This window comes from Chiloscyllium punctatum, chromosome 9 (assembly GCF_047496795.1).
Source record: "Chiloscyllium punctatum isolate Juve2018m chromosome 9, sChiPun1.3, whole genome shotgun sequence".
Taxonomy (NCBI): domain Eukaryota; kingdom Metazoa; phylum Chordata; class Chondrichthyes; order Orectolobiformes; family Hemiscylliidae; genus Chiloscyllium; species Chiloscyllium punctatum.
The window spans coordinates 91,320,925-91,897,640 of NC_092747.1; the positions used below are offsets into that span (position 1 = coordinate 91,320,925).

The 576,716-nt window shown below is 40.6% G+C and overlaps 1 long non-coding RNA gene and 1 other non-coding gene across 2 annotated transcripts; both read right to left on the bottom strand.

Moving 5' to 3' along the window:
• Nucleotides 1-180,311: 180,311 nt before the first annotated feature.
• LOC140481544 (uncharacterized) lies at nucleotides 180,312-482,386 on the bottom strand. Its single transcript, XR_011961550.1, has 3 exons — nucleotides 482,265-482,386; nucleotides 481,834-481,924; nucleotides 180,312-180,394 (listed from the first exon to the last, which is right to left on the bottom strand). It is a non-coding gene; the product is annotated as an uncharacterized lncRNA (long non-coding RNA).
• Nucleotides 244,677-244,747, bottom strand: trnag-gcc (transfer RNA glycine (anticodon GCC)). The gene has a single exon. It is a non-coding gene; the product is annotated as a tRNA-Gly (tRNA).
• Nucleotides 482,387-576,716: the final 94,330 nt, after the last annotated feature.

The window sequence follows — 576,716 nt, forward strand, 5'->3', positions numbered from 1 at the left end:
TGGGAGGAAAAAGGTTAAGAGCAAAGATCTCTTGGGGATCTTCTGAGGAGGAGGAGAAGCAGGAAGAGGATGACAAGTGGGAGAGGAAATTTGTTGCTGCCCGGCATGTCGGGAATTTCCTTATTAATGCAAGTTTAACCTAGTTTGCATTTATACACCAAACTTTGAATGATGGTAAATTTCCACTTTTTACCCCCATCTCCCAATTATCACTGATCTACAAAGTAATCTTAAAAACAATGATCCATTTATGCACATTGATTCTGTTCAATTCATGACTTTCCATTCACCACCTAGCAGTGAAATTGCACCCAGTTGGCAAGAATGGACAACGTGGGAAAATGATAAATGTAAATACACTTTCACAGAAAGTTCACATGACATTTTGTCAAATGTGTACCTTGGTGAGCTACAACACTTTATGCTTATTTACTCAACTGCTTCAATATTGTACAACCTCTATGACTTTAGTAGAGGTAGATGGTGAACATTCAAGGTCTGAGTGCTGAGATAGTCCCTGGGGCTTAGGGCCTGGTCAGAAGTTCATCAGCTTGCATTAGCACGTGGCCAGACTGCCATTTGGACAATATGCTTAGCGGAAGTGCTTTGAGTGGAGTTTCCACTTTCATAATCTGACTTTATAGAGGTTTATAAAATCATGACAGACATGGATGGGGTAAATAGACAAGGTCTTTTCCCTGGGTTGTGGGCGTTCCGAACTAGAGGGCATATGTTTATGGTAAGTGAGGAAAGATTTAAAAGGGACCTAAGGGGTAATTTTTTTCACGCAGAGGGTGGAGCTTTTATGGAATGAGCTGCCACAGGAAATGGTGGAGGCTTGGTATAAAAACAACATTTAAAAGGCATCTGGATGAGTACATGAATAAGAAGGACATATAGGTACAGAGGAATCTTGATTATCCAATACTTGATTATCTGAATATCGGATTATCCGGAAAGATCGCAAGGTCCCGATGCTTGGGTAAACTATGTTATCCGGCATTCGATTACCCGGCATTTGATTAATAGAACAAAATACTCCCTCGCCGTGCCCTTAAGATTCCTCTGTATATGGGCCAAATGCTGGCAAATAGGACTAGATTAATTTAGGATATCTGGTCAGCATGGACGAGTTGGACCAAAGGGTCTGTTTCTGTGCTGTCCATCTCTATGACTCTATGACTCTTTCACTATCAATCTTTGCTGAGGCCAGTTCCATGTCACTCTGTTGAAGACCAGTTTGGTGATGAAGAATAACAATATTACACTTCACTTTATTACAGTTCGTACTTAAATGACATGTCAGCATTCAAAGCTTTGGTCAAGCAGACCTGAAAAAAAAATAGAGCACTGGCTATACTCAGCAAACCTCACAATCCGAGAAGAAAATCTTTTAGAATACATTAGGGAGGTTAAAACTCCATTTATTGCTCCATAATTATAAAGTGACTATGTAGTAAAGGGATTTTTAACCTGAACATGCGCCAGATATTGTCTGAGCCAGGTGAACCTTTCATTATGCTTTCTGTGTGGATTATTGAATCTCCCTTAATTACATTTAATTTTCTTGTATTGATCTGTTAGTGTTTAATGTCATGAGACACCCAATTAACATCTGATTAGTAATGCAAGAAAGATCATCTGCAGGCACTGGCACACAAACATTATCCGTATTTTACAGATCAATGGCGTTGAGCAAGAACCATAGGAATATCACAATCAATTATATGGAAAGTCAATCAGAACACAGTTCACGTTTCTCCTGACACATGTCAAAAATTTGCATTGGTACAGTTCAGAGTAATTTGTCAATCTTTTGGCCTGATGTGGAATCAAGTTCCCAGAAAAGTTTTTGCAAGCAGCCACCACAAATCCTGGCCTCAGCCATAGCACTTGACGTGGTACACTGTGTCTGATAGAATAACAGACAATTTTGGCAGTTGTCCATAGGTATTTAGGGATGCCTGCCTGACAAGGTGCATTTACAAATTACTAATTCCCTATTGATAACAGTGACACTTGCAGATATCCATGAGAACTATTTTTAAGTACCTAATAAAGTGTCACTGACCGGTTAAGGATAATATAGTAATTGGAAAATAAGCTCAGCATGAATTCCTGGGTGTGAATGAAGAACTTGTCAATCATTAAATTCTATTTGATTTATAGTTTCTTTTCCATACTGATATAAACAAATGTATGAAAACACTTACAGAGGAAGTCACATTGGAAATGTGCCTGATTGAAAAAATTAAGTTTGGGTGATGCTCTTTATGCTCGAAAATCATGTTAGTTCATGACTGAAAAATTGAGATAGTAATTATGTTTGTCATTGATCAGACATATAAAAGGTTCATGAGGGGACTGAAATTACGAAAGGAATGGGCTGAATTTTATCAGAAGTCAGTGAAGTGTCAATGATGGCAGGTTTCATGGAGTGTTTCTTTTTGTAACCCAAGCAAATTATTTACTTATATTCCAAAGATCATCACTGTACTGATCAGGATGGAAATGAAAATGTAACGCTCCCTGAGGCATGAACAAAGAGACTTTGGAGTGTAAGTTCATAGAGGAGAAAGTGAGGACTGCAGATGCTGGAGATCAGAGCTGAAAATGTGTTGCTGGAAAAGCGCAGCAGGTCAGGCAGCATCCAAGGAGCAGGGGAATCGACGTTTCGGGCATCAGCCCTTCTTCAATTCATAGTTCCTTGAAAGTGGAATTCCCAGTAGATAGGATAATGATGGAGGCATTTGGTCCACTTGTCTTTATTGGTTAGTGCATTGAGTATAGGAGTTGGGAGGTCATGTAGCGATTGTACAGGACATTGATTAGGCCACTTATGGAATATTGTGTTCAGTTCTGCTCTCCCTGCTATAGGAAAGATGTTGTGAAACTTGAAAGGGTTCACAAAAGACTTACAAAGATGTGCCAATGTTGGATAAGGTATTTTCCCTGGGTCGGAGAGTTCAAAATTAGAGGGCATTGGTTTAAGATGAGAGAGGGAAGATTTAAATGAATTAAAAGGGCAACTTTTTCATACAGTGGGTGACGCATGTATGGAATGTGCTGCCAGAGGAAATGGCGAAAGATGGTACAATAACAACAGTTAAAAGGCATCTGGATGGGTATTTGAATAAGAAAGGTTTAGAGGGATATGGGCCAGTGCTGGCAATGGGACTAGATTAATTTCGGATATCTGGTCAGCATGGCAGTGTAGGACTGAAGTGTCTGTTTCCATGCTGTACGTCTCAATGACTCTATGTAGGTGACAGTATATATTTCACTACAAATACCAATTCATGTTCATAATTATACTGTTATCATCCCATTTTATGACTCAAAAGGAAGGCTGCTCTTTTCCCAAAGCTTAACATAACCTACAGCTTAGTCTTGCAAACTATTATGCTGCACTGATCTCCCCCGTTGAAGTCAAGGGAGTTGTGATCATCGATGACCCCTTTAAAATTATTGCAGCATTTTATTACATTTTACTTTATTCTACATTTGATTCTTACAGATAATGGATTTACCGCCAATACTGCACAAAACTTAGCAGGTCTTGTGATAGCATCCCTACTTCTGCATTCAATTTCCATCTCAAGAGTTGGTGATCCCGGAAAGCACATCACAGCATAGCCAAGCAGGTTAAGTATCAATCTACGAATCCTTCTGATGCGACAATGCCATGTGGCAAAAGTGAAAGGATTGTCTGGTCATCCAGAACTATGTGATGGCTGTAACACATGTGCATCTCCAAGTGCAGATTCTTGCCATGAGCAAACATCGTGCTTGATCCAAAGAATTACTACAAAGATAAATCTTACCTGCAATGATTATCAATGATGTTATCAATGCAAATGAAACCTTTCTGAAAAAAAATGCTTCTTGCATGGTTCAACTCAAAATATTTCAAAACAAGCAGACATCTTAGGAGGAATAACGTAGTTATTCTTAATTAACCAACTCCATTTAAAATATCATTTGCAAAATTCTACAATTGTGCAGTTCTCACTTTTCGTTACCATTATTTTGCCTTTTTCATATTGTAATTGTATTTGGTTCATTTTTGTCATGTCATGTGACATCTCATATGCATCAAATTTCAAATACTGTTGTTTAAATTTAACTTCATCCAAATTCAATATTAAGTGCATTAGTCAAGTTTGTAAGTACTGTAATAAGTCAGTTACAGAACTGCAATTTTTTTGCAACTCGTTTTGGGTGCTTATTGTTGATTTTCAATCTTGTCACCTTCCCTCATTGAATTTCTGCCTGATTATCTTTCTCCTTATTCAGTCTTCTCTTCCCCTTCCACATACTAATGTGACCTGAAATGACTTACTTTCCCTCTGGTGTCGCACCATCCCTCCCCTGGCACTGGAAGTTCTTTCTGTTACTGTACCCAATGGACCCATAATCTCCATCTGTTAATATGGTTGATGATTTCTCCATCTCGATCAACTTTTCCTTGTTCTTAGTAGGGGTTATATAGCTTTCCTTCCCACCCTGTTTCTGATACTTAGTGATTCTTCAGCTGCTTGGTCTCCTGGTTTGTTTCCCTCTCACAATTCTCCCTCCTTACTGCCTGCTTTCCCCAACTGTTCTCTTCAGCTGCTCTTTTCAGATGCCAACTTTGTCAAATAACCATCTGTCATTATGCAGCTTTGTTTTACACCAATTAAGGAGATTTTACATAAGCTGCCATTTTCCTACAGTTAAGTTTCTGTGTAGAAAATGATTTGTGCTCCAACACACAGCCCCTAATGCTCTATGGATTGTCATGGTAGACCTTACTTTGAAACACCATCATATAAATCACATTAGTACAGAATACAGCTGTAATATATAATGCAGCACATGCACAAATGGAATCAAAATGTAAGATAGAATGTGTATCTCCACGGAACTTGCAAAATTGAATCTACAATTCAATCCAATTTAATGTAAGTTGTGCTATATTATTAAATCAATTTATAGTGTGAGACCTAGATATCAATAGTCATAACATTTCATCAGTCTGCTCAACAATCACTTAGAAATGTCAATCTTTGAGGTTCTGGGCATAAAAATAAAAACTGACTTACCTCATTATAAAATAAAACAGATGGGTTGTTATGGTTCTTTGCTTTCTTCTTCTGGCTTGACATGATGCAGCTAATATCTCAAATTGCCTCCAGTGTTGTCCTGGAATGTTGTCTGAAATGATTGAGGAACTCATTCTTTGACTGTCTGCAACTCAAGGGAATTCCAATCTCTTTGGGGTTGCTATATTTTTGTTGAAAGTTCACCTCACATTCAATGGTATTAAAATGACAACATTATAATACCATGTCAGGAGTATTTCTGTTGTTGATGTTACTACAAAATATACAAGGAAAATGATTTACATTAGTAAAAAATGTTTAATTTACTTTTCATCTTCCCTCCCAAGGTTCAATTCTCTCCTTATTGTTTGTTTTTTTTTTGTTTATTGATCAAATTTGTTTTTATATTATTTTCAAACATTTACTGTTACTATTTTGTAAAGCGGTTTTAAGTATTGTGCCAATCTTTTTACACTGTTTATCAACTAGTCCATTAATAACTGATTTACTACAGTACTTACAAACTTGACTAATGCACTTAATATTGAATTTGGATGAAGTTAAATTTAAACAACAGTATTTGAAATTTGATGCATATGAGATGTCACATGACATGACAAAAATGGACCAAATACAATTACATTACGAAAAAGGCAAAATAATGGTAACGAAAAGTGAGAACTGCACAATTGTAGAATTTTGCAAATGATATTTTAAATGGAGTTGGTTAATTAAGAATAACTACATTATTCCTCCTAAGATGTCTGCTTGTTTTGAAATATTTTGAGTTGAACCATGCAACAAGCATTTTTTTCAGAAAGGTTTCATTTGCATTGATAACATCATTGATAATCATTGCAGGTAAGATTTATCTTTGTAGTAATTCTTTGGATCAAGTACCATGTTTGCTCATGGCAAGAATCTGCACATGGAGGTGCCCATGTGTTACAGCCATCACATGGTTCTGGATGACCAAATATTGGCCTCTTACTTCTTGATGAACAAATATTGGCCTCTTACTTCTTGATGTACCAGTTGTAATCCTTTTGCTCAGTTGTTTGAAGCTTATGCAATTAAAAAATAATGACACAAATAATGTGCCTCTTCTGAGAGGGACATAGGTTTGGAATGGCAACGGGCACTCTCACAAGTCAAGTCAGTATATCAGATTCTCTGATTTCAGCTTGAAGCAATACATTCTGATATCTACCACATGCATTTCATGCCTGGATATCGTACAACTGCATCATATCCTTTCCTTTTGTCTTCCAGAGCAAAAAATCAAAAGCATGTGCTGCGGGTGATATTTCTACCTTTACAACTTGATGGCCTCCATGGAACTTTAAGCAAGATTCTTAAATGAGTCTTTGCAGTTCAATTGCATTTCTGTGCAGCCCTTTGGATGAAAAGGTATCCATTATTTTAAACAGGATTACAGATACATTTATTAGTGGCCGTACATGCCTTCATATGAAAGTGAACTAAAATCATGTTCGAATGCCATCTTATTTTTACTCTTTAAAAAATCTCCCAAGAGATGAGGGATTTGTTGCATTGATGAATGTTTACTACTCATTCCTGGTTGCTGTTGAGAACGTGATGATGAGCTGTCTTCTTGAACTGCTGCAGTCCATGTGCTGTCAGTAGACCCACAATGCTTTTAGGGCAGGAGTTCCAGGATTTTGACCCAGCCACACTGAAGGAATGGCGATTATATTGCCAAGTTAGAATGGTGAATGGCTTGGAGATAGACTTGTGGGTGGTATGTCCCCATGTATTTACTGCCTAGTGCTTCTCGATGGAAGTTATTTTGTGTTTGCAAGGTGTTATTGAAGGAGCCTTAGTGAACTTTTGCAGTGCATCTCTTAGATGGAACACTTGGCTGCTGTTGAGCATCAATGGTGGAGAGAGTGGATATTGACATATGTAATCCAAATTTAGTGGTTGTGTTGACCTGGATGATACCAACCTTATTGAGTATTGTTGAAGAAACACTCATCCATTGCTATATTATGTGCCTTCAGTTATTTCTTGATATTACATGGAGTGAATCAAATTGGCTGCCTTCTATGATGCTGGGACTGCTGGAGGAGGCCAAGATGACTTATCCACTCAGTATTTCGTGTTGAAGTCTGGTAAAAGTTTCAATCTTTTCTTTTGCATTAATATACTGGGCGCTATCATTATCGAAGATGGTGATGTTTGTGCAGCCCCTCCTCCAATGAGTTAATTGTTCACCATCATTCACATACAGTATTAAGTAAATGTCTTTTTCCTTATTACGACATCTTCACACTACAAATAGAACCTGCTTTCGGATCGAACATGGTGTGAATTCTACTTGCGTAATGTACTCAAAGGAGAAATTCTGAAAATTAAAATCCGGTCTTTGAAATTAACAAAACAGATTGAAGCCTGTAGTGTATACTGTTCCCTAGATGGATTAGAATTACTGCAGTGATTTCCGTATCCTGCACCATACATATATGGTGTTCATTCTATTGCTTCGGGGTTTTTGCTGAGTCTCATGAATGTTACATCAGGAGATTAGCAGAATTCTAGTTATTGAGTACTTCATGAGTCATGATCCTTGCTTTTATGAACAGATTATTAGACAACTATGAAAGATAAATGAAGTTGACAATATCAATGATACAGTGAGTCAATTGGAGCACATTTTCTGACACTGATCGAAGAGTTGCATTGGTGCAAATCTGAGCCAGTATTAAACTTTTGGCCTGAGGTGGAATCAAGGTGGTAGAAATGTTGTTGATCCTGAACAGGCCTCGGGGCAATTAGGGATAGGCAATAAAGGCTGACCCAGCTAGAAACACTCATATTTGCTGAATATGTAAAAAATTATAATCAGTTCTCACAAAACCTTTTGCAAACAACCAGTTAAAATCTGGGTTATGCTGTGAGACTTTTACCTGTTAAACTGTATCTGACAGCATAATAGACGGTTTTGGTGTTGATCCACTGGCATTAGGGAGAGCTACCTGGCAAGGTTTATTTTCTCTGACTTTAAAATTGGACTAACAGGCCATATTTGGCTTTTTCATTTCTTTTTATTGTAATCTTTTAAAAAAATTATGGGACATAGGCATTGTTGATTAGAGCAGCATTTATTGTTTAATGCAAATGCCCTTGAATCGGGGGTGGTGAGCTGCCTTCAATAACCACTGCAGTTGGGGAACACGGTTCAAGGTTTTGACTCAGCATCATTGGAAGAACGATGATATATTTCCGAGTTAGGAAGGTATGGGTTTGGGAAAGGGAGATCTTGTAGGCGGTGCTGTTCCATTCATTGTTGATTTTGTCCATCTAGATGGCAGTGCTCTTGGGTTTGGAAGGTGTGGATTCCTGAAGAAATGCTTATGCCCGAAACGTCGATTCTCCTGCTCCTCAGATGCTGCCTGGCCTGCTGTGTTTTTTCCAGCACCACATTTTTCAACTTTGGAAGGTGTGGTCAAAGGAGGCTGGATGAGCTTCTGAGCGTATCTTGTAGGTAGTACACATTTTATGTCTGTGATGTGGGAACAAATGCCAAAGTAATTAATCAGGGTGCCAAGCAAATGGGTGCCTTTGTCCTGGATAATGTTAAGCTTCTTAAGCATTGTTGGAGGTTATTCAGCCAGGCAAATAAGGAGTATTCCATTGCATTCCTGACTTGAGTATTATACATGTAGACAGACTTTGGGAAGGCCGGAGGTGAGATACTCATGACAGGTTTTCTAGCATCTGACCTATTATAGCCACTGCATTTATACAGTTGGTCCACAGGATGTTGATAATGAGGGATTCAGTGATGATGCTGACATTGAATGCAAAGGGCAACGGTTGATTGCCTGGCACGCTCATTACCTGGCAATTGTGTGGTGTAGATGTTACTTGCCACTTATCAGATCAAACCTAGATGTTGTCCAGGTCTTGCTGTATTTGGACATGGGCTGCTTCAGTGCTGAGCAGCCATTAACAGTGCTGAACATTGTGTAATAATCAGTGAACATCTCTAAGACTGTCCTTACAATAGAGGAAAGTTCAATGACGAAACTTCTGAGGATGATTGTGCCTAGGACACCATCCTAAGGAACACAGATGGAAATATCATGGATCCAAGCTGACTAACTCCAACATCACAACCATCTTTCTTTATGCCATGTATGATTCAAAGCAGAAGGGAATCCCTCAATTCCCATTAACTCCAGATTTGCTAGGAGTCCTTAATTATCACATTTGGTCAAATGATGCCTTGATGTCAAAGATGATTACCTCACTTGCGCTCTTGAGTTCTGCCCCTTTGTCCATGTTTGGATGAAGGCTGACTTGAGTGGAGGAGCTCAGAAGGATCTGGTGGAACTAAAACTGAGAGTCAATGAATAGGTTATTCTTGAGTGAATGCTGCTTGATAATGCTGTTTATGGCTTTACCATAGATTGATAGTAGACATATGGGACAGCAATTAGCCAGTTTATATTTGACCTCCTTTTTGTGTACAAGAAGTACCTGGGTACTTTCTCTCATTGTCAGGTAGATGACAGTGCTGTAACTACTGGGACTGTTGATGAAGAGTGCAGATAATTCTAAAGCATAAGTCTTCAGTAGTATTGCTGGAATGTTTTTGGAGTCTTTGCAGTATCTAGCACCTTCAGCCATTTCTTGATATCATGTGTAGTAAATCAAACTGGCTGTGACACTGGGGACTTCATGAAAAGTCTAAGTTGTCATCCTCTCGGCACTTCTGTACGAAGATTATTGTGAATGCTTCAGCCTTGTCTTTTGCACTAATGCATTGTTAGTGGGATATTTGTGGAAGCTACTCCTGCTGTCAGTTATTTACTTGACCACCATCATACATGACTGGATGAAAAGTACCTCAGAGCTTAGATCTGAATTATTGATTTATAGTGATCACCCAATCAATCCCTTGCTGTTTATGCTGTTTGGCATAGCAAGTTGTCTTGGATCATAGCTTCACCAGTTTGTTTTATCATTTTCAAGTATGCCTGGTGCTGCCTCTTCCATGCAGTCCTGAACTCTTCATTGAACCGTAGTTGATCTCCTTACATATTAGTAATTATAGAATCAGGGAAATGCCCAGCCATGAGTTCAGTTTGTAATTGAACATTGTTCAGCTGCTGTGGATGACTTATCCTGATTTGCTAGATATGTTTGAAATCTGTCCCATTCAGCAGTGTGGTCATGCCACACTATATGACAGAAGAATCCTTAATGTTAAACCTCAACTTGGTCTCCACCCAGACTGCTGTCCTACCAAGACCCCCTTGGACAGATGTACCTGCGACTGGTAGATTGGTGGGGATAAGGTCAAGAACTGATCCAAACTCTAAAAAATGTGTGAGGTGATAAGTGGTCATCAACAGGAGGTTTCCTTACCCACGTTTAACCTGATGCCATGACACATCATCTGTTCCAGAACCAAAGTTGAGGATTCCCAGGGTAGCACCGTACCCAATGTTATACTATTGTAATACTCATGCATTCTTAAAGTCAATGGCAGAAATATTCATCATGAGAGATGACAACTTCCCTTTACACACCCCTCCCCTTTGTTTTCCCTTTCCGGTCTATGAACCACTTTACTGCACGTTAATCCTTTTTTCTGTTGAAATCTTTAACTTTACATCCTTGAGCCTTTCCTTGACCACTTTCAATCTCATTCACTGAGGTCTCTGACTTTTCCAAGTATGGATGGCTTTTCTCTCTCCTAGCTCACATTCTTGCTTCCTCACTTTCTTATCAACTTCTGAGTAAAGTTTTGTCTTTGAATTACCGAGCTTGTTTTTACTGTTTCCACAGTTACTGTTGTTTCTTTCAATAATTGTGTTTCAGCTAATGACTTAATGTCTTTGTCATCTCAACGTAGTAATGCTCTGAAAGTGGTAAACTCATGTGTTTAGTTCTTTCTTTTCTCCTGGGTCTTCTGGATTTCTCCTATTCCTGATGGGCTCAGATCTGAACCATTATAACCACATAGCATTTTCCCAGATGTCACTTCTGATGCATTGAAGTGCACGCTACCTTGACCAGTTTGTGATTATGGCTAAGCATTATTTGAAGTAATTTGCTGTTATCAGGCCTCTGTATTTTTTTGGTTTGGGTATATTTATTAATTAAAGGAAGAGGATGCATGACCATCAAGTATCTCTAGAAGAGAACTATTTTTAGACTGCAATAAGTGCAACTATACTTGGTCTGGTATCACAAAAAGCTGGTACAGCTACATTTGCCAAGTCTGAAAGCTAAAGTAGAACTCCCTGCCTCCACTCACAGATTTTGTGTGAGATCAATAGAATGGCCAGAGCCAATGCAACAAGAGCATTCACCTCTTCACAACCATTACTTTCAATACAGTCTAATAACCCCCCTCCTTAAAATTCAATCAATCTGAACATTATGATTTACAACTGGCTCAGTGGTTAGCACTGCTGCCTCACAGTGCCAGGGACCCAGGTTCAATTCCAGCCTCGGGCAACTGTTTGTGTGGGGTATGAACAGTTCTGCGTGGGTTTCCTCTGGGTGCTCTGGTTTCCTCCCACAATCCAAAGATGTGCAGGTTAGGTGAACTATTTATGTTAAATTGCCCGTAGTACTCAGGGATGTGTCGGTTAGGAGCATTAGGCAAATATAGGGTAGGGAAATGGGTCTGGGTGGGTTACTCTTCAGAGGGTCAGTGTGGACATGTTGGGCTGAATGGCCTGTTTCCATGCTGTAGGGATTCTATAATGAACATGAAAAAGGAAGCTGCAATTTTGTGTCCCAGTCTATGTCCAATATTACTGCAGAGTTTTTAGTTTCACTCTCAACTCCTTCTGAAAACTGACCAAATGCTATATTTCTCACATTTTGTTGATGAATGTCAATAACAGACTGTATTTAAGTGGTGATTTTGCCACAGTAAAATGTCCCAAGGCATTTGCAGGAATGATTATTAAACACAATTTGACATTGAAAAACATAAAGTAACGAAACACTTGGTCAGAGAGGTAAAGGGTGATTTCCCCTCTGTAGCTGTGGAGCAAAATAGTAGCTATGATGGTCTATTAAGCTGCAAAGGCCAATTTAAAGCAAAGTGATATCTCTATAAATGATTTGAAGAACACATGTTAGAAATAGCTGCCCAGAGTAACATTAAGGGTTTGGCTGACAGTAAAATTGCCTCATAACGTTCAATAAAGAGTCTGCACTGCATTTTGAAAGCCAGACCTTCAATTAATGACCTCTTAACTGTGGCCTTGAGAGAAGAAATTGTTGTTGAAGATTGAACACTGCTCAAAACTTTCTTTAGCTTTCAATGTTCACTACCTGCTGGTGACCAAACTGACTACATTTTGTTTTATTAGGCTTTTGATACAAATCAAGAGATTTTTGTAACACTTAGTCAAAGATTTGCCATATGAACATTTTTTCTCTTCCCAGAAATTCTCTCAAGACCTCGCTGATGAAGTAATGACTGCTGCTGTCATTGTGTATCTTGGCAGAGTCTGCAAGAGCATTAGCATCTTGCTCAGGTCTCTTATTGGTCAACAGTGGAAATGGGAACAAGTGATTAGATTAGATTAAATTCCCTCCAGTGTGGAAACAGGCCCTTCGGCCCAACAAGTCCACAACGACCCTCCAAAGAGTAATCCACCTAGTCCCATTTCCCTCTGGCTAATGCACCTAACACTATGGGCAATTTAGCATGGCCAATTCATCTGACTCGTACATCTTTGGACTTGTGGGAGGAAACCAGAGCACCCAGAGGAAACCCACGCAGACACAGAGAGAATGTGCAAATTCCAAACAGACAGTCACCTAAGGCTGGAATCAAACCTGGGACCCTGGTGCTGTGAGGCAGCAGTGCTAACCACTGAGCCACCGTGCTGCCACCAGGCCAGGCAGAGAAGCACCAGCTATCCAAAGAGACAGGAACAAGAGTGTGTTGAAGGGTCTTAGAAGAAGGCTTAATCCACCAAGAATCTTCAGAAAGTAGTACTTGCACCTTCACATCAGCCAAATAAAATATACTTTTCATAGGAGACAGATGTTGTTGGCAAGGCCAATGTTTATCGTTTACCTTTAATTATCTTTGAACTGAATGGCTTGCCATTTCAGAGAACACTTGAGAGACATGGCTGATGATCTGGAGTCCAATGTAAGTGAGAACTGCTAATTAATAATAATATTAAGTAATTTCTGAGGAAGGTGGAACTGGTCTACAAAGAGAGATCAAGTTTGAAGACTGAGAGGTTTCCTGGACAGGGTAGATATAAATAAGATGTTTTCCCTGGCTGGGCCATTTAAAACTAGGGATGGCAATTTAAAAATATAGGACCAAGACCAAGACAAGGTGATTTTTCTTTTACTTGGAATATTGAATCTTTGGAGTTCTCAATTCCAGAGGGCAGTGGAAGCTTAATCTTTGAGAGGAAGGCCCATATGACCCAAAACATTGACTCTTTTTCCTCTCCACAGGTGCCAAACCTGCTGAGTGTTTTTTTTTCACTCCCACACAATTTCATCACAAATGCTTATAGATCCCAATCCTCCTACTAAGTCATTTCAGATTTCCAAACATAAAATTACGAATACCATATGCAAAAGCATGAATCCCAGACTGAAATGAAGGCAAAATACTGCAGATGTTGGAGGTCTGAAACAAACCCAGAGAATACTGGAGAAACTCAGCAGGTCTGTTTGCATATTGGAGAGAGAATCAGAGTAAACATTTTGAGTGCAGACATAACTCTTCTTCAGATTTGAAATGTGTTAGAATAAAGATTCATTTTATAATTTTGACAGAGACTGAGGAGGAGCGAGAGGATGGATTTTCCAGGGAAAAAAAGACAAAAGTTAGGGAAGAAAAATAAGTGATGTAAAGAAAGATACATCTTAAGGTGTGAAATGGAGAAAATTGCTTCTTGTTGCTAAGTGCAAAGTACACAATATGCAAACATGGTGAACGAAGTGCAGGTTCATAGATCCTTCGAAGTAGAGTCACAGATAGATAGGATAGTGAAGAAGGCATTTCGTATGCTTTCCTTTATTGGTCAGAGCATTGAATATAGGAGTTGGGAGGTCGTGTTGTGGCTGTACAGGACATTGGTTAGGCCGCTTTTGAAATATTACATACAATTCTGGTATCCTTCGTATTGGAAGGATGTTGTGAAACTTGAAAGGGTTCAGAAAAGATTTGCAAAGATGTTGCCACGGTTGAAGGGTTTGAGCTATAGGGAAAGGCTGAATGGGCTGGGGCTGTTTTCCTGGAGCAGCGGAGGCTGAGGGATGACCATATAGAGGTTTATAAAATCATGAGGGGCATGGATAGGATAAATACATAGGATCTTTTCCCTGGGATGTGGGAGTCCAGAACTAGAGGGCATAGGTTTAGGGTGAGAGCAGAAAGATATAAAAAGGACCTAAGGGGCAGCGTTTTCATAAAAAGGGTAATGCATGTATGGAATGAGCTGCCAGATGAAGTGGTACAATTACAGCATTTAAAATACATCTGGATGGGTATATGAATAGGAAGAGTTTCAAAGGATATTTGCCAAATGCTGGCAAATGAGACTAGATTAGGTTAAGATATCTGGTCAGCATGGATGAGTTGGACCAAAGGGTCTGTTTCCGTGCTGTATATCTCTATGATTGTATGACTCGGCGGGGAGGGGATAGAAGAAAAATGGAAAGCAGTCATAACATGGTCTGTTTCTGAAGTTATTGAATTCAATGCTGAGTTCATTGTTGATCAGTCCCGACATAGGGAAATTGGTCAGCACTGGGATAGGATTGGAGGGAAAAGAGGTGTAACTCATTTTGAACTTTGCCCCAGAGAGAATCTTGGCCATTGTTCTCTAATAATTGCTGCTGTTTGTCATCTTCAAATTCTGCTAGCTCATTTTGAAAGAAATAGTTTGTCGTGAGAAACTGAAGCTTTGCATATCAGAAATATTATCGCATCAATTTTTAAAAAAATCTCAATGGGTTGCACAGGAAATGCAAATAGGTTTGGATGGAATGTGAAGTGGAACAGCCATGTGAATCATTTGGGCCAAATAGATTTGTTTTGAATTTACAACACTAAAAAAAAGACATAAAGTCCACAATGATAAAACTGCAACAAAACTCTTCCGTAAAGTTTCTGAATTTGCAGATATCAGGTTCAAGTCCCAATCCAGTCTTGAGCACATACTCCAATGCCATATTAAGGGAACATTCCACTGACTTGTATATGATGCAAAGAAAGGCAAGGGGCAGGTAGTGTTGAGGAAGCCAGTCTGCCAAAAGATTTGGAAAGGTTAGTAGCTCGAGCAAATAAGTGGCAGATGGAATACAATGTGAGAAATTGTGAGGTTATGCCTTTTGGTAGGAAGAATTGAGGAGTAGATTATATACTCTGAATAGGGAAAGGCTTCAGAAACCTGAAGCACAAAGGGACTTTGCAGTCTGAGGTCAAGATTTTCTTAAGGTTAACAAACATATTCAGGTGGCATATAGGAAGGCAAATGCAATGTCAGGATTCGTTTTGACTGCTAGAAGACAAGAGCAGGGATGTACTGCTGAAGCTATATAAAGCTCTAGTCAGACCACATTTGGAATATTGTGAACAGCTTTGCACTCTATATGTTGGGAAGGACATGCTGGCATTGGAGGGAATTCAGAGGAGGTTTAGAATAATGATCACTGGAATGTAGGGCCCCTTATATGAGGAGCAGTTGAGGACTCTGAGTCTGTACTTGATGATTAGCAGGATGAGAGAAGATCTCATTGAAATTTACCAAATACTGACAGGCTTGGATAGAATGGATATGGGAGGGCTGTCATATCATATTGGCAGTGTTCCTACCGCGGACCAGGAGGCCTAGGTTCACATCCCACCTGCTTCAGAGGTATGTAAAAAAACAACTCCGAATAAGTAGGCTAATTAGAAGAGTGGATCTGGAGAGTCCCATTAGTATGAGAGACTAGGACCTGAGCGCACAGACTCTGTGAAAGATGATCTTGTGATGAGGAGGAACTTCTTCAGCCAGAGAGTAATGAATCTAGGGAACTCATTACTGCAGAAGGCTATGGACACCAAGTCATTGAGTGTCTCCAAGACAGAGAATGATGCATTCTTGATTAGTAAGAGGAACAAGGGTTACAGAAAAGGCAGGAGAATGGAGTTGAGAAACATATCAGCCATGATTTAATGGTGGAGCAGCCTCAATGGACGGAATGGCCAAATTCTGCTCCTATTTCTAAGGGTCTTTATAGACTGTGGTGCCATTTTTTCAGTGAAATTTTAGACTAAGGCATCATCCACCTGCCTAAATTAATTAAAAGATTCCATGACATTATTTTGAAGAAAAACAGGGAAGTCGTCTCTGGCCAATATTTATCCCATTATTCAAATCAGAAAAAAACAAGATTATCTGGCAATTTTAATGTTGCTGTTTGTGGGTGCTTGAAAAGTGTAAACTGGCTGCTGTGATTTTGATATTGCAACATTGACTACAGTATTTCATTGGCTGGAGAGTGCTTTGAAGAATCCAGTGGCATTGAATACATGGAAGCCTTTTCTTTTTTTATATAGTATAAAGGTTGAATATTGCTTGATAGTGTCTTGGCATCAAACCTTTTCACCTCCATTCATCAGGACAAGCACAAGTGCTAAATCTTAGAGGATCAACGCAAGCTTCAGTAACATCGTTTCTTTTCACAGCAATGAAATATTTTGCTTTCTCAGTCAACATATGAATAAAAAAATCTATCGACTATTGACTAAAAACATAACAGGTATTTTGAAGTGAAATCAGTAATATTTGCATTTAACTCCCAAGTGACTTAAAGATGTGACAATTAACTCATTGATTTTAATTGCATAGTGATTATGTTAGATTAAGTAGATTGGGAAAGAGATATGGGGGAGGCTTGATTGGAGCCTGAAATTATTGAAATTATTGACCAAAGTGCTGCAGTTATTTCCAGGTTACTGTACGTTCTCCTATCATCATTCGAATCAAGTCATTACTCTGGATCTTGTCATTTTTCCTGGTAATATGCCTACAAAATATGTAAATGTGGATGCTGATTCATTGGACCTTTGGTTGGCATGGCAATACAACAGGAGTTATTAAATCCAATCTAGTTCACTGATGAAACTCATGTCAGGTAGGTAAACACTGACTGGTAAGTATTTTGCCATGGAGAATGCAGCACGAATTTGCAGTCTCTATAATGTCTGTTTCTAAATGAAAAAGGTAGAATGTATGATAAGGTCTAAGGTCCCAGATGCACCTTTCCATCTAGTCTGCTGGGTTCACTGGTCACAATATGGTCTCCTCTACACTGGGGAGGAGGAATGCAGACTGGGTGACGATAATGCAGAATGCTTCCGCTCTGCCTATAAAAATAATGCAAAGCTGCCTCTGCCACTGGAACACACACCACAATGTTCTAATTTCATTAAATCCCTATGGTGTGGAAACAGGCCCTTCAGCCCAATAAATCCACACCGACCCTCCGAAGAGTAACCCACCCAGATCCCTACGCTATATTTACCCCTGACTAATGCACCTAATTTACATATCCCTGCACACTATGGGCAATTTAACACAGCCTATTCACCTGACCTGGACTGTGGGAGGTACCTGGAGCACCCCATGGAAACCCATGCAGACACGGGGAGAATGTGCAAGCTCCACAGAGACAGTCGCCTGAGGCTGGAATCGAATCTGGGTTCCTGGTGCTGTGAGGCAGCAGTGCTAACCACTGCGCCACCGTACCACCCCAAAAAAGAATTCCTACAGTGTGGGATCAGCCCATAAGTCCAAAGAGCTTCCCACCTTCCTATCTTATCCCTGCATTTCCCGTAGCTAACCCACCTAGCCTGCACATCACTGGACACTATGGGACAATTTCCCATGGCCAGTGCACCCTAACCTGCACATCTTTGTGACTGTGGGAGGAAACCCGCGCAGGTACAGGGAGAATGTGCAAACTCCACACAGACTGTCGACCGAGGCTGGAATCGAACTCCATTTTCTGGCGCTGTGAGGCCAACACGCCAATATTTCTATCTTTGGCCTACTGCAATGACTCACTGTGATGTAACACAAGCTTGAAGAGCAATACCCACCTTCTGCTTGAGGTCATGACACCCTTCAGGACTCAAAATGGAGTTCATTAATTTTAGAGCATGAACACCTCCTTCTATGTCTATCTTTTACCCTCAAATCCGAGGTCCTATGGACCATGTCATGACTTTCAGCACAGCCAAACCATTTTCTCTCACTCTCAGCTCCCATTATCAATCTCCAGTTTACTATCTCATTCCCTTCATCTGTCTAACCTTTCTTTCTCACTCTGTGAGCTCCCCCTCCACAAACTACTCACTCCTTCGTTCCCGCTCTCTTGTTGTCATCATAAATACCACATTTTCCTGTCTGCCATTAGTTCTGAAGAAGGGTGACTGGACTCAGAATTAACTCTGTCTTTTTTCTCTACAGATGTCATGGATCCTACTCCAGAAATTTCTGTTTTAGTGTGTTATATATGAATTACATTACATGCATAGAATAGGATCCTGCACCTTAATAGACGCAGCTTCCTGCACACTCAAATGGATCACATGTTAAATTGATTTCCAGTATATTTGTTATCACAGTCAAAGATATTTAGTAAATAATGTACAAGAATAGGCTTAGAGGGTTTAAGCTAAGGAGAGACTGAATAGACTGGGGCTTTTTTTACCCTGGAACATTGGAGGCTAAAGAGTGACTTTTTAATAGAGGTTTATAAAATCATGAGCTGCACGGACGGAGTGAATAGTCATGGTCTTTTTCCCAGGATAGGTTAGCCCCAAACTATAGGGCATAGGTTTAAGATGAGAGGGGAAAGATTTAAAGGGGACTTGCACAACTGTTTCATGCAGAGTGTGGTGCGTGCATGGAATGAGCTGCCAAAGGAGGTGGTGGAGGCACGCAGATGGGTACATGAATAGGAATTAGGTGATTTGGGTCAAATGCTGGCAAATGGGATCAGATCAGTTTAGGATATCTGGTCAGCAGAGACGAGTTGGACCAAATGGTCTGTTGCTGTGCTTTTTGAATCTATAACTCTGTAAACCTGAAAACTGAACCATCTTTACTGTTGGACATGTATTTTGAGGTTTACAGATATTTGTTAGTTGAGCGTGATCAGCAGACTGTCCACTGCAAATAGTCAAAAGAATATGTTGTTAGATATGGTCTGTCAGTCTTTGGGATCTACAACTTACAAACACTGACACTGAAACACATGCACCACATTAGTCATTTGTCCGGTAGCATTTTGGGAATATCCTGATAGTGGAGAAAAGCGCTTATGTGTATACTGAACAAATGCAGTTTTAAAAGGGCTAGTTTCACCAGTTGTACAAATTTTTGTAAACCAGGGTAATCTGAGGTAAATCTGACACCACTAAATACAGTGGATCCAGCACCAATCCTTTTGGCACATCATTGGTCACAGGCCTCCAGTCTGAAAAGCAACCCTCCACCATCCCCTTTGTCTTCTATTTTGAAGGCAGTTTCTATATCCATGACTAATTCTCCCTGTAATTCATGTTATCTCTCCTTGCTAATCAATCTACCATGAGGAATCTTGTCGAACATATTTCTGAAGTCCATATAGCTCTTCAAAATACTCATTTAAATTAGTGAGGCATGATTTCCCATTATGTCTCACTAATTTATTTGAATATTTTGAAGAAGTAATGAAGAACAGTGGACATGATCTCTATGAACTTCAGTAAGGTATTCGACAAGGTTTCTCACGGTAGACTGATTAGCGCAAAGCCATATTGACTATCCTTAATCAGTCCATGTCTTTCCAAATACATGTAAATCCTATCCCTCAGGATCCCTTCCAATGACTTGCCCACCACTGATGTCAAGTTCACCAGTTTATAGTTCCCTGGCTTTTCTTACCATCTTTCTTAGGTAGTAGCACCACGTCAGCCAACATCCAGTTTTCCGGCACGTTACCTCTGACTATCATTGATAGAAATATCTCAGCAAAGAGCTCAGCAATCACTTTCCTAGTTTATCTGCCTGGTGGAAAATTAGTTGCTAATTAAAATTGCCAGTGAACAATTCCTGCTACATCATCTTGACCACTGAACAGCATCTTCACATGCTGTATGAATTACTGTTCAGATCTGGTCTGTTACATTTCAGTCCTTATGAGAGCAAAGTCAAACATTTCAACTTGGCATCTTTCTTTTACAATTATAACATTTCTTTCTGAAAAAAATAGTATTTTAAAAGTTAAACCCTCAAACAATTAGGAATATAAGGAATGTAAACTCATGGAAATAAATGTTTGGCTTTCTTAACTTAATGAAATCAAGTTCTTTGTTGTATTTCAAATAAACATTGACTTCTGTCATGGGGTACATTTTAAAACATTGAAAATTGTTTGCGAAACCTGACTATTATAGTGACTATAATAAATAAAATTACTTAGTGGGAAGTGTATGTACAGCACTGCATGATTTATACAAATTAAAACCAGCAATGAGTTTTTAGTTCTGCTGTATGAATGTAATAAATAATTCACACTGGTGGATGTGCAATGATAAGGCTATGTACCTTAAGTCTTACTTAAATGGTTAAGACCAGAATCTTAACGGTAATGAAATCTCATGTGTTTTGTTATATGCATAATTCTTTGAGGGCTTGTACAGGTGGGAGCAGAAAACAAATGCACAAAAGCAGCATTTTAAATGATAGGAACAATTTTGTACCAAATTAAGTGTTTGAATACAAACGCATACATTTTGAAAGTCTTCAGGAAGGCAGTGACTTGCTTCATCCTATTTCCTCTCATTTCTGAGGCATGAGGAATTACCAGCAGACTGGAAGAATGGGCAAGAAAAAGCCAAAAATACACGTTTGAATTGAGGACTTACACTTGTTTGCTTTATCTTGGAGCTCCAATTCTGATAGGGAAGTAATTTCTTCATGGTATTAACTCCTACTCTTGTTAGTTTTCTGGAAGAATGGATACATGATAAAACGTATTACAAGCTTAGTACATCCTACAATATAAGTGTCTCAAATTATACACAAATGGTTAATGAACTAATTGATAATTAAGGTTGAACTTTGTACAGAGTTGCGAGGACAAATTTCTGGTGTACCCATTGAGTTGCAGGATGGTGCTGTAGTTTATGAGATGAAATAGTGACTGCTAGGCTCATTAATCAGAAATAATATAATTTCTGAACAGTTTGGGTCTTGGAATACTGATTAGACAGAGGGTGATCAATTCTTGACGAACAAGTGAGTCAAGAGAATAGGCAGGTAAGTGAACTTGAGACCTAAATCAGATCAGCCATGATCTTATCGAATAGTAGATTAGGCCTGAGGGATTGAATGGCTAACTCCTGCTTCTAATTCACATGTTGTTTTGCTGTTTGTGTACAGCTTCAAAATTAGTTTATCACAAGTATATTATTTGACTTTACGGAAGACCATGAATTAAAATAAGTTATGATTCAGTTTCTCATTTGTAATTCTGCAAGAGTGCTTTGACATCGCCATTTGAGAATGTTCGTTGCTTTTGCACCTAAACAGCTAATAGAAAATTGATGTGCCGTTTTGCTGCTTGCATTCATCAATGGAATTAGATGTCCAGACAGTGGCCCAACCTTGGGGCTGAAAAGCTAGGAATTTGCCAGGGTGGATGAGGGGGTTCATTCCAGCCAAGTCAGGAGTACCCTTCTTATTGTCTGAGGAGCTTTTGTGAACAGCAACCATTGCTGCTCCCTCATCATCGCTCGATCATGATCACCTGATTTGTTAGAGAACGGACAGAGAAATGCTACAGTTAAGTGACACTCCTCTGTAAATTCTCCTTCAGGCTGAACAGGAAAGACCAGAGGTCTCATTCCCAGGAATGGCAGCAACAGGGTCCCCCATCAGACCAACACTGCCTGGATAGAAGTAGCAAAGCAGGTCAACACCCATGATGCCCACACAACCTTCGTCCAGTGTTGAAAAGGGATGAATGTCTTGTGATACTCAACAATAAATTGCCTTGTCTAGCCACTGCAAAGAGGCACACATGAGGATCAAACTTGTTAATTTGCATTGCAGAGGACTGCCAGTTTGGATTGCTGACCTCCCCATCATAATGAATGTGCAGGAGCCACTTCACTCTGTGAATGTTGTATTGTTACAGAACAGTATGGGTGACAAAAACTTACTGGGGAGGGATCAAGAGCCATCATTGCATTACTACAATTCTTTATTTGCTTGTCAGGATGGCAATTAATCATTCGCACTGACTGCAGGAGAAAACATGTCAAAATTAGAGGGAGCACAACATGACTGGAGGATGACGTCTGGTATATTAATCTTCATTCCCCTTGAGGAGGAGGTGCTTGAGCTTACCAGGAAGGACTGGGACCAAGCCAGTGTTGATGAAGAGAATGGACTCTGGCAGCACTTCAGTGAGGAGGCCATCAGACTGTTCTTGACAAATGGATGAATGATGGGACTAATGCCAGAAACATTATTGAGAAAAGAGATTATGAATAACTATCAACTAATTCTTTTTTGTTTCTGCTGCAGCATCTTATAGAAACTCCAAGAAGAGAAGACAGCTTTCTGGCAGCTCCATCTGTGTCTTGAATACCATCTCTGAGGATGATGTCTCAGATGCTCTGAAGATGTACCATTCTGATATTCTCCTGTATCCACCATTAGTGCAGAGACATTAACCACAATTGCTCAATTAGATTCAAATCACAATCTGGTGAGCACATCATACATGAGCCCACCACCAACACAACTTAGCTACTGAGGTTTGTGACATTCAGAGGAGTGGTGGAGATCAGGGCTCTGGGACTGCTCAGTATAATGTAATTTATGAGCCTCTGGAATTGACCAAAGTAGAGATAATGGAGATATACAGTCAGAAAGGGAATATCAAGCAGAAAAGCCACAAAAAGACTAGAGTGAAAGATGGATGAGTCTGTCTGAGCTCTGACTGCTGTTTTGACTCCAAATGCAAGCACGTGGTTGTCTCCATGGAAGAGTGATGAGTGCCAGGTCCAGCAGAACACAGAGTGGCTGTCAGTGAAGTGCATGACCTTGCATTCCACCTGTTGCCTTAACCATAGGCGCAGGAGAGCAATTTCTACATGAGTGAGAGGATGATGCATCTTGACCTCCTTCTAGCTACCCAAAGGGTTAGAGATGTCAATGTGCACCTGCAGAAGGAGCCGTACCTGCTAGAAACCCTGACATCTTCATCTCAGAACACTCCCATTGTTTCCTCATTTCCCTCTGTCCGTGACCCCATCACCTCTAGCATGTCAAACTGTGCAGGAGACCTTAAGCATGAGGGGAACTCTAGATCTTCGTCACTGGAGACCTGCCATGAGCATCACAGTCTGCAGAGAGCAGACTGCTTCCTTGACACTGGATATGGATGTCATTGCTAATTACAGTTCTTCAGACAGCTGTAGGTATCCACACTGACTGTGGGAGGTTTGAGTGCCAATGTTTCTCTTCACAGTGGCCCCTTAATGGCAGTACCCTGCACTGCTTGACCCACTGCTGCCAATCCTAGTTGATGTTCCAGCAGCTGGGTCTCCATCCACCAGTTTCTCCACAGTTTCACCAGAGCTAGCAGAAATCCAGGGTTATCTTCAAAAATTGCAGGGAGTTATTTGTTCAGCATATTCTTTGAAGCTTATTCATCTGAGCAATTTTACCCAATAGAAAAGCTTACAGCCACCACTAAGCTTACCCTGGTCACTATCTACACCACCATGATCAATCCCATGCTGGAGGATTACTGCTGAGTTCACTTGTAGGTGATATGTCCGTGTGCACAGACACTAGAGATCCAGGAGCTGGATGCCATGGCTTCTTTGTCTATTATCGTCTGATCTCAAACATTGCTTGTGACAAATCAGCACTGCTTAAAGATGAGAAAGTAGTGAGTACTCACGATAAATATAGCAAGTACCTTTCCTCACCTGGTGTCATGAATTTGACAGCACTTATTTCTTGTTCATTTAGAACTTCATTTTGAAGGTCTACTTAATTCTGAAGATATCACCTTTGAGCATGCCTGACATTCAGATACAAGTACAAGAATTCCTAATGTTTGTTATTGGGATCTTTGACCAACCATCAAATATCAGAGAATTTAGTTTTGTCACACCTTGGCAAGCTTATTTTTGGCTTTCCACATACTTAAGGTTTCCACCAACCCAGCTTTGTGGCCACTGGCAGGACCAGCACATGATTCCAGCCAATGTTCTGCTTTGTTCTGTTCTGCCGATGTCGGAACAAACTCATTAGTTACATAATTAGTACTTACAATATTCCATTACACCACATCCCTCCTCTCTTAGAGAGTAAATGCATCACATTAATTTTACGATATGTTAAATGGTCTGAGATCCAAATGACCTCCTACCACAATCAATTCCCAGCCTACCTAGATCCCTACCAAATCAAGTCTAAGATAGTGACCAGCAATTTAGAATGATACAGTCATAGAGATATACAGCACAGAAACAGACCCTTTGGCCAACTTGTCCATGCCGACCAAATATCCTAACCCAACCTAGTCCCATTTGCCAGCATTTGGCCCATATCCCCCAAAATCCTTCCTATTCATATACCCATCCAGATGCCTTTTAAATCTTATAACTGTACCAGCCTACATCGAAAATTAACAAACAGTGAATTTCACAATTAATCTTGGAGGAACCTGTTTGGGTGAAATTCACAACACAGAATCAGACAAGTTAATCATTGTTTAAGTGTGTCCAATAGAAAGGCTGCAGTAGTGAGTACAGTGGGTTCTTTCTTGATTATATGTTTGTGAAGATAAGGCTCTTGATTAAACTTAAAATATAAGCCATAACTATTAATTTAACCTGGGGCAGTGTGTTGTAGAGGAATAAGAAGGTGTTATTTTCTGGGTCTGTAGGTTGTGAAGGAGCAAAAATGGCCTTTGCAGTGATATGTACTTCTTGTCAGATGTGGGAGCTTAAAGAGATTTTAAGGGTTACTGCGGATTATATCTGCCATAAATGCTGTTGGATGTGAATCTTATTAGATCGAATGGATCGGTTGGAGAAACAGTTAGAAGTGATGAGGAATTTGCAACAGCAACAGTATGTGATGGATGGAAGTTATAGGAAGGAGGGAAAGTTTCAGATACAGTCACATAGATGGGTTAACTCCAGGAAAGGTAAGAGAGGTAGGCACCTAGGGCAGGAGTTTTTTGTGGATATACCCATTTCAAACAGGAATGCTGTTTTGGAAAATGTAGGGGGTGATGGATTCTCAGGGGAATGTAGCATGAACAGCCAAGTTTCTGGTATTGAAACTAGCTCTATCCAATGAGGGGTACGTCAGCTTCCAAGAGATCAATTGTGTAAGGGGATTCTGTAGTCAGAGGTACAGACAGAAGTTTCTGTGGCCAGCAGAGATAAAGCAGAATGGTGTGTTGTTTCCCTGGTGCCAGGATCAAGGATGTCTCAGAGAGGGTGCAGAATGTTCTCACTGGGAAGAGGGGCCAGCAAGAGGTCATTGTCCACATTAGAACCAATGATATAGGAAGGGAAAAGGTTGAGATTCTGAAGGGAGATTACAGAGAGTTAGGCAGAAATTTAAAAAGGAGGTCCTCAAGGGTAGTAATATCTGGATTACTCCCAGTGCTATGAGCTAGTGAGGGCAGGAATAGGAGGATAGTGCAGATGAATGCATGGCTGAGGAGCAAGTGTATGGCAGAATGATTCACATTTTTGGATCATTGGAATCTCTTTTGGGGTAGAAGGGACTTGGGCAAGAAGGATGGATTGCACCTAAATTGGAAGGGGATTAATATACTGGCAGAAAGATTTGCTAGAACTGCTCGGGAGGATTTAAACTAGCAAGGTGGTGCGGGGAGAGGGGGGGGAGGAGCTGGTGGGACCAAGGGAGATAGTGAGGAAAAAGATCAATCTGAGACTGGTACAGTTGAAAACAGAAGTGAATTCAACAGCCAGGTCAGGCAGGGATAAAGTAGGACAAAAAAATTAAACTGCATTTATTTCAATGCAAGGGGCGTAACAGGGAAGGCAGGTGAACTCAGGGCATGGTTAGGAACATGGGACTGGGATATCATAGCAATTACAGAAACATAGCTCAGGGATGGGCAGGACTGGCAGCTTAATGTTCCAGGATACAAATGCTACAGGAAGGATAGAAAGGGAGGCAAGAGAGGTGGGGGAGTGGCATTTTTGATAAGGGATAGCATTACGGCTGTGTTGAGGGAGGATATTCCTGGAAATACGTCCAGGGAAGTTATTTGGGTGGAACTGAGAAATAAGAAAGGGATGATCACCTTATTGGGGTTGTATTATAGACTCCCTAATAGTCAGAGGGAAATTGAGAAACAAACTTACAAGGAGATCTCAGCTATCCGTAAGAATAATAGGGTAGTTATGGTAGGGGATATTAACTTTACAAACATCGACTGGGACTGCCATAGTGTTAAAGGTTTAGATGGAGATGAATTTCTTAAGTGTGTACAAGACAATTTTCTGATTCAGTATGTGGATGTATCTACTAGAGAAGGTGCAAAACTTGACCTACTCTTGGGAAATAAGGCAGGGCAGGTGACTGAGATGTCAGTGGGGGAGCACTTTGGGGCTAGCGACCATAATTCTATTCGTTTTAAAATAGTGATGGAAAAGGATAGACCAAACCTAAAAGTTGAAGTTCTAAATTAGAGAAAGGCCAATTTTGAGGGAATTAGGCAAGAACTTTCAAAAGCAGATTGGAGGCAGATGTTCGCAGGTAAAGGGACGGATGGAAATTTGGAAGCCGTCAGAAATGAGATAACAAGAATCCAGAGAAAGTATATTCCTGTCAGCGTGAAAGGAAAGGCTAGTAGGTGTAGGAAATGCTGGATGACTAAAGAAATTGAGGGTTTGGTTAAGAAAAAGAAGGAAGCATATATCTGGTATAGACAGGATAGATCGAGTGAATCCTTAGAAGAGTATAAAGGAAATAGGAATATAATTAAGAGGGAAATCAAGAGGGCAAAAAGGGGACTTGAGATAGCTTTTGCAAATAGAATTAAGGAGAATCCAAAGAGTTTTTTCAAATATATTAAGGACAAAATGGTAACTAGGGAGAGAATAGGGCCCCTCAAAGATCAGCAAGGCGGCCTTTGTGTGGAGCGGCAGAAAATGGGAGTGATACTAAATGAATATTTTGCATCAATATTTAATATGGAAAAGGATATGGAAGATATAGAATGTAGGGAAATAGATGGTGACATCTTGCAAAATGTCCAGATTACAGAGGAGGAAGTGCTGGATGTCTTGAAATGTGTCAAGGTGGATAAATCCCCAGGACCTGATCAGGTGTACCCGAGAACTCTGTGGGAAGCGATAAAAGTGATTGCTGGACCTCTTGCTGAGATATTAGTATCATCGATAGTCACAGGTGAGGTGCCAGAAGACTGGAGGTTGGCTAACGTGGTGCCATTGTTTAAGAAGGGTGGTAAGGACAAGCCAGGGAACTGTAGACCGGTGAGCCTGACCTCAGTGGTAGGCAAGTTATTGGAGGGAATCCTGAGGGACAGGATGTACATGTATTTGGAAAGGCAAGGACTGATTCGGGATAGTCAACATGGCTTTGTTGCGTGGGAAATCATGTCTCATAAACTTGATTGAGTTTTTTGAAAAGTAACAAAGATGATTGATGAGGGCAGAGCAGTAGATGTGATCTATATGGACTTCAGTAAGGCGTTCAACAAGGTTCCCCATGGGAGACTGATTAGCAAAGTTAGATCTCACAGAATACAGGGAGAACTAGCCATTTGGATACAGAACTGGCTCAAAGGTGGAAGACAGAGGGTGGTGGTGGAGGGTTGTTTTTCAGACTGGAGGCCTGTGACCAGTGGAGTGCCACAAGGATTAGTGCTGATTCCTCTACTTTTTGTCATTTACATAAATGATTTGGATGCAATCGTAGGAGGTACAGTTAATAAATTTGCAGATGACACTAAAATTGGAGGTGTAGTGCACAGCAAAGAGGTTTACCTCAGATTACAACAGGATCTTGACCAGATGGGCCAATGGGCTGAGAAGTGGCAGATGGAGTTTAATTTAGATAAATGCGAGGTGCTGCATTTTGGGGAAACAAATCTTAGAAGGACTTATACACTAAATGGGAAGGTCCTAGGGAGTGTTGCTGAACAAAGAGACCTTGGAGTGCAGGTTCATAGCTCCTTGAAAATAGAGTCTCAGGTAGATAGGATAGTGAAGAAGGCATTTGGAATGTGCTCCTTTATTGGTCAGAGCATTGAGTACAGGAGTTGGGAGGTCATGTTGCGGATGTACAGGACATTGGTTAGGCCACTGTTGGAATAATGCATGCAATTCTGGTCTCCTTCCTATCGGAAAGATGTTGTGAAATTTGAAAGGGTTCAGAAAAGATTTACACGGATGTTACCAGTGTTGGACGATTTGAGCTATGGGAAGAGGCTGAACAGGTTGGGGCTGTTTTTTCCTGGATCGCCGGAGGCTGAGGGGTGACCTTATAGAGGTTTACAAAATTATGAGGGGCATGGATAGGATAAATAGACAAAGTCTTTTTCCTGGGGTTGGGGAGTCCAGAACTAGAGGGCATAGGTTTAGGGTGAGACGGGAAAGATACAAAAGAGACCTAAGGTGCAACTTTTTCACACAGAGGTTGGTACATGTATGGAATGAGCTGCCAGATGATGTGGTGGGAGGCTGGTACAATTGCAACATTTAAGAGGCATTTGGATGGGTATATGAATAGGTAGGATTTGGAGGGATATGGGCCAGGTGCTGGCAGGTGGGACTAAATTGGGTTGGGATATCTTGTCAGCATGAAAGGGTTGGACTGAAGGATCTGTTTCCATGCTTTCCATCTCTATGACTTTATGACTTCTCTAGCACCTCATTCCATACATGCCTGAACCTCAGACCTCTAGTTCTGGACTCCCCACCTCAGAGAAAAGACCTTGTCTATTTATCCTATCCATGCACCTCATGATTTTATAAACCTCCATAAGGTCACCCCTCAGCCTCTGATGCGCCAGAGAATACAGCCCCAGCCTATTCAGCCTTTCCTTAGAGCTCATTCCACCAACCTTGGCAACATCCTTGTAAATCTTTCTTGAACCCTTTGAAGTTTCACAATGTCTTTCCGATAGGATGGATATTGACCTCTCAACTCCTACTCTCAATGCTCTGACCAATAAAGGAAAGCATGCCCAACGCCTTCTTCACTATCCTATCTACCTGTGACTCTACTTTCAAGGACTATGAACCTGCACTCCAAGATCTCTTTGAACAGCAAAACTCCTCAGGATCTTATGATTAAGTCTATAGGTCCTGCTCTGATTTGCTTTTCCAAATTTAGCTAAATTACATTCCACCTGCCACTCCACAGCCCATTTACCCATCTGATCAAGATCCTATTTTAATCTGAGGTAACCTTCTCCACTGTCCGCTACACCTCCAATTTTGGTGTCATCTGTAAACTTACTAACTATACATCCTATGTTCACATCCAAATAATTTATATAAATAACGAAAAGTAGTGGACCCAGCACCGATCTTTGTGGCATTCCACTGGTCACAGGCCTCCAGCCTGAAAAACAACCCTCCACCACCACCCTCTGTCTCCTACCTCAAACCAATTCTGTATCCAAATAGCTAGCTCTCCCTGTATTCCATTGAACCTTTACCTTGCCTTGAAACTACTTTATCGCTCTTTAAATCCTCTCTCATCATCAGGCCATCATAGTCCTGGTTTCTTCAAGGAATGACTTTTTGACATGCTGTCAATTTAGGTTCAAAACTTTCAAATATTTGCCTTTGATAAAATGCTGAACAATTTCCCTTTCTTAGCACAATACCAAGCTTCAAGACCAGATTGGAGTCCTACAGGTTTATTTGGAAGCACTAGCTTTCAGAGTGTTGCTCCTTCATCAACTACTTGTTGGACTATAATCTGGTGTTGTGTGAGTTTTAACTTTGTCCACTCTAATCCAACATGGCTCTTACACATCCTGTTTATCCTAAAACTTTTAAAAAATCAATCATTGATTCATCTTTCCTGTAAAACTGCTTTTAAAAGTTCTGAAATGTGTCTGAAACTCTGCTCCATTGCCACTTCTTCTGCATTTGCCTGTAATTTGATTCCCATTCTAACTGTAATATTGAGAACACTCTGGCTAAAGATACCCACAAGATTCTATGTTGCTGTGATTATGCGGCATGAGTCTCACTCAATCTTTTTGGCTTCTTTGGCGTTCCAAAATCAGACCAAAATATTCCACACCAATGCCTGTTCTCTCGCTCCATTCCTATCTGACCCAATCTAGCCATTGCATTTATGATAAAGACTTTTCCAGCTATTCTCACCCAGCTTACATTCATCTATCCAAGAAAAAATCTTGACATGCTCTTAGTTATTTTGTGCATTAATGTTGTTATTTATGTACATGAGGTAAACTTCATTGTATTTTCCAATGGTACTTGGTATTACAATCAGGCCCCAGGTGAAATTTCTTAATTTCTATAGCTCCAATCCAAATGCCTCAAATTGGTAATTTCCGGTATGGAGGGTAGGGGGAGGGGGGAATGAACTGGTTTCCCACCTTTATTCACCTGTCCCCTCAGTTCATTGCAAAAAGGTTAATTTGAAAACAGATCCCTTCCCTTGTTGAAACATCTCTCCCAGACCCAAATGAGTCTATGTTTATATAAGAAAAGCCAATTTAACCAGGTTTTCTTGCATGAACAAAGGGTGAATTCTTTAATTATTAAACAGAAGAGGAATAAGTATTGCAACACACCTAGACACACAAAATTGGAATGAAGAGGTGTATCCAAAAGGATAAAAAGTTAATGAAGACAGATTTTTGGATCAGTTTCTGAAAATTTCAAGGACAGCAGATAGTTTAATGTTGCAGCCACTGCTGTAAAGGAAACAGGTAATGTTGACATTAGTACTTCAATAATAGGCTTCATGGTTCTTAGAATTGCAAATTGGTTCAGATACTTAGTTTTGATTCCTTTCAACTGTGGTTGAGTTCCAGTATCCAGGGTGAGAGGGAGTGTTTTTTGTTTGTCCTATATTGCTTTGTCTGGTTGCTTTCTGGAATGCACAGTAATAAACCATAAGACCATAAAATATAAGAGCACGGTTCGGCCATTTTACCTGTCAAGTCTGCTCTGGCACTGCATCATGCCTGTTTTGTTTTTAAACCCCATTCTCCTGCCTTCTCCCTGTAATCCTGATCCCCTTATTAATTAAAAGCCTATCTATCTCTGTCTTATTTACACTCAATGATTAGCCCTCCACAGACCTCAATGGCAATGAACTCAACAGATTGCCTACCCTTTGGCTGAAGAAATTCTGCCTCATCTCAGTTTTACAGGGTTGTTCCTTTACTCTGAGGCTGTGCCCTTGGGTCCTAGTCTTTCCTATTTGTGGAAACATCTTCTCCACATCTATTCTATCCAGGCCTCTCCATATTGTACAAGTTTCAGTAAGATTGCCCCATTTCCTTCTAAAGTTCACTGAGTGCAGACACAGAGTCCTCAACTGCTCTTCAAATAACCAGCCCTTCATCCCCAGGATCATTTTTGTCAAACACATCTCGGCTCATTTCAATGCCAGCTAATCCTTCCTTAAATATTGGGCTCAAAACTGTTCATTTTATTTCAGATGCATTCTGACCAGAGCCTTAAGCATTTCTGCTCTTTTATTCTAGCCCTCTTGAAAGATTGCATTGATTTTGTAACTGACAATTGAACCTGGATGTTAACCATAAGAGAATCCTGAACTAGGATTCCAATGTCCCTTTATGCTTCAGATTTCTGAAGAGTTTCCCTATTTGGAAAAAAGTCCACACCTCTATTCTTCTTGTCCAAGTGCAAAATCTTACACTTTCTCACATTGTATTCTACCCGCCACTTATTTTTCCACTCTCCTAGCCTGTCCAACTCCTTCTGCTGTTATCCTACTTCCGAACAGTACCTCTCCCTTCACCTATCTTTGCATCATCCACAAAATTAACAACACTGCTCTCAGTTACTTTGTCAGATTGTTAATTTCTCATGCAAAATGTTATGGTTTCAGAATGGACCCCTGTGGAATTCCACTTGTCACCGGCTGCTGTCCTGATAAAAAAACTCCTTATCCCCACTCTCTGTATGATAAAAAGTCTTCACCTCAGTACAAGGGAGACTAGGAAAATGTCCTTTGACTTGATCTTCATAATACACAAAGACAGGCTGGTACATATGAGAACATTCAGTTCACAAGCTCGTTCCAATATAATTGAAACTAGTTTTTTAACCCATGCCTTATATATTCCTCAAAAGAATAAACAAAAAATGGTTCTGCAGTTTGGGACACAATCAGCCCCTAATTATCTTTGGAGTTAGAATAGATCAGAGTCCAAACTCTTTTGACTTGCCTCTTCCCTTTTGATGGGCCGTTGTTTGAAGTTCTTTTTCATCAAAGGGTATAAAATTGTATGGTCTTTCTCTCCAAACAGCCACTTAATTCTCATCTACAACCACATCTGGCTGTTTTAGTCCTCTTTTAGTTAACACATAACAGAATTATAAGTTAACAAAGTCCGCAGTGTATCAGTGTATTTGTCACATTGTCATTACGCTGACTTTAGATTTCTACTTTCATCCTTGACTATTGAACACTGCCTGACAGTCTTTCCAACATAATTTGAGGATTAACAGGTGAAACTAGCAAGATGAATGCTAGCCCAGGTGACCCTCCTTGAAACTCTAAGCCTTGGACTTGATCCCATTTTTTTCCTAATGGCCACCTGAGTTCGATCCAAGCTTAAAAATGAATATTAAGGATGTTCTCTAATGGACAGTGTTCTTGTAACTTTGAAAACTAGCTCCTCAGTATTCTGCTCAATATAAGCTTGAGTTTCTACTCCACAAAAAGCTCCTGCTTGCATTTCCAAAACATTATCTATTTTCAGGATTTTAGTGAGTCTTAAAAACTGTCTTAATGATCATCGAGTTTAAGCAATCTATATATTTTCTGGAATAACTTTGAATGTTAAAAGACTCCTTTCATTTTCATGGATATTCATGACTGTTACAGTGTAATGAGAAGATTCAAATAGATGTAAATCTTGGAAAGTTCATTTACATATCAATGAAAATTCATGAACCAGTGTGACTAAAATTCTTCACAAAATTAATGTGCAAAAAAATGAACAAGCAACAAAGCTCACTGAACAGCTTCTGCAGACTTTCAGGTTTTTTTTATAAAGTCTTTGTGACTAATTTGAAATACCTGGAGTAGTGCAATCATTCTTCATTGCGTAGGCATTGTTCTTAACTCAAAAACTGATTGGAGAATAAAAAAATGTAAATAACACATAAAGGATATTTACTGAAATGACTGTAACTTTAAGCAAACATTGAATTAATTTACCTGTTGTTTACTCAGTTAGAATAATGGTCGTGCTTGTGATTTATGCACAGATTGGAGTAGATTATGCCACAAAATTAATACAATCACATTCAATATACTTTGATATTTACTGTATGATATAAAGTGATTTACTAAATAAATGGCAACCAAATTTTAGCACAAGGTGTTTCTATGCTTTGATTAAAAGCACAGAAAATAAAAAAAATTATATTTGTTTTTGACAATTTATTCGTATACCTAAAAGGTATTGACCTTCTTAGGCTGGAGCATCATTGGGCATTGTCATCCTTTAGCACCATGTCGGATTTTGTGTGTTAGCTTTGACACTGAGGACAGAAACTTCCTGCCTCTGAATTGACTTTTCTCATTGAGGGGAAAGCGGGGGTCGTGCCTCCACTGGTATGTGAGCAGCGCTCAGCTTTTTGAGGTTGTTAGCCCTAAGAAGAATGATGATCGACTACCCCACTGAAAGGAGTAGGTTCAGTTCATGCACAATGTAAAGAACAACAACTTCAAAATGAAGGCACCCTCTAATAGTGTAACAAATTTAAACTTGAAAGGAGTTGAAATTGGTTGGCCTTTGGAATGAAGGGGAATCCCCTCTGGTGAATTCTCCCAGGCTGTGAGTCCAGCTTTTTCTCCACACAGCCCTGGCTTTGTGGCTTCCAGCCTCTCCCTCCAGTGGCCACTCCTGCCAGCAGGACAATGCCTCCACTGAGTTGCAGGGCCCAGTACTCAGTAAATTGCAGTTTCGCTGCCAAATGCATAGTAGCTCTGTTGCTCAGCAGGAAGCAGGTACATATCAGATTGCTAACCTGAGGAATTTCTAGGCCACACCTCCACAGTCCTTAAAGGTTCTGCTCTGATTGTCAGCCAGCGATATGTATAGCAGAATGCATCATAACAGAGTCAAACCTTGTAGCAATATCTTCGTCTTATCTAAATGTAACACAAATGATGTATATCCATTTACTTGAAGACCTGTTTATTTTAGGCTATATTAATTTACACAAAGTCTGTGAGAAGATTTGTAACTTGGGTGCTCGTTGTTGTGGTTCTGTTCGCCGAGCTGAGAATTTGTGTTGCAGATGTTTCGTCCCTGTCTAGGTGACATCCTCAGTGCTTGGGAGCCTCCTGTGAAGCGCTTCTGTGATCTTTCCTCCAGCATTTATAGTGGTTTGAATCTGCCACTTCCGGTAGTCAGTTCCAGCTGTCCGTTGCAGTGGTTGGTATATTGGGTCCAGGTCGATGTGCTTATTGATACAATCTGTGAGTCAGTGCCATGCCTCTAGGAATTCCCTGGCTGTTCTCTGTTTGGCTTGTCCTATAATACTAATGTTGTCCCAGTCGAATTCATGTTGCTTGTCATCTGTGTGTGTGGCTATTAAGGATAGCTGGTTGTGTCGTTTCGTGGCTAGTTAGTGTTCATGGATGCAGATCATTAGCTGTCTTCCTGTTTGTCCTATGTAGTGTTTTGTGCAGTCCTTGCATGGGATTTTGTACATTACATTGGTTTTGCTCATGCTGGGTATTGGGTCCTTCGTCCTGGTGAGTTGTTGTCTGAGAGTGGCTGTTGGTTTGTGTGCTGTTATGAGTCCTAGTGGTTGTAGTAGACTGGCTGTCAGTTCGGAAATGCTCTTAATGTATGGTAGTGTGGCTAGTCCTTTGGGTTGTGGCATGTCCTCGGTCCACTGTCTTTCCCTTAGGCATCTGTTGATGAAATTACGCGGGTATCCGTTTTTGGCGAATACATTGTATAGGTGTTCTTCCTCTTTTTGCAGTTCTGGTGTGCTGCAGTGTGTTGTGGCCCTTTTGAATAGTGTCTTGATGCAACTTCATTTGTGTGTGTTGGGGTGGTTGCTTTTGTAGTTCAGGACTTGGTCTGTGTGTGTGGCTTTCCTGTATACCTTTGTGGTGAATTCTCCGTTCGGTGTTCTCTGTACCATCACGTCTAGGAATGGGAGTTGGTTGTCCTTTTCTTCCTCTCTAGTGAATCGGATTCCTGTGAGTGTGGCATTGATGATCCGGTGTGTGTTCTCTATTTCTGTGTTTTTAATGATTACAAAGATGTCATCTACATATCTGACCCAGAGTTTAGGTTGAATTTCGCGGTAAGATTGTTTGTTCTAATCTTTGCATTAGTGCTTCTGCTATGAGTCCAGAGATGGGTGAGCCCATGGGTGTGCCGTTGATTTGTTCATATATTTGGTTGTTGAATGTGAAATGTGTTGAGAGGCACAGGTCCAGTAGTTTGAGTATGCCATCTTTGTTGATAGGTTCAACGTCCTGTTGTCTGTTCTGTATGTCCAGCAGATTGGCTATTGTTTCTCTGGCTAGGGTTTTGTCGATAGAGGTGAACAGTGCCGTTACATCGAATGAGGCCATGGTTTCTTCCTTGTCTATGTGTATATTTCTGATGATGTCCAAGAATTCCTGTGTTGACTGTACAGAGTGCCTGGATCCGCTGTTCAGGTGTTTCAGTTTCTGCTGTAGTTCTTTAGCCAGTTTGTGTGATGGTGTCCCTGGTAGTGATACTATGGGTCTGAGTGGGATGTCTGGTGAGGATGTCACCGAGACAGGGGACAAAATGGCTGCGACACAAATTCCCAGCTCGGTGAACAGAACTACATTAATTTACACAGTACAAAGTAATGTCCAGACACAGTCTATGCCTCGAGTGCTGGAGTGCAGAAAGTCTGTGGTCATGTGATTACATCCAGGTACTTGAATTATTTACACATTGAGCTTTTGAAGGGAAATTATTTCAACAGTGATAATCCAACAGGTCTTATCAATTCTTAACATTGACACACATATACCTTTTATTTTCAGCAGTTCATGGGATGTGGGCATCTCTTGCTGTGCCTGAAGTTGTTGGCCATTCCCAATTGCTATGGAGAAAGTGGCGGTGAGCTGTCGTCTTGAACTGCTGCTGTCTTGAGGTGTAGATAGATTCAGAGTGACGTTAGAGAGAAAATTCAAGATTTTTGACCCAGTTACAATGAAGAAATGATAATATAGTTCCAAGTCAAGATGATGTCAGTTTTGAAGATGAACTTGAAGCATCTGCTGTCTTTGACTTTCTTGTTGGTAGAGGTCACAGATTTGGAAGGTACTGTCAAATCAGCCTCCGGGAGTGCTTCAGAGCATTTTCTGCCACTTTGTGTGTGTGATGAATGAAGTGAAATTTGATGGATGAGAGCCAATCATGTGTGTTGCTTTGACCTGGATGATGCAGATCTACTACAGTGCTGCTGAAGTTGGGTAAGGGAGGAGTATTCTATCTAAATCCTGACATGTGTCTTGTGGATGATAGGCAGGCATCAGGGAGACAGGAGGTGAATTAATCACCATATAATTCCAAGTCTCTGACCTGTTCTTATTTATGGTTGTTTTTGTTCCATCTCTGATCAATGGTAAACTCTGAGCATACTGACACGTGGGATTCAGCAATGCTAATACCATTGAACATTGGGGGAAACATTTATATCCTCTCCCATTTGGGTTGATCATTGCCTAGCACTAGTATGCCATGAATGTTCCTCACTAACGAGCTGCCCAAGCCTGGATGTTGTCCAGTTCTTGATGCGTATGGGAAAGGGTTGATTCTGTACTTGAGGACACTTGAAATGCTTCAGACATAGTCTAATCACCAGTGAATATCCCAACTTTTTATCTTATGATGGAGGGACAATTTGAAGATGGTTAATCCAATGACACTTAGCCGAGGAACAGCTGCAGTGATTGCCTTATGATGAGATGATTGCCTTCCAACAACCACAATATTCTGTCTATGCACCAGTTATGATTTCAATGGGTGATTTTCCCCTAATTCCTTTTGACTCCATCTTTGTGAAGGTTCCTAGATATTAGACTGAGTAAAATGACAGCTTGATAGAACATAGAACATAGAAAAATACAGCACAGTACAGGCCCTTTGGCCCTCGATGTTGCGCCAATCCAAGCTCACCGAACCTACACTAGCCCACTATCCTCCATATGCCTATCCAATGCCCGTTTAAGTGCCCATAAAGAGGGAGAGTCCACGACTGCTACTGGCAGGGCATTCCATGAACTCACGACTTGCTGAGTAAAGAATCGACCCCTAACATCTGTCCTATACCTACCACCCCTTAATTTAAAGCTATGCCCCCTAAAGGCTTGTCCTTACCACCCTTCTTAAACAGTGGCACCACGTTTGCCAACCTCCAGTCTTTCGGCACCTCACCTGTGACTATCGATGATGCAAATATGTTGATGGTTGTCTCCTTTAATGTTCTTTTTTTTCCCATATTTGGATAACATCAGGAGCTGGGCCCCTAATAGATCCCAAATTGTTAGTGGGCAGGTTATTGTTGAGCAAATATTGCTTAATAATGTTATCAACAACTTCATCCAACAATTTGCTAATAATTGAGTGCCAACCATTAGTGTGGAAATTGGAATATTAGATTTATCCTTTTTTTTCTAGACAGGGTATACCTGGATAACATTCCACACAATGAGAAAGTGAGGACTGTAGATAATGGAGAGTCAAAGTCGAAATGTGTGGCACTGGAAAAACACAGCAGGTCAGGCAGCATCCGAGAAGCAGGAGAAAGTGATGGCGGGCTTATGCCCAAAATGTCAACTCTCCTGCACCTCAGATGCTGCCTGACCTGCTGTGTTTTTCCAGCAATACACTCTCAACTCTTCAATCTTCGGTTAACTGTGGCATTCCGTCACTTGATTGAAGTTTATCTTCTGACCTCTTTTCTTCTCAAAGATCTGTGTTGAATGTTTCATAATTCCTTACTTTATGCCCCTTTAACATCTTGGTTCTGATGCTATTTCAGGTAAAACCAAATTTTTGCTCATCTGATGAGTCAGTAATTATCTAACTGTTATTTTTGGTTACTGCCATTGTCAGTTGTAGAGCGCAATAATCAGTACTAATCTGGGAAAGTTTTAGGATAGCAAGTACCATATCTAAAGTGCAGTTCGCTAACTGGGAATTTGAGAACAATTATGCAAGTGTTGCATTGGCAAATTTAGAGGACTTGACTTGGGAGTTGCCTTCACACAAAATGCAAAAGACCGAAACCTATTCATTTATATATGATGTCCAGATTATGGAGGAGGAAGTGCTGGATGTCTTGAAACGGTTAAAGGTGGATAAATCCCAAGGACCTGATCAGGTGTACTCGAGAACTCTGTGGGAAGCTAGAGAAGTGATTGCTGGGCCGCTTGCTGAGATATTTGTATCATCAATAGTCACAGGTGAGGTGCCGGAAGACTGGAGGCTGGCAAACGTGGTGCCACTGTTTAAGAAGGGTGGTAAGGACAAGCCAGGGAACTATAGATCAGTGAGACTGACGTCGGTGGTGGGTAAGTTATTGGAGGGAATCCTGAGGGACAGGATGTACATGTATTTGACAATAGACAATAGACAATAGATGCAGGAGTAGGCCATTCTGCCCTTCGAGCCTGCACCGCCATTCAATATGATCATGGCTGATCATTCCTAATCAGTATCCTGTTCCAGCCTTATCTCCATACCCCTTGACTCCACTATCTTTAAGATAGGCAAGGACTGATTCGGGATAGTCAACATAGCTTTGTGCATGGGAAATCATGTCTCACAAACTTGATTGAATTTTTTGAAGAAGTAACAAAGAGCAGATGTGGGCAGAGCAGTAAATGTAATCTATATGGACTTCAGTTAGGCGTTTGACAAGGTTCCCCATGGGAGACTGATTAGCAAGGTTAGATCTCACAGAATACAGGGAGAACTAGCCATTTGGATACAGAACTGGCTCAAAGGTAGAAGACAGAGGGTGGTGGTGGAGGGTTGTTTTTCAGACTGGAGGCCTGTGACCAGTGGAGTGCCACAAGGATCGGTGCTGGGTCCTCTACTTTTTGTCATTTACATAAATGATTTAGATGTGAGCATAAGAGATACAGTTAATAAGTTTGCAGATGACACCAAAATTGGAGGTGTAGTGGACAGCAAAGAGGGTTACCTCAGATTACAACAAGATCTTGACCAGATGGGCCAATGGGCTGAGAAGTGGCAGATGGAGTTTAATTCAGATAAATGCGAGGTGCTGCATTTTGGGAAAGCAAATCTTAGAAGGACTTATACACTTAATGGTAAGGTCCTAGGGAGTGTTGCTGAACAAAGAGACCTTGGAGTGCAGGTTCATAGCTCCTTGAAAGTGGAGTCGCAGATAGATAGGATAGTGGAGAAGGCGTTCGGTAAGCTTTCCTTTATTAGTCAGAGTGTTGAGTAGAGGAGTTGGGAGGTCATGTTGCGGCTGTACAGGACATTGGTCAGGCCACTGTTGGAATATTGAGTGCAATTCTGGTCTCCTTCCTATCAGAAAGATGTTGTGAAAAGTGAAAGGGTTCAGAAAAGATTGACAAGGATGTTGCCAGTATTGGAGGATTTGAGCTATAGGAAGAGGCTGAACAGGCTGGGGCTGTTTTCTCTGCAGCTGAGGGGTGACCTTATAGTGGTTTACAAAATTATGAGGGGCATGCTTAGGGTAAATAGGCAAAGTCTTTTCCCTGGGATTGGGAGTCCAGAACTAGAGGGCATAGGTTTAGGGTGAGAGGGTAAAGATATAAAAGAGACCTAAGGGGCAACCTTTTCACACAGAGGGTGGTACAGGTATGGAATGAGCTGCCAGATGAAGTGGTGGAGGCTGGTACAATTGCAACATTTAAAATATAATTGGATGGGTATATGAATAGGAATGGTTTGGAGCGATATGGGCTGGGTGCTGGCAGGTGGGACTAGATTGGGTTGGGATATCTTGTCGGCATGGATGGATTGGACCAAAGCGTCTGTTTCCTTACTGTACATCTCTATGACATGACCTGTATGCACCAGTAAACATGTAATTTCCTGAAAGAGACATGCGAGGAAAAAATTAAAGAAATAACGAGGCCATTTTGAAGGAAGAGCTTCTTCACTGTCACTGTGATATCAAAAGTGCTTTCTGAAGTTAATGATAGTCGCAAGTAATGGCTGCAGCGTCCTATTCACCTTTAGAGTATAATTACATCCATTACTTCCATGTACTCATTGAGCTTCCATTTTCTAATTAGTGTGACAATGTACCTCGCACGTGTGAGTTAACAATCTGGTCCAAAGTTCAACAATGCTATGGGAAAAGAAAGCATCCTCACAGCTATCCAGGTCCTTTGCTTGTATCACAAACAGGTTTACATCCCATTGCCCTTCTTAATTTATCTAATTCAAATAACCTGGCCACATGTTCAATTCCTTCATCATTTTGAATACATCAATCAAATCTCTCTGAAGCCTATGCTTTTTATCCAACTCCCCCACAGCCTGGCTCCCACTGCCTGTCAACAGATTCTAATCTAATGGCCTTTTTTTAAGTCTTTTATAGTGCCTCATTATTTCTCAAAGTCAGTTCTGCTATAATGTGTGTTTATTCAACGTGAATTAGTTTTATTGTGATTAAACAATTTAGACTGTTATTTGTAGAACACAAACCTTCTTCACCTGTATTGGCCATAACACAATTCTATCTCCATTACATTAAATGGCATGGCTATTGTACAATTTCCTTAAAACACACGATCGCATGAGAAAAAAACTATTGCATTACATCAGACCCGATTGTATTGTCGAGGACTAGAAATAGACACAATGGGATGTTTTCTGTGCTTGAAGACAGATGCAAAAAGCAATTGATCCTCAGGCATTTTATGACTGTTAGCGTTTCCTTATGTTCCAGGTGTTCCTGATGGAGAAATAGAATTTCAGACCTGCTGCTGACGAATAGGGAGGAATGTGTTAAACCTTCCCACATTATGGTAAACTACAGCACTTGAAGAACAACTTCTATGTTGGATTTTGTGCTGTGAAGAATTAAATTGATATTCACATTTCCTCTGTTGAGAATGGACCAAAGCATCTGAGTATGAAAAGTATCAGGCCAGTTCATCTGAGCATCCATTCATAATCACATGCTGGCATTATTCCACTGTGTTTTCGGGTACAGTTATGCAATTATTTTGATATTGCTCCAAAACTATTTATCCATCTTGGCAACGATCTGACATATGAGACAGTATAACTTCAGTGTCACATGTCGATGTGCAAGAGCATAAATAAATCACAGGTAATAAAATGAACATCAATCTGGTCTCATGGTTGTGAAACTTAAAGCATCCAGATGAGACAGATTCTATAACCATTCATTTCAACCCCTCTTCTTCCCTTCTACAACCACATGATCTCATTGGAGGAGCAGGAAAGGGCAAAAGAAAAGCACCAAGAACAGAAATGAAGATATCTGGAAAATACCTCACTGTTCTCTCCAGGGGACTAAAATGAGACAGAGTTCCTACAGAACTTTTCATTGATGTATAAGCATTATACTTTTAGGATGACTCTTGTAAACGTCTGCAGCTATTTGGATTATTTGGGAATCAGGAACCCAAATGTTGAAAAAGGTCAGGTTCTTTCCTGAAGCCATGTCTAGAGTTTGACCTCCTAACATTCAAGGATAGAGTGCAAAATAACTCTCTCAAAGGAAGCATTTCTTCTTAAAAGTCATGAGTTCTAAGGGCTCATCAAGTCATGGATTTTGAAACTTCAACAACCACAGGAATGGAAGGGAGACCTGTAAAGACTGCTCTACAGGTCTCTCTGTCATTGCTAGGCTCTTGCTGTGGGATCAGAGAGGCTTCATTGAGATGAATTTGTTCTCCCAAGTACCAGAAGGAAAAGATCATCCTTCTAACCAAATTGGCATTGATGGAAGTGTCTGAGGGAATAAGCAGCAGGCTGTGGTCTCTCCAACCTGGAGGCAATGCACTAAGAAGATCCTGGAGCTCCCCAGGGTATGACAAATTGTGCTTTACCACATTCAAGGTCAAAGCCCCAACCCCCGGCTTGCCAAGCATTCTCCTGACTAGTGCATTCCCCTCATTCCTCCTTGAATAACTATCTCATTTCCCAACAAAACACACACACAAACACATTCTAGTGTCCTCTATTCTTCACATCTCACAGACACATTCCACAAAATATATACTACCCTGCTCTCCAAAAAAAAACACTACTCTGAGCAATCATATAGAATCATCACAGAATCCCAACAGTGTGGAAGGAGGCCATTTGGCCAATTAAAAAATCAACGATCCTCCAAAGAGCATCTCACCCAGACCCACCGCCCTTCCGTATCCCTGCATTTCCCATGAATCCACCTCATCCATGAGCCCAACTGCCTCATGGGAAGGAAGTGTCCTAGGAAGCTCATGGTGTGAGCAATAATACATTGAATGAAGTTGAACATCCTAAACGTTACTGTTGCAATATCCTGAGGGAATTCCTGCTGATAGACCCTTAATTGGATGTTTATTTTGGCTCTGTCTCAAATCCAACCCCTTCTGCACTTTGGAGGGTCATAGTGTTGTGGCGAAGATAACTAGTGCTACTACCAGCAAGGATGATGCCAGTTTTACTGTTCTAATGAAAGGTTGCACACGTAGCTGCATGGTTATAACTCACAGGAAGAAGCTGTGCTTGACTGTGAGAAATGCTAACCATGTAACATGATGATATGCTTTGAGAGAAATAATGCTTTTAGCATCAGTTTTTCATCTGATCATAACTGGACCAATGCCTTCCTATACTATAAGCTACACAGAAGAGGTTTTTCCTTCAGTCTTCTCACTTCAATATCCCTATCAGGTTGTTGATAGGTCAGGCAACAGGTTTCTTGGTGAAACAAATCAGAACTTCAAAGATAAAGAAACTTTAAATTGCATTTTCAACCTTCCGACCAAATGCAAGACATTTCCCTCTGAGTAATGAACCCTGCGTGAGGACCCAAGAAGAAACCAAGATTATCTTGGGATCCTTACCCCATATCAAATTCAGGGGATTTAACAAGCACATGTATATGACTCATCTCCCCTTTCATTTGATAATCGCACCCATTTTTTCACATCGCATGAGTGATTCAGGGGAATTCATAATTGAATAGGTGGAAATGGCAGAGACTGTGAACATAGAAAGTAGACATAAAACCACTGCAACCAATCAGAGTCCAATATGGCAAGATTCTAGAGGCTAGTCTAGAGGGAAAGAGGAAATAGGCCAATAATGTTGGATTATGAGAATGGCATCACTTACATGGAACAGAGGAATGGCCAAGGGCTACATGCATTAAGACAAACATGGGAGGTTCAGGAGCTAATAAACATAGGTACATTTTGGAAAAACAAATTTAAATAAAACATATCACTATATAATACATGCTAATTAAATAATGGCAGACCAATAAACAGAATTAAAATAGCAAATGGTTATTCATTTATTGTGGATATATTCTGCGGCATTTAGAAGACACTCAGGGATGGAAATATTGTGGGATTTCCTGTTAAATATAATACGGACATAATAGTAACATTCCCAGGACCAAGAGAAAATGATCAGGCTCTGACTGTTTACTTTAATTTGACTTTCACGTGTGGACCAGATATTGTCACCTTGACTTTGGAATTTGTGGATAGGAAAGGGTTATTCGGAATTAGGACACATGCAAATAACAGAGGAGATTAAGCCATTAGGTAGATTAAGCCAATACCTAGTTTTATAAAAACTTTAGGGCACAATATATCTAAAATTACTTCAGTAGGTTTGATTTGACTTCAAACTATTGTTTTTTAACCTATCTATTTTAATATTTTTATTCTCATTTTTATAGAAGTTGTAAACTCATGATACAGAATGTTACAACCAGGAGAGAAGGAGTAATGCTTTTTACTCTTTTTTTTCCACTGCTTATCTGACAATATCAATTTTCTGAATTTAAAGTTAGAATGGTATATTGCCAAATCAGTACGTACTTCACTGTATGCAACGTGCAACAATTAAACCAGACAGATATTGTTGAGCTAAATAAATAATGATCTGGGGTTTGCATTTATTTAATTTTAAGACTTAGGTTAATTACCAATTGTGGACAAAGTTGGGAGATCTGAAGTAAAAAAGGATTTCCAGTTCAGACTAGCTATAAAATGGGACTGTTTTCACAAGCTTTACAGACTTCATTAATTTTTCTACAATAAAAATAATATTGTGTCTTCATGGGTTTCCTCCCAGTGCTCCAGTTTCCTCCCACAATCAAAAGCTGTAGTTAAGTGAATTGAGCATGCTAAATTGCCCATAGTATTCGAGGATGTGTAGGTTAGGTGCGTTAGTTAGGGTAACTGTAGAGTAATAGGGTAGGGGGATAGATCTGGATGGGTTACTCTTCGGAGGATCGATGTGGATTTGTTGGGCCAAATGGCCTGCTTCCAAACTGTAGGGATTCTACGAATTATCCTTAGCAAAGAGCAGTGGTCAGCAGTTGCCTTCATGTTTGAACTAGGAGAAAGTGATGACAGCAGACACTGGAGAGTCAGAGGCGAAAGGTAAAGCATAGCAGGTCAGGCAGCATCCGAGAAGCAGGAGAAAGTGATGAAGGGCTTATGCCTGAAATGTCAACTCTCCTGCTCCTTGGATGCTGCCTGACCTGCTGTGCTTTTCCAGCACCACACTCTTCAATCTTCGATTAACTGTGACATTCTGTCACTTGATTGAAGTTTATCTTCTGTCCTCTTTTCTTCTCAAAGATCTGTGTTGAGTGTTTCTTTATGCACCTTTACCATCTTGGTTCTGTTGCTATTTAAAGTTAAACCAAGTTTCCGCTCATCTGATGAGTCAGTATTTATCTAACTGCTGTTTTTGGTTCCTGCCATTGTCATTCAGGGGTCTCGAAGCAGCTTCACAAAACTGAGACAAAAGATTACACTTGGATCCAGTGTCACACTGAAGTTCAATCATCAACAGTAGCCACTTGATGGAGAATACTTATAGTCCTGACTGGTTAGAAGGCTAACAACCTCCCTGGGCTATCTATAGACTGATGACTTATGCAGAAGATCTTTACTAAATTAGTCCTTTCTGTAATTTCTGAACATGTCATTAATTGCACAAATGAGCTCATCTGTTTTGCTTTGCAGTAATGATACATGTGGAATACAATTTTAACCAATATGTTTAAGAACATGACAACTAAGTTCTAATAGTACAAGAAAACAAAACCCAAATCTACAAGGACTTATTATTCATTGCCAAAACCCACACAAAGACGTCAAAAATAAGTGCAAAGAATGTGTAATTACTTCCATTAATTCATACAAATGCACATACTCCCCAAGCATGAAGAATAAAAAACACAGATTTAATGAGTGTCAGAGGGTATACTTGGTCAAGTAAAGAATGCAACTTAAAAATAAATAAAGATTCACAGATGTTATTCATGTGCTTTGTTTCCCATTAAATCAGTTGCTTTGTAAAGGTGACTTGTAAATCCTCTTCTCCTGGAATCGCTTTAGTTTTTTTTAAAATCTTCATGTAAAATTGTCTGTTTGCAACATGGATGCTTTTCTTGCTGGTTTTTAATTGCCAACAGGGTTTACAGCTTTCCCGAAAAGGATCAGAGAGACAGAGAGAGAGAAGGGGAGCTAAGATAGTCATTCCCACCCTCTTGTATCAAATTCTGTCTGCAAATTCAAATCCAGTAGTTATATATGTGAACATGCATGTAAATCTTGTCAGAAAGAAGAGCAAAACTTTTTCAATTTAGGCATTTATTGAAGAGAAGTGTCATTGTCGTAAACACTAAAGTAAAAGCGAAATATTATGGGATGCTGGAAATCAGAAATAAAACTGGTAAGTGCTGAATAGACTCATCAGGTCTGGCAGATGAGTCAGACATCTGTTGATTGTATATCCAAAGAAATATACAATGTGTCACTCTGCTCCTTTTTAGACAAATTGTGGTGGGACTAAAATGTACTACCTATTCAAACTCAATGTTTATAAATCTGTAGGTGGCTCAATGTTTTTTGGTGAACCTTTTGACATATTTAAGCAATCTATGCTAGTAATTTCAAATATATGTATGCATTGTTTAATTTTGATTGTAGAACATGAATTGCACCTCATATGCAGTAGTAACCCAACTCCTCTGCAGTGGAGGAAGCGAAAGATCCTTTGGATATAAGCATGAAAACCCATTGATACAATGAAGTTCCCTTGTTTGGGAACAAGTGTGAGACAATTAATGTAACTGAATGTTCTGAGAAGGAAATAAGAAAGACATATAAAGAAAAACAGGAGAAACGTATAACTGGACAATAATATGAAAGAAAGATAAACAAAAGCAAAGACATTTTGGGTAAGTATAGTATTGAGGTTATTAGCTCTCACCATTGTTAATGTGTAAAACTGATAGTAATTTTTGCTGGTCACAAATGAAGTTAATTAAGGAAGAAAAAATTGCCACCCAAGTCATTTGTTAGTCCTTATTTTAATATTGTTGAAGATTTTATGAAGTACTTTTTAAAATAAAATCTTATTTTCTGCCTATTTTCACTCTCCCTCTCTCTCTCTTAAACTTGACTTCATTGTTTATTTGTATTTCTGTGTAGAATTTAAAATTGAATTGACAATTCTAGCTGATGGCTCCTAATTCGGGCTCTACCACCTTGTGAAGGATTCTTCAAGCCAATTAGTTAATGAATTGCACAGTTGGTTTCTCTACTTATTTGGGTTTCTGATTCTCTGTACTCGGTACTATTCTGAAATGCATTTCTAATTACTGCAAATTTCAATGTAAAAAAATGTCTATCCACAATCTACAGGCAAATAAATGTTTAACGAATGACTGTTGATGCTGTTTAACTCTTTCACTGTAACGCTGGAACCTTGATGCAGGATACGAAATAGCAGTAAGAAGAAAGGGTAAACTCTACCTTTTGCTATTTACTGAATCTATGGTTCTCTATCTGAAAGTTCTGCATATAACAGATTATCCAAACTGTGTTTACACTCTCATTCATTGTGATATATAATCTGTTTGTGTGATTATGGGAAAGAGATGGTAGCAAATCAGCTTGTTTTACACTTTTCCAGATTTTTATTTCCATTAAGCCAGATGGATGACTCAGAAGAGTTTCAGGTCACTATTGAGTCTGTGGGATGTTTACAGTAGTCCCCGTTACTCAAGATAGTCTTTGATTGACACTTTAGTAGCATGAGTGTTCTTTGCTGCACACACAGCCAAGCCTGGCAGTTTACCAAGTTATCCTGCACATGGATATTCATTACCTGAGGAACTGTGAGTAGACATTAGTGTGTTGTTTCACTTTAGACTTTGTGATAAAGGGAAGGTCATTGATGAAGCAGTTGAAGATAATTGGGTATGTAAGGTACTTTATAGTGATGTCCTGGCACTGAGATGGTTCACCATTCAATATTTATGAATCGATTAGGCAGCTGATGAAAGGATAAAGGGAATTGAGAGACCTTGAGTATAATTTCAAATTTAAGTGATGGTGTAAATTGCCGGGATCCATTATATCCCTCTCCCACATTTTGTTTTTTCTTGACTTTGTCTTGTTTAAAACAGCAGAAGCTGAAATTAACCCCATTGAAGCTGTTCGGCATGTGGGATTATTCTTACTGCTTTTATCAAGGATACTCACCAACACTGACTGCATAAACTAACTTTATTCTGTGAGGTTATTTAGATGCAATTTTAATCTACACTGAATTTATTGCTTTATGAGAGGAATATATTGGGATGCCCAAATATAAATATCACACAACACTAGGTTATAGTTTAACAATTTTTTTGGAAGTATTAGCTTTCAGAACGCTGTTCCTTTGTCAGATAGCTAGTGAAGCATGATCATAAGACACAGAATTTATAGCATAAGATCATAGTGTCATGCAACTGATACGACATATTGAACAAACCTAGATTGCTGTTAAGTCATTCATCTTTTAGAATGGGTTAAATAGCAATGCTCTGAAAGTTAGTACTTCCAAATAAACCTGTCGGACTATAACTTGGTGATGTGTGATTTTTAACTTTGTCCACCCCAGTCCTACACCAGCACCTCCTCAACAAATATAAATAAAATTTGCATGTGAGAATCAAAGCGGGAGCTGGTGTATTAATAAGTGAAGGAATAACAATAACCTGCTTTCATACAGTGCCTTTAAAGGAATAATACTGCCGCAAGCACTTCATATTGAGTCCAATGCACTTAATCTTAAACCATACTACATAAAGCATAATTAGAATTGATAGCAACATATTTGGTTAAAAAAAAGGTCTTAAAGGAAGAGAAAATAGCCAAAAGACAGAGAGGTTAAGGAAGAGAATTCCAGAGCATAGGACCTTGATAACTGAAGGCATTGCAACCAATGGGTATTGATTAAAGATGTGAAATCTCAAGGCAAAGAGTAAGAAAAGCAGAGATACCTCAGTCAGAAGAAGGGTCACTGGACCTGAAATGTTAACTCTGACTTTTCTCCATAGATGCTGCCAGACCTGCTGAATTTTTCCAGCAATTTCTGTTTTTCTTTTCTGATTTCCAGCATCTGCAGATCTTTCAATTTCTTGCTTGATGTTTCTGCTCATTTGGATCAGTCATAGTCATAGAGTCATAGTCATAGAGATGTACAGCACGGAAACAGACCCTTCGGTCCAACCCGTCCATGCCGACCAGATATCCCAACCCAATCTAGTCCCACCTGCCAGCACGTGGCCCATATCCCTTCCTATTCATATACCTATCCAAATGCCTCTTAAATGTTGCAATTGTACCAGCCTCCACCACATCCTCTAGAAGCTCACTCCATATTTGTACCACCCTCTGCATGAAAACGTTGCCACTTAGGTCTCTTTTATAACTTTCTCCTCTCACCCTAAACCTATGCCCTCTAGTTCTGGACTCCCCGAGCTGGATTTCAGACAAAGTGCCTGATAATTTAGCAACGGTGGAGGAATAGAAAGGGGTTGAAGGTAGAGTTAGGTGTTATCAGTGCATGAGTGAATCCTGACACTGTGCTTCTGATCATGTTGTGGAATGGCAGTATATTGGCGAGAACAGTAGTTCTCCGGTGAAATGTTAGTTGTGTTCCAATGCAACACCATGTCAGAGAAAATCACACAATATAAATAATGGGGTTAGGGGCAAACCACCAAAAACATCAGTAAAAATCAAAACAAATATAGTAGTTAGCCTAACACAGATGATAGCCCAGTCTATGTTCATTTTAATGAAATAATACTTTAGGTTAAAGATTTTACCACTAAAATCACTGATGACAGCACTGTATCTTTCACAAAGCTCTTCCCTAGAAAGCGCATGAGTCAACTGAGCACATGATGCTGATGCGGAATTCCAGTCCTCCTCAAGACTTTCCCTGTTTGAAATAAAGTTTCTTCTAAATGTAGACCACAATTCCCAGATTCGAGTGAAGTTTCAAGGCTTGCAGAGCTGATTGCATTCCTGTTTTAACTGAACACACTGAATTTGCATTTTTCAGACAGAGGAATCTGAGGCTGGGCTTTGCTGTTCAGGTAATGCCGGACATGGAATTGTGTAACATCAAATAGGAGTTTGCTTTATTAAAAAAAGGGCCATAAATCACAACCTGCGTTACAACCAAATTGCGTTTAATAAAAGCGTGTTATAGGAGAACTACCTGAAGTAGGTCCTTGAAGGATGTCAGAGGTAACATTATGGGATTGGGATGAGAAGTTATTATAGCTGTTTTGATGACTAAAATAGATAGATAAAGATGGAACTGGGTAATTGTAATTCCACCCAGCTAGACAGCCATGGGCAGGTATTGGAAGAGGATGGGGTGATCAAACAAATCAAAGATTGCAGACAGATGTAAAACAATGAGCAGGGACAGTCTACTTTTAAACAGGATATAATTTGTGAAATTGATAACAATATTTCAATGTTCTGGGAGATGTGGCAACTTGATTGGAAAGATTGAACCATAGACTTTCAGGAACAATGGGCATGGATTTGGGAAGTCATTGTCATAGAGTCATACAGATGTTCAGCAAGGAGACAGACTTCGGTCCAATTCATCCATGCCGATCAGATATCTTAACCTAATGTAGTCCCATTTGTCAGCACTTAGCCCATATCCCTCTAAATGTTTCCTATTCATATATCTCCTGGTGTCTTTTAACTGTTGTAATTGTACCAGTTATCACCTCTTACTCTGGCAAGTATTCCATATATGAATAAACCTCTGCATGAAAAAGGTTTCCCTTAGGTGCCTTTTAAATCTTTCCCCTCTCACCCTAAACCTATGCCCTCTAGTTCTGGACTTTCCCATCTCAGGGAAAAGACTTTGTCTATTTACCCTATCCATGCCCCTCATGATTTTATAAACCTCTTTAAGGCCACCCCTCAGCCTACAATGCTCCAGGGAAAACAGCCCCAGCCTATTCAGCCTCTCACTATCGCTCAAACCCTCCAACACTGGCAACATCCTTGTAAATCTTTACAAGTTTCACAACATCCTTCTGATAGGAAGGAGACCAGATGTGCACACAATATTCCAACAGTAGCCTAACCAATGTCCTGTACAGCCGCAACATGACATCCCAACTCCTGTACTCAATACTCTGACCAATAAAGGAAAACATATCAAACGCCTTCTTCACTATCCTATCTACCTGTGACTCTACTTTCCAAAATGCAACCCTTCACGTTTATCTAAATTAAACTCCATCTGCCATTCCTCAGCTCATTGGCCCATCTGATTAAGAGACAACACATTGGACTTTGGAGAGAAAGGGGGAGGCTGGAGATTGGGCAGGTAGTTGCAGTTTGCAAGGGTAATGGGATCCAAGGTTTTTTTAAATTTTAATGGAAGAGTTGAAGAAGCAAGGGAATATACCTGAAGAGGAAAAAATGTTAACAGTATCAGCTAAAATGGGGGATAATGAAGAAAAGCTAGATGGTGAAAATTTCAGTAGGGATAAGTTTGAAGGAGTAGGAGGTATATTTCATTGAGAACAACACTGTAATAGCAAGAAGGAAGATGGGTAAGAAATTCAAGAATATGCAAGGTCATGGCATTTTTGGATTTTAGAGAGCTATGAGAAAGGGATGGACGTGGTAAAGGCAACTGATCAGCTGATGTTGAACTCTGTGATGAGAGAACACAGGAACAGCTACTCTTTATTATTAAAGATAACAGTGAAGGAGACAAGGATTAAAGAAGACAAATGTAGAAGAAAACAGAAGCTGAGGGTTATCTTTACATTATAGAATATTCCTGAACTAGCAAGTATTTCTCGCAGATGGGTGCAGGACCAGGTTTTTATTCACATAGTCCAGCCAGATCTGCTATTGAATTATTCAAACAATTGTACACCATATCCTTTCAAATTTATATCCCTTGAATGAAGAGAAACACAATCACATGGGCTGTTTGTAGTGAATTTAGTTTATGGACTTGCCTATCAAAATTTAAGTTAGAAGACTGAAGTTTTCAGTTGTACCTGTAAAGTATTTGTAACTACGGTATATGTATGGAAGTCAAACTTGAAAAACTGCCTCAAAATTAGTTATCACATCAAATCAGTCATATTGGAACAAAGCTGCAATTTGCAGTAATCAAATGTTGACTGCCCTTCTTTAGTATTAATTTACTTGATAAAGTGCGGTGCTTGCTTAGCCCTGCTTTGGCCCAAGCCTGGAAAGAATTTTCTCACTTGCCTTTAGGCATCTGAATGTTACAGACTATTTATTCTGACAGCTTCTTCAGCCAGGTAACCTTTATATTTCTGTGAGATAAAAGTGCTATGGGATACAAAACAAGGCAATCTTTCTTAGGCAACTTCTTATGAGAAAAAATGATCAGTGCACATCTGAGAATGAAATGTGTTTGACTCAATTTTTATTTATTCGTTCATGGATTGAAGGCATCGCTGACTGGGCCAGAATTTATTGCTCATTCCTCATTGCTCTACAGAAGATAGTGGTGAACTGCCTTCTTAAATTATTGCGGTCCTGGGGTTGATACATCCATAGTGCAGTTTGAAAGGGAGTTTCAGGATTTTGAACAAGTGACAGTGAAGGGCAGGCATAATAGTTCCAAGTCATGATGATGTATGCCATAGAGGGGACCTTGCAAATTTTAGTGTTTCCACATATCAACTGTTCTTGTCCCCTTTAGCTGTTAGAAGTCACAGGTTTAGAAAGCGTAACTGAAGCAACCATAACAACTTGCTGCTGTGCATCTTGCAGATGGTGCACACTGCAGTCACTGTACACAGTTTGCAGAGGGAGTTAACGTTGAAGTTGATGAATGTGTTGCCATTCAAGCAGGCTGCATTGTCCTGGATTGTGTCTAGCCTTTTGACTGTTGTTGGAATTGCATTCATCCAGGAAGTACAGAGTATTCAATCACACTCCTGACTTATACTCTTACAGATGGTGGACATGTTTCATTTATTTTTTTCATGATGATAATAATTGATAATAAAATAATCCATCCTTTTAAATAACAATGTTTTGCTATATTTCATATGGTACATTTGAGTGTTTAACATTTAAGATTTTAAGTTTTAGACTTTTATTGTCACTTGTACTCAAGTACAGAGGTACAGGAATAAAGTGAAAAATGTATAATTTAGCCATGCTTGGCACCACTTAAGGTACCAAAGTATATAGGTACACAAAAACTTAGGCACAAAGTAGTAAGAGAAACAAGATTTAAAAACTTAAGCATTATTTCATAGAATAGTAGATAAAGAAAGAAATGGGTGTTGTTTACATCCAGACAAAGGTGAGGTGATGCATTTTGAAGGATCAAATTTATGTGTGAATTATATAGTAAATGGCAGAACCTTTCAGAACATTAACATACAGATGGATCTGGGCAGGCAGGTCTATAATTCCCAGAAGTGGCAACACAGGTGGCCAAGGTGATTAAGAAGACAAATTGCATGCTTGTCTTCATCAGCTGGGGCATGGAGTACAAGAGTTGGCAAATTATGTTGCAGCTATATAAAATTCTGCATTTGGAGTTTTGTGTGCAATTTTGGTTGCCACACTATTAGAAGGATGCGGAAGCTTTGGAGACAGGGCAGAGAAGGTTCACCAGAATGTCGCCTGGTCTCGAGGGCATTGGCTATGAGCAAAAATTAAAAAGACAAGGGTTGTTTTCACTGGAAAGATGGCGGCTGAGAGGAGACCTGGTTGAGGTCTACAAAATTATGAGAGGCATAGATAGGGTAGATAGTCAGATGCTTTTTCCCAGGGTCGAAGTTTCAGTTACAAGGGGGCACCCGTTCAAGGTGAATGGGGGCAAGTTTGAGGAAGATGTGTGAGGAGAGAGTGGTAGGAGCCTGGAATGCACTGCCAGATGAGATGGTGGAAGCAGAGAGATTGGTGACCTTTAAGAGGTATTTGGATGGTTATATGAATAGTGAGGGAATAGAGGAATACAGACCGAATAAGGACAGAAGGTTTGTTGTTTAGTTTAATTAGGGCATGACAATCGGCATAGGCTTGGAGGGCCAAAGGGGCTGTTCCTGGGCCGTACCTTTCTTTACTCTAAAGTCTTCCACAGTTTAAAATAGGAAAATAAAGAATTAAGCTAAAAGTTCAACAGACTTTAATGAGTCCTCCACTTATCTCGTCCTGCTGTCTGTACTTGAAGCTGCCGCCTCACATACCATCACCGCTGCTGAAACTGTCCCCTGTCTGATCTCCCCCGATGCCTCGGGAACATGCCCGGGCAGGATCCACTTGCACACCAAGCCAAGACACCAGGATGAGCCACCAACAGTCTGACTGACACACCACTGAGACACCAGGCCTGGACCTGCCAGGAGCCACTGAAACACCAGGCCGTGACTCGCCAGGAGCTGATGAAAGACCAGGTCATGACCCACCAAGAGCCACCGAGGCACCAGGCCGTGACCCACCAGGAGCTGATGAGAGACCAAAGGGGGAAAAAAAAGAAAGAAACAGAAGGAGCAGAGGAGCTCCAGTTGGAACATCCTATTGACTATGTGATGCTTTATTTATTCATTTTTGTTACCTTTAAAATATGCCTTATTTGTCAGTTATTTACATAATCATAATGGATATATTGCCTATTGAATTCAATTGTCAATTTTTATTTATTGCTGAAATTTTCCTGACAAAGAACTTCTCACTGTAAAGTCATCAAATGATCAACACTTCAAAAGGTGATCATTCATCGATGATTTTTAATATATATAAATAGACATTTTTGGATGTTGGAATTTGCAATAAATGCATAGGATTTTATTCAGTCCTGCAAACCTTTACAAAAGGCCAGATTGTTATTTGAACAATGACCTAAATACATCATTATTATGAAAGTATGTGACTGCGGTCAAGTGTCTTGGAGAAGCCATCAAGTATTAATGGATAATATTTGTATAATGTTGCTTTTATGACATGCTGAGTAAACACAACAAAGACATTAACTTTATTTTTGTTTACTTCAGAACAGTGGATCAACCTCTGCAGCTCAGTTCAGAATAAGGAAAAGTTTAGTTCAAAAAGAGAACAGTTTCCTCTCAGCTGAAGAACTAATTCTGTTGAGGGGAACCAGTCACCTCACCAGAAGTGGTATCTAGTCTGTGGACTTTCCAGGCTGGAAGGGTTTGTATAGAAGTTTTCAAGTTATTAGCACTGAGAAAGTTTAGGTCCTCAGAATTCTGTAAGGTTCCTTTCAGCAGACTGGGAAGGAAGTCATTAAAATGTCTCCACTGTATATGGAGTAGAAATTGACAAGATGCATTTAGGTAGAAAGGAGATTAAGTTCTCTGGCCTTGAATCTCTGTGATAGGTACTACTGGGAAACAGATGAAACAGATCTTTTTGGTCTACAATAAGATCTATCCAACTGTTTTAGGGATATAGCTTTGCTTATTTTTTTGTGTGTGATAAATGTGCATTATTTTGTTAAAGAATGTGTGCAGCATTATAGGAACATATTTCTGCAAGATAACACCCCAATAACAAATGAAAAGAAATGGACATCTGATCTGTCAATTTGAGTTTCATTCTGGGATCTGACTTGTCCAGTAATAAATACATCAGTGGCATCACAACAATAATCCAGCAAAGACCTATCCGCTTTGATCCAGTGGCCAGTGGTATTTTCTTGTTTGTAGTGCAGTAACAGCATTGAAGTGCAAATTTATTTGGCCCAGTATCAGAACTGAACAGGTAGCATGCACCTCAACTTAAGTCCCAAGGCCAAACAGTGCTCCAAAAGCTAGTGCTTCCAAATAAACCTGTTGATCTATAACCTGGTGCTATGTGACTTTTAACTTTGTCCACCCCAGTCCAACACCAACATCTCCACATCATGGCAACCTGAAAATGAATCTTGTGATTTCATTACATTTGGCAAGGAGTTGGTATTTGCCGTGTTTCCAAATACAGGTACCCCATTTTAGAGTACAAGGTTTGTACAGCATACCCCATTAAGGGAGGCCTTCATTTTAGTGCAGAAGAGGAAGTGAGGGTGGGGGAAGGCAGATCAAAATGTAACCAATCACAACTATGCTGTAGATCTATGAAGATCACCTCCTGGCTTGGAAACATCATTAAAAGAAAATAACATCTTCGTTGGTGGTAGTGGCTGGCTGTAGCTAACATCCATGTCTCAGAAACTGGAGTATAGGAAAGGAAACTGGCTAGAGATTTTGGACCCTCATTAGCTTCTGCAAGTAGACTGATTCATGGTTTTTGTGGCCACTTCAGATTGATTGAGATCAATATAGCGTCAATCATTTCCCATTAATCCTTGTGTAGCAGAGCATTGACTGTCAAAATGGATGATTGTTTTCCTCATTATCAATTCAAAAATGGACACAACAATGTGTTCTATTATTTTTGGATAATTCTAGTATGTACTTACATCTATAAACTTCAGATCCATAGATAAATGTAGATTAAAAAATTGAATTTACAACTCCATACTTCAATGAATAAATTTTTGAACTGTGCCAATTCTCAAAGTCAATTTTTGATTCAAATGCCTACCTCTAGATTGCCTAAGGATAGCAATTGAAACAAAAGCTGGACCTTTGTGGTTTGGCACTTGCTAACCCCTTAAGATCATTTGTTTTGATTGCATAGAGTCCCTATCCATGACTCGATCTAGGTTAAACAATATCTTCTTTTACCAACACACCTTGATGGTTACTTCTCTGTGAAAGTCAGAAGGGAAACTCAAAAAAAAGACAGAGTGAAAAACAAATAAGACAGAGAGGGGTTGAAGTAAAGCCTAAATCTCAGCTGACAATCATGCTTAATTCCATTGGGATTCTCTTCTGCAATCATTGAAATTGACAAGATTTATTAATTGAAGTACGGAGATGTAAATTCAATAAAATATTACTAGATAATTCTTCCAATATTTTCTATATACAGTGTAGGACATCTATAAACTATTATTAGACTTTAGATCTTTGGACCAGAGGCAGAATTTCTGGCTCAACTAGGGAGAGTTCCTGATGTAGTCACTAGAAAGGGCACTTTATTTTTTAATCTACATTTATTTATGGATCTGAAGTTTATAGTTTATGGAATAGAATACAGTCCAAATTGAGTGCAGATTTGTCCACACTCAATGTTTACTGATTGGTAAAACTTAATACCACCACCATAGAATCTTACAGCAAAACAAAGTTCCATTGTTCCCATCATGCCTGTGTCAGATCTCCAAAAGAATGATCAACTCTTGTTTTGTGTGTTGTTTCTTCATATTCTTCTTTGATAATGGGTTTGCATATAAAGATGGAGGTAAAATAAGAGACAGCCTGCACTCAATAGCACAATTTTCCTTTTAAAAACTATTCTGGATTCTGCTACTACTGCTGTCTCCTAGACACTAAGTATGAAGATTTTTTTTTCACATTCACTGCTGTTCTATCATTGGGGATCTTATTGCCTTCTAGTTATTGAATTAACAATCAGTTAAAAGGTTTACCCTGCTCATGTTCAGAACTATTCAAAATGATAACATCTCCATGAAGTGAAGTAAAATGAAGGAAGTTGCCAAGAATGGAGGGTTATAAGGAGAGGCTGGATAGGCTGGGACTTTTTCAGGAGAGAGTAGGAGATTAAGAGGTGACCTTACAGAGGTTTATAAAATCATGAGGGATGTAGATTAGGTGAATAGCAGTTTTTTTTTGCCCCTAGGGTAGGGGATTTCAAGATGAGGGGCCATACTTTTAAGGTGAGAGGATAAAGATCTAAAAACAGACATGATGGGCAATTGTTTTACACAGAGAGTGGTTTATGTGTAGAATGAACATCCAGAACAAGTGTTGGGTGTGGGTACAGTAACAATGTCTAAAAGACATTTGGATAAGTCCATGAATCAGAAATGTTTGGAGGGAATTGGATCAGGCACGTGGGACTGGTTTAGTTTGAGATTATGGTCGACATGAATTGGCTGGACTGAAGAATCTGTTTCTGTGCTGTTTGACTCTATGACTCTGGGCAATGTCACCAACATGAGGTGGGAAATGAAGTGCAGGTAGATGAATCCAACAATCACTATGCAGCTAACAAGCCATCAGAACAGACAGGCTACATGCTTCTTTGTAATATTATTGTTTCTCAGTAGTTTTATTATCAATATGATAATGCATCAGAATCAGGAGCTAGAGAGTCCAGAATTCCCAACGTGGCAATACTTTTGTTTTCTTCTTTGCTAGCATTACAGCCACTAAATAATTTGATCACCTTATAAAATAAAGCGCTGAATGCTTGTGTTTGTAAAATTTATTCTCACTTTTCATGTCAAGTAAGGAGGATTTATTTCACACCCCTCAATTTGTACTCAATGAAAACTATTTTGCTTTAATATTATTCTCACCTTTAATATTGATCATGAAGACCAAGCAGTAGTTGAAGATACTCAAAAAAAGCTAGAACTTATTAACTGTAAGTTTGAAGTAAAAGTCAGTTAAGTAAGAAATTTGCAGTATTTATGTAAAGATAAAATCATGAGGATGTTAAAGAGAAGAATTATGTGACAATTGGGTGAGTACATATTAGAACCAATGTGCGAATCAGTTAGCTTCCACAAATCTACATACACTGCTTTTGTTTGTCCCCCTAAATATGTCTTGCACATCACTGGACTTTGTTACAAATGGGGATTTGAAATATTGGTTGTGCTGAAAATGTAGACTGCTAAGAGTTGTCTCCATTATGATATTACAATAGATGATTTAGTCTTTCAACTCATTACTTTATTAAGATTGTTGCTGATAAATAAGTATTAGGCAGGTCATGAGACATAATAGCAGATTTAGGCCATTCAGCCTATCGAGTCTGCTCCATCATTCATAGAAATCATGGTTAATCAGATAATCCTAGACTCCACTTCCTTGGCCCATAACCCTTGATTTTTTTAATTGATTAAAAATCTGTCTATCTCAGCCTTGAATATTGTTAATGAACCAAATGTGACAGCACTCTATGTCCATAAATTCATTACTCTTCAAGAGAAAATATAATTCCTCCGCATTTCTGTATTAAATGAGCGGTGCTTTATTCTGAGGTCATGCCCTTTGGTTCTAGACTCTCCCACAGGAGGAAACACCTCTCTGCATCTATCCTATCAAGCCCCCTAAGAATCTCAGATGTTTCCAGAAGTTTTCCTCTCATTCTTCTCAAGGCTTGAGAACTTCCAGGAGTCCAGCATCACCTCTCTGTTGTCAGGTTCTAAATTTGAATTTCTGTGCAGCACATTTCTAGTAAGTCACTGACGCTACTATAAAGCTCACAATACTGTATTAAAGTAAATTTTCAAACTTTATGGATATTTCTATATAAATAGTGTAAAGTGTCAACAACAATCAATGGTCTTTGTAAATAGTCTAATAAAGAGTGTGTATTACTGATGCTGGTGCATATGATAGTATTGTGATTGAGATCTGGATCATTAGACTTCTAGGCTGCTAATAAAATGGTCCACCATTTTTCTAACAAATACTTCAGCTTCATTCTACAAGTTTCCTGTTGTTGATCTTCAAGTTGATCATCATTCAGCGTCTGTTCTTCCGAAAGAACTATTTGTCTAGTTGTATTATTCTACATGGTCAAATATCATCAGCTTTCACTGTAAACAGAGATTCATTTATATTACTTGCTGTATTTAGAAGACTTCAGGTTCACATACAGTTCTAATAATATGCCAAATATTGCAATGTCTTCAAAACTGCAGGCAGAAAGCAAGGGTCTGTAAACAGCAAAGACACAAATGACTAATCTATTCTTGAGAGAGATCCCTGAAACTTGCAGGATTTGGGCTTTATTGAGGTTGTGACCGTACTGATAAATTTCTGCCATATTAATGTTGAATCCGTAAGAATGGCTACACAATTTAGATTTTCGCATTCCCTGTTATAATATGACATATTATTTGTTAAATTCTTTATTGCAAAAAGTGTTGTATTTTGCCAAATAATTAAAGTATTTCTCACTTTAAAAATAGCTACTATTATTTGCATTTGACTTGCTAGGTGAGGAACTTAAAAGTATTAATTTTATATTCACGGAGGGAAGCATTAATGGAAAGGTTATTGATTATGGTAAAAACACAATGATTGATGTCTTGCAGTGATTCGTACTTGTTGTGCACAAAATTCATCTTTCCCAATTGGCCACATGAGCACTTTTCCATCATTTGTCTTCTCAGTTTTGTCTCTCATATTAAGAATAAAAAAACACTTAGACTTTGAGAGTTATTTTTTATCCCTGATTAAGTTGCTATTTTCCTAACTGTGGAACTACCTTTTGCTGAAGATATTACAGATCATGACTTTAATGTTTTTACATTGCAAGAGTCAAATATCAGAGTAAATTAGAATTTAAATGTGAATTCAGTAGTCATTAAGATCAGTTGGTTATGGCTGTTCCATCATTCCCAGCTTTAATTGTAACTATTCATGGCACAGACTTAAGTCTAACCAGCTCTCACCTCTGATATGGGGATCAATAAAATTGTAAGATTATTTGGTTCTCCACAATAAGGTTAGCGTGGATTAGTGGATGGAGATGTTCTTCCTTGGTTCAAGATCCAGTTCAGGACAATAAAAGAACAGTCTTTAGTACAGGCAAAGCCATAGGCATCATTGTTTCATTGTTGTTCTGAGCCGAGATACATGGGAAGGCTTAGTGGTAGAAAGGGGATCTGATTGTAAAACCAACTGTCAATCTAAAAAAAAGGGTCTGGGTTGACATCAAGTTAAGAGAATTGTGGTAACCTCATGTAACATGGGAATAGCCAAATGGGAACAAATTGCTTGCTTTTCTGTTCCTGTCATTCTTTGAGCCTTGAAAGTATAGTTTGTAATACTGGGAAGTGAGCATACTATAGTTCTTGTGCCAATCTTGACAGCAATATAATGCAAAACACTCAAGCTTTAGACTATGAAATGCATATTTAAAATAAGTGCAGAAACTTCCTTTATGTTTACTTTTAGAACAATATTACTAATTGCTTATCCTCATTTGAGAATTTAAAAGTATTGTAACATCTGCTCTCAGGAATGAAAAAAAAGCTTTGAAATCTGAGTATTCACCAAAAAAAGGTTGACACAGAATAAGGACAACTTGACTGAGACAGATATACTGGAGAAATTCAGCAGGTCTAACCATTTCTGTGGAGAGAGAAACACAATTAATGTTAATAATCTGACATGACTCTTCCGAAGAAATTGATATTTTCACGGAGTCAACATTGTTTGCTACCAATGTATGACCATCTCCCTGGATCTACATGTCAAGTTGTTGAGAAGGTATGCAAAAGGATAAAAAAAGTCATACCAATTAACCTACGATATTTGTATGCATTAACTTGAATATTTGTTATAAGTATTGTTATTGCTTCAGTGTTTAGGAACAAAAAACATGTTCCTGATTCACATGGACAGCATTCAAAATTACAGATCAATTCCTGACCATTGTACTGTCTTGCAGAATAGTTCAAAAGAGAAGAAAATAGAGTAATGAATAGGGAAGAACAAGGTTTTCAGCCACAGATTTGTCTAAAATGATAAATTAAATAATTGACTCATTAATTAGGGAAAGTAAGGCAGTCAAGTGGGATTGTAAAAAAGAGATACTGAACGCTTGTCCAAAGGGCACATGCTCAAATTGGTTATATTGAGCTTTGTTCATCTGTGAGTGTAAACTGAATAAGACTTCTTCAAGCCTCATTTATTTTTGATAGTGCATTATTGTATTAGTGCTTGGCAGAAACTTGACAGGCTGTGAAAAATAAACTCCAAAAGCCAATAAATCTAGGTTGGAAACAATTCCTGGACTAACATGCAAAGCTGGAAATTCCTGGGATCCATTCTGATAGTGCACATACTGTGAAGCAGCACCCCTAACCATTCTGATAGCGCAAGACAAAAGGCCCACCTTAAGTCCAATAAGGTTATTCACATGCCTTTGGTTACACTTCCCTTCAAAGTTGTCTGGGAAGGACTTATTCCAGTTTAAAGCAATCCACTCATAAGATGAACAGGATACAATCATACCACTTGAAATCCCCTGAGGATCATGTAATTCTATTACTCATACCCTGTGTGACAGCCTGGTAGTGTACTGCACTTCCACAAATCTCTAATCGCTTACCAGTGTCATTATGTGTTACATTTCACCCAGCTCTCCATTTTCAAATGCATGTAAAAATGGCACAGCAATTATTTTCAGGATTAGAACCCCTACAGTGTAGAAACAGGCCCTTTGGTTCAACAACTCCATACCAAACCCCTCCAAAGAGTAACCCACACAGACCCATTCCCCTATCATATGTTTAATACTGAGTAATGAAGCTAACTTACACACTATGGGCAATTTAGTACAGCCAATTCACCAAACCTGCATATCCCTGGACTGTGGGAGGAAACCAGAGGAAATCCACGCAGACACAGGGGAAATGTGCAAACTCCACACAGACAGTTGCCCAAGGCAGGAATCGAACTGAGGTCCCTGGCACTGTGAGACAGCAGTGCTGACCACTGAGCCATCATGCCACCCCAGAAACAAAAGGCTTTATGGTGGGACTGTTGACAAGCAGTAGAGGACTTTCAAAGCCATTTTTCAAAGCACTCAGCAAAAGTATATTCCAGTGAAGAGGAAGGACTGTAAAAAAAAGGGTAATCTGCCATGGGTGTCTAAGGACACAAGGGAGGCTATGAAATTGAAAGAGAAGGCATATAAAGTAGCTAAGAACAGCAGGAAACTAGATGATTAGGAAAATTTTAAAGGTCAACAGAAAGCCACAAATAGAGCTACAAAGAAAAGTAAGATAGAACATGAGAAAAAAACGAGCACAGAATATAAAGACAGATAGCAAAATTTTCTATAAATATATAAATCAAAAAACAGTGAGTAAAGTAAATGGTGGTCCTTTGGAGGATGAGAAGGGGCATTTAGTTATGGATATGATGAAATGGCTGAGGCATTGAACAGGTATGTTGTATCGGTCTACACAGTTGAGGACACTAATAACACGCCAGTAATTGACAAAGAGATGAACATAAGGGAGGACCTGGAAATAATCGTTATGACAGAAGATGTAGTGTTGGGTAAGCTAATGGACCTCAGGATAGATAAACTTCCTGGTCCTGATGGAATGCATCCCAGGGTACTAAAAGAGATGGTGGAAGAAATGGCACATGCACTGGACTCTGGGGAACTCATGGCAGATTGGAAAACAGCTAATGTGATGCAACTGTTTAAAAAGGCAAGCTAGACAAAAGCTGGGGAATTGTAGACTGGTTAGCTTAACCTTTGTAGTGGGAAAGATGCTTGCATCTATTATCATGGAAGAAATAGCATGGCATCTAGATAGAAATTGTCTCGTTGGGCAGGTGCAGAATGGGCTCATGGAGGACAGTTCATGCTCAACAAATCTTTTAGAATTCTATGAAAGCATTATGAGCAAAGTGGACAATGAGGACCCAATGAATGTGGTGGACCTAGATTTGCAAAAGGCCTCCAACAAGGTGTTGTACAGGAGGCTGCTGCATAAGATAAAGATGCATGGTGAGGGGGGTAAAGTATGGGGGGTAATGGATAGAGGATTGATTGACTAACAAGAGGCAAAGAGTGGGATAAATGCATGCTATTCTGGTTCACAATCAGTAACTAGTGATGTGCCTCAGGGATCAGTGTTGGGATCACAGTTATTCGTAATTTATAAGAATGATTTGGAGTTGGAGACCACGTGTAGTGTGTCAAAGTTTGCAGATGACGCTAAGATGAGTGGCAGAGCAAAGTGTGCAGAGGACTGTGAAACTTTGCAGAGGAACAGAAGTAATTTAAGTGAGTGATCAAAGGTCTGATGGATGGAATACAATGTTAATAAATGTGAAGTCATCCATTTTGGTAGGAGTAACAGTAAAAACGATTATTACTTGAATGGTAAAAGGTTGCAGCATACTGATATGCAGAAGGACGTGGGTGTCCTTGTGCATGAATCACAGAGGGCTGGTCTGCAGGTACAACAAGTACTGAGAAAGGCAAATGGAATTTTGTCCTTCATTGCTAAAGGGATTGAATTTAAAAGCACAGAGGTTATGTTGCAACTGTACAGGGTGCTGGTGCTTGCAGTCTCCTTAGTTGAGGAAGGAAGTACTGGCACTGGGGAGAGGGGGAGTGCAGAGGAGGTTCACTAGGTTGATTCTGGAGTTCAGGGGGTTGGCTTCGAGGAGAGACTGAGTAGACTGGGATTATATTCACTTGAAATCAGAAGAATGAGGGGGAATCTTATAGAAACATATAAAATTATGAAGGGAATCAATAAGATAGACATAGAGAGAATGTTTCCACTGGCAGGTGAAACTAGGACAAGAAGGCACAACCACAAGTTTAGAGGGCATAGCCTCAAGATTTAGGACTGAATTGAGAAGGAACTCCTTCACCCAGAGGGTTGCAAATCTATGGAATTCCTTGCCCAGGGAAGGAGTTGACGCTACTTCAGTCAATGTTTTTAAAGCTAAAATAGATTTTTTTTAAACAATAAAATAATTAAGGATGGTGGTGAGAGGGCAGGTAAATTGAGCTGAGTCCACAAAAAGGTCAGCCATGATCTTATTGAATGGTGGAGCGGGCTGGAAGGGCCAGATGACCTACTCCTACTCCTAGTTCTTATGATCTAAATTGACATCTCCAGCCTCTCAGGAGGAACTTAAGGGCCATTTCAGGTCATGGATCTTAGTGACAGAGCTGCCAACCACTTACTCTGTTTTTAAATTAGGCAATCACATAGAAAATTCATCAGACTACTTAACTGTACACAAATACAGCTACTCAAGGAAAGAACAGCATTAGTGAAGAGATTTATGCTGACAGTCACAATTACATGTCAGTGTAGTAAGTATGATGGTTGCTTTTGATGTTACCACATGTTAAGGATTTGTTATAGCTTGAAAGATGATATGGGGGACTGTGAGTTAATTCAGAGTACTTTTTTCATGATATGCAAAGGAAGGCAGAGAGGAAGGATGAAATGTAGGGTTCAGACACTGGAGCATATGAAAATGAGGAGGCCATTCAGTGCTTTCATTCAACTGGATCACAAGTGATTAAAATCTTCATTCTATTTGTCCACTTGGGTTCAGAACTGCTTAAACGAATTACCAATAAAAGGTTTAATTGACAGCGAGTTCCAAATTTTCACCACCTTTCTTTTGATGATATGCTTCCTAATGTTGCTCCTTAATGGTCTGGATGTTATCTTGGTCTGAATTTTCCCACCAAATAAAGTAGTTTCTCATAATCTACCTTATAAAATATTTTATTCTTCTTCAGTACATGAACTAGATGATTTGTTGATCTTCTATTTGTCTTATAAGGTATCCTAATTATGTGTTGATTTGTTGTAAAGAATGCAACAAGCATGTTAGAGCATTGTATGAAGTATTGTCATTAAAGGTCATACTCACATAGTTCACCTTTGCAAATAATTTCAGACACAAAATGCAACAGTCATAATTTTACTCCATTAGCCCAGTCTTATTCTTTTGAATCTGCACGATGGCATAGTATGTCATCCTTGAGATGCGCAGTGCACAAGTAAATGTTGTATTTTCCATAAGGTTTAACCAGTGGGTGCTTGATCCGGAATAGTGTCGAGCAGCTTAGGGGGCTGTTGGAGCAGCACTCATCCAACCAAGTTGAGAGTATGCCACTGCATTTCTGACTTGTGCCTTGTAGTGTTATACAAATATCATCAAATTTTTCCAGTGATTAGGATTAAAGTTTCAAACAGAATCTAAGCAATGTGAGAATCTGAAACTGAGCAAGGTCTCAGACAATATTGCAGACAGAAGGAGGCATGAAATAGTTCTACTAGCTCTTGCTAAACTTACAACTGGGAGTTTGTTTGGTCCAAGCTAAAGGTCTTGAACACAAAGCTTATCATGATCCTCAAGAATCTTTTTTGCCCTAAAAATTGCCAATTAACAAGAGTAGCCTGTTTTAATGAGCTGATAGAAACATTTCTAAAGCCTGCAATGTAATAAAAATAATGCATACAGATCAGAGCAGCATTTCAATTGATGATTGCTAAGAACTGAGTTCCTTGCATCTGGACTTCAGACAAAGGCATTCCATTTTTAAAACATGCTAATCTATGAGCAAAGTCATATTCACATATATCTCTAATGTTTAATTGTTACCTAACATGAATTTCAATACAGTGTGAAATTAAAGTGAAATTGTCAAGTTATGGCTATCTTCAGTTATCATATACCTCATGATACAGTGCATTGCTATAAACTGATTCAGAATTGATTCTGATAATAAAAATTTATAATTAAAAAGCTTTAGTCTTATACTTAACTCCTCACTAACAGATGACACGTAACAACATCTGAGAATTCTTTAGTTATTGATGCCATCTGTTGACATTGGTTAACTTAGACCAGTGATTTCTGCTAATAATTTACCTGGGGATGTATTCTATCCTTGGATAATTTCACCAGTTGGAAAACACTGAGGGGAAGAGAATATTTTATGGTTGGACCCATACCATAGCGAGGAATGCTAAATTGAAATCTCTTAGTTGAGATTTTAGGCTGGCAATAAATTTGAATGTGTGGGTCTACGGAGTAATGATAGCAGAAGAATAAACAGCTGCCATCCAGTTATAGAATCATAGAGTCAAACCTGTCCATGCCGACCAGATATCCCAACCCACCTGCCAGCACCCGGCCCGTATCCCTCCAAACCCTTCCTACTCATATGCCCATCCAATTGCCTCTTAAATGTTGCAATTGTACCAGCCTCCACCACATCGTCTGGCAGCCCATTCCATACACGTACCACCCTCTGCATGAAAACGTTGCCCCTTAGGTCTCTTTTATATCTTTACCCTCTCACCCTAAACCTATGCCCTCTAGTTCTGGACTCCCCGACACCAGGGAAAAGACTTTGTCTATTTATCCTATCCATGCCCCTCATAATTTTGTAAACCTCTATAAGGTCACCGCTCAGCCTCCGACGCTCCAGGGAAAACAGCCCCAGCCTGTTCAGCCTCTCCCCGTGGCTCAGATCCTCCAACCCTGGCAACATCCTTGTAAATCTTTTCTGAACCCTTTCAAGTTTCGCAACATCTTTCCGATGGTAAGGAGATCAGAATTGCACGCAATATTCCAACAGTGGCCTAACCAATGTCCTGTATAGCCGCAACATGACCTCCCAACTCCTGGACTCAATACTCTGACTAATAAAGGAAAGCATACAAAATGCCTTCTTCACTATCCTATCTACCTGTGACTCCACTTTCAAGGAGCTATGAACCTGCACTCCAAGGTCTCTTTGTTCAGCAACTCTCCCAAGAACAGTACCATTAAGTGTGTAAGTCCTGCTAAGATTTGCTTTCCCAAAATGCAGCACCTCGCATTTATCTGAATTAAAATCCATCTGCCACTTGACAGCCCATTGGCCCATCTGGTCAAGATCCTGTTGTAATCTAAGGTAACACTCTTTGCTGTCCACTACACCTCCAATTTTGGTGTCATCTGCAAACTTACTAACTGTACCTCTTATGCTCGCATCCAAATCATTTATGTAAATGACAAAAAGTAGAGGGCGCAGCACTGATCCTTGTGGCATTCCACTGGTCGCAACCCTCCACCACCACCCTCTGTCTTCTTCCTTTAAGCTAGTTCTGTATCCAAATGCCGAGTTCCCTCTGTATTCCATGAGATCGAACCTTGCTAATCAGTCTCCCATGGGGAACCTTGTCGAACGCCTTACTGAAGTCCATATAGATCACATCTACTGCTCTGCCCTCATCAATCTTCTTTGTTACCTCTTCAAAAAACTCAATCAAGTTTGTGAGACATGATTTCCCACGCACAAAGCCATGTTGACTATCCCTAATCAGTCCTTGCCTTTCCAAATACATGTACATCCTGTCCCTCAGGATTCCCTCCAACAACTTGCCCACCACTGAGGTCAGGCTCACTGGTCTATAGTTCCCTGGCTTGTCTTTACAGCCCTTCTTAAACAGTGGCATCACGATTGCCAACCTCCAGTCTTCCGGCACCTCACTTGTGACTATCGATGATACTAATATCTCAGCAAGAGGCCCAGCAATCACTGCTCTAGCTTCCAACAGAGTTCTCGGGTACACCTGATCAGGTCCTTGGGATTTATCCACCTTTAACCGTTTCAAAACATCCAGCACTTCCTCCTCTGTAATCTGGACATTTTGCAAGACGTCACCATCTATTTCCCTATAGTCTATATCTTGCATATCCTTTTCCACAGTAAATACTGATGCAAAATATTCATTTAGTATCTCCCCCATTTTCTGTAGCTCCACACAAAGGCCGCCTTGCTGATCTTTAAGGGGCCCTATTCTCTCCCTAGTTACCCTTTTATCCTTCATATATTTGTAAAAACCCTTTGGATTCTCCTTAATTCTATTTGCCAAAGCTATCTCATGTCCCTGTTTTGCCCTCCTGATTTCCCTCTTAAGTATACTCCTACTTCCTTTCTACTCTTCAAAGGATTCACTCGATCTATCCTGTCTATACCTGACATATGCTTCCTTCTTTTTCTTAACCAAACCCTCAATTTCTTTAGTCATCCAGTCTTCCCTATACTTACCAGCCTTCCCTTTCACCCTGACAGAAATATACTTTCTCTGGATTTTTGTTATCTCATTTCTGACGGCTTCCCATTTTCTAGGCATCCCTTTACCTGCGAACATCTGCCTCCAATCAGCTTTCAAAAGTTCTTGCCTAATACCGTCAAAATTGGCATTTCTCCAATTTAGAATTTCAACTTTTAGATCTGGTCTATCCTTTTCCATCACGATTTTAAAACGAATAGAATTATGGTCGCTGGCCCCAAAGTGCTCCCCCACTGACACCTCAGTCACCTGCCCTACCTTATTTCCCAAGAGTAGGTCAGGTTTTGCACCTTCTTTAGTAGGTACATCCACATACTGAATCAGAAAATTGTCTTGTACACACTTAAGAAATTCCTCTCCATCTAAACCCTTAACACTATGGCAGTCCCAGCCTATGTTTGGAAAGTTAAAATCCCCAACCATAACCACCCTATTATTCTTACAGATAGCTGAGATGTCCTTACAAGTTTGTTTCTCAATTTCCCTCTGACTACTGGGGGGTCTATAATACAATCCCAATAAGGTGATCATCCCTTTCTTATTTCTCAGTTCCACCCAAATATCTTCCCTGGATGTATTTCCGGGAATATCCTCCCTCAGCACAGCTGTAATGCTATCCCTTATCAAAAATGCCACTCCCCCTCGTCTCTTGCCTCCCTTTCTATCCTTCCTGTAGCATTTGTATCCTGGAACATTAAGCTGCCAATCCTGGCTATCCCTACGCCATGTTTCTTCAATTGCTATGATATCCCAGTCCCATCGTCCTAATCATGCCCTGAGTTCATCTGCCTTCCCTGTTAGGCCCCTTGCATTGAAATAAATGCTGTTTAATTTATTAGTCCTACCTTATCACTGCCTGCCCTGACTGTTTGACTCACTTCTGTTTTCAGCTGTACCCGTCTCAGATCAATCACTTTCCTCATTATCTCCCTGGGTCCCACCCCCACCTTACTAGTTTAAATCCTCCTGAGCAGTTCTAGCAAATTTCCCTGCCAGTATATTAATCCCCTTCCAATTTAAGTGCAATCCGTCCTTCTTGTACAGGTCACTTCTACCCCAAAAGAGATTCCAATGATCCAAAAATGTGAATCCTTCTCCCATACACCAGCTCCTCAGCCATGCATTCATCTGCTCTATCCTCCAATTCCTGCCCTCACTAGCTCGTAGCACTGGGAGTAATGCAGATATTACTACCCTTGTGGACCTCCTTTTTAAATTTCTGCCTGTCTCTGTGTAATCTCCATTCAGAATCTCAACCATTTCCCTTCCTATGTCATTGGTTCCAATGTGGACAATGATCTCCTATTGGCCCCTCTCCCCCGTGAGAACAGTCTGCACACTCTTTGAGACATCCTTGATCCTGGTACCAGGGAAACAATACACCATACTGCTTTTTCTCTGCTGGCCACAGAAAAGTCTTTCTGTACCTCGGACTACAGAATCCCTTAACACAATTGATCTCTTGGAAGCCGACGTAGCCCTCATTGCATTAGAGCCAGTCTCAATACCAGAAGCTTAGCTGTTCATGTTGCCTTCCCCTGAGAATCCATCACCCCCTACATTTTCCAAAACAGCATACCTGTTTGAAATGGGTATATCCACAAAAGACTCATGCACTAGCTGCCTACCTCTCTTACTCTTCCTGGGGTTAACCCATCTATGTGACTGTATCTGAGACTTTCCCCCCTTCCTATAACTGCCATCCATCACATACTGTTGCTATTGCAAATTCCTCATCACTTTTATCTGTCTCTCCAACCGATCCACTCGATCTGATAAGATTCACATCCAACAGCATTTATGGCAGATATAATCCACAGTAACCCTTAAACTCTCTTTAAACTCCCACATCTGACAAGAAGTACATATCACTGCAAAGGCCATTTTTGCTCCTTCACAATCTATAGACCCTGAAAATAACACCATCTTATTTCTCTACAAACACTGCGCCAGGTTAAATTAATAGTTATGACTTACATTTTAAGTTTAATCAAGAGACTTATCTCCAAAAACATATAATCAAAAAAGAACCCACTGTACTCACTAATACGGCCTTTCTCTTAGACAGACTTAAAACAACAATTAACTTATCTGATTCTGTGCTGTGACCTTCGCCCAACAGCTCCTCCAAGATTAGTTGTGAATTTCACTGTTCGTTAATTTTCCCAGATGCATTCCGATGTCCAGTGATACACGAGTTCATACAGCAAAGGCAGTAACTGTGCAGGTTCATTCGTTTTCGTTCTCGTTCTCTCTCTCTCTCTCCTGCACTGTCCTCACCATGTGCTTCCTTTGTCTGCTCTTTTCCCTTTCAAAACAAAGGTACATTGTTTTGACTTTTTTTTCCAAAGTTCCAAAACAATGCAACAGCATATAAAACAGTAATTGCTACTCCTGGAATTCGAGGAAATCACCTCCAACAGCTAAAATACCTCAAAAAAAGGAGCAGCTCTTACAAACAGAAATTTTTCCTGTCCTCCATCTTGGATTACCCAAAATCTACCTAGTCATGAAACTCAAAGTCAATTTTAATTAAAAGCCATCCAGGTTAGAGTTATCATCTTATGGATGAGAAATTATAAAGAAATTCCTTTAAAATTCACATTAAACGCAAAGGCCTTGCGACTATGAGGCCCTGATACAATAAACCATGACAGGACAGCAAGCCATGTGTTAGTCTATTTCTTAGGTACAAACAATTTTGCAAAATGCACCTCCATGTCCTCAACGTGATGAGGTTATGACATTTGTTTTTAATGGAGGCAGAATTAATGGCAACACTGTCCGGCTCCAAGGATAGCTATTTCTAATGAAAATCAGACAGGGATAGTACAGATAAACTGGTATCAGTGTATTGTCTTACAGCCTTTAAATCAAAATGTTGTTTACATGAGAAAAATATGGGCACCGGATAACTTTGTGCATAATGTTCAAACAGAACAAGGACATTGTGCCTTTACAGAAACACAAAGAGGGTGCCTTTGCTCCAGCAAGGTAAGATTTAGGAGTAGAAGATCTATCAGTAGATAATTATAAGTTGGACACTGTTCAACATGCTTTAATGGGGCCCTGAGAGATCATTTATACGCCTGCAAGAATGTTATCAATTTTGAAAGAGGCCCAAATTGGACTCAGGAATGGCAAGTCTGATTCAACCACTAGGGCAAATTAGTTTATAAAACATTTGTTAAATTTGTTAAAAAAAAGAATATAGGATAAGTGCCAAAAAAAACTGGAATGGATGTTTTATACTCTGGCAAGATTTAACCATTGTACTAATTATTGGAGACTGATGGTTTCACATACAGTAGCTGGCTTGATAGCATGTCATTCAGCTGCCCCACCTGCAAGAGATTATACTTTTAAGGAATTATATGCCCATGAGAAAATACTTGGCAAATGATTTTGTTCTAGACTCTTACTGTGTTAGTAAATCTTTCATGAGACTATAGTCTATTTGCTATACATGAAATTGCTGAAAATGTGTTGCTGGAAAAGCACAGCAGGTCAGGCAGCATCCAAGGAGCAGGACAATCGACATTTTGGGCATGAGCCCTTCTTTAGGAATGAGGAAAGTGTGTCCAGCAGGCTAAGATAAAAGGTAGGGAGGATGGACGTGGGGGAGGGGTGTTGGAAATCCAATAGGTGGAAGGTGGTTAAGGTGAGGGTGACAGGCCGGAGGGGGGGGTGGGTGGGGCGGAGAGGTCAGGAAGAAGATTGCAGATTAGGAAGGTGGTGCTGAGTTCGAGGGTTGGGACTGAGACAAGGTGGGGGGAGGGGAAATGAGGAAACTGAAGAAATCTGAGTTCATCCCTTGTGGTTGGAGGGTTCCTAGGCAGAAGATGAGATGCTCTTCCTCCAGCCATTGTGTTGCTATGGTCTGGCGATGGAGGAGTCCAAGGACCTGCATGTCCTTGGTGGAGTGGGAGGGGGAGTTGAAGTGTTGAGCCACGGGGTGGTTGGGTTGGTTGGTCCAGGTGTCCCAGAGGTGTTCTCTGAAACGTTCCGCAAGTAGACGGCCTGTCTCCCCAATGTAGAGGAGGCCACATCAGGTGCAGCGGATGCAGTAAATGATGTGTGTGGAGGTGCAGGTGAATTTGAGGCAGATATGGAAGGATCCCTTGGTGCCTTGGAGGGAAGTAAGGGGGGAGGTGTGGGCACATGTTTTGCATTTCTTGCGGTTGCAGGGGAAGGTGCCGGGAGTGGAGGTCGGGTTGGTGGAGGGTGTGGACCTGACGAAGGAGTCACGGAGGGAGTGGTCTTTTTGGAACGCTGGTAGGGGAGGGGAAGGAAATATATCCCTGATGGTGGGGTCCGTTTGGAGGTGACAGAAATGACGACGGATGATACGATGTAAATGGAGGTTGGTGGGGTGATAGGTAAGGACCAGTAGGGTACTGTCCTGGTGGCGTTTGGAGGGGCGGGGCTCAAGGGCGGAGGAGCAGGAAGTGGAGAAGACGTGGTGGAGAGCATCGTCGATCACGTCTTGGGGAAATTGCGGTCTTTGAAGAAGGAGGCCATCTGGGTTGTTCGGTATTGGAACTGGTCCTCCTGGGAGCAAATGCGGTGGAGACGAAGGAATTGGGAATATGGGATGGCGTTTTTACAGGGGACAGGGTGGGAGGAGGTGTAGTCTAGGTAGCTGTGGGAGTCGGTCCGTTTATAGTAAATGTCCTTGTTGATTCGGTCGCCCGAGCTAGAAATGGAGAGGTCTAGGAAGGGGAGGGAGGAGTCTGAGATGGTCCAGGTAAATTTGAGGTCGGGGTGGAAGGTGTTGGTAAAGTGGATGAACTGTTCAACCTCCTCGTGGGAGCATGAGGCAGCGCTGATACAGTCATCAATGTAGCGGAGGAAAAGGTGGGAGGTGGTGTCAGTGTAGCTGCGGAAGATGGACTGTTCCACATATCTTACGAAGAGGCAGGCATAGCTGGGGCCCATGTGGGTGCCCATGGCTACTCCTTTGGTTTGGAGGAAGTGGGAGAATTGGAAAGAGAAGTTGTTCAGGGTGAGGACCAGTTCACTCAGTCGAAGGAGGGTGTCAGTGGAAGGGTACTGGTTGGTACGGCGGGAAAGGAAGAAGTGGAGGGTTTTGAGTCTTTCGTGATGGGGGATGGAGGTGTACAGGACTGGATGTCCATGGTGAAGATAAGGCGCTGGAGACCGTTGAAGCGAAAATCATGGAGGAGGTGGAGGGCGTGGGTGGTGCCCCGAACGTAGGTGGGGAGTTCTTGGACTAAGGGGGACAGGACCATGTCGAGGTATGCAGAGATGAGTTCGGTGGGGCAGGAGCAGGCTGAGACAGTGGGTCGGCCGGGGCAGTTAGGTTTGTGGGTTTTGGGCAGGAGGTAGAAACGGGTGGTGCGGGGTTGTGGGACTATGAGGTTGGAGGCGGTGGATGGGAGATCCCCTGAGGTGATGAGGTTATGGATGGTCTGGGAGATGATGGTTTGGTGCTGGGAGGTGGGGTCATGGTCAAAGGGGCAGGAGGAGGATGTGTCCGCGAGCTGGCGTTTAGCCTCAGTGGTGTAAAGGTCGGTGCGCCAAACTACTACGTGCCTCCCTTGTCTGCCGGTTTGAAATTAGTCAGAATCTGACCAGGAATAACCGGACATGGAGCATGTATGCTCACTGTGCTGTTGTCAAAGCACAGCCACATGACTAAACCATGAAACAGCTTCAGCTGTCCTCCAAAATAATCAGGATTAATTCATTCAAGAATGAAGGGTGCATAAAGAGGCATTGTGGGAGACGTGTTATAACCAAAGCAGCCATCTTGTCACATATTAAAAGCCTGGAATCCATTTTAAATCTCATGTTAGAGTCTGCTTGTTAAGTTTGTATGTTCCCAGGCTGAGTGAGGTGGTTGACTTTGGAGGTGTACTAACACCTGATAGTGAGCTCTTTCCCAGCATGGAAATGTTCTTCTTTTACAGGAATCTATTGTAATATAATAGTTTCTTCTCAGCTACAAACCAGCACTGTCCAGACACTACATGACTGAGGCTAGTGACTAGGCAAAGTGCCTATTTACTCATTATACTGCAGTTAACAGTTTGCTAATTGTTAAATGATTGTAACCTATATAATCAAGTAACTCTCTGTATCCCATCAGAGTGACTTGTGACCATTAGATCAACTTGTCTCTCCCTGTGAGCTCACGAATAAAACAGTCAATAATTCAAGGTTTGTGTGACACAATTCACTTTTCCTCTGAATTGACCACCATGAGAGAGTTACCCACTTCAAAATTTATTTAATCCCCAACAGATATTAAGAGTGCATAAAAAAGCAAAACACTAATTCTGAACCAGTATCAAACCACCAGTTTGGAAGGTGTTGCACCAGACTCAAAATTTTAACTCTGTTTTCTTTCTATGGATGCCCACTGAGTTTCTCCAGTCTTCTCTGTTTTTGTTTCAGGGTGCATATATTAGGAACATCCCAGTAGGAGGAGAAAAACATCATGGTGATGACCCTTCAGACACTAATTGAAGCAAAAGAGAAAATCCAAATTGAGATCAAGATTGTAAAATCAAACATAAGAAGTGTCATGAACATGACAGTCTGTGAAAGAAAGGCCACTTTAGTGAAATTTGCCAGGGTGGGATAGTTTCATAAATGATGAAATTATAAAATGAGAATTTGTGTAATAACAAATTGACTGAGAATGATTCTCACAGGTAGTGGTTCTGATCTACCAGATTGAAATTTAATTTCTACAGGATAAACCTTTAAACCAATACCTAGATGTTCAGTTTTATGAAGATTCATTACAAAATTAAAAGTACAAAAACAAATGATAAAATTATGTTTAGGGCTGTTCAAGTTAAAGGATAATTTATAAATGATGCAGATGTTTAGGTTGAAAAGACAATTTCAATAAATCTAAATTTACATAATGTACAATATTGTGAAATGGCAACTTTACAATTGGCATTTTCAGAAGGTTTAGATCAACTAATTTTTTTTTCTGTGTTGGCAGTTATTATTATGCTACAGGCGACAATCAAGTTATTCCAGTTTGGAAATGAAGGACTTCCCAGAATCCAAAGCGATAGATCTATGTACCATATAAAAAAGTCAGCCTTAGGAAGACTCCACCAGATTGTTCGTTAATAGATGACAAAGTGTATAAAAAAAGTGACATGCATCCCTTAGGGAACAGTAAGGCAGACGTGGTGATGGTTGCTGGGGTAAACCCGTTAAAAAAACAACAGACCCTGAAATTCTGCAGTAGGATTCTGTAATAAATAGTGTCTGTCTCAACCTACACAACCCGGATAATCAAACAAACAACAGTCTTGTCTGGATATCTCAATAATTTCTGTAAATTAATAAAATATTCATGGTGGTCCAAACATACTGAAACATTGCAACACTTATAATATAAACTGAACAATATGTAACTAAGTCAGAAGACTCTTCACCTGATGAAGGGCCAGCTTTCTGAAAGCTTGTGATTTCAAATAAACCTGTTGGACTATAACTAGATGTCATGTGACTTCTCAATTTGTCCGCCCCATTCCAACACCGGCACCTCCACGTCAGTGTGTGACTAATTAAACCAGCATTTAAAAAGTACTAACATTTAACATAAGATCTAAACCATATGAGAATTTGAAATTTTGCCAGAAGCAAGCTCTCAGATCGTATTGTAGGTAGAAAGAAGTCTGAAGTAGTTTTATGAACCTTCGCTCATCTTGAATCTGTGATGTTGTTTACACCAAAAGCCTCTTTTGAAAGACAGAGTAATTATGAATCTCAAGAACATTTATTTTGCAATAAGGTTTAACAATGAACAATAGCAATCTGCTTCCATGAGCTACAAAGACAAGTTTTAAAGCTCGAATGTAAACCAGTGCAGCATTGTTAAGTACTTGGATTACCTTTTGCAGGTTGATGTAAAGACATTATGTTCAATTTTTAATTCATTCCTGAGATGTCGACAATGTCTGGATCAACCTTTATTTTCCCTAGTTGCCCTTGAGAGGGTCATGGTGAGCTGCCTTCTTGAACTGTTGCAGTAGGAAGACCCACAATACCATTTAAGAGAGGAAAAGAACATTACAGCTCAGGAAAGACCCTTTGGCCCCAACACTGCATTGGCATGTGATGCCTTTCTAGTCCAAAGTTCTTTTGCCTATATGCAGTCCGTATCCCTCTATCTCCTGCCTATACATTTATCTGTCAAGATGTCTCTTAAACATTGCTATTGTATCCACCTCCACCACCTCCTCTGGCAGTGCAGTCCAGGAACTTACCACCGCGATGTAAAAAAAAATCTTTCCTCTCACAACTCATTTAAACTTACCCCCTTTAACCTGAAACCTATGTCCCATGAGAATTGACATTTGTATCCTGGGAAAAAGACTCTGACTATCCATTCTAACTATGTCTCTCAGGTTGTCCTTCATCCTTCATTCCTCATGAAGGGTTTATGCCCAAAATGTTGATTCTCCTGCTCTTCAGATGCTGCCTGACCAGTTATGCTTTTCTAGTGCCACAGTTTTCAACGCTAATCCTCAGCATCTGCAGTCCTCACTTTCTCCTTCATCGTTCAATGTTCAATTGATAACAAATCAAATTTTTTTTAATCTTTCCAAAAGAAGCAACATCCTGATAAACTGTTTCTATACCCTTTCCTAAGCCTCCACATCTTTCTGGTAATGCACGGACGAGAACTGTACACAACATTCCAAACATGACCTAGCTAAAATTCTATACAACTGCAACACGACTTATCAATTTCAACCCTCTGAACCCCGACAGATGAAGGCAAGCATGCCATATGCTTTCTCAACTGTCTTATCCACTTATGTTGCCATTTTCTGGAATTCCAGGATTTTGACTCAGCAATAGTGAAGGTTCAGCAGGTTTTAGGGAGAGGGTGAATAGGATGGGGCTAGTTTTCTGGGCAGCGGATGCTGAGTAGTGACCTTCTAGAGGTTTATAAAATCATGAGAGGAATGGTTAGGGTGAATTGCCAAGGTCTTTTCCCCAGAGTGGGGGAGTCCAAAATTAGAGGGCATATTTAAAGAGGAGAGGGGAAAGATTTAAAAGGGACCAAAGGGACAACTTTTTCATGCAGAGCTTGGTGCTGTATGGAATGAGCTGCTAGAGGAAGTGGTAGAGATTGGTACAATCACATTTAAAAGACGTCTGGATGATATATGAATAGGAAGGATGTAGAAGGATATTAGCCAAATGCTGGCAAATGGGACTAGATTAATTTAGGATATCTGGTTGGCATGGATGAGTTGACTGAAGGGTCTGTTTCCATGCTGTACAATTCTATCACTCAATGGTTCTACTTCCAAGTCAGCATTGTGGGTGGCTTGGAGGGAAACTTTCAGGTGATTCCATGTGTCTGTTGGCCATTGCCTTCGAGTTGGTAGTTGCTGTCGATTTGGAAGGGGTTTTTCTGAGGAATTTGTGAATTTCTGCAGTGCATCTCATAGATGGTAAACCCTGCTGTTACTGAGCATCAGTACTGGAGTGACTGAATGCTTGTGGATGTGGTGCCAATCAACAGGGTCCTTTGCGCTGGGTTGTGTATTAGACCACATTCCTGACATGTGCCTTGTGGGTAGTAGATAGCCCTTGAGAAGTCAGGACTTGTTTCAGAATTCCTAGCCTCTGACAAGATCTTGCAGGCAAATTAGCTATATAACCATTAACTTATGCTTTTGGTTAATGGTTATCTCAATGATGTTGATAGTGGAGGATTCTGTGATGGCAATATCATTTAGTTTCATAGGGAAATGGTTAAGTTGTCTCTTACTGGATTTGGCTATTGCTTTGCATTTGTGTGCACAAATGTTCCTTGGTACTTTTCAGCCCAAGCCCTGTAAATTGTCCATGTCCTGGTGCATTTGGAGATAATGGCTTCAATATTTGAGGAGTCACAAAGTGGGATGAATGATCACTGATGAACGTCTTCACTTCTGATCTTATGATGGACTGAAGGTCATTGATGAAGTAGCTAAAGATAGTTGGACCTAGGATCCTTTCATTTGAATGCTGTTGGAAGGACACTTTGCATGTAGGGACTGATCTCTGTCCCATGGATTTATCTAGGGTGCATCACAGAGTTTCTTCCTCACTCTCTCAGTCCTCACTCACTTTGTGCCTACTTTAATGCTCACTGCATCCCTGACTTGCCTTTTTGTGCTTCATCCTCACAGCTGCTCATTAAAGTCTCATAATACTTCAATTTTGACTTGTTTAATGAAGACACAAAGCCAGATAGTTTATCTTGATTGTGAGCAGTCTTCAATGAAAGAGGTGGACATGTTCTGTACAACACAATCTCACACCTCCAGTAAATGTCTTTAACCACCTGCTGAAGATGAAGTTTCGATGCTTGGATTAGTCTGGGAGCCCTTACAGTATTCCCTAGACAGAGACTGCTGCATAATTCTGACATGCAGTGCTCAGCAGGCAAAGATAGAATGTAATGAAGGCTGTTGACCTGAGTGAGCTTCCAATGCCGAGGAAAATGACATTGAGCAGAATACATATCAGCTTCTGCACAATAGAGTGCAGCAGTTTTGGGCACTACAAGATAGATACGATTTAATAGATGCACAGTTCGAGGAGAATGTAGGTAAATGTGAGGTATTGCATTTTGACAAGGCACATCAAGGCAGAAATTGTATACTTAATGGTCGGGTCCTGGCGAGTGTTGCCGAACAAAGAGATCTTGAGGTGCACGTTCACAGTTCCTTGAAGGTGAAATCACAGATTGACAGGGTAGTGAAAAAAACGTTTGATACACTTGCCTTCAATGGTCAGTGCATTGAATATAGGAATTGGGATATAGTGTTGTGGCTGTACAGAGCATTCCACTTTTTGAAAATTGCATTTCTCATCTCACTTCTACAAGGAAGATATTATTAAACTCTAAAGGGTGCAGAAAGGATTTACAAGGATGTTGCTGGGACTGAAGGGTTTGACCTGAAGGGAGAGGCTGAATAGGCTGGGTCTATTATCTGTAGAGCATCACAGGCTGAGGGGTGACATTTACAGGTTTATAAAATCATAAGGGGCACGGATAAGGTGCACAGCCAATGTCTTTTTCCCAAGGCAGGGGAGTCCAAACCTAGAGGGCTTAGGTTTAATGTGAGAGAGGAAATTAATTAAGAGGGGGGATGTTTTCATGCATGAAATGACCTGCAAGAGGAAGTGGTGGAGACTGGTACAATTACAACATTTAAATGGTGTTTGCATGGGTTTAGAGGGATATGGGCCAATGCTGGCAAATAGGACTGGATTAATTTCTGGCAAAGCCAGACTGTATTTGTCGTGCCTAATTTCCCTGAAAAAAAAGTAGTGGTGAGCTGCCTCTTGAACCACTGTATCTTTGGGATGTGGGCATACACAGTGCTGTTGGGAAAAATGTTCCAGGATTCTGAATACTGGCTAGGAACAGTGAAATTATTCCAAATTAGGATGGTGCATGAATTAGAGAGGAACTAGTACATGGTGGTTGTCCCATCTATCTGGTGTCTTCATTCTTCTTAGTGGCAGAGGTGGCAGATTCAGAAAGTGGTGAAGAAGTCACCATAGTGCAGCTTTTCGGGGAGTATACCCTGCTGCCACTAAGACTGATGGCAGAGGGAATGACTTTTGAGTCATCCTTAAACTGAGAGGATTGATTTCCAACTGCCCCAAAGTTCTTCCTTTGTCGAAGGCATGATTTCAACTAACGAAGAGGTTTCCCCAATTCTTTTGTCCATTTTGAACTTTGGCTGAGTAGCGCTGCTGGAACCCAAGCAGAGCTTCAATGAGTAGGTTATTCCTTTGTAATAGTTGTTTGCTAGAATACTTTCCTATTGCTGCCATTTGAGAAAAGGCCATCAGTAATCTGCTAAGTTAGATTTGTCCTGCCTTTTGCACACAGATCATACCTGGACAATTTTTTGAGTGCCATGTAGTTACCAATGCTGTATTAGCTACAGGTAAAACTATTTTTGGAGCACAAGTCTTTAATACCACTGTCAAAATGCTGTTGCAAGTCCATAGCCTTTGCAGAATCCAGGATCTTCAGCCATTTCTAGATATCACTGAGTGAATTGAATCAGTTGAATATGTGATTCTGGGGATGTCAGGAAGAGATCAAGATGGATCAGCCACTTGGCATTCCTGGTTGAAGATGGAATTCAGACTTAACATTTGCACAGATGAGCAAGACTTTTTCATCATTCAAGATGGGGAGCTTTGCGGAATATGCACTTCTTTTTAGTTGTTTAATTGTTCACCACCATTCAAGCCTGGACCTCAGGTTTGAATTCTTGATTGTGAATACACTAATCAGTGTATATTGCATGTTGCTTCTGATGTTTAAAAATTAGGTAGCCCTATAGTTTAGCTTTATGACATTAATGTTTAATTTTTAGATATTCCTGTTACAACTTCCGGATATGCTATCCTGCACTATTTATTGAACCCCCCCCCCCACCCAGGATTGATTTCATGCCATGGTGTCAATGGTAGAATGGGATAAATCAGGTCATGTCGTTATAGATTGTGATTGAATACACCTCTACTATTGCTGATTATCCACAGCACTTCATGGATGGTAAGTACTGAGTTGCCCGATCTGTTCAAAGTTTGTCCCATTTAGCATGTTGGCAATGTCACTAAACACAAATGAAGTATATGTTCAATGTAAAGGTACATTTTTGTTTCATGTGTGGTAATCAGTACTACTAATATTACCAGTGGATTAGAGAGAATGAGGTCACATCAAGTAATGGAATCATTGGCTCCCTACAGTGCAGAAGCAGGTATTCAGCCCACTGAGTCCACATTGAGTCTGGTTGGGATGCTCTTCAGACAGTCATTCTCTTGCCTTATCCCTGTAACACTGCATTTCCCATGGCTAATCCACCTAATTTACACACTTATGGGCAATTGAGCATGGCCAATCCATCTTATCTGCACATCTTTGGATTGTAGGAGGAAACTAGAGCACCACACAGATGTAGGGAAAATGTGCAAACTTCACATGGGCTATAGGCTGAGGCTGGAATTGAACCCAGGTTTGTGGTAGTGTGAGGCAGCAATGAGAACAACTGAACCACCATGCCATACCAAACAGATTTGTCCGACTTGGTGGTTCCCTCTCCTCCACTACAGAATTCCTCATCCGATTTCCAAATGGTCGACACCTCATTCTGAGACTATCCCTTTGTTCTCGGATCCAATAGACAGCGAACACATCCTACTGCATCTCTCCTGTCGAACCTGTAAGAATATTTCAATTCGATCACTTCTCATTGTTATAAACACGAGAGAATAAATGGCCTCACTCCTCAAACTCTCCTCATTGGACAATACTGTCTCTCCAGAAATAGTGAGGTAAACCTCCATTGCACTCCTTTCTGAAAAGTATATCAGTTCATAGGAAAAATGGATACAATGCCCAGGGTGCATCTTACCATATCTTTAAGTCATTGCAAAGTAATTTAACTTCACTTTTTAAAATCAGCTTTTTTTATCCAGTTTTGGATCAAGGCTGTAGTGAGGGCAGGAGATAAGAAGTCCTTGTGGAGTCCGAGCAGAGCTTTTGTGAACTGTTATTGCCTTATAAGGAATATTCTTTTCGTCCATCCTGTCATGGGGTGTGTACTTTATGGGCTAGGTCAGCATTTATTGCCCATCCCTGAAATTATGAGTCAACAACATTATTGGCAAGTCTGGAGTCACATATAAGCCAGACCAATAAGGATGGTAGATTTCCGTCATTAAAAAGAACAGTAATGAATCAGATGAGTTTTTATGACAATCAACAGTGTTTACATGGTTACCATTGAACTTGCTTAGCATTATTGGTTGTAACTTTGAACATTTGCTGAAGAATGTGCAGATTTTTCCTTTTTGTTTGATAAAGACAAGATACACCTGGGCAATTTTCCGCATTGTCTGGAATGTTGACTCTCCTGCTCCTCGGATGCTGCCTGACCTGCTGTGCTTTTCCAGTGCCGTACTTTTCAACTCAATTTTCCACATTATCAATTGTTGTCAGTGTAGTAACCATACTGGGAAAGCTTCTGCTAGAAATACAGTTAGTTTTGAAAAAGTAATCTTCAGTAAAATATTTTGGAATGTTCTCAGAGCACAAAGCCTTTGTAACAACCAAATAGAAATAGTTGAAGGTACAGTCACTGAGTGAATCAAATGGGAAAAAGAAACATTCATCCCTACCTTTTTCCAATATATAGTGGCTAAATTAATGGAAATAAAAATAATAAAGTACTAGTAATGAACGTAAACCAGAAATAAGTCTATGTATGGAAGAAAATACAACTAAAATTCACTGAAACACAAAATAGGTGAAATGAAAGGAAAGTACCTGTTCTTTTAAGGATTCAGAGAGGCAATGTCATAAATTCATCTCCATTTCACCCATCTTCAATGAACAAGGCTCAATTATGTGTAGAGTCTTCATCCAAGTTGACAAAATGGAAAATGTGTAGTCTGAAATATACGGTTTAATAAATTTAGAAATCACACAACACCAGGTTATAGTCAAACAGGTTTATTGGAAGCACACTAGCTTTCGGAGCGACGCTCCTTCATCAGGTGATAGTGAAGGACACAATTCTAAGGCACAGAATTTATAGCAAAAATTTACAGTGTGATGTAACTGAAATTATACATTGAAAAAGTACCTTGATTGTGTGTTGATTCTTTCACCTGTTCGAACACCATTATAGTTTAACTTCTTTCATGTGTAAAATCACAAAACCTTTTTTAAAAGTTGCATTCTCAGGTTAGCTGTAACAATGGGAGACCTTCCCCACTCCTCCACTGCCTGCCTTTAAACAACCGCCAAACCTCAAACAAATCATTGTTCGTAGCAAGCTGCCGGGGTCTCAGGACAACTCCATACAACCCTGTCACGGTAGGCGCTGCAAGACGTGTCAGAGTGTGGACATAGATACCACCATTACACGTGGGGACACCTCCCACCTTGTACATGGCAGGTACTCATGTGACTCAGCCAACATTGTCTATCTTATATGTTGCAGGCAAGGATGCCCGGAGTCATGGTACATTGGGGAAACTGAGCAAAGGCTACGACAATGGATGAATGGGCACCGCACAACAATCAACAGACAGGACTGTTCCCTCCCAGTTGGGGAACACTTCAGTGGTCCAGGACCTTCAACCTTGGACCTTCGTGTGACCATCCTCCAAGGCAGACTTCGGGACAGGCAGCAGCAAAAAAAATGACCGAGCAGAGGCTGATAGCTAAGTTCGGTACCCATAGGGAGGGCCTCAACTGGGACCTTGGGTTCATGTCACATTACAGGTGACCACCATTGCACTATACACACCACACAGGCACTCCTACACACACACATATACATGGACACCATATACACAGACACTTACACACAGCCTTACAGAGACACACACTCTCACACCCACACAGGCATCCTCTCAAAGACTTCGACCACTCTACACTCATGCACACACATATACACTCTCTTATAGACACTCACAACCCCCCACCCCAGACACGCACACACAGACAGACAAAGACCCAGACAAAGACAAAGTGGGGTGAATTTGTATGTGCAGAGTTACATTGTACTTTGCTCAAAAACTGCATGAATTCATGTAAAACTCTGTTTTCTCACTTTTTAGATTAGAATCAATCTAAACGTCATGGCATAGACAAAGAACACAGGGCGCTAACACCTTCAACATATTGTCTGGCTAATGTCATTGTTACAGCTAACCTGAGAATGCACCTTTTAAAAAAAGATTTTGTGATTTACACATGAAAGAAGTTCAACTATCATGGTATTCGGACAGATGAAAGACTCAACAGACAATCAAGGTATTTTTCAATGTATAATTTCAGTTACATCACACTGTAAAGTTTTGCTATAAATTCTGTGCCTTAGAACAGTGTCCTCTACTATCACCTGTTAAAGGTGCGGTGCTCTGAAAGCTAGTGTGCTTCCAATTAAACCTGTTGGACTATAACCTGGTGTTGTGTGATTTTTAACTTTGTACACCCAGTCCAAAACTGACATCTCCAAATCAGGTTCATAAATGTTGGCATGCATGTTGAAGAGTGACTCTACCAGTCAGTATATCTGCAATAATGTCTATTATTCTGAATCCATTTTCTAACAGTTTTAATGTAAAAAGAAATAGATAACAATGGATGAATGATCAAGAAAGGAACATATTTACATGTTATATCTATTGGATACAGTGGCAACTTCAAGCATTCATAGTTATCAGCGGCTGAGGGTTGTGTATATATTGGTAGCCCCCCCTGTAGTTTTACCTTCTGTAGACATTCTGCTGCTGTAATTATTTATGACTTGCACTCTTTCCTGGCTCGAGTTCAGTTCAGTAGATAATCTTTTCATCTTTCGACTTCAGCTGTTTCTGTCAGGCACCACTTCTGGCAATACTAAAAGCGCGCAAGACTTATGGCATTAATTCTGTCAACTGCATGCTGCACCATTAAAGATTTTAAAATTTGATCATTGGTTTTGACATCTGTTATGTTACAAATGAATTTCCTCTACTCCAAAACAGTATAACGGAATACTTTTATTGGAAACATGTCCATGAGGTCTCACAATTCCATCTCTATTGTTGTTAATTCATTGTATAATAATCATCACAGAGAGAGAAAGACAGTATTAGCTAATGAGTTGCATCCAAGAGTGTCCATTTTTGCTCCACAATGAATGTTTCAAAATTTCTGATAGATGCTGATTGCAAAAATGTCATGGGAAAAATATTTACCAGAAATAATAATTGAAATGTGATTTTGATCCATTGTTCATGAAATTAATGTTTCTCAAATCACTTTGATGCATTATAAAATGTTCAAGATGAAATCACTCAGTGGGAACAAATCACTGCAATGATCAGCATTCAGCATCACCACTATTATATCTTGGCCATTTAAATTGAAGTTGCTTAGTCTCCAGGAGAAGGCTGCCTCGAGTACCACAGTAATGTATGAATTAAATCAGGCTTATTGGATCGAGCATCCATTACAATGCTTCCGATATGAATAACAAAATGGTTATTCGCCTTTTTCTCAGCTTTCAAATGTGGCAATGATTTAACAATATTCTGATTACTTTAAAAATCCATAATGAAAAGCAAATCTTTAAATCTTGGGAGTGCAAACAGGGATGCTTTAACCTACACCAGGCACAGAGTATTCAGCAGTTAGATCAGAAAACAAAGTTCAAGGAGCTTTAACTTATACTTAACTATTAAAAGGACGAGGTTCTTTTGAACAATTGACACTTATCTGTTGGATAGAATGATGGCTGCTTGATGCAGTGATTCTGGTACCTGTAAGTCTCCTGAAAAAAAAAGTATAATTCCTCCCTTGATTTAGACTCGAGAAATATAACAGTAAACTGAATTACATCGCATGTAATACTGGTATTGTATCTTATTAGAAATGGTATTGATGCTAAGCAAAACATTCATCTATTCCACTCATTAGCTTCTTGCCCCATGTAACATCCTAGAGTCATAAACTAGTGTGCATTTATCTCAAATAAGGTTCTTATCTGTTGCAGTTTAATATAATTAACTAGGTGTAGCTATCGTAGCATTGATATCCCACTCAAAATGATTTAGAATATTTTATGAAAGTATTTTGGACTTCTAGAATGCTAAATTACTTTATTCTATAGTGTATTGTAACTGGATTTTCAAGTTTTAAATATCCTTATTAATTCCCAGACTAAAACTAATCAATTTGTTTGAACTTTTCGGGTTTGGTTTGATGGCCTCTATCTACGAGACCAAATTACCTTGAAGCAACTCAATTCAAATTTATGGATAGAACACACTCAGTCTGATTCATCTTGTTCCTTATGTGAAAAAAACTGCACTCCCTTTCGTATGTTACACTTTGTTTCAGAACATACTGAACTTTCAAGATGAGGCAATTCTTCAACTTCCGTAACAATTATTGGGCCAGCTATTTTATGACACTCTTTAAAAGATATATACATCAGACACTTTTAGAACTATTGACAAAACCTATCCATGTCTTCCATTTTTGTATCAAACAAAACTTAAGGTTATTCCCTTATCCATAACATCTTCGTTTTTACTAAGATAACTTTAGATGCTCTTCTGCAAAATGTCATGATGTCTATCTTTACCTGTCTCATCATATATTTAAAATTTATAATCACATTTAACAAAAATGAAACATTTGACCATTAATTTCTTATTTATGACTGCTACTTTTTAAGACATACATAATAGACTTTTAAACTAATGCTTATGTGGTTAAGTCTCTACTTAACACTGCATTTCACTTTTACTACTGAGCTTCTGCTTTCAAAATATTTGTAACTGTTGGTGGACTGAAATCTTTGCATGCTTATCCATTACCTCGGAGTATTTTCCAATCTTTGGATCACTATTTGCCTTAATTGATTATAATACCATTACATGAAATGAGGCCAACTTCATTTATGTGATTTGGAGGTGCTGGCGTTGGACTGGGGTGTACAAAGTTAAGCATCACACAGCACCAGGTTATAGTCCAACACGTTTATTTGGAAGCACTAGCTTTCAGAGCACTGCTCCTTCATCAAGTGGTTGTGGAGTATAAGCTTATCCACAACTATCTATTGAAGGAGCAGTGCTCAGAAAGCTAGTGCTTCCAAATAAACCTGTTGGACTGTAAATTGGTGTTGTGTGATTTTTAAACTTCATTTATGTGGTTTGACTTAGAGCGACATTCCTTTCAGCCCAATTCCCAAATATTGTCAATGCTCCAATCCTGTTTGATCCCCTTCTTCTATAGTCTGGAAGGAAAAGGAAAGGAAAATACTGGTTAAACCTTGATCTGAAATGATTTATTCTCACAGTATAGAATGAAAATTAAAAGAATATTTCTAATTATTTAGATATCCTAATTTTCATTGAGTTTTCAACAGATAATTTTTGATATCTTGATATGATGCCTCAGACATTTTAATTGTAAACTTAGATTTATATTTGAAATGACAATGTAACAGATACCTTTTTCCCTTTTCTTAAATCATTAACTTTGACTATTAAAAGGGAACTGTGAGAGCATGAGGTAGAAATCACTAGGGATGAATTGGGGAACCCTACTAAAGGGGTTAGTAATGAATTGGTAATGGTTCATATTTAAATAATATGCATGTGAAATACATTGATTGTTCATTGCTGTCTGGTATAAAAAGTGAAAAAAAAAATGGCTGCACAACTATGGCTTGCAAAATAAATTCTTGGTTATGGGGTACTCAGATGAGATAGAGAGGGGGATAGAATACGAGGAAGAGGGAAGATGCAATATTGATCAAGAATTCAATCATAGCTGTAAGAAGGGATGATACCTTGAAAGAATAATTAAATGTGGTCTTATGGGCAGAAGTAAAAACACAAAAGGGGCAAACACACCAATGGGTGTGAACTGTAGGATGACAAAAGTCATGGAGAGATAAAGGATCAAATATGTAAACAAATTTCAGAGGTGTCAGAATAATAAATCAATGATAGTAGGGATTTTGTAGTTATCCCAATATTAACTGGGATATCTTCAGTGCGCAAGGTGGGAAGAAGTAAAATTCCTCAACTGCATCCAGGAGATGCAGTATAACCAATATGTAGAAAGTTCAACAAGGAAGGGGCTATTACTCAGGAATAAGCATGGACAGGTGGAAAGTAGGGGAGCATTTTGGACATAGTGACCATAACTCAGTTAGATTTAGATTAACTCTGGAAAAAGTTAAGGATCAACCATGGATAAAAAAGTTATAAACTGGGAAAAGGCCAATTTTTCAAAGGCATAAAGTGCCTAAGTGTCCTAAGTGGACTGGGAACATCTACTGGTAGAAAAAAAAGTGTTAGAGTACTGGGAGACATTCAAGAAGGAAATAGTGAAATTGTGATGCAAATATATTGCCTTTTAAGACAAAGGATGCATTCAAGACCAGATAACCCTGGATATCAAAGGAAATAAATGTTACTACAAAAATAAAAGGGAAGATATGGCAGATATCAAGATGCAACACAATGAAGTACCTGGAGGAGTATACAAAGTGCGAGATGGGAAGCTTAAGAAGGCAATTAGGAAAACAAACAGTGCATGCATAAGTAGGAGAAGTTACAATAAAGAAAACGTTGAGCTTTTTTTAAATTTATAAAGAGAAAGAAAATAATGAGGGGAAGAACATGGCCCATTAGGGACTATAGAGGTATTCTGTTTGTGGACTCAAAAGACATGAGTGCAGTTATTAATGAATACTTTGTGTTGGTCTCAGAATGGAAAAGGACAACATATGTAGAGACATTATAGTAGAGGTCAATCAGACTAACCTTGGTGATAAGGAAGTTATGAGAGACAAATTTGGGGGACAGACTAGTTCTGCACTTGCCAGACCATAGACTATCTGAAATTTCAACTTTCCAGACAGTTTCTGCTGAGTCCAGTCTAGCAGGTCTTCTGTGCTCCTGAAATGAACTCCCATCTATGTTGCTGCAAAGACCATTTTTCTGTCAGAAGGCCTGGGCCTGTGCTTACCCATAGGCTGTATCATGTAAGTTACAAAGAAGTGTTTGCCATTGTGTTTTCTGGAAAAAATTGTAATTGTAAAAGTATTTATGGTTTATTTTAGTGTTGATATTATGGAAGAACAAATATTAGGAGTTATTTACTTCCTATATATACAGGAAAAGGAACAGATAGCACAGTGCTAGATGTGTGCCCAGTTAAATCTCAGGGGAACTTGTCAGAGGAAACAAGTGTATGCTAACAGGCTAATTACGACAAAGCAAAATAGTGATATAATCATTGATGTTAGCTCAAAGGTAAGGCACCACATTCCAATGAACATTAGGTTAATCCTGCTAAAATCCTTTGATCTGAACAGGGCCTCCTTACAAATTTGTGGCTCACCAGAAAATATTTTGTTTTCTTTCCATCAGGACAGATTTGGGAGGTGAAGGCTATTAGTACCAAGGTTGGAAGAATGAATTGTACCACTCTACTCCATATCTCACAACAAGAAATTGAATGCTCTACCCATTTATAAATATGATGAATAATGTACTTTGTTAGGATTAGCATAAAAACATCAGGTTTATTTCATAAAAAAGATTGGTTTGTCAAAGAGTTATTAGCTCTGTTTTCTGAATAAACAATTTAAAGTAGAGTTTAGTCAATAATTGTTTTGTCTGGAAGGCCAAAAAGATAAGGTGTGGAATATTTAGATTGCTATCAGTCTGGCATGTGTGGACAGATTACACGCTTGACTAAGATCTTTAGAGCTGCAATTACTCAAGAAATATTGAGATAAACTCCCTCAAAATATTTTTCATCCAGAATGGTGCAATCCATGTTCCAGGACCCACACTGGATGCACAGCATTTTCTTTTCCACAAACTGGAGGGAGAAGCTGGGAAGCTTCTTTTACTTTACAGGCTGTAAACCAACTCCAAAACACTATTCAAAAATAAACTATCTACTTAATAGTCCTAAAACCCAAGCAAGTAGGCTGCCTCCCAGAGCCAGGGACCCAGGTTCGATTCCAGCCTCAGGCGACTGTGTGGAGTTTGCAACATTCTCCCTGAGTCTACGTAGCTTTCCTTCGGGTGCTCCAGTTTCCTCCAACAGTCCAGAGATGTGCGGGCTTGGTGAATTAGCTATGCTAAATGGTTCATGCTGTTCAGGGATGTGTAGACTAGCATTAGTCAGGAGTAGGTTAAAATAATAGGGTAGGGGCATAGGTCTGAGTGGGTTACTCTTCAGAGGGTCAGTGTGAGCTTGTTGGGCCAAATGGTTTGTTTCTACACTGTAGAGATTCTATGATTCTATGAATAAAATGACTTTTCAGTTACTCTTTAATAAGAAGATACCAAACATCCATAGAACTTGAAATAAACACATTCTTTCCTTGGTCCATTAAAACTCAAATTTTAAAAGTTACAAACACCTTCATAATAGACCTTTGTAAATACTTTCTGTCTGTCTTCACAATGGAAAAGGACAATACAGATGTACACATATTTTTACATCAAGGTGTTCTAGCTGCTACTTAAATCAGACTGATAGCTCTTAAATCAGTTATCATTTTGTCTATTGACTGACAACAGCAATTAGCACTCATCCTACACTTCAAGGCTTAAAAGCCTTTAATTGAATTAAGCCTGTGCTACAACAGTGTTATGACCAAACTGAATTCCAGGTCATTTGTGGTGTATTGTTAGTCTCTCCTTATCTCTGGGTGAGAATGTTAGAGTGCAACAGATGCATCGTAACATCTCGAAATCAGTTGTTTTAAACAATATTAATTCAGAAATAGTTCAGGTAAAATCAGATGTGTGGTATCTGATTTAGAGGACAGGTGGGAAAATTGGTTCCACTTGACAAAGGTAGGATAGACGAACTGATCCTCCAAATTTCTAAACGGGCAATTAGCACGAGGTTGTCTGACTTCAATTACAGTTCACTTGCCTATCATGATAATTGGCTTGCTGTGTTGAACAGCTTGTAATTATCTACAATAGGCCACTAGTGCCAGAATATTTGTGTTGCTGTTATATATTCAGGCAAATCTGTTGTCTTTGTTTTGTTCGCCTTAACAAACAAATCTCCCTGAGGGTGGCTTTGTTTAAGTTTTCTACCTCAGACCTTTTGATACATAGGTAACTACAATATTTTCTTTTAATGACCAGTGTCAGAGACATTACTACAGACCTGTAGAATATTGTTTTTAAATCCAGGCCTTCTGGCCCCTAGGCAGGGACACGACCACTACACCACAAAAGCCAGTTCCTTATGTGCTCCATGCTGGTGATGTTAGCTCTCAGAACATGATCCATGCTCCTTTTATGATTATTGACCAGTTGCAAGTATTATTTTGCTTGATCTTAAGCACTGAAAGGGATGGTTCTTGTGATGCAGTGGTAGCGAGCTTACCTCTGAACCAGGAGGTTTGTGTTAAAATCCAACTAGCTCCAGAGGTGTGCAATAACATCTCTGAACCAGTTGATTAGAAAAGATATAAACATTGAAATAGAGGGTACTACTGAATGCCAGACAAACTAGACTATCTTCCCTGGATTAACCTGAATAGATTTTTTTTTCACAATAATTTAGCAAATTTTATTTTCCCTGCTGTTGGTCCACAGATTTCTGGATTTATTAAATTTCTGATAGGTTTATAAAGACTTGCCAACTTTGGCGAGATGGTTTGCCAGAGATTTCCTCGCATATTTCTCATTCACCTTTTCCATTCATTGAAATGCCCTTTTATTCTCAATTCCAATACTTCCTTAATAACTGGTAAAATGTTCAAAGGATCTTTGTTGAAAGTACCTTTTACTTTCTATTCTCCTGCCTTTTTCTGCAGATTGCTTGTGTCTGGGAAATTAACTTTAAACAACCTGGAGATGCCAAGAGAAGGGTTGACTACTCTAAAGTGGGCTGAAATTGATTGTGTTTATAACACAACAGTCATAATCAGTGGAACAGGTTGTATTCTCTAAGCTGTTTCTTCTGCACTAAACCTGTCTGCTATGCAATGTTATGTAGCAGGTAACATGATATGGCTGCTCTGGAGAATTTGGCTGATGCATACTGAAATTGCCCACCAAACCTGTCCATATACCTGAAGCAGATTCATCACAGACTGATGGCTTGCTTAAGGATGCTCCCATTTGTCACATGGATTTCACTGTATTGATCCTGACCACTTTGTTTAGCTTCCTCGTGAGTGTCATCACATACATCTCAGGTGAATGCGTGTTGTCTCAGAGCACCCAGCTGTTATTCTGCTTTGAAATACAAAGCCACCTGGCAAGGTACAGAACAAACACATCATGCCAGCTGCCTGACAGCTTTAGGCACACCTACGCTTGTCTATACCATCTGCACACTGATTAAGCTGGTATTCTTGTCGTTGATGAGCATTTCTGAGGGGAAAGTCGAAGGGGGGGATCCTGATCTGTTTACTACATGTGGTTACAGCTGTCCTAGTTGGAGCCAGAAAACTGAAAGCTCCTTCACTCTGAATGGTATCAACACAGGAAAAGTGCACATAATTGGTGCCCTGGCAAAGAACAAATAAGACATGCTCATTATGAATATTTGTGCTGCTGTCCTCATGATCTTCCAGATGCCCCTGGTGTGGATCTGGGTGAACGAGTGGCAAAGACATTATAGCCAGCTATGGTTTTCACAGCCACTGGTAATGCAACACCACCAGATTATTTGATAATAGGTCTGTTCCACAGGCTGCAAATGTTTGCTGCCATCTTATATCAGGCCTAGCATCTCCTGAACCACTGTTGTTCTGACTTGTTGTTTGTCTATCCCTGTGCCTAGTGCAAATTACACCTGTTTGCTCATTCCTTCTCCCTTGTGGAGCCACATATCTCTGAGCTCTCACTCTCCAACTGGTATTCCTGTCACTACTGGTGTTGCTCATCGTGATTCTCAGTGGATCAGGCAGCCAGAGAGCAGAATTACAGGAAACGCATGATCACGCTGAAATAATTCAATGAAGTCCAAACCCTGTCACCAAATCACCCTATATTTACCTGTGCATAGTATATGACACTGACCCAGCTAGCTCAGAGTCAACTCCCAGAATGAGCAGAACCCCTGACACTCCTGTATATATCTGTCAGCCTGGACACCCTAATTAGATCAGGTTAAGAGCACCAATCAGCAAACACATATTCTATGATGTCCACCGAACTGACCACATTTTAATCACTATACACACGAAACTGGACACAGGAGATTTATGCTAACACCATCGGGAGGGGAAAATATGAACTATAAGAAAATTTGGAATTAGCTGGAATGGGTTTTTCTCACAAAGAGAAGACTGTGTGGAGATTTAATTGTGGTATACCAAATTATGAAAGGTATAGATAAAAGTGGAGAGGAAGGTCCTGATTTGGTAAAGTTGTTACTGATCAAGGAGCATCAATTTTAAAGTAATTGATGGAAAACAATAGTGGGGAGATGTGGAGATATTTTGTATATCATCCAGAAGGTGATAGATCTACAACCATTTGTATATTTGGAGTACTGCACTAGAGCCAGAAGGCCTGATTACTTTCGGCCCACAGTGTGATTCAAAGCTGAGTGAGAAGTTATTGGTGTCCTGCTTGATGTTTCTCCGACAATAATGCAATTAAAAGTAGATGAAATTATCATTTATTTTTGCATTCTGGTGTCATCAAAGGGGCTGCAGTGTTTGCACACAGACCAATAACTGCACTTTTGCCAAAAGTTCCTTCTGAGAGATGTGATGCAGGATAGAAATGCAACACTTTCTTTTTTTCAGGTCAATAGTCAAACTGTTAATTCCATTCACAAAATGTTCTTTTATTTGCAATGATTAACAAGTTTTACTATTTTTAAGTAATGTTTTTATTTGTTAAGAGAATTGTTGTAAAACAATTAATCTATTCAGGCTCATCCAGGGAAGATAGTCTAGTTTGTCTGCCCCATCACAGCTGAAATATTTCTTAACTCCTTCTCCTGCCTTACCCTCAAAATCTTTAATTTCCTGACTGATGAAGAATCTATCTATCACTATCTTTAATACATTCAATGACTTGACCTCCACTACCTTCTTTGATAATGAGTTTCTTAGATTCACCAGCCTGTGTCTGAAGAAATTCCTCCTCATCTCAGTTCTAAAGGATCATCCCTTCGCTCTGAGGCGACCTCCTCAGGTCCTAATCTCTCCTACTGGTGGAAATGCCTTCTCCGTGTCCACTATTTCTAAACCTCTCAGTATTCTGTAAATTTCTTTGAGATCCTCTCCTCAATCCTTCTAAACTCCATCGAGTACAGACCCAGCTCCTCAATCACTCCTCAGATGGCAAGCCGTTCATCCCCAGTATCATTATTGTAAACTGCCTCTGGAACACCTCCAAGGGCAGGGCATTCTTCCTTACATACAAGGTGCAAGAATGCTCACAATATTCCAAATGCAGTCTGACCAGAGCCTTATACAGTCTCCACAGTATGTCTCCACAGTACATCTCTGCTCTTGTATTCTAGCCCTCTTGAAATAATTACTAAAATTGCATTTGCCTTCCTGCCAACTGAACCTAAATAAAGAGAATTCTGAAGTAGGATTCTTAAATCCCTTTGTGCTTCAGATTTCCAAAGCCTTTCTCCATTTAGAAAATAGTCAATGCCTCTATTCTTCCTGCCAAGGTGCATAACTTCACAGTTTCCTATGTTGTAACCCACTTGTCACTACCTTGTACATATTCTTAGCCTTTCCAAGTCCTTCTGTAGCCTCCCCCCTACTCAACACTTCCTGTCTCTCCATCCATTTTTGAGTCATCTGCAAGCTCAGCAACAATGCCTTCAGTTCTCTTGTCCAGACTGTTAATGTAGAACAAGAAAAGTAGTGGTCCCAAAACAGACTACTGCAGAACTCGACTATTCACTAGCTGCTATCCTGATAAAGACCCCTGCATCCCCACTCTCTGCTTCCTAACTGTCAGACAATTCTCTATTCGTGCCAGGACCTTGCTCCCAGCACTTGGGGCTCTTATCTTATTTCACAGCCTCCTGTAGCACCTGACAAGCCCTATTTTAGCTTGCACATCCAAGAATTCCACAAGTAATCTGATCCTTAATAATGGATCTTAATGATAAAGGTCGGGTTTACTGGCCTATAATTTCCTGTCTTCTGCTTTCCTTCTTAAACAGAAGTGTTACATTAGCCATTTTCCAGTCCTATGAAACATTCCATGACCCCAGTAACTCCTGAACGATCACCACCAATGCCTCTAAAATCTCCTCAGCTTTCTTCTTCAGAGCCATGTGCTATAGACCATCTGGTTCAGATGATTTATCCTACCTCGTGAATTTTCTGCTTCCCCAGCACCTCTCCTTAGTGATGGCCACTGCACTCACCTCTACCCCCTGACTATCTTGAAGTTCTGCTATGCTGCAGGTGACTGCCACCATGAAGACTGATGCAAAGTACCTATTTAGTTCCTCTGCAATTTCTTTACTCCCTATTGTTGCTTCTCCAGTGATCTCATGTTCATACTCATCTCGTTCTTACCTTTTATGTATCAAAATCACTAATTAGTTTATCCATGTATTTCATCTTCTCCCCTGTTACTACTTTCTTAATTGTTTCCTTCTAGTTTTTAAAGTCTTTTCAATCATCTGGCTTCCCACGAATCTTCACCACGTTATATGCTTTTTCTTTTGCTTTTATGCTTTACCTGACTTCCCTTGCCAGCCATGTTTGCCTCACACCCCCCATAGTATGTTGCTTTCTTCCTCGGGATGAGTTTCCATTCTATCTCCATAATTATCCCAAGAAACTCGTGCCGTTGCTGCTCCACTGTCTTCCTGCTCGTTCCCCTTCCAATTAACTCTGGCCAGCTCCTCCCTCATGTCTTTTTAGTTATCTTTACACTATTGTAATACACTTACAAATGATCCAAGCCTCTCCATCTCAACTGCAGGGCGAATTCTATCATATTATGGTCAGTGCCCCCTAGGTGTTTCCTCACTTAAGCTCCCTAATCAAGTCAGCCTCATCACACACAACCAAATCCAGAACTGCTTGTTCCCTGTGGGCTTGATAACAAATTGCTCCAAAAGACCAGCCTCTGGATTAGTGGTGCTGCAAGAGCACAGCAGTTCAGGCAGCATCCAAGTAGCTTCGAAATCGACGTTTCGGGCAAAAGCCCTTCATCAAGCAGGGATTTTGCCTGAAACATCGATTTCGAAGCTACTTAGATGCTGCCTGAACTGCTGTGCTCTTCCAGCACCACTAATCCAGAATCTGGTTTCCAGCATCTACAGTCATTGTTTTTACCCCAAAAAAACAGCCTGTTGACATTCCATGAATTCCTTTTCTTGGGATCTGCTACCAACCTGATTTTCCCAGTCTATCTGCATATCGAAGTCCCCATGATTATTGTCATAGTGTCTTTTCTATCTCTTGATTTATTTTCTGCCCCTCAACATTTATCCCGCTAGGACGCCTGTACCTACCTCCATCAAGGTTTTTTTTATCTTTAAGGTTCCTCAATACTACTGACACAGATTCTATGCCTTCCGACACAATATCACTTCTTGTTATCAATATAATTTCATGTCTCACTAACAAGGTGTAGCATTCATTCTTCAAATGACGTCAACAATAACAAGCTCACACATTGACATTCTACTTTGTTATATGACTAATGGAACTCAAAGAACTTTGTAGAGGCCTTTTGGCACAGTAGATAGCATCCCTGCCTCAGAGCCAGAAGCTTCACATTCCAGTCACAATGAATTGATGGCCAAAGAGGGTGCATTTGGCATGGGGCCAAACAGGTTGATTATCAACATGAAAATCTTGGTGACACATGCCAATGGCAGGTGGTGGGAATAAAAAAATTTCCTGGTCAGCCTTAAGATGGAAACGATGTGGACCTTCTACCACCTATGGCCATAGCTCTAGATGACAATATGCACATTAAAAAAAAAGTGTGGGTTACCACAGACACTTGGATTGCCTGACTGATGTGTAACACCAGAGAACTTTGCAGGCTACCTCAATAAAGTTCTGAGTTATTTTGTGAAATAAAGTGGTCCTCACAGTGTGTGAACACCAGTGAGTACAATAGGGGAATTCCACATCAATGTCTTTGATAGTCATAGACTTCAATACAACAGTATTCCAGGACCAGATTCTAACATTGAAACTGATTACCGTTAACAGAGAGGCATATTATCTTTGTCAAATAGATTCATTCTTCTTTGCATAATAGTTATTATATGAATTATTTGAATATGTTATCCCATGAACAGAGATAAAGATTGTATTTTTAGGACAATCTGCATAATCACTTTTCATAATATTTATTAAGATGAAGAAAAACCACAATTCAAAAATACACTTGGAAAAATTCTAATCCTTTTGTTCAGCTGCCACCTGCTCCTCTGTCAACTCCTGCCTGAGTCTTATAATATTTTGGCCTTGAAAATACAACAATAATGCCAAGACATGCTAAGCTTTCTGGAAGAGGAAACTGCGATGATATATGATAAGTGCCAACAGAATGCAACTGAATTAATTGGTTGTGTTCAATTTTATACCTTATAAAAATAAATTGAAGGAATATTCAATATGCCTATTTGATGAGCTAATTCTAGACTCTCTCTTTCTTATCTGCTTAAAATATCTTCTGTAGATTATTGAACTACCCAAACAAATGTAGTACAAAATCAACACATGTTGTTTCAAGCCTGTCTCCCTCAAAAGTACACTGCCTCTCTGTTAAAATAAATACTCAACTTAAACTTTTCTCAATCAATCTTTTGAAACATATATACTTGCTTAGCAAAATCATTTGAAAGAAAAAAGTCTACTGAGCAAAATTTTGCTGAAGAATCGTGCAGGATTCCTGATGTTATTGGTGTTACCCCAGCCATGTGGAGTTTTAATACAGCATCATATCTGATTAAATGAAAACTGTCCTACAGAAGTAATGTTTATCATTAAATTGATTTGCCCATGCTTTAGAAGGAGCTAAAAGCATAAATTTATGTCAAGAAATGTTTGTTTTACAACCAAATCCTGGGCAAGCTTCCTTCCAGACAGGATAATCCAAATTATTAAGGTCCTTGGTAAGGATGGATGAAGCTCCCCTTCTTTATTCACCAACTCCCTCATTTAGTTGCAACATGGTTAATTTTAAAAGCTTCCTTCCTTTGTGGAAACTTTTTCCCAAACCAAACCAAATTAAATTTTAAAAGGAGACAATTTAGCCAGGCTTTCTTAAATACACAAAGTTTATTAATGACTAAACATGAGAACTTGTAGTAACTCAATTCACATACGCACAAATTAATAATAAGATGCAAGACTGAAAAGCTAAAAGTTAAAAATGGATATGAGGGCTAATCTCTGAATTGTTTGTGAAGAGTGGGATGTTGAATGCTATTAAGGAGTTTACTTGTGGAGTCAACATTCGTAAGTGAACAGTCAGCTTTATGATCATTAGTTTTACAGATTGATTAAAATTTTGTAGTTCTGATCTCTTTCAGCTGTGATTGACTATCACAATATATTGTGTGGGAGTCCTTTATTGTTCTGTTTTCTTTTTACCTGGTTTGCAGCACCCAGTGTTAGAGAGGCTCTTTACCTGCAACACAGGGAAAACTATAGGATAGTTCCTTTACTGTGATCAGCTGAGCACAAAATTAGCCTCTGTAGTCTACACCAGAGAGTTGTATTTGGCTTTTTAATCCATGTCCTTAAATATTCCTGGAAAGTGAAACAGACAAAGGGGAGTGATAATTGTCTGCCCTCCTTGGTGTCTCTTCTTGTTCAGTATCACCCTGTTTGAAGTTATGCTGACAACGTGTTTGTACGCCATTCTATTGGCTTCACACTGGATTTTGCCTGATAATCACCAAATTAAATCTGCAGATTTCCTTCAGCGGTCATCCTTCAAACAAAAGAAATTTCAAATTAAAACATAGAACATAGAAGAATACAGCACAGTACAGGCCCTTTGGCCCTCGATGTTGCGCCGATCCAAGCCCACCTAACCTACACTAGCCCACTATCCTCCATTTGCATATCCAATGCCTGTTTAAATGCCCATAAAGAGGGAGAGTCCACCACTGCTACTGGCAGGGCATTCCATGAACTCACGACTCGCTGAGTAAAGAATCTACCCCTAACATCTGTCCTATACCTACCACCCCTTAATTTAAAGGCTATGCCCCTTCATAATAGCTGACTCCATACGTGGAAAAGCTGACTCTATACGTGAAAGTTAAAAGTGTGTCTATCAATGCTTCAGGTTTCTGATTCATTACCAAAGCACTTTTGAAATATGAGAATGAATAAAATATTTATATTAATATAAGCAATGAATAGTCAATCAGAAACCGAAAGAGAAAATGCTGGAAAATCTCAGCAGGTCTGGCAGCATCTGTAAGGAGAGAAAAGAGCTGACATTTCGAGTCTAACTGACCCTTTGTCAAAGCTTTTATCGAATGCCCAATCTGATATTGATTCAGTTAATTTGCTTGCATTGTGTCCAGTTTCTTTTTCTGTTACAACAGCAAGTGCATGAAGTGAAGGACAAACTCTTATTTTTTTTGTTTTTGTTGTACTTGTGGAATATCATGAGCAAAATCACTCATCTTCTCAAGGGAGAAGATACACTCAACAATGAGAATATAAAGAAGCCAGCTGGGCAACAGAAGAGACATCTGGAACACTAATAGCTGTTGCATAATGATCCCATAGACCCTTTGAATTATAACCCTGCCAACTCTCACAATCCTTTTCCTTCCCTGGGAATATGTTCTTTCCCCAACACAATTAACTAATACTCCCCAACTGCCAACCTAAACATGCACTCTAACATGTTTCAGCTCCTGTGGAGTTATTGTTGGGGTGTGGGGCAAGATAAAATGCAGCATCTAATCAGGAACATTATGTAAATACAGTGTATGGTTTCTTCACTTCTTTGCTCTGAAAAATAATTACTGCTCTGTAGGACAGCAGACTCATGCAGTGAACTTGGTTGAAAGAAGCTTCCATTCATGAAATCTTCTCACCTGCTCAGAGAAGAGGAGGGAGAAAAAGTGTAAGGCTTGAATGAAAATTCATATGTTGCTATGACTATGCATTTTACAATATATTTTTGAAAAAGAACTAATCACTCTTTAAAAGGAAATAATTAACTTAAAAAAATGTTGTCAGGAATCAAGTGACTATGCATTACTGATTCTCTGCCAACAAAAAGCAGACAGGGTTATCTCAGACTAATCTCAAATTGAAATAGAACGTAGCTAACCATTGGCCACTAAAAACTTGTGAGATTTTAAAGCTTCAGAGACAAACACCTGATTAGATGACTACCACAGGAAAATCCAACATGATTGACTTTACTTTGTAGGACACTCATTCATCAAAGTTGCAATAACATTAATCTTAAATTTGATCTGTGAAAGACAGGCTGCAGGATTCAATTTTTAAAAACCTTTTGGGGCAACATCAGAAAGAGAATTCTCAACAGAAAGGGGGATAAAGAAGACAAACCAACTAAAGAATGTTGCATTGAATTAGGCTTCCAAAGATAAATATTTTCCATGACATGAAAGCAAAGTAAGGGAGACTTCACTTCTTCCAAGGACCTGTTCTGTTGAGTCCAGATAGCTGACAACTATTCCACAACAGAAATCTCACAACTGTAAATTGTGATTTCAAATTGTCAGCCACTCCACTTTAGGATTCTTCAAGGAAATATTCGGCCTGCAACAGATGTAGACTGACCTTACTGTCAGCTTATAATTCCCTTTTAACCTAAGGATCTGTCTACACTGCCTACATTAACTGATGAACATGATATTTTGAGCTATTAGTTGCATCACATCTTTTACATAGTAACTTGCAGCAAAATTTGTCTGCAATATGCTAACTTTTGATTTTGCTTAAGACTAAAACTTTGCTGTTGGTTATCTTTAAATGGAAATATTCAAAAACCTCAAAAGAGGCTAAAAAGGATATACAAATTCACAGTCCACAGACCATTCTGCACACATGCCTGTTGTGGTCGAATCACATAAGTGAGAGTGATGCCACTGTACAACCTGTCTTAATGGCAAGCTGAAGACATTTTCAAGGAACCGACATCAATGGAGGAGCCACATATGGTTTAACTATTTTGAGAAATTCATGGATCTTCATGTCGTTAGCTCACAGTTTGAAGGAATTGGGTGTATTTCTCTCAGCTCTGTAGACAGGTCTGTAGATTAAATACCAAATAAAAACTGAAAGAACTGTGGATACTATAAATCAGAAACAAAATCAAAAGTTGCTGGAAAAGGTCAGCAAGTCTGGCAGCATCTATGAAGAGAAATCAAAGTTAACAGAACTGGGGAAGGGTCTCTACACCCAAAATGTCAACTTTGATTTCTCTTCACAAATGCTGCCAGACCTGCTGAACTTTTTCCAGCAACTTCTGCTTTTGTGCTTTGCATTAAATGCTGTTTGCAGTTTCTTGGTTAACAAACTGCTGTCAACTCTCTTTTCCCAACCCACCCACAGTATACACTGATGGAAGGTAAAATAACCTTACTCTCCCAATTTTGTTTCAGTAACCTCTGTATGAATCATTAGAAAAGTGATGCAATTTGTTTAGTATGAACAATTTTTGTGCTGAACAATTTGGACTTATCCTGATTATGCTGTCCTTCTTGACAGTGAAGGTAATTGATTTACACCAGTTCATGTGATGATTCATACATTAGATGACAGCATTGCATTCTTTATCATTCAACTTATGCTTTTCCTTGTACTTGAATATTGCACTTTCTGGGAGGCTTGAATGATGGAAATGCACCTCCTCTGATGTGTAATACAGAATTATATTTGAAGCATCCAATAGTGCTGACTATGTCTAAGGACAATTGCTGTATACTCGAATGAACTAATGCAAATATTCTTGGTTTCTTACACTGCCATGAAAACTTTGTTGATCCTATTGATAGATACAAAGTCAATATCCATCCATCTGGTAGTCTTGTCATGGCTGGTATGCTTGTGCTACCAAGTAAAATATTTATAGTTTCTGTGTTGAATTGCTACAGTGCATTGTTAGTGTACCAGTGTGAGGGATTGGAGACCTACTGTAGATCTTATTTTTAATCAACTTGTTTAGAGATGTTATTACACACCGCATGAGCTGGCTTAGACTTGAACCTGGACCTCCTGGTTTAGAGTATGACACATCACAAAAGCCTTAAGGACTGTATGCTGTTAATTTGGCTGTTGCTCATTCTACTATTGAGTTCTAACAATCCTGGTCTCCTGTCCTTTAGCAGGCAACACGGTGGGATCTTTACACTTAGACATGTCTCAGTCTTGGTTTTGAGTTGATTGCGTTTTTAGAAGAGGTGACAAAGAAAGTTGATGAAGGCAGAGTGGTGGACACTGTCTTGATGGACAATGTTCCACATGTTATACTGGTTAGAAAGGTTAGATCACATGAAATCCAGGGAGAACTAGCCATTTGGATATAAAATTGGCTTGAAGGTAAGACACTGAGGGTTGCTATTTGGACTAGAAGCCTGTGACCAACAATGTGTCACAAGAATCTGTGCTGGGTCCTCTGAGTTTTGTCACATACATAAATGATTAGAGGGAGAATATAGGATGAATGGTTAATACATTTGCAGATGATACCAAAATTGGTGATGTAGTGAACAGTGAAGAAGGTTATCTCAGAGTACAATGGGCCAATGTGCTGAAGAGTTTAACTTAAATAAATGTGAGGTGTTGCATTTTAGTGAGGCAAATCAAGGCATGACTTATTTATTTAATGGTCAGGTCTTGGGGAGTGTTGCTGAACAAGGAGAACTTGGGATACAAGTTCATAGTTCTTTGACAGTGGAAACACAGGTAGATAGGGTAGAGAAGTAGTCATTTGATACACTTGCCTTTCTTGATCAGTGCACTGAGCATATGAGTTGGGATGTCATGTTGCAGCTGTACTGGACATTAGTTAGGCCAATTCTGGAAAGCTAGGCAAAAGTGAGGTCTGCAGATGCTGGAGATCAGAATCAAGATTAGAGTGGTGCTGGAAATGCACAGCAGGTCAGGCAGCATCCGAGGAGCAGGAAAATTGACATTTCAGGCAGGCGCCCTTCCTGATGAAGGACTTTTGCCCGAAACGTCAATTATCCTGCTCCACAGATGCTCCACAGTGCTGCTTTTCCAGCACCACTCTAATTGCAATTCTGGAATGCTTCATTCAATTCTGGTCTCCCTGCTATAGGAAAAATATTGTTAAACTCCAAAGAGTGCAGGAAAAGATTTATAAGGATGTTGCCATGACTGGAGGGTTTGAGCTATCGAGAGAGCTGAGTCGGCTGGGGCTAGTTTCCCTGGGCTGTCAAAGACTGAGGGGTGACCTTATAGAGGCTTATAAAATCATGAGGGGCATAGATAGGGTGAATAGTCAAAGTCTTTTTTCTGAGGGTGTGCGAGTCCAAAACTAGAGGATAGAGGTTTTTGGTGAGAGGAGAAAGATAAAAAGAGACCTGAGGGACAACGTTTTCACACAGAGGTTGCGAGGTTGGTAACAAAGGAGCAGAGAACTTTTACAGCTGACTACGTGAGCTACGAAATTCTGAGCATCTCCCAACATCAGAGTTTGGTCTAGGAAAAATAAACAATGAAATTCATAAGCCGATAGAATGAGCTTCCAGAGGAGGTGGTGGAGGCTGACTGAAAAGTCTGTTTCTGTGCTGTACTACTCTATAACTCAATGACTCAATATGAATTTGCCAGTTTTCTTTAGACAAAGGATGTCAATTACAGCAAAATCTAATATTTAGCTGTTTCCTCACAATATTTTACACTTGCAGTGAGAAAAGCCTGCTTGTCTAGTGGCTAGAAGACGTTACACTTTGTCTCAGCCCTGCCTGCTGTAAAATTTGTGTATTATCTTAAAATTTTGCGCAAGTCTCCAGTGCAATCCTTGTTTCTGTACCTACCTTCTGTTTGACTACTTCCTGTTGTAACTTCTGTTCATAGCTTTGAACCAGATTTCCTGCGCAGCCAGGCATAGTCTCCTTTCATTCTGCACGCCTTACACAGACCTTGGAATGCAACAATCTTCTGGTGGTTGAAATTGACTGCACATCCCAGATAGCTTCCTTGTTTGTTTTGTGGTCTAGCTATAGTATCAATATTGTTTGCAGCATTTAATTCTTGCAGGTGCTGTTGTTTTGTTACAATGGCTTCACACTTCTGTCATCTGTTAATAATGTATCATTGCTGCTGCAACATTTTCTTTTCCCAGTAGGTTATCTCAGATTGCTGCACAAGGTGTTGAGGTGTCCACCAACACAATGACAGGTAGAAAATCCTTTATCTGAACATCCAAAAACCGAAAAGCTCTGAAATCCAAAGGTTTTTTTTAACGAAGCTTTTTCATCATTAACAAGGTTGTTTGGCCAGCAAACAGTTAATCCAAGTCAACAGCCACTCGACGCATGTCACTCAGATGCGGTTTGTCGGGGGGGGGTGGCGGGGGGGGGGTGTCAAGTGACCAAGCACGTTCTTAGCTAGAAGTCTGCTCCTCCGGTAAGATTTTCACCATTAAACTGTCACATCCTGAAAACCGAAAGATTCTGAATTCTGAAAAACAGCTGGTCCCGAACATTTCGGGTAAAGGATCTTCTACCGGTGTTTGCTCTGACAGTTCAGTCTCTGAAAATTCACAAACATTACCCTTGCAATGGCATCATTCAGTAAATTGTTCTATTGAGTCCTGTGTTTTTGCCTGTAGGACATCAACTCTAAATGATGAATTCTAAGATTGACATTCACATGCTGCTAACCTTCTGACACACACCACATTTGCAGGGTCATTCTGGTCCTCTTTAAATAAGCCTTAGTTATTGACTTTGTGTCATCTCTGTTACCAACTGTTACCAGGATTTTCATAGCTTAATTCACTGGTTCTTCAAATACATGGTCTTTGAGGCAAAGCTGCATTCTTTATTTAAAAAGTTCAAACTCAAATGAGAGGTCAGTTGCTTTCCAGTTCATGGTGGGATATTTGTATCCATCTGTCTGCTATTCTTTTGTCTCTTCCATTTAGACTAAATTTGTTTGCTCCACCTGTGGTTTCAGCTCTGTTCATTTCTTTTTATAGGATCCTGGAAAGTCAGTGACCAACAATTGAGTAGTTTGACGTGCGCCTGTTGTCAATGGTTATAAACCTCTCTTAAAATTAAACACAGATGCATGTGCCCAGAGTTCATCATTCTCCAGGCATTAATCTATTCCTTGCTTGCTGTTGCTATTTCAGGAAAGAGAAATAAATATTTATGATGCGCTTGATTTAGCACAGCAACAATTACCTATCGACATTTCTCTCTGAAGAGTACCATATGTCATTTATTTTGTCGGAATGGCTCAGCCTGCTCACACAATGTTGAATCATTCCTCTGGACTCTGAACATCAATTCGAATCTCCTTGAATAAATCATTTGTCACTTATCTAGCCAGATAAGGTCTTTCACAAAAGGTTTACATATCACACATGGTTAAAAATAAAACTTTCACCTCGACCCCACCCCTCCCCACATTCATAATATCTCATCTATCCTCTCTCATGGGAGAACAAGCAAATCGTGAAAGTGTGTTGATTTCACCTATTTGTTAAATAATTGAATGATTCAGTATAAGTTAGCACATTAATAAATTATCATCACACAAGAAAATTATTTGAGTAAATTCTGAAAATAGTTTGTGCAAGAGACATCTTGTACCCTTGATAAAAGTATTTGCATCTGAATTGGTGGGGTGGGGGGAGAAATTATGGTTTATTCCGCTTAGCTGCAAGATATAAAGTAGTGGTATCTTCTTGAAAAGGAGAAAGCAGTAGAGGATATATTGCTAAACATTAACAACTGAATATTCCAAGGAGGGGCAATCATGTTCTGATTTCCTCTATTCTCTTAATTTTCTGTGTCACACTTAGTTTTCTTGATACTATAGCTGTATGTCTGGACAGCAATTCCAATCATATTAATAGTGATAAACTGCAGAAGCAAAGGGTTGTTTGGATTTTGAGTGATTGACAAACCACAAAGTATATTTTCCTCTGTCCATACAGGGAGATGACATTTTGGCCATGGGACTACATGTCAAGCCAATGAACCAGGAATATTTTGCGGTAAAGAGGAGAAATATGCTCTGAATGCCAACAATAACAGCAACAAATAGCATCAATGTAGAATCTTTAACATGTAAAACATCCAAAGTCATTTAGCAGGTATGATAAAACAAAGTATTTGTATCTGGATACTTGGGGATGTATCAGACAAGATATTATCAATCTATATGAGATAGGAACAATGCAGGGTCTTGGTAAGATTGCAGCAAGTGGGCAATCCAGCAATCCAAACTAGTTCCATTGCGAGGAAATTTTACTGTTGACAAGCAGAGGATTAGATATTTACCACCAGACAATAACAATACCAATTTGAATATGATTTGGACATGCCAGTGTTGGACTGGGGTGTACAAATTTAAAAATCACACAACACCAGGTTATAGTCCAACAGGTTTAATAGGAAGCACTAGCTTTCAGAGCATCGCTCCTTCATCAGGTGATTGTGGAGGGCTCAATCCTAACACACAGAATTTATAGCAAAAATTTACAGTGTGATGTAACTGAAATTAATTGATTGTCTGTTAAGCCTTTCATCTGTCAGAATACCGTGATAGTTTCACTTCGTTCATGTGTAAATCACAAAACCTTTTTTTAAAAAGTTGCATTCTCGGGTTAGCTGTTAACAATGGTGATAGCTAGACAATATGTTGAAGGTGTTAGCCCCCTGTGTTCTCTGTCTATGACCTGATGTTTAGATTGATTATAATCTAAAAAGTGAGATAACGGAGTTTTACATGAATTCATGCAGTTTTTGAGCTCAGAGTTCGACATGAATGTATGCAGTTTTTGAGCAATGTAACCCTGCAAGTACAAATTCACCCGACAAAATATATGTGTGCATGTGGGTCTTTGTCTGTCTGTGTGTGTGTCTGTCTGGGTTGGAGGTTGTGAGTGTGAGGTGTATGTGTGTGTGTAGTGAGTGTAGAGTGTCTTAAGTCTGTGAGGGGGGTGCATGTGTGAGTGTGGGAGTGTGTGTGTCTGTAAGGATAGGTGTGGGTGTCTGTGTGCGCATCTGTGTATGTGTGTCCGTGTATATGTGTGCATAGGAGTGCCTGTGTGTGTGTGTGAGAGTGTGAGTGTGTGTGTAGGAGTACCTGTGTGTGTGCATAGTGCAATGGTGGTCACCTGTAATGTGACATGAATCCAAGGTCCCAATTGAGGCCCTCCCAATGGGGTGAATTTGTACTTGCAGGGTTACATTGTACTTTGCTCAAAAACTGCATGCATTCATGTAGATTTGAATCAATCTAAACATCAGGTCACAGACAGAGAACACAGGGGTCTAACACCTTCAATATATTGTCTAGCTATCACTATTGTTAACAGCTAACCCGAGAATGAAACTTTTTTAAAAAAGGTTTTGTGATTTACACGTGAAAGAAGTGAAACTATCACAGTATTCTAACAGATGAAAGGCTTAACAGACAATCAATTTTTCAATGTATAATTTCAGTTACATCACACTGTAAATTTTTGCTATAAATTCTCCACTATCACTTGATGAAGGAGCGATGCTCTGAAAGCTAGTGTGCTTCCAATTAAACCTGTTGGACTATATCCTGGCGTTGTGTGATTTTTAAATTTGAATATGCAAAGACCCAATTAAAGACAGTCTACCCTCCCAACAGCATTTGCCAAGGGATGACCAAAATTTGACTGTGTATTGAGGCCCCAGCTAAATAAAGGAACAACCTCCCAGCAACAGACTGGCAGTGACATCGTGGTGAGTGATTATTTAAACAAAGTCTGGGTTACGGTCAGTGAAGGTAGCTTCCACAACTCTGGCAATTTTCTCAGAGAGATTTGATGAAGAGCAACCTTAAATATTTTTCTTGTTCTTCCCTACCTTTTGCTGACTGCAGTACTCCAGCCTCCTCGCACATTAGCAGTGCAGTTAATGTTACTGAAATGCCAAAACTGTGACTGAGGTTGAAGAAGACAACTTGGGTTAAAAATAAAATTGAAGTTTGTCTTGGTCTTCGAAAATTATCCTGTAGAGTAAGTGGTTTCCATCAAATGGAGACCATACCCTGACAGAACTTGTAGCATTAAGAATTGCCTGGTGGTGACTGATTAAATCAATTATCCGGCCACATCTGTTCATTCTGGTTCCTTCAACCTTTCAGGTAGTTGATAGTTGTACCTGGGCAATGGGCAGAAGAGCAAAGACAAGAGAGAGCAATAAGGTCTCTCTGAGCAATCAATAGTTGCAAACTTTTAATGGTTGTGAGGAAGGATGAAGCAGTTCTTCACTTGCCACCTATTTGATTGACTGCAAAAAGTATTTTGTAGAATTTTTAGCACAAGCCTATACTTCAATGCAATTAAATATCGTTAACTAGATCGCCAGAAGCAATAGGATAACAATTATATGTTTTCTCAGGTGAAAGGAAGAATACATTTATTATGTGTTAACCCTGAAGAATAAATACAAACACATACACACACACACAGTTCAAATGGGTTAATTTTTACTACAAGAGTATGCATACGCATTTTAATGTCCTTAGGGCATGTTTTGAGATGTGTTAGCTATTACCTGAGATCATTGTTGGTTCAGGATGTCCTGGATCAATGGCAGCCATGAGTAATGTAGATATCTTTGAGTTCACAGCATTCAGTTGGGGGTTTCTCAAATTGTCTTTGACACTGAACTTTATCTCCTGAAAGAGCAGGGAGAGAGAAAAAGTTAATCAGTTCCGATCACAAATTCATCTCCTCTGGCCTGTCAAAGCGATTGGAGGAGTAGGCTCTCTGGCCCTTTGAGTCTGTTCCGCCACTCAACAAGATCTTGAGTATTCTTTTCGTGGACTCAAGACCACTTAACCGTGCTCCCATTGTATCCCTTAATATCTTTATTTTTTAAATAAAATCTACCTTAGCTTTAAAATCGTTTACTGAAGTAGCATCAGTTACTTCCCTGGGCAAGGAATTCCATAGATTAACAATCCTCTGGGTGAAGAGGTTCCTTCTCAATTCAGTCCTAAATCTGCTCTCTCTAATCTTGAGGCCATGCCCTCTTGTCCTAGTTTCACCTGCCAAGAAACTTGAGCATCTTCCTCACTACAAATGTTAAGCTAAATAGTCCATTGATTCATAGAATCACTACAGTGTGGAAGCAGGCCATTCAGCCCATCGAATCCACACCATCTCTCCAAAGACCATTCTACCCAGACCCACTGCCCTATCCTACCCCTCCAACCCTGTATTTCCCATGCTAATCCATCCAACCTGCACATCCCTGGGCACAATGGGTAATTTAGCATGGTCCATCTGAGCATTTTTGGACTATGGCTGGAAATCAAAGCACCTGGAAGAAATCCATGCAAACATGAGGAAAACGTGCAAACTTCATATAAACAGTTGCTCAAGGGTGTAATTGAAGCCAGTCTCTGGCATTTTGAGGCTGTAGTGCTAACCACTGAGCCACCGTGGTACCCCCAAGAGATTGAGTCTCTTGTTTTTAAGCTGGATAATTGCAGCTAATGTCTTACATCTTCACCAGGTGAAACTTATCCTATGGGTTCCAGTTAAATAGGAGATCCAGTTTTCCTCATGTCTGACTTAGTCTGACTTATTTTCATAAATAAAACTAATTTCATTTCAGGCTAACCTTTGGTGACTGATGGTTTCATGAAGCTCAAATTGTGATCAGGTCCTTTTGAAGTCAATGTTTCTTACCCTCCTTTCTGAAACCATTTCTATTGCATGAAAGTTTCTGATACTGTTCCCAAAGGAAAAGTGATGTGAGAAAGACCATGGTTGCTTATTTGCTGATAGATCATGACAGATGGTTCCCTATCAAAAGAATTTTGATTCCCAACATAACAGAAGGCTTGGGCATGATACATACAGGTCTATTGTATATCTTTTTATCAAGTAGAACTTGTGTTTATCCATATGTTTATATGTAAGGGATGCATGGTTTGTTATGCTCAGACTGACTGTCACAAATAACTCTTCAAGCATCAAGCTATTTGAGAGTCCAAATGAAGAAAGTTATTTATCCTTCTGGTTTAATGTAAAGATTGTGAATGGGTTAATATACATGCAATTGGTATCACCCATTGTATTGATGGCACTCACAATCTGTGGTGGAGGCAAAGTGTTCAATGTTAGCTTATGGAGGAAGCAAGCATATTTGTACCAGCTCTCAAAAGTCATAATAATTATGCTTATCCAAATGTACACAACATGCAATAAATCTACCTGTTATCCATGCACAGTGTCTCTTCTAAGGATATTATATGGTCCTTTATCCTCTACCACTAATCACTGTAAATGTCCAAGACAGATCAAATTAAAAGGAGGATAGGTGGTCATAAGCTACTCCAAACAATCTTAATCCAGTACCACACACTGATAGAGATGGCAAATACTACAAGGTAGCCAGAGGAGCCAGTTGGCAGTATATCTCAATTGTTGCAATGGTGAACAGAGCTGTAAGTACTCCTTAAGGGGAAATGATGATGTAATGGCAATGTTACTGGAATAGCAATAGAGAACCCTGTCTAATGTCATGAGGTCATTGAATCCAGGCGAGGCAGATGGCAAAAATTGTATTAAATTAAAAAAATAATTACCAAAAGCTAGACTAATGGGAACCATATAACCACTTTTAGCTTTTAAAAAAAACCATCTTGCTTACACATGCTTTACAGAGAAGGAAATCTGCCATCCTTACCTAGTCTGGCCTACATATGATTCCATAGTCGTAGCAATGTGGTAGACTCTGAATTGTACTCTGAACATAATCGATGCTGACCTAGTCATTGATACCCACATCCCATAATGAAGTCACTCACCATTACTGACTAGTAAATACATCATTGTTCCTTCACTGTCAATAGATCAAAATCCTGGAATTTCATCTTTAATGTCACTGTGGATGTACCTACACAAATAGACTTCATCAGTTCAAGAAGGTAGTTTATCAGGTGTAGTTAGGAATGGTCAATAAATTCTGGCCTAGCCAGCCATACCCACGTTCCTGAATGAGTGAAAATAACACTCTGGATTTTCACCCTGTAACATCCCACCCACTTGCTTTATTTTGTCTTTATCTCACACTCAGGCATGAATTGCAAGTGAAGATAAAATGATATGATTACAAATTATTTTAATGACACGATACCTACTTCTTTAGAGAAGTAACACCACCTCAAAAAATTTTCTGGCATGCAGATATCATGGTTAATGACAAGAAAACTAATTGAAAATTGATAAACTTGGAAGTGGATGGTAAAATAGGGCAAAGCCAGCATGGTCTCATTAAGGAGAAGTCATGCCTCACATATCTGCTAGAATTCCTTGAGGACATAATGAGAAGGTTAGACCAAAGAGAACAAATGGATGTTATCTACCTGGACTTCAAGAAGGCCTTTGACAAGCTGCTGCACAAGAGGCTGCTGAGCAAGATAAGGGGCCATGGTGTTAGAGGTGAGGTGCTAGCATGGATAGATGATTGGCTGTCTGATAGAAAGCAGAGAGAAAGAATAAAAGAGCTTTTCTCAGGATGGCAGCTGGTGACAAGTGGTGTTCCGCAAGGCTCAGTGTTAGGACCTTTCAATTTACAGAAGAACCTCGATTTACAGAGGAACCTACACATCACTGAACATTATTGGCCATTTAGCATGTCCAATCCAGCTAATGTGCAGATCTTTGGACTATGGGAGGAAATTGGACCACCGGGAAACCCACACAGACATTTGGAGAATGTGCAAATTCCACACAGATAGCCACACAAGGCTGGAAGTGACCCGGATCTCTGGCCCCATAAGCCAGCATGCCACCCCGTGCTTGTTAAATGTTGTAACTGTACCAGTCTCCACCACTTTCTCTGGCAGTTCATTCCATACATACACCACCTTCCATGTGACAAACTTGGCTCTCAGGTCTCTTTTACACCTTTCCCCTCTCACCCTAAACCTATGCCCTCTGGTTTTAGATTCCCCTATGCTGGGAAAAATACCTTGGCTATTCACCCTATCCATACTCCTCATGATTTTATAAACTTCTAACAGGCCACCCCTCTGTCTCTGATGCTCAGGAAAAATAGACTCAGCCTATTCAGTCTCTCCCTATAACTCAAACCCTCCATCCCCATAACTCAAACCCTCCAATCACGTCAATATCCTTGTAAATATTTTCTGCACCATTTCGAATTTATCAATATCTTTTCTATAGCATTGAGACCAGAATTGTACACAGTATTCTAAAGTGGTCTAATCAATGCTCAATATAGCCGCAACATGACATCCCAACTCCTATACTTGTTGCACTGACCAATAAAGGCAAGTGTACCAAATGCCTTCTTTACTACTCTGTCTATCTGTGACTTCATCTTCAAAAAACTATGAACTTGCATGCCCCAGGTTTCTTTTTTTGGCATCACTCCCCAGGACTCCACTACTAAGTCCTGCCCTGATTTGCTTTCCAAAATACAACATCTCACATTTATCTAAATTAAACTCCATCTACCACTCCTCACTCCAACATTATTGGAGATGTGATTGAGAAAACCATTATATAAGACATTAAAACTTGCCTGCTGCCCAAAGACCTTTTCTAATGCAGAACAGTCAGCATGTTGAATTGGAAAATGCCTGTGGAAGAAGAGCTAATAGTTATTGAACATCAAAGTGATTTCATTCCTTCCTATTTACTCCCTTCCCCACCCCTTCACTCAAATGATGGAAGACATACCAGACCTTAGATCAGAATGCATTACCACATAACACCAGAGCTGGGAGATCACAAGAGATATGGGAACACCTCATACCTCAGAACATATGGGTATAGGGCCACTTCCATTGGGATACACTCAGTGACCAGTTATCGTGCTCAACACATTTATTGTACGTTAATCTAAAAGCTTCTGTGAGAGCTTCACTTGAGTAAATTGGTTGCTACTTCATCTTTCTTGGCACCAATAGTCTTTACTCAAAGTTACTTCATTTACTATGAAGGTCTTTTGACTGCTTTTACTTTTTAAATATCGTTATTAGTAGATTTTTCTTTCTGTTTATTAGAAACTGATATTCACTTTTTCAGATGCCCCAGGCCCAGCGATGTGTTTCAAATTTAAAAGATGGATGTCTGTTGTCTAAGAATATATAATCCTGTGCTAGTTATTGATAAGGTGGAGATGAAGAAGGTGAAATAACTTGCAGTCCATAAATGCAATGGTAATTTGTTCAGAAGCCAGGCTGGCAATATAGGTTTGGCAAACTGGCAATGTGGTAAATTGCAGTGTCTTCAGATTCTCCTCCAGCATGCCCATGGTAATTGTGATTAGTGTTTATCCTACTGAACAACATATCAGTGAATTATTTCATATAATCTTTAAGCTGCATGGAGATTTGTATAGCATATTTCCCTGAAGATATCTTAGAGGGAGTTGAACTCATAACTTCTGTCTTGGCGTCTTAACTTGGTGTGGCCATACAGGCCACCCAAAATAATTGATTTATGATGAACTTCGATGAAGTGACCATAAATTAAAGCATGCTGGGAAATGGCAGCCAGCTTTGACGCAAGTGACTGTGTTAATCCACATTTGCAGAGAGGCTGCAGCTGCCCACCGACGGTTTGCAAACAAACTTTACAGCTGCAGACATTGTATTACACACCAGAAGTTGGACTTGAATAGGACAATGGAGTGTAGCCCTTGGGACAAGTGGGAACATCGAGTTATTTGCTAGACAGAAAGGTGCCTTGCACCCTTATTTGGAGGAGGATATGTACATTCAGCACCTAGCACCTACCATAAATAGACACCTAAGAGCCACCCTGCCATCAATGTGCCAACACCTGGTTGGGTCTGTTTACTCAGGGTAATCGCACCTGATCAATCCATTGGCAGATCCTCAAGACCTTCCCAAAAGGCACAAAGACTCAGAAGGATAAGAATCGCTGCAAAACCCCATTCAGGGCAGTAACTCGAGAATAACCACCGAAAGAGAAGATACCTCCAAGACAATCGGGAGAAAACCAGACGACATCACCATGTGGAGCCTGGCGAAGTGGTGGTATATGATCATACAAAATTTAAGTTAAAGCAAAAGATAGTTCGTAGTTTTTTTTGTTAGTCTCTAGTATACTTTATTGTTCTAACATTAATTGTGTCAAATAAACAAGCATTACTGTACAACATTATTAAGAATTGACTTACAGTTCTTTTGCTGAATATAGAATCTCAATGCACTTTGTGGCAGATGTAGCATTGGCCACTGACATTGCTATTCCTAGACTTGATGTCTGCAGATCAGATGTCAATAAATGCCATAACTCAGTCAATGTCTTCTTGATATAAGACAGATGGATAAAATCATTCTTATTGAATGTTTACAGGTTGGCTTCTTTGGTCTGTACAAACTACTTTGTGGAGCAAACACATTTGTTTTGGGTCCATCTTTCTACATTATACTTTTTGACTGTAAAACCTCTAGGAGAAGCACTAAATAAAGTATCTATTTTCTATGAATATAGGTAGAAGCAGTTAAAAAAAAATCTAACCGTCCGAATTCAAATATTCATCTCCTGGAAAAAACAGAATACCATTGACATTTATTCCACAGTTCGTTCTTGGTGAAACAGCTGAAGGTTAATTTAAATCCAATGTTATACAATCTAATGACACTTTTGTACAGAATGTGCAGAAAGCTGAAAGGAGTGTGAATCAAGTCTGAGATGAATATCTCTCCGAGTCTATTCTATAAACATTTTCAAAGTACAACTTTAAATCATACCACAAAATTTCTTTTTAGATTCCAATACTTATTAAAATCATCTTTTCATGTTCACCTCCAGAAATTAATTGGACATTTTAAGTTATCAACTGCAGCAGTTCTTTAGAAATTCATACATTAATGGAATCTATGTCAATGAACATACTTAACATTCCCAGCAAGTTGATGGGTGTTGACATTTTAAAATAGTACCAAAGACTTTTTTGAGTATTTTGACTCAACAGAGACCCCTTTCTAGCATTCTGTGTCAAATGGGGGGGGGGGGGCATTTTAATAAGCTAACAGTATAGGTTGGATGTCGGAATAAATGCTCAACACAAATTTATAACCAAATACATGAAAAAGATTTGATGTGTTTTTATTATCCCTTGCATTTTGATCTATGTCACAAAAATAAACAACTTTTCAAGCTCATTCTTCATTAACTCTTTCTTTTTTAGGCAGAAAATGTCCAAAAATAATCATTGTTACATTTCTGGACTTTGGACCATTTTGACATGTTAGATCACTGTGTAAATCATATGGACAGAGATTTTTCAACTGGGAGTTTCCATGTTGCAGTGAGAATACGGCAATGAGCATGTTGGATGGTGTCAGTTCCATGAATTCCCAGTGAGAGTTATCTCATATCCTGAGTCGCAAAGTGTGGGGCTAGCAAAACAATGCAGGTGAGGCAACATCCGAGGAACAAGAGAGTTAACGTTTCAGGCAGGAATTCCAGATGAAGGGCTTATGCCCGAAACATTGATAGTCCTACTCCTCGGATGCTACCTGATCCACTGTGCTTTTCCAGCGCCACACTTTTCAACTCTGACTCTCCAGCATCTGCAGTCCTCACTCTTTCCTTATCTCATATTCTCACATACTTTTCAATTCATTATCTATGTGAGAGAGATATTGCATGAGATAGTCAGTGGATGACATGTGACAATTGAGCCAAAGGTTCCCAGTATTGATGGCACTTTCCAGTATCTAAGGTTCTGGTAACATGGATAAATACCAGCTGGATACCACTACACTCAATACAAGCCAGGTAGTGCCCCATAGCTTGTGATGTTCCCTCCACTCTGCTTCCCATTATCAAAGCTGGCTCCTGGTTGTTTTTTATCCTCTCTTGTAGGGTCTCAACCAGCTGCTGGCACCTGGTGCACAAGATGGGGAGGGGGTCAGGAAGCCTGCCCAGTCTTCAATGCCTCTGAGTGTACCACTAATTAGAATCGAAGTTCTCCTGCTGAAACAGGCAAAACCACAGTAGCATTAAATGACACAATTGATCAGAATCTACACTAGCCTGCATTCATTTGCAGAAAGATGTTGTGAAACTTGAAAGGATTCAGAAAAGATTTACAAGGATGTTGCCAGGGTTGGAGGATTTGAGCTATAGGGAGAGGCTGAACATGCTGGGGCTGTTTTCCCTGGAGCGTCGGAGGTTGAGGGGTGACTTTATAGAGGTTTACAAAATTATGAGGGGCGTGGATAGGATAAATAGACAAAGTCTTTTCCCTGGGATCGGGGAGTCCAGAACTAGAGGGCATTGGTTTAGGGTGAGAGTGAAAGATATAAAAGAGACCTAAGGGGCAACTTTTTCACGCAGAGGGTGGTACATGTATGGAATGAGCTTCCAGAGGAAGTGGTGGAGGCTGGTACAATTGCAACATTTAAGAGGCATTTGGATGGGTATATGAATAGGAAGGGTTTGGAGGGATATGGGCCGGGTGCCGGCAGGTGGGACTAGATTGGGGTTGGGATATCTGGTCGGCATGGACTGGTTGGACTGAGGGGTCTGTTTCCATGCTGTACATCTCTATGACTCTATGACATTTCATCAACGTCTCTTGTCTTCTACAATGGTTCTTTCAGAGTGGTTCAACAGCTACAAGAAGAACTGTTATGTTGATCTCTGTCATATCTCATTCCTTTTCAACTACTCTGAGAACAGTGAGTGTAAGTGTATAGTCTGAATCATTTTAGCCCTGACAGCATCCTCTTGAAGCTCCATGGTTAGTCTCACACCTGTTTAGACTTCATGTAGAATGGCCTCCATATAGTTCTCCATTGATGTGTTTCTTGGGAGAACAGCTCATTATCACAAAAATCACAAAATCTTGGAGGCATCTTTTCTTCCTGGCTTTCCTTCTAGCATGACAATCTTGTAAACTTCTTCTCATTCATATTAGTCATACTGACCTCCTGTAAGGTGATCCAAGAAAACATCCAGGAGGGGACCATCACATACTGGCAAGCAATCAGGTAAATCCAAACATGAGCTTTTATAGATGATTGGCTAACTAATAGAAGACAGACAGTAAAATAAGGGAAACACTTTCAGAATGTCTTTTTTCACAAGTGGACAGCCACAATGATCAGTGCTGGGGTGACAATTACTCATATTAATGGCATAGATGATGGAGTGTCATAGAATCATAAAGCACAGAATCAGACCCTTTGGTCCAACTGGTCCATGCCAGATATACAGGTATCCCAAACTGAACTAATCCCATTTGCTTGCATTTGTATTATATCCCTCTAAACACTTCCTATTCATGTACCTATTCAGATGTCTTTTAAATGTTGTAATTGTACTCATCCCTACCATTTCCTCTGGCAGCTCATTCCACATCTGCACCACCCTGTATGTGAAAAAGTTGTCCCTCAGGTCTGTTCTAAATCTTTCCCTTCTCACCTTAAACCTATGCCCTCTAGGTTTGGACTTTCCTACCCAGGAAAAAAGACCTTGGCTATTCACATTACCTATGCCCCTCATGATTTTATAAGCTTCTCCCCTCAGTCTCCAAAGTTTCCAGCAGAAAATGTCCCAGCCCATCCAGTTTTCCTTATAACTCAAACCCTCCAGTCCTATCACCATCCTTGTGATTGTTTTTTGCTGCACCAAATTGAATATGATGTTGAAAACATAAGGCTTTGCATGAGGCAGGAAGAACAGAGGACCTGAATATTATGCAAATGGAGAATGACTGCAGTAAGTTACAGCATATTGGGAATTGGGAATCTTCTTGCATAAATGACAAAATAGTAACATCCAAGTTCAGTGGGTTACAGAGAAGGTAAATGGAATGTTGACCTTTTTTTTCTGAGGAGATGGAATATAAACAAACAGGGATGTCTCGCTCAAATTATAAAAGGCACTAGTTAATTGACACCTGAAATACTGTGAAAAGTTTTGGTTTCCTTAACAAACAAAATATATACTTCCATTGGAGGCAGTTCAGCGAAGGTTCACTCAGTTGATTCTGGTAAGGAGGGACTGTCTAATGTGGAGATGTTGTGTGGGTTGGGCCTGGACTCATTAGTGTTTAGAAGAATGAGAGATACCCTACTGAAGCATGCAGGGTTCTTAGGAGACTTGACAGGGCAGACGTAGAAAGGTTGATTTCCCATGTGGGAAAGTCTAGGACCAAGAGACTTATTCCTAGAAAAAGAGATCACCCATTTAAGACAGAGAGGAGTAGTAGGAATTTCCTCTCCCAGAGTGTAATGAAACAGGGGAGTTCTTTACCTCAGAGAGTATTGAAGCTGGTTCATGAGGTATTTTCAAAGCTGAGATAGTTTTGTTTTTACTCAGTAAAAGAATCTCCTGGAAAAGGCAGGAAAGTGGAGTTGAGGGCTATGAAATCAATCTTGATCTTTTTGAATAGCAGAACAAATTCATTGGACCAAATACCTCCACGTCTTATGATCTTATGGCTCGTGCAAAGGCTTGTGAGTATTGTTGGTCTGCAGTCATCCTATCACATAGAGTATGTCTCATCACACTCGTGAACTGGGCTTTGCAGATGAAGAGCAGGATTTGAGAGTCAGAGGGTCAGCTATTCACTGCAAAATTCCTCGACTATAAACTAAGCTAGTAGCCACAGTTTTTAAATGGCTAGTCCAGTTCAGTTTCTGGTCAAAAACATGGACATGGGATTGCCATAATTTGGCATTGAATTAATGAGACATCACAAGAAATGGATTAAGGGACCTGACATAGGCGATATGAGAACGTCTTTTTGTAATTACTATTCCAAAGGTACCCTCATACTGTTCTTGACATTTCTGAGGTACTTTGGACCAGATACCTTCAAAGAAAGATTATGAAGGAATAGGAAGTGACCATTTGCACAATAGAGCTGACTGTGTTGGGCCTACAGGGTGTGGGCTAATGACCCGCACCAGCTCACATCGTTAAAAGGTACTAGTAAAAATAATTTTAAAAACCTCTTAAAATGGGCCGTAGAATTGACATTTGTCTATCATATTTAAGGGGTTCATGCGTCACCCTGATACTGTTAATCTTAAATATTAATATGTGAGAAATTCTGCATTCTTCAGCACATTATCCATTTCTTGCTTTGGATGTTTTCAATTACTTTCACAAGAATAAATCATTTTTTTAAATGATTTTCTCCAATGTCTGCACTGAGAAATAAGTATTGTGATGTAATCTGTGATTCCAAATTTTGTACTTTTTTGAGACAGACTCTAAATTAAAGAACTGAAGAAAACAACTGACTGAAACAGAAATGTCAGTTTAGTGAGAGGAAAACAGAACCATCAGATTTCTAGAAATACTTAATCTGAAGTAGAAATGGGAAGGGAAGCTTCATGTTCCTGAGGAAACTGAGACTGTTTTGAAACTAAAAAGAAAAAGCAGAGAAGTTTGAGCTCAGATCCCAGTGGTCTGGCATAGGCAGACTGAAGAAGATGGAGGTCAGATACTGGAGCTGAGAAAGGGAAATAAACAGTCACATCACTGTTACTTTCAGACAAGATCAAACAATCCATGCCTACTGAGACTATTGCAAGTAGATTTAAGAAGGCTTTGCAGGTGTGTGTCCATTTGGTGAATGCCATATCTGAGAGACCAGGTTTGTTTGAGGGCTGCTATCAACTGGGGTCCAGGCTAAATTCTGAAAAGGAAAGGAACTGGAGTTCTACAGATTAAAGCTTGAATTTTTGGAGATCTTTGTAGATGAATTAATATATATGCTGGGTGGATTGCCTGGTAAATCCATGAGATCTGTTTTTATGCATCCATGTTTTGAATTCCAAGATGACAGCGAAGTAGGGGTCTTCGGCTGGAGCTTCCCCGGTCAGTCCATTCCTTTACTTTTTCTCTTTTCTTTTCCCTTTTGTCTATTTCTTTCCTTCTTTCTTCTCAGCAATGTCCTCAACTCCCTGCTTCAGTGTAGATCTAGTGTAGCGGTCTCTCCGCAGCCCAACCGTGGCAGTCTCTTGGACTGGCATGGCAGCCTTTCAGGCTGCTGTAGCCTCAGCAAGGAATTCGAGCCTCAATGTGATTCCAGAACTTCCAGAACAGTCTCAAAAATGTTGAGGTGAAGCCTAGCGCAAACTGGACTCTAGGCTCAATGTGGACAAGAGGCAAGGTGCTGGCCTGGACTGGGTTCGAAAGACTGTTATTCTGAACTTTATTTATTTTTTTCTAATTTATTTTCATGATCTATAATGCCAGGCTTTTTATGTATACAGTCATAGAGTCATACAGCATGCAAACAGACTTTTCCTCAGAATGTTCATTCCACACGTGAACCACCGTCTGTGTGAAAAATTTGCCCCTTGTATATTTTTTAACTGCCTCTACTCTCACATTAAAAATATGCCTCCTGGTCTTGAAATCCCACATCCTAGGGAAAAGACAACCACCATTAATCTTATCCATACCCCTACAGATTTTATAAACTTCTATGAGGTCACCTCTCAACCCAGCCACCCTCCAGTGAAAAAAGTCCCAGCCTATACAGCCTTTCTTTATAACTCAAGCCTTCTATACCTAGCAACATCTATTTATTATCCTATTTTTCTTCTAAAGTATTTGATTTAAGATTCTGTACCGAGATACATTTGTAACTAAGATGGCACTGTAAGTGGCGACTTGTCAACTTTTGTATGCTCATTTGAGTATACGTTACAATAAAACTCATTCTAATTCACATACTTTGCAGCGTATTGGTCATATCAATCATCATTTTCTTCTTATATCATATTTAATTAATGTGAGCTTTGGTTTGATTATTAATATAAAATTTATAAAAATTAAGATCTTGTCAATTGGTTTTCTAATTGGATTAGTAAAGTGTAATTCTTCTGGTTTGTTCATCTCCCTGAGAAGCTTAAGAACATCTTGAAACCAAAATCCATGTTTCCATCACAAAGCTTGGTCACTCACAAGCACTGGTTTCAGATAATGACCATGTATTGCACCACTATTCTCATTGTACTGCAGGGGGAGAAAAAAACAGAATATCAACGCAACACTTTTAATCCTGGATGACTAAGTTTACAATCAGATGTTTTCCTGAAACTCAACAAGTGTAAACATTGTTGTGCATGATTGGAAAAGAAAGCTTCTCACAGATGAGCATTCTTGTTATGTCTTCATGTTGTTGTTTCCAAATTATGAAAGCCAATTTAATTGGTAAGCTCTTCCTAATAATGTTTGAAGCTAATATCGCTTCATCTATAGACATTTAAGCATTCAAGTCAATTGTGATTTGATTTCTTAGATGTTCATTTACAAAAAAATATTAAATCTGTCAAAGGAGATCACTTCAACATACAATGGACTGTATATGCTTGGATATGTATTCTTCCATACAGTTTTTATTGAAAACGTTAGTTACAGTATTTAAATGTATTGTATTATTAAAGTTTTGCTTGGAGCATATATATAATGTATAAACAAGCATAAAAATGTGTGTGCATCACGATAAACTTCAAGTTTAAGATCCATAATGTGAAACTCAATGATTAATTATCTCACTCACTGCACATCAACAACCTGAACTTCACAAATTTCAACTAACACAGGAATTCCAAAATATTCTTTTGGAGACACATATTCTCTGCAGGAGAGAAAAACAAACCCATAAAATCCATAAGTTTGTAGTTACTTCAGTCAACATTACATACGCTGATTTCCAATCTCAACTCTCTTTAGTTTGCTAAATTATGTACACTCTTCTCCTCAACACTATTTCTTTCGTATTCCCTTTCTTCTGGTTCTGTGGAGCTCTTTCTCACCCTTCCTTCTGAGGAAGAAAATTTTCTCTTTGCACTAAGTGCAGCAAAGCCAAAAAACTACAGGTTATAATCTTGTTAATATTGCACAGAAATGCAACCCTCCCCTAATTGTGTTCAACATTATTTTGGAGAGAATTAATTTAAAATTTAATAAATAGAAATTAAGCTCAGTTGAATGAGATGGCCTCCAGCATACCATTAATAATGGTTGAATGTTATTACGGTTGAGTGCGTGGGCTTGGTTGCACTGAGGAGGGGTGGGGGGGTCAAAACCAGAGAAATTAATAGCAAGTGCAAAGCCTATTCAATCTCACTGACTTTAAGGTTCCACTCCAATGCAGTATTCTGCGTATTATGGTGAAATTGGTAATCAGTTAATAGATGTCAATCATTGAATTTGAGTTGCATTGACATATGTTTTTACTCAACTGTTTGATTTTCACACTTCTCAGTTTTTCAAATGAAAACAAGGCACAAATACGATGACAATTGAGGAGACAAATCAATTCCAGTTATGGATAACAATAAATACTTAGAATTCTAAGCTGTTTTCTGATCTGCAAGTGAGGAAAACTTGTTTGCAGTACATGACATGAGATAATGCCATCTATGAACTTGAAGTTGTTCAGAAAAGATTTACAAAAACGTTACCAGTGTTGGAGGGTTTTAGCCATGGGGAGCCACTGAATAGGCTGGGGCTGTTTTTCCTGAAGCATCAGAGGCTGAGGGGTGATCTCATCGAGGTTTATAAAATCATGATGGGTATGGATAGGGTAAATAGACAAAGTCTTTTCCCGGGTTGAGGGAATCCAGAACTAGATGGAATAGGATTACAGTGAGCGTCTAAAGATTTAAAAGGAACCTATAGAGCAACTTTTTCATGCAGAGGGTGGTGCATGTATGAATGACCTGCCAGAGGAAGTGGTGAAGGTTGGTACAAGTACAACATTTGAAAGGTATCTGGATGAGGACACGAATAGGAAGGGTTTAGAGGGATACGGGCCAAGTGCTGGCAAATGGGACTAACATAATTTAGGAAAACTGGTCGACATGGACTAGTTGGACTGAAGGGTCTGTTTCCATGCTTACATCTCAATGACTCTATGCTTTGGAACATTTATCTATGAGATCTATGCTGAAACTTTCTTGATTTGGACCACAGTTTAGCAGCAATGCAAGCCTGCTGTTTATAGCCCTGTGCTCTACAATAGGGAACAAACAAGGATATTGAAATACAACAGAGAGGTGAAAAACAGAAGGCACTGTCTGTGGTCTAAAGGGCACAGACAGAAGGTATGTTTCTTTGACATGTCCAAACAGCAGTGTCTCAGGAAGCTCCAATGTCACATCAACTATGACAGAAACAGACAGTTGCCTTGAAGCAGACCAAGTGGATATGCTGCTTTCACATTTTAAAATGGCTGTTAAAATCACCACCATCCTTAAGCTTGTTTCTGTTAACACACTTCTGCTCACCTCATACTAATCTTTCCAGTTTTCCGTGATAAACTTTTAAGAGTGAGTGAACATTCACATTTGTATTCTGATTGGCTTCTCAAAAGATGTCATTAGCTGCAGACACATAGTGTTGGTCTAGGCACCGTCAGAGTAACCAGGATTGTTTGATAACCACAATGGCTTCTGCTACATCAGTATGCAGCATGTAGGCAATCACAAAAACAAAAACTTTGTGCACAAGTGTGCAAGATTTCTGGGCACTTGCCAAGAAGCTATTCAGGAACAATACCCACTCTAATATCTGGATCTCCATTCCCCACTGGGACAGTTTGACGCTCTCCACTTCCTTCTTGAACAGAGGCCTAGCCATTCCCAGCCATTACCACTCTCCTCTAACTGGCTGAACTACATCTTACAGTGAACTACATCTCCTCTAGCTCCTTTCAGTTCCTCTAAATGAAACATGCTGCCATGCTGAACTACCTGGGTCCTAACTATGTATTTTTGTGGGATGCATTGAACATTTCTCATTCTAGCTTTATTTAGGATCCCCTCCGACAAATCTCTTTCTGATATCTTGATGATTGCCTTTATGTCATTCCCGCCTCAGACTGTGGAGTTTGCACATTCTCCCCGTGTCTGCGTGGGTTTCCGCCAGGTGCCCCGGTTTCCTCCCACACTCCAAAGATGTGCAGGTCAGGTGAATTGGCCATGCTAAATTGCCCGTAGTGTTAGGTAAGGGGTAGATGTAGATGTAGGGGTATGGGTGGGTTACGCTTCGGCGGGGCGGTGTGGACTTGTTGGGCCGAAGGGCCTGTTTCCACACTGTATGTAATCTAATCTAATCTAATCTAATCTAATCTTAATCTCACATGGACTGAAAAATTTAATCAATTTTTCTTCCACTCTCGACTCATCTCTTCACAGGATACATTGTCAATACTTCCCTTTCCCTTACTGACTCATCTGCTTCCATTTCTAGAAATAAGCTGTCTACTAATAATCATTATAAACCCACTGACTCTCACAGCTAATAAAAGCAAAATACTTCAGATGCTAGAAATCTGAAATAAAAACGGCACTTGCTGAAGAAACTCAGAAGATTTAGCTGGCATCAGCTCTGAAGAGAGAAACAATGACTCTTCTCCAATGTCTATGATTTTTCACCAAAGAAGGTTCATATCAGGTTTGAAACATTAACTCTATTTCTCTCTCCTAAATGCTGCCAAACTGGCTGAGCTTGTTCACTACCTTTACTAATTTGCTGACACCCTTCCCTGTGAGGACATTTTTCCATTCTTCATGTTTTTCCACCTATGTTGCATTTGTTCTGAGTTGTCTTCCTTTTTCTCACCAAGGACTCTGTCTCAGTACAGTTGTCAAGGTGGCTATCCGTATCCATTCCATGTACTCTCCATTTGAACTCAGACTTTCTCATCCATCATGGAAGCATGATAAAATCCCCCATTCCCAGCTTCCATCCAGCATGCTCTGTATCTTCAACAACCTGAGCATAGTCCACCAAGGACCATGCCCTTCAGAATTCCCAGGCCTACTGGTGAGTCATTGTCAACACCCCTCCCCTTCCCACAGCATATGTATGGAGACTCAGGAGCCTCGCTTTTAACCTTCTCCTTCCTCATTGTCCAAGGCTCCAATCACTCCTTCCAAGTGAATTGGCTATTTCCCTTGTTCTGAGCAGATGAGAAAGGGTCAAATAGCTTCCCTCTTTTCCCTGTTGTTGATTTACTGAAACAAATTATTTTTTCTTTGTTAAAACTTGTCAATTTTGCTATGATCATAAAATAAACAATCAGATAGGCTTTCTTGTGTTTTAACAAGAACAGATAATAGCTTTTATTTTATTTATATTGGTTTAAAAAAGCTAATAAAATGCACATACTTTCACACAAAAGCATGCTTGACATTTGAAATAGATTACAGAGATTGGGAGGTTAGATTAATCATGTTACAGAGTCCAGTAAAATTAAAAGAGCAAACAGGTAATGGAGGTTGTTGACTTGGCCAACTTCAGATTGAAATTGGTATTCTTGCTGCTTCCGCTTAGTCTTCCTGCTGCTTTTGGCATTGTGGTGGTCTAAAGATGGAGATGGACAATTGCTTTTCTGAAGACTGCTATGCTGTGTTTGAGATTGAGAGTGAGGAAGCAACACAAGGTTTTGTTGCATCACCGTCATTTCAGTGTTTGTCCTGTTCTGTAAAGATTGTTGCTTAAAACATACAAAAAAAAATCAGCTTGTCACATGATTTTCTCTAGCCACCTGTCCAGAAAACCAAATAAGTTTATGACTAAAAGAGAAAATGCTGGAAAATCTCAGCAGGTCTGGTAGCATCTGTAAACAGCGAAAAGGTAATTTGATTAGATCATGTCTGAGGGTCCTTCTGTCAGCCATGGTTTCATTGTTGAAGTAATTATATCTTATGGTTTGTCAGCACCCAGTTGAGTCATTAATTGAATTGATTGGGTGCTGGGTTGAGGTTAATGGCTCATTCACATTCTCTGAGGACCATTGTCTTTGATGGGCTCTTGCAGACGGGTAGAGTTTATCTTAATGGGGTTAGAACTTGGAAGTTAGAGTAATGCAAATTGTGCAGACACCTTTAGCAAGCTCAAATTACTGGAATATGTCTCACTTTCAAAACAAAATCACTTAGAGCTGACAGATTCAAAACAAAAATATTTTCGATATGATGTAGATTTTTTATGACAACTTGTTCTTTTAATTTACCATTCTGTCTTCTCTGCTCACAGTTGAATCCGTTATATTAAAGAGACTATACACAGATAAGAATAGCTCCAAGCTTCCAGTTGCCTCTCATTTTTATTCTCTGCCTTGTTTCTATCTGGGCTTTGTTGTCCTCAGTTTGCAACAGTGTTCAAGTGAAGCTCAACATAAACCCAAGGAAAAGAAATGGATTCGCTTTCCAGATTTCGCTTACAGATTTCCAGAATCAACATTGAATTAAAAAAATGTTGGATTAGAAATGTTAAATCAACAAAGTTGCTTACTTTATCTTTTTTTTATTATTTTGCTTGTCCCTTTTGTTTATCCTGTCTCGTTTATGATTTCAGATCGTAGTTGTTCATGATTCTGCCATTCATATCTATCTTTGTTTTTCACATACCTTATCATTACTCCTTTTGGCTGAGCAACATTAATCCTTTTGCCCATTAATATTTGTACTACCATCCCTGTCACAGGACTTTCTCTATGCTTTCTCCACACCACCCCTATTCACTTGTTTAAAATCTGTTGCATGTCTAATATTTCCCAGTTCTGAGGAATGATAATTGACCTAGAATATAAAATCTGTTTTTCTTTCCCAAGATGCTGTCAGACAGGCTGAAAGTTTTCAACATTTTATGCTTTTTTATTGCAATCCAAATGCAGTTGACAACCCCCTCCCCAACAGACACAAGAAACTGGAGGGCCCATGTTTGAAAGCCAACTCCTTGGTGTCTGGTGTAAATGTCAAGACTAACTCACGTCCTCTCATCCATTTTATGCCTCTTTAGCTTGTGAGCTGATGAATGCAATGGCTATTCTCAGAACTGCAGCTCAAATGAGAAGGAGGCATTCAGAAAGATAATAGACCTTCAGTTGAGTCTGAGATCTTGCTGGTCCCAGGCTAGCAGGCCCTAATTGTGGTGGACGAGGGGGAGGGCTGGGTGTAGGATATTTTTTTGTTCATTCTGGAGATACGGATGTTACTGGTCGGGTCCATCTGGGACAGCACAGGGAGGTCTGGTGGATATATGGAGGGAAAGCTTTGGTGAGGCCTCACCTTTGCACCACTGACTTAGAAAGCAGGCACCACTAACCATTAATTATCCATAAGGTGACAGTATTTGGACCATGGATGAGCAACACTTCCGATGCCTTCTTGTATACTTGTAAACATTTGATGGAGGGATGGCACCCAACCATTGATCAGCTCCCTATTTAATGGAAACACAGTAAAATACAGTCTCTTGGCTCTGTTAGAAATGTTTGGTCAATGTGTTCAAATGTTATGATATTACTTTAGAGCAGATGGAACTTGATCTCAGGCCTCCAGCTTTAAAAGTAGGGACACTACCACGACACCACCAGATTCTCCACTCTAACCCCAGAGCCTGCCTCTCATAATAACATTGCAATGAGTACCATATTACCACCAGCTGTGGGATTGAAAGAATATCCAAACTTGCTACACATATATTTCAGATTTCTAAACATACGTAGAAGCATTCTTTGATATGTATCAGCCAGATTCTCCAGAATACTATACTATAATATGCTGTGACCTATATAACACTGTGCAGCAACATGGCCTAGACTGAAGAAGGAACAAATTGTAGAGCTTTGCCAGCTCTGAGGAGGAGAGAGTGTGTCACAAACACCAAACCTGACAACATGGTGGCCAGTGAACTGTGAGTTTATGTAACTTTTTTTTAGCCTCTTGTCATAATTTGCACAGTTCACATTAAAGGAGGCAAACAGACAAACATTTGTTTTAACAAGTTAAAGGTTAGTTATTAAGCCATTGTTGAAAGTTACAAAGTAAAAATGTGCAAAAGAAACTCAGCACTCATTGAGAAAGAAAGAGTTAAATTTAAAGTCCAGTATGACTCTTCTTCAGAACAGAAATATGATACAAATATGTGACATTGCTATTAGGTATAATAGATACAAAGATGAAAACAAACATATAAGATAAGACAATAGAATACTTGTAAGGGAGATCCAGTAAGTCTCTGTGTTAAGAGTGTGTTGCTGGAAAAGCACAGCAGGTCAGGCAGAATCCGAGGAGCAGCAAAATCGACATTTTGGGCTGAAGCCCTTCATCATCTTAATTTTGAGCTCCAGCATCTGCAGACCTCACTGTCTTCTAGTTGATTTCAATCTTACTGCAAAGCCTCTTCCCAGGATGCCTACCTTGAAGACGTTCTCCTTCTCTCTCTACAAAGATCTCTGTGAGCACCTATCTCACTATACTCCCCAAGTCCTCTGTTCTTCCAGCTCTTTCCTGGTGAAGGGCTCCAGCCCGAAATGTCGATTTTCCTACTCCTCGGATGCTGCCTGGCCTGCTGTGCTTATTTTTAGTTGATATCAGAATGTCCTTTCAAAATGTTGTGTCACGTTCCATTTTAGGCATTATTACTTTGAAAACAACCCTTTGCCCACTTGTTGGTCTTCACCTGTTTTGCTGGTCGATATTTAACTTACATTCCGTCAATGAGCTATCCATTAAGGGTATGGTTGAGGTCAATGTATGACATCATAAATTAAGGGTTATCTTCTATCACCTCAGGAGTGGAGACCCAATTTGAAATTCACAGTTCTGCCACAATATGGAACCATTTTGAAATAGTCTTTTCCAAGGTGTATTTTCTATTAAAAGGAGCATTGCCCTTAAAACAGTATTTTTGTAAAAAATACTGAATCTTAGCTACATGATTGTGACATGATTTAAACCAACTCTATTCAGTTTTCTGATGTGAATATGAGGAAAGAGCTTGTAGTTTCAACTTGTAACCACATATTTTTCTTACTTACATCTTTTCAGTTTACTAACAGCAATGTAGTCCTTTTTCTGATTTGGTTCAAGTTGCGACTATCTGTTTCATTTTAAGATTTCTCATTTGGGTGTCCTTACTGTTTGCTAAAAAGAGAGATGAAGTCAAAGATTTTCATCTTGAACTCATCAGAACTGAAACACAAGAGTACAAAGTTTTAAAAGAGCAACAAATTGGTTTTCTTGTATTTCAGTCTTGATGAATGCAAGATGAAAAGCATTGAGTTCATGTCTTTTTTTTGTTTTAGCAATGTTTAATGTCTGCACAAACAAGAAATGACTCCCTTACTCTGCTTTTTCTGTTGGTCTTAACAGCCTTATTTGCAACCATTCAGATAAGATAAGAGTGTAAAATTAAAGTGTGGATGCTATTCATAGAGGAGTCGAAAAGTGTGGTGCTGAACAAGCACAGCAGGTCAGGCAGCATCTGAGGAGTAGAACAAATGAAGTTTAGGCATAAGCCCTTCGTCAGGAATGTCCTCACTTTCTCCTGTTGTTTATTGAAACGCTACAGTGTAACGTTTCAACGTTACAGTCATTGAGCCCATCGAGTCCACACTGATTCTCTGAAGACCACCCCATCCAGACCCATCCTATTCCATTTCACATGTCTAATCCACTTAGCCTGCACATCCCACGATGCTATGGGCAATTTAGCATGGTTACTCCACCTAACCAATGAGAGGAAACTCAAGCAGACACTGGGAGAATGTGCAAACTCCACAAGGCAGTTGCCCAAGGGTGGAATTGAATCCGGGGCCTGCAGTGCAGATCACTGAGCCACCTTGCCATTATTCCTATAAGTTTTTCCTGAACATCTTTAAATTTATGTTCCTTCATATTTTTTTGACACATTTATACAAGTACGTTGTTCCCAGTTTTCTTCTTCGTATTCTCTATTTTTCAATCTTCAATTGACTCCACTATCTGAGCTGACAAACTCACACAACTGGCCTCAAGAACAATGTGACATTTTAAAGAAAATGTCATTAAGAACAAATCTTGTTGCAAAGCAACAGTGATATTTCTTCATTATTTCTCTAAATAATTGAAGTTGTTGGGCTACAAATAATTACAATCTCATTTTGAGCTCTAAGATGGCATCTGTTTTGCCTAAAGGTTGAACTGTTCCATAGTTTATTTTTCAGTCAACCAATTTAGTCATGGGCAGACTCTTTTATAACAAAATAACAGGAGAATTGCACAGCAAGTGACTATATTTAAAAAAAAATGTATATTAACATCTGTATCGATTATTTCAAATAGATAATGCAAAATATGGAAAAGATTCTAACTTTTTTCAACAGTTTATCGTTTCATTTTCATGATTAAATGAATCATGAATACATCTAATTTTATTTTAGCTTTAATTTGCCTTTGCTTTGTGAAGTCTGGAAAACAGAGATTTTGATTTCCAATATTTTGAGATAAATTACCAGAGGGTAGGTATATTGGCTCAGATGTTAGAAACTAGAAGACAGTGAGTTCTGATGAAGGGTTCTGCTCAAAATATCGACTCTCCTGCTTCTCAGATGCTGGCTGACCTTCTGTGTTATTTTTCCAGTGACACACTTCTGGGCACAGATGTCCAGAAAAGTGGGTTAATTATTATTTCATATTTTTGCCTCTAAAACCAGTCACTAACCAGATGAAAGATTGACTAGTTTCTCGGCAAGACCTGAGCACAGGCTGCAATTTGGGGACAGGGAGGAAAGGGAAGAGATTGTAAGTCAATAAGACCTAGTGGACTGCTTGAACAGGCATCAAAGAAAAACTCACAGGGAGTGGGGATTGTGTTTGGTTGTTAGAAAGGACATTGCAGTGACGGGAGGGATAGAAGGGAGATCACAAACTGTGAATAATTTTCTTGTGGGGTGTTCCAGTCATGTGGGAAATTGTAGGTTGGCAGGTTATAGGGAGAAAATCAGGTACAACAAAAGAAGAAATTGCTGAAGAAACTCAGCAGGTCTGGCAGCATCTGTGGAGAGAAAGCAGAGTAAACAAAACCATTCTGCAGCCGGGAAAAAAATGGTAATAAGATGCTGATGACAGGGCAGAAGGAGGTAAGTGATAGAGTAAGCACAGATGGAGCCCAATGGAAGAGAAATAGTGTTAGTCAGACAAAGGAATGGTTTTTAATAAACCAAGGAAGGAGAAAACCCGTTAATGAGTAATCACAAGTAGATGGAAAATGGTTTGGCTGTTCTGAAACTAGCCCATATCATGACAAGGCCTGGAACTCAGGATGATTAAAAGACATGGAAGAAGGTGTTCAGGCTGTAAAATTATTGAACGCAATGTTGAGTCCTGAAGGCTATAGTGTTCCCAAGCAGAAAATGAAATGTTGTTCTTCTAGCTTGCACTGAACCTCACTGGATCACTGCAGCAAGCCCAAGACAGAAATATTGGCCAGGAAACATGGTGGTGTATTGAAGTGCAGGCAATAGGACGCTCGGGATCATTTCAAGGAGAGAATGGACGTTTTGTTTTGTCTCCCAGTGTAGAGGAGACCACACTGTCAGCATTGAAAACAAAAGCTAACTGAAAACAACAGATATGGAAGATCACAGCAGGAGACAAAAAAAACTGCAGATGCTGAAATCCTACGTAGATAAACAGGGGGCCGGAAGAACATGGTAAGCCAGACAGCATCAGAAGGTGGAGAAGCTAACATTTTGGGTGTAAATCTTCTTCAGAACTGGAGGTAGGGGTAGGGGAGTTGTAGGTAAAGAGTTTGGGTGGGGAAAGGGGCTGAATGGTAGCTAGAAAGGGCATCAGTGGATGGGAAGGGATGTTATTTGAAATTGGAGAACTCAATGTTGAGTCCTCCGAGCTATAGGCTGCCCAGGTGGAAGATGAGGTGGTAACATGGAACATAGATCATAGAACAGTACAGCACAGTAGAGGCCCTTTGACTCTGAATGTTCCGCTGATCTTTTATCCTACTCTAAGATCAAACTAACCTATGTACCCTTCATTGTACTAACCTCCATGTGCCTATCCAAGAGTCACTTAAATGTCCCTAATGTATCTGACTCTACTACCACTGCTGGCAGGGTATTCCATGCACCCACCACTCTCTGTGTAAAGAACCTACTCTGACATCTCCCCTAAAACTTCCTCCAATCATCTTAAAATTATGCCTCCTCGTGATAGCCATTTCTGCCCTGGGAAAAAGTATCTGGCTATCCACTCTATCTATGCCTCTTGTACACCACTATCAAGTCACCTCTCATCCTTCTTTGATCAGTGAGAAAAGCCCTAGCTCCCTCAAACTTTCTTCATAAGACATGCCCTCCAGTCCAGGTAGCATCCCAATAAATCTTCTCTGCACCCTCTCTAAAGCTTCTACATCCTTCCTATAGTGAGGCAACCAGAACTAAGCACAATATTCCAAGTGTGGTCTAACCAGGGCTTTATAGACCTGCAGCATAACCTTACGGCTCTTAGATTCAATCCTCCTGCTAATGAAAGCCAACACATAATACATCTTATTAACAACCCTGTCAACTTGGGTGGCAACTTTGGGGGATTAATGGATGTGGATGTCAAGATTTCTCTGTTCTTCAACACTGCCAAGAATCCCGTCTTTAATGCTATATTCTTCATTCAAATTCGACCTTCCAAAATGAATCATTTCACACTTTTCCAGGTTGAACTCCATCTGCCACTTCTCAGCCCAGCTCTGCATGGGGCTGTTTTCCCTGGACCATTGGAGGCTGAGGGGTGACTTTATAGAGGTTTATAAAATTATGAGGGGCATAGATAGAATAAATAGACAAAGTCTTTTCCTTGGGGTCGGGGAGTCCAGAACTGGAGGGCATAGATTTAGGGTGAGAGGGAAAAGATATAAAAGAGACCTAAGGGGCAACTTTTTCACGCAGAGGGTGGTATGTGTATGGAATGAGTTGCCAGAGGATGTGGTGGAGGCTGGTACAATTGCAACATTTAAGAGGCATTTGGATGGGTATATGAATAGGAAGGGTTTGGAGGGATATGGGCCGGGTGCTGGCAGGTGGGACTAGATTGGGTTGGGATATCTGGTCGGCATGGACGGGTTGGACCGAAGGGTCTGTTTCCATGCTGTACATCTCTATGACTCTATGACTCTAACTTACAACAGCCCTTCGCACTATCCACAACTCCACCAAACTTTGTGTTATCAGCATAATTACTAACCCACTCTTTCACTTCCTCATCCGAGTCATTTATAAAAACCACAATGAGCAGAGGTCCCAGAACAGATCCTTATGGAACACCACTGGTCATCAACCTCCAGGCTGAATACTTTCCATCTACCACCAAATCTTTTCTTCTATGGACCTGCCAATTCTGTATCCAGACAGACAGATTTCCCTGTATCCCTTGCTTCCTTACTTTCTGAATGAGCCTTTCATGGGGAACTTGATCAAACACCTTGCTAAAATCCACGTATACTGCATCCTCTGCTCAACCTTCATCCATGTGTTTTGTCACATTCTCAAAGAATTAAATAAGGTTTGTGAGGCATGACCTGCCCCTCATAAAGCCATGCTGACTATCTCTAATCAAGCTATGCTTTTTCAAATAATCATATATCCTGTCTCTTAGAATACTCTCCAATAATTTGTCCATCACTAATGTAAGACTGACTAGTCTGTAATCCCCAGGGTCAATCCTATTCCCTTTCTTGAACAAGGGAGTAACCTTTGCCATGACTTCAGTGAATAGTGACGATGCAAAGATTATCACCAAAGGCATGACAATCTCTTCCCTTGCTTCTCACAGTAGCCTTGGGTATATCCCATCTGGCCCAGAGAACGTATCTATCCCCATGTTTTGCAAAATTTCCAGCACATCCTCCTTCTTAACATCAACCTGTTTCATGCTGTCGTCACACATGACAAGGTCTCTCTCACTTGTGAATACTGAAGCAAAGTCTTCATTGGACCTCCCCCACCTCTTTTAACTCCAGGCACAAATTCCCTCCACTACCCCTGATCAGCCCTAGCATCATTCTGGCCATCTTCTTGTTCCTCACGTAAGTAGAACACCTTGTGGTTTTCCTTAATCCTACCCAACAAGGCATTATGCATGCCCCCTTCTAGCTCATCTAAGTTCATTCTTCAATTCCTTCCTGGCTACCTTGTAACTCTCTAGACCCCGTCTATCCTTGCTTCCTCCAATTTAAGTACGCTTCCTACTTCCTCTTGACTAGATGTTCTACATCTCTTGCCATCCAAGGTTCTTTTACCCTACCATCTCTTCCTTTCCTCAGTGGGACAAACCTATCAAGCACTCACAGCAAGTGCTCCCTCAACAAACTCCACACTTCTGTCATGCATTTCCTTGAGAATATTTGTTTCCAATTTGGGTACACAGTTCCTGCTTAATACCATTGTAATTCCCCCACCCCTTTTAAATACTTTCCTATACCATCTGGTCCTATCTCTCTCCATGAGTATAGTAAAGGTCAGGGAGTTGTGATTACTATCACTAAAATGCTCATCGAGAGATCCAACAACTGACCTGTTTTGTTGTCAAGCACCAGTTCCAATATGGCCTCCCCTTTGGTCAGTTTATCTACACATCGAGTCAGGTATCCTTCCAAGACACACCTGACAAAATCCGCTCCATCCAAACTATTTGCACTAAGGAGGTTCCAATCAGTACTAGGAAAGTTGAAGTCACCCATGCCAACAATCCTGTTACGTCTGCACCTTTCCAAAATGTGCCTCCCAATTTGTTCCTCCATGTCTCTGTTGTTATTGGGTAATCTATAGAAAGCTCCCAATAAAGTGACTGCTCCTTTCCTGTTTCTGACTTTCACCCATACTGACTAAGTAGCCAAACCTTCCTCGATGACCTTCCTTTCTGCAGCTGTGATAGTATCCCTGATTAGCAATGCTACTCCCCCAGTCTCTTACCACCCTCCCTATTTATTTTGAAACACCCAGAACATCCAACAATCATTCCTGCCCCTGTGATATCCAAGTCTCCATAATGGCCACAACAACGTAACTCCAAGTTCTGATCCTTGCTTTAAGTTCATTACCCTTGTATCAGACCCTTCTTGCACTCTTCAAAATAGACACACCAACCCATCACACTGACTGAAACTTTGCCCTATCAACTGTCTATCCTTTCTCACAGACTCTCCGCATGTCTGATCTGCCTGTTCACCAGCTACCTCATCCTCTGATCCATAGCTCCGGATCCTATCCCCCTGCCAATCTAGTTTAAACAGTCTCAAAGAGCTCAAGCAAACCTCCCACCCAGGATATTGGTGCCCCTCCAGTTCAGGTGCAAGAAGCCCTCCCTCCTACATCAGCCTTCCAGCCAAATGTTCATTTGTGCTCGCTCTCTGTTCATCGCCTTACTAGCCCGTGGCACGAGTTGCAATCCTGAGAATAGTACTCTGCTTGTCCTGCCTTTTAGCTTTGAACCTAACTCGCTATATACTCACTTTTCAGGACCTCATCCCTTTTCTAGCTATGTCATTGGATGAGGCTGTTCTTCCAATTTGCATTCTGATTTGCTGTGCTAATGGAGGAGGCCGAGGGTGGACATATTGGGGAGGGAGTGGGAAGTGGAATGGAAATGGATGATGACTGTGAGATCAGGCTGGTCCTTATAGGTCCGGATGAGGTGCTCGGTGAAACATGCCCTGAGTTTATATTTGGTTTCACTGGTGTAGAGAAGACCACAGTGAGACCCCCAGATACTGTAAACTAGGTTGGAGGAAAAGCAGGTGAACCTGTTTCACCTGGAAGGACAGTTTAGGACCCTGGATGGGAGGTGAGGGGATGGTGTGCCAACAGGTTTTGCATCTTTTACAGTTGCAGGGGGAGGGTACCAGGGAGGAGGGCAGAGGACTGGTTGGGGGTTTGATGGGGAGTATGACAAACCAAGGAGTGGCAAAGAGAATAGTCCTTGTGAAAGGCAGAGAGGAGTCGGGAGAGGAAGATGGTCTGGGTCGTAGGGCCTAATTCGATTGGCGGAAGAGCTTGAGGATGATGTGTTGAATGTGGATGCTAGTGGCGTGGAAAGTGAGGACAAAGGGGACTCTGTCTTTATTATATTTGAAGGACAAGGCAGCTTAGAGTAAGACAGCATCCATGGAGAGAGAGCCAGCTTACATTTCGAGTGTAGATGACTCTTCAACTGAGCTCTGATGGATACTGTCTGACCCACTGTGATCTTTAATATTTGTTGTTTTCAGTACAGATTCCAGCATCTGCAGTAATTTACTCCGAACACAGTAAGCTACTTTGAATGACTTGCAGGTAAATTACTGTTTCACTGAGAAGGTATGTCTGGAGCCTTGCATGGTGAGGAGGGCAGATATTAACCAGAATGGGACGATTGGGCGCAGCCGTTTGGGCACCGACGTTTTGGCACGGCCATTTGGGCACCAGCTGATTTGGCACCACCCCATTTGGTGACGGACGTTTTGGCGCTCGGAAAAAAATGTTGATTGATTCATCATCATTCAAAGGTAGATCTTTAAAAAGTTTTAAAACTGTAACTTTATTGAAAATTAAAATCTTTAAATCAGTTAATCACTGAAAACTGTAACGTCCAGATTTACAAATAAAGAAATGTTCTTAGCGACAAAACGTCTGTCGCCAAATGGGCTCGTGCCAAAATAGGTTTGGCACCCAAACGGCCATGCCAAAACACCGGCGCCCAAATGGCTGTGCCAAATCGTACCAAACCGCTCTAGTAGGATGTCATTACCATTTCCTTCCCTTCCCTGTCGGTATTCCACAGGGCTGGTGACCTAAAAAATACTCTTCCTCCATTACCAATCCCTACCCACAACCCACTAGAGATGGTGGAAGAGGCAGCGAATGATCCTTCGGATGCAAAAAATGTGCTGTGGGAGGGAAAGGAAGGGGTTGGAGGTAGAAAGCAGGAGGTGGGTTGAATATGACAAAGGGTTCTGTCGACTACAGTAGCAGTGAATACTCAGCTGAGGAAAATGGTGAACATTTCTGAGGCCTCACTGTGGAAGGTGGCATCAGTAGAACAGGTATCACAGAACAGAGAAAATGAGAGAATGTGATAGAGTCCTTACAGGAAGCAGGGTGTGAGGTTGTATAGTGTGGTCAAGGTGGGAGTTGGTATTTGTAGTGGAGATGGTGGTAGGCTCCAAAAAATATTTTCCAAGTGGAGCAGGGATTTTCATCTACTTCTCCCCATTGTCATCATTTTGCAGGATTGTTCCCTCAAGACACCCTGGTCCACTCCTCCTCTTCTCCCAACACCTCCCTTATACCACCATAGCACTTTCTCATGTGATTGCACAAGGTGTTTACTTGCCTGTTTACCTCCTCCCTCCTCAATATCTCTCGACATATCTTCCAGGTGAAGCAACAATTTACCTGGGTTTGATGGGGAGTATGACAAACCAAGAAGTGGCAAGTGGTACTTCACTCAATTAAATCTACTATATTCATTGCCTGCAATGTGGTCTCCTCTACACCAGTGGGGGGGGGGGGTACACGGGGTGGAAAAAAATGGAGACTGACCACTTTGTGGAGCAGCTATGTTATATCTGTAACAAAAACCCGAATTTCCAGTTCCCACACCAATATCTGGCTTGGGGTTGCTGCAGTGCTCCAGTGAGGATTAATGTAAGCTGGAAGAACAGCATTTCAGTTTCTGTATTGGTACCCTGTGGAGTTCAGGACTCAACATTGAGTCGAATACATTTAGGATATGAACACCTCCTTCAAAGTTCTTTCCCCATTCTGCCTCCCAGGCTCTGGCATGGTATGGGTTGCTTTCAGCATAATCAATGCATTTTCACCTACACAATGTCCCCATTATCAGCTTTTATCCTTCCCAAGTTTGCTATCAACATTCCATTGTGCGCCTAACTCTTTTACTTTCCATCTTGGCTCCATCCCCACTCATTCCTTTTCACCTTCATGCCTGTCATCAGAATGAATATATCACCTTTCTATCAGTTCCGAAGAAAGGTCACTGGACTCAAAGGTTAACTCTGCTTTCTCTTCACTGCTGCTACCGGTTCTGCTGAGCTTCAATTTTTGATTTTGTTTCAGATCATAGAATGGCCAGAGTGTGAAAGTAGGTTATTCAGCCCATCAAGCCCACACCAACCCATTGAAGAGCATCCCACTAGACTGATGCTCCTACCCCATCCCATAACCCTTCATTTCCTATGGCTAATCCACCTACCCTGGACAATTTAGCATGGCCCATCCACCTACCCTGCATATCTTTGGACTGTGGGAGGAAACCCACACAGACATGGGGAGAATGTGCAAACTTCACATAGACAATTGCCCGAGGCTGGAATCGAACCCAGATCACTGTTGCTAGGAGGCAGCAGTGCTAACCACTGAGCCATTAAGTCATCCTTCAGCCCTTCACATCTTCACCATACACATTTGTTTATTTTAGCTGAGTGAGAAAATCAGAAGGTACAGACTCCTCCTCTTTTCTCTCAAGCATTGTTGTCCAGGCAGTTATCTGACTAATCCAGTTTTAGCTGATGGTTTTCCCTAAGCTTCAGAAGACCCAGAGAACAGCTGTTAAAATTTGAAGGAAGCAAGCTAATTTAAATATTTCTATGAGGGACATCCTTTTTGAGAACATGATTGTCAATCGGCTAACAGCTTGCCTTTCCTTACATGTCATGTGGAAGCATTGCAGGAGGGATGAAATATTCTTCCAAATTGGGAATCTTTGAACTTCATTATTTCCCAACAATAAAATGTTAATGGGACTGGAAATGCATTTGGAATTTTCTAAGCTATTTAAGTTAATTTTTCAGAGCATTATTCATTATTTCAGGCCTCAGCACTCATTTGCCATTTTGTTTTTGCAATGCTAGCAAAAATCCAAATGGAAGAATCAGAAAGGTGGCTGATTCAAATATACCAGCCATTGACAGGATTTTTTTTTGTTGAACTTTGTAAAGGACAGAACTAAAGGCAGTAAATCCTATGGGTAGATTTGACAGCGATGCCCTCTTAAGCAGGCATGGTGGCTCAGTGGTTAGCACTGCTGCCTCACAGCGCGAGGATCCCAAGTTCGATTCCATCCTCGGGTGACTGTCTGTGTGGAGTTTGCATGTTCTCCCTGTGTCTGTGTGGGCTTCCTCCCACGGTCCAAAGAAGTGCAGGTCAGGTGAATTGGCCATGCTAGATTGCCCATAGTGTTAGGTGCATTAGTCAGAGGGAGGTGGGCCTGGGTAGGTTATTCTTTGGAGGGTAGGTGTGGACTGGTTGGACCAAGGGGCCCGTTTAAGCACTGTAGGGAATCTAATCTAATCAAAAAAGGCAGAAGTCACCATCATGCATTTTGCAGACCGTAAACTGCTGCTTTTTTAAAGACACATTTGGGCAAGTTTTCTTTTTGTGACTGAACGTCAGATCAACTCACAGAGCAGCCATCTTGAACAATCACGCTCTCATTTTGAAGTTTCCCATCGGTTCAGCAAGGAAGCTGTGTCCCTGCACAACAGGGCCCGGCTCTTTTTCTGGCAAACTTTAGCAGGGTGGGCAGAGTTTCACAGCAGGTGCTTTCTCAGCGTAATTGCAGAAAATGCTTTGCCAAAATCTTCTGGGCCAATGTACAAACTGATAATTAAGAAGTGATAACACAAGCAAAGATTAAAGCATGTACTTTGAACCTCATAGTTCAACACTTCCAGTATTTATATTTCCTCAGTTACATGCTAATACCACAAAATGAAAAATGCACGGTTAGTTTATCATAAATAGTTAAAATATATTAGCAAAACAGCTGACTTTCCGTAAATAAAGTATTATTGATGTCTGCTGGATTCACAATCCACATTTTCAGCACTTACAGCTGCAATACCTCCACAGAACCAGATATCCTGTCATCACATTATGTGCATATCACTTAACGCTAGTCCGGCTTCCTCACAGCCAGCTCTCAGGGTGAGCAGAACCTCAGATACTCCTGTTTCTTTTTTAGCGGGACAAGCACTAACTGCGGTAGTGCTTCTTTTTTTCCCAGCACCCATGTCGTGTGTGTGCAGGTGTAAGAAACAGTGAGAGACACAAGGTGCATGACTCTTTATTCAGATACTCCTGTTTATTTACTTTTTTTCTTTCACACTGATCCAGCTCCCTCAAGTGCCAGCTCTCAGACTGAACAGAACTTCTGACATTCCTGTTTATTTTCTTTTTCTTTTTTTTGAGCAGGATGTCTGACACTCCTGTTCTTATTTTTCCCCAGCACCCATGTTGTGTGTGTGCAGGTGTGAGACACAGTGGAAGAACAAGGTGCACGGATCTTTATTCAGATACTCCTGTTTATTTTTTTAAAAATTTTTTTCCTCTGACCCCATTTTTTTTTGTTCTTTCTTTTCTTTTTACCCCCACACTACCACCTCACTGTGGTAGTACTTACTTTTTTCCCCCAGCACCCATCCTGTATGTGTGCAGGTGTGAGACACAGTGAAAGACATAAGGTGATACTCCTGTTTATATCTGTCAGCCAGGACTCCCTGATTGGACCAGATTAACAACTCCAATCAGGGAACTCATATTCTATGAGTTCTACCTGGTTGATCTTGTGGCACTCACTCTATACCTCCGTCTAAATCAGGGGATGCAGACCTGTTCTCTCGCTTGTAGCTTCTCCAAGGGTGTTTTTGCATTAACTCTGGTTCCTCTGACTCAGCCTCGGATACAGACGATGTTTATTGGACCATAGCCCACTTCTTGAGTATGGAACATCTCAGAAGAAATTCAACCTCTTCAGGCGGTAAAGACATTGAGACTGCAATATCCTTTGGATCCATCTCAGACTCAGAGGTTTCTTCAACACTAGACAGAGGAGGAGAAGACATGGGTTCAGACAACCTTTCTGGTTGTTCTGAGGAGCCGGGTATGTTTTGTACCTGCCTTGTTTGTGAGTTTGCAGCTTTCATGTGGCCCTGACGCTCGTTCAGGACCATCTCACCTAACCGAGCTTTATATGTCACTCTATCATGCATCGTACCCATGTGGTTTTGGTACCAAATGTCTTCCCCTGAAGTAAACTGTCGCTCTTGTCTAGAGGAGTCTGATGTCTGGCATTCGCATTCATGATGCCATTTCACTCTCCCCTCCATGTCTGGGAAGATCATATTTAAGGTGCGGAGTCTTCTCTTCTTTAGCACTCTGCTGGAGCTGACCCTGCAGTTGCATGAGGGGTGGTTCATTAATCAAACAGGAACTGAGATAGTTGGCAATCAAGTGAAGCTGTAGGTGGTTTCTTTAAGCCTGCTTTCAAAGTTTGGACTGCTCTTTTTAGCAGACTATTGAATGATGGATGGTATGGAGCTGTCCTGATGTGTCAAATGTCATTCGACTTTAGGAGATATTCAAATTCCCTGCTGGTAAATGATGGCCCATTGACCAACACTTACAAGAGTTGGTGGCAATAATCTTTGCTGTTCTTGGCATTTTGGGCACTGACCTAGCAAAGTGGCTATGTCTGCATTCAATCCTGACTACCAAACATAACATCTTGCCAACATCTTCATTTTGGAAACCTCTGAATGACCCTGGTGACGTTCAGCCAGTATCTGGCTGGATGTTTTTCTCAGGACAATCACTCCATAATGAAATGCTGTCACCCACAGTGACCTGGTGTCATTGGGCCCAGAAAGGTTTAAATTCTGTTTGTGGTGGTCCTTTTGTTTCCTCCATCATCACCAATTGTTTTGGTTTTGCCAGGACCAGAGCTTTGTGCGTCCAAAGTCTGGTATTGTTAGCGGTGACCTGAAGGAAGCCCAGAATGTTTAAAACCAGAATGGAGACTTCCAGTGGCAGCACTGCATGTTGTGTGTATCTGCCAGCTGGAGGTGGCTCAAAGTATTTTCATTTGCTACTCGCCTCGCAGGCAGTGTTCCAACTTTCATTTGCATGCACTTAGAATAGGACATCTCTGCTGAATTTGACTTGAATCTATAGGTGACACAGCTTTGTTCTCTTACAGTAGCCCAAGCAAAGGTTTCTGCTCTGTTACTAATACAAATTTAGATCCATAAAGATATTGATGGAACTTTCTCACACTAAAAATGACTGCCAAACCTTCCTTCTCTAATTGGAAGCATTTTTAAAATTTATTCATTGGTGGGATATGGCTGTCGCTGACTGGCCAGCATTTATTGCTTGTCCCTAGTTGCCCTTGAGAATTTGGTGTTGAGCTGCCTCTTGAACTGCTGCAGTCCTGCAGACCCACAATGCCACAAGGGAGGGAATTTCTGGATTTTGACCAAGCCACTGTGAATGAACAGTAATATATTTCCGAGTCAGGATGATGAGTGGCTTGGAAGGAAACATGAAGGTAATGATGTTTCCATATATCTGCCGCCCTGTCTTTCTGGATGGAAGTGGTTGTAGGTTTGGAAAATGCTGCCTAAGGATCTTTGGTGAATTTCATATTATAGATAGTACACACTGCTGCTACTGAGCATCAGTTGTGGAGAGTGTGGATGCTTGTGAATGTAGTGCCAAACAATTGGGCTGCTTTGCCATGGAAGATATCAAGCTTCTTGAATGATGACGGGGCTGCACCCATCCAGGCAAATGAGGAGTATTCCATCACACTCCTGACCTGTACCTTGGAGAGGGCGGACAGGATTTGGGAAGTCAAGATGTGTGTTACTCATTGCAGTATTTCTAACCTCTGACCTGCTCATGTAGCAATTGCATTTATGTGTTGAGGCCAGTTGAGTTTCTAGTCAACAATAACTCCCAGGATGTTGACAGTGAGGAATTCAGTGATGGTAACACCATTGAATGTCAACAGTAGTTAGATTGTCTCTTATTGGTAATGGTCATAACCTGGCAGTTGTTAGGTGTGAATGTTACTTGCTACTTGCCAATCCAAGCCTGGATATTGTCCAGATCTTCTTGCATTTGGACATGGATTGCTTCAGTACCTGATGAGTCACAAATGATGCTGAACATTCTGCAATTATCAGCAAACATCCCCACTTCTGTCCTTATGATAGGGGGATAGTAATTGGTGAAGCAAGTGAACATGGTTGGGCCTAGGACATTAACGTGAGAAACTCTTGCAGCGATGTCCTGAAGCTGAGATGACCGACCTTCAATAACCGCGACCATCCTCTGATGTGTCAGTTATGACTCTGATCACCAGAGTCATAGAGTCATAGAAATAATCAGCACAGAAACAGAACCTTTGTTCCAACTCGTCCATGCCGACCAGATATCCCAACCCAATCTAGTCCAACCTGCCAACACCCAGACCATATCCCTCCAAATCCTTCCTATTCATATATCCATCCAAATGCCTCTTAAATGTTGCAATTGTACTATCCACCACCACTTCCTCTGGCAGCTCATTCCATACATGTACCATGCTCTGAGTGAAAAGGTTGCCCCTTAGGTCTCTTTTATATCTTTCTCCTCTCACCCTAAATCTATGCCCTCTAGTTCTGGACTCCCTCGCCCCTCATAATTTTGTAAACCTCTATAAGGTCACCCCTCAGCCTCATCGCTCTAGGGAAAATAGCCCCAGCCTGTTCAACCTCTCCCTATAGCTCAAATTCTCCAACCCTGGCAACATGATTTTGATACCATTTATTCTAGTTTTGCTAGTGCACCTTGATACTACACTCAGTCGAATGCAGCCTTGATGTCAAAGACTGTCACTCTCATCTCACCTCTGGAACTTGCACTCTGCATCATTAATCCCACCCTTACTGTCACTGAAATAACTCCATCACCAAGTCACCCTTTATTTACATGAGCATTCTCCTTGAAACTGGTCCAGCCTCCTTATAGCCAGCTCATAGATTAAACAAAATCTTTGACATTCCTGTTTATATCTGTCAGCCAGGGCTCCCTGATTGGACCAGTTGAACAGCCCTAATCAGGGAATCCATACTGTATGTTATCCACCTGGCTGAGCTCATTACACTCACTGCAATGACATTCAGACTGCATATATAGTTTGATGTTTTGGCACTGGAAGTAATTTCACAATCCTTTTGAAGAGTTGAGTGTTTTTTATTTGGTTTTTGGCTTTCCAGGACAAGGATGACTGAATTGACATAAAACATGATCTGTAAAATTGTACATTGTCAGTGGAATGCACAAGTTTGATGACTCGAATGTCTTTTTGTGGCTGCTTAGAGCTTTTTACTTTCTCATGTCCCCAGTTGAAATTGTTTAAGTCCACTTATATAACAATCAAGAATGCAATTTGTGTAATGCCAATTCAGTTTAACACAATTTAGATTTTTTTTTCCTTCTCTGGAAGAAGGCATAGAACTAAATTAAAATGAGAGAAAAAAAGTCACATCCAACGTAGACATTTCATTAACTTGACAGCGCTGAATATATGTAGTTTTATTTTGAATAATGTTAGCAATGGTCACTTGATATTTGTGTTCAAGATACAATTGAATCAAGGTGACTTTCTTATACAGCAATTACCAGCATAACAATAGCTTCTGCAGTTTGTGTAAAACTGGATGTGATGGAACTGACCTGAAAAACTTCACCATTTGCCTTGTCATGTAATTCTGTACAGTAGATTGTGTATATTTAGAATGCTATGACATCTTGCATTAGGCAATATCTGACAAGCTAAACAATTGCTGCCATATAAAACTTTCACTGGTATCTTTGCAGGACAACAATGTCAGTGCTATTATAACTAACAAGACAAATGCACTGTAGTGCTCCAGGAGACATAGATGGTTCTTTCCTTCATGTTATTGAGAGATGATGTGGAGTTTAATCTTTTCAACTTCCAATAAACAATAACATGGCTATTTTTAGCTACTTAGTAAATTAAGTGTTATGGCTTCTTATCTGTGTACAACATGCAGCAAATATTCATGAGGGTGGAATTTAACAAATACAAGTTGGGCTCCAGCATTTCCATCCTTACTTCAATGAAGTATAATGTTACTGAAGCTTAAAGTATTTAATAAATCCATACAACTATAAATAGCTCAAAATTAATAAATATATAACAGTGGGACATTCTACAACTCATATTTAGTCCCAACATGTATCTTTTAAAAGCTGTAATGGATTCTGCTAATGCCATTGCGGTAAGTATAATTTAAGTATAATTAAGTCTAATTTGATTCTAACAAATGGCTGCACAATATAAATTGTATCACCTTTTCCCTTGTTATCTTTATAATCTTATGTTCTCAGGTTGTTGACTCACCAACTCGTAGAATAGCCTTTCCTGATTTACCTAATTAAAATGCGTCCTAATTCTGAACAGATAGATTGATCAGATTAGCTTTTAGCTACATTGCTGTCATAAAGAAAACTTATTGTTTTTTTTCACTTGGGTAATCTATTATGCCTGACATCTTCTTCAAGAGCAAAAACAGAAATTGATAGAGAAGCTCTGTAGGCCTGTCAGCATCTATGGAAAGAAAACACCACACTGTAAGTAATCTAATCTAATCTAATTAACTCTGTTTTCTGATCCTGCCAGACCGGCTGGGTTTCTCCAGCAAGTTCTGTTTTTGTTTCAGATTTCCAGCTTTCACAGTTCTTTGCTTTATATTCTTCAAGTATCTTTTCTGCATCATCTCCATAACTTATGGTATCTTTAAGTGATTTCCACAGTTAGCCAGCATATCTATCCTGACTTTAGTTGATTCTAGGTATACTTAGTTCATTAAAAGTTTAACAACTATTCTTGCAATGTTCTCTGTTTTTTTTACAATAATGCTCAGACATATTTCTCAGAGCAAATTAAGGGCTTAACAGTGAGTCAATGCAATAGCCAATTGTTATAAAATGATTGTGACTTGATTTCCCACAGCGAGTTTCTTTCATGCTCATTTACTCTTGCATGAAAGCAGCACAGTATTTTCATCCCTTGTCAGAATTATATTCAACATGTTGGTCTGTCACAGAAATTTTCAGCATGCTCATGGTACTTTCATTTTGTACCGATTGTTGGAGCCTTTTTTCTCAAATTCTTTGCTTTTTTAGCCTTATTCTCTCACCTTTCAGTAGACAACTAATTTGCATGATTAATTTGAATTTATTCTTTCTTATAGGGATTTAACATGATAATTTTCAGTCTCACAAAAATATTCATGGTGGATTGCCCAAAGATTCTTCTCTGAACCACAAAAGAAGTTCTGTGCGTGCATTTTAATAACAAATACAGAACTTTACACTGATACATTTCCCTTCTCAGGCAATTTCATCTGGATTGGAAATAAAATCAAAAAGACATTTAAAGAAAACTTTTTTCATGCTGATACAGCTGATTGTGGGTTTCCTTGAATAATTCTTTGACACGGACACATTTTCAAGGAGAAATTACTTTGTTGTCATGTCACTGGTTGGGAGATAAAGAAACAATTTCTGCTACTTGATTGCTACTGAACATTCATCAAAGAGGCGACTGACTTGTCAACATGGTGCTGCGCATAAAATGATTCACTGTCTCGTCCAAAATTACAGCTATGTTCTGTCATCATTGACTAAGGTATTATGGTTCATTGATGCTGATAATCCTTGCCGGGGGCACATACTAGTGCAATTTATCTTCCAGGACAAAATAGCACATACTAGAAGGGAGCTAATTAGGTCAGGAAGTAGTGATTCCATACTGCAAACTGTGATATCTATGAAAGTGCCTGCCCTTATCATGACTGTGAGACTCATAGATAGTCACTATCAGAGATAACCAGGCCAACAGCCTAGCAAAGAAATGTTTGTAAGTTTGCTCTTCCTTTTCTCTGTTCACTCAACAATGCCAGCCTCCCATTCACAAAATTAAAAATTACAACCTTATGCTGTGTGGTATAAGCACTGGTCTTAGAATGTTTTCAATGCAATTGCAAACTAACCATTGTCCATAATCTGTTTCAGTCAGTCAAGAAAACAGTTGATAACTTTGAAAACAATGGACTGCACAAATAAAAGCCCATGTGACTTAGTTATTAATTTGAGTTTGGGTGATTAGGAGCAGTTTGAGCTTGGCCCATACCTGGGCAACGTAAATGATGAGGAGAGAGATGCAGATTTCAAGGGTTCAGATTAAAAAAGAAAATGATGCCATAACACTAATGGGCACCGAGAACCTTCAGAATATGTTGGCTGATATGTTAGTGTCTAATACAAAGTATGTTGGGTGTCACTTCCTGCAATAACCCTCAGTATTCAACCAAGAAGTTGGTGATTATTGCAAGAACACTTCTGTTGGGTTCCACTAGCAGGAGTTTGTGAATCAGGCAAAAACATGACCTCTGGTTACTTACACTGGGATCATAAGCTTTGCGTTCACATTGTTGATCTCGAATAGTGTGACAATGAATGTGTCCAGGTTCTAACTGAATTATAGATCCACAACAGATCAGCAGACATCCTGCATAATTGTCTAGTATCATGGATAGTGGAAAACATGTCATTTCTCCTGGTAACATTTTTCACCCTTACACCCCAAAGGAATTCCTATCCTGGAGTGCTAGAAAGCCAAGTGGGCTAGAGTGCACTGGCAGTATGGTTTGTTCTGCACTATGCAGCTGGGTCGCCTTCAGATTGTGCTTCTTTATGTTTCCAATTGCTTATCAGTTCTTGAAAGATAAAGCATTCTCCCATCTCCAACATTTCAGTCACTTGTAGAACAATGGAGAGTGCAAGACAACGTATAAGGTGGGCATTGTGTGCTCGCACCTATATGATAATAAATCTAGGTGTGTTGGTATTGATTGCTTTAACAGAGAGCTGTTATTTATTCAACTGGCACAGTATGGAAACTGGTCATTAATGGAGTTCTGGAATCCTCGTTGGAGTTACTTTTCTTCATGACGACCTTGATGATGGTTTTGTTATTTGAGATATTACCAATGATGCTGCTTTGACTTTACTCTTGAACTGAGATCCTTTTCACTTACAAACTGTTTTCTAAGTTTTACTGACACTCAGAGAATGTGACAATTTTTAAAAGTTTTGATAACTTGGTGGACTGGATTATTAGTTTATTTAACACCTGATATCCACCTTTTCGTGAAAACAAAGACTATGGTAAAGAAATTTAAGTTATCTACTTAATTCAAGTACATACGTATATTCTCTACAAGAGTATTCAATTTATTGAACTTATATGTATTCTTCACACGGCTTCTATTTTGACCAAATCTTTAATTCAGCTTGCTGTTGATTTAAAAGAACATTGATATGATTTAAATACAAATGAAAGCAAGATAACATGCTAACTACATTGTCCTTTTCAACCATTGGGCCTGTCAGACCTTAATAAATACTTAAGAGTTCAAGGCTGTGAGCACCTAATCATGCAGTGGCTGTTTACATTTGCAAGCCTGCTTGAGATAGTCACGGAGATGATGCAGCCACCTGTACTTGATTCAAATTCACATTTGTAATGCAATCCAGCTAAGAGAAGGTTGAAATTATTAGAAGAGGTGGTATGATGACTGATGATTTATTTAACCTTTAACCGACTGTCTAAGGATTTCTACTGCATAATTCAACAGAGTTTGTTTTCGATATTCAGCTGTCTATAGGTGAAAGAAAGCAAGGGATTATAAACAGAAGGAATGAATGAGTAGAATGTAAACCACCAAAAGCCCCTTCCACAGTTATCAACAGGAGTTAGTTGTATTGGCTATCAAAAATTCTAACCAACTCATGTTCGTGTTGCGTATTTTCATTCTCTCAAAGAGTTGACTGGCAAATTATGGAGTTTGTCTTAAATAACACAGGTTATTTAAGTTGGTTCGATAGAATCTTTTGAGTTGGAGTTTTATGGCTACTCACACATTACAAAACATATATATATTTATAAAAAGAAGATATCCACTCAAATGCTCGCCCAATTCCCCCAACATTACATATCCCTGTTAGACTCTAATAGATGCTAACAGGTTCCCATTTATAATTTTTAAAATAAGTTCTTACATAAACAACAATAATGAATAACATATAGAAGTAATAATCATTATATTCTGTAGATTAACAACATGACAGCTTGCATTGATCTCATCGCAAAATAGTAGTAGTCATGGACAGAAATGTCCAAATTCAGGTTGCGGGGATGTCTCTATATTCAACAAACCATCATCCTCTGACACTTCCAGCATATCAATACCAAACACACCCTCTCTTCCCTTTTCAATTTGCCAAAAGGACCATTTTTTCTGCTACTGCTCAATTAACTCCATCATTACCACCCTTTTTTGCAACACCATTCCGTGCAGTATATGAGCTGCAACATCAGTTCTTTCAAATCGACCCATCCCATTGTCCAAGTTAAACAACAAGTACTTTATATTACTGTAAATTTGTTGTGTTGTATTTGTATGCATGTTGTGGCCACATTCACAAAGAAGAATAAATATTACATTACAGACCATTTCCAGTCAGAGTAAAGAGAAGAGGAGATTGATTAGGTAGGGCACTGGAAATTGCAGAAGGGCTTGCAGAATGAAATCCACATTGTACTAGTAAGCTTACTGCCACCTTCATGGTACATGGTGGAATCTGGTACTAACTTGGCACAGAGCTTTGTGCAGAGTGAAGAGGCTATTCTTTGCAGTGTGGGAGGTGGTTACTAGTTCCACAACAGAGCTTGAAGATCCAACCGTGATGCAGCATCTGACAATTAATAGCTTAGCTTCCTTACAGCACGACTAGTTGCTACCCAATGCACATTGAATTGACATTCAGAACTCCTGCTGAAGCCTTTCTTATGACTTATAATTTTGAACGATATAGGTTCAATGAAGTCCTGTGGTCAGGAAAGAGTCTCTTGCACACTGGATGAGTGTGTTTGTTTGGCTTGTACTTTTAAAACGTGTTCACAGGATGTCAGCATCAGTGACAATGTCAGTATTTATTACCCATCCTTAACTGCCTTTGAGAAGGTGGTGGTGAGCTTTATGAACCATCAAGATGGTGCATGGCTTGAAAGTGGTGGTACTCACAAGATCTGGAATGTATATCTTAGTTATGAGTCAAGAGGTAAGTGGATAGCCCTTGTCAACCAGCAGCCACCCTCTGGTTTAATGTGGGACAGCCCAATATTCACAGGAAGAACAAGTTAGTATAAAATAAATATATTGTGACTACTGCCAGGAAACTACATGAGATATTGCATATGGTCATGCTCAGGCAGTAAAACACTTTGTGTTTTCATTTTATCTTATCACTTAAATGTGACATTTGCAAATCCATGTTTGTGCAGTCAATCAGATGCTGCATTATTGGGAAAGCCCACTATCTTGGTACAACATTTTCACTCCACCTGCATCTCCTGCCATAATAACCATCAGCAAACTTCCCTTAGACAACAGTGGATGGTGAACTAGGAGATATTAAAACTATAACCTATTCTGGATTAGAAGGAGTCCTGATGCCCAGAAACTCAGGAACATATTCACCTATGTAATTATTTGTAAGGTTTTTTTTATTCTGCTCGAAATTGCAGCTCTTCCAGGCTAAGGCTTTGTTCAGAGATCCTGGGCAAAAAATACTCTCTTTCCCATCCTCCCTCTTTTTCTTCTTCTCTCTTTGTTATCAGCTTGTCCCCTTTGATGCTATCTCTCCTCCATCTTCCTCTCACATTGCATGTCAAGGGAAATTAGAACATCAGCAGTCACGACAGGAGCAGGCAGACTGAACAAAACCCATGAATCCAAAGGACTCTTCCACACTCAGAGATGTCACTTGAGCAATTTCAACTTTGCACTACTCTGCAAACTATCAAGCACTCTGACCAAGAGAGCCAATAAGATGAATCTGTAACGAATTTGAAGTGGTGAATGAAATCTCTTAAAAGCCCAGGACATGTTGTATATTTTTTGCAACTGAGTGCATGCTCCCAATGCCTGCATTACTGATATCCCCAAACTGGCAGTAGGCATGTATTTTATCCAAGGGGAGCAGGCATGACATGTACACCAATTTGGGGTCAAAATAACATATCTAGCATCATAATGACAGGGTTGAAATTTTGGGTCCATTATATATCAGCAAAATCCTGCCTAAACATTTTGTTGGTTCACCAAGGGCTATCTGAGGCAACTGACCTGTTTATGAAAAAAGTTCCAAGTTCGAGCCAAATCCAGGAAAGTATTTCTGTCTGTCTCAAATTTGTAACATATGGCTAAGAAGAAATATGCCTACATCTGCAGTAGGAATTTTGAGCATTTCTGTATGCACATCCTGGATTTTAATGAATTACAGAGATTGTTTGCTTGTGATTTTTTTTAATGCAGTTGACAGGTGGAATTGATGCATGTTGGCACTTGATGCCATGTTACATAATTTATAAGTCTTTCCATCATTTAATTTCTACAGTGACAAAATGAACCTGAGGGAAGGAGTTGCTACAATGTCCAAACATTAATTTACCTAACATTCATGCGGACTCAACTTCTTTACTTGCAATGGACTTAGGGCAGGGAAGAGATTACGCATTATAACATGGATTAGGAACTGCTGAAGGATATTTTAAGCAAGGTGTTTAGTTTATAATTGAGGATCTAAGCATATGCTTTATGAATTTGTGTTTCTCATTCTCATATATAGGAAACACATACTGTGACATATGGTATGTTTGGTGAACATTGTATGCCTCAACAATTTCTGATAATTAAATATAATGGATGAAAAATCTTATGAGCCTAATGTTCACCATTGCTTGAATTCCCAATGTGTATTCCAGGTTTTCAAAGTTCTGTGCTGATCCCATGAGCAGTTAATGTTCTATGAGCAACTAGTTGACAGAGACATCCTGGGCCTCCTCTATCACCACCCAATGCCTGGAGGGTCCTGGGCTTCCTCTACCGCCACTCCCTTACCACTCAATGCCTGGAGGAAGAACACTTCATCTTCCGCCTCGAGACCCTCCAAGCCCATGGCATCAATATGGATTTCACCAGTTTCCTCATTTCCCCGAGTCCACCTTACCCCAGTTCCAACCTTCAGCTCAGCACCCTCCTCATGATCCATCCCATCTGTCCATCTTCCTTTCCACCGATCCGCTCCACCTCCCCCCTCTGACCTATTACCTTTGCCCTCACCTCCATCCACCTATTACACTCTCAGCTGCCTTCCCACTAGCCCCACCCCACTCCCATTTATCTCTCCACCCCTGAGGCTCCCAGCCTCATTCCTGATGAAGTGCTCTTGCCCGAAATGTCGATTTTCCTGTTCCTTGGATGCTACCTGACCTGCGGTGCTTTTCCAGTGCCACATTTTCGACTCTAATCTCCATCATCTGCAGTACTCACTTTCGCCTAGAGAACAAACTCTGCAGAATAAATTAGATAATATCATATTAAATGATCCATAATTGACAATTGTGATAAAATCTGAAATAAAACAGCTCCCTGAATGTAAAGCTAGGGAATGTGGAAGTCATGGCTTCATTGCTGCACTGAAGACTTTTTCTGACTCATGTTCAATTCTACTTAACCACATTTCCTAAATAAAGTCTCATTTTCTCTCGAGATTGCATTTCTACACTGGCTGAGGTTATCATGAAGGACTGTCCTTCTTGACCTCTCCCCTCACCTGAGGCATAGTGACCCTCAGGTTAAACCACCATCAGTCATCTTTGTCTCTAATGAAAGAACATGTGGTCTGCTGGGACGATGGTAACTTTACCTTTTCATTGTGCACCCAGCATTGTGTTCCAAAGTGAGGAAAGACCTTTGCCTTCTACTGAAGTGTATCAGAATCTGTCCTGGACAATCATTCATTTACCTACGATTTTTCTTAGATCAGCTCCCAATATTGTAAAAAAAAAGAGCTTGCTTTCATAATGAAATTGTAAAGCTGCTAATAACAGTTTCAGTTGTATCCAACTCAGTTTGATAGTACCATATTTCTTGATATATATTTCAGTTAAACATATTAAAAAAGTCAGTTCAAATATGATTTTGAACGAGACCTTAAATCGAAGCTTCATCGGCTTGCTTAGCTGAACCATAAAAGATCTCACAGCATTGTTTTAAAGGAGAACAAGGTGTGTGTGGAGTTTGAGGAGGTAGGGGAAGCCCTAAATGAGTTTTTTGCTTCTGTCTTTACAGAAGAAATAAACTTTGTAGTGAATGAAACTTTGAAGAGCAGGTGTTCGTGCTGAAATGGATAGAGGTAGAGGAAGCTGATGTGCTGAAAGTTTTGTCAAACATTAAGATTGACAAGTCGCCAGGCTCGGACCAGATTTGTCCTCGGCTGCTTTGGGAAACGAGAAATGCAATCGCTTCGCCACTTGCGAAGATCTTTTCATCCTCGCTCTCCACTGGAGTCATACCTGATGACAGAAGAGAGGCAAATGTAATTCCTCTCTTCAAGAAAGGAAATAGGGAAATCCCCGGCAATTACAGATCAGTAAGTCTCACGTCGGTCGTCTGCAAGGTGTTAGAAAGGATTCTGAGGGATAGGATTTATGACCATCTGGAAGTGCATGGCTTGATTAAATATAATCAACACGGCTTTGTGAGGGGCAGGTCATGCCTCACAAACCTTATTGAATTCTTTGAGGATGTGACTAGAAAAGTTGATGAGGGTCGAGCTGTGGATGTAGTGTATATGGACTTCAGCAAGGCATTTGATAAGGTTCCCCATGGTAGGCTCATTCAGAAGGTCAGGAGGAATGGGATTCAGGGGAACATAGCTGTCTGGGTACAGAATTGACTGGCCAAAAGAAGACAGCGAGTGGTAGTAGAAGGAAAATATTCTGCCTGGAAGTCTGTGGTGAGTGGTGTTCCACAGGGCTCTGTCCTTGGGCCTCTATTGTTTGTAATTTTTATTAATGACTTGGATGAGGGGATTGAAGGATGGGTCAGCAAGTTTACAGATGACACAAAGGTTGGAGGTGTCATTGACAGTATAGAGGGCTGTTGTAGGCTGCAGCGTGACATTGACAGGATGCAGAGATGGGCTGAGAGGTGGCAGATGGAATTCAACCTGCATAAATGCAAGATGATGCATTTTGGAAGGTTGAATTTGAAAGCTGAGTACAGGATTAAGGATAGGATTCTTGGCAGTGTGGAGGAACAGAGGGATCTTGGGGTGCAGGTACATAGATCCCTTAAAATGGCCACCCAAGTGGACAGGGTTGTTAAGAAAGCATATGGTGTTTTAGCTTTCATTAACAGGGGTATTGAGTTTAAGAGTCATGAGATCTTGTTGCAGCTCTATAAAACTTTGGTTAGACCGCACTTGGAATACTGTGTCCAGTTCTGCTCGCCCTATTATAAGAAAGATGTGAATGCTTTGGAGAGGGTTCAGAGGAGGTTTACCAGGATGCTGCCTGGACTGGAGGGCTTATCTTATGAGGAGAGTTTGACTGAGCTCGGACCTTTTTCATTGGAGAAAAGGAGGAGAAGAGGGGACCTAATTGAGGTATACAAGGTAATGAGAGGCATAGACAGAGTCGATAGCCAGAGACTATTTCCCAGGGCAGAAACGACTAACACAAGGGGTCAGAGTTTTAAGCTGGTTGGAGGAAAGTATAGAGGGGATGTCAGAGGCGGGTTCTGTACACAGAGAGTTGTGAGATCATGGAATGCGTTGCCGTGGCAGTTGTAGAAGCGAGGTCATTGGGGACATTTAAGAGACTCCTGGACATGCATATGGTCACAGAAATTTGAGGGTGCATACATGACGATCAGTGGTCGGCACAACATCATGGGCTGAAGGGCCTGTTCTGTGCTGTACTGTTCTATGTTCTATGTTCTAAGGGAGACATTCTTGGTGTCTTAACCAAATTTAACCATCAGTTAATGTCACAAAAGTAAACGATAATTTTGCATGACAGTAGCTTTATTTTTTGCATTACAGTGATTCTTTCAATAGTACTTTCTTCCTGCAAAGCCCTGAAAGACCACCTGTGATCACGTGCAGTGCTATATAAACACAAGACTTCTTTTTCATTTTCCCCTTTGCTCCAGTTTATGAACCAGTTTGGCACGGGTCCACTATATGCACTCTTGATTTTTAACAAAATACATGATTTGCTTTTGAATAAGAATGCTTGAAAAGCTTCAATCGATCATCAGCTTTGGTAATCTCAAATAATCTTACTTGAGGTGTCTGAAATCTTTGCAAAGTTGGTCATCACACTGCTTGGCTTTAGCAACACATTTTCACCAGCTCTGAAATTTCTAACCATATTAAGTTTAGTGATTTTATGGACATAGTTGTCCATGAGATCCATATAGGATAACATGACAATGTGGTCATTAGGTAAAATGATATTCAGCACCTAATCATTGTTTTTTCACCAATATGTATGAGGAAGCAATATTGTCACATCTAAAATTTTTCAGCTGTAATCACCTTTACACTGGATGAATTTTTACTAGACCTCTGAATATCTGGAAACTTAAAACGTCATATTGCGTAAGCATTTCAGTTTTATTTATGCATGTGAGAGTGGAATGAATAGTGAACCAATTTCTTGTAATTGTTCATGTTGAATAACAAACACCAGCAAAAAACAAAGGACAGGTACAGAGTAATGCATTGGACCAATTTCCTATTATAATAATGGTGTGTCAAGAGGCACTCACAGTTATCTATGTTTGATAATATAGAAGTTGAGAATTGCTGAACAAGACTCAAATGTCTCCAAGAGTGTATTAAATGCAAGATTGTGCCAGTTTTCCATTCCAAACATATCGAAAATGAGACACAGTCCCATGATTAATTGGGCATTTATGCAAGATGAGATTGAACAGATTCATGTTACACTTTGCCTGAAGCTCAGTTTATGTGGCTATATTGCTCCAATAGATAGACAGTATTCATAAACACCATAAACATATCAGCACTGTGAGTGCATTTAAGTAGAAATTGTTTAACAACATAACTAATGGTACCACTAAAGAGGTAATTAATCTCCCTGACCAGGTATGTTCTGAAAGTGAGGATTTTATTCTTGCACATGATTTCAATATTGGTGTGTCTTTGTTTCACAGGACAAAATTTTGAGTTCAAACTCCTCTAATTCCAGCTACTCTGCCACAAACTGGTGCTTACCAATGACAGTGGATCTTTGAAGGCATGGTGGATGATCAAATCTGTTGATATGAACAATCTTCACGATTCAGAAATGCAAATGTCTCACAGTGAAGTGAGGCCTCACAACAATTACAGACATACATATCTGCATACATGACAGAAATATGGGAATAACCAACAATAGTGACTACAACAACAAAAAAATACATACTGGTCTGAATGATGGATCCAAACTCATATCCATTGGACTTGCAGTGACTGGACAACATGCCCTAATTGCTAGCAGTTCATTTCATGTTTTCACTTACAAACAGCTAATGCTTTCACATTCAGTGAAGCAAGTCCAAGACTGAAGAACTGTGACTATCAAGTTTGGCCATGGTTAATAACACTGCTTTGAATTCTAGATTAATTCTGTAGAATTTTGATTTGCATTGGCTTGTTTAATTTGTTTAACCAGCCTGCCAATTGTATTTCTGGTAGCAATATTCCTCACTTCCCATCTTCCTCTTTCAATCTCAAGGTTTCATTCCTGTATTTACCTGAGTTGACGCACTAAATAAATATAACCACATTTTCCCTCCTCCAAAATTATCTGTCTTTTGTCTGCCCATTTCGGATCTTGTTCCATAATTGCCAATGCACTAACACTTTCTTTAAGCTTAATCATTAGCAATTTTTTTTTGCTTTACTTCACATCTCCAATGCATTTCACTAACTTTTTTCTGACAGCAAGTCATTAGGGTTCGCGATGTACTGCCTGAGAGTGTATTGAAAGCTGATTCAGTATAGACATTCATTAGGGAATAAATGGTTATTAATAAAGAAGGAATATGCAGGCTTATGGGGTGAAGGCAGAAGAATGGCATTAAGTGAAATGCTAACTTGGAGAGTTGACACAGAAATGATACTTCAAAAACCAAGAACTGTATATGTAAAGTATGTAGAAATTAATTCATGTCCACTTGTTAAGGTCATAAATTCAGTCAGGTGTAGTGAGTGTATGAATCATAAGTCATAATAATTGTTTGGATACGCTGGATTGATCAGTCATTCTTCTTCTTGTTGTCATTTTGACAAGTTAGTATTGTATAATGGCATTGACACAGTCCTGAGTGTTGACGCTAGCCTTTGTTATCTCTTGCTATCCTCTCTACCTTCATTCCATTGTAAGGAAAATGGACATTTCCATAATGTCGTACTTCCTGCAACACATATTCAGTCATCTGTTGTTAAACTGAGTTGTCTTTATGCGATCAACACTATTATTTGTCATGGTAATAGATATCAGACTAATTGGCTTTAACTGCAGCTATAAAACCTTTATGTTTCAATCTGCTCCATAAATACATCTTACAACAAAACATACTTCTCAGATTCTGCAGGAGATTTGCCCTCAAGGTGGGGTCTTCCACAATGTTCATTGAAGTTCAGGTTTTCCTACAGAGTTTCCAAAAGCTCCAGGCTGATTGATTATGTCTCAGAAGATCATCAGCTGTAAGTATGATTTGGCACTGTCCAGATGAAAATTTATGTTTTCTCCCTTTTTGATATAAGTATGTTCTTCCTACTTAGATGGAAAATTATCACTACTACCAGTTGAAATCAATATACCGGAATGTTAAATAACCAAGCCTGAACCAAATTGATCAGAAAGTCTGGCTTAAATTGAGATCCATCATCGACCTTAAAGTGACATTGATAAAATACATGGTCTCAGCCCTTGAGTCTGTGGTTGCAAGAAACAAACTCGCATCATGTGTAATTACTGAAAACATCTGGAGTTATTTGTAATATGTCTCTACTATTTCAATCCATGTGTTTTCATTTATACAGATAAAACATATTTAAAGTAAGCAATATGATAAATACCATATGAAAACTGGTAGAAATGACAGAAAATTGAAGACACTGATGTCACATAGCAGATAGTTAAAAAGGTAGAATAAGAGAATTAAGTCAGAAACACAGCTAAACCTCCGGAAAAAAAAAGTTTAATAGTTCATTTTCCACTGAATTTTCATTGAGTTGGATCTCTGATTTCCATTAAATATATCACAGAGCAGCTGAATTGTAGTATTAAAATAAAATTACAAACCTGTGGATGGTGGATATATGAAACAGAAACAGAAATGACTGGCGAGACTCCACAGGCTTGGCAGCAAATGTGGGAAGAAAGCAGGGTAAACATTTTGAGTTGGATGCTTCTTTATCTTTTTACTTCCAACTGATACCAGGCATGTTGAGCTGAATTGTAGTGTTGGAGCTCCACATGGTGGTGAATAAACCACTAAGATTCTGCAACTGCATATGAGTCAATAGTATGCAAAAACTTATAACTTGAGTAAACTCAGGCACAAAATCAGCATTTTATTTGACAAAGGGATTCTGTACCCCAATATTGTCAAAAGCTTTTCTGAAATAAAAGTATTTTTCAACTACAACACAAAAAATACTTCTCAAAGACCCTTTCAGTCAGGATTATAATGATTGAGTTCTTTCAGTGATACATGGCAGTCTCTCAGCCTGGCAAGGCCTCAGAGTGGACTTTGGTCTCGAGGGGATTCCTCAAAGTGTGGTCCCACCATGACTAAGCACTTAAAAGAATCTGTAATGTTTGAACGTTCATCTTTAATTCTTTATTTTCAACTTAAAACTAGAAAGGTCTGCAATGTGTAACTTTTAACCTTATTTTGTATGGTTTACAATATGCTATAATCACCATAATGTTTAACTTTTAACTTTGTTATTTCTTTCTATCTGGTTCTTAAGATTCTGGATCTCAGTTTTTGTACCTAAGAACGTGCCTTATGTGGCGACATTGTACATTTTTCAACCACACTCCTGTAGTTTTGAACTTGAGTACATGTGAAAATTAAATCAAAATTAAATGAAATCAAAATTAAATCTAGTGCTATAAACTTAATGGTAGCTCATTTCTGAAAAATAGAACTTTGCTTGTTTTCAGTAAAACATTATGATGGACAGCCAAAATACCAGTACATCTGTGGTTATTTTTCTATGAACAACAAGATAAAGGCCTTCAAAGTTTGGGAGAAGATTTGTAGCTCGGGTGCTTGTTGTTGTGGTTCTGTTCGCCGAGCTGGGAATTTGTCTTGCAAACGTTTCGTCCCCTGTCTAGGTGACATCCTCAGTGCTTGGGAGCCTCCTGTGAAGCGCTTCTGTGCTGTTTCCTCCGGAATTTATAGTGGCCTGTCTCTGCCGCTTCCAGTTGTCAGTTCCAGCTGTCCGCTGTAGTGGCTGGTATATTGGGTCCAGGTCGATGTGTTTGTTGATAGAGTCTGTGGATGAGTGCCACAAACACATCGACCTGGACCCAATATACCGGCCACTACAGCGGACAGCTGGAACTGACAACCAGAAGCGGCAGAGACAGGCCACTATAAATGCCGGAGGAAACAGCACAGAAGCGCTTCACAGGAGGCTCCCAAGCACTGAGGATGTCACCTAGACAGGGGACGAAACGTTTGCAAGACAAATTCCCAGCTCGGCGAACAGAACCACAACAAGATAAAGGCCTTTTAATATTACTTAGTGTTTTCCATGTGTATGCCACTATTGCTTTAGTCAATCAGATTGACTAAACCTTCTGTCTGTTTGACTCCAAATCTAATCCACTGCATTTTAAAAAATATTTTAATTTTCAATTGGATATTGACTGATGTTTTTGGTTCATGCAGTTTCAAAATTTAAAATAATCTATTTAGCATGTTGTGGTAAGCTGTATCCTAATGCTGCAGAAAACAAAGCTTGAGTTAGTGAAAATATCTTTGATCCAGATACACATAAAGCATAAGGGAAAGAATTTCTCCATGTACTCGATGTAATGAAAGACAAACATATTCAGTTACGTGAGCTATTAGCACACAGAAGTAACCTTTCCCTGTCATTCCAGAAGGCTCTTCATTAAGGAATAAATACATATGTTTATATCATTGCCATTTTATTATGATTCCCTACAGCGTGGAAACAGGCCCTTCAGCCCAACCAGTCCACACCAACCCTCTGAATGGTAACCCACCCAGACCCACTTCACTCTGACTAATGCAACTAACACTATGGACTGAGGCTGGAATTGAACCTGGGACCCTGATGCTATGAGGCCGCCCCTATTTTTGCTGAAGCCTTCACTTTCATTCTTCCTTTGATACAATGAAAGCCTGGGAATAGATGGAACTGGAGTGGGCTCTCATCACAAATGAGGACACTCAGACTCTGAGATTGCAATGATTATTTGGATTCATACAAGATTAGGTAACACTACCTATAATGGATATAAAATAATAGATTCTCTTTTAAAATGTGATTTCTTACATTGCTATTGTTTTGAAAAAGTGAAAGACTCTGCAAGTGTTAATATTGAGCTGTGGCTTTAGAACATAAGAAATACAAGCACGAGTAGCCATCCAGCACGTTGAGCCTGCTCCACCACTTATTATGATCATTGCTGGTCTCATTTCAGCTCAATTCCACTTTTCTGCCTGCTCTCCATAACTCTTCAATCCACTACTAATTAGAAATCTGTCTATCTCCTCTTTGAATTTACTCAATGTCGCAGTGTCTACGATACTTGGGAGAAGAGAATTCCACAGATTCACGACCCTTTGAGAGAGGTAATTCCTCGTCATCTGTGTACTAAACCTACTACTCCTTATCCTAAAGCTACAACCTCTTGTTCCAGATTAAACCAGATGAGAAGCATCCTTTTCTGTTTATTTTGTCAAACGCCTTTAGCATCTGACATACAATAATATATCTAATGTAACATCTGGCCTCAATGTGAGAAAGCAATTTTCCCCCTAATGTTTTGATCAGAATAGAAGAGAGATCAATCACACACTAATTTTACAGTAAAAAGTAGTATTATTTTACATTTTGAATTGCAATGACAATGTGTTCACTTTATCTTTCCCTCCCAATACGATGAGACACCTAATTAATGATGGGCATTCCTATTGACAGCCCCAGGTTCCCATGATCTCATGTTGTTTAACAGACATTATAATCATTAGGCCTTGCGATCTTCCTGTATATCCTGTTCATTCAAATTCCAAAGTTACAAGCTATACTCCTTTGCGTCTGTCTCAGGATGGCTTATCTCTAAGGACAGCTTAAACTCTGTTATTCACTGTATTCTATATGCTGCCTTTACCAAATTTCAGTTATACCTCCTGCATTTCTAAGTATCCTAAATTTAGATGTAAAAATACAAAAGACAGCTAATTTTAACTTTGTTATATGTATCTATGATTATGTTGAAAACTATCCCTATGATTCTCTGACGCAACTTTAACTAGGACCTATTTTTTAAAATCCTGAAGTATTCCTAAAAACTAATTACAATAAAGTAGTATTAGCTGTTGTTCTGGTGCTGCATAGAGAATTAATAGGCTTGCACCTGGTGTTTATTCATTTACTGGGGCAATTAGTCTTTCATTTTTAAGTTGGGATTAGTCACTTGTCTGTTTTTTTGTAGGCAAAACTGTCTAGAACATGCTGTTTGTTCAATTTATCCCTTCCCAGCCATTTAATATTGTAATGCTGGGACAGTCTGCCCTGTCCTATCTTGTTTTTTTGGCCATTTTGTGTGAGCAGACATTGGCCATTTGGTATAAGCATGTACGATACACCTCATACAGGCACTAACCTTTGTGTGAATAAATTGCCCTTCAGGTCACTTTTAAATATTTCCACTCTCACCTTAAACCAATGCCCTCTAGTTTTGAACTTCCCTACCCCCTGGGGAAAATACCTTGGCTATTCACCTACCTGTACACCTTGTGATTTTATAAATGACTATAAGGTTACCACTCAGCCTTCTACACTCCAGGACAAAAAGTCTCAGCCTATCCAGCCCTTCCTTATAACTTAAACCCTTCTGTTTGGTAACATCCTTGTATTGCACCCTTTCCAGTTTAATAGCATCCTTCCCAAAGTAGGGCAATCAGAATTATATGCAGTACTCCAAATGTGGTATTACCAATGTCTTGTACAGCCATAGCATGACATCCCAACTTCGGTACTCAGTGCTCTGACCAACGAAGGCAAGTGTATAAAACTCCTTCTTCAACACCCTGTCTACCTGTGATGAGTTAAAAATCACAAAACACCAGGTTATAGTCCAACAGGTTTAATTGGAAGCACACTAGCTTTCGGAGCGACGCTCCTTCATCAGGTGATAGTGGAAGGCTCAATCGTAACACAGAATTTATAGAAAAAATTTGCAGTGTGACGTAACTGAAATTATACATTGAAAAATTGATTGTCTGTCCAACAGACAATCAATTTTTCAATGTATAATTTCAGTTACATCACACTGCAAATTTTTGCTATAAATTCTGTGTTACAATCGAGCCTTCCACTATCACCTGATGAAGGAGCGTCGCTCCGAAAGCTAGTGTGCTTCCAATTAAACCTGTTGGACTATAACCTGGTGTTGTGTGATTTTTAACTTAGTACACCCCAGTCCAACACCGGCATCTCCGAATCATGACCAATTTTGATGTTATGTACAAACTTGTTAAACATGATTCCTATGTTCTCATCTGAATTGCTTATATAAATGATGAAAAACTGATCCGTGTGGCACACCGCTGGTCACAGGCTCCCAGTCTGAATGATAATTCTGTATTCCTACCCTCTGTCTCCTACTGTCAAGACAATTTTGTATCCAACTGGCTATCTCTCTCTCTGGATCCCATGTAATCTAAGCTTATTAACCAGTCTACCATGCAGTATTTTGTCAAATGTCTTGCTAAAGTCCATGTTGACAAAATTCATCATTTTACCTTCATCTATCCTCTAGGTCACCTCTTCAAAACATTCAATCAAGTCTGTGAGACATGATTTCCCACTCATAAAGCCATGCTGACTAACCATGGTCCAAATGCACGTCGATCTTACCTATCAGAATCCCCTTCAACAACTTATCTGCCATTGACATCAGGTTCATTGGTGTGTGGTTTCCTGGCTTTTCCTTGCAGTTTTTCTTAAACAATGTACCACATTAGCCGCCCTCCAGTCTTCCTTACCTGCTATTGATAATACAAGTATCTCTCCAAAGGCCTTGCAACTTTTTTCCCTAGCCTTCCATAATCTCCTTGATCATGTTCTGAGGATTTATCCACCTTTATATGTTTTAAGACATCCAGCACCTCCTCTTGTGTAACACGAACTCTTTTCAAGGCATCACTATTTATTAGTAAGTTTTGAGAAGATTTGTAGCTCAGGTTGAGGTCCTGGATGTAGGTTTGCTCGCTGAGCTGGAAGGTTCATTTCCAGACCTTTCGTCACCCTACTAGGTAACATCTTCAGTGGGCCTCCAGGCGAAGCACTGCTGATAATGCCTGCTTTCTATTTATATGTTTGGGTTTCTTTGGGTAGGTGATGTCATCTCCTGTGGTGATGTCATTTCCTGTACCTTTTCTCAGGGGGTGGTAGATGGGGTCTAACTCGATGTGCTTATTGATAGAGTTCCGGATGGAATGTCATGCTTCTAGGAATTCTTGTGCGTGTCTCTGTTTGGCTTGTTCTAGGATGGATGTGTTGTCCCAGCCAAAGCGGTGTCCTTCCTTATCTGTATGTAAAGATATTAATCAACTAGCCACAAAACAGCATACCCTCTCTCACTAGTATCCTTACATGCAGATAAGGAAGAACACCACTTTGATTGGGACAACACATCCATCCTGGGACAAGCCAAACAGAGACACGCACAAGAATTCCTAGAAGCATGGCATTCCAATCAGAATTCTATCAACAAACACATTGCGTTAGACCCCATTTACCACCCCTGAGAAAAAGAACAGGAAATGACATCACCACTGGAAATGACATCACCACTGTAGATGATATCACCAACCCAAAGAAACACAAACATATAAATAGAAAACAGGAATTATCAGCAGTGCTTCACCTGGAGGCCCACTGAAGATGTTACTAAGTAGGGTGACTAAACGTCTAGAAATGAACCTTGCAGTTCAGCGAGCAAACCTACATCCATCACTATTTATTCCCTCAAGTTCCCTAATGTCCATGTCTTTCTCCACAGTAAATACTGATGCAAGATATTTGTTTAGGATCTCACCCCTCTCCCCTGGTTCCACAAGTAGATGACCTCATTGATCTTTAATGGGCCTTATTCTCTCCCGGCTTACTCTTTTGCCCTTAACATATTTTTAGAATCTCTTTGAATTCTTCATAACCTTATCTACCAAAGCTATCTCATGTCTTCCTCATTTCCCTCTTAAGTGTACACCTACACCACCTGTTCTAGGAGATTAGTGAGAGCTCGAGACCTACTGAATTTGTGAAGTTAGATATTTGGCAGGAGATGGAGTACTGATAAATGTAATCATGTATATAAATGTATAACATTAATAATGGAAATAAAGTTGGGAAGGAGATATTATATGTGGTGTAAGGTTATGAAAGGGTTTATTGTGAGGGTTTATTCTTAAAGCTTCACTTTCTATGATGATGTTATATTGACTCATTGAGAGAAAAGCTTAGGATCTTGAAGGAGCAAGATATACCATCTCTGTCTTCTTCATGGAATCTGTAATAATGCTTATACTATCAATGTAAATTGCAGTCTGCTGAGCATATGCAATAAACTATATCACAGTTAAGATAAGAACCTCTGCTGATTGGACTACCAACTTGTTTTCCTCCACCACACCAGACCAAGCTGGTCCTGTGTATCCCTACCCTGAAAAAAAGCTTATCTTATTCTGAGATAGCTTCATACAGCACAATAATCAGTAATGAGGATGTCTCATTCAGTACAACTTATAATATCTGACTAGAAATGGAGGCATGGATCATTTCACATAAAGGTGAAAGTAATAACACATTAAATGAACATTTCAATTAGTGGAATAAATTTGAAGATTTATTATGTCCTATAACAATCTTTGCTCTCACTCTTGCTATCTCTTTGAGTTTATTATCTTACGCATATATTGTAAAATCACTTTATAAGGTAATAATGGATGGGAAAAGCATCAAATCCAATTAAGCATTGACTTCCACAGTAGGCAGCTTTTTATTTTAACAATCTAATGTAAGTTTATAAGGTTTGATTCTGGGCACTCTCAAACAGGAGAATGAGAGCAAGCCATACAGATCTGCCAGTATATCCTGTAATTCAACTAGACCATGACCAATCCTACACACAAATAATTTATTTTGTTAATGTTGTCCTTTTTCTAAAAAAAACTGTGGACTGAAGAAAAGAAAGAACTGTCATTTACAAGGATAGCTACGTGTTTTGCTGGCAAGGTATTTGATACCTTTTGTGAACATTGTTTATATAGCTGTGGGTTCCAGCTATAGACAGGTGAAGTGGTAGTGGTGGGCGGGAAGGGGGGATAATTTGTTTACAAACAAAGCTGATTGGTTTGTGAACTTGGGACCAATTATCAATGACAAATGTCCTCTGCCTACCAACAAACTTGTGATTTGTTGTCAGGTAGCTGAATAGCTTGGGTTGTGAATGAGTCAGAGGAAGGTTTTGCCAGACCAAAGGAGAAACTAGCAGGTCTGTAGGAGGCAGAAAAAAAACTCCTCTCTCAGCTGGTTCTCTACAGTAAGGTACTTGAAACCTGAAATAAAAGCAGCTTAACGTTCCTCAGCATTAGCTGCAAGTTTTGAATATGCATTGGATAAATTCTGGGTGGCACAGTGGCTCAGTGGTTAGCACTGCTGCCTCACAGTGCTAGGGACCTGGGTTCATTTCCAACCTTGGGTGACTGTCTGTGTGGAGTTTGTACATTCGCCCTGTGTCTATGTGGGCTTGCTCTGGTTTCCTCCCACAGTCCATAGATGAGCATAGTTGAATTGTCCATGCTAAATTGCCCATGGTGTTCAGGGATATATAGGTTAGATGCATTAGTCAGGGATAAATGTAGGGTAGGGGAATGGGTCTGAATGCGTTGGTGTGGACTTGTTGGGCTGAAAGGCCTCTTTCCACATTGTAGGGATTCTATGATTCATAAATCAGAGCCCTTTCATAGGTGACACAACTATCTTGCACTTCTTGTGAGTGCTTATATATGTGTTTTTGTTATTCAGTTCAATTCTTTACCTGCAGCAAAAATCTACTGACCTGTAATAAATCATTATTTCTTCTCAAGTCAGAAAACTAGTCTGTACTTTTTATCAATCTATGTCTGAAAATCAGCCACCTTGGGGATTTTGTGCACATCTCTTAAAAACTTAACATCTTTGTGAGTTTTGAGAAGATTTGTAGCTCAGGTTGAGGTTCTGGATGTAGGTTTGCTAACTGAGCTGGAAGGTTCAGTTTCATACGTTTCATCACCATACTAGGTAGCATCATCAGTGAGCTTCTGGATGAAGCACTGGTAACATGGCCTGCTTTTTATTTATGTGTTTGGGTTGCCTTGGGTTGGTGATGCCATTTCCTGAGCCAATGTCATTTCATGTAGTAATGTCATTTCCTGTAGTGATGCCATTTCCTGTTCTTTTTCTCAGGGGGTGGTAAATGGGATCCAAGTCAATGTGTTTGTTGATAGACTTCCAGTTGGAATACATGCTTCTAGGAATTCTCACGTGTCTCTGTTTGGCTTGTCCTAGGATGGATGTGTTGTCCCAATCAAAGTGCTGTCTTTCCTCATCCGAATGTAAAGATACTAGTGAGAGTGGGTCATGGCTTTTTGTGAATAGTTGACGTTCATTTATCCTGGTGGCTAGTTTTCTGCCTGTTTGTCAAATGTAGTGTTTGTTACAGTTCTTGCAAGGTATTTTGTAAATTACATTTGTTTTGCTTGTCTGTACAGGGTCTTTCAAGTTCATTAGCTGCTGTTTTAGTGTGTTGGTGGATTTGTGGACTACCATGATACCAAAGGATTTGAGTAGGCTGGCAGTCATTTCTGCGTGGGTTTCCTCTGGGTGCTCTGGTTTCCTCCCACAATCCAAGGATGTGCAGGTCAGGTGATTTGGTCATGCTAAATTGCCCATAGTGTTAGGTGCATTAGTCAGAGGGAAATGGGTGTGGGTGAGTTACTTTTCGGAGGGTCGGTGTGGACTTGTTGGGCCAAAGGGCCTGCTTCCACACTTTTTGGGAATCCAATCTAATCGAGGGAATCTAATCTAATCAAAATGTATGAAACCGAGCCTTCCAGCTCAGCGAGCAAACCTAAGTCCAGAACTTAACATCTGTGACAACTCCTGGAATAGCGGGTTGTTCCATACTCCATACACCATATTCTAAATGGGAACAATGATAATTTCCTATATTATTGTCCACATTATCTGTTCCAAGTCTCCTTGCAAGGAGAAGGCCTTGTACTGGTTTATCAAACTCCACTCTGGCCTCCAGTATTAAAATGTCCTACATTTCTGCCAGATTATGGCTGATATATATATTACTCCATCCAACACAGTATCTCCACCTTTAAGGCTGTATCCCTTTGCTTGGGAGTCATGCCCTAGGAGAACTAAATCCTTGCTATAGACCCATTTAAACCTCAAATTTTATACTGCAGGCATTTATTAATTATCAATGTTCTGTTTTTATTTATTTTCAGATTGCCTATCCATTATTTTCCTTGAGTGGCTGGTGGTCGGTGTGGAGTTAAAGGATTTCCACCCATAGTCTGTGTATTCCTACTAAGCATGGATGAAACAAGCTTTGCACTGGTGGTATCAGATTACATGGAACTGGACCCTGAGTCTGTGCAGTTCTAAGATGGATGCCTTCTCTTGCCAACCTCTGTTATTTTCGAAAGTGACTGTTTTCATATATTTACAAGAGAATAGATTCACATTAATATAATGGACTGCACAATTTTTATGCTCTGGTGGCTTTATACAAGTGAATTGTTTGCCAAATGACTTCAACAGATAATCCAGTGTCAACGATGTTGATTCAAGATCAGTGAAAGAGACAAGCCATATTTTACTTCTGTTTGTATTACTAACCCTTGAGTTCCAATATATTTTTCTTTGTATCAAGAACATCTGTTGACTTTTTACATGGATGAGACTATTCCTTTCAAAAGCAAATGTTATAATATGCCCAGAAAGTATGTATAAATCTTTCAAGAATTGTGAGAAATTATCCTCTGATGATGTCAAGGATTATTCTGCCATTCCTCTTGCAATTTAAAAATCTAAACAACAGTTAATCATTAACAACAAATTACATATTGTTGCAACAAGTCTGAAATGGTGAATATAATCTTCTCTGAGGTTGGTGTTAAGAGTTTGAATTTTTAAAGGGGTTTGCTTTTGCAATTCATTATGTATTTGACCATGTATAGAGCTATATGAACAGTAAGCCAATAAAGGGTCTTTAGTTAGCACAACTGAGTTTTTTTTATTGTAAAGTCATGCACGTAAAGGTAAATTTTAAAGATAAAACCTGTCCCCAATCCTGTCATGTACACACACAGTAGAACATAAAACAAAAAAAGTTGTAGTATGGAGAAGGCACAGTTGGGAAAAAAAAGACAGTTCATAAGTAAAAAGTATTATTTGTTCTGAGTTTACATTGGTGGTCTTGAAAGAACAGTGATGGTACAAACAGTATTAATTAATTGTTGTTGAGACAGTCACTTTTTAATTGCAATCAGTCCTATTCCAATATTAAATTTTCTATCACAATGATGTATTCCAACATATAACAGATAATTGTTGAATCTGAGGGAACTGTTTTTACTAGTCCATCCTGAAGGCCTCCGTGATGTTATTCTCCTCTGTAGACAAGCTAATAATCACAGCTTTTCACAAATGTGAGTTCCTGTTATGATAAATGGCTATTTGTAAACAATGGGAGCAATCTATATTAACAAAAGAGATTTAGTAAACTATTATCACAGCTTTCAAGAGCTTATTGAAACAGAGAGCTGAAACTTCAGCATCGTTTTGTTGACAGAGGTTTGGTAGATCTTCTTTGCCTCTGGTTATAAGTGCAGATGTAGTAGCTAGGTGTTATTGTCAGTAGGTTTTTCCAAATAGTTCAAACAATGGCAAACCCTGAAATTCTGCAGGAATACTGCTCATACATTTCTAATATTAGTGCTAATCTATGGCAGAGATTTTTTTTAGAAACTTTGCCTCTCTTGTTCATCAGGTGACCTTTGCAATAATTTTAAACAGTGTTCTGTCTCATTTACAGGTACTTTCTTATAAACATAAGAATCCCAGTCATTACATCTGTTCATTGCATTAAAGATTAATAGACCATGTAGTATAATGTTGTGACATTATATAGCAACATTAACATAGTAAAAGATCACAAGACACTTCAGAGGAGTTTAAAGTCACAAGAATTGGCACTGAGTCAAATAAAAAACATTTGGATGAAACACTTGATCAAAGAAGTAGGTTTTAAGCAGTGTCTTAATGGAAGATTAAGGCAATGCCTGGAGTTTTGCAAACTAAATTTCAGAGCTTAGTGTCGAGACGGCTGGAGTTGATAATAATGGGGTGGTGTGATGGCAAAGAAAATGGAAAAGAGAGGAAAAGATAGAGAGAGAAGTTTCTCAGCTGAGGAAAGGGAGAGAGACGGAAGAGAATGAGAGAGAAAGAGAGAGAGAAGAAAGGGAGAGAGAAAACGCAAAAAAAGAGAAAAGGAGAGAGATTTTGAACTTCAAACATTGCAATGTGCAGTGGAACATCAAGTTAACAAGGTGGAGATGAAGAGAGAAAGAAGTGAAAACTGCCAAATTTAAAAATAAAAAAAAAGTGGATGGCACGGTGGCACAGTGGTTAGCACTGCTGCCTCACAGCGCCAAAGACCCAGGTTCAGTACCTCAGGTGACTTACTGTATGGCGTTTGCACATTCTCCCCGTGTCTGCGTGGGTTTCCTCCTGGTGTTCCAGTTTCCTCTTGGTGCTCCAGTTTCCTCCCACAGTCCAAAAATGTGCAGGTTAGGTGAATTGGCCATGCTAAATTGCCTGTAGTGTTAGGTGAAGGGGTTAATGTAGGAGAGTGGGTTGCGCTTCGGAGGGTCTGTGTGGACTTGTTGGGCCGAAGGGCCTGTTTTCACACTATAACTAATCTAATTTATAGTATACACAGACAAGTTAAAAAAAAATCAGAAGAATGATGCAGACACAGGATTTGAACAGAAGGGAAGTAACGTTTATATTGATCAAATTATTGGTGTTGATAGAGGTCACTGGAGATCAGTAATCACAGAGTGAAACCATGCAACGCAGCAAATACAATGGTCGGAATTTTTCACCGCCTTGAGAAGCTTGAGTAATGATGAGAAAGTTATGAAAATACAGTGAAAATAGGAAAAAAAGAATGCCTGATGCCAAGAAGAAAGTTTTCAATTTTCCTCTTAGGATCTAAACATTGAGTTTTGAATCTCATGACTGAATATTAACTTTATTTTCATGTCTTTGCATTTCATTATTAACCAATCTCTAACAATTTCTGACTCTCCTCTCATTCCCTGAAAAATTAATTGGTGCCAAAACATGACATGAAATTCAGAGTTGTGTCCTGGTGGCAATGGCTCACTGCTTGCTTCTCTGGATCTTCCTCAAGCTCCCCACATGCTGTATGGGCAGGCTGCTTTTCAACCTTCCTCCACACAAAAGGGCGTCACCAAACTATAAGCCTCAAGCTATATCATGATTGTGTTTGGAGGAACTCACATGCAGGTGTGCTCGCACACACACACACACAATCTTCTAGCTCCTTGTTTCATTTCTTTGTGCTCAATTACCTAGTTTCTCTTTGAGGGCTTGCAATGCTTTTAGTGAATAGACTCTTCAGTCCTAATTCACAGGCTGCCAGCCTTTCTGTTTTGCATTGCTGTTTATTGAAGGGGCAGAGGCAGGCATCTTGTCACAGTAAACGTGCTGGATATATCAGTGTCCAGCACAGTGTTACATCAATGTCACATTGACCGCATGTTCTAGCAGGTTTGCAGCAAACACACTGCATGTGCCTTGACAAAATGACCACATCTAAAAACAAATGGAACTAGCCCTTAGCTCAGTGCATGGGGAATATTGTCAGTAATAGGGTTCCACTATATTCATGTCAAGGAGCTCGTCCAAACTCAGTTCAGTTCCACCAGAATCCAGGGATCCATATCCTTCTAGGGACTAAGCATCAGTCAGATATGTAGTCAAGTACTAACAGTCTGTGGATCATAAGTACATCTGGAAGCTGGGCAGTTGGAGGCTGTTCTGCCAAGATTGGTTTAAACATGGGGCTATCAGCATAAGCATCACAATGCTCATAATGTTACATGACACACTTTTGCATATACTGAAATCAGGTCACACACAAAATGGAATGATTCCAAAATATGCCCAATGGAATTTAGTTTTTTTGGTGTAAAACAAATGCAAAACACCATTACACCCATGGTTTAACAAGTACATCATGTAAATCTGATACATTTTGGTACTGAATATGGTCTTTGGAGAAAATGAAAGGAAAATCTGGAGGCAACAACAGCAATTAGAAGAGCAAGTGACACTAGCATCAGGTAGTAGTGCGGTAGAATGCTGACAGTTTGGAACTAGTTGTCATTCTACAATAGAAAAAGAAGCTGGCCAATTGACAAGCATCAGGTTAGTGGTTCAGGTCATTACTTTTTATAAGCTTTAAAGTCGTATAGGACCTGGTGGTACCCTTAACAAAGTATTAGTAAGGGAAGGATGTTTTTTAATGTAGTTCCTTTGAAAACACATTTAGAATATCAAGGTAGATGATTTGTCATGACCACAGTATGTGGGTGTTCCTGGACATCTCCTAATTCAAAGTAAACATTCCTGAAGTAAATATTTAAAACTCAAGCAGTTTTGGCTCATTGTTGATGATCAGAGGCTAATTACAGATACTGCAACATCAGGGAGGGGAATGTTACCTGGATTTTTGTAGCAGGAGGTCGTAACACCCATTAGAATATGTGATCAATAGTAAAGGAAAGGAGGGTATGGTGTGAGTTGGGAAGGAAAGGGGCCAATGGGAAGGATTGCAGGAGCCTGATTATGTGGCAGGTTTTAGGTTCTTTGAGCTTGTAGATAGAATGAAGGCTGCAATATGCTAACTGGCCATGTCAATATGGTGAAAGAAACAATTCAAGTAATGGGAGCAAAATGATTTTTTAGTAGCAGGGGACAGTACAGTGAGGGTGACAGGTACTATTGTGGGTATCCATGAGCAGGAGTACAGAAGGCCATGCAGCATACCCGATGCCAGGGTTCAGGATATCTATTAAGGGGTTGGGCATGCTCTTAGAGTGGATGATCGAGAAAGCCTGTTGATATGGATATCAATGACATAACAAAGAGAGAAGTTCTGGACGGTCAGTACAACGATCTTGTACCGAATTGAAAAGCCAAGCTTCAGGAGTATTAATTTGCCATGGCAAAGGGCACATAAATAAAGGGGTAATTGAATATGTAGCTCAAAGACTGCTGTGGGAGAAATGGGTTCTGGTTCATGGGGTATTGGCATCTGCATTAGGAGAAGTGGGGATTGTTTCATTATTACTGAACTGTGCTGGGACAAATGTTCCTGCAAGTGATGTAATGAGAAGTGTAGAGAGGGTTTAAAGTGAAACATTGGATGTCAAAGATAAAGTTTGCATATTGATAGTAAATTAAGAAGCAAAGTTGAAGCAGGAGAGCAGAATAATCATGAAGGAAACATAGGTCAGAGAATAACAGAAAGGAACCGAGAGAGTGAACCTAAGAATACACTAACAGTCAAGACTGGATGTTACAAACATAACAAAAAGATACAACTAAAGATTCTGCATCTGGATGAGCATCACATTCATATCAATGTAAATGATTGCACACAGCAAAAAAGTAAATATAATCTGGTAACCATTACTAAGTTATAGTTAAAGGGTGACAAGGTTTGGATCCTGAAGTAGGAGTGGAGAAAATCATCCAGCCCTTTGCACCCGCCTCACTATTTAATGTGATCTTGGCTGATCGTATCTCAGTCTCCATTCCCTTTTCTGCCTGCTCTTTAAAACCCTTTCAATTCCCTAAAGACTGGAAACAGGCCCTTCGACCCAAGCAGCCCACACCAATCCTCTGAAGAGTAACCCACCTAAATCTATTTCCCTCTGACTAATGCACCTAACACTATAGGCAATTTACAATGGCCAATTCACCTGACCTGCACATCTTTGGACTGTAGGAGGAAACCAGAGCACCCGGAGGAAACCCACGCAGACACAGGGAGAATGTGCAAACTCCACACAGACAGTCACCCAAGGCTGGAATCAAACCTGGGGCCCTAGTGTTGTGAGACAGCAGCGCTAACCACTGAGCCACCAAGCCGCCAACAAATCATAGAATCCCTACAGTGCAGAAACAGGCCCTTCAGCCCAACAAGTCCATACTGACCCTCCAAACAGTAACCCACCCTTTCCCCTACCCCTGTCCAATGGGCATAACCTACACATCCCTGAATACTAAGGACAATTTAGCATGGTCAATTCACCTAACCTGCACACCTTTTGGATTGTGGGAGGAAATCTGAGCACCTAGAGAAAGCCCACACAGACAAGGGAGAATGTGCAAACTCCACACAGACAATCACCCAAGACTGGATTGAACCCAGGTCCCTGGTGCTGTGAGGCAGCAGTGCTAACCACTGAGTCACCATGCTGTTACTAATTAAAAATCTGTCTATCTCCTCAAATGTATTCAGTGTCCTGGTTTGCACCATACTCTGGGTTAATGAATTCCACAGATTTAGATTAGATTAGAATCCCTACAGTGTGGAAACAGGCCCTTCAGCCCAACAAGCCCACACCGACCCTCCGAAGAGCAACCCACCCAGACCCATTCCCCTACATTTAACCCTGACTAATGAACCTAACACTACAGGACATTTAGCATGGCCAATTCACCTGACTTGCACGTCATTGGACTGTAGGGGGAAACCGGAGCACCCGGAAGAAGCCCATGCAGATATGGGGAGAATGTACAAACTCCACACAGACAATTGCTCGAGGTGGGAATTGAACCTGGGTCCCTTGGTGCTGTGAGGCAGCAGTGCTTACCATTGAGGCATCGTGCCGCCGCCTCCCTCCCCCCCCCCCCCCCCCCCCACCTTTGAGAAAATAATTCCTCTTCATCTCTGTTTTAAAGCTGCCACACCTTAACCATTAAACTATGATCTCTCATGACCTCTCATGAGGGGAAATATCATTTCTACACTTACTTCATCAATCTTCTTCAGCAGTTTATATACATCAACTGGTTCTACTCTCATAGTTTTAAAATTCAGTGAGTATTGGCCCAAACTGCTCAATATCTCCTCATAAGACAAGCCTTTCATTTGTGGAATTAATCCAGTTCTCTGAACTGTCTCCAATGCAATTACTTTATTCCTAATATAAAGGGACCAAAACTGTGCTATACTGCAGATGCAGTCTCCCAATGTCTTGAACAGTGGGAACAACACTTCCCTACTTTTGTACGGAATGGGATGATGGGACTCCTTGGAATTTGTGCATAGTTGTCAAATTTTTACAAGTTATATTGATGATTTATATGGGAGGAGTGAAGACAGGTTAAATTGGCAAGTGGTGCAGAGGTAGGTAGGAAAGAATGTAGTGAAGAGAAATTGAGGAGGCAGACAGATATAAATAAATTTTGTGAGCAGGAAAGAAAAACCTGCCTGATGGGATATAATGTTAGAAAATATTGAAGTTGTTTCTTTCTGTCTGAAGATAAACATAATCAGAGTATTACTTAAATGGAGAATGACTGTAAATTTCCAGGGTGCAGAAGAAACTGGGTTTTATGGCGCATGAGTCACAAAAGGGTTGCATGCAGGTAAAGGAAGTAATTAAGATAGTAAATAAAATGTTATCTGGTGCAACAAGACAATCCTTGGATCCTGCCTGACCTGCTCTGCTTTTCCAGCTCCGTATTTTTTGACTCTCATTTTCCAGCACCCGCAGTCCCCATTTTCTCCTGAATATAAACATAGCATGGATGCTGTGATGTGATCTCATCAATGCCTCATATTACTGAACATAACATGCTGTGTGAAGTTTTAGTCTCCTTATTAACGAAAGATGTAAATGAATTGGGGGTTGTTTACAAGATTGATACATGAAATAAGCAGGTTATCTCATGAAGATAGATTGGTCTTGTTTCTAGTGGGATTTTGAGTACAAATAAAGTTGTCATCATTCTACTGGGAAATAGGATTGTTCTCTCATTAGGGAGAGACAAAAGATGTTCAGTTTAATCTAAGGGTCACCAAGCCTCAGGTGAGTAATGAGGCTGAGATGGAGGGATCTTCATGATAACCCCAGTTGGTATGGGAGTTGAACCTATGCTGTGAATAGAAACCAGCCATTAAGCCAACTGAGCTAACTTATCCCCTCAAATTTTAAGTGAAGGATGACTTTATTAAACATATAGTATTAATGATGTGGATGTGGAAAGGATATTTGCTGAATATTTTGGGTGAGTCCAGAACTTTGGGAGCTGTTTTTAAACTAACTCATTTTAACAGTAATGAAGCAAAAAACATCCCATGGAATCCCTCCAGTGTGGAAATAGCATATTCGGCCCAACAAGACACACTGACTCTCTGAACAGCATCCCACTCAAACTCATCCCCTGCAACCTATAACCGTGCATTTCCCATGATTAATCCGCCCAACTTACACATCCCAGGATAGTATGGGCAATTTACTTGACCAACCCACCTAACCTGCACATCTTTGGACTGTGGGAGGAAACCCACGCAGACATAGGGAGAATATGCAAATTCCACACAGACAGTCACAGAGAATGGAATTGATCTGGGGTCTCTGGTGCTGTGAGGCAGCAGTGCTAACCACTGAGCCACCCTGCTGCCCCCTTATAAGTATTCACAGACAACAATCTCCACCTTGAAGGTTAAGGGAATTGGGCAGCTGATAAATACTATGAACCTGACCTGATTTGAACACACAACCTTCTCATCTGGTGTGATTAAAGCTGTGTAACTACATACATTAATATCATTTTTAGAATTTGGATTTCAAAATGGAGGCAGATGAACTGCACTCATGTGGGCATTTGCAGGGTACTGTATTGTGCTCCTGCCTTTTACTTTGGTTATGGTGAATAAACTCATCTCTGTCTCTTCGATGCTTATCAGCAAGTAATTCCCAGCTACTACTCTGCTGTTGTAGCGACAGTAATTATGTTGCTGACCAATTTCTGTTTCCAGTCAATGGTAATTCTCAGGATGTTGATACCGGTGGATTTAGGGATGGTAATGACATTGAGTGTCAAGGGATGATGGTTAGATTATCTCTTTGGGGCTGGTCATTACCTGTTACTTTTGTGGCACTAATGTTACATGCTACTTATCAGACAGAGTGAATGTTGTCTAGGACCTGCACCTGTGGTCACGCACTGCTTAACTACGAGATACTGTGCATGTGCAGACATTGTACAGTCATTGATACGAAGATAGGTGGACAGGCAGGTAGTGCTGAGGAAGTGGGGAGGCTGCAGAAGGATCTAGAGAGTTTGGGAGAGTGGTCCAGGAAATGGCTGATGAAGTTCAATGTGAGCAAATGCGAGGTCTTGCACTTTGGAAAAAAAGAATACAAGCATGGACTACTTTCTAAACGGTGAGAAAATTCATAAAGCTAAAGTACAAAGGGATCTGGGAGTGCCAGTCGAGGATTCTGTAAAGGTAAACATGCAGGCGGAATCCGTGATTAAGAAAGCGAATGCAATGTTGTCATTTATCTCAAGAGGGTTGGAATATAAAAGCAGCGATGTGCTACTGAGACTTTATAAAGCTCTGGTTAGGCCCCATTTGGAGTACTATGACCTGTTTTGGGCCCCACACCTCAGGAGGGATATACTGGCACTGGAGCGTGTCCAGCAAAGGTTCACACGGATGATCCCTGGAATGGTAGGTCTAACATATGAGGAACGGCTGAGGATCCTGGGATTGTACTCATTGGAATTTAGAAGGTTAAGGGGAGATCTAATAGAAACTTCCAAGATAATACATGGCTTGGAGAGGGTGGACGCTAAGAAATTGTTTCCATTAGGCGAGGAGACTAGGACCCGTGGGGACAGCCTTGGAATTAGAGAGGGTCAATTCAGAGCAGAAATGCGGAGACATTTCTTCAGCCAGAGAGTGGTGGGTCTGTGGAATTCATTGCCGTGGAGTGCAGTGGAGGCCGGGATGCTAAATCAAGCCAGAGATTGATAAATTCTTGATGTCACAAGGAATTATGGGCTTCAGGGAGAATGTGGGTAAGTGGAGTTGAAATGCCCATCAGCCATTATTAAGTGGTGGAGTGGACTCGATGGGCCGAATGGCCTTACTTCCACTCCTATGTCTTATGGTCTTATGGTCTTATCTGGATTTGAAGGCGCTGGTGTTGGACTGGGATGTACAAAGTTAAAAATCACACAACACCAGGTTATATTCCAACAGGTTTAATTGGAAGCACTAGCTTTCGGAGTGCTGCTCCTTCATCAGGTGGTTGTGGAGAATAAGATTGAAAGACACAAAATTTAAAGCAAAGGTTTACAGTGTGATGTAACTGAAATTATATATTGAAAAAGACCTGGATTGTTTGTTAAGTCTCTATCTTTTAGAAAGACCATGTTAGTTTCAGTTCTTTCATATGTAAATTGCAAAACTTTTTTTAAAAGTTACATTCTAGTTCCGTACTTATGGGGTGTCATCAACCGGGACCTTGGGTTCGTGTCACACTACAGGTGGCCCCCATTGCACTAGACACACACACAGACAGACGGACACATAGATATACAGACAGACACACACACAAACACACACACACAGACACACACACACTCACGCAGACCCTCTTTCACACACTCACACATTCACTCCCACACACACTCTCTCACAGACTTGAATCCCTTTACAATCACACTCACACAATTACAGACACCCTCTCACAGACACTCATATGCCCCGCTCCCTACACACATACCCACATGCACACGTACACATACAAATTTGTGGGTGAATTTGTACTTGGAGAATTATATTTTACTTTGCTCAAAAACTGCACGAATCCAGGTAAGATTCTGTAAACATGTTTTTTAGATTAGAATCAATCTGATCATTGTTGCACAGACAGCCTCACACAGAGAGCTAATACCTTCAATACATTATCTGGAAGACATGACAACAATTGTTAAAGTTCACTTGAAAAGTAACTTTTAAAAACGTTTTGCATATGAAAGAACTGAAACCAACATGGTCATTCTAAAAGATGAGAACTTAACAAACAATCTAGGTCTTTTTCAATATATAATTTCAGTTATATTACACTATAAACTTTTGTTATAAGTTCTGTGTCTTCCAATCTTATTCTCCACAACCACCTGATGAAGGAGCAGTGCGCCGAAAGCTAGTGCTTCCAAATAAACCTGTTGGACTATAACCTCGTGCTGTGTGATTTTTAACTTCTCATCTGGAGTCAGACACACTATTATTGCATCATAAGCCCATACATTTTCTCAGGAAGTAATATGAATTTAAATTCCCTGCCTCAGCATACAATTATTGAAAACTTCTGAGATGAAAGCAGAGAAAATTTTGTAAGCAAGGGAAGCAAAGATGGGGTTGCCGAATTCAAAATACAATAGATCAATTGTGATCTTATTGAATAATGGAGCAGGAATATGGGGCAGAATTGCCTACATTTGCTCCTAAACTGTGTGTTTTCTATGATGCACATGTCACTGATACAGGTATAATTAGTCATTTTGTATAACATGTAAATGACTGAAATTTCAATATTTAGGGTGGTATGATGGCACAGTGGTTAGCACTGCTGCTTCATAGAGCCAGGGTCCCGGGTTCAATTCCAACCTCAGGTGACTGCCTGTGTGGAGATTGCACATTCTCCTCATGTCTGTGTGGGTTTCCTCCCACAGTCCAAAGATGTGCAGGTGAGGTGAATTGGCCATGTTAAATTGCCTGTGGTGTTAGGTGCATAAATCAGAAGGAAATGGGTCTGGGTGGGTTAGTCTTCAGAAGGTCAGTATGGACTGGGTGGGCCTGTTTCCACACTGTAGGGAACCTAATCAAAAAGAATTTACAAGTCAATGAGTCATTGGTTCATCAATATATAACAGTCAGACAATATAGCATACAAATATGGCAAACACATCAGTTTGCTAACACAAGCATAGCAATCGCCGTTCGGACTGAGAAACTTAACATAAGCTTTATTTCTTTGAAGATATACACCACAGGATTGCTTGGCAAACGGGTTCATTGTAAACGTTTAACAACTTATTATTGCAGTAAAGCTCACCTGCAACTCTCTCATACTTCCTGATGCAATCTATACTTTACAATGGTTGCTGGTCACATGTGCTGCATCCTGGTTATATGAGCATTTGCATGTTCCCTCTTAACATGGTATTAAAATAGTATCAAAAGTGCCAGTGATAATTTCGAATGAAAATAAGGGGTATATTTTTGAGAAGAGATGGAAAGTTCAAGATGTCAGGCTTTCATTTTCTCAAATCATTCTGGGAGTCCACCATTAGTGGGAATTTCCAATATCTTGTAATGAATGAGTTGCCTAGATGAGACTCATTTAAAATCTCTTTTTACCATCAAGATCAGAGACATTGGTTATTAGCAATCTTCCCATTTCATGTGAGAGTTTAGTTGTGGGAGGATTGATGGGAATAAGGCAGATGAGCACTAAAAAATTGTCTGCATTTTCTATTTCCTCAAACTCATTGTTTGACCTTCCAAGAGACATAGAAAATTGTCTCGCTCTTCACTTGTTTTCCTTGGGCTTCTGAGAGATAGACCTAGGCAACATTTTTAATTTTTGTCGTCTACGATGACCAGACCATATCCTTGACTGGGGCTTGTGGCCCCAGAAGGGTGCTAGTGTAAATAACCATCCACCAATTTAGGACTACCATATATTATTTTTTATTTGAGTTATTAACATCACATGTACTGAAGTACAGTGAAAAATGTTGTCTTATATGCTTTACAGACATTATATGTTTTTCTTTAAATCAGAATACTAATCAAAATTAGACATTAGACATTTTTTGCACTAATATTATTACTGTCAAAACTTTGAAGAAGTCAGTTACAATCAGTTCTTCTCTAACGCGATGGTTGTATTCTTGTGCAAACCTGCATTACAAAAAAATTGCATTTTAGAAACAGGGTTTAAAGTATTGGTGTGGTAATTGTGTCACAATCAACACATTTTTAAAATGTTCACACTTTAGAAACAGTGTCCCCAATTCGTCAATCGCATTACAGTGAATTTGTGTTGATGAAACACACATTATAACAGAATAACTTACACTATAAAATATGTCTTTTTGAGTTTTGCATTATATTTTAGGATGCTAGAAACCTCCTATAGTTCAATGTGTTTCTGAATACTACAAGAAATGACTTTGAACCTCTTTGACTGGCTGATCCTAATTATTGCTCTTGGGTTTAATTATTTCTTCTAATGTTGGCACGGCCCTGACATTGTAGTTCAACATAGAGATCACCTACACTGACAGCAGCAGAATGTGTGAGCATGTTGTACAAAGCCTCCTAGCTCATCATTCAAGACATATAGCTTTTGACTTACATTTCTCTTTTCAATGCTTTCCAAGGTGAAAGATGTTTCAGAGGCAGTTTTAAGCATGAGTTGACTATGCTTGCTATGAACTGGACTGATGCTCTTCCATCTAGTTCCCACAGCAGTGAGATAATCCTTCTTTTCCATTTCTGTCAAGCAATGTTTGCTTAATAATTCTGCATCTTTGTAACAGTTCATTTTAGGTCAGTAAATGCAAATGATTGGACAAATTATTATTATTATTGATGTTGATAAGAATCCAATATTGTGAAGTTAGCAAAGAAAGCTCGGAAAATTAATCCTAATCTATTGGTTCTGATCTGAACAAACATGGGTGGTGGTCTACATCAGAAAATTAATTCCCCTGGTACATTGACTGGCAGAAGCTGACATAGCACATCACCAAACAAAACCTTGAAAATTACTTCACAAAATTAATTCATGATATAGAATAAATATTACAATTTTCTGAATGTTACAGTATTTTGCCCTACCACAAGAAGAATCAGGTTACCAGTTTACCCAAAGACATTTAATGCTTGACACCACGTTAATTGGTTAAAGATAAGACTTTTACCAGCATCTGGATGGTTAGAGGCTGTGTTATGGCAACACCCAGTGTGAGCAGCTGGCCCTGCCAACACTGCAAAGAATACATTAATGATGCAGATGCCTCTGGCATTGACATTGACATTGACATGGTATCAAAGGGTCTAAAGGTGAATAAATCACTCAGATCTGACAAACTACAACCAGAGTTCTAAAGGAGAAAGCTGATGAGATTGTAGAGGCATTGGTGGCAATCTTTCAGGAATTATACCAGTCAAGGAGGGTCCCAGAAAATGATTAACATACCACCCCTGTTGAAGAAGGGAGAGAGGCTGAAGACAGGAAACTATAGGTTGATAAGTCTGAACTTGGTTGTTGGTAAGATTTTAGAGTCCATTATTCAGGATGAGGTCGTGGAGTACTTGAAAGTGCCTGGTAAAATATGGCTGAAGAAGAAGAAGCCATGCCTGATAAATCTGTTCGAATTCTCTGAGGAGGTAATGAGAAAATTAGACAAAGGAGATCCAGTGGGCATGATCTACTTGGATTTCCAAGAAATCTTTAACAAGGCGCCGCAAAAGAGGCTACTAAATAAGGTGAGAGATCATGCGTTAGGGACAAGGTACTGGCATGGGTGGAGGATTGGCTGACTGTCAGAAAGCAGAAAGTGAGGATGAAGGCATTATTTTCAGCAATGCAGCCTGTGATTAGTAGAATTTCACACAGTCAGTAATGGGACCACAACTATTCACATTATGCATTAGCAATCTGGACAAAAGAACTAAGGGCATTGTTGCCACATTTGTAGATGACACCAAGATAGGTGGAGGGACAGGTAGTGTTGAGGAGGCAAGGAGGTTGCAAAAGGACTTGGATAGGCTCGGAGATTAGTCAAAGAACTAGCTGATGGAATACAATAAAGATAAGTGTGAGTTTGTGCACTTTGGCAGGAAAAATAGAGATATAGATTATTTCTAACTGGGGAAAGGCATCAGAAATCTGAAGCAGAAAGGGGTATTAGGAGTCCTAGTTCAGGATTCTCTTTAAATTACCATGCAAGTTCAGTTGGCAGTTAGGAAGGCAAATGCAATATTAGTGTTAATTTTGAGAAAGATAAAATACAAGAGCGGAGATTTATTGCTGAGACTTTATAAGGCATTTGGAATACTGTGAGCAGTTGTGGGCCCTTTATCTGAGGCAAGATGTGCTGGTCTTGGAAGGCATCCAGAGGTGCTTTACAAAAATGATCCTGGGATGAAGGACTTGGCATATGAGGAGGTGTTGCAGACTCTGGGTCTGTACTCAATTGAGTTTAGAACAATGAAGGAGCAATCTCATTGAAACCATTGAAAGGCATGAATAGAGTGGATGTGGGAAAGATGGTTTCCACTAAGAGAGGCTAGGATCCAAGGGTACAGCCTCAGAGTGATGGGACAATCCTCTAAAACTGAGATGAGAAGGAATTTCTTCAACCAGAAGATGGTGGATCAGTGGAACTCATTGCCTCAGAAGGCTGTGGATGCCAAATCATTGAGTGTATTTAAGACAGAGATGAATAGGTTCTTGATTGATAAGGAAATCATAAGTAATAGGTGAAGGCAAGAAAATGTGGTTGAGAACATATCAGCTGAATGGCCTAATTCTGCTCTGGTGTCGTATGGTCTTTATCAGCAACATTACTAAAGTTTAGCACAAGTCAGGGAGCCCTGACTCATAAGAATCCCATCAACCAATCTGAGAGCAAAGTCATTAGCTCCAAAGATAAGTTACACTTTCTCATTGCATATAAGAACAGCAGCAATGCATCTCCAAAATTCCTTTGAAGTTTTTCAATTCTTGTTTCCTCACTCCACTGATATTCTCATTACCTTCAATCTCACAATCCCCAGCCTCATGAAGCCTTCTTAAATCTGAATCATCTCCAGTCAACTGAAACATGGCTGGGAGCAATTTTTTCCATGCCCACATGTTGAATCCCTGCCTATAGCCTCCAATCAGAGCTATTTCCTCTCGTTTGCCAGCCAGGCTGTCAGGTTGTTTGATTTCGGGCTGAGAGGTTCCACTGCACTATGCCAATGAGGTTCTGCCAAATGTCCTTGTGCCTGAGCTTGCTGGGTGCCCTCATATTAACACAAATTAGCATTAGGACCATGATTTGCAAAGAAAGAATTTCCATTCATATGTCACCCTTTCTTAGCACCCACAAATATCTCTAACTGATTTACATTGAATGAATTCCATAGTTGAGTTCCCACTGTCATGTAGATAAATGTTGCTGACAGCAAAGTCCCTTAAGGATGTTGCCAGAGTTGGAAGCTTTGAGCTGTAGGGCGAGGCTGAATAGGCTGAGGTTGTTTTCCCTGGAGCATCGGAGGCTGAGGGGTGACCTTATAGTGGTTTATAAAATCATGAGGGATATACATAGGGTAAATAGACAAAGTCTTTTCCCTGAGTTGGGGAGTCCAGAACTAGAGGGCATAAGTTTAGGGTGAGTGGGGAAAGATTTAAAAGGGACCTAAGGAGCAACTTTTTCTCGCAAAGGCTGGTGTATGTAAAGAATGAGCTGCCAGAGGAAGTGGTGTAGCCCAGTACAATTACAACATTTAAAAGGTATCTGGATGGGTTTATGAATAGGAAGGGTTTAGAGGGATATGGGCCAAGTGCTGGCAAATGGGACTAGAGTAATGCAGGATATCTGGTCGGCATGGATGAGTTCAACCAAAGGGTCTGTTTCCGTGCTGTACATCTCTATTATTCAAAACAGTCAGGGCCTTGGGTTAGTATTACAAACATTATAGATGTCACACCAGGGAAACTGGCTGTTTTCCTCTGATAATATTGCCTCTGACTACACTGTACTCCTCCCATACTATACTATAGGGTCAGCAGATATTGCTCTTCATATCTACAGTTTAGTTAAAGCTCACAACTTGTGGAGTCAATGATAATATGAACTTGTGTTTGTACAATACCATTAACATAGAAGAAAGTCACAATGGTTCAGGAGCAAGACTGACACAATAACTGATATATTGGCAAGATAAAAGAACAATGAGCGTAAGTCTGTCTTGGAGGCGTATAACATGGCTGACACTGGATAGACTGACCTTAAACTGAGGACTGATGCAACACTATTAATCCAATATTAACTAAAGTCAAAGTTATACCCACAAAAATCATTGTATAACTTTTAGAATTGTATTCAGCTTTATTAAAATGAAGTTGCAGGAAATTTCATCCTGCACACAACACAATAAAATGTACAATACTATATTTGGTAGAATTGAGTGCATATTTTTTCTACTCCAGATAATTAATACAGAGAAACCCACAGAAGTACCATATGGTACTGTTTACAGAACAAAATAATGTTTATTAAGCATTTTACATTGAGCAATGTGAAGTCTGGCATTGTTAGTTTCATTACTGACACTTTTACAGATCTTCCACCATCTGTTGATATATGTTTGATGCATATTCTGGGTTTAGAAACATTTAGCAAGCAAATTTGTATTATTTTAAAGAGGCATTATGCATTGAAAACAAAACAAATTCCTTGCATTGCTTCTAAATACAGGTTTCATTTAACAGCTGGTTTGGAGAGTCATTTGCTTATAGCCTGCAGCAACACAAACCTCAATACAAAGTAATTATCTTTCTAATTGTCTACCTGCCAAATCACTCAGAAACAAGCAATAACAAATTATGTAACTTTGGCTCCCAGTAGGTATTACAAAATCTAACCTATTCTGATGGCTTAATTCACAAATTCATCTCTTATTATTGTATTCCTCTAATGAAAGTAGAAGGCACTTTGGAGTTTTGATTATACCACACTTTACATATGACATTTCTATCTACAAAAGCCAAAGAAATATTTGTCTTTCTTCTTTTGGCCATCACCATACAGGAGTGAGAACTCAGCATGAATCAGTTAATGCTATAGATTCATCAAGTCATTGAACTCTGCAGTACAGAAAAAAAAAGCCCTTTGGCCAAGCACATCTGTGCTGGGCAAAAACAAAAGCTAATCATTCTAATCCCAGTTTCCAAGACTGAGCCCATGACCTTGTATGCCCTGGCATCGCAAGTCAAAAAGTCTGGTGCTGGAAAAGCACAGCCAGTCAGGCAGCATTCAAGATTGCAGGAGAGTCAACTTTTTGAGAATAAGCTCTTCAGCTTATTCTCATTGACTCTCATGTGGACGAAGAGCTTATACATGAAACATCGACTCTCCTGTGGATGAACAGCTTATGCTGCCTGACTGGCTGTGCTTTTCCTGGACCATATTTTTAAATTCTGATCTCCAGAATCTGCAGTCCTGACTTTTCCTGACATCGCAAGTCACATCTAAATACCTCTTAAATGTTACACAGTTTCTGCCTCTACCACATTTATAGGTAGTGAGTTCCAGTTTCCCAACACCCCCTGAGTGAAAACTTTTACCCTAATATCCCCTCCAAACCATTACCTTAAATCTATAACCCTTAGCTATTGATCCCTCCATCAAAGGGAAAGGTTTACAATCTTTTGTGCTCTGAGGAAAACCATTTCAGTCTGTCCAATTTCTCTTCATAGTTGAAACTCTCCAGTCCACACAACATCCTGGTTAGTGTGTTCTGCACCGTCTTCAGTGCTGTCACATCCCTGCTTGAAAATATTCTTTAACATTTATCTTTATCTGCATCACTAGTGTGATACAATAATACAAGAGAAGAAGAGGAAGATGAAGATCAAGATCCTATTAAAGTGATATGAGCTAACTCTATTGCTACTGCCAACGATCTTTGGAAAGATGTAATATTAATGATATTCAACTGTTAAATCAGGAGGCCTTGCAATATCTTGATAGAAAGAATATGCAAATGACCTGGTGAAGTGTTTGGTGCTACAAAATCATCAGTTAAAAGAAATATTTGGGTGATTCAGTGCATAGTGCACACAATCGCATGAACAATGTTCTATAGATATAAGTGAAGTAAGCAGGTTTAAAAGTCATATTACTAGGATGTTTCTTTCTGAAAAGAAGCTTACCATTCTCTAGGAAGGTCCAGGAAAACAACAAGATTGATTCCTGGTTGAAAACAATTTATTTACACAAATACGTTCAACATCCATGCCATACATCTGTATGACTCTGTGACTCTAAATTGGCTCTGTGTAATAAAAATAATCATAAAATCAGTGGCAGTATGATGAAGGTTGGGAGTTAGATTGTGTTCTAGTGGGTTGATTGGTTCAGCTGGATAGGCTACTTAAGTCCATAAGTCCTGTTCATAAGAAAGGACAGAAGTAATTTGGATCACAGGAAATGCCCAAATGCCCATCTGATAATAGTCAGATGTCTCACTGGTTTGAAATCAAAAAAAAGAATTAATTGACTGGGTGAATACTGATTTGCTTTGTTCCTTCAATGAAAAGCTAGACTTATTTTCATTTCAAGCAAGAATTAGATATCCTCTTAATAAATTGGGTTATTTTTGACTAGATTTATTGACTAGATCAATAAATGGCATAGAGAAGTAATGTCCACATTTTATTTCTTTAATAGCCTCTCCCCGATGTAGTTCTAACAGAATTATATTTGTTGCTTTATGATACTGTTATGACCCAGACCAGACCCTTCACCAAAGCATATTGGAGATTGCCTTGACCCTACCTTTATATTTTTTAAAAAGGCAAATGTAAGGCATTGTGATTTGACTGGTCCACCACTAAGCTTTAATCAAAACGCACTTTATTCTTATAACGCAGTTAAAATACAACAAAAACAAGAGTTGACACAACTTTACTCAATTGAAATACTTAACAAGATAATGTATCATTTAACCACTGATCACCAACTGTTCCAATATAAGCGGCAACTCATAAACACACCCTTGGCAAATGTAATTCAGCAACATTATCCACAAGTTGAGTCTGTCTGCAGTCCAGTAGACAGAAACATCAAAAGAAACAATCAGCCCCTTTTGATTTTTAAGAGAAAGTCTCTCTCTGTCCATGGCAAAGTTAGAACCGAAGCTTTCAGTTCCAGCAGCAAGCAAAAACTATCAACTCACTTAAAGTAAAATCAAGATCTTTTTGTGTCTGTGTAAGCCTAACCCCATTTGCTCATGATTCTTTAATCTTACTCAGTTAAAAAAAAAGCCCAGGGAGAACTTAAAACTGTTTACCAACTACCCCTCTGAAGGGGATGTTTCAGCACCACGGTGACAACACCCTTCTGCAAGAGAAACAGGTCAGAACACATTTCTCAAAGGCTCTGTTTCATCACAATACATATTGTGATATATTGTAATGTACACTGTAGATCAGATTGCTTCTCACAGTCATTCACAGGATGTTGGCATTGCTGGCTTGGCCAGGATCTATTCTACATCCTGTACTGCCCTTGAGAAATTGATATTCAGTCCCCTTCTTGAACCTCTGAAGTCCTTATGATGCAGATAAATCTACAGTGCTGTTGATTAGGAAACTAAAAGGTGTTAATGCAGCATACTGAAAGCAAAATGAAACATTTCCAAGTCAGGATGTATGTGATTGAGATGTACTTGATAGTGTGTGATAGCCTTCTTCGGGTTTCTTTGTCATAGGTGCGAAGTAGAACAAGTTTGGAAAGTTCTGTTGAAAGAGATTCTGGCAAGTAGCTGCAGCGTACCTATCAGATGGTGCAACTGCAGCCACAAGGCACTGGTGGTGGACAAAATGATTAGTTAATGTTGACAATTGGTTGATACAACTAAAAGAAAGTTGTTGAAACTGAATTCCTTCATGCATTTGAGGTTATTCCACCACAGTTCTCAACTATACCTTGCAGAATACAACTAGGATTTGGGTAGTTAGGAAGTGAGTTATTCATCAAAGAATGCTTAGCCTCTGACCAGATCTTGTTGCTGAAGTAGTGCTTCAGTTGTGCTTCTGGTCCATGTGACTTCAATATCTTGATGGAGTGAAACCAGTGATTGCAAAGCCGTGATACTTCAAGAGATGTACTTACATCCTATCTTGTTGGAGATGATTTGGCAACGGTGAGACACAAGTGTTACTTATTAATTTATCAGTTTAAGCCTGAATATTGTCAAGGATTTTTGCATATATGCAAAGATTGCTTTGTTATCTGAGTTGTGAATGGATGCATGCAATCATTAGCAAACACTCCAACTTCTGACCATATTATTGAAGTAAGGTCACAAATTGAGTGGCTGTAGATGGCTGAACCTTGGACATTGATGAACTCTTCCAGTGATATCTTGGGGCCGAGATGATTGGCATCTAACAACCACAACTACGTTCCTTTGTGCTACATAGACTCCATCCAGTTTTAGTCACTATTTTCATTGACTTCAATTTTACAAAGGACTCCTTGATATCACACTTCATCAAATTATGCCTTGATGTTGTGTATAGTCACCTTCACCCCATCTTTATAAATCAGCTCCTTTATCTGTTACAACTCTCAGAGGATAGGAAGAAAGAGATATATTTTCCTTATAACTATGTTCTTTATCTTATATTTTTCAAAAAACGGGAACTTTGCTGGACTGAAATATGAAAATCATTAATCACATGGTGCCATATAACTAAATTTCTGGAATGTTCTCTCTAGCAAATACCAGAAAACAGAGCTTAGAACATTCTCCTGGAATGTACTCCTCTTGTAGTGCATGAAATTGTGGTCAAGTCAACACTAAAGTCTCAATGATAAAACATTCAGCTTTGCCAGTTCTCTCCATGTCTGTGTGAGTTTCCTCCGGATGCTCAGGTTTCGTCTCACAATCTATAGGTGTACAGGTTGGGTGAATTGATCATGCTAAATTGCGCATAGTGTTCAGGGATGTGTAGGCACATTAGTTAGGGATAAACATAGAATGTTAGGTGTGGGGGATGAGTTACTCTTCGGAGGCTCGGTGTGGACTTGTTGGGCCAAATGTCCTGTTTCTACATAGTAGGGATTCTATAACTTCTATGACAAGCAGGAGGCTGGAAGAAGACAGCAAGTCAGGTAGCATCAGGAGGTGGAGAAGTCAATGTTTGAGGTGTAACCCTTCTTCAGTCACGCTTAGCTAAATGCCTGTTTCTCATCCTAATTACTTGTAAAAGTCAGAATCTTGCATGCAAAGTGAATCAATCCCCAGTTTATACCTCACATCGTTATCAGTAATTCAACCACGTTAGACTTCCTGTGGAAGAGGGACGTCAATATTTATTGCCCATCCATAGTTGCATTTGAAAAGGTAGTGAAAAATAACTGCTGAAATCACAGCAGATCAGGCGAGAGAACAAACTCATGTTTTGAGTCTAAGTGGCTCTTCATCAGCGCTAAGTGAGGCATGGAGAGGGCAACATTTATGCAATGGTGTAGGGGTGGAGTGCTGGAGGAGAAAGGATGTTGTTGGTGCAGATTAGTGATTGGAATGTGAGAATGGCAGGACAATGGTGTAAAAGGTGTGTCTAACTGCCAGATGTGAAAGAACAGATAGTCCCACAGGAGTAGGGGGAGGGAAGAGAGGGCATGGTGACAGAGAAAACAACAAGTAAAGCTAAAAGAAAGGGAACAAATGGGAATGGGTTCACAATCTGAAGATGTTGAATTCAATATTAAGAAGGTGGTGATGAGTTGTTGAATTGTTGCAGTCAATGTTGTTGATTGTTGTGCACAGTTTATGGGAAGAACTGTTATGTTATATCTTATGGAATGATAGAGTCACAGAGTCACACAGCAGAGAAACAGCCACATCAATCCAACATATGCATGTTGATCGGGTTTTATAAATTGAACTTGTCCCATTTGCCTATATTTGACTCATATCCCTCTAAATCTTTCCTGTACATGTACCTGGCCAAATGTCTTCTAAATATTGTAATTGTATTCACTTCTACTGCTTCATGTGGCAGTTTGTTCCATGTATGCACTACCCTGTTATGTCAATATATCTTGAAAAAAATGTACTCATGATATCATCATTGCATTACAGCATGTGACGTGAGGGTATAAAGGTCTCAGATGTCATCTTAACTCGAGTGACTTGAAACATTCCCCTAATTATAACCAAGTAGCTTAATACAAGAAAAAAATGAACTGCAGATGCTGGTAAACTAATACAATTGAAAAACATAAATAGCTGGAGAACCTCAGCAGATATGGCAGCATCTCTGGAGAGAAAGCAAAGTTAATATTTCAAGTTCAGTGACCCTTCTTCAGAACTGATTGTGTCCTGGAAAAGCTGTATACTGAAGACAGGGGATGGGGTTGGGGAGGGGAGGAGTATGTGATAGGTGGAGGTGAAGCTCAGAGGGACAGAGAGAACAGCGGTTAAGCAGGCAAAGAGAGTGAGAATGGTGAGCAAGGCAGAAAGAAAAAGCAGCAACAGGCTGTAGACATAAGCGAAATAAATTACTTCCAAAATCTGATCACCAAGACCTGTCCTCAGGTTTTAAAGTTACAGACCCATTTCTGAATACAGGCTTATCCGTCAAGGATAAAGCAGATATTTTGAAACTCTCCATTGTCTTCATGGTAAGGCAATGTATACATATGGACACAATCAAATTAGTTATCCCTACATTATTTATAAGTTAAATTTCAACAACAATTCTGTATGGGATTGCTTTGGTTTAACCCTAGAATTACATATAAAAGGGAGGTTCTACGAACTATTTTGTTTCGTAGTCCATTGATCCTGTAGACAGTTGACAAACTTTTCTGTCTTAGGCTGGGTTAAGACCCAAGTATGCTATAAACTTCAACCATGATAATGATGTCATAAGAGTTTGTGGGTGGAATAAAGTAGGATCTCAGAGGATTGAGATCAAATCTGGTCATTATCATAGTCCTTGTAACAACATGGAGGAACAGAGGGATCTTGGGGTCTATGTACATAGATCTTTGAAGGTTGCCACTCAGGTGGATAGAGTTTGTAAGAAGGCCTATGGAGTATTATCGTTCATTAGCAGAGGGATTGAATTCAAGAGTCGTGAGGTGATGTTGCAGCTGTACAGGACTTTGGTTAGGCCACATTTGGAGTACTGTGTGCAGTTCTGGTCGCCTCACTTTAGGAAAGATGTGGAAGCTTTGGAGAGGGTGCAGAGAAGATTTACCAGGATGTTGCCTGGAATGGAGAGTAGGTCGTACGAGGATAGGTTGAGAGTTCTCGGCCTTTTCTCGTTGGAACGGCGAAGGATGAGGGGTGACTTGATAGAGGTTTATAAGATGATCAGAGGAATAGATAGAGTAGACAGTCAGAAACTTTTTCCCCGGGTACAACAGAGTGTTACAAGGGGACATAAATTTAAGGTGAAGGGTGGAAGGTATAGGGGAGATGTCAGGGGTGGGTTCTTTACCCAGAGAGTGGTGGGGGCATGGAATGCGCTGCCCGAGGGAGTGGTAGAGTCAGATTCATTGGCGACCTTTAAGCGGCATTTGGATAGGTACATGGATGGGTGCTTAATCTAGGATAGAAGTTCGGCACAACATCGTGGGCCGAAGGGCCTGTTCTGTGCTGTATTGTTCTATGTTCTATGTTCTATGTTCTATGTAACTAGTTGATAACTCGCAATGTACTAGTTCTTTTTCATTACAAGTGCCTCTTCCAATGAGACCAGGAAATGGTTTTCCTCATCAAACCAGACCAAGTTTGCAGTCTATCCTTACACTTGAAGAGAGTGATTGTAGTAACCACACAGTTAAGTTTAATTGGAGAAACAAAATTTCAACAGTGAGGCAAAGCTTTTCTGTCAACAAGCTTGGTTCATGTCTCTGCAAAACGGATGCATTTTGGTCTTGGAGACAGAAACATTTCTCATCAATGTGCTGCTTTCTGGATTGGCCATCCAACTTTAAGTTTGTTCTTGATAATTACAACCATTTGCTCCTTGTTGTCAGTGGTTAGTTGGTTGTTAGATGTCAGAATTGTTTTATTTAGTTTATACTGCAAAATCTGTTTTAATCAGCATTCTTAATAAACTGGCAAAAATAATTATCGGCTCAGGCTTGGAGGGCCGAAGGGCCTGTTCCTGGGCTGTAAATTTTCTTTGTTCTTTATTCCTGACTTTTACTGTCTTATCATGATCTCCGTGATGCCCGAGTAGTCAGTTAAAGTGTGAGTTAGAAGGTTGTCTGCTAGTGGGTAATAACGTAATTTTGCCTTAAATAAAACTCTAATAATTTATGCTGTAAATAAAGTATAACAGTAATGTGCATACTCCTACATTACATTGCTTATGTGGACCTCTTGATATTAGATCAAATGGCACACCTGGTCCCATAAGTGCAAGTTAATAAAAAGGTTTGCTATACTTAAGATTCTTTCTTATTCACCTGACTAGTGACTGAGTCTATGCCTGATGGTTAGACCTCTACAAAAAATGAAACGTTTGATCTAAATAGTTTGAAGGGATGAATCTGGGACTTTTTAATTAGGTCGCATCCACCAAATTAGTCTAATCTACCCAAACATCCTTCCCAAATTTATACTACACCCTCAAGAAAACTCGTTATGACTAAAACACCAGTGATATGTTTTATTCATAATCCAAGGGTCTGCGTAATGACTTAGATAGTGGGAAGACATGTCTAAAGATGATTGTCGACTAATCATCTGATTTATTACAATAAATGCATTTCCTTTTTTTTGAATTTGAGTCTCAAAGGACTGCAATTCATTGTTCGATTGTATTGATCATTGTGTTTCTTGCTGAACATTGTGAAATACAAAAAAATAACATTTTTGTTGACATTGTTGAGAATCGAGTTTCAAGTTTTGTAACACAATGGGACTATCATTCTACCCACAATAAATAAACCACAAAAAGCATAGAATACAATAAAATTTGTTTGGCAAGGGATTCTACCACTATTCAGTATACATGCTGAATGACATTCCAAGAACAAGATGCACAAAGAGACATTGTATTTGTGTATTTTTTAATGGCAGTCCATTAATACTGATAAATTGGAAGAAACCTTCAACACTGAACATCTCACAATGATTGTACATTGGCCTCAATGGCAGAATATTCCAGAAGCATTTTTACTGATGAGGATTATCACTTAGCAAACTTATTTGTTCCTATTGACAAGATTCAAAGATCCTGTTCAGATATCATTACTACCGTCACTTAAATTGGGCTGAATTACAGAAATAAAATAAATCTGAAAAACCAGTTGTATACAAAATGCTCTTTATTCATAATTCTATTTGATTTGGCATGGAATAGAAAATGTGTTGAAGGATCGCGTTTGGCAAAATGTTGACTTTATTTTGCGTTCTTCAAAATCTATTTTTGACTCACAGTGGGGGCACTTTAATTAAGTGTGGAGCTATACATTGAATAGTACAATGCCTGAAGCACAGATTCACTGATCTGCAAGTTGGTGTTATTAGAAATGTCTTGATATTTCATATTAATCATGCAGACTTACACAGAATATCAGCAATTAAACTTCACACATTGTTTTCACTGTCTGTCAAATTCTCTCTTAAATTTTCAATTTCAGTGTTTACAAATATGCAGATTTTAATTATTTATTTATTGTGAAGCTTTCATAAGGATTATAAAAATGTACTTTGTTTTTACCCCACCCCATGAGACCTGGTGGTTTTTCTGAGGTCCAATTTAGTAAAATGTTCTTCCTCGCTTAATGGGCAAGGATTTTACACAGGTAAAAACAATGACTGCAGATGCTGAAAACCAAATACTGGATTAGTGGTGCTGGAAGAGCACAGCAGTTCAGGCAGCATCCAACGAGCAGCGAAATCGACGTTTCGGGCAAAAGCCCTTCACAGTCTCTTCCCAAGTTCTCCCAGAGAGGGAAAGTTTAACAGCCTCAAAAGAAGAATTACTGGATCTATGTTAATTTCAGTCCCCAGAATGCCCTTTAACTCCCTTACTATAGCACTCCAATATCTTTGGATCTTGCAACATGACCAATAACAATGTGTGAGAGTACCTATATTAATTTTACATTTGGGACATTCTGGTGAGACGTCCTCTCTTAAACTAGCCTTTCTGGTGCCATATGAACCATGTGTATGATCTTCAATTGCATAGCCTGTGCTCTGTTACAAACTGAAATTTTCTTTACATTCCCCCAGACATCTTCCCATATCTCCGGTGAAACGTCCTGTCCTAACTCTCGGTTCCACGTCTTACAGAGTCCTTCCATATCCCCAGAGCACAGCTTTTCTGTAAATGATATTAAGTACTAAGTGAGAGAGTACCCATACTCCGAAGTACCCTTTTCTCCATGTCTGATTTATAACATTGGGCAGGAGTGTGGTCTTCCTCTTTATATAGTCCCTTATCTGGAAGTGTCCGAAAAGGTCCTTATTGGATAATCGATATTTCTGACTTAACTGACTGAATGACATCAGGACCGCTCTATCGAACAAATCTCCCAAATATAGAATTCCTTTGTTCTCCCATGTCTTAAAGCTGGAGTCCATTGCCCCAGGTTTAAATCCTTGGGCTCCTACGAACAGGGTAAATGGTGAAGTCTTAAACCAATTGCCCTCGTCTTGCCTCATTATCCTCCAGGCTTTCACTGTATTCAAGATAATTGAACTATTGCATTGCTGGGTCACGGATTTCATCTTGTCCATAAATGATAAATTAATTAGAAGACATTTTGACTGTGAGGCTTCAATATCAAGTCATATCTGAATTCCCCTGTACCCAGTCACCAACATATGTCAACAAAGCACTTATTTGATATTTCTTCAAATCCGGAAGATCCACCCCTCCCTCAGCTTGCGAAAGCTGTAATTTAGTGAATTTAATTAGAGGACATTATGGCACCAAATAAAGGACCCTAGCTAACCATTAATCCTCCATAATACTTGTCTAGGTAACAGTAATGAGAGCATTCTCATGGGGCGTAGCAGTCGGAGAAGGACATTCATCTCAATCAGAGCTATTTGGCCCAACCATGATAACAGCAATCCCTCCCACCGCTACAAGTCCTGTTTTACCCTCTCTCTAGTAATTGTACAAAGTTAGTCTTATATAGCAGGTGAAAGGATGGGGTAATAAAAATTCCCAAATACAGAAAACCTTTTGGTGACCACTTAAAGGGAAATGCATTTTATCCTTCAAGTTAGGCATCTCCATAAACCCCCTACTGGCATGGCTTCCGATTTTGTGAAATTGATCCTATAACCTGAAAAACTACCATATGAATTAGTTGTTTGGATTAGCCGGGGAATGGACTTCTCCAGTTCGGCCAGGTATAAAAGGACATCATCAGCATATAGGGTAGTCTTATGTTCCCCCATTCCCACCGTTGGCGCTACTATTTCAAAGTCTCTTCTAATAGTTTCGGCTAATGGTTCAATCGCCAAGGTAAATAGCAGCGGTGATAAAGGGCACCCCTGTCGACTACTTCTTCTGATATTAAATTATTTGACTTAATACCAGATAGAACAAAGTAGTAAGACATTATATAATTTAAGTAACTTGAAGGTAATTTAAGCTAGTACATATTCAATATATTTGTAGTTTAGTTTTAGTTGATGGGTTTGTTTTGCTAGAATAATGGGTTGTTTAGTAACAATGGTACTATGTTATGACCTTGTTCTTTGTACTTTTTTTCAGTGTTTGTATTATTTTCTTCTTCACAGTTCAAGAGGTTTTATTTATTTATAGGCAGGTGGTGCTTACTGTCCTAATAATACAGAACTCCAGTCTAATATCTGGGAACATAGATTTGAATCGTACCTTGGCTGATGGTGGATTTTTCTTTTTACTCACAGATGTGGATGTCACTGGCAATGCCAGCATTTATTGTCCATCTCTAATTACCCAGAGGACAATCAAGAGTCAACCACATTACTGGGGGTCTAGAATGATATGTAGGCCAGACCAAATAATACTGGCAATTTCCTTCCCTCGAGGACATTAATGAACTAGGTTATTTTATTAATTATTATTTTATTATTTGTTATCATTTAACATTGGTTTCATGGTCATCATTGGACTCTTAATTCCAGGTTATTATTTGATCCAAGTTCCACCTTTTGCCATGGTCTGATTTAAACTCAAGTCCCCAGATAACTGCTGGAGTCTCTGATTAATATTCTTGTGTGACTACTTCCAGGCTGGTGCCTGCCTCCCAGTTTACATTTTATTAACTCACTTAACATGACCCTCTGCAAGCTCTTTGAATCATCATCATTGTTTGGCCAACAATGAGTCTTCTATCCTACAAGTACTCCCCCCCCCCCCACCACCACTGGTAACTCATGTCCTCAAATACACTATTGTTTCCCCCTTATGTGTTGAATTGTCCCCATCACAGTTATCTACATCCCTCTACATCACAGAATATTGCCTCCAATCCCCAGGATTGATTTTCCTAACTTCCCTACCTGTGATAAACCTCCTGTGAATTTAATTGAACAGACCTCCAGTCCCATCTGGGGCTCAGTCCCCTGGCTAACTTGGACAGACAACTTCTACTGACCATACCACTGATTGATCTGTGGTCACCACCACGTATAACTTATTGATACCCCTTGGACTGGTTGCTCTGGACCTACAGGACTGACCATGTACTACTTCTTGGGCAACAGATGGATCCTGTTATCCTGATCGTTTCAAGTGCCCAACAGACTGTGTTCAAGCCTTGGACTGATTATAGAATATTGCTCCAGGAATTCCTGACAGAAGGCTATTTCCTTTGGCCTTACTGTGGACTATCCCATGTGGACTTTGGAACATAGCCATTTGGATGGAACGCATGTTGTCTGATTATCTTGTACACTGTATGTCACAGGCTATGGGTGGGGAATTGATGTAGATTAGATTAGATTAGATTAGATTACTTACAGTGTGGAAACAGGCCCTTCGGCCCAACAAGTCCACACCGCCCCGCCGAAGCGTAACCCACCCATACCCCTACCCCTACATCTACATCTACCCCTTACCTAACACTACGGGCAATTTAGCAATGGCCAATTCACCTGACCTGCACACCTTTTGGACTGTGGGAGGAAACCGGAGCACCCGGAGGAAACCCACGCAGACACGGGGAGAACATGCAAACTCCACACAGTCAGTCGCCTGAGGCGGGAATTGAACCCGGGTCTCTGGCGCTGTGAGGCAGCAGTGCTAACCACTGTGCCACCGTGCCACCCACAGCATAGCTCCACACAGAAACATGCCTATCCCTTCACTGTCAAGTATGTCTAACTGCCTGGTTTTGTATCTGCACTAAAAGGCAAGGTAAGATAGAACTACTGTGAGCCTTTAAACATCACTGAGGATGCAAAAAGGGAAAGTAAAGCAGAAACTATGCATAAAGTGATAAAAAAAGTAAGCGATCAAGTTAGGAGTCCAGAACTTTGTCTGGATTTAATCCATTAGCTGGGTGCTTGTCGCTGTATGCAAAAGTGCCTTGGAAGCAGTAGAACAAAGCAAGGTGTTGGAGAACTTCAAAGTGCAGCACTGACGGATATAAGGAAGTGGATCAGAGCTATTTCATGTGGGTAGAGTAAGTCTGTTACGTATGCAATGCTTGCTTCAATAGATGAGAGTCATATGTGGTCACTGACCATGGAATGTATCCTGAGCAGCACCCACTCTAACTTTCTTTCTGCTGTGTGTGCCTCCAATATCTATCTGCAGCACTGACTTCTGCAGAGATCAATGCTGCAATTAGCATGCCAAAGCCAATCACCATGCATGCAACATTGGAATGGCAGCCACACTACTGAGAGGGAATATTCATCTTTGAGATGCTGGGCAATGTTGTTCAAAATGGAAGCACAGAGGAGAACACAGTGAGCTTTAGTGGCCAAGTAACCACTCCGACTTTCGTGCCATTGTCTAGTTTCTATCAGACCATTGGGGAATGGGAAGCTGATTTGAATAAAACATGCTTAGATAATAATGGCATGATAATGTATGTAAATAATACAAATAGGACTCTCACCACTTCCTTGTGTGATTGCCATCTTACTGTTTAAAAGTTGATTAGAGAATCGGACATTTTCCTCTCAATGTTGAGAATCAAATTTCTATCAAAATCACCCTATTTTCCCAACTGACCCATCAACACCCACATTGTTCAGGGACTGGGATCATTTTGCCTCTCAGGTTAATTTTATGCCTACAGTTTAAACTAGGCTCTTACTTGTGAAGCCATCATATTGTTAACTCTTTCTCAGTATATTCAGTGACAGTGCTGAATCTAAGTCTCCATTTCTCATTAATGCATCTCACAGCTCTCTCCTGGATCCCATCAATTAAGAAGAAGAAAGTCTCATTTTCTATCAGCTTTTCTAAGACTCAAATGAAAACTATTTAAACTTGTTATCAATGACAAGCTTAACCTACACTGGGGATGTGTTGTAAGTGAAGAAAGAAAAGAAAGCCCAAAGTTAATTTCTCTTATTTTCATCATGGTCCTGTCAGATTCTAACAGCACTCCCAGACAAGAATACAAATCAAGGAGTAAAATCAATAGCCCTTTTATGTTCCAATGGCTCCTTTTAAAATCATCTCCCAACTCACACAAGGTCATCATACCAATGCTATGGACATCCATTTCACCGTCCCATTGTCAGAGAATAGTTTTTATTTTTGAGTTGATGTTATATCTAATCCTCAAAATCAATATGTTCCTTGACAAATTGATATCAAGACCTCATAGATTTTCTCAGCATGCACGAACACTTTAAACTTCGACTTTAAAGTTGATACTTACAACCGTATCTGATGGCTGGAGGCACAGACACAATACAGTTCTGAGAGCAGATTTTCTGTTCAGCAATCATTGTGTGAATCTGAATCCTAATTACATAACACCACTATTTTCACATTTCACTCTTCTCAGCTACATGTTAACCTATTCATTACTGTGTGGTCTGACAAGTGGCAAGTAACATTTGCGCCATACAAATAGCACAAGCTGATCCTTGTCATTCAGTGGTGTTACCATTACTGAATCCCACACTATCACCATCCTAGGGGTTACCATTGACCAGAAACTCAACTGGAATCATCAGATAAATACAATCGGTACCAGATCTGGCCTGATGAAGGACTTTTGCCCGAAACGTCAATTTTCCTGCTCCTCGGATGCTGCCTGACCTGCTGTACTTTTCCAGCACCACTCTAGTCTAGGCTTCCCACTTACCTGGTTGAGTGCAGCTCTAACAATTCTCAAGAAACTTGAAATCATCTAAAGCAAAGCAGGCTGCTTGGTTAGCAGCCCATGTACAATATTCCATGCACTCCACTACCAATGCTCAGTAGCAGCAGTGTGCAACATCCACGAGAGGCACTCAGAAATTCGCCAAGGATCCTTAGACAGCACCTTCTAAAGCCATGGCCACTTCCATCTAGTAGGACAAGGGCAACAGATCATGGGAACATCACAATCTGAAAGTTAACCTCTAAGGCACTGATTTAGAAATAGATGACTGTTCCTTCGCTGACATTTTGTCTACATCCTGGAGTTCCCTCCCTAAAGGTCAACTGACTGCATGTGGACTGCTGAGGTGTAAGAAGGCAGTTTACTACCACCTTCTCAAGGGCCCTAGGGATGGGCAATAAATGTTAGCCCAGCCGAATGAAGTTCATGTTCCACGAGTGAATTAAAATAAAGATTTCATCTAAAATGCCTTTGCAAATTAGTCAATTATCATTTGATTACATTTTCTTGCAGTTAAAACTCTAGAATATACTGCTTGACAGGGATCAAAATAGTATAACCATCAAAACATCGCTGTTAACTCAATGAACTTGACTCCGGAAAGCACAATATCTAATTCCTGTTTGAGGTCTTTCTCAGGCAAGTGCTTACCTTAAATCTGACTTCAGCAAGTTAGCAACTTTAAGTAGTAAAACATCCCCAACCACTGAAGTATTATCAGCCAGAATTGACAATGAGCCAATGAACAGGTAGCATTTTATGTGGCTCAAGGCTGGTTAACACTAGTTTTTTAGAAATAGGTAAGTGGAAGGTGGAGAGAGTGTGGGAGAGAATTGTGGCTGAGATGGCATTGTGGTCAAAGCTGGGTAAGTGCAGTAAAGAATGCCCAAATAGCCATTGTTGAGGAAACACATTTTGATGTGTCCTGAGCTGACCAGAGTTGAGGGTGCTGGTGCAGCTGGGTGAACGGTCAGTCAACAGTGTCGATCAACATCTGATTCGTGGCCCGAGCCATTCATACCTGATGGACAAATTACTCACATGAACCTGAGGTGGTGAGGAGTGTGGTAGGCTTCCGGACAAAGTTATCCCTGTCTGTCTAGAACCTAACATCAGAACCCCACGCAATGGAGCTTTCCTTGGAATATGGTTTCCCACAATCTGAACTCTCCCCTTCCTGTGCCTTTTTGAATACCACAGAGGCATTTCCAGTATAGGCTGCTCCTGCACACTCTCCACTTGCTCACCTTCGCCTTGGCATGACATTTTGCCTTCTGGCAGTAGAGGGCACTTTACAAAGTGGTCTTCCCCTTTTCCTGAGTTCCTGTCCATTAGACTCAATTTGTGAAGTGGACATTGACCAATGCTATCTCAGCCTGTGCTGGCATCATGTAGCCTGCTCCACCTCTGTTGAATGTATCCTCAACTCTAATCAGTCCAGCATTCTGAGCTAGTCAAAACTTACAAGCAGCAAATCCAAGAGAAAAGCACAGAAAGAGCAAATAAAAAGAAAATGGTAAATCATACATTAAAGTACAGATAATAAACATGGTCAATTTTCTCTCAATAGCTGACAGCTGTGCACAAAATAGATAATACAGTCCAAAATTGAACTTTGTTACTTTCCTATGGGGAACATGTGATTTGATTTACAAAGTGAAAGGAAAAATGGTGAATAAGAAAAATGTATGGGCAATTAAGCAAGAGATTATTTTGTCCATTTGGAATACTGCACAAGAATATCTTGTGAGTTATTAAAAGTCTTAATTCCAAGTGTCTGTAGCAGATTTTAACCTGAATCTTGTAAATAAAAAACAATCTTTGCAATATGCATTGTTTGCCAGCAATCTGTGAAAATCGTAACATTTATGGAATACATTTCTTAGGCTTGCCACACTTGTCTATTCCAAACAATTTGTTATACTTAATACTGTCTTGGAACAAATGAGGGCCTTGTGAGATTTTCAGTAAGTCATTCAGAATAGTTCAACAATGACTCAATAGTCAGTCCAGTCAGCAGGTAGAGACAAGATTAGAGAAGTGCTGGAAAAGCACAGCCGATCAGGCAGCATCCAAGGAGCAGGAAAATTGACATTTTGGGCTAAAGCCCTTCATCAGGAATGGTACAGTAAGGTGAAGTTTGGGTACTATAAGTAGGATAAATAATGGGGAATCCATGAACGTGATATATTTAGATTTCTTAAAGGGATTTGATATCGTACCACACATCAGACTACCTAATAGAGCCCTTGATGTTGCAACGAGGTCTATTAGCAAGTATACTAAGATTGACTAACTAATAAGACAATAAAAAGACAAAGATAAAGAGGACACTTCCAGGATGAAAATTAATAACTAGTGGACTGGTGTAGGGCTACTTGGTTACAATATACATTAATAACTGGATTAAGGAAAGTAAATGTACCATAGCCAAGTTTGGGGAAAACTCAACAATAGGTGAGAAGGCAAGTGCTGAAGATGACATAAACAGTTTGCAGAGGAAAATAGACAGTTTAAGTGAGTGGATAAAAAAACTTGGTAAATAGAATGCAATGTGAGAAAATGTGAGATTATGCAATTTCAAATGAAGAATAGATGAATCTGAATAAATAAGGAAAGACTGCAACAATTTAAACGTGCAGATGTATTTGGAGTCCTCATGCATAAATCAAAACAGAGCTTAATTTGTGTTCAAAAGATAATAATGAAGACAAATGGAATGTTTCCTTTTATTTCAATGGGAATGGAATATAAAAATAGAGAAATGTTGATAAAACTATCTGAAGGTCAAATCAACCAAAACTGGAATAGGTGCGAAGCAGAGCTGATCTTGTTAAGAATTCAAGTTTCTTAGAAAACTTGACAATATACATACAGAGAGATTATGTCCCTTGTCAGACACTCTCGAAAAAAAGGGCATAATTTCAAAATAAGAGGTCCCCATATAAGATAGAAATGAGGAGGATTTATTCCCTCAGAAGGTAGTGAATCTGTACAATTCTTTACTGCAGAGGGCTGTCAAAGCTGGATCATCATGTATTTTTCAAGACTCAAGACAGATTTTTAATGAGTAAAGTTATCAAGGATTATATCAAAAAGGCAGGTAAATGGAGTAGAGGATTATCAGATCAGCCATAATCGCATTTAATAGTGAAACTTGATCTTCAGAATGGTCTACTTCTGCTCTTAAATTTAATGCTTTTGGGCTGTTAGTCTTAGAAAGGTATGCTGTAGCAGGTTCTGAGCTGTAAATACTGAAGAGAAATCCAGTAAGATGTGCAACTCTTTATTGTGCTTAGGGCTCAAGAAGTGTTCTGGGATCTGATGACCTTGGAAGAAGCCCCATGCCATTAATAGATCAGTGCAATTTAGAGTGATAGTGACAACACTCACAAGAACAATTTGCTTTGTGAAGACAAAGAGTATTAGAGCTCAGGGAAAACCAGCTTCATGATGCTAACCAGAAGTTCAAAAGCTGGAGCAGTGCCTGTGAGTAGGTACGGTAGTGTAGTTTTAAGAATGCAGGAGAATGTAGCCCCAGAAATGCAGGACTACATACCAGAAAGAGAGACTTTGAGGCAGTTTAGGGTACATTGGATTTTGAGAGGTCTCTGAGGGAAGGTCTTTGAAGAAGAAGAAGGAATGGAACCTCTTATAAATATGAGATTTGGTGACACACAGTGTCACTAATATTGGCTCAGGTTAGGATTATGATTTAGGAGGAATCTTTGTCTCTGATTTGACTGCATTTGATCACAATTTGTCTGTTACTCATATTTATTCACATTCATTATAGATATTAGCATTGAATTTATATAGTTATTGGAAATGGCACTACTTTTTTCATGCCGTGTAGTAAGATGATTATTCTTTACTCAAAATCATGCAATGCTGTGACTTTGTTCTTTTAGGAAGTACCTCAGTTTTCACATATGTCTACTTTTTAAAAATCTACTTGTCCCTAACAAATTGTAAGATAAATTTGGTGTTCCGGCAGTCTCAACTAACAGAGATATAACGCAGATTGAATGGTTTTGTGTTCTATCCCCAAAACAAATAATAAACAACCTTTAACAACTCTCTGGCAGGACTTGCTGTTTGTTGTTATTTTCAAAGAGTGGAGCAAAAGTCTCTGACAGATGACATCTGCTGATTATTTTTCAAATTGAAAATTACATGTGAAATTTTGGATACAAACCACATATAGACACCTCATTTGGATCTGATTAGAAAACTGCAAATTCATGTAATGTGTAAAATATAACAACTGATATTTGCACATGATCCCACAAGGTTTAAAGATCAATAAGGTAACTCCTTTCAGCCAGTAGAATAGAGCCCTCTCGTGCAGAAAGCAGTAGTTCAATATTAATTAGAAGCAAATTAATGCAGATGGTGCAGGTCTAACACAAAATCAGAAAATGTTGGAGAAACTCAGCAGGTCTAGCAGCAGCTATACAGAGAAAAGGTTAACATTTCCAGATCCAATATGATGCTTCTTTAGAAGTTGGATATTGTCTACTGAATTATATTTATACATTGTATACTATAACTTGGTGTTTTGTGACCAATCCACACATTCACACGAGAAAGAGACCTGAGGGATGTTCAGATCACCCATGCCAAGAGAGGATCTGGACTGAGAATCCTCTAATCTAATCTAGTCCATCAACCTGGCCCAAAACTATCAGTGGCAGAAGAAGCACTCAGACAGGAAATTCAATGACAATGTACTCAAAGACTTCAGGCAGAACTAACTGAGTGATGTTCAATGACCACAGGCCAAGAATGACCACAGCACCTGGTCTATCCTTCAGTCCATTACTCATACTGCCTCTGAACAGACTTTGTTTTTTTATTCCTCAGGAAACATCATAGCTGGTGTAATGAGAATGACTTGGAGATTAGGAATGAATAAATCACAACTGCAAGATGTCTTGACCGAGAAATATCAGCAAATCTTAAGAGAAAGAAAGAAAATCTACAGGCAAACGAAAGCCAAGGTAAACAAAAAAAAGCCTTAAGAATATTTGATGGTCAAAAAGGCCACACAAAATAAGAAAAAGCCAATGATCAGCCCTAATGAGAGCTAAGAGTGGACTGGTATTCTTCAAGGACAGAGAGGCAGTGAGCAGCATGACAGTAATATTCCTTCCTTCTCCTTAATCAAGATTCACTATTCATCATGAGTGTTCTTGACCACATTCTATAGTATTCTATCAGTTACCATCTCAGCAGAACACCATTCTGACATAAGTTTGGAAATGCCATCTGACAACTCAGAAACAACAAGGCCACTAGTGCAGATAGATTCCCTGTTGAAATACTAAAATATACAGGAGAAACACTTTTAGATTGTATACAGAAACTCTTTTGGAAAGAAGAGAGCATGTCAAGGAATCTCCAAGATGCCTTAACTGTGACCATCTTCAAGAAAGGAGAGAAGACCAATTGCGATAACTGCAGAAAGTTCTTACTGTTGACTTTATTGCTGATGTCATTGCTGAAACATCCTTAATTGCCATGTTCCAGGAGCTGAAGTGCTTTTCCTGGAGTCAATGTGTTCATCATGAAGCACAGTAAGACAATTCCAAAAAAGTGCAGAGTACCAGCAAGCCTTGTAAATGGTGTTTACTGACCTCTAAAGGCCACTGATTTTGTCAAATCGAAAGGAATATGGAAAATTTTACTCAGTTTAGTTGCCGCAGAAATTCATTACCATTCTCCATCTGCTGCACAGCAGCTTGCAAGTCAGAATCTTCAGATCCACCACAGACCATATGAAAACTGGGGTCAAGCAAGTCTGATTCATGCCACAGTACTTTTTTCCGTTTTCCTCATCACTTCCCATAGATATGGAGCTAACCATAGAATCATAAAACCCCTACAGTGTGGAAGTAGACCATTCAACCCATTGAGCCACCAACAACCCTCCAAAGAGCATCCCACCCAGATCCAGCTCCACATTTACCATGACTAATCCACCTACACATCCCTGAACACTATGGACAATTTAGCATGGCCAATCCCCTCAACTTTCACATTTTTGAACTGTGGGAGGAAACCGGAGCATCTGCAGAAAACCCATGCAGACATGGGGAATGGTACAAACTCCACAAGCTACAGCCAAGACTGGAATCAAACATAGGTTACTGGTGCAGTGGGGTAGCAGTGTCACTCTAATCTATAGGATATATAGGAAACGGTTGAATGTGCATTGTAACAAGGCATACAAGAGAATAGGCCGAAGGCTAAATATTGAGAAGACAGTGATCCTCTACCAACCTGCTCTTTCTGCACAACACTGCTCTCCGCAGGAACAAGGGTAGGCCATTCACTCCCATGCATCCCAGATATCCATCTGTTTTGAACAATGTGCATTCCCCCCTCTGTCATCCACACAGCCCTCCATCGCACCTCTTCCATTCCCCACTCCACTGTTCTAAACCCCCTCCCCAAAATGCAATAAAGATAGGGTCCGCTTTTTCCTCACCTATCACCCTATCCATCTCTGCATCCAACATATCATCCTCAAACACTTCCGCCAACTCCAATTAGACTCCACCACCAAGAACATCTTGCCCTCCCACCCCTCTCTGCTTTCAGCAAGGACTGTTCCCTTTACCAAACCATGGGTCATGCCACTCTCCCCACCAACCTCCCCCCAACTTCAAACACCCAGGTAACCTTCCCATGCAACTGTAAAAGATGCAAAACCTGCCGACATCCCCCCCCCCCCTCCCTCCACCTCCATCCAGGGCCCCAAACAGTCCTTCCAAGTGAGACAGAAGTTCACCTGCCTCTCCTCCAACCTAGTTTACTGTAACCGGTGCTCCTGATGTGATCTTCTCTACATCGGGGAGACCAAACATAAATTCAGGGCATGTGTCATCAAGCATCTCAACAGACCTGCAGGAGCTGACCTGACCTCCCAGTCACCACCAATTTCAATGCCCCTTCCCACTCCATTTCCGGCATGACCATACTTGGCCTCCTCCATTGAAACAGCAAATCAGACTGCAAATTAGGGAAACAACACCTCTTCTGCTTGCACAGCTTACAGCCCGGAGGACTCAACATTGAATTCTCCAACTTTAAATAATCCCCATTCCCATCCCCTGACTCCCTTCCCAGCCCTTCCCCCTCCCGTCCATTCCTCTGATCGACCCTTCCTTCCAGCTACCAGCCGGATTCATTCCTCCCATTGACCAACCAGGTCACACCTTCTACCTGTCTTCACCTATGCCCACCTCACCACCATGCTGTCCCCCTCCCCACCCCCTTCATCTGCAGCTCCCATTATACCCACCCCCTGTCCTGAAGAAGGGTTGCACCCAAAACGTTGACTTTTCCCCCTCCTGATGCTGCCTGGCTTGCTGTGTTCTTCCAGCCTCCTGCATGTCTCCCATTCAGCCTCTTGAGCTTGTTGCATCATGCAATGGCTGATCTGTGGCCTAACTCTATATACTTGCCGTTTGCCCATATTCCTGAATACCTTCACTTAATACAAAATTATCTATCTCAGTTATAAAACTAATAAATGATCTAGCATAAACTGCCATTTGTGGAAGAGAGTTTCAAACATCCAACACACTTCATGTGTAGAAGTGCTTCCTAACATCTCTCTTGAAAAGACCAGTCCTATGTTTTAGACTGTGCCTTTATTTCTAAAATTGCCAATCATTGAAAATTGTTTATCTTTCTTTATCCTACCTTTTCCTGTTATTATCTTGAAGACTTCAATCAGATCACCTCTTAACCTTTTAAATTTTAAAGAAAACAGTGAAATTACAAATGTCTCTGGGGATTCTCAAAAACAAACAAACAATGCCGCTTCACAGCTGATCTTGGGAGATCTACTTATTGGAATTACATCTTACAGCCGGGATGGTAAGTGAAGGCTTCAGAGTCTAATCATTAAGTATTTGATTTTAAGACTAATAAAATGTATAAATCTCAATCTGTTATTTTTTGTGTAAATCTATTATAATGAGTACTGTGAGGGTTTTTAAAAATATTTTACTGAGATCCATTTCATGATTGAATTCTTAATATAAAAGACAATATTAAGTTATTCCAGAGCAGTAACTCTGTGCTAACACTGGGTTTCTGACCATGTGTGTTGTGTTGGTTTTTAGGGTACATTCTAGGTCTGTAGATTGTTTAAGGGACAGAGTTGGCTTTTACTAATATGCTCTTCCTGTCAGATATGGGAAATCAGGGAGAATTTCAATGTTCCTGGAGATTATGACTGCAAGAGGTATGTTTTGATGCAAGTCCTATCGGATCATATGGATCAGTTAGAGTGGCAGTTAGAGGCAATGAGAAATTTACAGGAGCCAGAGGGTGTGATAGCTGGGGGTTTCAAGGAGGTAGAAAAACCACAGGTACAGTCAGGTAGATGAGGTATCAGTAGGAAAGGTAGGACTGAGAAGCAAGTGGTGCAGGAGTCTCCTGTAGCTATCCCCATCTCAAACAAGTATGTTATTTTGGAAAATGTCAGCTGTGATGTCCTCTCATGGGAACATAGCTCGATAGCCAGGTTTCTGATATCATGACTGGCTTTACTGCAATGAGGGAGAGGTCAGGTTTCAAGCGATCGATTTTTATAGGGACTCTCTAGTCAGGGACACAGGTAGACTGCCAACAGCAAGACATCAGAATCAAGGACCTCCTTGATCCAGAATCAAGCATCAAAAATGTATTGGAACGGGTGCAGATTATTTTATAAGAGGCTAGTGACCGGCAAAAGGTCATTGTACATATCGGTACCAATGACATAGGTAGAAAAGGGATGAGGTTCTCCAAAGTGAATACAGGAAATTAGGCAGAAGGTTAAAAAGTAGGTCCTCACAGGTACTAATATCTGGATTACTCCTGATGGCACCTGCTAATGAGAGTAGAAATAGGAGGATCAGGCAAATGATTGTTTGGCGAAGAGCTGGTGTAGGGAACAGGGATTCAGTTTTTGGATAATTGGAATCTTTTCTGGGATAGATGTGACCTGGATAAGAATGATGCATCTGAATTGAAGGGAAACAATATCCTGGCAGGAGGTTTGCTAGTCTAACACGGGAGGCTTTAAAGTATCAAGTGGGGAGTCTGGGGAACCTGATACCAACGTGAGGACGGCTGAGGATCCTGGGACTGTATTCATTAGAGTTTAGAAGTTTGAGGGGAGATCTAATAGAAACTTAAAAGATAATACATGACTTAGAAAGGGTGGACACTGGGAAATTGTTTCCTTCAGGTGGGGATACTAGGACTCGTGGGGACAGCCTTAGAATTAGAGGGGGTCAATTTAGAATGGAACACCATCAAAGGAAGCATTTGCAACATGGGGAATGCAATACTTTAACTGCAAAATAGCATACTATAATGTTTAGCTAGAAAGAAGCAGTAGGCCCTCTTGTGGCACAGTAGTAGTGTCCCCACCCGTGGACTGGGAGGTCTAGATTCAGATCACACCTACTCCAGAGGTGTGTAATAACACCTCTGAACAGGTTGATTAGAAAAGAAGATTAATTTTTTTTTTAAAAAAGCTAGAAAGAAACAAAGCAAGCTTACAAGATGGCTACTGGAGAAATTTCAGATAATGTTTCAGACAGATTATTCTACATCATATAACAGATTAGCATTGTCAAGTTTAAATGTGATAAATGATTTGTGACTGTCAGAATGCTAACTAGGGAGGGAGAGCTTGAGGAGAACATGAAGTGATTGATAGACAGCAGCACTACATGAAGCATTATGACCTTCATCTATCTTTGCCCAGGATGTTGGTATACAAATGAATGCCTTGAATTTAAAGTTAAGGATAAATGAGAGACTCTCATCCCATGAGTTCAAATAAAACTGACAGCCAATTGCAATAGGTAGAGCAAAGTTCGAGCATCTTAGATGGAAGACACTATACAAACTGCTCACACCTCAGCGAAAGCAAGTCAAAGGTTTGGACTGGTAAATGTACACATGCCAGAAGAAATTTGAAGCATTTTTCAGGCCGCTAAACAATTGACTGATTCTATCGGATTATGAAGATATTTTAACTAATCTTGGATCTTTTTCCTGGTAGATATCATCTCAAAGCTAGACGAGGGTGTGAAACCAACTCATTACATTCTGAGAAGAGTTCTATTCACCCTCAAGTCCAATCTGAAAGGCAAATTAGAGGAACAGGCAAGTAATGGAGCAATTGAGAAAATGGAGCAATCCTACAGACTGGATTAGCAGCTTGGCTTGAGGCGGCAGTGAAAATTGCCAAACATATCATTAATAAATTCAATAAATCCAGCTCAAACCTTTACAAAGCAATCCTAGAAGCTGTGTTAGATCTTCCAACTGGTATACATAGTACCTTTAAATGGCACGGTCATAGCATCATTTCCATATCATGATATTGGACCCGAGGGTAGAATGGTCTCCAGCTTCGTCTTGCTGAGTCCCAACTTGCAACATGTCATGCTGAGGAAAAGTATGCAACAGTTTGTAACTTTTCAATAATAGCCTAGACATGAATGGCTTGTGATTGTAATACATAGTGATACCAGAAGCTGTAATAAATTCAGATGAATCTGTCAACACAGGAATCTAAAACATTCAGAAGACTGCTGTAACAAATATATCTAAATACAGATGTGCTAATTAAAAAGCCAAGAGACAGACTTACTTTCTTTCTACCTTAAAATTACGTTCTATTGTGTAAGAAGCCCTATCTCTCCTTTTCTTTCTAAATGAAAGTATCAGCCTGTTTCCCGATTTCAATATTAAGATATAGCAGTCAAAAAGCTTGTCACAAAGGTAAAAGTGGTCAATGCTACTTTCAGTATACATAAATACAGTGCCTGAATGAAAAAGATCAGGTTTCTGAGCATTAAAATGTGATTTCCTAGCCTGCAGAAGCAGCAGAGGTCAGTTTATTTTGTCATTTTTATCATGTCAATTTGATGTGAAAGCTCAGCCAAGTCTCTGCAATATCTTCACTCCTTATTTGGTGAAAACACCCTCTAGTGCATGGAAGTACTACTACAAGCCTATATTTCTTAAAGCCGCAATCCCAAAGTCATCAAAACTCATCAAAAGGATTATAACAGTGAAAAATAAACTAAAATAAACTGACAAAACACCATGTAAAAGAAATGAATGGTCAAACCTTGTATTGTACTTGTACAGATCAAAGAATAAATGATCTTGAGGAATCTCTAAAAATCATACTGACCATTGGCAAGGAGGGTCTGCACAGAATAAATACAACGAGAATCTCTGAGGATGGGAAAATCATCCAGAGAGTATCTGGAGAGTACTTGATGATCAGCTCCAGGTTTTAATCACTGTCAGGATTAACAGACTCCAGCTCCTGTCAGACCTACAAGAGTCTATTGACAGACTCTGTCACAAAATACCACAGTAAAATAGATGAGCATGAGTTTCTCAGAGAAGAATCCTGAGAAAAGCAAAACAAATTGGTAATCACCTCTACATCATTCAAAGCTTGCACCTCTACATCAATCAAAGATCTTCTGGGTAAGAAACAAGCCATACCACTGATGTCCAGCTGGAAGATAGTTGCCAAAGAGAAGGCATAGTGAAAGCCTAATATCAATTACATGCTCTTGACGCAAACAACATTACTGCTACAGTTTGCAAAGAGCCGCAAACCAACAAGGTGTGTCAAAGATGTGGTTTGTCTCACATACTCAAATATTGCCCACTATTTCCTCACATTTGCAAAACCTCCAAAAAACACTGGATAGCATGGGCAAAAAAAATCAAAGTTCAAGCCAGAATCTGGAAGAAGACATCGTTGACTAACAAAGCAACACTGTCTGCAAGGACGGTTTGACTAACGCATGCAAATACAAACAATTTGAAGTGCACGGCTAACAAAGCCAAAAGCTAACTTTGAAAGATGACCAAGTTTTTAATATTGTCAGGCTAACACACTATGTTGAAATAAGATTATAATTAGCTTTTATAGCTGTTAACATTATGTGTTTCAGAAATGCACATCCTGAATTTAAAATCGACAAGGAGTGACCTGGAAATTCCAACTATTCATCCCAAAAGAGACATCTCATAAAATTGCATCTTGTAGCCTATAAGAGATCCTCTTAAAGCACATTACAGATCACCAATTCTGTGAAATGTCATAATCACATCACAATTTGCATGCTGAGCCTGGATTCCTAAACTCTTCTTCCTGGTGAATGCCAATGGTCCAGCAATGACACTACTACCATATGTACAGATTTCCACATTGTAACAATTCATGAGACTCATGCCGTACTCACTGTGGTGGAACAAATCAGACATAATGCAATGATATCAGTCAACGATCTCAAACAGCTTTAACAATTAAACCTGTTGGACTATAACTTGGTGTTGTGTGATTTTTAACTTGGTACACCCCAGTCCAACACCGGCATCTCCAAATCATGACTACCAACTATTCCAATAGCAGTTGGGTAATGAAATTGAAAAGGTACTTGGCTGTGTTTGGCAATATTATGGTCATGAGTCAGTCAAATGCAGAATGTAACTACAGCCATTACCTATGGATGACAGCAGTGCTATAAAATAGCTTAAAAGTTTAACAGTACAAAAATGCTAGGTCAACATTAGTCAGATCATCTTTGGGTCCATTTATCCTGACAAAGAGTCCATATCAATCCAAGTAAATGGAGAACATCAAACAGATGGGACCCCACAGGATAAAGAGAACCTGTGTCAGATTTTCCAACTTCTTGCATGTATTGTCAATTTCACAAAAGAGGTTATCTCAGCTCAGAGATTTAACAAGCATGTCCCCTCGGTATGGCAAAATGACCACAAATATGTTTCTGATTCACTTAAGCATGATTTGTTGAATCTTGCTTTCTGTAATAAAAACACTTGATGAAATGCATGATTCTCGAAGTAGATGCAGCACAAATAAGTGTAGGTGCCTATTTTTTTCAGGACAAAAAGCTTCTCTCTTTTGGTTTGAAAGTCATGTGCACAAACCAACTTCTTCAATATTGATTATCAGAATTTAGCTCTATTATTTGTACTTTCACAGCCATTTATTCAGCAAGAAATTCGCCTTGGAAACAGTTCATAAAGCAATGGAATTTATCTGGGACAAAAACTGCTAACAAGTGCAGCTATTACTTATCAAAGTATAAGGATATGACTTTGAAGTCAGATGCAGTCAGTTATCAGGATGATTGTCTGACACAGTGAGCAGATTATCCAACTGAAACTCGAACGATTTTCTTAATCTAAATGCGGGTGCTCTTTACTATGTTATTAACATGTTCCCAAGATAGATCTGTATGACTTTGACCCGAAACAGGATGAAGAATTTCAAACAGCAACTTTTGAGGATAAGCAGCAATAAGAGTTGCAAAAGGCTGTTGTCCAGTGGTAGCCTGACAGTATTAAGGAATTTCCTCAGAACAGTTGTTCATTTTGACCATACTGAGATTTTGATTTGTTTTTGATTTTATTGTCACATGTGCTCAAGTACAAAAGTACAGGAGTACAGTGGAAAGTGTATAATGTTTCCACACAACGTGCAATCTTAGGAACATGTACCTAAGGTCTGGATCTTAAGAACAAGGGAGAAAGAAAGAGTAGAGCTACAAGTTAAACATTGCCGTAATTATAGTACAGTGACATCTTCTTAGATTTAAGTAAAAAACAAAGAAATAAAGCTGAAAGTTCAGACATTAAATTCTTTCTTAAGTGCTTAGCCACAGTGGGGCTGGACTTCGAGAAATCATCTTGAGACTGAAAGTCCATGCGGAGGCCAAGCTGGGCCAGGAGACTGCCACTTAAGGCCAAAAGACAATCATTCCAAGCTGAGGGACCACCATACTAGGCCAAGCCAGGCCAAAAGACTGCCTGCTGGACCAAGAGTCTATCAGGCCAGGCTGAGAGTCCACCAGGCCAGTCTAAGAGTTAGCCAAGCTGGGCCAAGAGTCTGCTGGGCCAGGCCAAGAGATCACCGGTCAGGCCAAGAGTCCACCAGGCCTGGTGAAACACCGTTGTGCTGGGCTGAAAGTCCACCTCACCGTCCAGGAGGCAGCCACACCACATGAGAAGGCTGCCATGCCAGGCTAGGAAGTTGCCTTGCTGGGTCTGCACTGAGTCTGAGGCCAGGAGTCCCAGGCCATGTGTCTGTGGTCACGAGATGAAGGAAGAGAGAAGAAGGAAAAGAAAACACAAAAGAGAATAAAAAAAAGAACAAAAAAAGGAAATAGACGGAGCGAACAACGCATGATTGTCTGAAGTGTCCTACTCCACTACCATTTTCCATGATCTTGGGATATCATGATGGGTCATTTTGAAGAACAAACACAACCTAATACCAACATCATTATAACAAAATATCATGACTGTTTTATGTCATGGAAATTAAATCGACTTGACTCAACTGTTAGCAAGACCAAAGAAAAGAGCTTTTATTCAGATTCTGCAGAACCGACCCAATGCATTCAGCCAGATGCCTCATGTAAGGGGCATTTGAACATAATTCAGAAACTCCTCTTCGACCATTCTTTTCATGCTCTCAAGGACAAGGGCTGGGAACATTCAAGTCCTTGTTTTTTTCCATTCCATTGCTGTGGACGTAACTGTCTTTATGTTTTCCTTAGCTCAAATCTGAAATTGACTGCTCACAAGGCCAGTTTGAATGTTTACAAAGTTCCGCAGAGACAAGCTGTCCCTCAACTGTAGACTTCAGCAAAGTTGTAAAGTATCAGAAAAGTTTTAAATTGAGTAAAGCATTCTCTTTCAGATTTCAGAGTTAATGGATTTCAGAGTAAATGTTAATGTTGTTAATTTTCCATTACAGTTACACTCGGGACACATGGGTACTGAATGCATAAGGCCATATGTGTACTGGACAGGGTGAACCAGGATATCCATGATAGGTCAATGCATGTGCTAACATATACCAATCCCAGCAGTGAAGATGGCCTCCAATTCCATACAATAATCCTTGCACTTCCTAAATAAAAATAGCAACAAATCTATTCTCAGTGCAGAGAGAAGATTATGTTGGTGAAAAAGATTACATCTCAAATTGTGCAATTATCACTGAAATAGAGACTATTATTTTCAGCTTATTTTTGTGTGCAAGCACAGATAATATTGGTGAACAAGCTATAATTCAATTGCAAACCATTTCAAATAATTTGTATTAATTGGCAAATGACATTGCAAAGCCACTCTACTATCCTCACTTAAACAGTCTGGCAGGACATATCGTGTGCAATATTAAATCTATGCTCATTAGGTATCAAGAAACAATGAATGATTTTAGCATTGGATAGCTGTGTTTTTTGTGCAATGTCAATGGAGAAGGACAATCATGCCCAGCAGAACTTATGTTGTGAAGGTAAGTGTAAATGGCCTTGCCCAGCAACTAATTGTCTTGACATCTCGAGGACATTCTTCCTTAATTACAAAGGAGAATGAAAAGGCAGCTAGAGTATCACCACAACTACACACCAGGCTGACAGTGTGAGTCAGAAATCCAATCATAAATAGATGGACACCAGCAGAATTGTTTTTTAAAAGATTCAACCAGCCTTGGTCATGTCATGTCATTACTAGTCATGGTGCTCCATTGTGAAGGAATGAAAGCCAGCTCAGACATGTCAAATATCCTTAACAAGGGTGAGGAAGGACATTTTGACGATTGTGTGATAATGCTGAGTGACAGAAACTAGCAGCAGGACAACCAAGTTGTCACCGAGGAGCAACTGAGAATAACATGTGCTTCTCCAAACAGGTATACAATCTTAAGATCGGGCCAAGTTGTCAAGTCTCCAGAATGTCATTTTGAACTTGAATGTGAAATCTTACAAATTATGTTTTGACTGCTTTATTATTAGAGCATGAGGAGGAGATGGCTTGGTGGTATTATCACTGGACTGTTAATCCAGAGACCCAGATAATCTTCTGGGAACCCAGTTTAAAATCCTACCACAGGTTGTGGAATTTGAATTCAATAAAAATCTGGAATTGAGCATCAGATGTTGACCATGAACACATTGTCAATTGTCAGGAAAAACCCATCTGCTTCATTAATGTCCTTCAGGGAAGAAAACTGCCATCCTTACCTGGTGTGGCCTATATGTGACTCCAGATCCACAGTGATGTGATTAATTCTTGACCGCCCTTTGGGAAATTAGGGATGGGCAATAAATGCTGGCTGAGCCAGCGATACCCTCATCCCATGAAAGAATAAAAGAAATTAAAGCATGTACTTATGCACATCTTAATTTACCTGTTTGAATTTTTTTTGGTCATAGGGGGATCTTGTATTATGCCTTATTAGTTAGTAAGCAGTATGTCTTTAAAAGACATGCATATGCCACCAGATCTGCAAGTAAGCTGATGCATAAAGGTCTCAGATGCTATCTTACTGCAACCACATGTGTCATGATACTGAAGGAAGCAAACTTCAGTGTGTCATCAAATTATTGAGTACTATCCCGGACATGGAAGTGCCTATGATTGCAATACCTGGAGTTGTAATGGATGTCTATTAAGTATTTCAGTATCATGTTACTCATGTCTAAGTCTTATGTTACAGCAGCTGGTATAAATATGACTGTGCCGGTGAATTTAAAAGCCCATTACTACATCTACAGCTAAGCATGAGGTAGATCAGATCGCTACAGTTGAGTGATCATTACACCTCCTGAAGGCATGAAGAGTAGTCGAGTCCAAAAACTAATGCAATACCATACCATAAGTAATCTTCAAATTAAAGAAATATGACTGAAATCAGAAATGGTATCAGTCATTAGTGACAAAATGAAGGTGAAATGACGGAAAGTCAAATTTCATTTCGATTAAAATGCCAAATCATTGGGAGAGCTGAGACTTGGAAATGCAGTCAGATTGCAAATATTCAGTGTTCTCAACACATGTTGAGAGCCGATCTGTCAAGTTTTTGACCTGTAAAGTATCTTTATGACTTTGATGGTATGTGAGGAATGTGAGTGAACATTACAAACATGGACGTATAGGTACAAATGGAGATGGGGTTTCTTCACTGCAGTTAGCTGATGAAGCAAACATGATTATACCAAGTGAGCAGAATACAGAATTCTCATCTGTCACAGATGTCTACTATTCACCAACAAAGCCAATGGGCTAACATCCATCACAAGAACACCATTCCTGAGTGAAGGATCAAGGTGATATTGGATGAACAGTCAATAACAAAATGCATGCATATCATTAGAAGATGTGTCCAATTTAAAGATTATAACAATGCATATTAATTAACTTCCATAGTGGAACAGATTGAAATTAAAATATGATTTTGTTCTTGAAAGATAATATTTTTTATTGATCACCTGTATTGAGTAATTTGTAACTACATCCGATAATGCATTCACTTCTTTTTAAGAAAAGAGGATATGTTGGAGAAATGTATTATATACACTAAGTTACCATAGACTTCTGTTGTCTGTTTGAAGAAAAAGCCATTAAAAGCCTTCACACAAAACAGACATGGATTTATAAATGTTTGTTTCATATGCAGAGCTCCCCATTTCAACTGTGATACTGCTTTGCAGTTGAGGGGGGGCAAAAAGTTTCATTAAAGTCAGCCAGACTGTTTACGAATTAGATTTACAAATGGTCACAGTCAGAGCAAATGTTGTGGATCATTTTTTACCTTCTTAGAGAGGATCTCTGTGTGGTGAAGAAAAACAGGAAAATCAAAAATACAGGTGACAAAAATAAAATTAAAATTGAAATGTCATACTCTGAAAATATGAAATAATTCCAAAGACACTCATTGTGATCTCTGATGCTGAGAAGTTCCAGTTTGTTTGTTTTAACATTGGCAATAGTTAGTTTTCTATGACTGCAATAACACCAATAGGTAGTCAGGGCCTTCTCAGTATTGTTGTTGGAGGTAAAGCTGTACTGCATCTGTCACCCTGTATTTTTTTTTGTGGAATTGTACAGAGTCATAGATTCATACAGCACAGAAACAAGCACTTCAGTCCAACTTGTCCATGCCGACCAAATACCCTAAACTGAACTTGTCCCATTTAGAGTCATAGAGATGTACAGCATGGAAACAGACCCTTCGGTCCAACTCGTCCATGCTGACCAGATATCCCAACCGAATTTAGTCCCATATCCTTCCAAACTCTTCCTATCCATATACCTATACAGATGCCTTTTAAATGTTGCAATTGTACTAGCCTCCACCACTTCCTCTGGCATCTCATTCTATACATGTACCATCCTCTGAGTGAAAAAGTTGCCCCTTACGTCTCTTTTATATCTTTCCCCTCTCACCCTAAACCTATGCCCTCTAATTCTGGACTCGCCCACCCCAGGGAAAAGACTTTGTCTATTTATCCTATCCATGCCCCTCATGATTTTATAAACCTCTATAAGGTCACCCCTCAACCTCCGATGCTCCAGGGAAAAGAGCCCCAGCCTGTTCAGCCTCTCTCTACAGCTCAAATCCTCCAACCCTGGCAACATTCTTGTAAATCTTTTCTGAACCTTTTAAAGTTTCACAACATCTTTTCGATAGGAAGGAAACCAGAATTGCACGCTATATTCCAACAGTGGCCTAACCAATGTCCTGTACAGCAGCAACATGCCCTCCCAACTCCTGTAGTCAATACTTTGACCAATAAAAGAAAGCATACCAAACGCCTTCTTCACTATCCTATCTACCTGCAATGCTACTTTCAAGGAGCAAATGTTGTGGATCATTTTTTACCTTCTTAGAGAGGATCTCTGTGTGGTGAAGAAAAACAGGAAAATCAAAAATACAGGTGACAAAAATAAAATTAAAATTGAAATGTCACACTCTGAAAATATGAAATAGTTCTGATGACACTCATTGTGATCTCTGACACTGAGAAGTTCCAGTTTGTTTGTTTTAACCTGCACTCCAAGATCTCTTTGTTCAGCAATACTCCCTAGGACTTTATCATTAAGTGTGTGTCCCGCTAAGATTTGCTTTCCCAAAATGCAGCACCTTGCATTTATCTGAATTAAACTCTATCTGCCACTCCTCAGCCCATTGGCTCATCTGATCAAGATCCCGTTCTAATCTGAGGTAACCCTCTTTGCTGTCCACTACACCTCCAATTTTGGTGTCATCAGCAAACTTACTAACTATCCCTCTTATGCTCACATCCTAATCATTTATATGAATGATGAAAAGTAGCGGACCTAGCATTGATCCTTATGGCACTCCACTGGTCGCAGGCTTCCAGTCTGAAAAAACAATCCACCTCCACCACTCTCTGTCTTCTACCTTTGAGCCGGTTCTGTATTAAAATGGTAAATTCTCTCTGTATTCCATGGGTTCTAACCTTGCTCATCAGTCTCCCATGGGGAACCTTGTCGAATGCTTTACTGAAGTCCAAATAGATCACATCTATCACTCTGCCCTCATCAATCCTCTTTTTTACTTCAAAAAACTCAATCAAGTTTTTGAGACATGATTTCCCAAGCTTAAAGCCACTTTGACAACCCTTAATCAGTCCTTGCCTTTCCAAATACATGTACATCCAGTCCCTCAGGATTCCCTCCAACAACTTGCCCACCACCGAGGTCAGGCTCACTGGTCTATAGTTCCCTGACTTGTCCTAACCATATTTCTTAAACAGTGGCACCGCGTTCACCAACCTCCAGTCTTCTAGCATCTCACCTGTGACTATCGATGATACAAATATCTCAGTAAGAGGCCCAGGAATCACTTCCCTAGCTTTCCACAGAGGTCTAGGATACATTTGCTCAGGTCCTGCATCTAGCTGCATTTGGCCCATATCCCTCAAACCTTTCCTATTCATGTACCTGTCCAAATGTTGTAATTGTACTCATTTCTATCACTTTCTCTGGCAGCTCATTCCAACACACAACACCCTCTGTGTGAAAAAGTTGCCCCTCAGGTCCCTTTTAGATGTTTACACTCTCACCTTAAACACCACTGCCCTCTAATTTTGAACTCCTCTAACATTGGATAAAGACTTTGGCTATTCACCTTATCTATGCACGTCATAATTTTATAAGACACAATAAGGTCACACTTCAACCTCCTCAGCTCCATGGAAAAATGGCCTTAGCCTTTTCAGCCCCTCCTTTTAACTAAAACCCTCTATTTCCAGCAAAATCTTTCTGTACATTTTCTAATTTAATAATATCCTTTCCATAGCAGGTCGACCAGACTTGTATGCAATATTCTAGAAGTGCCCTCACCAATGTCTTGCATAGCTGCAATGTGACATCCCGACTCCTCCACTCAATGCTTTTATGGACTAGGCCAGACCAATCAAAACATTCTTAAGCAGGCAGTCTGGAACATAACTTTTCAATTTGCTTCGGTAAGTGTACAGTGAAAATTACCCAGAGTAAGTTATCTAGGTTGACTAGCACGTTTTAAAACAGACAAAAATGTATTCAAAAAATTACACAATGAAACACAAAAAACAGAACGAAGAACCCCTATAGACCTCAGTCGATCCACACTAGATTTAATTATGCTGTTTTGAATATATACAACAGTCCAAATAAGCAACCCCCCTTAAAAAAACAGTAAAAATTGAACAAATGCTTGCAAATTTAAGTTAGAAAGGCAGAAAGAGAAAGAGTTTAGCAGCCTGTTTTCACACAGCTGAATTCCTTAACTAGTTCTAGACTGAACTGCTCAGCTAACGAACTGACCACTCCCTTTTCATTGTGTAGGTCACTTCTAAAACATGACCACTTTGCTTTTAAAGGCTCACTTCTTACTGGAAGTAACACCAATAACTTATCCCCAATTGCAAAATTGTGAATTTGTGATTTCTTATACATTTCCTGTTTCATTGTATGCTGTGATACTTTTAAATGCTCTCTAGCCAACTCTATAGCTCTACTTAACCGTTTTCTAAAATTTGACATGTCGTCCAAATGAGTGGGCTCTGAGTTATGACTAATTAATTTCTCCTTACTCAATTTTTATAGTCCTCTCACGTCATGCCCAAAATTAATTCAAATGGACTGAATTAGGTTGATTCATTTGGTGCATCTATGATTGCAAAAAGTACAAACGGAACTCCCTTATCCATTTATCAAAATTAATCTGTTTGATTCTTTCAAACTCAATATAGGTTTGACCAGAGTCCTTCCTTAGATTCCTGAAAAGTTGTCTCTCGACTTCTGGTATAAGCTCATATGCACTTAAGATGGTGTTTTTCACCTCCTCCTACTCCCTGGATACCTCCTATGATAGTGATAGAAATACCTCACTCGCCCTACCTACCAGTTTTGTTTGGATCAAAAAAATCCACATTGCCACAGCCACTGCATTTGTTTAGCCACCTTTTCAAATGAGATGAAAAGGCTTCCCCATCCTTCTCATCAAATTTAGGCAATGTTTGAACATATTTAAACAATTTCTCACTAGACTTCTGATGACCAGGGGTTTGCTCATCCTCACTCTCTTTCTCATTAAGCCTACCTTCAGTCTTTATCTCCAGTCTTTTTAAGCTGATTTCCCCTTTTAAGTGTCAGCTTTTGATGTTCAAACACTCGTTTTTCTTTCTCTTCTGCTGCTCTTTCTTTTTCCCTCTCTTCTGCTTTTAATCGTAACTCAAACTGTTCCATTGCTGTTGCCCTTTCCTTATCTCTCGCCTCTAACTCAAGCTGCTTCATTTACAATAGAATTCTTGCCGTCTCGACAGATTCCAATTTTTTTCTCCAGCAAGTTCAAATGCTGAGCTACTGCTGTAATTATCTCTCCTTTCCTCATACAAGCAGGCAGTTCCAATTCCAGCTTCTCTGCTAATTCCTGTAGTTTGGTCTTATTCATCTTTTGTAAAACTACCAAAGTCACTGCATCCACTTCCAGAATACTTTTGACAATTGAAAGAGCCACTACTATCCTAATCTGTGTCTACTCAACTCAACCAACACCCAAAATAAAGAGACTACCACCTACCACTGTTCAAAATCCCACAAAGAACCCCCAATCTGTTATGTGCCAGGCCAGACCACACAAATCATTCTTAAGCAGGCAGCCCAGACCATAAGTTTGCAAGTTGTTTTGGTAAGTGTACAATGAAAATTACCTGGAGTAAGATAGCTAGGTTGACTAACAGGTTTTGAAACAGACAAAAAATTATTCATACAGTTACTCAATGAAACACATAGAACAGAGTAAAGAACTCTTATAAAACTTAGTATATCTAAAGTAGACTTAATTATGCAGTTCCAAATATATGCAACAGTCCCAATAAGCAAACCCCCTTAAAAAAACAGTAAAAATGGAACAAATGCTTACAGTTTGAAGTTAGAAGGGCAGAAGGAGAGAGAGTTTAACACCTGTGTCCACACAGTTGAACTCCTAACTAGTTCTGGACATAACTGCTCAGCTAGAGAGCTGACTACTTCCCTTTCATTATACAGATCACTTCTAATACATGACCACTTTGGCCTGAAGTCTCATCCATTTACATGTAAACAAAAGGCCTCTCAAAATCCTTTCTCATCTCTGTACTATACTAGCCACCTCAGACCTGGGCAGGGGTTTATGACCCTTCTGAAAAAAATCAAGTTCCTTTGAGAAAAGGAACACCTTTTAGAAAAAAGTGGCCAGCTTTGTGACAATGCTTTGATCAGTGAAGGCAAGAGAGTCAGATGCTTTCTTCACCACCCTGCCTATCTGTGCTAGCACTTTCAAGGAACAATGAACCTTTGCCCCTGGGTCTCTCTGTTCAGACCACTTCGCAGAGCACCACCCTCCATTGACTCTGACACTTTTCATCATTCCATTCACTTCAACACTAACTATAATTTCTGAACACCATTATGTTGAGCACAGCTCTAACTAAGGTCTAACCAAGTACTAAAAACATTTTTCCTTTGCAAGCCAGCAAATATTTTAAATCTCAAATAAAAACAAACTAATGTGGATGCTGGAGGTCTGAAATAAAAGCAGTAAGTGCTATAAAAACTCAGTAGTCTGACAGAATCTGTGAAAAGAAATATAGTTAATGTTTTGAGTTTGATGTGAATCTTTTTAAGTTCTTCAAAGAGCTGGCTGTGATGCAACAGACTGAATTGTCTCATGTAATCTTTCCATATTGTCAAAACAGGGTTTAGGCTTAAAACTACTTCCAATCTTTCTTTAAAAGTCTGTTGTATTTTTGACTATCCCGATTTGCTTCACTTGGTCTCAAGGGAAAAAACATCATGAAATGCCCAAAATAAGCAGCTTTGTGCCTGCTTCATGTGACATAGTTATTGCTGTCCAATAACTCTTTACCAACCCACAGGTAAATGTTTATTCCTCATTGGTCTCTGCTCAACAGCTTCTCTCAATGACATAGTACAGATCAGGGATTAAAAGGATCTTGTACCACATCAAATTAATCCATACAGTAGGCATTGGGTGTTCCAAGACAAAGATGACCATGTTCATCATCTGAGGTGTTTGGGACAATTTGGATGCAAAGGCTGTCCTTACAGTTAGGAAATGATACTTCCAATGAATATGTTTGGAATGAATTGCTTGCTCAGTATTTCTTTTCCTTGTGTTTTCTCTCTGCTGATGAAATGCGTTTGCTTTCAATGGAAGCTGCATTATTTATTATTTAGGTGCACCGGATGCAGTAATCCTGCGTTAGTTTCTCTCAGGACTCAAAAATCCGTGTTAAAATCCCCAATTGCTGCCTTCCGGGGGTCCTTACAGCACTTATGTTGAGCACTATGGGCATGAAGTCAGATCCAAGCTCTCCGCAAAGATTCACTTTGGTGAGCAAAGGTCAGGAAACTGTCTACATGATCTGGCAGTAACTACATGTCAATTCAGTTGTGACTGGCTCATGTGTATCCTTGGTTTGTTAACTCAAGTGAGCACCACAGTGTCCGGTAAACTTCCAAAGGCAACTCAAATGGAAGTGGTAAAGATTGCTGATACATGGTCTGAATTGCATATATGTAGAGCAGAGTGGGTACAGGTTATTGCTTCATAGACTTTCAGCTTGAAAGGTAGACTTACTCCTCTTCATTCCCCAATTCTGGAGCTGCTTAATGTCAGGATTGGTCAAATTACAGCAATCCAACTTGGAAGTTAAGCTTTGGTCCATATCAGTTCTCTGAAGGAAGTTGTAATTTGTTTTGGCTGAACAACCCTATTTGACTCATTAATCACAGAACCCCTCCCCATCCTATGTCATAGAAGTACATATGGATAGATAGATAGATAGATAGATAGATAGATAGATAGATAGATAGATAGATAGATACATACATACATACATACATACCTACATACAACGTATCTGCTCCCAGGAGGACCAGTTCCACCATAGGACACACCAGATGGCCTCCTTCTTTAGAGACCGCAATTTCCCTTCCCACGTGGTTAAAGATGCCCTCCAACACATATCGTCCACATCCCGCACCTCCGCCCTCAGACCCCACCCCTCCAACCGTAACAAGGACAGAACGCCCCTGGTGCTCACCTTCCACCCTACAAACCTTCGCATCAACCAAATCATCCACCGACATTTCCGCCACCTTCAAAAAGACCCCACCACCAGGGATATATTTCCCTCCCCACCCCTTTCCGCCTTCCGCAAAGACCGTTCCCTCCGTGACTACCTGGTCAGGTCCACACCCCCCTACGACCCACCCTCCCATTCTGGCACTTTCCCCTGCCACCGCAGGAACTGTAAAACCTGTGCCCACACCTCCTCCCTCACCTCTATCCAAGGCCCTAAAGGAGCCTTCCACATCCATCAAAGTTTCACCTGCACATCCACCAATATCATTTATTGTATCCGTTGCTCCCGATGTGGTCTCCTCTACATTGGGGAGACTGGGCGCATCCTAGCAGAGCGCTTTAGGGAACATCTCGGAGACACCCGCACCAATCAACCAAACCGCCCCGTGGCCCAACATTTCAACTCCCCCTCCCACTCTGCCGAGGACATGGAGGTCCTGGTCCTCCTTCACCGCCGCTCCCTCACCACCAGACGCCTGGAGGAAGAACGCCTCATCTTCCGCCTCGGAACACTTCAACCCCAGGGCATCAATGTGGACTTCAACAGCTTCCTCATTTCCCCTTCCCCCACCTCATCCTAGTTTCAAATTTCCAGCTCAGTTACTGTCTCCTTGACTTGTCCGACCTGCCTATCTTCTTTTCCACCTATCCACTCCACCCTCTCCTCCTTGACCTATCACCTTCATCTCCTCCCCCACTCACCCATTGTACTCTATGCGACTCTCTCCCCACCCCCACCCTCCTCTAGCTTATCTCTCCATGCTTCAGGCTCACTGCCTTTATTCCTGATGAAGGGCTTTTGCCCGAAACATTGATTTTGCTGCTCGTTGGATGCTGCCTGAACTGCTGTGCTCTTCCAGCACCACTAATCCAGTATACATACATACATACATAGCTAGCTAGCTGGATAGATAGATACATAGCTAGCTAGATAGATAGGTACATAGCTAGCTAGATAGATAGATAGATAGACAGATAGATGTATCTAATAGGAGAAAGTGAGGACTGCAGATGCTGGAAATCAGAGTCGAGAGTGTGGTGCTTGAAATACACAGCAGGTAAGGCAGCATCCGAGGAGCAGAAGAATCAACGTTTCAGGCATAAGGGCTTCTGCACGATGAGGGGCTTATGCCCGAAATGTCGATTCTCCTGCTCCCTGGATGCTGCCTGACCTGCTGTGCTTTTCCAGCATCGCACTCTCAAGATGTATCTAATACACTTAATTCAAAAGTACCCTGTGTAAAATTTGTTTCAGTGGTATTATTTTAACAAAATCATAGGTATTTACTTAGAATACCAATTTCAGGACACCTTCATTGATGTACACAATGATGAGATAAATGAGATACACCAATGTCAGTAAAATTCTGATGACCACCCACTCCCTTAACATGACTCAAAAAATGTTTGTTGATCCATACTGAGCCAACCACTTCACAGATCTCATGCATTGCAAAGAACAATTAGCCAAACTAGTATTAGAAATACTTCCACTCACACTAAATATTTTAAAACCTCAAGCTGGTTTTTACATGTTTTTTTAAAAAAATACTTCCCATAAACATACAAGATTTCTCTCTTCCCCTTCAATTGCAGAATATTCACTTGAACATGGCATTCTTGAAAATATTTTACAGACCTGAGTAAATCATGCAAGAAATTTAGATTATTGCAAAATGATGAAAGATTTAAGTAAGGCAAATTGACAGCTATTCTGTAATGACAGGAATCAAATCAACAAATGATTAATTTTAAAAGAAATGCCGGTAGTGTTCAACAGGATAAGCAACATTGTCATGGTGCTTGCTCATTGCATGTGTTCAAACTGAATATCACCTTTTGTCAAAGCAGACGCTGACCTCCTATCTCTCCTCTTTTCCTACAAAGGTTAAATGTAAGTCTTACTGGATGCTGTGAAACTTGAAAGGGTTCAGAAATGATTTACAAAGATGTTGCCAGGGTTGGAGGGCTTAAGCTATAGGGAGAGACTGAACCGGCTGGGCTGTTTTCTCTGGAGTGTTGGAGGCTGAGGGGTGATCTTATAAAGCTTTATAAAATCATGAGGTGCATGGATAAGGTAAATAGACAAGGTCTTTTCCCTGGGTTGGAGGTGTCCAGAACTAGAGTGCGTAGGTTTAGGGTGAGCGGGGAAAGATTTGAAAGGGACCAAAATGTCAACTTTTCCATGCAGAGGGTGGAGCATGTATGGAATGAGTTGCCAGAGCAAGTGGTGGAGGCTGGTACAATTAGAACATTTAAAAGGCATCTGGATGGGTTTGTGAATAGGAGGGGTTTAGAGGGATATGAGCCAAGTTCTAGGAATTGGGACTAGATTAGTTCAAGATATCTGTTTGGCATGAACGTGTTGGACCAAGAGGTCTGTTTCCGTACAGTACATCTTTATGACTCTCTGACTCTATGTCAGCCATGACCCCTATGACAAAATAAAGCCAAGATTTTGACATGTGGAATTATTGATATCATATCAGCTAATTATGTGGGCCCTAATATCAAATAAAAGTGATTTGTACAAAGCAAGTGGCTGATTTTTCTTATTATTTTTTGCTCTCCTTCCCAGTCCTTGTCTACCTTGTGCTTTGTTTTCTCTCCCTCTCTTTCTCTCAACTATTGGAGAGAATATACAATGAATTTCCACAAAAGTTCTTACAGATTCTTTGATACCTATTAATGTCTTTTTGAGAACCACTGATCTAAAAAAATGCTTTAGTATTGATCTTGCAGGGAGGTGTGTTCAAAATAAAAGTGTAAATAATGTGTAAATGATTGATTTATTTTATTTCCAAATGATCAGCAATGAACGTTGCAAATGAATTTGTAATTAACACATTAAGATTGCATCGGCATTTCTGGGCCAAAACATTGGAGCATAGAGCTTTGAGTTATACAGTGCAAAAGATGCCATAAAACATTGTATTAAGAGTCAAGTCAACAATAAATTTGTTCATGTGTATTTGTAATTGAGTTCCAGTGGAATCCTTGACCTTTGTTTTCTGAACTGAGGGAAAATGAGGTGAAACTTGCAGGAGTCAAGAGCATTATGAGGTGCTTTGTGATGGATACAGAACAGGGCACCAGTATCCTTGGGGGGAGGTTTGCTAGTGCTCTTGGGGGGGGTTTAAACTAACTCTGCAGGGGCATGGGAACCCAGACTGTAGCTTTAGGGTGCAGGACCTGGAGTGTAGGGAGGTTAGGAATATGGCATCAATCTTAAAGGAGGGTGCCTGTAAACAGAAGAGTGGCTTGAAGTGTGTATACTTTAATGCCAGAAGTATACGAAATAAGGTAGGTGAACTTGCAGCGTGGGTTGGTACCTGGGACTTCGATGTTGTGGCTATTACGGAGACATGGCTAGATTAGGGACAGGATTGGCTGTTGCAGGTTCCAGGGTTTAAATATTTTAGTAGGGTCAGAGGTGGGGGTAAAAGAGGGGGGTGTGTGGCTTTGCTTGTCAAAGATAGTATTACAGCGGTGGAAAGGACGATGAACGAAGATTTGCCATCTGAGGTAGTTTGGGTTGAGGTTAGGAATAGGAGAGGAGAGGTCACCCTGTTAGGAGTCTTTTACAGGCCTCCTAATAGTCCTAGAATCGTTGAAGAAAGGATTGCGAAGATGATTCAGGAGAAGAGTGACAGTAATAGGGTGGTTGTTATGGGGGCCTTTAACTTTCCTGATATTGACTGGGAAAGCTATAGCTCAAGTTCGTTAGATGGGTCAGTGTTTGTCCAATGTGTGCAGGAGAGTTTCCTGACACAATATGTAGATAAGCCAACAAGAGGTGAGGCCATACTGGATTTGGTTCTGGGTAACAAACCAGGCCAGGTATTAGAACTAGAGGTAGGTGAGCACTTTGGGGACAGTGACCACAATTCGGTGATTTTTACTCTAGTGATAGAGAGGGATAAGTGTGTACTACAGGGCAAGAGTTATAGCTAGGGGCAGGGAAATTATGATGCGGTGAGGCATGACTTAGGATGTGTGGATTGGAAAAGTAGATTCAAAGGCAAGAGCGTAATTGATATGTGGAACTTGTTCAAGGAGCAACTATAGAGTGTCCTTGATAAGTACATACCTATCAGGCAGGGAGGAAAGGGTCGAGTGAGGGAGCCGTGGTTTAATAAGGAATTGGAATTCCTTGTTAAATGGAAGAGGGCGGCCTTTGTAAAGATGAGGCGTGAAGGTTCAATAGGGGCGATTGAGAGTTATAAGGTAGCCCGGAAGGACCTGAAGAGAGAGATAAGAGCAGCAAGGAGGGGACATGAAAGGTCCTTAGTTGGTAGGATTAGGGAAAACCCTAAGGCTTTCTATAGGTATGTTAGGAATAAAAGAATGACTAGGGTAGGAATAGGTCCAATCAAGGATAGTAATGGGAAGTTGCGTGTGGAGGCTGAAGAGATTGGGGAGACACTGAATGAATACTTTTCGTCAGTATTCACTCAGGAACAGGACATTGTTGTCGATATGAATACTGAGGCACGAATAAGTAGAATGGATGGCTTTGAGATATGTAGAGAAGAGGTGTTGGAAATTCTGGCAAGGGTGAAAATAGATAAGTCCCCTGGGCCTGATGGCATTTATCCTAGGATTCTCTGGGAAGCAAGGGAGGAGATTGCAGAGCCATTGGCCTTGATTTTTGTGTCCTCTTTGTCTACAGGAGTAGTGCCAGAGGACTGGAGGCTAGCAAACGTGGTTCCCTTGTTCAAGAAGGGGAGTAGGGAAAATCCTAGTAACTATAGGCCAGTGAGTCTCACTTCTGTTATGGGCAAAGTCTTAGAGAGAATTGTAAGGGATAGGATTTATGCACATCTGGATAAGAATAATGTGATCAAGGATAGTCAGCATGGTTTTGTGAAGGGCAGGTCGTGCCTCACAAACCTTATTGAATTCTTTGAGAAGGTGACTAAGGAGGTAGATGAGGGGAAAGCGGTAGATGTGGTATATATGGATTTTAGTAAGGCATTTGATAAGGTCCCCCATGGTAGGCTAATGCAGAAAATACAGAGATATGGCATTGAGGATGAGTTGGAGGTTTGGATTAGGAATTGGCTGGCTGAAAGAAGACAGAGGGTAGTAGTTGATGGCAAAGGTTCATCTTGGAGTGCCGTCACTAGCGGTGTTCCGCAAGGATTGTTTTGGGACCATTGCTGTTTGTCATTTTTATAAATGACCTGGAGGAAGGGTTAGAAGGTTGGGTGAGCAAGTTTGCGGATGATACGAAAGTCGGAGGAGTTGTAGACAGTGAGGAAGGATGTGGCAGGTTACAGCGGGATATAGAGAAGCTGCAGAGCTGGGCAGAAAGGTGGCAAATGGAGTTCAATGTAGCTAAGTGTGAGGTGATACACTTTGGTAAGAGTAACAAAAAGATGGGGTACTGGGCTAATGGTCGGATACTTGGTAGTGTGGAAGAGCAGAGGGATCTTGGTGTCCATGTACACAGATCTCTGAAAGTTGCCACCCAGGTAAATAGTGCAGTGAAGAAGGCATATGGCGTACTGGCTTTTATTGGTAGAGGAATTGAGTTCCGGAGTCCTGAGGTCATGCTGCAGTTGTATAAGACTCTGGTGCGGCCGCATCTGGAATATTGTGTGCAGTTTTGGTCGCCATACTATTGGAAGGATGTGGAGGCACTGGAACGGGTGCAGAGGAAGTTTACCAGGATGTTGCCTGGTATGGTAGGAAGATCCTATGAGGAAAGGTTGAGGCACTTGGGGTTGATTTCATTGGAGAAAAGAAGGTTTAGGGGTGACTTGATAGAGGTGTACAAGATGATTAGAGGTTTAGATAGGGTTGACAGTGAGAACCTTTTTCCACGTATGGAGTCAGCTATTACAAGGGGGCATAGCTTTAAATTAAGGGGGGGTAGATATAGGACTGATGTTAGGGGTAGGTTCTTCACTCAGCGAGTCGTAAGTTCATGGAATGCCCTGCCAGTAGCAGTGGTGGACTCTCCCTCTTTATGGGTATTTAATTGGATAGGTATATGGAGGATAGTGGGTTAGTGTAGGTTAGGTGGGCTTTGATCGGCGCAACATCGAGGGCCGAAGGCCCTGTACTGCGCTGTATTCTTCTATGTTCTATGTTCTAGAATTGAGGAATTGTGGAGAACAGTTTAAAGTTAAAGCAGTAACTACATGCTTTTGTGGAATTTGAAAAGTGCAAAGCTATGTATTGAAGAGAATATTGTGGATTGATCAAGAAACTGTCAAAGTCCAGGGAGACTGTTTTTTTTTTCTTGCTGGAATCTAAACATGTTAATGTGCCCCTCAATATTTTCAGGAATACTCCTAATGATTCCATATGAATAAATGTTGGCGTTGACTGAGTAACAATTTGCTAATAATAATAAAAGCAATTCACAGGGACAATGGAAGGGTTTGTTTTACATGAGGCACAGAGAGTCATGTGCAAAAATGAGTGGTAGCGGCCCTGCCTCTGAACTAGAGCTCTACATCCACCTGACTCAGAAGTGTGTTATAGCATTTTTGAACAGATTGATTAAGAAAATCAATATGTGATGTATGATTGAACTTCGAAGAGTTATAAAAATGTAGGAACTGTGCCAATAGATTGGAGGATAGCCAAACATATTTCAAAAAAGTTATATTAATTTGTAAAAGGTAGAAATGTTGGGAATATTGGCTCATCAAAGTTTTATGTCTTTAAAAAAGCTCGCGATTTCTCAATCAATTTGGAACAAATCGATTTGGAATCTGTTCGATAGTATTTTATAGAATGCTACTTATAGTCAATTAAAACATGACAATAATGAACATGGGAAGAGACCAGTCAGTAATGCACATGACCTTACCACACTCTGTTAACTCAATATTATTGATATTTACCAAAAAGAAATCATTTATTCCTTAGCATATGCCCTCTATGTGTGCTAAGTTTCATTGAAATCAATCCATTAGGTTCTGAGATACATTGCTTAAAGTCAAACAGAATTGAATGTCCTTAGCCACTGCTGTTCTTTGTCACAATTCTGTAGCTTTTCCTGGAAACATTGCTCTGCCTTGTTAATACTCTATAACTATAAAGCTGAAAAATAAATCTTCTTGTGAAGAGCTTTCATTGTGGGTGAGGATTCAGGCTACATCAGATTCAATATCCTGCTCTGGAAAGTCTGCTAACATATTGCTTGCTGTGACAAATTCCACTACAGCAATTGAGATAACCCACAATTCTTTTTAAAACAGCATTTCTAATAAAACAGCCCACAAGACTCCAAAAAGTTTCTTCATTTTCTAACGTTAATGGATCTTTTAGAAGTATACAGGATTTGTATCTGGATGCATAATATCACCAAAAACTGATCAGCCTTTTCATCAGCCACACTGTATATATGCATTACATTTTGTTGAAATCCATCTATTAGTTTCTTTTTTCTGATCTCTTGATTTTGAATAAACACATTAAGGGGTGAAAATATTACCTCTTCCCATATTCATTCATAGAGATAATAAACAATGTGAATAGAATACGAACTAGGAGTAGCTCACAGATATGCTGAAAGGAACAAACTTGATTAGGGTAATCCAATGGATATACTTTATTTGGATTTTGAGAATGCAATTGATCCACTTCAATACTTGAGCATTACAAAGTACACCAAGGGTCATTAAAATCATGATGCAACATTTAAGAAGCTTGATGCTATCCAGGGCAAATCTGCCCACTTGATTGGCACAGGATCCACAACTGAGATAGCTTCATAATTTACAAGAAACTCTACATCAATGCATCAAGGCAGTTTCAATTGCACTTTCCAAATGCACATTTCTACCACCTAGATGTTGGCTCAGTGAGTAGCATGGGAACAGGGCTTAATTTCAGCCTTGGGCAACCATCTGTGTGGAATTTGCATGTTCTCCCCTTGTCTGCATAGGTTTCCTCTAGGTGTTCCAGTTTCCTCCCACAGCCCAAAAATATGTAGTTAGGTGGATTGGCCATGCTAAATTTCCCATGTATGTTACGTGGATTAGCCATGGTAAATGCAGTGTCCTGGGCATAGGGCAGGGGGGGTGGGTCTGATTGACATATTCTTCAAATGATTGGTGTTAACTCGATGAACTGCAAAGTTCCTTCCACACTGTAGGGATTCTACGGTTCCAGAAGGATAAAGGCAACATGAGTATGAGTTGAGAGTGTGGTGCTGGAAAAGCACAGCAGGTCAGGCAGTATCCGAGGAGCAGGAAAATTGACATTTTGGGCAAAAGCCATTTATCAGGAATCAGGCATGAGCAGCTCGTTCCTGTTAGCAAATTTAAAAAAAATCATAGGATGAAGGTTCAAAGCAGGAATAGAAAGAACTGATGAATTTTAAAAATATGTACATTAAAAAAAAGAATTCAGATTTATTTCCATTGCAAGAAAAATAAAAGATAGGTTTTGATCCATTAATTCTATTCAAAGTCTGCTGATTTGAAGGTGTACAATGCTATACTCCTCTCTCTGCCATTTCACAGTCACTCTATCTCTGCTAATGCAAGCACCTTCCACCAAGGTTCATGCCTCCAGTTTCACATTTCAATCGGCAGTATGAGCTCATTGAGTTTGAGAATGACATTGTTTAAAGATACAAGGCCAAATCTTTTTGGCTAAGTTTGAGTTGCACTGATTCTTTTGGTGGGGCGTCCTCCATGAGGTCGAGCAGGTTTTCTTTACGAAAGTGCCTCATTAAATATTTTCCTGGTATAGAACAACTCACAATATAATCCTTTTGTAGCCACACCATCATGTAAAGGTTGCTGTGATCCTGGTTGACTACTAGCATACCAAAAATGTCCTGCTCAGTCAAGGATGTTTTGAGAAGTTGTAGCTGAAGGGGAAGATGGCACAGTGATTCTCCAAAAGAAACCTGCAGGACCTGCTCAAGGGGATGATGCAAAGGACTGGAGTCCTCTTCTCGGAAGACTGCCAGAGGAGGGACAAGCCTCGCACCTAGGTTGGCACGGACTTAATGTCCTGAACTTCCTATGGCTCTGCATCAGGGTGAGTGTTTACACTCAATTGAAAACAAAATGCTGTGGATGCTGGAAATCTGTAACATACATGAAGAGTGCCAGGCAAACCCAACAGATATGGCAGCATTGGTGGAGAAAAGTTCTGAAGGAGGGTCATGTAGGATTCAAAACATTAATTCTGTTTCTAACTTCACAGATGCTGCCAGACCTGTCGAAACTGTCCATAATCTCTGTGTTTGTTTCATATTTCTAGCATCTGCAGCATTTGTCTTTAATCCTTATTCTTTTGCTGCTTCCATGTGCAAAAGTATTTAAGTAAATGAGTTGATCAATAAAGTTTGCGACATGGAAGTACAAAGCAATTAAATTAAATATTTCATCAAAAGATCACATTGAACAATCAATGTTTTAAATCAGGGAGGAGCACACTTCAGATTAAACATTTACAAAATTCTGACATTTGTATTGGACCTCATTTGCCGAAACATATGATGCAAATTCAAAGAAAATAAGAAAACAAAGTTTGAATTTATATACTTTCACAATTTAAGAGTTCAAATTGCTTTACAATCAAATACCAGTGTGGGACAATGTTACTATGTTCCTGTAACAATGCAGGGAATAGAGTAGACAAATCACAAAAATAAATCAAACTTTAACAAATAACTTGATGTTTCAGCACTTGTTGTTTAGGATAGTTTAGCTAAATATGAGCCCTTTAGTGTTCAACTATTCAATTGTTCTGTGTTTGACTATGTGAATCTGATTACTAATGATGCTCACTGTGCTTGATTCGTTCATCAGTTCATTAGAGTACTCTGAATAAAACCTGTTACACCCATTGAAATTGGTGTCATCTCTGTTTATATCTGTGTTATAAATCATTTAATATTACCAATTTGATTAAAACCATGATCAAAGAACATGCTTGATTTCTCAAAGTAAATTAAATTAAGGATAGAATGTCTTAGTGATGGAAAATGGTGGTACAAGTATAGTAGGAAGAAATATCCAAGTCTGTTAAAAATTATCTCCCTTGTCACTTTAATTATATAGCCATCTGTTCCTCAGAGGTAACTATCCTTAACTTAGAAAGCATATTTTAATGACCTGATAATCCATTTTATTTAATGGTTTTATTTGATGGATAAGAATTTTCCAGGACATTGCTACTGCTTTTCTTAAAATACAGCAAAGGCTATTCTTCACCTACCTGAGAGGGAAAGGAGGGCCTAAGGTTGACAGCCCACCTTCAAGATGGCTCTTCTGACAATGTAGCATCTTGACAAGATTGCACTGCTGAATTTGTAATCATTTGACACAGAGGCAACACTGCAGTATTGTGTAATAATTGACAGTTCATAAGCTTCAGTTTGAGTTGATTTTCACAGGTTGGAGTAGCTTGCCCTATCATTCAATAAGCTCATTTCTGCCTACTCCTGGTAACCTTTCATGTCTTGCTTATCAAGAATCTAGATACCTCCGCCATACCAATGTTCAAGGAATCTGCATGCAGTCGTTTGACGAAAAGAGTTTCAAATCCTCTGTGAGAAGAAATTTATCTCTATCTCTGATTTAAATGGTTGAGCTCTAGATCTAGATTGTTGTAAGTACTATTTTTATATGGTCAGAACAGAGTACTGTTTCTCACTTGTGCCATGTGACTCAGTAATCTTTGGGCTTAAAAAAACAACAGTGATCACGCAAGGTAGGAAATTTACAGATATGTAATCAACAGCAATATTTTTCTGGCGTGTTGCCCATATAGTTTTGCCAATACCAAAACAAAGGTAAGATGCATTTTCCAAACAATGAGGAATACAGGTAATACTTTATACAAACGTGAGACAGAATGATAAAATTGGTTGCAGTCTCAGTAATGAGTTAACTGTATGTACAAGCCCCATTCTAGTTTGGAAACACATTATTTTGTTTAAAGCTTCAATTCCATACTGAGGGGGTGCTGGGCTGTTGAAGATGGTCTTTTTTTTATATGATGTTAAAGAATGTTCCAGCAAGTTCCAAAGCAGTATTCGTAGAAATGCAACAGGTTTCCCATAATAAATCCTGGCCCACATTCCTTCAACCAATTCAGCTGGTCATTCATTCATTTGATGTTTGAGGTGTAATTTGGTCATATATTATGAACATGCGCAGTAGACAATGAGATCATTGAATATGTGACCCGGTCAACTTGGTATCCTGTCTTTCTTTACACGTGTTTCATGTAATAATTTTGGCAAAGTTGATGGAATCAAAGATATCCGATAAAGACATTCAAAATTACCATCTGATTTCAAATGAGGCATTGTTCATATTTATTACATGATCCTAGTAAGGGATGAACCAAAACATGAACATTATCTATTTGCACATATACTATTAGGTAAGCTAGTTCAGTCACAACTCTGCACCAAACCAGCAAGCAGAATGGGAAGACTTCATAAATTTATGACTTGATTCTTAGATATAGTTTTAAACAAGAGTCTGCTGTAATTATGAGGATATTCATAAAGGTGTTTATTTGCTTTTGACATTGTATAGTTAGCAAAACATGAAATCGTTTATATTTTAAAGCATTTTTAAACTGGAAACACTTGTGCATTCAAAAGGTTTGAGTGCACTGCACAATGCCATCGTCATTAGTACTTAGCACCTTTGTGTATCTTTGCAGGTGTCTGTCAGTAGGTGAAACTTTGCTTTGTGCAAATTTTCTGCTATTTTTGCCGACATGGGCCTGCACATCAAAATTAATATACTTGAGAAATATTGAAGGTATGGAGAATTTTGTATCAGTGCTCAAATTTTTTGTTAATCCATGTTTTCTGTTGCAAAATATGATGCAGTGGCATTTTCTGTTTGAAGATCTCGTTTGACTTTGTCTTATTTATAACAAGAGAGAAGTTTGGAATGCAGTGTCATGTTATTGGAAATGCCAAGCCGTGATTTTTAATTGCAGAAAACCTCTGCATTTCACACTCATTGTATAAGATCAGTAATCAATTCCTCTGTAAAATGTACTGTTTTATCATAATGTGCCAACAAATGCCAGATTTATGCAGTCTGAAGCTTTGAACCTTGTTTTCTGCATTCTGAGCACACTGTTGCATTTCCTTTTGTAAATCTGTCCTGCATTGCAGGGAGCTAACAAGAGATTATAGTAAACTCTGATGTCAGCTTTCCAAATCCACTGTCCTGCTCTGTTAATTGTTGTTATCAAACACTATACAGTAAAAGAACTTCATTCACTGAAAGCTTGTTTTGTTTGGCTTTCTTTTACTTCTGAAGACACTTCTGAAGAGAAGTGTAGGAAAGCAATTAATTAAATGCAATTATCACTTTATTAAACTATCTACAATTATTTGTAGGGTTATCTATTGAAATTTAGATGTATGTTTCTAATTCTTTCAAAATGAGGAAATATATTGAAGTTGACATTTTTGTTTGGAGAATGCTCTTAAATCATTCTTTAGGATTGTGTCAATAAAAAAAATTCTATTCACTGCCCGAGATTTCAAAGCTTCAGTGAAGCGATAAAATATCAGATGACAGACAGAAACCCATGCTAAGCACAGTAGCAAGACAGATTCACATAAGTTTGAAAAGATCCGTGACTGTCACAGAATCCAGTGTAACAGCTTTCAATAGTTCCTCTGTCTAAGGGCCTCCACTGACCTGAGCTTCACTTGTTCAGAATCCCTTGAATAATATTCATGTGCATTGCTGCTGTGATTATTCCCATGTTATCCATCCTAATAATAAGCCTCATTCTTTTGTGTAGAGCAAGAAGTATAGTAAAGAGAGAGGTAAAGCCCACAAAGACTGCATACCAGTGTCAGATCTACAAGTCGAAGACACAGAAAAAAAAGAGATAAATATCTCATAGGGGAAAAATCTATTCTTTGTGCGCTAAGGAATTTTGTGCTGAATAGACTGAAAGATCCACTGTGAAGAAAATACGAGGCATTGTTTCAAAACATTCATTGACCTGACTACTTTAGGGTTGCCAGATCTTAGGAATAAGTGTTTTAGTGCCTCGATTCCAATAGCACAGAGCTTGCTTGGGAAATTCAGTGAGACAATCGAGCAGCAATTCCCTGTGACCCTGTCTGTTCAATGTCAAATTTCTTTGGTAAGTCTAGATATAAATGGGAGCTCAGTTATAAAATTGAAGCACTATATGTGAGCTAACAAAGCTAAATAAAATACAAATATCAAATTAACAACAAGTTCTCATTTTTACTTTATAGTTAATTAATAAGCAAAATTCTAATTTGATAATGGATGGGACTTCTTCCCTTCCTTTCTCTGGCAACTGGAGTGGTGATACCGGTGATGAAATAGAGTGAGAATGAAATCAAGTTCTTGAATTTGAAAAGATTATGTCCCAAATTTTAGATTTTAAATGTGACTTCAGAATCTGGTCCGTGAGTGGCAACTACCTTATTTCCAAGTATTTGCATCTTATTTGAGCATCAACTCACTCCAGTTATATCAGAATTCTAATTCTCTTCTCTTTCCCCAAGCAACTAGATGGCGCAATTTTCCAACGGGAAAAACAGAGTAAGGACTGGGTAGCTATGACTCGCCAAATGTCTGTACCGGACATCTTCCAAATGCTTCTTTCACACAATGTCCCTACATGGTCCCTGCCACCGACCTTCTCACACACTTCATCTGCATAACTCAGCATTTGAAAACCACCAACTAAACCAGACAATCAAACCAGCCGCCAGACCAACTCAAATATTACTTTAGGGCTTCAATGCTCAGCATTAGAGCTGATTGATACCTACAATTTGCAGGCTTTTGGCAGGTCGCTTGGCATATTGTGACAGCTGCTTATCTCACACGTGTGCATCAATTTGGGAGTGATCAAAGATATTAATTAATTGGTGTCTTTTCATGTTGACAAAAGATATAGAATATTGTACACATTGGAACATCAACATAAATGCAACAGATCTGTGCATTGGAACTGTCATAACTTCTTTAAAAAAAAACCTCTCTTCTTCTCCACCCACTGTTTCTTCACAATGGTACTGAGTTTAATGTAGCCATCATTGCAACAAACCATGGTGTCAGCAATAGGGTGATACACTTAACCTGATGGATCCTTGCTTGATCTTCTACTATGGCCTAGGAAAATAAGAAGTAAAATGCAAAATAGATGCATTTATACAGGACCGTTCATTGCCAAGAATATCTTGTAACATTTTACAAATAACTGATGAAGTATTCCTTTTGGTTTAGTCATTGTCATAATTTGGGGAAATGCATGAGTATAGTTACACAGGGCATGATCCATGGATAGGTGGAACATAGTGACCAGATAGTCAGTTTTTATGATGACCTAGTGATAAATATTGAGCAAGAACTCCATATTCAGCATATAATGATGGGATCTTTTATATGAATCAAAGAGGACAGACAGGTGCATTGAAAAACAGCACATCTGGCAATTCATCACTCCCTGGATACTACTCTAGATTTATGTTAAGAATGAACTCATGATAATTTTTTTGAATAAGCTTTGCCTTGTTTTACGGGTTATAGCACCACAGCATTGTTGTTGCAACATTGTTCCAGGAGATGGCAGAATGAATCATTGGTTGTTTCATAGGGAACAGACTTTGCCGATTTTCCTGTTAATTGTAGCCTTCTAGTAAATGTGTTTGCCTGAGACAACAGTGAATCTTCTCTCTTCTTTTTACAGCATGTAATACACTCATATTGTTTGCATAACCTGAAATAGTGGACATATGCTGGTTTTCATGTAAATGCAAAATAAATTCATATAATGGCTACAGTACGCAGACATATCCACAGGCAATTAGTCCGAGGTGCAACAAATGTTAGTGTGTGGACCAAGGTGTCAAATATAGGATCATAGAGCAGGTCATCTAGTCAGCTGTGCTTCATGCCAGGTCTCCCAGGGACTGTGCTCTACAGCTGGAGACCTGCAGCATTAAATTGTGCTCTACAGCAGTGCTCCTCACTGAATCCGCGTCACACACACCCTTCATTAGCAACACAATAATCCAACACTACCCACTTGGGAATAACTGAAAGTTGGAACAATTTGGGAGCAGATGCAGAGTGCAGTAGATTGGTTTAGGTGAACCAGAAGTAGAAGAATAATGGTTGAGTGCCAGAGATTAGGATTGAGGGGTGGATGGAGAGTCTGTGATTTTTTTTGTGAATTGGGATTTTGGCGATTTGCTGGGGGGCAACAGTGGTCCTGTGGAAATGGAAGGTGTCTGGAGATCTGAACAAATTAGGGATGTAAAAATGAGATTGTGACTGGCTATTAGCAGTCAATCAGTGGGAGGGAATGAGAACAGTGCTGAGATAGGTATATGGAAGAGGGAGGAAGACTGTGGAATGAGGGTCAGGTAATTATGGTTTAAAGGAGTTGGAGAGGAGAAATGGGAGAATATAATGGAGGTTGGCTGAATAAAACACTCAGCAACTTTTACAAACCTGGAATCAACAAAAGCATTGTGGTGATTGAATGCAGTACTGAGGGAGGGGACGCCACTAAATGAGTGATGAGACCACGGAGAGTTGGGGATCTTCATAATCATGACGATTATGTTCCTACTGTTGTACAATAATGGAGCAAAATGATGCTTAAAGAATTGCACAGTCCTGCTTTATTTTGCAGATTTTAACCACTGCTGTGTTCACTGCACTAGGAAAATAGAGAACTCGTGCACAGCACAACCGCAATCACCAGCATTGCTCCCTTACATGTTCTTTCAAGGAACTAATCTGCACAAGCATCCTTCACACCAACAATTCCCACCTTAACTGGCGCTTCCTCATTCAGAATCTCAGAATTTGCAACTGGTCCCAGAAGCTCATCTGAAATTGGGTCCCAGGCCTCATTTTATTAGTTTTGATGAGACACTAAGGTCTATGTTGTATCTCATAAAGCAATTCACTTAAATTTGGGCTTGCTGCATTGCAGGGGATTAGACAGTGCTAAATGCAAGAAAGTCGCATCTAAGTAGTCTGAAGGTGTGCCTCAGAACTGAAATGGGCTTTCTGAAATTAGTATTCCTAAGAAAACTTCAGTATGCTCTTTAGAGCTGGTGTTAGGTTACAGAACTGGAAACACCAGTTGGAGAGTACATAGATAAGGTGAAAAGCAAAGGTTTTTTCCATATGGTGCGGTGGTTGAAAATAAGGGGGCATATTTTTAAAGTGAGAGAAAGGCAACTTTTTTCCACAGAGAGTGATTAGTCTGTGGAATGAGTGCCAGAGGAAGCGGTAGATGCAGCTACAGTTACAATGTTTGAAAGACTTTTGGATAAGTACACGAATAGGAAAGGTATAAGCATCAAATGCAGGAAAGCGGGACTAGTCTAGTTGGGAACATAATCGGCATGGACTAGTCAGACAGAAGGGTTTGTTCTATGCTGAATGCACCATTGTCTTATTTGGCCACCAGAGCCATCCCCCAGATTAAGTGTCATTTCTCAGGCCCAAATTCCCTGGACATCTTGTTCTTATATCCTACTTCCCTTTTACCCAATTCCATTAACGTAATTGTCCCATCCCAGTAACTCAAATTATAATTCCTCAAGATGCAGAAGCAGCAGTAATTTACTCAATCTGAAGTTTATTTCAAGTAGCTCCTGTATCAACATGGCAACAAATTGCATATAAAGTCATGCAGCCAAAGCATTCCTTGTAAAACTAGGTAAAATTCCTATTTATTTTCACCGCAGTGTCTCCAAATCACTAGCGTTTAATGTGACCTATAGCAATTGGCAGGATGTCAAGTCAGATCCATCATGTAAACAGAATGTGACTGTCCTGCTTTCTGACTGTCATTGCCTCAGGAAGTCTCTTCTCAGGCAGTCACATGGGATTGACAATGACTTGTTTCCATTCCAGCTCAATGTGTTCTGAGATGTCAAAGTGCTTAATGCATTGTCTGCAGACTCTGCCATATGGGGGGACTTGCAGTGCTTTCAGGCTCAACAGTTGAGTCGATTAGATGTATGTGTCAAAATTTACTGTCTCAATCAAATTCCTAACTCCCAAACGACCACATCCATTCTGTCCTTGGAGTACAGAGTAAAGATTTATTTGGTATGTTCCCAGGTGGTAGTAATATTAGACAAGTCAGTTTCTGGAGTGAAATGTGACTTGATAGTTCATAAGTTTTTATTTTGTTTACAATTTCATTGTTGTGGTAATCAATCATTGAACATATCACAAAAAAGCTTCAAGTATACTTAACAAAAAAAAGTTTATTTTCCATAAAAAAGGAAAAAAGTACCAACTGCTTTATACTATGCAAGAACTAGTTGAAACAACCTTACAATAACTATCAGCCTTTTGTGCTCAACAACAGCCTGCCAGGTATTGAAGCATCAGTGAAAGGTCACTCTATTTCTTTGTTCTGTGGGCATGGCAGTAGTTGGGTTTTTTTCTGGCAAATATTTGTATTCATTTGATGAAATATTTTTAGTCAATTTTTCTCCATCAAACCCTGGAGTAGATCACTAACTCAGATTACATAATTTGTAGTACGTATTTTGTAAACACCTACTTTTGACAGCTTTGTGTGGTGTCTTCCTCTCTGATACCTCAAAACCTTTCGCTTCTGGAACTTTTCTATCAGATATGCCTTTTCCTTACCATGTCTGGCCTAAATGTGACTCCAAACTCATAACAGTGCGATTGTCTCTTAATTGCCCTCTTGCCATTTAGGGACACACAATAAATGCGGGCCTAGCCAGTGATACCAACATTTTGTGAATGAATAAAAAACAATCTTTCTGACCAGACTGATTTGAATATTTCAAACTGCATTGATGTTGTTATTAGGGCTTTTCCTCTCTTAAAGAGACCTACCAACTCACAAACTCTCTGGGTGCTTCTGTCTTTCTTATTAAAAGGAAACTGGTTGCCCCAGCTCCCCTGTGTCAAATGACATATAGTTGTTGGCTAACAACCACAGCTTTTCCTATTTTCTTTAATTGCTTTCTAAAGCACTGAACTATTTATGTCAACAATTTTTGTAGTATCTCTCTTTAAAATGCATGTAGACACATTTCAGATAATCTGTTTCTACCCACAGAACTTGAAATACAAATCAAACTTCAAGCTATAAGTGGTTCTAACCACTTTTAAACCGAAATTTCCAAATAATAACATTCGTGTTACATCATTAACATTCATGAAATTATGATATTATAAAGTGATAGAGATTTTGCTGAAGATGTGAATATGATGGATTGATACCAAAACAGAAAGGGCATAACTTTTAGGTAATATTGAACAGATGGGTCTATCCTGTGGAAAAGAATAATTGAGGGATAACCAAATAATGGCTTTGAAGACTATATCAGATGATCAAGTAAACAAAGAATTGTTTCCAAAACTGGGGTAACCAAAATTAGCAATCGTACATATGGTCAATTCCTGTCAATGATGACCCTCAGGATCTTAATAATGGTGGATTGGCAATTGGTGAACATATAACAATTGGTTAATGTTGTACAAGGAAGCAGTTATTCTTGGTTAGCTGATGATATTACAAAAATGATGTCAAGTCACATGACACTCACTGTGTAGGAGACTTCTGGTCAAGTATGGATCTTCCCGCCCTCTGTACTGTAGGTCTTTTATTCCCATTTTCCCTGGCCCATTGGGTTCACTCTAGATATCAATAACTCAAGACAGTTCTAACAATGGAAAATACTCTGTTCATTATGAAAGAAAATTTGCTATGAAATGCTGCAAAAATCTAAGCTGTACAATGCTTCCAGTCAAAAGTCAACCCTTTTATGAGGACTTGTCCGAAAATCAGACTAGAACAGGTGATTCGACAACCCTAATTCATCTTCCAGTCATTGATCGATTGACCTCTTATTCAAGCTAACTCAAGCTTTACTTTGAGGCAAGCTGCTTAACATTCTTTCTAAACAAAGAAATGATGTATCTAACACATGTGACATTATCCAGTCATCAGCAAATGATCAGTTTAACCATTGGCAAACATTACAAATGTGTTACGTTTTCCATGTCTATTTGATCAATTAAATCATTAAGACTTGATTGTGTCTTCTTGTAAAGAAGATCATTGAGTCATAGAGGCACAGAGGTGTACAGCAACTTCAGTCCAACTCGTCCATGATGGCCAGATGTCCTAAATAAATCTAGCCCCATTTGCTAGCATTTGGCCCATATCCCTCTAAGGTGGAAGTGAGGACTGCAGATGCTGGAGAATAGAGTCAAGAGTGTGGTACTGGAAAAGCACAGCAGGTCAGGCAGCATCCAAGGAGCAGGAAATTTGGCGATTCAGGCAAAAGCCCTTCATCAGGAATTCCCCATTTTCTAGCACCACACTCGTGACTCATATCCTTCTAAACCTTTCCTATTCATATACGCATCCAGATGATTTTTAAATGTTGTAATTGTACCAGTCTCCACCACTCCCTCGGGCAGCACATTCCATACATGCATCACCCCCATATGTGAAAAAGTTGCCCCTTACGTCCCTTTTAAATCTTTCCCATCTCACCTTAAACCTATGCTCTCTAGTTTTGGACTCACCCATCCCAGGGAAAATACCTCATCTATTCACCCTATCCATGCCCTTCATGATTTTATAAACGTCTACAGTGTCACCCCTCAGCATCCGACACTTCAGGCAAAACATACCCAGTCTGTTCAACTGCTCCCTATAGCTCAAACCCTCCAACCTTGGAAACATCCTTGTAAGTTTTTCTGACACCCATTCAAGTTTTACAATGTCGTACCTGTAGCAGGGACACTAGAATTGCATGCACTACTCCAATAATGGCCTTGCCAATGTCTTGCACCACCACAACATGACCTCCCTACAACTATACTCAACACATTGACCAACAAAGATAAGCATATCTAGTGCCTTCATCATTATTCTATCCATAAGTGACTCCATTTTCAAGGAATTATGAACCTACACTCCAAGGACTCTTTGTTCAGCAACTCTCCCCAGGATATTATCATTAGGTGTATAAGTCCTGCCCTGATTTGCCTTTCCAAAATGCAGAATCTTACATTTATCTAAATTAAACTCCATCTGTCACTCCTCAGCCCATTGGCCCATCAGATCAAGATTCCTTTATACTCTGAGGTAGAATCCCTTTGGATTCTCCTTAGCACTATTGGCCAAAGATCTCTTGTCCTTATGAACTTTGACCTAAAATGTATCTTGTACTCACTGTACTCCATTTTTATTTTATCTAGTCAGCTGTATGATATTTACGCAGCACATTTTCATGATAATTATAAATTCAGATTAGATTCCCTTCAGTGTGGAAACAGGCACTTCGGCCCAACAAGTTCACACTGACCCTCCAAAGAGTAGCCCACACATCCATCTTTCCCTCTGACTGATGCATCTAACAGTATGGGCAATTTAGCACAGCCAATTCACCTGACTTGCACATCTTCGGACTGTGGGAAGAGGACCTGGAGGAAACCCACGCAGACACGGGGAGAATGGTCAAACTCCGCAGTCACCTGAGGCTGGAATTAAACCCAGGTCCCTGGCGCTGTGAGGCAGCACTGCTAACCACTGAGCCACCGTGCCACCCTAAAAAGTGCTCCAATGCATTGGCCAGGAATGGAACCCAGGCCTCTCACATGGCAGGTGAGAATTCTACCACTGAACCACCAATGCAACTTAATTTCATGGATAAAAAGTCCACATAATCACTTTTGATTCATTGTATCTGTTTTAAACAAAACTTAAGCTTTTCCAGAGTTACTGTGACCGTTCAATTCATTACTGGTGAGTTACAAAGCTTAATGTCAATAAATATGCACATTACTTCATTCTGGATAAGTGGTGCTGGAAGAGCACAGCAGTTCAGGCAGCATCCAAGGAGCTTCGAAATCGACGTTTCGGGCAATAGCCCTTCATCAGGAATAAAGGCAGTGAGCTTGAAGCATGGGGGGATAAGCTAGAGGAGGGTGGGGGTGGGGAGAAAATAGCATAGAGTACAATGGGTGAGTGGGGGAGGGGATGAAGGTGATAGGTCAGGGAGGAGAGGGTGGAGTGGATAGGTGAAAAAGGAGATAGGTAGGTAGGACAAGTCCGGACAAGTCATGGAGACAGTGCTGAGCTGGAAGTTTAGAACTAGGGTGAGGTGGGGAAAGGGGAAATGAGGAAGCTGTTGAAGTCCACATTGATGCCCTGGGGTTGAAGTGTTCCGAGGCGGAAGATGAGGTGTCCTCCGCATTACTTCAGTCTAACAGAAACACTTTTAAAAACCTGTGACCCACTCCCAACAATTAGGTCATCATCAGTTTCATATGTAATTTCCTTCTCATTTTATTTAATTTATTTTAGATAAACCAGCAAACTTTAGGTTAGTATCTACACATTCCACCCTTTAAAATCTCATAGGGCCTTCTGAGGTATCTTGAAGATTTAGCAAAATACAAGCCTACCAATTCCTCATTGACAATCCTTGCCTCAGAACTTCAGAGATTTTGTCCTGTCATGACTGACTGGTTAAGAGATAGGCTAGCTGCTTGAATACACCACAGCACTTTGTAACCTTCCACAGGTTCCATCTGCATGGTGACATTCTCCAGGATTTGATCATTCAGAGTGTTGATATGATCAAACTATAAAGACCAAACAGAAAGAAATTTACCAAATGTAGTTTGTTAAGAAACTGCCAGATTACTCTTGAACTGGAGCCAAAAGGCTGGCAGTCAGTCACCCCTCCTTTACGTTTGGCTCTCAGCATCATCCAGGCTTTCACACATGTACAGCTTACCTTATTATGAGTTGTTAAAAGAGCTCAAATTCCTTTCTGATCCCCTTCCTCAAAAAAAGGCAATCTTAGAAGATACAACTAGGCCAAGAAGATAGTGTCTTCCCAACTTTCACACAGTGCTCAATACAGTGAAATTCATATCACACACTAATTTGCACAGTCCTTTTGCAACATTATCCATGTTCATTAATTTCTCAACTCCCACTGTAGGAGCAAGAGTCCATAATTAGTTTCTGGATGAGTTCTCTAGTAGATTAATTTAACCATAAGGACAGTGAGGTAAATCAAAGTAAACAAGATGAACAACACAGCCAAGTGTGATAGAAGACATTCCCACAGGTGTATCTGCACATTTGAGCCCCAGTACCAGAAGTAATCTGACCAATTAGTCACTTCTTTTCCCTGATACCCTTTGAACTTGCGCTTTCTGATGAATAAGAGCAGCAAAAACATTTGTGTATTTACCAATTGTGTCTGGACCTGCTTTATTTTTTCTGGAGGGAGATGAATGCCAGCGTCATACTTCTCTCAATAATCCAATAAAACTTGTCTGAATTTGTCACTGACACTGAAAAAATCTCACTCCTCCTGTGGACATCTGTGAGCTCGATTAGACCTGCCCTGGCCAGTAGATGTGACCTAATAAAAAAGGCGGTGTTTCGTATGTTACATGTGAGGGCCCCATCCTGGTAGGCCTTTTGGAAGTTTGTGATGCTGTATTGTCTCCTCATCCTGTATGCTAATATCTGTGTTCAGGCTGCTGATTTAGTACAATTTAGAATGGCATATGTCCACAACCACACAAGGCATGTTCATTTTAATTTATGGGAATGGGACACACAATTACTTCTTTTATGTGCTGGTATTTATCCAGTGCGGTACCTACAAGTCTTCCCTCATACTTAATAGTCTCTAAAGGGGTGCTGTTGTGTTGTAGTCACTCTCCCTCTTAGATAATGCCAACATTTCCCATATTGAAGACTTGTAACACTATTTTAATTTGGCATTCTGATCAGGATCCCCCATACCATGACCTTTCCTGCAATCCTATTACAATGGACATTAAACCAGACTTTCGTGAGTTGCCATAATTGACAAAGTGAAACATTGTGGTGTTTCTTCCAACAGGCAAAATACTCTATCTGCTCTTCACTGATCCAAGATTGGACCTATCCTTGCTTAGCCTGGTGTCTGTGCTCAGGGAGCAATAATCTGAGCTCCCATTTGTCTTCCTATACAAAACCCACTGGTTGTTATAACCAAACACCACCAATTTGTTGGGATAGATCCACAAAATACCATCCCCATATTCCCCTGCCTCCAGAGCAACAAACCACACACAGCCATGATATGTCCAATTAGCTCTTCGGGCAAGAACATTCTGGCAATCCAACTTACTCTGCAGACCAACAGGCTGCATGTTGTAATCCTGGAGAGGGAATCAAGGCTGCACTTGTTATTATCGTAATCTAATATCTGACCAAGTTAAGATGGCTTCTCACCCTTCTCCATCTGAGAAGATTTTTTCTAATTCTGTCTGGTCTTGGCACAAGCTTGGCCAAACATCTCCCAAAATTTACTTTTATCATATTGTCTCAATCCTCTTTTTCTCAGTCAATTGCGTGTCTGGCAGGCCTTACTTCAGGCTGACATTTGTTAATCCAAGAGGGGAGGTGATAGTCTAACTGAATTATTGGTAAACTAGTAATGTGGAGATGTGGGTAATATTCTGGTGACCTGGGTTCAAATCCCACCACAGTGGATGGTACAATTTGAATTCAATAAAAATCTCAATTAAATCTTTTGTATGTCATTTGAAAAAACCCACCAATGTCCTTTAGGGAAAGAATTTGCCATCCTTGCCTCATCTGACTCCAGATGTCACCAATGTCATTCATTTCCAACTGCCCACTAGGCAATTAGGGATGGGCAATGATACCCACATCCTGTGAATGAATAGAAAAAAAGGGGTTTAGAAGCGAGTTGGTGCATTGACACTGTCAGAGGTGTGCTTGTGTGCGCTTGGGTGTGAGAATTGGGCCTCCTGCCCAGTGGAAGAGCTCTGGCTGCCAGGCACTTGCTCCTCCACCACACCTTGGTGGGAGCATTGGAATGATTGCCTTCATAAAGGGGTTATCTCTGTCTCTGGGTAAGAGTGCAGCCCAGGGCATGTTCTTTAACAGTTCCTTTAACAGGGTCAAATGTTTGGTCCTTGTCCCTGTCCACAGTAGGAGATCGTCTATGTACTGTACAAAGTATTCTAGTCAGGAAAATCTGTCTCGCCTTTAGCCAGCCTCTGATGAAATGTGACAAAGAATTGTGAAAACCCTAGGGCAAGCAGGTCTATGTGTATTGTTGGCCTTGAAATGTGAAGGTGAATTTATAATGGTGGTGTCAGTGGAGAAGAATGGACAAAAATCCATCACTAACGTTCAGTGCGGTGAAATATTTTTGCTTGAAGGACCTGATTCATTATGGTTTTGAGGCTAGTTTGCTAAGGCCGATGCTGTTATTGGGTTAGTTTCGTTTAGATGGTGAGCTGCCAAGAGCCATCCAGTTTCTTAACCAGCATATTGGCAATTTATTAATAAATAATGCTGGACAGAGAACTCCTTGTTTTAACAATCAGATAATGACCTTGGCCAACTCACTCTCTTGCCTTTGTGGATTTGGGACCTGTCTGTCTATCACTACCTCACCCTCTGTATGACCCTAGTTGTGTTTGTAAATGGCTAATGCGAATTGCCCAAGCTGCTGGATCCTCAGTTACTTTAGTGGGTGTAAGCCATAATTCCCCCATGGTACAAATTCTCTGTGTATGCATCTGTCACAATCTCTACTGAGGTCTCATCGAGTTCAGAAATTTGCCAAATCCAACATCTGGTGAGGTGAAAAGATAAAAGACACTTTCTCATAAGATGTGAGCTTAAAATGTGCTCAGTGTCTGTGTGGAGATTAACCAACATTGCTGGGTGATGGCAGACTATATCTCCCAGTTTGAATTCTATAAGTCTTGTCTCCGCCCCTTCCTGGAGGTGCCAATGAATCAGCTCAGAAGAATTTCCTTATGAGTGCGCCATGTGTTATCAAAATCTTGGACTGTGTTCAGTATTGTTCTGGACCCCTTGTGTACCATAAATAACTCATTGGGGCGACCTTCCACCTTGTCACCTACTAGAGGCCATCCCACACTGTGCCATCTGGCACTGTGCACCTCATAACTACAAAGACATGAGGGTGGACCTGGTCAGAATTGATTGGAAGTGGGGGCAAGCAGGAAAGATGCTAGAGCAGCAGTGGCAGGAGTTTCTGGGGGCAATACAGGAGGCACAGCAGAAATTCAACCCATGGAAGAAGAAACACACTAAGGGGATGACAAAGCAACCATGGCTGACCACAGAAGCCAGGGACAACATAAATACAAAAGAAAAAGCACACAATGTAGTGAAGATTAATAAGAAACTAAAGGATTGGGGAGATTTGAAAAACTAATATAACATAACTAATAAAGCACTAAGACATGAAACATGAGAGTAAGCTAGCTGGTAATATAAAAGCAAACAGGAAGAGTTTTTCTTAGAAATGCAAAAGTAAGAAAGAGGCAAGACTGGACTTTGGACTGTTGGAATATTATTTTGGAAAAGTAGCAATATGGAAGAAAGAAATGGTGGAGGCACTGAATGGGTCCTTGCATCAGTTTTCACAGTGAACAACATCAGCAGCATACCAGAATTTTAACAGCCAGGGGCAGACGTGTGTGTCGTGGTAATTACTAAAGAGAAGGTGCTGGGGAAACAGAAAGTTCTGAAATGGGAAAATCACCCAGACCAGCGGACTACACACTACAGCTCTGAAGGAGATAGCTAAAGAGAATGTAGGGGCATATCATGGAGTCAGGGAGGGTCCCAGAGTACTGAAAAATGGCTAATATAACACACCTTTTTAAGAAGGCAGGGAAGCAGAAACAGAAAACCATAGACTGGTTAGCCTGACCTCGATTGTTAGTAAGATTTTAGAGTCCGTTACTAAAGGTGAGATTGTGGTGGTACTTGAAAGGGGTTGATAAAATAGGGTTGACTTAGCACAGCTCCAAAAAGAGGATGTCATGCCTGATAAACCTGTTATAATTCTTTGAGGAGGTAAAAAGCAGGTTAGATAAAAAAGAGCCAATGGATATGATCTATTTGGATTTCTAGAAGTTTTTGACTTCCAGAAGTTTTTGACAAGGTACTGTGGGGGCAGTTACTAAATAAGACAAGAGCCCATGGTGTTCCAGGCTAAGTATTGGCATGGATAGAGGATTAGCTGACTGGGATAAAATAGAAAGTAGCGACAAAGGAGTTTTCTTTATGATGGCAGCCAATGATTAGCAGGTGTCAGTGTTGGTGCCTCATCAATTCATGTTATACATTAAAGACCTGGTCAAGGTAACTGAGGGCATCACTGCTAGATTTGCAATTGACACATGGGTAGAAGGACAGGTAGCATTGAGGAAGCGCAGAGGCTGCAGAAGGACTTGGACAGGCTAGATGATTGGCAAAAAAGTGCACCTGGAATGCAACAGGGAAAGTGTGAGATTGTACATTTTAGTAGGAAGAATAGAGTTTTAGACTAGTTTCTGAACGGAGTACAGGTTTGGAAATCTGAAACACAAAGGGTCTTGGGGAGTCCGAGTTCACGATTCTTTTAAGGTGAACATGTAAGTTCAGTTGGCAGGTAGGAAGTCAATTGTACGGTTAGCAACATTTCAAGAGGGCTAAAATACAAGAGCAGAAGTGCACTGCTGTGGCTGTGTAAGTCTCTGGGCAAATCACATATGGAAAGGGATTTGGGCCCCGTAATTAAGGAAGGATGTGCCGCTACTAGAGGGTGTCCAGAGGAGGTTTATAAGAATGATTTTGGGAATAAAGAGCTTGTCATATGAGGAGCAATTGAGGACTCTGGGTCTGTCTTTGATAGAGTTTAAATGGATGAGGGAGAATCTGATTGAACCTTTCAGAATAGGGAGAGGACTGGATTGAGTGGACATGGAGAAGATGTTTGCACTGGTTGGAGAGATTAAGACCAAGGCCACAGCCTCAGAGTGAAGTGACAACCCTTTAGAACTGAGATGAGAAGGAATTTCTCAGTCAGAGGGCAGTTAATCTGCAGAACTCATTGCTGCAAAGGACTGTGGAGGCCAAGTCATTGAGTGCAAACACTATGTGAGCATTTTCCAAATTCCCACAATATTGACCCTTTATCTAGCTCTATCTGCCTGTGAAAGAATATTACCTACAACGATACACATACCTGAGCTGAGCCTTTGGAATCTCTTTCCTCTCTTACATAGAGCTGGCTCTCTTCCACAAAGGTGGGTTTTGCAGGTCAGGGTCGATTTTCAGCTGGGTCTTTGTTCATTTGTTGCTCAGTCTTCTGCGATGAGCCTTGCTGTGTGTCTTCACCGAAGGTAGTGGCATCAAGCTATGTGTTTTTATCTCTCCTCACCCCAGACCTTCCAGAATGATTGTTTGTTTCTTTTTTATTTGCAAGAGTTTTTGTTCAAGAAGACATCTTGCGTGATTTAATTTTATTCACAACATGTTTACGTTTATGTTTACGTTTTGGGGTTTTAGATAAATTCCCTGCATTTTTAGTTCAGTCATATACTTCCTGACTCCTTGTCCATGCTGATGGATATTTCTGTGTCAAGGTTGGAGTAAATTTTCCATTGTTATAGTCAAATTGAAAGAAAGTAAAAATTGTAGCCTTTATTTGTGATTTTATACATTTGTATAATTTTCAAAAGAGGTAGGAATACATTTTGAGAAATCAATTGTGTCATTGTTCTGTTGAATTGAAAAAGCTGGACACACTCCAATTTAATAATGGTGTGGTTGTTAAAGGAGCTACTTAAGCTTGAAATGCCCTTTGGACATCATAAGCCTTTGTATATGACCCAGTCATTCATTTTTTCAATAAAATGTTATTATATTTGGAATATCATTGCCACATCTTTATAGGGCAGATGACACGTCTTTTTAAAAATATGTTTGCATTTGATGTGATAACACAGTTCATTGATGTGAGGCCCAGTTCAGTTTAACTCTCAGCTTTCTTTTAAGTAGAGCATTCCCAATTCAAAACAGAACTTGGCGTCAGTCTGGGAGAATATGAATAAAACGGCAGGGGGCTACATCAATGAACTGACAGGGTAGGTGAAGGTTATGGGAGGGTTGAAATAGTCTAAGCCATCACTGAAATATGAGGCTTGGACAATTCAAGGATTCTTTGTGAGACCCAGAAAAAATATTTCTGCCCCTCACAATTTCAAATGGAGACTTAAACATTTAGAATGAATTTTCATTTTCTCTCTTTCGCCAAGCCTGCCGATATTTAGCATTGTGTTTCCTTACTGAGACCAGCACTAATCTAGTCAAATATCTCATACATGGCCTGTTAATTTGCACAGAGTCTGATATGTGTAGAGCCGTTGATAGTTTATCCCTGCTGAATACCTCATTCTAGTGATGCTCGAGTGAATTAATATAAAAATTTCTCATATAAAACAATTGTAAGGACCCAATGCTTAATGCTGCATCGGGAGCGGCTAAATAACCTACTTTATGCATCCCAGTGAAGCAATAAGAAATTAAGTCAAGAAGATGAGATTAAGTAGCATGAATTAGAAAGTTAGTCATCGTTATTCCAATGGCTCTCTCATTCCGCTATTCAATTCACATGGGAGATATGAGAATGTGACCAAAATAAAGAATTATAACTGAGATGCCTCCAGCAAAATCTATCATCCATTAGGCAAAAGAAACACAGACAATCCAATCCAATTCCAATACACTTGGCACATCTGAACAGTCATCATCAAAGTCAGAGAATATCTCTCCCCATTGTCTTATGTGTTCAAGTGCTTACTGAATTATCCCTTAAAGATCACAGTGATCATTGGTTCGACCATTGCCTGCAGCAAAGCATTTGGGTCCAACAATGTTGTCTGTAGAGAATTTTTCTCCTTTCCTACCCTCTTGTGAACAGATTTGGATCGATGTCTTCAATTCTCTAACCATGGGGAGTAATCTTTCCTTATTTACTCTACCACATTGCTGCTGACACTCTTGGTGAATATTCTTGACGAATTCACAGTTATCCAACTTGTTCACAGGAGAGTCAATGTTTCAATTTATTCTCACTCATGGACTGATAAGAACTTTTCAGAAAGATTAAGTATGGCACAACATTAAATATGAATTTCAAATTAAATAATTGACCCTGAAGAAAACATAATTTGTTTGGTTTAAAAGAAAACAAAGCAATAAATTGATCATTTTAAAATGAAAAATTAATATAAATGGCCTTTAAAAAGTGTCAAATAGCAGATTGGATGGTAAAAGCTGATTTTCTTTGGTCTTTTTACTTCAAGAGCTGGGCCATACAGAATATAAGGCAAAAGTGAGGACTGTAGATGCTGGAAACCAGAGTTTAGATTAGAGTGGTGCTGGAAAAGCACAGCAGGTCAGGCAGGATCCGAGGAGCAGGAAAATCGACATTTCGGGCAAAAGCCCTTCATCAGGAATGCCTGAAACATCGATTTTCCTGCTTCTCGGATGCTGCCTGACCTGCTGTGCTTTTCCAGCACTAATCTAATCTTGACTCTAATCTCCAGCATCTGCAGTACCCACTTTCCCTGACCCATTCACAGGACCCTGTACTTTTCCAGATTCCAATAGGCTTCTCTTTGTCCTGTTCGATTACTCAAATTGCCACCTTTCCTCCTCCCCAGCACCCCCTCACAGACTCCTCACTATGCTCCAGTACTTTGGAAACTGAAAACTGATCCATGATACTTCCTTTCCTTCTGAAAACTCTTTGATCATCCAGGTGCTGTTTACCTCCTATAATTCCTTCAGAGACAAGCACAAGTGAAATCAACCTCTCATTGGACAAGCAACTCAATAACATCTTTCAAAAATCAATTTACTTGGCTTTCTGCGTATCTTGGACAAGGTTAAGTACCTGACCCGCAAATGCTGGTGAAACAAGAGTCCAGACATATACTTATCTGGTCAGAGTTTTATTTCAGCTCACACACCACAAGCTCCAATAACTCTCATTCAACACCCACACCTCTTCAAATAAAAGCAAAAGACTGCAGATGTTTTAAGCCTGAATTCTGGAGAAACACAGCAGGTCCGGGAGCATCTGTAGAGAGAGAAATTGAGTTAAAGTTCCAAGCCCAGACATTTTCTTCATTGTTGTTTGTTACGCTGTTGACAGAGAGGGAAGAAGAGTGAATACAATGGATGGCGAGGGTGAGGAGAGCAAACGTTAAAGTAAGTGCTAAAAGTGGGAAAGGAAAATGTAAAATGTAAAATAGGTGTAAATGATGGATTTGAAAGTTGAAGATTCTTTTCAAGTGCTGAGGGATTTGAACTCAATCTTAGAACCTGCTTAAGTAGGAAATGAGGCACTGTTCCTCCATCTGCAGTCTCTTTATCTCCTTTTCCAACCAATTATTTGCATATTTTTTACAACTCAAACTGTCCTTTTCCACCATTAACATACTCTTTCTCTTTTGCTCTGGGCATTCTCACCATTGATTCCACTCACTTCACCTTCCCCTTTTGTCTATGACATACATTCTACCAGATTCCAGCACATAGATTTTGCAAACATATTTACAGAGAACTGGAAAGTAGCAAGGTGGAATACTTTGGTGAGGGAATGACCACTAAAGTTGGAAACTAGATTTAATGGATTTGACAATAAGCATTATGTATGGACATTCATGTTGGTATGTAGTAAACTGGATTGAGAATAGGAATATGAGAAAAATAGTCATGAAGATTTTTAACAAGAAAAAAGATTAGCGATAAGACAAACTGAATAGTAGGGGAAAAAAAACAACACACCTGTCTAAAAGCATGTACATATAAAATGTTTTCCAAGTGTTTTCATCTTTTCCACCAAAGATCCTATGGAAATTTGCTGTCATTTTTCTGAAGAATGAACACAACATTTTGCTTTCTCAATCGAAGAATCCTGTTAATGTATACTGTCATGAAATGAAATCAACCCAAATTGTAATGGAATAAAGCTTCTCAGGGTTCGTGGTTGGCAGGATTTCCCATCAAATATTGCCTGTATGTTGAGGAAGTGTGGTCAAGCATAGGAGGCTATCAGTTGCATGGAAAAATAGATTCTGGATTATCTAATTCAATAATCAGGAAAAGATGTAGACATTTAGCAGGTACATCAGAGAGGACAGATTAATTAATAAATTAGTTACAGATACTGAGCCAGAAGTCACTATAGTTAATTAAGCAGTGCTTTAAAAGAAACAGAACAAATCTGTAATACGTTATGCTTTTTGGAAGAACTGAGTTTGGCATGGTTTGGTGTGACAAACAGCCTTTATGCTCCTGATGAAATGATGAAAAAAAGTCTTAAATCATTCTAATGTGAATTTGAATAAAATACACTTTGCATAGATTCAGACAATGCAACATGGATTGTGCATGAGGGAAGAAATTACAGCATATGGTAGATACATGATCAGCTCATCCCAGCAGAGAAATGAACTTGCTCTTGACACTTCACAAAATCATATTGATAATTCCAACTTCACCTACAATTTCAGACAAGTGGTCCTGATGTGAAGCATTCTGAATCAGGAGGACACAAATAATGTTTAGTTTCATCAGTTAATAAAGGCAGCCCTGACTCTTAAGATGACTGCCATTGGTTATTTAATTTTCTCAGGAAAACTCCAAGTGTGATCCTTTCTGAAAGTTCATTTTCCCCCACAGCAATAGCAAATGACAACCTTTATTTAAAGTCAGACTTTTTCAGGAAGATAGTGAATATGTACATTTTTTTTCTTATTTGTGTTACATTTGCTTCTTGCTCAATTAGTTTCATAGGAATGAATCTTAGTTTGGTAAAGTGTCAGTTGTGGTTTCTTTTTGCAAGATCCAGCACATTTTCTCACCATATCAAATCAAATTTGCTCTATTAACTACCCACCCCACACCTATATATTACCCCCTTGACCAATTCTACTCCATTATACCACACACTTTTCCTGAAACAACTTGCCCCTGCCAGAATATACTAGAATTGATTGGCATCCAAGCTGCTGGTGCTATCTTTAAAAGTCTGTTGTGCACCGATACAAGTACTGTCATGCCGAAGCTGCCCTGCACTTTTCCTGACATCTACCCTGAGATGGCAAACAACAGAAATGGGAACTCTGCTTTGCCAACAGGGACCTGAAGTCTTATTGGATGGAGTTGAAAGGGCAGGACATCCTCTTCCCACAAGACCAATGATGGAGATAACACCAAACCATGCCAGCCTAGTTGAGATTGACCTTGGGTCAGTGCAGTCTCAACAGTCTGGAAGAATTCTCAGCACTGTAGGAAGAATATCAATGTCCTACTTCACTGTCATCATCTTCTCATGAATACTTCACATTTGCTCTACCTCTGCTACTGTATCCATCTCCTGCCATGTCACATGATCTACCAATCTCACTATTTACTGCAATATCTCGCCTCACTCACTTTCAGCCACTCCAACCCTTGAAGCCACTAACCTTGCATGGCCTTTTCATTTCCTACTTATATCTCTTCACCTATAACAAAATTAACACCCACTTTCATTTCCTTAACCTGTTTGTCTCTCTCTCTTTCTCATTCCATGAGAAAAACACCCCAAAATGGAGCAGAAAGAATCAAGGTGCCTGATGAGCTGCCTAACTTCTGTTTCTAACTCCTTATGTGGAGAACATCCTGACCCTGTCCACACTGAGGGGCTAACTGATCATGGCCAAGTCCCTTGATTTACTGTGCCAGAATCCCCAGACCAATCCCTATGTCCTGTCGCTTGCATAAGGATTGCTCACAACCATGACAAGTTTCCTTCCTTTGTGTCTGTGACAAAAAGCATAGCAACTCAGCTGTGCTCTCAGCCTGGTATCTCTCTCTGAGAGGATAAACTACAAAAAAGCAAGACAAGGCAGGGAGGCTGTGACCATCCACATAGGATCAAAGTGACTGAGGACTTTGACAGGAACTGAGCAGGTCAGAGATGTAGCCTAGTCCTGTCCAAGAACTGACTGCATGCCCCTGAGTGAACAGTGTCCTTATAACAGCATTATGATTGCTGTGAGTACAACCTGAAGTGAAATTTTGAAGTCCAGAAGTGTACTATAAGTGAATCAGAGATGTGCCAGGAGTGTTTTTAGAAGCTGGTACATGTCAGATACCAATGTCCATGAACGTGTAGCATATGTGTCTTATGCCCATGCAGCACGTCTTGAGATGCTGGCACCTGGCACCCCAACATGATGGTTTTTTGGAACAAATGACAAGCTGTAGTCATCAGGTTCCTACTCTGGTTTCACATACAGAATTCTCAATGTTCAGATTCTTTGGCACATTTGATAAGAAGCTGAATATTAATAAGGCAAGATTTGCATTTAATAAGTTGTTCTCCAAGCAATAATCCCCCTCAAATTGTACCTTGTCAAAACCTCACGAAAAACTCGGATCAGTGCATGACAAATTGAACCTTTACCACCACCTTTATCGGCTTCATTAGGGTTCTCACATGATTCTGCCAAATCGTACTAGAGCCCATATCAGTTAGGTCTCAGTCAGATTCTGTGCATTTCATCTGTACTGACTATTACCATTAGAAATTGGAGCAGGAGCAGGGCATTCAGGCTTTCTAAGCCCTCTTCACCTGTTGACAAGACCATTGCTGATCTTCTCACTCAGCAACATTTTCCTGCACTATCCCCATACCATTTGGTACTTTAAATATGTTGAAATCTATTGACATCAGGCTTGAATATTTACTGTGGCCCACTAGGGTAAAAAAAAAATTCCAAAGATTGACAACTGTCTGAATAAGGAGATTTCAGGCAGCTTCCAATCACTCTATAATCCCCCACCACCGCCACGTCACCACATTCTCAACCTCCTCACACACCATTTAAATGTTCATTGGACTCTCCTTCCCAGGAACTATTTGGTGAACTGCCATTGGGACATACTGACACGCATGTGGTAAAACATTGACATCTACAGTCTCTCATAATCCAAAAGAATTGCTTAATTGAGCAGTGAATTCTTAAAGTTACACTTCTACACATCTGATCGAAAGTAGCAAATAGTTTCACAATTATATCCAGGTTTAATTGTCTGTGCATGTACTGAGTATTATGGGTCATTTACTCAAGCTGCATCAACAAAACAGTAGAAGTAGGTTTTATCAGTTTAACTGAATATCCATTCTTGCATGCTTCTTTTCTATATGTGTTAGTCTCTGAAGGTACCTTAACCAATCTTGACCTTTTAGATGCTAATGGAAATATTTATATCTGCAAATTCTTTCATTTTGAACAGCAATTTTCCTCATATTCTTTGCATTTAAGAAAGCAATTAAATGGCATTTTCGAGATATTAAATACCTACAAGTGCTCTGCAAGATAAGTACAATAGTTTATGCAAGGTATTTTCTATTAACGCTTTTGCTAAGCAGGCAAAGTGAAAAGTCCGAATTCACATTGCAGGGCATTACCCTAATGGATTAATAATAAAAGCATAGTAAGATAATTTACAATGATGATAGAGTGATCCCACGCTAGAGTTGAAAACCCCAATAAGTTCTGAGAGAGAGGAATAACCAAAGCTTGTAAAATGTTCAATCACTTAGTGATGCAGTGATTAATCATTTACATAATAACTCTTTGAAATCATATTAGATTTTGAAATGACTAAAATAGAACGTTGCAAAGCAACCTATCAACTCTAATTCTCTTGTTAAATGCTACAGTTAATGCTGTACAGTGAAGCATTCCACTAAACTGATTGGCGGCATAATTAATTTCGCCTTTCTGCTGCACTTTTGGGTTATTCACCTTTACTTTTAAAAAATCCATTTTAATTAGTTACCTTTTTTAGATATGCTAATTGTAAAATTCCTTATTTTCTTCTTTAATGACCTTTCTTGATGAAGCTTAATTTTTCTTTTTCTGCACACCACTCTTTCACCTCATTTGCACAAAGTACTTCTTAAAAATAGAAGAAATTTATTTTATTTAAATGATCATGATATTTAGTTGGTTTTTTTCTTGAATTTGACGCATATTTTGAGAAATACAGACATTATTTCATCAAGCTCATTATGGTGAATTGTTTTTTGTAACCAATTTAAATTCTAGGAGCCAGAACTCAGTGATTATTTTCACATTCAAGGACAGACAATTTCAAGGAGTTGCTGAAGTTGAATCTCCAAAATATTATTCACATTTAGTCCTGCCTAGGATTTAAGGTGGGGCCTATTGCAAGTTTTTGATAGGTCACTCAAGACGGTTCAGTAGTCACTGAAAAGCAAATCAGTGCTACAGTAGGTTAGAGAAGAAGGGAGTGTGAGACAGAATAAGTCTATATGCAGAAAATAATTACTAATCTATGTTACTTGAGAGGTGATTCAGGACCATTGTCTCTGCACCTTCAGAATTTAGGAAGTTAGTAACAGCAAAAAGTAAGAATCGAGAATTTGGTGCTGTAAAAGCACAACAGGGCAGGCAGCATTCGAGGAGCAGGAGAGTCGACGTTTCAGGAATGAGCCCTTCATCAGGCTTGATGAAAAGCTTATGCCCGAAACATCAATTCTCCTGCTCCTCGAATGCTGCCTGACCTGCTGTGCTTTTCCAGCACCATGCTCTTCACTCTGATCTCCAGCATCTGCAGTCCTCATTTCCTTCTAGTAAAATGTAAGAGTTAGGGTTCAGAAAATGTCCTGGGAGCAGTTGGTGTGAGAATAAGTGTTGTGCCATTAATAGTTCAGGACAGCGGAAGAAACAAACACACAAGCAAGATTTCTCTTTGTGCAACTGCACAAGATTCGGGCTTGGAAAATAAACTCAAAGCAGAACTGGCTTGCTGAAGTCTGCCATTTGTAAAAAAAAAGCAGGAGTTGCACTTTTGAGTAAATGCTGGACTTCCCCAAATCCAGAAGTATGTAAACACAGGAAGAGAATGTGAACCAGTTGCTGAAGCACTCTATGATGGCATGACTCTTGAGAAAGTTTTAAGACTCGGTCAGCAAAGTAGATTATTGAATTTCTTTGTAAGGTTTTAATTAGGAATTGGTTACCCACGGTTTCACTAACTATGAATTGGTGGGATGGTGATTGTTGGGGGTGGGGGTGGGGGTGGGGGGGGGGGGGGGAGGGGAGGGGAATTGTTGGGAAGTCCATGAAATCTATTTCAAGTGTACTTGATGTTTGTTGCGTATTGCTGGATGTTCATATCTTACAGTCATAAATTTACAGTTTACCTCCTAGATATTTTGCTTCATGTTAAGTTTGGTGTGTTAGAATACTCGTTTTATTCACACAGTCTCAACTTTTTTGTCAATAATCTTTGTGTTTCATTGTAATAAGCTGGTTATTATTTGTTGACTAAAAAAGGCGAGTTGAATCATTTCCAATTCTAAATGCAATACAGTTTTAAACCTTATATAAATGGTCATATTATCACACTGGTTAAATTTCTCAAAAGACAACGATTTGCTACTCTTGCCTCAATTTGAAACTTCTTAATATCATATCTAAATTCCTTTTGCCTTTGTCTCTTCCTATTTCTCTACTCTCCTCTCAGTGACAAACCCAGTTTATCAATCCCCAGATTTGTCTCACTGTCTCCCTTAATGAAGTTTTGTACCATTCATTCTGCAAATGGATCTCATTTGTTTTCTGTTATCTGTAAAATCTATGTTAAAATAAATTGCGCTATCACATTAGACCCACTTCTAAAGAATGTTAATTTAAATGAAACTAAGTATGTTTAACAAGCTAATATAAATCTGACAACCAGAAGAGGAGCACCATGGTTAAATTGCTTGATTATTCATTCAGACAACTGCACTAAAGCTGTAGAGGCATGGGCATAAAACTCAAGTTGGGAAATTTTAATTCAGTTATTTAGAGAAAACTGGCCTTTGTTGTTGTGACCATGAAATTCCCAACTGTCAAAACAAAAATCTGGTTTGTGAATTTCCTTTGGAAAATGTTGGTCTTTCCCAGCCATCCAATGTGATTGGTATTAGCTGTCCTCTGAAATAGGCTCAACTGGATCAAATCACTAAGGAAACATCAATAAGAAGAAAACCAGTCAACTTAGATGTATCTTGACATACAGAATATGGAAGCTCACACATAACTTCTTGTGGATAAATTGTATTGAAAAAGTATTGGCTTTGACGTTAATAGATATATCCAAACGTAATTTAAGAGAAATGTAATTTGCAACAAGAATTCAGAATATTAGAACCTTTTTGAATAATATGCCAAGTTTTAATTTAAAAAAATACACAAACTTTATTTTCTTTGAAAAACAAAATAATTATTTCTTATTTTTATCAGAATGATTTTGCACATAAAAATGCAATAATAATTTTACAATTTTACAACTTACATTGCTGGATTGTAATAAACCAGGAGGAAAAAACAGCTTTATTAAAAAAATTATACAGATGTATCGCCTTTTACATCCTATATGAAAGGATACCATTCAAACAATTTGTACAATTGTAGATAGATGCAGTTAAGAGGAGGACATTCAGCCCAACACCTCTGTGCCATTTCTGTGCACAATTTAATTTGTTCTATTCCCATAATGTGCCCTGTCTCTAACTGTGTACATTGCTGAATAAATTGCTCTTTAAATGTTTGATATATTGTGTGCATATTGTCAAAATAAAGATTTTTTAGTTTGACAAGATACAGACTGAAACAATACTAATGTAATTTGAAATTCAGTGTTGTGATCAGTGGTACTTAAGGATTACAAATGGTTGCATTATATAGTACAGGTTAACAATGATGATGATATATTTATGCTGTAACATTTAAATGAGTGTTGTCTAATAGTCCAATGATAAATGATTAATTAGTTTCCACAAAGAAGAGTTATATGTTACATTGATTTGTAAGTGTTCCATTATCTTTAAGCATTAACTGGTTTTAATTGTGTAGGAAACGGATGAAGCTTCAGTGTGCAAGTACACCATGTCCACAAAAAATGAGGCAAATCCAACCCAGCTAATTATTTCCCCATCAGTGTGCTCTCAGCCTTTAGCAAAGTGATGGAATGTGTCACTGACAGACTTATGAGTAACCCTTAAACATCAATAAGTTGTCCCAACAGGCCATTCAACTGATGATTTCATAGCAACATAGGTATAAACATTAAAAAGAAAACTCAAAATGTGAGGTAAGTCTTACTACTCTCCTCTGCCTGACTGAACTTGTTCTCTCACTGAACAATTTCTCCATTAATTCATCTCACTTCTTCCAAATTAAAGGAGTGGCTATGGGTACCCATATAGATCCCAGTTATGTCTGCCTCTTTATGGGTTATGTGGAACAATTCTTGTTCCAGCCCTACCTGGCCCCCCCACAATTCATTTGTCAGTAAGTCACTGACTACTTTGTTGCTGCTTTGTGCTCCCATTAGGACCTTGAAAAATTTATTCATTTTGTCTCCAATTTCCACACATCTATAACTTTCAGATCACACATTTTTGACATTTCCCTACCTTTCCTTGACCTCGCTGTCTTCATTTTGGGGCATGAACTGTCCACTGCCATCCAATACAAAGCCACTGACTCCCATAGTAACCTTTAGTGCAGCTTGTCACGGCCCATGTCCTGCAAGGACTCCATCCCATTCACCCAGTTCCTTTACCTAAGTCGCACCTGTTCGAATGGTGCCACCTTCCAAAACAGCGTTGTTGACATGTATTGCTTCTCCCATGACTATGGTTTCCCACCCACTGTGGTTGGCAGGGTCCTCAACCACATCTAACCTATCATTCGTGCTTCCACCCTTGTCCCTTCCCATCACTCACAACAGCATGATCGGGTACCCCTTGTCCTCATTTTGCATCCTATCAGCCTCCATATTCAAAGGATAATTCTCTACCATTTCAGGCAACTCCAACAAAATGCCACCATGGACAAAATATATGTTCCCCTCATCCCCCCCATCTGCATTTCACATGGACCATTCCATCTAGGACACCCTAGTCCATTCTGTGACCATGAACACTACAACCCCTCTCCAATGCATTTTCACATGTAACCACAGAAGGAGCAAAACCTGACCTTTCACCTTCTCCCTGCTCACCAACCCAGGGCCTAAACAGTCTTTCTGAGAGAAGTAGCATTTCACCTGTACCTCCTCCAATTTTTTGTATTGTATTGTTGCATCCAATGTGGCCTACTCTACACTGGAGAAACCAAACGCAGACTGGGTGACCGCTTTGCAGAACACCAATGGTCTATGTGCAAGCATGAGCCTGGCCGTCCCATAGCCAATTATTTTAACACAGCATCCTGCTGGCATGCCCACATGTCTGTCCTCAGCAAGCTGCAGTGTTCCAGCAAATCACAGCACAAATTGGAGGAACAATATCTCATCATCTGACCAGGCACTTTACAGCCTTCTGAACTTAACATTCAGTTCAATACCTTCAAATTGTGAACCAATTCCCATTCTTTCCCTTTCTTTTAGTTTTACTTGTTACATTCTCTGTCACCATGTCCTCTCTCCCCAGTAGGACTGTCTTCTCTATCATGTCTGGCAATTAGACACACTATTGTTTTGTCATTCTCACATTCTGATCACTTCATCTGAACTATTAGCATCTTTTCTCTACCAGCACTCTGCATTCCACCACTGCCACACCCGCAGTACCCCCACCCCCCCATCCCCCAAACAAAGGAACCAAGGCCACCTTACATGTTGACCAAGAATCAATTCTACAATTCTGAAAGGCCTGCTCAGTGCCATTTGCCTTAATTAAAGGTAGAGGCAGAAATCAGGATGCTGGAAAGCAAATAAATTTTTATGCCAGTCAAGTTTGCAGAATGGGCACCAGTTGTCTCAATGGTGAAGCCCAGTAGTTGAGTTTGCCTTTGTGGGAATTTTAAATAGCAAAGTGCTTTTTACAGGTGGATAAATACCCAATCCCTCACATAGAGCATTTATACCCAGAGCTGGCAGTGTGTTTTTGTGTGTGTGTGTGTGTGTGTGTGTGTGTGTGTGTGTGTGTGTGTGTGTGTGTGTGGGTGGTGGGCTGCTGTCCTTCACGAAGCTGGACATGAGCCATACATACTTGCAATGGCAGTTAGCTGAGGACTCCAGGTAGTATGCTAAAATTAATACCTGTAAGGGTTTGTACCAATATACAAGATTGCCATTAGGGTATCATCAACCTGTGCAATTTTTCAGCAGATGATGAAGAATGCTTTACAAGGTCTAACTCGTCCTTTATCTGGATGATGTGATAATAACAGGGAAGACCATTAAGGAGCATTTAGAGAACTTGAGCATAGGTAGGTGTACACATCAGAAGTGAAAAAAATGTGTGTTCCAGATCCTCCAACCTGGGCTAAGAGTCAACAAGACCAGGTTACACCTACTTCAAGATAATGTGATGATGATCAAAGGTGCTTCAGACTCACATCTGTACCAGAGATTAAGTCTTTCCTTGGGCTTGTAAATTATTATTGAATAATTATACAGAATTTTGTCTTCATCCTGGTATCATTGCATCAACTCTTAAACAAGGATCAGCCTTGGAAATAAATAATCAATTCATCGCTTCAGGTAAGTGAAGTCATAGCTGTCACCCTCTAAGTGTTAGCACACTTTGATCCCAAGAAAAATCTGGTGTGAACATGTAATACCTCCCCGTACAGTATAAGGGGAGTATTATCTCATGGATAGCCTATTAGAGAGGAATGCCCAAAATCATATGCAGCTGGGACTTTGGCTAGGACTATGCAAAGAGAACAAGGCAGTGTTGCCCATCGCTTCAAGCCAAATTCAGTGGTGGTCTCTACTATTAAGAAAAAAGGACCACATTCCTGATTAAGAGTTTATGCTCAAAAGGTTAACTCTCCTGCTCCTCGGATGCTGCTTAACTGGCTGTGCTTTCCCAGCACTGGGGGGAGGGGGGTGAAGGAGGGTAAAATGGCATCAGGGACACCAATGGCAGACACAACCCACCACTAAATGAGAGAAACAGTCTACTTCGGGGGTGAAGTTTGGTATAGAATTATGGAAATGGCCCTGCATGAGTAGGAGACATGGTTGATGTGAGATCTGGACGAGTGACATGTAAAGTTCAGAGAAGTCCGACGGTCCTGAACAAACAGGTGTTATATGAAAGTTGCAAGCTCACTAACAATGCAGGAGCAAAATGTGCCTAGCTTCTCAACAGCCTTTCCAAGTATTCCACAACCCATGGGTTCTCCCTTTCCATCAAACACTGAAGATACCTCAGAATCTGAGATGAAATTATGAATGTTGCCACCTCAAAGCCTTTGTCGCCTGAAGAAGAGAATGAACTTCTTCCGAAACGTTCTGGGCGCAAGAGGTGAACCACAATGTGTCACATGCTACCCATGTCAGAGGCAGTGTTTCGAGGAACCTGAGCTGATGCTAAAATGCTCTAGGTGGAGCTGCAAAAAAATGAATTGGGCTCTGTTCTCAGAGGGGGAGGGAAGTAGTGGTAGTAACGAGATCATCCAAGTGGACGTCATAGAATATGAGTTGCCTGATTGGACCTGTTCATTTGGTTCAGTCAGGGATGCCCTGGCTCACAGATACAAACAGGAGTGTCAGAGGTTGTGTTCACTTTGAAGGCTGACTCTGAGGATCAGTGTCAAGGATTCTCCATGCATAAATAAAGGATGACTTGGTGATGAGATATTGGCTGTTGTGGAGTTATTTCAAAGCCGTACATGAAAAGCATGAAGTTTATCACTATTCCTTCACTGTTGTTGAGTCAAAATTCTGTAACAGCCTTCTCAACAGCATTGTAGCTCTTCCACACCATATCGACTGCAGTGGTTGACAATGGCAGGTCTCCAGCTCCTGCAGTAGTGGGGATAGCAATGGACAACAAATGTTGATGTGTACAGGCATGATCATATGCCATGAATGAATGAAAATAAATCTAAAGTTAATCGCAAATCACAAAATGATATTGAAAATGCCTTTGTATGTTCACCTGTGCAGGTGCAACTAATTTTGACCCAGATGTTAGACTGATACCTTGTCATATGAGGACCAAATCAGCTTTTATATTGCATTCAATCACAATCTTAAGACACCCCAAGGCCAGTTTGAAATCAAAGGGTTAGTATCGGTAGGCAACCATTGTTGCTATGGAGGATAATACAGCAGTCAATTTGGACAGAGCAGAGTCTCATCAGTAGCCACTGAGTGATTGACCAGCTGTTTTTCTTCCATATATTACTTTTTAATTTTTTTTATTTGAGAAGAGAGATGTTGTTGCTGAGAGAACTTTCCGTTCTCAAAATGTGCTGTAGAAAATTCTCTGAACAGGCAGACTGGACTTCTTTTTGATACTTCAGATGGAAAAGTTTAAACATTCCAAAATTGCAAGCTGTGATTGCTCTGATATTTTCTCTTCTAGGGACTGAATTTTACCATAACATTAACTGTGGCAAACTGCATTGCTGTTGTTTTCAAAGGATGTGTGCACACATTATTATTTAAAGAAGTATTTTTCATTCTCATTTGGCCAAATCAGTGACTCCTGCAAGTTTTCTGTTGATGTGAGATCCAGTGACGGTCTTACTTATACACATAAACGTGGTCTTACCGCCACCATCTGTCTTTGTAGCCATGAGAGGGGAAATCTCTGTGATAACATACTTTCTACTATGACAGTTCTGGTGGTGTCCTCATTGTGGTACTGGAAAGGGATGGCTTGTATGTTTAGCATTGCTTTCAATTTGATTCAACTGCTCAAATTGTTCTCTCATTATCATAACAGTCAAAATCCATCAGAAAATCTTACTGAAAACAAAACAAAATGAGGACCAACTTATCTTTTGAGTCTGTGATTGTTCATTACTGATTTTGATAATATCTTGGCTGGAAGTTGAGCATTTTAACAACGTAAAATATTGTTTTCTCCTTACCATTTGTATGTACCTGGTTCACCTCACCTCAAACAAAGAATCAAAAGTGTTAATACAAATCAGCCCAATAAGCCTTAAGTTTCACTGAAATTCCACTTAAAATAAATAAGCATATTAAAACAGAGACCTTTTTAAATGAATGCAATGTTATTTGAGAATGCATTGAATAATTCATAATCTAACATTTTAAATAGAAAAATGGCAAAAATTGTAATAAAGGTCAGTAACAGTTTATATACGTGTGTGGAATCAAGCTTACAGACTGAACTACATTTACAGTAATTGTGGGACTGCCACAGTGTAAATGTCATCACCCTATACTTTGTCAATATTTAGAAAGACTTATCAGCTGCATATTCTGAAGCACAGTCAAAGTGGCTTTGTTCCAACACTTTGAAAATCATGAGGTGGCAAGGATAGAAAAACGAATCCGAGATCTACTTTAGTACTTATGAAACCGTTCATCAAGATAAGGTCTTTTCACAAGAAGTGGCTCAGACTGGAGAGCTTTGTGACCGGAAGCCTTTGTGATACTGAGCACGTTTCAGGAGCACAAGGGGTAGTCTGTAAGTCTGCCAGTTACTGGAAAGACTTACCAAAGGCACACATGTAAAATTAGATATATAATTAAAATGCATCTGATGTCAACAAATTGAATTTTGAAGTTTGTTCCTTGAAAGACAAGGAAGTAATTTACTGAATTTAGGAAGCATTGAATAACAACAAAAAAAGTGGGAGACAATATCCTGTGATCTATTTTATCTTATACATTTATATTATATCTGCACTTCGAATATATTTTGCGTTGAGCTAATTTTATTAGTCATTCATTATTATGGCTAATGTAGTAGCGTTTATTTCCTTTATCAAAAAATTTACACATCTCCAGAAGTTCCGTTGACAAAAATGTGCTCTTTATGTGGTAGCGGAAGCAGATGTGATCTGTTCCAAGTTTCCAATCTCGCAACTGTTGTGTATATACAGAGCCTTTTGTCTGGGTGTTACACAAGTTCTTGAGAAACTGGCAAATCTTTCAGCACAGGTGTACACTATGTGCTCAGATCTGTTCCATATATGCATTTAAACACAGCCACAGAATAGTCTGGCACCAGAATGGTTAGATATTAAATTCACTTCATGAGTTTTGTCAGTCTCCTGCTGGAATATTATTAAACAAGGGAGAAAGAAAGCAAAACTGACATTTTAATATCATGTTTATGACCTTAGGAATTGTGCTTTACTCACAGGTGTTATTTTTCCATTGACAGTAGTTAATGTACATCAGAGAATGAACCACTTGAGGTCACCATCACTAACATAAGGCATAAACACAGTGGAACATAACAGCCTACAGAAATAGCTGAAGAAAGAGAAAGTCACACTTTTATAAACAATATTCACATGTTATACTATCAATATTAAAACTGAGTTGGGAAAGTAGAGAAAATATGCATGTATGTATCACAACAGCTAAGGTATCTCAGAAGGCAACTGGATAAAGATGAGATATTACTTGATCTTGGCTGCTGACAACACATAAATATCTGAGGAAAATGGTGTCACATAGCTAACATGCAAGTCATATTCTTTCAAAAATTAGAATTTTGATTAGAATTTTGTGCTTTTCTCTGTTCAGCCTGTCAATGTTCTGTCTGGTCTGAGACCTATTCAAACTGTTGGAAATGGGGAGTTTCAGCTGTGATAGAACTAAGTAATTTTACAAGAACATGAGAAATAGGAGTAGAAGCACATTAAGTCTGTTCCACCTTTCAATGTGATCACAGCTGATCTTGGGCTGAAATGTATTTTCCCATTCATTTCCTATCATGTCTCATCAGGGTGTAGTTAGCTTCGAAAGGGAAATTGAGAAGAAATTAGATGGTAATATTCTAATAATCTTTTGAATATGTCGTGCATCACTCTGATCCATCCAATCACATCTCTAAAGAGTCATTAACTGTGCATACGACTTTGCAGAGTTAGACTGCGGTTACTGTGGATGGACTGTTTGGGACCTAAATTGAATACAAACTGAATGGAGACATGTAAATTTGATTTCAAACAGAATCGCAGCAGCTCACAAAAATGCAGAGATTTTAATCCCATCAGTGTCATCTAAATTCAAATCCAAAATGCAACAGCACATTATCTGATTTGTTGTAATGTCACTGTTAAAGCTTATTTAATTACATTTGCTATTCTTTTCATGTTTTGTGAAGACTAGCTGTAAAGAGAAGCTTTAAAAAAATTTTCTATCCAAACTTTACCAATGAATGGTATCAGTAAAAAAGAGAAAACAGAAAATGTATCAATCAAATCACTTCAAAAATGTTCCAATTTAGTTGAGCTTAGATCTCATATTTATCATGCAGTCAAAAATTAATAACACAGAAAACAAATTAAAATATAAAATGATTTCATTCTAAATGTGTCAGCCTGAATGGATAAGTTTAAGTTCCAAGTCACAATTTTGTGGGTCCAAATGTCATTGCTTAGACTGGAGTGTCGTGTTTTTCAGTCCATCGCTGTATCAAGGGAGCAATGCCTTGTTGAAATTGTTGTCTTTTAAATGTGACATTAAACCAAGATGCTGTTGCTCTCCCAGTGTGGCTGTAAAAAGATCCTGTGGAAATATTTTGAAGAAGTTTCTGAACAATACCGAAATCCCCATAAAACAGATTTTCCGTCAGCAACATACAGCAGTTTACGGAAGTTTGAAGTTGGCAACTTGATTTCTGTATTTCCTACATTGCATCAAAACTACAGCCGACAAGTACTTATTAGGAAGTGAAGTTTTTTTTTATATCCTAAGATCATGAAGTATGCCATATAAATTAACTTTCTTTTCTAGTTTTATTCTCACCAAAGTTTGTGAGAAGATTTGTAGCTCGGGTGCTCGTTGTTGTGGTTCTGTTCGCCGAACTGGGAATTTGTGTTGCAGACATTTCGTCCCCTGTCTAGGTGACATCCTCAGTGCTTGGGAGCCTCATGTGAAGCACTTCTGTGATCTTTCCTCCGGCATTTGTAGTGGTTTGAATCTGCTGCTTCTGGCACTGGAACTGACAACCGGAAGCGGCAGATTCAAACCACTACAAATGCCGGAGGAAAGATCACAGAAGTGCTTCACAGGAGGCTCCCAAGCACTTTATTCTCAACAATTACAAAACTATTTCTTAATTTATGTCTCCACTCTTTGTTGTCTGCATGTCTTTCTCAATCTTTATCTTAACCCTTACCAATGTTTCATGGTGCGTTTGATTACTGACACAAACTAAAGTGAAAGCATTTTCTGTAGAAGTGGAACTCACATGACTACAGCAAGCCAGCTTTGATCCTATATATAAATGCATTTCTCCAAACTCTCCTTTTTATCAACAAGCAAAATAAAGTTTCATTCACTAAGAGTTGTAGTTACAAATTACCCAAAATACATGGTCAACAAAGAAAAAAATCATTCCTTCACAAAATATCTGTTAATTCTTGTCAGTCCTACTTTCATCAGTCTCTGCTCCTGACTTATATACTTGGTCTATCAAGCATGCAAGTCTTCTAGTAATGTATGTTTGTATTGCCTGATGCACTGACCTCTATAGTGCAGGCTTAGTGCCAGATCTCAGATACCTCCTCCTATCTCAAACAAAACAGATATTGCTGGAAATTCTTAATAGGTCAGGCAGCATCTTGGGACAGAAATTAAAATTAATGTTTTTGGTCCACTTTAGGAAAATGTTTTATACAGAAGATAGGGTGCTGGGTGTGGGGGTGGGAGGAGTGAATGACAGGTGGAAAATCCCAAAGGGAGAGAAGCACAGTTGAATAGTTAGTGGTTAAAGGGCTGCCTAGGGGAATGAATAGCTGTGAATATTATTAATGCTATTAGTAGTTGACGATAGGTAGTATTTGATAGCATCCCATGTGGTAAGAAGGTCGAGCACGTGGGGTGGGAGAAAACATGGGGAAAGGTTCTCAAGTTCTTTATTGATGAACACAATATTAAGTTCAGTAGGCTCCAGGGTCCCCAAGCAGAAACTGAGATGCTGTTCTTCCAGCTTGTGCTGAGCTTCACTGGAGCACTATAGAAAGCCTGAGACAGAGATATTGGCTAGAGAACATAGTGGGTTGTTGAAATGGCAAGGAACTAGAAGTCAGAGACTTTTGTGCAGACAGAATGTACTGTAGGCATTCTGTGAAGTGGTTACCCAGCCTGCACTTTGTTTCTCAAATATAGAGGAGACCACATTGTGAGGAGTCTCTTCTTATTTCCCTTGGACCATGATCCCATCATGGAATATCAGGCTGCTGTGTCCACAATGGTCAGTAACCTTCTTTTGTTTGGTGATCTTCCTTCCACTGTGTCCAAGTTCATAATCTCCCAACACCGCACTACTCGTTCCTACCTACTTCCCAAAATCCACAAACAGGACTGTCCTGGCAGGCTGATTGTTTCTGCCTGCTCCTGCCCCAGGGATCTCATCTCTTAAAGCCTTGATTTAATTTTTTTTTACTTCTTGTTCAGTCCTTTCCCACTTATATCCACAAATCTTCTGATGGTTTACATCAGTTTCAGAATTTCTAGTTCACAGGCTCTATCCACTTCCTCTTTACATGGTTTTACATATCCATCCATTCCCCCATCAGCCTGGTCTCAGGGCTCTCTGCTTCTTCCTGGAAAAATAGGCTTCAACTCTCCCCATTCACCATCACCCTCTTCTGCCTGGCTGAGATCGTCCTTACTTTAGATAGCTTCTCTTTTAACTCCTCTCACTTCCTTTAGATCAAAGGGGTAGTCTGGATACCCACATGGGCTCCAGTTATGCTTGTCTCTTTGTATCTTATATGGAACATACCCACAACTCTTTCTCTGGTTTTTGATAACATCTCTTCTCTCTCCCTTCCAGAATTGGAAAAGTTTATTGATTTCACTTCCAGTTGCCACCATGTTCTCATATTCATCTGGGCTATCTCTGACTCCTCAGTTCCCTTCTTCAACATCTCTGTTTCCAATTCTGGAGACAGGCTGATCACTAGTATCCACTACAAATCCAACAGCACTCATAGTTAGCTTGACAATACATACCCACAGCCTGCTTCTTGTAAAGACCGTATTCCATTCTCCTAGTTCCTCTATCTCCACCGTATATGTTCTTATAATGATAACTTTGACACGGGGCCCTCTGAAATGTCCATCTACTTCTTCAATTGAGGATTCCCCAACACTTGGTAATTGATAGGGCCCTCACTCGGTCTGAACAATCTCACACTTTGTTCCCACAACAGCGACAGGGTTTCCCTTGCCCTCACCTTCCATTCCATCAGCATCTACATCCAGAAGATCATTAGCCACCAATTTTTCTAACTTCAACAAGATGCCACCACCAGCTTTTTGCAAGGACCGTTCCTCCGGGACACATTGCTCCACTTCTCTTTCACTCCCATCAACTCCTCACAACTTCATAACAACCACAGATGTCTAACACCTCTCTATTTATTGACTCTGTCCTCACTATCCAAGTCCCAAACACACTTTCCAGGTGAAGCAGTGCTTTACCTGCATGACTGTATTAACTCCTCACAATGTGGTTTCCTCTACATTGGGAACATGAAGCGCAGACTGGATGACCACTCTACATTCTGTGCACAAAAAAAAGACCTTAAGCTTCCAGTTGCCTGCCACTTGAACACGCTGTGGTGTTCCCTGGCCAACATCTCTGTCTCAGGCTTGCTATAGTGCTCCAGCAAAGTTCAGTGCATGTTGAAAGAACAACATCTCATCTTGGAAACTCTACAAGCATCTGTACTTAATATTGAGTTCAAGAATTATTGGGCATGAACACATTTTCCCATACTTTCCCCCACACCCCAGGCCTTGTCATCACAAAGTCTGCAACCACAGAAAGTCCATTGTTAGCTACCAATAGCCCACGTTAGCAGCTATTCATTCTTCTAGACTGACCATTCACTCCCTTGTTTGTCCAATGTTTTTTCTTGCTTTTTGGGCTCTATCTCCACCTATTGGTTACCCTTCCCCCAACCCAATCTTCTGCATAAACACCAATCTTTTCCTAGCTAACAGTAGTTTTGAAGAAGGCACGGTGCCTCAGTGGTTAGCACTGTTGCCTCACAGCACCAGGGACCTGGCGAGATTCCAGCCTCGGGTGATTATCTGTGTTGAATTTCCCTGCGTCCTTCAGGTGCTTTGGTTTCCTCTCATGATCCAAAGATGTGCAGGTTCGATGGATTGGCCATGCTAAATTGCCCATAGTGTCTAAGGATGACCAAGCTAGGCAGATTAACCATGGGAAATGCAACGTTACAGGAATAGGGTAGGGAGCTTAGTCTGAAGGGGATGGTCTTCTCTGGGTCAGTGTAGACTCGATGGACTGATTGGCCTGATTCACATTGCAGGGATTCAATGATTCTATTACTCTGTAATTCGAACAGTTATTGCACCTGAAACATTAACATTGATTTGTCTCCATGGATGATGCCAGACCTGCAGAGATTTTCCAGCATTTTTTGTTTATATTTACTATGTTATTAGCTATTGTCTGGTATTTGTGTGTTTCTTAGGTTTTCCTTCCTGAGCATGGTGCTATTCTCTTGGTGAGCGCTGTTGCTATGTTAATGGTTGCTGCTGAACCATTTCTGTCGCTCATAAATGGTTGAATTCTGGAACTAATGTTCATGCCTCATGTTCTTGTTCGGCTACTTAAGGTGAAGGAGCAACTTTTCCAGTTGTATCTGTCGCCTATAATTGCAAACAAAGCTATTACATCTGAAGCAATAACTGCTCACCACAAGTCCCAAGTTGACAGGTGGGCTGTCTCTTATTGAGAGCATTGAATGTTTGTATTCTGATTGGCTCGACAATGCTCAGCTCTGACAATGATTTGGCAGTTTAGTCAACATGAAATCTAGTTCTCTGTTATTTCATCGTTGTCATCATGCCTGCTACTACATTGGCTTTAGTCATTTATTTTGGTTCATGAGAACTGGTTTGTGTGCATTGTGGCAACGTTCTTTAGACTGGATGACTTTTCATGCCCTGAACCGATGTATTTCAACCTATGTAAGTTTGTGTTGGATTTTGCTTTATTTCTTCAATATCCCTTTGTTGGTCTCAGCCTTTCCATTTGACTGGGGATAATGTGAAGACGATGTGAGGTATTGAATTTTCAATCACCTGAATTCTTCACTCTATGAGTTGGGGCTATCGTTGCTCAACACAATGCGTGGAATGCCACATGACTGAGTGTGCTTTCAGGCATTTTACAATCTCACTGATAATCATTGAAATCAGTTGGTCTACCTGCTAGCAGTCAGCGTGGTAGTCAATGTTTTGAGATAATCACATCATACAGGAGTAAAGACATCTGCTACAAACTTCATCCATGGTCTGTCTAGGACGTAATTCATTATAATCATGCTTAGCTTGGCATTCATTACCAGTGCTCCACTATTGAATTGGTCCTTAATCTGATTACTCATGCTTGGCCAATAGAGCAGTTTATTTTTGCCTTCTTCAGACGAAGCTTAATTCCTTGACAATTATAATAGATGTGCTTCAGTATCTCTTTTTCCTGATTCCTTTGGGACAATGATGCAATTGCCTACACACAAAGTTCCATTACAGGCAATCACATCATTGATGTACACCCGATACACTCTTATAGCAGCAGATTGCACCTTGCTGTTTCCTGGTGATCCTTTTGTCAGTGCTTCCTCTATCACTTTGTTTTTTCTCGTTCGATTTGATTTGGGGGAGGCATTGGCTTAGCGATATTATTGCTTAATTATTAATCTCGAAACTCAGGTAATGTTCTGGGGATCCAGGTTTTAATCCTGTGACAGCAGATGGTGGAATTACAAGTCAATGAAAATATATCCAGAATTAAGAATCTACTGGAGACCATAAAACCATGTTGATTGTTCGTAGCACCCATCACTTATGGCCTACAGGGAAGGAAATCTGCTAACCTAACCTGGTCTGGTCTACGTATGACTTCAGAGCCACAGCAATGTGGTTGACTCTCAACTGCTCTCTGAATTGGCTTCGCAAACCATTCAGTTCTATTAATTGCTATGAAGTCTCAGCAAAGATATTAAACCTAACAGACTACCTACCATAGCTTAAGACACTAGTGAAGACAATAGCAACAACAGTCCTATCATCCCTGCAAGCCCTCCTTAGTAACATCTGGGGGAATATAGGAAAACCAGGTGGACTGTCTCATGGACTAGTCAAGCAACAGCCTGATTTAGTTCTATTCATGGAATCATACCTTACAGACAATGTCAGAACAATACTTATACACTTAATGTTAAGGTCCTAGGGAGTGTTACTGAACAAAATGACCTTGGAGTGCAGACCCATAGTTCCTTGAAAGTAGAGTCGCAGATAGATAGGATAGTGAAGAAGGCGTTTGGTATGCATTTCTTTATTGGTCAGAGCATTAGGTATAGAAGGTGGGAGGTCATGTTACTGCTGTACAGACCATTGGTTAGGCAACTTTTGAAATATTGCATGCAATTCTGGTCTCCTTCCTATTGGAAAGATGTTGTAAAACTTGAAAGGGTTCAGAAAAGATTGAAAAGAATTATGCCAGGGTTGAAGTATTTGAGCTATAGGTAAAGGCTGAATAGGCTGGGACTGTTTTCTCTGGACCATCGGTGGCTGAGGGGTGACCTGATAGAGGTTTATAAAATCTTGAGGGGCATGGATAGGATAAATAGACAAAGTCTTTTCCCTGGGGTTGGGGAAGTCCAGAACGAGAGGGCATAGGTTTAGGGTGAGAGGGGAAAGATATAAAAGGGATCTAAGAGGCAACTTTTTCACACAGAGGGTGAAGCATGTATGGCATGAGTTGTCAGAGGAAGTGGTGGAGGTTGGAAAATTACGGCATGTAAAAGGCATCTGGAAGGGTATATGAATAGGAAGGGCTTCGAGAGATATGGGCCGGGTGCTGGCAGGTGGTACTAGATTGGGTTGGAATATCTGGTCGGCATGGACGGGTTGGACCGAAGGGTCTGTTTCCATGCTGTACTTCTCTACGACTCTAATCCCCAAGCACCACCTTACAATGTGGAAGCAGGCCATTTGGCCATGAAATACACACTGACCCTCCAAAGAGCAACCCACCAAGTCCCACAACCCTACCCTGTAACCCTGCATTTCCAATGGCTAATCCACCCAACCTGCACATCTACGGCCACAATGGGCAATTCAGCATGGCCAATCCACCTAACCCACACATCTATTGACTGTGGGAGGACACTGGACCATCTGGAGAAAACCCATGCAGACACAGGGAGAATGTGCAAACACTACAAAGACAGTCTTCCGAGACTGGAATTGAATTCAGATCCCTCACGCTGTGAGGCAGTCATGCTAACCAATGGTCCACTGTGACATGCATATCCAGTCCTACCAGCAGGACTGACCCAGTAGAGACATTGATAAAATGGTGTACAGTAGGAAGGGAGACCTCAACATTAACTTCAGAACCCATGAAATCTCATGGCTTCAGGTTAAGTATGGGCAAGGAAACCTCCTACTGATTACCTTGTACTGTCCTCCCTCAGATGATGAATCAGTACTCCTCCATGTTGAATAAAACTTGGATGAACCACTGAGGTTTGCAAAGGTAAGAATGTATTCTAGGTGCTTTCAATGTCCACCACCATGTGTGCTGCTCAACAGAAGGTCTATTGATCTACCTGGTCAGATTTTAAAGGACATAGCTACAAGAATCTATGGCAGGTGGTGAGGGAATCAACAAGACGGCAAGGCACACCTGATCTAATCCTTACTGATCTGTTAGCTGCAGATGCATTGTGTGTGACAGTTTTCATGAACACCACACAGTCCTTGTGGAGACAAAGTCCTGACTTCACATTGAGAATATCCTCCATCATATTGTGTGATGGCACTATCACCTGTTCTAAATAGGACAGACTTTGAACAGATCTAGTGACTGGGCATCCAGGGGGCAATCAACAACTATTAACAATTAATATCAAGCCAGGGGATCAACTCTGATTCAATGGACAGTGCCAGAAGAAGTACCAGGAATACCGAAAAATGAGATGTCAATCTGGTAAAGCCATCAAATATGGCTGCTTGTTTGTCGAACAGCATAAGGAGCAAGTGATAGACAGAGTAAAGTGATCCTACAGCCAATTGTTCAGATCTAAGTTCTGCACTCCTGCCACATCCAGTCCAGAATGGTGTTGGACAATTAAGTAACTCACTGAAGGAGGAAGCTCCACAGATCTCCTTATCCTCAATGATGCAAAAGGCCAATACATCAGTGCAAAATAATCTTCAGCCAGAAGTGCCAAGTGGGTGATCCATCTTGGCCTCCTCCAGTGGTCCCCAGTATCACAGATAAGATTTCAGTTAATTCAATTCACACCACGTGATATCAAGTAGGGGTTAGAGGCACTGGCTACTGCAAAGGTCTGGGCCCTGACAACATTCTGGAATTAGTACTGAAGATTATGCTCCATCATTTGTCGTTCCCCTAGTTAAGCTGTTCCAGTACAGTTATAACATTGGCATCTGCCCGACAATGTGGAAAATTGCCCAGGTATGTCCTGTACACAAAAATAGGACAAATCCGACCCAGCCAATTACTGCCCCATCAGTCTATTCTGGGTCATGAGTAAAGTGATGGAAGGTGTCATCTATTGTGCTATCAAGTAGCATTTGCTCAGTAAAAATCTGTTGTCTGCTGACCACTTTGGATTCCACCACGGCCACTCAGTTCCTTGTTTCATCACAGCCTTAGTTCAAATATAGGCAAAAGTGCTGAATTCCAGAAATGAGGTGTTAGTGACAAACCTTGACATCAAGGCTGCATTTGACTGAGTGGTATCAAGGAGCTCTATCAAAATTGAAATCAATGGGAATCAAGGGCAAACTCTCTGTTGGTTGGAGCAATGCCTGCACATGCTAAGTGGTTGTTTAAGGTCAGTCATCTCAGCTCCAGGACATGCCTGAAAGAGTTCCTCAGAATAATGGCCTAGGCCTAACCACTTTCATGTTTCATCATTGACTTTCGTCAATGATCTGCCTTCCATCATAAGGTCAGATGTGAGATGTTCACCAATTATTGCACAATGTTCAGTAACATTCACGACTCCTCAGATAATGTAGCACTCTATGTTCAATTGCAACATCTAGATAATATCTAAGCTTGTGATGACAAGTGGTAAGTAACATTTGTACCACACAAATGCCAGACAATTTTCATCTCCAATAAAAGTCAATCTAACTACAACATCTTGACATTCAGTGGTATTACCATCACTGAATCTCCCACTATCAACTTTCTGAGTACTACCATTGACTGGATGCATCTTATAAATAAGGTGGCTACTGGGACAGGTTAAAGGCTAGGAATACTGTGGCAAGTAACTCACCTCTCAACTCTGCCAAGCCTGTCTGCTATCCAACTGGCATAAGTCAGGAGTGTGATGGAAAGTGCCCTCCCCCCGCCTCACATTTGATGGGGAAGGTCCAACAAAACTCAAGAAGCTTGACACCATCCAGCAAAAAACAGCCTACTTAATTGGTGCTACCTCCCTAAATATTCACCCATTCCACCACCAATACCCAGTAGCAGCAGTGTGTACTATCTATAAGATGCACTGCAGAAATTTACCAAAGATCTTTAGATCCTCCAAACCCATGACCAGTTCCATCCAGGAAAACAAGGGCAACAGATACAAGGGAACACCACCACCTGCAAGTTCTGCTCCAAGTCATTCAGCATCCCGACTTGAAGATATATCAATGTTCTTTCTCTGTTGCTGGGTCAATATTCCCTCTCTAGCAGTATTGTGGGTTTACCTATAGAACATAAACTGCAGTGGTTCAAGGGCAACTAAGGACAGGAAATAAATGCTGGACAGCAGTGCCCACATCCCATGAGTAAATAAAAGAAAGACAGATCTTTCAGAACACTATGAGATTAGGCACTTTCCAGCCTTCTAGACTGAACATTGAGTTCAACACTTTCAGATTGTGAACCAACTCACACTTCCTCCCTTTCTTTTAGTTTTACTTGTTACATTCGCTGTCACCATGTCCTCTCTCCCCTCCCACCACCAGAGTGGGAATGTCTTCTCTATCAAGTCTGACAGTTAGATACACCACTGTTCTACCATTCTCACACTCCGATCACTTAATATGAACTATCAATATCCTTTCTCTCCCAGCACTCTACATCCAACCTCCCCAAAAAACACCCCCCACCCCATCCCCATTGCTATAGCATAAATGCTGCCCCCTCCACACTTCACTTCAGCTCTGATGAAGAGTTATCTAGACTCAAAACATTAGTTTGCTCTCTCTCCAATGATGATGTCTGACCTGCTATGATATCCAGCATTTGTTGTTTTCAGTACAGATTTCAGCATCTGCAGTAATTTGCCCCTACATTTTGAGTTGTTGTGTCTCACTGAGTGTGGGAAATATCACACTCTGTATTAACATCTTCAGCTTTCTTCATAGGGGAATGCTGTTTTAGACAACATATCAACAATGTATATCTGTGTTCCTTGTTTGCATGTTAGGTCTGGACTATGCATGTGCAATTGAAGTAGCATTCTTTGTAGCTGCTTTGATGCAGATTGAGCTGATTTGATGGAAATGTTTCAGAATGGCTTGTGATTGGACTCTATTGCTATTATGTTTCTCCTACACAGGTATCGACTAATGTGCTCACAAGCAAAGGCAATAGACAGATATTCTTTCCAAATCTGAGAGTAGTATTGTTCAGTTGATCCAGGTCTTGATGTCCTGGATGCAAATGTAACTGATTGTACTTGCGGCATAAGTGTTGATTCACATTCTGTCTCACTGGAAACACATTACAGGGTGACTTCATCATTGATGGTACCTTGGCTTTGCATTTTTGTTCAACTGGAATCATAGTTGTTGTTTGATTCTTGTAAAATCTCCATCTGCTCTCATACTCAATATGACTGCATATTATTAGCAGTGAACTTGCGATTCAGGTAACAACTTTGTTAGATGACTCACTAATTTAAAAAAACAGTGCACTGTTTTCACATTTATTAGCTCCTCCATTTCTGTTACAGTTATCATCTTATCAGGATCTGTGTGCAGTCCCTTCACTGTCAGTACATGACTATGCACTTGACTTCAGACATATCCTTGTGCAGATACAAGTTCATCTGGTGAACTCTCTCTAGCAATCACATCAGATTCTGATTGTGGTTTGTATTGGCTCCTTACATTATACACCTATATCCATGGACTAGCAGAGCATCCAAAATAGCTTCAAGGCTGGCAATATCACAAGAACCTTGTGCTAATGTTTTGAAATGACATGCTTTACCACATAATTTTGTCTAATAGCATGTATAAATACCAGCATCACCTGAATATTATTTTAAAAATTGCTGATGCAATTTGCTGCACTTGCGTGTAACTTTCCTTCACATTGAGATTAATAATGACCTTTACCTTAGCAATTTGCAGCAAAAACTTTTTGGCATGGTGGCTCAGTGGTCAGCACTGCAGTCTCACAATGTCAGGGACCTGGGTTCAATTCTAGCCTTGGGCAACTGTCTGTGTGGGTTTCCTCCCACAGTCCAAAGATTGTGGTTAGGTGGATTGGCCATGCTAAATTGGCTGTAGTGTTAGATGCATTAGTCAGTGGAAATAAGGGAACAGGTCTGGATAGGTTACTCTTTGGAGGGTTGGTGTGGACCTGAAGGCCCCGTTTCCACACTGTAAGGATTCTAAGTTGGTGGCATGATCTTCATATATTTTATGAGATCGTTTGGATCAATGCATACTCTCCAGACTTCCATACTTTTTTCACTGTTACTATGCTATCAATCCATTGTGTTAGAGTTGCCACTTTCTTTTTGTCCTTGATCTTCTATTTTATGTTTCAGGCTGGACTTGAAGGCAGCTGACATTTCAAAGGCAAGATGCAATATTGCTCTCACATTCTCTTCCACTTCAAGTAGATATTTACCAGGGGGCATCTGGGACCTGTAAAAACATATTTAGAACCTGTCCATTGGTTTAGTAGCCTGTGAAATTCTGTGAATCCCTTCTGGCAACTTCAAAGATATTGGTTCATTCTTTAGACTTACTTCAGCCATGATGAGTGGAGTTCACTCAATGTATACTACCTGGAACTCCATATTTTCATTCTTTGAGTTCTCAGCTTCATTTATGTTTTTAGATGAGTATCATTCCATCATAAAAACTCAACGTTACCTTTGAGAGTTTCCTGTTTGGTCAGTGTGTTTACTGACTTTGCACCCATCTGTGCAGCTCTTAATTTTGTGTGATGTGTCTGTTATTTGTTCACATTCAATTGATGTCCTCCTTCTGCAGTCATTTTAACAGTAACCTTAACAGTAGTAAGTCATTTTTCATCTTTAGATATGACATAGCAACCTGTTATATGGTGTAAAATGTTTCATCAGAATCAAGGGCTAACGTCTCATTGACAATTATCTTTATAAGCTTTGCTCCTTTCGAGCTAAGGAAATTCATGCAGAGTGTTTCAGATTTTTGTAGTTCGAGCACTGCATTAATCACCCTGAATGTTTTCTCTTCTCTTTTAATTATGGTCTCCACAATAGTTACATCCTGAATGACAGATGTTCTGTGGATTACAGTGAGGACAACAACTCTTAGGACTTGGGACTTGGCTGCCTGCTTGCCACTTAACAATGTGTTTGGTGTACTAGCTGTTGGTACATGGTGCAGGTGTGGAATTGCCATAGCTTATGGCTGCGTACCCCAAGGAAACTGCAAGCATTCAGATGGGTGAACGCTAAGAGAAAAAGCAAGCAGCCCTGAAGTGAAGCCTGGTCCAGTTTCTGAGCTGGGTGTCTGTCCCTGTATGCAAAGTGCCGTTGCTGAAGCTGTTCAATGTTAGTTACTGGTGTACCCTATAATGCAGGTCTGTGGTTCCTAAGTATCCTGCAAAGTGAATCAGAGACCATTGTTGGTCATGAGGGGTTGACAAATGTCAGATACCGATGCATGTGGATGAGGGGTGCATGTGGCTGGTGGCCATAAGTCATGCCCTGAGATGGTATTTAGGGGCTTTCTGACATCCAGCAGCAAGCTGAAGTTGCCAGGCACCTGCTCTGATTGCCATGATAAGAATTATTGATGTCCACGTTACATTTGGTAAGATAGGAGCTTAAATATCAATGAGGTGAGTTACAATGTTAATTAAGTGTTAAAACAAGCAATAGTTTCCCTTAGAGTCATAGAGTCATAGAGACGTACAGCATGGAAACAGACCCTTTGCTCCAACCGGTCCAAGCCGACCAGATATCCCAACCCAATCTAGTCCCACCTGCCAACACCTGGCCCATATCCCTCTAAACCCTTCATATTCATATACCCATCCAAATGCCTCTTAAATGTTGCAATTATACCAGCCTCCACTTTCAAGGAGCTATGAACCTGCACTCCAAGGTCTCTTTGTTCAGCAACACTCCCTAGGACCTTACCATTAAGTGTATAAGTCCTGCTAAGATTTGCTTTCCCAAAATGCAGCACCACACATTTATCTGAATTAAACTTCATCTGCAACTTCTCTGCCCATTAGCCCATCTGGTCAAGATCCTGTTGTAATCTGAGGTAACCCTCTTCGCTGTACATGACACCTCCAATTTTGTTATCATCTGCAAACTTACTAACTGTACCTCTTATGCTCGCATCCAAATCATTTATGTAAATGATAAAAAGTAGAGCACCCAGCACCGATCCTTGTGGCACTCCACTGGTCACAGGCCTCCAGTCTGAAAAACAACCCTCTACCACCACTCTCTGTCTTCTACCCTTGAGCCAGTTCTGAATCCAAATGGCTAGTTATCCCTGTATTTCGTGATGTCTAACCTTTTAACCATTCTCCCATGGGGAACCTTGTCGAACTCTTTACTGAAGTTCATATAGATCACAGCTACTGCTCTGCCCTCATCAATCCTCTTCGTTACTTCTTCAAAAAACTCAATCAAGTTTCTGAGACATGATTTCCCATGCACAAAGCCATGTTGACTATCCCTAATCAGTCCTTGCCTTTCCAAATACATGTACATCCTGTCCCTCAGGATTCCCTCCAACAACCTGCCCACCACCGACGTCAGGCTCACAGGTCTATAGTTCCCTGTCTTGTCTTTACCACCCTTCTTAAACAGTGGTCCAATGTTTGCCAACCTCCAGTCTTCCGGCACCTCACCTGTGATGATCGATGATACAAATATCTCAGCAAGAGGCCCAGCAATCACTTCTTTAGATTCCCACAGAGTTCTCGGGTACACCTGATCACGGCCTGGGGACTTATCCACCTTTATGTGTTTCAAGACATCCAGCACTTCTTCCTCTGTAATATGGACATTTTGCAAGGTTCACCATCTATTTTCCTACAGTCTATATCTTCCATGTCCTTTTCCACAGTAAATACTGATGAAAAATACTCATTTAGTAACTCCCCCATTTTCTGCGGCTCCATACAAAGACTGCCTTATTGATTTTTGAGGAGCCCTATTCTCTCCCTAGTTACCCTTTTGTCCTTAATGTATTTGTAAAAACTCTTTGGATTCTCCTTAATTCTATTTGCCAAAGCCCTCCTTATTTCCCTCTTAAGTATACTCTTACTGCCTTTATACTCTTCTAAGGATTCACTTGATCTATCCTGTCTATACCTGACATATGCTTCCTTCTTTTTCTTAACTAAACCCTCAATTTCTTTAGTCATCCAGCATTCCCTATACCTATCAGCCTTTCTGTTCACCCTAATAGGAATATACTTTCTCTGGATTCTCATTATTTCATTTCTGAAGACTTACCATTTTCCAGCCGTCCCGTTACCTGCGAACATCTGCTCCCAATCAGCTTTTGAAAGTTTTTGCCTAATGCCATCAAAATTGTTTTTTCTCCAATTTATAACTTCAACTTTTAGATCTGGTCTTTCCTTTTTCATCACTATTTTAAATCTAATAGAATTATGGTTACTGGCCCCTAAGTTCTCCCCCACTGACACCTCAGTCACCTGCTCTGCCTTATTTCCTAAGCGTAGGTCAAGTTTTGCTCCTTCACTCAGCAAATGCAAACAAAAAGCAGTGACTTCTCTCAATGTCAAGGCATACCTTGCCACGCACCCACACCATTCTGCCACAAATCTTGCCAGAGCCAACTTTGCTCAGGTCCCATCTAATTCTGCCCATATCAATTGAATCGTGAGAAATTGCAGAGCTGTAACATGCAGAGGGACCAGCATGTCCTCATGCATGAACTACTAAAGGTTTATATGCAGTCCAGTAAAGAATTAGGAAAGCTGATAGAATGCTGTATTTACTGTAAGGGGGATTCAATACAAAAATACAGAGGCTATTTTACTGTTATGCAGTGCACCAGTGAGCAGTTCAGTAAATGTTGAATAGACATTGCTTGGACTAGGCATTACTTGGAATAGACATTACTTGGAATAGACTAATAGACTAGATTAATACCTGTAATGGGAATGTTGTCTTATGAGGAAAGTTTAGACAGGCTAGGCTTGAGCCAGCCTTGATTAATATATAAAAGATGCTGAGGCCCCTTGACAAAAAGGTGTGGAGGTGATGTTTTCTCTTGTGGTAGAATTTAGAACCCAGGCTCACTTTTTTTTATATAAATTAGAAGAATCAGCCACTTAAAGCAGAGATGACATGAATATTTTTCTCCCAAATCATCATGAGTCTTTGGAATTCTTTTTCGAAAAAAGTGATGGGAACAAATTCCACAGTTTTATTTTTAAGGAAGCAGTGGATCGATCTTTTTTTGAGCAAGGGGTTGAAACATTGGAGGCTTGGCATGAGAGCTAATTTGATGTTACAATCAGAGCTGCCATTGATTAGCATGTGATATGCATTAAGGTGCATATTTGTGTAAATATTGTAAATATGAAGAATAAACTTTGTGAATTTGTTCTGTAATTGATCGGCATTACGTCTGAGGGAAATATATCCCTGGTGGTGGGGTCCATTTCTTTCTCTCCTGATGTCCCCAACATTACCCTTCCACTGACACTCTCATTTGTTTGGCTGAACTAGTCCTCACCCTTAACAATTTCTCCTTCAAATCCTTCCACTTCCTCCAGACCAAAGGGGTAGCCATGAGTACCCATATGGGCCATAGCTATGCCTGTCTCTTTGTCAGCTACGTAGAACAATCCATCTTCCATAGTTACACCGGATTTGAGGACAGCGGTGCGGGATGTGGATGAGATGTGTTGGAGGGCATCTTCAACCACGTGGGAAGGGAAATTATGGTCTTTAAAGAACGAGGTCATCTGGTGTGTTCTGTGGTGGAACTGGTCCTCCTGGGAGCGGATACAGCAGAGGCAGAGGAATTGGGAATATAGGATATCATTTTTGCAGTTACACCGGAACCACTCCCCACCTCTTCCTCCGCTACATTGATGACTGCATCAGTGCTACCTTGTGCTCCCGTGAGGATGTTGAGCAGTTCATCAACTTCACCAACACATTCCACCCCAACCTTAAATTCACTTGGACCATCTCTGACCTTCTTGGATCTCTCCATCTCCATCAATGATGACTGACTTGACACTGACGTTTTTTTACAAACCCACCAACTTCCACAGCTACCTGGAATACACCTCTTCCCACCCTAGCTCCTGCAAAAATTATATCCTATATTCCCAATTCCTCCGCCTCTGCTGTATCTGCGCCCAGGAGGACCAGTTCCACCACAGAACACACCAGATGACCTCATTCTTTAAAGACCATAATTTCCCTTCCCACGTGGTTGAAGATGCCCTCCAACACATCTCATCCACATCCCGCACCGCTGTCCTCAAACCCCACCTCTCCAACCGTAACAAGGACAGACCCCCCTGGTCCTCACCTTCCACCCTACCAACCTCCGCATAAACTGCATCATCTACTGACATTTCCACCACCTCCAAATGGATCCCACCACCAGGGATATATTTCCCTCCCCACCCCTTTTTTTTCCATAAAGACCGCTCCCTCTGTTACCATCTGGTCAGGTCCAGGCCCCTCAACAACCACCCTCCTCTCCTAGTACCTTCCTCTGCTACTGCAGGAACTGTAAAACCTGCGTCCACACCTCCCCCCTCACCTCCATCCAAGGCCCCAAAGGAGCCTTCCAAATCCATCGAAGTTTTACCTGCACATCCACCAATGTCATTTATTTTATCCGTTCCTCCTGATGCGGTCTCCTCTACATTGGGGAGACTGGACGCTTTCTCGCAGCGCACTTTAGGGAACATCTCTGAGACACCCTCACCAATCAACCCCACCACCGCGTGGCCCAATATTTCAACTCCCCCTCCCACTCTGCCGAGGACATGGAGGTCCTGGGCCTCCTCCACCGCCACTCCCTCACCACCGATGCCTGGAGGAAGAACGCCTCATCTTCCGCCTCAGAATGCTTCAACCCCAGGGCATCAATGTATACTTCACCAGTTTCCTCATTTCCCCGTCCCCCCTCCTTACCCCAGTTCCAACCTTCCAGCTCAGCACCATCCTCATGACCTGTCCTACCTGCCAATCTCCCTTCCCACATATCCACTCCACCCTCCTAGCTGACCTTCATCCCCACCCACATCCACTCATTGTACTCTTTGCTACCTTCTCCCACCCTTCTCTCTGACCGATCACCCCCATCCACCTACTGTAATCTTTGTTACCTTCTCTCCAGCCCCACTCCCCTACCATTTATCTCTCTACCCTGGAGACTCTCTGCCTTCATTTGCCTGAAATGTCGATTTTCCTGCTCCTCAGATGGCTGGCTGTGCTTTTCTAGCACCACTCTAATCTGGACTACAATTTGTGTCCTGGCTAGCTGAGTCTGGTGATGAGGCCTCCTATGGCAACCAACTGGAAAAAGAATCACTCATGCCTCTCCAAAATCCCATGCACCAACTCTCCAGGTTTCTGTCCACGAAGTGGGATAAAGATTTCCTTCTCTGTGAGCCATGTCTTTAGTGATGACAGATACACACCTGGCTTGCAGCATCCTCAGTATTGTACAGTTAGGCATTAACCAAGTCAGCAGAAGTGTGAAAGCCCAGATGTGTTTGCAGTGGTGAGCACCTCTGCCTGGCTAGCCACAGGCCTGCCAAGAATGTTAGAGTAGAAGTTCAGTTACAAAGTTAGTGAGATGAAGACTGGAGGACAGTGTTAGAAAAGTCACTCCGAATCGTGGTGAACCAGAAGCTGTGAATCTCAAATGATAAAACACTTAAACTGAAAAGGAGAAAATTCAGGCCAATGTAAGTATCTTCAATCTCCCAAACAATATCTGTATATAAAAATATCATAAAACAATAGTTACGAACAACTAACCCATGGCCTGATATTATTATATGTTCTACATGGTACAGTTGTCCGGCTGTAATGCATGTTTCTTCAACACGAATTGGCTTTAACACGACTGAAGAATTTAGACAGTTATTTATAGAATGTGAACTTGCCTTATCTGCATTGGCTATAATATGATTCTGGCCCCATTAATTTAAATAGCATGGCTATTCTTAGAACACAAGATTGTTTGAGAACAGAACAGTTGTGTTATATCAGCACGGACTATTTACAAATTAAGGGTCTGATTTATTTATTTTCTTGAATTCAACAGTGATGATTGCTTCACTAAGTAAATTCCAAACTTTCAAAGTGAACCTGCATTATCTCATAATTAATAATACAGTAACATAATTTCTGGCATGACATACCTTCTTGTGGTCTTAATCAGATATGTATTGTTTCTGACTCTTGACCCAAACCAGAAAGTATTATTATCCACTTAAACTTATAATTCCATCCTTCACTTAATTTTAAATAATTCCTCTAAGACACTTCCCTTTTCTACTTCAAATCCTTCTTTTCCACTGTTAGAGATAGTTTGCTCACGAAAATCTACAATAAGCCCATTAACTCGAACAGGTACATGATCAATATCTCCTCCCATTGCACGACTGAACACACTCTATTTCATTCTTCTAGATTCTCTGGTTTGATTGCACTGGCTATCAAGTGAATGATTTCAACAAATCTACCTTTTTCATCAAGCAAGGATCCCCATCCACCATTGTTGTGAGGACTCTCGATTATGTCTATCCCATTTCCTGCTGTTTCTCTTTCGTCTCCCATTTAGAGTCATAATAATGTTGCTCATACTTTTCACATCCCACAATCATTAGATCCCCATCCATTTTCGATGTGATGACACTAACTATCTCGACCTTGCCAAACCCTTTCAACCTTTTCTGCCACAATAGTCTGTTTTAATTTGTGATGCCATCAACAGCCCTTCCCCTTCCTACGACAAACCATATGAATAAGCACAAAAGTTCAAGTTACTTTAACTTTCTATTGCAATTCCACATCAATCTTTCGATCCTTGAATTCCTGTACTGTTCTAATGAAGCTCTTGGACCAACCCTCATCTTTCAATGAGCATTAGTTTCAACAATTTCAGATCATAAACAGACAGAAACTGTTGAAATTGATTCTGCGAATGCTATTTACAACTCATCTAGATTCATTTTTTCTTTATTTAATGGCTCCCTTCCTACCAATTTTACTTTGAATCATCCCCAATTTTGTAATTTAATAATTGTTGCTTTTTACTCAATCCTAAGTTTTCCCTTTTGTTCATTCTTCATCTCCTCCTCCATTCTTCTCACTTTTCTCCCTCTCAGCTTGCTCAAAATTTGTTCAGATGTGAGACTGTGGGCGGCACGGTGGCACAGTGGCCTCACAGCGCCTGAGACCCGGGTTCAATTCCTGACTCCGGCGACTGACTGTGTGGAGATTGCAACATTCTCCCCGTGTCTGCGTGGGTTTCCTCCGGGTGCTCCGGTTTCCTCCCACAATCCAAAGATGTGCAGGTTAGGTGAATTGGCCATGCTAAATTGCCTGTAGTGTTAGGTAAAGGGGTAAATGTAGGGGAATGGGTGGGTTGCGCTTCGGCGGGTTGGTGTGGACTTGTTGGGCCAAAGGGCCTGTTTCCACACTGTAAGTAATTTAATCTAATCTAATTGTTGACCAGAAATGTTAAGCCCTTCACAGGTGCTACCTGAATGACTGAACTGTTCCAGAACATTCTATCTTTAATTGGGGCTTTCATATGTGCTCAGACTCCAGTTCTTCAGAAAGCAGAGGGCAAACATTTCAATGCCAAGAAGCCAGATCACTCAACTGTTTTATTTACAGATAGATTAACACTTAGAGTGACAATTGTAATTGAATCCCACTCACGTTACCTAGCTGTATCACTTTAGTCATCAATATGAAAATTAAAAAGTCATTAACATGCCACATCATTCTACATCAGTGCTTTAATTTGCCTATATCTTATCATGCAAGTCGGCTGTCTGTTTTTGCTTTTAGATTAAGGAATTGAAAGGAAGTTTGTTCCCCAAAATGTTACAGAATGGTTTGCTCAAGATAATGTTTAATTTGTTCATTTATTCCTTCTAATCATAAAAGGTTGCAAGTGAGGAGGCTGCTCCTCCAACTTCTTCGGAGATAAATGACTTATTCTGTCCTCACAAGAAGAAACTCATGACAGACATTTTATACTAGAATTGATGTGAATAGGTTGGCCCCATGACTAAAACTGGAAACATTCACTGAAATACCCAAGCTATTTATTGTTGTACTATATCTCACATGCTGTATGCAGTATACCTTTAAGAGTCAAGGTCATGATAGCAACCTGTATCATAGCATAGGGCCTAAGAGTTTAAAGATCCCTGAATGGTTCTTGGGGCACTGCAGTAGTATCTCTACATCTTAGCCAGAAAGCCTGAGTTCAATTTCCACCTGCTCTAGAGGTGTGCTACAATATATTTGAACAGATTGTTTAGAAAAATCTCCCAGAGCACCTCTTCTGCAGATAGTATAAAAATCCCAGACTCTGAGGGCTTATTTGGGGTTACTTGAAGTTAAGCACATTTGTGAAAGAGTGTAACTGCTTTTAACAAAATATTTCAATATTTGCTCAAATACTGCAGTACATGTGATATATGTGTATAACATGGACCTTAATAAGATTCTGTTATATTTTGTGTTCTACATTTCTCACAGCTAATTCTTATATTATGGGAGCTAATATTTCTACATTAGGTATAAATACCCTGCAAAGCTCACATGATAATTGCAGTTTACCCTACCATTGTTTAAAGTGATGTGATCCAAATCTATTTCTAGCTTCATTGATCTGTGAAGTTAAGCTCTTGAGAAATAAAAACAGTAACACATTTAGATATAAATTATATTAAGTTTTCCTGTGGTTATATAATGAAAAAAGTCTTAAAATGCAATATATGGCTTATTAAACTTTTATTCCAGAATCAAGAGATAGAATGATAAAATGGTTACAGTGCATCAGAAGGCTATTCAGCTCTTACAGCCCATGCTGGTTCTCTGTAAGAAAAATTTAACTAGTCCCACACCCCAATCCATTTCCAATTGCCCTTCACTTTTTTTTTCACTTAGTTGTTTGGCCAAATCTCATTTCAAAGCTACAATTGAAAATTCCTTTAACTAAGCCAGTCATTTCTGGATGTTCACCATGCACTGCATACAAATGTTTTTCCTCACACAACCTTTGTTTATTTTGTCACTCATCTTACTTCTGCGTCTTCTGATTCCTGACCCTTCCATCAAAGGGAATAAAGAGTCTCCGTGGGGACAGGTTTAAGAGCAAATCCAGTCTAAAAATTGGACATGAGCCCATTGCTCAGTTTGCTTAAAGGTTGCTTCCCAGCAGCAAGCTTACAAATCCCTATCATTTTGAGATACCCTCATGTTCTCCTACCCTCATTAACAATATCCTCTGCTTCTGGTGGGTTTGTTGGACAAACATCGCTGGTAGGCCCTCACATTGAGCTTGTCAGTTCCCTGGCTCACCCACCATCCGTTATTGCATGAGTCCTCCAAGAGGCAGCTAACTAAGAAACTAGGAAGATCATGTCCAAAATCTTGACAGCGTGACTTCCAGGTTGCAGGCTTGAGATTATCTTGGCAGCATGTGATACAATTTTATTCATCACCACCTAGTCTAGATCCAACGTGATTCTGAAAGTAAACTCAGTTACAATGAAATTGTACATCTTCAATCCGTTTTCTGGGGAGATGAACCCACATGTCCTTCTGATTATCCTGTGTCTTAGATTTGAATTGAACCTGCCCAAGTGAAGAAAATGGTCAACTATCACCATTCTTCTTTCAACAGTTTATTAAGAAATGTATATATTTGATCACCGAATGGATGGTAAATCAGTACCCATAATTAAAATTACAAATGTAAAAACAATACTAATTTAATCAAGTTAAACCAAGATCATAGTCACAAACACATCCCTGAGATTACATTGTGCATTGCTGAAACTCCCAATGTCTGCTGCTATCTCACCTTGTTTCCTTTGGCTCATTTCCAATACATTAATGAACAACAGATTTCTTAAAACGGCCAGATATCACATCCATGACAAAGATTGTTACAAAAACTCATCCCAAAACCTGTGTCTTCTTACTTATTGCAACAATTTATTGATCAAAGTCTGTGAGAAGATTTGTAACTCAGGTGCTCATTGTTATGGTTCTGTTCGCCGAGCTGGGAATTTGTGTTGCAGTCATTTCGTCCCCTGTATATGTGACATCCTCAGTGCTTGGGAGCCTCCTGTGAAGCGCTTCTGTGATCTTTCCTCTGGCATATGTAGTGGTTTGAATCTGCCGCTTCCGGTTGTCAGTTCCAGCTGTCCGTTGCAGTGGCTGGTATATTGGGTCCAGGTTGATGTGCTTATTGATTGAATCTGTGGATGAATGCAATGCCTCTAGGAATTCCCTGGCTGTTCTCTGTTTGGCTTGTCCTATAATAGTAGTGTTGTCCCAATCGAATTCATGTTGCTTGTCATCTGCGTGTGTGGCTACTAAGGATAGCTGGTTGTGTCGTTTCGTGGCTAGTTGGTGTTCATGGATGCGGACTGTTAGCTGTCTTCCTGTTTGTCCTATGTAGCGTTTTGTGCAGTCCTTGCATGGGATTTTGTACACTACATTGGTTTTGCTCATGTTGGGTATTGGGTCCTTCGTTCTGGTGAGTTGTTGTCTGAGAGTGGCTGTTTGTTTTTGTGTAGTTACGAGTCCTAGTGGTCGCAGTAGTCTGGCTGTCAGTTCAGAAATGCTCTTGATATATGGTAGTGTGGCTAGTCCTTTGGGTTGCGGCATGTCCTTGTTCCGTTGTTTTTTCCTTCGGCATCTGTTGATGAAATTGCGCAGGTATCCGTTTTTGGCGAATTCATTGTATAGGTGTTCTTCTTCCTCTTTTTGCAGTTCTGGTGTACTACAATGTGTTGTGGCCCTTTTGAATAGTGCCTTGATGCAACTTCTTTTGTGTGTGTTGGGGTGGTTGCTTTCGTAGTTCAGGATTGGTCTGTGTGTGTGGATTTCCTGTATACCTTTGTGGTGAATTCTCCGTTCGGTGTTCTCTGCACCATCATGCCAAGGAATGGGAGCTGGCAGAAGATATCAGAGCATTCAGAATCTCACAGCCAGACACGGCAATAGTTTCTTCCCCCAAGCCCTCAGGCCCCTCAACAATGTCTGATCACATTCTATTCCACTTACAATGTTTGGGTGACTTTTTGATTTGCTGCTGGAATAATGTTTTATTAATGATCATTCATTGTTACAGTGTAATTTGTCCACCACTGTATCTATTATCTTATCTTGTCAGGAATTACTGTGCTGTCTTGCACGTTTTGCGCTTTTCTATGCACTTTATGCTGCCCTGCGTATGACTGTACTCTTGTGTAGTCTGTGTATTATTATAGTCTCTTGGTCCAGAGGGAACACTGTCTCATTTTAAGGTACCAGCTGGATATGGTAGAAACAACAAATAAAACTACTCTACATAAATGTACCGACCTCAACCATTTCTGCTGGCAACTCATTCTACATACGTACCACCTTCTGTGTAAAAAAGTTACCCTTCAGGTTCCCTTTTATTCTTTCCCCTCTAGTCTTACACTGATGCCTTCAAGTCATTTGAATGCTGTATTTATTGAGTGTAAAAGCAGAGACTAATATAATAAAAATTTTGAAGTCAAATCATTGTTTTGAAACTGTTTTTAAAGACAGCAAGAATGCCACATTTCACCTGATGAAGGAACGGCACTCTGAAAGCTAGTGCTTCCAATTAAACCTGTTGGACTAGAACCTGGTGTTGTGTGATTTTTAACCGGTGTTTTTAACCGATTTTTAACCAACACCGGTGTGTCCAAATCATGACATTTCTTTTGCTCATGGCCATTGCATAAATATTAATAGAATACTTCAGCAAGACTTCTCTATAAATTCCAACAACGACACATCTCCTGCACACCTCCTGAAAGCTGTCCTCTGAGTCACACTTTATTCTGATGTAAAACATTTTCACTGTTCCTTCACTGTGATTAAGTCAACTTTCTTCGAACATCATGCTGGGTGTCCCCACATCTTATGGACTGCAGCAGTTCAAAAAGGAACCTCACCGCTACTTTTCCACAGAACTTAGGGATGGTCAATAAATACTGGCTTGGCGAGAGGAGCTTACATCCCATGAACAAATTTGATAAAAAGGAAAATATTCAAGCTACGCAATTACAAAACATATGGTCCTGAAGGCTTTACCGATGTCACATTTGTCAATTCTTTCCAGTCCTGTCCCACAAAGCCTCTTAGTAAGAAGAAAAGAAACACATGCTCATAGTTATACTGAATCGTTCATGCTCTTCAGAGCTCCTGAAACATTCTATAATCAATAAAGAGCATTTGGATTGTAGTCTTTAGCAGGGAATGCAGCAGCCAATGTTCATATTGCAGTTTCTCACATGTATAATATGACTAGATCATTTGCTTTAAATTTTGGTTAAAGGATAGCCTTTGTCAGAAATGTGGGAAAATTCTCCTGGGTGTTTTCGGTTAACGAGACAGGCGTTTCTGGACCCACCTGATAGATCTTGGGTTTAAGATCTCATCCAAAAGACAATGCCTTCAACAGCACAGCACTCATTCAGAGTAATGTGCGAGATGACTTTATGAATTCAAACCCCTGGAGTCAGTTATTGAACAACAGTCTTTTGACTTACAGTTCCAAGTACCACTACTGTGCCAGAGCTGAGAATCTGGAGGATATTGATTTATTGGTAGTCCTCTGTGACATTTCGTTGCCAATCAAGTGCATTTAGAAAGTAAGAAATAAAGCCTCACAATGTCTGTGCCTGCTGAAAACAACTCATTGCAAAAAACTTGATAATATTATAACTGCACAGCAATGGGGCTGAAAGGTTATAAATGTGGTATTAATCACTTTAAAGGATATTGAAAAAAATAAATTTCAGACAGCTATCTAATATTGCAGAATTATTGAAATAAGATATTGTTATTATGGAACAGTGATGAGGAAATTTTATTTTCAAGTTAAAATGTGTATTTTCAACACTTACAGATGTGTTGCGTTCTCTTGGGTGAATACTCAGAAACCCAACATGCATGAACCTAATACAACTACTGAGTTACACAGAAATCTTTCTATGCATTCACCACTTATATTAGAAAATTATGCGTTACATTTTGCTTTTCACAAGTGTTGAAATTTGCAAAATAATTACCAAAATATACTATAGAAAAATTATAAAAAATGTAATAGAAGTAGAGTATAATGATAACCACATCATAGGAATGTCAGAGAGAATGAACTTTTCATTTTAATGCAATTTATTAGCTAAAAAAAGAACCTGAGTGATTTAACATGTTTCTTGTTTACCAATATATGAACAGGAAGGATGCAGCGAAGAAAATATCAAAAGATTGATAGCTTTGAAATGAACTGGGTTCAAACTTATTTAAAGTACAATTATATAGGATCCATATGATATGGCCACCCTACATAACCAACACTTACCATGAAACTGTAACTTTACATGTCCATGGTTGTGCCACCCACAACTGACATCAGTGGGCATGGAAGAAAAGAGCAAAGGTGGTACCTTAGAAGGACATCTTCTACCAGCAATGCCAGCATAAGAGCCTGGGCATCACTTGGACAGACAACACTAACAAAGAAGCAGTGCTCAACTGAATGAATCACAGATGCTTTTAGACATCTGAATATGTACCCCTCCAATGTGGCAGGAGAATGGACACCACCAGATGGAAAATAAAAGTGAAGACCTGATGCAGTACGTTTAAAGGGGACTTTCAATTATGAGGCAATTACGCTGGAGCTAAAGAGATTGTGGTGAATTGGGGGCCAATGGTGGGGACTTGCTGCCATTAGATGAATATGAAACCAGAGGAGATAAGTGAGTGTAAGCTGTCTGGTAAAATGGTGGCAGAGTAGGATGCTCAGCCAGAGCTCCTCTGCTCTGCCCGTTCTTTGTCTTCTTTCTCTTTGTTTTCTCCCTCCCTCTTCCCTCCACTCCTTTCGCTCGACTGCCCAGCCCCAGCATCTGAAGCGAGGAGTGGTGGTCAACGGAGACACCGATGGCCAGAGCAGGGTCACTGGCAGCTGGAGCAGGGAGGCCAGCGACAAGCAGCTGGAGTGGGAATGCCAGCAGCTGGAGTGGGAATGCCAGCAGCTGGAGTGGGAATTTCAGCAATTAGTGGCTAGACCAGGAATGCCAGCAATCAACAGCTAGAGCAGGAATGCAAGCAACTAGAGTGGGAATGCCCACAGCCTAGTACAGAGCATGCCCGGAGCGGCCCAGTGCCGGAGAATGGAAGCAGCCCAGTGCAGAACATGAAAACCGCCAATGGACAGACCATGTAGAGACTCCCTGTACTATTCTGCTGCAGAGAGACTTTGGAGAGAGGCTGTGATGATTGACTGTTTAACTTGGTTGACCTAAGGTTCTCTGTGTACAGCTAGAATGTAACATTTTTTCTTCAGTTTTCAATTCTATAACAAAGGATTGTATCTTGTTCCCTTTGTACCTAAGATGACTCTGTAAGTGGTGACTTATAACATTTTCACTGTACTCATTTGAGTACGTGTGAAAATAAAGCTAATGCATTCATTTGCATTGTTGTACTAATATAAAATGTTTATTGATTTTCGAATTTCATCACTTGACTTCAATGTCTGGGATTTCCATGGACTAAAATGGTTTTAAGAATGGGATAAAATACTGACTAATGTGATGTAAACAAAAAAAAATACAGTCTGAACTGAATTTAATATTTTATCGTAAACATTGAAATTAGCCTATGCAGTCAGGTGTGAAAAGGCCAACATCTCCATTGTGATTTACATCTGTACGATAAGTATCACTCATTTTGGAGATAAAATACATTACTTTCAATTACCAAGCTTGGAAACCATGAACTCACACACGGAAATACATAAGGAGAAAGTGAGGACTGCAGATGCTGGAGATCAGAGTCAAAATCTGTAGTGCTAGAAAAACACAGTCTCGAAACATCAACTCTCTTGCTCCTCATATGCTGCCTGTCCAGCTGGACTCATGGAAATACATAAGCCAGCTTCTGTTTCAAGGAGCTGTTTTTTGTCAAAACTGAGAGATAGATTTCCAACTGCAAAACTGGAACCAACTGAAGAAAAAGCTCTCTCTGGAAAAGCGTCTGATGACAGTATTAATCAAAAAGAAATATCAGAAATACGATACGAGTGAGAAATCAAAAACAACAAAAATATTCACTACATTTGTTGCTTCATGACGCCAAGTAAACAACCCATGATCCCAGGTTAAAACTCAAGGACAATCTAAAAACATTAAATGAAGCATTCCTTTGTACTGGTCACTTTCCCTTTTTAACTTTGTCCCTGTGTTTATTTACGTCCATGACTTTGCAACATCATTATTTTTCTTGAAGTTAACAGATAATAAAACTGTTCTTTCCTTCACTGAAGAAAATTATATAATTGGTTCCTTATTGGTACAGTAAACTTAATGATGTGGATGCGCCGGTGCTGGACTCAGGTGGACAAAGTTAAAAATCACGCAACATCAGGTTATAGTCCAACGGGTTTATTTGGAAGTACTAGCTTTCAAAGTGCTGTTCCTTCATCAGGTTAATAAGATACAGAATTCATAGCAAAATCGTGATCTTTTGCTATAAATTCTGTATCTTATGATCCTCCCCCACTAGTTATCTGACGAAAGAGCAGCACTCTGAAAGCTAGTACTTCCAAATAAACCTGTTGGACCTGATGTTGTGTGATTTTTAACAAAGAATATCTTAAGTAGAGAGAAGTGTACCCTCTGTCTAAAAGTAACATAAATTCTTGTTGCAGCAAGGAACTGAGGAGGATGAAAAGAGAGAAGCCAATTCATTCCACCTCACTTAGTTGTAACAAAGTGCAGGATGAAAAAGCTCCTTCCAGCTTTGAAATAGCAGCATGGAAGTGGGGAGCCAGGGTGTGTACTCAATCTCACTGAAGCAAAATGACTTTGTGTGACCTCCTAATTAGAATGAATACTCAACAGGAGTCCAGGCATTGAGCATCCCTGGCTAGTATATGCTCTGACTCACCTGCCTCTCTTAATCAGCAGCTGTACTTCTGAGAGGAAAGATCCTGCTGACTGCATGCAGTGTGATTTTAACGACTGTGGTGTTTAGGAGGTGAGAGGGCATCTCTGCACATGTTGTGGGCAGATGGCTCTCAAGAAACATGCTCTGAAGGGAATAGGGGCTGATAGCCACGGGGCAAACCCTCAAGTCTGGCTATGGTTTGACAAGAAAATCATGACCGTCATCTGGGTGGAATAAATAGCAAAGAACCCATCTCAACATTTCTGAAGCACTTATTCTTATGCTGCGAAATGCACTATACCACTTTATTCCTCCATCAGCAGTCACAAATTTTTGTTGCATGTAACATTACAGAAAACATTGACATGACAGTACATTCCCTTCCTCATGCCCCTCCTTAAGTCTCACTTCTCCCCATCCTGATAGTGTGAATTGCAAGCTGCTGATGGTATGACTAATGCAATTATGCTTTCCATCCAAACCCACTTCCCTCAGCATAATGTCCACTTTTGATCTTCTGCTTTTAGACATCTGTAAACCATAGCCGTACTATCCTCATGAGGAAGGGTTAGAAAAATACAAATGATGTGAAGCGGGTTTACTTGGTGCTGTGTGAATTTTCAAAGCAAGTACAGAATTGATGTCTGGGGAGTCACAAAGCTGAAACAGCTGCAGTCAGGCTGATGCAATCGATTGCCTGATGCCAGCACACACTGAGAGCATGGTCACTTTCATCAGCTGTAGTATTGGAGATAGGTGATGGTTATGTTAGCTGAGATGTTTGATCCATTTATAGGTCACTCAGACAGACTCACATTACAGTCACAGGGCATGGAGGAGTCCAGCTTCTATGTGTTGAGGGGGTACAGTCTAAAGACAGGGCTTCAAAGCCATGATGTTGTTCCAGGTCACTCTTCAAGATCATTTGTAGCATCCTCAACCAATCACGCTGCAGTCACTGATGTCACAATGACTAAGAGCACTGAGCCGGGCAAAGGCACCTCCGAGTCAGGCATGAAGGGAATAAACAAAAGCAAATACTTTGGGAGCTATTTTCTATTTTGGTGACTCTGTCGGGAGGTGGGTATATTAGCAGACAATGAACATGCCATGCCTATTTCCAAGGAAACTCAATGTATCACTCATTAATCAGTTTGTTAACAAATGATTAGCAAATTTAGGTGACTTTCTCAGCCTATCACAAGCTGGAACCCTTGCTGTGATGCGAGACTGTAGATTCTCTCAAAGAAGCTGACACAGTTAGTTATGTTGTCTGTAAGTCAACAGGTTGTATTCTCACCTGTAAATCAGATGGTTACTGGTTTAAATCGCACTCTGGTGCCATACTGAGGGAGTCCTACTGACATAATTTTAGATAATTTTGAATCAACCTGTTCTGAGATGATATCACATACATTTGGAGCGGGCAAGACTTGAGTCTGGATCACCTGGTCCAGAGGCAGTGACACTAACACTGTAAAACAAAAACCTGTTCGGTAAGATTTTATACTGAGGCCCTCCTTGCTCTCTCAGGCAGATGTAAAGGATCTTATTGTAATATTTCAAAAAGAAGCAGGCAAGTTATCCCTGATGTCCTTGGTAACACATTCCTTGATCAATGTCACAACAACAGATTATCTGGAGGTTAACACATTGTTATTTGTAGGACTTTACTTTTGGCAGGTTCCAACATTGCATCAGTGACTCTATTTCTAAAAGTATTTTATTGTAAAGTGATGTATCTAGTAGCTGTGAAAGGCAAAGTATAAATGAAAGCCTTTGTTTTTGCTTTGTCTCTTTAATTAAGTTTTGTCAAGGTAATTGAGTTCCCATTTGTGCAGGGAACCGCTTACTTTGAAAACCATACATGTTGATTGGAAAACCAACCTCAGTTTTATGCCACTGAGGTGAAGTTGACATGCCACTATGCTCAACCATCAAGTTGGTGAATGTTTGTTATGGTTCTGTTCGGCGAGCTGGGAATTTGTGTTGCAGACGTTTCGTCTCCCTGTCTAGGTGACATCCTCAGTGCTTGGGAACCTCCTGTGAAGCGCTTCTGTGATGTTTCCTCCAGCATTTATAGTGATTTGTACCTGCCGCTTCCGGTTGTCAGTTCCAGCTGTCCGCTGCAGTGGCCGGTATATTGGGTCCAGGTCGATGTGTTTATTGATTGAATCTGTGGATGAGTGCCGTGCCTCTAGGAATACCCTGGCAGTTCTCTGTTTGGCTTGTCCTATAATAGTAGTGTTGTCCCAGTCGAACGCATGTTGCTTGTCATCTGCGTGTGTGGCTACTAAGGATAGCTGGTCATGTTGTTTCGTGGCTAGTTGGTGTTCATGGATGCGGACCATTAGCTGTCTTCCTGTTTGTCCTATGTAGTGTTTTGTGTAGTCCTTGCATGGGATTTTGTACACTACATTGGTTTTGGTCATGCTGGGTATCGGGTCCTTCGTCCTGGTGAGTTGTTGTCTGAGAGTTGCTGTTGGTTTGTGTGCTGTTATGAGTTCTAGTGGTCGCAGTAATCTGGCTGTCAGTTCAGAAATGTTTTTGATGTATGGTAGTGTGACTAGTCCTTTGGGTTGTGGCATGTCCTCATTCCGTTGTCTTTCCCTTCGGCATCTGTTGATGAAATTGCGCGGGTATCCGTTTTTGGCAAGTACATTATAGAGGTGTTCTTCTTCTTCTTTTTGTAGTTCTGGTGTGCTGCAGTGTGTTGTGGCCCTTTTGAACAGTGTCTTGATGCAACTTCTTTTGTATGTGTTGGGGTGGTCGCTTTCGTAGTTTAGGACTTGGTCTGTGTGTGTGACTTTCCTGTAAACCTTTGTGGTGAATTCTCCGTTCGGTGTTCTCTGTACCATCACGTCTCGGAATGGGAGTTGGTTGTCCTTTTCTTCCTCTCTAGTGAATCGGATTCCTGTGAGTGTGGCGTTGATGATCCGGTGTGTGTTCTCTATTTCTGTGTTTTTAATGATTACAAAGGTATCATCTACATATCTGTCCCAGAGTTTGGGTTGAATTTGCGGTAAGACTGTTTGTTCTAACCTTTGCTTTACCACTTCTGCTATGAGTCCAGAGATGGGTGAGCCCATGGGTGTGCCGTTGATTTGTTCATATATTTGGTTGTTGAATGTGAAGTGTGTTGTGAGGCACAGGTCCAGTAGTTTGAGTATGCAGTCTTTGTTGATAGGTTCCCCATCTTGTTGTCTGTTCGGTATTTCCAGCAGGTTGGCTATTGTTTCTCTGGCTAGGGTTTTGTCAATAGAGATCTTCTCCCAAACTTTGGTGAATGTTTGCTATACTAGCATCTGTCACAATGTGTTCATCCTGAGCCAATGTCTTTTCACAAAATGAAGTACAAGGAGGGAGCTGCAAAGGGACAAGGGTACTGTAGAGAGGTGCCTGAGGCACTATTTTCACTTATAGAGCAGGTAAGACACATGATCCCTGAAACTCACGCATGGGTATTGGCTTTGATTCAGCCACTTCTACGTATCCATCTCTGCAAGCTTCAGCCTCTGCACCATTTTGCTGTGATGTTGCAGACACAGTAGTACTCACAACTGCAGACTGCATGACCTGTTGCAAGTTTTTTGAAGACAGAACATCAAATTCACTTTCCTCAATGTGAAAACACAACAGTAATGCCTGCCAAATCCAGCATTTCACCACAGCACATCCCAAAACACTCCACAGTTCATTCACAAGATCCTTAGCTATAAATTGTATGGTTCACTTTTCAAATTGTACTGTGAGTGATTAGCATGGGCATTCACTAGTGCTGTACAGACTGAGTTTCAAAAATGTATAACGGATCAGCCAAAGTGGCTGCTTGTTACCTCGATTTCATCATATTAAAAGCTTCTGGCACATGAATGGCACACCCATGTTAATGCCCTTGTCAGTATGATGTGTTAAGCAAGCCATTCAGGAAATGGCTCAAAGCACTGAACAAGCCATTTCACATATTTTATGAAGAAAGGTAATGTGTCTTTGAAATGAACAAAGAAGCTTACAAAATGACTCTTATTGATTATGTGACTCCTGTGTGGATTCAGGTGACATTGGAATCAGACTCCCTTATCTCAAGAATAATTCACAAGAGACCTTTTGAAATTCAATAAATATTTCTAAAGCTACACAAAAACTCCCTGACAATGGTTTTATTGGGGTTGTGAATACTTCTTCCCAACTCATGTAAAAACTGATAAGATGAGTGATGTTCAAGTTAAAGGCTGAGACATTTATACAGCTATCCAACTCAACTAAAAAGACCATAAATAGATCTGCACTAACCCAATCCCTAATATGGAAGCATGATTGAACAAATTTGGGATAGTTGTCATTTTAAGTTGTGAACTGTATAAAAGTCAGGCTGTGAGCAACACTTTTGTGCAGAGATCTCAAGGAAGTCACCCAAGAAAAAAACAAATAGATAGGAGAAAGATATTCTGGATTGCTAAGAGAAATTGAAACACCAAGAAACATAACTTGCAGTTCCATAAGATGGAATCAGAGGAGCATTCACTCACTTTCAGGACCTGAACTGCAGGGTTCATCTGTGGGAACAAGTATTTGATGACAGAAGCCATCACAACTGCTGAACCTGACTTCATATTTTTAACCTTTCAATAAGATAGCAGAATCTTATAGATGTCTCAGCATTGTTGGCTTTGGCAAGACTTGTGGTAGAACCGTGTGAGAATTCCGAAGAGAAATCCGATGCACCATCTTTTCTGCTTTATCACAAGTGACAAGGCAAGCTTCTCACTATCTAGTGACAAATTGCCATTAAAAGGGGATTATTTTGTTAAATGCATTATGAAAACCCAACTCACCTCATTAATATCCAACGTATTATCACCCAAGTGGGTATCTGGTGACTTTAGCTTGTCACAGAAATCCAAAAGCCTTGTATGCTGGACATTGGGCACTGACGTCATAAGGCATGCTTCATGAATTCCAGCCACATGCACACAATGTCAATGAGCATTGACATCTGCTATGTGCCAGCAGATGACAGCAGAATTGGTGGTGTGTTGGACAGGGAAGAAGTTTACCTCAGAATACAGTGGTACTTTGATCAGATGGGCCAATGGACTGAGAGTGGGAGATGGAGTTGACTCTAGGCACATTTTGGTTGGGTAAATCAGGGCAAGACTTATGCACTTAATGATAAGGTCTTGGGGTGTACAAAGTTAAAGATCACACAGCACCAGGTTATAGGTAACAGGTTTAATTGGAACCACTAGCTTTCGGACCACTGCTCCTTCATCAAGCGGCACTCCGAAAGCTAGTGCGTCCAATTAAACCTGTTGGACTATAAACTGATGTTGTGTGATTTTTAAATTTGTACACCCCAGTCCAACACCGGCATCTCCAAATCAAGGTCCTGGGGAATATTGTCAAACAGAGAGACCTTGGAGTTCAGGCTCACAGTTCCTTGAAAGTGGAGTTGCAGATAAGTAGGGTAGCAAAGAAACCATTTAGTACACTTGTCTTTATTTGTCAGTGTATTGAGTACAGGAGTTGGGAGGTCATGTTGCAGCTGTACAAGATATTGTTTAGGTCTCACTTGGAATAATGTGCACAATTTTGGTCTCACTGCTATAGAAAAGATGTTGTTAAATTTGAAATGGTTCAGAAAATATTTACAAATATGTTGCCAAGGTTGGAGGGTTTGAGTTATAGGGAGACGCTGAATAGTTCAGGGCTCTTTTCCCTGGAGTACGGAAGCAGAGGGGTGACCTTATAGAGGTTTAGAAAATCATGAGGGGCATGGATAGGGTGAATAGTCAAGGTTTTCTCTTCAGGTTAGGGGAGTCTAAAACTAGAGGACAAAGGTTTAAGATGACAGGGGAAAGATATAAAACAGACCTAACGGACATATTTTTACTTAGAGGTCGGTATGTATATAGAATTAACTGCCAGAGGAGGTGGGGAGGCTGGCACAATTAAAACATTTAAAAGGCATCTGGATGAGTACATGAATACAAAGGGTTTAGAGGGATATGGGCCAAATGCTGGCAAATGGGACTAGATTAATTTAAGATATCTGGTTGGTATGGTTGAGTTGGACTGAAGGGTCTGTTTCCATGTTGTACACCCCTATGACTCTATGACTCTATAACCCTCATGGTATATTCCAACCTATGCACAGGAATCTTCTACATTTCAGTGTTGCACCTTGGTCTGCATTGACAACAGGACTGAACTCGGATGTGTTTCTGGATCTTTTACACACTGATGGAGAGATATCCCAGGTGGGCATGTAGGTTATCATGGTGTTGGGATGGCGTGAGTGAGAGCTGGTGAGGTAGGATATTGCAGGCAGTACTGTAGAGTAGAGTAGACCTTGGTGGGAGGTGGGTATTGTAACAGTTAGAATGAGGTAATGGAGAAAAGATAGCAGACTTGCATTGTTTGAGTGGAGGACATTCACCTTCTTCATACAGTGCTGGACAGGCTACGACCACACCATCCCATAAGCAAGTTCGGACCAGGCTGGAGTGTTCTGGTGTCATAGCCTCCAAAGTTGATCCTGGAGAAGAAGCAGTCCAGCCTCTGCACCACGGCACGGTGGCACAGTTTGTGGGCGGCACGGTGGCACAGTGGTTAGCACTGCTGCCTCACAGCGCCTGAGACCCGGGTTCAATTCCCGCCTCAGGCGACTGACTGTGTGGAGTTTGCATGTTCTCCCCGTGTCTGCGTGGGTTTCCTCTGGGTGCTCCAGTTTCCTCCCACAGTCCAAAGATGTGCAGGTCAGGTGAATTGGCCATGCTAAATTGCCCGTAGTGTTAGGTAAGGGGTAAATGTAGGGGTATGGGTGAGCCCCGCTTCGGCGGGTCAGTGTGGACTTGTTGGGCTGAAGGGCCTGTTTCCACACTGTAATGCAATGTAATCTAATCTAATCTAATCACATTTAGGCCTCTGCCTACATATGAACTGTTGATTTCTCACATGGGCCATGCTCAGGGTGAAAGGTAGAAAATGTGTAGGGCAGTTCTGGACTGACAATGTGCATGTCCAGGTACATAGTCGTCTTTTAAAGGTGGCACAGTCACAAGAGATGCTGTTTAGTCCCAGGGTACCCTGGCAGTGGTGAGTCTTTCTGGGAATGACATAAGGTAAATCAGGATAGAACCGGAAGGGAGGGATGCTTTAGGTGCTGGTAAGGCCCTTAATGATGCAAATTTGAAAAGATATATCAAGACAATTCACTTGTAGCAAAAATTCACTCCACAAAACATTACTTATCTCAGACTTGGCCAAAAAACAAAAGATTCAGGTCAAACTCTTCAAGTAGGCCAGGCCTGCAATGATTGTCGAAACTGATTTCCATTTTATCTTCATACCTAACTCGTATCCTTACTTACTTAAACTATTTGTACCAGCATCTTAGCCAATAACTTTATTAGTTGTACTTAGACATATTTAGCAAAAACTGTGTAATACATGCAACTTTTATTTTATATAAGATTGAAGATATAAAGCTATGTTGTTGATTAAAATCGAATCCTCAAAAACCAAAGAAAAACCACAAATTTATTAGTTCATGACCATACTGAGGACCAACCTGGTGTGCTAGTTACAATAATCATTTCAACATTCTGTAGTTGCTACTTTATTCAAAAGGCTTCATGACATCTTCATTCAAATGGAAGACAAAGCAATTTACATCAACTCAGAAAGCTTTGATGCAGCTTTACCTTTGAGTAATTTGAACAGTTTTATTAAATTGTGTTTATAATAATAGGCAAGGGGTGCTGATGGAGCAGAGAAGAGTAAATGTTAATTCCAAGCTGTATATTTACCAATTGCTTAGAGCTATTTCATAAAAGCTGTTTTCCTTACTGTTTGTGGGGTCCTCATGTCTCAGCCAGCCCTCTTCCACATATACAAGTCCAGGTCACATCACTTAGGGAGAACCCCATCTTTTATTGTTCACTCAACAATGCAGCTGCTATAAATGTCTTGGATCAGGAAAATCTGGTGAATGCACAACAGTGATCCTGTAAGGTAATCGTGAGCTATAGCTTGGGAAAGTGATTGGGCCACATCTGTGACATGCATTAACCAGATACTCATTGTCAGCTGGCAGTATATCCCACTATTAGACTGAATCAGGCTTCTTCAGAGGATGCAATATTCCCACCAACTCATAGGAATGTGTTGCTCAAGACAGTCTGAACTGGAGTTGAAGCATTCATAATATACTAACGTCTCTGAATATCCCCAGATATCCAGGTGATGGCTAAGCACAAACCGCAGTGCAAAAACTTGAGCATCACAACCACCCAATTCAGCACATGCCATTTGCGAAGTCTATTGCAGGGCTAGTGGATTCAACATTGCACTTTCTCATCACATCAAGGATCACAATTCCAGAATGGAAGAAAATCATCCTTGATACCAAGGGACTGCTGAAGAAGAAGATTAGTAAGAATATTATAGTTTAGGATAGGCAATCTGAAATTACCCTTATCAAAATAAACACTAGTGACAAATCCAGTCTAATTCATTCAGCCATGGCCCCATAAAGCCAACATGACACAGAAGGACATCATTCCATCCATTGAGTGCACCCTCACTCCACAAAAAAAATCCAGTCAGTCCCATTCCCCTGTTTTAACCCTGTAGCCCTGCCAGATTATCTCCTTTAAATAGACACAAAAAAAACTGCAGATGCTGGAATCCAAGGTAGACAAGCAGGAGGCTGGAAGTACGCAGCAAGCCAGGCAGCATCAAGAGGTGAAGTCAATCTTTCAGGTGTAACCCTTCTTCAGGCCATGTCCTTTGGAAGTCATTGTCTCTGCTTCAATCACTTGAGTAGATAACACACTTCAGATTGTTACTGCTAGTCATAGTAAAGGCTACATTCTCACATCCCTTGTTTGTTCTGTTCCGACAGAATAAAACATAGACAAAAATATCTAGTCTGCTCCTGCCTCTACAAGTACTGCCTGTTAAATATCTCTGCCATGTGTATGGAATGGTGTAAAGGTGTAGCATAGAAGTACGGTACTGAAGAAGAGCCGTATCAAACTCAAAATGCTGGCTCCATTTCTCTCCACAGAGAGAGACCTATTGAGGCTTCTTCAGGATTGTCTGTGTGTGTTTCAAATTTCCAGCAGAATTTCACTTTTATATGTGTGAGGTGAAATAGATGAATGGAAAGACACCAATAATTAGCAAGATTTTGAACTCACTGTTTAATCACTAAAGGGAAAATTTGATTGTTTTCCCTCAATGTGGAGAATCTGATTTTTCAATTTTCATAATTTCCTAATGTTCTGATCATTGCCCACCTCACTCTAGTGAGCAGAAAAATCTGCCCTTAAAGTGTTTTACATCACAACAGTTGAAACTCACTCACTTTTAGATTTGAGAAAAAAAGCTTTCAAACATAGATCTATTGATATTTTGTGGACCTGCCAGAATTCTTCTAAATGCAGTAGACAGTGATTGAGAAAATGTAGTACGCATTTTTTATCCCTGATCAGAGAGGTGAAGTATAATAGGCATTCAATGGCATTTTGTCATTGTTTCAAAAACATATTTCAGGAAATAATACACGAATAACTCATGATATTGTGATAGATTGATAGTTTTATTTGTTAGCCAAGGATATTCACGGGAATGGAACTAACAAGAAAAGATAGAGTTATGGCATAGGTCAGCCAGGAACTATTGAATGATGTGATAGACTCAGATAAATGAATACTGCATCTATGATGGACAAATTGAAATGCTAGAATGTTTACTGACATACGAGACCATTCCAAAAACTGAAATAAGCAAATTCAACAGTTTTGATAAAATGGGTGGAATTTTCACATATTTATTGCATATAATTATCAATTTCAAACATAGATCCACATCAATACATGTCAGTTAGAAGCAACAGACTGCAGAAATTTGAAAATGTTATAAGTACCTAACATTTCAAGCAGTGAATTGAGAAAGAATATTAACGTTTTACTTTAATGATCTCCTATGCTGTAAGAAACAACAATACTTTGATGGGTAGGGAGTTGCTTTTATGGACCCTCTAAAAGTAGGGAACATAGTGCATGGACTGATTTAATTCGGTGTAGTGCAAAATGTGGATTTCCTGATGGTAGGTTAAGATGCAGAGATTAAGTCAACAATATCTTCACAGCACATCTAGCATTAGCCTGGCCTGTGGTGAGTTCCGACTTGTAACACATTTGTGTATTTGTCATGGTGGAACAGATCTTAATAAAGCCTCACCTTAAAGATAAGGTTAGTGGAGCACATTTTTTTGGCAATGAGTTCACAATTGTTTAAAGATGACATGCACTAATCAATGTGAGACATTTGATTCCAAGTTTAGTGGATTTTCTGAAGAAGCATTAATACCCTAAACATTGACTTCTCCATTTCCTGGTGCTGCCTGGCTTGCTGGGTTCTTCTAGCTTTCTGTTTGTCTACATTGGATTTTCCAGCATCTGCAGTTTTTTTTTGTCTCTAACCAATGGATTTCTTTCTTGAATTCATTGGCATGAGAAAGGGCAGCAAAGTGGAAGTCAATCACAACCAGGGGAAAGTATCTTTGCTGATTGGACTCTTATCTCGCACAAAGAAAGATGCTTGTTGTTGTTGGATGTCAACCAGTTCAGCACCAAGACACCTTTGCGGGAATTCCTCAAGGTGGTGTCCAAGGTCCAACCATTTCTATCTGCTTCATCAATGACGTTTTCTCCATCAAAAGGTCAGAGGTGGCAATGTTTACTGACAATTTTATAATGCTCATCACCGTTCATTACTCTATAGGTACAGATACAATCCAAGTCCACATGCACCAAGAACTAGACAACATGTAGCCTTCAGGTGATACACTTATGCCACACAATTGCTAGGCAAAGGCCATCACAATCAAGAGAGAATCTAACCACTTGACCTCGATATTAGATTATGTCATCATCGCTAAATACCCCACAATCAAAGTCCTGGGGATTAGCATTGACCATTATCTGAACTGGATCAGCCATAGAAATACATTGGCTGCAAGAGCAGGTCAGAGACTAGGAATTCTGCAGTGTGTAACTCACCTCATGTCTCCTCAAACTCTATCCACCATTTACAAGGCATAAGTCAGGAGCGTGATGGCATATTCCCTACTTGCCTAGATGGGTGCAGATACAATACTCAAGAAACTCAATATCATCACAGAAAAATCAGCTCACTTAATTGGCACCCCATCCAGGATTTTCAACATTCACCTCTTCCACGAAAACACGCAGTGGCAGCAGTGTGTGTCATACAGACAATTTACTGTAGCAATTAACAAAGGCTGGTGAGGCAGCATATTCAGAGCCTGTGATTTCTACTAATAAGAAAGGCAAAGGCAATAGATATGCGGGAACAGCACCACATGCACATTTCCCTCCAAGACACACGCCATCCTGACATCGAGTTATATCACCATTTCCTCATCATTGCTGGATTCAGATCTTACCCACCACCCCTATAAAGCACTGTAAATGCCCCTAAACCTGAATGCCTGCAGGAATTCAAGAAAGCACCTCACCACTATCTTCTCAGGTACAAGTAGGAGAGATAATAACAGCATCAACCACATCTAATAAATAGACAAGAAAATGAAGAATGAACACTTCAGGACTAGGAAGAATGGTTGATGGTGGTGGAGACCGGATGAAGAGTGCAGTTTTGGGAATGGAGGAGTGAAAGTAAGACCTAATAGCAATCTAAGAGGTTGGTGTGAGGGACACGGAGGAATGAAGCAGAAATTGTCTGCCATCCTGGGGTGTTAGGGTATTGTGGTGTTGGATTGCTGGTGACTGTCAGATAAGGTAAAGAGAAATGTGCCTTATGGGCTGTCTCAATAATGGCCAAGTGTAGGTTCATCGCAAGGAATTGTCTTCTACATATCTACAGTTCTTACAATACTTTAAATTAACTTACAACATTTCAATTATCCCAAAGTGGACTTTTCACTGACACTGTACTTTACAATGGAAGAGAGGTTAGCTAAGTCTGCAAGTTCAGCCATGCTCCAGGGCATGAGTGCAGAATTAAACATGTTAATATGCAATAAAACAGTGGGCAACAGTGTTTCTTTCACAATAAGTAAATTTCCACAATTCTCCAGTAGTCAACAGTGCATGGCAAACAGGAAGCATACTCATATTTTTAGCTTTTTGATTGAGTGAGTCTCAAAACACAAATGCTACTTTTTTCCTGTCAAGACTTTATAGCAACTAGGAGAAAATGAGGACTGCAGATGCTGGAGAGTCAGAGTTGATCAAGCGTAGTGCTGGAAAATGCACAGCAGATCAGGCAGCATCCGAGGAGCAAGAGATCGATTTGGTAGGGTCCTGAAGAAGGGTCCTGCCTGAAACATCGACTCTCTTGCTCCTTGGATGCTGCCTGACCTGTGGTTCTTTTTCTAAGACTTGACAACAATGTAGTAAGGTGAAAAAGTTGTGACTCTGATGTAGAAATTCCCTGTTTAACCAGGGCTCTTTTCTGTAAGGCAACTGTATGTTTTGCACTGTTTAATTGTTGGCAAGTTTCACAAATGAAAATTTTCTGCCACATTTCCACATTTCTACCTGCACTTAGAAAGCTAGAATCATATTTCCTGCTCTTATCATGTCTGGTTCATTTCCCAATCCTATATCTTTCTTCTTGGGCTTTTACTAGCTGGGAAAGAAAAGAGTGGTACATATACAACACAAAAACAGAAATACTGGAAAAGCTTAGCAGATCTGGCAACATCTGTAGAGAGAAATTGAAGTTAATGTTTCCTGTCAAGTGACCCTTCCTCAGAATGTTCAGGACCCAAAACATTAATTCTGATTTCCCTCCACAGATGCTGCCAGACCTAGTGAGCCTTTCCAGTAGTCTCTGTTTTAGTTTCTGACTTACAGAATTTGCAGTTCTTTTGATCTTTATAGAATGGTACACATATTTTTCCTCTGTTGCTGGTCCTTGTTTCTAGTGTGTTGGTGTGTGTGTGTGTGTGTTGGGGGGGCGGGGGGGGGGTGGTATATACAAGCCTGTGTGCGTCTGTATGTGCATGCATGCATGCTTGTGTGTGTGCTCTCCAAAGCTGCTGCCAGACCTGCTGTGTTTCTCCAGATATGATATTACCAATCTAAAAGAAAAAGTTTTTGAAATCAGTTCAAATGTGGCAAGATTGCCACAAACAAACTGACACAGTATTCAACAGAATCTGCTGTTTAATTGTTAGATCAATTAAACTGATGTGTTTTAAAGTTTTTTCCCCCAAAATTCTCTTGCACTGGGACAAGCAGTTCACAAAGCATTTATATTTCACTGCAGTCAAATATATGTATCAGCCAATTTAAAAACCTATTTGAAGGAAAATTAAAATCCTTCAGTAGTCCTGCATAAGCCATAATAAAGTTAAACAGTTACAACATTTACAAAATTGGATTGAAATGTAATTTAAATGATTAAGTGGAGTATGCAACATTTATATGAATCTAAGTGGCAAATTGGCTCATTTTCCAGAAAACAAACTTCAAACAGCACAACGAATCACTTGTGCTGATTGAATTCTGTTATTTTGTCAACGTACTGAGTGCTAGAATAATCAAATTGGGAAACTACATTATGTCAACTCTGATAAAATAATATCCCAATCAATCAAAAGGTTCTAATAAGTATTTTCAGTAAACATACAGCAGAATCAGTTACATTGCTGCAGTTTGGCTGGAAAGCTACTGCCATGAGATGGAGCTATAAACACATATATAAACTTGAGCAGTGTGGAAACCTAATAGACATTAAAAGCTTTACATTAATATTAACCTTGAAATGATCCCACACTAAAAATGGTCTAATGTCTTTGCCTAAAAGAAGAGGATTCACTGCATCTACTTAATCTGAACAATAAAATTAATGTACAAATATCTCCAGATTGTGCAATGGTAAATACATTAACTTTCCTTGTAATGAAAGCAAAAAAAAAATTGAATCATGCAACATTTGGATAATAAAAGTAGATTCTATTTTTCAAGTGTTCATTAGGTTTTGGTTCAATGTTACCAGCACGTTAGAAAGCTTTTTATGAGCCAGGCAGAGAAACCTTTGGTGTTCACTATTTGAAGAAGTCTCAATGGGGTTTTTCCAGATTGTTATGTTGCAATAAGCATCAGCCTTCAGAATAATAACTTCACCGTTCAGATCAGCAAAAAAATATTGGGAGAAGAGAAAAAGTAGAATCAAACCCTTAAGAGAGAATAAGTGTGAAGACTGGAGGGAAAGGGGGAAGGAAATATGCAGAGTTTACCATAAAAAGAAAACAATTTACATTTTTAATCATATCATTTTAGAACAAGACTTTCGATAACATGAGACATCTTCTTGGGGAGTGTGAGGGTGATTTTGTTACTTGCCGGTAGTATATTGAGAAAGGGAAGTTAAAAAAGACTTAAATAAAGGAAACAAGAGGACGATAGCTGCTTGTCATCAAAAGATTGAACATAAAAAACTGGGGTGGTAGAAATCAATAATGCCCAGTTGAATGAACAAATAAACTTGTAAATGATGTGTACTGGTCTGACTTGCCGTGTAGTCATCAAAATCATGGTTCAGTGCAACCAATACATTAATTTCCAGGTATTACTTTTTTATTTTATTAGTTTTTCCTTTGTGATATTTCCTCAGAACAGTGCCTGTTGAAAAAGCAACATGAAAAATCAACCATTTACTGAGAACTCAAAGATATCTATAAATACTGCTATTGCCTTAGATATTAATAAGCAACTAACCAATTGTAATCTTAGTTTAATATTTTTAAAAAATCAAAGACACTCGGACTTCTAACCTTTGTAACCTCATGTCTCCTTATCTTTATCTCTGAATTTCTTTTTAAACTTACTACCTGTATTTGTGTGTATGTATATTTTGTCTGTATTTTTCTCAGGGTTAGCAGACAAAACAATTACTCTTTCTTTGCTTCAAGAAAATCTTGTAAGTAGCTCCTTAGCTTTGATTGGTATGATGTTTTAATTGCAGTGATGAAAAGGAATCAAACTATTTGTTGCAAACGATCCCCACTCAGTTCAAAAGATAAAACCTGACATTGAAATGTCAGCTTTCTTTGTCTCTTTGTATCAAGGCAGTACTTGTAACTTAGATGTAAGAGTGTCAACAACTGAAGCATGTCCTATTATGTTATGTTTGTATGTACTTTTCCTTATTGATTTTGGTTTGTAATCTTAAGATATGACTGGACTACTGAACTGAACTGTTTCTGTCAATTCTACTTTGTGCAATGAAAGAGACTTGTAACTTATATCAATGTAGCATCTTTCAAATCCTCAGAACATCTTAATCTGCAGCCAATTACATTATTTTGATGTATAGATACTGTTCTAACAGGCAAACATGGGAGCCAATTTACAAACACTTTTACAAAATGTGATGACAACTGATCAGAAAGTTTATTTGAATTATGTTGGCTGAGAGATTGACATTGACATCCAGACATGCCAGAGGATCATTTACATTACATATCTTAAGAGAAGGGGTCTCACTTTAATGCCTTATTAGAGAGCTCATTTCAAAGAGGTAGCATTGTCAGTGCCTTGTAGGAAGTTCCACTGTGATTACATGTTGAAATGTTTGGAGCAGATCTACCAATGCATATACTTCTCATCAAAGTTCATGGATTACAACTCTAACTATTGCATGCATCAGGTCCACTCATTCACCCAAACCCATTCTGTGGCCTGTGCTTCCTACTCACGCACTGGAGACACCACACCATCTCTCCTGCACTGCATTGGCACAAAGTGCTTTTCCAACCATTTCTATCATATTTTAGTTTCATTGCAGGAAAAGTTGGCCCAGTCATCAGACTGATGTCTCAACAGTGACCCAAATGATTTCACTACAATCTCCAGTCCGCTTGCTCTTCACCTGCACTATTAACTGTCACCCAGTCCCAAGACTGCAAGCCATACAGGTACCTGGACAATGGTAGAACCAAGTGCTTAATTGACCAAAACCACCCTCTTGAGTGGAATGGGCTTACATCTTTGATTGACTGTGATGGTGCCCATTGACTAACTGTAGTCACTTTCGATTCTGGTAAGGCTTAGTTCCCTCCCCTTTGACTCTCAGACATGGCATTTTCTTTGTCACACAAACTGCTGGCACATGCTGCAGGTGTGATGTAGAAAGCATCGTGACCCACAGATGTTGCCCTTTCCCCATCCCCAGTCCTGGTGAAAGATCCTGCCCAAAACATCAACTCTTCTGATCCTCTGATGGTGATTGACCTGCTGTGCTTTAACCAGCACTACACTTCATCGATTCTGACTTTCCAGTGTCTGCAATCCTCACTATCTCCAAGCTGCTGGTTAATCATTACCGGAGCCAGTGACTGTGTGCAAATAAAGCAACATGAGGTATATGGAGATTTGCGACCTCCAAGTGTAAAATTAATGAACACTAAGAAAATTATTGAGTGTTAAGAAAGCAAGCTAAAGGCAACAAAGTACATGTTGTAGGATTGCATGAGATGTGTGTGTGTATGCGTGTGTGCCCCAATGCACAAAGCAACCTGGCAGCAACTTGCAAATCTTAGGTGGATCTTAGTGCCAGCTTAAAAGTGTTGAGGAATTAAATGATGATCAGTTGGTCCAAGTAGGAGCTTGTTGCTGCATTGAAGATGGTGGGAGAGATGTCAGAGCATGGGAGGAAGGGGGTTATTAATAGTCAATAGCAACTTGCCTTCAAAGAGGACAGTGCACTATTATATCTGACATACTGACTTGGAATGACTGGGGCTCAGGGGAAAAGTGTGGAGCTAATAGTCAAATAAATAACTTAGTTGGGAATGTAAGGAAGGTCAAAGCCAGTTGAGTTAATTAGAATTAGAATTTGCTTTATAAATAGAATTTGCATTTTTGTCTCATGTGCAGAAGTACAGGAGTACATTGATTTGGAGGTGCCGGTTTTGGACTGAGGTGTACAAAGTTAAAAATCACACAATACCAGGTTATAGTCAAACAGGTTTATTTCGGAGCGCGTCTCATTTATCAGTTGGTTGTGGAGTACATGATCGTAAGACACAGAATTTGTAGCAAAAGTTTACAGTGTGATGTGACAGAAATTATGTATTGAAAAATACCTGGATTGTTTGTTAAATCTCTCATCTATTAGAATGACCATATTGGTTTGAGTCCAACATGGTATAAGTTAGAAAAATAAGATATAAAGATAAAAAGTAAACAGTACAATCCTTCCATAAAGGTCTTGCAGTAGATTAGCACAGGGGATTTTCACACATGGTCTGACTCTGTTCACAAGCTGCTGACCACTCGCACCAGTGCTCAGTCCAACAATCGTCCCTGTTCCGGATACACTGGCCGACCTGCTCCACTTGACCATCCAGCCCACTGACCCTCCCTGCTCCACGCAACTCTCCAACTCACTGACCATTCCTACCACACTTGAGCCTCCAGCTCACTGACCATTCCTGCCACACTTGAGCCTCCAGCACACTGACCATCCCTGCTACCCTCAAGCCTCCAGCCCACTGACCATCACTGCTCTGTTCGAGGGGCCAGCACACTGACCGTCCCTGCTACTCTAAGGCCTCCAGCCCACTGACCATCCCTGCTACCCTAAAGCCTCCAGCCCACTGACCATCCCTGCTTTGTTTGAGTGGTTAGCCCAATGACCCACCCCTGCTACCCTAAAGCCTCCAGCCCACTGACCGTTCTTGCAATCCTGAAGCCTCCAAAGCCACTGACCGACCCTGCTCTGTTTGAGTGGCCAGCCCACTGACCATCCCTGCTCTGTTCGAGTGGCCAGCCCAATGACCGTCCCTGCTACCATTGAGCCTTCAGCCCACTGACTGTCCCTGCTCCCTTAAAGCCTCCAGCCCACTGACCTTCACTGCTACTCTTGAGCCTCCAGCCTAATGACCGTCCCTGCCCTACCAGACCCATACAGACCACTGACAATCCCTGCTCTGTTTGAGCCTCCAGCCCACTGAATGTCCCTGCTACCTTTGAGCCTCCAGCCTACTGACTGTCCCGACTACGTTTGAGCCTCGAGACCACTGACCGTCTCTGCTACCTTTGAGCCTCTAACTAACTGACTGTCCCTGCTAGCTTTGAGTCTCCAGCCCACTGACTGTCCCTGCTACCTTAGAGCTTCCAGCCCACTGAATGTCCCTGCTACCCTAAAGCCTCCAGCCCACTGACCATCCCTGCTCTGTTCGAGCCTCCATCCCACTGACCATCCCTGCTCTGTTCGACCCTCCAGCCCACTGACCATCCGTGCTCTATTCGAGCCTTCAGCCCACTGACCATCTCTGCTCTGTTCGAGCCTCCAACGCACTGACCATCCCTGCTCTGCTTGACCCTTCAGCCCACAGACCATGCCTACTCTGTACGACCCTCCAGCCCACTGTCCATTCCTGCTCTGTATGACCCTCCAGCCTACTGACCATCCCTGCTCTGTTTTAGCCTCCAGCCCACTGACCGTCCCTGCTACTTTTGAGCCTCCAGCCCACTGACCATCCCTGTTCTGTTCGACCCTCCAGCCCACTGACCATCCCTGTTCTGTTCGAGCCACCAACCCACAGACCATCCCTGCTCTGTTTAACCCTCCAGCCTACTGACCATCCCTGCTCTGTTCAACCCTCCAGCCCACTGACCATCCCTGCTCTGTTTGACCCTGCAGCCCTCTGAACCTCGCTACTCTGTTTGACCCTCCAGCCCACTGACCATCCCTGCCATCCTCAACCCTCCAGCCCACTGACCCTCCTTGCTCTGTTCGAGGCTCCAGCCCACTGACTGTCCCTGCTAGCCTTGATCCTCCAGCCCACTGACCATCCCTGCTCTGTTCGACCCTCCATCCCACTGACCGTCCCTGCTATCCTCGACCCTCAGCCCACTGACCATCCCTGCTCTGTTCAACCCTCCAGCACACTGACCCTCCCTACTGTGTTTGACCCTCCAGCCCACTGACCATCCCTGCCATCCTCAACCCTCCAGCCCACTGACCATCCCTGCTCTGTTCGACCCTCAATCCCACTGACCGTCCCTGCTATCCTTGACCCTCAGCCCACTGACCATTCCCTGCTCTGTTCGAGCCTCCAAACCACTGACCCTCCCTGCTCTGCTGGACCCTCCAGCCTGCTGACCATCCCTGCCATCCTCAACCCTCCAAAAAAGGTAAAAACAATGACTGCAGATGCTGGAAACCAGATTCTGGATTAGTGGTGCTGGAAGAGCACAGCAGTTCAGGCAGCATCCAAGTAGCTTCGAAATCGACGTTTCGGGCAAAAGCCCCTTGATGAAGGGCTTTTGCCCGAAACGTCGATTTCGAAGCTACTTGGATGCTGCTTGAACTGCTGTGCTCTTCCAGCACCACTAATCCAGAATCCTCAACCCTCCAGCCCACTGACCATCCCTGCTATGTTCGAGGCTCCAGCCCACTGACCATCCCTGCTAGCCTTGATCCTCCAGCCCACTGACCATCCCTGCTCTGTTCGAGTGGCCAGCCCAATGACCGTCCCTGCTACCATTGAGCCTTCAGCCCACTGACTGTCCCTGCTATCCTAAAGCCTCCAGCCCACTGACCTTCACTGCTACTCTTGAGCCTCCAGCCCACTGACCATACCTGCTCCCCTAAAGCTTCCAGCCCACTGACCATCCCTCCTACCTTTGAGCCTCCAGCCTAATGACCGTCCCTGCCCTACCAGACCCGTACAGACCACTGACCATCCCTGCTCTGTTCGAGCCTCCAGCCCACTGACCGTTCCTGCTACCCTAAAGCCTCCAGCCCACTGAATATCCCTGCTACCTTTGAGCCTTCAGCCCACTGACGGTCCCTGCTACCCTAAAGCCTCCAGCCCACTGAATGTCCCTGCTACCCTAAAGCCTCCAGTCCATTGACCATCCCTGCTACCCTAAAGCCTCCAGCCCACTGACCGTCCCTGCTACCTTTGAGCCTCCAGCCCACTGACCGTCCTTGCTACCCTAAAGCCTCCAGCCCACTGAATGTCCCTGCTACCCTAAAGCCTCCAGTCCACTGACCATCCCTGCTCTGTTCGACCCTCCAGCCCACTGACCATCTCTGCTCAGTTCGAGCCTCCAACGCACTGACCATCCCTGCTCTGCTTGACCCTTCAGCCCACAGACCACGCCTACTCTGTTTGACCCTCCAGCCCAAAGTCCATCCCCGCTCTGTTTGAGCCTCCAGCCCACTGACCGGCCCTGCTACCTTTGAGCCTCCAGCCCACTGAATGTCCCTGCTACCCTAAAGCCTCCAGCCCACTGACCATCCCTGCTCTGTTCAAGCCTCCAGCCCACGGACCCTCCCTGCTCTGTTCGACCCTCCAGCTCACTGGCCCTCCCTGTTCTGTTCAACACTCCGGCCCACTGACCATCCCTGCTCTGTTCGACCCTCCAGCCCACTGACCATCCCTGCTCTGTTCGACCCTCCAGCCCACTGACCATCCCTGCTCTGTTTTCCTCTCCAGCCCACTTACCCTCCTTGCTCTGTTCGAGGCTCCAGCCCACTGACTGTCACTGCTAGCCTTGATCCTCCAACCCACTGACCATCCCTGCTCTGTTTGACCCTCCATCCCACTGACTGTGCCTGCTATCATCGACCCCCAGCCCACTGACCATCCCTGCTCTGTTTGAGCCTCCAAACCACTGACTCTCCCTGCTCTGTTTGCCCCTCTAGCCGGCTGACCATCCCTGCTCTTTTCGACTCTCCAACCCACTGACCATCCCTGCTCTGTTTAACCCTCCAGCCCACTGACCATCCCAGCTCTGTTTGACCTTCCAGCCCACTGACCCTCCCTGTTCTGTTCGAACCTCCAGCCCACTGACCATCCCTGCTCTGTTTGACCCTTCAGCCCACTGACCCTCCCTACTGTGTTTGACCCTCCAGCCCACTGACCATCCCTGCTATCCTCGACCCTCAGCCCACTGACCCTCGCTTCTCTGTTCGAGGCTCCAGCCCACTGACTGTCCCTGCTAGCCTTGATCCTCCAACCCACTGACCCTCGCTTCTCTGTTCGAGGCTCCAGCCCACTGACCGTCTCTGCTAGCCTTGATCCTCCAACGCACTGACCATCCCTGCTCTGTTCGACCCTTCAGCTCACTGACCCTCCCTGCTCTGTTGGACCCTCCAGCCCATTGACCATCCCTGCTCTGTTCAACCCTCCAGCCCACTGACCATCCCAGCTCTGTTTGACCCACCAGCCCACTGACCCTCCCTGTTCTGTTCGAACCTCCAGCCCACTGACCAGCCCTGCTCTGTTTGACCCTTCAGCCCACTGACCCTCCCTACTGTGTTTGACCCTCCAGCCCACTGACCATCCGTGCTATCCTCGACCCTCAGCCCACTGACCATCCCTGCAATCCTCAAACCTCCAGCCCACTGACCCTCGCTTCTCTGTTCGAGGCTCCAGCCCACTGACTGTCCCTGCTAGCCTTGATCCTCCAACCCACTGACCCTCGCTTCTCTGTTCGAGGCTCCAGCCCACTGACCGTCCCTGCTAGCCTTGATCCTCCAATGCACTGACCATCCCTGCTCTGTTCGACCCTTCAGCTCACTGACCCTCCCTGCTCTGTTGGACCCTCCAGCCCATTGACCATCCCTGCTCTGTTTGACCCTTCAGCTCACTGACCCTCCCTGCTCTGTTGGACCCTCCAGCCCATTGACCATCCCTGCCATCCTCAACCCTCCAGCCCACTCACCATTCCTGCTCTGTTTGACCCTGCAGCCAACTGACCCTCCCTACTTTGTTTGACCTTGCAGCCCACTGACCCTCCCTGCTCTGTTCGACCCTCCATCCCACTGACCGTCCCTGCTATCTTCGGCCTTCAGCCCACTGAACATTCCCTGCTTCCCTGCTCTGTTCGAGCCTCCAAACCACTGACCATCCCTGCTCTGTTTAACCCTCCAGCCTGCTGACCATCGCTGCTCTGTTTGACACTTCAGCTCACTGACAATCCCTGCTCTGTCTGCCCCTCTAGCCTGCTGACCATCCCTGCTATGTTTGAGCCTCCAACCCACTGACCATCCCTGCTCTGTCCGACCCTCCATCCCACTGACACTCCCTGCTCTGTTTGAACCTCCAGCACACTGACCCTCACTGCTCTGTTTGAAACTCAAGCCCACTGACTCTCCCTGTTCTTTCGACCTGCCAACCCTCTGACCCTCCCTGCTCTGTTCAACCCTCCAGTCCACTGACCATCCCTGCTCTGTTTGACCCTGTAGCCCACTGAACCTGCCTGCTCTGTTCGACCCTCCAGCCCACTAACTGTCCTTGCTACCCTAAAGCAGCCAGCCCACTGACCATCCCTGTTCTGTTCGAGCCTCCAGCCCACTAACCATCCCTGCTCTGTTCGACCCTCCAGCCCACTGACCATCCCTGTTCTGTTCGACCCTCCAGCCCACTGACCATCCCTACTCTGTTCGGGCCTCCAACCCACTGACCATCCCTGCTCTGTTTGATCCTCCAGCCCACTGACTCTCCCTGCTCTGTTCGACCCTCCAGCCCACTGACTGTCCCTGCTACCCTAAAGCCTCCAGCCCACTGACCATTCCTGTTCTGTTCGAGCCTCCAACGCACTGACCATTCCTGTTCTGTTTGAGCCTCCAACGCACTGACCATCCCTGCTCTATTCGAGCCTCCAACCCACTGACCATCCCTGCTCTGTTTGACCCTTCAGCCCACTGACCATCCCTGCTCTGTTCGACCCTCCAGCCCACTAACCCTCCCTGCTCTGTTTGACTCTCCAGCCACTGACCCTTCCTGTTTTGTTCGGCCCTCCAGCGCACTGACCCTCCCTGTTCTGTTCCACCCTCCAGCCCACTGACCATCCCTGCTCTGTTTGACCCTGCAGCCCACTGACCCTCCATGCTCTGTGTGACCATCTAGCCCACTGACCGTCCCTGCTATCCTCGACTCTTAGCCCACTGACCATCCCTGCCTTCCTCAACCCTCCAGTCCATTGACCATCCCTGCTCTGTTCGAGCCTCCAAGCCACTGACCATCCCTGCTCTGTTCGACCCTCCAGCCCACTGTCCATTCCTGCTCTGTTCGACCTTCCAGCCAACTGACCATCCCTGCCCTGTTTGAGTCTCCAGCCCACTGACTGTCCCTGTTACCTTTGAGCCTCCAGCCCACTCACCGTCCCTGCTCCCCTAAAGCATCCAACCCACTGCCCGTCCCTGCTACCTTTGAGCCTCCAGCCCACTGACTGTCCTTGCTACCCTAAAGCATCCAGCCCACTGACCATCCCTGCTCTTTTTGACCCTGCAGCCCACGGACCCTCCCTGCTCTGTTCGACCCTCCAGCCCACTGACTGTCCCTGCTACCATAAAGCATCCAGCCCACTGGCCATCCATGCTCTGTTTGACCCTCCTGCCCACTGACCCCCCCTGCTCTGTTCGACCCTCCAGCCCACTGACTGTCCCTGCTACCCTAAAGCATCCAGCCCACTGACCATCCCTGTTCTGTTCGGGCCACTAACCATCCCTGCTCTGATTGAGCATCCAGCCCACTGATCATCCCTGTTCTGTTCAAGCCTCCAGACACTGACCATCTCTGCTCTGTTTGACCCTCCAGCCTGCTGACAATCCCTGCTCTGTTTGACCCTCGAACCCACTGACCATCCCTGCTCTGTTTGACCCTCGAACCCACTGACCATCCCTGCTCTGTCCGACCCGCCAGCCCACTGACACTCTCTGCTCTGTTTGAACCTCCAGCCCACTGACCCTCCATGTCCTGTTCGACCTGCCAGCCCACTGACCGTCCCTGTTCTGTTCGACGCTCAGGCCCACTGACCCTCCCTGCTCTCTTCGACCCTCCAGCTCACTGACCATCCCTGCCATCCTCAACCCGCCAGCCCACTGACCATTCCTGCTCTGTTTGACCCTGCAGCCCACTGACCCTCCCTGCTCTGTTCGACCCTCCAGCCCACTGACCATCACTGCTCTGTTTGCCCCTCCAGCCCACTGACCATCACTGCTCTGTTTGCCCCTCCAGCCCACTGACCCTCCCTGCTCTGTTCGACCCTCCAGCGCACTGACCATCAGTTTGACCCTCCAACCCACTGACCATCCCTGCTCTGTTTAATCCTCCAGCCACTGACCCTCCCTGTTCTGTTTGACTCTCCAGCCCACTGATCGTCCCTGCTATCCTCGACTCTCAGTCCACTGACCATCCCTGCATTCCTCAACCCTCCAGCGCACTGACCGTCCCTGCTCTGTTTGACCCCGCAGCCCACTGACCCACCCTGCTCTGTTCAACCCTCCAGCCCACTGACTGTCCCTACTATCCTCGACTCTCGGTCCACTGACCATCCCTGCACTGTTCGAGCCTCTAACCCACTGGCCATCCCTGCTCTGTTTGACCCTCCAAACCACTGACCATCCCTGCTCTGTTTGACCCTCCAAACCACTGACCATCCCTGCTCTGTTTGACCCTCCAACCCATTGACCATCCCTGCTTTGTTTGAGCCTCCAGCCCACTGACCATTCCTGCTCTGTTTAATCCTCCAGCCCACTAACCCTCCCTGTTCTGTTTGACCCTCTAGCCACTGACCCTCCCTGTTTAGTTCGACCCTCTAGCCCACTGACCCTCCCTGTTCTGTTCGACTCTCCAACCCACTGACCATCCCTGCCATCCTCAACCCTCCAGCGCACTGACTGACCCTGCTCTGTTTGACCCTGCAGCCCACTGACCCGCCCTGCTCTGTTCAACCCTCCAGCCCACTGACCATCCCTGCTATCCTCGACTCTTGGTCCACTGACCATCCCTGCCATCCTCAACCCTCCAGCCCACAGACCATCCCTCTCTGTTCGAACCTCCATCCCACTGACCATCCCTGTTTTGTTTGACCCTTCAGCCTGCTGACCATCCCTGCTCTGTTCGAGCCTCCAGCCCACTGACCATCCCTGCTCTGTTTGACCCTCCAACCCACTGACCATCTCTCTCTGTTTGACCATCCAACCCACTGACCATCTCTGCTCTGTTTGACCCTGCAGCCTGCTGACCATCCCTGCTCTGCCTGACTCTTCAGCCCACAGACCATCCCTACTCTGTTCGACCCTTCAGCCCACTGTCCATTCCTGCTCTGTTTGACCCTCCAGCCCACTGACTATTCCTGCTCTGTTCAAGCCTCCAGCCCACTGACCGTCTCTGCTACCTTTGAGCCTCCAGCCTACTGACTGTCCCTGCTACCTTTGAGCCTCCAGCCTACTGACTGTCCCTGCTACCTTTGAGCCTCCAATCCCACTGACTGTCCCTGCTCCCCTAAAGCATCCACTCACTGACCGTCCCTGCTATCTTTGAGCCACCAGCCTACTGACCATCCTTGCTACCTTTGAGCCTCCAGCCCACTGACCATCCCTGCTCCCCTAAAGCCTCCAGCCCACTGACTGTCCCTGGTACCCTACTCTGTTCGCCCCTCCAGCCCACTGTCCATTTCTGCTCTGTTCGACCCTCCAGCCCACTGACCATCCCTGCCCTTTTTGAGTCTCCAGCCCACTGACCGTCCCTGCTACCTTTGAGCCTCCAGCCCACTGACTGTCCCTGATCCCCTAAAGCATCCAGCCCACTGACCATTCCTGCTACCTTTGACCCTCCAGCCCACTGACTGTCCCTGCTACCCTAAAGCATCCAGCCCACTGACCATCCCTGCTCTGTTTGACCCTCTAGCCCACTGACCCTCCCTGCTCTGTTCGACCCTCCAGCCCACTGACTGTCCCTGCTACTCTAAAGCATCCAGCCCACTGACCATCCCTGTTCTGTTCGGGACATTAACCATCCCTGCTCTGTCGACCATCCAGCGCACTGACCATCCCTGCTCTGTTCGAGCATCAAACCCACTGACCATCCCTGCTCTGTTCGAGCATCAAACCCACTGACCATCCCTGCTCTGTTCGAGCCTTCAGCCCATTGTCCATCCCTGCTCTGTTTGACCCTCCAGGCCAGTGACCCTCCCTGTTCTGTTCGACTCTCAGGCCCACTGACCCTCCCTGCTCTCTTCGACCCTCCAGCCCACTGACCATCCTTGCCATCCTCAACCCTCCAGCTCACCGACCATCCCTGCTCTGTTCAACCCGCCAGCCCACTGACCATCCCTGCTCTGTTCGAGCGTCTAACCCACTGACCATCCCTGCTCTGATTGACCCTCCAACCCACTGACCATCCCTGCTCTGTTAGCCCCTCCAGCCCACTGACCATCCCTGCTCTGTTTGAGCCTCCAACCCACTGACAATTCCTGCTCTGATTGGGCCTCCAGCCCACTGACCATCCCTGCTCTGTTTAATCCTCCAGCCACTGACCCTCCCTGTTCTGTTTGATTCTCCAGCCCACTGATCGTCCCTGCTATCCTCGACTCTCAGTCCACTGACCATCCCTGCATTCCTCAACCCTCCAGCGCACTGACCGTCCCTGCTCTGTTTGACCCCGCAGCCCACTGACCCACCCTGCTCTGTTCAACCCTCCAGACCACTGACTGTCCCTACTATCCTCGACTCTCGGTCCACTGACCATCCCTGCACTGTTCGAGCCTCTAACCCACTGGCCATCCCTGCTCTGTTTGACCCTCCAAACCACTGACCATCCCTGCTCTGTTTGACCCTCCAACCCATTGACCATCCCTGCTTTGTTTGAGCCTCCAGCCCACTGACCATTCCTGCTCTGTTTAATCCTCCAGCCCACTAACCCTCCCTGTTCTGTTTGACCCTCTAGCCACTGACCCTCACTGTTTAGTTCGACCCTCTAGCCCACTGACCCTCCCTGTTCTGTTCGACTCTCCAACCCACTGACCATCCCTGCCATCCTCAACCCTCCAGCGCACTGACTGACCCTGCTCTGTTTGACCCTGCAGCCCACTGACCCGCCCTGCTCTGTTCAACCCTCCAGCCCACTGACCATCCCTGCTATCCTCGACTCTTGGTCCACTGACCATCCCTGCCATCCTCAACCCTCCAGCCCACTGACCATCCCTCTCTGTTCGAACCTCCATCCCACTGACCATCCCTGTTTTGTTTGACCCTTCAGCCTGCTGACCATCCCTGCTCTGTTCGAGCCTCCAGCCCACTGACCATCCCTGCTCTGTTTGACCCTCCAACCCACTGACCATCTCTCTCTGTTTGACCATCCAACCCACTGACCATCCCTGCTCTGTTTGACCCTGCAGCCTGCTGACCATCCCTGCTCTGCCTGACTCTTCAGCCCACAGACCATCCCTACTCTGTTCGACCCTTCAGCCCACTGTCCATTCCTGCTCTGTTTGACCCTCCAGCCCACTGACTATTCCTGCTCTGTTCAAGCCTCCAGCCCACTGACCGTCTCTGCTACCCTAAAGCCTCCAGCCCACTGACCGTTCCTGCTACCTTTGAGCCTCCAGCCTACTGACTGTCCCTGCTACCTTTGAGCCTCCAATCCCACTGACTGTCCCTGCTCCCCTAAAGCATCCACTCACTGACCGTCCCTGCTATCTTTGAGCCACCAGCCTACTGACCATCCTTGCTACCTTTGAGCCTCCAGCCCACTGACCATCCCTGCTCCCCTAAAGCCTCCAGCCCACTGACTGTCCCTGGTACCCTACTCTGTTCGCCCCTCCAGCCCACTGTCCATTTCTGCTCTGTTCGACCCTCCAGCCCACTGACCATCCCTGCCCTTTTTGATTCTCCAGCCCACTGACCGTCCCTGCTACCTTTGAGCCTCCAGCCCACTGACTGTCCCTGATCCCCTAAAGCATCCAGCCCACTGACCATTCCTGCTACCTTTGAGCCTCCAGCCCACTGACCGTCCCTGCTCCCCGAAAGCTTCCAGCCCACTGACCGTCCATGCTACCTTTGACCCTCCAGCCCACTGACTGTCCCTGCTACCCTAAAGCATCCAGCCCACTGACCATCCCTGCTCTGTTTGACCCTCTAGCCCACTGACCCTCCCTGCTCTGTTCGACCCTCCAGCCCACTGACTGTCCCTGCTACTCTAAAGCATCCAGCCCACTGACCATTCCTGTTCTGTTCGGGACATTAACCATCCCTGCTCTGTCGACCATCCAGCGCACTGACCATCCCTGCTCTGTTCGAGCATCAAACCCACTGACCATCCCTGCTCTGTTCGAGCCTTCAGCCCATTGTCCATCCCTGCTCTGTTTGACCCTCCAGGCCAGTGACCCTCCCTGTTCTGTTCGACTCTCAGGCCCACTGACCCTCCCTGCTCTCTTCGACCCTCCAGCCCACTGACCATCCTTGCCATCCTCAACCCTCCAGCTCACCGACCATCCCTGCTCTGTTCAACCCGCCAGCCCACTGACCATCCCTGCTCTGTTCGAGCGTCTAACCCACTGACCATCCCTGCTCTGATTGACCCTCCAACCCACTGACCATCCCTGCTCTGTTAGCCCCTCCAGCCCACTGACCATCCCTGCTCTGTTTGAGCCTCCAACCCACTGACCATTCCTGCTCTGATTGGGCCTCCAGCCCACTGACCATCCCTGCTCTGTTTAATCCTCCAGCCCACTAAACCTCCCTGTTCAGTTCGACCCTCCAGCCACTGACCCTCCCTGTTTAGTTCGACCCTCCAGCCCACTGACCTTCCGTGTTCTGTTTGACTCTCCAGCCCACTGACCGTACCTGCTCTGTTTGCCCTTCCAGCCCACTGACCATCCCTGCTCTGTTTGAGCCTCCAACCCATTGACCATCCCTGCTCTGTTTAATCCTCCAGCCCACTAACCCTCCCTGTTCTGTTTGACCCTCCAGCCACTGACTTTCCCTGTTTAGTTCGACCCTCCAGCCCACTGACCCTCCCTGTTCTGTTCGACTCTCCAGCCCACTGACCATCCCTGCCATCCTCAACCCTCCAGCGCACTGACTATCCCTGTCTCTGTTTAAACCTCTAGCCCACTGACTCTCCCTGTTCTGTTCGAACCTCCAGCCCACTGACCCTCCCTGCTCTGTTTGACCCTTCAGCCCACTGACCCTCCCTACTGTGCTTGACCCTCCAGCCCACTGACCATCCCTGCTATCCTCAACCCTCAGCCCACTGACCATCCCTGCCATCCTCAACCCTCCAGCCCACTGACCATCCCTGCTCTGTTTGCCCCTCCAGCCCACTGACCCTCGCTTCTCTGTTCGAGGCTCCAGCCCACTGACCATCCCTGCTAGCCTTGATCCTCCAACCCACTGACCCTCACTTCTCTGTTCGAGGCTCCAGCCCACTGACTGTCCCTGCTAGCCTTGATCCTCCAACCCACTGACCCTCACTTCTCTGTTCGAGGCTCCAGCCCACTGACCGTCCCTGCTATCCTCGACCCTCAGCCCACTGACCATCCCTGCTCTGTTTAACCCTCCAACCCACTGACCATCCCTGCTCTGTTCGAGCCTCCAGTCCACTGACCATCCCTGCTCTGTCCGACCCTCCATCCCACTGACACTCCCTGCTCTGTTTGAACCTCCAGCCCACTGACCCTCACTGCTCTGTTTGGAACTCAAGCCCACTGACTCTCCCTGTTCTTTCGACCTGCCAACCCTCTGACCCTCCCTGCTCTGTTCCACCCTCCAGCCGACTGACCTTCCCTGCCATCCTCAACCCTCCAGCCCACTAACCATCCATGCTCTGTTTGACCCTGCAGCCCACTGACCCTCCCTGCTCTGATTGACCCTGCAGCCCACTGACCCTGCCAGCTCTGTTCGACCCTCCAGCCCACTAACCGTCCCTGCTCTGTTCGGCCCTCCAGCCCACTGACCATCCCTGCTCTGTTCGACCCTCCAGACCACTGACCATCCCTGTTCTGTTCGACACTCCAGCCCACTGACCATCCCTACTCTGTTCGAGCCTCCAACCCACTGACCATCCCTGCTCTGTTTGCACCTCCAGCCCACTGACTCTCCCTGCTCTGTTCGACCCTCCAGCCCACTGACTGTCCCTGCTACCCTAAAGACTCCAGCCCACTGACCATTCCTGTTCTGTTTGACCCTGCAGCCCACTGACCATCCCTGCTCTTTTCCACCCTCCAGCCCACTGACCATCCCTGCTATGTTTGACCTTGCAGCCCACTGACCTTCCCTGCTCTGTTCCACCCTCCAGTCCACTGACCATCCCTGCTATGTTTGAGCCTCCAACCCATTGACCATCCCTGCTATGTTCGAGCCTCCAACCCACTGACCATCCCTGCTCTATTCGAGCCTCCAACCCACTGACCATCCCTGCTCTGTTTGACCCTTCAGCCCACTGACCGTCCCTGCTCTGTACGAGCCTCCAGCCCACTGACCGTCCCTGCTCTGTTTGACCCTCCAGCCACTGACCCTCCCTGTTTTGTTCGGCCCTCCAGCGCACTGACCTTCCCTGTTCCGTTCGAACCTCCAGCCCACTGACCATCCCTGCTCTGTTTGACCCTGCAGCCCACTGACCCTCCCTGCTGTGCGACCATCTAGCCCACTGACCGTCCCTGCTATCCTCAACTCTTAGCCCACTGACCATCCCTGCCTTCCTCAACCCTCCAGTCCATTGACCATCCCTGCTCTGTTCGATCCTCCAGCCCACTGACCATCCCTGCTCTGTTTGACCCTCCAACCCACTGACCATTCCTGCTCTGTTTAACCCTCCAGCCCACTGACCGTCCCTGTTCTGTTTGAACCTCCAGCCCACTGACCCTCCCTGCTCTGTTTGACCCTTCAGCCCACTGATCCTCCCTACTGTGTTTGACCCTCCAGCCCACTGACCATCCCTGCTATCCTCGACCCTCAGCCCACTGACCATCCCTGCCATCCTCAACCCTCCAGCCCACTGACCATCACTGCTCTGTTTGCCCCTCCAGCCCACTGACCCTCACTTCTCTGTTCGAGGCTCCAGCCCACTGACCGTCCCTGCTAGCCTTGATCCTCCAACCCACTGACCATCCCTGCTCTGTTCGACCCTCAATCCCACTGACCGTCCCTACTATCCTCAACCCTCAGCCCACTGACCCTCCCTGCTCTGTTCGAGCCTCCAAACTACTGACCATCCCTGCTCTGTTCGACCCTCCAGCCCACTGACCATACCTGCTCTGTTTAATCCTCCAGCCCACTAACCATCCCTGCTCTGTTTGACCCTCCAACCTACTGACCATCCCTGCTCTGTTTAATCCTCCAGCCCACTGACCATCACTGCTCTGTTCAACCCTCCAGCCCACTGACCCTCCATGCTCTGTTTGACCCTCCAGCCACTGACCCTCCATGTTCTGTTCGACTCACCAGCCCACTGACCATCCCTGCTATCCTCAACCCTCCAGCGCACTGACCGTCCCTGCTCTGTTTGACCCTGCAGCCCACTGACCCACCCTGCTCTGTTCGACCCTCCAACCCACTGACTGTCCCTGCTCTGTTCCACCCTCCAGCCCACTGACCATTCCTGCTCTGTTTGACCCTCCTACCCACTGACCGTCCCTGCTCTGTTTAATCCTCCAGCCCAGTGACCATCCCTGCTCTGTTCGAGCCTCCAGCCCACTGACCCTCCCTGCTCTGTTTGACGCTCCAGCCACTGACCCTCCCTGTTTAGTACGACCCTCCAGCCCACTGACCCTCCCTGTTCTGTTGGACTCTCCAACCCACTGACCATCCCTGCCATCCTCAACCCTCCAGCGCACTGACTGACCCTGCTCTGTTTGACCCTGCAGCCCACTGACCCGCCCTGCTCTGTTCAACCCTCCAGCCCACTGACCATCCCTGCTATGCTCGACTCTTGGTCCACTGACCATCCCTGCCATCCTCAACCCTCCAGCCCACTGACCATCCCTCTCTGTTCGAAACTCCATCCCACTGACCATCCCTGTTTTGTTTGACCCTTCAGCCTGCTGACCATCCCTGCTCTGTTCGACTCTCCAGCCCACTGACCATCCCTGCTCTGTTTGACCCTCCAACCCACTGACCATCTCTCTCTGTTTGACCATCCAACCCACTGACCATCCCTGCTCTGCCTGACTCTTCATCCCACAGACCATCCCTACTCTGTTCGACCCTCCAGCCCACTGTCCATTCCTGCTCTGTTTGACCCTCCAGCCCACTGACTATTCCTGCTCTGTTCAAGCCTCCAGCCCACTGACCGTCTCTGCTACCTTTCAGCCTCCAGCCCACTGATTGTCCCTGCTACCTTATATCCTCCAGCCCACTGACCGTCCCTGCTACCCTAAAGCCTCCAGCCCACTGACCGTTCCTGCTACCTTTGAGCCTCCACCCCACTGACCGTCCCTGCTCCCCTAAAGCATCCAGCTCACTGACCGTCCCTGCTATCTTTGAGCCACCAGCCTACTGACCATCCTTGCTACCTTTGAGCCTCCAGCCCACTGACCATCCCTGCTCCCCTAAAGCATCCAGCTCACTGACCGTCCCTGCTACCTTTGAGCTTCCAGCCCACTGACTGTCCCTGGTACCCTACTCTGTTCGACCCTACAGCCCACTGTCCATTCCTGCTCTGTTCGACCCTCCAGCCCACTGACCATCCCTGCCCTTTTTGAGTCTCCAGCCCACTCACCGTCCCTGCTACCTTTGAGCCGACAGCCCACTGACTGTCCCTGCTACCCTAAAGCTTCCAGCCCACTGAAAATCCCTGCTCTGTTTGACCCTCTAGCCCACTGACCCTCCCTGCTCTGTTCGACCCTCCAGCCCACTGACTGTCCCTGCTACCCTATAGACTCCAGCCCACTGACTGTTCCTGCTACCTTTGAGCCTCCAGCCCACTGACTGTTCCTGCTACCCTATAGACTCCAGCCCACTGACTGTTCCTGCTACCTTTGAGCCTCCAGCCCACTGACTGTTCCTGCTACCCTAAAGCCACCAGCCTACTGACTGTCCCTGCTACCTTTGAGCCTCCAGCCCACTGACCGTCCCTGATCCCCTAAAGCATCCAGCCCACTGACCGTTCCTGCTACCTTTGAGCCTCCAGCCCACTGACTGTCCCTGCTACCCTAAAGCCTCCAGCCTACTGACTGTCCCTGCGACCTTTGAGCCTCCAGCCCACTGACCGTCCCTGCTCCCCTAAAGCTTCCAGCCCACTGACCGTCCGTGCTACCTTTGATCCTCCAGCCCACTGACTGTCCCTGCTACCCTAAATCATCCAGCCCACTGACCATCCCTGCTCTGTTTGACCCTCTAGCCCACTGACCCTCCCTGCTCTGTTCGACCCTCTTGCCCACCGACTGTCCCTGCTACTTTAAAGCATACAGCCCACTGACCATCCCTGTTCTGTTCATGCTATTAACCATCCCTGCACTGTCGGCCATCCAGCCCACTGACCATCCCTGCTCTGTTCGCCCCTACAACTCACTGACCATCCCTGCTCTCTTCGACCCTCCAACCCACTGACCATCCTTGCTCTGCTCGACCCTCCAGCCCACTGACCATCCCTGCTCTGTTTGATCCACCAACCCACTGACCATCCCTGCTCTGTTCGACCCTCCTGCCCACTGACCGTTTCTGCTACCTTTGAGCATCCAGCCCACTGACTGTCCCTGCAACCCTAAAGCATCCAACTCACTGACCGTCCCTTCTCCCCTAAAGCATCCAGCTCACTGACCGTCCCTGCTATCTTTGAGCCACCAGCCTACTGACTATCCTTGCTACCTTTGAGCCTCCAGCCCACTGACCATCCCTGCTCCCCTAAAGCATCCAGCTCACTGACGTCCCTGCTACCTTTGAGCTTCCAGCCCACTGACTGTCCCTGGTACCCTACTCTGTTCAACCCTCCAGCCCACTGACAATTGCTGCTCTGTTCGACCCTCCAGCCCACTGACCATCCCTGCCCTTTATGAGTCTCCAGCCCACTGACCGTCCCTGCTACCCTAAAGCCTCCAGCCTACTGACTGTCCCTGCTACCTTTCCGCCTCCAGCCCACTGACCGTCTCTGCTCCCCGAAAGCTTCCAGCCCAGTGACCGTCCGTGCTACCTTTGACCCTCCAGCCCACTGACTGTCCCTGCTACCCTAAAGCATCCAGCCCACTGAAAATCCCTGCTCTGTTCGACCCTCCAGCCCACTGACCGTCCCTGCTCTGTTTGACCCTCCAGCCCACTGACCCTCCCTGCTCTCTTCGACCCTCCAGCCCACTGACCATCCCTGCTCTGTTCGAGCCTTCAGCCCATTGACCATTCCTGCTCTGTTTGACCCTCCAGTCCACTGACCCTCCCTGCTCTCTTCGACCCTCCAGCCCACTGACCATCCCTGCCATCCTCAACCCTCCAGCTCACCGACCATCCCTGCTCTGTTCAAACCGCCAGCCCACTGACCATCCCTGCTCTGTTCGAGCCTCTAACCCACTGACCATCCCTGCTCTGATTGACCTCCAACCCACTGACCATCCCTGCTCTGTTTGCCCCTGCAGCCCACTGACCATCCCTGCTCTGTTTGAGCCTACAACCCACTGACCATCCCTGCTCTGATTGAGCCTCCAGCCCACTGACCATCCCTGCTCTGTTTAATCATCCAGCCCACTAAACCTCCCTGTTCTGTTCGACCCTCCAGCCCACTCACCCTCCCTGCTCTGTTTGACCCTCTAGCCACTGACCCTCCCTGTTTAGTTCGACCCTCCGGCCCACTGACCCTCCCTGTTCTGTTCGACTCTCCACCCCAATGACCGTCCCTGCTCCCCTAAAGCATCCAACTCACTGACCGTCCCTGCTCCCCTAAAGCATCCAGCTCACTGACCGTCCCTGCTATCTTTGAGCCACCAGCCTACTGACTATCCTTGCTACCTTTGAGCCTCCAGCCCACTGACCATCCCTGCTCCCCTAAAGCATCCAGCTCACTGACCATCCCTGCTACCTTTGTGCTTCCAGCCCACTGACTGTCCCTGGTACCCTACTCTGTTCGACCCTACAGCCCACTGACAATTCCTGCTCTGTTCGACCCTCCAGCCCACTGACCATCCCTGCCCTTTTTGAGTCTCCAGCCCACTGACCGTCCCTGCTACCCTAAAGCCTCCAGCCTACTGACTGTCCCTGCTACCTTTGAGCCTCCAGCCCACTGACAGTCCCTGATCCCCTAAAGCATCCAGCCCACTGACCATTCCTGCTACCTTTGAGCCTCCAGCCCACTGACCGTCCCTGCTACCCTAAAGCTTCCAGCCCACTGACCGTCCGTGCTACCTTTGACCCTCCAGCCCACTGACTGTCCCTGCTACCCTAAGCATCCAGCCCACTGAAAATCCCTGCTCTGTTTGTCCCTCTAGCCCACTGACCCTCCCTGCTCTGTTCGACCCTCCAGCCCACTGACTGTCCCTGCTACTCTAAAGCATCCAGCCCACTGACCATCCCTGTTCTGTTCGGGCCATTAACCATCCCTGCTCTGTCGACCATCCAGCCCACTGACCCTCCCTGCTCTGTTCGAGCATCAAACCCACTGACCATCCCAGCTCTGTTTGACCCTCCAGCCCACTGACCCTCCCTGTTCTGTTCGGCCCTCAGGCCCACTGACCCTCCCTGCTCTCTTCGACCCTCCAGCCCACTGACCATCCCTGCCATCCTCAACCCTCCAGCTCACCGACCATCCCTGCTCTGTTCAAACCGCCAGCCCACTGACCATCCCTGCTCTGTTCGAGCCTCTAACCCACTGACCATCCCTGCTCTGATTGACCTCCAACCCACTGACCATCCCTGCTCTGTTTAATCCTCCAACCCACTGACCATCCCTGCTCTGACTGAGCCTCCAGCCCACTGACCATCCCTGCTCTGTTTGAGCCTCCAACCCACTGACCATCCCTGCTCTGATTGAGCCTCCAGCCCACTGACCATCCCTGCTCTGTTTAATCATCCAGCCCACTAAACCTCCCTGTTCTGTTCGACCCTCCAGCACACTGACCGTCCCTGCTCTGTTTGAGCTTCCAACCCACTGACCATCCTTGCTCTGTTCGAGCCTCCAGAACACTGACCATCCCTGCACTGATCGAGCCTCTAACCCACTGACCATCCCTGTTCTGTTTGACTCTCCAGCCCATGACCATCCCTGCTCTGTTTGAGCCTCCAACCCATTGACCATCCCTGCTTTGTTTGAGCATTCAACCCACTGACCATTCCTGCTCTGTTTAATCCTCCAGCCCACTAACCCTCCCTGTTCTGTTTGACCCTCCAGCCACTGACCCTCCCTGTTTAGTTCGACCCTCCGGGCCACTGACCCTCCCTGTTCTGTTCGACTCTCCAGCCCACTGACCATCCCTGCCATCCTCAACCCTCCAGCGGACTGACTGTCCCTGCTCTGTTTGACCCTGCAGCCCACTGACCCGCCCTGCTCTGTTCAACCCTCCAGCCCACTGACCATCCCTACTATCCTCGACTCTTGGTCCACTGACCATCCCTGCCATCCTCAACCCTCCAGCCCACTGATCATCCCTCTCTGTTCGAATCTCCAGCCCACTGACCATCCCTGTTTTGTTTGACCCTCCAGCCTGCTGACCATCCCTGCTCTCTTCGAGCCTCCAGCCCACTGACTATTCCTGCTCTGTTCAAGCCTCCAGCCCACTGACCGTCTCTGCTACCTTTCAGCCTCCAGCCCACTGATTGTCCCTGCTACCCTATATCCTCCAGCCCACTGACCGTCCCTGCTACCCTAAAGCCTCCAGCCCACTGACCGTTCCTGCTACCTTTGAGCCTCCACCCCACTGTCCGTCCCTGCTCCCCTAAAGCATCCAGCTCACTGACCATCCCTGCTACCTTTGAGCCTCCAGCCCACTGACTGTCCCTGGTACCCTACTCTGTTCTACCCTCCAGCCCACTGACCATCCCTGCCGTTTTTGAGTCTCCAGCCCACTGACCGTTTCTGCTACCTTTGAGCCGACAGCCCACTGACCGTACCTGATCCCCTAAAGCGTCCAGCCTACTGACTGTCCCTGCTACCTTTGAGCCTCCAGCCCACTGACTGCCCCTGCTACCCTAAAGCATCCAGCCCACTGACCGTCCCTGCTCTGTTTGACCCTGTAGCCCACTGACCCTCCCTGCTCTGTTCGACCCTCCAGCCCACTGACTGTCCCTGCTACTCTAAAGCATCCAGTCCACTGACCATCCCTGTTCTGTTCGGGCCATTAACCATCCCTGCTCTGTCGACCATCCAGCGCACTGACAATCCCTGCTCTGTTCGAGCATCAAACCCACTGACCATCCCTGCTCTGTTCGAGCATCAAACCCACTGACCATCCCTGCTCTGTTCGAGCATCAAACCCACTGACCATCCCTGCTCTGTTCGAGCCTTCAGCCCATTGACCATCCCTGCTCTGTTTGACTCTCCATCCCACTGACCCTCCTTGTTCTGTTCGACCCTCCAGCCCACTGACCCTCCCTGCTCTCTTCGACCCTCCAGCCCACTGACCATCCCTGCCATCCTCAACCCTCCAGCTCACCGACCATCCCTGCTCTGTTCAACCCGCCAGCCCACTGACCATCCCTGCTCTGTTTGAGCCTCTAACCCACTGACCATCCCTGCTCTGTTTGCCCCTCCAGCCCACTGACCATCCCTGCTCTGATTGAGCCTCCAGCCCACTGACCATCCCTGCTCTGATTGAGCCTCCAGCCTGTTGACCATCCCTGCTCTGTTTAATCCTCCAGCCCACTAAACCTCCCTGTTCTGTTCGACCCTCCAGCCCACTGACTCTCCCTGTTCTGTTTGACTCTCCAGCCCACTGACCGTCCCTGCTCTGTTTGAGCCTCCAACCCACTGACCATCCCTGCTCTGTTCGAGTCTCCAGCCCACTGACCATCCCTGCACTGTTCAAGCCTCTAACCCACTGACCATCCCTGCTCTGTTTGAGCCTCCAACCCATTGACAATCCCTGTTTAGTTCGACCATCCAGCCCACTGACCCTCCCTGTTCTGTTCGACTCTCCAGCCCACTGACCATCTCTGCCATCCTTAACCCTCCAGCACACTGACTGTCCCTGCTCTGTTTGACCCTGCAGTCCACTGACCCACCCTGCTCTGTTCAACCCTCCAGCCCACTGACCATCCCTGCTATCCTCGACTCTCAGTCCACTGACCAGCCCTGCCATCCTCAACCCTCCAGCCCACTGACCATCCCTCTCTGTTCGAATCTCCATCCCACTGAACATCTCTGCTTTGTTTGACCCTCCATCCCACTGACCCGCCCTGCTCTGTTCGAGCCTCCAGGCCACTGACCATCCCTGCTATCCTCGACTCTCAGTCCACTGACCAGCCCTGCCATCCTCAACCCTCCAGCCCACTGACCATCCCTGCTCTGCCTGACTCTTCAGCCCACAGACCATCCCTACTCTGTTCGACCCTCCAGCCCACTGTCCATTCCTGCTCTGTTCAACCCTGCAGCCCACTGACCATCCCTGCTCTGTTCAAGCCTCCAGCCCACTGACTGTCCCTGCTACCCTACAGCCTCCAGCCCACTGACCGTCCCTGCTACCCTATAGCCTCTAGCCCACCAACCATCCCTGCTACCCTAAAGCCTCCAGCCCACTGACCGTTCCTGCTACCTTTGAGCCTCCACCCCACTGACTGTCCCTGCTCCCCTAAAGCATCCAGCTCAATGACCGTCCCGGCTACCTTTAAGCCTCCAGCCCACTGACTGTCCCTGGTACCCTAAAGTCTCCAGCCTACGGACCGTCCCTGCTCCCCTAAAACATCCAGCCCACTGACCATCCCTGCTCTGTTCGACCCTCCAGCCCACTGACCATCCCTGTTCTGTTCGAGCCTCCAGCTTACTGACCATCCCTGCTCTGTTCGAGCCTCCAACCCACTGACCATCCCTGCTCTGTTTGAGCCTCGAACCCACTGACCATCCCTGCTCTGTTTGACCCGTCAGCCCACTGACCATCCCTGCTCTGTTTTCCCCTCCAGCCTGCTGACCATCCCTGCTCTGTTCGACCATCCAGACCACTGACCATCCCTGCTCTGTTCGACCCTCCAGCCCATTGACCCTCCTGCTCTGTTTGACCCTCCAGCCCACTGACCGTCCCTGCTCTGTTCGACTCTCCAGCCCACTGACCCTCCCTGCTCTATTCGACCCTCCAGCCTGCTGACTGTCCCTATTCTTTCGGCCCTCCAGCCCACTGGCTGTTCCTGCTATCCTCAACCCTCCAGCCCACTGGCTATTCCTGGTTTACTCAAGCCTCCAACCCACTGTTTTCCAGACCAACCTTAACCCTTCTGCCTGGTCTGCTTCGCCTCTCTAGGCGCAGTTTTTCAAAAATACTAAAAATAATTTAAAATAAAAGAGAGGAAGAATGAGAAAAAAAAGGGACAGAATGGATGAGCACCAGGCTGAGGAGCCTGGAAGTTGGCTATTCCAGATGCAGAGGGGGAATGAGAAGGGACTGTGTGCATTTACAACTCACCAAGGGTAACGTACTGAGCCTGTAACTCACTGCATGAAGTGTGACCAATATTTCTTTCCATCGTAATATAAATAACATGTGCCAATTGAGCTGAAAATGGCTGCCACCACGCTTGGAGTGGAGTAAGTGCTTCATTCTTTGAGGGAAGACACATCACTCCAAAGGATAATAGCGTTGATCCAACACCCCCACTGAGCAGGTCAAAAACACCCGTAAGCATTAAAAGCTCTATGTGAACCTTAGACAATAACTGAATGTTTGGACTTCAAATTCTGGCCCCAAGCACTCTTGACCATACTGTACAACATCAGAAACCACTTCTGTAATGGCTGTGCTGCACAAGCATTGTATTGTGGCTAGAATAGATGCACCTGATTTCACAAAATTGCAAGCATCTTCCAAGATCACAGTTACTGCTCACCACATTTTGGATTATAAATTATTGTCTAGCACTGAGGCTGGGTTCTGTACTATTCCTCTTGTTGTTGCAGCAGGACAGATATTCACCCATGCACTTTAGGTGAAAAGTGAACATATACTTGCAAATGTGAAATCTGTCTAAAATGACGTGCCAGCAATATTGTCTTTCTTCCAGGGGAAGGTCTCCTTCTTCCTTGCATTCCCACTACATCTTGGTGCCATCCAGGGATTCACACCTGGGATTCAGAGCCTACCCCTACAGTAAAGGTTTTGAGCTTGGAAGTTTGCTTGGCCAGCCCTCGGGGACGATTATGCTCGACACACTGAATATATCCTGCCAGAGACTATCTTAGGCTTCAACTCCCACGGGACTGAGACAGGCAAGAAAGGTGTAGGTGGAGGTTACCATCTCTGGAGATTGAGAGAGCATGTCTTGGAGGGACCTGTGTGTGGTTCCTTCTCTGGTTGGCTTCCTCCTCGCATTGTCCTGTTGCTTTGAATAAAGGGACACCCAAAGTGTGATGAAGACCTCTTGTCCTCCTATCATTGTGCTGAAGGTGCATCCAGCAGACACTATGCTGACCTGGATCTCTACAGCAGTCACCAATTTGTTCATCAAGGAAGTCAGACACGTGTATGCCAGAGACATCAATCTTTGGCAATGCTTGAATCAGTTTGCCCAGTGTCTCTGACAAACCTCCCTGCCGTTCCTGTCACTGCTCATGCAGTTTATGATGTTCTGAATTAGTGATGTCACAAAGTCCTCTTCTGGTCTCCCAGAGTTCTCTGAGTGCCAAGACGTTGCAGTATTTCTTGTGAACCAACTGCGGAGTCGTGATGGATACATACTGTAAGATGAAGTGGTGGATGGTGAGTATAGTTACAAAGTTTAAAAGACATTCAGCTAAGTACATAAATAAGAAATGTTTAGAAAGATATGAGTCAAACGCAGATAAGTAGGACTAGTTTAGTTTGAGATTATGTTCAACATGGACTGGTTGGCCCTAAGGGTCTGTTTCAGTGCTGCATGACTCTATATCTCTATGACTCTATATGCTTCCAACACTAATTGAGATAAAATGCCCACCAAGATGCGAGTATTGTTCAGAGGAATCTTTGGCTCTTTCTCCGAGGTGGAGGCAGTGACGGGTTACTGAGATAACCACTTGCAAACTAAGACTGTGCAGATAGCATTGTATCTACAGAAGACAAAAAAGAAAATATGTAACAAAAGAGTAGAGGTTCTTGAATGTTAAGAGGCCATTCACAATGGTTGTAATAGCAGAGTAACACAACAAAGGACTATGATTCTTGTGTAGCTTGTTTTTGGCATCACCATGCAACCAGTCATGATCCTCATCAGCCAGACCCAGAATCCTCTCATCATAGGAGGTGAGGAGGAGAATACTGGACACCTCCGAACCTGCCCTCTCTATCCTACTGTGGGCTGTTCACTCCTACAAAGGGATGGATTGAGTGAGATGTCACACCTATTAGCATTGGTGCAGGTGGGTAAAAGTGACATATTTAACATGCAGTTATGCATCAAGTCAAACACTGCCACTTTAGTACATTTGCCTCAGACTGTTAGGACAAAGGGAAATTACATTCCAACTTTGCCATCAGCTTCAGTCTGCTACATCACACTACTCCATCTCTGGTACTGCACGCGCCTCTCACCAAGACTCATGGTGCTCCACTCCCACTACATACAACATATTCCCTCAATTACTCCCACTCACACCAACTCCACATACTCCTAACCCTGTATGGCCAGTAGTGGTGAGCACTTCAACCTACCATTAGTGACAGATTGCAATGAGTAGGACTCCAGGAGCATGGTGCATAGATAATGAGATGAGTTTGGAAAGATAACATAAGAAAACTCAAACTTTCTTTCAAACTCAACACAATTGATGCTTAGCTGATTTCAAGTAAAATTAATTTCATTGTAACTTTCTGATTTCAAAGTCATTAAAACACAGTTAGTTTGTTCAGAAATCCCACCAGAGATGATTACCAGGGAGTCCTGTGAGTGGATTATCTCCTCACACAAATCTAAAAGCAACTAATCACCTCCACATGGAACAAACATTTGATCTAATCGCTTTGGATAATGGGTCCTGGCTCAGAAAGCAAATTTTGCAGGTACATTCAGTTCTGATGTAACATAATAGTTCCAATCTCGTATTTTAAGAAAATCGTGCAATAGCTGCGCCATTTAACCAAATAGGGCAGGAATCATGTTATAGCCAATACAGGTAAGGAAAGTTTACACTCTACAAATAATGGTCTGATTTCTTCAATCACGTTAAAGCCAAATCACGTTGAAGAAACACGCATTATAGCGGAACCGAACGTATAATATAATCAAATCGAAACTGTAAGCTTGGAATCATATTTCGATACATTGTCCATCAGGAAAAGGAGAACATGTGATCAACCCCTTTGTTTTAAGAAATGTTCTTTCCTTAGGCCACAGAACAGAAAGAAAAGTGATACTAAAGAAGCAAGATCACTGAGTATAGAACTCTCTACTTCTTCCTCTCTCTTTCTCTTTCCCACCACTCCATCTGTAAGTTATATATATTCAGTTAATTATGTTTATCATTAACTTTTGTTGGACTTTAAAGACTGCTTTAAATATCCTTCTACTGTGTAATTTAATTGTGGATGTAAACTTCTGAGTACAAGCGCATGAAAGTTGGAATTAATTTGTTTAGTTTATCAAGACCAGCTGTTAAGTATTAATAAATACTAATTCCTTTCATTTTAAAAACTTATAAGGATATGTGCATTCCTGTGTCTTTTACAATCACTACACATAAAACTTTAATACTTATTGAATTGGCACTCAATCTTTTAAGAAAATAAAACTGTTTCAGTTAAAGGAAGAGTGGGAAACGGGAGGAACCATTCTATCCATTCTTATCCTGTCTTAATAATAGGATAAACACTGATGTCTTTCAGTCATCTGGCACTATACCCTTCCTACGCATACATATATGTTAACACATGAACAAATATTCACATTCTCAAAGATCCCTCTTCCAGATAAATACAGAAGCAAAATAATGGCCTAATATTACTACTATTACCTGAAAATTTATTATACACACCACTTAGTTGTTCTTCCCAATTCTGATTTTTCATGTGCCTGTAGATAATTCACTATTTCATTGTATACTCCTCCTTCTTTAATTTTAAATTCCCCTAGTCTTCATAATTATCTATCCTTATTATCTCTCCTTCACTACCTCTGAATAGAGTATGCTTTTTTCTTTAGTTTCGATTTTCTTCCCTCATCAATTGTATATTGTTACTGGCTAGTTTGTCCTTGCTTTCTGAGAGACATAATTTCTTGAGCTCTCTTGATCACTGTTTCACTGTTACCCATTACAGTTTTATTTCTTTATACAATAGCAAATTACTATTTTTCATTCTCCTATTCCCATCATTCAAAGATAACTGTTCCTACTTAATAACAGTGGTGTTTGTTTTAAATCTTTTAATTTTGTGATAACTAGTGGTAAGATATTCCTCCATGTTTTCTACTATTATCAGGTTTGCTCATTTCCCATTACTATGCCAACAGTACTATCTCTCTTGTTGGTCTTTTGACAGTCTATATGAATATAAAGAGAGGTGCGCATATCATAAAAGCTCAACTTACTGTCCCCCTCTTGCTGTTCCTTCCTGCCAGTTTATATCTGTGTTTGTGTGCGTATGTGTGTGTGACTTTGTGTCCTTGTCTACGTGTGTGTGTCTATGTGTCTCTGTGTATGTGTTTGTGTATCATTTGAGAGAATGATTTCTCTCTTTACCTATTTCAGATATTTGCTTACATTGTATTTGCATTCCTCCATTCCCTCTTCACTTTTTGATATTTAGAGTGGACTCTTTTTAGTGTGATCAATTAATTTTGACTTTTATTGCAAATAATATTAATTATGTTCCTAACTTTCTTCTGAAGCTTAGAGCCATGCTTTCATTCTGATACTGCAAAATTCAGAGAAAGACAAACCATACAACAATAATCATATTCTGTGATTTAAATGAACAGCCACTTTTACAGCTCCTCTGAATGGGTAAGTACATAAGATGAGTGTGAGCTTAGGGTGTCAAGAGAGTAAGATGGTTGATTGGTAAGGTGTAGGACAACAGGCAATCAGGATGCTAGGTAGTCATATTCTAGAGACCTAAAATGCCAGGTATGTAGAGTGTTAGGTAAATAGGGTGTCAAGTAGGTTTAGTGCCAGGGTGAAAGGGGGCCAGATCAGTGACAAAGGGTTAGGGCAGATCAAGGTGCAAGAGATGTATCAGGTCCAGTGAAGCTGTGGAGGGCCACTTGGAAACATTCTCCCCGTGTCTGCTTGGGTTTCCTCCAGATGCTCCAGTTTCCCCCCACAGTCCAAAGATGTGCAGGCTTGGTGGATTAGACAACAACATGCAGAGTTTCAGGGATGGGGTGGGTCTAGGTGGGATGCTCTTCTGAGGGGCAGTGTGGACTCGATGGACAGAATGGACTGCTTCCACACTGTAGGGACTCTGTGAAATGTGGGGGCTGTCAGTGGATGTGTGGAGGTTTGGTCCAGCAGCGGGGTGAAGGACTCATGTCTGAGTTTGGCCTGACCTTCACTTTTATCATCAATGGTTCCTTTAAGCTGGACAGTAATCTAGTCAGTAATATTCCCAAAGTTACGGTGTGGGTCAAGGGCAATCTCAGTTTTCAGATATTGTGTGTCCAAGCCACTCAAAACAATTTTAAATGGTTTGTACACTTAAACAGATCAGCTGCACACAACAAAGGAAATTTAGGGTGCATTGCTCATCACTCAATTCCTTTATCTTTATTCTAATGTTATATTCACAACATCACACCTGAGTTAACTGCAATAGATAATGCAATCACGATGTGGATCCTCAGGACTCATGAACATTTCAGGAGTAACCAATGCACCATTTAAACAGTCCACATTGAGTTAACTCATTGAATGGAAAAAAAAATAAAATCACTAATATCCTGAGTAACATATCATGGGAATTCACTTGACAGTTATTACAATTATCCATTTAAAGTACCCATGAGTGTTTAACAGAGAGTGTGTGTGATGTGCTTTGCTACCTTTTGATAAACTATTAGTCAGTTACAGCAATCTTTTTGGCGATTTTAATTGATCACCATGGCAGAATGTTTCAGTATTAAAAACCTCACAAACTGTGCAGGGAGATACCTTAACAATTAGTGGTATCTCTCAGTCACCCTTGATAATTTATAACTGCATGCAGGCACCTGGGGCCAATGTTCCTCTCATTTTTTTTTTGCTGTGTTCAGCCTTTTAAGAGATTGCCCCTTGAAAATATTTTTTCATGGCCTTGTACAGATTGTAATTTAAAGGAGCAAATTTGAACCCAGCTAACATCGCATCATTCCCAACTTCTCTTTCATAAAAGTTAAAATAAGTTTTGTGGGAAAGGTTGTTAATTCCACAGAGTTCACTTTTTTTCTCTTCACCATCCCTATCTCTCGGAATATATGGCCCAGAAAGAAATCAGTTTAACAAGAATAGAATTAATAGTTGTCAACCAGCAGGTAAGATCAATTGAAAACAATGAGGTCCTGTTAAGAACATAGAACATTAAACAATCAGCACAGGAACAGGCCCTTTGACACACCATGTATGTGCTGACCATGATGCTGTTCTGACTAATCTCAACTGCCTGCACCTGGTCTGTATTCCTCTGTTCATGTCAGTCCAAAAGCCTGCTAAACATTGCTATTATATCTGCTTCTACCATCATCCCCTCCACCCCCCCACTCCCCTCCCCACCCCACCCCCAACGCAAGGCAGCGGTGCATTCCAGACATCTATCACCCTCTGTATAAAACACTCACCACACACATCTCTTTTAAAATTTTCCTTTGTGCCCCCTAACATTTGACACTTTCACCCTGGGAAAGAAACTCCGCCTATCCATCCTATCCATGTCTCCCTACATACTTCTGTCAGGGCCCCCAAGCCTCCAATATGCTAGCAAACACAATACAACTTTTGCCCAACCTTTCCTTCCAACTAATGCACTCCAATCCAGACAATATCCTGATAAAACTCTTTTACATCCTTTCCAAAGCCTCTAAGTGAATTCTATACAATGGCAACCAGAACTGCACGTAATACTCCACATATTTTGCCTAACTAAAGTTTTATAAAGCTGCAACATGACTTGCCAACTTTTATATTCAACACTGATCAATGAGGACAAGCATGCTGTATACCTTCTTTACCACCTTATCCATTGTTTTGCTAACTTTAGAGAGCAATGGACTTTCACTGCAAAAATCCTCTGTATATTAATGCTCTGAAGGATTCTGCTTTTTACTGAACTCTTTCTTCTTACATTTGACTTCCAAAAATACATCACCTCACACTTATCTGGATTAATCTCTGTCTGCTATTTCTCTGCCCAACTTTTCAGTTGATCTATATCCTGCTATATCCTTTAATAACCTTCCTCACCATCCACAATTCCAACAATTTTCATGTCATCTGCAAACTTACTATTCAGATCACATTTTCATCCAAATCACAGAGGTCCCAGCACTGATCCTTGTGGAATAGCATGGATCCTTGTGGAACACCACTGGTCACAGACTGGTCAGCAAAACAACCCTCCTCAAATACTCAAACCAATTTTGCATCCAACTTACCAACTTACTGTGGATCCCTTGCAATTTAATCTTTTGCACCAATCTCCCATGACGCACCTAGTCAAGTGCTTCAGTAAACTCCATGCAGACAATATCCACTGCCCTACCCTCATTCATCATCATAAATTCCTCAAAAAAACGCAATCAAATTGTTAGACAACACCTTGCCTGCACAAAGCCACGCTGACAGTGCCTAAATCTCACGTTCCAAATGAGAGTAAATCCTGTCGCTAGGTATCTTCTCTACAAATGTGAGGCTCAGCAACTGATAATTTCCTGGATTATCCCTTCATAAACAAATGAACAACATTAGCTATTCTCCATTCTTCTGGGACCTCACTTGAGTCTAAAGAGAATGCAAACATTTCTGTCAAGGCCTCAGCAACCCCCTGTTATTGGACAATTGGCTTTCCTCAGTTCAAAACAGATGACACTGGTTGCATGGCCAATCCAAAAAAGTCATCACTGGTCAACAAGATATTTTCTAGTTGACTTGACCAGAGCTGTTATTATAATCTTCTGGAGCAGAGGGGACTTGAACCCAGGTCTCCTGGCTCAGACATCAGGATATTACCACTGTTCCACAACAAGTCTATTACTAATCTACTTTTTCAAAAAAAACTGTGTGGTCAAGTTATGGTACATATTTGGAGTAAGTGTGACTTGAATCCAGGCCTTTAAGTAGAGACACTACTGCTGTACCACTGAGCCCCTTGATTAGTGTCTAGATATAATTCACCAACCTGTTCAAAGATGTTATGGCATACCCGGGTCTCCTGACTCAGCAGAAGGGACACTACCACTGCATGACAAGAGCCCCTACAATGCATTTAGTATCAATTTATCTAATGCATATAATAGCTTGTTTTGATCAACTTGTTCAGGCATGTTATGAAGCATCTCCAGGTCTCTATGGCTCTATGACTCTATGAAGTGGAACTTGAACATGGACTTTCTGGCCCAGAGGCAGAGACACAAGAACCCTGTCACCAAACAGCTTTTTTCTTCTTTAATTGACCTGTTTCTTTCAACAAGCTGTTCAGAGTTGTTATTAAACACCTGTGGAGCAGGTGGGACTTGAACCCGGGCCTCCTGGTCCAGGATACTGCGCCACAAAAGCCCTGACACCAAGCAGCTATTTCTGGATGAATATAACTTGCAGCTGTTATCCCAGTTAAGCACAACGTTAGAAAGGGACATAGCACCACTAACCTGTTATGTCTTATGCATTTGTAATTCTGCAATTGTGAAAAAATAGGGCAGAAACTGAAAGAGACACTTTCTGTAACCAAAGGTTTTAAATTCTTATTGGGAAAACACAATCAAATTAAATATTCTGCACATTATATGAGCAAATACTTTGCAGAATTTACATATTTACCAAACTATTTTATTTGCTTTTAATCTGTACTAATAACTAAATCCACATCAGTAACACTCCCAGTGAAAAGAGAAAAAACATCCTCTTAACTCTAAGCCAATCATGTGAAAAATTGTAAAACATCAATCTCATCTTATTTGATAAACATTTATCAGAATTTATATCTGTCAAACAGACTCAATGCTATTTTAGTAGTATTAGAGTTCCTTCATCCTATATACTTAATCATTTATCTTTACTTCAGATCACTCCAGTTACATCTTAAAGGAGTTGATTACAAAATAGCACATCTACCCACCCATAAAACAACACTTGCTCTCTAATCTTACATAATATTTCAAAATATTGTACTTTGTCCTGATATCAGAGGGTGAGTCAAAATAAACAGTTTACAATTGCACCGTCTGGATCTTTCATTAATTTAAGGACAAGAGTCATCACCACTGGCAATGATTTTTCTGCTTCAGGTACTCAACAAATCCTCGCGCTATGAACATTTTGCATCTTGGATCATATAATTATCTTCCATCCCTTTCACTCTATTCCAGTGCATTAATTTTGTTTCAGATAGAGCAAAAGATGTACATGGTATACTGAGCGAAGTCTCATTGATATTTTGTCTGAGGCTCATATTGCAGGATTTGGTTCTAAGTTCATGTCCATTAGTCTCACGTCTTTTTGTTTTACTACTATCACTGGTTACCTATCCTTTTAAAACTCAATGTTCATGTTCCTCTGTCATTCTTTACAACATTATACTGAGGCATTCTCTGAACTCCTTTCAGACGAGTGGGCACAATGGAGAGATACGGAAAGTCTGCATAGAGTATGAAATATTTTTGTATCTAATAAGGTGCACACAGCTGGTCAAATGAGCCTCTTATGGTTGTGAATCATATATTCTATGCAAGCCAAAAGTCATATAAAGGAACTATCTAATATAGAACAGATATCTCAGTTACAGTACCTGGCCTGTTATGATCGTGGAATCTCTTACATTTAGTTAACAAATAATTATATCTCAACATATTGCTTCAAATCAGTAAACAGCATCTATGAATGAATTCAATCAAAGATGTTTTTTTTTAAAATTTCTAACACATACACATGCATTAAATATAGTTCTAAGAGCAAAAATGCAACTTCACTTTTAATTATCTATTGACTTCTCCACCATGTTATGTAATTAATTTATGCATTTAAAAAAGAACTGAGCTTCAGTGCCAGAAAAATTAAATAATTGTAAGATATGAACCTTGAACAGTTAATGTGAATTTATTTATTCACACAATTGTGTTTATCCCTGTGGCAACGAAATAGAGTATGCTTGGGAACATTAAGATTTAACTTTGATGATCTTGTCATTGTGGTAATAATGGCTTCTTTCGAATTTGTCAGCAGAATGGTCAACAAAATAAAATTATTTACATTTTATGAACATAATGGCGTACTCCTAAAACTTTGTTGTTATGAAATTAAAGAAAAACTAATTGTCAATATCAATGTGCATAGAAGTCATTTTATTTATTTTATTCATAGCATTAGAACTATTTTAGAAATCTCACAGGAATATCACAATGCAAAGAGAATAAACGTTTTCAAATTAGTTTAAGGACCAAGCCATACTTGCCTAAAAGAATGTGAAGACTGGGAAGCAATTTTAAATCACAAATTATCTACTGTAAATTGTTTTTTAAAACTGTTAGGATAAAAATATAATGAAAAATGAACATGAGAGCAAGTTTAAAAGATCCAGCTGGTTTTCACATTCCTCACTGAATAAAACATTTACGTTAAGCTCCCAGTGCAGATTTTCATTACAATTGAAAGGCAAGGCAAAGACCCTGTCAAACAGCTTGTCACCAAGATGGGAACATATCAAAAGGCTGCGGAATGTGGAAAAATGATTTATGAGCAAGTGAAAGCAAAAATGATGAGCGATCATCTGTTGTACTGAAGATACTTGAATATAAAAGTAATGATGGTCCTCCATTTTAAAAAAAGACATCAGGTCTGTCTGATACCCTGTGAAATGTTTTGCTTTTCCACTTCTTATGCAAAGTTCTGCCTGCTGAGAGATAAAAGAAATGTTAATTGTGTTAGTGAAGTTCCTGCCTGGGTGGATAATCAGGGGCCTTGTGTGTTATTTCCAGATGTTCACACTCATCTACTTCAGGGTAGATCATTACAAAAGCCCTCTGTGACCACCACCTCCCAGTGACCAAGGAACTCTTGCAGGTTTTCACCCATCACGCAGCCCCACAGACATAATCTCCATCATGTGACAAATTCAACAAAAGTGCAAAGAAAACCATCAGCCTCCAAAATGGCCTTCTTCAATTTCCTGAAAGCCTTTGAGCCAGTCAATGTTGATGCACCCTCCTCAGATTTGGTTGCCTTCAGAAATTTCTCACCTTCCTCCACCTTTTCCTTGATAGCACACAAAGTCTTAATCCTCACTCATGGAGCTGCCGCAGAGCTTATCTCAGTGAAAACAGATGTCAGAAGACTGTGTCATTACATCAACTCTCTTCTGCATTTTCCTCACTGAAATACTGTTCCTTACCTCTAGCAAAATTCCCTCAGGCGCAAAGACAAAGACAATCTACAGAACTGACTGGTTAAGTGTTCAACCAATGCTACCTTCAATCCAAAACCAACCACAGTTGTAGAGCTTCAGGACTCAAATGACACTGCTGGACCAGATTTCTTGGAGTGTGGCAAGCTGCATGATTTTCTGTGGCCTTTTTGTTAATAAAGAATGGATCTTCACATTTCTGAGAGGCGATTCCGCTGAGATTTGAAGGTACTTCCATTTAGACAGTACCATGTCACCTTCTTACAATAGTCAGTTGCTCTAATTTGAAATTTAAAGGTCCTTTCAGGCATTCAGACAGCTTCTGTAAAACTGTAAGTTTATAAATTAAATGTGATGTTCATGTTCTGGAAAAGTAAGCTGCCAAGAAAGTAAAGCGCCTGCTGGAATTGAGGAGATATGCCAGCTGATGAGTGTGCTTGGTGGGTAGGATGATATGGAAGGAGAACATCTTGGGAACATCCTTTCAAAGAGAACAGACATCAACAACAAGACTCGCTGTCACCTCAGATATACCAGCTCATCTATGCTCATCTGAGGAAAAGAGTATTTTGCAACCAAGATTTCAAATACATAAACAAGGTCACGTACTATGAGGCAAATTCGAGAGTATGGTGCTGGAAAACCACAGCAGGTCAGGCAGCACCCAAGGAACAGGACAATCGAATTTTCGAGCATAAGCCCTTCATCAGGAATGGGGAAAGGCTTATGAAGGGCTTATGCTCAAAACGTTGATTCTCCTGCTCCTCGGATGCTGCCCGAACTGTTGTGCTTTTCCAGCACCACACTCTCGACTCTGATCTCCAGCAGTCCTCACTTTCTCCACATACTATGAGGCAGACATAACACCCCAACTTCTCTGTGCTCAGAGATATGGCCCACCTGCATAATGGCACTAGAAAACTACAGGGAAAGGCAGTGCTAGCCAATTTAACTGCAATTTATTTAACTGGATGTTGGTGTATCAGATATTATGATCCTGAACTGCTTCACAAACACATTTGTTACAGCATTCACACCACTTTTACTTTCTATTGACTTTTGATTTCCTTTTTGGTAACATTACCGTTCTCATGCAAAGTAAAACATCCACACAGTTTCATGAATGTTTAATTGGTAGTTTTTTGGCATACTGGGCAATTTTGCAAAGAAAATAGCTGTATTCATGTTACTAAGGAGTTAGAGAGAACTAAAGTCCTGCCAGGTTCCCCATTGCAGCTGTAACCAATTGGGCAAATTCTGTGAACTGAGCACACCCGTGTAATCATTGCAAAAGCTCTAAGCTAAGGCAGTGACACAAAAAATCAATGCCGAACATCATTTTCACTGCTTTTGACAAGGGTGTGCTAATAACAGATGCTTATTCTAAATACACCTGTGATTTCTGACACATGTCAGTGATTATTGGTCTGTGGAGAAGAAAGTGTATGAAGTATTACTTTTCCCTTCGAGGTAGATAATATATATGGCAGCATTATATTCTAACTGGATGTTGCTAACCGCTCCTTTTTGCTTCAATAGCTTCTTCTTCATCATGCGTTCTAGCAGGCATCAGAGTAGAACTGCTGTTTCATCAGTCAAACAAAGAATGTGCTGATGACAAAATTTTAATCAGCCCAATTTACTGTTTGTCTTAAACCAGCCTTAGATTTGCATGATAGTCGAATAAAATTACAGGCACAAACTTTACAATGTAAAAGTCCCAGACACTGGACTCAAATAACCCTCAGTTGAACTATGAGTTGAAATGGGGTCTGTGTGTTCATTTTCCACACAGAAAAATGAACACATGAAATAAAAAAGGCATAATTGTGTACAAATTCAACATCTGATACTGTACCAGCACAGTTAATAGCAACATCCCTTGCTGCAAGAATGAATTTAGTAATAAAAGTTAATCGGTCTTTCAGAAATCCTTTAGCTCAGTTTTGGAATGAATGCATTTTGTTTAAACAGCAAGTTATGAAGTATGAAATCCTAATATGTTAGATTCTAAATAAACAAAATAAAAGTTGCTTTATGTATATATATATATATAATATATTAAACGTATAGAGGTGCGGGTAATAAGGCATGTTTCTCAATTCATGAAACGTATGACAATCCTAAGCATTTTTCAAAGTCTTAAGTTATTCAAACATAAATCAATTGAACTGGAAAGTAAGTTGTGAGGAAGCTACAGTAGGATATACATAGATTAAATGTATGGGCATAGATCTGTCAAATGGAATACACAGGCAGACACTGAGCTATGAACAGTTGTATTCTGGAGTGTACTTGCAAGACGATTTGCAGCCAGGTTGGAGCACACTGCAGGACAATATAAAGGAATATAAGTACAGGAAATGTTTGCTTGTGGTATCTTTAAAATTAAACCCCTGTAAGAGATTTACATTCGTAAGAAAAACATTTGTAAGTCAGACGCTCATACATTGAGTACTGCCTGTGATGTGCGAAAATGTGAAATTATACATTTTGGCAGAAAGAATGAGGAAAGATGGCACATAGTCTAAAAGGTGAGAGATTTCAAAATTCTGAGTTGCAGAGGGATCTGGCTGTTCCAGTTCATCATTCACAAAAGGTTAGTATGCAGGTATTTCAATTAATTTTTAAAAATGCAATATTATTATTTGTTGTGAGGAAAACTGAATACAAAAATAGGGAGAATATGCTTCAGGGTGCTGGTAAGTCCACTTCTGAAATATTGTGTATGGTATCAGCCATCTAATTTAAGAAAGAATGTAAATACCTTATAAGCAATTCAGAAAATGTTTACTTGATTAATACGTGGAATTGAGTGGCTTGTGTTGTATGAAGAGATTAGACACCTTGTTATTTGAACCTTGATTGAAACATTGAAGATCACAAGAGTCTTGACAAAGTGTATGTTTTTGTTTCTACTGGTTGGAAAGTCACAAAGTAGGAACCAGGGTTTCAAAATAAGGGTTCAACAATTTGAGAGAAAGCTAATGAGTTTTTTTTCTCACAGAGGGTTTGTGAACCTTTGGAATCTCCTCCACACAGGACAATGGAATATTGATAAGGCAGAGGTAGATAGGTTCTTGATAAGAAAGGCCATCAAGGATAGGCAGGAATGTAGAGTTATTAAATCAGCTATGAACTTACTGAATGACCCAGCACATTCAGGATCTACACGTTCCCCAAATTTGTATATATGTGTGTTTGTATTTACATTGGGAGAGATCTAGAACAAGTGATTGATTCACTATCACCCACTTTATAATTCAAAGTTAAAATTACTTCTGGCAACCAGATATGACAGAGAAATGTACAGACATCATCTTGAATACTGCAGCCTGACTGTGTCAACACAACTCATCTCATCTCAACTACCTTGGCTTTCTTTACTGTCCTGCAGTTATTTCCTTACCTTCTATAATGATGCAATTCTCTTTTACAGATGACAATCAAATCTGACTTCATCATACCTTCAGGTAACGCATTACAATTCTAACCACTTCCTGAACCAAGTTTCTCCCTGTCTGTTTAAACCCCTATCATTCTCAATGCTTCTATCAGATCTTCTTATTTGATCTTCTTTTGGGTTAAAATATTGTGATCCAAAACAAATGGATAATTCTAAACAAGCATTTCAGTTAAGTATGACAAAGACCTCAATTTTCTGCACATAAAGAAGTGCCAGTGAACTTCATTCACTGCTCAAAGCATGTGGGTGAAATAGTTGCCCAGAGGCCAGTATCCCATCACCAAGTCAACCTTTATTTACTTGTGCACAGTGCACTAGCTGTGGCCAGCCAGCTCGGAGTCAGTCCCCTGAACTGAGGAGATTCTAAATCCCCTGTTTTCATTGATCAGCCAGGGCTTCCTGATTAGCCCTGGTTGATAACCCCAGTGAAGGATCACATAGTTGATGCGATCCACCTGCTTCCAGTTACTACAATGGGAAAATTCTGGTGCTCTTCCTCTTTTTTTGCCACAGAAATCCATAAATATAAGATCACAGCAATATGCCCTTAATATTCTAGTATGTGTTGGATATAAGAGATGCTCCCCCAATAATAGTGCTGTACTCAGAAACCTAACACTCAAAAATCAATTTTGTTCAGTTAACAGTACTCTTTCATCTAAGTTACAATCTTAGAACTTCATATCAATTCCATAAACTGAACACAAAATCCAGGTGGATATGCCAGCACACAATTGATAGAAATGCCAGACTTGCTGTTAACACGAGGAATCAGTAAATCTTTGGCCCAGTTTGAAGCTGAGCAAAGCTGGCATGGTGGCTCAGTGGTTAGCACTATTGCCTCACAATGCCAGGGACCTGGGTTTGATTCCAGCCTTGGATGATTCTCTGTTTGGAGATTGCATGTTCTCCCTGTATTTGCATGAGTTACCTCTGGGTGCTCTGGTTTCCTCCCACAGTCCAAAGATGTGTAAGTTAGGTGGATTGGCCATGCTACAATCGCCCCATAGTATACAGGGTTGAACAGGCTAGGTGGATTAGCTATGGTGAATGTAGGGTTAAGAGGATAGGATGGGTAGGGGAGTGAGATGCTCTTTGGAGGATTGGTGCAAAGTCAATGGGCCAACTGGTCTCTATCTGCACTGTAGGAATTCCTTGATTTCCCCTGGCATGGTATACTGCAATCTGTTCTAAATCAGCTCCAGCATTACCGTTCATCTTGTTGCTGTTTGTGGAATTTGATGCGTTTAAAATTTGGACACGTTTGCAAAACTCCACAGTACACAAAAAAAAACTGATTACCAATGAAATACTTTGAGAAATTTCTGAGAACTGATGCATGTACATTAGAGAAGGCTACACTGTACCCATTTATCATTTTGATTGGAGGCCTGATTTCAGTGTTCGTTTCTGTGCAAAAGAGTACATTTAGTCCTTGAAGGCTATTTAGCTCATTTGCTTCATTCCAAGGCCAGAAAACTGTATAAATGTACAGAACTCAAAGATAGATAGAGATGGGAGAATAACAAGTGTCTAGTCTTGATGCATCAGCCATTATGAGTGTGGGGGTGGCTTAATTACCAGTTGTTTCTTTTTGCTACCCATCATTTTCCTAAGTGTGTATTAGGAAAATATAAAAGGAAGTTTAAAATAGTGCAGCAGTATTAATTGGACAGAAGGTTAAAATGTTAAGAATCTGAAGCAAGAACCCAACTCTACCTTCGGTTTTACTGGATCAAAGAGTTAAATGATTGACCTGCTTTCACAATATGGGATTTCCATTGTAGCACACAGCAGGCAAGTCTCCTGGACCTTGCAATCCGAGCACTGAAAAGGGAGGCAAGAAAATCTCAATCTAACAACATTGCACTTGGACCTAAATGAGCAAGAATATTTCTGTTATCCCCAAAATGTTAATTTGCAAATATCTCTCTGTTACCACCACTGTTACATTCCTCAAACAACCCAAACATCACTGATGTGTACAAAACACAACACGTTGGATAAAGCTGCATTCCTTCAGTACCCCACTGGAGTGTAAGTACTGGTCTTTATACACAATTTACAGAGTGAAAGTCAAACCAGAAATTCAGAGAAAGAAGGGCGAGCAACTGATACCAACCATTCAACTCAAAGCAGGGGAGTTTGAAGGGCTAGTATTGAGAGAGGAAAAAGATATAGGAGTTATAATGGAAACATGACTCATGGGAACTTAAAATCACAGACTATAATATTTTCTGGGAAGATCACGATGGAAAAGGAAGATAGTTGGGGTCACACTGTCCAGTGTAAGCTTCTATCAAAGCTTCTTGAGATATAATATGCAAAGCACTGTGCTAGGAGGGGTGAAGCACAATTTATAGTGTGCATTGCAGGCTACCAAAAAGGAGAAATAAGATATATGAGGGAGATATTCAGACAATTCAGAGGTGCATGAGAAGAACACAGCAATGATAATATTATTTATGCACAAGGTGAAATGTAGAATGCATGAGGTCAAACTAGGGAAATTTTTCTCTTAAAATATATGCAACACAACTTTCAAAATAGATAAAACCTTCAATTTCCATTAAAGTTTCCTTTGGTAGGAGCACATTGAAACACTAAAGAAATAGCCTGACAAGTTGTTTTTAGTCACTTTAGAGTCTATAGGTAATTGAATAATCTGTCAAGAAAGGACACCTGCAAAAGTTTCAAACTTCAACTCCACTGGCTGCCAGGAACATCCATGCTGCTCAGCAATAAAACAATATCTCAGGGTATGATCCATGGGCAGCAGCCACATATACCCCTCATTTACGAATCCTAACTCTGTCTCATATGACATTTACCAACCCTCAAAAGCAACATGGGATGTCTCTGATCCACTTGCAGCCTGCTTAGGAAGAACAGTCAAACATTACAGGGTACACCAGCAAATAGCATTGTGAGTCAAGCAATGACCTCTTCAACAAGAGGGAATCTATCTACTGTCTCTTGACAATCAATGGTGTTAGCATCACTGAATCCCACACCATAAACATCCTCAGGTTTACCATTGACTTGAGCGAAAACTGGACTCACCAAATGGATAAAATGGTTGCAAGAGAAAGTCATAGGCTAGGAATTTTGAAAGAAGTAACTAACTTCCTGACTCCCCTGAGTCTGTCCATTATCGACAAGGCATGAGTTAGGAGAGTGATGGAATTATCTTCACTGCAGCTCCAAGATCATTCAAGAAACTTGACAGCAGAAAGACAAAGCAGCCTGCTTAATAGACATCACATTTGCAAACATTTACTCCCTCTACCACTAATGCAGAGTGGCAGCAGCATGTACCATCTCCAAGATGTACTGCAGAAACTCACCAAATGTTCTTTGACAGCAGCTTTCAAACCACTTCTTTTTAGAAGGACTGGCATAGCAAATATACAGGGACACCACCACCTGCAAATGTGTTTCTAAGCCTCTCACCATCCTGACTTGGAAGCATATTATAATTGTTTTGTGTCACTGGGTCAAAATCCTGGAATTCCCTCCCCTATGGGTCCACCTACACCAAATTGACTTCAACGGTTCCTCTGTCAAGGGGATGGGCATCTTGTTGTATGACTGTGTGACACAACAATCTCACATTTGCTGCATGTACCAACAGCTAATGGCCAACATACTGTGCATGTATCAAACAATCAGCTCATGCCTCAAAATCTTATAGGAGTAGCACTCATTGAAGTCCATGGAGGCACTCATCATTCAAGCGTTCCAAGCACAGTAAGTCAAGGGAAAGCTCCAATACCAGCCATGGTCAGATATCCAGTGAAGGTATTCATAGTTAGGGGTTCCTGGCTCTGCAAACTGGGAAATGGATTATAGTGGCTGGTCGGGAGGGCTTGGGAGAGATGAGTTCAGGGTGATGTATGGCCACCTGTCAGGTGCATGGACTCCTTTTGTGTGCTTCTGTCTGGTTAGGTCACTCTTGGTCATGGACTATTGTCAGTCCATCAAGGAGAACAGGGTGTGAGAAGTTGGGAACAATGGAGGTGCTGCTGCAGATAGGCGATTTGGGAACCTATTCTTTGAGATTGGATCTGCAGGCTGAGGTCAAAGGAGGATGATGATTGTGAAGGAGATCAGAAGTATTTATAAGGGAGAGATATGTGAAGCATGAATGAGAATGTGGTAATGCAGGAGGAGGAATTCATCCATGGGTAGAATTCCCATGGCTTCACAGGGAAGACAATGCCTGACCACAGCTGGCACAGTCACAATATATGCCAGGGGCTTGTGGGAAACAGTGAGCAAGTGGAGATGGGTTAGGTGGAGACATGAGAGTTGTGAATCCTATGAGATTCATGGGAAGGGGTATCAAGACGTGGATCTGGATGTTTGAGGCCTCACTGACATGGAGAGGCAGAGGTTAGAAACCACAACCCAAAGAGCACTCACTGTCATCTTCCATTGTGACAGAAATTGAAATTTTATATTGGGTAAGTAAATAATTCAGAGTAGGAAGGGTACGTATCGCAACCTGAAAGAGGAGGATTGCAGTACCCATTGATGTGAGGCCCTTTAAAGGGAAACAACTTTATGCACAGACCCATGTAGTATACAGATCAGAGATCTGCAATGTCCCTCATCCCTGGCCATCCTAATATACTAGCTCTTAGTTTGCTGCACACCTTCTTGTCCCAGACATTGCTAACCACCTTATTCATATCAAAGCAATGTCTCAGTGTAGGCCCTGGTTTTGCAATTAGGATGAAGGAAGCCTGCTTGGTAGGGGAGCCCATTTAAATCCAGTAGTTCAGGGGTTTTTGTTCCTGGATGGCACAGACAATCTGAGAGTCGTCTTGCCAGAGGCAAGTGGATCCTCCTCAATTTCAAGTTACAAGAGTCAGTGGGCAGCAGGCAGGGTGGGAATGAAGGAGCTGGTCATTTCTGGAGTATTCTGAAGGTCTGAGGAAAGGTCTGAGGAAGATATTTGTGGTTCCTCATCTAGCTTGCTGCTGAAGCCATCTCCTTGTCTCCTGGGAGAAAGGGACACCTGGTCCATCTACTCTGTTGCTATGTTTTCAGGCCTGAAGACTAATGGCCATGGCGATCGACTACACATGTGTGCATGCATCCAGCAGACTCTAAACATTGCTCTCCGTGGAAACTCCCAACCTATCAATGGAGACTGGCAGGCGATCACATGATTTGCTGCACTACTGAAGCTTCTCAACCATTGTGAACTACATACTTGTCTGCCATTCCTATTGCTCTGTGGACATTCAGGCAAAGTCCCTGATTGAAGACACTTAAAGCTCACCTCCTGCCCTGGTTAAGCAAGTGCCTGATCTCTGGCAGTCTTCCAAATGTGAGGGGTCTGGTAGGTTTCTTTCTTGGCCAACTGCAGAGCTGTTGTAACGAGGTGCTCATCAGGTTTTGCTCACAAACTTTCTAAGCCTAATGTTCCTACTGCGGTGTAAGTATCTGAGTTAATGGGAGGCTTTTATTGATGTTTGATGAAGTCCCATACTCTGTGCTTCAGAGGTTGAACAGGTAGTTTCTAGCCAAACCAGCCATTTCCCTGCAGATGTGGTGGGCATCTCACTTATACCTTTAGGACAGAAGTGAGAGAAGGTGTCATCGTCATTTGTTATAACTGGTATGCAATGAATTCAACTGACAGTGAGTTTACTGTGGCAGAAGCAGTGGAATGAAGAATGGTACTTACTCACTTGGCATAACACAGATATCTCAGCAATTCCACAGGTCTCAATTTTCTGCAAGAGCTGTTAGAGTCTGGTCACCTGGCCTTCACTGTCAGTCTTTCAGACAGAGTATATCCTTTCTTTTTACTGACCCATATACCAGGTCCTCCCTGCTCCCTGTCAGGGAATTACAGTATCATTTGGGCAGCATATAATATGCGTGGCGCGGTGGCTCAGTGGTTAGCACTGCTGCCTCATAGCGACAGGGACCCGGGTTTGATTCCTGTCTCGGGCAACTGTCAGTGTGGAGTTTGCACATTCTTCCTGTGTCTGTGTGGGTTTCCTCCCACAATCCAAAGAAGTGCAGATCAGGTAATCTGGCCATGCTAAATTGCCCCTAGTGTTAGTTGCATTAGTCAGGGGTAAATATAGGAGAGAGGAACAGGTGGGGTACTCTTTGGAGAGTCGGTGTGAACTTGTTAGGGATGAAGGATCTATTTCCATACTGTAGGGAATCTAATCTTCTACGTCTCTAACAAGTTCAGATTCCATCCTTAACCAAGTGGGGCACCTTTGGAATTCCAACACTCAAATTGTGGATTTTTAAATATGGCGCAAGTATATAATGTGGCAGACATCCAGTGAATGGTGAGTTGTTCCAGAAATGGTACTTGATGTGGCGGGGATAGAATTACATGGAATGGACACGATAGGGCAGAGCAGGTTGCCAGTGAGGTGTGTTTGATAAAATATGGTGAGAGTTTTTCCAATAAATGTGATGTGAATCTCACTCTTCTAAAATTAAAATAACATTCAGTCCAATATTTTTGTTAATTTGGGCTCATCAATGTTTGTTAACCTAAGATAAATCTTCCTACAACAATGTGATAAAATCTTCTACTTCATAAAAAGAATTTTCACATTGTGAGTGACCACGTGTTGCTCCTTTTGGACTCTAAGCTGGGAAAAACAGAATTTGGGCACTGCCACATGGCTGAAATAAAGTTAATTTTTCTGGAACTTGAAGATCAAGTCGGAAGGAGTGACGCAGTCTTTGACAATTTAAGTTAATGTTACTGTTGGATCAACAAAATGGATACATTGTGAGACACAGGCACCAGAAATTTTTGAGTTTGAGAAGGCCTACCCAATGATTGCCTATACATTGATCCAGCTGCAGTTTGCTACATGCCTTTATGTGCAGTGCAGCTGAGACATGCAGAAGCCTAGAAACAGGGGATGCATCACTTTCTCCCTTTTCTCTGTGTAAGTAAGAAAATAGGCGTCCCTGTTTGTGTGAGTAAGAAGGAGCAAGAGGACGGTCTTTAGATTTCTAAGGTGTTATATCCTATCGAGGGTCAGATAGAGTTAATGGTGAAAGGATGCACATCAACAGAGTTGGAACTCTGTGCTCAAGAGAAGGCTAACTGCTACAGTGCAGAGAGTTTAAACTTGTTCAGTTGACGAAATAGGCATCAGAATGAAATAATAAAGATGAGAAACAAGGTATGCAGATGATTGAAAGATCTAGTGTAAGAGTATAGTTCGGAAGTAGGAAAAAGAAAACTGTTGGAAATGTGAAGGTTTGGAGTACAAGATATGTGTGGGCTATTGTGGCAAAAGTGTCCCTTATCCTCAGCCAGGAAACCTCGGTTCAAGTCCGACTTGCTCCAGATATGTGTAATAATATCTCTGAAAGGTTGATTTAAAAATATCTATCAACAGATCTGTGTAATAAATCAGGTTGATGAGTTTAGGGCAGAAGTTGTTATATGGGATTATAATGTAAGGGCAATAACAGAGAACTAGCTCAAACAGAGGGATCAGAAAAATATTTTTCTTAGTTATAAGATATTCAAGAAAAATAGAGCTGGCAGTATTGATAAAAGGAGCTGGAGAGGGATAAAGTAATTGAGGGGCCAAAATCAAAGTCAATTTTGTTTAGAAATATAATAGAGGAACGAATAAGGAAAAAGAAGTCAAGACCTGAAATGTTAACTATGTTTCTCTGCACAGATGCTGTCTGAACTGCTGAGTATTTCCAACAGATCTCTTTTTATAATTTGAGAATTCCATGTTTTACAATATTTCATTTTATATTAGTGTTGGATCTTGTTCTGGAGAGTGTAATTGCACATGTTTCATTTGGGAGCAGTCATAATAATATCATCCAAATGAGTGTTGCAATGGAAAAGGACATTGAATAATCACATGTTAAAGTAACAAGAGAAATGTTTAATTCAGTGAGTGGAGTACAGATCTATCCTAAGCAGTTTGAACCAAAACGTAATATGATATGTTGTATTTGGACAAGATCTTCAAGAGTATATATAGAGTAGATACATTTCTAGAAGGTGAAAGCAAGTGTATCCAATGTTGGAGATCGCTGAGTTACTGAAGTCATAAGAATTAAAATGAGACTGAAAAGTGATGGTAATGACAAATTTAAATTTATAACTGCAAAAGAGAATCAAGTTGTATGTAGACGACATAATTGAGATTTAAAAAGGTAATACATGAGACAGAGGGAGAGAATGAGACAAGTTTCACAGTGAACATAAAAAGGAATCCAAAAATCAATTATGATGCCATCAATAGTAAAAAGACAGTCAAATAAAAGGTGAGTGACCAAAATGTCAATCATCTTTTTGAAAGTGAAGATAATAACTGAGGAACTGAATGATAATAACTTTGAATCAGTCTTCATAGGAGAAAGGAGACGCCAATCTGAAGTTAAGGAAGTCAGTAGTCGTGATATTGGGTGAGATTAAATTTACAAAGAACATGTACTTGTAAAATTGGCAGTCCTCAAATTAGAAAAGCCATTCCATCCAAATGGGATCCTTTCAACTTCATTGACAGAATTACGGATGAAAAGAGACTGCCAAGACTCTGACCTCAATTTTCCAATTCTCTGTGGAGGCAGAAGATAATACTGAAAGACTGAAGAAGTATAAATGTCATGTGTCTCTTCAAAAGAAAAGGGAAAAGGGAGAAATATGGAGATAACAGAGCAATCACTCTGACACCAAGTTTAAGCGATAACAATCTGGGATAAAGTTAATCACTATGGGCTAAATTTAAAAAAACTCCACACATATTTATTAAAGGCAAATCACATTCAATTAACCTGAGAAATGTAGAGACCTGAAGAGTTGATGAGGTTTATCTGGTTGAGCATACAGACATTCAAAAGACATTTGGCATAGAGCCACATTGAAGATTAATAGGGATTAAAGGCCTAGTGACAACATGGTTACAAAATCAATTAAGTGACAGAAAACAGAAGGTAATGGTGAAGAGTTGCTTTTGCTTTTTGAGATTAATGGGAATTATTCAATGGTGTTCCCCAGAGAAGGGCCTTGGATAGTATTGTAGAACAGAAAGACATGGGGTTCATATGCATAATTCTTTGAAATTTGTATCACAGGTACTCAGGGTGTTTAAGAAGATGTATAGTATGCTTGCCTTCATTGTTCAGATCTTTCAATATCGGGGTTGGCACATCATGTTGAGGTTGTACAGGATGTTGATGATGCCTTTTCTGGAGTACTGTGTACAATTCTGGCCACCCTGCTATAGGAAGGATATTATTAAATTGGAGAGGTCTCAGAAAAGATTTACCAGGATGCTGCCAGGAATGGAGGGTTTGAGTTATAAAAATAAGCTGGATACGCCAGAATCTTTCTCTTTGGAGCATAGGAGGTTGAAGGTTAACTTCATGGAAGTTTATAAGATCATGAGGGGCAGAGATAAGATGAATAGCATGAGTCTTTTTCCTGGAGTGGTGGAGTTCAAAACTCATTCTTAAGGTGAGTGGAGAAAGTTTTGAAAAGGATATGAGGGGCAACATTTTTACATAGAGGGTAGTTTGCGTGTGGAATGAACTTCCAGAGGAAGTGGTAGATGCAGATACAGTTACAATACTTTAAAAATTTTTGGATAAGCATATGAATAGAAGAGGTTTCAAGGGATATGGGCCAAATGCATGGGACTAGTATGGTTTGGGAATATGGTTGGTGTGGATTAATTAGACCAAAGGGTCAGTTTCCATGCAATATGCCTATGACTCTATGATTTTCATAAGTTTACAAAATCATAAGGAGTATTAGTAGGGTGAGTAGCCAAGTCATTTTGCCAGGGTAGGGGATTATAAGAGGGCATAGATTTAATATGAGAGGGGAACGATTTAAAAGGGTCCTAAAGGGCAACTTTTTTCAGAATGTGGTACGTATATGGAACGATCTGCCAGAGGAGTTGGTGGAGATGGATACAATTACAAGACTTAAAATGCATCTGCAAGGGTACATTCAGAAGAGTTTAGAGGGATATGGGCCAAATGCAGGAAAATGGTAGCAGATCAGTTTCGGATATTTGGTCAGCATGCATACATTGGACTGAAAGATCGATTTTCGTATTGTATAACTCTATGACTCTAAATATTTTGTACAACCTCATAAATTAATAAGATGGTTTTAGGTAGACAAGGTATTATATTACAGTGATAATAAACTTGGAAGAATACCAAATCATAGTCATAGACCTCAAGATAGTACAGACAAAATGTCAGACATATGTCAGACACATGTCAGACGGAGAGGGGAATGAAGTGATTCATAGAAAGAATGAGGAAAAGCATTGTGATCTAAATGGCACAATTTTAAAGAGGTTCATGAACACAGAGACCTGGGACTGCAGTTATACATCTTGGAGAGAGCAGGACAATAAGAGGACTATTTTTATTAAATAATTGGAACACTTGGATTTTATTAGCAAACAGTTATAGGATAAAAGTAAAGATATTGTGCTTACATGTTGAAAATGTTAGCAATGCAGGGATACTGTTTTCAAGTTTTGCCACAATGTTTCTGCTTCAGCTGTGTCAGCATTATGGAATAATATCTGTATCCCACAGATACTTGCATAAGTTGCACAAGCTTACTCAGGTATGACCTGCTGTGATGAACATGACAATTTTGTTTGACAGTTTGGTTCATTGTGGGCTTCTGCTTGGAAATAAATATTATTGATACACTGCCTAGGTCTTTGTAGCTTGTGTGAATAATTGTGTTGTGTTCTCTTGTTGCTGGAGGACACCAGGTACTTGTTTCTACCAATTCCCATCAGTCCATTCTATGTATTATGAAGTAGAATCAGGCTATTTTCTCCCTCTTTTTCTCTAATGATTCCCATTTGAAATCTTTGATCAAGGATGTGACACTGGTCTATCTCCCATATTGATTCATTTAGATTCATGCAACGTATCTTTGGATTGTGTCAGTATCAATTATGTCTCTAACCATATAAACCAGACACAATTTGCATTCTCCACAATTAGACTAACAATTGGGTGGCACGGTGGCTCAGTGGTTAGCACTGCTGCCTCACAGCACCCAGGGTCCCAGGCTTGACTCCAGCCTTGGGCGACTGTCTGTGTGGAGTTTGCACATTCTCTCCATGTCTGCGTGGGTTTGCTCCAGTTTCCTCCCACAGTCCAAAGATGTGCAGGTTAGGTGAATTGGCCATGCTAAATTGTCCATAGTGTTAGCTGCATTAGCCAGAGGGAAATGGGTCTGGATGGGTTGCTCTTTGGAAGGTCGGTGTGGACTTGTTGGGCCAAAGGGCCCGTTTCCACACTGTAGGGAATCTAAACTTTTAGCAACTGTGTCTCAGATAACGTTCTTTATTCTTTCATGAGGCATAATCTTTGCTGGCAAATCCACCATTTGTTGCCCACCCCTCATTATTCGTGAATTGAGTGGCTTACAAGGCTGATTTTTAAGGCACATAAGAGTCAACCATGTGTTGTGAACCTGGAATCACATGAATGCCAGACTGGGATGGCAGATTATCTTCCCTAAAGGATATTATTGAAACATTTGTGTTTTTACAAATCAATGATATCTTAGGCATGACACAAGGTTCCCCATGGGAGACTGGTAAGTAAAGTTAGATCTCATGGAATACAGGGAGAACTAGCCATTTGGCTACAGCACTGACTTGAAGGTAGAAAACCAAGAGTGGCGGTGAAGGGTTGCTATTCAGACTGGAGGCCTGTAACCAGTTGGGTGCCACAAGGATCGGTGCTGGGTCCATTACTTTTTGTCATTTATATAAATGATTTGGATGTGAGCATAAGAGGTATAGTTAGTAAGTTTTCTGATGACATCAAAATTGGAGATGTCATGGACAGCGAAGAAGGTTACCTCAGATTACAACGGAATCTTGATCAGGTGGGCCAAAGGGCTAAGAAATGGCAGATGGAGTTTGATTCAGATAAATGCGAGCTGCTGCATTTTGGAAAAGCAAATCAGAGCAGGACATACACACTTAATGGTAAGGTCCTGGAGCATGTTGCTGAACAAAGAGATCTTGGAGTCCAGGTTTATAATTCCTTGAAAGTAGAGTTGCAGGTAGATAGGTGTTTGGTATGCTTTCGTTTATTGGTCAGAGTATTGATTAAAGAAGGTGAGAGGTCATGTTGTGGCTGCACAGGACATTGGTTCAGCCACTGTTAGAATATTTTGTACAATTCTGGATTCCTTCCTATTAGAATGATGTTGTTGAAACTTGAAAGGGTTTAGAAAAGATTTACAAGGGTTTTGCCAGTGTTGGATGATTTGAGCTATAGGGAGAGGCTGAACAGGTTGGTTCTGTTTTCTTTGGAGAACAGAGGCTGAGGGGTGACCTTATAGAGGTTTATAAAATCATATGGGGCATGGATAGGATAAATAGACATAGTCTTTTCCCTGGTGTGGGTGAGTCCAGAATTAGAGGGCATTGGTTTAGGGTGAGAGGGGAAAGATATAAAAGGGGCAACTTTTTCATACAGAGGCTGGTATGTGGATTGAATGAGCTGCCAGAGGAAGTGGTGGAGACTAGTACAATTGCAGCACTTAAAAGGCATCTGAATTGGTATGTTAGAACAAGGCCAGACCACTCAAAACATTCTCAAGCAAGCAGCCCAGATCATATGTTTCAGTAAGCATACAGTGAAAATTACACAGAGTAAGTTAGCGAGGTTGACTACCTGGTTTTAAAACAGACAAAAATTTATTCACAAAATTACATAATGAAACACAAAGAACAGAATAAAGAACCCGTCCAGAACTCAGTCTCTCGAAGCTAGACTTAGTAATGCTATTCTGAATATACACAATAGTCCCACGAAGCAAACCCCCTTAAAACACTGTTTAAAAAAATGAAACAGATACTTACAGGTTGAAGTTAGAAGGGCAGAAAGACAGAGCCTGTTCACACAGTCCACTGCTGAACTCCCAACTAGTTCTCGAATGAACTGCTCAGCTAGAGAGCTGATCACTCCCCTTCTGTTAGTCAGGTCACTTCTAAAAAAATGACCATTTTGGCCTCAGACTCATTTGTTTACATATAAACAAACCGACTTCTCAACACCCTTTAAACTCTGTACCAAACCAGTCTAATTGGAACTGGGAGTGGTTCATGACCTGTCTGAAAAAGCCAAGGACACAGTCTCCTTGAGAAAAGGAACAGCTTTTAGAAAAAAGGGAACAGCTTTGTGACACCTTCCGCTTTAAAAGAAAATGAACCAACAATATCAAAAGACGGCTTTAAAACACTTCAAAAACAAACTTGCTAGTAGTCTAAAACATACACATACACTATACTAACTATACACATGCAAACATGCACAACCACATGCAAATTCAGGCAGTGGCACACCTGCCACCAAACGCCTCCGTATCTCATTCGAGTATCAATAACGCATCGGCAATCACTTTCGCGACCTGCCACATGCATATAAGTCAAATTGAATGGCTGCAACAACAAGCCCCATCTGAACAGTCTGACATTTTGGTCCTGAATTTTTTCCAAAAATGTCAATGGGTTATGATCAGTGTATACAATTGTCTCAGATGCATTGCTGGTAATATAAATACTGAAATGTTGTAATGCCAACACCAAGCTTAAAGTATTTTTCTCCTCCATTGACTATTTCTGTTGATGAATGTTCAAATTCCTGGAAAAAGACCTGATGGGTCTTTCTATCCCCTCGATATCCTCCTGCAAGAGCACCGCACTGACACCCACATCACCGGCATCGATAGCTACCTTGAAAGGTTTCATGTAATTTAATGTAGCTAATATTAGTGCAGTGGTTAACACAGTTTTTAGGCTGTCAGTTGCCTTTTGACAGTTTGCTGTCCTCTGAAACGTCTTACTATTTTTAACAATTCGGTGAGTGGAATAGTCACACTGCTAAGGTTCAGCACAAACTTTTGGTAAAATCTACTCAGTCCCAGGAACCGTACTACTACTTTTTCCATCGATGATGTGGGAAATTCCATGATTACTTTCTTTTTCGTATTTTGTGAGGCCATTTGTCCGTGTCCAATAACATGGCCCAGGAAGGTGACTTGGGCTTTGGCAAATTCACTTGGCAAATACTACCAAGCCTCCCTTCTGAATTAGATTGAATATGTCTGATAAATGCTGTAAATGGTCCTTCCATGATTGACTAAAAACCATCAGGTCATCAATGTAAACCACACAATTGGGTAAACTGGTATTGAGCTTATTAGGCAGTCTCTGAAATATGGCTGGAGCATTTTTCATACCAAATGGCATTACTTTGAACTGATATAGTCAATTTGGCATTATGAAAGCCAAAAATGCCTTTGCTCTCTCTGCCAGCAGCCTCTGAGCAAGTCCAACTTACAAATGTAAATCGCTTGTCCTACTTTGTTGACACAGTCCTCCAACTGTGGAAATGGATATGCATCAGTCTTTGTAATGGCATGACTTTGAGCGATAATCCACATATAATGGTACCATTTGGCTTTGGCTCCATGACTATGGGTGAGCTCCAGTCACTGTAACTCACTTTGTTTATTCCATCTTGCAGCATGCACTCTATCTCCTTCTGAACCTGTGCCAACTTTAGAGGGTTATGTCTGTAAGGATGTTACTTAATCGAAACAGCATCTCCTATATCTACATCTTGCTCAATTAGTACTTCCGAGTTTATTTCCGCGTAGCTCTTTCAGGTCATTTTGATTTCCTTGTGGAAGGTAACTCAATAATTTATCCCAATTTTTGATAACTTCCTCATTGTCCAATTTGATTTGAGGAATGTTCAATTCAGTATTCTCTGAACTTGGATCTTCCTTCTGTGCTATAATCATTAACACCTTCTCCTCTTGTTTTCCTTCCCTATTAAAATACCTTTTGAGCATATTCACATGACACACTCTGCAAGACTTCTTCCTGTCTGGAGTCCTTTTCAAGTAGTTCACCTCACTCATTTTCTCCTCAATTTAATTAAGTCCACTAAACCTTCCTTTTAAAGGCTCACATGTTACTGGAAGTAACACCTATACCTTATCCCCAATGGCAAAATTGCAAATTTGTGATTTCTTATCCAATTCCTGTTTCATTGTATGCTGTGATAAATTTAAATGCTGTCTAGCCAACCCTCAAGCTCTATTTAATTGTTCTCTAAAATTTGACACATAGTCCAAATGGGTGGTCTCTGAATTCTGACTTATTAATTTCTCCTTGATCAATTTTAATGGTCCTCTTACTTCATGGCCAAAAATTAATTCAAATGGACTGAAGTTGTTCGATTAATTTGGTGCATCTCTGATCACAAAATGTACAAACGGAACTCCCTTATTCAAACCATCTGGAAAATCCTGACCATAAACCCTCAACATGGTCTTTAGTGTTTGTTGCCATCTCTCTTCTGTTCTCTGCGATTCAGGATGGTACGCAGTCGAATTGAATTGCTTTATTCCCAATTTATCGATAACATCCTTGAATAGTTTGGATGTGAAGTTTGATCCTTGATCTAATTGGATCACTTTTGGCAGTCGATATCTCATTTAAAAAATAAGTAATTCCTCTATAATCCTTTTAGCTGTAGTGTCGCTTAATGGGACTGTCTCTGGAAATCTACTTGACACATTCATTATTGCTGATACATACTTATTCTCACTTCTTGTTTGAGATAGGGGACCTATGCAATCACTCAAGACTCTTGTGAAAGTTTCATCAAATGCTAGAATAGATATTAAGGCAGGATTTATTACTGCCTTTGATTTTCCAATTAGCTGACATGTATGATATGTCTGGCAAATTTCAACTACATCTTTGTGCCATCCAAGCCAGTAAAAATGTCTTTATATCTTAGCCTGTGTTTTCCTCATCCCTAAATGACCTCTAAGTGGTAGCTCATGCGGCACTCGCAGCACATCCATTCTATAATCTACTGACAAAACAATTTGACGAATCTCTACCCATTTCTCATTTGCTTGAATGTGTGGTGGTCTCCATTTCCTCATTAAGACATCATTTGTTAAGTAATAGCACACAGGGATACATTCACTCTCCTTCCTTTTATATGCCTTTTGATATAACTGTTTTAACTCATTCTTCTGCTGTAACTCAATACGCTTAGCAGGGCTAAAGATACTTGCATGTTTACTTAGTTGCTCCTGCTTTGTCCCACATATCTGATTTTAAAAAGTCTCGGATAAAGCTATGTCAGCTTTCTTATCTATGCCTTTTGATCTCTCTTGCTTCAACTTGTGCCTTTGTGATCTTGTGACAACACAATCAGGGAAATTTCCTGAAAAAAAATCCTTTATTTCTTCAGTTTTTCAACTCGAGTAGGCAGCACACCTTCCAGTGAATCAGCTGTCTAATTTGCAAGGACAAATTGTATTCCTGGAGCAGAGATTTTGTCCAATACTCCTATAACAAATTCTCCACTCTTCTCTGGACTCTCAAACCTCACTTCACACAATTGAGCACTTCATGTCTCACCATGAATTCCTGTTACCAGTAACTTTTCTGGCAATAGTCCCTCAGGAGTACATATCTCCTCATTCTTCAGCATCACTGATTGACAGGATCATGTGTCCCTTAATATTGTAACCCCTTTACCTATTAATCCTGGCCTATGTGAATAAACTTTACCCTTCCATGTATATTTTTAAGCAGATTTGGCATCATTTCCTCCTTAACCAATCTCTGATCATCTTGTACACTCTGAGGCAATTGTCTAACTTGCCTTGTGCCTTTTGTTACTAGTCCAACAAAACTTCCAGGCTTGTCTGGTGTTCCTACATCTGGCTTTCTCCTAGCCCACCAACATTATGATTTTGTGTGGCCGACTTCATTACAATGAAAACACCAGAGCATTCAACTTCTTTGTTCACCTCAAGGGTTTCTTTTTTACCTTTATGCTGAGGTCTACCTTTCCCTTTCCATGTGAGGATTTCTCTTTGCCCCAATTTCTAACCCTCATGGACTGAAATGAATTCTTGAAGCCAAACCTTATTTTATGGACCAGCTCATAATCATCGGCCACTTCAGCTGCTAACCTTGCCATTTTAACTCTCTGCTCTTCCACGGGTTTGTTGCACTTCCTCACTAAGGTTATCTTCAGCCTTTTAAGCCGACTTTCCTATTTAAGTAGGTGAATGTGAGTACTGCAGATGCTGGAAATTAGAGTCAAGAGTGTGATGCTGGAAAAGCACAGCAGATCAGGCAGCATCCAAGGAGCAGGAAAATCAACGTTTTGGGCAAAAGCCCTTTATCAGGAATGAGGCTGGGAGCCTCGGGAGTGGAGAGATAAATGGGAGGAAAGTGGGGCTTGGGTGAAGGTAACTGAGAGTGCAATAGGTGGATGGAGGTAGGGGATAGTTCGGAGGGGTAGACTGGAACGGGTAGGTGGGATGGAAGATGGACAGGTAGGACAGGTCACGAGCGCAGTGCTGAGTTGGAAGGTTGGAACTGGGGTAAAGTATGAGGAACGGAAATGAGGAAACTGGTGAAATCCACATTAATGTCATGGGGTTGGAGGGTGCCAAGGTGGAAGATGAGGCATTCTTCTTCCAGGCGTCGGGTAGTAAGGGAGTGGCGATGGAGGAGGCCCAGGACCTGCATGTCCTCAGCAGAGTAGAAAGGGGAGTTGAAGTGTTCGGTCATGGGGTGGTGGGCTTGGTTAGTATGGGTGTCCCAGGGATGTTCTCTGAAATACTCTATGAGTAGGCATCTGTCTCTCCAATGTCGAGGAGATCACATTGGGAGCAACGGATGCAATAAATGATACGTGGAAGTGCAGGTGAAACTTTGATCAATGTGGAAGGCTCCTTTGGGGGCTTGGATGGAGGTGAAGGGGTAGGTGTGGGCACAGGTTTTGCAATTCCTGTGGTGGCAGGGGAAAGTATCTGAAGGGGACAGTTGGGGGACGTGGACCTGATGAGATAGTCATGGAGATAACAGTCTTTACGGAAAGTGGATAGAGGTGAGAAGGGAAATATATCTCTGGTGGTGGGGACCGCTTGTAGGTGGCAGAAATGGCGGAGGATGATGCAATGTATACGGAGGTTGGTGGGGTGGAAGGTGAGGACCAGGGGGTTCTGTCCTTGATGCAGTTGGAGGGGTGGGATTCGAGGGCAGATGTGCGGGATGTGGTTCAGGTACGTTGGAGGACATAATCAACCACGTGGGAGGGGAAATTGCATCCTTTAAAGAAGGATGCCATCTGGTGTGTTCTGTGGTGGAACTGGTGCACCTGGGAACAGATGTGGTGGAGGCATAGGAAATGGGAATAAGGGAGAGCGTTTTTACAAGAGTCAAGGTGGGAGGAGGTGTAGTCCAGGTAACTGTGGGAGCCAGTGGGTTTGTAGAAGATGTCAGTGTTGAGTCAGTCACCATTGATGGAGTTGGAGAGGTCCAGGAAGGGGAGAGAGGTGCCTGAGATGGTCCAGGTGAATCTCAGATTGGGGTGGAATGTGTTGGTGAAGTTGATGAACCGTTAAACCTCCTCATGGGAGCATGAGGTGGCATCGATGCAGTCATCAGTGTAGCGGATGAAGAGGTGGGGAGTGGTGCTGGTGTAACTGCGAAAGATAGACTGTACTATGTAGCTGACAAAGAGACAGGTATAGCTGGGCCCATGTGGGTGCCCATGGCTACCCCTTTCATCTGGAGGAATTTGGGGGATTCAAAGGCGAAAATTGTTAAGGGTGAGGACCTGTTCAGCCAACTGAATGAGAGTGTCAGTAGAAGGGTACACATGGGGACATCAGGAGAAGAAGAAGCGGGGGGCCTGGAGGCCTGGTCATGGCGGATGGAGGTGTAGAGGGACTGGATCTCCATAGTGAAGATGAGGCAATGGGGGCCAGGGAAACAAAAGCCTTGGAGAAGGTGGGGGGTGTAGGTGGTGTCCCGAACATATTTGGAGAGTTCCTGGATCAGGGGGATATGACAGTATCGAGGTATATGGAGAAGACTTCAGTGGGGCAGGAGCAGGCTGAGACAATGGGTTGGCCAGGATAGTCAGGTTTGCAGATCTTGGGTAGGAGGTAGGTTCAGCGGTGCAGGGTTCCCGAACTATGAGGTTGGAAGCTGTGGTTGAGAGATCTCCTGAGGTGGTGAGGTTATGTACGATCTGGCAGATGTTGGTTTGGTGATGGGAGGTGAGGTCATGGTCGAAGGGGTGGTAAGAGGAGGTGTCTAAATTGGCTCCGGCCTTCAGCAGTGTAAAGGTCAGTGCGCCAAACTACCACTGCACCCCTCTTTTCTGCTAGTTTCATGGTAATGTTGGAGTTGGGGCAGAGGGAATGGAGGGCTGCGCATTGTGAGAGTAGACGTTGGAGTGGGAGAAGTAGGTGGACAGGTTGAGCTGGTCAATGTCTCAGCGGCAGTTGGAAATAAAGAGGCCAAGGGCGGGTAACAGACTGGCACGGGGTGTCCAGGTGGATGGAGTGTGTTGGACACTGGAGAAGGGGTCCCTGGAAGATGGGTGGGAGTCCTGATTGAAAAAGTAAGCTCGAGGCAGAGGCGGTGGAAGAAGTGTATGATGTCACAATGCGTGTTGAATTCGTTGATCCGGGAGCAGAGGGGGATGAAGGTAAGGCCTTTGCTGAGGACTGATTGTTCGGATGCTGCTTGACCTGCTGTCTCTTTCCTTTTTAAGTATCAGTTTCTGAAGTTCAAAAGCTCCTTCTTTTTCTCTCTGTTCTGCTGCTCTCTCTCTTTTTCTCTCTCTTCTGCTTTTAATCGTAACTCAAACTGTTTCATTTCCTGCTGCCCTTTCCTGATCTCTCGCCTCTAACTCAAGCTGCTTCATTTGCAATTGAATTCTTGCCACCTCTATAGATTCTGATGATTTCTCTGTCAAGTTTAAATGCTGAACTACTGCTGTCATTATCTTTTCTTTCCTCACAGAAGCAGGCAAGTCCAGTCCCAGTTAGTCTACTAATTCCTGCAGCTTGATTTTATTCCAAAACTTCCAAGTCACCGCATCGACTTCCAGAAAACTTGTGATGACTGAAAGAGCCATTACTATCCCAAACTTTGTCTACCCAACCAAATCAATACTCGGAATAAAGACATTAGCACCCATTACTCGCTGTTTAAGATCCTGCAATGACTCCCCAGTCTGTTATGGACTAGGCCAGACCATTTTTAAGCAGGCAGCCGAAACCATGGCTTTGCAATTTGTTTCAGTAAGCGTACAATGAAAATTACCCAGGGTAAGTTAGTGAGTTAGTGAGTTTGACTACCAGGTTTTAAAACAGACAAAAATGTATTCACAAAATTACAAAATGAAGCACAAAGAACAGAATAAAGAACCACTCCAGAACTGAGTCTATCTAAACTAGACTTAATTATGCTATTCTGAATATACACAATACTCCCACGAAGCAAACCCCCTTAAAACACAGTAAAAAAAAGGAACAGTTGCTTTCAGGTTGAAGTTAGAAGGGCAGAAAGAGAGAGAGCCTGTTCACACAGCCCACTGCTGAAGTCCCAACTAGTTCTGGATTGAACTGCTCAGCTAGAGAGCTGACCACTCCCCTTCCATTGTACATGTCAGTTCTAAAACCTGACCACTTTGGCCTGAAGCCTCATCTGTTTACATATAAACAAAAAGGCCTCTCAATACCCTTTAATCTCTGTACCAAACCAGTCTAATTGCAACCGGGAGTGATTTATGACCCCTTTGAGAAAAACAAAGACACAATCTCCTTGAGAAAAGGAACAGCTTTTAGAAAAAAAGGGACACACTTTGTGACAGGTATATGAATAAGACTGGTTTAGAGAAATATGGGCCAAGTGCTGGCAAATAGGACTAGATTAGCTTAGGATATCTGGTTGGCATGGACGAGTTGGACCAATGGGTCTGTTTCTGTGCTGTACATCTCTACGACTCTCTGACCCTATGAGATTAGCTACTAATTTTAATTTTTAAAATAGATTTTAGATTTCACCAGTTACCGTGTAGTATTGGCATTATTGTTATACCAGTGTCTCCCTGTGACATGGATATGTGATATTGCAATACCAAAGATTACTCCTCAAGTACCTAAATGTTCTTGTTTCTTTGGATCCTATTTGCTGAATGTGGAATCCACATTGACTATCATTTTAAAGATGAACATCCAGACATGGTTCTGTATCCAACTCTGGAAGAATTTGAAAATGTATAACTCACCTGTTGACATATCCTTTTTGTTAGTTATGCACATGAATTAGCATTTTTTTTCTTTGTTGCATTCAATACCATCTCATTTTGGGACCTGCCATTTTTCTAATCCCAGAAGATTATGTTGTAGTGAATTGATGTGATCTTCAGTTTTCTCTAATGCATAAACCACAATCATCTGCAACTAGGTGTACAATGTCTTTTTTTAACTTGTTGGAAAGGTTATTTATAAAAGTCAAGAACAGTAAAGGTCAAAACACAATTCCTTAGGACACTCGAGAGGATTCATTTCTCTGTGAGAGACTGGGTCCCAATCACAGGCCACTCTTTATCTTTCATTGGTAGGGAAGTATTGAATCTATTTTAATTATGTCCCCCTGATTCCATAGCAGTGAATTGTGAAAAAAGATTTTCTTAAGGAAATTTGTCAAAGGTTATTGAGAAAAACTAGCACTTCCATGTATATAATCTCATTGCTTTCAATAACTGAAAACTTGGTCATTGACAGTCTGTAAAAGCTGCATTTCTGTTGATCTTTTCCACTGAACACCATGTTGACCATCTACCTTGATACTGTGAGCTTCAAAGTACTTCCTGACATTAGAGTGAAAAAAAAACTTGTTCATGCAATTTGTAGAAGATGCTGGTGACAGCTATTGGACTGTAGCTCAGGAATATTTTGAATATTCCACAGATGTTTACTTGGCCCCACTGATCTGTTAATAACCAGAATTGACCTACTCTCGAATGTGATTGGTTAGTATTGATTGACTAACAACAGTTCATTAGTTACTAACTTTAAAATCTAGGGAAGGCTTCTTGTGACCGGGTGATGGTGTCTGAACATCTGAGCCAGGAAACCTGGGTTCATGTCTTAGGTGTGTAATGGCATCTCTGAACAGGTTGATTATAAAATCCAGGGAGGGACTGTTATGGCGTGGTGGTAGTGGTCCTACTTCAAACCTGGAAGGTTAGTATTAATGTCCCATCCATTTCAGAAATGCATCCTAACACATCAAAAGAGGTTGATATTAAAAGGAAATCTGGGGAAGTACACTATCTGAGTTTGTAGCTTTATTTGGATATATTTCTTCAGATAATTTTGTTATACCTTTGTTACACTGAATGATGTTTTAGCATGCCGACAAAGTGGTCATTGTCTGTGCACTTTAAGAAGAACGTGAAGGGTCAGGATATTATGCATCCCTATCAGGTCTGTATTTAGTGGGGGAAGGGCAGAGGTATGAAAGATAGGCCAGGTGGCTAGCTCAGAGCTTTCTTACCAATGGACAAATACAAAGGTTTAGTGGATGGCAGAATTAGCAGGCTCACGTGGAAATAAATAATTAAGAGTTTATTGCATTTGTTGAAAGCTGACTTTTACCCTGGTATTGCATTGTTCATGCCAAAACATCATTGACAACAGCAGGTGGATGGGAATAAAATCTCCATTTGTCTCTCGAGGTTTCTAAAATGATGGCCAGGAATATAGAAGATTAGTATCTTCAGGGGCAACATTTGCCCATTGGGTATATCCCATACCAATCTTCCTTCCCATCCAGCTTCCTGTGCACCCTCCCTAAATTTCCTAAATTCCACGACCCAATTCTGCAGATTTACCACAGGCCTTATCATGGCCCTGCCTTCAGTACCAATATCACCATCACTGGGGCACTGCCATGACTGTTGGGGATGCTAGCCATTCAGATTGATGAACAACTTCCTAGTGCAGAGCCTCGGAAGATTTGCAATGAAGCATTTTAGCCCACCCAGAGTGCCTCTCCGCAGTCGAGTAGGATTCCAATACTTGAGCTGTCTTCCTCGGCTTTTCTTCAGGGTGACGAGGTAACTGCAACATCACATCCTGAGACATTTAACACCAAAGCCTTTGAAGATGGTGCACAGGAGGCTTAGTAGAATGGTGCCAGGGAAGAAGAGGTCTGTTTTTCTTTGCGAAAGGAATTTTATGGGAAATATTTGATAGAGCTGCTGTAGAGTAAATACAGATAAACAAATCCAGTGCCAAAAATGATGGTATCCAGAATGCACATACTTAAGGTGATTTGAAAATAAATCAGCAACACCCTGAGTAAGCAGGGTTTCTTTCTGCACAGTAAGTTATAGCGATCAGGAATATACTTCCTAAAAGGGTGCTGAAAGCAGATTTAATAAACACATTCAAAGGAGAATTGGATAAATACTCAAAGCAAACACTCATTAGGCTGCAGGGAAAAAGCAGAAGAGTTTAATAAATTGAATAGCTTTACCAAAGAGCTGGTACAGGCAGATTTGGCTGAGAGATTTCCCTCTGCACTATATCTTAAATGATTTACAGTCATACATTCACATTTTTGCACCTCAAGTTTACTGAGACCCTGCGTGAAACTCTGACTGCAACTTTACATCCTGTGAAAAGAGCAATGATGGAAAATCATTTGTTGGTGAATGTTGCAAAAAATAAGGAAGGGCACAGTAGTGATACTTTATTACATTATGCTTCAGTTTTGTCTTTGTTTGAGTAATGACAATCAAATACAAACTCAGGACATCAACCGTAGCAACTTTAGGGTTCTGACCTACCTACCAAACAGACTTACTGTAAAACACAGACATAATCTTATTTTGTCATTTCCCTCATTTTCCCTCATACATGATTTCCATATTCAATATTTTAATAATTGACTCAATATTACTTTTCCATTTTGCTCTGGGGTGCAATATGATTGCGATACAACAGCATTATTGAAGAACTGCATGCAAAATCTTTTTATTTTAATGTTTTTTAACACATTAGCCTCCCACTATAATAATGCTTGTAACCGTTGCATCGATAGCCTTTTCATGAACAGAAAAACATATACACTTTTACATCTAATATTAGCCCCTTTTATGAACAATTTTTGTATGATCCCAAAGACTACGATTATGGAAAGAATCTAAGGTACGAAAAGCAATGGGGTGGCACAGTGGCTCATTGGTTAGCACTGCTGCCTCACAGCACCAGGGATCCAGGTTTGATTCCTATCTTGGGTGACTGTGTGGAGTTTGCACATTCTCCCTGCATATGTGTGGGTATCCTCCTGCAATCCAAAGGTGTGCAGGTCAGGTGAATTGACCATGCTAAATTGCCCATACTGTTAGGTACATTATTCTGGATTAGTGGTGCTGGAAGAGCGCAGCATCCAAGGAGCTTCGAAATCGACGTTTTGGGCAAAAGCCCTTCATCAGGAAGAAGGGCTTTTGCCCGAAATGTCAATTTCGAAGCTCCTTAAATGCTGCCTGAACTGCTGTGCTCTTCCAGCACCACTAATTCAGAATCTGGTTTCCTGCATCTGCAGTCATTGTTTTTACCCTGTTAGGTACATTAGTCAGGGGTAAATGTAGGGGAATGGATCTGGGTGCATTACTCTTCTGAGGGTCAGTGTGGACTTGTTGGGCCGAAGGGCCTGTTTCCATACCATAGTGAATGGAATTGGATTTAAAACAAAGTACAGCATAGAAACAGGCTCTTTGGCCCACCAAGGCTGTACCAACCCATGATGCCTTTTTGAACTAGAAACGTTTTGCCTCAATGCAATCCATATCCCTTTATTTCCTGCCGATCACATTTCTGTCAAAATGTCTCTTAAATGTTGTTATTGTACCTGTTTCTACCACCTCCTCTGTCAATGCATTCCAGGCACATGTGAAAAAATGTGCCTCTCACATCCTCTTCAAACTCAGCCCCTTTTATCTTAAACTTGTTCCTCCCAGTAACTGGCATTCATACCCTGGGAAAAAGTCTCTGACTATCCATTCTATCATTGTCTATCATAATTTTGTACATGTCTATCAGGTGGCACCAACATTCACCAACATTCATCCACCAACATTCAAGTGTAACCAAACCACGTTTGTCCAATCTGTCCTCATAGCTAATATTCTCCAAACCAGGCCAAATCCTGGTAAACTATTTCTGTACCCTTTCCATAGCCTTGATGTCCTTCTTGTAGTATGGTGACCTGATATTGTGATGTGAACAAAATATTCCAAATGTGGCCTAACTAAAATTCCATACAACAGCAAGATGACTTGTCAATTTTTAAACTCTCTGCACTGATTGATGAAGACAAACATGTTATATGTCTTCTTGCCACTCTCAGTTGATGCAGTTATCTGCATTAAACTCCATCTGTTATTTCTTTGCTCAAGTCTCCAGCCTATCTATATCTGTTGGATCCTCTGGCAATCTTCGTTACTATCCACAGTTACCCCAATCTTTGTGTCATTGCAAGCCTTTAATCAGGCAATCTCCTGACTCTTTCAAATCGTTTATCATACATTACAGTCCCAGCAATAGCAGTCCCAGCACTGATCCTTGTGGATCACAGATCTCCAGTCAGTGAAACACCCTTCCATCAATACTCTCTTATATGTCTAAGCCAGTCCTAAATCCATTTCATCAGCTTACCATGGATCACATGGTATTTTCTATCAAACTGCCGTGACAGACCTTGTCAAAGGCCTTGCTAAAATCTCCTGAAGCAGGCCCCCCTACTGCAAAAACATCTCCTTCCTCAACACCTGCCTATGCAACCAACTTTTCATGCATGGACTCCAGATGACATTCAGACCTGAGTGGGATGACCACTACATACAGCAAATCCAAAGCCTGCAGAAACGGTTTTCCCTCTGGATCCTCTGCTCCATGATCATAGTCATGCGCTGCCACCTACTCTCCCTGCAGTCAGCCCTGCCCCAGCTCAGGGCCACATTCTCCCAGACCTGGAAAGGACCTCTACTATTCTTCATCCTGAGAAAGAGCTACACACTCAACAAATGCTTTTTCTCCAGCTTTTTGGACATCAAGGAATGTAAGTACCCCAAGCTTCCACTTAGTTACCTCCAAACCCAGGATTCCTCCAGACCATTCTCCCCACCTCCAGAACTGCTTGGACACCATTTTCCATGCAGCTACTACAGCCACCAATATCTGCCGTAAACGATTACATGTCACTTTCACCCCTGTTGCTCAATAGGTCGCAGCCACCACCAACCATACCGCTTCTGCAATTGTCACCAGGACTACTGCCTCCAATAATACCGCCAGAACCTCTTATGCCAAAACCTCAATGATCGCTGCCCCCTATGTCATATCCACTCCCATGGTTGCTGCTGCCAATGCCACTTTCTCCCCCAACAATGTCACTTACCGGAACACTGCTGACAAACATGTTGCCGTTGTACATGCTGCCGTAAGCACTTCTCCTGCTTATGACAGCTTAGACACCAGTCCCGCTCCCGCGGTTGCTGCTGAATGTGCCACCTCTGCCCCTGCTAACATCACTCACCCCAGCCCTGCCGATCATGTTGCTTCCATAGTCGCCATCGAGAATGGCGCTGCCAAAGACACCTCTTCTACAAACGCCACCCAGAATGGAACGTCACTTCTGTGGCCCCCCTCTCCATCCCCCACCCCTGTGTACCTCCCCACCCCCCTCCCCCCACCACTGAGTACTGTACTTTTGAGACTGATCTCCAGCATCTGCAGTTCCCACTTTCTCCTTAAAGACCATATAGACAAAATTTTGCAGATGAGTAAATCCTGTCCCTATGAACCTTTTCTGAAAATCCCCTATCACTGTCGGAAGGCTCGCCAGCCTGAAGTTGCCCCGATTATCCACATCACGCTATTTAAACAAGGGAACAATGTTGGCTATTCTCCAGACCTCAGGAACCTCTCCTGTGACTAAAGGTGATGCAAAGATTTCGTACAAGGCTTCAACAACTTCCTCACCTGCCTCCCTCAACATTCTGGGATATATCCTATCAAGTCCTGGGGAATTGTCCAGATTAAAGCTTTTTAAAAACACCCAACACCTCATCCTATTTTATAGCGACATGCCCCAGAATATCAATATAATATACCCCTCCCGAGGTTCACTCGCCCTCGCTCTGTTACTGTTGTTCAGACAGACTTGATATTTATGAATTCGCAATTCAAATCATACACTCGATTCAAAATTTGAAAAAAAAAGTGTAAGAAAGCAGGGCAACATTCCAAATCCATGTTGTTACTTACATTTCTTTGCATCATGTTTGACTGGTTGCAGAGTGCTCTAGCTAATGGTAGATTGCTCCTGTATCTTAAGGGACACAGCATTGTTCATACTAACTTTACAATGCAAGCCCTAACCATCAAATCAAGCTGTCAAATGCTCAAATTTGCTGTTGGCTTAAGTTGTCGGAAGTTTATTTGGCTGTATTACCCAAAGTTGTTCTTACAAACCTATTGTAGAAAACATCTAATGTTGGCAATGTTTTTTTTGACATGTCAATTAGAGTTTTATCTTAAAGGAATGTACAAGTGGACAACAAAATAGCAAGCTTGAATATGCAGTTCAGTTTGGACGCAAGATGGCTAGGCTGCTTAAAGTCAAAGTAATATTCAAGTAATTCTTGCATGCATGTTCTGTTCATCATGCATTCATGATGCATCTTCTTTGACTTTGTTCAACTACAGATTCATTCAAATTCTTGGGCAATGAAAAATGCTTTAACTACTCCACATTATTCATAACCATGGTCTCAAGAGTCAGTAATGGCAACCAGGAAACATGGCAAACATGCCATAGTTGAAATATTTGAGAACTTTTCCTGTGTTGTTACTCATCTTGACACAATGAAATATATCAGGTAAGCACAAATTCTAGACGTGACCAAGTAATTTTTTAGGGAGGATAATGCAGATGCTGAGTAAACTCCATCAATCAAATTTTGATTGTATTTACAACAAAACTGATTGTGTTTAAAGATCCAGAGGACAAATTAAACAATAGAACTATAAGAAATAAGAACGGGAGTATGCAATTTGGCCCCTTGAACCTACTCTGCCATTCAATAGGAGCATGGCTGATTTAACACTCCAGCCTTTTCCCCAGAACCTTTGAGTGGCCAACTGATCAAAATCTGTCTCAGCCTGAAACATGCAGAAGGATGCTGGCTCCACAGTTCTCTGCAGCAAAGAGTTCCAAAGATTCACAACCATCCTCATCTCACTCTTGAACTGACACTTTAAATCTGAGATTATGCCTTTTGATCCCCTAATTCCTTTTCTTGATATATCAGCAGAAAATAAATTGGGAGACAGACAAAGCATGTAAGAAAGGCACTATTACAATTATCATGGGCGATTTCAATACGTTGGTGGAATAGAAATACCAGATTGGTAGCAGATCCCAAGAAAAGGAATTCATAGAATGTCAATGAGATCTTGTTCCCGAGTGGTAGAGCCCACTCGGGAACAGGCAATTCTGTAATTGGTGATATGAGACGAGATGAACATGATTAAGATGTTGGAACCTCGAGGGAAATTGGCTAGATTTATTAAAATTCATCCTGTAGTTTGAGAGGAAGTAGCTGCAATCTGACTTAATGGTATTGCCTCCGCCGTATCTGCTCCCAGGAGGACCAGTTCCACCATAGGACACACCAGATGGCCTCCTTCTTTAGAGACTGCAATTTCCCTTTCCACGTGGTTAAAGATGCCCTCCAACGCATCTCGTCCACATTCCGCACCTCTGTCCTCAGACCCCACCCCTCCAACCGTAACAAGGACAGAACACCCCTGGTGCTCACCTTCCACCCTACAAACCTTCGCATAAACCAAATCATCCGCCGACATTTCCGCCACCTCCAAAAAGACCCCACCACCAGAGATATATATTTCCCTCCCCACCCCTTTCCACCTTCCGCAAAGACCGTTCCCTCCGTGACTACCTGGTCAGGTCCACTCCCCCCTACGACCCACCCTCCCATTCTGGCACTTTCCCCTGCCACCGCAGGAACTGTAAAACCTGTGCCCACACCTCCTCCCTCACCTCTATCCAAGGCCCTAAAGGAGCCTTCCACATCCATCAAAGTTTTACCTGCACATCCACTAATATCATTTATTGTATCCGTTGCTCCCGATGTGGTCTCCTCTACATTGGGGAGACTGGGCGCCTCCTAGCAGAGTGCTTTAGGGAACATCTCCGGGACACCCACACCAATCAACCACACCACCCCGTGGCCCAACATTTCAACTCCCCCTCCCACTCTGCCGAGGACATGGAGGTCCTGGGCCTCCTTCACCACCGCTCCCTCACCACCAGACGCCTGGAGGAAGAACGACTCATCTTCCGCCTCGGAACACTTCAACCCCAGGGCATCAATCTGGACTTCAACAGCTTCCTCATTTCCCCTTTCCCCACCTCATCCTAGTTTCAAACTTCCAGCTCAGCACTGTCTCCTTGACTTGTCCGGACTTGTCCGACCTGCCTATCTCCTTTTCCACCTATCCACTCCACCCTCTCCTCCTTGATCTATCACCTTCATCTCCTCCCCCACTCACCCATTGTACTCTATGCTACTCTCTCCCCACCCCCACCCTCCTCTAGCTTATCTCTCCACGCTTCAGACTCACTGCCTTTATTCCTGATGAAGGGCTTTTTGCCCGAAACGTCGATTTCGCTGCTCGTTGGATGCTGCCTGAACTGCTGTGCTCTTCCAGCACCATTAATCCAGTTAATGGTATTGCAGTTGAGTAAAAGGTAATTACAAAGACATGAGTTGGTTTGAAGCGGAGTCTATCAGGGAAGTCAGTGGAAAACAATGGTAGAAATTCAGGAGGCACAGCAGAAATTCATATCAAGAAAGAAGAAACATGTCTAGGGGAGGACAAGATAACCATGGCTGACAAGGGAAGGCAGGGATAGCATAAAAGCATTGAATATGGTGAGGATCAGTGGGAAGGTAGAGAATTGGGAAGCCTTCAAAAACCAACAGAGGACAAAAAAAGAAGGGGCGAGAAAATGAAATATGAGGGTAGTTCATATAAAAATATTAAAAAGATTACAGGAGTTATTTTTAGATATATGAAAGGTAAGAGAGAGGCAAGAGTAGTTATTGGATCACTGGAAAATACAGTTGGAGAAGTAGTAACTGAAAAGATAGAAGTAATAACAAATAAATGGTGGAGGAACTAAATAGGTACTTTGCATCAGTTTTCACAGTGGAAGACACCAGCAGCATACCAGAACTTCAAAGAAGTCAGGGACAGAGGTGGGTGTTGTGTCCATCAGTAAGAAGTAGGTGCTGAAAGCTCTGAAGGTGGATACATATCCCAAACCAGATGGACTACATCCTATGGTTCTGAAAAAGGTAGCTGAGGAGATTGTGGAGGCATAGAGATGTTAATCTTTCAGAAATCACAGGCATCAAGGAGGGTCCCAGAGGACTGTATGGTGAATCTAATAGCCCTGTTTATGAAAAGAGAGAGGCAGAAAGCGGGAAAATAAAGGCCAGTTAGCCTTACCTCAGTTATTGATACAATTAAAGTCCATTATTGAGAATGATATTGTGGAAGACTTGGAAGTGCATGGTAAATAAGACTGAATGAGCATGGCTTCATCAAAGGGAGATCATGACAGATAAATCTGCTAGAATTCTTTGAGGAAGCCGCAAGCAAGTTAGACAAAGGAGATCAGTTTGGATTTGAAGATGGCTTTAGACAGTGCTACACATGGTGATTTTGGAAGAAGGCAGAAAGTAGAGATAAAGGGTTCTTTTTCAAGATGGATGCTGATGATGGTCAGTTATGATCATATTGAATGGAAAAGCTGACTTGATGGGCCGAATAGCCGACTCCTGTTTCTATGTTCTACATTTCTATGTTTCCATGAAGAAATTGAAGAGGACTGCAGGCACCTTGAAAGCTCTTCCTGAGGGAGTTTTGCCTCTGAGAGGCTGAAGACGTCTGTGTCCATCTGTGATGAGAACCACAGCCTTTGGCAGCCTTGCTGTTTAGGAATGTTGAGGATTTCAAAGTTTGTGAGAAGATTTGTAGCTCTGATGCTCGTTGTTGTGGTTCTGTTCGCCGAGCTGGAAATTTGTGTTGTAGACTTTTCGTCCCCTGTCTATGTGGCATCCTCAGTGCTTGGGAGCCTCCTGTGAAGCGCTTCTGTGATCTTTCCTCTGGCATTTGTAGTGGTTTGAATCTGCCGCTTCCGGTTGTCAGTTCAAGCTGTCCGTTGAAGTGGCCGGTATATTGGGTCCAGATCGATGTGCTTATTGATTGAATCTGTGGATGAGTGCCATGCCTCTAGGAATTCCCTGGCTGTTCTCTGTTTGGCTTGTCCTATAATAGCAGTGTTGTCCCAGTCGAATTCAGGTTGCTTGTCATCTGAGTGTGTGGCTACTAAGGATATCTGGTCGTGTCATTTCGTGCCCCACCAACTAGCCACGAAATGACACGACCAGCTACCCTTAGTAGCCACACACGCAGATGACAAGCAACATGAATTCGACTGGGATAACACTACTATTATAGGACAAGCCAAACAGAGAACAGCCAGGGAATTCTTAGAGGCATGGCACTCATCCACAGATTCAATCAATAAGCACATCGATCTGGACCCAATATACAGTCCATTGTAATGGACAGCTGGAACTGACAACCGGAAGCGGCAGATTCAAACCACTACAAATGCCGGAGGAAAGATCACAGAAGCACTTCACAGGAAGCTCCCAAACACTGAGGATATCACCTAGACAGGGGACGAAACGTCTGCAACACAAATTCCCAGCTCGACGAACAGAACCACAACAATGTTGAGGATGCTGACCCTTGGCCTATAGATCCTGTGCTGAGGGAAATTTTTTTTTTCAAGAGACAGCCTCTCTCGCTCCTCTCTATCCTGTGCAGCTCCAAGTAGCTCGAGGATGGAGGATAGCATCTGCTGGTGTTGCCATATCACTTGGACCTTCTAGATAGAGCTGCACTTCCTTAGAGATCCAGCCAATTTCAGAATAAATTAGATTTTATGCTTTAGGGAAATCTCTTGATGATATGTTGAGATTACCCTCAGATAAATGAAAAACACTTGAAATCCAGTGAATAAAATTGTTTTCGCCAGTGAAACATCTGCCTTTAGAATAGAAGAAATCCTCTAATCTGTGCAATGCCTTTCACTGTGGCCTGTGACTGTCATGTTGATTCCACCTTTTACACTGAATACATTGGTTGATTTAAACTCTTCATTAAAAGAAAACTGCTGTGGAACGGCAATTTAGACAGATGCAGGTCCAGCATGTGATCCAAATTCTATAGCAAACAAAAGATTCATGCTTAAAAGTGAGGCTCCTAATTGCCTTTTAAACCATTTCTGTTGATTTCCCATCAGCACATTTGGGCTCTAAATCATCATACGAAGCCAGTGATGAGAAAAATGACCCAGACATCCCCACCTATCTCCTCTTTCCAGAGCTTTCGCAAAACACTTGCTCTTGAATGCTCCTCTAGTGAGCTGGAAAAAATTTTGAGCCAAAAGTTAATCTAAACTCGCTGTGCTGAAAATAAATTATTATCTGCATTGTAATTGCCATAACATTTGTGTGTAATCATTTTTAATCATGCAGTGAAATGCTATCCGAAAGATGTTATATGATTTATGATTCCTCAAGATATGCGTTTTGATTCGGTACCATTTTTCTTGTCAGCAAAACCCACTTTGCTTACCATCAGGATATAGTAAACCACTATCTCGTAATATGATAGCATTGAAATCGTTACACCTGCTTTCCAATCTCCCAGCAGACATGCTGATCAACACTTCAGTGGGATGATACAAAATCTATATCAATAAACACATTTACTTTCCAACTGGACAGCTTACTTTACAACAGTGAACAAGCATAATTGCTAGCAAATGTTGCTTTATTTCATCTGCTCCCTACTTACATTCCAGAAAATGACAAGACATTGCTCCTGTTAATGAATTACCATGTCACTTTACAGAAAGGGTTTTCTCTTTTACCTTCATTGAGCATATCTTAAAATAAGCATCTGCCTGGTCTCTGGGATAGACTTTAGCACCTAGAAAAGGGGGGGGGGGGGGTAGAGCTTAAATTTTATGAATAAGGGCTTTGAGACAGGAGATAAGTAGTCAAACGGTCCTCAGGAAGCAGGTAATCAATTGAAAAATTTTAATGAGACAAGCAGGTTCTGATTAAACTTGCAAAACTGACTATGAATCACCAAACCTCTCAGACTTCTGAAAAAAAAACTGTAAAGACAGTTTGAAGGTTGGGAAACAGAGGAAATTATTTTCCTGCACTTCATATGATCCAAAAGATGGAAGAGTGCTCACACTTCCAACTTCATTGACTCACCCTACCTTGCTTGTTAAGAATTAGTCAACATGCTTATGAGAACAGAAACAGAAATTGCTGGAGAAATCTAGAAATTGCTGGAGCAAGTCTAGCAGCACCTGGAGAGAAAGCAGATTTGATATTTCAAGTCCAGTGACCTTTTGTCATTGCAGACTTACTACACTGTTTAGATTAGATTAGATTACTTAGATTAGATTAGATTAGATTACTTACAGTGTGGAAACAGGCCCTTCGGCCCAACAAGTCCACACCGCCCCGCCGAAGCGCAACCCACCCATACCCCTACATTTACCCCTTACCTAACACTACGGGCAATTTAGCATGGCCAATTCACCTGACCTGCACATCTTTGGACTGTGGGAGGAAACCGGAGCACCCGGAGGAAACCCACGCAGACACGGGGAGAACGTGCAAACTCCACACAGTTAGTCGCCTGAGTCGGGAATTGAACCCGGGTCTCAGGCGCTGTGAGGCAGCAGTGCTAACCACTTGAGTTTAACTCAAGGTTTTAGATTTCCTCAGCATTTCACTGCCTGATCTGGGTGGATCATTTGAGAGAATCTCGAACATTGTCCATTCTTTCAGAATTGAAGTGGGATTTGAGGGGCAACACTTAGAGTCATAGGGAAGTATGGCACAGAAACATACTCTTCGATCCAACTTGTCCATGCCAACCAGATATCCTAACCTAATCTAGTCCCATTTTCCAGCACTTGGCCCATATCACTCTAACCCTTGCTGTTCATATTCCCATCCAGATGCCTTTTAAATGTTGTAATTGTACCAACTTCCACCACTTCCTCTGGCAGTTCATTCCATACATGCACCATCTTCTGCGTGAAAAAGTTTTCCCTTAGATCCCTTTTAAAGTGTTTCCCTCTCACTGTAAACCTGTGCCCTCTAGTTCTAGACTCCCCCAGCCCAGGGAAAATACCTTGTCTATTTATCCTATCCATGCCCCTCATGATTTTATAAACCTCAATATCATCACTCTTCAGCCTCCGACACTCCAGGGAAAACAGCCCCAGACTCTTCAGCCTCTCCTATAGTTCAAACTTTCCAACCCTGGCAAAATCCTTGTAAAACTTTTCTGAACCTTTTCAAGTTTCACAATATTCTTCGATAGGAGGGAGACCAGAATTGCACACGATATTCCAAACGTGTCCTAACCAATGTCACGTACAGCCATAACATGGCCTCCTAACTCCTATACTTAAAGTTCCGTACAATAAAGAAAAACATGCCAAACCTCTTCCTCACTATTCTGTCTATCTGCAACTCCACTTTTAAGGAACTATGAACCTGCACTCCAAGGTCTCTTTATTCAGCAATACTCCCCAGAACCATTCAAAAATTGGATTGTCCAGACTGAATCCAATTCTCCAGTATTTGTCTGCCAGCTTGATTTAAATATCTTGTTAGTTAGATTGATTAAATTGGACGGTTTAATATAAATTAGAATAGACCTAATCCATGGGCAAATTGCCAGAAATCTAGAATTTCATCAAGGGCGTTACATTACATTATGCAACATTTCCATTTTAACAATTGGTTTCAGTTTTGATGATGACAAATAATCCAAATTAAGTAAACAAGACTGCTACACTTTTTATCAAAAGACCATAGAGATGTAGTGATGGAAAGGTTAACCCTTTCCTGGACAGTAAGTTACATGTTATATTCTGTTGCAAACTTTCCTTGTGAGTTATCAATGACAGATTTTCTTGTCAAAGCTCCAATGTCTTTTTATGGGTAGAAAAAGGAAACATGTTCAAGATAACATGCTCATGTTATTCCTCTACTTTTGATTGATATATTTATTGTTTTAATAGCATAAGACCATAAGACAGAGGAACAAGAGTAGGCCATTCAGCCCTTCTAGTTTGCTCAATGACATCATGGCTGATCTAATAGCCCTCAAACCCACTTTCTTGCCTTTTCTCATGCTTAAAAATTCTGTCTATCTCAGACATGTATGTAATGACCCAGCCTTGACAGCCCTCCACAGTAAAAACATTCCACAGATTCACTGTCGTCACAGGGTTGAAATTCCTCTTCATCTTTGTCTAAAATGTGCAAGGTCTTATTCTGAGATTATGCCCTCTGGTACTTAACTCATCCACAAGGGGAAACAGTCTCTCAGTATCTACTTTGTGTAGTATCTATTCGAATACTTTCTGAAAATCCAAACATATTGATCCAATGCCATGCCTTTACCTGTCTTGCTTGTTCACTTCTCAAAAAATATTTCAGGCATGATTTCCCCTTCATGAAGCCATTGTAACTCTGCTTGATCATATTATGTATTTTCAAGCATTCTGATATCATATTATTTCTAACAAACTCTAACATTTTCTGAATGAGAGATGATAAGCTAATTGGTCTATAGATACCTATGCCTTCTTTGTCTCCTTCACTTTTCAAACAAAGGTTTGGGAGTTTTCCAGCTTGTTCAGAATCGAAGAATTCTGGGAAGATTACTATCAGAACATCCATGGTCTTTGCGGTTACTCCTTTCTTTTATCCTAGAATATGTCCCATCAGGTCCAGGGGACTTATCAATCTTTATATTTGTTTATCTAGCACATTTTCTTCAGTGATCTTATTGTATTTGTTCCTCTCCTCCTTTGATTATTTAATAATTTTAGAACACTAGTAATGTCTTTGACTGTGAAGATTAATGCAAAATTTAACTCCTTTGCCACTGCCTGGTTCCCCATTATTTTAGCATCATTCTCTAAGGGCTAATGTTCACCTTGGCCTCTTTATTCCTTTTTTTAATATATTTAAAGAAGCTCTTGCAATTCATCTTGATATTACTTGCAGGTTTATCCTCAAAGTTTGTATTCTCTCCCTTTATTAGTTTTTGTTTTGTTATCTTTTGTTGTTTTCTTTAATACTTGCCCAATCTTCTGCCCAATACTTGTCCACAACTCTTGGCCAAATTATGTGCTTTTTAAAAATTTTCATCTGATGCTGCATTTAACTTCCCTGGTTTGCCACTTTGAGTCACAGAGTCATAAAGCTGTACAGCATGGAAATAGACCCTTCACTCCAAATCATTCATACTGACCAGATATCCTAAATAAATCTAGCATCATTTGTCAGCATTTGGCCCATATCGCTCTAAACCCTTCCTCTTCATATACACAATCCAGATGCCTTTTAAATGTTACAATTGTCCCAGCATCCATTGCTTCCTCTGGCAGTTCATTCCATATACCTTGTGTATGAAAAAGTTGCCCATTTGGTCCCTTTTAAATCTTTCCACTCTCACTTTAAAACCATGCCATCTAGTTTTGGAATCCCTCACCCTAGGGAAAAGACATTGGCTATTCATCGTACCTATGCCCCTCATGATTGTATAAACCTCGAAAAGGTCTCCTCTCAGCCTCTGATGTTCCAGGGAAAATAGCTCCGGCCTCTTCAGCCTCTCCTATTAACATCCTTGTAAATCATTTCTGAATCCTTTCAAGTTTCACAACATTCTTCCTATACTAGGGAGACTAGAATTGCATTCGGTGTTCCAATAGTGGCCTAACCAATGTCCTGTTCAGCCACAATATGACCTCCCAACTCCTATACTCAATGCACTGTCTAATAAAGGAAAGCATACCAAACATCTTTTTCACTATTCTGTCTACCTGGGAGCCCACTTTCAAGGAACTGTGAACCTGCACTCCAAGGTCTCTTTGTTCAGCAACGATCCCCAGGACTTAACCACTAAGTGTATAAGTCCTGCTTTGATTTGTCTTTCCAAAGTACAGCACATCACATTTATCTAAATTAAACTCCCTCTGCCACTCCTCAGCCCGTTGGCCCATGTGATCAAGATCTCGTTGTACTCTGAGGTAACCTTCACTGTCTACTACATCTCCAATTTTGCTGTTGTCTGCAAATTTACTAACCATACCTCCTATGTTTATATTCAAATCAGTTTTATAAGTGATGAAAAGCAGTGGACCCAGCTCCAATCCTTGTGGTTACAGTTTTCCACTCTGAAAAGCAACACTCCACCATCACCGTCTGCCTTCTACTTTCAATCCACATCTGTATCGAAATGGCTGGTTCTCCCTATATTCCATGATAGTGAACTTTGCTAACCAGTCTACCATGAGGACCCTTATTGAAGTCCATATAGATCATGTCCACTGCTCTACCCTCATTAATCCTCATTGTTACTTTCAGTAAAGTACATTGACAGCTGTTATGAATACATTCAAATTGGTGACCATTGTAAACAAATAGCAATAATAAAACCTAGTATCTTCTAGCTAGGTCTCAGCTGGGATCAGACTGGTACATTAGCTGGGATCATAGCATTAGTCAGTATTAATTCTACATGTAACCTCGAGCCAGTTAATATCTCATAGATAAAAATCTCTTGCCTAGCATTATTGCAGCTAACCAGCCTTAACCAATGTAGCCTGATATCTTATTATTCTATAATAAGCTACTTGTTGATACTCAAGTATGTGTGTTTTGTATTGAAGACTCATTTTTGGTTAATCCTTCAAAAAATAATACTAGTAAGATCCTTAGGTTAGAATTGAAAGATGGGTTGGTGGCAGCAATCCACTCAAAGAAGTTTCTACCTGAACCAGGTGTAAGAGGCCAACATTTTGTACAACACTTTCCACTGAATGATTGTTCAAACTGAGTGGGAAATCATCTGCTGTCTGCTTAGTTTCTTGCTGATGCTGTTCCTAGTATTTTGAGAGGAAGGTGTTGCATACCTGTTGACATTGGACATTTCTATGTGGCCATAGAAGTCTCTTCTGTAAAGCTGCTGCTGTAATTTGAAAGATGGAAGTGTATGTTTACCCTCATACGCAATGTTTTCTCTTAAAGAAATATGCATTTTGTAAATGCGAAGAAATTGCATTATTTTAAATTGTAACCACCTGACATTTTGAATACTGCAGCTTGCTTAGTAAACACCAATTTTCATTTGCCAGTTCACTTCCTAAATTGCCATCTCTTTCAGACACCTTTATGCATTTATTATATATAACAAACCTTCTTTAGATTAATTCAGGGTTTTCAGTGATGGTGATCATCCACTACCTTTTGTGCTATTAGATTTATGGTCTTATTCATTTGGGAAAATGAGCAAAGATATAACATACCTAAAAAAAGTTATGGCCTGATAAAAAGAGGCTAGAACTTTTGGAAGGAAGTGTCCATGACGACAACAGCAGCCCTTATGGAAGGCAAAGTGATTTCAGAGTGTTTTTTTGAAAAAAAATGTTTAAGAATGTTTGGACAGATTGCCTTTGGAAAACACTAATTTCTATAATAAGCAAACATTGTGAAAAAAATGGTGTGGAAAGAGGAGGACTCAACTGTCAGTGTGGAAATAGATGGATTGGGGAACTCCCTTATCTTGGCCATTGTTCTGTGATCAGATGATGGCTCCCAACATTGTATAGATCTTGGGAAGGTGGCAAACTGACATTACAATTTTCCTACAGTCAGCTTGTACTGCTTTGTCATCAGATGATCCTTGAGTTTACCAGCAAATACACCACAACACATGAACTGAAGCTTTCCAGCCCGAGGCAGCCTTTTAAAGACTGTAGTCAAACTGCAGACCATTTCCTTTTAAAGAGAACTCTATTTGCAAATTTTGCTACTGTTACTATTCCTGGTATTTGTGCAGAAGCTGAGTACAAGCCCATCAAGGCCAGGTCAGATCACTTGTGTTGGTCTGTCTGAAAATCAATGGAAAATTGAGTGAAAACTGTAACATGTACAGTTATTTATAATTCTTCAGGGCAGTGAGAAACTTGAACAGGAAGACTAAAATGCCATCAAAATATTGCATTTTATGAGAGATATATTGGACAATTCAATTATCTGATTAGAATTGTCCTACAGCAGATAACATTTTAAGAGTTATTGGAATATTAAATGCATTAGCATGTAATGTTATTGAATTTGAATGAATCATACTTCTAAGATGGAACTAAATAAATACTTAAGAAGGAAAATCAAAAGGTGTATGTGTTTTAACTCAGGAGGCCTGGAAAGAAATATTTATTGTTGAACATGAAATAGAACCATTTCTCGTGGTGTACATAGACTAGTCCCAGCCAGAACAAAGAATTCTACAGATGCATCCCTGGCTCATCTTTAATTTGGGGATTTTTTCTTCTTTATATCCTGAATGGGTCTTTTTCTCTCTATCACCAAATTACTGTATTATGTTTTCTTCCTATTAACCACCACTGTAAATTACCTGTGTTTCCAAATGGATAAGTTATGTGTGAAGCCCATTAAGGGCATCAAAAAAGAGGGAGAGGTGAAATCAAATTGGAGTTACATGGGCCTGCTTCATTATCTTTAGCAGATATTTTGAATCAATTTGTTTAAAGACATTATCACACACACAGTTGGTGTAAGTGGGATTTGAACCTGATCCTCCAGATGTTAGAAGTAGGGCCACAACTGGTACACCACAAGAGCCCTGCACACTGCTTTAGGTTTTTTTTAAATCAACCTGTTCAATGATTTTGTTACACATCTTTGACATCTAGAACCTATGCCTCCTGGTTCAGATGTAGCGACACTTCTACTGGGTCTACTTCTTTTTCTCTTAAAACAAAAAAAAGACCCACAGGAAGATACAAAGAACCAAGATATTGGTGGGCTCTCTGATAATTGACTCTTCACCCTCTACTAGGAGAGAATCCTCAACATGATGGACTAAAGTGGCTGATTGACTGTGGTCTGATATTGGACTAAGTGTGTGGGAATCCCTTGACTGATGGCAGCCCCCCTGGACTTGAATGAAGACCACTCCACTTTGACTTTGAAATGTGGCCATTGTTGCTGGACTTTCAGTATGTTTGCCGCATGGGCCTACGCTATTGGTGTGACATTGAGATAGGATGATGTCGTGTAGGATGAAACTGTTCATCACCTTGACTATTGACTGCTGACAACCCTGGTGAGTTATCTTGCTTTGTGTGCATGTTTGCTAGCAAGGAAAGGCAGAAGTACTGTGAACCTTGAAGCACTGGGTTTGGGGCAAAAAGTCAAGGCAAGATAGGATTGCTGCAAGCATCTAAGGAGGCACGAAGAAAGAGTGTGCTAAAAGAACAAGTGATGCTCTTTGATCCAATCCCAGTACACAAAGTGACCTAACAGTGACATTACAACAGAAGGTGCCAGTGTACCCCATAGTGCAACATTAAACTGTAGAAACACACTGTAAGTGGATTGGAGCCCTATTATGAGAATGCAGCATGTCTGATACATGTTGCTTGTCAATGTCCATTGATATGAGGTGTATGTGACCACAGCCCATGGAGTGTGCCCTGAGATGCAGGTGCAAGGTGTCTGAGATGAAAGTCCAAAAGAGTAAGACACAAACTGCAGCCGTCAGGTACCCACTCAGACTTTCATGATGGGAATTCTCAGCACTTAGTTTCTAATCTTTTTCTTCCTTGAGCCAGAGATTTAACTTTACAAAGCACCTTCAGTGTGGTGATTTTTACTTTTGTTGCACATTTTTCCAACCACTGCAGCTCACTTCCTCTACAATGGTTTTGCCAGTCAGTTACTGAATGATTGAAAAGAGAATAGAAAGCTTTCTACTGCAGTTTTCTGAAGGAACAATGATTGATAAGAAGAGATTAGTGCAGAGCAACCTGCAGAGTAGACATGAACAGAGATCAGGGAGAAAAGTCATAGACTGCAGGTGGGAAAATGTAAGTTAGTGAGACAAGGTTACGTAGTAAAGATAATGAGTAATAACCCCATTAATAGGTCTCTCTCTGCTCACCAACAAGACTGTCATCTCAACATCTGGAAGTTAGTTGGAAGATGTAACTTGTTGGTCTCCCTGTTGAGAAGGACTTGGCTTGTCATCGCATATTGTTCTTCCAAACATTTTCCATAGTTGCTCACATTGGTGAGGGGCTAGGAAGATCCTGCTCATCATTTTTGAGAACTATTTTCATGCTGATGTCTTCATGCATTTTTAGTTGCCTTGCAGCATTTAAACAGCACTTGACAACTGGATACTACTATCCAAGAAAGGTTTAGAAAAGATTTACAAGGATATAGACAGGATTGGAGGGCTTGAGCTACAGGGAGAGGCTGAATAAGCTAGGATTATTTTCTGTGGAGCGTTGGAGGCTGAGTGGTGATCCTATGGAAGGTTAAAAAATCAGGAGGGGCATAGATAGACTAAATAAACAAGGTCTTTTCTGCAGGGTAGCGGAGTCCAAAACTAGAGGGCATAGGTGTAAGTTGAGCGGGGAAAGATTTAAAAGGGGCCTAAGGGGCAACCTTTTCATGCAAAGGGTGGTGTGTGTATGGAATGAGCTGCCAGAGGAAGTGGTGGAGGCTTGTACAATTATAACATTTACAAGACATCTAGATGGGTATATGAATAGAAAGGGTTTGGAGGGAATGGGCCAAATGCTAGCAAATAGTGCTAGATTCATCTAGGTTATCTGGTCAGCTTGGACCAAAGGGTCTGTTTCCATGTTGTACAACTCTATGACTCTATGATGCTAAGTTGATTCCCTAAAACCTGTAAATTTGGATATGACTCTACATATAGTCCCACAGGAATGTTTTGTTGCCAGCCATAATTTCAATTAGAAAAATAATTCGAAGTGCACAAATGTTGCTTTTGAGTCATAAATGGATTCAAGCATTTTTGAATGGAAAATATGCACTGAATGTGAGAGATTTAAGTTAAGGTAAGGGAGAAGGTAAATTTCACTCTTAAATACTTGCCTCTTGAATCAGCAGCTTCCACTGTAATAGCGAGAGCGATGAGTGTGTGGACCAGAGGGTTCCTGAGAAGGTAAATTTCCCTCTTAATTACTTAGATATTGAATAGGTGGAGGGAAGGCTCAACAGGAGTGGATGCGGATATGAAAATTGCTGGGCACATGAACTGATATGTTCAAGCTGTGGCTGAACCAGAGACACTACATGTGTAGTGTTTCCCATCTGTCCTTCTCCTTGAACCAAAAAACAACGTGTGTGGAGGCTTGGTGAGGTAAGGCTTTTTTTTGTTTTTTTTTCATTTATTCAATCTTTCTTGGTACTGTAGAGCACAGGGGTTGGAGGCAAGGGTAGTTGCATGCTCCTCTTGCAGGATGTAGAAGGGAAGGGTCACCACTGGTGTCCCTGCTGACTTCACCTGCAAGATGTACACCCAATTCCAGCTCCTCACAGACCGTGTTATGGAACTGGAGCTGGAACTGGATGAACTTCGAATCATTCAGGAGGCTGAGGAGATGATATGGAGGAGTTGTTGGGAGGTTGCCACACCTAAGTTACAGGATAAAGGTAGCTGGGTGACCATCAGGTGGAGGGAAAGGAGCTAAGCAGACAGTGCTGGCATCCCCTGTGGCCGTTCCCCTCAATAATAAGTATGCCATTTTGGATACTGTTGGGAGAGTACGACCTACCAGGGGAAAGCCACAGAGGCCAGGTGTCTGGCACTGAGCCTGGCTCTGTGACTCAGAAGGGAAGGGGGGAGAATAGGAAAACAATAATGAGAGGATATTCAGTCATAAGAGGAACAGACAGCAGATTCTGTCCTCGTGACTGAGTGCCAAGGTCAGGGATATCCCAGATTGAGTCTACAGGATTCTTAAGGGGGAAGGAACAGTAGCCAGAAGTCCTGGTACACATTGGTACCAATGATATAGCTAGGAAGAGGGATGAGAACCTGAAAAGTGAATAGAGAGAGTTAGGTTGGAAGCTAGAAGGCAGGCTGAGCAGAGTAGTAATCTCAGGACTGCTAGTGCCACATGCTTGTTAGGCTAGAAATAGAGAGTGAGTGCAGATGAACATGTGGCTACAGGCTGATGTAGGAGGGAGGGCTTCAGATATGTAGATCATTGGGATACCTTCTGGGGAAGTTGGGATCTATTGAAGATGGAGGGTTGCACCTGAACTGGAGGGGTAATAATATCCTGGATGGGAGGTTTGCTAGAGCTCCTTAAGAAGGGTTTAAACTAGATTGGTGGGGGTGGGAGCCTGAACTACAGATCAGATGCTGGAATAGGGAGTGAACAGCCAGATACAGTGTGCAGAGAGTCTGTGAGGAGAGATCAGCACTTGGTAGGACAAATGTGCAGTCAGCGTGATGGGTTGAAATGTATCTATTTTAATGCAAGAAGTATCAAAAATAAGGCTGACGAACTCAGAGCATGGATCAGTACTTGGACTATGCTGTTGTGGCCATTACGGAGACTTGGATATCACAGGGGCAGGATGGTTGTCGGATGTTCCGAGGTTTAGATGTTTCAAAAGGAATGGGGGGAGGTAAAAGTGGTGGGGGACTGGCATTGCTAATCAGGGATAGTATAACAGCTGCAGAAAGGAAGGTCATCGAGGACGGTTTGTCTACTTAGTCAGTATGGGTGAAAGTCAGAAACAGGAAAGGAGCAGTTATTTTATTGGGTGTTTTCTACAGACCCCCAAATAGCAACAGAGACACAGGAGCAGATTGGGAGTCAGATTTTGGAAAGGTACAGAACTAACAGTGTTGTTGTCATGGGTGACTTTAATTTCCCTAATACTATTAGGAACCTCCTTAGTTAAAATAGTTTGGATTGAGCAGCTTTTGTCAGGTATGTCCTGGAAGGGTTCCTGATGCAATAAGTAGATAGGTTGACTAGAAGGGAGGCCACATTGGATTTGGTGCTTGGCAATGAAATATGTCAGATCTCTCAATTGGAGAGCATTTTGCTGATAGTGATCACATATCCCTGACCTTTACTAACCGCATGGAGAGGGACAGGAGCAGACATTATGGGAAAGCATTCAACTGGGAGCGGGGGATATAGGGTCCCTAAATTAGAAACAGATGTTCTCAGGCAAATGCATGACAGAAATGTGGAAATTGTTTGGGAAGCACCTGCTGATAGTGCTGGACAGGTTTGTTCAACTGAGGCAAGGAAGGGATGGTAGGGTGAAGGAACCTTGGGTGACAAGGGATGCGGAATACCTAGTCAAATGGAAGAAGGAAACTTATTTAATTTTGAGGAGGCAAGACCAAACAGCGCTTTAGTGGGTTACATGGTAGCCAGCAAGGAACTGAAGAATGGACTTAGGAGAACTAGTAGAGGGCATGAAATAGCTTTAGCAGTTTTGATTAAGGAAAACCATCAAGTGTTCTACACTAGGGTGAGTAACAAGACAATGGCCAGAGTGAGGGTACGGCTGATCAGGGATAGCAGAGGGAATTTGCCCCTAGAATCAGAGGAAGTATGGGAGATCCTTAATGAATACTTTGCTTCAGTATTCACTATTGAGAAGGACCTTGACATTTCCGAGAACAGTGTGAAACAGACTGAAACGTTAAAAAATGTTAATGTTAAGAAGGAGGATGAGCTGAAAGTTTTGAAAAACTGAAGAATAGATTAATCCCCCGGGCCAGGCACGATATTCCCTAGGTTACTACAGGAAGCGAGGGAAGAAATTATTGTGCCTTTGGCGGTGATCTTTGCGTCCTCACTGTCCATTGGAGTAGTGCCAGATAATTGGAGGATGGCAAATGCTATCCCCTTGTTCAAGAAAAGGAAAAGGGATAATCCTGGGAATTACAGACCAGTCAGTATTACGTCAGTGGTGGGCAAACTATTGGAGATGATTCTGAGAGACAGGATTTATGATTACTTGGAAGACCATAGTTTGATTAGAGGTAGTTAACATGGAAGGTCATCCCTCACAAACCTTATTAAATTCTTTGATGATGTGAGATAACACATTGATAAAAGTAGAACAGTGGATATGGTCTACATGGACTTTAGCAAGGCATTTGATGAGGTTCCCCATGGTAGGCTCATTCAGAAAGTAAGGAGTCATGGGATACAGGGAAGCCTATATATCTGAATGCAGAATTGGATGGTCCATAGAAGACAGAATATGGTGGTAGATGGGAAGTATTCAGCCTGGAGCTTGGTGACCAGTGGTGTTCCATAGGGATCAGTTCCGGGACCTCTGCTCTTTGTGATTTTTATAAATAACTTGGAAGAGGAAGTGGAAGGGTGGGCTGGTAAGTTTGCCAATGAGACAAAGGTATAGTGTGAAGGGCTGTTTTAGGTTGCAACAGCACATTGATGGGAAGCAGAGCTGGGCTAAGTGGCAGATGGAGTTCAATCTGGAAAAGTATGATGTCATTCACTTTAGAAGGTCAAATCTGAATGCAGAATACAGGGTTAAAGGCACGATTCTTAGCAGTGTTGAGGAACAGATGGATCTTGGGGTCCATGTCCATAGATCCCTCAAAGATGCTACCTAAGTTGATAGAGTTGTTAAGAAGGCGTATGGTGTGTTGGCTTTCATTTACAGAGGACCTGAGTTTAGGGGCTGTGAGGTTATACAACAACTCTATAGAACACTGGTCAGACCACACTTGGAATATTGTGTTCAGTTTTGGTCACCTCATTATAGGAATTATGTGGAAGCTTTAGAAAGGATGCAAAGGAGACTTACCAGGATACTGCTTGGACTGGAAGGCATGTCTTATGAAGAGAGGTTGATGGAGTTAGGGCTTTTCTTATTGGAGCAAAGAAGGATGAGAGGTGACTTGATAGAAATGTACAAGATGTTGAGAGGCATAGATAGAGAGAATAGCCAGAGACTATTTTCCACGGCAAAAATATCTATCACAGGGGGGCATAATTTTAAGGTAATTGAAGGAAGGTTTAGGGGAGGTGTCAGAGGTAGGTTCTTTACTCAGAGTGGTGGGCGCATGGAATGCACTGCCAACAGTGGTAGTAGAGTCAGATACATTAGAAACTCTTGGATAGGTACATGGAAAACAGTACAATGAAGGGTATGCAGATTCGTCTGATCTTAGAGTAGGATAAAGGTCGGCACAACATTGAAGGCCGAAGGGCTGCACTGTGCTGTACTGTTCTATGTTTTATGTTCTATTTTTGTTCTGGGATAACATGCGTATGAATACACTTTAAAAAAATATTTTGTTCGTTTGCTAAGAATCTTGAATCCTGTATTTCTGCCAGTGAGCTGAATATAAATACCTTTGAAACAGAAAACCACTCATGAGGCACGAGTTGAGTAAGGATGTATGATTGAACTCAATTGATGTGAGTAGAGATTAACAACCCAAGTTAAAAGAGAATATTGAATTGTGAAATGAAGCGCTCATGCCATAATTTCTTAGGTCTGGAAGGCAAGAGTAATCTTGTTTTTGTTTTGTTTTCTTCAACCCAACAAAGCTCTTGGTGTTAAATATTAATTGCAGTTGACATAGATAAAATGCTAATTCTTTTTAGTGCTTTCATTTATAGATGATAGTAATGTTGTCCCTGGAAATACTGAGGTATGCATCTGATTAATTAAAAATTGAATCAGGTCGAATGAAGATACGACAAGCTGACATAATAGTATATTTGACCAAGCAGCAACTAATGTCTCAGTCCCAATTCAAAGCTGAGAAAGCAGTCTATATTTTTGAAGAAGACCAACCTCATTTTTAACAAGCTGGTAATGAATATTTCAAAGCAGCACCGAGAGATATAGCATTGTTAGCAAGACTTCTCTTCGCTAAGACTTTCTATTGTGGTCCATCCTGCCTGTTCGATCTTGTGCCAGGGATCTTCTGCCACAATTTGAAGAGAAGCAGAATCTCCTAATGTCTTGATTAATGATTATCCTTCAAATAACCCAACTGAAATTGTTGAGCTAGTCATTATGTTGTATGTTGTTTGGTGCATCCATGCTGTTCATAATCTGATTACCATAACTTTATTTTTATTATTCAGCAACAGCAAATCACCAGAGTCTACATTTAATATTAGTAAAGTTATGCAACATTTTTATACTATTAGTCTACTGACACTGTACAGGGAGCACTCCAATGTTGTCATTGTTTATGTCTCTCAACAAGTGGATAAGAGTTTTCTATTGATAGCAAATTTTGAGAAGATTTTTAGCTCAGGTTGATGATATGTGTGTAAGTTAGCTCGCTGAGCTTGAAGGTTTGTTTTCAGACATTCCAACACCAAACTAGATAATGTCACCAGTGACAGTGTCTGGTGAAGTACTGGTGGTATGTCCCACTTCTCTATGGGTGATGTCTTTGCCAGTTCTTTTTTTCCCAAACAATGATCCCAGCACCCACAAACGGAGCTGTATCAAGACAGGATTTCAACGAGCTACATCAAGCTGCAACACCCAAGAACTACAAAAAGCAGAAGAAAAAGGTCTACACAACGTTTTCAAGAAAAACGGGTACCCAATAAACACAATCCACTGATTTCTCTGAAACAAACCCAAACAAGCAGACACAATGCAACCAAAAACTATAGCCACATTACTGTACATCAAAGACATATCAGAAATGACTTCCAGGCTACTCAGACCCCTTGGTATCATGGTAGCCCACAAACCTACCAACACACTTAGACAGTGACTAATGAACCTAAAGGATCCAATAGATACCACCAGCAAAACTAACGTCATTACAAGATACCATGCAAGAACTGTAAAAAAAACTACATTCGGCAAACTAGCAGGAAACTTGCCAACAGGATACAAGAAAACCAACTGGCCACCAAAAGACATGACCCACTATCACTTGTTTCTATACATACAGACAAAGAACGGCACCACTTTGACTGGGACAACACACATATCCTAGGACATGTGAAACAAACACATGCACGAGAATTCTAAGAGGCATGGCATTCTAACCAGAACTCTATCAAGAAACACATCGACCTATATACTATCTACATTCATCAGCACTTCACCAGAGACTCTCATTGATGATGTTACAAGTATATTGACAAAACATCTGAAAACAAACCTTCAAGCTCAGCAGGCTAACTTACATACTCATCATCAACCTGAGCCAAACATCTTCTCAAAAATTGCTATCAGTAGAAAACTCTTATCCACATATTTAGAGACATAAACAATGACAACATTGGAGTGCTCCCTCTACAGACTTAGCAGACCTTACGAAACCAAGACCTTTCAATACAGAGGCAGGATGTACCACTAGTGCTGCACCAGAGACTCTCACTGATGATGTTACCTAGTATGGCGATGAAACATCTGAAAACAAATCTTCAAGCTTAGCGAGCTAACTTACAGAGTTTTCTACTGAGGCCACAGGAGTGGAGGTTGACTGTACTGGGTGCCTGGTTTGGATCAGTCTCACTAAGGCAGCTCAGAGTCTACCATTCAACAGATGGAGTTTGTCAAAAGAAACTTGATGATGACTTTTCATATTTCCCATTCCATGATTCAAAAGATATGAGTTATTCCAGAAGGTTGCCCCATATCAGGCGCGAAATGGATGGTCGGCTGCAATTGGATTGATCAGGTCATCATGGACTGGATCAGTGAGTTATGTCCTGAATGTTTCAGTGAAATCCAGAGATCTTGTCAGTAGATCTGTAGGAGAATGCTATTGCATGGGCAGGAAGTTGGGGAAAAGTGTACAGCAGACAGTTCAAGTTATCAGATACATGTGTGATAACCTACACCAGAAAGGTGTACAGGACTTAATGCTATGGAATCTGATAGGGCAAGTGCTAAAATTGGTGTGTTGTGGCATCTGCAGCCAAGGAAATTTGATTTGATTTATTGTAGTCACATATACCTGAGTACAGTGAAAAGCTGCAAACAGGGCAGGCAGATCATAGCAAAGATCCAGCAGGTTTGGTTAGTAAACTGTTTTTTTTTGTCTGTCTGTTTCTTCAGATGCTCCTAAAAGTCTACCTCAGGTGATTGCATGAATGTTGACTGGGATCATGATTTAGTCTTTGATCACACCATTTAAATATACAATTCCATTTTGGCACTCACATTGTGGAGGTGGGTTACACTGGACATTGCTTTCAAAACATTCAATGTAAACTCCATTTGTTGCAGTAATCTGCCAACATTGTAATGTATTTGCAAAGGATCCAGGGATTAGAAGTTTGTGCCACAATAAATGTCATCAGCATAGGTGCATATGTGTTAAGTGTTTGTTGGAATGTCATTAGTATTTGTGTTGAACAACACTGGTGCTGTAGTTCATTGGTCCAAACCCAACTTGGAAGCATTCTGGACTGCTTCAGGAGCTGGTCAGTGCGTTGCACTATATTTTCAGCATCTGTGAGGTCCAGGGGCATTATATCTATATTAAGATTCTCTTGGAAGCTTTCTCAGTGTGGTGGTGAATGCCAGAACTTGATCACATGTGCTACATCTCTTAGAAAACCAGCTTGATTGGTATTAAAGATAATCTGTACTTCCAGATATATGTGAATATCTATGCAGACTGCCACAGTATGACTAAATAAATTCAGCCACTATGGTTCAACAGATTGTGCTTAGTTTTTTGGATATTCCATCACATTCCAAGTGTCTCAGATTTGATCTTTATTGACTGCCTCAAAGCAAATGATTCTAACATTTGAAAAGAAACAACTGCTATGACTGAGGCTGGAGCAGAGCACCATTATTATTCTCACCACTGTATGGGTCACAACATAAAACAATTTTAAAAAATTTCTCCCAGTCATCAAGGTGACCAATAAAATAAAGTATCGAAAATCAGGTTTTAACCAGTGATATCTATTAACCAGGTTTCTTAGTAAACATAATTGTTGTTTATCAAATATAACTTATTAAATAAAAATGCAGTAATTGTTTAATATACATAGTCAGCAATATAGAAGCAATAAATGTTTGTCTCACTAAATTTCCCAAAACACATCCAGATCAGGAAAACAGAAAATAAAAACATAAGTCTCCACAGAAATTGACTTTATGAAAAATTGATTTTGGCTAATGAGTTATTCTTGAAATGCCAAGTGGATGATGCACCACAACTTCTTCCAGAGGTTATCAACATCATGATACATGTCTTCAACCAATTTGATTCACTCCATGCAAAATCAAGATAAGGCTGAGCACATCGCTAATTTCCTGTTTGATCCCATCCATCGCTTCACAAGTACTGTTTGGTGATCTGCACAAAATGTCCACTAATGTTTTTTTTCCATATCGTCCAGGCTAATGTCCTTCCTTTCTATGTTTTAATCTCCCCCTTAACCAGCAACATTATCCCACTCTTTTTTCCTTTCTGTCTATCTTTCTTGAAAATTGAATACCACTGGATGTTGAGTTCCCATCCTCTGTTACCATGGAACCAAGACTCTGTGATCCCAATTACATCATATCTATTAATAACTGTCTACTCAGTTAATTCATCCACCTTGTTAGAAATGCTTCTTGCACTGAGATACAGATCCTTCAGGGTTTTTTTTTAATGTTAACTGTCCTTTCATAATTATAATGTAATGAGGCCCTTTTTGATTGTTGTCTTTGGTTTCTCTGTCTTCCACTTTCATTTTTTGTCCCTTACTGCCCTTTTTCAGTAAATTAAAAATTCTAGTTTTCTTTTTCCACACATTATACTTCATTTGCCACTTTTTGTGCAGTCACTTAAGTTGTTTACAAAGTGTTGTGATTTTCTGTGTCCTTCCAATAGCTAGCTTTTCATCATCAGCTGAAATGCCCATCAGCCATGATTGAATGGCAGAGTGGACTCGATGGGCCGAATGGCCTTACTTCCGCTCCTATGTTTTATGGTCTTTTGATCAGCATTCTTAGATACGTTACTCTTAGCTGCTTTCTCTAATCATTAATTTTGACTATAAATAGCTGCTGCTCCAGCACTGATCCCTGTGACACTTCACTAGTCACAGCCTGCCAATTTGAAAATGCCCTGTTTATTCCACTTCCTGTTCGTTAGCCAATCTTTGAATTAAACTAATATATCACCTCCATCACCACAGAACTTGTCTAGTGTATGGCATCTTATCAAATGTGTTTTTTTTTAAAATTCCAAGCATACTATCATAACTTTTGGGAGTTTATTTACTCAGTCAACCTGAAACAGGTTTCCCTTATACTTGTGAAATTGGATTTAATTTTAAGATTACTGTTTGTGATTGGAAATGCCATTTTCATACATAATGTGGGATTTAATTATATCATGATCATTATTTGAATCTTTTATTGTGACTTTCATATTTAACACTGCCCCATTACACAATACTAGACCTAAAATAGCTTCATCAGAAATTGATTCCAGAACATATTTCTCCAGGATGATGAGCATAAGATAAATTTATCCCAAGTTGTTGTTTTAAACCATGGACCAATGATGTCCCATATCACATAAAGGCAGAAGGTTACTCTGTGGGGATTATATGTAACAGAGAAAATTTCAACCTGCTCCCAAACAATTCAGTAAATAGCTTTATAGATTGTTATCATTTAACATTCCTACTTCCAAGCTGACAGATCACCATTTCATCCTTTGGATGTGGACAACTTTGCCAAGAATCAAATGGATTGAAATAGTCATTTGATACCCATAAAATTGGGCAAAATCTACCAAGTATTTTCTTGCAAACAATTGCAACAGTGATTATGACCTGAAGTTCTTAAATTTAGTGTTGGAATGAATGTGTAAAATGCGTGATCCAAGGATATGATGTTATTCCTCAAACTACCATTCAATTTCATTAGGATTAAGTAAGAGTCCAAGGACAGAGAGGTCAGAACCATGGTGCTGGTTGTGTGGGAGGCTTGAACTGTCTATGGAGAGTTGTTTGATGGACCGGATCTCATCCTGCATGTGTATACAAGAGTTAATAACCATTTTGAAATTGAGGAATTTCAAAGATTCATCCTGATAGATTAATTATGTTATACTCATAGGTATGGAAGTCAGACTCAAGTTTATAATGTCCAGTTTGCCCTTTGTGTTTCAGTTTGAGCATAAATACAATTTATTTTATAAACAGCTAAAATGATGAGAAGATGAATGTTCTCCTGGTTAAAAATGTTGAGTACATTTACCTTGCAAACTTGGCAGGAAAGCAGCTTGAGTTCCAGCAATGATTCATGCTGTTGACTTTTCCTTTCATGTGTACGAAGTGATGTACTGCATCTACATTGTAATTCATGCCCGAAGGCATAGTTCTCTTTCTTCATAAATCACATGCCCTGTGAATGTGTCTGTTTTATGCAATGTCAAGGACTATATGATGCCAATTATCCTGCCTTAAGTTAAAACTCAGTCATTCCATGACATCCAGGTAATCACCCTCCTTTGGAAAAGGAAAGAGTGATCATTTTGTAGATCACCTCCATTCAAAGCACAAGTATGACCCTGAGCTTCAGACCTTATAATTTTAATTCCTCCCCACACAACCAGCACCATGGTGCTGACCTTGGACTCTTACTTAATCCTAATGAAATTGAATGGCAGTTTGAGGAATAATATCATATCCTTGGATCAAACAATTTACACATTCATTCCAACATTAAATTTAAGAACTTCAGATTATAATCACTGCTGAAATTGTTTACAAGGAAATAATTTATTGGTATTAACTCTGCTATTGCCAGATGTACCTCCTAGATATACACTTTTTGCTTCTTCACTTGATGCATGATTATTTCATTTTTTTCTTGCACTATCACCCATTTTATCAATGATTTTTCCTCCTTTTGCCCCATTGAAGATATTTCTTTGTTGTACTTTCCTTCCCAGTCTCATTCCTTAATTTGGCAATTGATTAAAACTGTTATTGCTCTTTTTTCTTTCCATTTCTTATGATAGGTCATTTATAGAAAACAGTGGATCGAACTTTTTCAGTGTACAAACTCAGTGGCTGATATGGATGTAAGAATCACTTTAGCTTGGGTTTAACTTTTTTCATGTGATTAAATGGTTGTTAGCTCATCACACACATATATTTATATGTGTATATATACCGTATGTGCAAGAAGAATGGCACGTGTTGTGATACAGGACAGACACAAAGTCAAAATCCTCACCATTATCTGGCAGGTAGAAGACCCTAGCTTCATATTAAAAGGGAATTTGACTCATTCCCTATAATGCAGGAGCAGAACACATGCTCTTGGAGTGAATGACAACAACTAAATATTCTGGCCCTTCATCTTTCCTGGTCAGCCTACTTCCCTTTCTCAGGACCTTCACTCTTGACCAGCCTCCGTCACCATGTTTATTATATACTGGCCTCCCTGTCTTACTCATTCACCATGCTCCAACCAACCCAGACAACCATCACCCCATCTCAATCACAACACAATATAAAACACAACACAATGCCTTCTTGTACACTTTTTGGTCTCCTTACCTCATGAAAGATAAAATTTTCATTTAAGGAATATAACAAAGAGTTGCTAGACTTGTTCTCTCCCGGATTTTGGAGGAAGCAAGGTCATCATCTTTGGAGAGTATTTGTCTATGTTGTATATCTTTAATTGGGTCCCTTGGTTGTGGACTCCCCAAACAGAGGAAATATATTACCTCCATCTACCTGTCAATCCCTTTAAGTACTCTGTATATTTCAATGAAATCACTTCATATTTTTCAAACTGCTGTAGGAGACCGGCCCAGATTGCCTAATCGTTCTTCATTGGACCGTCCCACCATACATGAACAAGTTTGGTGAACCTTTGTTGGACTCTTTAAATGGAAATAATATCTTTCCTGAGGTAAAACTGTACATAATGGTAATAAAGTTGTCCCCAGAACAACAGAACTGCAGTGATTCAAGAGGGCAATTCAATTATGCCTTTCCAGGGCAACTAGAGATCGAAAATAGAGGTGGCACAGGAAGTTATGGTTGACAACTCCGGAAAGAGTTTGAGGCTGTCTCAACAGTTTGTTGAAAGGCTAACCTTGGTACTCCAACATGTTGCAAAATATTTTTAATAAAAATTAGAAGAAAACTGTTCTCTAGCTCTAACCCCTTTCATTCTCAAACAACCCCCGTGCTAACACACACCAAACTATGCCCCTCCACAGAATCTCTCATAACTCCACGTCATCCATGCCAATCTATGCACTTCTACTCTTCCACGTGAACCTATTATGGCCATATGTTAATTTAATGCTGAACTGTGACTTTCACATACCACCCTTTACCATTAAATGCATGAAAATTAACTGACTCAGGACCCATAGTGTGATGAAGTACAGCTCTTAAAGTCTAATAATAAATATGCAATTTTTAAAAAATGAATTTAAAAGAAAACACATTTTTATTATTTTTATCTCTTTTAATAATTTATAAAAAGAAGCACATACTCCCATTTCTGAGAGCATACAACCAATTGGAGCCATCAATTGAACGCTGCAATGACAGATACTCCACTATCATAATGAAAGGATATGAAATCTACCATGATTTCATGTAATGATAGCCTACAGGATTATGTCATTAGAGAGAAAAAAAAATGAAACAAGCACTGATTATTTCTTAAGACTGCAGATTGGATTTCTTGCAAACATCTGAAGGGCAAGAGATCTAAACGTGACTATAGAACTTGACAGTTCTCTTGAAAGGTCCCTTAGCAGCTCTTTTAATGATTATCTTGAGAGTTTGTGTGAGCTTTACATACAAGCTTGTGACTTTTCAAAATGCCAAAATACACATGACTTCTTCTAAAGGGGTCCTGGAATTATCCAAAATAGTATCTTGCTTCTCCAAACGTATACCATTTCACCAAAGAACTCTGGAAACTTTAAATCATCTCTTATTATATCTTAGCGGCACAAGTCATGCTTTGGACACACCAAAAGAAAAAAAGGTCTGATCTGACTGAGGCAGCTGCACTTTAACTGATCTAGTTATCCCCATGGACAATGAATGTGCAAATTCAAACTCATCTCGACACTCCCATATTGCCTTAACCCTCCTCAAAATCAGGGGCAGACTTGAGACTTCTGCATTTATGCATCCAGTGCCTTTTTTCACTATGATGAAGAGCTCATCTCTCAGGTACCAAATCTGGTCTCTCTCTCTGTCCAAAGATGCTGTCTAATCTGCTGAATATTTTATTTTTTTAAATTTTAATATTAAAGACAAATGGTGAAGGAGTGGAATAATACCATTTATACATGTTAAACAGTAATTGAGCTCATTTTGGCATTTTTAAAGACATGATTTATAGTGCACTGTGTTTAGCAGTTTGACTTTCTCATTAAGGACTTTTCATTGAGTGGATAGATCAGCAGCAAAATAGATCATTCCTCATCTTCATTTACATATGTTCAATTTAATGATATAAGTGATATTAAACTTTACAAAAGAAGATAAGATATCCGACAAAACAAGCTACCTGTATACTTCCCAAAACCTCCTCTGTCTTTTTAAGATTTTATACATTGAAGCAACTGGAGAGAAACCATTTGAAAAAAAATAAGGACTGCAGAGTGTGGACAGAATGCCCATTCCAAAATGTCACTGTACAGCAGATTCCATAAAAATGGAATCTGGTAATCTTTTGACCAAAGAGTTAATAGAAAAGTCACATGATCTATGAAATCCTGCGAACATTTTTCAAGTGTATGGTGCATTTTTTTAATATTCAATATGATGTGCAATTAGATGATTCTGCCACATGAATTGATCTGACTTGTTAGTTTGTTACAGTGAATCAAAAAAATCAAAGCTGCAAGATAGTGATTTCAAGACTGCTGACCTTGGGAAAAGACTTTGAATGAAACAACTGAAAATAGTTGACTTTCTGAAGACAATCATGACATGGATTTAGTGGAATTCAGACCTACCTGCCTGCGGCTTAACTTTGCACATTTTTTCAAAACATGTCCTCATTCCTCTTGAACTGTCAGACTAACAGACAATTGATTTAGTAGTTGCTGCATTATTTTGCAAGGAATTGTTCTACCCTTGGAATTACACGCAATATCAAGACATTCTTGAATCCAGTAGAAAAAAATACCTTTCCCAGATTAAGAATAGGTGTTTCTGTGGTTCACAATATGTCATTTGGCTGAGGGGGATTACTCTCATCGCTACAGACATCTAATGACATATTGACCTCAAAATTATACAGAAGGGGGAACAGTTTAAATGTGTGAGTTAGTGTTGCTGCGATACTAGGGGAGAAAAGAGTTTCAAACAATTACAGTCTGTAGAATTTTACAGTAATTAACTGCAAGTTAAAGTAAAACTGCAAAAGAGTAAATGAGTGTCACTAATCATATAATGAACCAAAGTGCACTGACAGCACAAAATAAGTTTGTTCTAATCCTAATCAACACATTAATTTTCTATATTGCACCATAAATAGCAAATGCCTAAGGTAATATTAAATCTATTATCTAAAGTGAGATACAACTTACAATTACAAGCCACTTTATCTTTACAGTTATCTAAGTTATAAAGTCATAATGATTCACAACATGGAAACAGTTGGAATTTGGTCCAACTTGCCCATGCTGACCAGATATCCTAAATTAATCTAGTCCCATTTGCCAGCACTTGGCTCATTTCCCTCGAAACTCTACCTATTCATATACTGATCCAGATGCCTTTTAAATGTTGTAATTGTATCAGCCTTCAGCTGTCAGTTTATTTCATAATGCACCACTCTCTGTATGAAAATGTTGCCCCTTAGGTTCCTTTTAAATCTTTCCCCTCTCACCCTAAACCTCTACCCTCTAGTTCTGGCTACCCAACCCTAGGGGAAAAAAAACTTTGTCTATTTGCCCTATCCATGCCCCTCATGATTTTATAAACCTCTATAAGGTCACCCCTCAGCCTCCGAAGTTCCAGGGAAAACAAACCCAACTAATTCAGCCTGTCCAAAATTCTTCAGTTACATTACAGTCAAATGCTTATTGTACTCTCATTTTAATGCTGAGTCACTTAACAATGCCTTTTCACTGTTGCCTGCTACCACTAACCATTCATTTGAACCACACAATGACCATCAGTTGATTAGCAGATCTATTGAGGCTATCCTATACCATCATGGCTCAGCTGAGAATCATAATCCACAATATTTCTCAAAGATAGGCATCTCTTAATCTCATAGGAAAGGCAAAATTAATCATGCGGAAGTAAATTCCAAACCAATTTGGGAGAGTGGTGGTTATGGGAAGGAAATAAATCTGGGAGTTTATTCTCTCATCCACTGAGAATGATGCAAACGAGTGCCCGAATCCACAGTGTCTAGAAATGACATGCAAGCACTTTTTTTCCCTGTTTTTATTTTATCTCCACACTACCGCCTAACTGCGGTAGTGCTTATTCTTTTCCCCAGCACCCATGTTGTGTGTGTGCAGGTGTGAGACACAGTAAAAGACACAAGGTGTACGAATCTTTATTCAATTTCCCCAGGAAGCAAATAAATACCCAAGTGGCCAGTGACAAGCAGAACCCTTCACATCAAAGGGCAATGCTGTGTGATCAAACAGTGAAGGAGAGGGCAGGGGTTAAATCAAAATAGAGTTGGAGGGGGAAATTTTTAATCTTGTTTTATATCAGATATTTACCTAGATTTTTAAAAACAAAATTCAACCAATCTGACATCTAAAATCTAAGAGCAATAATTTTCTAGCCTGAGTTTTTTTTTTGTCATTTTGTGGTTGGAAATCAGGAGTGGAATGGGCCTAACTTTCTCATGTACATTCTTGCCAAGTAAGTGTCGACTCTACCAATGAGTACCTGGTAATTTACTTATTATGCTTTCACTAGTGCTAGTTCCTCCTTTTGGCTAGTATAGACTAGGATGACATACATTAACAACATTAACTCCATTCCTTGCGGCACCCACCTCTCCCTGAACAACTCCAGGGTGTCGGTGGACACAGCATGCTCCTTCTCCAGATACACCCGTGCTCTAACTTTAGCGCAGAAGAGGGGCAGTCAGTCGGCCCTAACGACCCCCTCCACGGCCCGCTGCCCGGACTTGTTTATGGCCAGTTTGGTCAGGCCCAGGAGCAGATCCACGAGGAGGTCTTCGGACCTGCCCTCCCTCCTCTGTACCGGGTGCCCGAAGATCAGGAGCGTGGGACTGAAGTGCAACCAAAAGCAGAGAAGGAGATTTTTGAGAAAATCAAAAAGGAAGTGCAAACGCCCGCACCCAATAAATACATGGTCCACAGACTCCACAGCGCCACAGAACAAGCAGTTGGGCTGAGAGTCCCTGAACCACCGCAATCTGCGGTTGCAGGGGACTGCTGCATGCAGCTCCCTCCACCCCAGATCCCCGAGAGAAAGGGGGAGGACTCACGTGTAGAGAGCCCACCACTGGGGATCTCCACCGCCCGGTGGCAAATGGGCACGCCAAGGCGTGTCCGGGCAAGCAAGCACTTTTTCATGCTGTGTTATCAGCCATTGTCAGGAAATTGTCCAGCATCCTTTCTTGAAACCACACCCATTACTGGAGCTTGGAAATTGTTTCAACATTATTTATATTTTACAAATAGCAAAAAGCTAGTTGACGTTTGACTTTGATCTGTTTTTCATTATCAAATATCATGTTCTCCTTAATCTAATTAATTCAAATAATTTACAGACATGGATAGAGTCTAGATCCTTCATTATTATAATTACCAAAATTAAATCTCTTCATCACCTGTGTTAAAATAACTTGGATTGCTAACCCAAGCATGACATCCAAATATTATTAAACTAACAATCAATCTATTAACCTCTTCTGAGTCGTTATTGACCTGATCACCTAATAAATAAGGGGGAAATATTTGGTCAAAATATACTAGGCATCGCATAATTAAAGACTTTATAGGATTTTTGTTTCATATTGGGTTATTCTATTCTTCTATTTGAATTTGTTACAACTCAAGAATTGTGATGTTAAACACAAATGTTCTTTCATGCTTGCGTCGTTTTCTCATTCAGGAGCTGTTCTTCACTTTACAATTGTGCTTGCTTTGCTGTTTTACCTCCTCTTCTTGATATAGTATGGCTCTTTATCAATGTCGAGCCCCTTGTTAATGTATGTCATCCTAGTCTATACTAGCCAAAAGGAGGAACTAGCACTAGTGAAAGCATAATAAGTAAATTACCAGGTACTCATTGGTAGAGTCGACACTTACTTGGCAAGAATGTACATGAGAAAGTTAGGCCCATTCCACTCCTGATTTCCAACCACAAAATGACAAAAAAAAAACTCAGGCTAGAAAATTATTGCTCTTAGATTTTAGATGTCAGATTGGTTGAATTTTGTTTTTAAAAATCTAGGTAAATATCTAATATAAAACAAGATTAAAAAATCGCCGATGATCAAATACTATAATGGCACAATGTTTATGTCCAGCAAAGAAAGCACAGTCTTTGATTCACAGAAGTCAATTACTGAATGTTAAATTATGCAGACTACATTTAAAACTTCATTGAATTTTTGCATGTTGTTATTTTAGAGAGAGAGATCAAGAAAATTTACAGACTTTAATCTTCATGAACATATAAGCCAGAAATACTCCATTTGTATATATGAGAGAAATATGACATTATTAATAATTAATACCAATTGCCTTTACCTAATCTAAAGTGCTTTCTTCTCATGCTCACTGGGACAATACAATTCACAAATCAGTATTTGGCTGTTTACATAGAAGGTATCATAGTTATTGGAGACTTCTCTTGCTTGGTCATTGAGCAACCAAGTTTAATTCCTGCTTCTACCTTTTCAACATTAATTGTTTTGCCACACTTTATAAAGTCTTAAATATATACCTATACTTCTGGCTAAAAATATGCTAAATAAAGTATTTATTTTCAAAACTTTGCTCTCAATTGATATGCTACTAAAATCAATCTGGGGTTCAAGTCCCACATGGATCAAAGGTTTGTGATGACATTTCTGAATAGATTGGTTAGAAAAATATCTGGAAAGATGTTTTGTCAACCACAGTGAAATGTTATTAATAAGTTATTTTGTGTTAACGCAATTGGCTCCCATGCATTTTAATGCTTTGATACAATGTATTGTAAGTAAATGGTCACGCAATTGCCAAATCATGGTTTGGAGTCATTGACATCAGTTGGAGGACATGAGGTTGCATGGGTTGGCATTTGAAAGGACATATGGGGTGAGAGAGATTGAAAGCTTTTCTGTTTCCTTTAATTATAGCTGGGACTAAATTCCGACAACACAACTGTTGACATTTTAAACAAGGCCCAACTGGCATAACTTCAGCTGGCACTGCCATAATCATCAATGGAGATTGTTCCTCTGGACGTCATATTCTCTGAGGTAAGCATACAAAGCCAAGAGGTTTCCCAGCTCCCACGACCCATCTCAAGGTCGAAAATCTGGCCCATAGTTTCAACCAACCATACTGTCTGGATGATATTTAATTTTATACATTTAAATTAAACAGTCCCTGAGTCTTCTCTATTCCAAAGAAAAGTACCCTAGACACTCTATTTTTTTCTCATAACTGAAATAGTCCATTCCTGGCAACATCCTATAAATGTCCTTTATACTGTCTTACACAGTATCCTCTCATTGCAGATAAAATAAACACATATATAAGAAGTATTTATTTTCAAAATATTGTTGTCTAATTGATACACTTGTAACAGATTTTCAGAGAAAATTGTATTATTTGCCTTTTTTCCCTGTTGCATGACAACAGCTTTTAACACTAGCATAAATTGACTGATGAATAACAGACCACATTGCTTCAATGCTGGGGAAATGGTTTTCATTTATGACAACATGCACAGCAACTCCACATCAAAAACATTGGCTCAGTACGATTACCTCTGACGGTATTTCCATGCAAGGGCATTGCGATAAACTTGCTTTAAAATTAAATAAATGGTTTGTGACAGCAATCTTTATGGAATGCATGCACCATCAGAAGATGAGCACCATTTGAAAATTGAAAGTATCACTTCTATGGCTGGTTTTGCATAATCCATGTAAAACTCTGTCAATATTATCTACATTCATGCTAGAGTATTTTTCATATATCCATGTGGCAAATGCAAAGAACTGAATTATTATTCATTGAATAATATCTGATCTAAAGTAACGTGATATTTTTCTCACTATCGAAGGGCAAGCTTTGATCATATAGTCACACCTTTAACCTTCTATAATTATTCTTTCCTTCCTGAGTAAACACAAAACAAATCAGCAAAGTGTAAGCAGATTGTGCTATCGACCATTCAAGAGTGCTACACAGCAGAGTAAAACACTTCCTCTGCACAATTTTAATCATGGCTATTTGTGATGCGGCATTCAAATGAAAATAATTTTTTTCCATTTACTTAAATTGGAAACAACACAATGCCAATGGGCCGAGTTAAAAATCACACAACACCAGGTTATAGTCCAACAGGTTTATTTGGAAGTACCATCTTTCAGAGCACTGCTCCTTCATCAGGTAGCTGTAGGGTAGGATCATAAGACAAAGAATTTTAGCAAGAGATTTAGCAAGTCATGCAACTGAGATGATATAGTGAACAACCCTAGGTTGCTATTAAGTCTTTCACCTTTTAGAATGGGTTGCAGGTTTTGGTTCATTAATATGTAAATCTCAGAACTTTTTTTTAGTCACATTCTTGATATAACTTAAGGTTTTATAAAAAAAGGTGACATCTCAGCAAACAATGCATTAAAGGTGTGAAGTTAGATTTGATCTGTATCTCAATCTTGAGCCAGACTGGTTCTATTTCCAAAGTAGGAATTTATAAAATGTTAACTGGATTGACTGGCTGCATTGACTCCCTGCAGATTGTGTGTTTTTTGAACAAAATAGAATGTATCTACAATCACAATTCTCCAAATGCAAATTCACCCCATAGACTTAAATGTTGGTGTGCATGCACATGAGGGAGGAATAGAGAGAGAGAGAGAGAGAGAGAGTAGGTGCGTGCGTGTGACAGAGAGGGAGTGTATAATGTAGTAAGGTCACCTGTAGTGTGACATGAACCCAAGGTCCCAGTTGAAGACATCCTCATGGGTACCGATCCTGGCTATCAGCCTCTGCTCAGCCACTCTACGTAGTTGTGTATCCCGAAGTCTGGCTAGGAGGATGGTCACCCAAAGATCCAAGGCCAAATGTCCCTGACCGCTGAAATGTTCCCTTACAGGAAGGGGACGTCCCTATCTGGTGATTGTTGCGTAGTGTCGATTCATCCGTTGTCGTAGCATCTGCTTAGTCTTGCTAATGTAGCATCCTTGCTGGCAGCATGTGTGATAGACGTTAGCTGAGTCACATGAGTAGTTGAGGCATACATGGTGGGTGGTGTCCGCATGTGTAATAGTGGTATCCCTGTTGACGCTCTAATACATCTTGCAGTGGTTGCCATGACAGGGTTGTATGGTGTTGTGGTCGATGTTGTACTGAAGGCGTCAGTTTGCTGTGAACTGTTTAAGGTTTGGCGGGTGTTCAAAGGTGAGAAGTGGAAGTGTAGGGAAGGTCTTGGTGAGGTGCTCATCCTCATTGATAATGTGTTGCAGGCTGTGAAGAGCATGGCTTGGCTCCTCTGCTGCCAGCAAGTACTGGACAACGAAGGGTACTTCATCGGTTGCACCCCATGTCTGTCTCCTGAGGATGTCACTACAGTTTTTCGCTGTGGCACATCAGAATTGGCAATCAATATGTTGAGTATTGTACCCTGTTCTTGTGAGAGATTCCTTCAACACCTTCAGGTGTTTGTCACGTTCTTCCTCGTCTGAACAGATCCTGTGTATGCATAGGGCTTGTCTGTAGGGGATGGATGTTTTAATATGTTTAGGGTGGAGGCTCAAGAAGGGCAGCATCATGAAGGCTATTCATGGGCTCGTGGTAGAATGAGGTACTGAGGTGTCCGTCCTTGATGGAGATGCATGTGTCCAAGAATGAGACAGATAATACAGAGTAGTCTATGGTAAGTCTGATGTTGGGATGAAACGTGTTAATATCACTGTGTAGTTGTTTCAGTGACTCCTTGTCACGAGTCCAGAGGAAGAAAATGTCATTAATATATCTAGTGTATATGCTGGTTGGAGATCCTGTGCAGCAAAGAAGTCTTGTTCGAACTTGTGCATGAAAATGTTGGCATATTGGGGTGCAAGTTTATAAATTCCTACTTTGGAAATAGAACTAGTCTGGCTCAAGATTGGGATACAGACAGACTCTAACCTCACACTTTTAAGATATTGTTACCTTTTTTTATAAACCTTAAGTAATCTCGAGAATGTGGCTTGAAAGAAGTTCTAGAATTTACATATTAATGAACTGAAACCAGTAACCCATTTTAAAAGATGAAGGACTTAACAGCAATCTAGGATTGCTTAATATATAATTTCAGTTGCATGACACAGCAATCTTTTGCTATAAATTCTGTGTCTTATGATCCTATTCCATCGCTACCCAATAAAGGAGCAGCACTCAGAAAGCTAGTATTTCCAAATAAATCTGATAGTCTATAACCTGGTGTTGTGTGATTTTTAATTTTGTCCATCCCAGTCCAACACTGGCACCTCCACATCAAATGTGCCCAAAAATGAATAACTCAAAACTAGAGTTAAATTGCAATTTTGAAGATATTTCTTCCACAGCTTCATTCTGCACAGTTCATTCTCATCTTTAGCAAATAAATAACTGTTGTGTTTATGTAGGGATCCATCTCTGGGTGCATATCCAGTGTAAATTGAGTTTATTTATGCTGCTGTCTCATTCAGTTACTTACTCAAACTCATTTGTGCAATCACAAATGTAATATCACTAAAAAGACAGCATACTCTGATTACTATTTACTGCACCCACATCTTTGGGTGATTTGATATTGAAAGTAAGGGAGGAGTCACTTAATATTGGGATACAGGAAAAGGAAATAACCAAATTTATTTTAAACTAGCAAAGAAGCTGAATCAGTGCAGTGCTCTGTCACTCATAATGAAAACAAAAATGCATGGTGATAGTGCTACACAGCACAATGGAAGGTATCCTTAATATGAAGATGGACTTCATATCCACAAGGGCTGTGTAATAGTGACTGCTACCAATATGACCATTGACAGATGCATCTGTGGTAGGCAGTTTGGTAAGGATGAGGTTAAGCATGTTTTTTTTCCTCTGTTGATTTTCTCAGTACAGGCTGCAGACCTCAAATTGAAGGCTACATGCTTCAGAATTCAACTAGCTCAGTTGGTAACGCTGCTGCTGAGCCATTCTTTTTGGTAGATTTGAAGTCCCCATCTAGGGCAAATTCTGCACGCTTGTCACCCCCAGTGTTTCCTGCAACTTTCAATATAAGGTAGTATTGATGCATCAGCCAAAGATGTGGGTGCAGTAAATAGTAATCAGCAGGAGCTTTAACTTGTCCATGTTTGACCTAATGTCATGAGACATCATGTGGTCCAGAGTGAATGTTGAGAACTCCCAGGACAATTCCTTCCTGACTGTATACCATTGTACCACCACCTCTGATGAGTCTGTCCTGCCGATGGTTGACTCTGGTGTCTGGAATTAATAAACAAGATGGCATTCATTTCATGATCATCGTCAGACTTTTAATGCCAGGTTTTATTGAACTTAAATTCTACCACTGTGATAAAATTCTAACTTATGTCCACAGAGCATTTTCTGTGCTTCTAGATTACTAGTCCAGTGTCAATAACGTATCATCACTTCCCCCATGTCCCTCACAGAGATGTTAATTGTAGCTTCAATTGTTTTCTGACATGGGGTGAAAGATCAGCAATACCAGATATCTGCTAATTAATATTTTAAACATAGACCTATTGAATTCAGTGTTGAAGCTATTTGGTGCTTCTTGCAAGAACACAAGAATAGAACATTGATGAAGTGGCAAACTTCATGAGTTATAACAATTTCATTGTATCAAGCACTTCAACAAATTGCACCTCACTCTAACCAATTTACTTTCTTGTCAAGAAACAAATTTAGTTTCAGTCCAGTGCCGTCATTATGCCAATTACTTTCATTTATTTGAGTATCTCATCAATAAATTGCTCCAGTGTGGTGCTCATGAAGCACCTTAGTCTGCAGCCTTAATGTTTAATCAGCATTTCAGGTCTATTTATTGCTTAGCACAATCAGTAGTGTATAAAGTTATCAATTAATTGCTCTTGTTATTCAGTTGAGGTAATTCTAGACAGGAGCATTTCTCTTTGATCAATTTGTTTCCTGCAGCTGTATTTGAACTTTAACTTGTTAGAACACCACACCACTTCCAACTATTGGCATTGAAATTATGACAGTGTAGATATGAATGCAGCAATTTCACTGTTGAAACATAGAGCACCCTCTCTTTAGTCAATAAGTTGTCAACATTTTTATTCATTCATGTATTCCTTCATGGGACGTGGACATTGCTGACTCTCCAGCATTTATTGCCCTTCCCTAGTTGTACTTGTGTTTGGTGGTGAGTTACCTTTCTGAACTGCTGCAGTCCATGTGCTGTAGTTGACCCACAATGCCCTTAGGGATGGAATTCCATAATTCTGACCCAGTGACAGTGAGGAACAGCGAGATATTTCCAAATCAGGATGGTGAGTGGTTTGGAGGTGAACTTGAAGGTGGTGGTGTTCCCATGTATCTTCTGTCCTTGTACTTTGAGATGGAAAGGTTGAGGGTTTAGAAGGTGCTGTCTGAGGATCTTTGATGAATTTTTGTGGTGCATCTGGTGGATAGTACACACTGTTGCTACTGAGTGTCAGTGATGGAGGGAGCGGATGTTTGTAGATGTAGTGCCAGTCAAGCAGGCTGCATTGTCCTGGATGTCAAGCTTTTTAAGTATTGTTAGAGTTGTACTCATCGAGGCAAGTAGGGAGCATTCCATCAAACTCCTGACTAGTGTCTTGTAGACATTGGACAAGATTTGAGGAATCAGGAAATGAGTTACATTTTGCAGTATTCCTAGCCTCTGACCTGCTCTTGTAGCCATCGTAATTATATGGTATGTCCAGTTGAGTTTCTAGTCACTGTTAATGCCCAGGTTGTTGATACTGAAAGGATCCAGTGATAATAACACCAATGAGTATGAAGGGGTGGTGACTGGATCACCTCTTATTGGAGTTGGTCATTATCTGCCATTTGTGTGGCACAAATGTTACTTACCACTTGTCAGTCCAAGCCTGGATACTGTTCAGACCTTGTTGCATTTGAACATGAACTGCTTCACTATCTGAGGAGTCATGAATGCAGGCAAACATTTTGCAATCATTAATGAGCATCCTCACTTCTGACTTTATGATGGAGATAAGGTCAACGATGGAGCAGCTGAAGATGTTTGGGCGTAGGACACCAGGCTGAGGAACTCCTGCAGAGATGTTCTGGAGCTGAGATGACTGACCTCTAACAGCCACAATAATCTTCCTATGAACTAGGTATGACTCCAACCACTGGGAAATTTTCCCTCAATTCCCACTGATTCCAGTTTTTCTTGGGCTCCTTGATGCAAAGGTTGTCAATCTCATTTCATCTCCGGAATCAACTCTTTTGTCCATGTTTGGTGTCTTTGTGATGAAGTCAGGAGCTGAGTGGCTCTGATAGAACACAACTTAGGTGTCAATGGGCAGGTTGTTGCTAAGCAGGTGCTGCTTGATAGCACTGTTGAAGAGACCTTCCATCACTTTACTGATGACTGAGAATAAACTGATGAAGTGGAAATTGCCAGCTTAAATTGTCATGTTCTTGTGTACAGGATATACCTGGGTAACTTTCCACATTATCGAGTAGATGCCAGTGCTGAAACTATACAGGAACAGTTTGGATGGGGGAATGCATGGGTCTTCCGTACTATTGCTGGAATGTTTTCAAGGCACATAACCTTTCTAGAATCCAGGGAAATTTCACATAGAGCGAATTGAATTGGCTGAAGACTGACGTCTGTGACATTGGGGACCCCTGGAAGAAGCCAAGATGGATATTAGTGATCCAGATGGCTTTTTCTGTCAATCAACAATGGAGATCAGTCAATTTTTAATGCAATTGTTTAAAATTGACATAAATTCCACCTACTCTGGTAGGATTTGAACCCATGTCCTCAGAATATTACCTGAGTTTCTGGTTAATAGTCTGGCAATAATTAAGCCATTGCCTCACCCAATGAAATATTAAGTAACAACATATATAATTGACTGGAAGAAATATATTTAGACAGTCTGTGCCTTCTAAACACCACTTGTCTATGAAATCCACTGCTCCCCCAGCATTATTCCCACTAATGTTTGAGCACCCAACTTGGTCTCTTTGTCCCAATGTTATCTCATCTGCTACTCATTTGCTGTCTTCATGTATTGTTCACTTAATGCTTTTAAACCTGCTATCACTCTTCTCCTTAAAAATAAAACTCTTAATCTCACCTCCTTTTTAAACTAATTCAACATAACTAAAGTCTGTTTTCTCTCCAAGTTTCTTGGAAGTGTGGCCACCTTCTAACCATACATCTATTTTTTCGGTATTCCATGACTGAACCTCCAATCAGTTGTCATTCCTCACAATAATGCTAAAATTATGTTTATTGTGAAATATCAAAATATTCCTCTAATTATATTCTCAGCTGATGGTATTGCTGGACAAGTCAGATCCCAGAATGAAATAAAAACAGAAAATGCTCGAGAATCTCAGCAGGTCTGGCAGTATCTGTGAAGAGAGAAATGCAATTAATGTTTCAAGTCCAATATGACTCTTCAGTTCTAAGCTTAAAAATTACAAGGAGAAAAGCTTAAACTTGATTCTGAACTCAACTGTTGTTTCTGAGAGTCGTACAGTCATACAGCACAGAAACAGACCCTTCCAACTAGTCCATGCCAAATATCATCCCAAATTAAACTAATCCCACTTGCCTGTGCTTGGCCCATACACCCTCCCTCCCCCCACCCCTGACAAAACATTACTTACTCATATCATTATCTCAATGTCTTTAAAAGTTGTAACTGTACCCAGGTCCGCCACTTCTCCTGGAAGTTCATTCCACACATAAACCACTCTCTGTTTAAAAATAAGATGCCCTTCATGTTTTCTTTAAATCTTTCTTCTCTCACCTTAAAAATATATTCCCTTGTGTTGAATTTACCCATCCTCAGGAAAAGGCATTCACCTTATCTATACCCCTTATAATTTTATAAACCTCTATAAGGTAATCTCTCAACCTCCCAGGCTACAGTGAAAAAAGTCCCAGCTCATCCAGTCTCTCTCCATAACTCAAGCCCTCCAATCCATTAATAGTATATGTTATTGTTTGTTTTACCAAAATGCAATACCTTGCATTTATCCAAATTAAACTCCATCTGCCACTCTTCAGCCCATTGACCTATTAGATCAAAATCCCTGTGTAAACTTAGATAGCTTTCCTCACTGTCCACTATATCACCAATTTTGGTGTCGTCCGCAAATTTATTAACATGCTTTCTATATTCTCAAATAAATCATTCATATAAATCACAAACAAAGTGAGCCCAGCATCAATCCTTATGGAACACTGTTGATCATAGGTCTCTAATCTCCAAGATCACTCTCTGTCTCCTGCTATCAAGCCCATTTTGTATCTAATTGGCCAGATCACCCTGAATAGTATGTGACCTAACTTTATGAATTAGTTGACCATGTGAAACCTTGTCAAAGGCTTTATTAAAGTCCAAGTAAACAATATCATCAATTTTCTTGGTTACTTCCTCAAAAATCTTAACTAAGTTTTTGAGACATGATTTCCTTCACACAAAGCTATGCTGGCTATCCCAAATCATTCCTTACTTCTCCAAATGCATGTAAATATTATTGTTCAGAAACACTTCAACAATTTAGCCACCACCAATGTCATACTCACAGGTCTATAGTTCCTAAGCTTCTCCTTACAACCGTTCTTAAATAAAGGCACACATTTGCCAATCTCCTGTCATCCTGCACCTCATCCGTAGTTATATATGATACAAATATTTCTGCAAGAGGTCTCACAAATTCCTGACTAACTTCCCACAATGTTCTGGCTTACACTAAATTAGATCCACCTTTACATTTTCTAAGACCTCCAACATTTCCTCTTCTGTAATGTCAATCATTTTCAATATTTATTTCACTGAGTTCTCTAGCCTCCATTTCTTTCTCCACAGTAAAAACTAATCAAAATATTCAGTTATTATCTGTCCCATCTCTTGAGGTTGACCACAAGACAACCTCTTTGATCTTTAAGGGCCCTACTCTTTCAATTGCGCTCTTGCTCTTAGTTTGGAGGTAGTGAGGACTGCAGATGCTGGAAAGTCAGAGTTGATAAAGTGTGGAGCTAGAAAAGGCACAGCAGGAAATAGTTATGGAAATAATAACTCTTCCATAAAAGTTAATGTTTTTAATTGGACTAGGGCAAATATTAATGATATGGCTTTCAAAAATTGATTGGTATGGACTGTTTGCAGGTTAAGAGACATCTGACACCAAGAGTTTAAAGTCATTGTTTCTGCCAGAGTGAAAGGGTAAATTGGTAGGATATGATAACAATGTATGAATGATGATATTGAGGTTCTAGTCAAAAAAATGAATTGTGTATTGGATAGCATTCAAATGAACCTCTTAGCAGTCTATGGAGTGTGGGGCAGAAAGAAAATTTCTTTTTTATAAGAGAAAAATCAGGAAGAAAATGAGATAGCCTTTGCAAATAAGGCTAATGATAATCCACAAAGATGCTACAATTGCAATAAAAGCAAGAGTGGATAAAGTGGGGAGCTGAATAAAGCACAGCAGGTCAAGCAGCATCAGAGGAGCAGAAAAGTCAACAGTTCGGGGACATTTCGGGGACACTTTGGGGACATTTCGGGGGACTGTTCACCAGGACTTGATGAAGTGTTCTGCCCAAAACATCAACTCTCTCTGCTCCTCAAAGGCAGCCTTGGAGGACGTTCTTCTGAAGATCGGAAGCTGAATGTGCTTGGTTACTGAAATGCTCCCTAACTCAGAAGGAACATTCCTGTCTGGTGATTGTTGTGCAGTGTCCATTCATCTGTTGTCATAACATCTGCATGATTTCACCAATATACCATGCCTTGGGATATCCTTGCAGCAAATGTGGTCGACAACATTGACCGAGTTACATGAATATCTGCCATGTACGTGGTGGGTGGTATTCCCACTTGTGATGGCAGTATCCATCTCGATGATCTGACATGTCCTGTAGAGGTTGCCATGGCAGGGTTGTATGGTGTTGTGGTCGCTGTTGACTTGAAGGCTGGGCAGATTGATGTGAATGATAGCCAGTTTAAGTTTTGACAATTGTTTCAAGGCAAGCAGTGGTGGCACAGGGATGATCTTGGTGAGATGCTCTTCATCAACAATGACATGTTGAAGGCTGTGCAGAATATGACGTAGTTTCTTTGCTCTATAGAAATACTGGACAATGAAGGGTACTCTATGGATCTGTCTTCTGAGGAAGTTGTCATGGTTTTTTGCTGTGTGTCCAAGAATCAGACTGGTTCTGAAGAGTAGTACATGGTATGTCTGATGGTGGGATGAAAATTGTTGAAGTCATTGTATCATCATTTCAGTGATTCCTTACCATCAGTTCAAAAGAAGAAAATGTCATCGATATATCTGGTGTATAGCGTTGGTTGGGGGTCCTGCACAGCAAAGAAGCCTGCTCAAACTACTGCATGAAAATGTTGGTGTGCTGGGCTGCAAGTTTCATCCCCTTGGCTGTTCTGTATGTCTGGATAAAGAATTGGCTTTCGAAGGCGAAAATGTTGTCGTCGAGGATGAAACAGATGAGTTGTAGGATGGCATCTCTAAATCAGAAGTTAGAGCATAGAACATAGAAAAGTACAGCACAGAACAGGCCTTTGGCCCATGATGTTGTGCTGAGGTTTAATCCTAATGTAAAATATAGTAACTTAACCTGCGCATCCCTCAACTCACTGCTATCCATGTGCATGTCCAACAATTGCTTAAATGTCCCCAATGACTCTGCTTCCAACACCACCGCTGGCAACACATTCCATGCATTCACAACTTTCTGCATAAAGAACCTACCTCTGACGTCCCCTCTGTACCTTTCTCCTAATATCTTAAAACTATGACCCCTCTTACCAGTCAATCCTGCCCTGGGGAAAACTCTCTGGTGATTGACTCTATCTATTCCTCTCATTATCTTGTATACCTCAATCAGGTCTCCTCTCTTCCTCCTTCTCTCCAGAGAGAAAAGTCCAAACTTATTCAACCTTTCTTCATAAGGCAAGCCCTCCAGTCTAGGCAGCAACCTGGTAAATCTTTTTTGCACCCTTTCCAAAGGGTCTGTATCTTTCCTATAGTAGGGCAACCAGAAATGGACACAATATTCCAAGTATGGGTCTCACCAGGGACTTGTAGAGCTGTAACAAAACCTCGCGGCTCTTAAACTCGATCCCCCTGTTAAGAAAAGCCAGAATACCATATGTTTTCTTAACAACCCTATCCACTTGAGTGGCAACTTTGAGGGATCTATGTACTTGCACACCCAGATCCCTCTGTTCCTCCACACTGCCAAGAATCCTGTCTTTAATCTTATATTCAGCATTCAAGTTTGACCTTCCAAAATGCATCACTTCGCATTTATCCAGGTTGAACTCCATCTGCCATTTCTCAGCCCAGCTCTGCATCCTGCCTATGTCACGCTGCAGCCTGCAGTAGCCCTCGATACTATCGACGGCACCTCCAACCTTTGTGTCATCTGCAGATTTACTAACCCCCCTCACAACCTCCTCATCCAAGTCATTTATAAAAAACTACAAAGAGCAGAGGCCCAAGAACAGAGCCCTGCAGGACCCCACTCAGCACTGACCTCCAGGCAGAACACTTTCCATCTACAACCACTCTCTGCCTTCTATCAGCCAATCAATTCTGAATCCAGATTGCCAAATCACCTTGTATCCCATACTTCCTGATTTAATGAATGAGCCTACCATGGGGAACCTTATCAAATGCCATGCTGAAGTCCATATGCACCATTTCCATTGCTCGACCTTCGTCAACCTGTCTTGTCACCTCCTCAAAGAACTGAATACGATTTGTGAGGCATGACCTGCCTCTCACAAAGCCATGCTTACTGCCTTTAATCATGCTATGTTTTATCAAATAGTCATAAATCCTATCCCTCAGAATTCTTTCCAAAACTTTGCTGACCACAGACATAAGACCGACCGGTCTGTAATAGCCAGGGATTTCCCTACTACTCTTCTTGAAAAGAGGAACAACATTTGCCTCGTTCCAACTCTCCTGTGGAGAGTGAGGGAGTAAAAATCTTCACCAGTGGCTTAGCAACCTCCTTTCTTGTTTTCCGGAGCCGCCCAGAATAAATCTGGTCTGGCCCTGGGGACTTATCCATCTTAATGTTTTAATGGACAAGGTTCCTTTCCTTAGTGAAAACTGAAGCAAAAAAAAAATCATTTAGGGCTTCCCCTATCTGCTCAGACATAAGTTCCCTTCGCTATCCCTGATCGGCCCTACCTTCTCCCTGAAAATTCTCTTATTCCTCACGTATGAGTAAAATGCTTTTGAGTTCTCCATAATCCTTGTTACCAAGCCTTTTTAGTGCCCCTTCCTGGCTCTCCTCAGTCCATTTCTGAGCTCCTTTCTAGCAAGCCTGTAATCCTGTAAAGCTGTGCTAGATCTTTACTTCTTCCACCTTACGTAAGCTGCCTTTTGATAAGAAGCTCCTCTGTTCTTGTCATCCAAGGTCCTTAATCTTACCCCTTCTTACCTGTCTCAGAGGAACAAATTTGTGCATCACTCGCAACAACTGCTCCTTAAATAGTCTCCACAGTTATTGGTATTGAGTACTAAGTACTGATATAGGTCATTCTTGGACACATGCATCTCCATCCAAGATGGATACTTCAGTACCTCAGTCTATGCAGGCCCATGGATAACCTCTTGGTGCTATACTTCTCCAGTTTCCACCCTAAACATATTAAAGGCAACAATACCTCCAGTTAAAACCTGTGTACACACAGATGAAGGGCACCTAAAGATTTTAACAACCCCCTCACACGAATGGGATACAGTGCTCAACTCATCGATTTCAAGTTCCGGCGAGAAACTACAGCCTTTGTCATCCAGTACTTCTCTGGAGCAGAGAGACTACGTATTGTTCTTCACAGTCTTCAACAAGTCATCAATGAGGATGAGCACCTTGCCGAGATCAACCCTACGCCTCCACTTCCCGCCTTCAAACAACCATCAAACCCTAAACAGACAATCATTCACAGCAAACTACCCAGACTTCAAGGCAACAGCAAACATAACACAACACAACTCTGCCATCGCAAACTCTGCAAGACATGTCAGATCATCAACATGGATACTACTATCACACATGAGAACACCACCCACCACGTACACAGCAGGTATTCATATGACTTGGCCAGCATTGTCCATCTCATACACTGTAAGCAAGGATGCCCCGAGGCACAGCCATGTAGATGCTACAATGGATGAATGGACACTGCGCAACAATCGCCAGACAGGAATGTTCTCTCCCAGTTGGGGAGCACTTCAGTGGTCATAGATATTCAGCTTCTGATCTTTGGATAAGCGTCCTCCAAAGTGGCCTTCAAGATACACAGCAACGCAGAATTGCTGAGCAGTCACTGATAGCCAATTTCCATCCCCATGAAGATGGCCTCAACCATGATCTTGGGTTTATGTCACTTTATGTGTGACCCCACCACACTGCTCTGAATTTGTAAAATCTCCCTTGCAGTCATGTTTTGACATCATCACCTCAATAAATTGTTATGGTCTCTCTACCTTAATTAGTTTGTGCAGTTTCAGATTACTTATTACTTTGGTTAGACCCTTGGCATGTGACTCTTATTCTTATCATGTTATTCCAGACAAATAAAAACCAAAAGAATTATAAATTAGGAGCAAAGGCAGGGGTTGCTGGGGGGAGCTCAGCAGGTATGGTAGCATATATGAAGAAAAACCAGAGTTACTGTTTCAGGTCCAGTGACCTTTCCTCTAGTTTTTCTTCACAGATGCTGTTGGACCTGCTGGGCTTTTCCAGCAGCTTTTGTTTGTTCTCCATATTATTCTAGTCATTTGCTTTGTCTCCAGCACCACCTTAGTTTTATTTTTTTGTAACTATATCTCTATCTTGTTTCATTGGATTATAGGTCATCCCTTCGGTTGTTATTCAGCTATTGACACTTTACTCAACCCATCTAATGCCTTTGGTCACCTGCAGAGACTGATTATTCGACACTCCGCTAACACCATTTGTATGATGTTTTTTTATCTCTCTGCTCATAAATTCTGTGTTCTGTGTGCTTCCCTCTCACTTCACCTGACAAAGGGGGTTATGCTCCAAAAGCTTGTGATTTTAAATAAACCTGTTGTACTAAAACCTGGTGACATGTAATTTCTGACTTTGTGCACTGTAGTCCACCACCGGCACCTCCACATCAATAAACCAAATAGAATTATGATCATGAGATCCAAAGTATTCCCCTACTACCACTTTAGTGACTTACCTTATCATACTACCCAAGAGAAGGTCAAATTTTACTCCTTCTTTAGTAGGAATATTTACACAATGATAAAGAAAATTTTCTTGAACACATTGAAAATATTCTTCGCCATCCAAACTTTTAACAATATTGTATTCTCAGTGAATATTTGGAAAATTAAAATCACCTACTATTACAACATGATTATTCTTATATCTGAGATCTCTCTATATATTTGTTCCTCAAATTCCCTCTGACTACTGGGGATCTTTTATACAATCCTATCAAGGTAATCTTGCCTTTTTTATTTCTAAATTCAATCCATTTATTTTTACTGGACGATTTATCAGAAATACCTTCTCAAGTTAAAGCAATAATGTTTTCATTAATCAAAAATGCCAATTTCCTTCTTTTGCTTTTCTTCCTATCATTCCTATAGCATCAGAAACCCAGCCCATTGAGCTGCCAATCATGTCCATCCTTCAGCTAAGTTTCTGTAATAGCTGTAACATCTCAATCCCATGGTCCCAAACATCCTTTGACTTCATCAGCCTTACCTGTAAGACCTTTGCATTGAAAAAAACACAAATTAATTCTTCAGAGTTACTTGTTTTCTCTGACTTGCTCTAGTCTGTAATTTCTAATTAACTTGGTCTTTTCAGATTAAAAATGCTCTTTTTATATCTTTCTACTTACTCTGCTATTTAGAATCTCTCCATTCTCCCTCTCTGTTAGTTTACAGTCTTTCTTAGAATTAGCATAGAGTCATACAGATTTACAGCACGGAATCAGATCTTTCCGTCTAACTCATCCATGCCCACCAGATATCCTAGATAAATTTAGTTTCATTTACCAGCATTTGGCCCATATCCCTCTAAACCGTCCCTACTCATATACCCATCCAGATACCTTTTGAATGTTGCAATTATACCAGCCTCCACCACTTCCTCTGGCAGCTTATTCCACACATGCATCACCCTCTGCATGAACAAATTGCCCCTTGAGTCTCTTTTATATTTTTTCACTCTCACCTTAAACTTATGCCTTTTAGTTTTGGTCTCCCCCACCTCAGAGAAAAGACCTTATCTAGAACTAGACAGTATAGGTTTAGAGTGACAGAGGAAAGATATAAAACAGACCTAAAGGGCAACTTTTTCACGTGGGAGTGTGGTATTGTATTGAATGAGCTGCCAGAGGAAGTGGTGGAGACTAGTACAGTTGCAGCATTTAAGAGGCATCTGGATGGGTATATGAATGGAAAGGGTTTGGAGGAATATGGGCTGGGTGCTGGCAAGTGGGGCTAGATTAGGTTGGGATATCTGGTTGGCATGAACAAGTTGGACCGAAGGGTCTGTTTCCGTGCTATACATCTCTATGACTCTATGACTCTATTTCCTTTGTCCTTTTATTCATTTTCTCATTTGAGCTTGGTACCAGGAGTAAATCAGAGATTTTCACGTTGAGATTCCATTTTTTAATCTTTTACATAACCTCTTATATTCACCCTATAAAGCCTTAATCTTTCCCTTAACTATGTCATTCCTACCATATGCACAATAGCTTTCAGCTTGTTAGTTTCCCATTTAACAATATGCTTTGAACATTTTGCGACGTCCTTAATCCTGGCACCAGGAAAACAACATACTATCCTAGATTCATGCTCACTGTTGCAGAATACCCTATTTGTGCCCTTGATAAGAGACTCTCCTATAATGATTGTTCTTTTAAATTTTGTCAAATCTCATCTAATGTAAGATTCAATCTTTGTACCCAAAATCTGATTTCCTCTTCTGTTTTCTTCTCAATAGTACCCAAAACTGAATATCTGTTTTAGAGAGGAAAAAGCCAAAGGAGACTTCTGAACTACCTTCTTATTTATCCTAACAGTCACCCATCTATCTGACTGATCTTGCTGCATAATCGCTTCTTTAAATATACTAGTCATCCATTCCTGTGTCTTTTGTATGCCCTCAATGACATTAAACCTAAAAGGAGGCAGCTTACAATAGTACCTTATATACAAAATAAACTATCTTTCCCTACCTAATTATTATGAAGGATGCAAAAGATAAGAATCAAAATATCTAACATATAACTCTTTCATAAAATCAACCAGTTAGCTGAACAATCTAATTACCAAAAATGATTTCTCACCAAGTGGTCCAGCAGAAAGATTTCAATCTTCTGATATTGAAAAAAAAAATCTCACTCCAGAGCCACCTACATGTAGGCTTTTCCAAAGTCACCACAAACATAATTTGTTTCACTCCGCGATTTTAAAAAATCTATTTTGGGCGGCACGGTGGCACAGTGGTTAGCACTGTTGCCTCACAGCGCCAGAGACCTGGGTTCAAGTCCCGCCTCAGGCGACTCTCTGTGTGGAGTTTGCACATTCTCCCCGTGTCTGCGTGGGTTTCCTCCCACAGTCCAAAGATGTGCAGGTCAGGTGAATTGGCCATGCTAAATTGCCCATAGTGTTAGGTAAGGGGTAGATGTAGGGGTATGGGTGGGTTGTGCTTCGGCAGGGCGGTGTGGACTTGTTGGGCCGAAGGGCCTGTTTCCACACTGTAAGTAATCTAATCTAATTTTAAACTCCATCTGTCTACATGTAGGCCTCTCCAAAAGGTCTGTTAACTGAATTCGGTTTGAAAAATTACATACTTTTTATTTGTTTTTGCATTTTTTACTATAAAAGAACTAAAAAGATGGAGTATGAATGTATCAGTATGCTGTTCAAATAGTCCCTTAATTGCCTTCTAGTTATCTTCTCAACTCTTGTTCTCTACTCTGGAGTAAGAACAAAACTAATGGTTTAATGTGTCTACAATGTCTGCCATAAACCCCAAAGTAGAAACATCTCATTCCATTAACACTCCAGGGGTTTTCGTAGGCCTTTGATTGAAGTCATGTATCTTCCTGGAACTGTTGCATTTAGATGTGATCCAAAATGAATTTCTAACTTTTTTTTAAAAGAAAGAACTTCATAGCTCTAACACATATCTGTTTAGCTCTCCTTATAAAACAACCAAATTCCAAAACTGAAGCCAACATATTCAACTCACTTTCATCTCAGTCCTAAGCATGTGACAGAACTGACCACAACCTCTTCCAACATCTCTGTCCTTTTATCACTCTGGGATAGACTTTGCTGACCTTGTTCCAATCTAGTTTAGCTGATCATAACCAGAATATCACCTGTGTGACTTCTCTCCCTTCTGTTTCCCAACAATCTGTCCTTAACCCTTTTTAATTCTCATCTATATACTTCCTATCAGAACATCATCAAAAGCAAATCATCAGCTGTCTCATGTATGCTGATGGTACCTGGTCTATCTTACTAGTACCTCTCTTGACTCCTTTACTGTTGCTAAATTATCAGAGTAATTATATAAATTTCTGTATTGGATTAGAATAAGTTTTCTCACATTAGTTAGATGTGAAACCATTGTTTTCAGGTCCTGCCCACTTGTCAATTTCTAGTCATCTTCCTCTTCCCTCTCCCTCCAACTAGTCTGTTTTAACCTTGCAGCATCAGTAAAACTGCCCATTTTCACTTGATCACCCTTTTATCAGCTCATATGCTGCTATATCTTTATTCATAACCTGCTTTGCCTCAAGACATAACTGTTACAATGCAGTCTGAACTGATCTCCCACATTCCCCACATGTAAACCTGAGACCATCCAACCTTCTGCTTCCAGGTCCTAATTCACACTAAGTGCCAATCAGCTATCACCCTTGGGCTCACTAATTTACACTGGTCAAACAATATCCTTAAGTTTCTCAGAATTATTTTAAAATTCTCAGAATGACCGACCAGCTGGCCAGATTCAAGCTGTTAGGCAGAAAGCAGAAGAAATACATCACAATGAAGTTTTGCCGTTAAATCAATAGGACCTTCACATTCTTGATCTCGGTCACATCAACCAGTTACTTTCAGCCCACTCAACTTTTCTCCCATTATTTCTCAGTTTTCATCACTATCATTCTTCAACAAATTCCAAGATTCCCACTCTACAGCTGTTAATTTCCATCCACAACCTGTCAATGCAAATTGCATGCACTCAGCCCTTAAATGGATTGCGTGTCTAACCAGCACTATCAGGTGGTGAATTCAGCCCAACCCACACAAAACCCACAAGGAGTGAAAACTTGTATGAAACATGGCTATGACTTTCCATCATAAGTTACAATTGCACCAAGCAATGCAGCCATCCCAACAACACTGTGAATAATAGCAATTCCCCTCATCTCCCCTCTGGTGTTTAATACACAAATATCAATCCAAAGTCAATTTTCTCCATGTGACTTGTTATTTCTTTCTACCCAATACAAGACATTATTCCTTTGCCTAATTAGAGCTTTGATATTTGGTAATTTTGAATTTATTGAATGAGATATTAGGGTGGGAAAATATACCCATAATTAGTTTATCCACAAAAAGTACAAGAAAAGCTATCAGAAAATAATCACATTCTGGCTAAAGTGCACAATATGTTCACAAAGTAGGATTGGATGCACATCATCTGACATACTTGGTAATATGGGTGGAATTCTCCCAGGCTATGAAATGATGTGGGTATTGGTGAGAAAACTGGGATCAACAGAAATGAGATACTTGGCCACTAAACAGATGGTGAATGATAAGAAGCAAATCCCTCTAATGAGCAATGAGCTATTGGTATCCACTTACTTCTTAAAATTCACTAAGTGGACGTGGGCATTGCTGGTTTGCCAACATTAATTTCCCATCTCTAGTTGTCCTTGAGAAGATGAAGATGAGCTGCCTTCTTGAACCACTGCAGTCCATGTGTTTCAGGACTTTTACCCAATGGCAGTGAACGAATGGTGATATATTTCCAAATCAGAGCATGAGTGGTTTGGAGGGAAGCTTTCAGATGGTGGTTTTCCCATGGATCTGCTGCCCATTTCCTTCTAGATGCACAGGGTGGTGGGTTTACAAGGTGCTATCCTTGTCATTGGTAAATTTCTGCAGTGCATCTTGTAGAGAGTACACACTGGTGCTAATGAGAAACATTTGATTTAATTTATGATCAACCATACCCAGGTACAGTTACAGTAGTACAGGCAGATCATGCCATACAAAGATCTTAAGGTGATTGAACAGAGCGAGGAATACATAGCTACAGCTGCAAAGAAGGTACAGAAAAAAACAGATCAGTATTAAATTTGATATTTGAGAGGTCCATTCAGGAGTATTATAACAGAAGCTGTTTTTGAACCTGTTAGTACATGAATTTAACCTTTTGCATCTTCTATCTGTGGAAGAGGTTGGAAGAGATTATAACTGGAATGGAAGGGGTCTCTGACCATGCTGGGTGCTTTTCCAAGGCAGCGAGAAATGTAGATGAAGTTAATGGGTGGAAGGTTAGCTTTCATGATATACTGGGCTGTGTTCACAACTCACTGTTGTTTCTTACAGTCCTGGATGCAATAGTTGCTATACTAAGGCACGATGCATCCAGATAAAATGCTTCCGATAGTGCATCTATAAAAGTTGGTGAGAATCCTTATGGACATTCCAAATTTCCCTAGAGTCCTGAGGAAGAAGAGGTGTTGTTGTGCCTTCTTGATGTTGTGTCAATGTGGGTGGCCCAGGACAAATTGTTGGTGATTGTCACTCCTAGGAACTTGAAGCTGTCAACCATCTCCACCTCAGCTCCATTGATATCGATAGGGGCATGCCCTCCTCCTTGCTTCCTGAAGTTGATAATGATCTCTTTAGTTTTCAGTGATGGAGGGAATGGATACTTGTAGATTCAGTGCCAATCAAGTGCACTGCTTTGTCCTGGATGGTTTCAAGCTCCTTAAGTGTTGTTGGAGCTGCAGTCATTCAAGCAAGTGGAGAGCATTCCATGACTTGTGCCTTGTAAATGCTTTAGGGAATCATGAGGTGAGTTACTTGCCCTGACATATTGGTCACTGCTATCCAAGCTGGAAGGTTGGAGGAATCCAGTTGGGTTTCTGGTCATGGTAAACCCCCAGGAAGTTAATAGTGGGGGATTCAATGATGGTAATACAATTGAATATCAAACAGCTGTGATTAGATTATCTCTTACTGGTGATGGTCATTGTCTGGTAACTATGTGATGCAAATATTACTGGATTACTTGCATTAAAATGATATAATTAGTTAATCTGAGCCACTTTTATGAGCATTTTTCTCTCCTTCTACCCACTGGAGATAAATTAGAGTGCAATATCTCCTAACATGAGAGTCAGGATGGTTGCTGGCAATTTGAGTTCATTGCTTGCTCCTCTGACTCTCGAGCTTGGACAGTAGTCACCAATACCTCAGTGCATGCTCCATAGGAACCAACTATTTGCATATCTGACCATGGAAATTGATATTGGGCATTTACCACTCTCTCCATATCCTCCTTGCATGGTTCCATTCCACTTACAATCTGAATCTGCACTTTAATTCTGCACCTTTCATTGGAATGCTGCTCCCAGCTCATGGACTGCACACAAGTGTATCTCAGAGGTCCTCACTTGCTCACTTAATGCTCACTCACTTTACGCCTACTTTGGTGCAGACAGCATCTCTGTCTTTTCCTGCTTTGTTTTGCCTTTTTGAGCTTCTCCCTCCCAGTGAGAATTTAAAGTCTCATAGTACTTCTGATTTTCCTTGCCCTTTAATGAACAATGATCCACTGGACATTTGGGAAAGAACAGAGCCTTTCTATTTAGAAGGCAATGGCCTAGTGGCATAATCACTGGGCTGTTAATCCAGAGACCCAGATAGCATTCTAGAGACCTGTGTTTGAATCTTGCTAAGGTAGAATTTAAATTCAGTAAATATCTGGACTTAAGGGTCCAATGAATCCATTGTCAATTGCTGGGAAAAACTCATTTGGTTCACTAATGTTCTCTCGGGAAGGAAACTGCCATCCTTACCTGGTCTGGTCTATATGTGACTACAGATCTACAGTAATGTGGTTGACTCTTAGCTGCCCTCTGGGCATTAAATGCTGCTTACCCAGCTACACCTTCATGCTGTGAGTGAATACAAATTAAAGGATGAGAAACTGATGTAGCTCATCTTCAATCTCACACAGTCGAGAGTGTGGTGCTGGAAAAGCACAGCCGGTCAGGCAGCATCCGAGAATCAACAGGAATGATGAAGGGCTTATGCCCGAAATGTTGATTCTCCTGCTTCTCGGATGCTGCCCAAGTGGCTGCCCTTTTCCAGCACCATACTTTTGACTCTAATCTCCAGCATTTGCAGTCCTCACTTTCTCCTTGGATCTCAAAGCAGTATATTTACAAATATGAAGTTCTATTTAAAAAGCAGTATTAGTCATGTTGCCTATATATTGTGAGAAGCAAGTTTTTATTTCCCTTCCCACTGTGCACAATCTGAAGGGTAGTCCCAGACTCAAAGTGCTTGATTTGAGGGATGCACTAGATTTTAAAAATGATGATGGTGCCAGGACTCTGGGGTATCCCTGAAATGCAGAGTCCTTTCACTTGTGGCAGAAGAGAGATAGTGATATCTTGGCAATGGCACTGTGTTAGCAATCCAAAGCTCCAAGTGAATGTTCTGAGGTCATGTGTTTAAATCACACCATGACAGATAATTAAATTTGAATTCAACAAAAATCTTGACTGAAAGTTAATAGTCCAATGTTGGCCACTGTTAATTGTCATAGAAACTCATCTGGCTCATTAATGTCCTTTGGGGAAGGAGATCTGCTATCTATATCTGGTTTGCCTGACATGTGACTCCAGAGTCACACTAATATAGAGTCAGAGTCATAGAGATGTACAGCATGGAAACAGATCCTTCGGTCCAACCCGTCCATGCTGACCATATATCCCAACTCAATCTAGTCCCACCTGCCAGCACCCGGCCCATATCTCTCCAAACCCTTCCTATTCATATACCCATCCAAATGCCTCTTAAATGTTGCAATTGTACCAGCCTCTGCCACTTCCTCTGGCAGCTCAATCCATACATGTACCACCCTCTGCGTGAAAAAGTTGCCCCTTACGTCTCTTTTATATCTTTCTCCTCTCACCCTAAACCTATGCTCTCTAGTTCTAGGCTCCTCAACCCAGGGAAAAGACCTTGTCAATTTATCCTATCCATGCCCCTCATAATTTTTTAAACCTCTATAAGGTCACCCCTCAGCCTCCGACATTCCAGGGAAAACAGCCCCAGCCTATTCAGCCTCTCCCCGTAGCTCAGATCCTCCAACCCTGGCAACATCCTTGTAAATCTTTTCTGAACCTTTTCAAGTTTCACAACATCTTTCCGATAGGAAGGACACCAGAATTGCACGCAATATTCCAACAGTGGCCTAATCAATGTCCTGTACAGCCGCAACATGACCTCCCAACTCCTTTACTCAATACTCTGACCAATAAAGGAAAGCATACCAAACGCCTTCTTCACTATCCTATCTACCTGCAACTCCACTGTCAAGGAGTTATGAACCTGCACTCCAAGGTCTCTTTGTTCAGCAACACTCCTTAGGACCTTACCATTAAGTGTATAAGTCCTGCTAAGATTTGCTTTCCCAAAACGCAGCACCTCGCATTTATCTGAATTAAACTCCATCTACCACTTCTCAGCCCATTGGCCCATCTGGTCCAGATCCTGTTGTAATCTGAGGTAACCCTCTTCGCTGTCCACTACACCTCCAATTTTGGTGTCATCTGCAAACTTACTTACTCTTATACTCGCATCCAAATCATTTATGTAAATTACAAAACGTAGAGGGCCCAGCACCGATCCTTGTGGCATTCCACTGGTTACAGGCCTTCAGTCTGAAAAACAACCCTCCACCACCACCACCCTCTGTCTTCTACCTTTGAGCCCAGTTCTGTATCCAAATGGTTAGTTCTCCCAGTATTCCATGACATCTAACCTTGCTAATTAGTCTCCCATGGGGAACCTTGTCGAACGCCTTACTGAAGTTCATATAGATCACATCTACTGCTCTGCCCTCATCAATCTTCTTTGTTACTTCTTCAAAAAACTCAATCAAGTTTGTGAGACATGATTTCCCACCCACATAGCCATGTTGACTATCCCGAATCAGTCCTTGCCTTTCCAAATACATGTACATCCAGTCCCTCAGGACTCCCCCCAACAACTTGCCCACCACCGACGTCAGGCTCACTGGTCTATAGTTCCCTGTCTTGTCTTTACTGCCCTTCTTAAAACTTGGCACCACGTTTGCCAACCTCCAGTTTTCTGGCACCTCACTTCTAACTATCGATGATACAAATATCACAGCAAGAGGCCCAGCAGTCACTTCTCTAGCTTCCCACAGAGTTCTTGGGTACACTTGATCAGGTCCTGGGGATTTATCCACCTTTAACCATTTCAAGACACGCAGCACTTCCTCCTCTGTAATCTGAACATTTTGCAAGATGTCACCATCTATTTCCCTACAGTCCTTATCTTCCATATCCTTTTCCACAGTAAATATTGGTGCAAAATATTCATTTAGTATCTCCCCCATTTTCTGTGGCTCCACACAAAGGCCACCTTGCTGATCTTTAAGGGGCCGTATTCTCTCCCTAGTTACCCTTTAGTCCTTAATGTATTTGTAAAAACCCTTTGGATTCTCCTTAATTCTATTTGCCAAAGCTTTCTCATGTCCCTGTTTTGCCCTCCTGATTTCCCTCTTAAGTATACTCCTACTTTGATTGATTCCTAATAGCCTTGTGGGTAATTTGGGATGATTAATGAGAGTGTCCTAGCCAGTGATGCTCAGATTCCATGGAAAAAGAAATTAATGGGGACAGAAAAGGTTTAAAAATGTGTCCCCTCATACTTTAAAATCAGGTTTTCTTAATGAATATTTTATTAAAGAAGTTCAGCTTTAGTATCAAGCTCGCACTCATCTGGAGAGCTGCCACAGTGGCTCCTGTCAGTGATAGTGTAGGAAATGTATGATAATAATGTTCCTGAATTAGTAATTCGGAAACTTCAACAAATAATCTGATGACAGGAGTTCAAATCTCACCATTGCAACTGGTGACATTTAAACTTAATTAACATTCACATGAAAAATAAAAGCTAGCCAGTAATGGTAACTCAGTAATGATTGGTTTGTGGTTAGAAACTATTGCATTCATGAATGTCATCAAGTATGAAATCTATCATCCTTGCCTGGTTGGACTTATGTGACCCCAGAGCTACAGCAATGTGATTTTGTTTTGCACAGCATGATTATTACAGTGTTAATTCACTAAAGGTGAACACTTTTAATAATTCCATGTTTTGCTTATTACAATAATGCACATATTTGTAGAACTCTTAGTTTTGAAGACTTAGTCCATACGTTCACGAGCAGTATTTTCGACTCTTAACATTCCTCTGCGTCTTTCCATTCATTCTAGACCCTCTTGTCCTAGAATGCTGCACGCCTATTTCATCCACACCTTTTATCATCTTGAATATCTCAACTTCATCTCTCCTCTTTCTTCTAAATTCTTGAGTATAGGCCCAAACTGTTCAATCTCAGATTGTAGGTTTGCTCACTGAACTAGTAGTTTTGTTCTCAGATGTTTCATCAACATGCTAGCTAACATTATCAATGAGCCTCTGGTGAAATGCTGATGTTCTGTTCCACTTTCTATTTATATGTTTTGGTCTCTTAAGATGGATGATATCGTTTCCGGTTCTTTTTCTCAGAGGTTGGTAAATGGGGTCCAATTCTATGTTTTTATTGATGGAATTCCAGTTTGAATGCCAGGCCTCTTGGAATTGCCATAGGATGGATGCATTGTCCCAGTCAAAGTGGTGTCTTCCTTTGTCTGTGTGTCAGGATTGTAGTGATAGTTGGTCAGGTCATTTGGTGGCTAGTTGATGTTCAGTTAGTGGCTAGTTTCCTGACTGTCTGTCCGATGTAGCATTTGTTGTAGTCCTTGTAGGGTATTTTGTATATCACATTAGTTTTGCTGGTTGCTGGTATAGGATTCTTTAGATTCATCAGTAGCTGTTTTAGTGTCTTGGTCGATTTGTGATCTACCATAATGCCAAGGTGTCAGAGTAGTCTGGTCATCATCCCCGAGATGTCTTTGATGTATGGTAATGTGGCTAAAGTCTCTGGGCCTGTTGAGTCTTCTTGTTTAGTTTTGTTGTTTAAGAATCGGCAGATTGCACTTATCGGGTACCCGTTGTTTTTGAATATATTGGACAGGTATTTTTCTTCTGCTGGTCGTAGTTCCTGGGTGCTGCAGTGTGTTGTGGTTCATTTAAATATTAAATGTTCAATCCCTTTTCATACAACAAATCCCTCATCTCTGGGATCAATTCAGTGAACCTCCTCTGAACTGCCTCCAATAAAGGGACTGAAGTTGTGCACAATACTTCAGGTGCAGTCTCACCAATACCTTCTATTGTTGTGACAATAGTTCCTTACCATTATATTCTATCCCTTTAGCTATAAAAGCCAACATTCCATTCACTTTCTTTATTATCTGCTGTACTTGCATGCTAGTTTTCTGTGACTTATGAATGAGTAATATCGAGGGCTGAAGGGTCTGTTTTGCGCTGTAATGTTCTATGTTCTATGAGTACACTGAGCACCCTGAAGTCTCTCCCCATTAAGATAATAGGTTACCTTCACATTTTTCCAACTCAAATGCATGACCTTGCACTTATCCACATTAAACTCCATCTGCCACATTGTGGCCCATTCTCCGAACCTATCTATATCCATTTGTAAGGTTCTTATTTCCTCATTGTAATTTATCTTCTCACCTATTTTTGTGTCATCCACCAATTTGTTTACAGAGCCTCCTATCTCTGTATCCAAGTCATTAATGTAACTTGGAAATAACTGTAGTCAGAGGACTGAACCCTGTGTCACCCATTACTTATATCTTGCAATCCAGAGAAAGATCCATGTATCCCAACTCTCTGCCTTCTGTCCATCAGCCAGACATCTATCCCGGCACATACAGCTCCATAGTGCTCCACAGCACTGACTGCTGCCATTAGCTGCTTAATGATACAAACTCCAGCAGGACACCTGTTGGAGTTTCATTTGAGGTAACATTTGAGATCCATTTGAGATAACATTCTATCTTCACAGTTGGTGCACCATATGTCAAAACATTTTTCAAGAGCTCCTCTTGAGATTTCATGAATGTGATTTGTTATTCATTCTTAATAAGTTTTTCAAGTTGCAGCAATATAGCAACACTATCTTCTGTACTTATTCTGACATGTGGGATTTGGACTTCATCAAAAACAGATTAGAAAAACTTTGTCAATTTCCCGTTGTCAATTTGCTCGCTGAGCTGGTAGATTTGTTCTCAGACATTTCGTCACCATACTAGGTAACATCATCAGAGAGCCTCCTATGAAATATTGATGATTTGTCTCACTTGCTATTTATGTATCTTGGTTTGTTATGGTGTATGATATCATTTCGGTTATGATTTTTAGAGATTGATAAATTAGCTCCAAATCTGTATGTTTGTTAATGGAGTTACAGTTTGAATGACAGGCTTCTTGGAATTCCTTCACTTATCTTTGTTTAGCCTGTTCCAGGATGGATGCATTGTCCCAAGTTGAACTGCTCTCCCTCTTCTTCTGTGTGTATGGATACTACTATAGTTGGTCATGCCTTTTGGTGGCAAGTTGGTGCTCATGTATCTTGGTGGCTAGTTTCTTGCTAGTTTATCAAGTGTAATGTTTGTTGCAGTCGTTGCATGGCATTTTGTACATTACATTCTGCTGCCTGTGGGTATGGGATCTTGTAAATTCATCAGTAGTTGTTTTAATGTGGCAATAGGTTTGTGGGCTACCATGATGCCTAGGGGCTGGTGTAGTCTGGCGGTCATCTCTGAAAAGTCTTTAAGATATGGTAGGGTGACTCGAGTCTCTGGGCATGCTGTATCTTCCTGTTTTGGTCCATTGTGTAGGAATCAGTGGACTACACTTATCAGGTAACCATTGTTCCTGAATACATTGTATTGGTGTTTCTGTTTGGCTTCTCATGGTTCCAGAATGGTGCAGTGTTTTGTGGCTCATTTAAATAGTGCCCTGATGTAGCTCCGTTTATAGGTGTTGGGGTGGGTGCTCTTGTTTTTGAGTATCTGGCCTGAGTGTGTGGTTTTCCTGTAAATGCTGGTCAGCAGCTCTCCATTGGCTTTTTGTTCTACCACTACGTCCAAGAAACGGAGTTGGTTATTGTTCTCTTTTTCTTTGGTGAACTCTATACTGGTAAGGATGTTATTTATGTGTTTGTGTGTTTCTTCTAGTTTGTCATGTTTTGTGATGATGAAGGCCTCATCCATAAAGCTTAGACTGCATCATGAGAGGGCTGTGCATTCTAACCTTTCTTCGTGCTTCTACTCTAAGTCCTGATACTGGTGATCCCAAAGGTGTCTCATTGATTTGTTTATATATCTTGTCATTGAAGGTGAAATGGGTTTTGAGGCACAGGTCCAGTAGTTTAAGGATGCTTTCCTTGCTGATGGAGTTGGTGTTGTTGGGTGTTTGTATCCTTAGTTTGTCTAGCAATGAGGCCAGTGCTTCTTTGGCTGGGGTGATGTTTATTGACGTGAGTAGGGCGATTACATTGAAGGAGACCATGACCTCGTCGTCCTCTATCTTGGTGTCACAGAGTCAGAGTCATAGAAACAGAATGTTACAATAGGGGTAAACTCTCCTGCTTATTTTAAAACTAGCAACACAGCAAAGATGTATCTCATGCAGTAATCTGTAAAACATCGAGTGGCCAAGGACTATTTAAAATAAAAATGAACAATTTTATTTCTTAAAGTATAACAGAGAAAATTAACTAACAGCCATTTACTATCCCTTACTGTAACCTATCTGTTACCTTTACTTCTATAACACAAGTCCGATAAAACACCCAATTAAGATTTAGAAAACAAGACTTCTTATCTCAAAAGCAGACAGCTTTTGTTCTTCTATTCAGATCTTCCTGTGTCTTTTTTTCTCCTTCTTAGGAATTTCTGCGCCATAGGTTACTGAAGGAGAAGGTACCTTTTTAAGAGAGCTATTTTTCAGGCAGTCTGTTTACATGCTGGGCTTGTCCATTCTCCTCTCAACTGTCCAATTTTCCCTGGTCTTCTACTCCCAATGTATCGATTGTGTCATTGGCTTTTAAGATTTTCAATACGCTCAATTCAAACTAGATTGGAGTTTGATATTTTTCAGGGTATAATTTAAACTGATTGGCCAATTTTGAATTTGTTTTTGTCTCCAGGCAACGAGCTAATCGAATTGTTCAACCAAGAGTGAATGGAGTGGGTTGAGTCTTCTACCAGATGTTTTAGTTTTCATGATAGTTTCTTTGCTAGTCTGTACGTTGGTGTACCGGGAAGTGAGACTATGGTTCTGAAGGGGGCCCCTTGTTTGTGTACCTTTGGTAGTCCATCAAATCAGGGTGTGTTGGACCCTTCTGGTTTCATATTAGGAGGTCTGTCTTGTTAATTTCGCCTGTTTTGTGTAGTTTCCACGTTACCATCCATCAAAGACATTTCAGAGAAGACCACCAGACTACTCTAGTCCCTAGGCATCATGGTAGCCCACAAACTTAATACCACACTAAAACAGCCACTGATGCACTTAAAAGACCCCGTACTCACAGTCAGCAGAGCATAATATGCAAAATAGCTGCGCAGTTGGCTCCATCGCCACCTGTTGGTAGAGGTCGGTATTGGTTAGTAGTGTGCTTGCATTTTCAATATACTGTGTCCTGTTCATGATGACAGTCATGCGTCCTTTGTCCTTTGTAGGATTACAATATTTCTGTATATTCCAAGCCCTTCCAGGGATTTCCTTTCAATGTGTCAAGGATGTTCCCTTCTTCCTTTCTGCTTAGTGTTGGTACGATCATTTGCCTGATGGTCTTTTGGGTTTCTTCTGTTAGTCCGTTGTCTTTTAGGGTGGATTCCTGTGCTGCTAGGAAGTCCTTTTTGTCACTGTCCCTGTGATACATCAAATACATTTCAGAGATGACCACCAGACTGCCCTAGACATCATGGTAGCCCACAAACAATTACTACACTAAAACAACTACTGATGCACTTAAAGGATCCCATACCTACAGCCAGCAGAATGAACAATATATAAAAACATTACTCTGCAAGGATTGCAACAGATATTACATTGGACAAACCAGCAGGAAACTAGCCACCAGGATGCATGAGCACTATTAGCCATCAAACAACATGACCAACTATTACTGGAATCCATGCACACAGACAACAAGGGACACCAGTTTGAACAGAACAATGCATCCATCATGGGACAGGCCAAACAAAGACACACGCTGGAATTCCTAGAGGTCTTGCATTCAAACCAAATCTCATCTTCCATTTCTGTTTGCTATCTATATCAATGACTTGGATTGGAATGCACAAGTCATGAATAGTAAGTTTGCAGATTACACTAAAATAGGAAGTATCGTGGACAGTGAGGAAAGTTATCAGAAATTGCACCAGGATCTTGATCAGCTGGGGAAGTGGGCTGAGAAATGGCAAATGGAATTTACTTTAGATAAGTGTTGAAGGTAAAGAGTCATCAAGACTCAAACCATTAGCTTGCTTTCTCTCCATGTATGCTGTCTAACCCACTGTGATGTCCAAAATTGGAAGCCAATTGTTGGAGACCACTGCAGGAGTTGCTCAAGATAGAGACCTTGAGAACACAATTTGCAACTGTAACTTGCAAAATAAGTTGAAAAAACAAGAGATAAGTGCTTAAGTTGAACTTTCAGCCCATCACATCTGCTGCTCCATTCCGGCCAATAATGGTTGGCCTTGGGATACAATTGTACTTTCCTACCCATTCCCAAGTCCCTTGATTTCCTGAAATATTAAAATACCGTCTATTTTTGTGTTATTGTTATTCAATGACAGAGCAGTCACAACTCACTGAAGTGGAGAATTCCAAAGATTTTCAAGCAGTTCAGGTGAAGGACTCTTTAATCATCCCAATCCTAAATAATTAGTTCTTAGCTATGGCTTAGATTTCCCAGCCAGTGGAAACAACCACTAGTCCACTCCAGTTCAGTTAAGACGTTTTTTCTTTAATCTCCTATTCTTCAAGTTAAAAACTCAAAATGTATCTTCAATTTGAGATATAGATTTTTTTTAGATTTAGATTCCCTACAGTGCAGAAACAGGTCATTCGGCCCAACAAGTCCACACTGACTCTCCGAAGAGTAACCCACCCAGACCCATTCCCCTACCCTATATTAACCCCAGACTAATGCACCTAACACTATGGGCAACTTAGCATGACCAATCCACCTGACCTGCACATTTTTGGACTGTGGGAGGAAACCCACGCATACACGGGGAGAATGTGCAAACTCCACACAGATAGTCACCCAAGGCAGGAATCGAACCTGGGTCTCTGGAGGAAAATGAGACATCTGGATAAAAATTGTCTCATAACGCAGAAACAGCATGGGTTAATGTTTAACTAATTTTTCTGAAATTCTTTGAGGACATTATGCATTTGGTGGACAACAGGGAACCAATGGATGTGAAATGTCTGGATTTCCAGAAAGCACTCAACGAGGTGGCGTACAAAAAAATGCTGCATAAAATAGAGGTGCGTGGCATTTCGGGCAATGTATTAGCATGGACAGAGGATTAGTTAACTAACAGAAAGCAAACAGTGGGGATAAATGAGTGTTTTTCTGTTTAGCCAAGAATAGCTAGTCGTGTGCCTCAGGGATCAGTGTTGGGACAGTAATTGTTTATAATTTACGTAAATGATTTGGAGTTGGGGACCAAATGTAGTCTGTCAAAGTTTACAGATGACACTAAGATGAGCGGTCAAGCAAAATGGGCAGAGGACACTGAAAGTCTGCAAACGGACACAGATAGATTGAGTGGGTAAGATGGAGTACAAATTTGATAAATGTGAGATCATCCAGTTTGTTGGGAATCACAGCAGAATGGAGTATTATTTAAAAGGTAAAAAATTGCAGTATGCTGCTGTGCAGAGGCACCTGGGTGTCCTTGAGCATTAATTACAAAAAATTGGTTCGCAGGTAGAGCAGGTAATTAAGCAGGCAAATGGAATATTGTCTTTCATTGCTGGAAGAATGGAGATAAAAAAAAAGGAAGGTTATACTGTAGCAGTATATGATGCTGGTGAGGACATTGTGGAATAGTTTTGCTCTTGTCCCTTGAGAAAAGATGCCTTGACACTGGAGGAGGTGCAGGGGAGGTCCATTACATTGATTCTGAAGTTGAGACGGTTGGCTTATGAGGAAAGATTGCGCAGACTGGGAGTGTACTGATAGGGATTTAGAAGAATGAGGGTGGGATGGGGGAGTGGAATCTTACAGAAACATATAAAATGATGAACGGAATAGATAAGATAGAAGCAGAGAGGTTGTTTCTACTGGTGGGTGAAACTAGAACTAGGAGGCATAGCTTCAAAATAAGGAGGAGCAGATTTAGGACTGAGTTGAGGAGGGATTTCTTCACCTGAAGGGTTGTGAATCTGTGGAATTCCCTGCCCGGTGAGGCTACCATGTTGAATGTTTTTAAGGCAAAGATTTTTGAACAGTAAAGGGATTAAGGGTTATGGTGAATGGGCAGGTAAGTGGAGCTGAGACCAAGAAAAGATCAGCCCTGAGGGGCTAGTTGGCCGACTCCTGCTCTTAAGTTCTTAGATTACAGTCCAGACTGTTGGGAGCTTTTTTTGTTTACTTTTTTAAGCATTACATCTTATTGGTCATACATAGAGGACTTTTCACCTGCATTTTTTTTCTCTCTGTGGCAGTACTCTTTGAAAAGTCACGTCAGAATATAATTAAGGATGTCCACAGTATTTCAGCATTGTAACCCCCGATCATGATACTTTACAATTTTGTGTATGGCATATTTGGGTTAGAACATATTTGTGTAAATAACTTCATAGAAGGTAAGAAAATCTCCTCTTTGACATTGTTCTTTTTAATCTTTATTTCTTTGCAATATCAACTAAGAAAATTTGCATTCCCTTACTCATATCTGCATGGTTACTTCAGTGATCAGGGACTACCACAGTTTCTATTATGAATGGAAGTCCATAACTCACCGTCATTCCTGAAGCAATATTTCTTTCCACACAATCTGATTGTTTCACCAAGACACAAAATCGGTTCTGTCATGTTACCTTTGTTTCATTAGGATTTATGGAGAGATGTTTTCAACAGAACGTAAATTCCACTTTCACATTGTTTTCATCATTTATCAAAGATCTCCTGCTCAGGCAGTCGTTAACAGGGCAGCACCACATGCCATGAAGAGACCTGACATTTCAGGTCATGAAAGGCTTGATATGTATTCAGCTAATGTCAGCTATGGGTTGAGAGAGCAGTGTTTCTATTGACTTAAAGAGTGTCGTTATTATTTTTGCTCCTGACTGTCGAAAATAAGTTGTCAATCATTAAGAAAGAGTATAAATCCAGGCCTACAATGTATTGATTGATGGGTTGTGGTTAGTATTTAGATATAGAAAAGAATAATAATCTTCAACTGATGCTTGGAGGCATTTAATAACTAAAGCTCATGTAAACTGAACATAAATAGTTTGTGTGTGTTTTTATATGTTTTAGTATGTTGCTGGATCTTATTTCCTCCACTTACTCCTCAAATCATAATGTTTTTAAACAGAGAGATCAAGTGTCATTTAGATTTATTAAGCATGCTGCACTGGGCACTTCAAAAAATCAGGTCTCATGATGTGTTGGAGGGTAACATGTGTTATTGTTCTAAGGAAATACTCGTTAAAACTTCTTACTTTTTATGAATTTTCTAACCCCTCCATGTGACGTTCCCAGTGTTTCTCCAATACATTGTTAATCAGAAGCTAAGCTATGAATCCATGTTGGATGTCAATGATCTTGTCGCTCATAAATACTTGTTGCTTTTTCTTTCTGAACAAGCTTTCTCGACTGGGTAAATATGTCTCCCTATTATGATTTGCTAAAACTTGCATGAAAAACATCTCTTAATTCTGCATGGATCCTTACAAAAAAGACTTTCCATACTCAAGCATGTTTACTTCGTGGAACTAATTACTGTAGAAAACTTACCATAAAAAAAAGGCTTCTCTGAGTCTTTCAGAACTCATGTACAAATTGGCACACTTTTTGATTGTTTTTAATTAAAAGAAGTGAACTAACCATTGATATTGGTTCAGTTTATGCTCAACAGTTCAATATGATTATACATCCTGCTAAATTCAAAGACTAAAAGTTAATTTTATTACAATATACAAATTAATAGTGACATTGTTGTGGTTCTGTTCGCCGAGCTGGGAATTTGTGTTGCAAACGTTTCGTCCCCTGTCTAGGTGACATCCTCAGTGCTTGGGAGCCTCCTGTGAAGCACTTCTGTGTTGTTTCCTCCGGCATTTATAGTGGTTTGTCTCTGCCGCTTCCGGTTGTCAGTTCCAGCTGTCCGCTGCAGTGGCCAGTATATTGGGTCCAGGTCGATGTGTTTGTTGATAGAATCTGTGGATGACATTACTATTATAGGACAAGCCAAACAGAGAACAGCCAGGAAATTCCTAGAGGCATGGCAATCATCCACGGATTCTATCAACAAACACATCGATCTGGACCCAATATACCGGCCACTGCAGCGGACAGCTGGAACTGACAACCGGAAGCGGCAGAGACAAACCACTATAAATGCTGGAGGAAACAACATAGAAGCGCTTCACAGAAGGCTCCCAAGCACTGAGGATGTCACCTAGACAGGGGATGAAACATCTGCAACACAAATTCCCAGCTCGGCGAACAGAACCACAACAACGAGCACCCGAGCTACAAATCTTCTCACAAACTTTAAGAGTGACATTATATTGATGGACTTACAGTAGTCCAAAATTAATCTCGACCATACATACACTTAAGGAGAATTTATTTTCCCATTAAAAGGGCAGGAGTTTCCAATGCCTATGTCACCAATGCCCAGTTGGGGTACAATTTCAAAATTGATATCATGGAAGTCATCGTAGGATCTTGCCACGATTACTGGGTCAGTTCAAAATTTTGAGAGATGTTGGGACAAGTTAGGTGGGGTAATGTTGTTTGTGATTAGATTATAACAATTAACATTATTGAGAAATCCCACTGACTAAAGACCACTTTGCCTCCCTCCCCAAACCCCAAGGCTCCACTACCACAAAATTCCATAATAAGATCAAAAATAACTGCATGCTCAATTGGCTTTAGAATTAATGTCATTCTTCTGAAATTAGTGAAAAAACCTATATTATAAATTAATCTCACAAACAAACTTTACATCAAGCTTTGGTGTTAGATTGACTGCTGTTCACTTCAGGGGCACAATTTATATGCATTCGCACCTGGATCAGCCTACTCTTCCAGTTACTGTATTTTTACTGTTTATATGCCTATAGAAGACATTGGGATTCCATTTTATGTTAGCTTCTGTGTGTTGTCTTGCTTTGCTTTCTCTTATCTGTTTTCTTTGAATTTCCTCCAAGAACTTTCCATATCCAGTCAATTTCTTCATTGCATAGTCGACTTGCTTTTTTCTTCATCTTAATCTCTCTTTTTTGTCTTCAATAAGGTTTGGATTTGTTTGTCCTATGTATCGCCTTTTTAGGAATATATCTTGAATGTGCCTGAACTATCAATAATTTAAAAATGGTCCATTGCTAAACTACTTTTTTTTTCTCCCTGCTAACCTTTTGATCTAAAACCATTCTTACAATTATAGAATTCCTACTGTGTGGAAGCAAGCCATTTAGCCCATCAAGTCCACACTGACCCTCTGAAGAGTATCCCAAACAGAATCACTCCATCGCTACTAGCCTACTCTACATATCTTTGGATATGGGAGGAAACGGGAACACCTGCAAATAACTGATGCTGACACAAGGAGAATGGACAAACTCCACACAACTAGTCACCCGAGGGTGGAATTGAACCTGGATCCCTGGCACCACCAGGCAGCAGTGCTAACCATTAAGCCACCATGCTGTCTCTCCTTTCCCATTGAATTTGGCTTCTACTTCCACCTTCATTATTCTTAGATTTGGTTGCCCCTTGCCCATTTCCACAGCCAACCTTAACATGATGATACAACGATTATTGTCCCCTACATGTTACCCCGCTACTTGGCCCACTTCATTCTCAAGAACTAAATTTCAACAGTGACTTCTTACTTGTTGGACTGAACATATTGTTATAGGACATTCTCTCTGCATTTGTGGAGTTCACTTCCTTTTGCACTACCTCCGGTCTTAGTCTATATTAAAAGATAAGGCTTCAATAAAGTTTCTGAGGGTGCCAATTACCCCAAGCAATAAGGCTTTTAAAAATCCATCATGCAGTGGTGCCAGATCTTCCCAATAAATGATACTTATTGCAACAGCTAGATACTAGTTGCAGATTAGAACTATGCAGAATTTACAACACACCTATCCTCTTTGCACTTGCCTGGAAATTGAAATTCTGATTTAGATTCAAAAACTTTGGAGGTTTCCTACTAACTAAGCTTATAAGCTACTCAGACAAAGATATTGGGATTAAACCTACTCTATATCTAGGTAAATATTAAGCTTTGCTTTCCCCACTGCCCTAACTTAGGGTTGATACCCCAACCCCCTGCAGACACACAACATTGGTTTCAGCAGCTAGTTCTGCACCCTGGCCAGTTAAGCCCCTGACACCTCCCTAGACCAGAATCTCCCTCCAAACCTAACACTGGAGTCCCTCAATGTTACCCTCCAGACCCAACCCCAGCTGACCCAACCTGAGCTTCAACTCCTGCCAGTCTTCCAACCTGTCCTACCATTTATATGACCCAAACCCCGATCTCCCCATCCAACACCAATCTCCCAGCCAACCACCTTTCCTCTAACTTGACCGTCCCTTCTTCACCACCCCCACCACTGCCCTTACCCTTCACACAACCTGACCCTCCTACCCACCTGACACACCAACTCTATAACCCTTTGGCATCCCAACCCCTCATCCAGCTGGGACCCTACCCTTCTCCCACCAACCACTTCAGCCCCTTACCAATCTGCCATAGTAATCCCTCTCCAACCTACCTCACACTTAATACTTCGGTTCGCAGTTATCAATGTTTTTGAAGGACCCTTACATTTTGAATACAGGAGCTAGCATCTAATACAATATGTGGTTTCAATGCTGATCCATTTTCATCTGACTTGCACAAGACAACTTCCGTTGGAATATTCCTGTCCTAAGAACATTTACATGGAGAAACCATCCAAAGATAAGTGTGTTCTATTTTCTGTCTGATCATGTTTCTGACCCTGACAGGAAGATCTGGACAATTCCTCTGGTTATTTTTATGATTACTAAAAGCAATTGCTTCAGCTAGTAAGACTGAACCCCTAACTGTATCCATCCTTTGAATGAAAGCTCTTTGTAAGATAATGCAGACAGCTTCTATTTTCCCAAGTTATGTTAACTTCTATGATAACTCTCTTGAGTAATTCATTGTGTTCAATTCTGACTCCCATTAACCTCATTGTCAGTCAATTTTGTTTAACGTAAAGCAGAGGTCAGATTAATGAACAAAATTTGCCAGGAAACACCTTTTTAAATGCGACACAAGTTACATCAATTTTAAAAATTCACGGTCAATTGCCTTCACTGTCCTTCATAGTGGCAGACTGAATACTGTTTGTTAATATACTGGATTATTAAGCACTTTAAAACACTGACTGAGGAACTTAAGTTGAGTTAACAAGTGCATCAGAAAACAGTAGCTTTAAATTTTAAGCTGTTTCTGCCAAATGGAATGTAACAAAGACATTTTAACACACAATTTTAACAAACCTATGTTAGGAAATTGGGTAGATTCATGTTACATGCCCTTTTCACACCTCACAATAGTACCATTTTTTTTCGTCATTATTGAAGTTAATGGGTTATCAGACAAAGTGAGGTGTAAACCAAGTGTGGAATCTTATAGGGGTCTGATTCTATGCAGCTTTCTATTGTTGCACCTTGCACAAACAAACTGAATGCCAAGAGTTCATGACGTGGAAGTCAAAATGGGTAACTAGTCATTTGCTCCCCACATCCTGACAGTGGCACCTGATGCATGCCAGCTTCTAAGAATTCATGCCTCATCTTTAATCCAATTACAGTATACTTTCGAACTTCAGTGCTGCACCTTGTGGCATAACAGAAACTATCATGGGAATACTGCAGCAAGGATACTTTGCGGTCAGGAACAGGCTACATCTCCTTCCTGTTTGCTTGTTTTCTTAGTGCTCATTCACATTGTGCCTCCTAGCCTGGCCAGAATTGGCTGTGGTTGTCAGGCAGATCAGTAGAAACTAGCACTCAATGTGCAAAGAGATGAATGATCTGCTGCATTCTGCCAGGGTATGTACCAATATGTATTCAATGCTCCAGATACCTAAGAATGTGAGTTTTCATTGTAAGGTTGTTGATGCATGTACAGGAGGTTAAGTGCCAGGCATCTCAATGAGATGTCTCATCAGAAAACAATATCTCTCACTTCATTGCAGCTATCAACATAGCACTACCAGCATCACAGTGACTCTGCCTCTCAAACATCTGTCAGAGTTTACCCTAAAAACATAAAATGAGCAATAACTCATTGTTATCTATATCAATGATGTGGATAAGAACGTACGAGGTATGTTTACTAAGTTTGCAGATGGTACTAAAATAAGTGGTGTCGTGGACAGTGAGGAAGGTTATCAGAAATTGCAGCAGGACCTAGATCAGCTGGGGAAGTGGGCTGAGAAATGGCAAATGGTGTTTATATAGATAGGTATGAGGTCTTGCATTTTGGAAAGTAAAATTAAGTCAGGAGTTTCATGGTGAAGGATAGGGCCTTAAGGAGTGTAGTGGAACAGAGGGTCCCTGGAGTTCAGATGCACCATTCTCTGAAAGGGAAGTCACAGGTAGATAGGGCAATGAAGAAGGCTTTTGGCACATTGGCCTTCGTCAGTCAGGGCACTGAGTAGAAAAGTTGGGATGTTATTTTGCATTTATACAGGACATTGGTGAGGCCACGCTTGGAATATTGTGTTCAGTTTTGGTCACCTTGCTAAAGGAATGATGTTATTAAACTGGAAAGAGTGCAGAAGAAATTTACAAGCATGTTGACAGGGTCTGAGTTATAGAGAGAAGTTGGACAAACAAGGACTTTTTTTCTTTCGAGCATAAGAGATTGCGGGAATTGTTTAAGATTATGGAAGGTATGAATAGGGTGAATGCACTCAGTCTTTTCTTCAAGGTTGGCTGCAGGACATCAGTTTAAGGCAAGGGGGGAAAGAGTAAAAGGGAACCAGAGGGCCAACATTTTTTACACAGAGGGTGGTACACCTATGGAATGAGCTGCCAGTGGAAGTGGGTGAGCTGGATACATTAACAACATTTAAAAGGCATTTGAGCAAACACTTATATAGGAAAGGTTGAGAAGGATGTGGGCCAAGTGCAGGGAAATGGGGTTAGCATGAATGGACATTTTGGTCAGCATGGACCAGTTTGGGCTGAAGGGCCTGGGTCCGTGCTGTAGGATGCTATGACTTTATGAACTCAGTAGCTCATGCAACATCAGGTCATTGACCTGTCATCATAACAAGGGGAAATTTATACATAAGATTTTCAACAAAGATTTCCACTGGACAATGTCATAACCATTAAAATAAACCTATAGATTTTAGCTCCTTTTTAAAAAATTCAGCCACTGTTGCTGGCCCCAGCTAGGATTTATTGGTGTCAGCCAATTGTTCAGGCAGGCTTGTTGGCCTTGTCAGATTTCACTCGTAATTCTACAGTGTGCAGGCAAAGAAATGGCTTGAGGTTATGAAGGAGTCAAGCAATTAAAGAATTTTGTGCTCATTCACACACAAAGATGGAGTTCTACCCCGCACGTTCATGCCTCATATATATGGTTGGACTTATGATGAGACATCTTCCTTTCTTTGGCTAACAAAATTGACCCTGTGAATTTATTTCAATCAAGGCATGCACTAATTAATACTCATGACAGGTTAATGAATGCAAAACCGATAGGTCAGGAATTGCGAACCTTCTGATACGTTCTGAGAACTTCATTGCAAAGATTGCATCTTCCATCAGGAAACTGCATTTTTGCCTTTTGCTTAAAAAAATTGTTCTGCCTGCCTTTCTAATAAGGCTGGCCAGACCCAGAAAATACCACCCCGTTAGTAAATACCTGAAACATATCTACAACTTAGGAAGAGAAAAGGACAAGGTTCTGAGGAGAGAATTTAGGAAATTAGGCAGGAGCTAAAAAGTAGGTCCTTGAGGATACTAACTTTTGGATTGCTCCTGGTGCCACATGCTAGTGAGGGTAGGAAGAAATGTGTGGCTGAAGAGCTGGTGCAGGGGAGAAGGATTCACATTTTTGGGTCATTGGAATCACCCTGGGATAGAAGTGATCTGTACAAGAAGGACAGGTTGAACCTGAATTTGAAGTGGACTAATATACTGTTGGGGACATTTGCTAGAGTACTTGGGAGGATTTAAACTAGTAAGGGAGGAGTGGGGGGGATTTGATCCAGACAGATAGTGAGAAAAGAAATCAGAGTGAAACTGGTGCAGTTGAGAAAGGGAGTAAGTCCAACAGTCAAGGCAGGCAGGAGCAAGGCAGAGAACACGATAGGACTGATAAATTAAACTGCATCTATTCCATTGCAAGAGGCCTAACAGGTCAGGAAGATGAATTAGGGCATGGTTAGGAACATGGGACTGGAATATCATAGTTATTAGAGAGACATGGCTCAGGGATGGACAGGACTGGCAGCTTAATGTTCTAGGGTACAGATGCTGTAAGAAGGAGAGAAGCCATGGACAAGAAAGCAGGGGTGTGTTGTTTCTCATTAGAGATAACATTACAGCTGTACTTAAGGAGGATATTCTTGAGATTACGTCCAAAGAAGTTACTTGAGTGGAACTGAGAAATAAGGAAGGGCTGATCACCTTATTGGGATTGTATTATAGACACCCAACAGTCTGCAGGAAATTGAGAAGCATCTTTACAAATAGCTCTCTGTTATCTGTAAGAATAATAAGGTTGATATCAATAGGGGATTTTAACTTTCCAAACATAGCCTAGAACTGCAATTGCATTAAGGGCTTGGATGGAATGGAATTTGTTAAATGTCTACAAGAACACTGTCTGATTCAGTATGTGGAGATACCGAGTAGAGAAGGAGCAAAACTTGACCTTCTCTTAGGGAATAAGGCAGACAGAATGACTGAGGTGTCAGTGGTGGAGCACTGACTAATTCTGTTAATTTTAAATAGTTATGGAAGAAGATAGACCTGATCTAAACGTTACAGTTCTACATTGGTGGATGGACAATTTTGACGGGATTAGGCAAGACCTTTCAAAAGTCGATTGGGGGCAGACATTCACAGGTAAAGGGATGGCTACAAAATGGGAAGTCTTCAAAAATGAGATAAGTTGCCCAGAGACAGCATGTTCACGTAGTGCAAAGGGCTGGCAGGAGTAGGGAGTGTCAGGTATGGACAGCAGGGATTGAGTGAATCCCTGGAAGAGTTTAAGGGCAATAAGAATATAGTCAAGAGGGAAATCAGGAGGGTAAAAAGGTAACATGAGATAGCTTTGGCAGATAGGGTTAAGGAGAACCCAAAAGGATTCTACAAATACATTAAGGACAAAAGTGTAAACAAGGAGAGAATAGGGCCCCTTAAAGATCAGCAAAGGTACTTATGTGTGAAACCGCAGGAGATAGGTGAGATACTAAATGAGTATTTTGCATCAGTGTTTACTGTGGAGAAGGATATGGAAGCTAGAGAACTTTGGGAAATAAATAGTGACATCTTTAAAATTTATGGGACCTGATCAGAATCTTGTGGGAGGCTAGGGAAGTATTTGCTGGGCCCCTTACAGAGATATTGGTATCATCAATAGCAATGGGGGAGGTGCTGGAAGCCTGGAGGTTGGCTAACATGCAATTATTTAAGAAAATTCATGTGGAAAAGCCAGGGAACAATAGACCGGTGAGCCTGATATCAGTGGTGGGTAAGTTGTAGGGAAGTCTCTGAGGGACAGGATTTACATGTAGTTGGAAGGCAAGGACTGATTACGAATACTTAACAGGGCTAGGAAATTGTGTCTCACTAACTTGATTGAGTTTTTTGAAGAAATGATGAAGAAGATTGATGAAGGCAGGGTGGTAGACATTGTCTGCATAGGCTTCAGTAAGGCCTTCAAAAAGCTTCCTCATGGTACACTGATGAGCAAAGTTAGATCACATAGAACACAGGGAGAACTAACCATTTGTATGTAAAATTGACTCAAAGGTAGGAGACAAACGGTGGTGGTGGGTGGGGGGATGTGGGTGGGGGAGGGGGCAATTACTTTTCAGACTGGAAGCCTGTGACCAGCAGTGTGCTGCAAGGAAAGGTTCTGGGTCCACCGCATTTTGTCACATATATAAATAATTTGGATGTGAACATAGGAGAGATGGTTAGTAAGTTTGGAGATGACACCAAAACAGGTCTAAATTGGTGGTAAAGTAGAAAGTAGACAGCAAAGAAGGTTACCTCGGAGGACACAGGGACCTTAATTAGGTGGAAAAATGGGTCAAGGAGTGGCAGATAGAGTTTAATTCAGATAAATGTGAGTTGCAGCATTTTGTTAGGGCATATCAGGACAAGACTTATATACTTAATAGTAATGTCCTGAGGAGTGTTGCTGAAGAAAGAGATCTTGGAGTGCAGGTTCATAGTTCCTTGAAAGCGAAGTCACAGATAAACAGGGGAATGTCGGAGGCATTTGGTACACTTGCTTTTATTGGTCAGTGCATTGAATATATGAGTTGGGAGGTCACATTTCTGCTGTACAGGACATTAGTTAGGCCACATTTGGAATACTGCATTCAATCCTGGTCTCCCTTCTATAGGAAAGATGTTGTGAAACTTGAAAGGGATGTGAAAAGATTTAAAAGGATTTTTACGAGGGTTGGAGGGCTTGAGCTATAGGGAGAGGCTGAACAGGCTGGGGCTGTTTTTCCCTGGAGCTTTGGAGGCTGAGGGGTGACCTTATAGAGGTTTACAAAATAGTAAAGGTATTTTCCCCAGGTTAGACGAGTCAAAATCTGGAGGCCATTGATTTAAGTAGAGATGGGAAAGATTTAAAAGGGATCAAAGGGGCAGAACATAGGGTATGTATAGAATGAGCTGCCAGAGGATATGGTGGAGGCTGGTACAATTAAACATTTGAAAGGCATCTGGATGGGTATATGAAGTGGAAAGATTTAGAGGGAAATGGGTTAAATGCTGTCAAGTGGGACTAGGTTAATTTTGCATGGATGAGTTTGGAAGAAAGGATCTGTTTCTGTACTATATATCTCTATGACTCTGTGACTGTACTGGTGGAGAGAAACAACAGCAACAGTAGAAATAACAAAAATACATGCTCAACACTCCAAATGCAAATCTTCATTTGGAAACTGGTAAAAAGCATGGACATATGAGCTGAGAAAGGAGTAAAAAGCCAGTCATGTGTAGACAATGTCGAGTCCTCAGAGAAGAGGGCTTTGTAAGGAGCAACAGAAGGTTCCATGAATTAGTTAGAGTTAGCTAATGGGAAAAAAAGGAGCAACCTTAAGAGGAACTGTGCAATAAATGGAAGGCAAAAAAATGAATGTTACTTCGCACAATGAGTATTGCCGTCACTGACATTAAGTCCCTGACATGTAGCTGCATGGATGTGAAAGAGCCAGAAACTAAATTTAGACTGGGGCTACATAATTGGGGAGGCCTCAGGGTTAATTTAATTTGAACACAAGCATGTTTTTTAAAAACCTATTGAAAGAGCCTAGAAAAAGAGGAAACATTAGGAAAAATTCAAGATTAGAAGTGGGTGTGACCCAATAATTAAGCCAGGTTTTCAGTGGGATATTTTATAAATACCGCATGTAGAAGGAAGCTTTTGGTTTTTTGAGACGGTGAAAGGACAGATGACCTCCATTTTGTTCAGAAACAAATGAGAAAGTTCCATGATGGCTGACAAAGATGAGAAAATACCAGAAGAATCAGATAACCATTTTGATCATTAAAAAATGTCAAGAAAATCCTGAAACTGTTTACTCTTACTACAGCGTACTGTGTGCCTCCCTCCACTTCACCTGGTAAAGGAGCAGTGTTCCAAAAGTTTGTGAGTTTAAAATAAACCTATTGGACGATGACCGGGTGTCATGTGACTTCTGACTTTGCCCACCCCGGTCCAACATCAGCATCTGTGCATCATGTCTGAAGAGGCGGAGACTTCAGCCTATAAGGATGAGACTATAGAGTGCAGATCCAATAGCTGTCAAGACAACAGAAATGCTCCAACGAACAGAATGTAAGGAGTGGAAATGTGTATATTATTTAAAATCAATTGGCGCTTACATACATGTCAGACAAAGGAATTTAATTACCTCCCGGAGAACAACTGGTCAAGAATCAAAATGTTGTCCACCATTTGGTCAAGGGCAGCCAGTAGAAGATTGAATTGAACTTCCAAAGTCATTGTGGAAAAAAAACTGTTGTGATGACCCGTGATAACATAAAAGAAATAGTTCACATGATCAAGAGGTAACAATAGCCAGCCAGCCAAAACAGGCTGAACCAAAATCAAACACAGTACTGTGGATAATGGAGATCTGAAACAAAGTGCTGGAGAAGATCTGGCAGCATCTGATAAGAGAAAACAGATTTAATGTTTTGAGTCTGTTCTGAAGAAGGGTCACTGGATCTGAAGCATTAAATCTTTTTTCTCTCCCACTTAGCTGTTGGACACTTCCTGTTTTTGTTTGAGGAGATTAAAGAACTAAAGAATGATCAACACCTGACTACTATTTTCCAGTTGTTGCGTAGAAGGATGGCTAGATTAAACATTTACCAATTTGGCTGAGGGTGTATACCTTGAACACTGACAGTCTTTCACAATCGTAGATAGTGTATTAGTTTATGACAGCAGATCGCTCACCCTAGATTCCCCTCACAAAGATATGTTGGAAAGAATACTATGGGGATATTTAAGCATTTGGCCAAGGATCTTGAAATAGATTGAAGATCGCAAATTTATTAAAGAATCTGTGATTATACAGGTCTGACAAGTCTGGAAAACACTTCTGTCATTACTGCAGATAGATTGGAAGATAGAATTCTGCAATGTTCGCAAGGAGTAAATGCTGGGAGCCACATAAAGCAGCATAATCATCTTGAACTGATGCAATAATCCTGAACTGATTTTGTTCAGACAACCTAACAGTCTGGTGAACAAAATGTAAAAGCAGAAGAGTCAATGCCCATGACAGAGATAGTTTTGAGGGAACAGCAATTTTCCAGTTACACAACTGCCAGTGTGGAAAATTCTAGTTCATCAGTCAAAAATATAAGATATGCAACTGAGAAGTCCAGCCTGATAAATAAATCATGAGAGATCAAGGGTTGCTTATGAATCCATGGGAACCAGATCAATACCAATGGATTGAAGAAATGATCAAAACGAAGAATTTGCCTTGTCTAAGTATTTAGAATACTTTGAAAAAGAGTTTGCCTCTTCCAAATAGAAAGATATTTCTTGGTCTAGAAATTCAGGATACCACAAGTTAAAAGGTATTTATTTCAGTTGGGCAATTATCATCTGTTTTGGGCATTCAGGAGATGAAAGGTCCTTGAGATGATGTTACAGGGCAACTACTTGGGTCAGCACTGAAAAGTTCTTCTGCAAAGGTGATTTAGAAGATTAAGGCTCCTCCAGATAAGAGAATGGAGCAATGACAAGATCAACAATGTCCTTCAAGAAGAACATCCAAGATTAACAGATCCCCCTGTAAATTCTGCACAGATCAAAGCCAGGAGGTACAGTTTTCAAGCAGAGGACATGCGTTCCTTTGAGATCTGTAAGCAAAGCATTCTGGGAAAATTGTGAAACTTAATGCATCTGTGAAACCAGAGATTATGAGGCATTGAGGTAGTAGTAAATATAATATAGGAGTACATATGAACAGATAATGATAAACTATTTGGTTAAAAGCTATGGAAAATAAAGAGCATGGAAGCATGAGAAGGGTTAAAGCATGAAGACTACTGGTGATCTGTTGCAAGGGGTCTGTGGAATGCGGAATGGGATAAGAATAGTGAATGCTCTTACACCAATTAACAGAGTAAGGCTGAGGCTGAAAGGTCACTATAGTGAGATGATATAACACAGTTAGTAAAGATAGCCTCCCTGTTAAGTATCATTATGACAAGATTGGGGCCATAAATATTTGGGACATGACATTAAATATGTAATTAATATTTAGTTGAGTCAGCCTGATTGAGAACAATTGGCAATAAATATCTAATTATGACATTAGGAAAATATTAAGTAAGGTGTGGAATGAAAGACCATTGTTGCAAAAGCTGACACTAAATATCTAACCGTGACATTCGAATAACATTAAGTAGAATATAGGAAAAACTATAGTGGGACAACTAAAGAGATAATGGGAACTAACATCACTGGTTTATTGTGTAGCTGGAGTGAGGTACTTTGATTAATATGGTTGGATATGCTGATAAGCTAACAGAAACATGATAAAAAAGATATAAAAAACCATGGAGCCTGGGGTTCGTGGGCATTCAAGAATCTGCTTTCTGAGTGTCACTATTTTTTGTTTGCAAAGAAAAGACCTACTTCTTGAAGAACTCTCTGCATCTCCTGGGGTTCTCTACATTTTCTCCATGACAAAGCTTGATAGAAATGTATACGGTAATAGTTCTGACCAGATTAAAATTTATGTTATATTGACTATCATGTTCTCCTGATTCTATGCAGCCTGGAGACACGGGGCAGAATCCTGCCATTTCTTTGACTGAGTGCAAAGTGATTCTCTCAAGGGTTGAGTGGGTTTTCTGCTATTTCTTACCAAAATTGCTGCTTTAATTGCCACTTGAGGCCTTGCAGTGAGAATCACACCATATTTCTGCTCCATCATACCATGTATCATTCTGGGAACAATACGTCACTCACCAGAGATTCCGGAATTGTCTGGCATCCTTGACCCAGCACTATATTTAAAAGCCCATAATGCATGCAGACAAGTATTGTCAGTTCGAAACTGCCCTGCACAGTTCCTGATACCCAGATATGGCACATGGGGAAATCCTTGTTCTATATTTTGGGCAGGGTCCTGGAGATTCTGCTGGTCAGAGTGGTAAGCAAGTGGCATTTTATTTCCTCCACAAGGGGCAACAACACCAGGGGGCCATGTACCAAGGCTCATGCTCTTCCACTCTCATTATTACCTGTGACAACTTCCCCACTCACCTTTAACCATCCCAAATTGCCACACTATTCAGCCTGCATGCCTCCTGGCTCAGGAGACCACCCCACCCATACCAACACTAATAGCTGTGCCACCTATTTTCAGCCTCAGTTATACCTGCCCAGCTCGCATTCCAGGATTAAAAGAAAAGATCCAAGTAAATTCTTCAAGGCAAGTGATGTACTGCTCGTCATTTGTTTTCTCATCCCTTATAAGGAGAGAATTCTGATTCTGACTGCCCCAAACAGGCTTTGGTCTGGTATAGGAAGCTGCCCTTGGGTTACAGTGCCAGGGTCCCCAAAGCAAAGGCTACCCCTCTTGACTGGACTAATGTCTGTTAACAACCTTTGCAAGATTCCTGGCTTTGTGTGTGGACTAAATAGCAAGGCCCAAGGTATCTCTGGCTGAGGGCAAAATACAAAATACCAAAGCAAGGCAAGGCAGGATACTGTGAGCATCCAGGTAGGCACAAAGTAAGTGATTGCTACAACAGCAAGCGAGGAGCCCAGAGATGCAACCTGGACCAGTTTCTGAGCTGGGTGCTTGTCACTGATGGCACTGTATGTTTGCTGCATATTTACATTGAGAGCTACCAAAGCAGCCTCGGTTACAGCATTGAAATGTGCAATCTTGTATGTGGACCGCAGGTGTGTCATGAGTATTCTAAATGGTCAGCGCATGTCAGATGCCAATGCGCATGGACATGGATTGCATGTGGCCAGAGCTCATGGAGAACGCCTGAGATGTAGTTTCCTGGTGTCCAACTTCAAGATCCTTTAGAACAAGCAGCAATTTGTACATGTTCTGATTTCCATGTAGAGTTGCCCCACAACCAGCTTGTATCACAATTTCAGTAAGATCGCAACTCAGTAAGTTGTACTGTTAACAAGGCACTTAACAAGGAGTAATGAGTGTTAATTGGTAGTTCATCACTGCCTGGTGTGTGTGAGATGTTGTTTTATAAGTGATCTATATTAACTCACTCAATAGCTCACTATATTCATTAATACGTGGTTCTTGTTCATTTATTCATAACTCTTTACTATGACATGGTTTCATTCATTCATTCATAAAACTGCAGGTCTGTAGTATATTTTACAATTGTAAGATAGACTAAAATTAAAGTAATACTTCCCAACCCATTACTGCTCCTTCACACCTTCAACCTTTATCAGCCCTATGTATATCAAAAGCTACCTCTGAATAAATATCAATGACTACCACCTTATTCTGAACAATACCATCACCACCATCATGTCTCCACAAAAGATTACCAGCCCTTATCTATCATCTCTCAGACCTGAGACCTCAAACAGTCTCCCCAGTTAGCATATACTGTTAAATACCTTTTAACTGGTCTGCTATTGCTTTCAGGAACTAACTGTCAAACCAGCGCTTATCATGAATGAATGAAACTCACACTGGTAAATAGTAACCAAATCTCACAACTCAGCTGTGGTAATCAGTTTAATATCCCTTATTCTTTAACTGAGTACAAGTACAATTTCTAACTTATTTAGAGCATATATGCCAAGTATTTTTTATTAACATTTACTAACGTAAAAAATTTGGAGATGCCGGTGTTGGAATGGGGTGTACAAAATTAAAAATCACACAACACCAGGTTATAATCTAACAGGTTTAGTTAGAAGCACTGGATTTCGGAGCACTGCTCCTTCATCTGTTGATGAAAGAACAGCGGTCCGAAAGCTAGTGCTTCCAAATAAACCTGTTGGATTACAACATGATATTATGTGATTTTTAACTTAAAAGGCAAAAGGACTAACACCTCCTAAGTATGCAAGCAGACCAGACAGACACTCTTAATCATATCAGGAGTAGCAGCCAGTACTTAGCACACGTTTTAACCCATCTCCTGTCTCCCAGGACAGAAGCCCCTCAAACCTTTGTGTACTATATAAAAAACAATGAAACACCATTGTAATGGAATTTTAATAGATGTAAGAACTGTGCATAAAAAGGCTAATGTAAGAACTGTATTTTGGGATTCTATTGCCTCCTCAACCTTGTGCTACTGCAGTTGCTGATTAAAGAGGCTATTTTCGCCACTCAGCCATTTCGGTTTTATTTGAAGACAAACCCACACGTGAATCTCGCCATGGCATTTCATTAAAATGGGGAATTTGTGGAACGAAAACTTTAACATTGAGATCCTGCTGAGCTGCTAAGGTCACAGCCAGGGCTTCAGGTAATCCTCTGGTGCGGTTCCCCTCTTTATTGATGACCTAGATGTCAATTGTAGTTTTAAGTTCTCCTGATGTTGATGAGATCGCTTCCATGTTGTTGTGCTATAACAGTCACCTGCCCATCTCTAAGGTTACAACTAGCACTATAGTTCTGCTGGACAGGTATCATCATGTTCTCACCTACTGAATCTTCTGCTTTCTTTATCTATCTGTCACCTTTGATTTGACAAGCACCTGAATGCTGCCTCTTAATTCACCAACTTCGGAAAGATCATGGCCACATCCAGATCATCCATCAGAAATTCAGGCTGAGTATTGCTCATGACCCAACCAGGAAACATTCATTCCCATGAATTCATGCTTCCCCCCAGTGCTTTGGTATGGTCATGTGTGCGAGATTTGATTTGTTCCAAGTCTTCTAAATTGTAGAAACCTTGTAGGGTAGAAGCAGGCCATTCAGCTCATCAAGTCCACTTCAACTCTCCAAGGCATTGCCAAATCACCTAACCTGCACATCTTTAGATTGTGGGAAGGAACCCAGAGCATCTTCAGGAAACCCACTCAGACATAGGGAGATTGTGCAGACTCCACCCAGACAGCCACCTGCGGCTGGAATCAAACCTGCATCCCTTACGATGTGAGGCAGCAGAGCTAAGCACTGAGCCCCCATGCTTCCTGATGCTTGTTTAATTTTGTGCATTCAGTTTTAGCATGAATAAGACTTCCTAAACACCTCCTCTATCTTCCCTACATAACACTGCTGGTTGAATAGTGTGCTGATGTTACTTTGTGCTTTACATATGAAATCATGTTTAGCATTCATATTTTATCAGATGGACAGTAACTACCAGCACAGGCCATTTATAATAACAAAACATAGTCAAATCCATGACTATTTTGCCTCCTACCTGCTGTTTTAAGTAGGATATTGATACCTATATTGATGTAAAATTGAATTTTACCTGGACTGTTTTTCAGTGACCTTTTTAAATTCATGTTTGGTTTTGTACTAATGCACTGCAGCCTGAATGAATTTGCTTTCAGTTTAAAACACACTGCAGTTTAGAGTGGGATTAATCAGGATTTAACTTGAAAGTAACCACATTCCACATAGCATTAAACCAAATTAACCTTTTTAGTGGAACAAAAGTAAATCAAACTATATTTCTACCTTCATCAGTGTGTCATGAACAGTAAGTTTTCATATTTCATTGAAAGTTTGTGAACAAAGGACATAACAGCTAAATTAATTTGAGAGAAATCTTGGCAGAATGATCCTGAGTTCAACATTCAGTTCAACAAGCATCAACATTTTGTATTATTATATTTAACAATTGAAAATAATCCAAAACATGCATCTGTCAGATGTTAAGTATTGCTGACAAAATATCTGGTAATTCACATTGTTAGACATAAACTAATTAAAACTGCTTTTGTAAGTAGTTTGGAGTAAATAAGTAATTTGGAGATAATCGACATAAAATGTTATTTTTTCCCTATAGCTTTTCTAGGATGACCATATATTGTAAAACCTTGCACTTAATAGGCAATCAGAATTTAAAGCGTTTTTTCCAAGAACTGCGTGTCACAAAACTAAAGCCAGGCTGTGGGAGTAAAGCAGCTAGATTTTGCTTGATGGCTGAATCGTGTAAACTCACCCTAATGCACTGTAAATAAGCACCTGTGGGGTCTGCTTAGAGTTTTTAGATTTTGAATGTGTCTGTCATGTTGGGTTAATTGACCGGAGCTCGTAAGATCAGAAGCTCAAAGAATCAATGAAGAAACCATCAGTGTCCACCTTTGTTTCGATAAAGCATGACAGCTGTTTCCCCTTGAACTGTTGCTCTTTATGCAAAACAATTAAACTCATTTTGATTCTGGAGCATCCTGTCATTTAGTTAATTGCTCAAGAAATATGCATATCCTTGACACTGATGCTTTCTAGTTTGCCTCACGCTATGGCTTGACAGCTATTCACTTACATGATTTATGGAATTTCCTCAAAATGGAGGCTACCTTTCATGCACAATAAATCAATCATACTTGAAGCATTCTTTTAATGAAATTAGAGGGCATATTTCTCAACTACATCATTGAACCACTTCACTTTTGTCAAAGGCCATTTACTTGCTTCATATTGTTATAAACACTGTCTAACTGCAATACTCATTATAATATTTGGTAACAAAATTCATTTTGAAAGGTGGCACATTGTCTATTTAATTACCATCATAGCTCTAATAATCTATTTTCATGTGTATGTTAGTCATATTATGATGTTTTTGCACAGCTGTAAATTTGCTGTTTCAGTCACATACTGTTGACAAGTAATTAAGCTTACAGCTAACCAGTACACAGTATTTGACACATTGACTACATAGGGCATCCTCTGATGCCTGTTGATAAACATGTAATTAGCAGTAACTCATGTTCTACATTCCAATCTGTCAGATTGCAACAATACTCATTCAAAAGATCTATCAGTTAATAATTGCAGAGAGATGCTATATGCACCTCTGTGACCTTGAAATCACTAAAGTTCACAGTTAATTTCCAAATTTTACTAAAACTGATAAAAGTCATTGGAATTTTAAATGTGTTCAATCCCCATGGAATAACTGCAACAAAAATAGCCAGTTTACTGAATGATGCATAAATGATAAAAAGTACCATCATTTTTCCACTTATTATAGCATCTATTTTCACACAAGACAGAAAGCTCAGAATTTAGGGTAAGTAATAACTGAAAATTAAGTATATAATTGGCAGTAACCATAGTTCCAAAATGACCGTAGAGTGGCTCTGTCATTAGAGAGAGAGAAAACGGGTGGTGAATTTAACCTGAGCATCACTGTGCCTCAGACAAGATGAGTCCTTCATGGCGACCTCAGCTGTTGTGGGAATGCTGTTGATATCACATAGAATGGCAGACAGAACAAAGAATATCTCTCAAGGATTGATTAGGAATGGTCAACATGGCTTTGTGCATGGGACATTGTTTCTTGAAAACTTGATTGAGTTTTTTGAAGAAGTGATGAAGAGGATTAATGAGGGCTAAGGGGTGAAATTTGTCTGTATGGATTTCAGTGAGGCGTTCGACAAGATTCCACATGGTACACTGGTTAAAAGGTTAGATCACATGGAACACAGAGAGAATTAGCCATTTGGATACAAAATTGACTCAAAAGTGGGAGGCAGAGGGTGGTGGTGGAGGATTGCATTGACTGTGACCAGTGGTGTGACACAAGAATCAGTGTTTGGCTCATTGCTTTTTGCAAGATAGATATATATATATATATATATATATATACATACATACAAAGAGAACCTTGGAGTGCAGATTTATAGTTCCTTGAAAGTGGAGTCGCAGGTAGACAATGTGAAGAAGGTGCTTGGTACTCTTGCCTTTATTGGTCAGTGCATTTAGTATAAGAGGTCGGAGATCACGCTGCGGTTGTGCAGGACATTGGTGAGGCCACTTTTGGATTACTGTGTACAATCCTGGTCTCCATGCAATAGGAAAGATTTTGTAAAACCTGAAAGTTCAGAAAATATTCACATGGATATTGTCAGGATTGGAGGGTTTGAGCTGTAGGGAAGGCTGAATAGGCTAGGCCTGTTTTCCCTGCAGCATCAGAGGCTGAGGGGTGACCTTGTGGAAGTTTATAAAATCATGAGGGGCATGGATAGGGTGAATATTCAGTGCTTTTATCCCCAGGGTATGGGAGTCCAAAACCAGAGGGCATAGGTTTAATGTGAAAGGGACCAAAGAGGCATCTTTTTCGTGTAGAGGGTATTACGTGTACGGAATAAGCTGCCAGAGGAAATGATGGGGGCTGGTACAAATGCAACATTTAAAAGGCATCTGAAAGGATATAAGAATAGGGAGGGTTTAGAGAAATACGGGCCAAACATGAACAAATGGGACCAGATTAATTTAGGATAACTAGTCAGCATGGATGTGTCAGACCGAAGGGTCTGTTTTGGTGCTGTACATCTCTAAGATTCTAAGGCTCCAACAATATTAATGTTCCTTTCACTCCCGGTGCACTTCACCCGACATAATCGCCCAGTTTTTCCATCTCAGCCTCATACCTTTCTCCATGCTTTTATTCAGACAACTTTATATAATCTCCATTTCCTATTACTTATTTATTTCTTTCTCACGATGCTCCAATGTTTGAATTATTTCAGCAAGCTGAGTTTCTGACTCCATCAACATATTTTTAATCAAAACATTGATTCTAGTAATAAGTTTACATAAGTAGTTGAGTCTTTCATGTCTTTTGGTCTTGCCAGTATAATTTCAGTTTCAACAGGTTCAATGCTGAAATGACTGCATTTGTCAATGCCTTTTCCTCAGCCAAATAATTTCTCAACATGAAATCAATACCTTTTCAGGTAAAGTAGGAATGATACTTATTCTAACAAAGTCACATTTAAAATAAACTTTACACAGAGGAAAGGGTAAACAATTTCCCTTAATACACCGAGTTAATATCTTGCTATTTTTTGGGGGATAGAGTTTAATGCAACCTCCAAGCATCAACGTTTGCTGACTCTACATTTTTAAGAATTATAATTAATTTGCCTGCCTCGTCAGATGAATAGGAGGACTTTCTCTTCAAGCAAAAATTGCCTACAGCTTTACGAGTCATGATATAATGACCTTGAAGAACATTCCTTTACTGGACAAAAGTGACAGCTTTTTTTTAACCTCCAGCAAACGTACCATGTGTGCCCTTGAACTAATGCTGTCATTCAAACCATCTCATCAAGAAAGGTCTGCATATTCAAGCTTTTCATCTTACTGGCAGAACCTGATCTCTGCTCATTGTCAACTTCACCTTATTCTACTTTTTACAAAATTCAAACGTAGCACTTGTAATGAATCACGATATGAGTTAATCATCTGTCATTCATAAATTTTCCCTTATTTTATGATGCATATGATCATGCAGGTAAGAACTTCTCCCTAAATGGATGTTGTACTTGAATTTCCCACAAACATTATCTTGTAAAAGTTTATTTCATTTAAGGTGTTCCACCTTCATTAGCCTATATTATCGAAATAATGCTATTTCATTTTCTCTTGAAAAAGCAATGCATATCTGGCTCATTCTCTTCCCCAGATTTCTAAATTTCTGTCTGTAGGCCTTCAGCATCAACTTATAAACATTGAGTATGGCAGTCTTTAATTACATTGAATCACATGAGTAGTCTGCTGAAAGAGATGAGTACATCTTCAAGGCCTTTTCTATGAAAACAATTGGAGGCAGTATGACCAACTGCTCTTTTAGCCAGTTCTGTATCTGGCCATTTTCTCAAAGGACAGAAGATATGTATTCACACAATCCTCAATGAACTCAGGTACTAAGTAAATGTTCTGCATATAATTAAAATTATGAAGATTTCTCTTTCAGTCAGTCTCACTTTGTGTTGTCAACTCAATTTCAAACAATCATAACCCATTTTCCATCTCAAACCTTTTGTTTTCCTCTCTTCATCTCTTCCTTCTCTTTGTACTTATATTTCTCTCTTTAGTTCAATATTTTGTAGTTCTACTTCAATTCTGGTCAATTGCATTTTGTAACTAACTTACTGTCATGTAAGTTATTGGTTCTAAAAAACATGTTCGAACTGTATTAGCTCCACCAAATATGATGAAACACAGCATTTTGTTGAAGTATCAGATACTCTATAATGACAACCACCTCTTTAGACACTTTCTAGCATTCCATATTCAACATTGAGTTCAAGACCTTCTGCCCATGGAGCCTGTCTTCAATTTTAATTAAAACACTTTGTTGCACCTGAGTGTCTTGTTTTCACAGGTTTGCTCTCAGCAAAGCTGACTTATTTTCAACTATTCACATATATTGTGAATACCTAATTTGCATTTGTACTTACATTAATATTCCATTTGTCTTTTGGTCTGGGCACCCTTACCATGTTCACTCACTCCTCCACTTCCCTGATCAATAATATATTTTTAAAAAATCATTTTATATGCTTTTTTTGTTCTGCAGATGAATAATTGGTTTTGAACATTAAGTTTCTCCAACACTTTCTTTTTAATTTGAGCCTAGCACGTGGGCCTAATAGAGACAGATGTATAACTTCTGCCTCCTGATAGTTGTAATTATGTTCAATCAGTTAATGTTACTGCATTTATTTCTATTGGCAATAAACTATATCTTGTTATATTAGACAAATGTTGATCCTCAGTAATAATCTATCCTCTACCACTGATAACTAGATAGGTCTTTAGATTCAGCATGGAAATGTGGCCATGAACTATTCAAACACAAGTCATCTTTATGACCCTCCCGAAGCACTGGTAATATGGTTACCAGTGGAAAATGTTTTAGCCAAACTGTACAAAATAGTAATCAGAGGTTGACCATTGCTGAAACATTACTTGGCAAAATAATGGAGAAAATTCAGACCCAGGAGAGAACATTTTCTGATTAGCAAGGTGAAGTTTGTCAGTCAATCAACAGTACTGATTTGACAGCAACAAAGTGAATGCAACACTCCAGATATAAACCTTTATCTGAGAGTTGGTAAGAAATGGAGAAAAAAACAGTATGAGCTAAGAAGAATAAAAGTTAGCCACACAGAGAAGAGACTTAAGTTTTAAAAGAAGAAAGCTCATGATTTTGAACAATTTAATAAGGACACAACCTTGTTAAGAAATAAAATGTGCAAGTGCACATGCATTATGTTTTGGACTGTGAAAGACAGGAGCTTACTTTTCGGTGAAGAAGTGAAAAAAATCACCATTGTCATTGCAGAAGGTGGGAAAACCTTTCAGAAGATAGGAACCATCACCTTGTTAATTGAAGAAATACAGGAAAAATCTAGGAAGAGATACAGAGATACAGTATTGCTTTTTAACATAATTTAAAACTCATAAGTAACATAATCCAATTTAGTTATCTAATTCAGCTCCATCAGATTCTTGCACACAAAGCATGATGCTGTTCGTCCTCTGTCTGCCATGTCCAGGGGCAGTCCCCCTATTACTTGAAATGCAACACCATACTTTTTATCCGACATCTTTAGAAAGTCATTGTGCAACCAGACAGCCTTCTAGATATGTTGCAGCTGTCAGGGATGAAATGAATTCTGGGATATCATTTGAGTTGTGATTTGTTCCTTGAGTGGCTGTGGTGAGATTGGATTTGACATGAGGAATGTCATAGGGGCAGGGTAAACATTCAATACTTTGTAAGACAAGTGCTTCTTTTTAAATCTCACCATGGGTCTATCATCCACTGGTGAAAATTAGACATGTCCTTAGACTCAATGCAGAAAGGAGGATTAATGGCACCATAAACTCCAACCACAAGCCATCTGCGAGGGGTACCAGATACTAATGTAACATTTTCTTTCTTGAACCTTAAGTGGCCCACTAATTCATGAAGGATTCTTTCCCTTTGGCACCAAGCTTTATCTTCATCACCATATGTGTTGATGTCTTTTCACAACACTCCCAAATCTTTATTTCACTATTTATGAAGACTAGGGTCCCGTATAATTTATTAATTCTTCAGCCTGATCTGCCAACTTCAATGATTTCTTCCTGGAACAATCATTGATTGCAAATTTCTCTACGTTACTTTTTATCTACCAGCTGTCTCTTCATTCCACCAATCTATGTCCTTTTGAAGTTTGGCACTCTATGCTGCATACTTTGTACTACTTCCAAGTTTCATGTTATCAGCACGTTTTGAAATTGTGCCCTATAAACCAAAGTTATTTCTATATATCAAATATGATAAAAGCAAATATTAGCACCATTAAGGCCTGGGGAAACTCTTCTGTAAACATCCTTCAAATCCAAAAACAACCCAATCAGTGCTCCTCTCTGTGACCAATCACTCTGCCAATTGCATATCTATTTTGCTGCTATCCCTTTATTCCATGAGCTCTAACTTTGCATAAAAGTTTATTGTGTGGTATTTTAGCAAAAACAATGTATTAACTGACATTGCCCACTTGTTTGAGATCATTAAACTTCCACATTCTTGCCAGTTCAGTGCTTGAATATTGCTGAAAATAGACATAGTTTGCCAAAACATTTCATTCTGTAAGATAATTAAAGTGCCGTGACCATTCCTCAGTAATGCTGATCCACACTGTATTTTCAATCTTCCACTCGGCATTAGGCTCATTTTCAGGAGTGAGTTAAAAAACCTTTGAAAACAAAATGGTTTTGACCCCCATAAAGTACTGTCTCTCTTCTGACTCCAGGAATTTTATTAATTCACAGGAATTTGTACTTCTGACATGAACTGTTAAGCATTAATACACAGAAGAATTGTTTTACCAATAGTGCTGTCAATTGGTACTTGCTTAGCAATAACCTGCCCAGTGACACTCAGTTTGAGTTCTGCCAGTGCCACTGAGCTCCTCATCTCATTACAGCCTTGCTCCGAACATGGTGTCATGAAGACATGTTATATTTAATATCTTTAGGAGGCCTTATGTTTTGAATATTGTATAGAAGTGAACTTATTTTAAGTCTTATGGACATACTTGGAGTACTTTCTTTAAACAAGGTCGATGCAAGATAACTGTGGATATTGGAAAAACATTTTAACAAAATATCTAAGAAATCACAAGATTGAAAATCGCTATTAGCTTTACTGTAGAAGCTGCTGGGGATGTTTATTGAATTGGGACTGACTTTGAGATGGTGCTTAATTGATCTAGCTAACTGGAGGAAAACCTGCTAAGAACATTCTGTCTATCTGCTCACTCCAATTTCTGAAAAGAAAACACTCTTGCTAAGTTCAAGATGAAAACCTACTTGACTTTTGAATGAGTGATTGAATTACTATCTGGAGATTATACTTCCTGAGCAAGCTGTGATTACAAAACTGCAGAAAAGAAACATGCATGATTCAAGATTGATTACACACTCCAGAATAGAATCCCAGACCAGTTGAAGTTGGAATGTAACTTTGAGGTTACCATCAGATAAGTCATGATCTTATCAAATGACAGTACAAGCTTGAGAGGCCTATTCCCACTGCTGATTATTTGTATGTTCAAACCTCTAATAGAAGGGAATCTAACCATCATTACTTAACATTAAATTACATTATCATCACTAAATTCCCCACTATCAACATCCTGGGAGTAACTATTGACCAGAAACTGAACTGGACTAAACATTAAAAATACAACACCTACAAGAGCAGGTCAAGGGCCAGAAATCCTGCAGCCTATAACTAACATCCTGACTGTGCAGAGCCTGTCCACCATCTAAAAGGCACAACTAAGAAGTTGCTTGAATGACAGCAACTCCAAAAATGCTCAAGAAACTCAACACCATCCAGGAAAAAGCTAATTGTTGACTGGCACACACATCTACAAATGTTTACACCCTTGACCACCAACGCTCAGTAGCAGTGTATTGTCTACGCGATGCACTGCAGAAATCCATAAGGCTTTTTTCACAGTGCTTTCCAAACTTGTGACCTTTATTATCTGACTTGACAAGGCCAACAAATACATGTGAACAACACCATTTGCAAAATACCCTCCAAGCCACATACCATCCTGATTTGGACATGTATGGCTGTTCCTTCAGTGTTATCAGACCTTTGAGAATAAGAGTTGGGATGTCATTTTGAAGTTGTACAGGATTTTGGTGAGGCCTTTTCTGGAGTAATCCATGCAGTTCTGTTTAACCTGATTTAGGAAGAATATTGTTAAATTGGAGAGGGTTCAAAAAAGATTTACCCGAGTGTTGTCAGCCAATTTTAAGTTTGAGTTTGAGTTGTAAAAATGGACTGGATAGGGTAGGATGTTTTTCACTCAAGCATAGAAGTTTGAGGGGTGACCTTATAAGGTGTATAAAATCACAAGGGGCAAAGATAATGTGAATAGGGTGGAGAAGTTCAAAACAAGTGTACATATTTTTAAGGTGAGATGAAAAAGTTTTAAAATGGACATGAAGGGCAACCTATTAAGACAGAGAGTGTTTTGTTTGTGGAATGAACTGCCAGAGAAAGTAGTGGATGCAGTACAGTTGCAAGATTTAAAAGATATTTGGATAAGGACATGAATAGGAAAAGTTTGGATGGATATGGGCCAAATGTAGGTAAATTAGACAAGATTAGCTTGGAAAAATGGTCAATGTGGACTGTTTGGACTAAACTGTCTGCCTCCATGCTGTATGACTCTACCTTGAACTCATCAGGATGTAGTAATAATGCCAAAATGTTTTCCATTGAAATATTACATTCTTGTGTATCCTGAAGCATGCAAAATGAAAAAAAAGAACTTCAGCAATATAACTCTGTTTTCATTACTAATTTCTTCCACCACAGTTCTTCTCAATACTTTCCTGTCATTGAATTTTTCGGAGATCCTCTCCAACCCAGCTGAGGGCGCAGGTTAAACTTTTCTTAATTTTGCACCTTGATCCAAAATCCCCACTGTGGCATCTTAAAACCTTGGAGTCTCTATTCTCTCACTGTCTTGTTGTCAACCATTTTTCATTCTTTGTCAGGTCAGTCTCACTTGTGCAGTGCCTCTTGGCATCTACTCCAAACGCCTTAAATAATCCAAGATAATGTTAGTCATGATCTACTTATTGATACAGTACAAAGTATATTGTCTAGACATGACTTATATGATAAAGTGCACTTAGCACAAAATTGAATTGGTCCTAGGTCACTTGTGATGGTTGTGCCCTTTCTGGGATCTGACAGGTTTTTTTCAAGAATCCTAGAATAGAATCAGAAAAATCAACAAAAAAAACATGCCATTTGGCCATGCTGGATCTTTGTAGAAGCAATTCAATAAGTTCCACTTGTCTGTTCTTCCCCAATAGCCCTGGAACAATCTTATCTTTAAATTTTACATTTTTCCTTTTTGAAAGTTATCTTTTAGAATCTACCCCCAGTACCCTCTCAGGAAGTGCATTCGATAGTCAAACCATTCACTGTATATTGAAATATTTTCACATCACCTTTGGATCTTTTGCCAATCAAAGTATTCAGTGACTTTTAATTCTTGTCACTTTCTCCCTAGAGATTCTGTTCAAAGCCCTTATCATTTTGAACATCTCTTTCAAATTTTCTTATCTAAACTGAATACCCTAACTTATCCAAACTGTCCTTATGACTGAAATCCCTCACCCCAGAACCATTATCATAAGCCATTTCTGCACCATCTTCTAAAATCTCATATCCTTTCCAAAGAATGGTGCCTAGAATTCGAGACAGTACACCAACTATTAATTGATCATAATATTGTGGGACAGATGCATTTAAGATAAATGTCTCTAGTCTATATCATCTAATGTATCTACTTTTTCAAAGTGGTGGCTTGAGGCATTAATTAATCAAACACTATTATTAAGATTTCAACAAAATTTGAATTAAATATGAGTAACGTATGAACACAGAAGTTTTTCTAAACAGACTTGTGCTAAATATTCCTGCCAATTTATGAGTTTTACTTAATGCAACACTGTGATACTGAGGACATATCTTGTATAAATCCCATCCCATATCAATGCAAATTATCTCTATTCTATGAGCTCAATGTTGTAAACCACTTAAGAAAGAAAAATATTTAGATGGACCAGTGGCTACACTGTTGGATCATTTGAACAAAAAATTCAGATTAAAAATTTGAATTATGTTCTAGTTTTCCTTTGAAAGCAAATGTATTGTCACTCAAAGAGAAAAAGACAGAATAATGGATTAAACACAGAGAAGAAGCAATGCCTGCAACATCATACAATAAGAGGTAAAGAAACTAAATGCTGACGAATGAGTCACAAAAGTGCTGATTTCCCAAAGTCAGTACCTCATAATTTAAAGGCTGTGCTTTAGGCTCTGTGCTATATTTGTTATCTGGAAGTATATTATTATTCCTTTACTGTCATGTGGTCAAAATCTGGAAATTCCTTCCTAACAACATTGTAGGGTAGCTATAACACATTGAAGTCAGTGTTCAAGAAAGCACCTTAATACCACCTTAATAATTCAAAGGTAATGAGGGAAGGCCAGTAAATAGTCAGTGTAGCTCAAATTCCATGGAACAAGAAAAGGAAAGATATACACTGAGGAAGGCTGACACAACAGAAGACAGGTCAATCAAAATACATCTTCAACTCTCGTCCACTGGCTGGATGGGGCTTCCAGTGGAATGCTTCAGAAATACAAGGATAGAATTTGATATACAGGTAACAGCAAATCATTTGCATTACTGCCAGTTGAAATCTGTTCGAGCACTATGCTGCAACATACTGTACATTACCAAGTAAGCATTAATGAAGTATACCTTATAGGCAGCAATGTAACATATGTCTTGATCCACTTTTAGTAAATAGACTCCAAGAACTCACCCAAGATCCTGGTGAAATGCAAGTAACTGGCATCTTGCAGCACCTTATGTCATTGACATTTCCTGTGCCAAGCATTAACACTTACACAACTACTCAGCTGCCTCATACACTTCAGTCTATCGGTGTGAATAAAGTGCTAGGTTATTCACAGTAAGGAGGAGCATGTGGAGTTGGCAGCAGTCTCAGGGAAAAAAAACTATTGCCTTTTCTCATGTAAATCAAAGTTCAAACTGTGTTTGTTACCCATCACTCAGATTATCTACCCATTAGGACATTAATCTGTTTTCTCTCTTGTACTTTCAACATGCAGAGTGTATAAAATAGAATATTAAATAAACCTGGATTTAAAGTTTGAAATGCATATTAGTTTATTGCTTTTTGCAAAAGGGTTGCCTTACTATCTAAGGTGATACACTTTAAGTACTAATAAATTGTATCTTACTATACTTTGGCTAAGTGCTATTTTCGCAGAGTTTCAAGTTGGATTTCTTTCTGCGAGGGCTACTCAGTTTTCTTGTGCTATTGGACCAAACTCATCTCATTTACTAATGTCTAAATCCCATGTCATGCCAACTCTTCCACCCACAGTTGCTGGAAAAACTCTCCACTGGCAGGATATCCTGTGATATGTAGCATCCCTGGCACTAGTGTCATATTTAAAAGGCCACTTTGCATTGGCAGTCCAAAGCTGTCCTGCACACTTCTAGACATTCTCGCCAGGCTTGGCTAAGGAGGAGAAATTGGTGCCCAACTTTACAGAAAAGGAACTGAAGGCCTTAATGAATGGGGTGGCACAGAGGAAGATCATTTTATTCCCAGAGAATGCCAGATGAGTCCATTTCACCAAACCCTGCCAACTTGGTCCAAAATTGCCACCCAGGTCTTTGTGGTCTTCATGGTCTGGAGAAGTGTACTTTTAGCATGCATAGTGCAGAGAATAAGTGCTGAAAAATGTGAATGATCTTCTCAAGTCTGCTTGATGCCACCATCTACTCTCTGCTATCTCACACTCATTCTCCCACTAAGGTTTATACTCTTACTATTACAGACAATATTTTCCCTCTGCCACATCAATCCCACTCCCTACCATCTATGTGCCCTCTGTGCAGCCTGATCATTCACTCAGGACACCTCATCACTGTTCCCCTACCTTCACCAATACTCACAGCGGTGATACCCATTTCCATATTACTCAACCACTCCCTTTCTCTCATTCCAGGAGAAAACAGTTATTAACAAGGTTGAACAGGCCAGATTGGGTGGTGAGGTGCCAGATATTCATTTGTTCACCCCTTCAGGGAGAGGATACTGGATTTAACAGGTGAATATCTGGGCTACTCCAATGGGAATGTAGAAACCTCCATGTCCCAGCAACCAAATAAGAAACATTGTTTGGTAGTACTATTCCCCCATTACCAACACTGCGGTTTTCAGGGTAACAAGCAACAACGCCTTTAGTTGCAAAGTTTTCTGTTTTGACTCCTGCAGGTACCAGTGGATGTTCATTGTGTCTGGCATAAAAAGGTCCGCCTCACAAAAGATATCATCCTCCACCTCTGAGAAAGGGTTAACAATCACACAACACCAGGTTAGAGTCCAACAGGTTTATTTGGAAGTACTAGCTTTCTGAGCACTGCTCCTTCATCAGGTAACTCTGAAAAAGACAGCATTGATGTTTCAAAGGAAGCAACAGTGAGGGTGTCTCCTACAACCTCCACCAGATCAGATGGTGACACTTCAGTGTAATGGTGCTGCCATTTAAAAGATGTAACATTGCTCAAACCTGAAGCCCCCTCCCACATAGAATAAAACACTTGTCCAACCACTCTAAGTGTGAATGTAGCCATTATCATCTCCATTGCTCACTTGCTATTTACAGCACAATGGAAGCCAACAGACATCACACTGCAATTTCTGTCTTTGTGAAACACATATATAAACATCTCTCTTTTGGTGCTCCACCCCATAAACTCCAAGGTCTTGTAAATCGCTTTAGCTGGAAGTGAAGCTTAACCCTCTTAGGATGATAACACAGGCAACCTAAGCAACACATATCTCAAATGACAAGCACTGTTCCAAGTACAAAGCAGAAGCATCCAATTTCATTAAATGAAATGGAGTTGAAGAAGCTTCCGATATACACATGAAACAGCTAAAGGGAAAGCAGAATCTGTCAGTTGTTAATGATGTCAAACAGCAAGTTGTCTCAATTTCCTCTTCTGCTGGCAGGATATCTTAATGAGTTAGTACCTAGGAATTGGTTCCAGCAAGTCTGATAAAGATCTTCTACTCAAGCAGATGGCAGATGTTGAATGGTAACTGGGACTTTGTGAAGGAGATCCTCTGTCTATTAGAGAGTGGTCAAAGTTAGAATTGGGTTTTGGGCTTTGTTTTCTTTGGAGAAACAAATCTGGCTGTTTATACTCCAACATGTTAAAACTCACTGCCCAACCTCCCATTAGCATCATTTTGAAGATCAAAAAATAGAAAACTAACAAAAAGGATTATTGCTTTTATTTGAGTGAACAGAGAACATAATCCTGATTGACATCATCACAAATCAGCCAAAAAGCTATCATTTATGCCTGTGAAACAACATATCATGAAAACTACTTAATTTTGGCCAGTTTTGTTATTTTCCTTAATTTATCCCTTCGCTGTATTTGTTTGTCTGTCATTTGTGGGAATTGAGCTAAAATCAAAGGATGTTGGGTTTAATTTGATTACTTTGTTGTTTAATTTTGGTCAACTTAAGTTATTGTATTGTTAATAAATTGCTAGACCTTTTGCTGAAACTACAAACTGGTGTTGAAATTGATTATCTGAAAAGTCAAGGATGGGTTATTCAAGAAGTCTGGTTACAAAGAATTGGAGTCATTTTTGAAGGTTTCAATTTTTCTGTGTTGTGACTGCAGAGGTAGAAAAACTGAGTCGGTTTGGCTCTCTGAGACCATATTTAAACAACACCTTACTTCAAGTGCGGTCTCACCAGCGTTCTACATATTTGAAGCAAAATGTCATTTTTTTTTCTGTGCTCTTATCCTTCTGCAATAAAGGCTAATATATAATTTGCCTTCAAGAACCCCAAATCCATACAAATCTATTCACAATTAAGACACAAAAGGACAAATGATACTATGGATATGAAAATAAAATAGACAGGAAAAATAAAATTCCAAAAGACTTTTAACTCGAATGACATGCTGTTGTCAGCAAAACAATGATCATTCTTCACTTTGATAACAGATTCAATGGACTCAGGTCTTCTCTTGCTAGGAGACTTTCATTATACTTTCTTGGTCTTTCTGTCCTTTCTCCCCACACAGAGGGGAAAAGTAAAAGGAATGTCTTCTGTTTCATCTGAATTCTTTTTCAGCTGTCTTGTCACTTACAGCTTTTTAACACTATGTAGCTCAACCAAACAGAGGATTGTTCTCTGGCAGAGTTTCCTTAATTAAACGACACAGTAAATTCTCTCTTCTTAAAACAGTTGGGAACAAGCAGGTTGGGACAGTCTAGATTGTGATTGAGTAATGGCACCCAGGAGACAGTGAAGGTCCAGGCAGCATTGCACAATTTGTATGTTTGGGGAAATTAAGCACTAAGAAAAACTACTTCTACTTGTTTACTTTCACTCAGTATCAAATTCTATTCTTACTGCTTCAAAAAGTAACATTATATGGCATAACTAAAAACATGTGGCACTTGATTTTCAAGTTGCAAACATTTTCTGGTAATAACAACTCTGTAGTATTCCAAAATCTATTCCAGTTTATAGTCCTATTTCTTTTGTAATGTTTCCTCTTTCAATATTCTAAGCTTAGCCTCACTATTATCAATTTCCTTGTGACGGAATTCAAACGTTCTCCCCATTTTCAGACTTAAAACTTGCTTTAACAACTTTATAAGTTTTCTTGCATGTCAAACACAATTTTTGACTTCTCTTATTACTCATATGCAACTAAAATAAGATTTAATTCTATTTATTGAATAAAAACTTCAGGAGATAAAATGCTGAACTTGTTGAACTTTCTTGAGCACAAGCAAGTGAAATCAATAATGGACTGCCAGTTGTTTGTTTTTCTTTGGGTGATCTAGGCAAACACTTAAACTGTGTGCATATAGTATTGGATGTATATTATGTATATATATGTAACATATGTACAGGGTCCCTGTGACACGCAATTTGCTTTGTGCCCCTTTCACACTCTGATTAACATGTTTGATGACAAGAATGTCAGATTCAATTCCCTTAAAAAGATATTGACAAAGACACAAATATCAGCAAGATAAAAGTGTCAAATTACTAATCTAAATCACACTTTCCTGACTTTCACTAAATTTTCATGGACACCAGATTATACGCATGACATTTTGTGGAACTAGTTGTATTTTCCTTAACTCTATCTCCAACCCTCAAACACTTTCTTTACAAAGTCAGAAGTCCCATGATACCAGGTTATAGTCCACCAGCTTTATTTTAAATCACAAGCTTTCATAGCACTGCTCCTTCATTGAATGAAGTAGAGGGAAGCGCACAGGCACAGAATATATAGGTGAAGGGATAATGGCAAGGTAATTCCAGGTAATTAAGGGTGCCAACAGATAAGTACAGATAATGTGAGTGGAATGTCAACAGGCTGAATAACAAGTCTTTGAGAGTGATCAAAAGTGTCAAATGGTGTGAGTAAAGTGTCAACAGCTACATAACAAGTGAAAATATGATTTATGAACCAATTAATTAAGGCAAAACATTAATTACAAATAATCAAAAATAAGGTGTGCTAGAAACAAACCAAGTAGATGGAATAATATGAATAGATATTAGAGACTTATGAGGAGGGTCTAACCAGAGTAACAAGTAACCTGGTGTTGTGTAATTTCTGACATTATCCACCCCAGTCCAATACTGACACCTCTACATCATGATTTTTTTACATACAATTTTGCACATGTCCTTTGTTATTATCTTATCTCATTCATGAATGTAAAAGAACATTATTATCTAAGTCAATATTTACAAGCTTTGTTTTTGTTTTCAGAATAAACATTTCATTTGATTCCAACCTTAACATGTTTTGCATGTCCATTCATTTGATTCATTACCCAATCATAATTTTAACTATGGACTAACTAATAGTTAGAACCCAATATTATAGATCCTACTTGTGTGGCCTGATTTGGTTTAAGACAGTAACTCTGTTCCCTTATAGTTTATATGACTTTGTACAAACTGTTACACATATATGGCAATCTAAAAATGAGAGTAGCTCAATGGTGTTTGCCTCATATTTCCATATTTATAATACAATGGGATGATTCTAAATCCAAGAAAAATCCATAAACCATTTATTAGCCATACTATAATTTACAAAGTGTGAAATTCAATGCCATTGAGTCACTATGTTCACTCATTTATTCTAATGAGGACATTGTAACATTTTAAACACAGTTCTTAGAACATTCAATTGCCCAAAGGACAAGACTCTTTGCTCTTCCTTCATTTCACCATTTTTATTCAATACTCTTTCTTTTCTCTGTCTAATCAGTGGCACAAATGTTTCATTAGCTGAACTCACCACTGGAGTTGCAGGCTGACCAGCGTCAAAAGTTTGCATTCTTACATCTTAAAGAAAATGGCTCATGAGGAAGTTGGTGCATTGATGTAAATTTTACAAAATATTGAACTAAACTGTAAACAAAGGTAGCGAATACAACATCTGAATCTTGTGCTTTTTTGGACAAGCATTGACTTGCATTGAATTTTTGGAAAGATTTATAGCCATAAAGCCAACATGTTTTCTTGTTATCTTGTACCAAACTCGCCTCTTAACTAGCTACCTTGAAAGAATGTTGTGCACCAGGATATGTGCTGGCAGAGCAGAGCTGCCCTGCATGGTTCCTAACCTGGAGGTCCTGCTGGACAGGATCTTGCTCTGGCTGGACACCCTCTTCCTTCAGGACCAACAGAGGAGACCACAACACCAACCCAGGCTAGTCTGGTCTGGGGTTTGCCATCTGGGTCTGTATAGTCGCAGCCATCTGGAGAAATGCCCAGCACTGTAGAAAGAAGGTAAATAACTTTCTCCATTCTGCCAGCATAAATGTCACCACCTTCTCTCTGATTCCTCACACTCACTCTATCTGCTACTGTCTCAATCTCCCAATACAATTCATGCAATAAGTTTGATGCTCTACTGCTCTCAATATTGCCTACAACACCTTCCCTACTTGTGGTTATCCATCTCAATGCCTGACACCTTTAAAGCTGCATACCCTTTATTCATTTGAATCAAACACCTTCCCAACCACACCAACCTGCATGCCTGCTATTCATTTTATTGGAATATCTCCCCACTCACATTCTTCCCCCCACTAAATCCTGCTTCTCTCATCCTGGAGGAAAATAGACCACAATGGGTTCGAAATATTCAAAACTGGTGATACGCTGCACAATAGTCCACTCCTCACACCTTATATGGACAGCATCCTGACACTGGCCACTCCAAAGGACTGGCTGTTCATGTCCAAGCTCCTGGACTGAGATGTGAGAGTGCCCTTGTCCTGCTGAGCTGAAAACTATTGAATGAATGTTATGTCACTTCATTTGACAGGGGGTGATTAACAACGTGACCCACTTCTAGTTTTATGCTTGGCCTAAACAGCACAGCAATTCAGCAGCACTGAGAGCCTGGCAACCTGGAGGGAGCTAAGCTCAAAACATTGAGGCAATACAAAACAGGAATGGTGCGATGATCCAAGCAGGCTTAGACTGTGTGAGTATTATAATAGTGAATGAAGAGCCCAGAGAGGAAGCCCGGTTCAGAACATGAGCTGGGTGCTTTTCCCTGGGCACACAGTGTGCTTGTCACAACATTAAAATGATAGTTGCTGGTGCATCGTGAGCTGCAACAATGAAGTTCAAAAGTGTACTGCAAGTAGATCAGAGATATGCCATGAGGGATCTTACCGGCTGGCACATATCAAATGTAATGGTCAGTAGTATCGGGTGCATGTGTTCAATGCTCAATGGAGTGTGCCCTGAGATGTCACTGCCCGAAGTCCAACATGGATGTCCTTTGGAACAAGTGATAGGCTGAAATCACTAGCTCTGATGTCCGCGTTGAAAGTTTTCAATATCTAGGTTCAGCATGTTTAGTAAGATAGGAAGCTGAATATTAAGAAGTTGAGTTGCAGTGTTAATAAGGCATTTAATGAGCTTAATTCCCCACTTAATTAGCAACTTACCATTGCCTAGCACTTGGCAAAAGCATTACAGAGATGCAACAAGTTGCTCCTGATGTTGAGAGAGACCTTAATGAATTTCTTGTGGGACTGAAGCACAAATCTCACATTGCTCACATGACTCAAGCATCTAGACGGTTCTGTCCAACACCTCTATTCAAGAAGAGAGAGGTAGCTCTGCCGTGGGGAAGATTCCCGTCAAAGATTATCAGGATAGGTGGGAATGTGGAATTTATAACATAAACAGAGTGACTATGATCTTATTGATTGATGGAGCAGGCTCGGCAGAACAAATAGCCTATTGCTACTCCTAATATGCATGTTCATATATAAATTCCTTCCTCTATTCCATAAGTCCAGATGACTACAATAAAAAGACTAGTCAATATCATTATAACTGCGATTGCAGATTAACACACACAATATAATTCTTTATCCACTTGCAGGAGTACTATTAATTCCAAGGTTATTAACATATAAGTACGCCTAATTGAAACAACACTAGAAAAAATACTTTCGTCCGTAATCCACCAAATTGCAATCATTCCAAATTCAAATAATTGCGATTGATTTTCATATGAAAAATATCCTTCTTGGCACTGAGAAACCACCTAGAGTTTCTTTACATTAACCTTTTTCAAATTAAATTATTTAATCACCTTAAACACTGTTAATGTTCCCTTTGAGTACATGAAATAATGGTTCATTTCAATTTTGTTTTGTCAATTTCAGTATTGAAAACAATTATGTCCAGACTCCATTGTTTAAAAATCAATGTATCAGAGACAGTAGCATTTACAGTCTGATGGAAGTTCACTAATAGAATCCAATTAGACCTATCTCGAAAGCTAATAAGCAGCAATAAATGGAAATGATCTGACTGAGTTCCTGCCAACTCCTCTTCTTATAAAAAAGCCTTCAAATTGTCATCATGTTGTGATGAATATTTTTAAACACGAGAGGCTGCTATCTGTAGTCTATATCACGTGGTCTGTCTATTCTAAGAAATAAAACATACAGTTTGAGGCTGAGTGAGTTTATTCAGTCCAGATATAACTATCAATTTAGAAAAATAATATTTCATAATAAATCATATTTCATTCAAGAAACTAAATGTGGTGAATTTAAACCATAGAAAGGATTAATTATGCCAGTTTGATAAAGGGCAGAGCAAAAATTGTTTGGCTGAAATGACATCACTTCTTTCAAAAAGAACAAGAAACAGTTGTTCAAACAGATTTGGTTCTATTTTTCCAAACTAAGGATACTTCTTTAAATACCAGATGACATTTTTCCCTGAACAAAAAGAAACTTAAATCTGCATTTTGCCAACTTCAACCTTTTCGATCATTTCCCCCCAAATTCTTTTTTCTTTTGAGAGATTTGTTTTTTCAACTACCCAGACTGTTTCATCTTAATCTGTCTAGTTTAAGTGTAGTTTTCTCAAATCAACTGTTTGCAATTAATTTTTTTAAAAAATTTCTCTATTTGTGAGAACTCTCAGACATAAAATTCCCAAATATTCATCAGGATAAGCAAGCAATGATTGTGACCAATAAGCACAACTGAAGACAAAATAATTTAACAGATTGACTGAACTTTAAAATTATATTTTCTGATGAATCAAACTCACAACTCTCTTTTTTTAAAAACTTCATATATTACATGTACATTTGCAAAATCACAACTCAGGACAAAAGATGCATGTAAACTTGAAATACCTGAAACATCATATGCATAAGGACTTCTGTTCCAATGATCCAACTGGAATAGCCTCATAATATAAAACAAAGAACTGTAGACGCTGGAGTTCTGAAACAAATAAATATAGAAAGTGATGGAGGAACTTAGCGGGTCTGGTAGCATTCAACAAATTGCTGCAGAAGATCAGCAGATTTGGGAGCATCTGTGGAAATGTTTTGAGTATGGTGATCCTTCTTCAGAACTGATAATTGTCAGGAAAAGGTGGTATTTATGGTGATGACAGAAGCTGGGGTGAAAAAGTGTGAGTGAATAGGTGGAGATGGAGCCCAGAGAGAGAGAAAGAGACAGTAAGTTAAGCAAATAAAGAGATGGTTGATAGCAAGCCAGGGAAGAAGAAACGTTGTTAATGGGGACAATGAATAAGTGAAAATAGATTGGATGTGCTAACCTACTGAGTTTCTTCAGCAATTTCTGTTTTTGATTCGAGATCTTAAGCATCCGCAATGTTTTGCTTGATTGTAGGTTGGGCAGCATTTGTGGCAAGGAAACCAGGTCAATGTTTCAAATCCTGTCACCCTGTTTCAGAAGTGGAACCTCTTATTAATGTACTTTACAGTCTCCATTTACACATTCTAATAGTTTACAATCAAATCAAAGTAATAAAACAGCAAGCACTTTTTAAAAGATAGGAAATAAATTGTGTCAATGGTTATGATCCTTATTCCTTCAAGGGGTCTTTATAGCATTTGTAATTAAAACAAAAGAAAAAGTGAATTCTCACAAGAAAATATTGTAACTACAGCAACAATGGCCTCTAGAGCCATAGGCAGATCTGTCATAGGCAGATTTTTCATAATGAACGATATAACTTCACAATCCTTTAATCAATTAAAGTAAAATTCTCTATTCTTTCAGTTCATAACAACATACCTTAAACAACAAACTGCTTTGAAACAATATACATAACTGGGCCACAGAGAGTTAGGCAACTTCTAGTAGATCGAGTTACTGGACACTGACTTACAGACACTCAAACAAATCAAGGAAACAAAAGAATTACTCTCTCAATAAAAAGCGAACTCCACACTCACCTTTTGTCAAAGCATTTCAAACTTACTGTGTGAACTCTACTCAACTTTCAAAGTAACTTTCTATAAATAGTAGATTTATTTTTATCTTTTATATCTCTCACCTTAACTCTTTTTGCTCTACTCTGTTAAGGATAATTATAAAAATACCCTTGAGCAGAACCAAATGTGAACCAGTACTACTAAGACTCAGTCATACTTTTTTACTGGAAGATTAAAAGCAAACTTTTTAAATTTACTTTTGCTCTAATGTTATTTCTATGCCACTCATCAAAATTTAACATCCTAATTTAAGTAGAAATTTATTCATTTGCTTAGTTGTTGAGGTTAGGGTAATCCAATAATATATTTCTTTCTCTTTTCTAAACAGTTGATTGTGTAAATTTGAACAAGGTACCAATCAATATCATAACCATTCATTCAGTTTTGGAATTTATCAATGTCTGGCCCAATTAGCAGCCATGCCTCTAATAATTCTGCTAATGTTATGACTCACTGGGGTAGCACACTGGAAATCAAGCCTCATTATTCCCAGAGCTGTCAAAAAACTCAAAGATGTCACAAAAATATGGAAAATTACTCAATTTACCTGTACTTTTAACATAGGTTGACAGAAAGTATTGACCAGGTTTCTGTACTTGATGGTAATTATTTATTACAAATAAAAGGATTCTAACTATAAATAAACCAGTATGATTGATCAACATGCAATTTTTCTAACACCCTTATAACTTTTCCCTACATAAACATATAGATAGATGTAGACTAGACACACAACAATACATAGAAGTTATGGGCAAAGGGAAAGAATTAAGACAGTTTAATTATCCTTCTTCTTATAATTTAATAAGATGGTCCTTCTGACTTAACAGGAGTCTCGATTCTTCAATCTTCCTGTGAGAGTGCTGAGCCTGTGGAATTCTCTGCCATAGAAAAGGTTTGAAGCTAACACAGTGAATATTGTCAAAAATGAGTTAAACATAGTCCTCGGGGTTAAAGGTATTAAAGAGTGAAAAGAGAACTTGAAACAAAGTACTGAGCTGGATGATCAGCCATGATCATTTTGAATGGTGGAGCAGGCTAGAAGGGCAGAATAGTCTACTCCTGATCCTATTTTCTATGTTTCTATCCTATGGTGGTGGGAAGATATTAGACTTCCATTTTGATGCCTACCGGAGCATGCTGCAAGCCTCAGTGTTCATAACCATATCCAACGAATCATAGAAACCCTACAGTGCAGAAGCAGGCGTTTCAGCCCATTGAGTCCACAACAACCCTCCAAAGGACACCCCACCAGTCCAAGCCACTTTTCCTGTGTTTACCATGGCCAATCCTCATAACCTGCCCATCTTTGGATTCTGGGAGGAAACTGGAGCACCCGGAAGAAACCCATGCATACACAGGAAAAATGTGCATACTCTACACAGAGAGTCCCTGGCATTGTGAGGATCATGTCAGCCATGATCCAGGAAATCTCTACACCTTTTGTGCTCATCTTAAAACTCTGAGTATTGCCTCAATGGTTTTTGTGGCATTTTGCAGCAACAGTCCAGTAGCTCATCCAACACAAAGTAGTCTGCTAGTTCAGCAGCTCATCAATCAGTTTCCAAATTCATTCCTTCCACTGTAGCTGTGAGAGCACAGAATTACTCAACAATGCAACTGATACATAATCAATATTGACTTAGGGATACTTGCAAAAACTGACTTGGCCAATTCATGAAGGTCACAGATGTCAAATCAGGTAGAAACAAATTAGTGAGGGAACCAACCTACTTGATGTCATCTTTACCAGTCTACCTGTTGCAGATGCATCAGTCCATGAGAAAATTCATAACAGTGATTATCACTTGTCTCTGTAGATACCAAACAAAGCATTCAAACTGAGGTGTGTGACACTGCTACAAGCTAAATACAAGAGCACAAATGGTGCATCCAACATTTTAAAACTAGTGCTCATGAGATGTGTGTGTCTTCGGAAGCAGCAGCAATGTTGTAATCCATCACACTTTGTACCCTGATGGGTAGTATTTACTTTACTCTATTATTAGCATCAAATCTGGCAACGAATAGCTAGTCAATGTGAAGTGTAGAACAGTGGCTAGAAGCAGAAACAGAAACAATTTAACATGAGAGACTAGACTAGTGAAGCCTCTACTAGTAGACTTTAATGAGCAGGAGCAGAGAAAGCTAAAAGTTCTCACAACCGCTAATCAGTTTGAAGCTCTGCAGTCTTGCCATATAAAGTCATGAAATGCTGATATAAGTCATTAACAGGAGAAGGAGCTTGTGTGAAATCTCCCTGTTGAAAACAATGGCTGGGCCCTGAATGTGAGTGCAAAAGACAAAACTGAAAATATTCAATGCAGGGGACATTAAGAAAGGCTGAGTATGGTGGACACAGCAAAGACTATAAAGATATAAAGCTGGAAAATGTACTCTATAAATGTCTATCACTCGGCAAAATGTTCCAGTAAAACCAGAGGACCACCGAGTACCTGACAGAATGTAAAATGATCCAAGTATATTGTCCTTGTTCATAAAAATAGTCAGGGTAAATTCAATCGGCATATCACTTCACGTTTGGGATCCATGATTAGCCAAGTTTAGACCAAGATTATAATGAGGTCTGGGGCTGAGCGAACCTGGTGTAATCCAAACTAAACAAGTTATTGCTTTGTAAGAGGTATGTGGCAGTCCATCAGTGTACTCTCAATCATCAACAAATTAATTGAAGAGGCTGTTTATAGTGCCAGTCAATGCTTATCAGTAATAACTCCAGATCTCATAGAGTCATAGTCATAGAGTCATAGAGTATTACAGCATGGAAATAGCCCACGCCAAATAAAATCCCAAACTAAACGAGTCCTACCTGCCTGTTCCTGGCCCCTATCCCTCCAACCCTTCCTATTCATGTATCTATCCAAATGTCTTTTAAATGTTGTTTGCCTCTCATGTCTTTTTTTTAATCTGTCTCCTCTCCCCTTAAAATGTGCCCCCTGAAATTGTCATGAAATTCCGCATCTTAGGGAAAAGACAACTATCATCAACTCTGTCTATTTATCATTATAGTCTTGATCCAAATGTAGCTAAAAAATTGAATTCCTGAAATGAGGTGAGAGCAGCCACCCTCAACAGTAGGGTAGCAGTTGACTGAATGTGGTTAAAGACAAGACCTGGTAAAGCTGAAGTCAAGTGGAATAAGTGACAAGTCGCTGAACTGTCAGATAATGAAGCAGTCTGTGTCTATGTACTAAGTTGAACATGAGCTGCAAGGTGAAAGTGTAATAATTCCATCGCATAAGTGAAAACGTATGAAAAGCAAGATACTGAAGATGCTGGCAATCTGAAACAAAGACAGAAACATAGCAGATCTGGAAACATCTGTGGAGAGAATAACAGTTCATTTCCAGGATGGTAATGAAGGAAATTCTCTCTGGTGTGAATACTATGAAAGGGTGATGGAGGGATTAATTGGATTATATCTTTATTGTGTTTTCTTTTAAAAATAGTTAAATTTGTGTTATTTCCAAATGTTTTGGTTTATTTGATTTTGCTTTCATTCTTTTTGTGTAATAAACTTGTGTTTTATTGCTTAAAGGAGAAAGAGAGGACTGCAGATGCTGGAGATCAGAGCTGAAAGTGTGTTGCTGGAAAAGCGCAGCAGGTCAGGCAGCATCCAAGGAGCAGGAGAATCGACGTTTCGGGCATGAGCCCTTCTTCAGGAGAAGGGCTCATGCCCAAAACGTCGATTCTCCTGCTCCTTGGATGCTGCCTGACCTGCTGCGCTTTTCCAGCAACACATTTTCAGCTTTTATTGCTTAAACCCAACCTGCAGCATTGTGTGTTTCTGTTTCCATAAAAGACATTCAAAGCAAAAAAGAAAACTATCAAATCAAATTTCCATCTGGGATCTAACTTGTCTACTAATATCATAACCTGGAACCATAACAAGGGTTTAATCTCCCTGTGGCATACAGTGGCAGCACCAGGACTATAACTTCCTCCTCTCCAGTATTGGCATTGTGAGTATACCCACTGGCCAGAAACTAAATTGGAACTGTCTTTTATTTTCCAAATAAACTTCATTCATAAAGTCTGTAAACAAACTAATTTTGACCTAAATATTAAGGCTTTGCATGAAACATTTAAAAATATTCCAAGACAGCATATTCCATTCAATTTGATTGGAACAGTCTTATAGTTTATAAAACACATTCCATGTCAAGTATGTAGCCCCAAGGCAGAACAGTTCAAATTGGAAATTACGGAAAGTAAGTATAAAGTTCTCTTCCCAATGTGTTTCACTCTGAGATACCTCAACATTTCAATACTTTTGATTAACAACATACATTCTTTGTGAGACACCAACCCATAGGGTATTACACTTGCCAGGCCTGCCTTTTACCATGCCTGAATGGCCTGAGACTATGACACTTCCCATTGCACCTCTGTGAGCTCTTCTCTGTTTTTAGCAAACAGTCCTGGACCTTGGACTTTGTAATACTCCTTGCACTGGAAGACCAGCAGGCTTTGGGCACATCAAAGATTGTCATTCACTGAGTTGGTATTCTTTTAGGTGTAATTGATATTTGCCTATGCATCCCTGAGAACAGCCTATATAGTATTGAGTCCTACATCAGTGAACTGTTTGGAATAAACCTCAACAAAAAACACTCTATGTCTCTATCCAGCTCTTTGTTGTAAAGGAAAGTTTCATAAAGAAATGGACAGAAGTCTCTTCCCTGTCACAGGAACCTCAAGGGTAATGGATAGAGAGAGTAAGACTCCAGGCATTTAAGAAGGGTGATGCAGCCAGGTAAGAGACAGCCAGAGCATCTGATGAGGTAAATGTACTCTGGATGAGATATTTGAACTCCCATCACTTGAGTGTTTTGATCTATTACTACCCTACACTGGCTGAGTTCTGGAGAATGTAGGTCCAAGGCTGTGCTTCTGACTATGATTTGAGAAACCTGTTAATTTTATTCTCATCAATCAACCTGAAGGAGATAAATCCAAAGTAATGTCCATATTGTGTTGACCTTCTCAGGAATTAAGAATTAATACAATGGCTGACTGTTCACATCTTCAAAACAACTGTTACAATGAATTATAAATATAATGTTGATTGCAATATATTCTGGATAAAAGCAACTGACAACTGATGGATTCAGGTCTGTGGTTGGAACTTAATTCACCAACTATATGAACTCAGAATTTTTTGGAAGGAATTAAATCATAAAAACAGAATATTGAACAGAAATCTCAGAAGGAATGAACTGATATCTAACTGTACGAAATCTAAAAGAAGAAATTCTTCAAAGAAATTCAGCAGCTCGAGTAGAAAGTAGAGAAATAAGTGCACTGAATCCTGGACAAATCACCTGAAGCAAGGGTAAACCTGATTTATAAGTTTTGTTCAGCACCTCGCACTGAAATGTCTGGAAGCTAATCTGAGTCTGAGAGTAAGAAGACAGAGACCACTTCCAGGGTACTGCATTCAAACTTGTAAGATGCTGGTGATAGTGATCACAGACAGTCACTCATTTGCATGCAGTTGGTGCCCTTTCTGTTAACACATTGCTCAGAGTACTACCATTTCCTCCTGGTGCATATTAAAGATTAGGTTATTGAATATAACAATATAAAATATAAATACAACAGTAGATTGTTCTAGATACTAAAGATAGGACAGTGCGGGAGAGTGGTCCTGAGACACAAGGACTGGCATGACCTAGTTGAATGGTGGTGTAGGCATGATGGGTGAATGCTAACTCCTGTTCACATTTCCTATGTTCCTAATTAACGGAAAGTGTGTCAGTGGTGGAGGTAAATTTGTAGCCTCTGAGACATAGATGGAAAAGGACAATGGTTTCCTGGGTGCAGCCCCATTCCCAAAGTGTCCTTCAAACAAGCAATCATCATTTTTCCAGGGACATTTTGAAATCTGCAACAAATATTGACATTGCAACCAAAACTGATATCCTGAGAATAAACAAAGTTCAAAACCCTTTTTAATCAAATCATGTTTTGTGTTTTCATTGAAACTTAAAATGCTCTAACCTTTTCCTATTCCCTGTCCTAATTTCCTGTTTAGATTTTTTTAAAATGCATCTTTTATTTCTATTTCCCTTCTCCAATTTCTATTTTGTTTTTGATACTGAGAGTCCTGATACCACAAGATTTGCTTTACAAAACCAAAGTCTTTCTGCAGTCCCAATGAATATGATGATGATTACTCTTCACTCTCTAGCTTGTTGAAAAAATTCACCTAAGAATCTTTGCATATAAAAGCAATTAATGCAAATTCTTCAAATCTGCAACTATAACACAACTGGACAAATATTGTTTCTTTTGTTGTATGTAATTTCAATGTTTATGATTAATGGGGTTTGATTAAATTATTTGCTCTACTATTAAATTATTCTTTTTTCCATTTCACTATGCACACAAATGTCACATCAGTGTCAGCTACTGACTCTATTACCTTCTAAATGTTGAAACCAGGGGTTTGAACCTGTTCATCCACGTTGGAGTGAGTGAATGTTAGTATATTTTCTAAATTGAATTAGTTAACATGATGGCTAATCAATAAACCATATTCACATAAAGAAGCAAATCTTTTTAACAAGAAATCAGAAACTTAATGCAAAAGAAATAAAAGTGTGTAATAGTTAGGATGATCTCATAACACTCGGCAATGCAAAGTTTCAACCTGTTTCTGACATAATCCACTACAGAAACTCAAATCCTGAATATTACAGCCCAAGCTCCACTCTTTCAGGTTCTGCTTCACTCACAGTTTCCCTGCTGTAGACTGAACAACTGATTCAATGAGTCTTTCATACACCTGCTGACATGAACCTTTCACAAATATGATTCACATTGCTAACAACTTGTAGATTTCTGAACAAACTCACCTGGATTGGAAGTTTCTCAAATTAAAACCTTCAGCTGAAGTAACTTGTTCTCTGAACTTTCCTGGGTAGTCCTTCAAGGAGATAAACTAGACTTGCTTCTAAACTGAACAATGGTGCTTTTGAAATGCAAATTTAAAAACGTGTCCATCTTAAATTCTGCTGAACTAAAAAAAAAGGTAATTGCTTTTACATGTTTCTACAATATGTCATTTATGCAACACTATAGTATCTTTCCATTAACACACAAAGGTTCACAATTGCTTGCTTGCTGACAAAATGTTGAATTACAATCACCCCTATGGAATGACTCTTTGACCTTTTTCTTGTGTAAAGGAAATCCCTAAACCCTTCACAGAAAGAGACAATATCTATCTGTCTCTATTTTGAAATGCAAATTGAAAAATTATATCATATCTATATATAAATTATACACCTTTAGTCATAGTCATGTATATAAAATAATAATCCTATGGCATATGTACTTCAAAAATATTCAAGTGAGGTATCATATGGAACAGTGGACTGTGTTAATTGGATACCTGTTCTTTTTGAATTCACGGTATAAGTGTTCAAAAAGAACGGGTACCCAACGAACACAGGCCACCAATTTCTCAGCAACAAACTCAAACAAACAGACAAAACACATCCAGAAACCCTAGCCGCTCTCCCCTACATCAAAGATATCTCAGAAATGACTACCAGACTACTCAGACCCATTGGCATCATGGTAACCTACAAACCCACCAACTCATTCAAAAGGTAGCTAATGAAGTTGAAGGACCCTATAACAGACAACCAACAAAGCTAATGTCATTTATAAATACCTTGCAACAACTGTAACAAACACTACATTGGACAGACAGAAAACAAGCTACCAGGATACATGAACATCAACTAGCCACAAAAAGACATGACTCACTCTCACTAGTATCTTTACATTCAGATGAGGAAGGACACCATTTTGACTGGACAACACATCCATCCTTGGACAAGACAAATAGAGACACATGCAAGAATTCCTCAAAGCACCCACTCCAACCGGAACTCTATCAACAAACGCATTGACTTGGATCCCATTTACCACCCCCTGAGAAAAAGAGGCAAGTTGGTTCTTAATCTCTCATTCACCAGTTGAGCATTCACTGTATCAGTGCATCCGCAAAAGGTTTCTCCCCATTTCTTTTCAACAAGGGAATTTTCAAGGTGCTATTTACTGGAAAATGATGAGTGAGAAAATATTCCAGAAAATACCCTGCTACTTCTCCATATTGAAGTTAAAGAGAGAGAGATTTGGGGGCTCTCTCTTTGTAGGTTGGAAATTTATCCCGTATTGTCCAAATACAGAACTGTAGCCACCTGCCCAGAAACTCATCTATAAGTTTTTCCATTACTAAGCAATCTTGATCCACTACAACTGATAGATTTTTGATTGAAAAAAAAAGCACAGTCTTTGGGCAAACATGCCCTGAACTCTCACATTTGGAGCTGATGTGTCCAGCAATTTCTTCTAATGCTTGAATGATGCAACTTTGTAGACACGACCAAAATGAGTTCCAGTAACTCATTTTTAAAACTGTAACATCTTCCAGTGTTTTCTTGCTGTAAAGCAACATTTTTGTTTCGACTTATTAGTCCACCGTTACAAAAAAGATATGGTCTTTACAGAGTGCAAAAAATAATCAAAAGTATACCACACAAATGCTGGAAATATGGCACAAAAAAATAATTTTTTGAAACTTCTCAGCCTGCCTGTTTGTACCAGTGGAGGAAATAAAATATAAACTAGATAATTTTGCAGTGTTAGGATCTATTAAATTAATTTAGTGACAACGTACTTCTTGAAAATATCCACGTTTCTTGGGATTGCATATATGTAGAAATAATGTTTTTTTTTTTGTTTTTCCTATTGCTTGTTTAGTTAGTGCCAGGAATGGAATTAATGAAGTCTTGATGATGCAGGTTGTTAGAAAAAAGTGAGTAAGCACTTCTGGGACAAGTTCAAACTGCTGAGATGCAAGTCTTCTCTCACTGATGATAACAAGAAGTGATGTAACAGGCACAAGTCAGCAATGTCGTACTGCCAATAGATCATCATGAATTTGTATCTGATTGAAAGGATCATTCAGGAAAGCCATTAAAATGTCAGATATATTGGGAATTAGAAGCAGTGGAGACGGCTATGGGCAATGCCGGAATAAAGAAGTTAAAGTACGCAATAGGTTCCAGAACGTTATTTCAATGATTTTTCTTCCATTAGAAAGTGGTTCATTACAATAGAGATGCTTTTTCAGTTTTGTAGTTCTGAATTCATTTAATGTTTAAATTATTTATTTGTTATGGGTTGACCCTAACTTGATGTTTCTCATGTAAAGCTTTCATAAAAAGTTATGAAAAAATGCTAAAAATAACTTTATACAAATGACATTTATTGACTTCAATTTGACATTCAAAATATTCTCATAATGTTCATGCTGAGCTCTGCTAAGAAAAGAAAATGAAAGAGGTGTAATGCATTATTAATAACTCAATGCTAGCTTTATCAATACTAAAATCATTTCATGTGTTTAATTTAATCTGCCAAACTTTAAATAAAACATGAAATAAGCTGCAACATGGCAATCATCTCACTCCAGATCAGAAATTCTGCAGCTTTGCAGCTTCTCATTAAAGGATATAAAGCAAGTATTTTTTTAAAATCAAAAATATCACAAATCTGAAAAAGAAAGCTGAAAATACACAGTAGCTTAGTCAGCACTTGAGGTCACTGTCAAAATTTTGGAAGTGGATCGAACAGAAACAGTTCTTTTCTCGTTGGGTATCTTAACTTGATCACTTGATGTTAATGTTGATTGCCCATGATACATCTTGTCGAACTTTGATGTAGTTGAGAAAATAGTATATTTCAGACAGCAGATCCAAAGCAAAAATAAAATTCATTCCTATGGTTTAGTGGGTAATATTCTTAGCTCTAGATCAGATTATGTGGACTTAAGTTCCACTTGAGTAATTTGAGTCCTATAACCTTCAGAAAGGCCTTGAGGAAAATGTTGGAGGTTTTATCTTTTAAACTGAGGGCTCCAAAGGCTTTCTCACATGGATGTCAAAGATCATGTGACACAATTCTGAAGAAAAATGTGGTTATCTGGACAATGTTTAATCCACAAAGCACATCACAAGCTATAGATGGTTTGGTCATAACCACATTGATATTTCTGAGTCTTAGCCATGTCTAAATTTTTTACTGCATTTCCTATGTGTTAATGTACTTCAATAGAATTTTAACCAAGATGGTGGCCGAGTAGGAGCCCTGAGCAGGACCTCATCCATTCCATCCTTTCCTTTTTGTTTTATCTTTTCACGTTTTTGTTCTTCTTCCTTCTTACCTCCCATCATCGAGCAGCATTAGTGATGTCTTAGGGTGAACGTGCACAGACTGGCAGTCTCAAGGTGAAACCAAAGCAGACTCCTGGTTTTGAGTGAAACCAATGCAGACCTCCGGCCTTGACCCCCTTGCTATGAAACCTGCCCAGCATGAACAGCGCGGTGTCGCCTGCTCCATTGTCACTGTTTGGAAGGATTGTCATTCTGAACATTTATTTTTATTATTCTTGTTTATTCATAAAATTTTGTACCTTGACGCTTTTTGTACTGGTGTGAAGATCTATATTGTAGAATTTCTTATTTCCTTATTTTTCTAATTTATTCTGAAGAATCTATACCAAGGTATTTTTTTAAACCTGAGATGTCAGCATGAACAGCGAATTTGTAAACTTTTCACTTTACTCCTGTGAGCATGTGGCAATAAATCTAATGCTAGTTCTAAACAATGTACTTCAGATCAATCAGTTAATTGACTGTAATATTTTGGTAATCTTGTGAAACTCAAACTATTCTTTTTCATGAGAAACTAAACTTGTGAGCTCCAAGGTTTTTAAAAGAAATAAAGCTTTCTATTTTTAATGAGTCTTTCAAAATCTCAGGGTATCTCAAACATGTAATCACAACATATTTTTGAAGTCTGTTTGGAGAAATTCATTTGTGTGGACATGATACACTTGTGAGTTGATACAGTCATGCAAGCTCTGCTGTAGGTTTATTTCCCTTCAGTTGTTTTAGTCATTAAAGCTCAATGTGAAGCATGATGGCAGAAGCATGCAGCTGAAATTGGATTGACAGAACTGTAAGGGAGCCAACTCTTCTAAAGAACAGCAAAGAAGAATTAAAAGTGTTGGTTGCAACTTTAAAATGTTAAATGAGTCATAACAGTTGTTGGAAATGAAAACTGATTAGGGACAGAAATGGAACTTAATCAAGTCTGAATGGTAAGACTATAAAGCAGCTACAGAACAAAAAAAAGAAATTAAATAACTTAGAGTAGCTCTGCTATCAGTGCTGGTGAAAGAGGGTTAGAATATGTAGTTTGTTGAGATCACACTGAGGAGCAGAAGGGTCAGGCTGGAAAAATTTTCAAGACCCTGAAGACACATTTTGAACATTTACTAATATGGATGTAGGTTTGCTCACTGAGCTGGAAGGTTTATTTCCAGATGTTCCGTCACCCTACTAGGTAACATCTTCAATGGGCCTCCAGGCGAAGTACTGCTGATGATTTCTGCTTTCTATTTATATGTTTGGGTTTCTTTGGTTTGGTGATGTCATTTCCTGTGGCGATGTCATTTCCTGTGATGATGTGTATGAGAGATGGCCTGCGTGAATGTATGGGTCAGTAGGAGTGTGTGTGTGTGTGTGTGCGCAGTACAGTGGGGTCAAATGTAGTGTGACATGAACCCAAGGTTCCGGTTGAGGCCATCCCCATGGGTAACAAAATTGGCTATCGGCCTCTGCTAGGCCACTTTGCACTATTGCCGTCCTGAAATCCGCCTTGGAGGATGGTCACCCGAAGGTCCGAGGTCAAAGGTCCCCCAACCACTGAAGTGTTCTCCGACTGGAAGGGAACACTCCTGTCTGTTGATTGTTGTGCGATGTCCGTAGCCTCTGTTTGGTCTCACCAATGTACCATGCTTCAGGGCATCCTTGCCTGCAGCGTATGAGATAGGAACACCATCCCTCCCCGCTCCACCCCCACATGCACACCCAATGAACATTCACATGTAAGTTTATGGGGTGAATTTGTACTTGCAGAGTTACATTGTATTTTACTCAAAAACTGCATGAATCCATGTAAGATTCTGTAAATCTCCTTTTTAGAAATAGAATCAGTCTGAACATTGGTGCATAGACAGTCCCACACAGGGAACCTCCCATCTTTAATGTAATATCTGAGCTGACCTGGTACCTATTGTTAAAGTTCACTTGGGAATGTAACTTTAAAAAAAGTTTTGGCTTTCCATATAAAAGAACTGAAACCAACGTGGTCATTCTAAAAGATGAGAGACATAACAATAAATCTAGGTCTTTTTTAATATACAATTTCAGTTGCAACATGCTGTAAATGTTTGCTATAAATTCTGTGTCTTACAATCTCATATTCCACAACAAACTGATGAAGGAGCAGTGTTATGAAAGCTAGTGCTTCCAAATAAACCATTTGCACTATAACCTGGGGTTGCGTAATTTTGAACTTTGTCCACTTCAGTCAAACATGGGCACCTCCACATCATGGCCAAATTATATGGTTTGCTGGAACAATCGTCTCAGCATGGATCAGGTGCAGAGCATCCTAGTGGTAAAGCTCCCAGTTCACCAACACTAAGGCCAGACCCCCACAAACTGGGATTCAGTCATTCTGGTCTTTGAGGCATGTATTCATTTCACTCATCCCATGTTCTCTCTGCCAATTGATTAAGGCAATAATCCAGAAACTTTTAATCACAAAACAAGGAATAAGCTGTTAATTTGGTGAGTGTTTTTCATCTGATTTTACCATCACAGTACAAAGCCAAGTAATGTTGTCAAAGAGAGATGTCTTTGTTCTTGTTTTATTAGTAATTCCTAATGAAAATTAAATGTGCAGTTAAGAAGCAAAAATTAATTTTATTAGCAGTTAACAACCTAAAATACCTGTGTTGATTTGATGTGCAGCAGTTGCACACATTTTTGGCATCAGAGATTAATACAGCACAGGAGAAGTGCATTCAGCACACTGACTGTACAGACAAAAGGTCACATTTGAATTTCTCTGCAGTAGCTTCAAAGAGAGATTTCCATTTTCAGCAAGGATTGTGAATAGGTGATTGCTTGACACACTTTATTCACGCATTGAAAAGTTATGGTGCTGTAGGTATCTGCAATGTATCTACACTGTTCAGTGGATGTAAAGTATGCTGAACGATTGTTGTTCATTTTTACGTGAGCATGCCAACTCCTGATGCCAGATGTGCTGATGCTCATGATGATTGTTGATGGCACCTCCTCTTTAAGTTTGGGAGTCTACAGGGCCAGCTTGGTCTGGTGTGATCGACAAAAAGTATATTCCTGACCAAACTACAAGAGAGTCTTGTTGTCAACAAGATATAATTTATTGTTAGCAACAAATTATTGGTTACTTTGACCTAATAGAGATTTAAGAATGATCTGATATTAGATTTTATTCCTTTTAACTAAACTATTCTGCCAAAAAGACCATGTAGCATCATCATAGTGAGTTGTGTTTATGGAACGTCTCTACATTAATACTTTCAGATTCAAATCTAACATCTACCCCTCCACATATCATTTTCTTCATTATTAATATGAAATGCCTGTGTATACAATCATATATGCCATTACAATCTTTAACCATGCCTCTAACTCTTAAAAAATTTGGTGAGCTGAAGGTTTCGCTGTTCTCCTAGAATATGTTCTCTTTGGACTTGGAAAAATAACAGTTTGCTTTGTTGAAAACATTGAATTTAATTTTCTTCTTGAGAGTCTGTGGTCTGTAGGACACTTTCGTTATTAAGCTCTCTACTGAGTTCTTCCCAATCAATCAATGCTGGATGATTAAACCACAAGGGGATGAAGAGTATAGAATTTCTGCTGGTCTACAATTCCTTGGATAAGCAATCTTTACTTGGAGAATCTTGATCCATACATGTTGTCTTTATAACAACCATCATGCAGATCATGCCTATTGTAGTATGCGTCTTGTAGTACACATCAATGGTACCCCTTGTTACATGCATCTCGATAGTCCTGTATTGGAGTTAACTTCTTTGTAGGATGGAGAGCTGACTTTTAGCTCTGAGGTTGATAGGCTACATTGGGGTGGAGTGGATTTAACAGTGCTGTGGAGAAGTCAGGCTTCATTGATGAGGGTGATTTAACTGTCCTGATTCCATATTCAATTTCCCATTTGCTTCTGATGAGCTTGCAACATGTTTAAATCCGGAACTGTCAACAAATCAGTTAATGTACTCAACAGTAAACTGTGATCCATTGTCTGAAATGATTACATGCAAATATTAATGCACTGCACTGCATATGCACAGCAGATATTTAATGTAAAGCTTGGATAATTATGCTAATGTATGGTATGCAATACCTTACTCTCATTCCAACAAAAGAAAAATACAAATAAATCTGTGCCCTCAAGTCCTCACAGACAATTGGTGTCTATCAGTAGTTTGTGTCGCTCTAGACTGTGGGTAGTACAGGTCTCATGTCGGAGATGAAATCTTCAATGCACCTTGACGTCCCAGGCCACCACACCATTGACCAAACTCTAGCTTTATACTTGCTCATCCCCAAGTATCCATCGTGCATTTTCCTATGACATTTTGCTGAAGTGAAGCTGGAATGACCAATCATTCACCATGAACTCACATGTCATTAACTATTGCAGAATTTTAGTGCTCAGGGTATGTTTTCATGGCCAACCTACTGGGCCTTATATCTGGCCAAGGTTCAACACAATATTGACAAAGACTAAGATATCACTAGTCCATTAACTATTCCTGTTGTATCTAATTAAGGTGATCATGATTTGACGGTCATGTGTCCTTGTGGACAAAGTGCCTGATTCAATTTGATGAATAAACTCAATATCATTCACAGTAGAGCACATCAGCCATTGTTTGCCATTTTCTCTGTATGTCAACTATTTCTAACTACTATCAACAAACCTAAAAATACAATGTTAACACATTTGTACACTTCAAAGCAACTTTATTAGTTTCTTCTCCACCAGCTAGAGGTTAGTGATGCTTTTGTATGATCACTACGTCATAAGGAAGTAATCTGAAAAATCTCTTGAAAGCCCATTAACCAAGAAAGCCTCCTTCTCAATTATAATTTTAAAATATTTCTAAATTCTTGTGCAACACAATTAACTGATTTGCAACTGATCCAGTTGCTCCTGAAAGTGCATTTCATTTAAGCTTGTAGCTAAATATTGGCTAATGTGATGATTGGAAAGGAGGATCACAATTGTGTTAAGATATTCCTAGAACTTAATGTATCTATGATCCTGTGAGAAACATTCCTTTAATGTGTATTCCAGCATCGTCTCCATGTTTTCTTGAGGAGTTGTTCCAAGCATTCTGTAGTAGTTGACAAGAGAGAGAAAAATTCTCCAAATGGTTTATCATTCTTAAGAACTTATGAAGATATTGTATTGACTCCATAATGGCTTTATTTACCTAAGGAATCCATCACTGTATCTTTAATGCTAATAATATGTCCCAAGAGCTAAATAGCTTTCTTTGAGAAATTGCAGTGATCATTAAGGATGAGCTCATCTCTTTATAAGCTTCAAGTTGTTCCCATGAATTAATGTATTATCTAAATATGATTTGACTTAGTGAAGACCTTGTGCTATTTTATATACAATCATTCATGGGATGTAGACATCTTTGACGAGCATTTATTATCTATCCCTAATTCTCCAGATGGCACTTAAGAGTCAACCAAATTTCTGTCTGTCTGGAGTCACATATAGGCTAGGACAGATAAGTAGACAAGATATCCTTCCCTAAAGAACATTAGTGAACTATAGGTTTTTACGACATTCAATAGTAATCACCATTAGGCTAGAGTTTTATTCCAGATTTTTGTGGAATTCAAATTTGATCATCTGCTGTAAGATTCAAATGCATGTTCTCAAATTACTAACCTGGGGTCTAGTGATTGCACCACTGCATCTTTGCACTGGACATAATCTATTGAAAATTGTGTAGGGTCTGATTCTGAATGATTCTAGTGATTGCACCACTGCATCTTTGCACTGGACATAATCTATTGAAAATTGTGTAGGGTCTGATTCTGAATGATTCTGAATAGTATTCTGTTGAAACAAAATCTCCCAAATAGAATTATGAAATTGTTAACCAACTTTGGTTGCTCATCCAATAGCATCTCTCATAAACTACTATTGAAATCAAATGTTGTAATATGCCTACTGTTGGATAGCTATCGATACAAACATCAGCAATATACATGGGGAGGATTTCCCTCCCCACTACCTTGTTGAGTTGTGTGATGTCACCACAAATTCAAATCGAATCATTATGCTTAGATACAGTAACCATACACAAGCACCACTGCTGTTTTGTGATTAGAAAAATAACAACTATTCTTCTCTTTTTTGCCAGTTGCTTCCTAACTTCCTTATTTAAAAGATAAGCACATGAATGATTTTGGGATAGTGTAGGGGGACGAGCTGAGAATAGTTCACAGGTTGGTGCAACATCAAGGGCTGAAGGGCCTGTTCTGCACTGTATTGTTCTATGTTCTAAGATCATAAATCTCTTGGGACGTGCAGACGCACAGGATTGAGCACCTTTCTTCAGTGTTATGCTGTATTTAGTAATGAGCTTCCCTCACTGTTTAAATAATTCAGGGTATTTCTGCTAAAACGTGCATTTTAGCTACTGTTATTTAATCTTGACCACTCGTGAAAAAAGGTTGACATCAATGTATGCATAGTTATTCAAGAGTGAGAATTATTGATTGTGAAGTGCTCATAGTAACATAGAAAATAGGAGCAGGAGTAGGCCATTTTGCCTTTGAGCCTGCACTGCCATTCAATATGATCATGGCTGGTCATCTACTCTGTTCCTGCTTTCTCATAATACTCTTTGTTCCATTAAGCCCGAAAAGCCATTCTTAAAAACATTAAATATTTTGGTCTCAATCACTTTCAGTGGCAGAAAATTCCGCAGGCTTGTCACTCTCTGGGTGAGGAAATTTCTCCTCATCTCAGTCCTAAACAGTCTAGCCCATATTCTTCATTTGTGACCACCCAGTTCTGGACTTTCCAATTCGGAATGTACTTCCTGCGTTAATAGAACATTGAACATTACAACACAGTACAGGCTCTTCAGTCCTCAATGTTACACTGAGCTGTGGAATCAATCTGAAGCTCATCTGTCCTATACTATCTCATTTTCATCCGTATTTTTATCCAATGACCATTTAAATGTCTTTAAAGTTGGCGGGTCTACTACGGTTGCAGGCGGTGTGTTCCATGGTCCAATTATTCTCTGAGTAAAGAAACTACCACTGACATCTGTGCTATATCTATCATCCCTCAATTTAAAGCTATGTCCCCTCATGCTAGCCATCACCATCCGAGGAAAGAGGCGGTCACTGTCTATCCTGTCTAACCCACTGATTATCTTATATGTCTCAATTAAGTCATCTCTCAAACTTCTTCTCTCTAACAAAAACAGCCTCAAGTCCCTCAACCTTTTCTCATAAGACATTCCATCCATACCAGGCAACATCCTAGTAAATTTCCTCTAAACCCTTTCCAAAGCTTCCAAATCCTTTCTATAATGCAGTGGCCAGAACTGCACACAATACTCCAAGTGCGGCTGCACCATTTTTTGTACAGCTGCAGCATGACCTTGGGGTTCTGAAACTCAATCACTCTACCAATAAAAGCTTATACACTGCATGCCTTCTTGACAATCTTATCAACCTGGGTGATAACTTTCATGGATCTATGTACATGGGCACTGAGATCCCTCTGCTCATCTACTCTATCAAGAATGTTACCATTAGCCCAGTACTTGCATTCTTGTTTCTCCTTCCAAAAGTGAATCACTCACACTTCTCCACATTAAACTTCATTTGCCACCTCTCAGTCCAGCTCTGCAGCTTATCAATGTCCCTTTGTAACCTGCAACATCCTTCAGCACTATCCACAACTCCATCGACCTTAGTGTCATCCGCAAATTTACTAACCCATCCTTCTATGCCTTCATCCAAGTCATTTATAAAATGACAAACAGCAGTGGACCCAAAACAGATCCTTGAGGTACACTGCTAGCATTTGAACTCTAGGATGAATATTTCCCATCAACCACCAACCTCTAATTTCTTTCAGCTAGCCAATTTCTGCTTCCAACCACTAAACCACTCTCAATCCCATGCCTCTGTATTTTGCACAATAGGCTGCAGTGGGAAATCTTATCAAATCCATATCAAAACCTTCCTGAAATTCATATGCACCATATTAACTGCTTTAACCTCATCTGCCTGTTTGGTCACCATCTCAAAGAATTCAATAAGGTTTCTGAGACATGACCTACTCTTCACAAAACCATGTTGACTGTTCCAAATCAAATTATTTTTCTCGAGATAATTATCAATCTGATCTCATTTAACCTTTTCCAATGCTTTACCCACAACTGAAGTAAGGCTCTCTGGTCTATAATTACCAGAGTTGTCTCTACTCCCCTTCTTAAACAAGGGGTCAACATTTACTATGCTCCAGTCTTCTGGCACTATTCCTGTAGAAAATGATGACATAAAATTCAAAGCCTTAGCCTCTACAATCTCCTCCCTGGTTTCCCAGAGAATCCTAGAATAAATCCCATCAGGCTCAGAGGATGTATCTATTTTCACACTTTCCAGAATTGCTAACACCTCCTCCTTGCGAACGTCAATCTCATCAAGTCTAGTAGTCCGTATCTTGTCCTTGACAACATTGTCTTTGTCCAGTGTGAATACTGATGAAAAGTATTCATTTAGCGCTTCCCTTACCTCCTTGGACTCCACACACAACTTCCCACTACTATCCTTATATTGTCCTGTTAGACCTTTACTGATTTGCAAGATAATCCCATCACACCCCCTCACCCTATTCTTCTAAACTCCAGTGAATATAATGCTAACTGATCCAATCACTCTTTATATGTTTATCTTGCCATTCCAGGGATCAGTAAGTAAAACTGTGATGTCTCTTCCAAACCTCTCTCGAGTGGCAGATCATCTTTCCTCACATCAGTAAACCAAAACTGCACACAATACCACCAAAATGTAAGACCTGGATCAATTATTTTCTCTTCGAACACATTTGATTTTTCTTCTGTTGTGGACTATTATACCACAATAACGTTTTTGTGCAGTAGATATGTGTTTCCTTATTTTTCAGAAAATATGTTCTTCCTTCTTGACATTTTCTCTAAATTACTTATTGCGTGACAGAAAAAAAAGCATACATTTTTTAACTTGCTGGGGAGTGTCTGTGTCTCTGAGCTTTCTTTGTTTCACAGAAGGCTTCTTAAGGTGAATTTTCCCATCCAAGGTATGAGGAGTGGTGAGGAGGGGAAGTAAGTGAGTACGTTGGCCCTGGTGAGAAATTCACTCACTTGTCAACACCTTGGTAATTAAGTTCTGGGAGAGAAGTTTCAACTTTCTCAACTTGTCAACAACTAATGCCCTTAACTGATCAATTAACGGTAACTTAAGTGTTTCTTGTTTCCAAAAAAGATGGCTGGTTCTCCAATCGGACAACAAGATGAACTGTCTCTTGGCTTCGGGAAATTGTCCATTTGGCTCACTCTGGAAGCCTTGATAGGGGACAAAGAGGTGGCCTCTGTAAGGTACCTCCCTGTCCTTGCTTCTAACACCTCTGTTGAGAGTGTGTTGTTGGAAAAGCACAGAAGGTCAGGCAGCATCTAAGGAGCAGAAGGATCAATGTTTTGGGCACAAGCCCTTCATCAGGAATGAACGAAACGTCAATTTTTCTGCTTCTTGGATGCTGCCTGACTGGCTGTGCTTTTCCAGCAACACACACTGGACTCTGATCGTCAATATCTGTAGTCCTCACATTTTCCTATTTGATTCTAACACCTCTGACCTCAACTCCTCCCCACAGCTCCCATGCCAAGACATAAAAATGACATATACCTTGCTGTTGTCTCCCTCAAAGTTTAGGCTTTGAACAAAAGAGTTTGGACCAGAAGCTATCAGCAATTGATTGGCCAGGAGCTTCTGGTGAACTCCGGCTGCCATTGTCAAGATTGATGACAGATTATTCATGCTCACTCTGCTGCTAGCTCTTAAATGGGCTGGTTAGGGAATGGCCTTATCAGTGAGGATGGCATCTTAGTTACTATCTCACTCCCATACTCAGAAAACAATTCCAAAAGTTATGGCATTTGCATCTACTGCTGTTCTAATCCCTGTGTTGATTTCTCATGCATGTTATTTGTGGTTTTGTACCTAAAGAATCATATACCTCTTCTGAACTCCTGTGCTAAGGTTCACCTTTCCCCATAGGATTCAGCTGTGCTTCTTTTGAACTCCTGTTTCACTCACTTGCTGCATGGCTTTCTCCAGAATCAGGTCTACTTTGAATTCTAATAAATCTGACAAAGAATCATCAGCAGGGAATATGATGGCCCAACAGTATTATGGCTGGTTTGTTAATCACTGGTAATGTTCTGGGGATCTGTGCTTAAACTCTGCCATGGCAGATAGTAGAATTTGAAATTCAATAAAAATCTGAGATTTAGAGTCTAGTGATGACTATGAATCCATTGTCAATTTTGAAAAAAAAATTAAGGTTCGCTAATGTCCTTCAGAGAAGCAAGCTGCCACCCTCACCTAGTCTAGCCTACATCTGACTCCAGACCCACAGTAATATGGTTTATCCTTTGGGGCTATTAGAGATGGAGAATAAATGGTAGCCTAGCCAGTGGTGCTTTCACCCCATGAATGATTTTTTTAAAAAGGCAATTCCTGATGTGAACACTCACAATAATGAAATAAGTGATGCCTGTGTTCCACATGGAACAATTTGGAATGATTAGATCCTTACTTATGATTGAGAGATAGCAAAATGCATTTGAGATTCACCGGTTTCAGTGTTAGATTATTGTAACATTAGAAGAAATGTTGCAGAATTGGCATATGTGAAATTTCATTTTCGACATTTCTGCTATTTCCTCTTAAATACTGCCAAGCTCCTACTGAAATTGCAGTGTTAAAAACATACTTTTATCTTAAAATTCAGTCAACAGCCACAATTCTGAGCCAGCATAAATAATGAGTCTGAGCATGCAGTTAGGAAGAATCAGAGCTTCATTGCAGATTAAATGGACAGACATGTCCCTGGTTGACATTCTGAGAACCAGTTGTACTCAATTTTTCAGATCTATTCTTTTTTATTTGGTCTTTGAATCTTACATTACAAGGGCCTTGTTTTGAAGCTCTGTTAAAAGGCTGGAACATCTCCACCTCTGTGCTCTTCATACTTGTCTTTACTGTCTGTGTTATTTGCTCACCATACAGAGACTCAGAAATGCTCCAGAGCATGATTTCAGTACTGAGCATTATCTATTCACTTTCATATAAAAGATTAAACATGCAGCTATATCCATCAAACGCTTAGAATAATTCAAGTTTGTTTTAGAAGAGGACAGTTGCAATTTACAGATTTGTTGAAATTCTGCAGTATTGTCTGTAGTCCTACAGCTTTGTTATATTCTCAGAGTTTTGACTGCAGAACTAAAAGTGAAAATAATGTCAGTAACCATCTCATAGAAAATGAATTTCTTGACTATACCACATGCTTACACTTTGGCAGCAGCATTTGTTCAGAATTGCGTATGGAAGGTTTCAAGCATTTTTGATGAACCCCAAATTTATACTTTCTAATGTTCCATGTGGATCTGGAAGAGACAAGAACGTTTAATTTTGCAGAATGTCAGAAGCAACACCCATTATGATGAAATGAAAACAGAAATTGCTGGAAAATCTTGGCACATCTAGCAGTGTCAGTGAAGAGAAATCAGAGTTAACGTTTTAGGTCCAGTGACCCTTCATCAGAGCCCAGCAGTTTAAATTTGTGGAGGAATGAGACCTAATCATCTTAAAGTCTTTAACAATTTCTATCATAATTAAGTAATCCACAGCTCCTTGCTAACATTGAAATAAACGATAACTTGTTAACTGCAAAAGGTCCTTCCAGCTAGATCAGCAGGTGGACTTGCTTTGCAATGCTAGGCTAAGTAGACCCTGCAGTTACCTATTCTTGAGGAGGATGGTGGTAACAGCCTTCAACATGAACATCAGATCATCCAGCATCATTAGCAGTCCAGACACCATGGTGAACCATGAGATGGGTTTGATTTCACTGCTTATATAACACACAGTGGGCAGTATGAAAAAACTCCACAGAGACCGATATCCCATCACCAAGTTCCCTCCCCCCACCATCTACACGTGGAAAGTCCTCAACACTAATCCCACTTCCTAAGAGCCAACTCTCAGGCATGGTGACATGATATTCCTTAAGTAAGTCCATATTCTCTTGAAAGGTTTTAGTATCTGGTGCCTCAGGAAAAGTCAGACTCCCAAAAACCAAAATAGTTCTAGGTCCACAAGCTGCCAAGAGAATTGTTCATTGCTTTTCATCTACTCTGGTGTCATTTGCCACCTCCCCCCACCAAATAAAAACCCACATTTTTTTCACATATTGGGCCCAGCTTTTTTATAGCATGATTGAACAAGTTAAACTTCCCTATTAAATTGGATGTTGCCAGAAATGCCTACTCCAACTCAAAGAGGACAGTTGTGAGTGATGTTTTGCATTATGATGTTAAATTTTCAGACTTAGCTTGAAGCCCCCTACTCATACAACACAATTAGCAGTGGGGAAGAGCTGAAGAGTGAAAAACCTTGCAGAAGAAATCTCTATGTCTATCTTTGAGAAAGAAATACATTCCAGTGAATGGCAAATGCAGTTCAGACCTGGTAAGAGATGAGCTGCAATGAGGAGGATAGGAACTGCCTGAAGGAGAATTAGCAACTCCAAAGCAGATAGTGGCTGCATTTGGAGTGGTCCATGGTAGTAGTAGTCTAGTGGTAGTATCATTGGATGTGTAATCCAGAACCGCAAGCTAATATTCTGAGTGCATATGTTCAAATCTTATCTTGGCAGATGGTGAAATTTACATCCAATTTAAAAATCTGGAATTCACAGCCAGTGTAACATCAACTATATAACTATTGTTAACTGTTCTAAAGACCGATCTCTAATGCCAATCCCCTCTGGTAATTCTATCCAGTTTGGCTGATATGTGACTTGTGATGCACAACAATATGGTTGTCTTTTGCCACTGGGTTACTGGGGAAAGTCAATAAATGCTGGCCAAGTTAGCGATGCCTAAATCCCATGAATATTTTAAAAATTAAATCTCTGTGAGTTGTAACAGCGGACTTTGAGGTAGGGCTTAGCTATCTCAATAATATTATAGTAATAAACACAGCTGACTTGTTTTGTTACTACTTCAAAGAAACCAAGGTCATTGTTTAAAGCAGGATATGTTCTGTTGGAAGGCTTAACTGTTATTTGCTAGGTTGTTAGCTCCAAGAATAATCCTCAATCTACCTGCCGCCTCAACACAATACCCTGTTTCCTGCCGCATCCCTGTCTCAGGCTTGCTGTAGTGCCCCAGTGAAGCTCAGCTCAAGCTGGAAAAATAGCACCTTATTTTCCATTTTGGGACCCTGCACCCTTCTGGACTTGATATTGCGTTCAATAACTTTGGGACTTGAGCTCTCCCATGTCCTTACCCCAAACCATCACGCACCAGGCGTTGTTATCACACAATCTGCTATTACACGCAACACATTGTTAGCCACTAACAATCACCATTAATAGCTATTCACTGTCCCAGCCAGAACATTATCCATTCCTTTGTCTATCCAAGTGTTCTTCTCTCTTTTTGGGCTCTATCCCTACCTATTGTTTATTCCTTAACCTCACCTCCCACCCTATCTTCTACATATAAACGGACATTTTCCTAGCTACCATTTCTAAAAAAGGGACACTTGACTCAAAATGTTAACTCTGATTTCTCTCAATAGATGCTGCCAGACCTACTGAGCTTTTCCAGAAATTTCTGTTTTTGGCTCCAATCCCCAATCTACTCCTGACAAGTTCCTTGTAGAACCTATTGCCTTCTTCTTATGCTGACGCAATCATTGTGTTGAACCTAATGTTTGGAATATTCATATTGGAGATTTCTTACCATTTGTTTCCTTTAATGTTTTCAGTATGAAACTTAAGATAGCTCTCGATTGACTTTGAAAAATGGAGCTGTATAGGATATCCGTTTCATATATATTAAAATCTTGAAATTTCCTGTTTTCTTTTACATGTTTTTTCCACATGTTTTATACTTTTATTCAGAAAACCCTTCAACCATTAAAATGTTTAGTTCATTTCTTGTCTTTGGGTTTGGAAATATTTCGAAATTACCCCTAATAGTACATGTCTCTATAGTCCAACAGTTACTAAAGTTTTGTTTTCAACATTTAGGCAGTCATATACTTCTGTAGAGTATTATGATATAATTCCAAGAGGGAATATGCTACTGAATAAGTAACCAGGATACCGATCACATGACCAGGAGTCATTCCATAGTCTAGCTTGCTGCACATAGTCTGAAGAGTTTATATTTGTGCTTTCCTGGGATAATAGCCAATCTATCTGTGAAACAATCCTGTAATATATTTTTATATATGCAATACTTACATTTGTTCTACCTGGTGTCAGATTACGATGTTTGTGCTAAGCATGGAACAAAAACTGATAGAATTGAAGTTTCTTGGGGGCAGGCAATGGGATTCCCTTGATTCACTGTTTATGCCACTTCTTTGGAATTCCTGTGCACATTACTTGTGATGTTCCATCATGTTTTTCTTGTCAAGAGTACTTTATCTTTCACAGTATTGGACAAGGCAAGTAATCATTTCCTTCTTGTAAACTCATGGCTATCCCAACTAATCCACCCAATATTCCCAGCCTGGTGAAAGGTTATTGACCTGAACCTTTAGCTCTGTTTCTCTGCCTACAAATCCAGTCTGCCTGTCAAATGTTGCTTAGCATTTCCTGTTTCATTTCATGTAGTGCATTTTGTTTTTGTTCTTGATTTATTTCACTGCTACCTCTCTTCCAGGATATAACTTTAGTAGATTCTTCAGGGTTGCTGTGCAACTTGCAGAGTGCTGTTTGCATGTAAGCCCATCTTTCACAATGTACAACTCCAGAGTACACTTCTTTTTTGCTTCTAGTACTTAATTTTGCTTAAAAAAAAACTGCTGATGCTGGAATCCAAGGTGAATAAGCAGGAGGCTGGAAGAACACAGCAAGCCAGGCAGCATCAGGAGGTGGAGAAGATGACATTTCAGGTAAAGCTCTTTTTCAGGGGTGGAGGTGGGGTTAGGGGGAGCTTTGTACTTTTACCTTTACTTTTGGATTTGTTTAAACAGCTTTGCTGCAATAGATATCTTTCTTATCTCATGTACAAATATTCTTTTACACCTTTAGTTTATCTTAATTCCTCTCTCATACCTTCTTTCAATGTAATTCTTTTTGGCTGATTCTCCCTTTATAAGTTACATCTGCTTATATAACCTTTGAAAATAAAACATTAAAAGCTTACAAATATCATGAAGATTGTGATGTGAAGAATAAAGATTAAAACTTGGACATTAAGAACTTGTCTGTGGGAAATATATGGTGAATTGCTATGTTTATTACAAAGTACATATGAAATTATTTTGATAATTTATATGCTATTGAAAGCAATCAGCAAATTTTTGTTCAGAGATCAATTAATTTTTAAATTAATATTAATTTATGCTATTTACTCTATCATTACAGGCCCAATGGCAATGGCATAAAATAATCTAAAAAGAGATCCACTTGCAGAACATGGCAACGGTGTCACTTAATTGATAAGCTGCCTCTTAGCATTGTTGCAACTCAGGCTAATCTTCAGATTGAAGGTTTGTTAAGTGAAACAATAATCTAACATTTGTTTGGCTGCATTCTGCTCTACTACTCTTATTGTGAAGGCTTCCCCCCACCCCCACCCCCTTTATAGATTATATTCAAAGTGAAATGCAAGCTATAACACATCAAATTTTAACAGTGAGGCTGTTTTCCCTGGTTGAAGAGAACACAGTCTCAGGAGATAGAGTGGACCAGTTAGTGCACGGATGGAATTCTGTACCCCAGAAGACTGTGAAGGATAAGGCACTGAATACATTCACTAAGTGATTTTCTTTTTATTCACTCATGGGACAAAATGTTGCCTGTGCCAATCTATCCTTGAGAAGGTGTTGGTGAGCTGCCTTCTTGAACTGCTATTATGCCATTAAGGAAGGCAATTCCAAGGTTGCCACCCAATGATCATGAAGGAATGACAATATGTTTCCAAGTCAGGATGATGAGTAGCTTGGAGGAGATCTTGCAGGTGGTGTTCCCATGTATCCACTGCTCTTGTCCTGATAGATAGAAGTGATCACAGGTTTGGAAGGAACTGTGCAAGATCTTCGGTGAATTTCTGCAGTGTATGTGTTGATAGTGCACACTGCTACTACTGAGCATTGGTAATAGAGGAAATGAATGCTTGTGGATATGATGCCAATCAAGCAGGCTGCTTTGGCCCAGATGGTGTCAAGCTTTTTGAATGTTATTGGAGCAGCATCCATACAGCATTCCATCACACTCCTGACTTGAATCTTGTAATGGTAGATTGTCAAAAAGGAGTCAGGAGGTAAGTTACTCACTACAGTCTTGCTAGACTCTGAGCAGCTCTTATAGCCACTGTTTATATGGCAAGGCCAGTTGAGTTGTGGGGAATTCAGTGATGGTAACATATTGCATGCTAAGGGGGTTATCTATTATTGGAGATAGTCATTGCCTGGCAGTTGTGTAATGCAAATGTTACTTGCCATTTTTAACCTAAGCCTGGATATTATCAAGATCATTACATTTGAACATGGACCGTTTCAGTATCTGAGGATTTGTAAATGGTGCTGAACATAACGCAATCATAAGTGAACATCCACTTCTGACTTTGTGATGGAAGTAAGGTCATTGATGAAACGTTGAAGATGGTTGAGCCCAGGTCACTAACCTGAGGAATTTCTGCAGAGATGCCCTGGAGCTAAGATGACAGACCTTCAGCAACCACAGCCATCTTCCTATGTGCCAGGTATGACTTGAACTAGTAGAAAGTTTGCCCCTGGATATCTGTTGACTTCAGTTTTGCTCAGGCTCCTTGATGCCACACTATCGAATGCAGCCTCAATGTCAAGGGCTGTCATTCTCAGCTCACCTGTGGAATTCAGCTTTTGTCCATGTTTTAACTAAGCATTAATGAGGTCAGGAGCTGAGATGGATACATTTTCAGATTTTAAGAACATCAAACGGGTCTGTGAAAAAAATGTGGGATTATGCCATTGAGATGTAGGATCAAGTATGATAACAGTGAATGGTGGGGCAGGCTTGAAGGACCAAAGGCTGATTGCTACTCTTTTTTTATGCTTTTACATTTAGAAATAGAGGTTCAAGTTAAAATGTCTCAAATTAGGTAATAGAAATTGGTGGATAAAGGTTGGTAGGTTTGCAAACTGTTGCCTATAAAATAATATTAATTAGCTTCCAAAGCAACTTATTGGTCTGATATGTTTTCAGATACCTCGTTAAATGTGAGAGTTACTAGTTATGTCAGAATTCTTTCAAATTCATAATGGAATCATATTTGATGTTAACCATGTCATCACTGTTGAACAAATGTCACAAGAATTTGTTCTGCAGGCATGTTACGCTTTAACAGTCAAATCTTGCGATAATTTGGATTTTGTTTTGCATTGGACAAGACACTGTTACCTGACAAATCTCTCATTGCCTTGAGGATTAAGTAAAGTTTTCGGCACTGCATTTTATTAAAAATGCTTGAATTTCTGACTGCCATAAGTATTATAATTTTCTATGAGTTACATTCAATACTGCATCTTGCATAACCTGGCATTTCTTTCTTTAGAGTTGTTTTGAATTATTATGAAGATCTAAAGGTCTTCTTACCATCATCCAGCTATAATTTAGCCTCTTCATTTACCTTGTAACCATAGTGTTATAAATCCCTTCAGACTCAATGTTTTGAAAATTAAGCTGTGATCTGATAAAGTCAAAAATGGATATCAACAGTCCATTTTGAGTACCTTGCTTTGCTACTCTCTGGAGATGGACTGAATTCTATGTGAACAATTTGCTTCCTGTTGCAGTTGCCTTGAGTGCTGTTGTACTGTGCTTTCATCATGAAATACTTTTGGAGAGTGATTTACTTTAGAATTTCCGTGGTTAATGTTAGTAAATGATGATTGTATATGATAACGTTATTACGTAATGTAATTACATTACAAAATCTTCTGCAGTTCCATTGATTAATTAAATTGTGCTTATATGTATTAACATAGATCAGAGAATGATTGCAAGGTAATCATGTCATTGATAGGCTCAGAGGTTGTCATAAATGTCAGTTCTAACATTAGTATAGAGACTTGAAATTCCCCAATTGAATTGCTGTTTTAGTTTTGCTTAGATTTATATTTGATCACCTTTGTATGTCCAGATTGCATGCTTTATAGATAATGATGTTTAAGAATATTTTATAGTTGATACTTGATGGCATTCCCATAGAAGATTTGAAGTCTGTTTATTGTAGGCTTCTGAGGCCTCAATCAAAATGTGGATGTCTGAAATGAAAATTGTTATGATACAATATGTGTTATAGTTTAAATTCTGTTGTGAGTGCTCATTTCCTTTTTTAGGATGATTATGTTAAGAATGGTCAACAACAGGATAGCTTTTCTTTCTTCATAAGTCCTAACTTGAAATAAACAGAGGTTATAGGTGGGCAGAGCCCCATGTCACACATTCCTGAATTATTACAGTATTGAAGAAGCTATTCAGACTACTGTGCTTGCATCAGTTCTAGTATCTAATCCAGCTCTATTATCTAGTGCCAATCTCCTAAATTCTCCTACAATCCATAAAAAAGTCCAATGCTCTCTTGAAAGCTTCAACTGAACCTGCACCCTTCATATTTCCAGGCAGTGCATTCTATACCCAACAATTCTTTGTTTGAAATTTTTTTTTCTCTTTCTTACATCACTTTTCTTTGAATCAATCAGTTTTTAGACCAGAACATTGTTTGAATGTCATTCAAGGAATATTTAACACTGTCTGCTTGCAGCAGTCTTGGGTGAAGCTTTGATGTTTGTTACTTGTGATGAAATTCTTTTTGTTCTGTCGATTTGTATTGTGTAAGCCAGAAATCTGTGAATGGTGTAGTGTTCAAGAAACATGGCATTCCAATGTTGTTATACTCAGTTATGGACAGCAATATGCGGTATGGTGACACAGTGGTTAGCACTGCTGCCTCACAGCGCCAGAGAACCCGGGTACAATTCCTGCCTCAGGCGACTGACTGTGTGGAGTTTGCACATTCTCCCCGTGTCTGTGTGGGTTTCCTCCGGGTGCTCCGGTTTCCTCCCACAGTCCAAAAATGTGCAGGTTAGGTGAATTGGCCATGCTAAATTGCCCGTAGTGTTAGGTGAAGGGGTAAATGTAGGGGGGTGGGTTGCATGTCAGTGTGGACTTGTTGGGCCGAAGGGCCTGTTTCAACGTTGTAAGTAATCTAAAAAAAAAATGAGCGTGGCTTGTTGCAATATTTTAAATAGGTCACTCAAGGCAGTTCAAGTTTGGACACTTTGCTGGTAGTCAGTAGGTTACTGAGGAAGAGTGAAAAAAGAACAGAGATTGCTGGAGGAAGGAATACTGGTAGTTGTGCTGCTGAGAAGGTGACAGAATCCTACTGGTTCTGTGTAAATGGAGTCAGGAATAAATCCCAGGGAAGTTTGACAACTTGGTGCAATTACCTCACTGTAGAAATCTTGAAAGCCAATAAATGCAATAAAGTTTATGAGTTAGGACTTGTCAGGGACTTGGAAGAATGCTATTACAACAGAGAGTGGAGCAAAAGAAGCCTATAAGTAGTATTTGTTTTGAATAACTGAGGAATTTAGAACTCTGAGAAACCCAGGGCTATTCTGTCTGCGGTGAAGCTTACTGTCTGCGGAAGAGTTGAAGTTGTGCCTGAGAGCCTGTTGTGTTAAGAATGCAAGGGCGATTAGTCACAGGAAAAGAGATGATGTGTCAATGGGCAGTCATCAAGGCAATCTGTGAAGGAGTAAAGAAGCTAGATATCAGCAAGATAAGAATTAGAATTCCTTGCAAACTTTTAATGAGTCCTGGCCCACATAAAGGACTGAATATTGCAAAGAATTCTAAAGATTAGTCTTGATTACATTTGCTATGTTCTGTCAGGTGTTTAACCACATATTTAGAACCATAAATTCCCTACAGTGCATAAAGTCTGCAATGACCCTCTGAAAAGCATCCCAATCCCCCAGACTGAGCCCCGACTCTATCCCCATAACCCCACATTTAGTATGGCTAATCATCTAGCCTACACATTCCTCAACACTATAGACAATTTAGCATAGCCAATCCAACTAACCTGCACATTTTTGGGAACATAGAACAGTACAGCACAGTACAGGCCCTTCAGCTCTCGAGGTTGTCCTTTTATCCTACTTTAAGATCAAACTAGCCTACATATCTTATATCTTACTATCATCAATGTGCCTATCCAAGAGTTGCTTAAATGTCCCTGATGTATCTGACTCCACTACCACTGCTGGCAGTGAATTCCACGCATCCACCACTCTCTGCATAAAGAACCTACCTCTGACATCTCCCCTGAAGCTTCACTCAATCACCTTCAAGTTATGCACCCTATTTCTGTCCTAGGAAAAGGTCTCTGGCTATCCACTCTATCTATGCTTTTTACCATCTTGTACATCTCTATCAAGTCACCTCTCATCCTTCTTCATTCCACTGAGAAAAGCCTTAGCTTCCTCAAACATTCATCATAAGACGTGCCCTCCAGTCCAGGCAGCATCCTGGTAAATGTCCTCTGCATTCTCTCTAAAGCTTCTGCATCCTTCCTAAAATGAAGCAACCAGAACTGAACACAATATTCTAACTGTGGTCTAACCAGGGCTTTATAGAGCTGCAACAAAACCTCGCAGCTCTTAAAACGCAATCCCCCTGTTAATGAAAGTCAACACACCATACGCTTTTTTTTAAGAACCCTATCAAATTGGTTGGTAAATTTGAGGGATCTATGGACATGGACTCCAAGATCCCTCTGTTCTTCCACATCGCCAAGAATCCTGCCTTTAATCATGTAATCTGCAGTCAAATTTGACCTTCCAAAATAAATCACTTCACACTTTTCCAAGGTGAACTCCATCTGCCACTTTTCAGCCCAGTTCGGCATCCTGTCAATGTCCCATTACATCCTCCAACAGCCTCCACACTATCCACAACTCCACTAACCTTTGTGTCATTGGCAAACTTAGTAACCAACTCTTCCAAGTTATTTATAAGAACCACAAAGAACAGAGGTCCCAGAACAGATACCCACGGAACACCACTGGTCATTGGGCTCCAGGCTGCATATTTCCTATTTAGTACCACCCTCTGTCTTTTATGGGCCAGCCAATTCTGTATCCAGAAAGCCAAATTTTCTTTATCCCATGCCTCCTTACTTTCTGAATGAGCCTATCATGGGGAACCGTGATTTGATTTCATGCATTATTGTGACATACACTGAGATACAGTGAGAAGTATTGTTTTGCATGCTATTCAGGCAATTCATACCTTACATAAGTACATCAGTACATCAGGGTAATCGAACAGAATGCAGAATATAGTGTTGTAGCCACAAAGAATGTACAGAGAAAGATTAACTCTAATATAAAATAACAGTGGGGAATAATCAGTTCTTGACTCTGTCAGTACATGTTTTCAAACTTCTGTATCTTCTGCCTGATGGAAGAGGGTGGAAGAGAATACAGCAGGGGTAGGAAGAACCTTTGATTGTGTTGGTTGTTTACCCGAGGGCAGCAGGAAGTATAGATGGAGTCAATGGAAGGAATGCTGGTTTGTGTGATGGACTGGCCTACTTTCACAATGGTTTGTAAATTTCTGTGATCTTGGGCAGGGCAGTTGCCATACCAAACTGTGATGTGTCCAGTTAGGTTGCTTTCTGTGGTGCATCTATGAAAATTTATAAGTCCTTGTGGACATGTTGAATTTCCTTAGCCTTCTGAGGAGATGGAAGCATTGGTGTGCTTTCTTGACCATAACATTGACATGGGTGGAAACTGGAGCACCTAGCAGAAACCCTCACAGACATATGGAAAACATATAAACCCTATACAGTCACCTGAGGCTGGAATTGAACCATGTTCCTGGCACTGTAAACAGCCACCATGCCACTGAATTTACCTCAATTTAATTCTGGATGTTGTGTGCATATTATAGATTGTATTACTGTTGTAACTTGGTCCAGTAAAGTTTTAATGTGTTTGTTTAAAAATTGTGTAATAATGTGGTTTTTTTTCTCTGAATAATTCCTTGATATCAAACAAAGTTTTCTCTTTTAACAAAGTAATTATTTTTCCCAGACCATTGTTTATTATAACTTTGGCGATCCGATCCAAAATATTGACAATTGTGTAAAAAGGTGAAATATAGCAGATCCACCTTTCAATGCAAAGTAGGGAAATGTAGGAATGCAGCCTGTTACCCTCGAAAAGCTTCTGATATTGAACTCTTTTTTACGTATGTATCATGATACTGTACGTAGCCTTTTATTCTTCTGGAAAGCTCAGATCAAAGTTGATATAGATTTGAAGTACCTATCTAGAAAATCGAGAAGTACCAATTCTGTTATGGCACAGGAGAGTGAAAGTAGTTTTGTTTTTTCCCTTTTTTGAAATTACAAGTTTTTTTAAAAAACTAGGATTATCCGATAGATAATTATCAGATATGTTGAATTTCACAAATATTAGAAACAAATTAAATCTACAAGGCCTTGTCTATCCTGCAAAGAGCATGAATACATTAATTGTTACAGGAGTATGTTGGCATTTAAACAAAAATAATTTTGCTAGCCATTACGGAGGCATGGTTGTAGGATGATCATGACTGGGAGTTAAATATCCAAGGGGATCAGACTTTTCAGAAAGACAGGCAGGAAGATAAGAGGGGTGCTGTAACTGATATTTAAGGATGACATCAGGGCAGTGGTGAGAGATGATATAGGTTCTATGGAGAATGAGGTTGAATCCATTTGGATGGAAATTCGAAAGTCTAAGAAAAAGTCACTGATGGGCATAGTCCATAGGCCACTAGATGATAATATCACATTGAGGCATGCAATGAACAAAGAAATAACTAATGCCTATAAAAATGGAACGGAAATTATCATGGGGGATTTTAATCTACGTGTCGATTGGTCGAACCAAGTTGGTCAGGGGAGCCTTGAGGACGAGTCTTTTGAAATTACCTGAGATTGTTTTCTTGAAAGGTATGTAATGGAACCAATGAGGCAGCACGCTATCCTTAATGTGATCCTGTGTAATGAGACAGCAATAATTAATGATATTATAGTTAGGGATCCTCCTGGAAGGAATAATCACAGTACAGTCGAATTTAGAAGACAGATAGAAAATGCTAAGATAAAATCCAACAACAGGGTACTGTGTTTAAATAAAGGAGATTACAACAGGATGAGGGAGGAGTTGGCTAAAGTAGACTGGAAGCAAAGACTTTAGGTGGGACAGTTGACAAACAGAGAAAGATTTTCAAAACAATTTTTCAAAGAGAAGGCATACAAAGTAGCCAAGATCAGCAGGAAACTAGAAGATTGGGAAAACATTATGGGTCAACAAAAAGCCACAAAGAAAAAGTTATAAAGAAAAGTATGATAGATTCTGACAATAAACTAGCTTAGAATATAAAGACAGATAGCAAATTTTCTATAAGTATATAAAAAGAAAAAGAGTGGCTGACTTAAACATCGTTTTTTCAGAGGATGATAAGGAGAATTTAATGATGGGATATAAGCAAATGGCCGGAGCATTTAATAATATTTTGTCAGTCTTCACAGTGAAGGACAAGAATAACATGCCAGTAATTGACAAAGAGATGAAAGTAAGTGAGGACCTAAAAACAATCATTATCATGAAAGAAGTAGTGTCGGACAGTTAATGGAGCTAAGGGTAGACATTCTGATGGAATGCATGCCAGGGTACGGGAAGAGATGGCGGGAGTAGTAAATGTAGTAATTTTCCTAAATTCACTGGTTTCTGGGGAAATTCCAGCAGATTGGAAGACAACAAATGTAACACCACTGTTTAAGAAAAGAGGCAGACAAAAGATGGGGAATTATAGACAGGTTAGGCTTAAGGTCTGAAGTGGAAAAAAATGCTTGAGTTTATTATCAAGGCAGAAATAGCAAGGCATCTAGATGGAAATTTTTCAGTTGGGCAGATGCAGCATGGGTTCATGAGAGGAAGGTTACGCTTAACTAATCAACTAGAATTCCATGTAGATATTATGAGCACAGTGGACAACAGGGACCCAGTAGATGTGCTGCACCATGATTTCCAAAAGGCATTCAACAACGTCTCGCAAAAAAAGGCTTTTGCATAAGATAAAGATGCAGGGTTACAGGCAATGTATTAGCATGGATAGAGGATTGGTGAACCAACAGGAAGCAGAGTGGGGATAAATGATTGTTTTTCTGTTTGGCAATCAGTAACTAGTTGTGTGCCTCAGGGATCAGTGTTGGGATCACACTTATTCACAACGTTCATAGATGATTGGAAATTAGAGACCATGTGTAGTGTGTCAAAGTTTGGAGATGACACTAAGATGAGTGGTAGAGCAAAGTGTGCAGAGGACTGTGAAACTTTGCAAAGGGACACAGATAGTTTAAATGAGTGGGCAAAGATTTGGCCGATTGAATACAATGTTAGTAAGTGTGAAGTACTATTAATTGAATGGCAAAAAGTTGTAGCATGCTGTTGTGCAGAGGGACCTGGGTATCTTTGTGCATGAATCACAGAAGGTTGGTCTGCAGGTGCAACAGGCAATTAAGAAGGCAAATGGAATTTTGTCCTTCAGTGCTAAAAGAGTTGTGTTTAAAGGCAGAGAGCTTATGTTGCAGCTGTATCAGGTGCTGGTGAGGCCACACCTGGAGTACTCCATGCAGGTTAGATCTCCTTACTTGATCTCTCTCACTAGAGAGAGCAGGGTTGATTCCGGAGTTAAGGTGGTTGGTTTATGAGGAGAGACTGAATAGGCTGGGATTATATTCATTGGAATTTCAAAAAAATGAGGGGAATCATATAGAAACATATAAAATTATGAAAGGAATGGATAAGATAGAAGTACAGAAGATGTTTTCATTTCCATTTCATTGAAACTGGACAAGAGGGCACAGCCTCAAAATAAGGGGCAACAGATTTAGGACTGAACTGAGAAAGAACTTCTTCACCCAGAGGGTTCTGAATCTTTGGAATTCCCTGCCAAGTGAAGTAGCTAAGGTTTCCTCATTAAATACTACTAAAGCTGAGCTAGATAAGTTTTTTGAACAGCAAAGGAATTAAGGGTTACAGTGAGAGGGCGGGTAAGTGGAGCTGAGGCTGTGAAAAGACCAGCCATGATCTTATTGAATGGCGGGACAGGCTCAAAGGGCCAGATGGTCTATTCCTGCTCCTTGATCTAATGTTCTTATGTAAACAACAGGAGTCTATCGCGTGAAGTTTTGAGGAGAATTATCATATTGGATTTTAATGAGTAATTTGCTGTGCCTTAAGATGACAAAGCAGCAAATCTCAAAAGGCTTGATTGACAAACTAAATCAATCAAACATACTTTATTGCACAACCATAATTAAAAGAAATCTGCTACATTAAAACATGCAAATCATATTCATCCAGATTCACTTGTGGTTTACATGTGAAGTATATTATGCAAGACTGATAGCATTTTCCTGACTTCAATTGGCTAATACTGTTTAGTACTGATGTTCTAAATGGATTTTGCTAGCACAGATTGTTCCCAGTTCAAATCAGACAGTTTACAGAATACAATGTATTCAAAACGTTTTTACTCAAAAAAATCTGTTCTGATTTTTGAAGGATGCTGGTGTTTCTTAGTCAATAATAAACTAGATTCTTCTTTTAAAATCTCCTAACTTTACTTTGTTACCATTAAAGTTAGAATAGTTTTGTTATCAGTAATGCTTTGTGTGTTGACCCAATGAAGTGCCAGACAGGCATCAGTGCAAAGACCATAAACCATCAGTGTGAAGCCCATATGAGAGTAGTCTTTGTGTATAGTAAGGATAAATCCAGCAACACTATATTTCAGTTGAGTGATAACAGCAATAGCTGAATAAACAGCTTTTGCAATTATGTTCAGATTTATAATAGACTTGAGCTAATACCTGAAACTGAATATTTAACTTAACTGCAGTTGGTTGATGGGCAAACTATTGCAATTCAAGTCACTGCCTCTTGCGTTTTAAGACTAATTTATGAGCTGACATACAGCAGTTAAGAAAACCAAAATCTAATTGACAGTTTTTAAAGAGCACAAGCAAAAAAAAAAATCACTGGTGTATGATTCTCTTCAAAGTCATGCTTTAAATGCATGAAATTGATCTCAAATCCATCAGTGCCCCAAACCAAGCTGTTAAATCACTGTAAATAAGCTGGTATAACCAAATCACAACTCTCACCTCTGCTCACTAAATTTTGCACCAATCTTCTTCATGAATGAATGTTGCAAACAGCCTTAAACACCCAGATAATATTGTCTCTGAACATAAATGCTGCATGACAACAGTACCAAGCTCAATTTGATAACCCTTCTGACTGTTTGCCTCATCATTATACTCCATCGAATTGGGTTTCTCGGTTATATGTACCAGATGCTGAACACTTTGGAAATATCTTATGTTAGCATTCATCTTTCCTCAGTTCGTTAAGAATAAAACTGTGGCAGATGAAATGTACTTTTTAAGCTTATGTTTCATCCTGCTAACACCATTCAATTTTTATTGTGCAAAACCTTTTTTCATATTTCTCTATGATAGGTGCAGTACCTTATTAAATTTGGACTTGTCAGCAAACAAGTTTGATATTTTGAAAATAGTAAATGAGCCATTTTTTCTGTGCACATGAGACAATAAGGAAAGAAGCATAGTTTGGATGTACATGAAATGTTTCGTATCAAACCTATCTTGAACTTACACAGGTCATTTATTTTAAATCCAACAACCAGCATAAAAACTTACATTGATTTAGCATTATTTTAGTTTAATCTTTAGTTTATAGTTAGGTCTCACATCCTTTTTTCCTTAAAATAAGCTTCTTAAAATAGGTACAAGATTGAAACTAGTTGATAAAAAAACAGGAACAAAATACAAGTTGGGGGCTCCTCAAGTGTGAAGAGCAGGGTTGCTAGTACTTCAATTAATAACTGAAATAAAATATCGTAGCAATGGTAGATTAGGTGATTTATTGCAAATGCAGCCCATAGGGGCTGCTGGACACTAAGGTGATCCACAGTGAACACATATGTCACAAATTATTGCACCTTGAGGAACTTTGAATCTATATTAAGAAGGTGGAGTCTGAGCTAGGGAAATTGTACCATATCAGGGAAGGCAAGTTACCTGGACAGTGTTCTTAGGAGGTGGTCATATTAGATCATTCAAACTTGGTCTGTGATCAATATTTGATTGTAGGTGAAACAGGTATGGGGACCTCGGGGTTAGTCTTTTTAGGTGACTCTGGCCTTATAATTACCAAACAATTTTGAGGTTCTTAGAAGCTGTCTGGATGAGAATGTGGACAGCAAGGAGAGTGTGAACTGACTATTGCACCATGATACAGAGTGCTATGCAAGCAGTGGGGAGGAAGTAGAAACATAGTATTGGAAAATATCATGTGTCTTATTTCCGAAGGTGTTTTTTCCTGTCTGCCCAGAGTTAAAGACATCTCCGTGAGGCAGGAAAGAAACTTGGAGAAGGAGGGGAGGTACCCAGTAATCATCATCACATTGTTACTAATGACAATGATAGGACTGGAAGAAAGATCCTGCTGAATGATTTTGAGTAGCCAGGACCAAAAGTAAAAAGCAAAACCTCCAAGGTGATAACGTCTGGAACATGGACAGAACCATGTTCCAGAAACACTGGGTAAAGAAACACTGGGTAAATTAAATCGAGCAGTTAAATGCATGGCTGAACGACTGGTTTCAGTTCTTGGGATATAGACACCAATGTTGGGCTGGAAGGGCACTGTTCCAGTGGGACAGGAAACAAAACACAACGATGATCATCAAAGAAAAAGTACCAGAGAAACAAACAGTGATAAAAACTAATAAGTCTCATAGGCCTTATGGTCGACATTGTAGAATGGTAAAGGAAGCAGTTAAAGAGAATAATGGATGCACTGGCATCCTTAGATTCTGAAAATGTCCCAGAAGATTGGAAAGCTGCCAATATAGCATGCTTACTTAAACAGGGAGGGAGATAGAAATATACTTAATTATGTGCCAGTTAGCTTAGAACCTGTTATTGTGAAAAATTTAAAGTAATGAAATTGAAGAACATTTAGAAATACATAATCTAATCAAGCAAAATCAGCATGGCTTCATGAAGCAGATCTGACAAGCCTGACAAATTTATTAGTTATTTGAGGAGGTATAAAGCAAGATTGATAAAAAAACAAACCATTTGATGTAATATGTTTGAAATACCAAAAAGTGTTTCTTAAGATTCTGCACATAAAGTTAGTTAAATTTAAGAGTACACTGCATTGGGGTTAGTATATCAGCATGGAAAGACAATTGGTTAATTAACAGAAGGCAGTGTGTTCTGATAACTGGGGCATTTTCATCATGGCAACTTGTACCTAACTGCGTGCCCCAGGGATTAGTGCTGAGGTCACAATTAGTTATGACACATATTAATGACATGGATGAGGTAAGTGGATAACACAAAAAAAAACCTTGGGAAGGCAAGTATTGAAAATGACATAGAGTCTGCAGATAGACAGGTCTAGTGAATGTGCAAAATTTTTGGAAAATGGAATATAACATGGGTTACGGACTTAGACAGAAACGATTTAAATTTGAAAACTTTTTCGATAAGAGGAAGTGCAGAAAGCTGCAGCGCAAAGAGATTGGGAGGTGGTCCTCAAGAATAAATTATAATAAGCCAGTGTAGTGATTATAACAAGCTCAACCAGGTGGACCTTACAGAATATGATTTCCCTGACTGGGGCTATACTTCTGGTCCAAACTGGGAAACTGCCAGATATAAGCTGGAGTGTCAGAGGTTCTGTTCACTCTGAGAGCTGGCTCGAAGGAAGCTGGACTGGTGTCAATTTTCTGCACATGTAAATAAAGGGTGATTTGGTGACACAATACCAGTCTGTGTGGAATTACTCCAGTGCCGACAAGAGTGAGATTCACCGGGTAAAACCTAGACTCAATTGTACGTTGACCATGCCAGCACTTGCAAGAGCTCAACATTCTTTGTCATTGTGGATGCCTATTCAAAGTGGTTGGATGTGCACACAGTTCATTTGTCAAACACTGGGTCAACAATAGAAAACCTGCAAGCATCTTTCGCAATACATGGACTCCCAGAAGGGTTGGTCACGGAAAATGGGCCATCATGTATCTGTAGAGAATTTCCTAAAGTCAAATGGCATTTGGCATATAAGGATAGCTCCACACCATCTATCGTCCAAAGGTCTTGTGGAAACAACAATCCATACTTTGAAGGTAGGCTGAAAAAAACAGCCGAGAGGGGAGGGTGAAACAGCATCAGGAATGTCAAAGCCAGACACAAGACTCCTCTAAACGTGTGCGACACTTTACTTCAGGAGATGAAGTTTAGTATTAAAACCATGGAAATGGTCTGATAAGAGTAATAAGCATGGTGGATGTAAGGTCACGTCATGTGATATACATAGGTTGGGTAGGTGAGGTAGTCCTGCACAAGCATGTGGACCACATGAAAGCTGCAAACTCACAAATGGGACAGGAGCAAAACATACTCTGCTCCTCAGAACATCCAGCAAGGCTGTCTGTCAGTTCTCCCACTATGTCCAGCACCAAAGAAATCTTGGAGTCTGAGATAGACACTGAAGATATTGCAGCCTAGATGCCTTTACTGCCTGAAGAAGAACATGAATTTCTTCCAAGACACTCCAGACTGGGAGATTACAGTCTGGTACAAGCTGCTTCTATCTGAGGCTGGGTCAGAGGAATAGGACCCAGTGCGAATATACTCCAGTGAAAAAGAACAGTCCTACGTCCCTGAACCTAAAGGGGGAAGGTTGCAGTGACTGTAATGAGGTCAGCCAGCTGGACAACATAAAGTATGAATTCTCTGACTGAGACTGTTATGCCAGGCCAATCAGGGAGCCCTGGCTGACAGATATAAACAGAAGTGTCAGAGGTGGCTCTGAGTAAGCCAGACCAACATCAAGTACTATGCATAGTAAATAAAGGGTGACTCAGTGACAGAATACTGCTCTCTGTGGAATTATTTCAACTAGCATTCAGTTCAGCCAGTAACAGCTGAACTTGGATGATGGTTGAAATTCCTTCCCGTAACCACCCTATTATTCTTACAGATAACTGAGATCTCCTTACAAATTTGTTTCCAATTTCCCACTGACTGTTAGGAGGTCAATGATACAATCCCAGTAAGGTAACAATCCCTTTCTTATTTCTCAGTTCCACCCAAATAACTTCCAGGATATTTCCGGGAATATCCTCCTTCAGCACAGCTGTAATGCTATCCCTTATCAAAAACTCCACTCTACCTCCTCTCTTGCCTCCCTTTCTGTCCTTCCTGTAGTTTTTGTACCTTGGAACATTAAGCTGTCCATCCCTGAGCCACGTTTCTGTAATTGCTATGATATCCCAGTCCCATGTTCCTAACCATACCCTGAGTTCATCTGCCTTCCTGGTTAGGCCTCTTGCATTGAAATAAATGCAGTTTAATTTATCAGTCCTACCTTGTTCGCTGTTTTGTCCCTGCCTGCCCTGATGGTTTGCCTCGTTTCTGTTATCAACTGTACCAGTCTCAGATTGCTCTCTTTCCTCATAATCTACCTGGGTCCAACCCTCCCACTACCTTACTAGGATAGTCAACATGGCTTTGTGCATGAGAAACCATGTCTCACAAAACTTGTTTGAGTTTTTTGAAGAAGTAACAAAGAGGATTGATGAAGGCAGAGCAGTGGACATGATCTATATGGACTTCAGTAGAGCATTCCACAAGGTTTTCCGTGGGAGATTGGTGAGCTGGTTAGATCTCATGGAATACAGGGAGAATTCACCATTTGGATACAGAACTGGCTCAAAGTTCATGATTTGGAGATGCCGGTGTTGAACTGGGTGCTCCGAAAGCCAGTGCTTCCAATTAAATCTGTTGGGCTATAACTTGGTGGTGTGTAATTTTTAACTTGCCTCAAAGGTAGAAGACAGAGGATAGTGTTAGAGGTTGTTTTTCTGACTGGAGGCCTGTGACTAGTGATGTGCCACAAGATTCGGTGCTGGGTCCACTGCTTTTCATCATTTGTATAAATAGTTTGGATATAAGAATAAGAGATATAGTTAGTAAGTTTGCAGATGACACCAAAATTGGATGTGTACTGGACAGTGAAGAAGGTTATCTCAGATTAAAGCAGGATCTTGATTAGATGGGCCAATGGGCTGAGAAGTGGCTGATGGAGTTTAATTTAGATAAATTTGAGGTGTTGCATTTTGGGAAAGCAAATCTTAGCAGGACTTATACACTTAATGGTAAGGTCCTCGAGAGTGTTGCTGAACAAAGAGACCTTGGAGTGCAGGTTCATAGCTCCTTGAAGTGGAGTCGCAGGTAGATAGGATAGTGAAGAAGGTGCTTGGTATGCTTTCCTTTATTGGTCAGAGTATTGATTACCTGAGTTGAGAGGTTACATTGCAGCTGTACAGGTCATTGGCTCGACCACTTTTGAATATTGTGTGCAATTTTGGTCTCCTTCCTTTCGGAAAGATGTTGTGAAACTTGAAAGGGTTCAAAAAAGATCTACAAGGATGTTGCTAGGGTTGGAGGATTTGAGCTATAGGCAGAGATTGAATAGACTAGGGCTGTTTTCCGTGGAGTGTCGGAGGCTGAGGGGTGACCTTATAGAGGTTTACAAAATCATGAGGGGCATTGATCGGATAAATAGAAAAATTCTCTTCCGTGGAGTCCAGAACCAGAAAGCGTAGTTATAGAGTGAGAGGGAAAGATAGAAAAGGCAACTAAGGGACGACTTTGTCACACAGAGGATGGTACATGTATGGAATGAGCTGCCAGAGGAAGTGGTGGAGGCTAGTACAACATTTAAAAACACCTGAATGGGTACATGAATAGAAAGGGTTTGGAGGGATATGGGCCAGGTCTTGACAGGTGGGACTAGATTGGGTTGGGATAACTGGTCGGCATGGACAAGTTGGACTATAGGGTCTGTTTCCATGCTGTACATCTCTATGACTCTATAGGGAAGGCAAATTGTGTGTTGGTCTTTATTTCTAAGGAAAAGGAGCATAAAAATAGGGAGGTCTTTCTCAAAACATATAATGCACTTGTCAGACTACACCTGGAATATTATGAACACTTTTGTGCTCCTTATCAAAGCAAATCTATGCTGGCATTGAAGGCAGTCCAGAGAAGGTTTAGAAGGTAATTCTCGGTTGTGTAGAGATTTTCCTTTATGGAGAGTTTGAGCAACTCAGCCCTGGGCTCATTAGAGTCTATCAGAATGAGAAGTGACTTTATTGAAGCATCTAATATTCTTAAGGGGCCTGATAGACTAGAAATAGATCAGTTGTTTTCCCTTGTGTAAGGGTCTAGGACCAGAGGCCATAATCAAAGAATAAGGGACCTTCCTTTGAGTCAGATATGAGGAGGGCAGTTTTCTTAAAAAGCAGTGTGGAATTCTTTAGCACAGACAGCTGTGTACTTCTGGTTATTGAGAATACTTAAGGCTGTGATAGACAGACTTTTCATAATTAAAGTAATCAAAGCTTTTGGGGAAAAGGCAGGAGCATGGAGTTGAGGATTATGAGATCATGAGACAGTGAGGTCTGCAGATGCTGGAGATATGCCATGACCTCACTGAATATCAAGATAGATTTGATTGGCTGGTTTCTCCTTCTACATTTTCTGATCTTGTCGCATCTTTTCCATTAAATATATTCCAAAAGTCTTCACAAAGGATTAGTCAAACAAATAAAAGTGTATGTTGAATCAAGGAAGAATGTTTCTGTGATTGTCACTCAAATCAGTCATATTGCACCTCTGTTTTCCCTTTCAGAGCTGTCCTCAGTAAACCCCTATTCTCTTCCAGCCTACTTACTTCATTCTTTACTCATCACATTTTAATCCAAGCTTCCATGACATTGTTATATTTGGCACTCATGTCAAGCAACATGAGTCATCTGTTTAGCTGCTTCCATGGTAACCAATCATTTCCCTTTTCCACCAGATCAAATTCCTCTGAAGGTTCTCTTTCTATTTCTGTGAATTTTCGCATGGTTTATTTTCCATCCCCTTTCTAACGCCAGATTTTGCAACTGTTTTCTTTTGAGGTATCAACCCTTTCCTTCTCAAAACTACCTTTGCAATCACCCTATCTTGACCAAATCTTGATCCCTCAAATGCCTTTGGATGCTATAATTGATCCTGAACCACATTTTCTTCTTTAATGTCCTTACATTTTTTGTCACATCACAAATCTTTTTAAATCCTACTCGCAGCTCCATATTGAATTTTTCAAAGTGGGAATGCACTCTTGTCACAACATAGAGATGCGCCTAACTAATATCACAACTGCTATTCTCTGCATGACATGAAGCCCAGCAAACGCCTACCCTTCATGTTGGAACCTGTCCACCAGTCACTTCTCAGGGCTCAAGCCAAAACTGCCTTGTGGATCCCCCTTACCTCCAATTTAAACTTGTAGAATGTAACATTGAAAATTACAACATAAACAGATGAACATTAGAACTAGGAGCAGGTATAGGCTATCCATCCCCTCAAACCTGCTCTGCCTTTCAGTACGATCATTGTCGACCTCATCTTGACTTCAATTCCACTTTCTTGCCTTCTCTCCATAAGCCTTCAATCCATTATTAATTAAATATCTGTTCATCTCCTCCTTAAATTTAATCAGTGTCATGGCATCCACCATATTTTGGTAAGTAAATTCTGCAGATTTGTGACCATTTGAGAAAAGTAATTTCTCCTCATCTCTGTTTTAAATCTGTTGCACCTTGTCCTAAAACTATGACCTTCTAGTTCTAGATTACCCCACATGAGAAAGCATCAACTTTAACAATCTCCTTTACCACATTACATACCTCAATTAGCTCCCCCATTATTCTTCTGAAGTGAGAGAGTATAGATTTAAACTCCTTAATTGCTTTGCCATACTCCTATTCAAATCAATCCATGGCCTCACAAATTCCTATCTCAAACTTTGTCCAGCTTGACAGCCCACTGAGAACTCAGCATTTTCACCAAATTCAGCTGGCTATACTCTCCTGAAATATTTCTCCTCACCATTGGCAGACATCCCCTTTAATGAACAATGCTTTCAGCTTGCTTAAAGGGAGATTGGATTTCCAGAAGTAAAGGGAGATTATTTTTCATCAAGGGAACATCCACAACATAGGTTTGGACCAGGACTTAATACAGGATTCCAACCACCAACTGGAATGTCATGTGTGATCTGATATTCAAAGACAATAGCATTTTGCATGGCTCCAGCAACATTTTATCCAATGTCATGGCTTCCATTCTTGAGGCAGGATGTCTAACCTCCAATACCACCAGCTGATTAAAAAGGAGACTGCTCCTCAGTCTGAGCAGTTTTGTCACAAGTAGTAGCCATTGCTATTGTCTTGGAAAATCCAATCAGGCAGGAGAACTGAGCAATGAGGACAAAGAGGAAAGATCACCCAAGCCCAAAATCAGACTGTAAATGTGTCCCTGGTAAGTGTCACCATGGGCTATTGCTACCCTCCACTTAGAAAGTGCAGTGGTAGTAGGAAAAATGTCTACTATTCTGACCACAGTTGTACTAAGGATAGTGGGTCACCTGAAACCTGTTCCGCTTGTGATAAAATACCAGTAATGGCAATTGCCATGTTATCATGCATCATCCCACCTAAGTTTACGTTTTCTCTGTGTCCTACCCACCCAACTCTACTTGGGACAGAGCATGATAAAGAAAGCTGAGAGTTGGATGACTACAGTTTCAGATGTCTCAGAGAACAGAATAATCCAGCCAACACTAGAATTGTTGCATCCATAGGAGAGAAAGTTATAGATGTGAGTTTCAGGATCCAGAGGGTGAATTGGGGAAAGAAACTGTAACCTGAGGTAGTGACTGGGGGGATGGGATTGTACCAGTGGAGTTTGTGGGAGTGGGCAAACAAATGACTTCAATCTTTCCAATGTTTAACGGCAGGAATTTGTGGTACAAAATGCTTTTCAAAGATAACAATTAGCCTGAAGAAATCTAAATACACCTTTTTAAAGGAAATACCGATGCATTGAACAGTCCAACCATCTCAAGTACTTTGTCATAGTCTCCATCCTCACTTGTAAAAGTAGTGTGATTTAAATAAATTGAAAGGCTTGTATTCTTAAAAACCACTTTCTAGATTAGAGTGGTACTGGAAAAGCACAGCAGTTCAGGCAGCATCCGAGGAGCAGCAAAATTGACTTTTCTGACGAAAGGCTTCTATTCCTGATGAAGAGCTTTTACCCGAAACATTGATTTTCCTGCTCCTCGGATGCTACCTGAACTGCTGTGATTTTCCAGCACCACTCTAATCTAGAATTTGGTTTCCAGCATCTGCAGTCCTTGTTTTTACCTTCTTAAAAGCCACTGCCAACATGTGTCTGTTAATATGAGAGGCATTCCAATTGGTACGTAAGACATGCTTTACTTTATTAGTTAATGATTATTCATTACATGGTGATGACATAAGGTGAAAAAAAAGGTGAAAAAAACTACTAATGAAAAGAAAGTCTACAAAATATCATTGAAAACCAGATTGTGGTACCAGATCTACTTTTAGAGCTGTAAAAGTAAGTGATACACACAAATTAAAATAAAGAAAACCAAGTCACTGATATATAGAGAGAGACTCAGTTGTGTGTGAAAGCGATTTAAGCAACTAGGAATCATGGTTCCTTCCAATACTCTCAAACTTTAAATCATTCCTTTGCCAATATGGATTTGACAGCAATTAAGAGTGAGTAAAATTGAAACGATCTCTTGAAGAAAGATGTCTGCAACCACCAATTAGTCATTGTAGCAATTTGGGTTAAATGAGCTGGAGAACAAAATTGAATGGCTTCCTTTTTCTGTGCCTACACTGAAGCTGTCTCTCTTTATCCTTCAGACTGGGTACTTATTTATATATAATTGGCTTTAGCAGTCTGCTTGAAATTGGAATATTTTGAAAAATGCTTGAAGCAACTCTTGCAGGAAATACTTCAAGCATGGCTACATAGTAGATACCAACCTATCCAAATGTTTCCGATCTCATCACGACTGCAGACCATTAGACAGTCTTTTCTAATAAAAGCATAATACTGCAGATGCTGAAAATCTGAAGCAATCACATAGATTGCCAGAGAAGGTCTGGTAGTTCCTAAATTGAATTATGTCAGACTCAAAATGTTAACTCTGTTTCTCTCGCCACAGATGCTGCCAGACCTGATGAGTTTCTTCAACATCCTATTTTTTAACAGACAATCTGACCTGTTTTCTTTCCTAAATTAAGTTCAGGTCATTAGTTAAAAGGAAAACATCCCAACACTTCTAATCAGACTGTATCAAGGTGGTTGGCCCCCAGCGCTGATTTTGTACAGTGCTAAAATGTATTACATTTTGCTTTTAGTATTATAGAATCCCTACAGTAAGAAAGTAGACCATTCAGCCCATCAAATCTACACTGACTCGCCAAAGAGTGTCCTGCTCAGTCCCACCCTATCCCTGCAATCCTGCATTTCCCATGGCCAATATACCTAACCTGCACATTGTTGGACTTTGGGAGGAAACTGAAGCACCTCAAGGAAACCCATGCAGCTACAAGGAGATTGTGCAAACTCCTGAGGATGTACTCAAACACAGTCCCTGGTGCTCTGAGGCAACAGAGCTAGCCACTAAGCCACTCTGCTGCCCCAGCTGTTACACAATACCCAAATACTTTTGTTAAAAACATTTAGCTATGCACTGGCCTAAACAGCCATGTACAAACTGTTTTGTTTGAATTGAAACATATTATTGCTTTCTACATTACACTGATGCTTGATGTCAGATGTCTGAGATAGACATGTCTGCTGTTTTGACTTGATCACCAAATTATCTCTTGAAATTTACCTTAGTCAATTATTGCACCAAATGCTCATTTATTTTCTTAACAATCAGACATCCTCTCTGTCAATGGTCTGCTCTGTTCCTCATAACGTTTGTTAATGATTGGATGGTTTAACCATCATTTTTGGAAGAATTTTATTAATCGGTGTACTGGCAAATCAATCCATCACAAACTTTCTTGAAGTGGTCTTCTCTGTCAGGAATTTCCACATATATTTACTGTTAGCATTGACAATTTAAATAATCTGTGAAAAAACACAGTTGTTCTTTCATCTATGGAGAGAAAACAATTAATGTTTTGGTTCCAATGAACTGGACCCAAAACATTGATTCTGTTTTTTTTTTCTCCACGGGTGCTGATGAGCCTGCAGAAGTTCTCCAGTAATTTCTGTTCTTGCTTCACATTTCCAGCATTTATTGGCTTTTTGTCATTCTTTCATATTTACAAGATAATATATGGCAAAGTACTGACTTTCCCCTGTATTTACATGCATCTTATTCTGACTCCTTTTCTAGCTCATTCTATTTACTTAATTAATAAGATTGATTACACTGTTTCCTTGATGACACTTGATTTAGTGATATTTTCTTCACCAACTTAAACATTTTGGACCATGCCCTTGTCAATACAAATACAGAGAGTTTGAGCATGCCCCCTGCAACCATGAAACTGATTTCTGCACTCAACACCAGAGCACAAATCTCAAGCGTAGACTCATTTGCGTAGATAGGATGAACCATGTGCGTGCAAGGGGTGGTGTGATCTTATCTACAGTGTCAGCTGAGTCCTGAAAAGTTCCAAATAGGTCAACTAAACAAATTCATTTCCTTGATTTATCATGAAGCCAATGAAATTGAGGAACATAATTCATTCAGCCTGAGATTAATCATTCCTAATTTGGTTCAGGGTGACCAAAATGATTCACAGTGTATGTTAATCTCATGAGGGCATCTCTCAAGGGCCTAGAGCAACACCAGAGCAGAAGACCAGCGAGAGCAAGTAGGCTGGAGCAACTGGCGGCAAAAGCGGGATCAGGTAACCTGGGGCAACGAGCGGTGAGAGTGGGAGTAGGTCGCACAGGGCAACAGGGGGTGAGACTGGGAGTAGGTAACCAAGGGCAACAGCCAGCGAGAGTGGGAACAGGTAGCCTGGGGCAACAGGCAGTGAGAACAGGAGTAGGTAGCACGGGGAGATGGGTAGCAAGAGTCAGGGTAGTTAGCCCAGGGCAACGGGTAGTGTGAGAGGGAATAGCTAGCCCAGGGCGAAGGCCAATGAGAGCCCAGTAAGTAGCCCGAGGCAATGGGCAGAGGGAGTGGGAGAAGGTAGCCCAGGATGGTGAGAGCAGGAATAGGTTGCCCACGGCGACAGGCGATGAGAGTGGGAGAAGGTAGCCCGGAGCGACGGGCAGTGAGAGTGGGAGTAGGGAGCCTGGGGTGACGGGCAATAAGAGAGGGAGCGAGTAGCCCAGGGCGACAGGCGATGAGAGTGGGAGTAGGTCGCCCAGGGTGACAGGCGGTGACAGTGGGAAAAGGTAGCCCATGGCGACGGGCAGTGACAGAGGGATTAGGTAGCCCAGGGTAACAGGCGGTGACAGAGGGAGTAGGTAGCCCAGGGGCAACAGGTGGTGACAGAGGGAGTAGGTAGCCCAGGGCAATGGGCAGTGACAGTGGGAGTAGGTAGCCCAAGGTGATAGGCGGTGACAGAGGGAGTAGGTAGCCCAGGGAGACAGGCGGTGACAGAGGGAGTAGGATGCCCAGGGTGACAGGCAATGAGAGTGGGAGGATGTAGCCCAGGGAAACGGGTGGTGACAGTGGGAGTAGGTAGCCCAGGGCGACAGGCGGTGACAGTGAGAGTAGGTAGCCCAGGGCGACGGGCGGTGACAGTGGGAGTAGGTACCCCAGGGCGACGGGCAGTGACAGTAGGAGTAAGTAGCCCAGGGCGACGAGCAGTGACAGAGGGAGTAGGTAGCCCAGGGCGACGAGCAGTGACAGAGGGAGTAGGTAGCCCAGGGCGACAGGCGGTGACAGTGGGAGTAGGTAGGCCAGGGCGACGAGCAGTGACAGAGGGAATAGGTAGCCCAGGGCGACAGGCGGTGACAGTGGGAGTAGGTACCCCAGGGCGACAGGCGTTGATTGTGGGAGGAGGTAGCCCAGAGTGACAGGCGATGAGAGTGGGAGTCGGTAGCCCAGGGCGACAGGCGGTGACAGAGGGAGTAGGTAGCCCAGGGCGATGGGCGTTGACAGTGGGAGTAGGTAGCCCAGGGCAACAGGCGGTGATAGAGGGAGTAGGTAGCCCAGGGCGACAGGCGGTGATAGTGGGAGTAGGTAGCCCAGGGCGACAGGTGGTGACAGAGGGAGTAGGTAGTCCAGGGCGACAGGTGGTGACAGAGGGAGTAGGTAGCCTAGAGCGACGGGCGGTGACAGAGGGAGTAGGTAGCCCAGGGCGACAGGCGGTGACAGTGGGAGTAGGTACCCCAGGGCGACGGCCAGTGACCGTGGGAGTTGGTAGCCCAGGGTGACGGGTGAGAGAGAGAGTAGGTAGCTCGGGGCGACGGGTGGGAGAGAGACAGAAAGTAGGTAGCCCAAGGCAATGGGCGATGTGAGTTGGAATAGGTAGCCTGGGGTGACGAGTGGGAGAGAGAGAGTAGATAGCCCAGGGCGACGGGTGGGAGAGAGAGAGTAATACAGGCAGATCACAGAGTTAAGTGGCATAGACAAATAAATAATAGTTAAAAAGTGGTGAAAACAAAAACGCAGGTACATTTGAATGTTAAGGGTTTGTGAGTCCATTCAGTATTCTAACAACAATAGGATAGAAACTGTTTCAAAATTGGCTGATGCATGTGTTCAGGCTTCTGTACCTTCTCCCTGGTGTAAGAAGTTGTAGAAAAACATTGCCAGGGTGGGATGGATCTTTGAGAATACAGGTGGCCTTTCCTTGACAGCTGGTCTGGTAGATGGATTCTATAGATGGCAGGTTGGCCTTTGTGACTGTCCCGGGCGAGTTCACCACTCTCTGTAACTGTCTCCAATCTTGAATGGTACAGTTGCCAGACCAGGTAGTGCTACATCCAGACAGAATGCACTCGATGGCGCACCTATAAAAACTGGCAAGGCTATTCGCCGTCATGCCAAATTTTCTCAGCTGCCGGGGAAGAAGACATGATGTTGAGCCTTTGTAACCAGTGTGACCACATGAAGATTCCAAGAAAGCTTGTTGGGGATGACCACTCCCAGGAGATTGTCACTCTCCACTTGTTCCACCTCTGTGCTGTTAATGTGTAGGGGGCATGAGTAACATCCCGCCGAAAGTCAATAACGAGTTCCTTGGTTTTGCCGGCATTGAGAGCTAGGTTATTCTCAGTGCTCTTCCCAGCTGCAAGGTTGTTTTACCTTTTCTCTCCAAACAGGAGATCTGTTCAGCACTCTCCGTAGAATGAATAAATATTATATCCCTTATGCTATCATATCACATGAAGTGTCTATTATCTTTAAAATGAAACTTACAGAATACTGGATGGCCTGGACTTAGTTGATGTTAGGAAGATGTTTCCATTGCTAGGAGAGACTAAGACAAGAGGACATAGCCTTAGAGTAAAGGGAAGATTTTTTAGAATGGAGATAAGGAGAAACTTCTTCAACCAGAGAGTGGTTACTCTATTGCTTTCATTTCCACAGAAGGCTGAGGAGGCCAGGTCATTGAGTATAGTTAAGATGGAGGTAGGTACGTTCTTGAATATTGAGGGGATCAAGGGTTAAGGAGAGAAGGTGCAAGATTGCTGTTGAGAAACCTATCAGCCACAGTTGAATAGTGGAGCAGACTTGATGGGCTGAATGTCCTAATTTCTGCTCCTATGGCTTAAGGTCTTATGGTCTAAAACACCATCCACTCATAATGGATCAGATATTTCAGTCAGCATTGAAACTATAACACTTGCCACCTAGAAGAAAGCTACCTAGAAAATTCTTGAGGTCTATGTGGCACAGACTTCATATGCAACATTTTTAAAATAGCAAGTCTTCCTGGCAGAACCATGAGAGAAGGCTAAGAGAATGAGGCACATGAATTGGAGGCTGGGTTGCAAAAACTAAGGGGCATGCTGGACAATTGAGGAAATAGAATTTGGATGGAGGGTGATAAGCTCTGATTGGGAAAGGGAGTGTATGAGAGAGGTACTACCACCAACCTTCTGTATTTTTCTCCTAAGACATGAGTAGACCACCCATGTTGCACATCTCCTTGTCACATAAGGGCCTCAATTAGGATGAGAGGAATTCGACAAATATGACATCTCTATGGAAAATTACTCCATGACATGTGCCATCTGCTCTACTGCATAAAGGATGGCAGGAGAGTTTTATGGCTCTCGTAGATGATAAATCACTGGTGAGTAGGGGGAGGGGCAGTAAAATGCTGCAGCCGACCTCTATGGCTGCTTAGATCTGCTTCCCTTGAAGTCCAGGGAACCTTCATGTCTTCAGTAGCAATGATGCGAGCCATCACACTCACAGACAGTAAAGAAGGAAGCTAAAAGTGCTTAATCCCTTCACATTCCATTCATATTTTTGAATAAATAATAACAACTATGCTCAGATAAAGATACAAACTAAAATCATAACAACAAATATTTAAAAGGTTAAAGTACAATATGTGTAATCTTTATCTTATACACAAATCTGGATTACACAAATAATCAGTTAACTCTTCAAAGCCAGTGATGGTGTTCAGCAAAAATTGAGATCTTAGTATACGTTTGACAACTGAGTCACAAGAAGATCTAGCTTTTTCAAGGTAATTCATAGTTAGAGTGATAATGGACCAGTGGAAGTTTTTGCCAATTTAAGATATTTTCACACATGGGATGAGGGTATCACTGGTTAGACCCTCCTTTATTGCCCATCTCTATGACTGACAGTATGATTGCGCTGTGGTAAGGCCGAAGCAGTGCATGCTCTGGAGACACATGGAATCATTGACAATAACCTTTGGATGCTAAATTGGCAATATTCAGATTTCAGAGGTGCTGCCAGTTTCAATTGAACTATGATGGCAAATGTTCTAATGTAATTATTGTTTCAAATTCTGGACCAATATTAACAGAATTAATCAAATGACAAATGCTTGAGAAGGTTTTTCAGTAATCTAGATCATTGATGATTTTATAATCTGTGTGGAATTGTATCCCCAAGAAATATATTGGGTGGCTTCTCCAGCAATAGTAGCATTTTTGTTTAGCTAGCTGCCCCTGTCAAGTTCAGTTATGCTGCATAAGGTCAGGAGCTTTAATCGCTTGTGCGCTTGTCCACCTGAAACTCTCTCTTCCCTCAGCTCATTTATGGTCACAGGGAGTGTGTAGAAGCAGGAGGCTCAGATTACAGTATCTAAAGTGAAGGATTAATGAACTTCAGGGCATGGACATTATCCTCCATCTTGATCCCGCACACATGCACACTCGTTTGTGTCTTGTTGGTTTAGCTCCCAATAGTGCTGACCTATTTTCTCCTATTAAAATCTACCATTCACACCTACCATACATCTCAATATCTCCTTCACTCCTTTTTCTTTTTGACCTGAGTATCCTCTTGTTCATTCCATTTTCTTTTCCTTCCCTTTGTCTTTATCTTTATTTAGCCCTCCTCTGTTCTGCAGAACAGCCTTTGCACTGAAAATATTATCTCTGGTTTTCTCTCTTCACAGGTGCTGACAGACCTGCTGAGTTACTGCAGCATTTAGATTAGATTAGATTAGATTACTTACAGTGTGGAAACAGGCCCTTCGGCCCAACAAGTCCACACCGCCCCGCCGAAGCGCAACCCACCCATACCCCTACATCTACCCCTTACCTAACACTACAGGCAATTTAGCATGGCCAATCCACCTGACCTGCACATCTTTGGACTGTGGGAGGAAACCGGAGCACCCGGAGGAAACCCACGCAGACACGGCGAGAACGATTTGTTTTTGTTTTTATTTTGCATTTAAAGTCATTTCCAATTAAATCTTTTGAAAAAAATTGGTGTTGGCTGTATTCAGTAGAAGAGTTGAAGCACTGGATATACTGGTTTTTTTGCAAATTTAAGCTACAGCAGAGCAAGAAGCTACTTTGAACAATCTTTAAGATTTGTTCAGTTACGTAGACGACAAGCAATTATTTTTGAAGTTCGATGTCAGTAATCAGAAGTTCCAAACAACTCACCACGGTTTATAAGTGGGTGACTATTTATTAAGTTTGAGAGAAATTGAAAAACGGATTGGTATTTTTTTTAGAAAATAATACAAATGTTGCAGCAGTGCTAAAATTATAACAAAATGAATACTGCATATATGTAAAGTTTTCTGATAACACCAGGTTGTCTGTGGGAGGTGGAGATATAAGTGAAATACATATGGTGCAGGCTTATTTAGATATACTACAAAAGTTACACTGTGCAGAAAATGACCTTCACTACAGATGGATGAAAGGTTTCATAATTCAAAGTATGTATAAACATGGCATTGCACTCAGTAGAATTGACCTATTTTCTCCTGTGCAAATCTGCAATTTACACCTGCCATACATTTCAATTTCTCCTACAATATCCAGACTGAAAATTGAAAAACAGCAAAAGAGACCTAGGATAGAGTTGACGAAACAGTGGGAAGACACCAACTAGTGTTAGTAAGCTTGATCTCTAAACAAATCCGTTCAATGGAACACAGCATTTTAATAATACTAATCCAATATTTAACTTTACAGGCATGAGGTTTCAATACAAGTTAAAGAAGGTTGAAATTAAAATCTACAGTAGGCTATCAGGCCACACCTTGGGTGATGCACTTGGTTTTGGTTGAGGAGATGCAAGAAAGGTTTCGAAACCACCAATGGCTATTGTAGAGGCATGATTCTAATTTCAAAGTGTCCCACTTTTGAATAAACACTGGAGGTGCTTGTACTGACCAGCTTGAACATCTGAGGGATGATTATATATTGGTAAGTTAATAAATGGCTTGGAAAAGAGAAATCTAAGATGTTAATTATGGTACAGGAGTAAGCAAAAATCAAATCAGTGGCAAAGTAATTTGAAGATTAGTATCTATAAGTTTGCTTCATTGAAATGATTGGTTGGAACAATCTTCTTTTTGGACAATGGAGGCAAAAACCCTGGATTAATTGAGGAAACTATTTAAAGCCCCAAATGGAACACAGTCATGTGCTTCTGCATGTCTAAAATAAGCAATGATGGTCTTCAGAGCTGAAAATGTGTTGCTGGAAAAGCGCAGCAGGTCAGGCAGCATCCAAGGAGCAGAAGAATCGACGTTTCAAGCACGATCCCTTCTTCAGGAAGTTTGGGCTCATGTCCGAAATGTCGATTCTCCTGCTCCTTGGATGCTGCCTGACCTGCTGCGCTTTTCCAACAACACATTTTCAGCTCTAATCTCCAGCATCTGCAGTCCTCACTTGCTCCTAGAATGATGGTCTTCAGTCAACATAACTGAAATGACTCTAGGAGAGGTCACATGGTAGCACAGCGGTCAGCACTGTTGCCTCACAGCACCAGAGATCTGGGTTTGATTCATGCCTTGATGTGGAGATTGCATGTTCTCCAGTGTCTGTGTCAGTTTCCACTGGGTGCTCCAGTTTCTTTCCACAGTGCAAAGATGTGCAGGTTGGTGGATTGGTCATGCTAAATTTCCCATAGTGGTCAGACAAGTGCAAGCTAGGTGGGTTAACTGTAACAAATGTAGAGCTACAGGGACAGGGTGTGATAGATTTCAGTAGTTTGGTGCAGACACGACAGGCGATTGGCCTCTATCTGCTGTAGGGATACATTTTTGAAAAAATAACATGGCATTATGTACGATGATGAAATATGTTTCAATTTGTGGACTCTCATCAGCTCTTGGAATAGACGACTTAAATATGATAAACATGAACTCAATGGAATCTAAATAAAGATAGGTTTCTGAAAATGAGAGAAATATGGCAAAAGGGTTAGAATGAGTGCAATTATTGTATGTTATTGATGCCGTTGGAGCTTGGTCGATTTGCTGGGAGGTGGTTGTAGTGTCAACAGGTGAGATGTTGAGGTTAAATTTCCTAGAGTATTTTCTGAAACCGGTAAATCATTTTCTCCCTGGTTCTCTGACTCTCCTAATTGATTGGACAGTAACAAAAAGGGAGAATGGTCAATGTTGGTTGTAGACTGTCCCACATCTGGATTAGACAGGTTTGTTAGAGAAACTCATGAGGGTAAATGGACAAGGTATTTTTTACTCTGGGGTGAGGGAGTCTAGGACTATAGTCAGCATGGCTTTGTGCATAGGAAATCATGTCTCACAAACTTGATTGAGTTTTGTGAAGAAGTAACAAAGAGGATTGATGAGGGCAGAGCGGTAGACATGATCTATATGGACTGCAGTAAGGTGTTCGACAATGTTCCTCTTTGGAGACTGGTTGGCAAGGCTAGATCTCATGGAATACAGGAAGAATTAGCCATTTAGATAAAGAACTGGCTGGAAGGTAGAAGACAGATGGTGGTAGCAGAGGGTTGCTTTTCAGACTAGAGGCCTGTGACCAGTGGTGTGCCACAAGAATCGTTGCTGGGTCCACTGTTTTCCATCATTTAAATAAATGACTTTGTTGTGAACATAGGAGGTATAGTTAATAAGTTTGCCGATGACACCAAAATTGGAGGTGTAGTGGACAGCGAAGGTTACCTCAGATTACAGTGGGATCTTGATCAGATGTGTGGAGAAGTGGCAGATGGAGCTTAATTTAGATAAATGTCAGGTGCTACTTTTTGAAAAAGCAAATTAGAGACGACTTATATACTTAATGGTAAGGTCCAAGGGGGTGTAGCTGAACAAAGAGACCTTGGAGTGCAGGTTCATAGCTCCTTGAAGTAAAGTCGCAGTTGATAGGATAGTAAAGAAAGCATTTGGTATGCTTTCTGTTATTGGTCAGAGCATTGAGTACAGGAGTTGGAAGATCATGTTGCATGTTGTACAGGACATTGGTTAGGCCACTTTTGGAATATTGCGTGCAATTTTGGTCTCCTTCCTACCAGAAGGATGTTGTGAAACTTGAAAGGGTTCTGAAAAGATTTACAAGGATATTGTCAGAGTTGGAGTATTTGAGCTATAGGGAGAGGTCGAATAGGCTGGGGCTGTTTTTCCTGAAGCATCGGTGGCTGAAGAATGACCTGACATAGGCTTATAAAATCATGAGAGGGCATGGATATAATAAACAGATAAAGTGTTTTCCCTGGGGATGGGGGAGTGGGTGGGTCCAGAACTAGAGGGCATAGGTTTCGGGTCAGAGTGGAAAGATATAAAAGGGATGTAAGGGGCAATGTTTTCACGCAGAAGGTGGTGCATTTATGGAATGAGCTGCCAGAGGAAGTGGTGGAGGCTCATACAATTGAATAGGAAGGGTATAGAGGGATATGGGCCGGGTGCTGGCAAAAGGGACTAGATTAGTTTAGGATATCTGGTCGGCATGGACGAGTTGGATATCTGTCTTAAACTCCCTGATATCTTTTTCCACCAAATTATAGGGTACCAATGAGAAAAGCATCTATATGTGGAGTGAAAATGTAAGGCCGTCTAGTAACATTATGGCTGAAAAGGGGTTTCAACTTGTATGCCGAATTTTTCCACATTATGATTTTCAGATTTGGTGGAATAGAAAAATTGTGTTGGCTTATAGGCTGAGTCATTTGAAATGTTACAACTCATAGTAATTTGATCCATAACAAACCCAATACTGAAGCTTAGGTTAAATCACCATGTTAGCAAAGGTAAGAGGAGTCTTTTTTTTATTGAGTGACATACATCTGACTCTGGAATGCTTGATTTTTGACATTTTAGCCCAGTAGAACAATATTTTGTTTAATCCCATCAGCAAAATCTTTCATTTCTTCCTCACTCATGTAATTGTCCAGGTTCCTTTTATTTGTCATTTGTCAAAAGGTGTGGTGCTGGAAAAGCACAGCCAGTCAGGCACCATCCAAGGAGCAGGAGAGTCGACATTTTGAGTATAAGCTCCTGATGAAGAGCTTATGCTCGAAATGTCGACTCTCCTGCTCCTTGGATGGTGTCTGACTGGCTGTGCTTTTCCCGCACAACACTTTTTGACTCTGATCTCCAGCATCTGCAGTCCTCACTTTCTCTATACTGTATCATTTGCCTCAGTTAGTTTACATAAGGTCATCTGTATTTTTGCCATTTGCTGGATAATGAAATTTCTCTCGAATTTTTCCCAGATTTATCACTAAGCATCGTATTCCAATGGTTCTAAGCTTTTGGATTACCTGACAAATGAAATAATTTTCTTTTACATCCAGCCTTCCCTCAATAGTTTTGTGGAGTAATTTAAAGTGAATATAATGTGTACAGTGCAAATCCAGCAACTCTTTTCTATTTAGGATAAGTCAATGGTGGCTTTTTGTCTTTCATGAGGTTAATGGTGTAGAAACCAAACCATGCAGCAATTTTTAGTGATTGATAACTCGTCACATTATTAGATCAATCCTCAGCTTTTCATTTTTTGAAGAGAGTCCTAGTCTGTGTGGTCCTACCTGATAGTTACAAGCACTCAGTCTGGGATCATTCTTAAAAGTCTTTTCACAACTTATTTTTATATCCTTTCAGTAACACGGTGATCAGAAATATGTAAATGCTAAACTGACATTCCAGGCAAGTTAGACTTGAGTTCTTTGCATTTCAATTCTATTCCTCAAGAAATGAACTCCAACGACTTGTTTACATTTTCTTAGGTCATGTTAGAAATACGGGTTACTTCTTTAGCACCTCAAGATTGGGGTGAAAAGGGATTAGGAAAAGACCATGTAACATCTCCAAATTATTCCATCTTTCACTGAGATTATGACTGACCTGTAACTGAACATCTAGTGGAAAAATAAGATGAATCAGAACACTTTAATTTGTAACTTTCCTCTCAAATATAATTTGAGTAAACCTATCCTGCACTTGCTCCAAAATCAGGACGTCTTTTTTAGATCTCATGTTCAGAGCTGTTCACCACCCTCTCAGTATGTTCAAACTGAGCTCAGTGCAATTGCAAAATGATTTGTATCTGCTTAATCTAGTCTTTAGGTAAAAAGGCTGACGTTGTCTTTTATTTTCCATACCAGCCCATGGCATTTGACTGGTTGATGTCCCTGGAATCCCAAATCTCTTTGGATTCAAAATCTGTCTTCTCAGTATTTAGAAAGTTGTATTCTTCCTTGGTCCAAAGCTTTCTATCTACCCACACTGAAATTAGTTTGCCGTAGGCTTTGCCTTTTCATTTTACTGAATAATATTAGTCATTAAGTGCCAGTTGAAATAATTTGTTTCCCTTCTGGGTCTCAAAAGTTTTGTAGCAGAACAGGACCATGAGTCACATAATTGTTTTCCTAATGGTCATGTAACTATAAAAATAATTATTTGTACATTAGATAGCCACTGCATCACGTTTGCAGAGTGATACAATTTCGAAAGAAGAAATGATACCTTATTTATTGAAAACTGTCACAAGTGTCATTGCTTTGTTTCAATGATGTTGGAAATCAAAATGATGTTGAAATCTTCAAGAAATGCATTATTTGAAGTCCAAAGCATAGCACCACCTTGTGCATGATCCAGGAAGTAAATCAGCTTAAAAAGCAATAGGGCTCTTGTCATTCAGTGGCAGTGCCCCTAAGCCAGAGAACTCAGCTTCACGCCCCACCCAGGCCAGAGGTGTGACATGGCACATCTGCATAAATTTATTTCAAATATCTGAAAATAGAAAGCTGCGCTTATCTCAGAAATGTGGCTGAGTGAAACCAGAGCATGACAGAGTTCACCTAAAATCTATTGTTAGGAAATGAGAGAAACATGCAATTGAGGATCAGATGTCATGGTTCTTTGTAATTCATCTGATCAGGGAGAGCTAGTGTGGATCTCCAAAGATTAGATTGAACCTTACAAATCTGATTGACGTTTTGAAGACGAGAACGTAGTCATGGATTGGGGATTGTCGACAGATCTTGTTTATGCTGCAAATGGGCTTACAGAGGCATTTGATAACATCTCTCATAAGAGGCAATGAGCTACATTTGAAACACATGAATTGAAGACAAATGATTTCACTGGTGAGGAATTTAGCTTGGCAGTAGGAGACAGAGATTAGGGATAGTAGGCACATACTTAAAGTAGATGTAGCTAGTGTTTTTCTGCAGGATCTGTGTTGGAACCTGAGCTAACCTGAACCTGAGCTGAATATTAATGAATGGGAGACCATGACTGACTAAAATGGTAAAAATCATTCCTGAAGGTGTCAAACACCTTGGAAGGCTTTTACAGGGATATGTAGAGACAAAAACCTTGGAGGAAGTGCACAACCCTTCAAATAACCCATTGACCCAACCTTTTAAGCACCATATGCTACTCAAATGGCAGAGTCTGTAGATCATACCATCTCAGAACCCAGCAAACTGGAACTGAAATGAATCATCCTCAATAATGAAGGACTGACTGAGAAGAGGAGAGAATGTGGATTTTTGGAACTAAAGGAGATTGAGAAGGAGTTGATAGCAGCATGGAATCGAAAAAAAGTGTAATTTAAACGCTGTGCATGATCACTAACCAGTTAATGTATTTCTACTACACATTTCTGTCAAATAGGAAGAAATGCATACCCCAGCTGATAGCGACTATAATGAGGTCAGCCAGATAGACATCAGAGAATATGAAATCCCTGAATGGGGCTATTAATCTGGTCCTACCACAGAGTCTTGGCTACAGATATAAACAGGAGTGCCAGGGGTTTTGTTCACTCCAGGAGTCTGCTCTGAGCTAGCTGACTCAGTGTCATGGACTATATATATATATGTAAATAAGGGCGACTTGGTGATGAGATACCAGCCTTTGTGGAGTTATTTCAGTGTGGATGAGAATGGGATACAGTCCTGAAGAGGATTCACTTGCAACAGTCGTCTTTGAGTTGGGGTATTTCTGGCATCATGGAGCTATTTAGGAAGCTTGACGCATTCAATCGTATCATCGAAGACTGGGCCCAGTAAGTGGAAAGAATGCATTATTTTTACTGATCAAATAACATTCAGGTAGATAAAAGCAATGAGTACTTCTTCTGACAGCTTGCAGACTCATAGCATTTTCAGTTATTAGAAGACCTAAATTTCCCTGAGCCACTAGATACTAAAACCTTTCAAGAGTTGATGGGTTGAATCCCCAAGCCACCTCTAATTCTGAGACACCATTGGTTTTAGTTGGCAATTCAAGAACCAGGGGAATCCATATTGAGATTTTTGATGAAGTTAAGATTATTGATGGCGGAATGTGATTTTAGTTTGACCATAAGTGAGATGCTGGGAGACCATTTGGTATGTGAGATTAATGATGCAACTGTGGTAAAGCACCGAGTAGCTGAAGCCCAACTGGGCACTACAACTGGTTTTATCATTAGAAAATGTAATAAGTGGAGGTTATGATTTATAACGTATTCTAATGGAAGAGGACACCCTCGTAGGGTGGACTGAGCTTGTGGAACACCACTTGAGTGAAGGGAATTACATCGCCTCATTCAGGTCGTATCCTCAACAGAGTTACTCTTGGTCAGCCCACAGCAAAACCTCAAAACAAAACCAAGCCTTGGACAAATGGTTACAATTTTATTGAAGATCAGGGCCAGCAGGCCATTGTAGTGACTGCCATGTCAGGGCTCAAGACAGCAAATCAGTCCAACTAGTCCTGAGTTGAATAAGAGAACTCATAGGCCAGTATCTAAGAGAGTGCATACCCTGGAAAGTCCACCTACAGCTGGTTTGGAACTGAGAAGTTGCTTAGCAACACCCAAGATCAGACCCAATTAAAATAATTGTCTGGTTAAATGGTCATCCAGTTCTAATGGAAGTCTATACTGGTGTGGCTGTATCAGTAATTGTGAAACTAGTCTTTACCAAAATTCGCTCTGGACACCAACCCGTAAGTTTGCATAAGCCCTCGATCAGGCTGTGAACCAGTACTAAGGAACACCAACAAATTAAAGGTACAGCTTTGGTTCCACTCTCTTATGTGAAGCAGTTGGTTCAGTTACCAATGATTATAGTAAAAGGCTTGGGCTCAAGCTTGATGATGTCAGTTTGGTTGAGAAAGATTCAGCAAGCTTGGCTCAAAATTTGATTAGAAAATTTCTGCCTGAGTGAAGTCCTAATTAAATAACCAGAAGCTTTTCAACAAGGTGTAGGAACTATCAAAGGGACTAAAGCCACCTTGCATGTTGACCAAGAAGTAATTCCATGATTCTGCAAGGCACACCCAGTGCCATTTGCCTCACAAAAGTAGGGGCAGAAACCAGGAAAGCAAAGGGATAATGAAAACTAGTCCAGTTTGCAGAATGGGCTGCACCAGTCGTACCGATTGTGAAGCCAAAGGGGTTGGTGTGCCTTTGTTAGGATTTCAAACACACAATAAACTGTTTTTCGCAGCTGGATCAATAGTCCATCCCTTGCGTAGAGGATTTGTACACAAAACAGGCAGGGGGACAGTCCTTCATGAAGCTGGACATGAGCCATGTGTACCTGTAATTGTGATTAGCTGGGGATTCCCAGAAGTATCCTACAATTAATGCTCATAAGAGTTTGTACAATATACAAGGCTGCCTTTTAAGATATCATCAGCTTGTGTCATTTTACAATGAATGATGAAGAACATTTTACAAGGTCTACCCCAGGTCACTATTTATCTGGATGATGTGCTAGTAACAAGGAAGACCAAAAAAGAGCATTTAGAAAACTTGGGCATAGTGCTTAAACAATTCTCCAAGGCAAGTATATGCCTTAGGAAGGGAAGATGTGACCTACTTGGGTTACAGAGTCGACAAAATTGTATTACACCCATTGGAAGATAAAATGAGGGGCAACAAAGGTGCCCCAGCTCCCATATCTGTACTGAAGCGTGGGTCTTTCCTTGCGTTGGTGAATTATTACAGAAGATCTGTACATAACCTGGCTTCCATCCTGGCACCCTTCATCTATAGTTGAAAATAGGTTACCCTTAGAAATGATCTCATCGCCAAGAAATAGCCTTTAGGGAAGGCAAGAAGCAGCTATCAACCCCTAAGGTGCTAGAGTGCTATGATTCCAAACAAGATAGGTGTTGACATGCAATACTTCCCTGCATGGTATTGGGGAAGTGTGTCTCTCCTGTGGCCCAGCAGAGAGGAATGCCTGATAATGCAAGCTTCCCAGACTTTGGCTGATGCCAAATGAAGATATGTCCAGATTAAGAAGGAAGGTTTGATGGTCATCTTTGGTATGAGAAAGCTCAATGAAAACCTTTATGGAAGTAAATTAATATCGGACCACAAACTCCTGCTAGGGCTATCAACAGAGGACAGGCCGTGCCACCCATATCTTCAGGTCAAATTTAGCAGTGGACTCTTACTTTGAATGTGTACAAGTTGGAACACTCTCTGGGAGACCAAGTAGCAAATGCAAGAAGCCTTGATGTGCATTCCACTGGCAGACACACCACCAGTATTGCCACCACTAGAAGAGTCCATCCTGATTTTAAACCCGCCAGACACCCTTCCGGTCACTGCTGACAATATCAGACCAGTTGTTACAAAAAGATCCTTTTCTGAAAAAAACTAAAACAGTTGGTGGTGGTATGGGAAACAAAAATGGCACAGTGGCGCATTGGTTAGCACTGCTGTCTCAAAACGCCAGGGACCCGAGTTTGATTCCAGCCTCAGGTGACTGTCTGTGTGGAGTTTGCACATTGTTCCAGTGTCTGCATGAGTTTCCTCTGGGTGCTCTGGTTTCCTCCCACAGTCCAAAAATGTGTAGGTTAGGTGAATTAGCCATGCTAAATTGCCCATAGTGTTAGGTGCATTAATTAACGGTAAATATAGGGTGGGAGAATGGGCCTAGATGGGTTAATCTTTGGAGGGCCAGTGTAGACTTGTTGGGCCAAATGGGCTGTTTCCGTACTATGGGGAATCTAATCTAAACACATCACAACCAGAACTGAAACCTTTCTGCACCCGGCTAGACTACATCACAAAAGAGTATTGCACATTATTATTGGGACCAAGAGTGATTATCCTGTGCAAAGATCACCAACTACATGGTGACTGAACTCCATCAGGGTCATTCAGGGGTTTCCAAAATGAAGATGTTGACAAGAAGTTATGTGGCCAGTACTGGATGCAGACAAAGTCCTATTGTTGCCCAGAGTGCAAAGAAGGAAAGTAATTTCCTGCAGCAATTCCCCCACAGTCTTAGGAATGGCCGAGTAAACCCTGGATTCGGATACACATCGACTATGCTGGTCCTTTCATCAGCTTAATTTCATCAGGTCATTGTCTACGTCCATTCAAAGTGAGTGGATGTGCAGAGAGTTCATTCATTAAACACAGAGGTTACAATTGAAAAGTTGTAAGTATTTTTTGTAATAACTGGATTCCCAGAGTGTTGTTCATAGACAACTGGTCATCATTTACCAGGAGAGTATTGGAATATTTCTTAAAGTTGAATGGCATTCAGCATGTAAGGACAGCTCCATACCAATTGTCATCCAATGGGCTGGTGGTCCAAACTTTGAAGGCAGGTGTAAAGAAACAGCTTATTGCTTCACTTGAAACCAAACTGTCCTGGTTCCTGTTTGGTCATGGGACCACCCCTCACACAACTACAGGGACAGGTCCAGCAAAGTTGCTAATAGGGAGAAGATTCCACACCAGGTTAAACCTGATCTTTCTGAACCTGGCAGGGAGGATGAAACGGCATCAGGAATGCTAGTGCCGGACACAAGACACCTCGAAAGGAGAGACAGTTTACTTCAGGGGTCAAAGTTTGGTTTTGAAACCACATGAATTGCCCTGCATAGGTAAGATGCATGATCAACGCAAGGATAGGCCCCGTAACATAAAAGTACAGGTCAGAGAGGTGATCCTAAACAAGCACATGGACCACATGAAAACAGTAACCTCGCAAATTGGGCAGGACCAAAACATACCAGCTCCCTCTGAAAATGCAGCAAGGCTGTCAGAATCTATGGGCTCTCACCCTACATCTAGCATCAAAGAAATGTCTGAGGATGAGGTAGCCATGGCAGATATCACAGCCTTGATAACGTTACTACCTGAAGAAGAAGATGAATTGTGACCGAGATACTCCGGGCACAAGAGGCAGGCTACGGTCCGGTACATGATGTCAGTATCTGAGGCAGAGTTGTAGAAACTAAACCTAGTATAAAAATGCTCCAGAAGAAACTGTAAAAGAATAGGCTTACATCTTGGCAATTAAAGGGGGAAGATCATAGTGATTTGTAATGAGGTCAGCCAGGTGGATCTAATAGAATATGAGCTCCTGACTGGGGTTGTTAACCTGGTTTAATCGGGAAGTCCTGTCTGACTTATATAAATAGGGGTGTCAGAAGTTCTCTTAACTCTAGAGTCATGGAGTCATAAAGATGTCCAGCATGGAAACATACCCTTCGGTCCAACTCATCAAGACCAACTATATATCCTAAATTAGAGTTGACAGTGTGGTGCTGGAAAAGCACAGCAGGTCAGGCAGCATGCGCAGAGGAGGAGAATCAATGTTTTGGGCAAGAGCCTTTCATTAGGAATGAGGCGTGTGAGCCAAGGGGGTGGTGAGATAAATGGGAGGGGGTGGGGGTGGTGCTGGGGGAAGGTAGCTGAGAGAGCGATGGGCAAATGGAGGTGGGGGGTAATGGTGATAGGTCGGAGAGAAGGATGGAGCAGATAGATGGGAAGGAAGATGGACAGGTAGGACAGGTCATGATGATGGTGCCGAGATGGAAGGTTGGAACTGAGATAAATTCCTCACTTTCTCCTAGATATCCTAAATTAGTCTTGTTCCATTTGCCAGCGTTTGACATTATCTCTCTAAATTCTTCCTATCCTGATGCCCTTTAAATGTAGTATTTGTGAAGTTTCCACCACTTCCTCTGGCAGTTCATTCCATATATACATCATCCTCTGTGTGAAAATGTTGCCCCTTGGGTCCCTTTTAAATGTTTCCTCTCTCTCCTTAAATCTTAGTCTTTTAGTTTTGGTCTTCCCTACTGAGACTAAGGGAAAATACCTTGACTATTCAACCTATCCATGCCCCTCATGATTTTATAAACCTCTAGAAGCTAGTTGGGACTTTGTCATGTACTGTGCATGCGTGAATAAAGGGTGACTTGGTAATGGGAGACTGGCCTTCCTGAAGTTACTTCACAGCCATAATAAATCAAAATTAATCTCAACACTTCTTTTCTCTACACTCTATAGGATTTGGTGTTTGCATTTTAAACTGACTAATACTGAACAGGTTTGTCATCTGTACAGAGATCAAATATAGGGACCAAAAATACTAGATAATCACCAATAAATCCAAAAAGGACTTCTGAAGAAATTTATTTACACAGGAAATAGTTAAAACATGGAACTCACTACCACAAAAAGCAGTTGAGGAGAATAGCATTTTTTAGTTAACACTCAATAAATACATGATAGAGAATGAAACAGAAAAGAAAATTTTGATCATTTGGATGAAGCAAAATGAGATGAGGTTTGTGGGAAACATAAACAACAATCTGGGCCATTTTATGTAAATGTTAAACAAAATTTTATGTGGTTCCAGAGTTAGCCACTACATTAGGCCACTACGTTAGCATAAGGTCAGAGAAAAAAAATCACAATGCAGAAATTAGGAAGATTAGGAAAATGAACATAAGGAAGAAATAAATGTCCTAACATTTATTTGATTTATTCAAGAACTCAGGAAAAGGACTTGTCCAAGTCAATTGAAATAAGTTTTCTCATGAAAATGCTAAACAAAATGCATATCAGCTTGTATAGGTTTCAAAAATTAAAATATTCGAGAATGCCTTTCTGGAGCATATCATACCGCTCTCCCCTGTCAAAAATTGTTCAAGAATTAAAATCTGGGCATATAGCTTGAAAGAAAACTGCTGAACTGTTGAGTTAATGCAGGACTATCACACACATTTCCAGTGTCCATGTCACTGTCAAATCTGGTGACTGTTCAATATTTATAAATGAATTTTTCATCAGATGTGATTATAAGAGATACCAACATCAACAATTTTGTTTTGATTTTGAATATTGGAATAGACACTAACCTGGGCTAGTAAATTTGTTTTGTTATGTTTGAAATCTTTAAGATATTGTTGTTGCACAGTTGTATGGCAAAGCTAATTCTGGATTATATCATGCTGCATATGTGACTTAGTGATCAATGTTCTAGTGCCATGGGTTTGAATCCTCCTTAGGAGCTAGTGCAATTTGTATTACGTTTAGAAATCTGGAATTGAAAAGATAGCGTAATGGCATTGTGTAATCATCATTAGTTGTCCATGTCTGATCTGACTTACATTTGATTCAATGTAGTTGACTCTTAACTGCCCTCTGTTTAGGTTACTTACAGTGTGAAAAACAGGCCCTTTGGCCCAACGAGTCCACACCGACCCTCCGAACAGCAACCCACCCACACCCATTCCCCTATATTTACCCCTTCACCTAACGCTATGGGCAACTTAGCATGACCAATTCACCTAACCTGCACATCTTTGGACTGTGGGAGGAAACCCAGCAGACATGGGGAGAATGTGCAAACTCCTCACAAACAGTTGCCTGAGGCAGGAATTGAACCCGTGTCTCTGGCGCTGTGAGGCAGCAGTGAACTAATCACTGTGCCACCGTGCTGCCAGTTGGAGATGGACAACAAATAGCCAGTTACACCAACATTCCAGGAGCAATTCTTCATTAAAAATCTACATTGTTTATGTTTTGTTAAAAATGATTTCATACATGGACTTCACTAAATGGCCAAATTCAGAATCATGTTGATTGCATACAATAGCAAAATGATGGCAATCCTCCATAAAAATATTATAAGATGCATCCGGGGTATACTGTGATATTGATAATCATTTGCTAGCATCAATACTGAAGATTACATTGGACAAAAGGACAAAGTTGTTTTTAAGGCAACACTGAATGAGCTGAAGAATGATAAGGTGGCACAGTATGCAGTGAAAATTACCAGCATGATTGAAGGTATACATATCAGGCCATAGATGATGACTTGAGAAGAGCTTTGGCACTGGGATTTGTGAAGTCCCTGGGATGGAATGGATATGAATCTTGTAAGACCTATTCCCTGGTTGAAGCTAAGAGAGACATAAAGAAGCTAAAGGATGTGGATAGTTAGAAAAGTTTGAAAACAGAAATTCAAAGGCAATTATGTGTGGATAAGCAGAAACAATGAAATGAAGTAAGTGATGAATTAGTAGCAGAAATATCAAAACTTTTCCAAATGGAAAATGAAATTATACAATTTATCTTGCTAGTATATGGTTGTGAAAGCTGGACCAATAAAACAATCATGAGGCTCAAATAAGAGCTTTGAGATGAAAGCTCACTCCGGACATTATATGTGGTGTTTGACATTTAAACAGACAAACAAATGGGGCTTGAGAAAGCTTGTGTTACTGGAACTTGCTAGAGGCAGTGACACCAGAAAAGCTTGCATATTTTCAACATATGATATGTGCAGGAGGTGGAGGGTGAGGTCTTTAGACAGATGGAAGTGAATGTACTCGTTTAATGCATGAATGTGATGTATGGACTCTTTTTAAAAATATTTTAGTTACTCATTCATGTATTTTATACATCTGAGTCACAGCCAGCATTTATTGCCTATGTCGAGTTGCCCTGAGAAACGTTTCCATGTTAGTCTAGATCTTATGTATAATTTTTGATTGTCGAGTCAAATGTCCATTATTAAAACAAATTACTATTCAAACTATTTATAAGTTCTGAATGGCAGGGAAAAACACAAAACAACTGGTGCATTTTTTTAACATGTCTATTCACGTTGAGTCTCATACACTGAGCATTTTTCTTTGGTTTCAAAGCTCATGATTAATTCCATTAAAATCCTCAGGAATGTAATTGAGTGAGACTAATCATTGGAGGAGAAGCATTATGAATAATAAGTACTTGCTATTGAATATATCTCAGCCAGTTATTTGCTTTGTAATTCTTGCAGCCCCTCACTTTTCTGAGATTGGCTCCAAGTCAAAGTGGTCTGGTATTCAAATCCTTCTCTTGGATTGAAGTGAATACTTTCATACTTCAGTATTGTTAGAGGAATTGTATTTTTCAAGACAGTCTTAAACCTCCTCGTGTTTAAGGAGGTTTTCAGTACCCAGATATATTTCTGAATGCTTCAGTTCTTTCTTACTCTAGATTATTTCAAATCTCATGTCTGGACATGTTACAGTTGCCAATGGATTCACTAATGTTTCTACTCACCCTAAAACCTCCAAAAGCATGCATAAATCAGGCTTCTTTTCTATCACTTTGAAATCATTTATGAATTAGGTTTATTGGAGTGGCATGGTGGCTCAGCAGCTAACCATCATGTTCCTGGAAGAGTGCTCTCTGCATGGTCAGTGTGGGCTAAATAGGCCAAATGGCCTGCTTCCATATTGTAGGGATTCTATGATATATGATAGAAATATGTACAAGAAAATAGAAATAGTTATGTGTCTAACATAGAACATAATCCCTACAGTGTGGGAACAGGCCATTTGGCATTTCGAGTCACACCATCCCTCCAAAGACAATCCCAATCAGTCACACTCCATCCCTTTAACCCTGTGTATCCCATGGCTAATCCAGCTATCTTGCACATCCCTGAACACTATGGGCAATTTAACATGGCCAATCCACCTAACCTGCATATTTTTGGACTGTGAGAGGAAACCAGAGCAGACAGACTTGGGGAGAATGTGCAAACTCCACAGCGATAGTCACCTGAGGGTGGAATTCAAGCTGGGTCCCTGGCACTGTGAGGCAGCAGTGCTAACCACTGAGCCACCGTGCTGCCCCGCTAAAGTATCCTTTCATCTAACCTTTGAGAGAATATTGTCTGTGTTTTGGATATTTTGACCAGTTTCTCTATAAACTCAGTTTACTCTGGTAGTATACTTGTGAGATGAACGAAAAAGACAGTGTTTTTGCAATTTAACATCATTTTATTTACAAAGTGCATTAAAGTTATAAAAGGGATTGTGTGGCTAAATAATATCTAAAATCTAAAATTAGGGCCAAGTATTAGTGCAGTTGTACTTAGTGCAGTTGACTCTGATGAACTTGGTAAAGGTTGGTCTCGCATGTGGTCATCTTCCCTCTCTCTTCAGGTGGCTAGAGCTTCACTGCTGCACCCAGTCTAGTCTTCACCGAGGGAATGGCCACCAAGTGTTCCTTCTTATGCCTCCCTGATGCATCCTTTCAGAATGTTCTGTGGTGCTCAGCCAATCAATCGTCCAGGTCAAGGCTACACCATCCAATGGGATTCCTGATGACATGCTTGGAAGATATCAGGGCTACCCTTGGTGTCCATCCTCAGTGTGTCAAAGGCACATCCTGTTCTCCATACATGGTCATGGCTGGAACCCAAGGTGTCAGTGAGTCTGCTCGTCACACTCAAATACACAGACCAGTCTCTTTTTTCTAGGGAACGTCAAGGCTTATCCTTGCCTGCCTTTATTTTGTGCAGATGCTTTAGACTTGAATTGTCTTATAAGTCCAAGTGACTCTGGCTGCTCAAAGAATGCCCATTTTGGCTTTGTGCCTAGCCATTCAGGCCCCTGGCCACAGCAGCAAAAAAATGATAAAGTTAACTTTTGCAGATGACCTTCAAATGAAAGTAAAAATATAAAATGTTTTACCATCTATTTACTGTCGTCAGTAACCTGGAAGATTTTAAATTTTCTTTGCCTCTTCCAAAGTCTCAAACTGATAACTGTCAAAATATCTTTTTGTTGACTTCTTGAATTTAAACAAAATCATATTTTATATTTCATGAATGAGTTATGGCAGATTCTGGGATTTTGGATATTGAATTAGTAACCTTTTAGAAAAAAGAAAGCTAATTTTTTACCACTATGCCTTAAATTTGAATTATACATCCTTGTATCTATCTATCACCAATGAAGCTTGTTACAGGGTTGGAATGTTTGTTTATTACAATGTCTAAGCTTCAAAAATAATTTGCTTGAATTGTCTTGAGGTGTTTCTCAGCGATGTGCTGAGATATTGCACAAACACAGATCTTCAATTTTCCTCCTTATTGTTATGGTTCAGTAGAGCAAAGAAATCAAGTGGGAATCTGAACATCACATCCACCTCCCAGGGATTGTGTCAAGAGAAGTAATTAAATTTTAGATCAATTATTTTGCACTTCTTTGTTAGTCTCGGTTGAGTTTATTAGGGTATAATGGCAGCCCCCTGAAGGGAAGATTTCTTCCATTAACTACATACTGGTGACATTGTAAACCATTGGAGAAAGATCTCCTGTCTTTTCAACTTCCAGTAAAATTGTAAATCATTATACAAGAGCGGATTTCGTATTTTGCTGGGAAAAAAAGTTCCCAAAGGAAGTATTGCAATTATATTTACCCTGTCAAGAATGCAAACGATTTGAAGTATAACCAGCAATATCAAATGACAAAATAATTGCATAAGTGATACCCTTTGTTACTTTATTGTAGACATTAGAAGCACACCAAATATATTATTAACATTAAATAATGAATCGTCATTGAGAATCTAAAACTATAATGAGCATATAAGTACGGAAGAAATAGTAGCTGGGGAAGAATGGTGTGACCCCTCAAGCCTGTTCTGTTATTCAATATGATTGTCCATACACATATAAACCTTAAGGAAGCATTTTGCATTTAAGAATACATATATTATGTAGTCATCATTATCTACTGAGAGATTATTTCAATATCCAAAACTTGTAAAAATATGCTTCTGTGCCATATAGATGCTTGTAATCTGCTGACCTCTACCAGGGAATGCACTCATGTGTTGCATTTCTGTTTGCATCCAGGCAGTGTGGGTCAAAGGGTTGACATAGCTATTATGTCATATTTTGGGGATATTATTTCCAATTTTGGACTGATAAGAAAATCCTGCCTTGTACAAGCATAACAACTGGAGATTTCTGCCTTCATAACCATAAAGCAAGATTATAGAGAATGGGCAATTTGTATTGCTTTACTACCCCGTATTTGCCTCAAGTCCCATTTCTTCATCATCTGTATATTTAATTACATTGGTTTCTAGTCCAACATTGCATCAGTCTGAAAATTCTCATCATTGCTTTAAAATCCCTTGAAAGCTTTCATTGTTTATCCCTATCTCTGTTATCTCCACCTCCCTTTCTGCCTCCACTTTCAGCTACATCACATCCCTGAATTTCTTCCTTTTAAACTACGCATGGTGCGATGTCAACCTCTTTTTTTACACTCCTATGAAACCCCTTGGAGTATTTTATTATTTGAAAGAGATTGTGTGGATGCAAGTTGTCATTGTTGCTCTTGTTTCTAGTTGAACAAGAACAAGATACTGACTCATGTTGGAATATATCCAATGTGTGACTAAACCACAGGTTTGTTGTGGGCAGGCTGCATCTTATGACAGTCGGTAATAAGAGTGGCATCTGTCTATTCATTGAGTGAGGACAACCCACTCACTTCCAAATGTGGAGCTCTAGTGAGCACTACAAGTGCACTGATATGTGTGAGTATGTGATCTTGAGTTGGCCTTTGTGTATTTCCCTGCTGCTGGTGTGAACATGCAAAATAGTTGTGAGAAGAGAACCTCCTCTGGCATTCAATAAGGTGTTGGCAGATCAGTTTACATTTTTGGAATTCGTATTCCCATCTATTCCTGATGAACTTTGACTCCCTTGCACAACAATTATTTGTTCACCTCTGCTTTAAAAGAATTTGATGATGCTGCCTTCACCATGCTCTGCAGCAGAGAGTTAAAAGCCGTACAATCCTGTAGGAGAGAAAAAAAAGAATTCTCCTTATTTCTTTCCTGAAAGGGTGATTCCTAATTTTAAAATTGCCCCCTACTGCTGAGCTCATTCACAAGAGACAACATAATTTCCACATTTAGCCTGTCAAGATCATTCAGAACCACGTGCACTTCAATCAAGTCACCAATCACTCTTCTAAATTTCAAGGGAAACAAGTCCAACCTGTCCAACTGTACCTCATTGCAGATATCAATCTTGGTAACCTCTTCTGCACCAACTCAAACACCTTTACATCCTAGATTAGAGTGGTGCTGGAAAAGCACAGCAGTTTCGACAGCATCCAAAGAGCAGGAAAATCGACGTTTCGGGCAAAAGCCCTTCATCAGGGATAGAGCCCTATATAGCTCTATTCCTGATGAAGGGCTTTTGCCCAAAAAGTTGATTTTCCTGCTCCTCAGATGCTGCCTGACCTGCTGTGCTTTTCCAGCACCACTCTAATCGAGAATCTGATTTCCAGCATCTGCAACGCTTGTTTTTACCTTTACATTCTAACCTAATGCTGTAAACCTTGAGATGCAAACTGTACACAATATTTCAAAGGTGGCTTCATCTATATTATTTAACTGAAGCATAGTATGCTTACTTCTGTGTTCAATTCCTCCCTTAATAAAGGCTAGCATCCATTAACCTTCTTAATTAATTGTAACTGCATGCGAACTTTGTTGACACGGATACTAATTGCCTAAATGCATCTGCACCTCAGGATTCATCTGTTGCTCCATGCTTAAGTAATACTCTATTTCCTACCCCTTCTTGCCAATTTGAGCAATTTCACATTTTCCCATATTGTAATTCATCTGCCATATTTTTGTCCACTTGACCTATCTATGTCTGTCTGCAACCTCCTTATATCCACTTTTTCTGTATATTTTGCCAGTGGAGTAAATAGGAAAACTTCAATTAATTATTTTTGTATAGACTCCTGTAATGCACTAACACATAAAATGAAAGGGAACATGGTTGTAAGGATATTATATTTTGACTTAACTAGATAGAATGCAACCTGTGCTGTTCCCATGAATCTGTAGCAGGAACTAGCATTTTCATCAAAGAAAATATATAGTTTTTCCTCCTGCCTTGTCCATGTCTCAGCACTGTAAAAAGTGCGTGTGTAAGGCACAAGCTCTGCGTACTTTTGGTTTGGTAATCTCAGTCATGTTGCTTTTTTTTTTATTTGTAGGTTTGGGCATAATACCTGTGATTTAGCAATGTCTGTGCTGATTTCAGCATCAAGTGACAGATCAATATATTAACACCTTAAGGTTACATAGATAATACTGCTAAATGGTGGCATGGTGACATCCAGAATTGTGACATTTGTCTTCCTGATGTTTGAGATCAAAGCAAATTTACTACAGGATGAACAAGTCCCTCCATTTGCCATGACACATACTTAGTGTGGAATGCTAATGTGGCAGCATAAGCATGGAACAATTTTTTGGTGACAACTTGATGCATTCTTGTCTCTGATCTCAGGTGAGCAAAGCTGGACAGCATCTCATAAGTTCTGCTATTTCAAAAGCTAATGCTGTACAGACGACCTGAAAGCATAGGGCAGCAGCAAAGGGAAGAATATGGCAGTCTCTCTGCCAGAACACAACCCTATTTGACTTCAGTGTGCATGGAGCAGGAACTGGACCAATATCCACATGTGGTGCTTTGTTGATGTTATTTTCATGAATTTAAACTAGAATAGCAGGAGGATGAGATCCTGACAAGTCGTTCACAGCAGAGAGAAGCTAAAATGGAATTAAAAGTTAAAATGTGATTAAGTGAGTCTAGAAGGCAGGGGAAACCTAAGCTTGATAAGAAAAGTGAGTTTTAGCAAAGCTATCTGAAATCCATTTTAATGAGGAATAAAACAGCCAAGCTGAGGGCACAGATAGCAACATGAAAATATGATTCATAGCTATGACCGAGCCTTGGGTGAATAATGGGCAGGATTGGCAATTCAGCGATTCTGGTTATCGGGTATTCAGACAAGATAGAGAAGGGGATAGAAGAGGAGTGGGCATCGCAACACTGTTTAAGGATTAAATTATATCGGTGATGAATGATGATAAATTGGAAGTATCATCAAATGTCGACATAAGTGTAGAAGTAAAAGAACAAAAGAATCCAGCAAGTTGTTGGGTGTGTGCAGTGCATTATTGATTTAGACTTCAAAGTTGGGTATAATCAAAAAGCTTGCACATGACATGAAAGTTCATAGGATGGTAAATAGTGAGGGGGATAGCTGTAACCTGCACAAAATGTTACTGGATTGGTCAGGTGGACACAACAATAGTAAATGGAATTCAATCCCAGAAAAAATGAGATAATGTCCTTTAGAATGGCCCATAAGCAAGGTATATGAATGGCAGGACTCTGAAAAGTACTGAAGATCAGAAAGATCTTGGGTGCATATCCGCAAATCCCTGAAGAGAGCAGAGCAGGCAGACACTGCACTTAAGAAGGCATATGGGATGCTTGTCTATTTTAGCCAAGTCATAGAATTTAAGAGCAGGGAAGTTACTCTGGAACTGGATGAAACACTGGTTTGATCACAAATTAAGTATCGTATGCAGTTCTGGTCACCACATTTTAGGAAAGATATGATTGCACTGGACAGAGTGCAGGTGAGATTTACCAGGATCTGGTTTGACTGGAGACTTACTACTATGAGAAAAAATTTGACAGGATATTTCCCTTAACTAATTAAGTTTTAGAGGGCAACTGATGTAGGTTCATTACATTATAAAGGGGCATAGATAGGGTGCTTTGGAAGCTTTTGATTTCAATAGTAGAGAGCTTAATAACTGAGGGGTCTGATTGAAGGTAAGAGCTAAAAGGCAAAGATGAGAGTGGAGGAGCATTACTTTTCACTCAAAGTGCTGAAAATCTGGAACATATTGCCTAAAAGGGTGGCTGTGCCAGAAACTTGTGTAACGTTTCAGAAATTTTCTTGCAATTATGTGCTGACGCCTTGGGACTGTTGGTTTTCAGTGCTTGATAAGTTCACCCAATATAGTATCAGTACCTATAGCTTTGGCCATGGCAAGTGAGTCAATAGCTTTGTTATTCTCTTCCTCTATGGAGCTGATATCCAGCTGTCTCAAAACAGGCAGGTCTTGCATTGTTACGATCAGCTGAAAAATGAGAAAATCTCTTTTGTTTTCCACTCCTCAGTTGACCACATGGATGTTTTGTTTTCTTTAAGAAGATGTTGCCTGCCAATTTAATGAGTGTTTACCTGTTTAAGTAATGTAATTGTATAGACACAAAAAGAAGGGTTTTCTTATGTTTGTTTTTTTTTAAAGTAGTGGCTAGTGACCAATCTACAGAATAAAAATGGTCCAATTCTCTCTCTCTCTCATGTATTAAAGGACTGACAGACATACACACACAAATGTGCATGCGCACTCACTCTAGAGTTGAGGCATGCATTTGTTACCAGCAGAATAAAAAGAAGGTAATTGCATATTTAACGTAGTCTTATGAGATGCATGTGTTATAGATTTGGATATTCTGCCAAAGATGTGCTGTTGGACTTCAGTCCAAAAATTAATGAGACACGATTGCTTGGCCTCAGTGCAATTTTCCATCATGTAGCTCAAACTAGTTAATATTTTTCCACTTTTCATTTCTGTATGTTGAGAGCACTGTGCGATACATGTCTGTGTTGAAGGATGGCCCATTCTGCATTTGCAGTAATGCTGAAGACACCTGTTCAATTGAATCAAGGAACTGTCAGTTTTATGTTTGGGTAGGCAATGCATCTGACATTGAAATGAAGAATAGGCATAACTGGATTCATCTTAACCCTGGTACATACCACAGACATTAGCATCACAGTCAGTGCCATGGTAGCTGTATCTGTTGAGAATGCTATTCACAGAAGACCGCAAATTCCCCCTCACGTGGTCGATGATGCCCTCCAACACATCTCCTCCACTTCCCGCACCTCTGTCCTTGAACCCCACCTCTCCAAACACAACAAGGACAGAACCCTCCTGGTCCTCACCTTCCACTCCACCAACCTCCATATAAATTCCATCATTCTCCACCAATTCTGCCACCTACAAATGGAACCCACCAGCAGAGATATGTTTCCCTCCTCACCCCTATCCTCTTTCCGTAAAGATCATTCCCTCCACTACTCCCATGTCAGGTCCACGTTCCCCCCCCCCAACCCATTATCCCCTCCCATGACACTGCAGGAATTGCACCTTCCCTCTCACCTCCATCCAAGGCCCCAAAAGAGCCTTCCACATCCATCAGAGTTTTACCTGTATTTCCACATGTCATTTACTGTATCCGTTGCTCCCGATGTAGTCTCCTCTACATTGGGGAGACAGGGCGCCTACTCGCAGAGAGCTTCAGAGAAGATCTCTGGACACCCACACCAACCAACCCCACCGCCCATTGGCTGAACACTTCAACCACTCCTCCCACTCTGCCGAGGACATGCAGGACCTGGGCATCCTCCATCACCACTCCCTAACCACCTGACACCAGGAGAAAGAACGCCTCACCTTCCACCTTGGGACCGTCCAACCACACGGCATCAATGTGGACTCCACTTGTTTCCTCATTTCCCCTCCCCTCACCTTATCCCAGTTCCAACCTTCAAACTTGGCACCGCTAGTGAGCTGTCCATCTTCCCTCCCATGTATCCGCTCCACCCTCCTCTCTGACTTATCATCATTACCTCCATCTCTATCTACCCATCGCACTCTCAGTTCACCTCCCCCCAGCCCTACCCCCTACCATTTATCTCTCACAGCCCAGCCCACACGCCTCATTCCTGATGAAAGGCTCTTGCCCGAAACATCGATTCTCCTGCTCCCTGGATGCTGCCTGACCTGCTGTGCTTTTCCAGCATCACACCCTCGACTCTGCGCTCCAGAATTTGCAGTCCTCACTTTCTTCTTATAACAATCTCAAACTATTGATAGAACTGGACGTTTGCCTCTGAAGGGGAGCACAGAAAAAGAGAATTGACGCTTGTGAAGTTAAATGGCTTTGTTTGAAATGAAAGAAGCATGGAAACATTTGTGGCAGTGAGGATTTCTGGGGGAGGGCTTTTCAGTAGGAATCATGGATTTCATAACAGCTAAACCAACTCTTTGCTCTGAAAAACATCTGAATTTGTCTCCTCCCAAGTAAAAGTTCTGCCAAAAAATATTTTAAGATGATTCTTGAGCAGTCACGGAAATCTCTTTGAGAACTTTCCAAATGAAAAGTCATGATGATAATCTTCCCAGAGGATGCCAGAGAGCTTCATTTGATGTTCCTAATTTTGTCCTGGCTTTGGAGGAACAAGGAGCAGGTGCACAACAGCAAATGCTAAATAGCTAGGTGACAGATATGTTCAGCACATTTTCACAGATGAATAGAGTGTAATTATTTGGAAATCTCAACCTGTCAAAGATCTGTCACCTCTCACCAAACTCACAATGGTCTAACTAAAATCCCATTGCTCATAGCAAACCATCATATCCGAGTTAGGAACTGGGATATGAGGATATACCCTAATATCCCACTGTTGTAGAAGAGGACAAAGAAGACATTACTCTTTGATTCTAGATTTATCACCTATACTTACAAAAATAGGATTTGAATCTGTCATCAAGAGTATCTCTTGCGATCACAAATGCCTACCTTCATTTTAGTTTTAAATTTTCTTCTACACTCACCTGCAAACATCGTCAAATTTATTACAATGAAAATAGTCCTTATGTCTGGACCTCCTGTCCTGGAATGGACAAGAAGCAGATTTACTCTTGGCAGTAAGCTCTTTGCAGCTGTGCTCTGCAAATCTGACGACTTCTGTAAGAGAAAGATAGCGACTTCCTGTGCTTTTCTGCCATGAATGAATCTGCCCCTTGTCACTCTCAACAGCTGCTCCATTGACACGGAGGAAAGATTTTCATTACAAGGGATCATTGAAGTGTGGAACCTGCAGAAACACACAGATCAACAAATCCCTTGAATAAAATCAACCAAATATCCTTGGAGATGTTTCACTAGATATTTTCCAATCCAATTGACAATGCCAACTTCCAATGCCCTCTCAAGCTTTCTCTTTCTTTCTTCAATGCTTACGCATTGATTCCAGCTCTTATATGAGATACGAAACTAAAAATTGAGGTGCACTTGCAAGTAGACATCAAAAGTCCTGTGACTCTATTTGAAAAAGTGCATGATTTGCATCACCTTTCAACCAACCTGGACCTTCTGTGGTTTTGAGCACTGAGTCCCGGCCATTAGTTCAGGTAATTTATTGCATTCAATCCTACTTTCCATGATGCATCACTTATTGCCTGTCTAATTGATCAGTAGTAGAGGATGGTCACTCAAGAGTTTTAAAAAGATGAACTCCTCTTGCATAACAAGTTACAGCTTATTGCAATAGGTGAAATTGACATCAATTATTTGGGTAAATTTCCAATTGTCAGGAACCAAGTTTGTCAAGTTTGTTTCCATCAGAATCTCAGGCAAGACTAAGTTGCTCTTCATCCAAAGACTGAGTAGTATCAGGTTGGGTGGGGCTAATAAATCTTCAACATCAATTCTTTCAGAGCCATTAATTTATGGAATATCTTCTATCAAAACCATTGACACCAATTCATTTTTTTGGCATGTTGCTGCATACAACTCAGCAGCTGTTTTTTTCGACATGAAAACAGAGACACTACAAAACTACTGCATTGACGGCACAGCACTGTGAGCTGTCCAATGGCAGAGTAAAAATGCAAGTTCTTTGTATCTTCTTACTTTACTGGTAGTGTTTCTAAAGCAGTTGAGATAGCTTCTCTAGTTGACTAGCTGAAGGTTTCCCCTATGCACAGAAGAAACAGAGTGAATCTGGGGGGGTTAAGTGACAATTTCTTTGTTCCACTTTTGGAGTGCTATACAAGCCTCATTCCTGATGAAGGTCTCATGCCTGAAATATCAACTCTCCTGCTCCTCAGATGCTGTCTGACAGGCTGTGCTTTTCTAGCACCACACATTTTGACCCTGATCTCCAGTATCTGCAGTGCTCACTTTCTCCTCATAACCTGGTTCAGTACAGCAGCTCTGGAAACTTATATTTGTCTCCCTGTTTCTCTTGATGGCTCTGTGTAGCCAGACTTCCATGCAATTCAAAGCTAAAAAATGGTTGCTCTCCCAAATTGTTGAATTTTACTTCCATTTTAGCTATTTGGTCAGCCCAGGTTTGGAGAAATAGACCCATCCGTTGAATAATGTTTTATAAATAATGTTTTGACTGTATCCGCCATTAGCATCAATGGCTGTCATTCTTTCAGGGTTTCTTTTGTAACAGACCAGAAGTAGATAGTCACCCACAGGGATTTCACATAAATGAATTTCTGTTTATCCTTGGAAATATTCATTGAATTTCAAAAGATCTCCTGTGATTCTTCTTGAGATAAGTTCTCAACTACAGCTGAATACACAAGGGAAGTTACAGTTTCTGACAACCATTTTATAAGACTTTTTATGCCCTTCTTTAAAGGCAGATTAGCTTCTGTTTACAAAGTATACATTATAATTACGCATTTCTCACAGGTAGCTTAAGATAGTTGCAGAATAACTGCAATGGAGGATCTTGTGTTGTTTCTTTATTATTAAATGGTTAGAGCTCAATATTTTATTTCTTCATCGCTATTCTTTGAATATATATCAAACGCAATGTCATAAAACCACTTAATTTCCCAAGAAATCCACTAACAGATTCAACTGTGAATGTTGAAGTGTTAAGGTGTATTTTTTCAATATATTTTTGATTATTTTCATCAAACTAGATTCCACTAGTTCCTTGAATTGCAAAGTAATCAAACGTACCTCATTAAAATACATAGCCTTTTCTTCCCAATAAATAAATTCTGATGATCAGACCTGTCAGGTTTGCCAAGATGAGCTGTTTTCATCACACCTTATCATAATACTATAGTTCCAAAACCACAAAATATTGGCTCTTTCAAATTTAAGTTAATATCAGACAGTGATAAAGGAATCAATTGTACATCATGAAATGACTGGTTCCTATGGCAATGTGGTCACATTTGTAATATTGCGATTAAAAAAACAGAAGGAAACATGAGAAAAGAGATTATAATGCAACATGAAGCTGATTTAACAAAGGAACTTCAGGGCTGGTTGCTTAAATTTAACGAACAGTGAGTCTGCATTGAAGTAACTAACATTTTAATTGTCTCAGCCATTAGATTGAATGCATAACTTCATTATGTTGATTAACATCTGGCTACATGAATTAGCCTGAAAGTAAAGATAGTTGTGGGAATTTTAAGTTTTCTTTCAAATGTTCGGCGTAATTATTGTACAAATCTTAAGCATTTTTATAGAGGATATATTCAATAAGAGAGATTAGTTGTTGGCAATATTATTTAAAGAGCAGCACTCCAAAAGCTTGTACTTCCAAATAAACCTGTTGTTGTGTGATTTTTAACTTTGTCCACCCCAGTCCAGCACCAGTGCCTCTACATTATTCTTTTCACAAGCTCAGTCTAGACTGGTGCCTTCCCTCTCTCACTGATGCGAAAATCATATCATCAGTTATATTATTGTAATTTGCAAGAACCTCCTTATAACTACATCCTCACCTTACCCTTCAAATTTCTCTCTACTTAGACTCCAATATTGGTGTAGTTTATTTTCATATACTTACATAGACTTTGTAATTAATTCCATTATTGAAATCATTTTTGCCATTATCACTGTTATCAGGATAACCTTCATCTCCTAAATTCCAAACAAAGTCCAAATCTCACAGGTTGAGACAATCTGGAAATCTGACTGGTCATCCTGATTTTGTTGTTAATAGTAATGATGTGGAACCATGTCTGGAATGACTCTCTATACTATCAATCTTAGGTTGTGGCTCAGATAAGTTCAATGGCAGATAAGCAGGAGGCTGGAAGAACACAGCAAGCCAGGCAGCATCAGGAGGTGGAGAAGTCAACGTTTCAGGTATAACTCTTCTTCAGGACAGGGGGTAGGTGCAAGGGGAGCTGCAGGTAAGGGGGGGTCGGGAGGAAGCAAGGCAGAGAATGGCGTGGTGAGGTGGGATAGATGAACACAGGTAGAGGATGTGACCTGGTTGGTTGATGGGAGGAATAAATCTGATTGGTAGCTGGAAGGAAAGGTCGATCAGAAGAATGGAAAGGAGCACCTCCCGGAGGTGCTGGTAAGGGAGTCAGGGGATGGGAAGGGCTATTATTTAAAATTGGAGAACTCAATGTTGAGTCCTCTGGGCTTTAGGCTGCCCAGGCGGGAGGTGATCGTCCAACTTGCGGTCTGTTTTGCTGTGGTCAATGGAGGAGGCCAAGAACGGTCATGTCGAAAAGGGAATGGGAAGGGGAATTAAAATGGGCAGTGACTGGGAGGTCAGGTTGTCCCCTGAGATCCCGGCTGAGATGCTCGGTGAAAAGTGCCCTGAATTTACGTTTGGTCTACCCGATGTAGAGAAGACCACATCGGGAGCACCGAATACAGTAAACTAGGCTGGAGGAAAGGCAGGTGAACCTGGGCAGCCTACAGCCCAGAGGACTCAACATTGGGTTCTCCAATTTCAAACTACCTCCCTTTCCAAACCCTGACTCCCTTCCCAGCTCCTCCCCCCCCTTCCATTCCTCTCATCAACCATTCCTTCTAGCCGCCAACCAGATTCATTCCTCCCATCAAGCAACCAGGTCGTATCCTCTGCCTGTATTCAACTAGCACTACCTCACCACCCTGCTACTCCCCCCTCAACCCCTTTATCTGCAGCACCCCCTACACCTACCCGCAGTCCTGAAGAAAGATTACACCCAAAACATTGACTTCTCCACCTCCTGATGCTGCCTGACTTGCTGTCTTCTTTCAGCCTCCTGCTTGTCTACTTTGGATTCCAGCATCTGCAGTTTCTTTGTCTGTACCTTTTCTCAGCAGTTGTTCTGCTGGAGTGTATTTGGAACACTCTTGCAGAGTTGTCTGACCTTTGTGCACAGCTTTTTAGATTTTTGCCCTTGGCTACTGGCAAAATGTTATATATAAGCCATCAAATAGGAATCTATAACTTCAAGAAAAATAAGACCACCTTCCCCTGCTCAATCCACTGAGCGTATCCACTGGTACTTTGTGGATTGCTTGGAACGTGAACTTAGATGAATCAGATCAGCAGAAACCTCAGTCTTCACATGCGAGTAATAATTTTTAAGATTACTTTCAACTGTGATAATGTTATCACAAGATTGTCATCTATCTTAATTTGAATTTTTGTTTCATGAGATAGGTAATGAACTTTTCAGATGTTCATATAATTCTAGCACTTCTTTCTCCTTCCTTGCATACTTGTGTGCATGCTTGTTAAAGATCTCAATATAAAGTAGGCCAGGTTCTATGATCCATCAACTTGCACATGTGTAGGGAAAGGTGATGGCCAACTGATATTGTCACTAGATTAGTTATCCAGAGATCCAGGTAATGTTCTATGGAAATGGGTTTGAATCTCCACTTTAAAAATCTGGAAGTAAAGGTTTATGAGGACCATGAAACCATTGTTGATTTCTGCAAAAATCTACCTGGACCACTAATGCCTCTCGGGAAAGAAACTGCTGACCTTACGTGATTTGGCCTAGCTCTGTCTCCAGACCTACAGCAATGTGTTTGACTCTTAACTGCCCCATGAAATGGCCTAGCAAGCCACATAGTTTTCTCAAGGACTGTCTAAAGAAAGGAACAAAACCAAATGGACCAGTTGGCATTGACTATAGCACGAGAAAGGACAATGGCAGAATAGCCCTGTCAGCTCTGCAAAGTCCTCTTTACAAACATGAGAACATATGGGCTAGACCAGGAGTTGGCAAATCAGCTGCTTGTACCTGCTTTACCATTAGCTACCATCATAGTTGATTTCATCTCAGCCTCAACTCCATTTTCTTGCCTAATCTCCATAAACCTTCCACCCATTACTATTTAAAAATCTGTCTATGCCCTCCTTAAATTTACTCAATGTTCCAGCATCTACCACACTCTGGCTTAGTGATTTCCAACTATTCAAGATCCTTTGACAGAAATAATTTCTCCTCATCTCTGCCTTAAATCTGCTACACCTTATCCTATGATATGATCTTTCATTTTAGAATGCCCCCCATGAGGAAACATCCATTTTACCTCAACTTTGTCAATCTGTTTAACATCTTATATACCTCAATTAGATCTCCTCTCATTCTTCTAAACTCCAGCGATTTTCGGCCTAAACTGCTCAATTTCTCTTTACAAGACAAACCCTTACCTCTGACTCAATCTGGTGAACCTCCTCTGAACTGCCTCCAATGTAATTACATTCGTCCTCAAGTAAGCTGACCAAATACTCCAAGTGCAGTCTCATTGATGCCTTGTATAGTTACAGCTTCACTTCCTACATCTAGATAATAATTCCAAAATTCCATTTGCCTTTCTTATTACCTGCTGTACCTGCATACTAGTTTTCTTTGATACATGCACAAGGACCATCTGGGGACTGATACCAGAACTGTGTCTCAGACCAGTTAAGCAACAGTCTGACATAGGCATATTCACAGAATCATACCTTACAAGCAAGACAACACTATCACCATCCCTGAGTATGTCTTGTTCCACTGGGAGGCCATGTCCAGTAGAGGTAGCAGCACAATGGTATATTAGTCATGAGGGAGTTGGTCTGGGAGTCCTCAACATTGACTCCAGATACAATGAGGTTTTATGGCATCAGGTTAAACATGGACAAGGAAATCTCTTGCTGATTATCATGTACCTCTCTCTTGGCTGATAAACCATACACTTCTGTGGTGAACAGCACTTGGAGGAAGCGCAGAAGGTGGGATGGGCAGAGAATGTACTCTGGGTAGAGGAATTGAACGGCTATCACAAAAAGTGGCTCGGCCACCAAGTTAGTTGAGTTCTAATGGACATTACTGCTAGACTGGGACTGCAAGGTCTGGTGAGCCCCAATGACAAAGAATAACATACTTGACCTCACCTTCACCATTCAACCTTCTGCAGATGCTATGATTCTATCTGTAACAGTAACAACTCAAGAGTCTTTCTGGGGAATAAATATTATCTTCATATTGAAGATACCCTCCGTCATGTCATGTGGCACTATCACTGTGCTAAATGGGATAAGCTTTGAATAGATTTAACAACTCAAGACATAATGTACTGTTGGCCATCAGCAGCAGCAGAATTGTACTCCAACACAGTCTGTAACCTAATGTTCCAGCATATTCCCCAATCATTACTATCAAACCATGGGATTTACCTGATTCAATGAAAAATGCAAGAGGGCATGCCAAGAGCAGTACCAGGCATATTTAAAAATGGGGTGTTTACCAGATAAAGCTATGAAACCATTACTTGCACACCAAACATCTTAACAGCAAGTGATAGACACAGCCAAACACTTCCACATCAATGGACCTGATCTAATCTCTGAAGTCTTGCCATGTCCAGTCCTGAATGGTGGTGGACAATTAAATAACTTACTGGGGGAGGAGAATCCACAAATATCCCTACCTTCTTCAATGAGAAAGACCAGTACATCAATGCAAATGATGAGGCTTAAACATTTCCAACAGTCTTCAGCCAGAAGTGCTAAATTCATGATCCATCTTGATCTCCTCCCGTGGTCCCCAGCATCACAAATGCCAGTTTTCAGCCCATTTGATTCACTCCAAGTGATATCAAGAATAGTCTTATGACACTGTAAAGACATTGGCCCGACAAACAATTGCACTGAAGATTTGCATTTTAGGATTGCTGCACTCTGAGCCAAGCTGTTCCAGTACAGCTAAAACATTGGCATCTGTCTGATAATGTGGAAAATTGTCCAGGTATGTCCTGTACATACAATACTGGTCAAATCGGCCAAATGTTGGAAGATGTCTTCAACAGTGATACTTGCTCAGCGTTACTCAGTTTGAGATCTGCCAGAGCCATGCAACTCCTGACTTCATTACAACAATTGTTCGAACATGGACAAAAGACCTGAATTTCAAAGATGAGATGAGTGTGACTGCCCTTGTAATCACTACTGCATTTGACAGAGTGTAGTGTCAAGAAATCCTAGCAAAACTGTGATCAATGGAAATCAGGGGGCCAACTCTGCCATTTGGATTCATATCTGACACATAGGAGGATGGTTGTGGTTGTGAGAAGTCAGTCTTTTCAGCTTCAGGACATCTCTGCAGCAGTGCCTCAGGGAAGTGTCCAACAATTTTCAGCTGCTTTATAAATGACCTTACCTCCATTATAAGGTCAAAGGTTGGCATGTCAGCTGTTGATTACCCAATGTTCAACTCTTCAGATGCTGAAGCTGTCCATGTCTAAAGGCAGCAAGATCTAGACAATATCCTGGTGTGGACTGACAAGCAGCAAATATGATTCACACCATATAGCAGTCAGTCTTTGACAATCTTCAATAAGACACAATCTAACCACTGCCCCTTGACATAATGGCAATAAGCTTAGGCATTACTATCACTGAACCCATTACTATCACCATCCTGTGGGTTCCCATTGACCAGAAACTGAACAGGATTTGCTATATAAATACTATGGCTAGAAGAACATGCTGGAAGCTAGGAATCCTGTGATTAGTAACTTGCCTCCTGAGTTGCCAAAGACTGTTAACCATGTTTTAGACATAATTAGGAGTGTGATGGAATACTCCTCACATGCCTGGATGGGCACAGCTCCAACAAAATTCAACAAGCCTGACACTAGCCAGGACAAAGTAGCCCACTTGATTGACATCACATCCCCGAACATCTGTGCGCTCCACCACCAACACTCTGTAGAGTAGTGTGATCCAACATTTAATGGACTAGGCCAGACAACTTAGAACATTCTTAAGCACACACCATAACTTTGCAATTTGTTTCAGTAAGTGTACAGTGAAAATTGCCCGGAGTAAGTTAGCTAAGTTGACTACTAGGTTGTAAAACAGACAAAAGTTGATTCACAAAATTACGGAATGAAACACGAAGAACAGAATTTTAAAAACCTACAAAACTCAGGCTATCCCAAACTAGACATATTTGTGCTGTTCCAAAAGTACACAACAGTCCCAATAAGCAAACCCCTTAAACACAGTAAAAATAAAACAAAGGCTTACAGGTCAAAGTTCGAAGGGCAAAAGGAGAGAAAGTCCAGCAGCCTGTTTCCATGCAGCCCACTGCTGAACTGCCAACTAGTTCTGGACTGAACTGCTCAGTTAGAGAGCTGGCCACACACCCGTTAACTCATACAGGTTACTTCTTAAAACATAAAAGCTTTGGACTAAAGATTCATCTGTTTATGTATAAACAAAAAGGCCTTTCATCTCTGTGCCAAACCCAGCCGTTTCAGAACCTGGCCTGTTTACGACCCCTCTGAAAGAAACCAAGGACACAGTATCCTTGAGAAAAGGAACAGCTTTTGGAAAAAAAGGGATCAGCTTTGTGACAAACAAGATATACTACAGAAATTTAACAAGGTTCTTTTGATAGCATCTTCCAAACAAATGGTCACTATCACCTTGAGTGGCAAGGGCAGCAGATAAATGGAAACCACCACCACCAAGTTTTCTTCTGAGCCACTCACCACTCTGTTGTAGACACATCATGGTTCCTCAGTGTTGCTAGTTCAAATTCTGGAAGTCCCTACCTAATAGTATTGTGGGTTTATCTACAATATTTGGACTGCAGAAGTTCAAGCAGGCTCCTCACCACCACTTTCTCAAGGGCAACTAGGGATGGGCTATAAATGCTGGTTTAGTCAATGACACCCAAATCCTCTGAATAAATAAAACAAAAATAAGAGCAACTCCTTGTATTGTTACAGCATCTTTGGCTACTGCAATGAACAAGCCTGGTGCTGGAATATCAGTAGAGCATAACTTCTCTTTAACCTTTTCCAAATCTGCAGTGTCCTCTTGGCTCAAATGCAATTGTTGGCCATTTTACAAAAGCTTTTTTGTGGAATGAGCTAGACCAGCTCAGTTGTGTGTAAGCCTTCTCACTTGATTCAACACACTATGAAGTGCCATCTATTGTCCAAGTACTTCAATGCTAGATATTATTTGTTGGTGCTCTTCCTCCCTGGAAGATGTTCTCATTCTTGGCTAGTATGTCCTTGAAATGTAATTGCTGTTCTAGAGGATCAGTATTGCTGATTTAGTTTAAGACCTGCATTCTGTAGTGCTGTTAAAGAACTCTCTTGTCCTTTTCCTTCTGTATTTTGTCATACGTTAAGATGTGCGCTCTGAGACAAATAATGTTCCATTTTTCTTTCCAAGAATGTTGACATTCCCCTTTGAAAAATCGCTTGCGTAAAGGAGTTCCCAAATTCTAGATGCTTGAAGCATTACTATACAGATTGGGCAATAAACGTAGTCAGCAATCTTGATTCTTGCTGTAAGGTTATCTGTCAAAACATACCATTTGCTTGCAGTTTTGTGTAAAGCTTGCTTTTTTGGCAATTTTTCCATAACATCATCATTCGACAAAACGGAATTTATTCTACTCTTAATTCCTTTGTTTAACTGAGTGAGATCCACACACTATTTCAGTTCTTTATTTGCTCTGGGAACTGATGCCAGCAGCATTGTGCTGGTTTACTCGCTAACCATACTACGCTACTTACTGTCATGCTCTCTAAATTGAGGCATTTTACTTTTCAATCAAAAGATGTGAAATGTTCCTGGGAGCATGCAGCTGAATTTAGCGTCTTCTTGTGATACACCTGCTTCAATTTGCCTAAATCTTTGAATAGCTATGGATTTTCTTGCCAAAATTCTCCTCAGTCTTCATTTTGAATGATTATGTCAACTTTCTCTATGAAACCTAGACTAATGCATACATTTCTCCTTGAAAGTGAGTCATTTTTAGTCCTCACTATGTATAAGCTTTTTGACATCTTGTACTCTATGATTCTGCTTCAAGGTGATTTTCCCATGTATGTGAGGATTGGTTTAACTCTGAGTTCAACCATGGCAACCAGCCTGGTAGTGCTGAAACAGCTCCTGTATTTAATTTAAAATCTATTTCAAACCCTTGTAATTTCAAACTGATGATCCAAAATTTGTTTTAACTTTCTGTGACCTGCCCTAGGAATGTCATCTTCATATTTTGTTTTGTATTTTTAACATTTAGTTTTTCCTCATTGCATAGCTTCTAATTCACTGGAAATTTCCTTTTGCAGGAACTTTTCTTTGTTTTTGAGGTACTGAAGTTACTTTTTCTCTTAAATGTCTCAACTGGTCAAATTGATGGCACTCAGTTCACTACAAAGCACATTTGTTGCATTTGTGATTCTGTTTTGAGCCACATCTCATAAAATTTCATGATGTTAATGACTGCTCATTTGATATTTTGGTTAGGATTTGGGAGGATGATGGTGATTTGGGAGGGTCATCTTGGAGCTTATCCATCTGACCATATTAGGAGAGTTACCTGTGTTTCCTCCCAGTACTGATTAATTTTGGCCCTTGATTTCTGCAGCAGAGGATTAGCTGTTCCAACATTAAAAGTTCCTTGGATTTCAGAAATTCTGAAAACTTCTCATTCCTCAAGCAGGAATGACAATCTCTAAATAATTTATCCCTTATAAGCTCCATTGCTGCTGATGATATAAATGTGTTGCAAAAACTTCTGTTGATTCGCCCAAATGCTAATACCTCTAATTAAAACTCATGTTTTGAAAATAAATTGTGAGTTTAGCGTATACATAGAAAGCTCTAATCAATGCACCTTACTCTGTCGTATCGTTTAGGCGAAAGTGAGGACTGCAGGTACAGGAGATTAGAGTCAAGAGTGTGGTGCTGGAAAAGCACAGCAGGTCAGGCAGCGTCTGAGGAGCAGGAGAGTCTACATTTCAGGCAAAAGCCCTGATGAAGGATTCTTGCTCAAAATGTCGACTCTCCTGCTCCTCGGCTGCTGCCTGACCGGCTGTGCTTCCCCAGCACCACACTCAACTCTGTGGTAATTTCTTCCACACTTTATCTTGTCAAAACATTGTCAGAAATTGGATTTAAAGCATATAAATAAATGCTGACTTGATGGTATCGCATCTTTGCATGAATGCCTGAAACAATTTTGTAATGCTACGACTGTTACTTCCAAAGTTCTCTCTTCTAGCCTCATTGTGGGTCTTCCAAGTTATCAAATGTTTGAGATAATAGCGATCTCCCTACCAGAGCTACTGATTCCTTGACCATTGTTCTTGACTGATTTTGCAGAGTATTTCAATTTAGATTTAGATTTTCCCTGCTTGCTTTTTTTAGTGTTCAGATCCCACGTTTATACTCTTCAGAGCATTGCCAATTTGTGCTTCATTCAGACTAACCAATATTATCAATAACTGACAGCAGGAGCTCTCTTCAACCGTGACTAATCACATTGTATCAGCAACAAAGCATAGTCACGTCCACTATAAATGAAGCCCAAACAATCACCAGTATTATTACTGACAAATTGAGGCCCCACTTTAAATATTGGTTGTTTAGAATAATTCAGTCAAGTCTCAATCAGGCCTCCAAGACCATTGTTGCACATTGAATTGCAATGTTATGAAGAAACAAAGTGCCTTAATCTATTAAAGATGAAAACATAACCCAAAAGTAAGTCCGTACAAAAGGTAGACAATGGTAATAGGAGAACAGTACCTAAAATATCTGAGTACACTAGAAGATTGATGTGTAAGATGTTTTTACAAGATATTTTTAGTTAAATTTTGGGCCTGCCTAGGTGTAGCATACAACCTTAAAATAGTTTCAGTGAAAATGTCATCAATCCCTCTTTTTCTCTTATTCTATATAACATCAATGACAATGTAGAAATGAAGTACATCTTATAAATTAAGTGATATCGGAATGATGTCCATATGTTATGCCCATCATGCTTCCCTGCTGTGCTGACGGATTATACGCAATTTTTAAAACCCAGTCTACAATTTCAAAGACTTGATTTCCTATTGGAAGATGTATAAATACTGGCTGGTTACATGCTTTCAATAACAGCCTGCTGAGATTCAGATGGCACAAGAGCTCTTTAGGCTGTGTTTCGGAAAGGCCCAGTAAGCAAATCAGACACATATGGTGCCTGAACAATGCTACTTCCTCCGAAATCTGCCAGGTCTAAGTGGCCATGGATTTCTGTCTTTATGAAAAGTGTCTTGAAGTTCTCTCTTGTGTGACTGGCTTTTCTTATTCTGTAGCAGAGTTGATAGAGTATGCCAAAAGCTGCCAAAAGCACAGCAGTTCAGGCAGCATTCAAGTAGCAGGAGAGTCAACGTTTTGGGGAGGATCCTTCATCGGGACTTGTAGTATCACCCTTTAATTCGAATATCTGGCTTGCTTGATTGGGTTCAATTTATACTTCAACACCGATCAAGATGACTAATAAATCTTGCTTAATGATTGGCCTACTGATGAATCAGTCCTCTTCAGAATCCATAAAAGTAAACAGGTCAGGAAGGAAATTGTACAAAGTTTGTGAGAAGATTTGTAGCTCGGGTGCTCGTTGTTGTGGTTCTGTTCACCGAGCTGGGAATTTATGTTGCAGACGTTTCGTCTCCTGTCTAGGGGACATCCTCAGTGCTAGGGAGCTTCCTGTGCAGCGCTTCTGTGGTGTTTCCTGGGCATTTATAGTGGTTTGTCTCTGCCACTTCCAGTTGTCAGTTCCAGCTGTCCACTGCAGTGGCCGGTATATTGGGTCCAGGTTGATGTGTTTGTTGATAGAATCTGTGGATGAGTGCCATGCCTCTAGGAATTCCCTGGCTGTTCCCTGTTTGGCTTGTCCTACAATAGTAGTGTTGTCCCAGTTGAACGCATGTTGCTTGTCATCTGCGTGTGTGGCTACTAAGGATAGCTGGTCGTGTCGTTTCATGGCTAGTTGGTGTTCATGCATATGGATCGTTAGCTGTCTTCCTGTTTGTCCTATGTAGTGTTTTCTGCAGTCCTTGCATGGGATTTTGTGCACTACGTTGGTTTTGCTCATGCTGGAAATTGGGTCCTTTGTCCTGGTGAGTTGTTGTCTGAGAGTGGCTGTTGGTTTGTGTGCTGTTATGAGTCCTAGTGGTCATAGAAATCTGGCTGTCAGTTCAGAAATGTTCTTGATGTATGGAAACGTGGCTAGTCCTTTGGGTTGTGGCATGTCCTCATTCCGTTGTCTTTCCCTGAGACATCTGTTGATGAAATTATGGGGGTATCCATTTTTGGCGAATACATTGTAGAGGTGTTCTTCTTCCTCTTTTTGCAGTTCTGGTGTGCTGCAGTGTGTTGTGGCCCTTTTGAACAGTGTCTTGATGCAACTTCTTTTGCGTGTGTTGGGGTGGTTGCTTTCATAGTTCAGGGGTAGGTCAGTATCGTGGCATGTGAAAGTGAGTTAGTTTGGCAGGAGCTGGACAAGATGATGGGTCAATCGGGGTGGTCAGGTTTGTGAATATTGGGTAAGTGTGTGTGGTTTTCCTGTATACCTTTGTGGTGAATTCTCCGTTCGGTGTTCTCTGTACCATCACGTCTAGGAATGGGAGTTGGTTGTCCTTTTCTTCCTCTCTAGTGAATCTGATTCCTCTGAGTGCGGCATTGATGATCTGGTGTGTATTTTCTATTTCTGTGTTTTTAATGATTACAAAGGTGTCATCTTCGTATCTGACCCAGAGTTTGGGTTGAATTTGCAGTAAGACTGTTTGTTCTAATGTTTGCATTACAGCTTCTGCTATGAGTCCAGAGATGGGTGAGCCCATGGGTGTGCCATTGATTTGTTCATAATACAAAGATTAGAAAGATCATAATGCAAAGATCAGAGCACAAGGTGTAGCCGATGCAGTCATCTATGTAGCGGAGGAAAAGGTGGGGAGTGGTGCCGGTGTAACTACGGAAGATGGACTGTTCCACATAGCTGACAAAGAGACAGGCATAGCTGGGGCCCATGTGGGTACCCTCGGCTACCCCCTTCATAGAGGAAGTTGAAGGATCCAAGGAGAAATTATTGAGAGTGAGGACCAGTTCAGCCAAACGAATTACAGTGTTAGTGGAAGAATATTGGGTGGGGACATCGGGAGAGGAAGAAATCGAGGGCTTGGAGGCCTGGTCATGGCAGATGGAGATGTATAGGGACTGGATGTCCATGGTGAAGATGAGGCATTGGGGACCAGGGAAACAAAAGTCTTGCAGGAGGTGGATGGTGTTGTGGTGTCCTGAATTAATGTGGGGACTTCCTGGACTGGGGAGGGGTAGGTCAGTATTGTGGCATGTGAAAGTGAGTTAGTTTGGCAGTAGCTGGACAAGTCGGGGTGGTCAGGTTTGTGAATATTGGGTAAGAGGTAAAACTGGGCAGTGCAGGGTTCCAGAGCTATGAGTTTGGAAGCTGTGGGTGGGAGATCCCCTGAGGTGATGAGGTTGTGTGTGGGAAATGATGACTTGGTGATGGGAGGTGAGGTCGTGGTCAAGGAGGCAGTAGGAGGAGGTATCTGCTTCAGCAGTTTTGAGGTCGGGGTGCCAAACTACCACTGTCTCCCCCCCCACCCCCGGAGTGGGTGAGGGGGGTGGACAGGTTGAGGCAGTCAATGTCCTGGTGGCATTTGGAAATAAAGAGATCGAGGGTGGGTAACAGACTGGCACGGGGTGTCCACGTGGATGGAGTGCATTGGAGACTGGGGAAAAGGTCCTCAGAAGGTGGGTGGAAAATGTAAGCCCAGAGGCGGAGTCCCTTATTAATCCAAGGTCTCTGGTTGGTGAAGTTAAGTAAAATAATTCCTCAGGAAAAGTTAGACTCGTGAATCAAATACATTACTACTAAATTGATCCCATACTTGCCTTGCAAACCCCTAACTTTGCAACACTAGACCACTTATGTGCTCCCAAACACTGATCCAACATCCCCAGCGCTGGAACATGACACTCCCTACACCAAACATAACCGTCACAACACCCCCACCCCTCTTCATCTTTGTAGAACCCAATCGTACTGGACTTGACCGCCCATTTCTTTCCCCTGCTGAGTCTGACCTGACCACAATATCCCTGCTGTCGGATCTGAACAATTGCCAAAGTGGTAGTGAGGTCCTTTAGATGGTGGAATTCAGCAACAGATCTACATGAAACAAAGATGTGGTTTGCTGAAAGAATCATCAGCATGGCAGTACAGCTCTGCATTTCTGAGGGTGACCTGAACAGAATCCCTTCTCAGGAATGCGGAACTTCCTTCTTACATCTGAAATGAAAGAGAATCTGCATAAGATTGCCACTCATTGGAAAATCTTCCCTAATGTTTCTGCAATTAAATTTTGCATTGCTTTTAAAAGCATCATTTCCAGGAATCAGGCACCACTACAAAATAACTCACATAGAATCCCGAGGAGGAAGCGGGCTATTCAGTCCATCAAGTCCACAGCAACCCTCTGAAAGCATCCACCCACATCCACTTTATATTTCCCAAAGTTTATCCACCTTGTCTGTACATTCCTGAATTCTATAGGAAATTTAGCATGGCCAATCTACCTAACCTGCACATCTTTACACTGTGGGAGGAAACCAGAGCACCC